General features: G+C 40.7%; 2 protein-coding genes and 4 long non-coding RNA genes across 13 annotated transcripts; 3 read left to right on the forward strand and 3 right to left on the reverse strand.

The window, feature by feature from the left end:
• Positions 1 to 4,963: 4,963 nt before the first annotated feature.
• On the reverse strand, positions 4,964 to 83,626 carry LOC134343991 (melatonin receptor type 1A-like). Its single transcript, XM_063043019.1, has 2 exons — positions 83,166 to 83,626; positions 4,964 to 8,078 (listed from the first exon to the last, which is right to left on the reverse strand). Exons 1-2 carry the CDS (start codon positions 83,347 to 83,349, stop codon positions 7,210 to 7,212), a joined length of 1,053 nt encoding a protein of 350 aa, XP_062899089.1. The 5' UTR covers positions 83,350 to 83,626; the 3' UTR covers positions 4,964 to 7,209.
• Positions 83,627 to 159,457: 75,831 nt separating this feature from the next.
• On the reverse strand, positions 159,458 to 342,933 carry fat1a (FAT atypical cadherin 1a). 6 transcript variants are annotated; one of them, XM_063043026.1, is made up of 29 exons: positions 340,191 to 340,208; positions 328,371 to 331,657; positions 295,849 to 296,163; positions 264,095 to 264,156; positions 233,767 to 234,096; positions 232,140 to 232,350; positions 226,956 to 227,095; positions 221,335 to 221,610; positions 219,394 to 219,604; positions 213,216 to 217,286; positions 209,412 to 209,608; positions 203,338 to 203,491; positions 202,747 to 202,980; positions 196,109 to 196,498; positions 195,736 to 195,950; positions 192,222 to 192,359; positions 191,776 to 191,919; positions 188,550 to 188,747; positions 184,853 to 185,654; positions 184,486 to 184,617; positions 184,162 to 184,319; positions 182,105 to 182,567; positions 177,948 to 178,101; positions 176,985 to 177,095; positions 176,260 to 176,888; positions 174,655 to 174,792; positions 164,380 to 164,439; positions 161,937 to 161,972; positions 159,458 to 161,418 (listed from the first exon to the last, which is right to left on the reverse strand). In XM_063043026.1, coding segments are annotated over exons 1-29 (13,887 nt in total). In that variant the 5' UTR covers positions 340,193 to 340,208; the 3' UTR covers positions 159,458 to 160,789. The 6 variants fall into 6 exon arrangements, with proteins under 6 accessions (XP_062899096.1, XP_062899092.1, XP_062899090.1 ...); XM_063043022.1 differs by lacking the exons at positions 164,380 to 164,439; positions 340,191 to 340,208 and adding an exon at positions 342,071 to 342,933 and having other exon boundaries at positions 159,459 to 161,418; XM_063043020.1 differs by lacking the exon at positions 164,380 to 164,439 and having other exon boundaries at positions 159,459 to 161,418.
• LOC134343995 (uncharacterized) lies at positions 342,060 to 398,163 on the forward strand. Its single transcript, XR_010017351.1, has 3 exons — positions 342,060 to 342,182; positions 356,354 to 356,501; positions 397,775 to 398,163. It is a non-coding gene; the product is annotated as an uncharacterized LOC134343995 (long non-coding RNA).
• LOC134343994 (uncharacterized) lies at positions 358,818 to 469,463 on the reverse strand. 2 transcript variants are annotated; one of them, XR_010017350.1, is made up of 4 exons: positions 469,286 to 469,463; positions 410,998 to 411,078; positions 391,489 to 391,519; positions 358,818 to 358,860 (listed from the first exon to the last, which is right to left on the reverse strand). It is a non-coding gene; the product is annotated as an uncharacterized LOC134343994 (long non-coding RNA). The 2 variants fall into 2 exon arrangements; XR_010017349.1 differs by lacking the exons at positions 358,818 to 358,860; positions 391,489 to 391,519 and adding an exon at positions 376,309 to 376,396.
• On the forward strand, positions 402,286 to 445,858 carry LOC134343993 (uncharacterized). The gene is made up of 4 exons (XR_010017348.1): positions 402,286 to 402,311; positions 402,765 to 402,784; positions 412,055 to 412,191; positions 445,725 to 445,858. It is a non-coding gene; the product is annotated as an uncharacterized LOC134343993 (long non-coding RNA).
• An 8,891-nt stretch (positions 469,464 to 478,354) lies between the features above and the next one.
• On the forward strand, positions 478,355 to 534,990 carry LOC134343409 (uncharacterized). 2 transcript variants are annotated; one of them, XR_010017220.1, is made up of 3 exons: positions 478,355 to 478,802; positions 530,314 to 530,411; positions 530,507 to 534,990. It is a non-coding gene; the product is annotated as an uncharacterized LOC134343409 (long non-coding RNA). The 2 variants fall into 2 exon arrangements; XR_010017219.1 differs by lacking the exon at positions 478,355 to 478,802 and adding an exon at positions 498,615 to 498,767.
• Positions 534,991 to 576,716: the final 41,726 nt, after the last annotated feature.

The raw sequence follows: 576,716 nt of genomic DNA on the forward strand, positions 1-576,716 counted from the left end.
GGGAAGGAGAAGGCTGGTAGGTTCCAGGTGAAAAACCAGTAAGGGTAAAGGGGTGGGGGAGGGGAGGCAGGGGGGTGATAGGCAGGAAAGGTGAAGAAGGAATAGGGGGAAGCACAATGAGTAGTAGAAGGAGGCGGAACCATGAGGGAGGTGATAGGCAGCTGGGGGAGGGGGCAGAGTGAAATAGGGATAGGGGAAGTGGGGGGGGGAGGGAATTACCAGAAGTTGGAGAATTCTATATTCCTACCAAGGGGCTGGAGACCCCTAGACAGTATATGAGGTGTTGCTCCTCCAACCTGAGTTTAGCCTCATCATGGCAGTAGAGGAGGCCATGTATGAACATATCTGAATGGAAATGGGAAGCAGAGTTGAAGTGGGTGGCTACTGGGAGATCCTGTCTGTTTTGGCGGATGGAGTGGAGGTGCTCGACGAAGCGGTCCCCCAATCTGTGTTGGGTTTCACCGATGTAGAGGAGGCCACACTGGATGCAATAGGTGACCCCAACAGATTCACAAGTGAAGTGTTGCCTCACTTGGAAGGACTGTTTGGGGCCCTGAATGGTGGCAAGGGAGGAGGTGTAGGGACAGGTGTAGCACTTACGCTTACAGGGATAAGTGCCGGGTGGGAGATCCGTGGGGAGGAATGTGTGGATCAGGGAGTCGCGGAGGGACCGATCCCTGCGGAAAACGGAGAGGGGTGGAGAGGGAAAGATGTGCTTAGTGATGGGGTCCTGTTGAAGGTGGCGGAAGTTGCAGAGGATAATGTGCTGGATCCGGAAGCTGGTGGGGTGGTAGGTGAGGACAAGGGCAACTCTGTCCCTGTTGTGGTGGTGGGAGGATGGGGTGAGAGCCGGTGCGGGAAATGGAGGAGATGCGGGTGAGATCTTTATCTGCTCCCACCTGTCACCCAGCAGCCTCTGTGCTTCCTTACCTCCTCCTCCTTCACCTGACTTCATCTGTCCAGCATCCCTACCCTTCACTGGGTTCCACCTAATACCTACCAGTCCCTCTCTCACCCCTCCCTCTCAATTCTAAATGCTAGCTATTTCCTCGCTGCACTGTCAATCCTGGTGCAGAGCCTGAATCTGAAATGCTTACCGTCTCTTTACCTGGAAAGGTGCAGCTTGACCTTCTGAATTCCCCCAGCAGTGTTTCTGTTTGCTCTGGATTCCAGAATCTGTTATGTCTCTGTCTTCTGGTTACTCTTTCAGATTTCCAGCATCTGTAGTTTCTGCTGATTTTTATTTATGTTGAGGGGTGTTACTGACAGTATAAATAGCTTAGTCTATTTTGATTTTAACAAGGCAAGGTTTTGCACAGTTTTTTTTGCATACTTGGGGATCACAGGATGAGAGCAGAGATAACAGGATGGTTTGGTCATTGGTTAAAGAACAGAACAGAAGAAAAAACAAATGCATCATTTCCTGATGGCAGATCAGAAGGTAACTAATAGAATCCTGCAATGATCAGTGTTTGGGTTTCAGCTATTTATGAGGGCGGGGCTTGTGCTATAAATTCAAGTTCGATCGAGAAACGAATATTGAAGTAATAATCAGCTGTCGATTAGACCTGTATGAAAAGTATGGGTTACACCTGAACTCTAGAGAGACTAATATCCTTGCGGGAAGGTTTGTTAGAGCTTTTGGGAGGGTTTAATCTAATTTGGCAGGAGGATGGGAACTGGAGTGATAGAGCAGAGGATGGAGTAGTTGGCATACAAGTAGGTGCAGTGTGTAATGAGACTGTGAGGAAGGACAGGCTGATGATTGGGCAAAATTACAGTCAGTGGGATGGATTGAAGTGTGTCTTTAAACTAAATAGTATGTTAAACAGTTTATCAATTTGGAAAAGTGAGGATAAAGTAAAAGGGAATGGGATTGGAGGAAAGATTATATAAGTCTCCGGGATGAATAAAAAGACAAAAAAATTTAGAAAGGGATAAGAATTTAACATCATGAAACACAGGCGCAAATTGAAAAGGGTGATGAATACAGGACTGAAGGAGTCCTAGTTTACAGAATAAGGTAAATGATCTTGTTGCGTAATTAGAGACTGGCAGGTATGACATTGAGGGTATCACTAAGTCATGGCTGAAAGAAGATCACTGTTGGGATCTGAACATCCAAGGCTACATATTGCATCTAAAAGACAGGTAGGCAGAGTGACAAACACAAGGAGATCTGTAGGTGCTGGAAATCCAAGTAACATGCACAAAATGCTGGAGCAACTCAGCAGGCCAGGCAGTATCCATGGAAAAGAGTAAACAGTTGACATTACGGGCCGAGAATTATCAGTCAGGGTGGATAGGGTAGATTTGTTGGTAAAAATTAAAATCAAATCCTTAGAAAAAAAGGTGACATAAAATCAGAGGATGCTGAATCCTTGTGGATCGAGTTAAAAAGCTACAAGGGTAAAAATATCCTGATGGGAGTTATATACAGGCCTTTAAAATAGTAGCCTGGATGTGGAATATAAAACACAATGGGAGACAGAAAAGGCATGTAAAAAGGGCATTATTATGATAGTCATGGGGGATTTCAATATGCAGATAGATTTGGAAAATTAAGTTGGTGCAGGATCCCAAGAGAGGAAATTTGTAGAATACCTATGAGATGGTGTTTAGAGCAACTTATGGCTGGCCCCACTAGGGAAAAAGCAATTCTGGAGCAGGTGTTGTGTAATGAACTAAATTTGATTAGGCAGCTTAAGGTAAAGTAACACTTAGGAGTTAGTCATCATAGTGGGAGGGAGAAGACACAGTCAGGTGTATCAGTGTTACAGTGGAGTAAGAGGAATTATAGAGGCCTGAGAGAGGAACTGGCCAAAGTTGATAGAAAGGGGCAGTAGCTGGGATGATGGCAGAAGAGCAGTGGCTGGAGTATCTGGGTACAATTTGGAAGGCACAAGATAGATACATCCAAAAGAAAAAGTGGTATTCTAAAGAGAGGATGAGGCAACTATGGCTGACAAGGGAAGTCAAAGACAGCATAAAAGCAAAAGAAGAGGGCATATAATCTTGTAAAAATTAGTATGAAGCTAAAGGATTAGGAAGCTTTTCAAAACCAACAGAAGGCAACTAAATCTTTCAGATAGATAGAGTAAAAGAATGGTGAGGGTGGATATCGGACTGATTCCGGAGGACTGGAAAATTGCAAATGTCACTCCACTCTCTAAGAAGGGAGAAAGGCAGGATAATTATAGGCCCGTTCACCTGGGTTCTGTGGTTGGTAAGATGTTGGAGTCCATTATTAAAGATGAGGATTCAGGTTATATAATAAAATAGGAAAAAGTCAGCATGGTTTTCTTAAGGGGAAATCTTGCCTGAGAAATCTGTTGGAATTCTTAGAGGAAATAACTGGCAGAGTAGACAAAGGGGAGTCAGTGAATGTTGTCTATTTTGAATTTTCAGAAGGCATTTGACAAGGTGCCACACACGAGGATGCTAAATTAGAGCCCCTGGTATTGCAGGAAATATACTACCATTGATAGATGATTGGTTGAGTGGCAGGAGGCAAGTAGTGTGAATAAAGGGGGCCTTTTCTCAAAAGGAGTGCAGGAAAAGCTCAGGATAATTCCTGGGATGAAGTAATTGTTCTAAGACTCACAGATCTGTATTGTCATGAGTTTAAAAGAGCAAGAGATGTTGTCATTGAAACAATTGAAATTTTTGCAGGGAATTATGGTTACTTGGTAAGAGGCTTTCCCTGGCTGACGTGCCTAAAGCTGGGAGTCATGATCTCAAGATGACACTGAAAACATACAAATGAATATGGACAGAACCTCTTCATTTAGAAAGGTGTGAATATTTGAAGTTCTTTAACCAAGTCGGTGCTTGGTCATCGAGTTTGTTCATTGTTGGGAGAGACACATTTTTAGGTGCTAAGGGTCTTAAAGGGTGTACAATGGGACAGCGTGTGGAGCTGAAGAGGAACATCATTAGTGGCCTGTTTGAATGGCAGAGAGGGCTCGAGGGACAGCTTGGCCTTCTGTTCCTGCTTCTCGTATCCTTATGCATTGGCTGATATGATTGGCAACGCCACTGGTGAATTAGATTGTTCTTCCTAACTACAAAAATAAGATAAAACCAAATGCCAACAATTTGCAGGAACTGCTTAGGAATCTAACAGATGGGGGAAAATCACTTTTAAGCATGAAGGTCATATTTATAATTATTGCAGCAGAAAGGACACTGAAATTGAAATAGATCTGGGGGCAGATATTCCTTGGGGCATTTCTACATTTCTGTACACAGTGTATAAAATGCGTTAGACATTCATGTTCATGAATTTGACTTTCAGAATAAATTGCACTGTGCAAACAATACCGAACTTTGCTTATGATTGCACAAAAGCCAAACATATCATGTCAAACACTGCTAAAATATGATCAGTTAAATTAAATACATCTTTGAATATAAGAAACTCATACAACCTATCCAAAATTTACACAAAATTCATGCAATTTAGTTTCCAATATTTCTTTAAACATACTCGTTATTGTTCTGACACAGTCTCATCAGCCACTTTTCAACCCAAAGGAAGTTGAAGCAGATAACAAAGGTTGGAGTAAATGGCTGAATCCTCTTTAGATTTATTTTCAATCCATCTCCCAAGGCATCTTATCTGTTTAATAAAATAGGAGACATGTTGCTTGCTTTGCTGGGATCTATTGAACTTTATATCTGACACTCTTAACAGATTGTTGTTCACTTTGTTCACGTGACTCCTGACCTGAATTAAAATTCTGGTAATCAGCCCCACGCCAGAGGCAAAATTGGTTTCACCTCATACCAATGCCTTTCTGTGAAAAGTGAAAAAGAATACGGGCATGTTCTGAATGGTTGGAGACAGAGTTCACTTGTGAATTCATCAACATATACTTAAAACAAGAAAAAAATGGCTGGCCACTTAGTTGAAACCTACAATTTGGCATACTTTTAAGTCAACCTTACTATTCATAAATTATCAAGTCATAATCTCTCCCATAATAATTGAATGGATAAGAAAGACACAATCCCATATGTACTGAGCTATTTATTCTAGAAATACAGGTATATACTGCACACTAAATATAGTCCTAATGATGTGTCATTGGATGCTTGTTTACCCAGTGTAAGGTAAATAATGAGTATATGAGTATACAATACCAATGAAAACAACTACAATTTTAGTCACAATGCACCTGGTTGAAAACAATACACACAAGACTATCTGTCCTCCAATGAGGGAAACATGTTTCTACAGAGAAGGAAATTAGACAATGCTACTTATCTCTAGTGGGTTTTATGATGCCACTTGATGATAAGGACTTTAACAAAAATGTTAGTGTGATATGAATAATTAAGGCAATGTGTACTGCATTTAATATTATACAAGTTCAGTGAGTAAATAACTTTAAAATACGAAAACCGTTTGTGTAATATTATTTCAAATGCAAATAAATCACTGGGGATGCTGGAATTCTGAAACAAAATCAAAAAAAAATTCTGGTTGTACTGAGGTGTTTTGGTAGCAACTGTACATATTTCTGGTCAAAATGCCTTGATCACAACAAATCATCCTGAATCAATTCAAACCCCTGAACTCTGTTTTTCTTTCCTCAGATGCTGCCTGTTGTACATAGTATATTCAGCTTTATATGATTTTATTATAATGCAATTTGATGTTTTCTGTAACAGCATTATTTCTACTGATAATTCTAGATAAATGACATTGGTTTGTAAAAGTAAGACATAACAAATGCCCGTAATTTATTCTGTGGATACACGATGCTAATTTTAAAGCATTGGACTCTAAGCATGACTAAATCACTTTTTAGATCTATAAATGGAAGAAAAAAATTGTTCTGGCCCAGCACAGACCTGTGTCTTACTGGGTGACTTTGGAGCACTTGTGTAGAACCAGTTTTCATCTTTATTCTACTCCTTAGTTATAAGTTTGGCTATCATGAAATACTTCAGAGGCATGTCTAGAAGTAATGCCAAACCACTGTAGAATTAGCTGCTTAGACAACAAAACCAGAGCTCTCATCGAGGAAAAGTTCCTGACTGTGCTCATGAGCTTCAAATCCAACATGAAGTGAATCACTTTACACTGCTAGAGTTTTGGTTTTTATTGGAGTTGAAGATCTATGAATGCATGTTTCTCTTCTGACTGGAAATCACCTGGGGAAACCTCAGAATTTTAACTTAATCTTTACAGTTATAGTAGTTATTTATCTAATAGAGAAGCTTCAGATCCACCTTCAAGGTCATAGTTATCAATCACAGCAATTCTTCAATATGGGCGGGTGCAGCTACCTTGCAATGTGATAGACTTCAAAGAGAACACTGCTGAATTTTTATCCTGCATGTTTCTAATTAAATAAAGAACAGTTAATCTCTTAAAAGCAAATTAGTTGAAAATCGTTTGACATAATTACCATAAGTACTGGTAAAATATCATTAAGTAAAGTGATATATTCAGGATGATTGACACATAAAAAGCAAAGTTCTAATCTTGCACAACATAGACACAATTCTGCCAATCATTCAGTTATCCATATAATTAACTTCTGAATTAAATGCTTTAGCTCAATTGTTACACATGGGATAAGTTGCTCTGTAAACATTCACATTCATAGACTCTTGATTTTCAAAATCAATAGCATTATGCAAGTTGTAGAGCTTCACATATCTTTACATTGAAACCAAAGATATCATACCAAGCACCATGAAAGCACTGTTAGAAAAATAAGTTTGTATTTGTATATAAGGAGAGCATGCACCCTATCCAAGATAATGTATAGTCCACCCTATGTGCTAGGGCTAAGCAATTTACCTTTTCAAGTTTCTTTAAAGATACTGTATATTTTGCCAATAAAATATTATCTCATTTTCATTTTTAAAATTAGTAAATTGCCAAATGTTATATTTCAAGTTCCATTACATGCAGGCTAAGCCTTTTTAAGGATTTGTTAGTTATTAAAAATAATCTTTCTCCTTATATACAGTATTTCTGTAGGAATATGACTATAATCAAATGAAGACTTTCTCTTGAATATTAGTTCTGTGTATAAATGAATTGTTTTCTTCATACTTTAACACGCTTGATAAATGCAATCCTATGTTTAGCAACTTTGAATATACATTTTATATGTTCCATCGATTCTATACAATGTGCTTTTCTTTGTAGCTTCTTTGACTGGCACATAGAGTGAATGCAAAAACCATTCAGACAGAATCTACTTTCACTTGATTATTGTTTGTCATTAAAGGAGAAGGTTTACTTTTCATTCTGTCAGGAGCATCATTGGAACTCTCAAGGAAGAAAATCCGTGCCGTGCACACTGAGATAATAATCCTCTTGTACTCTCTCCTGAAATTCTGATTCAAAAGTCCATAGATTATCGCATTAAGGCAGCTGTTGAAATATGCCATGAAATAACTGGCAACAAATAGCCATTCTGGAATTCGTGGGGCAATTGTATCCGGATTCACGGCAACTGCAAGACCAATAATATTAAGCGGTGCCCAACAGACAGCAAAGAGCACAAAAACCACAAACATTGTCACAAAATTTCGCAAATCATGAGGCTTCAATTTTGGTCTCATGTCCGGCTTCACTCGTCTTCTAACCTGGATGACGAGGACCCATATTCTCAGGTAGCAAAAGGTGACAATAGAGATGGGAAGAATGAAGTGAAAGAAGACCACTGAAACAGTGTAGGCAGAGCTCACAGATTGCACAAAAGTGCAAGAGTAGACTCTCGGGTCATATTGTAAAGATTCCACAAACAGGTTTGGGACGATAGCTATAAATGTCAGGGCCCAGATGAGGATTACAAAGCACAAAGAATTCTTATCACTGTAGAGCTTGTCGTACTTCAGGCTGTGACAAATGTAGCAATATCGATTGATGGCAATGCCAGTGATGTTAAAAATTGATCCAATCACACTTAAACCCATCAGGAAACCACTGATTTGGCAATGCAGATAGCCCAGGTTCCAGCCATTATGAAATATTGATGTCAAGACCATGGGATATGGATAAATTGCCACTACAAGATCTGCAATGGCCAGGCTGACAACAAATATATTTCCTGTTTAAACAAAGAAAGAGATTTATGTAAGGCTGTGAATAGTTATTCATTTGACAATTATAAGTACTGTTAGAATATTACAAATTAATTAACTAAATAACATACAAAAGTTGTGGGAGATATGCAGCATGTCAGATAGCAGCTGAAAAGAGAGAAACAGATAAACAATTTTGATGAAAGGTCATCACTCCAAAACTTCTGTCTTGTTCCCCAGAGGCTGAAAATTTCCACTGTTTTTACTTTACTGACATCCACTGTACTTTGCTTTTATAGTAAACCAAAGCAGATTTGATGAACATTTCTTAAAAAATATCTATGACTGATTTTATGCCATTAAACATAAATGAATGAGAAATATTTTTGTTTTGCATCCCAATAAACTTTACAGCCAACAAAATCCATTTTTAAACTCTAATCACTGTTATAATCTTGAAAACACAGCAGGCAATGGCAATTTGCAAACAGAAGGTTCCACACATAGCAAAGTGCAAATGCCCAGTTAATTTTCTTTTATTGATATTGATTCAAGCTTAAATACTCAACGGATACCAGAGAATACTCTCTTTGGAATAAAATCTTAGAACCAAGTTCTAATGGGGTTATTAAACCAGATGTCAATCAATTTTCCTCTTTCAGTTGTTGATCAATATTCTATGCATTTCAAACATTAAACTGTCAGAAGTTACAATTTACAATAATAGAAGGTGAAAATTAGACATTCCATTTAGTGCTTGTATTTTAAACCTCCATATTGGGTCATACATCACACAGACCAAGTGAAAACAGCATCCTTGCATGGCTTCCTAAAATCTTACTGACTCTTGCCTGTCTCCAGTGTCTCTGCTGCAAGTGACCATGCAGTGCTTCTTTGCCATCCTCCCCGTGAAATTCTATCATGTATTTCTCCCAAGGGAAAGGGCAGGGACTATTCACAGGCCCTGGATTTACAACGGATCCTGAGCTACCCATGTGATGGAGGTTCACATACATTTAGTGCAGTTCTCAAGCTGAAGCTGCTTGAAGCAAACTTGATTCTGTTTTGAAGACATTGACACTGTCTTCCCCAATATTGCTGGGGGCAGAGCAATTCATGCCTGCAGGAAGCTGAAAAGTATTCATTAATTTTTCAGATCTTCAGAAACATTTAATAAAGGACTATTAAAAAATTCAGATTTAAATTAAGCACATGGTTGAAGTGAATGGTAAGCTCTTGGACCTGGTGCAAGCTGTTTGAGTAGATTCCCCACTGTACGTGTTTATGAATTATTACAGCTCCTGTTCCATTGATGGATCCTATGAGGAACCCAATGTTGGAGTACAGCTGGAAACAAGTAACAATTGTCTGTAACTTCTAAACTGTTCATAAAGATTGCTGTTGTTGCCAAATGTTAGAGGTTGCTTACATCTCCCTGCCAATGTCAAGGCAATATTCTCATATTAACTGAATCATTGTACCTGCCTTGAGGAGTCAGGCACAAGTGATTTTTGATGCATGGCCATGGTGGTACAGCAGCAACTAGTTTCAGAACTGGTTAATGGAAACGGAGTAACCTTGATTTAATATCAGTGCAGTGATAGGTTTATGTTTACATGACCACGAACAAGAAAGGACCCCAAGGGAGGGTAGACTGGCCAAAGGATTCAAAAGGGAAGAGAATTGTTCCTTTCCTGAAAACCTAGTCTACCAATAGGATTCCAGGGTATCACACTCCAAGATTATCATGAAGAGTACTCTTTACTCACACGCACAAAAACATTGCTCTCTTACTAGCTCTTCCTTCAGTTAGTCCTGACGAAGGGTCTTGGCCCGAAACAACGACTGTACCTCTTCCTAGAGATGCTGCCTGGCCTGCTGCGTTCACCAGCAACTTTGATGTGTGTTGCTTGAATTTCCAGCATCTGCAGAATTCCTCGTGTTTGCCCTGTCATTTTGCTGTCATTGCGGTGAGTAGACAAACTTCAATGTCTTCCCTGATATATTCTCATAATTAAGCCACTGTTCTCACCCCACTTCCCCCCCCCCATATTGCTACATACATTCAGAGTCAGACGCCAAAGTTTAGTTTAATTTCATTCTTTATTTGTTCCCGAGTGTGCCATTGTATTGAGCGTTCTGCTGTTTCATGCTATTGAATCCTGGCAGTTCTGTGGCTATTGCTGGGTCCTAGACTGAGCTAATGTGCTCAGGTTGGCTTTAAGGTGCCTTTCTTGCCATACATGATGGAATATTCCTTTTCTTTAGTATTGGGGATCTGTAAATGTGCATATGTTGTTTGTATACTGTATTTAATGTAGATACTTCTGTTTATTTTGTTAAAAGAGTTATAACTACACTGTGGGGCACAACATATTCTATTTCATGTGTAGTCTTAAGTTAGCTTTGTTGGTGATTAAAAATGGTATGACCTAGTACCTATGAAAGGATCTTATTGCCCTCAGTATGAAGGAGAGATAGGGTCTGCGAGGAATTCTCGCTGCACAAGAATAAATACAGAGCTACAGTAAGTGTTTCCTGTAGATATCATTTTTGTAAATATTACCATTTTTTCACTATTTTCACAAAATTTTGTAAGTTTGATTTTTGACACATCTATTAAACACCTTAGTACTAAAGAGCTAAATGACTGCAGCCATTTTTTTTGGTAAAATTAAAGGTCATAACCGACCTTTGTAACATCTGGTGGCAGCGGTGGGATGGCCAATTGCAAAGGGGTGCATTCAACTTGAGGAAGAGTGGGATTGCAATCCCAAGTCAAGAAACCTCCCAGGCTAAAAGTGAAGCAGATGCCCGGAAACAATGGGGACCACAGAGGAGGAAGAACTTCAGCCCAGGGCCAAACTCAAGGCAGAAGCAGAATGGCCTTCAAGTGGCACCACCTCTGAACCCTTCCTGGAAAAACTATTCAGAGATTTTTTGTCTGCCCAGTAGAAGAGAGATAATGCTTTTAGAAAGGAATTCCAAAGCCTGTGGATATCTATTGAGGCTATCACCCAGCCTGAGCCCTGCATTGATGATCTACTAGAAAGGATTGGATGGGCAAAGTGCATTACTACACTGGACCTTTGCAAGGGCTATTGGTTGGTTCCCCTAGATGACCTTTCAAAGTCTTCAGTGCCTTCTGCACATCCCTGAGTCTGTTTCAGTTCACTGTGATGCCCTTTCATCTTCATATGCACCAACAACCTTCCTGCAGCTGATGGACTGGGTCCCCCAAGGCTGTGTGGACTGCAGTGCGGCCTACCTAGATGACATAGTCATCTACAGCCAGATGTGGTCAAAACATCTGGACCATATGCGCAGATTCCGGGGAATTTTCATCCTGCCGGTCTCACCCTTAATCTACAAAACTATGAGTAGGCAAAAAGGGAAACCAAATATCTTGGCTAAATATGGACATGGAGAGGCTTGAGCATAGCTGGACAAAGTGGAAGTGATCTGCAACAGTCCTCGACCTCAAACCAAGAAGGAAGTGAAATCCTTCCCGGGTCTGGTAGGGTGGTGTCACAGGCTCATTCCCCAATTCGCCACTCTGGCCACACCTCTGACTAATCTTACTGGGAAGCTTGTAAGCAACCCAATGACATGGACAAGTGAATATGACAATGTTTTTCAAGCCCTGAAAGCCTACATGTGTTCTTCACCTGTCCTTCCGAGCCCAGACTTTGACATATGGTTCCTTGTCCTGGTGGATGCTCAGGAGTAGGTACTGAAGCAGTGCTGGCCCAAGGAGAACCTGGAGATGAGGGACCTGTCCTTTACCTGAGCCGAAAACTCCTCCCAAGGGAAATCCGGTTTTCCACTATTGAAAGGGAGTGTCTGGACATTAAATCGGCTTTTGACAGCCTCCCATAGTACCTCACTGGCAAGGAGTTTTAACATTTACACCAACCGCCGACGCTGACATACATTCAGACAATGTAGGACTATAATGTTAGAGTGACACAGTGGTACCTGGAGCTCCAGCCTTCAAATTCTATGTCCCGCAAAAAAACAAGGAAAGGAAATGTTACCACAGACTGTTACTATGTCTTGGCTGTCGAAAGTTATCACCACATGAGAGGAGGGTGGTAATATGACAGAGTGCACTCGGTAAACACTCTCTTTACTCACACGCATTCATACACACACACACACGCACACATACACACACATACACACCATTGTGGGGAGTGGATGCATTTCAATGTCTTCCCTAGTATATTCATAATTAACCCACTGTTTTCACTCTACATTGCTACTTACATTCAGTCAAACACCGAAGATTAGTTTAATTTCATTTTTTATTTGTACTTAACTGTAAGATAAACAATTGTGTTGAGCATTCTGCTGTTTCATGCAGTTCCGTGACATTTGCTGGGTCTTAAACTGAGCTAATGCACTCAGGATACTGTATGGAACCTCTCCCACCGTATATGGCACAATATTCCATTTCTTTAGTAATGGGGGTATATAAACGTGTATATATTGTTTTGTATACTATATTTAATGTAGACATATGATTGTAATTACGTTGTGGAGTGCATCATATTCTAAATCATGTGCAGTTAATTCATGTGCAAAGTTAACTTTGATGGTAACTAAAGACAATTTGTCCTAGTGCCTATAAAAGGATCTCAGCACCCTCAGTGAGGGAGAGAGATAGGGACTACCAGGAGTACACACCGGACAAGAATAAGTACCAAGCTAGTATTGTGTTCCTTGTAGAAAACCTTTTGTAAATATTGGCATTTTTTTCACTATTTTTTGCTAATCTTTGATGCAGCTAGTAAACACTCGTGTACTAAAGTTCTAAGTGGCTCCAGCGATTTTTTTTCTTTGGTTAAATTAAAGGTCATAACCCACGTTTTTAACAAAGTTCCTGCTTTCCAAGAAGCAACATAGCCAGAGCTTAATACTTCCATTGTCCTCTGAAAGCATAATTCCCAAGACTCATGATCCTCTAAGTGAAAATAATTTCACCTTTGCTCCGACCATCCTACTGAAGTCTTTCTGTTCATCTTTTTGTGTGACGAGAGTCCTTAAGGTCCTCACAAGATTTATGCCATGAGTTAGTCTTCTTAATCCAATCTACATCAAAGTCAAATCTATTTCTCTACTAATTCAATCTGAATGTTAGCAGTAGAAATCCTGTGTATTTGCTTCAGTGAGTTCTCCGCTCTAATGCAATTCATTTCCTTTGGTCTGAAACATGCTGACATCCTGTTAATAATATCCACAGAGAACAACCAGCAAGCTACATATCCCTGTGGCAGCACCTCCCAAAAGTCCATGCCTGTGCACCGCAGCACAGAATTCAGGAGCTTACTGGAGGTTAGATGACACAGTTGGTCTCTGGCGCTCATCATTTGGTCTATGGATGTTCCTTAAGACGCTGATCTGAGAAAATGGATATGCCTCATATCAGAACCTTCAGCTTTACCAAAGTCATAGATGGTACAAGGGAAGAGGTCAAAGATTACAGAGAGGGCGAAAATAAATCAGCTATGATTGAATGGTGGACAGACCCAGTACACCAAATGTCTCTAATTCTCCTATGTCATATAGTTTTATGGTTTGAATTCAGCTTTTCTTAATTTCACTGTTTGTTTATGTTTTTCAATTAATGTGCAGAGGTTTTATGTGCTTTTATGTAAATTTATCATTTAAAAGTTATTTTTCAATACCTCTAACAACCGGAGACATATAGAAACAGTGAAAAGACCTGGAACAGCACAATCAGTTAGAAGGTCAGCATAAGGTAGACGTGGCCTTTATTTCTGCTGCATGAATCCAGGCTGTCGCTTGCTGCCTGCTGAGCCTCACGGAAGGGTCACAGCAGCTCAGCAGCTCCGCAGCTCTGCGCTTAAGGCCATGTGGTCACAAAACTTCAGCATGACAGTGGGGCTAATAGAGAGAGGACCATGAGGCAGAGCCAGGGTCAGTGCACTGACGTCAATGTAATGAGCATTAAAGGGAGTGTATAATGCAGAAATGCAACAATATAGAGCTTTCAGTGCTATCAATAGAGGATGAATTTGTAGGCAGATTTGACTTTACTCCCTGCTTGTGCATTATTGCACCCTATAGCTGCTATAGAAGCCCAGACACAATTTTTTGCTCCTGTGTTAAATAATTTTCTATTTCTTAATTCCATATTTATAAGTATATTTGTCTGCTGGTCTCTTTTATTCTCCCTCAACAATGATGCCATTTTATCATCAAAGCTATCATACATAGGAATACAAGAAAACAGGAGCAGCACTAAACCTCTCAGCTGGTCAAGTCTGCACCACTATGAATTATGGTTATGATCGATCTGCCCCAAACCTCATATCCTCTTTGGTTTTAATTACACATTGTCTCAATTCATTCATCTTTCAAAAATGTATCAACTTCCTTCTTAAATGCGCTCAATTATCTAGTCTTTACAATTCCCTAGGGTAAAGAATTCCAGAGATTTACCATCTTCTATGAGATGTTCCCGTAAACCTCAGCTTAAACGATCACCCTCTAATTTGTAATCATGTCTCATCATTCACGAGTCTCCCAACGGTGAAAACAGCTTGACGTCTACACTATCATGCCCTATTTGGATCTTATATGTTTTAATGAGATCACCCCTCATTCTTTTTAATTCCAAAGAATATAGATCTAATTTCCTTAGCCATTTATGATTGGACCGCTAGTACGTTGGTAACAGTAATGGTTATTTAGAAAGCTGTAAGTAGTACATCTCAGAATGCATTGCTTTCTTCAGGAATAATCTAAATTTAGTGCTTTTGTTACCCACATACTTCTTATTTTTCTCTCAAAATTTAATTATATGAGATTACATGGTAGGATTGAAGGAAACCAACCAGTGCATATTGCGTTTATGCTCCACCCAAGTCTCCTTCCACTTAAATCTATCAACGTAAACCTCTAATCTATTCTCCCTCATGCGCTTGACAAAGATCTTTTCTATTATGTCCTATCCAGTATTATTTTCACAGCAGACTTGCCTTTTGATATTTTCCTGAAGAGTATAATTCACATTTCTTAGAATTATCCCTGTACTCTGTACTTTGTAGTTAACTCTGTATCTGCCCTGCCTGGAGTATAAATTCTACTTCCCCTTTGTTCGTTTTAGATTGATTATTAACATAATCTTTGTTTTACATGCCTTTCCGTCCCACTAAATCACAGTGTGTCCTAATGCCGATGAGAATTTCATTTTTTAAAATAATTTATTTTCAGGACTGTTACGTTGCAAGCAAGGGCAAATTCATCGACGGATCTAATTGCCCTTGAGAAGGTGGTAATAAATTACAATCAGATCTGAACCTCTGTGCTTATTGTGGTGAAGAACCATTGGATTGGGAGCTCCAGGATTTAGATGCAGTGATGATGAAAGGGACAAATTTCTAAGTCAAAATAATATGAGACTTGAATAGGCTGTAAGTGGTAATGTTCCAATGCTTTTTTTGCCCTTGTCCTTCTTGGTGGCAAAGTGTGTGGGCTTGAGATGTGCTATGGGAATAGCAGCATATTTCATAAATGGTACATTCCACTGCATGCCATTCCACAAGAATGGCATTTGTACTTTAGCTATTGAAATAATGAGATCAGAAAGGGTTATGCTGATATTCTATGGTATGTTGATATCAAGAAAGAGATGCTGGATCTCTTGAAGAACATTAAAATTCCCAGCCACTGATAGAATCTATCCCAGCTTAATGAAAGAAGCAAGAGAAGAGAACAGACAGTGGTATTTGGCCACAAATGAAGTCCCAGAGGATTGGGGAATAGCTGGTGTTGCTCCTCTGTGTAAAAAGGGCAATGGAGGCAAACCAAGAAATTGTAAGCCAGTGAGTCTTACATCTATGGTAGGGAAATTATTGGAGATAATTCTACACATATTTCAATAGATTTGTTATATAGTCAAACTGGAATTGTGCAGGGAAGATCATGTCCTAAAAATTTGATTGAGTTTTTGAGAAGGTGACCAGGATGATGAGGTAATGCACTGGATGTTATAAATACAGACATTAATAAACCTTTTGACAAGTCCTCCATGGTAGGTTAATCCAGAAGATTCAATATATGGAACCCATGGTGACAATAGATTGGATACAATAACTAGATTGGTCATAGAAGACAGGGGCTAGTAGTGGAGGGGTGTTATTCTCTTGGAAGATCTGGGACCAGTGGTTCTGGGATTTCTGTTGCATCTGATATAACTTAGATAAAAATGTAGGTAAGGTACTTGTAAGTTTTCAGAAAGCAGAACTATTTGTGGAGTTGTGTAGAGAAAAGGTAAAGGCAGTTTACACAGAATAAGTGAAAGGTCTTGCACTTCAAGAGATCAAATGTATGACAAAAATATACAGAAAATGGCAGCATTCTTAGAAGCACTAACATATAGAGGGATCTTGGGGTGCAAATCCAGGGTTTCCTTCAATAGACCAAACATTGAGTCTCGTACTCTCGTGAGTGTCTTGTACCCCATCTGTTACTCATTTTTATGCACACATTCTTTCTCTCACTCTCCTTTTTCTCCCTCTGTCCCTCTGAATATACCTCTTGCCCATCCTCTGGGTCACCCCCCCCCCGTCTTTCTTCCCGGACCTCCTGTCCCATGATCCTCTCGTATCCCCTTCTGCCTATCACCTGTCCAGCTCTCGGCTCTATCCCTCCCCCTCCTGTCTTCTCCTATCATTTTGCATCTCCCCCTCCCCCTCCAGCTTTCAAATCCCTTACTCACTCTTCCTTCAGTTAGTCCTGACGAAGGGTCTCGGCCTGAAACGTCGACTGCGCCTCTTCCTATAGATGCTGCTTGGCCTGCTGCGTTCACCAGCAACTTTGATGTGTGTTGATTGAGTCTAAAATTTTGGTTAGGTGACATTTGCAGTACTATGTGGAGTTCTGGTTGCCACATTACATGAAGGATGTTATGATTTGGGAGAGGTTACAGAAGTGGTTCACCAGGATGTTGCCTGGATGAGAGAATATTCACAATAAGGAGAGTTTGAACAAAATTGGATTACCTTTTCTGAGGCTCCAGGTGCTAGAGAAAATCCTAAAAGATTTATGAGGCAAGTATTTTTTTCTTCCTCAGAGATTGGCACAGCCAGAGAATGTGTTAGGTGCAGATATCATAGCAACATTTAAAAGGCATTTAGAAAGACGCCTGCACAGCCAAGGAATAGAGAATGCAGACCGTTCCCTTAACAACTTTTCTTGAAAGGTTTTCCTGAGAATCCATCTCTTTGACCAAGCTTTTGAAGAGTCCTCCTAATTTTGCAGTTTTTTTGTCTGCCCAATACAGTATACGACAATGAAGTATTTGGACTTGTTTTTAAAATTTAATGCATGATCCACTGAGTACAATTTCTAAAGATCCTATGCAAAATGGATTACCTCAGTCTTTGCGTCCTTATGGCACACAGTTTCCCCAGGGACTAAAGATTAAAGGGAAATTAAATAATGCTCCACCAATGCACTAAGATCGGGGTAAAAGGGAAATCAATTTCTTCTAGATTTCATTGAACATCACCAGGGATGTGCAGTTCGAGTTATGTGTTGAGTGATGTATGCAACAAAATATTCCTTTCACAGCTATCTGTCCAGAGAAAAGTATTTGACTCTGATTGAACATCGTCTTAACATTTTGTACCTTATGGCTTTTTATATTTAAAGCTCTGGATTATTTATGTGACAACAGGAGAACTGATGAATTAGCTCTTTTTTGGATCCTTTCTGTAGAAACCTTTGGGCTTAGTTGTACTCTGGCCAGCACAGCACAGCTATCACACCAGCACATACCTCTTCCCACCAGATGCATACTCAACAAGGCCCACACCAGACGTGGAATGTAAGTGCTTCTTATTGAGGTATTACTTTCTCACATTGATTTCCCCTAACTTGAAATAAGAGGTAAAAAAAATAGTGGAATTAATACTTCATAATGAGTTGAGTGGGTTGCGTTCCTGGGAAGGACAGTGGGGGTGCTGGTAACATGGAGAGAAGGGAGTTAATGAGCTGACTTAACTTTATAAGACTGTCTTTGCTGTTGAACAGGGAACATTAGAGGGAAAAGAGGTGAGATTGTGAGTTGAGGCGGTTCAATTCTGAAGAGGCAGTCTGATCCTCAATCCCTGAGAGAGAAGACTGATACGGTAACAGTGTAGTAATACAGGTTTCCCCCGCCATCCAAAGGTAGAGCGTTCCTATGAAATGGTTCGTAAACCGAAATGTCGTAAAGCGAAGAAGCAACTACCATTTATTTATATAGGAAAATTTCGTGAGCGTTCGCGGACCAAAAAATAACCTACCAAATCATGCCAAATGACACATAAAACCTAAAATAACAGTAACATATAGTAAAAGCAGGAACGATATGATAAATACGCAGCCTATATAAAGTAGAAATACTTTTCCACAATCATTGCTGAACTGTTCTCCGTAGCGAAAACCTCGCGCAAACGCCGTCGGCAGAAAATCTCGCGCAAGCACTGTTGGCAAAAAATCTCACACAAGCCGCTGTTGGCAAGAACACTCTGCAGTAACCTTTAAGCTATGAAGCTGCCAAATCATACCAAATAACACGTAAAAATACACAGCCTATATAAAGTAGAAATAATGTATGTACAGTGTAGTATCACTTACTGGAATCGGGAAGACAGCAAGCACACTGATGATGGTGTGTTAGACTGAGTCGTCGGAGTTTGGGTGATGCAGTGACCCCCACCCTCCAGGCTGCTGAGCGATACATTGACGCAAAGAACGCAGGGATACAGCGGTAACTGGGAGGTACACAGCACATCTTTAAGAAAAAAGCCAAAACAAACATGCTAATTAATTAGGTGCCGCCCGTAATTGTCGGGGCAGATTAGTACTGATTTCCGATTGCGTCGTCTCTGATCTGGGCCGACAATTACGTGTCGGCGGCACCTTATTAATTAGCATGTTTATTTCGGCTTTTTTCTTAAAGATATGCTATGTGCCTCCCGGCTACCTTTGCATTCTCCACGAATCGGTATCTGTCCGTGGCCTGGGGGTTGGGGTGGTGGGACACTGGGGTGTCATCTCATCATCTGTTTCCATTAGAGCAGGCAGCTCATCCTCTATCTCTGCCTGCCTCGCTGTCAAAGGTCGAGGTTCGTCGTCTGCTGTGGCTGATGTGTAAGGCTTGCTTGACTGCTGAGCCTCGCGCATTTTTCTATCACACAGTTCTTTAATAAGGACTCAAACCATCCTGCAAATATCCCCTAAACCTATGTACCCTTTCAAAATTAATGTCGTACACTCATTCGGTTTCGATTGTTATCTTTTTTTCTTCCAAATGCATCAGCTCTTCATCTGTCAGTTCTTGGTCATGGGATGCCAAAACCTCTTCAACATCATGTTCGTCAGCTTCCACGAGCCAAACTCACGTTGTCCTTACTTCGTTCACCATGATCAAAACACTTAACTATGTCTAGTTTTACCGTAAGTGTAACACCCTTACGAGCTCTTTCAGGCTTTTCCGATACCATAGAACTCATCTTGCAAACGGCTGCTCACAGGCACGTGTTAAAGCAAAGCAGTTCCCAATCCAGGGGAGAGCGGCTGCTTGGGGCGCGCTGCCTTTTATCGCACGCTGATTTTTTTTCGTAACAGCGAAAACAGGGTACTAATGTAGGTCTTTCGTAACAGTGAGGTTTCGTAAAACGAATGTTCGAAAAGCAGGGGACATCTGAAAAGGTGGAATTGAGTGGTGTTGTGAAGTGATTTTTGAATGCAAAGGTATGTTTGGGAGTTAGGCTAAATCACTCTTGCTCCTCTAGTCCATGTATTGCCTTAAAGGTATTTATCCTTCCACAAGAGTAGGCCCAGGAAACCTAGACAATCAGGGTTATACCTGTACATGGCAGGCAGGCTTAGGATGAGGTATGCAGTTTCATCATACTATCTGCCACGGAAATTCACCTCGGTCATACTGACAGCGGTCTACATTCCCCCCCAGGCGGACGTTGAGTGTGCTCTGAACATACTGTATGCCAACATCAGTGAACTTGAGACCAGGTCTCCGGAGGCTTTGCTCATTACAGCCGGGGACTTTAACCAGGCCAACCTCAGAAAGGCGCTGCCAAAGTTATACCAACATGACTCCTGCCCCACTAGAGGCCCGAATATACTTGACCACTGCTACACAGCAGTCAAGGGTGCCTACCATTCTGTCCCATGACCTCACTTGGGAAAATTGGACCATCAGACCGTACTCCTCCTCCCGGCTTACAAGCAGAAACTGAAGCGGGAGTGTCGTGTTGGACGGAGGAAACGGATGAGGTCCTCCGTGACTGCTTTGAATTGGTGGAGTGGTTAGTATTCAAGGACTCGGCAGCTAACCTCGATGAGTATGCCTCAACTGTCACGGACTTTATTTGGAAATGCACGGAGGACTGTGTGTCTCGCAGGACAATCCGGGTATTCCCTAACCGGAAACCTTGGATGAATTATGAGATCAAGTCCCTTTTAAAGGCTAGAGCTGCGGCTTTTAGGTCCGGGGATACCAGTCGCTACACAGAATCCAGGCGTGCACTCCGGAAAGCCATTAAGGGCGCCAAGAGGCAATATCGAGCCAAGTTGGAAGCCCAGGCTAACCAGAGGGATGCCAGTACACTATGGCAAGGTCTAAATGAGATCACTGGGTGCACAGAAAAGGCTGGGAAAATCAATAACTGTGGCGCTTCTCTTCCTGACGAACTTAATGTATTCTACGCAAGATTCGAACAGAAGAGGAGCGTCCCGCTCCCTCCGGATGAACCGGACCTGGTGGCATCGAGATACATCGTCACCGAGGAGGACGTTAGAAGGACGTTTCTGAAGATAAATCCAAGGAAGGCGATGGGCCCAGATGGTGTCCTGGGACGGGTTCTCCACGCCTGTGCAAGTGAGCTAGCTGGAGTGTTTGCTGATATCTTCAACTGCTCCTTGCTTCAGTCTAAGATCCCCTCGTGTTTTAAGAAGGCAACAATAATCCCAGTGCCGAAGAAGAGCAAAGTGGCATGCTGGAATGACTATCGACCTGTGGCTCTGACATCAATTGCTATGAAGTGCTTCGAGAGATTGTTTATGGCACACATCAACCACAGCCTACAGGTCAACCTCGACGCTTTGCAACTCGCCTACAGAGCAACAGGTCAACGGCAGATGCCATCTCTCTAGCCCTACATTCCTCCTTAGAACATCTGGAGAATATAGACGCATAGGTAAGGCTCCTTTTCATTGACTACAGCCCTGCCTTTAATACCATCATCCAAATAAACTGATTCCGAAGCTCCGGAACCTGGGCCTTAGCACTCAGATCTGCAGCTGGATATTCAACTTCCTCACAGACAGGACACAGGCTGTAAAAATAGGGGACAAGCTCTCCTCTACAATCACCCTGAGCACTGGTGCCCCACAAGGCTGTGTACTCAGCCCCCTGCTGTACTCACTGTACGCCCATGATTGTGTAGCCAAGTTTCTATCAAACTCAATATACAAGTTTCCTGATGACACAACAATTGTAGGCCATATCTCGGGTAATGATGAGTTTGAGTACAGAGAGGAAATTAAGAACCTGGTGGCATGGTGCAAAGACAATAACCTATCCCTCAACGTCAGCAAGATGAAAGAATTGGTTGTTGACTTCAGATGGAGTAGCGGACCGCACGACCCAAATTACATCGGTGGTGTGCAAGTAGAACAGGTCAAAAGCTTTAAGTTCCTCGGGGTCAATATCACAAATGACCTGACTTGGTCCAACCAAACAGAGTTCACTGCCAAGGAGGCCCACCAGTGCCCTTACTTCCTGAGAAAACTAAAGAAATTTGGCCTGTCCCCTAAAACCCTCACTAATTTTTATAGATGCACCGTAGAAAGCATTCTTCTAGGGTGCACCACAACCTGGTATGGAAGTTGTCCTGTCCAAGACCGAAAGAAGCTGAAGAAGATCGTGAACACGGCGCAGCACATCACACAAACCAATCTTCCGTCCGTGGACTTACTTTACACCGCACGCTGTCGGAGCAGTGCTGCCAGGATAATCAAGGACATGACCCACCCAGCCAACAGACTTTTTGTCCCTCTTCCCTCTGGGAGAAGGTTCTGGAACTTGAAGACTTGTATGGCCGGATTTGGGAGCAGCTTCTTTCCAACTGTGATAAGACTGCTGAACGGATCCTGAACCGGATCTGGGCCGTACCCTCCAAATATCCGGACCTGCCTCTCTGTTTTTTTGCACGACCTTACTTCCCATTTTTCTATTTTCTATTTATGATTTATAATTTAAATTTTTAATCTTTACTAATTTTAACTATTTTTAATATCTATGATATTTAATATTTGTAATCCAGCGAGTGTGAAGCACAGAATCAAATATCGCTGTGATGATTGTACATTCTAGTACCAATTGTTTGGCGACAATAAAGTATAAAGTAAATTAATTAAATAGCCAATCACTATAGGGGTGACTAGATCTTAAACTGACCCACCCCCATTATGACTCTTGTGATTTCAAACTTTGAAAAGACAAACTATTGAAGAAGCGGACATTTTCAAAACAGCTGACAATAGTCTACCTATAAGCCAACTTCCTTTATTCAACATAAATCTGGCTGTGATGGAGAAAGTACAGGGAAGAGGACCTCAAGAGAAATGCAAAGACGTTCTTTCTGAATTGATCATGTGGAGCACCATTTAATGTAAAGTGCTGTGTAAGCGGGATATCTCGGACTGAAAATAATGACGAAGCAAAAATAAGATGAAAACAATTTATCTGTAAATTATGTGGTCCATGACTTTCATAAGTTCTTTAAAAAAGAGATAAGTGAAGTGATTCTTAACAGTAACAGAAGAAGTTTACTGAAGGAAGAATCTATCAAGATAATGGAAGTGGGCTAAGATCAATCTCGAAGAAGACAACAATGAAGAAATTGGCCAATATAAAGCAAAGTCTAGGTAATTAGCAAGAGAAACTGAAAATTCTGGGATTACTCAACATGTCAGGCAGCACCTGTAGAGTGTGAAGCAGTGTTAAAATTTTTGGTTGATGACTTTGCACCAGAATTAGGAAACAATAGAAAGTCTCAGTGTGATGCTGAGTTGCACCAGGGGCTGGGGTCATGTGGGGATAGGTTTTTGGAAAGAACAAAGAGAATATCTGTGACATAACTATTTAATAGACATATGTATACTTAATGTAACTCAGTTTTTTTCTCGATTTATTTATCATGTATTGCATTGTAATACCAAGAAGAAAATACATCATACATGTGCCATATCATCAGATGAGAAAGTGTGTGAAGATTTATTAATGGTAAATAATCTGCTTGGAGGAGATAAAAACAGATAAAAATGACTGACAACAAAAGACAGAATTTTTTTTTTAAATGCTGGGACAGAGGAATAGAAAACGGCACAATTGCTAGAAATCTGAAATATAAATAAATACTGGAGATATTCAACAGTTCGTGAAGAATCTGTGGAGGGAGTAAAATGGTTGACGATCTACTGTCTGTGATGGTTGGCAGTACTGGAAAAGCTGCTTATCTGAAATTGTTGAATTCAATGTGGAAACATGAGGACTGTAATGTACCCATTTAACAACTGAGATGATCAAAATTCTAAGTAAATTCATTATCAAAGTACGTACAGGTCACCATATTCAGCTCTGAGATTCATTTTCTTGGGGGCATACTCAATAAATCCATAGAATAATAACCATAAAAGAATCAGTCAAAAAGCTCAACAACTTGGGTGTTCAACCAGTGTGCAAAATACAACAAAATGTGCAAATATAAAAGAAAGAAATAATAATAATAATAATGATGAATTATTAAGCAATAAAGATCAAGCAATAGAGATGAAGAGACCTTGAAAGTAAATCTATAGGTTGTGGGAACATTTCAATGATAGGGCAGGTGAGTGAAGTTATCCCCTTTGGCTCAAGAGCCTGATGGCTGAGGGGTAATAACTACTCCTGAACCTGGTGTTGTCAGTCCTGAGGCTCCTGTACCTTCTTGCTCATGGCAGCAGTAAGAAGAGAGCACGCCCTGCGTGGTGGGGGTCTCTGATGGTGGATGCTGCTTTCCTGCGACAGTATTTTGCATAGATTGTTCTCAATGGTGGGGAGGGCTTTACCCGAGATAACTGGGGCTGTATCCATTACATTTTGGAGAAATTTCCATTCAAGGGCATTAGTGCTTCCATATCAGGCTGTGATGCAGCCTGTCCGTATACTCTCCATTGCTCATCTATGGAAGTTTGCCACAGTTTTAGATGTCATTTTGAATCTTTGCAAACTCCTAAGAAAGTAGGGGTACTGCTGTGTTTTCTTCATAATTGCACTTATGTGCTCGGCCCAGCACATGTTCTCCGAAATAATAACATCAAGGAATTTAAAGTTGCTGACTCTCTCCACCTCTGATGAGAACTGGCTAATGGAACCTCTGGTTTCCTTCTCCTGAAGTCAATAATCAGCTGCTTGGTCTTGCTGAGATTGAGTGAGAGGTTGTTGCTGTGGCACCATTCAGCCAGATTGTCAATCTCTCTCCTACATGCTGATTCATCACCGCCTTTGATTCAGTCTTTGATAGTGGTAGTATCAGCAAATCTGAATATGACATTGGAGGTGATGGCGATGAGGAGATTGGAGAAAATGATGAGGAAAAGGAGTAATGTAGAGAAGCGGAGGTTGGGCAGATCAAACAAGAGGGGGTAGAGAATAGGAAGGGTAGTTCAGGTAGGAGGATCCCAGATGGATATGTATATGGGTGCTAGTGATATGGAACCAGGTGAACGACAGTAATGAGTCTTGTAAACGAGGTTGGGGGATGGATGATAGATGTGAATTGTGAATTCCGGTGGACTGGTGGAAGTAGGAAAAACAGAGGGAATCTTGCTTACCTGAAACTGGAAAACACAATGTAGGCTACCCAAGTCCTGTCCTGGTTTGTGTTTGACCTCACCATGACAATGGAGAGACATGGTACTATAAGGAAAAGGAGGATTATTGCTTCACCTGGGAGGATTCTCCAGGTCTATGAATGGTGGGCACAGGTAAAAGGAGAGATGCTACATCTCTTTTGATTACGTGGGAAGGACCATTGAGAACTGGAGTCGGCATTATTAAGAGTAGAAAAGTGAACTAATGAAACACAGATGGATGGTCTGGGGCGGGGAGAAATGGATTACCTGATGCTGGCATCCTATTAGAGGTGGTGAAAATTACAGTTAATCCACTGAATGTGGAGACTTGTTGGGTAGATGATAAGGACAAGAGGAACCCTGTTCTTGTTCTTGCTGGGCAAAGTGGAACTGTGAGTAGAAGTACAGTGAAATGAACAGATGCCATTCAGAGTCCTGTCAGCCAGACAGGAGGGAAAGTTACAGCTGAAGAGAAGAGAAGAGAAGAGAAGACTTGTTGGAAGCACTGGAGTGGAAACAGTCTCCAGAACTAATATGATAGAACCAGTAACACTAGAAAAGCAGAAAGGAGTCTTTACAAGAAGCAAAACAGGAGGGGATGTGGTCAACGTAGTTCCAGAAGCCTGTGAGTTTGTCATTGGTCACAAATCCATGGTTTTCACTAACAAGTTAATAAGGAGTGAAAAAGTTCAAAGATACCAATGAGTGGAAGCTGAGAAAGAAATATGAATGTTAGATTGTGCCAGGGAAATATACCTGCAGTTTGAGACCAAAGATAAAGGCACAGTTAAAGATAAAGGACACAGCTGAAGGCCCAGTTCCACCACTGCTTTGAGCTGTAAGTGCGTGGAATGCACTACCTGGGCTGGTGGTTACAGAGATTTAAGAGACTCTTAAATAGGCACAGTTGTGTTGTTGTTGGCACAACGCTTTGCAGTACCAGAGACACTGGTTCAATTCCCACTGCTGCCTTTAGGAAGCTTGTACATTCTCCCCATGACCATAGGGGTTTCCTCCGGGTGCTCCAGTTCCCACTCATAGTGCGAAGACCTTTGGGTTGGTTGGTTAAGTGGGCATTGTAAATTGTCCCATGCTTAGGCTAGGATTAAATTGGGGGATTGCCAGGCAGTGTGGCTTGAGGGGCTGATTCCACGATGTATGTCAATAACAAAATAAATAAATAAATAAAATGAAGACCTATGTGGGAGGGAAACATTAGATTGATCTTGGAGCCGGTTAAAAAGTTAGCATAACATCATGAGCCTGTATTGTGCTAAACAGTTCTATATTCCAAGTCCTGTAAGAAAGCAATATCTCACAGAAAGTGCAGTAATAGGTCAGATGAGGATGAGGGAAAGGTGAATGCAAGTTTTACAAGTCGGAAACATACCAATTAGTGTTACCACTTCTCAGTCCTAATTCTACACAAAGTAAAATGCTGCAGCAGCTATCAGGAATAAATTGAAGTATTTGAACAAAGAAAATCCATTTTCTGGATCTGCAATTTAAATAAACTTGAATAATATTTTACTAATTTTTTTTTAAATAAAGATTGTCTAAAAGAGTCATGCTAGAAAAGTTTGAAACTGTGGGAATTAATGTCAAAACACACTCATAGCAAATAAGGTTAGCAGTGGCACCAGACACATGTCAACTCTGATAGAGTTTGCAGGCCATTACTTCCTACAAAGCAAAACCTAACATTATGAATGGAAGTGATGCTTCACTACCAGACAAGTTCAATGCCTTCTATGCTTACTTTCAAAGGGAGAATAAAACCACAGCTATACGGTTCCCTGTAGCATCCATTGACCCTGTGATCTCTGTCTTGGAAGCTGACATCAAATTGTCTTTTAAGAGGGTGGACCCTTGTAAGGCAGCAGGCCCCGATGGAGTACCTGGTAAGGCTCTGAAAACCTGTGCCAACCAACTGGCAGGACTATTCAAGGACATTTTCAATCTCTCACTGCTACAGTCAGAAGTTCCCACCAACTACAAAAAGGCAACAATTATCATGGAAAAGGATAGAATCAGAGAGGACAGGAAAATGTTTAATTGGGGAAAGTCAAATTATGAGGCTATAAGGCTAGAACTTGCGGGTGTGAATTGGGATGATGTTTTTTCAGGGAAATGTACTATGGACATGCGGTCAATGTTTAGAGATCTCTTGCAGGATGTTAGGGATAAAGTTGTCCCGGTGAGGAAGATAAAGAATGGTAGGGTGAAGGAACCATGGGTGACAAATGAGGTGGAAAATCTAGTCAGGTGGAAGAAGGCAGCATACATGAGGTTTAGGAAGCAAGGATCAGATAGATCTATTGAGGAATATAGGGAAGCAAGAAAGGAGCTTAAGAAGGGGCTGAGAAGAGCAAGAAGGGGGCATGAGAAGGCCTTGGCAAGTAGGGTTAAGGGAAACCCCAAGGCATTCTTCAATTATATGAAGAAAAAAAGGATGACAGGAGTGAAGGTAGGACCGATTAGAAATAAAGGTGGGAAGATGTGCCTGGAGGCTGTGGAAGTGAGCGAGTTCCTCAATGAATACTTCTCTTTGGTATTCACCAATGAGAGGGAACTTGATGATGGTGAGGACAATATGAGTGAGGTTGATGTTCTGGAGCATGTTGATATTAAGGGAGAGGAGGTGTTGGAGTTGTTAAAATACATTAGGACAGATAAGTCCCCAGGGCCTGACGGAATATTCCCCAGGCTGCTCCACGAGGCGAGGGAAGAGATTGCTAAGCCTCTGGCTAGGATCTTTATGTTCTCGTTGTTCACGGGAATGGTACCAGAGGATTGGAGGGAGATGAATGTTGTCCCCTTGTTCAAAAAAGGTAGTAGGGATAGTCCGGGTAATTATAGACCAGTGAGCCTTACGTCTGTGGTGGGAAACCTGTTGGAAAAGATTCTTAGAGATAGGATCTATAGGCATTTAGAGAATCATGGTCTGATCAGGGACAGTCAGCATGGCTTTGTGAAGGGCAGATCGTGTCTAACAAGCCTGATAGAGTTCTTTGAGGAGGTGACTAGGCATATAGATGAGGGTAGTGCAGTGGATGTGATCTATATGGATTTTAGTAAGGCATTTGACAAGGTTCCACATGGTAGGCTTATTCAGAAAGTCAGAAGGCATGGGATCCAGGGAAGTTTGGCCAGGTGGATTCAGAATTGGCTTGCCTGCAGAAGGCAGAGGGTGGTGGTGGAGGGAGTACATTCAGATTGGAGGATTGTGACTAGTGGTGTCCCACAAGGATCTGTTCTGGGACCTCTACTTTTCGTGATTTTTATTAACAACCTGGATGTGGGGGTAGAAGGGTGGGTTGGCAAGTTTGCAGATGACACAAAGGTTGGTGGTGTTGTAGATAGTGTAGAGGATTGTCAAAGATTGCAGAGAGACATTGATAGGATGCAGACGTGGGCTGAGAAGTGGCAGATGGAGTTCAGCCCGGAGAAGTGTGCGGTGGTACACTTTGGAAGGACAAACTCCAAGGCAGAGTACAAAGTAAATGGCAGGATACTTGGTAGTGCGGAGGAGCAGAGGGATCTCGGGGTACATGTCCACAGATCCCTGAAAGTTGCCTCACAGGTGGATAGGGTAGTTAAGAAAGCCTATGGGGTGTTAGCTTTCATAAGTCGAGGGATAGAGTTTAAGAGTCGCAATGTAATGATGCGGCTCTATAAAACTCTGGTTAGGCCACACTTGGAGTACTGTGTCCAGTTCTGGTCACCTCACTATAGGAAGGATGTGGAAGCATTGGAAAGGGTACAGAGGAGATTTACCAGGATGCTGCCTGGTTTAGAAAGTATGCATTATGATCAGAGATTAAGGGAGCTCGGGCTTTACTCTTTGGAGAGAAGGAGGATGAGAGGAGACATGATAGAGGTGTACAAGATAATGAGAGGAATAGATAGAGTGGCTAGGCAGCGCCTCTTCCCCAGGGCACCACTGCTCAATACAAGAGGGCATGGCTTTAAGGTAAGTGATGGGAAGTTCAAGGGGGATATTAGAGGAAGGATTTTTACTGAGAGAGTGGTTGGTGGGTGGAATGCACTGCCTGAGTCAGTGGTAGAGGCAGATACACTAGTGAAGTTTAAGAGACTACTGGACAGGTATATGGAGGAATTTAAGGTGGGGGCTTATATGGGATGCAGGGTTTGAGGGTCGGCACAACATTGTGGGCCGAAGGGCCTGTACTGTGCTGTACTGTTCTATGTTCTATGTTCTATACCAGTGCCCAAGAAGAGCAGCATGAGCTGCCTCATTGACTAATGTCCAGTACTACTCACATCGATAGTCATAAGATGTTTTGAGAGGTTTGTTATGGCTAGAATCAACTCCTGTCTCAGGAAGGACTTGGACCCACTGCAGTTTGCCTATCCCTGCAATAAGGTCTACAGCAGACATGATCTCAATGGCTTTCCACGCAGCCTTGGATCACCTAGACTTATTAACTATAGCTCGGCATTTAACACTGTCACTCCTACAGTTCTGATCAAAAAGCTACAGAACCCAGGGTCTGTACTTCCAAGCAATTGGATCCTCGACTTCCTAACTGGATGACCACAATCTGTGTGGATTGGAAATAACATCTCCACCTCTCTGGCAATCTCCAGCGTCCCTGGCGCTCACAGGATTGTGTGCTTAGCCCACTGCTCTACTCCCTCAACACCCATGACACTGTCAAACAGCTCAAACAGCATCTATTAATTTGGTAATGATACAACTACTCTTGGCAGAATTTCAGATGGTGTCAAAAGGGAATACAGGAGTGAGATATACCAGTTAATTAAGTCGTGCTGCGGCAACAACCTTGCACTCAACATCAGCAAGACTAATGAGCTGATTTTGAACTTCAGAAAGGGTAAGATGATGGAACACAAACCAATCCTCATAGAGGGATCAGAAGTGGAGAAAGTGAGGAATTTCAAGTTCCTGGGTGTCAGTATCTCTGAGGACCTGCAGCTATAAACAAGGCAAGGCAGCGGCTGTATTTCACTCAGAGTTTGAGGAGAATTAGTTTTTCAACTGAGACACTTGAAAACTTCTATAAATGTACTGTGGAGAGCATTCTGCTTGGCTGTATCACTACCTGGTATGGAGTGGGGGGGGAGTGGTGTTGCTACTACACAAGATAGAAATAAGTTGAATAAACTTAGGGAGTAGTGCCTCAGAAAGGCTGGCCTATGCAGCGCCAGGGGAACAAAGTGTGACCCCTACTGTTTTGGGGAGCTACGTCACTGCCTTTTACACCTGGGTTGGACTTTGTGTTTTGCAGGAAGGGTTGGTGAATTATCTCAATATTATGAGGACATGACTAAATTTGGTGGGGGGAGAGTGTAATGCACTGTAAGGTTTCACTGCTGATGTGATGGCCTCTCTGTAATGTTTCACTACTAAGGTAATGGTTTCTCTGTAGCAGCAATGTTTGGGTTATGACTAGAGATAATGGGGGTTTTGGAATGTGCACTATCCAACGAGAGGCATGTTGCTCTTTCTTGTGGGGTTGGGAGCAGGGATTTGGTGGCCTTTTGTTGGCGAGCGATGAAGAGAGAAAATGCGAATGGAAAGAGTTGGTAGACCAGCGGACGGAGTGGACTAGGAGCAAGGGTCTGATGATCAACGACACTCAGAGGAGGTCGATGGGGAACGAATGGACGAATCCGTGAGAGCCAGCATGCGCATTAGACTGGTTCATTAAAGTGGGCCCTTTTTCTATTTATTTTCTTTACTAACCCTATAGTCAGATTAAGATTTAGAAAGTTCATTCGTTTAATGGCATACAGTGATATTTTGCGGTTCAGATTTGTAAGCAGGCAACACATCACACAGCATCCACACAAACGAGATTTCTCAGTTTAGTTGGGCCAGAGGCTGTCTTATCTGAGACAAAAGCATGTTGGCCGAACCTAAGGGTTACACTTAGTTTAATTAATATTCATTCTTTAGATAACTTATCAGAATCAGAATCAGATTTAATATCACTGACGTATGTCATGAAATTTGTTAACTTTATGGCAGCAGTAAAATGAAATACATGATAAATAAATATAGCAAAAAAAAAAGAGTGACTTTAAATATATATTAGGTGGTCTCCTAATTCTCTGAGACCTCTGTACCCCCTCACCTAATTCTTCAGGTTCTGACACTACTGGGGATACTTCAGGTCTACCTGGTGATGACTCTCCCGACCTATCACTCATGCTCAGCTGCAACTCGGACCCCTCTGTCCCGTAGCCAAGTCCCACTTCATTCCTTGCAGGGTCCCGCTGCAACACAGGCTGTTCCCCCACTTCACCTGACTCAGTGGGAGAAGGGCTGGAAGTCTCTTCCTCAATCAATGGGGAGTTAGCAAAAGGCAGCATCTACCACTTATCCAGGTCCTCATGCTCTGAATCAGTATCGCTCTCAGGGGTGGGGGCCGGCCTAACCTCTCCTGCTGTGGGCCCTGTAGTCGCCCCACATTTCCACAGAGTCCTCTTACTAGGTGTAGGCTCCAAGTCGGGCTCTGGGTCTACCTGCACCTCTTGTCCCAGGGGCAGCAGGTGGTTCCGGTGGAGAATCTTGACAGGCCCATTCCCATCCTTTGGTTTCACCCAGAAAACTGGTAGGTTTGGCATTTGACTCTCCACCACAGAGGGCTTAGTCGCCCAGCGGTCCGCCAACTTATGTTTCCCAGGTAGCCCCAAATTCCTTATGAGGACCTGGTCTCTTGGCAGGAGTTGGGAGAACCTCACCTTTTGATCATACCTCCTCTCCGCGACCCCAGCTAATTCATAAGCCTTTTTCAGCTCTCTTCTCATGTCACACACATACGTCAGGTAAGTCTTCAGTGGTAGATTGTCCTCGTCAGTCCCAAAACAAAGGTCAATGGGCAACCTCGCCTCGCGCCCGAACATCAGATAATATGGCGAGTACCCAGTGGCATCATTTTGAGTACAGTAGTAACTGTGAAGCAGATGTCCAATTTATTGACTCCACCTGCTCTTCTTGCTGATCTCCAGGGTCCTGAGCATGTCTAGCAAGGTCCGATTAATCCTCTCAGGCTGGGGATCACCCTGCGGGTGATAGGGCATGGTCCTCGCCTTCTCAACTCCAAGCATACCCAGTAACTCGTGGATGAGTCTGCTCTCGAAACCCCATCCCTGATCACTATGTATCCACCTGGAGAGGCCATAATAAATGAAATACTTCTCCCATAACACTTTGGCCACTGTCGACACCCTCTGGTCCTTGGTAGGAAAAGCCTGAGCATATCTGGTGTCGAGGTCCATGATGACTGAGACATTTGCCGAGTTGCTGGCATCAGGTTCTATTGACAGGAAATCCATATACACCAGGTCCAGAGGCCCCACACTCTGAAGGTAGGACAAGGGAGCTGCCCGCATAGGCAGTGTCTTCCACCATATGCATCAAATGCACGACTTGCAGTATTCTTCAATCTCCGACTTCATCTGGGGCCAATAAAACTGGTCTCTGAGCAATCCATAGGTCTTTTCTACCCCTAAATGTCCAGAATCATCATGAAGTGACTTCAATACAATCCTCCAGTACTTCTCCAGCAGAACCAGCTGGCAACGCCGAGGTCGGTCTGGGGATGACGTGACCGGGTATAAGATCTGGTTCCGCAACTCCAACTGAGAACATTCTCTCACTAATGGAGGCACCGACGCGTGTTTCACCTTCTCTGCCTGAGCCATGTCTCCCTTTTGGACTGCTGACCAAATGGTACCAATGCCCAGATCATCTCGCTGAGCAGCTGCCATTTCCCCAGAGCTCGATTCTGGCAGCTGATTTGTCTTCAGAGCAGTCAGGTTAGAGTAAAATTGGGGGTTGGCGTCATCAGAAGCTCCTAATTGATCCACCGCTTGATCCTGTCCCTCCTTTCCCTCTGCCCTCACGGTGATGGTAAACTGACACATGGCCTTCACCCCCGGGGCAGGAACACTCTCCCACTCCTCATCCCTGACCAGTCCCTCATGGTAAGGATATAAGTTAGTGGGTTGTTGTCCTTCCTCACCTCAAACTTGGCCCCTTAGAGGTGGTCACTCAGTTTATCCACCACAGCCCATTTCAACGCCAGAAACTCCAACTTGTGCGTGGGATAGTTTTTCTTGGAGGGTGACAGACTCCAGTTGACAAATGCAATGGGTCTCAACCTGATCCTGAGACAGGGTGCCCCTCCAGGCCCTCTCGACTGGTGCCCATGTGCAATACATACGGCAATCGGGAGTCCGCAAAAGCCAGCACCGGCGCCTGAGTCAGCAGCTCCTTCAACGACTGAAAGGCATCTTCATATTTTGCATCCACCTTGGTCCAAAGGGCTCCGATGGGCTAAGATATTCTCCACCTCCTGCCCATTTCTCCCCCTTTCTTTCTTCCCCAAGGGAGGGTAACCGCACAGATGCCTGTGGGTCCAAGTCATTGAGTATACTTAAAGCAGAGGTTGATAGCTTCTTGATCAGTCAGATGGTCAAAGGTTGCGGGGAGAAGACTGAAGAATGGATTTGATTTGGATAATAAATCAGCTATTATGAAATGTCAGAGCAGACTTGATGGGCCAAATAGCCTAATTCAGCTCCTATGAATTATGGTATTATGGTCTTACTTAGTAAAGGTATCACAGGTTACAGGGAGAAGCCAAGAAAATGGAGTGGAGAGGAAAAATATCAGACAGTACACTTTATGCAATTAAACAATTGAACTTTATAAATTTTAATCTGACTATAGGGTTAGTAAAGAAAATAAAAAGAAAAAAGGCCCATTTTAATGGACCAATCTAATGTGCACATTGGAGCTCACAGATTCGTCCACTCATTCCCCATCAACCTCCTCCGAGCATCGCTGACCGTCGGACCCTCACCCTGAGTCCACTCTGTCCGCCGTGCCACCAACTCTTTCCATTTGTGTCTCCTCTCTTCATCTCTCCCCGACAAAAGGCCACCAAGTACCTGCTCCCAGCCCCACAAGAAAGAACATCATGCCACTCATTGGCTAGCATACATTCCAAAGCCGCTGTTATCTCTAGTTATAACCCAAACATTGCTGCTACAGAGAAACCATTACCTTAGCAATGAAACTTTATAGAGAGGCTATTATATTAGCAGTGAAACCTTACAGCGCGTTACATAAGTTATACTCAAAATTGAGATGGTGTCCAGAGGAGACGGTGCAAGGGGGACAATTATGTGAGTGTGACACTCAGGAGCCATTCTTGTTTCCACAAAAGCACTCAGGAAACTAGCCATCCTCCACAACAAAACAGCCAATTTGACTGGCACCCTATGCTAAACCCTGAACAATCATTTTCTCCACAGCTGTCACTGTATGTACCTGTTGGGGTGTATGGGGTGTCAGGGAGGGGTAGCACCTCTAGTGGGGGAATATGTCGCGTCCTTTTCAGGGCGGTTAGTCCACCTTTGGTCCCCACCTGGCACTCAGCTCTCACCTGTGGCTCCCCGTAGCTGTTTGCATGCGACAGCGGCCACACCCCGGGCAACGGCTTCGACAAGCCAGCTAAACCAGGTGAGGGTAGCCAACGGGTCTCAAACCCTCGGTGAGATAGGGAGTTGTCTATCCCAGCATGTGAAGACAGACTCCGGCGGATTGAGTGGACGAGACCAGCGGAAGGTCCAACGGTCAAGAAGGCGGTCTCTGCAAGCGTCGTGGAACGTGTAGAGCAGGACAAGACACAGAAGACGTCCTGGTCATCCACTGTGCCTAGTCCCATCTCCAGCCGTCTCGACTCTGTCTTTCCACTGGATCCAGATGGGAATTGGGAAGAGAGAGTGAGGCTGACGCTGCGCAACTCTCCCTCACTTAAATCCAAATCACGCGCTAGTCTCGACACCATCATTATGGTGTCGAGGTCCTCTTCGACGTCAACGATGGACAAACAACAAATGTACCTGTTACAACTTGTACTGATTTACTTACTCATGTCAGTTTGAGAGTCTCAACCCATACCATGAAGTTGTGCTTACACATAAATTACTGCCTTCTCCCATTTCCTCCCAGTCACAGTCATCCTTACTTAGAAATATATCACCAGTCCTTCACCGGACGAAATCCTGAACATCTACCCTGGCAGCACTATGGGAGTACATTCATCAGAAGAGTTACAGTAGTTCAAGAAAGTAGTACATCACTATCTCCTTCCAATAAATATAATGGAAAGTAAAAGCTGGCTGTGTATATTCCATAAGGCTGTTGACATGCTTAGAGATAAAAGGAGAAATCAAACAATTCTGATGGGTTCAATTATGTAATTTTTGCTCTAGTTGAATGATATTGAATTGATTGCCATAATTCATCTATTTTTTTCCCTTTTCTGGTGATTTCCATAAGGCAATAAGACATGGGAACAGAATTAGGCCATTCAGCCCATTGTGTCTGCTCTTCCATTTGATCACAGCTGATTTATTTTTCCTCTCCACTCCATTTTCTTGGCTTCTCCCTGTAACCTGTGATACCTTTACTAAATAAGACCATAATACCATAATTCATAGGAGCTGAATTAGGCTATTTGGCCCATCAAGTCTGCTCTGACATTTCATAATAGCTGATTTATTATCCAAATCAAATCCATTCTTCAGTCTTCTCCCCGCAACCTTTGACCATCTGACTGATCAAGAAGCTATCAACTTCTGCTTTAAGTATACTCAATGACTTGGACCCACAGCTACCTGAGATAATGAATTCCAGAGATGCACTACTCTCTGATTAAAGAAATTCCTCCTCATCTCAGTACTATAGAAATATCCTGTTCTGAGGCTGTGCCCTTCGATTCAAGCCTCTCTCACTCCTGGAAACATCCTCTGCAAATCCACTAATCTACGCCTTTCACCATTTGTTTGGTTTCAAATAGATATCCCCTCATTTTTCTAAACGCTTGTCAGTACAAGCCCAGAGCCATCAAGTGCTTCTCATATGTTAACCCTTTTTATGCCCAGCATTATTCTCATAATTTGCCTCTGGACCCTCTCCAATGCTAGCAAATTATTTCTTAGATATGGGCCCAAACTACACATAATATTCCAAATATGGTCTGACCAAAGCCTTGTAAGCCCTCAGTATTAGATAGATCCCCTTCATTCTTCTAAACTCCAGTGAGTACAGTCTCAGAGCCATCAAACACTCTTCATACATTAACCCTTATCTGCGTTATCTGCATAAACATTCTCTGGACCCTCTCCAATACCAGGATATTCTTTCTTAGATATGGAGCCCTAAGTTTCTAAGCGCTCACCATTATATCCTTGCTTTTATATTCTAGTCCTCTTGAAATGAATACTAACATTGTATTTGTCTTCCTTATTGCCAGCTCAACCTGCAAGTTAACCTTCAGTGAATGCTGCACCTTGATTCCCAAGTCCCTTTGCACATCCAATTTCTGAATTAATTCCCCAGTTAGAAAATATTCTACACTTTTATTCCTTCTACCAAAGTGCATGACAATACGCTTCCCTACACTGTAAGGAAGAACAATACACCATAGAACAACTCCAGGGATTTGGATCTAAGGACTTAGTTAGGTGCAGGATGCTGTTGTTTTTGCTTGCTTATATTGTTTGCATGATTTGTGTTTATTTTTCTCTTTCTCTGCATAGGGGTTGGTCTTTTTTTTAATTGGGTTCTTTCGGATTTCTTGCTTTGTGGCTGTCTGTAAGCAAACTAATCTCAAGGTTGCATAATTTATACATTCTTTGATAAGAAACTGAAGTGGGAGGTCACGGTGTCAAAAGTAGTGTCGCGTTGGATGGAGGAAATGGATGAGATCCTCTGTGACTGCTTTGAATCGGTGGACTGGTTAGTATTCAAGGACTCGGCAGCTAACCTCGATGAGTATGCCTCAGCTGTCACGGACTTTACCTGGAAACGCCAGAGGACTGTGTGTCTCGCAAGATGATCCAGGTATTCCCTAATCGGAAACCTTGGATGAATTATGAGGTCAAGTCCCTTTTGAAGGCTAGAACTGAGGCTTTTAGGTCTGGGGATATGGTCGCTACACAGAATCCAGGTGTGAACTCCGGAAATCCATTAAGGGCAACAAAAGGCAATATCAAGCTAAGTTGGAAGCCCAGGCTAACCAGAGGGATGCCAGTAGACTATGGCAGGGTCTAAATGAGACCACTGGGCACAAAGAAAAGGCTAGGAAAATCAATAACTGTGGCGCTTCTCTTCCTGACGAACTTAACGAATTCTATGCAAGATTCGAACAGAAGAGGAGCATCCTGCTCCCTCTGGATGAACCGGACCTGGTGGCATCGAGATTCATCGTCACCGAGGAGGACGTTAGAAGGGCCTTCCTGAAGATAAATCCAAGGAAGGCGACGGGTCCAGATGGTGTCTCGGGATGGGTTCTCCGGGCCTGTGCAAGCAAGCTAGCTGGAGTGTTTGCTGACATCTTCGGCTGCTCCTTGCTTCTATCTAAGATCTGCTCGTGTTTTAAGAAGGCAACGATAATCCCAGTGCCGAAGAAGAGCAAGGTGGCATGCCTGAATGACTATCGACCTGTGGCTCTGACATCAATTGCTATGAAGTGCTTCGAGAGATTGGATATGGCACACATCAACCACAGCCTACAGGTCAACCTCGACGCTTTGCAATTCGCCTACCGGAGCAACAGGTCAACGGCAGATGCCATCTCTCTGGCCCTACATTCCTCCTTAGAACACCTGGAGAATAAAGACGCATATGTGAGGCTCCTTTTCATTGACTACAGCTCTGCCTTTAATACCATCATTCCAAATAAACTGATTCCTAAGCTCCGGAACCTGGGCCTTAGCACTCAGATCTGCAGTTGGATCTTCAGCTTCCTCACAGACAGGACCCAGGCCGTAAAAATGGGGGACAAGCTCTCCTCTATAATCACTCTGAGCACCGGTGCCCCACAAGGCTGTGTACTCAGCCCCCTGCTGTACTCACTGTACACCTATGATTGTGTAGCCAAGTTTCCATCGAACTCAATATACAAGTTTGCTGATGACACCACAATTGTAGGCTATATCTTGGGTAATGATGAGTTTGAGTACGGAGGGGAAATTAAGAACCTGGTGGCATGACCTGGTGGCGAAAACAATAACCTATCCTTCAATGTCAGCAAGACGAAGGAATTGCTTGTTGACTGCAGAAGGAGTAGCGGACCGCACAACCCAATTTACATCAGTGGTGCGCAAGTGGAACAGGTCAAAAGCTTTAAGTTCCTCGGGGTCAATATCACAAATGACCTGACTTGGTCCAACCAAGCAGAGTCCACTACCAAGAAGGCCCATCAGTGCCTTTACTTCCCGAGAAAGCTAAGGAAATTTGGCCTGTCCACTAAAACCCTCACTAATTTTTATAGATGCACCGTAGAAAGCATTCTTCTAGGGTGCATCACAACCTGGTATGGAAGTTGTCCTGTCCAAGACTGGAAGAAGCTGCAGAAGATCATGAACACAGCCCAGCACATCACACAAACCAACCTTCCGTCCTTGGACTCACTTTACACCGCACGCTGTCAGAGCAGTGCTGCCAGGATAAGCAAGGACATGACCCACCCAGCCAACACACCTTTCGTCACTCACCCCTCCAGGAGAAGGCTCAGGAGCTTGAAGACTCGTACGGCCAGATTAGGGAACAGCTTCTTTCCAACTGTGATAAGACTGCTGAATGGATCCTGACCCAGATCTGTGCCGTACCCTCCAAATATCCAGACCTGCCTCTCGTTTTTTTTTTCACTACCTTACTTTCCCTTTTCTATTTTCTATTTATGATTTATAATTTAAATTTTTAATATTTACTATCGATTTGTACTCCAGGGAGTGCGAAGCGCAGAATCAAATATCACTGTGATGATTGTACACTCTAGTATCAATTGTTTGGCAACAATAAAGTATAAAGTATTAAGTATTAACAAAGTATTAATAAATGTAGTTTCAATCTTTGAATCTGGCAGCTATCTACACTGATGTTGCATATTACACTCCATTGTAAAAGGCTCCCCTTGAAAGTTCAATAGCAAGACACTGCCAGGCTAGAATCATTGACATTCACAGTACTGCTGGTTTCCATTCAGCTTTGTATGTCTTTGTCAGCTAATAAGGAATAGAGACCAGCCAAATGCACCCCAGCTTTCACTCCATTGCCTAGTAATTCACAGGACTTCAAATGCATGTCCAAGTACTTTTTAATTGTCGGGCACGTTTCTGTCTCTACCATTCTTTCAGGCAATGAATTCCACTCACTTTGACCTTTCTTTCAGTGAAATATTTCCCTTGGGTTCCTGATAATTTTTGTGCCCATGACCTTGCAGTAAATCTGTGCTCCCTAATTAATAACTTAACTATGAAAGGCTAGTCATTTAATCCATGCCCTCACAAATTTATTTTCCTTTGTTAAGACTTACCCTAACTTCTACAGCTCCAAATAAAACATCTCTTGCCTTTTCAAACCATTGTCATAATTAACAATTTCTAATCCTGATAATATCTTTGCAAATCCCCTTTGATTTCTCTCTTCTTCAATCACAACCTTCTTGTAATGAGTAGATTTAAACACTTATTATTCTCTCTGCAAATGGACTGGGGATTGAGAAGAGGTATAGATTAACAAGCAAACTTTAAAAAATGCAGATGGTGGAAATCTTAAGTAAAACTAAAAATGCCAGAACACTCAGCCGGACAGGCAGTGTCTATGAAACACTAGATATTTCAGGTTCAAAAGCCTTCATAAGTATATTACCACTGGGACTAAAATTTGGAACTCTCGCCCCAGCAGCTCTATAGGAGATGTCGATGTACAAGATGATAGTGAGATGGGACCTTGAGAACTGTGTGCAGTTCTGCTCATCATACTATAGGAAGAATATGACTTAGCTAGAGAGGATGCAGAAATGATCCAGAAGGTTGTTGCCGGGCCAGGAGACTGTGAGTTATAAGGAGTGACCGGTTCTCATTTCTCAGGAGTGAAGGAGGTTGAGGGGCGAACTCATATAGACTGATAAAATCATGAGAAGCGAAGATAAAATGGATGGTCATTGTCATTTTCGTAGGGTAGGGCAGCCTAAAACTAGAGAACAAAGGTTTCGGATGAGAGAGGAATGATTTTAAAATGGCCTGAGGGAGAAGGTTTCCTACACAGTAGGTTGTGGGTAATTGCCAAGGGTTTGGACAGGTACAATTATGACACTTAAGAGTCATTTAGACATAGGTACAGGGATAGGAAAGATTTAGAGGGTTGTGGGCCAAATGCCGGCAAATGGGACCAGTTTGCAGGGAGCTGAGGGAATTCTTTCCAAGGTTGAGTAGAGCCGATGTGCAATGCTGGTGGTCCCAGTAACCAAGAAGGATGGGTCTGTCAGGATCTGTGGTAATTTTAACGTCACCATCAACCCAGTACTGAAAGTAGATCAACACTCTCTGCCCAGGATAGAAGATATCTTTGCAAACCTTTCTGGAGGGAAAGACTTCAGCGATGTGTACTTAGCTGAGGCCTACCTACAGAAGAGTCCAAAGTGCTTTTTTTTTTACCACAAATACTCACAAAGAGCTTTATTGCTATAATAGGCTTATTTCTGGAGTTGCATCTGCACCTACACTCTGGCGGAAAGCTAAGGACCAAGTGCAACAGGCACTCAGTGTTACCTGGATGACGTCATTGTTACCAGTGACAATGACAAAGAATATCTTCAAAATCTTAAGACAGTGTTAAAAAGATTAGAAGATTATGGGCTCACAGCACAATGTGTGGAAGGGAGTTTACCCTCATTACTGATTATCAACCTCTGGTGTCCATTTTCAATCCACTAATAGCAGGAGAACGAATACAAAGATGGGCTCTATTTCTTGGAGGACACAATTACAAGATTGAATTCAAAAGGGCAACTAATCATGGAAATGCTGATGGATTATTGCAATAACCCTTGGAAAAGGAAATAACTGAAAAATTCAAAGGTGGACACTCCTCTTGATATATTCTCCGTAATGCAACTTGAAAGTCTCCCTATTATGGCAAAGATGATCCAAAGGGAAAGCAGAAAAGATATCACATTGACTCAGGTCTACATGGCAACACAAAATGACTGGAATGCACAGAAGAAATTCCAGGTCCCCCATTTATACCAGCACTGAGATGAAATTGCCCTTGACATGGTGGCCCTATGTGGGGATTGAGAGTTGTTGTATCATCCAAGCTGAGAGCTAAAGTGTTGAAGGAGCTACATGTTGGTCATCTAATGAAAACATTAGCTTGAAGCTTTGTATAGTGGCCTGGCTTAGTTTAGCAGATTGAGCACCTTGCCATGCCAAGAGCAGTGCCTCTCCATCTTTGGGAACGGCCTGCGTTGTCCTGGCAGAGGATTCATGTACATTTTGCTGGACTACTTATGGGCACAAATTTCTTGGTAGTAGTGGATGTAGCTACAAAGTGCCCAGAAGTTCTCCCTATAGCCTCCACTATAGCCTCGGATATTCTTGATGTGTTGAGAAGCCTCTTCTCAAGGGCTGGTGCTCCAGAACACTTAGTCAGTGACAATGCACCATTGTTTGTTGCAGAATATTTTCAGTTATGCCTGAAAATGAATAGAATAAAACATTTTACATCTGCACTGTACCACCCTGCTGCAAATGACTTGGCAAAAAGGCTTTGTCTAGAGGCTAAAGGACGTATTGTGAGCAATGTCAGCAGAACACACTACAGTGACTCAGAAGTTCGTCAATTTCCTTTCTGCATTTCACAATGAAACACACTGCACAACCAACAACTCACCAGCTATGTTGTTCCTGGATTATCCCTTGTGCTACTGCATGGATCTCAAGAAACCCAATCTCAGAAGGAGTTTGCAAGACAAACATCTGAGACAAATTGAGGGCTCCTCAAACAAAGAGGTTTACTGTTTCACTCCTGGGCAAGCAGTCCTGGTGAGGCACTACTGAGATGATCAAAAGTGGGTACTTGATAAGATTAAGGACAGAACTGGACCACTTTCCTACACAGTGGAGATTGCATCTGATGTCACCTGGAGACAACACATCGATCAGTTGAGGAGAGCAGAGTCAATAGTTGGAAAGAAAGGTGGCCAGAGCTGTCAGAACCACTTCCTGGAGTCCCAGAGTCAACTCTTACAACCACTACAGAGGAGCCCTCAGAAACTGTGATTGTTTCACAGCCAAAAGTCTCACCTGACAAGTACAGTGACCCCCCCACCCCCACAACCCAGTCAGGAAAGGCGTTATCCCACAAGAGTAAGGGGGAGGAACATTACCGGAAATTCAAGAAATTGATGTTCATGCCATCAGGTTGGAGGCTACCTAGACAGAATATAAGGTGTTGTGATGAGGCCACACTTAGGCTGAAGGAACACCATCTTATATCCTGTCTGGGTAACCTCCAACCTGATGGCATGAACATTGATTTCTTGAATTTCCAGTAATTCCCCCCACATTTCACCATTCCCATTCTCTTTTCCCTCTCTCAACTTATCTCCTTACATGCACATCACCTCCCACTGGTGCTTCTCCCCCTTTTCTTTCCTCCACGGCCTTCTGTCCTCTGCGATCAGATTCCCCCTTCTCCCCCGTGCCCCTTTCACCAATCAACTTCCCAGCTCTTTACTTCACCCCTCCTCTCTTCCCAGTTTCAGCTATCACTTTGCATCTCTTACTCCTCTCCCCCACCTTCTAACTCTGACTCCTCATCTTATTTTCTCCAGTCCTGATAAAGGGTCTCAGCCCAAAAAGTCTTCTATACTCTTTTCCATGGATGCTGCTTGTCCTGCTGGCTTCCTCACGCATTTTGTGTGTTGCTTAGACAAGTTCATCCCAGCTCCTCTGTTTTTCTTTCAATTAGTTTTTGGAGGTAAAAAAAAATGTCTTTGTGCTTAAAATATTTTGTTTGATCCTGAGACTCCTATTCCATCTTTGGACAGTGAAAATAGTTAAGGTTCTATCATGGGAGCACTACCTTTTTGCTGCACCAAAAAAAAGCTTTCTCAGTGTTAGGGAAAGTGCTTTGGTCTACTGACAGCTGTTTTACAATTTGCTACGATTTCTAAGTGCTTTCAAAATACAGATGACATAGCTTTCACTGGGAGACTAACTTATTATGCTCTATTTAACAACTTCTTGCATTTATCAAACATCTACCAATCACAGGAGCAGTGTGAGCCATTCAACCCTGCAAACCACTTTCAGTCAGATAGTGGTTGATCAATACTTAGATATTTAATCATGTTAGCACCATAGGGACCTTGCTCAATAGAAATTTATGATTCTAAACCTTGAATGCTTTCCCATCAATAACAATGTACTGGTGGAAATACTGCTAGATTTCTATTATGATTTTGATGACAAAACACTTTCTGATTTCCCATCTAAATCAAAGTTCAAAGTAAATTTATTATGACAGCACATACGCTACCTTACGATTCATTTTCTTGCAGGAATTTAGATGATATAATTCAATAGCTTTTAATGCAAAACTAGACAAAAACAGACAAAGACTAACAAACAAGCATTGTGCAAAAGAAGATAATCTGTGCAAATAAAAATAATACTGACAACACATTCTCCCAGTGGCCACACATTTTAGTTCTACGTCCCATTCCCATTCTGATATGTCTGTCCACGGCCTCCTCTACTGTAAAGAGGAAGCCACACTCAGGTTGGAGGAACAACACCTTATATTCCGTCTGGCTAGCCTCCAACCTGTTGGCATGAACATTGACTTCTCAAACTTCCGCTAATGTCCCACCTCCCCCTCGTACCCCATCCATTATTTATTTATATACACACATTCATTCTCTCTCTCTCCTTTTTCTCCCTCTGTCCCTCTCACTATACCCCTTGCCCATCCTCTGGGTTTTCCCCCCTCCCCCTTTTCTTTCTCCCTGGGCCTCCTGTCCCATGATCCTCTCATATCCCTTTTGCCAATCACCTGTCCAGCTCTTGACTCCATCCCTCCCCCTCCTGTCCTCCTATCATTTTGGATCTCCCCCTCCCCCTCCCACTTTCAAATCTCTTACTAGCTCTTCTTTCAATTAGTTCTGACGAAGGGTCTCGGCCCGAAAAGTCGACTGTACCTCTTCCTAGAGATGCTGCCTGGCCTGCTGCGTTCACCAGCAACTTTGATGTGTGTTGCTTGAATTTCCAGCATCTGCAGAATTCCTCATGTATACTGTCAACATAATTTGTAAAGATTCCTTGAAAGTGAGTAGTCATAGTCAGAGTCATACTTTATTGATCCCGGGGGAAACTGGTTTTCGTTACAGTTGCACCATAAATAATTAAATAGTAATAAAACCATAAATAGTTCAATAGTAATATGTAAATTATGCCAGGAAATAAGTCCAGGACCAGCCTATTGGCTCAGGGTGTCTGACTCTCCAAGGGAGGAGTTGTAAAGTTTGATGGCCACAGGCAGGAATGACTTCCTATGACGCTCTGTGCTGCATCTCGGTGGAATGAGTCTCTGGCTGAATGTACTCCTGTGCCCACCCAGTACATTATGTAGTGGATGGGAGACATTATCCAAGATGGCATGCAATTTGGACAGCATCCTCTTTTCAGACACCACCGTCAGAGAGTCCAGTTCCATCCCCACAACATCACTGGCCTTACGAATGAGTTTGTTGATTCTGTTGGTGTCTGCTACCCTCAGCCTGCTGCCCCAGCACACAACAGAAAACATGATCGCACTGGCCACCACAGACTCGTACAGGTTACAGTAGTGGTGAATGAAGTTATCCACACAGGTTCAGGAGCCTGATGGTTGTAGGGTAATAATTGTTCCTGAACCTGATGATGTGGAGCATATGGCTTCTGAATCTACTACTCAATGGTAGCAGTGAGAAGAGGGCATGACTTGGATTGTGGGGGATAGATGATAGATGCTGTTTACATAGTATTCCGTGTAAATGTAGTCATTGGTGGGAGGGCTTTGCCTGCGATGGACTGGGCTGCGTCCTCTACTTTCTGTAGCCTTTTCTGTTCCTAGGTATTGGTGTTTCCATACCAGGCTGTGATGTAACCAGTTAGGATATTCTCCACTCTGCACCTATAGAAGCTTGTCAAAGTTTCTGGTGATATGATGGATCTACGCAAACTTCTGAGAAAACAGAGGTTCTCTTGTGCCTTCTTTGTGATGACACTTATCTGCCAGTCCTAGGACAAATCCTTTGGAATACTAACGCCGTGGAAATTAAAGCTACTGGCCCTCTCCACCTTCATTCCATAATCTGCTAAACCTATATGTCCTAGTTCTCATTTTATTAAGTTCCCTCATTTTTGTTCCCCCCCCCGCCGAGAATATGCACTTCCCTTATATCTACCCCAATAGTTTGATAATTAATCAGCATTAACAAAAAACAAAAAGGTTTCTTTATTGATATTGCTTATGGTACAAGAAACTCTGCAACATTGTTTGTATAAGCATTCATAATGGACAGCTATTTAACTTCTTTGTATGACATTTCTCATAGCTATTTGAAGTGAATTAATACTAAACTGAAATAATAAACAAGTAATGTTAGTTAGCGGTTAAATTATTCATCCATTAGTGCAGACAAAGTAGTTTCTCGGTTATGATCTAGAAAGTAGAACTCAAGCAGAATGTAAAGTCATTATTTAATTTGGAAACAATTCAGAAGTTTCCAGTTGAGGAAATCAAAATATGGTTTATAACAAGATTTAAATGTGAGGGTTCACTTTCCATTGAGAACTGATGGCACAGGGAGTGCTCTTCAAATCATTGTGAAATATGAATTATTCAATCTAAGTACATCAAGCACATAATAAATATAACATGGTTAGCACATGCAGCTGTTGGATGGATGAATGTGTGCAGTGACTTAAGGTGACAGAATACTCAGTCAACATTTCAGCTGGAAGGGACTCAGCTGGGGAAAAGGGAGATGGGAGAATCAATAATTTGGACATAAACAAATACTCTAAATGGTTGAAAGCTGAGGCTTGGAGATGCAAGGGCATGGATCATTGAAGTGTCATGGACAAGTCAAGAAAAGAATAAAAAAAATAAACAGACTTGAAATCTTTGAAAAACTAAAATAGTGGAACTTTAATATCACCTTCCTAACCAACAGGCTGCAATCCATAAGGATAGGCAGCAACACCTTCACCAAAATTATTCTAAACACTGGTGCTTCTCAAGGCTGCATCTTCAGCCCCGTACTCTGATCCCTGTGAGCTCAGGACTGTGTGGCCAGATTCTGCTCTATCACCACTTACATGAATAGGCATAGTCATAGTCATAGTCATAGTCATACTTTATTAATCCCGGGGGAAATTGGATTTCGTTACAGTTGCTCTATAAATAATAAATAGTACTAGAACCATAAATAGTTAAATAGTAATATGTAAATTATGCCAGTAAATTATGAAATAAGTCCAGGACCGGCCTATTGGCTCAGGGTGTCTGACCCTCCAAGGGAGGAGTTGTAAAGTTTGATGGCCACAGGCAGGAATGACTTCCTATGACGCTCTGTGCTGCATCTCGGTGGAATGAGTCTCTGGCTGATTATACTCCTGTGCCCACCCAGTACATTATGTAGTGGATGGGAGACATTGACCAAGATGGCATGCAACTTAGACAGCATCCTCTTTTCAGACACCACCGTGAGAGAGTCCAGTTCCATCCCCACAACATCACTGGCCTTACGAATGAGTTTGTTGATTCTGTTGGTGTCTGCCACCCTCAGCCTGCTGCCCGAGCACACAACAGCAAACATGATAGCACTGGCCACCACAGACTCGTAAAACATCCTCAGCATCGTCCGGCAGATGTTAAAGGACCTCAGTCTCCTCAGGAAATAGAGACGGCTCTGACCCTTCTTGTAGACAGCCTCAGTGTTCTTTGACCAGTCCAGTTTATTGTCAATTCGTATCCCCAGGTATCTGTAATCCTCCACCATGTCCACACTGACCCCCTGGATGGAAACAGGGGTCACTGGTACCTTAGCTCTCCTCAGGTCTACCCCACCAGCTCCTTAGTCTTTTTCACATTAAGCTGCAGATAATTCTGCTCACACCATGTGACAAAGTTTCCTACCGTAGCCCCGTACTCAGCCTCATCTCCCTTGCTGATGCATCCAACTATGGCAGAGCCATTTGAAAACTTCTGAAGATGACAAGACACTGTGCAGTAGTTGAAGTCCGAGGTGTAAATGGTGAAGAGAAAGGGAGACAAGACAGTCCCCTGTGAAGCTCCAGTGCTGCTGATCACTCTGTCAGACACACAGTGTTGCAAGCACACGTCTGCCAGTCAGGTAATCAAGAATCCATGGACACCAGGAAAGCATCCACCTGCATCACTGTCAGCTTCTCCCCCAGCAGAGCAGGGTGGATGGTGTTGAATGCACTGGAGAAGTCAAAAAACATGACCCTCACGGTGCTCGCTGGCTTGTCCAGGTGGGCGTAGACACGGTTCAGCAGGAAGACGATGGCATCCTCAACTCCTAGTCGGGGCTGGTAGGAGAACTGGAGGGGATCTAAGTGTGGCCTGACCATAGGCCGGAGCAGCTCCAGAACAAGTCTCTCCAGGATCTTCATGATGTGGGAGGTCAATGCCACCAGTCTGTAGTCATTGAGGCCGCTGGGGCGCAGCGTCTTCAGCACAGGGATGAGGCAGGACGTCTTCTACAGTACAGGAACCCTCCAGAGCCTCAGGCTCAGGTTGAAGACATGGCGAAGTACTCCACATAGCTGAGGGGCACAGGCTTTGAGCACCCTGGTACTGACACCATCCGGTCCTGCAGCCTTGCTTGGGTTGAGACGTGTCAGCTGTCTTCTCACCTGTAGAGCTGTGATGCCCACTGTGGTGATTTCGTGTGGGGAAGGGGATTGCAGATGATATCACCGTAATGGGGCATATCTCATATAACAATGAGACTGACTGCAGAAAGGAAGAAACCTTAGTATCATGGTGTCATGATGAGAACCTTTCCCTCAAAGGCAGCAAAACAAAAGAGCTGGTCACTGACCTCAGAAAGTGGAGACAGTGCACACCCTCCTGTCTGCAACAACGTTGTTGAGGTCGAGAGATTCCAGTTCTTGAGTGTGAACCTCACCAATAGTCTGTCTTAGCCCAACCACACAGCTGTCACGGCCATGCAAGCCTCTATTTCTTCAGGAGGCAAAAGAAATTTGGCATGTCTCCCTCGACTCTACCAATTTTTATCAATATTACCGTAGAAAGCATTCTGTCTGGATGCAAAATGGCTTAGTACAGCAACTCTTCTGTAAATGAACGAAAGAAACTGCAGAGAGCTGTGAACACACAGAAAACATCCTCCCCTCAATGGACTCTTTCTATGCTTCTCACTGCCTCAGTAGGGTAGCCAGCATAATCAATGACCCCACCCTCGCTGGATAGTCTGTCTTTTCCCCTCTTGTATTAGGCAGAAGATACAAAATCTGAAAGTGTGTACCAGCAGGCTCAAGAACAGCTTCTATGCTACTGTTATAAGACAATAAACAGGTACCCAATGGGCTTTTGACATCATAATCTACCATGTTATGATCTTACCTTATATTTTATCTATATTGCACCTTCTCTCTAGCTGTTACACTTTCTTCTGTATTGTTATTGTTTTACCTTCTTCTGCCTCAACGCACTGCTTAATAATTGAATCTGTTTGAACCGTATGCAAGACAAGCTTTTAACTGTGATAATACGACATGTGACAACAGTAATAAAAATGAACCAATAAATCAAAGTAAGCATGATATAAATAGAGGTTATGATAATTATGCAACAAGCAAAAGGAAGAGAGCAAATTAATAGTTAGAATTTATTATTTAATTACTATAATTAATAGGGATCAGAAGTGGAGAGAGTGAGCAATTTCAAGCTCCTGGGTGTCTTCTGGTATGGGGGAAGTAGTAGGGGGAGTCTACTGCACTGGATTGAAGTAAACTGCAGAGAGTGGTAAAATTAGTCAGCTCTATCATGTGTACTAGCCTCCGTAGTATCCAAGACATTTTCAAGGAGCGGTGCCTCAGAAAGATGCTGTCCATCATTAAGGATATCCACCACCCAGGACATAATCTTTTCTTATTGGTGCTGTCAGGAAGGAGAGAGATAGATAGATACTCTATTGATCTCAAAGGAAATTACAGTGTCATGGTAGAATTACAAGTGCACAGATATACAAATATTAGAAGAGAAGTAAGAAAGAATACAAAATATACTACCTTCAAACAGTCTAACAGGAGGGGATCATCACTTCCTTGGCTATAGTTTGACTCATTATAGAGCCTAATGGCCGAGGGTAAGAATGGCCTCTATAGCATTCTTCGGAACAGTGCAGTTGTCTTAGTCTACCACTAGAAGTACTCTTCTTTTCAGGCATGAGGAGGGTGAGAAAATATACCAGCCTACCATTGAACTTTAAGGACAGAACTCACAGACAAGGATTACAGTCCCTGAATAATGGTGCTGTTTGAACTTTTCAAGATATTAAGGGAATTGTCAGGATAAATATAAATTTGATGATGGAGGATGGTCTAATATTTAGGTCAAGGCTTTAGAAAGTGAAGTTAGCATGTGTTCAGGTCAACTCAGTGCCTTGCAGCCAAAAGCGTGAGCCATCAGCACATGGCCCAGCAATTCCAGTGACTGCTCAGTCAACTCATATCAGTTAATCACTTTGAATGTAACTTTGTTAGCTATCAGGAAGTTACTGTAACCAAAACAGCTAGAATTAATCAAAGATAATCAATAAAACACCATGTACCAATTGATAATAATTCATTTTCCCATATAATTGCACAACATAAGCCCATGAGACCATAAGATATAAGAGCAGAATTAGGCCATTTCACCATAGCTAATACAATTTTCCTCTCAGTCCCAATCTCCTGCCTTCTCCCTGTATCTCATTATGCCCTGACCAATCAAGAATTTATCAACTTCTGCCTTCAGTATACACCCACTTGTGGCAAAGAATTACAGATTCACTGTTCTCTGGCTAAAGAAGTTCCTCCTCATCTCCACTCTAAAAGCCCCTCTATTCTGAGCTTATGTCCTCTGGTCTTAGACTCTCCCACCATTGGAAACGTCCTCTCCACGTCCACTCTATCAAGGTCTTTCACCAATCCACAGGTTTTAATGAGTCACTCCTCATTCTTCTGAATTCCAGTGAATACAGACCCAGAGCTATCAAACAGTCTTTATATGAGAAGCCATTCAATCCTGGAACCATTTTCAAGAACCTTCTTCAGTTTCAGCACATCTGATATATTTCGTTACAATATGGACTTTTAAGAGTCTCTTAGACAGATACATGGAGCTTAGAAAATTAGTGGTCTATGTGCTAGGGAAATTCTAGGCAGTCTCTAGAGTAGGTTACACGGTTGGCACAACATTGTAGGCTGAAGGGTCTATAATGTGCTGTAAATTTCTATGTTGTATGTTCTATCCTTTCTAAGACAAGGGCCCAAAAATGCTCACAATACTCCAAGTGAGGCCTCACCGGTGCTTTATAATGTCTCAACATTAGATCCTTGCTTTTATATTCTAGTCCTCTTGAAATTAATGCTAACGTAGCATTCACCTTCTTCACCACAGACTCAACACTCAAATTAACTTCAGGGAATCCTGCACAAGAACTCCCAAGTCCCTTTGCACCTCAGTTTTTATATATTTTTCTCCATTCAGAAAATAGTCAACCCTTTCATTTCTTCCACCAATGTGTATGACCATGCACTTCCTGACACTGTATTCCATCTGCCACTTCTTTGCCCATTCTCCTAATCTGTCTAAGTCCTTCTGTAGCCTCACTACTTCCTCATAACTACCTTCCCATCTACTTATCTTCATATTGTCTGCAAACTTTGCAAAAAAGCCATCAATTCTATCATCCAAACTATTGATATATAACATAAAAAAATTGGTCCCAACACAAACCCCGTGGATCACCCCTGGTCACTGGCAGCCAACCAGAAAAGGCTCTCTTTATTCCCACTCTTTACCTTCTGCCAATCACCCCCTACTTTATCCATGCCAGAATATTTACTGTAATACTATGGAATCACAGCTTGTTAAGCAGCCTTATATGTGGCGTCTTTTCAAAGACCTTCTGAAAATCCAAGTACACAACATCAATCGATTCCCTTTTGTCTATCCTGCTTGCCATTTTTTCAAAAATTCAGATTTGTCAGGCAAGATTTTCCCTTGAGGAAACCATGTTGACTACGGCCTATTTTATCATGTGCCTCCAAGTAACCTGAGACCTCATAGTTTATAATCGACTCCAGCATGCTCCCAACCACAGAGGTCAGACTAACTGGCTTATCATCATCATCAGGTGCCATGCCCAGTTTGAGCTTTGACTGCCATGGCCCACACACTCCTGTTTCGGGTCAAGTGGATCAATTCATTGGTATTCATTTCCAGTTCTCTGGCTGCTGTCTCCATCATCATACGATTTTGTCTTCCCCTTGCTTTCTTCCCTTCAATCTTTCCCATAATTACCGTGCATTCTAACTCCTCTTTCCTAATCACATGTCCAATGAAGTTACGTTGCCTTTTCATGATCTCATACATTATTTCTCTTTTTGTGTTTGCTCTGTTCATGACATCCTCGTTAGATATTTGTTTCGTCCATGATATTCTTTGCACCCTCCTCAAAAACCACATCTCTGCTGCTTCAATTTGTTTCCTCCTGTTACTAGATATTGTCCAACATTCTGAGCCACATAACATAACTGGATAAACGTAACATTTCAGTACTCTGAGGCGGGTTGTCATGCCTAGTTTAGTATTGGTCAGTGTACTCTTCATTCTCGTAAAGGTGTCTTTTGCCATCCCTATTCTTCTTTTGATGTCCAAGTCACATCTGCCATCTGATGTCACCCAGCTTCCTAAGTAGCAAAAGTTCTGTAGTTGTTTTATGTCTTCCCCGTTTATTCTCAGACTGCAGAAATGATTCTCCTTCTTTCTGGATATCACCATACATTCTGTCTTTTTGCAGTTGATAGATAGACCCATTTTTGCACTTTCTTCAACAATTATATCAATTAAGTTTTGTAGTTCTTCCTCTGTACTTGCAATTAACACAGTGTCATCTGCATATCTGAAATTATTGATGTTTTCACCGCCAACGTTGATTCCCAAGATATCTCTTATTTTTTGTAATATTGTTTCACTGTACACATTAAATAAATCAGGGGAGGAAATACACCCTTGTCTAACGCCTCTCTTGATTTTTGTAAACTGACTCACTTCTCCATCTATTCTTACAGCGGCAGTTTGTTCCCAGTACAGATTTCTGATTAGGCGGAGGTCTTTCGAATCTAGATCTAGAGTTTTCTGTTATATTTCAAATAACTTATTGTGCTTCACTTTATCAAATACTTTTGTGTAGTCGATAAAACAAACTAACAAATCCTTTTGCACTTGAATAGCTCATTCTGATAGTATCCTTAACATCAATATTGTGTTTCTTGTATCTTTGTCTTTCACAAAACCACATTGTTCTTTTCCTATTTCAGCTTGTATCTTACTTTTAGCTCTTGTCATCAAAATTCTTAGAAGTATCTTGGTGATATGACCCAACGTTGACTGTTCATTTCCACGGATGCTGCCCGACCTGCTGAGTTCCTCCAGCGTGTTGTGAGTGTTTCATTAAACTTATGGTCCTATGTAATTCACATTCTATTGCTCCAGCTTTCTTAGGAAGAGCGATAGATACTGATTTTTTCATCTCTTCTGGTATTATTCCAGTCTCATAAATGTCATTGATTAAATCAGTAAGTTTTTCAGTTCCATAATCTTCAAGGGTGATAATTTGTTCCATTCATCAGGACCTGCTGCCTTTCCTTTCTTCATCTTATTTATTGCACTACGAACTTCAGATTTTAAAATACTTGAACCTTCAATGCTTTTCTTAATTTCTGGTTTTTTGCCTCAATCATCTTCAAACAATTTCTGAATATACTCAGTCCATCTGTTCATAATCTCATCTTTTTCCATGATAATGGTACCGTCCTTTGTTTTCAAACATCCACCTGAAGAACAGAGGAGCTTTTTAGCAGTGATATTCTTGATTTGTTGATGTAACCTTTTTGGATCAGTAATAGGGATTCTTTCTATTTGCTCACATTCCTGGTTTAACCATTCTTCTTTGGCTTTTTGACATAAGCTTTTAACTTTTTTATCTAAGGACTTATAGTCTATAGGATTTGGTTTCTTCCATCTCCTTTCTTCCGTTAGATTTTTGATTTTATCTGTCATCCATTTATTCTTTATGCTCTTTTCTTTTTTAGGAATCATTGACTTTACTGATTCTATCAGGGCATCCTTTAGAGAGTTAAATTTCATTTTTACATGATTGCTATCATCTTCAACAGATTCTATTTCTAGAGTTTGAAATCTATTCCTTACTTCAATTATAAATTTTTGTCTTAAGTTTTCTTCTTTAATGAATTGCAAGTAGTCAAGGGATTGTTCAGGTTTTTGCTCCTTTAGTTTTTTAAGTTTTACTTTTACACGACATACTACTGGGTTATGGCCACTATTACAGTCTGCACCTGGTTATGTTTTGCATTGAGTCACTGAGTTTCTAAATCTTTGGTTTATAGTAATAAAGTCAATTTGAATACCAGTGTTATCACCTGGACTTTTCCATTTCCACAAGCGTCTTGGATGGTTTTTAAAGTAGGTATCCATAATGACCTGATTATTCATCTTGCACCATTCTACCCATTTCTCACCTCTTTCATTTCTTTCCCTGAGTCCAAATTTTCCTATGGTACTTCCATCAGCACCTTGTCCTACTTTAGCATTTAGATCTCCCATGACAATAACAATATCTTGAGATTTGCATCCATTCTTTGCTTGTTCAAGCTCTTCATAGAATTTATCTATATACTCATTTGTTCCATCTGTTGTTGGTGCATATACCTGTATAATTGCTAAATCAAATGATTGTCCTCTGAATCTAACAAGGAGCATTCTTTCTGATATTGCCCAATGTCCTAAAACATTTTTTGCCATGTTTTCATCCATAAGAATTCCTACTCCATTAGTATGGGATGTTCCACAAGAATAAACTAGTGTTTTATTTCTAATCTGACATGTTCCAGCACCCATCCAACGAACTTCGCTACTTCCCATGATGTTAATCTTTAGTCTTTCCATTTCATTTATCACATTGTCTAATATTCCTGCTTGATATAAGGTTCTTACATTCCAAGCGGAAAGGATTTTCTTTTGTGTTGCTTGAATTTTATGAGCAGTAGCTTGATGACGGTTGGGGATCCCCTGCTGCCCAGAATCAACTGTACTGAGCAAAACATTTTCAGAATTGTCTTGAATTTCCACTTGACGCTGTTTTTGTGTGATACATTTTGTGAGTTTGACTATGGTTTTCTCAGCAAATAGCAACGGTGGTTTGATATTGCCTATTATTGGGCGAACTAAAGAAATCGCCATTTCTCTTCCCAAATGTTCATCCGCCTATACTGTACTATAGCCGTTGACATTTGAGGTCGTAGCTCATCGACCTTCTCCATCATAAGTTCAGTTACTGACCCTGCCAGATCTGCCATTGGCCTTTACTCATATCCTGAGCAGGAACCCTTGCAGGTGCTACCGTTCCGGGTCACAGTTGCCCTGTGAGCAATGAATGATTAAGGGGTAACTCCACTTTCCCCAAAGCTCTTAAAGTCCCCAATCAGAGCCTTATCACCGGATGCGGTTTAGAGTCACACCTCAGGACTGAAATTTGTAACCTACTCTTGCCTCTGCCTGTTTACACCGAAGCCTGTTGAGCCAAAGCCGTCCCACTCTGACTCAGTCCACTCCAACGATGGCCACTATGATGATGGCCGCTTCGCTAGACGAAGACTCTTTTATAGTGTGCTAGCTGACGGATTGTCTTCAGCTCCTCCACTCCCAATTGGTTGGCCATTTTAAAAAAACAGAAAAATCCCCCGATTCCTCTCCTTCTCAGCTCTGACAATGGCTGCTTCGCTAGACGAAACTTCTTTCATAGTGTGCTAGCTGACAGACTGTCTTCAGCTCCTTCGCTCCCAGTTGGTTGGCCATTTTTTTTAAAAACTGGCATATAATTTTCTTTCTACTACCTCTCTCATTTCTTGAGGAATGGAGTGACATTTGCAATTTTCCAGTCTTCTGGAACCATTCCAGAATTTAGTATTTCTTGAAAGAGCATTACTAATGCTTTAAATCTCTTCAGCCACCTCTTTCAGAACCCTGGGGTGTACACCATTTGGTCCAGGTGACTTATCGATCTTCAGACCTTTCAGTTTCCAAAGAACCTTCTCTCTAGTGATGGGAACTTCACACACTTCGTGACCCTTGCCACCTGGACCTTCCACCATACTGATAGTGTCTTCTACAGTGAAGACTGATGCAATTCATCCACCATTTTCTTGTCCCTCATTACAATCTCTCCTGCACTGTTTTCCTGTGGTCCAATATCCACCTTTGCCTCTCTTTTACACTTTATGTATCTGAAGAAACTTTTGGTGTCCTCTTTAATATTATTAGCCAGCTCACTTTCATATTCCATCATTTCCTTCTTAATGACTTTTTTAATTGCCTTCTGTTGGTTTCTAAAAGCTTTCCAATCCTCTAACTTCCCACTAATTTTTGTTCTATTATATGCCCTCTCTTTGGCTTTTATGTTGGCTTTGACTTCTCTTGTTAGCCACGGTTGTGTCTTCTTGCCTTTAGTATATTTCTTCCTCTTTAGGATGTATATATCCTGCGCCTTCAGAATTGCTTCCAGAAATTCCATCCATCGCTGTTCTGCCATTATCCCTGACAGTGTTCTTTTCCAATCGATTCTGGCCAACTCCTCACTCATGCCTCTATAATTCCCACTGTAATACTGATACAGATTTCAGGGTGAATTTGATCATATTATTATCACTTGACTCTGAGAGTTCTTTTAGCTTAAGCTCTCTAATCAATTCTGATTCATTGCTCAACACCCAATGTGGAATAGCTGATCCCCTAGTGGGCTCAATCATGAGCGGCTCTAAAAAGCCATCTCATAGGCATTTTAGAAATTCTCTGTCCTGGAATCCAGCACCAATCTGATTTTCCCCAATCTAGCTGCATCTTGAAGTCCCCCATGACCATTGTAACATTGCCCTTTTGGCATGCATTTCCTATCTCCCGTTGTAACTTGTAGGCCACATCCTTACTACTGTTTGGGGGTCTGTATAAAACTCCCATCAGGGAGATTTTACTCTTACATTTCCTTTGCTCTATCCACAATGATTCAGCACCTTCTGACCCTATGTCACCTCTTTCTAATGATTTGATTTAAATTTTTACTGACAGAGCCACGCCACTCCCTCTGCCTTCCTGCCTATCCTTTCATTGCAATGTGTATCCTTGGACATTAAGCTCCAAGCTATAATCTTCCATCAGCCATGATTCAGCGTTGCATACAGCTTCATACCTGCCCATCTGTAACTGTGCTGCAAGTTCTTCTACCTTATTCTGTTTACTCAGTTTGCACAGTTTACTTGTTTACTCAGTTTATTCTGTTTGCACATTCAGATACAACACCTTCAGTCCTGTGTTCACCCTTTTCGATTTTGTCCACCTTTTACTTTGCAACTTATCAGTTTGACTGCAATTTTGCCCTATCAACAGCCTCTCCTCACTACACATTGCCTCTGTTTCTAAACAAGCAACCTCATCTTCAGCACAATCACTCCAGTTCCCATTCCCTTGTCAAATTAGCTTAAACCCACCCAAACAACTCTAGCCAACCCACCCGCAAGGACATTGGACATTGTATATTTATTTTTGAAGGGAACAGCCACAGGTGTACTCTGCACTGGGTGTGCATTTTCCCTCCTTCTCCTGACAGTCACCGAGTTACCTGTCTCCTACGATATAGGGTGCAATCAGTCCCTTTTGTTCAGGTGATACCTTCCCCAGAAGAGATCCCAGTGATCCATAAATCTGAACCCCTGTCTCCTGCACCAGTTCCTCAGCCACGCATTCACCTACCAAATCATCTTAACCCTACTCACTGGAGCGTGGCACCGGCAGCAATCCAGAGATTACTACCCTGGAGGTCCTGTTTCTCAGCTTTCTACCTAGCTTCCTAAAATCTCTCTTTAGCACCTCTTCACCTTTTCTGCCTATGTTATTGGTGCTAATATGCACCAAGACATCTGGCTGCTCACCCTCCCTCTTGAGAATGTCGTGGGCCGATCCAAGACATCCTGATCCTGGCGCTAGGGAGGAACATACCATACGAGTGTCTCTATTGTGCCCTCATAACTTTATCTCTGTTCCTCTGACTAGGGAATCTTGTATCAACCAACACTGCAGTCCTCTTCACCTCTCTGTTCTTCTGCACCATTGCTCCAGCCTCAATGCAGAGACCTAGTCTCTGTGGCTCTCCCCTGATAGGCCATTCCCCTCAATAGTATCCAAAGTTGTATCTCTATTATTGAGTGGATCAGCCACAGGTGTACTCTGCACTGGCTGTGTATTTCTCCTCCTTACCTTAACAGTCACCTAGTTACCTGTCTCCTACAATCTAGCGGTGACTACTTCCCTGTAGCTGTCTATTGCCTCTTCATTCTCTCGTATGAGTCAAAGGTCATCAAGCTGCAGCTCCATTTCCTGAATTTGTTCTCTCAGGAGCTGCAGCTTGGTGCACCTGGTGCAGGCGTGTTCATCTGGGAGACTGGACTTATGACATTCCACATACAGGACAAAACACTGCCTCTGGACCATTCTCACTAGACCACTGCCCTAACAGATAACAATGAACAAATAAGAACAGAAAGCCTGATCAGCCAAGGGCTGCTCTGCTTGCACTTACACTATTTTTACTGGCCCTTTCTAATGAATCCCACTTGCTGATTGGTCACTCAGTAAAACTGCCGAGGTGCTCTGCCTTTAAAATCTCGATCACCGCCCTGATTGAAAGCAAGCTCTTTTTATGCACTTCCTGATATCGATTTACCAACTCAGAGAAAATCGCCTCGACGCTCTGCTTATTAAACCTTGAGCGTGGACCTGACTGAAAGGTAGCTCTTTTTATGCACTACTTCCTGCCGATTGGTTGCTCCTCAACTCAGAGAAACTGCTGTGAAACTGCCTTTAAAATCTCAATCATCCTCCTGATCGAAAGCAAGCTCTTTTTACGCACTCCCTGGTGTCGACTGTCCAACCTGGAGAAATCTGCCACAAAGCTCTACTTATTCTGCTTGCAAACCAGAGGTCCATGAGCTAATAATCATTGGAGGATCAGGGAAGGACATGATCAGTAACCTTAAATTCCTGGGTGTCACTATCACAGAGGGCCTGTCCTGGACCCATCATATAAATATAATTGTGAAGAAAGGACAACAGCACCTCAGGAGTCTGTGGAGATTCGGCATGTCATCAAAAACCTTGGCAAACTTCTGCTCCTCCATGTTAATGTTTCAAATTGAAGGATATTTCTCAGAAAAGGGAAAGCGGTCGTAAAGAGTGATAGTTTTAAGTTGGTGAGAGGGCTGAATAGGAAAAAAGGAGCATCTATGATAGGGTAAGACCGGGGCTGCCATAGAGATGAATTGCATTGGCCATCCAATCAAATGGATTAATGGTGGCAGATAGAAAGTGATAAAACTGAAAAGCATAATGTGTTGCTAATGGTAGGATGGAGGGACATGCCCAACAGGTCAGATATTAATGGAGAGAGTAAAACTGAGTCAATGTTACAGATGTACGAGTCAGAGCAGAAAAGGAGCAGATCTGACACAGACAGAGAAAGCGATTTAATTGAATTTGGAAATGGCCGCAGTATACCCAGACAATTGATGAGTTATTGTTCCCTTGGCCTGCGTGGAAGCCAAGTCACGGGGTATACTTTAGGCAGAGGTTGATTGGTTCTTGATTGCTGAGAGGAATAGGAGTCATAGGCAGAAGACAAGAGACCAGAGTTAATTTGCAAAAGCCATAATTGAATGGTTGTGCTGATCTGACGGGTAGAATTGCCTCATTCTGCTCCTGTATCCTCTGGTCTTATGAGCCACGTTGTAAAGAACCTGTACTCAATCCACAGCAGCGACCCTGCCTTTCCAAGTGCCTGCCATGTTGATACACCAACCCAATCTTACTTCAATCTGCCTGCCTGTGGCCTCTTGCACTGTAGCAATAAGGTCAGACTGAAGTTCAGGAATGGCAACTCATTTAGTATCTGGTCACATTACAAGCCGTATCAGAACTGTCCATTTCTGCTATGTCTTCCATCTGTGATATTGACTCGGTTTTTCATGTCCATTATCGTAGATTGATTTGCTGAGTAAACCACCTCCTAACTACCCCCATGAACCCAATGACCAAACAGTCCTTATCACTTGTCCCTCTACAACCGTGATCCGATACTATCACTGCTTAATTACTTAATTCAATAATACATACTAACCCTCAACCCATCTCTCAATTCACTGTGTCCCACTTCCAACCCACAATGCTAATCGTGAAGTAAATTTTCCTGATATTGACGGTAAATCTCTCATTTACATGCAGGAGCTCATTGCGGAAATAGTCCACATTTACTATTCCTTTGACTAGTTATTGTGCCCCTTATTCTGGCTTTAAGGATAAGACAGGTACATTTTTTGGACTATAGCAAAAGCAAGATTTGGAGGGATTAAGAAGGAAGTCAAGGGAACCAACCTTATGATCAGTTATGATATTGTTTGTTTGGTGGGGTTGCTGTTGGGCAAAATCTTGCTCCTAATTCTCACATTATTTCAAGCTGACATTTAAATAGCTCAGTTTTCATTTATTGAGGATCAGCCTTGTAAACCGCCCTTGCTGTCTTAGTTTTGAACCTTTGCCTTTTAAATAGTGTACTTCATTTACGTTTCAGAAATAGTTATATTCTGCAGCACTTAGAAAGTATTTATCCAACCAAAGAGACACAACATCCAAGATATTTTAATATCTCATCTGCATTTATTTAGTGCAAGATAGCCCAAGATATTCTTGTAAAGCTCTGGCATTTCACCAGAGTTTGTCAGCCTGTCAGAGTGAAATTAATACTCATTCTGAGATTAACAGTCCAAACTCATCACCAGGATTAGTTCTGGCTGCTAAGGTTGCACTTGTTATCACTTGCTATAATGTGACTCGTAATGACCGATCGATTGAGGAAGATATCAGAGGGTATCTTATGCACAGTAATATGAAACATTACATTCAATGGAGGCAGTAATGGTTGGGGAGGAAGAATATGGCATTAATTTCCATAGGGAAATCTCCTGTACCCTTGACAAAAGAATAGCAGAAACCATGGCTGAATGGGTTAAATCTGAAAGAAGATTTTAGCTCATTCTTTTAAATTACAATAGATAAGCAGCAAAATCCACATGAAAGTTTACCTGCAGAGTTTAAATACAGATGCATGCACAATTATTCCCAGAAAGGCATGACTAGGAAACTGGAGAAACTGCAAATGAGATGAGCAATTATGAACATTGCTGACGAAGTACTAGATGGCACAATGTCATATTGTGCCAGCAATGGTTCTGTCTGCTTCTGGAACTAAAGGTTGTGAATTCAAATCGCAGACCAAAAAGCAGTGCAGAAAAAATCTAGACTGATACAGTGCAGCATTGAATAAACACGTTAATGGAAATGCTATCTTTCAGTTGTGATCATAATCTTTGTGCCTTCTCAGGTGGGTGTAAGTGATTCCAAGGTACTAACTCAAAGAAAAGCAGGAGAAGCATCCGCAGTATCCAGCAAATGTTTATTCCTCATTCAACATTACACAGGTATTTTATCTGTTCATTATCATTAAACTAGGAATTTACTTTGTGCAATTTAGCTACTGATGTTCCATCACAACAGTATTATGCTTCAAAAGATCTTCATTTGCTGTACATTGCATTGAAATAACCTAAGGTAATAAAAGACATTGTATATATGCAAATTCTTGCTCTTTATGATTAAAATAATCTCTCTAACATGGCAGCTCTGAGGAATCCAATATCTGCGGTAATATTACCAAAGTATTCTTCTGTTCTTACAGTGAAAAATTCCCTCCAAAATAGTTCAGAAGGCCCTTGGACTCCAAGAGTGCTATAGCTCCACTGTGGATGCCATGTACAAAATATAAATCAGCTACTGCTCTTGCCTAGTCTAACTGCATATTTCAATCCATCAAGAAGGGCAGCAGGCACATGGGATACCACCATGTGCTAATTAGACTTTAAGTTAATAATAATGATATCAAAATATATTATTGTTCCTCTCTTGGTGGTCTGTGTAAATCCTGGAACAGCCTGCCCACTGTGGAACAACGGTCACCAAAAGACGACAGCAGTTCAAGGAGAAAGTTCATCACTTTATAAAGAGTAACTGGGAATAGACAAGAAATGATGGTCTTACCAGCAATGCCTGTACATCATAAATAAATTAAGAAAAGTTTTTTGTATCAGAGCTTTCAGTGTGCTCATTTATCCCAATGTTAGGAATTTGCATCTTTACAGCAGACAAGACCTCATCCGAGTCATTACCATCACCTGTGCTTCCTTCTTCATGCATTCTTGCTGAGAATCATGATATGGTTTGTCCTCCCACTATTTACTGTACCATCAGCCACCAAATTTATTTCCCTTCCTTATTTAGGTGTCCCAAGCAACCTTAATTTTATGATAATTTAGCCTTCTATCAACGTTCCCAATGGCATTTTCAGATGCAAACACAAAAATGTTCATTTTGTAATATACAGAACAAATCCACAATCATTGGGATGTTGTCCTCCTTTATGGGGTGATCAACCCCATATCAACTGATTGTGTTGTGAAGTAGCTCTTTTCTGTCTCTAAATATGATACTGAACTTTGGATCATTTTGATTCCAGTGAGATGGAGGAACTGAGCGAAATACATGTTAGTAGGGAAGTGGTGTTAGGTAAATTGAAGGGATTAAAGGCAGATAAATCCCCAGGGCCAGATGGTCTGCATCCCAGAGTGCTTAAGGAAGTAGCCCAAGAAATAGTGGATGCATTAGTGATAATTTTTCAAAACTCTTTAGATTCTGGACTAGTTCCTGAGGATTGGAGGGTGGCTAATGTAACCCCACTTTTTAAAAAAGGAGGGAGAGAGAAACCGGGGAATTATAGACTGGTTAGCCTAACGTCGGTGGTGGGGAAACTGCTGGAGTCAATTATCAAAGATGTGATAACAGCACATTTGGAAAGCGGTGAAATCTTCGGACAAAGTCAGCATGGATTTGTGAAAGGAAAATCATGTCTGACGAATCTCATAGAATTTTTTGAGGATGTAACTAGTAGAGTGGATAGGGGAGAACCAGTGGATGTGGTATATTTGGATTTTCAAAAGGCTTTTGACAAGGTCCCACACAGGAGATTAGTGTGCAAACTTAAAGCACACGGTATTGCGGGTAAGGTATTGATGTGGATAGAGAATTGGTTAGCAGACAGGAAGCAAAGAGTGGGAATAAACGGGACCTTTTCAGAATGGCAGGCAGTGACTAGTGGGGTACCGCAAGGCTCAGTGCTGGGACCCCAGTTGTTTACAATATATATTAATGACTTGGATGAGGGAATTAAATGCAGCATCTCCAAGTTTGCGGATGACACGAAGCTGGGCGGCAGTGTTAGCTGTGAGGAGGATGCTAAGAGGATGCAGGGTGACTTGGATAGGTTGGGTGAGTGGGCAAGTTCATGGCAGATGCAATTTAATGTGGATAAATGTGAAGTTATCCACTTTGGTGGCAAAAATAGGAAAACAGATTATTATCTGAATGGTGGCCGATTAGGAAAAGGGGAGGTGCAACGAGACCTGGGTGTCATTATACACCAGTCATTGAAAGTGGGCATGCAGTTACAGCAGGCGGTGAAAAAGGCGAATGGTATGCTGGCATTTATAGCGAGAGGATTCGAGTACAGGAGCAGGGAGGTGCTACTGCAGTTGTACAAGGCCTTGGTGAGACCACACCTGGAGTATTGTGTGCGGTTTTGGTCCCCTAATCTGAGGAAAGACATCCTTGCCATAGAGGGAGTACAAAGAAGGTTCACCAGATTGATTCCTGGGATGGCAGGGCTTTCATATGAAGAAAGACTGGATGAACTAGGCTTGTACTCGTTGGAATTTAGAAGATTGAGGGGGGATCTGATTGAAACGTATAAAATCCTAAAGGGATTGGACAGGCTAGATGCAGAAAGATTGTTCCCGATGTTGGGGAAGTCCAGAACGAGGGGTCACAGTTTGAGGATAAAGGGGAAGCCTTTTAGGACCGAGATTAGGAAAAACTTCTTCACACAGAGAGTGGTGAATCTGTGGAATTCTCTGCCATAGGAAACAGTTGAGGCCAGTTCATTGGCTATATTTAAGAGGGAGTTAGATATGGCCCTTGTGGCTACGGGGATCTGAGGGTATGGAGGGAAGGCTGGTGCAGGGTTCTGAGTTGGATGATCAGCCATGATCATAATAAATGGCGGTGCAGGCTCGAAGGGCCGAATGGCCTACTCCTGCACCTATTTTCTATGTTTCTATGATTCTCTGTCCTATTCTAAATTTGATCTGCCTACATCTGGATTTCACCGCTAATCAAATTATGTGAAATTCAAGCTTCAGAAAAAATCCATTAACTTTTTCTAGTAACGTCCTAATGCCTTCTAGCATTATTAATAACAAACTGGCCTGAATTAAAAATCCCATTTTCTCTCTCTCGAAATAGTTTTTGAAATGCAGAACGGATGAGTTGACATTTCCAGGGATGGATTAGGTCAGTGCTTGGAAAGAGGAACTTGCATTGCATGCTTTTGAAATTTCTTCTTAGCTTTGTCAGGCTTTTACGCTCCTCTTCAACTTATCAGTTTTCAAATACTTAAGTTGTTTAAACATTCTGAATCATAATATCTTTTTTTCCCTCTTTAAGTCTTCTGTTAGCTCATATTTACGTTATGTCTGTTCTATACCACACTCAAGCGTATTGCAGATATTCTATTCTTAACTTGCCTTTTGTTTGTCCTTTTCCTTCCCTCATGTTCTACTTCTAAGTTGCTGTTTGTGTTAGGATTGTGCTTGTTCAGTTTTGAAGCTGAGTGCTCAGATACAGTAGATTGCCAGTTGCCTCCACAGATGCTGCCTAAACTGGCAATCATTTCCAGCATCGTTCACCTTTGTTTCCAGAACAAGTTATTTTATACTGTAGCAGTAGTGGGCTCAAGTCACGGTGCATCACTTCAGATGATTCCATGGTCACCAAATGTGTGCAAAAGCTCAGAACTCACTGCCTTACACAAAACAATGTTTGCGTATTTTCCCTGGGGTATTTCCTTAAACAGCTCTCACACCAACAACATTTTCAATCTGTTGTTTGTCCAATTATTGAAAATAAATGTCAAGTTATCCACTGGAGCTTAATAGTTCATGCTGTGGATCTCTTTTAGGACTGGATTAACTTTGTGCATTTCCACCATTGCAAGAAAAACAATTACTTTAAGTCCTGATGAAGGGTCTCAGCCCGAAATCTTGACTGTTCATTCCATCCATAGATGCTGCCTGATTTGCTGAGTTTGTGAAACATTTTGTGTGTTTTGCTCAAGCATCAGCAGAATCTCTTGTGTTTAATATTTTATCCAGTCCTTCCAGCCTATCCCTACTCTTGAGAGCCAGAAGTGAAAGGAAGATATTCTAACCAGTTTTTCCTTATATGCTTTCATTCCCCAAGACATGTTCAGAATGTTCATTTTATGTAATCAGTCATCAGGAGTTATTAGAGAATCAGGCAGCTTTTCTCTGGCATAACAATTTCATGTTAAACAGAATATTACATTTTAAATTATATATATTTCTCCTTCCAATTTTCACAGATTAAAATACTCTGGAATAACATCTCAGAAACACCTGCAGGAGATATAGTGTGTGAGGAACAATGCTTATGTTTGGTAGACAATAAGGAAAAAAACATGATTTTATTGCATTAGCTTTGAGCTCATTATGATCAGTGGTTGTTATCCTGGAGAATAGAAGGTTGCTTGTAAAAACACTAAAAACGTTGCAGCTAATTGAAGGTATACACTAGTAACCTGGAGTATCTATGTTCCATGTGATAAATAGGACTCAAAATAAGACCAAAGACAGCTGAGATGGAAGAGCAATGGCAAAACTCAATGTCAATAAATGCATAGTGGTCAGTCAGTCATTATGTGCTGTGCGTTTTGATGTGGGTGATCATGGTCTTCCATCTGTCTTTAATCAGAAAAGTTCTAATAAGCTCTTCAAACTTTTGCCTGTCCATTACTTAATGTAACTCATGAATGTCATGTGCTGTTGACTGCGACTTGTTCTTCCATCAGTTTTTCCCATCACTGCATGATGTTTGTGATTCCCTTTCCTCAGTATATGCCCCAGGAAGTCTAGCTGCCATTTCTGGATTGATGATATCAGCCCTCTTCCTATTCAGGCTTTTTGCAACACTTCCTCATTTTTTACTCTGCCCTTCCACGATATTTTCATCATTCTTTTCAAAAACCACATTTCTGCAGCTTTGTGTCTTCCCTCATTTTGCTTTGATATTGCCCAACATTCACTTCCATATGTTAGTGTGGAATGAGCATAGCACCACAAACCTCTGAGTTTTCGACCCTTAGAAATTACGTTATACTTTGATACCTTGTTCAAAAAGTTCAGGTGTGTGTGGTGCATGATGGTACATTATTTTATTAAAAATAAAGTTGTGTTTAACATGAAGAATAATATTGTAAAATAACTGAAGATTTGACTTCTGCTGCATATGAAGTACTGTTGGGATTCTCATGATTCTCTGGAATTTCAGAAAATCAGAACTTTGTTACGTGGCTGGTAAGCAATTAAAATGAGTTGCTTCTATAATGTACCTTACCATAATAATTTATGTTGAAGTAAGGAAATATTAAGTGGAACAGCATACAGAAATACTGGTTTCATGTAGTCAGGGCAGAGATTTGGCTTTGCTCCAAAGAGCTGTACATCTGCTGGAGCCCAAAGTGAAATGAGTATCAATGCACTTTTTTTTCTGACATGAAGTCTAGCAGAGTACAAGTAGCTCAGGAAGGCTAGTGGAGAAAATGAGAAAGTAAATATTCTATTGAGTTTCACTAAGGTTATGGGGAAAGCAGACTGAAGAGACTACATAGAAATTACAGCATGGAAGCAAAATATTTAGACCCACAATCGTGATTAGTGTTTGATGCTTATCCTTCATCAAGTAACCTGAATACTATGAGTTACTCTGTTTCCGAATCTTTTTATTTTCTTTGCTTTCGGCTACCTGCCTTAAACCATTGGTTTTTTTAAATGTTAACAAGCTTCAATAAACTGAGGTGGTCATGTATTTCAGAGTCTTGTGACATATTTGCTCTGGTGTCCTGAAGCTTAGAAAAATTTTAAGCAGCCTTAAACAGCCTTAAACTTAGAATTATAATTATCAATTTAGTCAACAAAAATTGATTGCATATCCATTTTTTTAATAGTGTAACATTCACTTTCATGCAGAATTTACCTTTCAGTCATGCCAACTCAAAATGTTATCAAGCTCTTCTGCTTTGATCCATATTTGTACACCTGACCTGTTCCTGGTGTCAGACATGCACTGAGTAATATTATGGCTTAATACACCCTTGCTATATACAGTACATCATAAATTGGAGGCTAAATTCCACACTATGATTGTCATCAATTCACTCACAACTATTAGGAACACATAGTTCTAGCTTTTTGCTTTTCAAATCTCAGTCTGCTGACATCTGGAGACTTATGGGGAAAGTATTTTCTCCAATATTTACTTCTGAGATACTCCTCAATAATGACTCTGCTGGTTCATTGCATTACTGGAAATGATGTTATGAATTAAAAGGGATGGACCCTGGCTTTGACCTCCTCGTCTTACACTACAGCCGCCAAGCACAAATACAATGAGATCAAGGAGCCCAATCATGTTGGAAAACAACTTTGGTCTCTTTAAAATAAGACTTCATTGCTTGCATCATTCTGGAGATGCCTTTCACTGCCTACCTAGCAGGTGACAAGACTTCAACTTTTACGTTGCATGTCCAGACAGTGGTTGGTGCCACGCAAGGGCAACATGCAGATCCTGAGCTTGAGGGTTATATAGCACTGCATGAGGGGCAGAAGGATGAGCGAAACCCAGCTGAATATCTGAAGATGAATTTCTGTACAAAGTGAAGGAGTAAGGGAAACATCCACAAGGGCTTAGAGAGTGACAATTTTCATCAGGAACCTACTGAATCATCCTATAAGCTGTATACACAGGTAGTGAGAGTATCCCAGAGGGAAAGCAAACAGAAATTCCTCTACATTTTGATGTGTAGTCCAACTGTTCAGAAAATAACACAGCAGTAAATGATTTACCAATCTTTTAATTTAAATGGCTTGCTACAAGATCCCGTTCTTCCCTCATGAGTTGCAGTACTCTGGCAGCCACATAGAATGCAGATTTCACATCAGTTCCACTCTGGTTGGGCAAAAGCCTTTGAATGGCTTGGACTGCTGCACAATGTCAGTCATAACCAGCCACTGTCTCAGCTACATGGCAGGCAGGAGTACACATAAAAATATTTATTGAATTGTTGTTAAATGAACAAAGATGCTTGAGGGACTAACATTAAGGAAATTAAGTTCATAATCATTCAACCTTGTAAAATACCTCCTGAGACATTTATTGAGATCCATTTTAAACCATTGCAGTAACTGACCATTTCAAGGTATTCAATGGGCCGTAACTAATGAAGGCTCAGAAGTAGCAGTGCCAATTTTCACTCAACTTATAACACATAGATACGGTTGATGTGGCATTCTCTATTCTTTCAGAAGCAATTAACCTTCCCCTATTTCTGTTGCTTTCAGCATCCTGTACAATAGGTGCTCTGAGAGAAAGGCAATATAGAGCAGAAACCTTACCTCATTCTTCAACCTCCATCATAAATGTTACCCATCTCACAAATACCATGGTAAGGGGCCACCATAACTATAAGCAAAACATCTAGTGGATGAGAGCCCAGACATACAAATGAACTTTACACTCAATCGGGGCAAGATGAATATAGCAGCAAGGGAATTAGTCAAATTAGTGCACAATTGTGATCTTGGGGAATAATATTTATGCAGGTAGCATCATTCTGTTTCGTGGCATTGAAGGATTATTTAATTACATTAGCCTGACATACATGACATGAACACCATTTCAGGCAAAACCAAGCAGGGAGAACAACAATGACAGCAGCTGCCACACACTGGTGCAACTTATCCTTCACAATAAACTATTTGCCCCAAAGGAGAATGCACTTGAAAGAGCTTGTGATTGGATTTCATTTTTATAACAAAGCAAAATGAAATAATACATTAATTGAAAATCATATCCCTAGAATTTCACACCCTGGACTAATTAATGACCTAGTCCTAGATTCTCTGTGTAGCTGTTATCTGACTGCTAGAAAGCTGTCCCTTTTATCTTCTGAGTCCAAGTACAGTAGATGTCTCTTGCTTCAGTTATGATAGCTTAAGGTGACTGCTAGGAGCAACTTGCAGTACAAAGGTCTCAATTCTGCAACGCCCCTGTTAGGTTTTAATTAAAAACAAAACCGGGGTGACGACTCTGCCTTCTGCTATAGTTGTCATGGAGTGTAGTATTTTGATACACAGAGACAAGGGAAAAAACTAATTAAATTTCTCGTGAGTTGCAATACGGTTCCCCTTTCTCCAGCCCTTTATCCATTTCACCAATCGACTTCCCAACTCTTTACTTAACCCCTTCCCCTCTCCTGGTTTCACCTATCGCCTTGTATTTCTTCCTCCCCCTCCCCCTCCCCCCCACATTCTTACTCTGACTTCCCATCTTTTTCCTCCAGTCCTGATGAAGGGTCTAGGCCTGAAATGTGAACTATTTACTCTTTTCCACAGATACTGCCTGGCCTGCTGTGTTCCTCCAGCATTTTGTGTGTGTTGCTTGTTTCATATCAGACTGCGTTTACTGCATCATTGACTAACAAATTTCCATTAGAGTTTGTAGACGCAAAGAAATATATATTAAAGAAAATACAGTAGTTGTCAAAGCAATGACAATATTATCATATGCAGTACAGTCATATTCAGAAAAATAACCAAATGAACACTGACAATAAGCTATTTTCCCACTATTACCAGAGTATATAGCCAACTGAATTTAAAAAATTGATATAACAAGCTATTATAATTCTTTAAGAATATCCTAGCAAATGACCAAAACAAGCAGGGTTTTACGATAGAAACAGTTTGTGATTATCATTTGCGGGGGAGGGATGGTCAATTATAAAAATCCATGCACGCGAGTCAAATGAATAAAATCTGAAGTCTCACTCTAATAATCTAAACAGGCCACAGTATAATTGAGCCTGTCTAATGGTCTTGTCATTGAAAGACATGTAACAGCATTGAGTTACAGTACTGACATACTGGTTACCCACTTATGAAATGAGAAAATGATAGAATCTAGTTTCTTCAATGTGAGTGATATTTTTAACCTTTACATTTTTATTACTGTTAAGTTACATTAAAAATGTGGTTTAACTATTGTTGCAGATTAATGTTCAAGTAAGTTAATAACATGGAATTTCATCCTAAATTTCTTTCTGTCTGTCTCTTGTAAACCCGTTTCTTATGTTTCTCTCTATATTATTTAAATATTCCAATGTCCATTTCTTTTTTGGTATAGATTCATCTTTGACTGGAATTACTAAAAATGTCATAGATAGTGAAATCAGTGGAAATAAATTTCAGAAGCAAAGTACAAAATACGTACAGTACTTTTTCTTTATTATTCAACCAGCACATCTGCCTGAGAATGAATGTCTCTATTCATTATACATTTTCAAATCACACTAATTGGGAAAAAATGTTTTGTCATGTATGTACACGAGTGCACACTTATACAGACACACACACACACACACACGCACGCAAACCATAAAACTGATCCTGAGCAACCATGAACTGTTGCTTGAAAGACTGGGCACTTTCATGAAAGATAAATAAATTCTCAGTGCCCATCACAGGGTGGTGAATCTGTGGAATTCATTGCCACAGACAGCTGTGGAGACTAAGTCATTGGGTATGTTTAAAATAAAAGTTGATAGGTTCTTGATTAGTAAGGGTGCTCAGGTTACGAGAAGAGGCAGGAGAATGGGGTTGAGAGGGATAATAAATCAGCCAAGTTGGAATGGCACAGCAGCCTCGGTGGTCCGAAATCCTAATTCTGCTTCTATGTCTTATGGTCTGAGTGATCACCTGGAACATGTATGGGTAGCAATATTTTTGCTATGTTTTCTTCCCCAGATCTAGTTCATTCTAAAATTATACTGTAATATATTGTAAGCAAAATGCTTTTATATGGTTGCAAAAGATTTGTTGAGTAAGACAAATCTGATGGAACTTAGCAGGTCAGGCAGCATCTAAGGAAGCGAATAAACAGCTTGTCCTACTGCCCCTCCCTCCCACTTTCTAATTCTGGTTTTCTCCCCCTTCCCTCTCAGTCCCTATGAAGAGTGTCAGCCCAAAATATCATCTGTTTATTCTTCTCCACAGATGCTGCCTGACCTGCTGAGTTCCTCCAACATTTTGCGTGTGTTTTGAGATGTATATCTGATACTTCTTGAATCAGTACTTAATAGATAAACATGCACAACAGGTTAGTCTGAAGGAAACTAGCCGAAAAAGTAACTTACAACTGCAAAAATCAAGGTGCCTTGCTTTAAGGAGTTTTTAAAAGAATTGTTAATCCATTAGAATGAATCATTTTAATTATAAACATGAGGAAATCTGCAGATGCTGGAAATCCAAAGCAAACCACACAAATTGTTTAAGGAACTCAGCAGGTCAGGCAACATCTATGGAAAAGAGTGCATTTGACGTTTCGAACCGAGACCATTCATCAGGCTAATGTAGGGTCCCACCCTGGAGCATTGATTGTTCACTCTTTTCCATAGAGGCTGCCTGACCTGCTGAGTTTCCCCGTATCATTTTAAAGTTCTGCAACACATCATATTTAATTTTGTGGATTATAATGGGCACAGTGAGAAAATATGTACTAAAAGGGAAAAATAAATTTCATATTAGTTTTCATATCCGCAAGGTATTCTAAAGTGTTTTATAACTGGAGAAGTGCATTTTGATGTTGTAATATAGAATGAAGAATCAAACTTCAATATAGCAAAGACTCACAAACAACAAGGAGATAATAACCTGTTGTACTATTTACTTTTAATAACGTTGTTGGAGGGATATATATTGGCTAGGGCACTGAGTGAACTCTCCTGTTATCCATTAAAATAGTGTTATGATTCTTTTACATCCTCCTGAAAAACTAGATGGAGCCTTTGTTTAACAACTTTGCTAACTCATGTCAACTCCCAATAGTCATAAGAATGATTGACGTTAACCATATTGTGTATGATATTAATACAGAATCTTAGAATAATAGTCTAGAGGCGTGAGTCTACATTCCATCACAGGATGTTGGGAATTCATTAAATGTGGAATGCAGAACAAACACCTACATATTCCTATGGAGATAAAAATTAAGGAGATCTAATACCCTTATCCAACAATGTGGGTGCTGCATAACTGTCCTGTGGCCCAGCAAATCACACAGTTCAAAGGAAATAGGAAAGACAATAAATGCCAGCAATCAGTTGATTACTAAAAAAACATGAAAATTAGGTACATTTACTATTCTTTGAAATTCTTCTTTTCAATACCATCTGTCAAAGGAAGCAGAAAAGAAAAATGTGAACTGTTATATTTACATTTCAGTTTAACAACTTACTTGATATTCTCTAGATATACTCTTTGGATGAATTTGGTTTTGTAAAATTAGTGAAATCAGAACTATTACATTGATTGTTGATACAACATGTGTAAGAAAGAAGTCAAATCGCCCTTATTTTCAAAAACAATATTCTATAATCACAGCAAGATAATCTGTTAAATATCAGATGCATTAATTAATAGGATTTACATTTAGCAAACTTCTTTTGAAATGCCATTGACTGCATTATTAAAGAAAGTCTGCAAAGCAATCAGGAATCTGATAAGGTATTTTTGTCAACCCTGGATGCATATATTAATCTCTTTTTTATGAATTATTCCAAGGACAACATTGTATTTTGTATATTAAATTTGCTGTTAAACTACAGTTACACCATTGTCTTGAAGATACAAGTAATTTTGAATAAAAGCCATAAAACTAAATTCAGCGATCTCACTTTGCTTGTTGGATTTCCTGGATAAGTATATTGACTTAATAGTAAGCCTCTTAAAATTATTCAGACGATATTAATACTGCCTTTTGCCATCTGCAGTTATTAAAACATAGTCTCTTGCTATGATGGAAATTCACTTTCCAGGGCCCGAGAGGCTTATTGCTAACCTCAGCTTTCTGCATGACCTTTCCAAAGGGTCAGAATTGTTTGTGACAAAGTTAAACTTCTAACAAATATTCTGTGATGAATTTCTTGTCGTAAGTAAGAATCAGCCTTGAGTCTTAATGTACTCTAAATTGTAAGCAGTAATCTGTTTGAAGTTAAAAGGACACCTGGGCTAGCTGCTGATAGATGTGACTTACTGTGTCATATTAACTTTTGTAAGACATCGGTTGAATGTCTGGAGGATAAAATGACAATTTAGCCCTTTCTGTTCTTCCTGCATGTGGGGTCTGTTAGTGGGTAATATTTGTGAAGTGTCTGTACAAGGTAAACACAGTAGGTCCATTATTGTCCCTCAGTAAATAACTGTCTGTTGGTCACTTTGAGAGCTAGGTTTATGGATTCTTTCTTAGTGTCTGCATTCGAGCTTATCTTTTATGTGTGTAGATGTTAATGTCCTTTTGTAAGTACAGAGCAATGCTGCGTGCTAGAGGACAATGGGGAGTGACCATCACAATGTGTAATTGATCTATGACGGTATGCTGAACACTGTGTTAATGGACATGGGATGTATTTGAAAAAGTACAGGCTGTATTGGGACGAAAGATCAAAGTGTTTGCCTGTTCCATGGGTGCTTGTCAAACTTGTACTTATTGGGGTGCCTTTCCTGGTTTCACCTGCCTTCAACCAACAAAAGATACACTTGTGGTTTCACCGTGAGTCAGAATTCAGAGTCCCCTAACAATAGCGACAATCAAATGGTGACTAAGAATGGTGAGTTTTGAAATTTTTGTGACTTGCTATGTGAATGGTTTATCTGTACTTTCTATTTATTAGTTTACAGATGTGAGCTTCCTATAGTAGATTAGTATTAATATGAATATTTGCATTAATTTATGAATGAGCTCTTCAGTGAGATTTGTCTTACTGTCGTTTATATGGTCCTGTGTTGAAAAATGTTATGATACAAATATGTTTTTGTTCTTGCAAAGGATCACATTCATTTATAAAGTTTTATTATTTAATTACATGAAAAGTACAAAATTATAGGAAGCTGCTCTGCAGGTAGACTTACAGATACTTTTTATCCTTGCTCATTTGAAATCTCATCTGCCCAGCCTGTTACCAGAAATAACAAAAACAATTATACTGATGGCTGAAATTTGAGCTCATTCACCAAAAGATGAAAATACAAAATTAAAATTCTCTCCTTTACTTTGAAACAGTCATTCAATACGGTAAATGTTATCCAATTTGGAAAACAAATGTAAACATCCCTTTTCACTAATCCATCTTAAAGAGGGGACATTTAGTTCAAATAATCAAGAAATACTATCACAAAGAAAGATAATTTCAGAACAGGATATGCAGTGCAACAAGGTGTTTTTCATTGTGATATAATACAAAGAAAGCATCTTAGAAGCTGAATAAAAGTTCAAAGTTCAAGGTAAATTTATCATCCAAGTACATATACGTCACTATAAACAACCCTGAGATTCATTTTCTTGCAGACAAAACCAATAAGGTCAGAATAGAATAATAACCACAATAGAATCAATGAAAGATCACATCAATGTGGGAGTTCTACCAGTGTGCAAAAGACAACGAACTGTGCAAGTACAAAAAGAAAGAAACAATAATAGTAAATAAATAAGCAATAAATATCGAGAACATGAAATGAAGAGTTCAATGGGTTGTGGGAACATTGCAATGACGGATCGAGTGAAGTAGAGTGACGTTATCCCCTTTGGTTCAAGATCCTGTTTGCTGAGAGGTAGGTGATAACTGTTCCTGAACCTGGTGGTGTAAGTCCTGAGGCTCCTGTACCTTCTTCCTATTGGCAGCAGTGAGAAGAGAGCATGTCTTGGATAATGGGGGTCCCTGATGATGGATGCTACTTTCCTGCGACAATATTTTGTGTAGATGTTATGGCACCACTCAGCCAGATTTTCAATCTCCTTCCTATATGCTGATTCATCACCACCTTTGATTTGGCCTATGACAGTGGTGACATCGGCAAACTGGAATATGGCATTGGAGCTGTGCTTAGCCTCACAGTCATAAGTGTAAAGTGAGTAGAGCGGGGGGCTAAGCACACAGTCTTGTGGTGCATCTGTGCTGATGGAGACCATGGAGGAGATGTTGTTGCAAATCCAAATGGACTGGGTTCTGCAAGTGAGGGAATTGAGGATCCAATTGCAAAAGGATATATAGACACAAAAGGTCTTGAAGTTATTGATTAGTTTTGATGGGATGATCATACTGAATGGCAAGCTGTATTCAGTAAGGAGGATCCTGGTGTATGCATCTTTGCGGTCCAGGTGTTCCAGGATTGAATGAGGAGCCAATGAGATGGCATCTGTTGTGGACCTGTTGCTCCAGTAGGCAAATTGGAGCAGGTGCAAGTCGCTTCTCAGGTAGGAGTTGATATGCTTAATCAACAACCTTTCAAAATGCTTTATCAGTGTGGATGTAAGTGCTACTGGACATAGTCATTGAAGCAAGTTACTATGTCCTTCTTCGGCATCGGTATAATTGAAGCCTGCTTGAAGTGGCAGGGGACCTCAGCGTAAAGTTGATGAAGCGTAAAGTTAAAGATCTTAGTGAACACTATTTCTTTCTTTTCTTTCTTTTTTTTTAAACTAATCTAATAGATCCATCTTTCTACCCCGGAAACCCAGAAACCATCCAATAGGCGGACAGCATGCTATTCTAATAACCTTTAACCCTTGCCTCCAGATAGCAGCCCCTGTTTACAAAGTAAAACATTACCACCACGAAGAAGACATAACAAATAATACATAAACAAGTAAACAGATTCCAAATATTTTCATATTATCTCTAACAATAGTTAAGACCGAATTAACGATGGCCATCTTAAACCTACTTAAAAAATGCAGCCATGTATTCAAAAAAAGGATAAATCCAATCAACTAATATACTACAACTAATATTAAAGACTTGCAAATCAAAGAAAAAAATAAGTAAATATATATATATGTTAAATTTAAAACTACATTAACTGTTAAAGCAAACAACAACAGATCTAAGTGAGTCAGCCAAGTCTGTGTCTGGGCATTCATAAAACGTGGAGTGGACTTTCATCGACGGTGTTACAAACAACTGCCAGCTAAGGATCAACTTTTCAAATTGCTTACGAAGTGGACTTAAACTCTCTTATAAATTTCCAACCATCTCTGCAGAGTCAATCCGTTTTAGATGAACATGGGGTGGAATAATCATCAGACGAGCCGGATAACGCAGAGATGGGCGACAGTTAATTTTAAAAAGTTCCATCATCACTTCCCAATATTTAATTCTTCCAGCATAAATCTCTGGGGTGAAATCTTCAACTATACAAATCTTAACTTCGTTATAAATTAGCTTATCCCTTTTCCTTGCATTCCAAAGAATAGCTTCTTTGGTTGTAATATAATGCAAACATAGAATTACAGGACGCGGTTTAGTTTTGGCTGAAGGCTTAGGACGTGGGTTCTGTCCAATATCAGACAAAAGAATGTCACTAAAGAGTGAATATAACATGTCTGAAAAAAACTTGAAAGGCTCACCGGTTTCTGTATTTTCAGGCAAACCCAGTATGCCTAAATTCATCCTGCGATTTCTGCTTTCCAAATCAATCGTTTTCTTCTTAATTCCTGATAATTCCGAAGTAGTCTCATTAATTTTCTTTTCCATAAAAGACATCTTCAAATCCTGCTCTTTAATGGTTTGATTCATTAACTCCAGTTCCCTTTCAATTCTATGAGTGCTCTCCTTAAGCATCTGATATCTGATACATGGGTGGGAGGTGTATGGAGGGATATGGTCTGTGTGCAGGTCAGTGGGACTAGGCAGAAAATGGTTTGGCACAGCCAAGAAGGGCCAAAAGGCCTGTTTCTGTGCTGTAGTTTCTATGGTTCTATATCGATCTTCCAGATTTTTCAAAGATTCCTGAACAGCGAGAATGGTTTTTTCAAGTATTTCATTAGCGTTCATCAATTTATCAATTTTGGTATCAACCGCACTGATCTTCACATTAATAGTTTCTATTAAAGAGAGCATTCTTTCTGAAGTAAAAACTTCCTCTGATTTCTTTGTTTGTTGAGGTTCGGGAAGAGTTTTGCCACTTCTTAATTGGGTTCCAGATCGAGTATCAGCCATCGTAATTAAATCGTAAGACCTTCAGCAAATATAATAAATCTTCAAACTTGAAACGAAACTAGCAGTGGAAAGGAAGTTGTGAAAGATGGAGCTATGACAAAAATGTCTTACTCCATACACTGCCAAGTGGAGACTCGTGAACACTCTAGCACAGGTCTGTAATACTGGGTCAGATACCCTGTGGGTCCATCTTCCTGTCAGCCGCTCGCACCTTGGCCTAAGAGACTGAAATCACAGGATCGTCGGAGGCTGCTGTTTGGAGTTTTTGAGATGGTTCCTCTATATTTTGATGGTCAAAGCGAGCATAGAAGGCATTCAGCTCATCTGGAAGTGAAGCCCTTTTGTTGCCTATGTCACTTGATTTTACCGTATAAGAGGTGACAATATTCAAGCCCTGCCACAAACTATTCACTGATTCAAGATTAGTTTGGAATTGCCACTTCACCCATGAGATGGCTTTCCAAAGATTGTACCTGGACCTCTTGTAACTTTCTTGGTCACCAGACTTTAATGCCTCTGATTGTGGATCTCATGGTTCATCCAGGGCTTCTGTTTGGGGAAGACTGAATGAATTTGAGGGACACACTCAACGACAACTGTTTTAATATTACATGACAACCATGGTGTATTCATATAGATTCACAGAGGAGTCCTTGAACACAGCGCAGTCCACTAACTTGAAGCAATCCCATAGCTGCACATCTGCCTCCTATTACCACCTCTTCGTTGTCCATATCTCTAGAGCTTTGCTCTTTAGCCTCTGCCTGTATGCAGATAGAAGAAGGGCAGCCAAACGATTGGGTTCATGCATCAAAAATTTCTTGAACTTCTGTTATTTCATCACGGGATGTATTGTTTTTTTCAGCTTCACTGTATATTCTACATAGACTTCAGAATTCCTGCTTTGCCATGCTTCTTGTGTATGGTCATGACTTTGGTGGAAGAAATAAACGGGCAGACTATTGTTTAGGTGGGGAGAGAATTCAAAATGCAGAGATGCAAAGGGACTTGGGAGTCCTTCTGCTGGATACCCTAAAGGTTAACCTCAAGGTTGAGTCATTGGTGAAGAAGGCGAATGCAATGTTGGCATTCATTTCTAGAGAAATAGAATATAAGAGCAGGGATGTGATGTTGAGGCTCCATAAGGTACTCATGAGACCACACTTGTAGTATTTTGTGCAGTTTTGGGCTCCTTATTTTAGAAAGGATATACTGACATTGGAGAGGGTTCAGAAAAGATTCACGAGAATGATTCCAGGAATGAAAGGGTTACCGTATGAGGAATGATTGGCAGCTCTTGAGCGGTATTCTCTGGAGTTCAGGAGAATGAGGGGGGATCTCATAGAAACATTCCGAATGTTAAAAGGCCTGAACAGATTACATATGGCAAAGTTGTCTCTATAGCAGGACAGTATATATTTCCATAGTATTCCCTATATTTCCATAGTAGGGGATTCTAGGACAAGAGGGCAAGACTTCAGGATTGAAGGACGTCCTTTTGGAACTGAGATGTGGAGAAATTACATTAGTCAGAGGGTGATAAATCTGGGGAATTTGTTGCCATGAGCAGCTGTGGAGGCCAAATTGTTGCATGTTTTTAAGACAGGGATAGATAGGTTTGTGATTAGCCAGGGCATCAAAGGGTATGGGGTGAAGGCAGCTGAGTGGGGATGACTGGAAGAATTGGATCAGCCCATGATTGAATGGCGGAGCAGACTCGATGGGCCGAATGGCCCACTTCTGCTTCTATATTTTATGGTCTATTCTTTCAGTCATTGTTCTTGTGCCACATTACTTTGAAAGTGTTTGTACCCTGAGAGGTGATTTATGTGAAGCTTTCAAACTGCTGGACTGAATACAACAGTTATGGATGATTGTACAATTACGAAGGAAATGACACTTGTTGTATTCTAATTCAGAATCTGAGTCAGGTTTAATATCACGGTGGTATTCTGATGTTGTGAAATTTGATATCTTAGCAGCAGCAATACAATGCACTACAGGATAAACAGAAAAAAATAAATGATTTATAGTAAGTATGTATATGTATAATAAATAGTTAAAAATAAAAAGGCGAAAACAGAAATAAAAAGGTGGTGAGATAGTGCTCATGGGTTCAATGTCCATTCAGAAATCGGATGGCAGAGGGGAAGAAGCTGTTCCTGAATCACTGAGTGTGTGCCTTCAGGCTTCTGTACCTCCTCCCTGATGATAGCAATGAGAAGAGGGCATGTCCTGGGTGAGGGGAATGTAATAGTGGACACCAACTTTCTGAGGCATCACTCTTTGAAGATGTCTTGGATATGATGGAGACTAGTACCCATGATGGAGCTGACTCATTTTACACTTTCTGTTGCTTCTTTTGATCCTGTGCAGTTGCCTCCCAACAACCCCCCCCACCCCCACCGCCACTTAATAAAGTGGCCACTGAGTGTAGTAGTGGAATAGTATAATTGCATCTCTTTCAGTTATTGATTCCAATCACATAGATTATGTCCTTGATTGTTCCAGAACATCTTCTTTCCCCAGTACTGTAACATTCTCCTTAATCTACAATGCCTCTCCCACTGCATTTTCCCTTTCTCTACCCTCCCTGAATAAATTGCATCCATTAATATTTAGAAGAACTTGTCATCCCCATTTTTAGCTGTGTTCCTATTATTACAACTTTTTAATACCATTTGGTCAACTCCATTTGCAGCTCACCAACCTCGTTTCGCATGCTTCTCACATTTACCTGCATGCACAGTAAGCACACCCTATACTGCCTTGTACTCTTTGCTCAGTTTGACCCTATCTAAAAACTTCCTGCTTCATCTTCTGGTGCTAGTTATCTCCCTTGATCATTGTTTGCAGCATTTTTCTCCTTCACTTCTACTTTCTTTTGTCCATTTCCCTGAAAAACTAGCCTAAATCTCCCTCCTTTGCACTGCAAGTCTCACCCTCAACAACCTTATTTCTAAAATCACTGGTGCTTGGCACAATGAGTAATCTGGATATTGCTATGTTTGAGATGCTGATTTTTAATCATTTTCATAATTCTATAAAATCTACTTGCAGGGTAGATTTCTTTATCTACTTTTGTCATTTGTGATTATGTAGACCATGATTTTTGGTTGCTCATCCTTCCTCCACTGCCCACTAAAGATTTTCCCTAGTCACTTTGTGATATTCGTAACCATGTTACCAGGCAAGGAACATAACAAAGTTTAAAGTTCACATTTCAAAGTAAATTTATTACCTTAGTACATATATGTCACCATATACTAACCTGAGATTCATTTTTTTAAGTACCATCACAGTAAATACAAAGAAACAGAATAGAATCAATGAAAAACTAGATGGACAGATGACCAATGTCCAATAGACAACAAACTGTACAAACAAAAAGACAACAAAAAACAAACAAAATAATAATAACAAATGAACAGCAATAAATATCAAGGACATGAAATGGAGAGTTCTTGAAAGTAAGTTCTTAGGTTGCGGAATTGGCACAATGTTCGGATGAGTGAAGTTGATCGAATACCTCTGGTTCAAGAGCCAGGATTATTTCTACAACCACAGAAACACCTATGTATTCCACTAACTAAAGCACGCTCTATATCCATCAACCTCTTGACACTTTTCCCTTCCTGTGCATTTGTGTCACATCCAGTACAATGGTGTACTCCCCATTCATGCCAAGGATTTAATCTATGATGCCCTCAGAAGTCTCCAGGAGTACCTGCCTGTCCTTTTTTTTTAATCTTTCTGGGAATTAAGCATTATTTTTCTGCCTGCATTCACTTGAGATGTGGCAGGAATACCTCTTAAAAAGCTCTATCTATGAAACATTCTGCATCAAAGGTAGACTGTGCTAATGTCACCTAGGATTTAAACTCCTCGAGATGCTTACACTTGTGGCTGTCCAGAGCACAGAAAGCATCCGGAGTCAAGACAGGCATTCCCCCGTATGATATGCTCTGCTACACCTCTAATTACTAGATAAGCTCAAGCAAGATATAGAATATACTTCAAATAATACAAACATAATATTATTAGATTACTTAGTTCTTTACCATGCCTAAACGAACTTTTCAATCTCCTGGATCTTCGATTAAATTCTACACTTGTTTCTCATCATTCTTTCAAACTTATGAAGAGTTTTCAAAGCTCCTTTTAAAAGCACATTACATTAAACATTAACGTCCAACCTATGGATTGTTATTCCTTGCATTAACAAAAAAGTATCTCATTTTCATTGTCTACCTTGAAGTACCCATAGGAATATTAAAATGAAATATGTATTCATAGCTTGTTCAAATATAGTTGCGAATTTAATTTTTCATCAATTGCCTTAACTGAACTTTAAAGGAAATCTGAAATTGAAAAGAACATTGCATTTTTCTTTACATTATTAATGTATAACATTTTAACTGCACTTCAAAAGCCTGTGTATATTTCTCTTTCATAAGCTGCTTAGAGAACTCTGTGTAGGCTACATTCTTGAGCCAATTGGTATGGATTAGCAGTGAATTTGGAAAATTCATAAGTTTTTTTTATTACAAATATATTAAATTAGAAGACTAATTCTTAGAATTAGATCATTCTGGGATGTTTAGTAACTTCCTGACATCACACTTTGCCCATAAAGATATTCATACCACTCAGAGGGAAGAATTGTGAAATTTAGGTTTGAATGATGCTAATATACTGTATGCGGTGATGCCTTCAAGAAGCTTACTGATTCATCTTGGTCAAACTCTGAAGAGTTTGCTTAGTGTCTTCTGAGATCCTTCATTTGATTACCTTTTTACTGGATAATTTGCAGAAATAAATCCTCCCCCCCCCTCTCCAAAAGCATAATTGGATAAAAATTGAAGTATCAGAGCTAATCCAGATATATTTCATGTCCTTATATTGTACAGCTTAATCTCTTAAAGGTACTTGTTTACTAATTGTGCCAATAATTGAATTAAAGACAGCATTGGGTGCAGACTACAGCATTTACAAGAAACGGTCAGCTGAAATTTGCCAGAGGCAATGCTCCTTAACAGCAGTATTGTTTTTACCGATGAATTCTTTACAAACTTCACTAAGGATTAGCATCACCACAGGGAAGAATTTTATTCAAGAAATATTTATAGCTGCACTGAAAAAGTAAAAATAGTACCATCAACATTCATTATCTGTGAATAAAAACGGAACAGTTATAGATATGGATAAATCCGCAAAAACATTGCAAGGCTGCGGGAAGGCATGCTGCTTGCGGTGCTCCTTCAGCAAACACGGTACAGTCTGTGGATCAGGGGAGAACGGGTCATTAAACTTTTCTGCCTTTGTATTCTGAAATATGTGCGCTAATTTTCTTTGTTTCCCACAAATTGTTCCAATGAAGATAATAACACGGTGAGGGAAATATATTAGTATCGTTTCCAACCGGATCCAAAGCTGACGGTATAACAGTTTTTCTCTTCAGGAAGTGCAAGAGATTTAAGGACACCAGAACATCAGTCATACCACCCCCGACATCTCGCTCGAAAACGCACCCGCGGTCCTTGACGCTAGAAGTATGGGCGTTAACACAGCCCTCTACTATTGATACCTGCTGCTTGTTCCATCAATGCAAGCACTTCTGTCATGGGATTACCTGAAATCAACTGTTCTATTCAGCATCAACAGGTGTTTAACCTGGAGCCGAACCGCGGCACTACGCACCACATCCGGTGTACTGTTGAGTGCTTAACACGGTGAAACGACAGGTCTCATTTATCATTTATCAGGCAGTGCTCAAACTCTGAACTACTGCGCCTGGACTGACTGGGGTGTAAAGATGCAAAGTCAAACTCAGCTGCAACCCCAACTTTAAAATCAATCTAATCACCACTGAAAAAAGGGAAATATTACGGAGGAGGAGGCAACTTCGGGAGTGTCATCTAATGCCGAAGCAATCACTACCCTAACGTTCTTTCGATCTCACTCGCACAGACGGATAATTAGATGGAGAGATAGATAAATAGATAGATAGAGAGACGGAGGGGAGGGGAGGGGAGGGGAGAGAAAAGAGTTTGGAAAGAAAAGTTCACTTTAAAAACGGAAGACATCTGAAATATCCCGCTCGGAAATGTGGTGGAAATCGACTCTCGTAACTTTCAAGAGGATAGGGAAGGGAGGGGAGAATTCCAGAGAGTATGGTTAATTGGTGGCACCAATACGGAGAGGCCAATTGCTTCTTCCTATGCATATTTCCCTGATGTCCGAGTGGGTCAGCGGGGTAATCCTTCCTATGCTATATTACTTCATGTTTCCCTGATGTCGGAATGGGTCAGCGGGATGATCCGCTCATCACGGTGATGTTTCATCAGTTGGCTGCTACCATTTCTGTAATGATTTGTGGTACAGTATTTCAATGTATAAAACACTGCTGCCGTTCCAGGTACCTGGGAAACGCGCGCTGTTTAATCAAACACCAACCCCAACTATCTACACCCACTTCCCCGTCCAAAAAAACACCTAAACATGGGCAGCACAGTTTTGATCAAACAACATACGGGGCTCTTTTAAAATATAAATTAAAACTTAAAATAGAAAACGCATTAATAACTTCCGACTCACCGGCGTTCCTCAGTTTTTTGTTCCTGTAAACTGACAAAATGACGAGTAGGTTCCCCAGGATATCAATCACGATGGTAAATATGAGCAGTCCGGCTAGAGTGTTCGCCACCCAGGCTGGGCGATCGAAATTGAACGCATCGGGTCCCGAGCTAGAACTGTTAAAACGGCTTATGTTCCGATTCATTTTGGTTGGATTTTGACTTGACACGACGATTTCAGGTTCTAGGAGGAAAATGGGTAACCATGCAATCTGAACCCTGTCCGGCTCAGATTCACAGTTGGTCACCGGTAATGAAATTGATCGAGGTAACCTCCATCTGTTTCTATTATGATTCAACTTCACATTTTTTCAACTAAAAACTAGAGCGATCTAACTTTTTTTTTGTGGAAGTGCCTAATCTTTAAGACGCTGGACTTTTATATCACTCGGTCTCCTCATTACAATGTTAGTTAGTGGCATTTTCGCGTTTGCTGCCCCTCTTTCATCCCGTGACGCGCTTCTTACGGCGAGGCCGTGTGAAAGACCGCCTCTTGGTGGTGGAGGGAAGGAGCAGCTTCGATTTATGGTCACATTGCAGGATTCACAGATCCACAGCTCAGCGCTGCCCCAGCCTGCAGCCTTCGCTATTCATTCATTCATTGCATTTGCTGTTCATTCATACATGTACATACATATAAAAGTGCCTTTGTTCCATTGCCAACAACAGGAATTCTGCAGATGCTGGAAATTCAAGCAACATAGGGTCTCGGCCTGAAACGTCGACTGCGCCTCTTCCTATAGATGCTGCTTGGCCTGCTGCGTTCACCAGCAACTTTGATGTATGTTGCTTGTTCCATTGCCATTCGTTTAATCTTTCCATTCACCTCTGCCGATTTATCGGGGCAATAAACATAACACAAACACAAGAAATTCTGAAGAAACCTTGAGCAACACACAAAAAGAATACTGGATTATTCGACTATTTAGTTTATTCGACTATTCACTCGATCTGCGCTAATTTTGAACAAGTTGCCATTTCATGTTATGCAGATTTATTTTGGTAAGGATCCCATTTTAACTGGAGGCACCAAATCATAAAATAAAGATACCAAATAAACAGTTTGTTTCCGCCCAGGAAATCCAAGTAAAAACTTTCTTCAAAACTGCTGTGCAGGAGATTTGTGTATAAGTTGCTTGGTTAAGTCTTATGTTCAATTCCTAAGTTCTTCTTTACCTGTCCATGTACACATTTCCAACACACACACACACGCACACTTAATAAATGGATTAGGTCCTTGCAGCAACTTTTTTTGCAAAAATTCATGCAGCTGCACATAGAGTGAATCATTATCTTTCGTAGAGCATACCAACTGCGGTAGTCAGAGGCGTCAATTGCATCCGGTATTCCCGATGCAGGTTCATCGACATCGGTGCAGATTGGGGAACTGCTTTGCTGAGCACCTTTGCATTGACCGCCGCAAAACGGAGGATCTCCTGATATCCACCAATTTCAATTAGACTTCCCATTCCCATTCTGACATGTCAGTCCTTGGCTTCCACTATTGTCACGAAGAGGCTACTCTCAGGTTGGAGGAGCAACACCTCATTTTTTGTTTGTCTTCAAACTAATAAAATGCACATTGATTTCTCTAACTTCTGGTAATTCCTACCCCCCCCCCTTCCACACACACACACACGCACACATACTTTTCCCTTTTACCATTCTTCATTTTGGCTACCATCTTACTGCTTCTTTTTGCCTCACCTGCCGATCATTCCTAAACAAGAGAAAATCTGCAGATGCTGGAAATCCAAGCAACACACACAAAGGAGCTCAGCAGGCCAGGCAGCATCTATGGAAAAAAGTAGAGTTGACATTTTGGGCCGAGACCCATCATTCCTCTCTGACTGCCTTCTGCCCTTTCTTCCATTGTCCTCTCCAAGTAAGTTACTTCTTCGGCCCTTTACCTGGTCCACCTATGCTCTCCCAGCTTCTCACTTCATAGCCCCTTTCTGACTGACTTTTGCCCTCACCTGGTCTCATTCATCATCTGGCAGCCTGTGCTCCGTCCCCTCTCCCCTGCCTTATTTTTCTGCTTTTCCCCTCCCCCCCCCAATTTCCAATCCTGATGAGATATCCCAGCCTGAAACATCAACAGTGTTCATTTCCTTCACAGATGTCCGGCACAGAATCATGGAGACATAGCACCGTGGAGCATAGAAACAAACCCTTTGGCTCATATCTCCTGCCAAATTTTTATTCTGCCTTGTCCCATTGACCCACCCTTGGACTATTGCCATCCATTGTGCTCCCTTCCAGGTACCTATCCAAACTTCTCTTAAATGCTAAAATTGAACCTGAATCTGTCACTTTCACTGGCAGCTCATTCCACACTCTGACTACCCTCTAAGTGAAGAAGTTCCCCTTCGTGTTTCCCTTAAACATTTCACCTTTCATCCTTAACCCACAACCTTAACTTATTTAAACTTTTCCTATAGCTCAGGTCCTCAAACCCAGCAACATCCTTGTAAATTTTCTGTGCACTCTTTCAGTTTTATTGATATCTTTTCTGTAGGTAGGTGACCAGAACTATACACAATACTCCAAATTAGACCCAACCAGCATCTTAAACAACTTCAACATAACAGCCCAACTTTTGTATTAATATTTTGATTTCTGAAGGTCAATGTGCCAAAAGCTCTCTTTATGACCCTATCTACCTGTGACACAATTTTCAGGGACTTATGGATCTGTATTCTCAGATCCCTCCATTCTACCACACTCCTCAGTTCACTGTGTAAGTCCTAGGTTTGTCCCCCAAAGTGCAACACCTCACACTTGTCTGCGTTAAATCCCACATGCCAATTTCAGCCTAATTTTCCAGCTAGTCCAGATCCTGATACTAGCTTTGATAGCCTTCTTCGCTGTCCAGTACGCCCCCAATCTTGGTGTCATCTGTAAATTTTCTGATGAGCAGTTTACCACATTATTATCCAGATCTTTGCTATTGGTAACAACAGCACCGATCTCTGTGGCACACCATCAGTCATGGGCCTCCATCCAGGCCTGCACAGATGACCAGACTGATCTTTAAGAGGACTGATTTTGTCCTTTGCTATCCTTTCGCTTTTAATACATGTGAAGAAGCTGCTGGGATTCTCCTTTACCTTGTCATGTCTTCTTTTAGCTCTCCAGATCTCCCTTAAGTGCTCTGTTGCTGAGTTCCATCAGGTTTTGTGTTTGTTGTTCAGAAGCTGGTTAGTTTCCTCACAGTCAGGAAACAGAAATCTAAATGCAAACTGCTATTTTGACAAGCGGTAACATATCTTTATCTGCTACCCATTGCTGTCAGATGAAACAGCACAGGTGCTCAAGAGAATTTTGTTTCTATTTTAAATAGTATTCTTATTTAACAACCCATTCCTATTGACGCTACCTTAAAAAAGGTCCATGTACACTATCTCTCTATTCTTCTTTTGAACGATCTATTTATTTATGTTCTATAACTTATGGTAATTTTTTATGAGTGGTGCTATGTGTTAAAAAATAAGTTAGCACTACTAAAAATGTTGTCCATAAATGTAAAGGTTTTGCTCTGTTTATTCTTTGTAGGCATTTATTATTATGAATAAAGTTTAGTTTGAAGTATAAAGGTTTCTAAATACAAAATAACCCATGATCCCACATTGGATTGAAGCTTCCAGCCTCCCTATCTCCCGCAGAAATACAGCTCACCTGCATATGCAATTAGATTTTACCTATTTCTGTTGCACTGTTTTGTGCAGCACCAACATTAAATAGGGCTCCCGTAAAACAATGAACAAAATTGTCAATCAACTAGTAGGGAACAGTGTTGGGTTGTTCGCATCCAGAAAGAAGCAGTATCATTGGTACCTACAGAGTTCCAGAGGTAACCAGCTTCAAATGAGCACAGCTGCCCGCACTTTACTGTGCAATCATGAGGGAAACGTGTGCGTCATCTCTTAAAGGCACACTGCCTGTGGCAGTCAGACAGCTGCAAGGCTCCTTTTCGGTGGAGAGAACTCCAAGAAAGGCTCTGCAAAGTCTGGATGCATGAAACACACACCAGGAGGGAGAAAGTGCCCTTGGTCAGGCAGAAGACCCTGTCACACCACTAATATAAGAGCATAGCAGAGGCTGCTCCTGCAGGTGTGGAAACTCCAGCGCTATGGAGCAATGACAAACGTTTTACTACAAGTTACTGCACCTTACACATTTGTCCAGACACACACATGGACACAATTCCTCACTCAGGTGAGTAGTTAACCATAAAACCCATTACTCTATTCACAATCCCCAATTCTTGCACCGTCAGTTACATAGAGTCACAGAACCATAACAGTACAGAAATAGGGCATTTGGCCCAACTCATCCATGCCAACCAAGATACCCATCTATGCTAGTACCACTTGCCCATGTTTGACCCATATCTCCCTAAACCTTTCCTGTCCATGCACCACCATTCCTATCCATGCACCCACTTCAATCCACTAATGTCAGTCTACCCCTCCACTCTCACACAGAGGCTAAGCCTCTGACGCCTACTTCTGCTCCTGTTTCTTGTGTCTGATCAATATGTTGTGACGTGCTGCTGTCTTGCCACTGTTGGTGCTGAGCAGCAGTCCAAGTTGCAACAAGCTTACACCTTTTGAAGGGAGACCGTCTGAGGAAAGTGTGTTTTGTGCTGAGGTCATACTTGTTTGAGCCAAGCATCACTAACCAGGAAGTAGAATTTGTAGCAAATCATCTACATTCTAGAGTTGGGTACATTTAATGGTTGGCCTACATAATAGGGTTTGAGGGGATTTTATACATAGAACATAGTATATAGTCCAGTACAGGCCCTTCAGCACATGATATCATGCTGACCTTTAATTTCCTCCAAAATCAGTCTTACCCTGCCCTCACACATAGCCCTCCATATTTCCCCAGATATTCCACACCGGACAAGCAGCATTGCGTTCGATGAAGGAGGATCTGCATGGGAATCTCGCAGAGGCTTCACTGGCTGTCCGCTACCAGGAATGCACTCTTCCTCTCGTGTACTCCAGCATGTCACCTATTGCCAGGAGCTCAGGCCTCAGCACAGCAATGACATACAGGCCATTACAGGGCCGTGTGATATACTTAAATGCAGAGAGAAGATGGGTACCGAGACTCGTGATGTGTTGGCCTGCACCAATCCCATCACATCCCCCAATTCTCTAACCTATTCCAACCACACCCATCACCTCCCCCCCCCCCGCCACCAAGCTCACCTGTGATCAAACCTGCTGTTTAACTAAAAAAAAAATTGTGAGTGTCTTGGACTGCCACAATTACTCAGGACCTGCCAACGATTCAAGATAATGTCAACATTAAATAAGGTTTAAACATATAAACATATTTCAAAACATTCAAACAGAAGAATTCCCTAAATCAGATGAAATGAAATCCTTTACTTACGTTTTACCTGGCAGCTAACATCCACCACTGAGGCAGCAAAACCCACCTGGAACTCCCAGCCAGAGAAGTGAGGAATCTGTGACTGTTCCTTCGGACTCCAGGAGCACAAATGCTATAACCTGTGTGACAATGTCTATCTTGGACCATAACAGACTGATGAACATACAATAGGCTGTGCTCACATGAGGGCTGCGTATTTGTTCAAGGACTCTTCCTGGACTGTTTTCTGGTACGTTATACAAAAACCAGCTGCAATCGAGGGAGTAATCTCATGATAAAATTATTTAAGGGAATTCCAACAGAAGTGTACCAATTCTTTTGTTCACACCAGTATTAAACATGCTGCCATGTGTGGTTCGACCAGGTAGCACAGATGTCCAGAGCACAGATAGGCCAACCTATCTCATCCCCATGGGGATTGCCTACGTAAGAACACATACGTCACAGATCACAGAAAATGTGTCCCATGTTTTAGATGCTCAATAAGTAATGAGGTTGCAGAACCACTAAATTAAGCCTGTGAAAAAGAAGCTTTTGTCAATAAGGCTAGCAGTTCTAGCTTTCTGCACTGAGCCCTTATTCTGTGAAGTGTGATCGTGTGCATCCCATGTATCTTTTAAGAGGACTCTTTCTCCTATGGGTCTGAAAATGTAGCCAGCACTGGAATTCACATGACAAATGCAATTCAGCCGTTTGTAGATAAGAAGAAACAACAGAGTGAATCGTCAGTCCCTCTGAGTTGAGGATATTTTGCTTCCCCTCTAATTCACAGGCAAATGGGACAGTTTAGATGGGAACCTTGGTCAGCATGAACCAGTTGGGTGAATGGCCTGTTTCTGTGTTGTAGGACTCTATATCTCGATGTCAATGACTCTCCAGCCTTTTCCATTTTTGTTTTATTTTTCCAGCTTCTGAATATAATTTTTTTCCCTTTATTATGGGTTTTGAGGTGTGGAACCAGCAAGCTCAGACACAGGTGGGTAGCGGGGCTCCATGTTGCCGGTTTCTCCTTCCAGTGCTGCCAGTGGTTTCTGTGTGAGATCACCAAATGCACTTGTTGTGCTCAATGCCATCCTGAATGACCCTTCACTATTTTCAGCAGTCATGGGCCTGTGATTTCTATGAGTTGATGGAGATATACACTTTTTAAGTCATCTTGGAAAATATCCATTAATCTTTTTCTTTGTGGATAATCATTAAGTACTGCAGGATGTGTACTTAACGTGAGAGTGAGAAAGTTTAAAGGAAATATGCAGGACAAGTTTTTTTATGTAGAGTGATAGCTGTCTGGAACAGGCTGTCAGGGGTAGTGGTGGAAGCAGATTTGTTAGCGGCATTTAAGAGGCTGTTTGATACGTGGATTTGCAGAGCATGAAGAGATAAGGATCATGTGCTAGCAGAAGACATAGAACATAGAACATAGAATAGTACAGCACAGTACAGGCCCTTCGGCCCACATTGTTGTGCCGACCCTCAAACCCTGCCTCCCGTATAACCCCCCACCTTAAATTCCTAAGACTTTTAGTTTAATTTGGTATCATGTTCAACGCAGGCATCATAGGCTGAAGGGGCTGTTTTTGCACTGTACTGTTCTATGTTCTATGTATCCTCTTTACAAGGGGACTAAAATGTGCGCCACTAGTCATTTGTACAATTGCAACATTACTTCCCTGTTTCTAAACTCTATACACTTTGCAATGAAGGCCTATAACCCAGTTGCCTTCCTAGCTACTTGCTGCATCTGCCTGCTAACTTTCCATAGCCTGTGTACAAGAATGCCTTTGCACTTTGCTCATTTACAAACTTTCTCCATTTAGATGATTGCTTGTGTATACTATATTTGTCTGAATAAAATACCTGATCCTACATTAAACTCCATTTGCCTTAGTTTTCACCTGCTCACTTACTCTTTCTGTTACCTTTTGTGGTGTTGATGCTTCCACATCACAGCATTGGTGTTGTTCCTTTCCATGCCTTGTGGCGCATTGGGTGGCAACCTTGCCATTTCTTTACATGTTTTGTTTGTTTTTTACAAGGCCGAGTTGCTAGCTTGATGCTCAACCTAGCACGGATAGAAAGTGTGCAAGGTGTTGGCCAGGTTCAAACCCGGGACCACTCACCTCAGAGTCTGGTGTGGATGCCACTACACCACTGGCTAGCATCGCAGCATGTGCTCTCACCTGCTTCCATCATATAGGCAAACTTGAATACCTTACACTTTGCATCATCCTCCAGATCATCGATACAAATCATGAAGTGAAGACTGGTTATTATATGCAGGTCAGAGAGTCAGAATAATTGGATATTTTTTGCAGGCTGGACAGATGTAATGAACAGAGTACTTCAAGGATCAGTTATTTTTTATCTGTATTCAGTTGGAGGAACATGTGGAGTGTAATATATCCAAAATTTACTGATGTGGGTGCAAGGGCATGCTGCAATGAGGATGTGTGGACCTTCCCAACAGGGACCAGCTCAAGCAACACACGCAAAAAAACTGGAGGAACTCACAGGCCAGGCATCTGTGGAAAAGAGTATAGTTGACGTTTCGGGCTGAGACCCTTCATCAGGACTGGAGAAAAAAAGATGAGGAGTCAGAGTTAGAAGGTGGGGGGAGGGGAAGAAGAAACACAAGGTGACAGGTGAAACTGGGAGGGGGAGGGGTGAAGTAAAGAGCTGGGAAGTTGATTGGTAAAAGAGATACAGGGCTGGAGAATCCCATTCCAACATGTCCGTCCACGGCCTCCTCTACCATTGCAATGAGGCCACATTCAGGAGGAGGAGCAACACCTTATATTCCGTCTGGGCAGTCTCCAACCTGATGGCATGAACATTGATTTCTCGAACTTCCAGTAATGCCCTCCGCCTCACGATTCCCCATTCTTTTTTCCCTCTCTAAATTTAACTCCTTACCTGTCCATCACCTCCCTTTTCTTTCTTCCATGGCCTTCTGTCCTCTCCTACCAGATTTCCCCTTCTCCAGTCCTGTATCTCTTTCACCAGTCAACGTCCCTGCTCTTCGTTTCACTCCTCTCTGCTCTCCCCACTCCTGGTTTCACCTATCACCTTGTGTTTCTTCCTCTCCTTGTGTTGCTTGGCTTTCCAGCAGATTTTTATTTGCTTGTGAGGGAACAGCTCAGTTGAGTGAGTGAGCGAAAGCTTGACAGATTGAGTTTAATGTAGGAATGAATGATGCACTTCCGTGGGTGGAATCAAAAGGAAGACTGAAAATGAGTGGAGACCAGAGTGATCTTGGTGTCTTTGTGAATGGAACATAAATGTCTGGAATACATACTCAACAGGTAATTAAGTAGGAAAATTGTATGTTGGCCTTTATTGTTAGGATGTTGTAATTGTGCAATTGTACAGTAAGTAAGTATTGTAATAACTTACAATTTGGCTGTACTTGAAGGACTCAATATTATTCTGGTCCTCTTGTTTATGAAATGATATACTGATGTTGGAGACTGTCCAGAAGAGATTCATTGGGTTAATGCCAAGAATGAAAGGATTGGCCTATCTCGAATGGCTAAAAGGTTAGGATATTGGAGTTTAGAAGGTTAAATCTGGTTAAAATATATGATGCTAAGGAAGCGTGACAAAGTAGAGATGGAGATGTTTCCACTAGTGAGAGAATCTTGAACAAGGGGATGTGGATTCAAGCTAAGGGAACAGTCATTTAAAACTGAGACATATAGGAACAAATTCTTGCAGAGGGTGGGGAATCTTTGGAATTCTCTATTCCACAGCATTGTGGAGGCAAGAGCACTGGAAGGATTTTAAAAGGCATATGTACTTTTTTGAGGGTTATGTGGAACTGACACTGAAGGGAATTTGAGGCCTTTGGCAGGGCAGCTAAGATCACTGTGATTGGAGGGTTAGATTTAGAGGGCTAAGATATCTGCTCCTTCTCCTAATATATCTACACCTGCTCCTAGTATATCTACACTTGCCCCTAGGATATCTACTCCTGAACCTATTCCCTTGTGGATGCTCTTGCTAATTTTAAGGAAATGCACGTTAGTAACAATGTTAATTACAACAAGTTCAGATAATTAACATACCAATTACATCCTTTCACATTTGCAGCTCACACTTTCTTCTGGCAACTTCAAAATTCTTTTTCTTTCCCATTTATAATTTGCCAGATCAATGTCCCACTTTTATGACTTTTCTATTGCTGTCTCTTTTACCTTGATTTATTATCCATTCTGACATTACCCCCTCCTGCTTCTCACCATGTCACAGATTAAGAATGACTTTTGAAAGGTCTAGATATTTGGAAGGGAGCACAGGAACCAAGGCCCCACAGACTCAGAATACAGCAGGGGAAACAGGGCCACAATCAGTTAGTTAGTCACAATCAGCCAGCATCATCTGGTGAGCCAAATGTCAAACCATTGGGATTTCCAAGTAGTTGGATATAGGTTCTATATCCTGTGTTTTTTTTGTATTTACAGCTGGCACTCAAAGTATTAGAGAAATACCTCGAAAATGTTTTTCTACAAACCATCCAAATCAATTTCAATTTCAATTTCAAAACCATTGTCAGCATTCTCTCCAAGGCTAACATCTCCAAAATAGTGTCAATCAGTTCCTTTGACCAGGCCATGTTGTTTATCAAGTTGTCTTGGACAACAGTGCGATACAGATCAAATTGAAAGTTGAATGGTCAAATGGTAAGTGGAATTTAATGTTAAAAAAAAATGAGGCATGCATTTTGGGAAGCCGTACAATGATAGAACATACCATTAAAGTGGTAAGGCCCTAATGAGGATTGATGAGCGGGGGACCATGAGGTAAACCCCACAGATCTCCGACAGCACAGGTAGATAAAGGGTGAGGAAGGTATATGGGATGTGGCCCTTCAGTGGCCTTGGCATAGAATGTAAGAGCTGCGATATCATGCCACAACTTCATAAACAAACATTTTGTGAGGCCGCACTTGGACTACTGGTTTCCATATTTTGAGATGTGTTATGCTGTGATTGTGCTGCAGAGGGTGAAAGTAAGCTTCACAAGAATGTTACCTGGGTTGGATATTTCAGTTATAAGGACATACTGGATATGCTGGGTTCATTTTCCCTGAAGCAGAGGAGGCAGAGGGGTAATCTGATAGAGGGATATAAAATTATAAGGCGGATAGATAATAAAGTAGATAGGAAAAATCTTTTTTACTCTCAAGAGTCCGTCTGCCGTTCCAGATGCAACGATTCAGATTGACAGGTTCACAACACACCATCAAGAGTCTCTCAAAAACAGAGGTGCGGGTGTATGCCTCATGATCAACTCCTCGTGGTGTGCTAATGAGTTGGTGGCATCCCAATATTGCTCAGCAGAATACCTTGCAATTAAGTGCCGGTCATTTTACCTGACGCAGGAGATTTCAGCGATCATTTTAGTAGCAGTGTACATTCCACCTCAGGCCTACATCAATCAGGCTCTAGACAGACTGAGTGATGTAATCAACAGGCATGGAACAGCACATCCTGATGCCTTCACCATCACTCTGGAGGATTTTAACTTTGAATCGGTAGTCTGGACTGTATTCAGGGAGTCATCTTCGAGTCTGAATGAATACGCCACTGTTGTCACTGACTTCAATAAAACCTGTATGGATGAGTGTGTGCCTACAAAAGCTTACTGTAAATTCCCAAACCAAAGGCCATGGATGAACCAGGAGGTTCGTAGTCTGATGAGGGCTATATCTGTGGCATTTAAATCTGGCGACCCAGGTCTGCACAAGAAAGCCAAGTATGACTTGTGGAGGGCTATTTCAAAAGCCAAGAAACAAGTCCAAGAGAGTTTGGAGGCAATCTTGGATGCACAACATCTCTAGTATGGTTTGCAGGCTATGACTTCCTACAAAGCAGAACCCAGCATCATGAATGGCAGCGATGCTTCACTACCAGATGAGCTCAATACCTTTTCTGCTCACTTTAAAAAGGAGAATAAACTCACAGCTATGAGGATCCCTGCAGCATTTCGTGACCCTGCGATCTCTGTCTCGGAGGTCAATGTCAGTCTGTCTTTCAAGAGGTTGAACCCTTGTAAGGTGGCAGGGCTCTTTGCAATACCTGGTAAGGCTTTGAAAACCTGTCCCAACCAAATGACAGAGATATTTAAGGATATCTTCATTCTCTCATTGCTAAGGTTAGGAGTTCCCACTTTGCTTCAAAAGGGCAACAATTATACCAGTGCCCAAGAAGAGCAGCATGAGCTGCCTCAATAACTATCGCCCGGTAGCACTAACATAGATGGTGGTGAAATGCTTTGAGAGGTTGGTCATAGCTAGAATCAACACTTGTCTCAGGAAGGAGCAGGACCACTGTAATTTGTCTGTCGCCACAATGGGTCTACAGCAGATGCAATCCCAATGGCTCTCCACACAGCCTTGGATAGTCCTAGTCATAGTCATACTTCATTGATCCCGGGGGAAATTGGTTTTCATTACAGTTGCATCATAAATAATAAATAATAATAAAACCATAAATAGTTAAATAGTAATGTGTAAATTATGCCAGTAAATTATGAAATAAGTCCAAGACCGGCCTATTGGCTCAGGGTGTCTGACCCTCCAAGGGAGGAGCTGTAAAGTTTGATGGCCACAGGCAGGAATGACTTCCTATGACGCTCTGTGTTGTATCTCGGTGGAATGAGTTCTGTGCAATACAAATACCTATGTCAGGATGCTGTTTATTGACTGTAGCTCAGCATTTAACACCATCTTTCATACAGTCCTGATGGAAGAATTACAGAATCTAGACCTCTGTACCTCTCTCTGCAACTGGATCCTCAACTTCCTAACCGGACCATAATCTGTGCAGATTGGAAATAACATCTCTACCTCGCTGACAATCGACACCGGCTCACAACAGGGATGTGTGCTTCGCCCACTGCTCTACTCTCTCTACACCTATGTTGTTGGCAGAATTTTAGATGGTGATGAAAGAATGTACAGGAGTGAGATATATCAGTTAGCTGAGTGATGTTGCAGCAACAATCTTGTACTCAGCGTCAGTAAGGCCAAAGAGCTGATTGTGGACTTCAGAAAGGGTAAGATGAGGAAACACATACCAATCCTCATAGAGGGATCAGAAGTGGAGAGAGTGAGCAATTTCAAGTTCCTGGATGTTAATATCTCTGAGAACCTAAGCTGGACACAACATATTGATGCAGCTATAAAGAAGGCAAGACAGTGGCTATATATCATCAGGAGTTTAAGGAGATTTGGTTTGTAAACTAAAACACTCAAAAACTTCTGAGCGAGAGCATTCTGACCAGCTGCATTACCGTCTGGTATGGGGGGGAGGGGCTACTGCACAAGATCAAAGTAAGTTGCAGAAACTTGTAAAATCAGTCAGCTCCATGATGAATACTAGCCTCCGAGGTATCCAAGACATGTTCAAGGAGCGGCGCGTTTGGAAGGTGGCATCCATCCTTCAGAATCTCCACCACCCAGGACATGCCCTCTTCTCATTATTACCATTGAGAAGGAGGTACAGAAGCCTGAAGGCACACACTCAGTGATTTAGGAACCGCTTCTTTCCCTCTGCCATCAGCTTTCTAAATGGACATCGAATATTACCTCACTACTTTTTTTATTTCTGTTTTTTTTTGCACAACGGATTTTATTTATTTATTGACATACAGTGTGGAGTAGGACCTTCTGGGCCTTCGAACTGTGCCATCCAACAAGCCCCCTATTTTATCCTAGTCTAATCACAGAACAGTTTACAATGACCAATTAGCCTACCAACTGGTACATCTTTGGACTATGGGACGAAACTGGAACACCCGAGGAAACCGACACAGACACAGGGAGAACGTACAATCTCCTTACAGGCAGTGGTGGGAATTGTACCCAGGCCATTGGTACTGTAAAGCGTTGTGTTAATCACTACACTACCATGCCACCATACAGTTGTATGAACATATGAATTAGAAACAGGATTAGGCCATCCTGCTCCACAATTTCACTTTGTTCCGTGGAACATAGGAGATGGAGGGGTGACCTGATAGAGGTACTGTATATAAGGTCATGACTGGGTGAAAGTATATAGTTTCCCCCCACTCCACCCCCACCCCAGGAGGGTCACTAGAACAAAGGGTATAGGTTTAAGATCAGAAATGAAGGATTTAAATCAGACTTAAGAGGCAGCTTCTTCATGCAAAGTGTGATGTGTATTTGGAATGAACTTCTACAAATTCTGATGGAAGCGATCACATTAGTAGCATTTAAAAGCCATCTAGATAAGTAGATGATATGAGAGGTTTAGTGGACTACGGGGCAAGTATAGGCAGATGCGACTAGCTGGTGGGCGTACACTATTGGCATGGGCAGTGGTGCTGAAGAGCCTGTTCTACGCTGTATGACTCTATGATTGAGTGAGGAATAAAATGTTTCATCCTTAATCTTAAAATGTTCTACATTTCTATGAGGAAAGAGCATCTTTAGTTCTAGATTCTCCCCAAAGGGAAAGCATCTTCTCCACATCCACCCTGCCAATACCCCTGAGGATGTTATGTGCTTCAATTGTTCCCTTTCACTGTGTTAAAGTTCAAATGGTAAAGCCCATTCTATCCAATCTCACCTCACAGAGCCATGGAATAGATTTATAAGCACAGAAACAGGCCCTCTGGCCTAACTGATCTTCATCAACCAAGTTTCCTAACAGAGCTATTCCTATTTGTCAGCATTTGGCACATATCACTCCAAGCCATTCCCATTTAAATATCTTTTAAGTATTGTAATTGTACTCACCTCAGTGAGCTCATTCCATACACTCACCAGTTTAATGACATTTTTCCTATGACACGGCAATCAGAACTGTATGCAATACTGTAAATGTAGCCTAGCCATACAATTGTCCTTAGCCAACCCAATTCCTGTACTGAACATTCTGTCTGATGAAGGCAAGCATGTCAAAATGTCTTCTTCACTCTCTGTTTATCCATGTTGCCACTTTTGTGGAAATATTAAACTGCCCCCAGGTGTCTCGGTTCTACAACATGGCCTAAGGCCCTACTATTTACTGCTTAAGTTCTGCCCTGGTTTGTTCTATGACATTGCAACACTGTGCATTGATCGGAATTGAATGCCATCTGTCATCCTGCAGACCATTGGCTCAGTTGATAAAGATCCTGTTGTAATTTCAGATAACTTTCTTCACTGTCCACTATACCAGCTAGTTCAGTGTCATCGGCAAACTTACTGACCACACGACCTCCCTTCTCAGAATCATTAATATAAATGATGAACAAAAGTGGAGCCAACATCAATTGCAATGGTCACAGGCCTCCAGTTAGGAACAACCCTCCACCTCAGCCCTCTGTCTCCTACCATCAAGACAATTTTGTGAACTCACCCTGGATCCCATGTGACTTAATTTATTGTACTGGCCTTGTCACCTTACCAAATACCTTGCTAAAGTCCATATAGGCAATGTCTACTCCACTTCCCTTACCTACCTTCTTGGTCACCTCATCAATAAAAAACTGAACCAGATTCACGAGACATGATTTCACATGCAAAAAGCTACTGTATGTTGACTATCCCTGCAAATACATGTAGATCCTATCTTTCAGAACTCTCTCCAGTAACTCACCCTCTCTGATGTTAGGCACACTGATCTGTAATTTCCAGGTTTTTTCTTGCAGCCTTTCCTGATGGAAAACACATTTCTACAGATGTACCATGAAGGGCATTCTCACTGGTTGCACCATCACCTGGTATGGAGGTGGGGGCCACAGCACAGGAGCAGAATAAGCTGCAGAAAGATGCAAATTCCATCACCACCATCATTGGCACAATCCTCCCCAGCATCCAGGACACCTTCAAAAGGCAATGCCTCGAAACGATGGCGTCCATCACTTAGGAATACCATCACTTCGGGCATGTCCTCTTTTCACTGCTACCATAAATGAAGAGGTACAGGAGCCTGAAGACATACATTCTACATTTCAGGAACAGCTTCTTCTCAGCCATCATATCTCTGAAAGGACAATGAACCCATGAACATCATTCCTGATGAAAATGGCAGAGATTGTCATCGAAACATTGGATATAATTGATACCTGTACTGGCTGGAAGCCCGAGAAGAGTTTATTCGTCATATAAACCAGGAAAACAATAGATCCTTTTTCACTTCCTCAGTACTTTTCCCTCTTTTTTCCACCACTTATTTAATTTATTTTTTTATATTTACTTAATATAATATACTTACTTTTTATATTTAATAAATACTTTTATATTATATACTTTTTATATTTACTTGATGGTTTTTATTATTATGTATTACAATGTACTGCTGCCACATGACAATAAATTCACCACATACAGTATGCCAGTGATATTAAACCTGATTCTGAACATTAGCCACTCCTCTGTCTCCTGGCACCTCACCCATGGCTATCAGTGCAGGGGTCCCACAATTCCTTTCCCAGCTTCCCACAACCTTTGAGAATACATTTGCTCAGGCCTCATGAGAGAATCTACCCATTCCAAGTAATTACTGGACTGGCCTTTTCATATTATCAGAGACTTTGCCAAAGTCCATGTAAGCATGGAATTCTTTGAATTGTTTCCATCAGATTAACATTCTTCCTTAAATAAACAGACAGATATTGTACATACTATTCCAGATACGGTCTTGCAATATCCTATACAACTAAAGCATAACATCCATACTTTTGTATTCATTTCCTCTCACAATAAACCATTACATCCTGTTACTTGCTTTACCTGCACACTAGTCTTGTGTGGACCATGCATTCAAGCACAAGTCTCCCACTGCATGTCTGAACTGTTTAATCTCTCACCATTTTGATAAAATACTTTATTATATTTCCTTTCAAAATGCACAATCCTATTTACCCACATTATATTCGCCCACTCTCTTAACTTATGTATAGTGGTATTGGTTTATTATTGTCACATGTACCAAGGTACAGTGAAAAGCTTATCTTGCATACTTTTTATAAAGATCAAATCATTATACAGTGCATGGAGGTAAAATAAAGTAAATAATAACTACAAAGAACAAAGTATAAAAGCTACCAAAAAAAGTACAGTGCAGGTAAATGATAAAATGCAAGATGATAATAAGCCAGATATTATACAAGAGAACAATTCGAGAGTCTGATAACAGTACGACAGAAGCTGTCTGTGTCCCTGGTGTTATGCGCTTTCAGACATTTGAATCTTCTGTCCAATGGGAGAGGAGAGAAAAAAGAATGTCCAGGGTGGATGAGGTCTTTGATTATCCTGGCTGCTTTACTGAGGCAGCGTGAAGTATAGGCAGGGTCCACAAAGGTTCCCGTGATGTGCTGAGCTGTGTCCACAACTCTTTGCAGTCTCTTGTGATCACGTGCAGAGCAGCTGCCATACCAAGCTGTTATGTGTCCAGGTAGGATGCTTTCTGTGGTGCGTCAATCAAAATTGGTAAGGGTCGATGGGCACATGCCAATTTCTTCAGACTCCTATGGAAATAGAAGCATTGGTAAACTCTCTTGACCATGACATCAACATGGTTGGACCAGGAGTTCACACCTAGGAATTAGCAGCTTTCAACCCTATCAATCTCAACACCGTTGATGTAGACAGGAGCCTGTGCACCACACCCAGTCCCGTTTCTGAAGTCAATGAATGCATCCATTCTGGAATCTCATTATGTCCTCTTCATTATTAGGAATTACAAATGCTCAGCTGTAAGAACTCTGTAGGTCAAGCAGCATCTGTGGGGAGAAATGAATTGTTCATATTTCATTTTGGGACCTGACACCAGTCCTGATGCAGGGCTTCAACCCAAAATCTTGATCATTCCTTCCCCCTACAGATGCTGCTCAATCTGCTGAGTTCCTCCAGCACATTATTTGTTGCTCCAGATTCCAGCATGTGCAGTCTCTTGCCATACGTCTCCAGGGAACATATTTGCACTGATAGAAGATTGGCTAACTAGGGAAAGGAAAGGAGCGGGCGTGAATACTTTTCTAGTTAGGAAGATGTAACATGTAGGAACTATTAGGAATCTCATTATTTCCTATATATCAGTGTTAATGACAAAGTTGGCAACCATAACCACAGTGACTTCATCCAAGCATTGAAAACTGTAAAAAGCTGAGATCTCTTCAAATACCAGCCCCTGTTATACACTACATGTTACATCTTCCTAACTAGAAAAGTATTCACGCCCGCTCCTTTCCTTTCCCTAGTTAGCCAATCTTCTATCAGTGCAAATATGTTCCCTGGAGACGTATGGCAAGAGACTGCACATGCTGGAATCTGGAGCAACAAATAATGTGCTGGAGGAACTCAGCAGATTGAGCAGCATCTGTAGGGGGAAGGAATGATCAAGATTTTGGGTTGAAGCCCTGCATCAGGACTGGTGTCAGGTCCCAAAATGAAATATGAACAATTCATTTCTCCCCACAGATGCTGCTTGACCTACAGAGTTCTTACAGCTGAGCATTTGTTGCTCTAAATATGTTAATACCTACACCAGTGGCACATCCATTTTGTGTACATCCTGGAATCCATTGCCTGCAATCTGAGAGCTAGTTTTAATAGAACCAAGGACAGATGGAGCTTTAACATACTTATGTAGACTATTTTCTGTTTTATTTATTTTCCCTATCTGTTTTAAATACCTTGTCAGCGATAAGAAATACTTTTGCTTTCACTTCATCATTCACTAATGAAAACAAAATAGTTTCAGGTACTGAAGATGCATTACCATTATTTTAGCAAATATATTTTAATGTTTGTTTCTCAAAAAAAATCCCATAAACTGTCTTTGATTTTCATCAATTTGGTTTGTTTTGTTAAATTATATGCCCTAAGAATAAAGTTCAGTTGCAATTCTAGCATCAGTCAGGCTTTGTCTATTGTGTTCCTCATCAGATCATAAATATATGATCCACGCAAAAAATATCCATATGAACAGTCTGATTCAAAAGGTAGCAAAAATTCAATAATGTTAATTAAATGAAGTAACAGACAGATGGAAAACTCATTTTTTGAATTTTATTTCATTTTTGGGAGGTGAACAACACTGTCCAAGCTTATAAGCATTCTTCACTCTGAGTTGCCCTTCAGTGAGTGTTGAAACAATTAAGTGTTTTGTTGAGAAACATTAAATTGAAAAAGCAAAAAGAACAAAATTTAATAATATTCTGTCAAATGAGAAATGACTAATACCTGATAAAAATGTACAGGTTGTGTGCCAGCATTTAGATTGGAAGCAGAGTTGGACAGAAAACAATTCACCAAAGGATTAATATAGAAGGAAAAGGAATACTTGATAAGGCTGCCCGCTGAGTATATACTTCTAACAGAGTTACAACAAGAGAAAAGTTAGCAAAGTACAGTAGTGTTGATCCTACCAAAAGTAAGTCTGGGGAATTAATGATGGAAAACAAGGAGAAGGCAGCTGAATTCACAGATATTTTACATCAGTCATCACCTTAGAGTATATGAATGACATCCTAGAAATCGTGCTAAATTAGGAGAAACTCAGGAATAATATGAACTCCAGAGAAGTAACACTGAGTAAATTGTGCAATGACAATTTTTTGGGTCCCAGTGGAATTCATCCCAATGCTTTGAAAACAAAATGGCTACAGTGAGAGTTCTAATTTTCTAAAATTCTCTAGATTTGCAGATGTTCCATTAGGATGGAAATAACTGAATGAAACTCAGTCAAGAAAAGGAGGTTTCATAAAAAAGGAAACAGTGGGACAATTGATGTAGCTTCTTTCACAGGGAAACTACTGTAAACTTTAGAGGACCATAGAAAATTTCAAGGTAATTAGGTAAAATTATCATGGATTTGTGAAAGGGAAGAAGAAATAGATAAGAATTCTGAGCATTTTGCTTATATTATGGACTGATGCTGGGTCTTGACACAAAATTTCAGCAATTCTTCTCCCCCAACGAATGCTGCTCGACCTGCCGAGTCTCTCCAGCAGTTTGATCATTTTTAAGGCAGAACGCTGGCAGGTGAGTTTCAGTTCATGTCTGTTCCCCTAAGTAATGAATCCCCTGTCATCGCAGATATAGGAATAGAATTAGGCTATTTGGCCTTTTGAGTCTACTCCGCCATTTCACCATGGCTGATCCAATTTTCCTCTTAGCTCCAATCTCCTGCCTTCTCCCCATATCCTTCATGCCCTGTCCAATCAGGATTCCATCAATATCTGCCTTAAATATTTGTGAAAATTTGGCTTCCACAGCTGCCCATGGCAAAGAATTCCACAGATTCAGCACTTTCTGCTAAAGAAATTCTTCCTAAAACTCTATTCTAAAAGGACACCCCTCTATTCAGAGGCTGTGTCTTCTGACCTTAGACTCTCCCACCACAGGAAACGTCCTCTCCACATCCACTCTACCAAGGCCTTTTACCATTCGATCGGTTTCAATGAGGTAACCCCTCATTCTTCTGAATTCTAGTGAATACAGGCCCAGAGCCATCAAATGCTCTTCATATGAGAAGCCTTTCAATCCTGGAATCATTTTTGTGAACCTTCTTTGAACCTTCTCTAGTTTCAGCTCATCCTTTCTAAGATAAGGGGCCCAAAACTGCTCACAATACTTCAAACAACAGGAATTCTGCAGGTGCTGGAAATTCAAGCAACACACATCAACTTTCAGCAGCAACTTTGATGTGTGTTGCACAATACCTCAAGTGAGGCCTCACCAGAGTTTTATAAAGTCTCAACATTACATTCTTGCTTCTCTATTCTAGTCCTCTTGAAATGAATGCTAACATTGCATTTGCCTTCCTCACCACAGATTCAACCTGCAAATTAACCTTTAAGTAATCCTGCACAATGATTCCCAAGTCTGTTTGCATCTCAGTTCTTTTGTATTTTCTTTCCATTTAGAAAATAGTTAACCCTTTAATTTCTTCTCCCTATGTGCATGACCATACACTTCCTAACAATGTATTCCATCGGCCCTTTCTTTGCCCATTCTCATAATCTGTCTCAGTCCTCTGTTTTTGTGGATGCTTGTGTAGAAAATGCATTTCAGAATGTATATTGTATACATTTCTCTGACATCAAATGTACCTTTGAAACCTTTGAAATCCTTCAGAAGCCTCTCTACTTCCTCAAAACTACCTGCCCCTCCACCTACCTTCATATCGTCTGCAAACTTTGTAAGAAAGCCATCAATTCCATCATCTAAATCATTGAATATAACGCAAGAAGAATCGGTCCAAACATTGGCCCCTGTGGAACACCACTAGTACTGGCACTCGTGTCACCACTTTCTAACGATTTGATGTCATTTTTTACCAACGGAACAACACTGCCCACTCTCCCTTCCTGGCTGTCTTTTTGATACAATGTGTAGCCTTGGAGATTAAACTCCCAGCTATAATTTTCTTTCAGCCATGATTCAGTGATGCCTACAACATCATACCTGCCAATCTGCAACTGTGCTGCAAGTTCATTTACATTATTCCGTATACTGCACACCTTTGAATACAACACATTCAGTCCTGTATTCACCCCTCTTGATTTTGTCCATCTTCTATGTTGCAACTCATCCTGTTGACTGCAATATTACCCTGTCAACAGCCTCTCCTCACTACAGATTGCCTCTGTTTGTGAACCAGCTACCTCATCTTCAGCACTATTATCCGTCGTTCCAACGACACTTCTTGCATTGAAATATGGGCAGCTCAGAACACTAGTTGTACCATGCTCAGCCTTTTGATTCCTAACTTTCTCTGAGGTCTTAGCAACATCTGCCCCCACAACCTCTTCACTAACTTCTTGGGCACTCTGGTTCCCATGCCCCTGAAACTCTAGTTTAAACCCTACTGTGCAGCATTAACAAACATTCCCGCTAGGATATTAGTTGCCCTCCAGTTCAGGTGCAAACTGTCTCTTCTGTACTGGTCCCAATTTCCCTGGAAGAGAGCCCAAAAATCCACAAATCTGTATGTCCTCCCTCCTACACCAACTCCTTCGCCACGTACTAAACCGTATGATCTTCCTAGTTCTGGTCTCACTAGCACATGGCACGGGTAGCATTCCTGAGATCACAACCCTGGAGATCCTGCCCTTTAACTTAGCACCTAACTCCCTGAACTCACTACGCAGAACTTCATCACTTGCCCTAACCATATCATTGGTACCTACATGGACCATAACTTCTGGCTATTCATCTTCCACTTAAGAATGCTGAGGGCTTGATCTGAGATAACCCTGACCCTAGCACCCGAGAGGCAACATACCAACTGGAAATCTCGTTTCTCGCCCACAGAACCTCCTAACTAATGAATCCCCTATCACCACAGCGCGCCCTATCCCCTATTCCCTCATCCCTTCCGAGACATAGAGGCAGACTCAGTACCAGAGACCCAACCACTGTGACTTCCTTCTGTTCGGTCGTCCTCCAGGACAGTATCCAAAGTGATATACCTGTTATTGAGGTGGGGTGGCCACTGAAGTAATCTGCACTGGCTCCTTAACACCTTTCCCCTTCCTGACTGTTACCCAGTTTCCTGTGTCCTGCACCCTGGGTGCAACAATTCTCTAAGTAGCCCATCTATCACCCCTCAGCCTCCTGAATGATCGGAAATTCATCCAGTTCCAGCTCCAACTCCTTAATGCAGATTGTTAGAAGCTGCAGCTGGATGCACTTCTCACAGTTGCAGTCATCAGGGACACTGGAGGTCTCCTCACCTTCCCACATTGTGCAAGAGGAGCATTTAACCATCCTGCATATCATCTCCACTGTTCTAGCTGAGCAAATGTGAAGAGAATGAAACAACTTGAGCTTTTCTTTCCTTTGCTTTCTCTCACAAAAGCATCTCTCTGCTGATACCTCAAAGACCTAAAGCCTCATGATCACCATTCTGACCAATTCCACTCAGACGATGGCCACTGTGCTTGTCCCTGCCTTCCTTTAATTTGCTCTTGCTAATCAATCCCAAACACCGACTGGTTGCTGGTCAAAGCTCTTTTTCGCTGTACTGACTCGCTGCTGCCTTTTATCCTGGGGCAGTGGACCTGATTGAAGTCCCCTCCTCTCAAGACTTCTGATATCCAGATTGGCCACTGGTCAAAGCTTAGTTACTTACTTAAGCCCATCGGCCCTACTGGGGCATAAATTGCTAACAGTAGCTCCCAAAGTGCACTGGCCCAGGGTTGAGGTCTTTGGCATTTCTGTAGTACTGGGTTTTTATGAGATAGGGGTACTAGTCCCATGCCCAACCCACCTCCTTTCACAATTGGGCCTGGGACCATCCATGATGGAGTTACGTTTCATGTGCAACTCCTGAAATTGTGTAGTTAACGTGAAAAGGTGCACGTTGGACCCATAAACCATGCCTTGTAGGTGCACAGTGGCATACAGTGGGTGCATGAAAATCACACCCCAGTGCTACTGGATGAAAACTCTGTGTTCCTAGTCAGGTATCCATTTTGACCAAATGGAGTTACAAGAGCCTGTCCTATTAGTTTGCCTCAGTGCTTTTGAAGAGGAAGCCAATTTTTCTGTAGAATTGCAAAATATTTCCTTGGAATTGACAGAAGACTTTGAAGAGCATAACAATAACTTACAAAAATGAAAGAAAACAAAAGAATAAAGCATTGGTTAACCGATAATGTACAAATTGAACAATTTAAAGAAAATGATCAGGAAACTTATTTGTGTTAAAATATTGTCAGATCACACAGAGAACTAAGCACATAATGTCAGTATCAATTCTGTGTAATACCAAAGGGAATTGCAGAAGTCCTGGCAGAAACATTTCAGAATCAGAATCAGAACCAGGTTTAATATCACCAGCATATGTCACGAAGTCTGTTAGCTTTGCGGCAGCAGTACAATGCAATATATGATAAATGTAAGAAAACTAATTACAGTAATTATATATGTATATTAAATAGTTAAGGTAAGAGAAGTAGAGCAAAAATAGAAATAAATAAAGTATTGAGGTAGTGTTCAAGGATTCAATGTTCACTGAGAAATCAGATGGCATCGGAGAAGAGGCTGTTTCTGAATTGCTGAGCATGTGCCTTCAATTTCCTGTACCTCCTTCCCAATGGCAACAATAATAAGAGGGCATGTCCTGGAATGTGGGGATCCTTAATGATGGATGCCACCTCCCTGAGGCATCGCTTCTTAAAGAAGTCTTGGATACTACAGAGGCTAGCACCAGTGAGAGAGCAGACTGATTTTACAGCTTTCTGCAACTTACTTTGATCCTATGTAATAGCTGCAACCACACCTGCCCCCGACCCATACCAAACGGTAATGCAGCCAGTCATAATGCTCTCCACAGTACATCTGTAGAAGGTTTTCCTCATATCTCCTCAAACTCCTAATGATATATATCCCAATTTCTCCTTTTGTCCTCCCATTTCCTCCAAACTAAAGGTGTAGCTATGGGCACCCGTATGGGTCCTAGCTATGCCTGCCTTTCTGTTAGGTTTGTGGAACAATCTATGTTCCGTGCCTATTCTGGTATCTGTCCCCCACTTTTCCTTCGCTATATCGACGACTGCATTGGCGCTGCTTCCTGCACGCATGCAGAACTCGTTGACTTTATTAACTTTGCCTCCAACTTTCACCCTGCCCTCAAGTTTACCTGGTCTATTTCCGACACCTCCCTCCCCTTTCTAGATCTTTCTGTCTCTGTCTCTGGAGACAGCTTATCCATTGATATCTACTATAAGCCTACTGACTCTCACAGCTATCTGGACTATTCCTCTTCTCACCCTGTCTCTTGCAAAAACGCCATCCCCTTCTCACAATTCCTCCGTCTCCGCCGCATCTGCTCTCAGGATGAGGCTTTTCATTCTAGGACGAGGGAGATGTCTTCATTTTTTAAAGAAAGGGGCTTCCCTTCCTCCACTATCAACTCTGCTCTTAAACGCATCTCCTCCATTTCACGTACATCTGCTCTCACTCCATCCTCCCACCACCCCACTAGGAATAGGGTTCCCCTGGTCCTCACCTACCACCCCACCAGCCTCCGGGTCCAACATATTATTCTCCGTAACTTCCGCCACCTCCAACGGGATCCCACCACTAAGCACATCTTTCCCTCCCCCCTCTCTCTGCATTCCGCAGGGATCGCTCCCTACACAACTCCCTTGTCCATTCGTCCCCCCCATCCCTCCCCACTGATCTCCCTCCTGGCACTTATCCGTGTAAGCGGAACAAGTGCTACACATGCCCTTACACTTCCTCCCTTACCACCATTCAGGGCCCCAAACAGTCCTTCCAGGTGAGGCATCACTTCACCTGTGAGTCGACTGGGGTGATATACTGCGTCCGGTGCTCCCGATGTGGCCTTTTATATATTGGTGAGACCCGACGCAGACTGGGAGACCGCTTTGCTGAACATCTACGCTCTGTCCGCCAGAGAAAGCAGGATCTCCCAGTGGCCACACATTTTAATTCCACATCCCATTCCCATTCTGACATGTCTATCCACGGCCTCCTCTACTGTAAAGATGAAGCCACACTCAGGTTGGAGGAACAACACCTTATATTCCGTCTGGGTAGCCTCCAACCTGATGGCATGAACATTGACTTCTCTAACTTCCGCTAGGCCCCACCTCCCCCTCGTACCCCAGCTGTTACTCATTTTTATGCACACATTCTTTCTCTCACTCTCCTTTTTCTCCCTCTGTCCCTCTGAATATACCTCTTGCCCATCCTCTGGGTCACCCCCCCCCGTCTTTCTCCCTAGGCCTCCTGTCCCATGATCCTCTCGTATCCCCTTTTGCCTATCACCTGTCCAGCTCTCGGCTCTATCCCTCCCCCTCCTGTCTTCTCCTATCAGTTTGCATCTCCCCCTCCCCCTCCAGCTTTCAAATCCCTTACTCACTCTTCCTTCAGTTAGTCCTGACGAAGGGTCTCGGCCTGAAACGTCGACTGCGCCTCTTCCTATAGATGCTGCTTGGCCTGCTGCGTTCACCAGCAACTTTGATGTATGTTGCTTGAATTTCCAGCATCTGCAGAATTCCTGTTGTTTAATGATATATATCCGCTGTCTTGCCTTCTTTATAGCTGTGTCAATACGTTGTGACCAAGTGAGGTCCTCAGAGGTATTGACACCTAGAAACTTGAAATTGCTTGTTGTCTCCACTTACAATCCCTCTTTGAGGATTGGTTTGTGATCGCTTGTCTTACTCTTTCAGAAATCTATAATCAGCTCTTGGTCTAACTAGTGTTGAGTGCCAGGTTGTTGCTACAACACCAGTCAACTAGCTACTATATCTCAGTCCTGTACACTCTCTCATCACCATCTGAGATGCTGCCAACAATGGTTGTATCATCAGCATGCTTATAGATGGCATTTGAGCCATGTGTAGCCACACATTCATAAGTATAGATTGAGTAGGGCAGCGGTCCCCAACCACCGGGCCACAAAGCATGTGCTACCGGGCCACGAGGAAACGATATGATTTGGCGATATGAAAAATCTTTCCTCATTTTGGCACCTTTCCTCATTCCCTGTCATGCCCACTGTTGAACTTGAACGCACGCGAGGTCATTACCCGCGCGTCATCCATGTCAGCACGGGAAGGAGATTAACTCCTCGAGCTTGCAAATGACGGCGGGCTGAAAAGTATGTTTGACATAACATCTCTGCCGGCATTCTGGATCAAAGTCAAGGCTGAATATCCTGAGATAGCCACGAAAGCACTGAAAACGTTGCTTCCATTTCCAACATCATATCGCTGCAAAGCGGAGTTTTCTGCAATGAATGCAACGAAAACTAAATCGCGGAATAGACTGGACATAAGGAACCCCCTTCGAGTATCACTGTCTCCCATCACCCCTCGATAGGATCATGTTGTTGCAGGAAAACAAGCCCAGGGCTCCCACTGATTCAGCGATATTGGTGTGTTGCAATGATTTTATACGTTCATACGGGGAAAATATGTGCTGTGTGTTTAATATCCAAACGTTACTTAAAATGTTATGATGCTACTGACTTATAAGTGACTTATATAACCATATAACAATTACAGCACAGAAACAGGCCATCTCGGCCCTTCTAGTCCGTGCCAAACGCTACTCTCACCTAATCCCACCGACCTGCACTCAGCCCATAACCCTCCATTCCTTTCCTGTCCATATACCTGTCCAATTTTTCTTTAAATGATAATATAGAACTCGATTCTGCCACTTCTACTGGAAGTTCGTTCAACACTTACTTTAAGCTCCCCTGTCCTCCCCTGATAATTGACTTATCGCTATATTCATGTGAGGAAAATATGCGCTGTGTGTTTAATATTAAATTTGTTAGATAAACCCTTTTAGAAATGAAATTGTGTATTAGCCACTTATCAGCTATGTTCCGGTCGTGACTAACACCTCCCCCCCCCCCAACAGAATTGCCAAAAACGATTTGTAGAAAAAAATTGGCAGGTACACATGTGCAGGTCACGCATGCGCACTGGTGCCTGCGCAAGGCTTCATGGTCATTGTAGTCTTTCCCTGGGTAAACACATACTCTTGTCCGTTGGCAACCTCACCTCCCACCCCCCCACCCCAGGTCGGCCGGTCCACAAGAATATTGTAAATATTAAACTGGTCCGCAGTGCAAAAACGGTTGAGGACCCCTGGAGTAGAGCATTGGGCTAAGCACACATCCCTGTGGTGCACTGGTGTTGATTGTCAGCAAGGTGGAGATATTATTTTCAATCCTCACAGGATGTGGTCTTCTGATTAGGAAGTCGAGAATTCAGTTGCGAAGGGAGGTACAGAGGCCCAGGGTCTGTAGCTTTTTGATCAGAACTGCGGGAATGATGGTGTTAAAGGCTGAGCTATAGTCAATAAACAGCATCCTGACATGGGTATTTGCATTGTCCAGGTGATCCAAAGCTATGTCGAGAGCCATTGAGATTGCATCTGCTGTAGACCAATTGTGGCAATAGGCAAATCGCAGTGGGTCCAGGTCCTTATTGACATAGGTGTTTATTCTCGCAAAGACCAACCCCTCATCGCAGATGTGAGTGCTACTGGACAATAGTCGTTACGGCAGCTCACCCTGCTCTTCTTGGGTACTGTTATAATTGTTGCCCTTTTGAAACAGGTTGGAACTTCTGACCATAGCATTGAGAGATTGATATTTACATCATCCTTAGCAACAGGTGAGATACTGGAGGCTTGGAGGGTAACCAGTGTTGTTCTGCTGTTTAACAAAAGGTTCTAAAATAAACCAGGAAATTGTAGGCCGACGAGCCTGACTTCAGTTGTGGGAAAGTTATTGGAAAGCAGTCAAAGAGACTAGATATAGGAGTATTTGGATTGACATGGACTGAATAGGGATAGTGCATGGTAGGTCATGTCTAACCAATCTTGTAGACTTTTCTAGGAAGTTACCAGGAAAGTTGATGAAGGCAAGGCCATGGCTGTAGTGTACATGGACTTTAGCAAGGTGTTTGTCAAGGTCCTGCATGGGAGGTTGGTCAAGAAGGTTCAGTCACTTGGCATTCAACATGAGGTAGTAAATTGGATTAGACATTGGTTTTTTTGAGGTGCCAAGAGTTAGGTAGTAGATAGTTGCCTCTCTGACTGGATGTCTGTGACTGATGGAGTGCTGCAGGGATCAGTGCTGGGTCCATTGCTGTTTGTCAACTATATCAATGATCTGGGTGATAATGGGGTTAGTTGGATCAGAAAGTTTGCAGATGACACCAAAGTGAAGAGTGTAGAGGACAGCGATGAAGACTATCAGAGCTTGTAGCAGGATCTGTACCAACTGGAAAAATGGGCTGAAAAATGGCAGATGAAGTTCAGTGCAGGCAACTCAGAGGTGTTGCACATTGGGGGAAGGACCAAGCCGGGTAGGCCTTACACAGTGAATGGTAGGGCACCGAGGAATGCAGGAAAACAAAGGGGTCTGAGAATACAGGCCCATAATTCTTTGAAAGTGATGTCACAGGTAGATAGGGCCTTCTTAAGTTGAAAAAATGAGTACAGGAGATGAGATGTTATGTTGAAGTTGTATAAGATTTTGGTGAAAGCTAATACGGAGAACTGTGTGCAGTTTTGGTCAGCTACCTACAGGAAAGATGTAAATAAGGTTGAACAAGTATAGAGAAAATTTAGGAGGATGTTGCCAGGTCTGGAGGATCTAGGTTATAAGGAACGATGGAGTGGTTTAGGACTTTATTACACAGAATATTGAAGATTGATGGGAGATTTGATAGAGGCATAAAAAAGTATGAGGGGTATAGATAACATAAAAGCAAATAGGCTTTTTCCACTGAGGTTGGGTGGGACTACAACTAGAGGTCATAGGCTAAGGGTGAAAGGATGAAAAGAGAAAAGTTTAGGGGGAAAATAAGGGGAAACTTCTTCACAGAGGTCGTAAGAGTATGGAGCAGGCTGCCAGTGCAAGTGGTACATGCAGGCTCCATTTCAACGTTTAAGAAAAGTTTGGATGTGAAGATGGATGGTAGGGATACGGAAGGCTATCCAGGTGCTGATGTTATCACTTTATTGGTAATAAATTAAGATTGTGAACAAGAACATAACAGTTTCTGAATTTTAGAATGTTGTAGGCCTATTATCTACAATTGTACAGTGGAAGTCCTTTTCCTGACCCAGAAACAGTTCAAGAAAGTTAAAGTTTGTCCTCTGGAAATCAACTCCAGTGACCATCAGGAGGCAAAAAGTGCAGGAAAAATATGATTACAAAAATGCTGATTAAGTACATCTCACATGTCAAGGCAGGAAATGTCAAGTCAAGTCCGACTGACTGCTGGTCACATACTTGTCAAAATACCCGAAAATTTTTGGACTTGCATGGTACAACTGAAGACCGTCCCTCCCCTATATGCTTATTGTTCCACTTCATTATAGAAATCCATGTATCAGAGTGTATGTGCATGCAGTCCACTGCTGTATTGGTTCCCTAAAGTTGTCATAGTTGTGAGAGGTACTGGGGATAAGCTCCCACTATCCATTAAAAGCTTCCACTCCTACAAAATCCTACCTTGGCGCCTCACCGTGGCGTAGGAGTGACACTGGCCGAACATCAGCTAAGTACGGCGGAGATTCGTTCTCTGGCAGGTCTAACCTAGTCCTGAAGGTGATGTTCCATCGGTACACTACTAGACTAGATCTAGTAGTAGGATCGTGGCTAGCTAAGTCAAGGAGGTAAGCATGCCTTTGCTTCTTTGTAGGTTATGCCTCTTCAGGCAAAGGCTGCACCCAACGAGGACGCCGACAGCAGAGTGTCTGATGGTGTCTGTGGCAGATGAATCCAAAAGGGTGAATGGTACAGCCACCCTGATGGCATGCGGAGGAAGCAGAGTGCTGGTCAACGGATGGCATCACTGGACTAGTTAGTTGTCACTGCGGGGCAGCTTCCTTATCCGCGAAGTCTGTTACACTCCTGTGTACCACTTAGCATCAGATTTGGAAGCCCAGAGAGACTGTATAGTGGGGGCACAACACCATCTGTCTTATTACTGTGCAAGGCGTGGATACAGTCAACATCGAAACCGATGGACAATCGAAGAAGAAGAGAAGAAATGCTTCCAATGGCATTGTCTTTGACAGCTAAGTTCGGCTCCTGGCCTTCACACATGGCTTCTAAGCCCGGAGGAATCATTTCTACTGACAGGAGAAGGGGCAAACGTGGGTTACTGTCTGCAGACTACTGAGAGCTACTTGTTCTTGCCAATAACACCTTGTTAGTTACATGTTTTGTAAATTGATGGTGCATAGATGTTATTGGCAAAAACAAGCAGCTCTCAGTAGTCTGCAGACAAATGTACACACATACATATGCAGTCCAGCTCGCCGTTCACCGAACAAACGTTGAAAGGCAGCACTAGTGGGAGGGACCAGCCTCCAACCCCGCATGGACGCTGCGCTACACCGCCTCTGGAGTCTCCTCTCTTGGACAGCCGCAAAAGGCAAGCCCACGGCTTGAGGCCTAGTCCTTGCTGCAACTGAGGTGATGCAGCTCCCTGCCATTTGTTTCACCAATAAACAAGGGAAACTAACTTGCAATATTTTACATTATCAATGTAAACAGGATCTTGGGATCACAAGAATAATATCCAAGACAATCGTTCGCTGTTAGACTTCACACCACCTTCGCGCACTGATTCCAATGCGTGGGCAGTAACACAGTCCTCATCATTTCCAGTTCCTCCAGCTCCTCCACCAGCTGATGGGGTAGAGCTGCAAACCCCAAAGTTCTTTATATCCGGCATTGTTCGGAGATCGTAAAAGGACATTTAAAAATGACAAAAACAACTTTGCTTGGTCCCAGAGAGCTGTGACTGATGGGCTGCCATCTTACCAGAAATGATGTCAGGTACCTCGTCCAGCTGTAAGGAACAGGACTAGTGATGGAGTATCTGAGCATGAAATGGGTTCAAACTCTGTCGTGCATATGATTCCAGCTTCAAATGAGGCATGAAAAAATACTTCTCCTGACCGCCACCTTAGAGATAAGCTGCTGGCATATATGTCATAGTCACTGTAGTCACTGTTCTTAGTGAGGTCATGGAAATTAACGCACTCACACTGGTATATCAAGAGGTGAAAGTTTCCTTCAGTGATACGAGCAGAGACTGTATAGGTTTTCACTGAATGGTATCTGTAAAAGGAGTCTGTCTTCAGGATTCTAATTCTCCACCCCTTTGGACTTGAGCATTCTTCTAAACCATTGGTACGCAGTTACGAAGAAGGATACAGGTCAGTTGACAAAATGTCAGGTCAGCTATCTGACTAACCTTCATTTGCCTTACCTTTTCCCTGGAGGTATGCACCATGGTTTTTTTCAGTGAGCAGTATCCTTACTGGCAGATGGAGCAATGTATCTCTTACCAGCAGACTATCATAGCTCATGTACCTTAATTGCTAAAGGTCTCCAGTAGATTTGACCATTTTTTTAGTCTATAAATAATAGTGCAGCAAGTAGCAAGGTTTAATTTGTTTCCCTCAACAATAATTAATTTAATCAATCTTGAATGTGAGGCCTGACATTATCAGAAGTTGCCAACAAAATTGTGTCTTCTGCAGGAGGCGATACAGGTAATGGAATTGAGCTGGATTGTGCTAGAGATGCTTGGAAAGTTAGTGGAGTGGAAATATCATTGGATCCACTGCAGAGGGGAGCACGTGTTCACAGAAAGGTGGATGCAATGACTGACCAGTGAGGACATGGCAATTGCTATAAAAGAGGTCCCGCAGTCTTTTATATCGAAACAGATCAGAAACTTGTGACCTGCCTCACTGCTTAAAGTGGAATACAAAATTCTGTCCAAGGACACTGCTACTCAGGTAAAGTCTTTGGGGCTGGTGATTCAATCCGAATCTGGACAGGAAGATCTCCTGGATACAACTCCATGTGCAAGACACAAGAATGCAGAATTCTTGTGCTGCAGAAGGCTATTACAAAATATCTCACCTATACATAATACATGCGCTCTCCCAATCAGATGTTGAGGAAGGAATATACTACTGGATATTCCTGCTTTATGCCGACATAAGTAGTAATAGATGGGAAACTGAAAACTTCCCAATTAAAGCAACACACACAAAGTACTGGAGGAACTCAGCTGATCAGGCAACATCTATGGAAAGGAGAAAACAGTTGATGTTTTGGGCCGAGGCCCTTCATCAGGACTGGAAGAAAGATTAGGTCAGTGCAGGAAAGTGGGGGGAGGAGAGGAAGAAGTACAAGGTAGTACGTGACAGATGAAACAGCGAGAGGGGAAGGGGTGGTTAAGAGCTGGGATATTGATTGGCAAAAGAGCTAAAGGGCTGGAGAAGGGGGAATCTGATGGAGAAGGTAGAAGGACACGGAAGAAAGGGAAGGGGTGGGAGGTGATGGGCAGGTAAGGAGATAAGGCAAGAGAAGGAGATGGGAATGGGGGAATGGTGAAGGGGGGCATTTGAGAAATTGATGTTCATGCCATCAGATAGGAGGCTACTTAGATGGAATATAATGTGTTGCTCCTCCAACCTGAGTGTGGCCTCATTGCGGTGTAAAGGAGGCATAGACTGACATGTCCAAATGGGAATGGGAAGTGGAATTAAAATGGGTGGCTATAGGGAGATCCCGCTTTTTGTGGCAGATGGAGTGTGGGTGCTCGGTGAAGCAGTCTCTCAATCTATGTTGGGTCTCACCGATATACAGAAGGTCACACTTGGAGCACTAGATACAGTATATGACCCCAACAGACTCACAGGTGAAGTGTCACCTCACGTGAAAGGACTCTCGGCCCTGAATGGTAGTGAGGGAGGAGGTGTAGGGGCAGGTGTGGAACTTGTTCCACTTGCAAGGATAAGAACCAGGAGGGAGATCAATGGGGAGGGACAAGTGGACAAGGGAGTCATGTAAGATGCGATCCCTGTGGAAAGCAGAAAGGGGGGAAGGGAAAGATGTGCTTTGTGGTAGGATCCAGTTGGAGGTGGTGGATGTTATAGAGAATTATGTGCTGGACACTGACGTTAGGTGTGGACAAGACGAACTCATTCCTGGCGGAGTGGAAGGTGGACGGGGTAAGGGCAGGCATTCGCAAAATGGAAAGATGCAGGTAAGGACAGTGCTCATGGTGGAGGAAGGAAAGCCCCTTTCTTTGAAGAAGGAGGACATCTCAGTGGTTCTGGAATGAAAAGCTTCATCCTGAAAGCAGATGTGGTGGAGACAGTGGAACTGAGAGAAGGGATGGCATTTTTACAAGTGACAGGGTGGGAAGAGGTATCGTCCAGGTAGCTACGAGAGTCAGTGGATTGAGGGGCAGTGGATAAACTGTCTCCAGGAGATAGAGACAGAGAGATTGAGAAAGGGGAAGGAGGCATCAGAAATGGACCAGGTAAATTTGAGGGCAGGGTAAAAGTTGGAGTCAAAGTTGATGAAATCGATGAAGCAGCACCGATACAGTCATTGATGTAGCATAGGAAATGTTGGGGAGTGATACTTGTGTAGGCTTGGAATATAGACTGTTCCACATAGCCGACAGGCAGGCAGGCACAGCTGGGACCCATGTGGGTGCCCATGGCAACTCCTTTTGTTTGAAGCAAGTTGGAGAGGCCAAAGGAGAAATTATTGAGAATGAGGACAAGTTCCACCAGACGGAGGAAAGTGATGGCGGCAATGAGCAGGTTGGGTCTGTTATCCAGAAAGAAATGGAGAGCTTTAAAGCCCTCCTGATGAGGAATGGAGGTGTAGAGGGACTGGACATCCATGGTGAAAATGAGATGATTGAGGTCAGGGAACCTGAACTCATTGAAAAGACCAGGAGCATGTGAGGTGCCACAGATGTAAGTAGGAAGGGACTGAACCAGGTGGATAAAACAGAGTCAAGGTATGCAGATAAACATTCATTGGGGCAGGAACAAGCAGAAGCAATGGGTCTACTTGGACAGGCAGGTTCATGGATCTTGGGTAGGAGATAGAAATGAGATGTGTGAGGTAAGGGAATAATGAGGTTGGTGGTAGTGGATAGGAGATCTCCAGAGTTAATAAGGTCAGTGATGGCGTGGGTGACAATGGCCTGGTGCTCATAGTGGGGTCCTGTTCAAGGGGTAAGTAAGGAGAGGTACCTGATAGTTGTCACCTGGCCTCAGCAAGGTAGGGGTCAGTCCACCAGACTACCCCCTTATCTGTGTGTTTGATAGTGAGGTTAGGATTAGTGTGGAGAGAGTGGAGAGCAGTGTGTTCAGAAGGAGTGAGGGTAGAATTGGAGAGAGGAGTGGTAAAGTCCTGAGACCACAATGTCTCATCAGCAGTTAGCAATGAAAAGATCCAGGGCAGGCAGAAGACCAGAGCAGGGTGTCCAGGAAGAGGAGGAGCGCTGGAGATGAGAGAAGGGGACATTAGTGCAGGGTGAAGAGTCCTTGCCAAAGAAGTAGAGACAGAGACAGAGGTGATAGAGGAAAAGCTCTGTGTCATGGTGGGTACAAAAACTGTGTCATGGCGGGTGCAGGTAGACAAAGATGAGGTCTGTGCTGAAGACAGAACATTCTGCCTCAGAGAGAAAAGATCAGAGGGAATTGTGAAGACACGGCACGGATGCCAGCTGGGATCAGAGAACGGGAAGAGGGTTGTTAGTGTCGGGGGGGGGGCGTTGGATTTTTCAGGAAAGGTTGGGTGGGAGGAAGATGGCGTCTCCAAGGACCCAAGAGCTGCTGGTGGGACCAGAGAGAGACGGGATTGCAGAGTGGTGGTGGGGGAAGGGGAGACTGGAGTTCCACCGGCAGCATGTAAATTCCTGGTCAGGAGGTGCTGTCAGTCAAGGTGCAGGCTGGAGTCAGATTTGGAGGTTGCACAAAAGACACTTTGAAGGTGATTGGGGTCATTAGAACCTGCATTGATGATGGTGGAGTCCAGGTTCTGAATCTGTTCAGAATAGTTGGGACCATTGAGTTCGGCAGCAGGGATTGTGGTCTGGGGACGTCCATCGCTGCTGGCGTTGGAGACGGAAGGTTCTGTAGTCTGTAGACAACAGAGATTAACTTTTCCCAATTAAATCTCATTTAGTAATCTCTCTTATTTGTGTATTATCTTGAGCCCTATGTTGAATCCATCAGGACAGTTTTCTTTTGGTAACGTGTCGAATTGATTCCTTGTGCTCTTCACCTAACAATATAGTTGAGAGGAGCCAGAATTTCCACCAAGAACTGGGTAAAGCATACAGCCGGGTTGAAGCAGAAAATGGAGACACCTCTTAGGGAGAGAGAGAACCTGCGGTACATCGAATACGGGGTGAAACGCAAAGTCTTTGGGGTAACTGCAAGCCTGTGTCTTTGCTATTGCTTTGCTCACTCTCGAGTACTCGGTGGCAGTGCCGACGTTTACTTTCTTTTGCTGGTGGGGAGAAGGGGGATTATTGCTTGCTGTCGCTTACACGCGGGAGGGGGAAGCTTGGTAGGGGGACTTTCGGGTGCTAACATTTAACTGTCATTCATTCTTTGTGGCACCCCTCTGTTTTTGTGGATGGTTGCGAAGAAAAAGCATTTCAGGATGTATATACATTATACATATCTCTGACATTAAATTGCACCTTTGAACCTTTGAAAATGGGATTCTGACAACTATACTCCCTCAATATTACAGAAGGAACTGATATTCAGCTCTGAGATGCCATTGGATTTGCTGGAAATGGCACAGGTATGACCTACATCCAACTCTTGTGTAGTGACAGTCATTTTTCTTTTCCCTTTTAGCTGGAGGTTGATAGTGAATAGTACTCTCAAAGATATAATGAACAGGTGACTAGAGAAAAAGAGTAAGATATAGCTAATGTAGCTCTCAAACTGAGGTTGCCTCTGTGTGTTGTTCCACCAAGCCTGTGCATAGACCCTGGGTACACAAACACCAACTAACACCATGTATCTGTCCCCATTGCTGTGAAGGATGGATGATTCTGATCATGACATTGCAGATCTAGTGTAGTCAGACTGAGATGATGAGCACAGCAGATGCTGCAATGCTGAAACAAAGAAAATGCTGGAAACACCGAACAGGGAGAACACCCTGTAGAGGGAGAACCCCCCCCCAAATCAGCACTAAATATTCTTTTGTTCCTTTTCTCTCTAAATGCTTTCATTCATATACTCGCTAGGTGACACCAAAACCGGTCATGTAACATGGTCTCCATCCATCTCAGACATTCCCTATGTTCTCTCCACCTCTCCCCATCATTGCATTTTTTGAAGATTTTCGTGTGTTGTCTCTTCCTGTTGTGCATAGCAGTGATTAAGCTTATTTGTCTTTGCATGGATATTGTCTAATCTGCTCAGTGTCTCTGCCACTTACTGGTTTTTGCTTCAAATTTGCAGCTTCTGTTGGTTACTTCGAGGCATGAAGAGAAGCAAAGAGAAAGTCCACTGAAAATTCACTATTTGGGATTTCATCTGTATCTAAGATACTGCGTCAGGAAAGCTTGCATTACAGGTTTCTCTTGTTGGCCGTTCTCTTCTGAAGAGTTCTAATGCGGGTAATATTAGTTTTCAGCTATTTGTCAAGTTACAGAACATCATTAACACTCCTATTAAGTACCAAGTATAAACAGAGGTTATGTTTTCTGCAATAACACTCTCTACTTTAAATGTTTCATGATGTCTCGGTTGTGAATTTCAATTATATTTATATTATTCTGAATTATTTCAACACAATTACATTTTTGCTTCAAGCCCTACATGCTAAATTATTTATAAAATTCGCTCTGCAATATGCATAGTTCCTCTTCAAAGTGGACAGCTAGAGTCGTTAATAAATTACAAACGTACATTGAATCAGAAAAAGCCTAAAGTAACATTTTTAATCGGATTTTCCCCCCTTGTGTTCAAAAGTGTGTGCCCTCGTCTCGGTGCCTTCTCACCACACAGAACCTTCCAATTCAGTGTTAATCTTACCCATATATCATAGCAGTCTTAAAATTGCAAATCACAGGCTTAATTGTGGACATTTCTCTACTATGAGATTAAAGAGCATCAACATAATTAAGATGGTCTGGGAGATTTTTTTCTTATTGGCACTAAAACACAAATAGGATTTTAAGTTTAATACACATCCTCATTAGTTTTGAAGTGTTCATTCCAAACAGAACATTGCCATTGCATTTCATTCCGTTGCAACTGTGAGTAGTGTGAAACCCAAACAGAAGTTGTCAATATGTTACACAATTATAATATGTGCCTGAAGTTCTTTAACTGGTTGTTTAACTGGTTCTTTAACTGATTTAACCGGAAATCTTTTACTATCTCTTCTTTCAGTTAGTCCTGACGAAGGGTTTCGGCCCGAAACGTCGACTGTACCTCTTCCTATAGATGTTGCCTGGCCTGCTGCGTTCACCAGCAATTTTTATGTGTGTTGCAGTCCCATTTGCCCATGTTTACCCAATCTCCCTAAACCCTTCCTAACCACAGAACTGCTTAAGTGTCTTTTAAATGTTGTTATGTACGTTCCTCAAGAAATTTCTCTGGCAGCCTGAGTCATTCATTCGTCTGTGAAGAGGTAGTTCCTCAGGCACCTTTTTTAAAAACACAAATTGTAAAGATTTCCGCTTCGCTGTTAACTCTGAGGGTACATAATTTTATTTGTCTCCTGTTTTGAATACGTTTTAGAGTCACGCAGTCATTCAGCATAGGAACAGACCCTGCAGCTCCTCTTGTGCATGCAGACTGTGTTGCCCAGCATGCTAATCCCACAGCCCTCGAGTTCTCTCCTATCCATGTATTTATCTAGATGGCTTTTAAATGTTGCTCATGTGTCCCCTTCAACCACTGTTTCTGGCAGCTTATTCCAAATGCTCTCCACCCTTTGTGTGAAGAACTGCCCTGATTTTAAACACACACCCTGTTGCTTTTAACAAACTCTCTCTGGGAAAAAAATAGAGTATGTGCTTCCACCCTATCTATCTCCTCATGATCTTCTATACCTCTGTCAGATCACCACTCAATCCCCAGCATTCCAGGGAATAAAGTCCTTGTCTACTGAAGCGGTCCTTGTAACTCAGGCCTTGTAATTCAGGCCTGTAGGCATAGGCAACACCCAGGTAAATCTTTCCTGCATTTATTCTAGTTTATTATCATCTTTTCTATAATGGGGCGACCAAAGCTATACACAATACTCCATGTGCGACCTAATTAACCTCATATAACTATAACATAACTTCCCAACACCTATCACAAACAAGAGAAAATCTGCAGATGCTGGAAATCCAAGCCACACACGCAAAATTCTGGAGGAACTCAGTAAGCCAGGCAGCATCTATAGAAAATAGGATAGTCGACGTTTTGGGCCGAGACCCTTCATTAGCACTGGAAAAAAAGTTGGGGTCAGAGCAAGAAGGTAGGTGGAGGAGAGGAAGAAGTAGGTGATAGGTGAAACAGGAAGAGGGGAAGGGGTGAAGTAAAGAGCTGGGACATTGACTGGTGAAAGAGATAAAGGGCTGAAGAAGGGGTATCTGATGGAGAAGGTGGAAGACCATGGCAGAAAGGGAAGGGGGAGGAGCACCAGAGGGGGGTGATGGGCTGGTAAGGAGATAAGTTGAGAGGGAGAGACAGAAATGGGAGAATGGTGAAGGGGAGCAAATATTGGACATTTGAGAAATCAATGTTCATGCCATCAGATTGGAGGCTACCTAGATGGAATTGAAATGGGTGGCTACAGGGGGATCCTGCCTTTTCTGGCAGATGGAGCTTAGGTGCACGGCGAAGCAGTCTCCCAATCTACGTCGGGTCTCACCAATATACAGGAGGCCCCACCAGGAGCACCAGGTACAGTAGATGACCCCAACAGACTCACAGGTGAAGTGTCGCCTCAGCTGGAAGGACTGTCTGGGGCCCTGAATGGTAGCGAGGGAGGAGGTGTAGGGGCAGGTGTAGCACTTGTTCCGCTAGCCAGGATAAGGGCAAGAAGGGAGATCAGTGGGGAGGAACAAATGGACAAGAGAGTCACGTAGGGAGTGATCCCTAGGGAAAGCTGAAAGGGAAAGGTGATAGAAAAATGTGCTTGGAGTGGGATCCCATCAGAGATAGCGGAAGTTACAGAGAATTATGTGCTGGACACATATGCTGGTAGGGTGGTAGGTGAGGAAAAGAGGAACCCTATCCCTGGTAGGGTGGCTGAGGACCACTAGCTCTTATGCTCAGTGTTCTGATGAAGTTCAGCATGTCAAACACCTTCTCCCTTGTCTGGGATGCCTCTTTCACTGAACTATGCACCTACACTCCTCCATCCCTCTGATTCATAACACTCACCAGGCTCCTACCATTCACTGTATAAATCCTACCCTGGTTTGACCTTCTAGGATGTAATTCCTGTCTGGATTGAAAGTCCATTGCCAATCCTCAGCACAATTTTCATAACAATTTTCATAATTTTCACGATCTACAACACCAACTATATTATCATTCACAAATGCCTTGTCCATTCACAGCCAAATAGCTGATAAACAACAAAGGTCCCAGCACCAACCCCTGTGGCACCCTGCTAGGCAAAGGCCTTAGTCTGAGAAATAACCATTGATCCTCAATCACTCCTTCCTCATAATGGGCTAATTATGAATCCAATCCGCAACCTCCCCCTGGATCCCATGTAACCTAACCTTCGAGACTACCCTGGCTTGAGATACCTTGTCATGTACCTTGATGAAGTCCATGCAAAGCACAAGTTTTAGTTAATATTCTAAACATTATGCAGAGGGCTCAATAAAGATAATGGAACCCAGTTAAAATATTGCTTACTTTTTTTAGAAAATAGATCGATTTTGTTAAAATGTTTCACATGTTTAAATATACATAAGAGGTACTTACTCTTCACGATGATAAAATTAATTTCTGAAGGGAAAGTGATGAGGATTTCTCTTCCACCCTTCTTTTCTCTGAATGCCAGATAAGAGAGAAAGCAGTTCTTCAGGGATTTCATTGGCACTGTGATTTTTGTTCTGAATAAACTTATTTAAATTTACTGATAAGAGATTAGTACATTTTAGACACTGTGTGAGTAAATTAAGTAATGAATGATTGAAAACATTTTGGGGATTTTTTGCATTTTAGCACCATTTTTCCCTGCCCACAATTTCAAAGAAGGATTAGCACACACATGACAACTTCTTAACACAGAGAACAAAGATATTTTCTAAACATAGAAAACATAGAAAATAGGTGCAGGAGTAGGCCATTCGGCCCTTCGAGCCTGCACCGCCATTTATTATGATCATGGTTGATCATCCAACTCAGAACCCTGCATCAGCCTTCCCTCCATACCCTCTGATCCCCGTAGCCACAAGGGCCATATCTAACTCCCTCTTAAATATAGCCAATGAACTGGCCTCAACTGTTTCCTGTGGCAGAGAATTCCACAGATTCACCACTCTCTGTGTGAAGAAGTTTTTCCTAATCTCAGTCCTAAAAGGCTTTGCCTTTATCCTCAAACTGTGACCCATCGTTCTGGACTTCCCCAACATCGGGAACAATCTTCCTGCATCCAGCCTGTCCAATCCCTTTAGGATTTTATACGTTTCAATCAGATCCCCCCTCAATCTTCTAAATTCCAATGAGTACAAGCCTAGTTCATCCAGTCTTTCTTCATATGAAAGCCCTGCCATCCCAGGAATCAATCTGGTGAACCTTCTTTGTACTCCCTCTATCATCCCTCTGATGTCTTTCCTCAGATTAGGGGACCAAAACTGCACACAATACGCCAGGTGTGGTCTCACCAAGGCCTTGTACAACTGCAGTAGTACCTCCCTGCTCCTGTACTCGAATCCTCTCGCTATAAATGCCAGCATACCATTCGCCTTTTTCACCACCTGCTGTACCTGCATGCCCACTTTCAATGACTGGTGTATAATGACACCCAGGTCTCGTTGCACCTCCCCTTTTCCTAATCGGCCACCATTCAGATAATAATCTGTTTTCCTGCTTTTGCCACCAAAGTGGATAACTTCACATTTATCCACATTAAATTGCATCTGCCATGAATTTGCCCACTCACCTAACCTATCCAAGTCACCCTGCATCCTCTTAGCATCCTCCTCACAGCTAACACTGCCGCCCAGCTTCGTGTCATCCGCAAACTTGGAGATTCTGCATTTAATTCCCTCATCCAAGTCATTAATATATATTGTAAACAACTGGGGTCCCAGCACTGAGCCTTGCGGTACCCCACTAGTCACCGCCTGCCATTCTGAAAAGGTCCCGTTTATTCCCACTCTTTGCTTCCTGTCTGCTAACCAATTTTCTATCCACATCAATACCTTACCCCCAATACCGTGTGCTTTAAGTTTGCACACTAATCTCCTGTGTAGGACCTTGTCAAAAGCCTTTTGAAAATCCAAATATACCACATCCACTGGTTCTCCCCTATCCACTCTACTAGTTACATCCTCAAAAAATTCTATGAGATTCGTCAGACATGATTTTCCTTTCACAAATCCATGCTGACTTTGTCCGATCATTTCACCGCTTTCCGAATGTGCTGTTATCACATCCTTGATAACTGACTCCAGCAGTTTCCCCACCACCGACGTTAGGCTAACCGGTCTATAATTCCCCGGTTTCTCTCTCCCTCCTTTTTTAAAAAGTGGGGTTACATTAGCCACCCTCCAATCCTCAGGAACTAGTCCAGAATCTAACGAGTTTTGAAAAATTATCACTAATGCATCCACTATTTCTTGGGCTACTTCCTTAAGCACTCTGGGATGCAGACCATCTGGCCCTGGGGATTTATCTGCTTTTAATCCCTTCAAGTTACCTAACACCACTTCCCTACTAACATGTATTTCGCTCAGTTCCTCCATCTCACATGACCCTCTGTCCCCTACTATTTCTGGAAAATTATTTATGTCCTCCTTAGTGAAGACAGAACCAAAGTAATTATTCAATTGGTCTGCCATGTCCTTGCTCCCCATAATCAATTCACCTGTTTCTGTCTGTAGGGGACCTACATTTGTCTTTACCAGTCTTTTCCTTTTTACATATCCATAAAAGCTTTTACAGTCAGTTTTTATGTTCCCTGCCAGTTTTCTGTCATAATCTTTTTTCCCCTTCCTAATTAAGCCCTTTGTCCTCCTCTGCTGAACTCTGAATTTCTCCCAGTCCTCAGGTGAGCCACTTTTTCTGGCTAATTTGTATGCTTCTTCTTTGGAATTGATACTATCTCTAATTTCTCTTGTCATCCACGGGTGCACTACCTTCCTTGATTTATTCTTTTGCCAAACTGGGATGAACAATTGTTGTAGTTCATCCATGCAATCTTTAAATGCTTGCCATTGCATATCCACCGTCAATCCTTTAAGTGTCATTTGCCAGTCTATCTTAGCTAATTCACGTCTCATACCTCCAAAGTTACCCTTCTTTAAGTTCAGAACCTTTGTTTCTGAATTAACTATGTCACTCTCCATCTTAATGAAGAATTCCACCATATTATGGTCACTCTTACCCAAGGGGCCTCTCAGGACAAGATTGCTAATTAACCCTTCTTCATTGCTCAAAACTCAGTCTAGAATAGCCTGCTCTCTAGTTGGTTCCTCGACATGTTGGTTCAAAAAACCACCCCGCATACATTCCAAGAAATCCTCTTCCTCAGCACCTTTACCAATTTGGTTCACCCGATCTACATGTAGATTGAAGTCACCCATTATAACTGCTGTTCCTTTATTGCACACATTTCCAATTTCCTGTTTAATACCATCCCCGACCTCACTACTACTGTTAGGTGGCCTGTACACAACTCCCACCAGCGTTTTCTGCCCCTTAGTGTAAAGATGGATCCTGGTGTAGTCTGATGGAATTATAGAAGCCACAATATTTTTACTTATTTTATTAACAAATAATGAAATCTGTTCTCCCTTCAGCCAGTTTATCAGCACTGGTATATCATCACTGTAAGTTTCTAACTGACAGAGTGAGATGTGCTTGAATTATTTTTGGCATCCACTACTGATATTGTGCCTTTTCAAGGTATGAAGTCTCCACAAAGATTTTAATCACCACTTCTCTCCAATGTGCCATCAAAATACAATACTGCTCAGACTTGGGAAGGAAGTGACTGTGGTCTGTGGAAAATTCAGTGGCCACCTACCAACCTGCTGTAGAAATGAAGTAGGAAGCTACTGTCTGAGTTACAGGAAACATGTTATTTGTTATGGGGGATTACTGAGGAATGCCTTATTGTTAAAAGACAACGCACTCAAATAAAATGAGGCCCTGTTTATTATTCTAACCTTCTAAACGTTAAAGCACCTTTTGCACCATCTCCAGAAAACAACAACACATTTGAAAGTTCAGGTTTTAGAAAGATTTGGCATGCTCCTTGGGACCAGCCTGCATTCACAATGCAAACTGTGACAACCAATGTTTAGGTCAATGCCATTTCAAAAACAATGTGAATGAAACTGTCCATTTTAAATAAAAAATAAGAGAGGAATGAATAGTTCCAGCGAGCCAGCTTGTGGGAAATTAATCTACATAACAGAGGTTGAATGTGGTTTCATTCAAATCAGAAACTGATCATTTCAGGACATTAAGGGATATGGTGACATTACTGGAAAATGGAAGATATGGAGGATCTTAATGATTGATAGATGGCTTACACCTGTCTACTCTCCTACCTTCTCTCTATAGTCATATAGCTGGACCACCGAGATAGATCTCACTCACCTTCTTTTCATGGTGTTTATGAGGACACCTCTTCTTAAGATAGGATTTTAGAGCCTAATTTACTGAAATCGAATTTTGCTTAAGTACATAAAAAGCGATGGAGAGGGATGGGCATTTTCATTCAGTCTAGAAATTAGTGTCATTTTGAAAAATTTCTGTTTGTCTGGAATTACTTCTATTTAGGCAGTATGGAGAAACAAGAACAAGGTCTGTACTGTGTTCATTTCAACTCATTCACTGAAGTATATGAGTAATGGGCCATAAACCTACATCTGCAAGGCCCTCGATCAACCTGTCCCTGCTCTGCAATAAATTCAGAAATCAGAGTTGCAAAGGGACTTGGAAGTCCTAGTGGCGGATTCCCTAAAGGTTAACTTGCAGGTTGGTTCCCTGGGAAGGAGAACAAATACAATGTTACCATTAATTTTTAAATTGCTAAAATATAAAATAAGGCATGTAATGGTGAGGTTTTATAGGGCACGGGTCAGACTGCATTTGGAGTACTGTGAGCAGTTTTTGGCGCCCACTTCTAAGAAAGGGTGTGCTGGCATTGGAGAGGGTCCAGAGAAGGTTCATGAGAACGATGCTGAGAATGAAAGGGTAAACGTAGGAGGATCGTTTGATGGCTCTGGACCTGCACTCACTGAAGATTAGAGGAATAAGAAGGGATATCATTGAAACCTACCAAATATTGAAAAGTTTAGATAGAGCAAACTTGAAGAGGATGTTTTAAATAGTGTGAAAATATGGGACCACAGGGCACAGCCTCAGAATAGAAGGGTATCTCCTTAGAGCAGAGCTGAGAACAAATTTCTTTAGCCTGAGAGTGATGAATCTGGGGAATTTATTGCCACTGATGGCTGAGGAGACCCGGTTATTGGGTATATTTAAAGCAGAGGTTGATAGGTTCTTGATTAGTAAGGGAATCAAAGGTTACAGGGAGAAGGTTCTAATGCAGATCCTGGTTCAAAACAGAGAGAGTGCGATGGGACAGGGCTGACTTTGAGTCCATGCATGAGGAACACAGTGAAGCTCAGCATATGTACGTGTAGGAAGGAACGTGTCACATCCCAAGCTATTAATTCACCTTCTCTGTTGCAAATTTCCTTTAACATGGGTAATGTAAATAGTTACGTAAATATTGAATTCTTCACATAACACTTAGCAGAAAATCAGATTGTCTTATGGGTAAGCACATCAATAAAGCAGGTGCTAACATTGACCTCCCTAGCAAATTCATAACCAGAGTAGAGACAAATCAATGACACCAAGGGACTGACATTGTACTTTGATATCTGGTAAATGTTGGTTTAAAATATTGCCAGGATGGTAGTGTCAGTGTTGGTGAACTGGGATGAAGAAGAAACTTTCCTTGGAGTGTGAATCAAAAACCTAGAGGCAAATTATCTTGTTTCACTCTCACGATGTGTTGGAAACAAGGTAAGAGAAAATGCCTTCATTGACTTTGATCCCAGAAATAGTGCAGGAGCAAAGTAACACCCATCATCAGAACTGTCAAGCGGCATTTCTCAATATCCCATTCACTGACGTGCTGATAAGGGAGGGTTATTTGCTCCAGACGTGATCAGAGACTTTGTCTAAATTTGGAATAAAAAGCTGAATTTGAGAGCTGAGGTGTAAGTGACTGTCCCTGACATCAGGCTGTACTTGTCTGAGTGTGGCCTCAAGGAGCTCTGCTAGATTGAAGTCAATAGGCATTAAATAGAAGAGGGCTAAATGGATGGAGTTGTACCTTGTACAAAAGAAGATAGTCGTGGATCAATCAATCAATTCCAAGGCAACACTGCAGGAGTTTTTAGGGCAAAGTTCCAGACTCAGCCATCTTCAGCTGCTTCATCTGTGTCTGGCAATAAAGATACTTGCTGACGATTGCACTGTGCTATTCTTTTCAAAACTCATTAGTAAATGAAGCAACCAATTGCTACCTGCTGTAAGACTTAGAAAACATTTAGACATGGGCTGATACATGTGTAACATGCTGTAAGGTTTCACCGCTAAGGCTAATGGAATGGTTTCTATGTAATGTTTCACTGCTAATGTAATGGTTTCTCTGTAGCAGCAATGTTTGTGTTATGGCTAGAGGACTTTGGAATGTATGTTATCCAATGGGAGAAATGTTGTTCTTTCTTCTGTGTCTGGGAGCTGGGTTTTTCGCGATCTTTTGTCGGGGAGTGATGGAGAGAGAGGACGTGAATGGAGAGAGTCGGAAAACCACCAGATGGAGTGGACTGAGGAGCGAGGGTCTGAGGGCCGGCTGCACTTGGAGATCAACGGGAACAAATGAACGAACAGTGAGCTCCAATGATGCGCAATTGACTTTTTTCCTTAAAATTGGGCCTTTTTCTTTTTATTTTCTTTACTAACCCTAGAGTCAAATTAAGAATTATAAGGATCAATTGTTTAATCAGATATTGTGTCCTGTTTGATATTTTGCGGTTCGGATTTGTAACAGGGCAACACATCATGCAGCATCCACACAAACGAGATTTCTCAGTTTGGTGGGGCCAGGAGTTGTTTTCCCCTGGATGAACACGTGCTGGCCGAGCCTGAGGCTTACACATGGAAAAAAAACATTCATGTTTAGTTTCAAGCAATAACTACATCCAACAAGAGAGAATTAAATCACTTACCCTTAACATTCCTAAGCTCTATCATCGCTGTTCCCTCATCATCAATATCCTAAGGGTTACTGTTGGCCAGACACTCATCTGGACCAACTAATAAATTTTAATTGTTATAAGAGCAATTCAGAAGCTGAGCAGCAGGTGTTTTCCCCTTTCAATATCCCCAAGACTTTCCACTATCTGTGAGGTACAGATAGTGAATATTACGGAATATGTTCCATTGCCAGGATCGGTGCATTTCCCATGAGGTCCAGGATACCTCATACCAACCAAAGTAAAGGAGCTCCTTTGACTAGCATATAATCAACTATTCTAAACATTATTCTCTTCAGCAACAATTCACAATGGTCACAATAGTTACCACCTACAAAATGCACAGCAGGTTCTCAGAATCAGAATCGGGTTTATTATCACCGGCATGTGACGTGAAATTTGTTAACTTAGCAGCAGCAGTTCAATGTAATACATAATATAGAAGAAAAAAATAAAATAACAATAATAATAATAAATAAATAAATCATATTCCGTATACTTTATACAGTGCACATATATTGGATAGATTAAAAATCGTGCAAAAGACAGTATTGAAAAAACAGAGGTAGTGTCCAAGGGTTCGATGTCCATTTAGGAATCGGATGGCAGAGGGGAAAAAGCTGTTCCTGAATCGCTGAGTATGTGTCACTCAAGCTTCTTGAAAAGTACCATCCAAACTTATGACTTCTACTTTGGGTTGCTCTCCCAAGTTGCAAACCACCCTGAATTAGAAATATATATTCAGTGGCCACTTTATTAGATACACCTGTATGTTACTAGCTATCTGCTGTTGTAGCCCATCTGCTTCAACCTTCGACATGTTGTACATTCAGAGATGTTTTTCTGCATACCACTGTTGTACCACATGGTTACTTGAGTTACTGCTGCCTTCCTTTCAAGTGAGCCAGTCTGGCTATCCTCTCCTGACCCCTGTCATTTACAAAGCGTTTGGGCCCACAGAACTGCCACTCACTGGATGTTTTTAGTTTTTGCACCATTCATTTAAGCTCCAGAGACTGCTGTGTGTGGAATTCCCAGGGGATCAGCAGTTCCTGAGATACTCAACCACCCCATCTGGTACCAACAATCATTCCATGGTCAAAGTCACATTTCTTCCTGATTCTGATGTTTGGTCTGGACAACAACTGAACTGCTTGACAATGTTTCCATGTTTTTGTGCATTGAATTGCAGCCACATGATTGACTGATTGAATATTTGCATTAAAAGCAGAAGTACAGGTATAGCTAATAAAGTGACTGAATAAAATGACAGGTTGTTTGTTATCACTGGCTCTAAATCCTGAAACTCCCTCTCCAAAAGCACCACAGGAACACTTTTACCTAGAAGACTAGAACATTTCAAGAATGCAGCCAATCATCACTTTTTAATGTGAAGTATGGATGGACAAGAAATGTTGGCCTTCAAAATGGTATATAGATATCCCCCAAAAGAATTTAAAAAGCATTGAAATAACCTCAAAAAGCTTTAAGGAGTCATTATTTTGACTCAAGGCTTCCGTGCCTTCCTTTCCAGCCCTGCTGAAAGGTCTTGGTTGTTTATTTTTTCTCCATAACCACTGCCTGACTTGCTGAGTTCCTCCAGCATTTTGTGTCTATTAAACAAAATTTGATTCAATATATTTATTCTTATAATGATGCAATGCTGACATCTTGTGGCAAGTTTTTGCAGGTGAACACAGTTTTGTGTAATTCAAGGGATAACTATAGCTGCACAGTATTACAAACTCTCCCAGATGCAATCATTTGTCCTTTTGAATGCTGAACCAACCTGATAATATTTTGCCATAGACGAGGAAGCTGACGAGAGAGCCACTGAAGTAACTGAAGCAGAATTGACTATTTAGCCTATTGAATCCATGCCAGCTCTCAGAGAAGTCTACTCAGTCCTAGACCCCGTTTTCTCTCTCTAGACTGTAGGTTATTTATCCGTCTTATTCCTTTGTAGAAGCTCTGATCATCTTTGTCTTTGCCAGATTCCCAGCCAGTGGATTCTCAATCATAGCAATATTCCGTAAATAAGCTTTTCCTCACAGCCCATCATCTTAAATCTGTATTGCCAGCCATTGAACCATCAGGAGGAATAGCTTCTCTCTGTTTACCCTATCTTACCTCATAATAAGCTTGTGCTTCTCCATTGAATCTCCTCTCAAAACCTCATCAGGAAAATCTCCTACAACTCCTGTCCAGCAATGGGTTGAAGAGGGAATTAGGGTAATATCTTTGATATCTTGTGGGGTGTATAGAGCCAAACTATCTTCACTAAAGTACAGCTTTCAAGACAAATGGAATAAATAAATTTCATTGCAATACCAAACAATTGAGGATGATATTAACTTTAATTTACAGAGAAACTAATGAGCTTCCAGCAAGGTGTTAAGCTTGTAATGTCCATTCACAGTAGAAGCTGGCTTTTTGTAGGCAGCCCCTTGGGATGGAGAATGAGTTAATCAGTGTATTCAGAGGTGGCTACTAAGGGCACTGTGAGGCTAAACAGACTCTTTTACAAATGGGGCAGGAGATGTGTCTGAGATAACAAACAATCGCACTGAGGAGCTCAGTGAGTCAAGCAGCATCTGTGGGAAGTGGGGTAGTCGGGAGGGGAAAAGACTGTCGACATTTTGAGTTGAAACCCTGCATCAAGATTAAAAATGAAGAGGAGTAATGGCCAGTATAAGGAGCGGAGGGGGAGAGTTGAGACAGGAGTCTGAGGTGAGTGATAGACTGAGGAGGCGGTGACAGATGTCAGACCAGTTGAGTCAGGTCAGAGGAGGAACAGGGCTGAGGCATGGTAAGCAAAAGCGAAGCCATTACTTCCTGAAAAATTACTTTTCAGAAGACCTGGAATGGAAGAACTCATCCTGAAAGCACAAAGATGGAAAAAATGGGAGAAAGGGACAGCATCATTACAAGAGACAGGGTACAAATTTGAATTGGATGCTCTCCTGCATTTGTGCTGAGCTTTCACATGCTTGACAGAATCATACTGTTGTATGGCACAGAAAAAGACCCACCATGGCACCTGTTTACCTAATCCTCTTTACTGCTGTTCGGTCTGCGGCTTTCTCTGGCTTGATGGAAGGACCCATGATTCTTAATTCTGGTTTAATTGCTTTCCCACATTTTGAGTTGACAAAAGCCTGGGTTTTCCTGAGTCAGAAGGGACATTAGATTTGAAAAAGTAGGCTTTAGGAGCATTCTTGAATTATTTCCTCTCTCTCTCTTTCTGTGAGGGAGCTTGTAGTGGAATGCTTGGGAAGTCTGACGGCACACACAATGAGCAGTGGTCAGCTTAATTGTGCCAACCAGATGTGATTCAGGCCTCAGTGCTGGGAATGGGGGCCTGGGAGTGAGAGGATGCTTTTGTTGGTTCACTTATCCAGCTAATGAATTCAGAGGATTCAGTGGCTGTCGTGGCAACTTGAACAAACCAATGACGCTGCTGGCGACCTCGCACTGGGAGTTATCCTTGATCAACCCAATAATAATGTTTGAAAAAGATGAAGAAATGTTTCCAATCCTTTATTAGCAACTAGCAAAACATACAATCTTGAAGCCATGAAACTTATTAAACGAAAACTGGCAATATTAAACATACTTAAGCAAACTTAAGGGATGTTAAGTGTATTTAAGCAAAGTTAAGCAGCCTATTTAAGCAAAGTTAAGCAGCCAACAAAAGATGGTCCCCAGTTCTAAAAATGTCCAGAACAAAGCATGAATATGTAACTAAACCCTTTGCCTTCACTACACTCCATCCACATGCCTAGCTACTAAAATAACCATGCAACACAGAATACAATGCTGATAGAAAACATGCATAGCTCTGAATTGGCTATTCTCCAGAGCATTGGGGTGTCTGCTGTATGCTCACTAAAGGACAAAGATCACTTCCACCCAGTAGACTATGAACATTGTGCCATGTTTGAGGTCTTGACTGTCTGATGGTCAAACACTGGGTTAATGCACTGAAAGTGATGATGAGTTTGTAAGGGTTTCTTCTTTCATGTTACTTGCTAAGGCTAATAATGAAATGGCTTCTCTGTAATGTTAACTGATGAGGTAATGTTCTCTGTAGCAGCATGTTTGGGTTATAATTAGTGATAACGGGACTTGTATTCATTTGCTAACCAATTGGGATAGATGTTATTCTTTCTGTCTGTGTGAAAGCTGTTATTTCGCGCGGGCTTGGGGGAGAAGGCACGAAGAGGATGAAGAGAGGAGACATGGCTTGAGGAGATGGTTGCCGGACCCGCTGGGCCTGGGCTCGGGGTGGGAGCCTAGGGGTCGGCAACAAGCGAAGGAGGATCAGCAAAAGGGAATCCGTGAGCTCCAACATTGTGCACTGGACATGTTGATGAGATTATTGGCGCCTTTCATTTGTTTTCCTTTTCGTTTGTTTCTCTATTAACTTCATACTTAAATATAAAATCTTAATCGTTTAACCACACATTGTGAACTGAATGTTATTTCAGGGTACTGATGTTACACAGGGGACACAACACGCAGCGTCCACCCAAACAAGAGTGCTAAAGTTTGGTCGGGGAGGGGATGCCACCCCCGAGATCATGCCACTAGGCAAAGCGAGTCTTACTAGTTTTATTATTGATGACTAACTTACTTGAAAGGTGCCTCTTGGGATATGGAAGACCAATCATACTTTGCAGCGCCCCATTATAGGGCAGTATTGTTCCAGTGGTGGAAGTGGGATAGAGGATTTAGCAGATATTAACTCATTCTCTTTGTTTCAGTGAATGTATGGATAAAGATTTATAATTGCCTCTGAATGTGAAAATACACCAGCATATCTGCATTCAGCAGGTCGAATAGTTTCCCATTTGTCCGGTGTTTAGCTACACTTAAGCAGCAAGCTTGTTAGATGTGAGGCACAGCATCGAGAAGAGTGTCATGGTGGGGCTGTGATCTGGATTGACGCTGGTCCGCATTGAGATTGGCTTAGTTGTGGCCCCACTGGCTTCCACCCCGTCATGTAGCAGATGTAGTGGTGTGGCAAGGTAATCTAGCAGTTAGCATAATGCTATTACTACACCAGCGACCCCGGTTCAATTCCAGCTGTTAGGAGTTTGTCTGTTCTCCCCATGACTGTGTGGGTTTCCGCTGGGTGCTCCAGTTTCCTCCCACATTCAAAAGACATATGGGTTAGTAGGTTAACTGGTCAATATCTGTAGGCAGCCAATCTTGAGAAGGATGTTGAAACTCATCTTAGCAGGAGTCAAACTTATTTGTGAGGACCATAAACATCATATATAGCAGTCGCTGCTGCCCCTGCATTTCTCCTGGAGTAATCACATGGTGAAAATTATACCCACTGTGCCTGTCCCAATGTACATTACAAGTCAATGAGCAGCTCCATGCTGAGAAGAATGAGGTAATTGGCAATGAGTTCCTCTGAAGTATGGAGACCATTCTCTCCAAGCTTGAAACTGGTGACAATTATCTCTAAGTCTCCACAGCATGTCTTCCTCTTCCTGATGTACAGGACAAGATTGTGGATTGTGACTGAACAACTGCTCTTCCAGTTTTTAGAATTTCTGCAGGAGTGTTCCAGAGTCTTGTTGTTTACCAGATGCCATTCGGCTTTTAGGACTTCTTGTAAGTCAGTTGGGAACAAGAGTCAGACAGGACATTAGATTAGAAGAAATAGGTTTTGAGAGCATTCTTGAATTGTTTCTTCTCTCTCTCGTGCAATGTCTCTCTGTGAGGGAACATGTAGTAGAATGCTTTGGGAGTCTGATGTCAAGCACAATGAGCAGTGGTCAGCTTAGTTGTACCTACCAGATGTGATTCAGGCCTCAGTGCTGGGAATGTGGGTCTGGGAGAGAGAGGATGCTGTTGTTGGTTCACTTATCCAGCTAATGAATCCAGAGGATTCAGTGGCTATTCTCTAGATCTTTAAGGTGCCTGCTGTATGTAGTCTGTGTTTCTAAAGCACACTGAGGACCAGGGAGGTTGGAGTTCAATTCTGGCACCATCTGTAAGGAGTTTGTTCATCTTCCCCATGAATATGTGGGTTTCTTCTGGGTGCTCCAGTCTCTGCCCGTATTCCAAAGATACATCAGTTAGCAGATTAATTAATCATTGTAAATAGGCTCGAGTTAAGTAGGTGGGTTGCTAGGTGGTGTGGTTTGTTGGGCCAGAAGAGACCGTTCCATGCTGTATCACTAAATGAAAAAAGTAAGGTGATAAGACACAGGAACAGAGTTAGGCTACTCGGCCCATCGAACATGTTCTGCCATTCAATCACGGCCGAAGAAATTTCCCTCTGAACCCCGTTGTCCTGCATTCTTCCTGTAACCTTTGGTGTCCTTACTAATCAAGTACCTATCAAACTCCACTTTAATATACCCAGTGACTTGACTTCCACTGCAGTGGCAATGAATTCCACAGGTTCACCGCCTTCTGGCTAAAGGAATTCCTAATCTCTGTTCTAAAGGAATGTCCTTGTACTCTGAGGCTGCATTGGCTGGTCCTAGACGCTCATCCTCTCCATGTCCACTGTATCTACGCCTTTCATCATTCAGTAGATTTCAATGAGATCCTCCTTCATTCTTCTTATCTCCAGCAAGTACAGACCCAGAGTCATCAAACATTAACCCTTTCATTGCAGTATATTTCTCATAAACCTACTCTGGACCCTCTCCAGGTGGCACAATTGGACTAGACAATTTCCTGTGGGATGGAGTCAAGGGCGTTGATGGCAAAGATGGAGCTGGGAATGAGGAGGTCATCAATATTTTCCTTCCAATCTGTGCCACCTGTCTTTCTGACATTTCTAAGTTCACCTCTGTACTTAACTTTTGTTTAAGGCATGTTGGATCTTCCAGTTCAAGAGCACCTTGGGCTTCTGGTTAATTAGCTCTTCGACATCCTGCAGGATGGGTCCTCTAATGTTCACACTACGGATGGCCTTAACAGAGGTGAGGAATCTGAACATGTCCTCCAGATTATTTTCATCCATACCTTATCTTTAAGCTATAGGTTATTTGATGGACCTCAGCCATAAGGTACCAGAGTGCTCCCCCCCCCCCCCGATGCATGGCAGAGTTCCTAATCAAAAAACACATTAGATTGAGGTTAATTAGTTCCTAGACCTCCTGGGCAATTATTATCAAAGCAGTTTTTGTGTTTTCTGCTAGAGATGCCAGGGTTTTTATGAGGCACTATTTTCTCTGTGTGGTTTCTGTCGACTGAACATTGTCAGATAAAGCTTCCACAGTTGTGAAGCCAGGCTGATGGAGGTAAAACACTGAATACTCTAAGTATTGGTCAGTCCAGCTGTCCCCAGTATTGGTCCTAGGGTAGGCGATGCAGACATGCTTGGATGGATTCCAGTATGTGCAATGGGGGGAGGGGAGACACTAACATGGGGCTATGTGTTTGGCTCTCTCATGGTTGCACCCGTGCATTTGACAAAGAGGAGAATTCTGCTGCAGTTAGCTTTCCCTACTCCCACCTTTCTAATTATTCCTTACTGGAAGATAGGGATTTTTATGACCTAGTGTAGATGTCACTGAGGAAGATGAATTTTCCAACTTGGGTAATGCAGGCAGTGGCATTTTGTAAGTGCAAGAAACCTTCCTCGGCCTCAGCTGTAGGTTCCAGCATTAAAATGTATGTGCCAATGTCTATAGCCTGTTGCTGGTTCCTTGTTGGAATGGCTGGAAGATCTTAAGGCATTCATTCCATAGGGAGGTAGACTGAGGTACCAGACTCAAACATTCCTGATAGCCCATTAAGTCAGTATTGTAATTTGCCACTCCACAGGAGGATGTACCTGCTCTGAGCCAGCCATCTCCGACCCACCATGCGTTACTCAGGGCTCCCATACAACGTCAGCAGATCTGCTGCTATTGTGATGTTCATGAGAGCCCAGATGTTTCAGATCCTGAACCTCATACAGAGGTGAACAGAGGAGTGGAAGCTATTTGGGTGTGACTTATTTTCCTTTGGAATAACTGTTGCATATTGGGCACTGCAGGGCGTTAACAGAGCAAAGCCTTGGTCCAGTGACAAAGAGGTACAACATGGTCTCTGCTGCATACACTGTAATACATGCACACGTGTGGATGCATGAGTAGATGCCTTTCCACAGGTATGCACTCACACCCTCTCTGACTCACTTATGTACACCCACACACAACACGCACGAGCAGGCTCGGGTGGAGATGCACCTCGCTATTGCTCCACTCCCATCCTTAAATATTCTCTTCCCCTTGATCCTCTGTCACTGAATCTCTTCTCCTTCGGCATCCTTCTCAACTCCCAATTCTCCTGTCCCTTATCACTTTCTCTCTCAGTTGCAACCAACTGCTTGGCCTCGGTCCAGCCTGGCCCACAGTCTTCACCTCCACTTTCTCGTTTCTCTCCTACTCTCTGTGCCCTGCATCTTCTCTCCTTCTACCTCACCATCCCACTCCCACGTCCTCTGCCCAGTGCCCCCATCGCCACTAAAAACCAATGCACTAGCAGTGAACAGCATTTCCTCAGCAGCAGGTTTAGTGGTCACAAGAGCTCAATGGCTCTTTGGCCAGAGGGGTCTGCTACTGTGCTGCAGCTCTAAATAAATAAATACATACTCTCTCTCTTTGCATTTAATGAAGTGCTGTGGTTCTATTGGGTCCTGGAGCTGACACTTGCTGAAGTGTCAATCAATTGCTAATGGAAACTCCAGCTCCCCTTAGGTTATTATGAATATCATGTTTCAGAAAATGTTGAATTTTATTTCAAATTCCAGATACTTGAAATGTTTTACTGTCTGTTCAGATTGGAATGTGATCTATTATTCACTGTCATATCTTCTTTTTCTTAATGTCATTTAACTTGCTGATGCCAAGTCTCATTTCAGTCAGAGATAATGTTTTTTGATTAGAATACGTTTGTTTGTCAGTGCTGTGTTGTCCTTTTCTTCTCAAATTAAAATGTCCTTATATCCTTGCCAAGCTGAAGCTGAACCTGCAACCTTTCTTCTTCCTATCTCATCACAGTTTTGCCTAGAATCAGGTAATTACCTGCCTGACAAAATCTCATTCTGAATCCATCAGTCTTCAGAGGTATGTACCATACCAAATCAGAACTCCATCATCCAATCGATTCCCTCTGTCATTATTGTTATCAAAAAACAGTGATCTCAATTATGGGATAATATCACAAACTGAAAGGGTTGGAAAGAAATAAGTAAATCAAAACGCAAATTTCTTCTTTGCAAACATTGTAATCTTGTATTGCTCATTACTACGAAACCTTGCGCAGTGAGGAATATAATAGAATCTCCAGGAAAATATTCATTATTGCAAAATAAGATGATGAATGTCAATAAATTGAAAAGGATGAATACAGAACGGAAGGTGTTATATTTGAACGTGTGCGATATACAGACAAGATGAACTTGTAACACAGTTACAGATTCGCAGGTATGATGTTGTAGGCATCACTGAATCATAGCTGAAAGAAGATTATAACTGGGAGCTTAATCTCCAAGGATACACATTGTATCTAAAGAACAGCCAGGAAGGCAGAGTGGGTGGTGTTGCTCTGCTGGTAAAAATGAAATCAAATCATTAGAGAGAGGTGACATAGGGTCGGAAGGTGTTGAATCATTGTGGGTAGAGCTAAGGAACTGCAATGGTAAAAAGACCCTGATGGGAGTTGTATCCGACCCCAAACAGTAGGAAGGATGTGGTCTTCAAATTACAATGGGAGATAGAAAATGCATGCCAAAAGGACAATGTTATACAGTCGTGGGGGATTTCAGTATGCAATGCGATTGGGAAAATCACATTGGTGCTGAATTCCAAGGGCGGGGAGTTTCTAGATGTGATTTATAAGATGATTTAAGAGATGACTTTTTGGAGCAGCTCACTAGGGGAACAGCTATTCTGGATTGGGTGTTGTTCAATGAACCGGAATTGATAAGAGAGGTTAAGGTGAAAGAACTCTTATGGGAGAGAAACCATAATACTGTATAATCAGATTCACCCCAAGTTTTGAGAAGGGGAAGCTAAAGTCAGATGTATCAGTATGACAGTGGAGTAAAGGGAATTACTTAGGCATGAGCGAGGAGTTGGCCAGAATAGATTGGAAAAGAACACCGGCAGCAATGGCTGGAATTTCTGGAAGCCTCTCAGAGAGCACAGGATATATACATCCCAAAGAGGAAGAAGTACTCTGAAGGAAAGATGACATAACCACGGCTAACAAGAGACAAAGCCAACAGAAAAGCCAAAGAGAGGACATTTTAAAGCAAAAATTAGGAAGCTTTTCAAGATCAACAGAAGTTAACTAAAAAAGTCATTAAGAAGGTAAGGATGGAGTATGAAAGTAAGTTAGCCAATAATATTAAGGAGGATGCCAAAAGTTTCTTCAGGTACATAAAGTGTAAAAGAGAGATGATAGTGGATATTGGACCACTGGAAAATAATGCTGGAGAGGTAGTAATGGGGGACAAGGAAATGGCAGATAAACTGAATAAGTATTTTGCATCAGTCTTCAATGTGGAAGAGACGAACAGTATGGTGGAAGTTCCAGGTGTCAGGGGTTGTGAAGTATGTGAAGTTACCATAACTAGAGAGAAGGTACTTGGGAAACTGAAAGTCCTGAAGGTAGATAAGTCACCTGGACCAGATGGCTCTGAAAGAGGTGGCTGATGTGATTGTGGAGGCATTAGTAATGAACTTTCAAGAATCACTAGATTCTGAAATGGTTCCGGAAGACTGGAAAATTGCAAATGTCACTCCACTCTTCAAGAAGGGAGAGAGGCAGAAGAAAGTTAATCTGACTTCAGTGGTTAGAGAAATATTGGAGTCGATTTTCAAGGATGCAGTCTCAGGGTACTTGGAGGCACGTGATAAAATAGGCCATTGTCAGTTGTTACCCATTCTAACAGTCTTTTTCTTATACCAAGGTACCTTCTGCCTGATGGTAGGGGACTGTGGGACAGATGAAAGGGGCCTTTGGCAATGCTGAAGGCTCTGTGAATGCAGCATTTCTGGTGTACGTCCTGGGTGGGTGGGAGGCAGGGGGAGAGGAGAGACCCCGATGATTCTTTCAACAGTTCTCGCAATCCCTTGCAGGGTCTTGCAGACAGATTCCATCAGTGAAATTCCATCCATCATTGTTCTGTCTAATATCAGACTTCTAAGATTTAATTATATTCCATAATAGCAGGAATAAACATTTCAACAATTTAACAAGCAGTAGTAGGTGATGAAATAGTTTCAAACCAGTTAAAGTTTATATTAGAGATACTATTTGCAAATACCTTCTCTGATGAAGAATGCTCTTGTTAGGGAATAAACTTGTAAATATAGGAAAAGGAATATTCTAAAGTCATTTGAGAAACAATTAAATTCTGAACTAGGATGGTGGACATAAGGTAATCTCTTTACATTGATAAACCATGAGTGATATGACCTGTTGCCTTTATGTTGCGGATTAAGTTTTGCCATCAAAAACTTTGCAAATTCTACCACATAAAACACCAGATGGAGCTCTTGCACAGAAGATGATCTTGTTTCTTTCATTGTAATTATCCCTCCTCCTCCTCTTACAGCTCACAGACTATTTGCTATTTCTTGCATCCCTGTTTAACAATATTGTTCTGATTTCTTCCTATTGACTAGAAGCAATCAATTTTATCACAAAATTCAAGTGCTAAAATGCAAATTTAAGCTTAGAAGTAAATAAAATTATGCCTTAATAGAGATCTTTGGTGATGATAAGTGATATTGCATAGTTTAGGATATTTGGAGATAGGATTGATTTGTTATTCAAAGACTAATATGAGGCAGATGGTTAAGAGTTGAAAATACTTCAAAGATGCTGCCCTGCAGTCTCAATGTCCTAGAACAGTGATACATTCTTCAATAATCCCTTACCCAATCTAAAGAAAACAAGGAACATATTAGAAATGTGGGGGGGGGGGGGGAACTCTAAAAACTCTAGGCAGGATATGGAATTGGAGACTGCTAACCTATTGTACAGTTCCTGTGAACTTCTCTTCCATTGATATCTTAAATAGATTGGCATTCCTCCATCGCCCATTTTGCACCAACAAATATCACCCCATAAACTCCCGTTTTCCTTTCCAGTCTATTCCGCCACTGACCTAATTGTTTTACATAACAAATCACTACCTGAAAGTTAATACCATAAGTTGATTTGCATTAGGATAAGTTTTTGATGCTGCTCCTCAAAGTTTTTTTAAATGATTTTGAACTGTTTCCCAGTCCTCTATTAATGCTATTTCTGCGAATATGAAATTCTGATGGTTGTAGGCATGTGCCCAATAAAATCTCTGGTCTCCATTTGAGCTCCCATTCACACTTCCACAGGATCACATTATAGCATTGTAACCCAGGAAACCTGAACCATTTATCTTTTCAGCAGGTTAGGGATGCCAGCACTGCATTAGTCGCCCAGCGAAACTGGTTTAACACATATTCTGGGGGATAATCTTGTGAACAGCAGCAATCAATAGATGAGAAAGTATCTCCGCAAGTAACCTTGCACCTGTCACAAATGTAGCCAGTAAAAAAAAATCAGTATAAGATGTTCCTTACTTGTTTGCCAGATCAATAAATATATCCCTTTTTAAGATGTTAATGGAAGAAAAAGTCACAGAACTGTACAATAGGTTAGGGACTCATCTTAGCCTGTAATCCTCTTCCAGCCATTGACAACCTGTTGCATTGGAATTAGAGGCTATAAAATTGCCTCTTTGGTCATGCCTCAATTAACATTAAATTTGTAAATTGCCATCATAGTCATAGTCATAGTTATACTTTATTGATCCTGGGGGAAATTGGTTTTCGTTACAGTTGCACCATAAATAATTAAATAGTAATAAAACCATAAATAGTTAAATAGTAATATGTAAATTATGCCAGGAAATAAGTCCAGGACCAGCCTGTTGGCTCAGGGTGCCTGACCCTCCAAGGGAGGAGTTGTAAAGTTTGATGGCCACAGGCAGGAATGACTTCCTATAACGCTTTGTGCTGCATCTCGGAGGAATGAGTCTCTGGCTGAATGTACTCCTGTGCCCAACCAGTACATTATGTAGTGGATGGGGACATTGTCCAAGATGGCATGCAACTTGGACAGCATCCTCTTTTCAGACACCACCGACAGAGAGTTCAGTTCCATCCCCGCAACATCACTGGCCTTATGAATGAGTTTGTTGATTCTGTTGGTGTCTGCTACCCTCAGCCTGCTGCCCCAGCACACAACAGCAAACATGATAGCACTGGCCACCACAGACTCGTAGAACATCCTCAGCATTGTCCAGCAGATGTTAAAGGACCTCAGTCTCCTCAGGAAATAGAGACGGCTCTGACCCTTCTTGTAGACAGCCTCAGTGTTCCTTGACCAGTCCAGTTTATTGTCAATTCGTATCCCCAGGTATTTGTAATCCTCCACCATGTCCACCCTGACTCCCTGGACGGAAACAGGGGTCACCAGTACCTTAGCTCTCCTCAGGTCTACCACCAGCTCCTTAGTCTTTTTCACATTAAGCTGCAGATAATTCTGCTCACAGCATGTGACAAAGTTTCCTACCGTAGCCCTGTACTCAGCCTCATCTCCCTTGCTGATGCATCCAACTATGGCAGAGTCATCTGAAAACTTCTGAAGATGACAAGACTCTGTGCAGTAGTTGAAGTCCAAGGTGTAAATGGTGAAGAGAAAGGGAGACAAGACAGTCCCCTGTGGAGCCCCAGTGCTGCTGATCACTCTGTCGGACACACAGTGTTACAAGCACACGTACTGTGGTCTGCCAGTCAGGTAATCAAGAATCCATGACACCAGGGAAGGCTCCATCTGCATCGCTGTCAGCTTCTCCCCCAGCAGAGCAGGGCAGATGGTGTTGAACGCACTGGAGAAGTCAAAAAAACATGACCCTCACAGTGCTCGCTGGCTTGTCCAGGTGGGCGTAGACACGGTTCAGCTGGTAGGCGAACTGGAGGGGACCTAAGCGTGGCCTGACCATTGGCCGGAGCAGCTCCAGAACAAGTCTCTCCAGGGTCTTCATGATGTGGGAGGTCAATGCCACCGGTCTGTAGTCATTGAGGCCGCTGGGGCGCGGTGTCTTCGGCACAGGGACGAGGCAGGACGTCTTCCACAGCACAGGAACCCTCCGGAGCCTCAGGCTCAGGTTGAAGACATGGTGAAGTACTCCACATAGCTGAGGGGCACAGGCTTTGAGCACCCTGGTACTGACACCGTCCGGTCCTGCAGCCTTGCTTGGGTTGAGACGTTTCAGAATGAGAATCATCTGTGGATCAAAACACCCTGGTCTGAAAAGGATGGTAATCTCTGCAGAAATAATGGTGGAATTTGCTAACACATGCAGATTAAAAATAAATTCATCGTTACTTTTCAAACTTTGCCATGATACACAGACGGGGGAGGAATAAAAAGCAATGGCTTGGGAGCAGACAAGGGCTTGCTTACTGTTACATCATCACCTGATATGTCAATCTAGGTTGATAGGTCAAGATCCAATGGGATTTCTGAACCAACAAGACCCTCTGGAGCTCAGGCTCCAACTGAGCAACACCTAGTTCACAAGCATGGTTCTGGGTGGGGGGGTTGGAAGATGTCAATGCTGAAATACGCTGGTCCATAAGGATTTGTATTTTTTTATTCCTGCACATCTATCACACCACAAGACAGCCACAGGAACCCATTGTTTCAGCCGTTAAAATCAAAAACCGATTCATACTGGGGAAAATGGTTTAACTACATAACATATCATAGGCCTGATTTTATTCTCACAAGTCAATGAATATGTTGTAAAAAAAAGATCACTCCCTACTTTGTACATAGTTTTCTTCTTTTGATTGTTCTTTCTTTCCTCTCTTTCTATAGGTGTATACCTCAGATAAATATTATGTGGAGATTTGTGACAAATATGACTATATGATACATATGCACAGTACAGTATCTGAAATACATCTTATGGAAAGTTTTGTTTGATGATGAACTTCAATAAAAAATAAATTACAAAAAAATAATTAAAATAAAATCAAAAACCTGCTTTGAGAGAAAAAAACTAAAAGTTCCAGGTGGTAAGACAACTGCTCCAATTACGGTCAAGGAGCCCCAGTAATTTTTATAAATTCTGTGACTTTTACTGGGTGATTACCTGCAGCAGTCAGTGAGTACTTTGTATCAGCTTGTCAGGGGCTGTATTAGATTGAAGATAGAAAACCAGCAAAAGATCATTCAATTGTCCAACCTTTTATGATGGTAATTAATTACTTGAGTCTGCATTGCTATTTGACAGCGGGTTACCGAGTTTTCATTCAGCTGGGGGGGCTAGCCTTGTCTGGCTGAACATGAAATTGATGGCTCCAGAGACAAAAGGAAATCGTAGGAGAAAATTACAGATTTGAGAACTGTGAAACCACTCTTTTGAATCCCTGATAACTGGTGGGAAGCAATTAAAGCAAACAGCTCTATCAGTAAAGGTGTTCAAAAAATGGTAGCATAGCAGTTATGTGATGTTATTATAGTTTGCGGGGGGGTGGTGGTCGGAATTCAGAGTTCAATCCCAGCATCCTCTGGAATGTGTGGGTTTTCTCTGGGTTCTCTGGTTTCCTCTTACAGTCCAAAGACACACTGGGTAGGTTAATTGGTCAATAGAAGTTGTCCCATAATTAGGTTAGGGTAAAACCGATTTGTCAGGGGTTACTGGGTGCTGTAACTTGAAGGGCCAGAAGGGCTTTTTCCGCTTTGTATCTCTAAATAAAATAAAACTAGTGTGTCAGATGGAAGTGCACGCGTTCCAGAAAAGCATGCAGAATTCTCCTTCTTCTTCATGGATGACAGAGTGGATGATTAGGGGGATCTTTAGACCATAAGAGATAGGAGCAGAATTAGGCCATTCAGCCCATCGAGTTTGCTCTGCCATTTCTTCATAGCTGGCTTGTTATCTCTCTCAAAACCATACTCCTTTGATGCCCTTACGAACTAAGAACCAATCAACTTTCACTTTAAATATATAACCATATAACAATTACAGCACAGAAACAGGCCATCTCGGCCCTTCTAATCCATGCCGAACTCTTACTCTCACCTAGTCCCACCGACCAGCACTCGGTCCATAACCCTCCATTCCTTTCCTGTCCATACAGCTATCCAATTTAACTTTAAATGACAACATCGAACCTGCCTCAACCACTTCTGCTGGAAGCTCGTTCCACACAGCCACCATTCTCTGAGTAAAGAAGTTCCCCCTCATGTTACCCCTAAACTTTTGCCCTTCAACTCTCAACTCATGTCCTCTTGTTTGAATCTCCCCCACTCTCAATGGAAAAAGCCTATCCACGTCAACTCTATCTATCCCCCTCATAATTTTAAACACCTCTATCAAGTCCCCTCTCAACCTTCTACGCTCCAAAGAATAAAGACCTAACTTGCTCAATCTTTCTCTGTAACTTAGGAGATGAAACCCAGGCAATGTTTTAGTAAACCTCCTCTGTACTCTCTCAATTTTATTGACATCTTCCCTATAATTTGGTGACCAAAACTGTACACAATTATATTCAATGGCTTATCTGTGGCAATAAATTCCCCAGATTCACCACCCTCTGGATGAAAAAATCCCTCCTTTTTTCTTCTCCAAAGAGATGTCCTTATATTCTGAGGCTGTTCCTTCTAGTCCTAGGCTCCCCACAATCCACTATCTAGACGTTCAATATTCAACAGGTTTCAATGAGAGCCCTACCTCCCTTCCCTGCCTCCAGTTCTTCCAGACTCCACTCAGTGGAGCAGGATGAGGTGTGCTCACCCTTCTAAATAAATCACAGGGGGAGCTTTCTAACCTAATGCCTGGAAGAAGATAGCTCAGTGATGTCTTCACAGCCTTAATGACAAAGATTTACATCCCACCTCGGAAAGATTATACAGACTGAAGAATATGGAGTGTACAGCTTCCCTTCTATTGGGTAATAGTAAGTGAATGTCTGAGCTCTCCATTTACCATGGATGGGACACCCAGAGAGAGAAAAAAAACAACATATGATTCATTGAATTGTACTTGGCTGTGTGCTACTGGAATTGAATTGTCTTGTTTTGGAGCTGGGAGCATGCCACTTTTATTTGCTAACAGGAATGGGAAGCAACAGAAATTGGAAACTGACAGTCCGCACCACTTGCTTAATGTGGATTATGAGATAATTCGGTCAAGTCCGCTCCAGAGCTGATGATTCACTCAGATCAGATCTGCACTTCTGGACACGAAGTGCAGATCTGACCTTGCACAGCTTGGACACGATCCCCTATGTGTGACACAAGAAGTGGACACTTACCTAGTCAAATTAGATTTATAGTACAAGCAGTGAAGGATGTGTTCTCCACTATGGGCTTTAGGGAGGGAATCTGCAGTTGGGTATGACTACACCACTCAATCATCGGAAGCATAGAACCTCCTCAATGGTGGGAATCTGGCAGCTTTCCAATCATATTCCGGAGTTTGGAAAAGCCACTATCTCCCATATCATTTATATTGTATCAAGCCTTTTGTCAAATTCATTCCAAAAGATGCAGCCACAAGAATGGTGATTATCCTAGTCAGTGGAGACACTATGATGAAAGCCTTCATTTTCAGGTACGTTATGTAGGACTAGATGTTAATATCCCTTATTTGTACTCCTGAGACATGCTGCCTAGACTCTGTGGGGTGGCCAAGTGAGTGGTGGCATCTTCTGGGTTATCAAGTGGGCACCCTCTTTCCTCAGTGTTTCGCTGATAGGCCCACGACACCTCCGGAGGGTTCAGCAGTGAATCCCGGCGTCCCGGGCTCACCCCCTAGATGCCTTTCACTCACTTGGGGGCCCAGATAGAATCCTCTCTCTTCATCCAGAGCCACTGACTACCCTTTTCAGCAGCTCTGGAGAGGTCTTTGACTGCTTGTCGGTGTGTCTTCCCTCGCACCCCCAACTCCCGGCGTGGCCTTGATGCTGATGTGGCTACAAATCCTCTGCAGCCTGCTTCGACCGGTCGGACCCTTGCTTTCCAGCCACGTTTTTGAGCATCGGCTGCAAACTCAGCATACCGCAGCTTCTTGTGCTCGTAGGCCTCCTCCACTGCATCCTCCCAGGGCACTGTAAGCTCAGTATACCGCAGCTTCTTGTGCTCGTAGGCCTCCTCCACTGCATCCTCCCAGGGCACTGTAAGCTCAGTATACCGCAGCTTCTTGTGCTCGTAGGCCTCCTCCACTGCATCCTCCCAGGCACTGTCAGCTCAGTATACCGCAGCTTCTTGTGCTCGTAGGCCTCCTCCACTGCATCCTCCCAGGGCACTATAAGCTCGATGACGTAAACAAGATAGAGTGAGGCCGACCATAGCACAAGGTCTGGTCTGAGGTTGGTTTCTGCAATTTCAGTTGGGAAGCAGATCCTCTGGCCTAAGTCTGCCACCATCTTCTAATCATGTACCCTGTCAGACTGCCTGGTGTCTGGTCTCGATGTATCGAGTCTGGCTTGACTCTCACCTTCCCGGACAAATGCTGTTAACGGCCAGCGGGATGAAGGGCGAGGGAGAGCATTGACGCTCATCCACCGACTTTCCAGCACTGCTGCAAGACACCGTAGCACCTGGTTTTGCCACCAGGTGTATCGGCCTTGAGTAAGGCTGGTCTTGCAGCCCACCAGAATGTGTTTTAGTGTTGCTGAAGTCAGGCAGAGGGGGCATGTGGGGTCCTCTCCAAACCACTGGCTGAGATTCATGGGAGACGGCAAGACATTGTAGGCAGCCCTGATGGTGAAGCTCGCTCTGAATGTCCCCATCTCCCACAGCTCTTTCCAGGAGATCTTTCTTTTCTCCACTCCCTCCCATCTCATCCATTGCCCTCGCCTTGCCTGAGCGATGGCCTTTGCGCACCTTGCCGCCTCCTCCTGCCAACGTATCTCCTGCGTCTCTGAGACGGAGCAGCCTTGTTCCAGGCTGGTGTACTATCTCCAAGGCCAAGACCGCTCCTCCCGTGCTGCGCTCGGCCCACGATGTCCCAGTGCTCGAGTGTCACCTTTGCTTGCTCGGTTGCTTCTGATGCAGTTCATTTCCTCCCAGTATCCAGGACGTGGGCAGCTTGTGCTACAGATGGATCACTCGCCTCTGTTAACATCATCTCCATCTTACTCTGGCGCACTTGTACTCTTCTGAAAGACTGGAAATGGGTAACTCTAGGGCTCCATTGCCATAGAGCCCTATGCTGCTGAGGCACCTGGGAAGACCAAGCCACTCCCTTACGTATGAGCTGATCAGTCTCTCCAGCTTTTCCACCTTCGAGATTGGAACTTCACACAGGGTTAGTGGCCACATGAGGCGTGGAAGGAGCCCAAACTGCATACACCAGAGCTTCAACTTGCCAGGGAGTGTGGTTCTGTCGATGCTCTTGAGGCCACTGACGGCATCCTTCCTGAATTGATCTACCTGCTCTGTGTCTTTGAGGGATGCGTTATACCACCGACCTAGGCTCTTCACAGGCTTCCTGTGATAAAGTCAGCATGGATTTGTGAAAGGAAAATCATGTCTGACAAATCTCATAGAATTTTTTGAGGATGTAACTAGTAGTGTGGATAGGGGAGAACCAGTGGATGTGGTATTTTTGGATTTTCAAAAGGCTTTTGACAAGGTCCCACACGGGAGATTAGTGTGCAAACTTAAAGCACACGGTATTGGGGGTAAGGTATTGGTGTGGGTGGAGAATTGGTTGGCAGACAGGAAGCAAAGAGTGGGAATAAACGGGACCTTTTCAGAATGGCAGGAGGTGACTAGTGGGGTACCGCAAGGCTCGGTGCTGGGACCCCAGTTGTTTACAATATATATTAATGACTTGGATGAGGGAATTAAATGCAGCATCTCCAAGTTTGCAGATGACACGAAGCTGGGCGGCAGTGTTAGCTGTGAGGAGGATGCTAAGAGGATGCAGGGTGACTTGGATAGGTTAGGTGAGTGGGCAAATTCATGGCAGATGCAATTTAATGTGGATAAATGTGAAGTTATCCACTTTGGTGGCAAAAGCAGGAAAACAGATTATTATCTGAATGGTGGCCGATTAGGAAAAGGGGAGGTGAAACGAGACCTGGGTGTCATTATACACCAGTCATTGAAAGTGGGCATGCAGGTACAGCAGATGGTGAAAAAGGCCAATGGTATGCTGGCATTTATAGCAAGAGGATTCGAGTACAGGAACAGGGAGGTACTACTGCAGTTGTACAAGGCCTTGGTGAGACCACACCTGGAGTATTGTGTGCAGTTTTGGTCCCCTAAACTGAGAAAAGACATCCTTGCCATAGAGGGAGTACAAAGAAGGTTCACCAGATTGATTCCTGGGATGGCAGGACTTTCATATGATCAAAGACTGGATGAACTAGGCTTATACTCATTGGAATTTAGAAGATTGAGAGGCGATCTGTTTGAAACGTATAAAATCCTAAAGGGATTGGACAGGCTAGATGCAGGAAGATTGTTCCCGATGTTGGGAAAGTCCAGAACGGGGGTCACAGTTTGAGGATAAAGAGGAAGCCTTTTAGGACTGAGATTAGGAAAAACTTCTTCACACAGAGAGTGGTGAATCTGTGGAATTCTCTGCCACAGGAAACAGTTGAGGCCAGTTCATTGGGTATATTTAAGAGGGAGTTAGATATGGCCCTTGTGGCTACGGGGATCAGGGGGTATGGAGGGAAGGCTGGGGCGGGGTTCTGAGTTGGATGATCAGCCATGATCATACTGAATGGCGGTGCAGGCTCGAAGGGCCGAATGGCCTACTCCTGCATCTATTTTCTATGTTTCTATGTTTCCCAAAGACTGTTGGAATCATCTCATCGCCCATGTAGAATCGTTGGTCTACCAGCTTCCCCTTGACGATAGAGATGCTTCTTGGCTTGCTCAGTTTGATCTTCAGCCGAACCTGCTCCATGTTCTCCTGAGGCTTACTCAACAGGCATACAGTTCAAGCCTTGGTCGTGGTGAATGTTGTGAGATCATCCACGTATGCTCTGATAGGTGGCAGCCTCAGGCCCGGTCTTATGCGCTGTCCTCCAACCACCCATCGAGATGCTCTAATGATCACCTCCATGGCCATGGTGAAGGCCAATGGGGAGATGGTACAACCAGCCATGATTCCCACTTCCAGATGTTGCCACACTGTGGTGTAATCCGCTGCTCTCAAACATAGCTGCATGTCCTGGAAGTAGGCCTTAACGAGGCTTGTGAGGGCCACTGGGACCCTGAAGAAGTCAAAAGCAGTCCAGAGGAGGTTATGAGGGACTGAGCTGGAGGTGTTGGTGAGGTCCAGGAACACCACATGAAGATCTGTTCCCTTCTTGGCGACCTAGCTCTGATGCCAGATGGTGCAAGTGTGTTCCAGACAGCCAGAGAGGCCCAAGATCCCTGCTTTCTGGCTTGGTGTATCAGATGGTTTCTTTGCAGGTATCTTGACAGCCTATGAGTCACCACAGTAAAGAAGATTTTGCCCTCGATGTTTAGGAGACTAATCTGGCGGAATTGGCCGATTCCTGGTGAACCCTTTTCCTTTGGGATCAGGATTCCTCCAGCTCTCTGCCAGGATGTTGGTATCTCCTGCTTACGCCATACCACCTTCATGAGCTTCCAGAGGAACTGCAGGACACCTGGTGCATTTTTGTAGAGCCTGTATGGCGCTCCATTGGGACCTGGGGCTGATGCGACCCTTGCTCTATGCACAATTTTCTCCACTTCACTCCATCTAGGTGGGCTGATATCTAGTTGGTGCTCTGGTGGATGGATTGGTGGCATGTCAGGTGTGAGGGTGATCTCGTCGTGTCGTCGGTTGACTGTGTATAGTTTTTCCAGGTGTTTTCCAGTTCTGCCTTTGACACTGAGAGACTTCCACTCTTCTCCCCTGTGAAGAGACCCTTCACAAACTTAAAGGGATCTTTATAGAAGCTTGTTCTTGTCTTCTCCTTCTTCCTGTGCTTCCTTACCAGGTTCTCAGCTCTTCTCAGTGTCGCGAGCCTGCTCCGGATGTCTGCTTGCAACAGGTTTACGCCTTCCTTCTCCTCCTCTGTGGCCTTCCTCCATTGTTGCTTCGGCTGCCTCCTCTCTCTGACTAGACGATCTATTTCCTTCTGCCTCCTGGACTTAGTAGGGGTCGTCGATGTAGTTCTCTTCCTCTCTAGCATTCCCAAACATTCCGCTCCATAGCTATAGATCAATACCCCCACTCTTTCCAACTTCTTCATGGTGGTGCCTCTGAGCATCTCTAAGATGTTGGAGAGGTCAGCATTGACCTCCTCCCACATTGTCTTCTCGCAGGATTTTGGCCATTTGATCAATGACTTTCGCCCCTGGATCTTCTTTTCCGTTGCAGGTCGTAATGGGCTTCGTTCGGGTTGCGCTCCTGTGCCTCGCTCTTCCTCTGCTGGGACAGGGGTATTGATGTCCTGCAGACTTTGGGTTTTGTCCTACTGCTGAACTTCAGTCGACTGACTCAACCTACTTCTCAAACCTATTCCTGCCCTGATGCATTTTCAGGCCTGTAGTGGAAGTAACCTTTGCCCAGCCGCACATGCAACTCTGGACAGTGTCTCCTACTGCAGCAGTTGCAGCCTCAGGTATGCCGATCATCCAGCGCATTGTCTGTTCCGTTCCTGTATCAATTGCGGGTTGTCTACCGATGAGTGACCTTCCACCCCCGCTTTCGCTGACTCAGGGAGTGTCTTCTCCTTATAAGTTTTCGTAGCCAAGGAACCCATGCACCTTTGCATGCTGGATTCCACTGCCGCGGGTAATTAGTCCACGGAAGCCCCAGTGGGGTCCGTTCCCTCCTGCCAGCTGTCTTTCCATGCTGTCACAAGGTCTTTCCCTACATGTCAGCTGCTCTGTCACAGCAGTCACTGGTTCACCAGTTGATCAGGTACGTTTCTAGATGTTAATATCCCTTATTTTCATTCCCGAGACATGCTGCCTAGATTCTGTGGGGTGGCCAAGTGAGTGGTGACATTGCTGGCGTCTGTGACCAGTTCTGGACTCAGAGACCAGAATGAATTGCTGTGTAAGAGAAGCGAGGTCAGGGATCCAGCCAGTTCCTTGTTTCCTTCACCATCAATTCCACTTACCCGAAAGTGCTGGAAATGCATTGAGATGAGCCAGGTCCTGCATCTTTTATTTCATTTGGAGAATGTATCTGTAGGAACATGATGTACAAGTCTCAAGAGGGTAAAGTATAACTAATGTTAATTAGTTTTGTTTGTACTGTAGCTGCATCAAATTAAAACTAGATTCTAGGCATGCAACTTCAAGAATATTACATGCACGGGTTGTACTGTCACTGCTGTTGTAAAGGATGTTTCTGGCCACGTTGCCAAGGAACTTTGTACTCAGTTGGACTGTAGTCCAGTTCTTGAAGGAAAGTTTGTGAAGAGCACCTTTGACCATAAGACAGTCATTCAGAGAGTGGCCGGCATGGAATGCCTATGAGGGTTTGCATGAAGAAAGGCTGGATCCTGTCAAATGGTTTCATGGGCAAACTGCCAAAGTTAATTGGCAGTAGGGAACATAATAACTTTAAAACAAGCACCAAGACTATACCTGGCTGCTGATGAGATGGGTGCTCCTAGTCAGTTCTATCATGTACAGCTGGAGTCCCAGTGTCAATGCATATACATTGAGGAGGCTGGTGAGAATGTAACCATCATTAATTTCCTATTGGAACACATATTTGCTGAAGAATGGTCTAGCTACTGCAAAGACTTTGCCTGGATTAAGACCTTTCCATTACTGCTCATGGAAGGGCAGGAAACTCTGTAATTACTTCTTTGATGCTGCTCACAGAATTAATGTAAAAGGAGAAGGCATGGAATAATGTCAATCTGGAAGCAAGTGGAAGGATGTACCTTGTGAATGGTGAGATTTGAAAAAATCTTTGTATTAATTGCATGGGTCATGCAAGTCCACAATACACAACAAGGTAGGGTCACAGACAGTGGCCAGTGTATAGTTTGAAGTCTTCACACAGAAGGTTAGAAGACTGGCTGAGTAGCTGGACGATAAGTGGACCTTTTATGGTTGGTTACCAGTGACCAGTGATGTTCCAGATAGGTTGGTGTTGGGGCCGCTTCTTGTCACGACATATGTCAATGATTTGGATAATGGAATTATAAAAGCTTTGTGGCTAAATCTGTGAATGATACAAAGATAGGTGGAAGGGCAGGTTGTGTGGAGAAAGGAGGGAGTCTGCAAGACTTAGACAGATTGGGAGAATGGGCAAAGTGGCAGATGGAATACAATGTAGAGGGGTGTATGGTTATACACTTTGGTTGAAGGAATAAAGGCATAGACTATAATTGGAGAACAAATTCAGAAATCAGAAATGCAAAAGGACTTGGGAGTCCTCGTGCATTATTACCTAAAGGTTAACTAGCAGGTTGAATCAATGTAAAGAAAGCAAAATTGATATTAGCTTTCATTTTGAGAGGACTGGTATATAAAATCAAGGATGTCATGCTGAATCTTTAAAAGGCATTGGTCAAATTGCATTTGAGAATTGTGAGCAGTTGTGGGTCCTTTACCTAAGAAAGGATGTGCTGGCTTTGGAGAGTGCTTAGAGGAGGTTCATGAAGAAGATCCAGGGTTAACGTACGAGGAGTATTTGAAGGCTCTGGATCTGTACTTGCTGCTGTTTAGGAGGAGGAGTTGAGATCTCGTTGAAACCTACTGAATGAGGCTTGGTGAATGAGGCAGATTTGACATGAGATCACAGAACAATACTTAAAACACCTCATGTAAAAGGAAAAATTAGCCTTGGGTAGCTGCTAATATTGGTAAAAATTCCCAAACAACTGTTGCTCCATAATCAATCAGGCTCATTCTCCCCCAATGTCGCAAAAACAAAGGAGCTGGTTGTGGATTACAGGAGGAATGGAGACAGGCTAGCCCCTGTTGCCATCAATGGATCTGGGGTTGCGAGGGTGAACAGCTTTAAGTTCCTCAGCATTCACATCATTGAGGACCTCACGTGGTCTGTACACACCAGCTGTGTGGTGAAAAAGGCATAACAGCGCCTCTCTCACCTCAGTTGGTTGCGGAAGTTTGGTATGGGCCCCCAAATCCTAAGAACTTTCTACAAGGGCACAACTGAGAGCATCCTGACTGGTTGTATCATTGCCTGGTATGGGAACTGTACCTCCCCTAATCACAGGACTCTGCAGAGAGTGGTGTGGACAGCCCAGCGCATCTGTAGTTGTGAACTTCCTGTGAACATGACATTTACAAGGACAGCCATGTAAAAATGGCCTGTAGGATCATAAGGGACCCAAGTCACCTCAACCACAATCTATTCCAGCTGCTACCATCTGGGAAGTGATACCACAGCATAAAAGCCAGGATCAACAGGCTCCAGGACAGCTTCTTCCACCAGGCTATCAGACTGATGAACTCACGCTGATTTGAGTGTACTCTATATTACACTGACTGTTATATTTATTATTAATTATTATCAATTACATGATTGCACATTTAGATGCAGATGTAACACAAAGATTTTTACTCCTCGGATATGTGAAGGATGTATGAAATAAAGTCAATTTATCAATTCTCCAATTAACCTGCAAGTCAATTTTCATATTGCAGCTGCTTGATATGATGGAGGACCTGGTAAGGCTCTGTAAACCTGTGCCAAAAAACTGGCAGATGTGTTCAAAGACATTTTCAGTCTCTCATTGCTACTGTTGGAAATTCCCACCTGCTTCAAAAGAACAACAATCATACCAGTGCCCAAGAGCAGGGTGAGCTGCCGTAACAACCGTTGTCCAGTAGCACTCACATCTACGGTGACAAAGTGGTTTAGGAGGTTGCTTTTGGCTAGTATTAACTCCTGTCTCAGCAAGGACCTGGACCACTACAATTTGCCTATCGCCACAATAGGTGTATGGCAGGTGTGACCTCATTGGCTCTTCAGTAGCCTTAGATCACCTGGACAATACAAACACCTATGTCAGGATGTTATTTATTGACAACAGCTCGGCACTTAACACAATCATTCCTATACTTTTAAAAAAGCTCCAAAACCTGGCTTCTGTATCTCCCTCTGCAACTAATCCTTGACTTCCTAACCAGAAGACAACAATCTGTGTGGATTCAAAATAACATCTCCACCTCACTCCTCAGAGATTTGCTCTACTGTCTCTACACCCATGAATGTGTTGTTAGGGACAATTCCAATGCCATCCATAAACTTGCTGATGACACACCTTTCATAGGCTGATTTTCAGGTGGTGATGAGAGGGTGTACAGGAGCGAGATATATCAACTAGTTGAGTGGCTTTGCAGTAACAACCTTGCACTCAACATCAGTAAGACCAAAGAATTTATTGTGGACTTCAGAAATGGTAAGATGAAGAAACACACATCAATCCTCAGATAGAGATCAGAAGTGAAAAGTGTGAGCAATTTCATGTTTCTGTGTGTCAACATCTCTGTGGATTTATCATGGGCCCAAAATATTAATGTAGGTACAATGAAAGCACGACTGTGGCTATATTTCATTAGGAGATTGAAGAGATTTGGTATGTCATCAAAGATGCTTGCAAATTGTACAGAGGTACAGTGGTGAGTATTCTTACTTGCTGCATCATTGTCTGGTATGGTGAGGTTGGGGGACTAGTGCACAGAATTGAAATAAGCTGCAGAGAGCTGTAGACTTAGTCAGCTCCATCATGTAGAGTCCAGGACATCTTCAAGAAAGAATACTTCAAAAAGGTGGCATCCATCATTAAAGGACGCCACCACCCAGCACACAGGTCATGCCCTGTTTGCACTACTACATCAGGAAGGAGGTACAAGAGCATGAAGGCACACTCAGCAATTCAGCAACAGCTTCTCCTCCTCTGCCAACCGATCTCTGAACGGACATTGAACACATAAACACTACCTCACTACATTTTTATTTTTGCACTACTTAATTATTAAATATATATATATATATATATATATATATATATATATATACATACACACACACACATATACTGTAATTCAGATTTTTTCATCTATTATTGTGCATTACATTGTACTGCTGTCATGACATATGCCGGTGATTTTAAACCCACATCTGACTCTAATTCTATCAACATCTCTTGTTTTCATTATCCTGACTTAAGATCCTTCATAATAAATATTTGCATTTTAAAATTAATGAATGGAAAACCATTGATTGTTGTGTAATGGAGATCAGCAGCACAACCTCCTCTTTCTTACCCCTCGGACAGCACCTACCGAGGAGCACCAGGCCATTGTCTCCTACAGCATCACCAACCTTATTAACTCTGCCACCAACCTCAGTTCTCTTACCCCACACCTCCCATTTCTACCTCCTACCCAAGATCCATAAATTGACCTGTCCAGGTAGACCCATTGTTTCTGCTTGTTCCTGACTCACCATACTTATATAGAACATAGAAAACCTAGAGCACAATACAGGCCTGTTTCCCACAATGCTGTGCTGAACATGTAGTCACTTCAGAAATTACCTTGGGTTACCCATAGCCCTCTATTTTTCTAAGCTCAATGTATCTATCCAGGAGCCTCTTAAAAGACCTTATTGTATCTGCCTCCACTACCATCGCCGGCAGCCCATTCCATGTACTCACCACTCTCTGTGTAAAAAACTTACCCGACATCACCTCTGCACCTATTTCCAAGCACACCTTGACTCTGTTTTGTTCCCCGGGTTCAATTCCTTCCTAGCTACATCTGTGACACTTAACACGCTTTTAATATTTTCAATGAGATCAAGTTCCTTGGCCCTGATTATCTCACTTTCATCATGGATGTCCAGTCTCTACACATGTCCATCACCATTAGGAAGGCCTAAAAGCTCCCCGCTTCTTTCTCAACACTGGACCCAACCAGTTCCCCTCCACCAACACACTCCTCTGCCTGGTGGAACTTTCACTTTCAGCTGTTTCTCCTTCAACTCCTCCCACTTCCTTCAAACCAAAGACGTAGCCATGGGCACATACATGGGTCCCAGCTATGCCTGCCTTTTTGTCAGCTACGTAGAACAGTCCATGTTCCAAGCCTACACTGGTGTCACACCCCAACTTTTTCTACAATACATCGATGACTGTATTGGTTCTGCTTCCTGCACCCAGGCGGAGCTCGTCAACCTCATCAACTTTGCTTCCAACTTGAACCCTGCCCTCAAATTTACCTGGTCCATTTCCCACACCTCCCTTCCCTTTCTCGATCTCTCTCCGTCTATCTCTGGAGAGAGCTTATCTACTGATGTCTATTATACACCCACTGTTTCTCACAGCTACCTGGACCATACCTCTTCCCAACCTGTCACTTGTAAAAATGCCATCCTGTTCCCTCACCCACCACCCGAACAGCCTCCATGTCCAGCACATAATTCTCCGTAACTCCCACCATCTCCAACGGGATTCCCCCCCCCCAACTTTCTGCAGGGATTGTTCCCTATGCGACTCCCTTGAACACTTCTCCCTCCCCACTGAGCTCCCCCATGGTACTAATCCTTGCAAGTGGAACAAGTGTTACACCTGCCCCTGCACCTTCTCCCTCACTACCGTACAGGGCTCCAAACATTCCTTCCAGGTGAGGCAACACTTCCAATGCAAGTCTGTTGGAGTCATATATTATGTTTGGTGCTCCAGGTGTGGCCTCCTATATATTGGTGAGACCTGACGTAGATTGAGAGACTGCTTCGCCGAGCACCTACGCTCTGTCCGTCAGAAAAAGCAGGATCTCCCAGTGGCCACCCATTTTAATTCCACTTCCCATTCCCATATGTCTATCCATGGCCTCCTCTACTGCCACGAATAGGCCACACTCAGGTTGGAGGAGCAACACTTAATATTCTTTCTGTTATTCTCCAAACTGATGGCATGAACATCAATTTCTTGAATGTCTGGTAATTGTCCCTGCCCTTCACTATTCCCATTTTCCTCAACTTATCTCCTTAACCACCCATCACCTCCTTCTTTCTTCCATGGCCTTCTGTCCTCTCAGATCAAATACCTTTATCTCTAGGCCTTTATTTCTTTCACCAATTGACTTCCCAGCTCTTTACCTCACCACTACCCCCTCTCCCGGTTTCACCAATCACCTACTAACTTGTACTTTTTCCTCCCCTCCCCCCACCTTCTTACTCTGACCAATTTTCTTTCTCCAGTTCTAATGAAGAGTCTTGGCCCAAAAATGTCAACCATTCACTCTTTTCCATAGATGCTGCCTGGATTGTTGAGTTCCTTGAGCAGCTTGAAAATGTCATGTTAGGATTTCATTACTATAACTCTTCACTTAGTCAACAAACTGATCTACAGATCTACATTACAAATTTAAAACTATTTCAGGCAACAAGAGTTCGTTTATACATTTTCAAATTTTGAACTGCATGTCAATCAAATCCTTTGACCCCCAAAAGTTCATGTTTCCTTTTTTAAAATGAAAATACAAGCAAAATGAAGAGGCACCGAACTAGAGCATTCATATTTCTATAAATAAAGGAACCACAATTACCATGCTGAACAGTTCATCATGATAAACCACATAATCTAGTTGAAATAAAATGTTTGAGCCATTCACTTGCTACTTTCTTTCATCTTTCCTTTTCAGCACAAGGGTGAGAAGAGGAAACAAGAAAATCTTCTCAGAAGACAACACAGAAGCAGGCTCTTTGCCCCGTCTAGTCCACGTTGAACTATTACTCTATCTATACCCTTACACATTTTACAACAACATTATCCAGATCGTTGATAATCAACAACTGACCCAGCAACGATCCCTGAGGCACACCACTGGATACAAGGCTCCAGCCAGAGAGGCAACCACAATGAATAAGGGAAACAATTTGGAAAATTGCCCAAATGCACGTGGTTGGACCCTTCATCTGTTGCGGTACAAAAAATAACCAGCTAAGTCTGAGTTTTTTTCCCTCGAGTCAAGCTGAGACATTAAAGAATAAAAAACATTACAAGCCACAAAATAAATTTAAATCTGTAATTGTGAAATGTAATCTGAATATTTACATTTATTTGACTTTAAATATATGCATTAGAGAAAAATAATACTTTATTTGATAGCAGTTAAGTGAATCAAGCAATCCCTTAAGAAATTATACTCCAAAAAATTTTATATTAGGTTTTCTCCTTTTGACAAATGGGTTTTCCATTTCACAGTACAAATGCAGACATGAAAAAGCTTATGGAAAATAACATTGTGGGAGGTATGTTTCAGACGCATTTTAAAAAATATATCTAAAGAAGTCTTTGATTTCCATTGGGGTTTACTCTGATCTACCACCAAAACTATGGTGAGCCTGGGAAAAACCCTGTGGATGCTTAAGGCTGCATTACCTGAGAATTATTACTTTGGTGATACATTCCTGATTTACTTTCTGGCAAAGTTCAATTCAATTTGAATTCATAAAGACACAGCACAAGGCAATTAATTTTCCACAATTTATTACCAATGAGAAAGTAAGTGTATGCCAATGGAAGTTTCATTAAAAAAAAACCAGGACCATTGCACCACAGAGAGCTTTAGAAAGTCATTGTCATGTTATGCAAAGTTTTGGTTCTAAAAATTCAGTAGGTCCCCTTTTACTGAAAAAAAATTCACACAATTTACAATTAAAAAATGCATTCATTCACTGTTAAGACATTTTCATGTTTCAGACCCAAACATAGCAAAATAAACCCACTCATTCTTATCAACTTGGCATTTTGGTACATTTGGTAAAAATGTTTATGATGAATGTTTAAATTGACTGGAAATAATAAAGTTAAGAGTAGAACCCCAATCACTAGTTTGTACGCAACTATCAGGGTATGCCACTGTTAAAGCAAATGATGAACACACTTGAACAGCACTAAAATTCTGGAAACAATTCCACATATCTACAAAATCCTAGTTTAGACTATTTAATCAGAACTGTACATTAAATTTACAAAGAAAAACTGCAGGACAAGAAAAATTATTTTAAAAAATTAATCTCTGTATTATTAGAACTACATAAATACAGACCAATACCACAATGAAAGGATGTTGTGAAATATATTGCCAAATATCAAAATCCTTCAATACTTTGCATGTTTGTACTGATACAAAACCACATTCTGAAATGGCACAGCCAATGAAAATGTAATTTGTTAAATTCAGTTCCAGTAGTTCAGGAGAAAGAAACCAGTGATGTGTAGAAACATGCTGCATGGTCCTCTGCAGCCATGCTGGAATTAGCTGACCGACAATGCTTGCAAACCAATATGCAAAATAACATAGAATACTTGTCAATATAGAAGCTGTTGCATGGTGCAGTCCCGTTAAAGCCCAGGCACTTTAGAATTGTCAGACTTCTGTGTGTTGCTGAAAGTCCAGTGGTGGAATAGTTACATCATCAAAGTGGCCTTCATCTCCACTTTCATAGTCACTCATCATGACTTCAGATTCTTCCATCTCACAGCACGCTGAGACATCAGAGCAAGAGGCGGTGGTAGATGTGTACACAGACATAGACATGTTATCCATACTGGGTGCGTCAAAGTCATCATTATATGTTAGGGAGTAGGAAGGGTAGGTACCCCGATAGCTGCTTCCCGCGGGGACTGCATTCTGCCGTTCTGAGAGGTCCGCTGAATAGTGGTGGTGGGGTAGACACTGGTTCATGTTAAAATGCTGTCTATTTTGTGACATTGAATTCAGACTTCCAGCAACGGGCATGTCCCGCGGCGGCTGTATGGAATCAAATTCATTGTATTCTGGGGGCAATGGCGGCAGTTCATCGTGAACTGGGAAATCATCTGGAGGTGGCGGGAAATCACTTTCAATGTCATACCCTCCAGGATAGTAGTCTGTGTCAATGGCATTAGGGTCAGAATAAAGCGGGGCTGGGTGTTCAGTTACCTCATACTGTGGATATTCCTGGATGCCAGGTAGCTGAACATTCGGCATCCAATCAGATGTGTCCCAGTGATATGCTTTTTCAAAGGAGAAGAAAGGGAAAAAATTAGAATGTTTTATTTTGAATTGCACTATTAGCATTATTAAAAGCCAAGAACACAACAAACAACAATTTGTATGCAAGAAGAAATTATTGTTAGTGTTGCTCAAGTTCACCAAGGTGTAATAGGACATGGGTGGGGTGGGCACCAGATCTCTCATATCCTTTTACCTGCATATTTTAAAAATATGCCAATTGACAGCTGCATGTAGTCATTTAACTGTACAGAGTCTTAAACCAGCGGGTAATGTTATTCTGGTTATATTACAATGCCGTGGCTAATTTGCAAGAATAGAAACAGGTGGGGTAGGATTGAAAATACAAACCTTCTATATTGTCTACCAACCACACTTATAACCGATATTGAGCACATGAACAATGGATTAACATATCATCTTGCAACTACACAGATTACCGTGCAGTGGATGTTAAAGTGAAAGATGCACAGCTTTAGTGAGTATGCGGGGGGAGAAAAGGCATGCAGACAAAAGTCACCTCTTGGATTCTTGAGGTCATGACCCGCAAGAGTTTCTTTAGATGGCAAAGAGGAGAAAGGGAGGAAGAAAACATGAAATATTAAAGCATCAGGATATTAAAGAAATCTCTATACTAACATTCCATGTGCTTGCTTGCAACAAACAATTTAAGTACCCACTTACGTACACTTTAAAGAGCAGTTAAGTGCTGTTTACCAGAATAAGTGGTTTTTAAAAGGCTCTTTATAATACGGAAGAACCGCTGTCAAACAATTTACCATTGCACTAATTAGAAAATAAATTGAGGCATTAATGATTCTGGGAGGAATTGAAAGAAGAAATATGAATAAGTTGTTTACTCCATCTTGCTTGATTAAGGTGTAGAATTGTTATTTTTGTAGCATTTTCCACGCAGTGCAACTTTCTCCCACGCTTGCTTTTAATTTTTATATAATCACCTATATATGTGTAATCGTTCAGTAAATTGTCCAATAACTGTAGTGTAGTTCATTCTGAATTTTTTTAGAAACTTCTCAGTTTTCTGCAGCAGGTCTCATGCTTATTGAATCTGGCCATTTAGTAAGCGAATTGTTATCACTGGAATGGTGTTTATCCTTAGTCTAAGTATGAGATGACCACAACTTCTTTTCCTGTGTCATCATTTCTTTGTTCATCCTTTGTTCTTGTAACACCTGAAGAAATTACCATAACTACCAAGTTATAGGCCTCATTCTCGACTTCTGAAGAAACTCCGGATCAATAACTGGATTATTTTGAACCAGATTTCCCTGAGAGTTCTCCTAACATGCCATCCAGTTTTCACCGAGCCAAGTATTTATGAAGATGAAAATTTATGAACATTTTGAATTCTTTACCTCTGACATGCAGAGATCCAGTTGCCAAGTGTACTCAGGGCTGAAATTAACGGATATTTGGACTAAGGAAACCAGAGGATCTGGACATCAGGTGCCTACATCTGCTCTCTTTTGTTATTATATACATGACATTTTCCCTATTTCAATATTCTAACCTTAAAAAGGTGACCTTTATTAGAAATAAACTTTGAAATATTTCAGTAAACAAGAATTGTAACTTCCGTAAGATAATTTCAAATATGAAGATACATAAATTGGGGTCTACTTATTCATGGCACAACACATGGTTCAAAAAGAGGCCATACAATAACCTAACACTTAAGTACTCATTCAACAATACCTCTTTAATACTAAAGTAGTGTTTTTTTACCTGTTGGCATATCATTTTAAAGCCAGGTACTAAAATGAGATATTTTAATTTCAGTTTGAGCCCCCAGTATTGCCACCTCCATAATGTCAAGGCTGAAATGATCCAATCAGGGTATACATTACTAAAGTTGAATAGATAACAGTTACTGTTGATGTTTGGCTTTCCACATATTTTAAGGCCCAACTTTCTGTCATTGTCACATTCAGTAACATTATACCTGCACTTTACACTGTGAGTCTCAAGATTGATGTGGCCAGAATTAGATGTACTTTGCTAATAGATTTTGGGAAGAAGAGATGGAAACTTAGAAGAACCACAACCAGACTGAAATTCTGGTTTGAGACTTTAATTTGCATTCCCTTCCTGGTTCAGGAACGTGTCCATGACATCTTCTTTTATGAGCAAGGTAAGGTTACTTAATTCTAAAAAAGTAACATTTTATTCATAAAGTGGAACATTGATCATTTTGAACTATGTAATTTCCAATAAAATTTAGCTTCAAGGATTTATCTTGGATTATCTTTGAGTTTACCTTTTGTAGGTGAAGAGCAGACTGGGCCAAAGTATTTGATTCGTATTTTCAGAGCTCTCAGATAGATAACATTCGAAGGCTTGTCATAGAATCTTAACTGTCACAGAATACAGTCATTTCTAATCTATTATTTATTATCCTACTGGTACTGCTTCTATTCACTGCTCAAACACTTTGTCTTAAGTGATTATTATATTTAATACTTTCTCAAAGAATTTTGGTACTTATTTTTACAGCCACGTCTATAAATCAGATAAGAGGAAAGAGCACAAAAGAGGAACACAAAACCAATGGTACATCATAAATGTACAAATGCATTTTCAATATGTTCCTGAATATGCATAGCAAAGAAATCAAAAAAGGATGAAAATAGTTTTACTGCCTTCAAACAACTTGGAACCATATTATTTTGCCCGTTGAAAGAAAGAAGTTCCAGTCATAATCTGGAACCAGTACAGTTTGGAGCATGAATTGAAAAAACGTATTTTTTAAAATATCAATGTTCAGGACATATTTTGGAAATGTGAACAAAATTGTTTTTCAGATTAGTAATATTGATGACTACTGCTAAATGGATAAACAGCACTCTCACTGCAGGTACATGACAGTGTTATAGACTTACAACATAGAACAGTTCAAGTAACCACAATACACTTATAACTGAGCTTTGTAAAAAAAGATATACCTTCTTTTTCTACCGAGTCAACAACTGCATTGACAAGGTGTATTACAGTCACTATGGAAGCTTGGAGGAGAATAGGGAAGGAGTAGATTAAAATAAATTTACAATTAGTACATAAACTTAAGACATTCATCAATATTTATCCTAGCTCTGCTGTTAATTAAAATACATCTTTAAAACACACAGTATGAAGTGTCTGCAACAGCAGGAATATTTCGTTAGCCAACAGAATGACTTCACTGTCATCAATGTGAATTACCTGAGGAATCCATTTTAGGTGATCAGTGTTTGACAACTAGTTTTCCATTTGTAGTCACCAATGCATAACCAGTCATGTCTTGGTTAACTTATTTTAAATGTGCATATATACTGGGGATGCTTTGTGGGCTTTTCAGAAACTTCAGAGAAAACGGAGGGAAAATATTATCTCAAACTCAATGTTCCTCTATCATCTCAGTAAAAGAAGAGCTAATTCGAGGAAGTTAAATTGTCTGCTTAAGTTGGAGCTCACACTTCTTAGGGTAGGGTTTTGCATGTTTTCTCTTCAGTTGGTTTCTTTTGGGTACAGAACCTCATGCAAGCTGAAGCTAAAACAAAACTGCAAACATAAATCCCATCAAAATGATTGTGGAGTGTAAGTTTTTATGCATGAATGACAAACTGCCTCAGCTCCATCTTACACACTGGTGAATTTAAATGAGAGATATTGCACCTGTAAACAATTAATATCACATGGATTCCTGCACCTTTCACTTACAAAGCCCCATGCCAGCAGATTCAGAAACACAACTGGAAATCTTGATGATTGTAAATAACTACCTTCACAATCATTTTTATTTCTTCAGTCTATACAGTATTTATCAAGATAAACCAATGAATTCAAGTAGGACAAGGAAAACAACCAAATGTACTATTCAAACAACAGGAATTCTGCAGATGCTGGAAATTCAAGCAACATACATCAAAGTTGCTGGTGAACGCAGCAGGCCAAGCAGCATCTATAGGAAGAGGCGCAGTCGACGTTTCAGGCCGAGACCCTTCGTCAGGACTAACTGAAGGAAGAGTGAGTAAGGGATTTGAAAGCTGGAGGGGGAGGGGGAGATCCAAAATGATAGGAGAAGACAGGAGAGGGAGGGATAGAGCCGAGAGCTGGACAGGTGATAGGCAAAAAGGGATACGAGAGGATCATGGGACAGGAGGTCCGGGAAGAAAGACGGGGGGGGGGGTGACCCAGAGGATGGGCAAGAGGTACATTCAGAGGGACAGAGGGAGAAAAAGGAGAGTGAGAGAAAGAATGTGTGCATAAAAATGAGTAACAGATGGGGTATGAGGGGGAGGTGGGGCCTTAGCGGAAGTTAGAGAAGTCGATGTTCATGCCATCAGGTTGGAGGCTACCCAGACGGAATATAAGGTGTTGTTCCTCCAACCTGAGTGTGGCTTTATCTCCACAGTAGAGGAGGCCGTGGACAGACATGTCAGAATGGGAATGGGATGAGGAATTAAAATGTGTGGTCACTGGGAGATCCTGCTTTCTCTGGCGGACAGAGCGTAGATGTTCAGCAAAGCGGTCTCCCAGTCTGCGTCGGGTCTCACCAATATATAAAAGGCCACATCGGGAGCACCGGACACAGTATATCACCCCAGTCGACTCACAGGTGAGGTGATGCCTCACCTGGAAGGACTGTTTGGGGCCCTGAATGGTGGTAAGGGAGGAAGTGGAAGGGCATGTGTAGCACTTGTTCTGCTTACACAGATAAGTGCCAGGAGGGAGATCAGTGGGGAGGGATGGGGCGGATGAATGGACAAGGGAGTTGTGTAGGGAGCGATCCCTGCGGAATGCAGAGAGAGGGGGGGAAGGGAAAGATGTGCTTAGTGGTGGGATCCCATTGGAGGTGGCGGAAGTTACGGAGAATAATATGTTGGACCCGGAGGCTGGTGGGGTGGTAGGTGAGGACCAGGGGAACCCTATTCCTAGTGGGGTGGTGGGAGGATGGAGTGAGAGCAGATGTACGTGAAATGGGGGAGATACGTTTAAGAGCAGAGTTGATAGTGGAGGAAGGGAAGCCCCTTTCTTTAAAAAAGGAAGACATCTCCCTCGTCCTAGAATGAAAAGCCTCATCCTGAGAGCAGATGCGGCGGAGACGGAGAAATGTACTATTCATTTTCTTTAAAACATACTTCCTACAAGATTAGCATCTAAATTTGTTGGTAAAGTTACAGAACACACCCAGAAATTCTAACAGGATCCTTCATTAAACAAAGCTATTCACACAAAGCTATTCCTATGCAAATAGGAAAGTTTGTTGTCAGTAAAGAAATATATAACATGTCTTTATACTCTGATGCCAGAAAAAAGTCCCATAATCTGTATGAGACGTTTTAATTTATTCCTGAAAGCTCCCAAAAATTTATATACATAAACATCACGAGTAACAAGAAAATATTTCCTTTAATATCCTGTGGCACAGACAACTTGGAGATCCATCATGAAACATGTGCAGAGGTTATTTTGCTGCCCAATAGCTTAATTGCATTTTTTTTTGGTTAACTTTAAAGTGGGTGCCTTCTGTCCAAATTTCCAAGCTCTGGTCAGAATAGCTTGTCACATTCATTCAGATTAGCAACTCCAGAATTAGATTTTAACTTCCGCTGTGATGATTATGGAACAAAAATGGATGTGGTAGATATGAACCATCCCTACAGTATTATAATTAGTTTGAAAAAGCCTTGCACTTATGAAAAACCTTTCATGGTCTCAGAATGTGCCTTAATGCTTTGTAGTTAACTAAAATGCAGTTGCAGTTGTAATAATGTCTATGGTTTTTGCTGGATAGGCAAGAATCAGTTGGATGCCTCATTGACCTACACACAATGAAAATATTGATATGTACAGGACTCCAAGTCCCCCTTTAAATGTGTATCAGAAAGACAACATAGAAAATGGTAAAGTCTGTGGTAAAGGAGGCAAATGCAATGTTGGCATTTATTTCAAGGGGAATAGAACACAAAAGGAAGGAGATAATGCTGAGCCTTTATAAGATATTAATCAGGCTGCACTTGAAGTATGCTCAACAGCTTTGGGCCCCATCTCTCAGAAAGGATGTGTTGTCATTGGAAAGGATCCAGAGGAGGTTCACAGGGATGATTCTGGGAATGAAAAGGTTAACGTATGAGCAGTATTTGGCAGCTTTGGGCCTGTACTCACTGTAATTTGGAAGACTGCGTGGGGATCTCATTGAAATCTTCTGAATGTTGAAAGGACGAGATAGGGTGGATGTGGAGAGGATGTTTCCTTTGGTGAGGGTATCCAGAATTAGAGGGCACTGCCTCAAAATTGAGGGGTGACATTTTAGAACGGAGGTAAGGAGGACTTTTTTTTTAGCCAGAGAACAGTGAATCTATGGAATGCTCTGCCACAGACTGCAGTGGAGGCCAAGTCTGTGGGTACGTTTAAGGTGGAAGTTGATCATTTCCTGATCAGACAGGGCATCAAAGGATATGGCGAAAAGGCAGGTGCTTGGGGTTGAGTGGGATCTGGGATGACAGGGCAGGCTCGATGGGCTGAATGGCCTGATTCTACACCTATGTCTTATGATCTTATAAAATATATATGCATTACTTGGCTGCAATTCCTTCTACCTCCACCCCTTCAAATCTGTCTTTCTATCTCTGACCTTCGATTTATCCCATTCATTGGTCGTCACTCATTATTATCAAAGTTGCATATTGTGGATATCTCCCTTGTCTTATTTTCTCCTCCTCTGCAATTTTGTTACCTTCCCACTCACTCTGAGGCAATGTCTATTACTCGACCTTGCACACTTGAACATCCTTAGAAAATTTTCTCAACAGCCTCAAAATTCTACACTTTTGCTGTAAGAGTCCTGTGTTAAAGTAAAACTTTCTGAATCCTAAACAGAGTCTATGGCATCAAATTGTCTATTAATTTTAAATACAAGGAAATCTTATTTTAGATGGCAAAATGCAGTAAATGTACAAAATGGCTGCCTGTTAGAGCGCAGGGACCACTTCTGAAGTGAGAGCAGACATGGCTTTGATTCCATCTTCTCAACAGGGAAATATTAACTGCTGAAACAGATGTGTGAAATGCAAAAAAAAAATTATACATTATAGAGAATGCTAAAGTGCTGATATTAGGCAGCTGGCACAACTAATCAAGAATATTTTAAACATTCCATTACATTACAATTTTCACCATGGGGGCAAAGGAAAGTCGAAGTAAAACAAGAATGTAGGGTCTGGGAAAGGGAGTTCATTGGAGAGGGTAGTGGAAAGGACTGAAGATTTCTTGATATACATCAAGCCTTGGAATGCAGAACTCAATTGGATCTGGCATTTGGCACTGCACTGTCATGCTGGTTGCTTACCGTTAGAACTCTAGAGGAATGGAAGGGTATTGGGGATCCATAAGAGTTGAGCACTTTTGGAGTAAGTGTGAAATTGTTGTAAATTTTTTCAATTAATTGGTTATCTGTTGAGACTGGCAAAGCCAGTGTTTATGGCTCATCTTTAACTGCCCTTAACAAGGTGGCAATGTGTCTTAAAGGAACTTCCCCGATGTCATTGAGGAGAGAGTTCTTGCGAGTCAGGATGGTGTACAACCTAGGAGAGGAAATTGCAGGTGCTGCCCTTGTTCACTTTGGTGTTATAGAGATTGCGTGCTTGTGAGGTGATGTCAGGGTAGCTTGTATAGCTACTTTATACTTTATTGTCGCCAAACAATTGGTACTAGAACTTACAATCATCACAGCGATATTTGATTCTGCGCTTCACACTCCCTGGATTACAAATATTAAATATTAAAAATAGTTAAAATTAGTAAATATTAAAAATTTAAATTATAAATCATAAATAGATAATAGAAACATGATAAGTAAGGTAGTTCAAAAACACGAGAGGCAGGTCCGGATATTTGGAGGGTATGGCCCAGATCCGGGTCAGGATCCATTCAGCAGCCTTATCACAGTCGGAAAGAAGCTGTTCCCAAATCTGGCTGTATGAGTCCTCAAGCTCCTGGGCCTTCTCCCGGAGGGAAGAGGGATGAAAAGTGTGTTGGCTGGGTGGGTTGTGTCCTTGATTATCCTGGCAGCACTGCTCTGACAGCGTGCGGTGTAAAGTGAGTCCACGGACGGAAGATTGGTTTGTGTGATGTGCTGCACCGTGTTCACGATCTTCTGCAGCTTCTTTCGGTCTTGGACAGGACAACTTCTGTACCAGGTTGTGATGCACCCTAGAAGAATGCTTTCTACGGTGCATCTATAAAAATTAGTGAGCGTTTTAGGGGACAGGCCAAATTTCTTTAGTTTTCTCAGGCAGTAAAGGCACTGGTGGGCCTTCTTGGCAGAGAACTCTGCTTGGTTGGACCAAGTCAGGTCATTTGTGATATTGACCCCGAGGAACTTAAAGCTTTTCACCTGTTTCACTGGCGCACCACTGATGTAAATTGGGTAGTGCGGTCCGCTACTCCTTCTGAAGTCAACAACCAATTCCTTCTGAAGTCAACAACCAATTCCTTCGTCTTGCTGATGTTGAGGGATAGGTTATTGTCTTCGCACCATGCCACCAGTTCTTAATTTCCTCTCTGTACTCAAACTCATCATTACCCGAGATACGGCCTACAATTGTTGTGTCATCAGCAAACTTATATACTGAGTTTGATGGAAACTTGGCTACACGATCTTGGGTATACAGTGAGTACAGCAGGGGGCTGAGTACACAGCCTTGTGGGGCACCGGTGCTCAGAGTGATTGTAGAGGAGAGCTTGTCCCCTATTTTTACAGCCAGGGTCCTGTTTGTGAGGAAGTTGAAGATCCAGCTGCAGGTGCAGATCTGAGTGATCTTGTTTGAGAATCGGCAAAGCATTTTACAGAAGAGAGAGGGTACACACTCCAGCCACTGTATAATGGTAGAATAAACTGGAATAAACACTATGAATGGGTCCCGCTATAGATGGTTTAGACCTGGATAGCATCGAGCTACCACTGTACTCATCCAGGAATACCATTATCCTCCTGACTTATACCTTGCTGATAATAGAAAGGGTTATCTGACTTGCACGTGTAGCCATGGTGTTTAGTTGGCCAGTCTGGCGGATCGAAAGTGAACTCCAGAATGTTGATGGTATGGGACTCAGTTTTAGCTATGTTACTGAATGACAGGTGTCAATGGGTTAAACTGTCTAATAACAGGCATCCGTTAGTCTCATGAGACCATGGATTTGCGCCTCGGAAGGTTTCCAGGGTGCAGGCCTGGGCAAGGTTGTATGGAAGACCAGCAGTTGCCCATGCTGCAAGACTCCCCTCTTCACGCCACCGATGTTGTCCAAGGGTAAGAATTAGGATCCAAGCATTAGGACCCATACAGCTTGACACCGGTGCCATCGCAGAGCAATGTGTGGTTAAGTGCCTTGCTCAAGGACACACACGCTGCCTCAGCCAAGGTTCAAACTAGCAACCTTCGAATTACTAGACAAATGCCTTAACCACTTGGTCACGTGCCAACACCTTCACTTGCATAGTAATTCTGCAGTGCAAATATTACTTGCCATTTACTAGCCTAAACCAGATTGTAGTCTTGTCTTGCTGCAAGAGGCATGGGCTGCTTCATTTCTAGAGAATTTGCAAATGTATATGAACACCGTACAAGCATCATCAGTGTGTTCCCCTCAATGACCTTATATACAGCAATGTACAGAACATTGCAATCTGATTACCATTTTGCATTTAGTACATTTATTTTAATGTATATTCTGCATGTAATTGTAACAAAATGAGTAATTTCCACCAGTTTATACAATGTAAAAAAAAGGAGCTTAAATCCATCTTTAAAACATGCCAAGTATAAAGAGACAGTGTACTGTTAATGGCAAGACCCTTAACAATATGATAGGGAGAGACCATAACTCCCTGAAAGGGGATGCACATGTTAATAGGGAGATAAAAGAAGGCATTAGTATGCTTGCCTTTATTTGTCGAGAAATCATGTTATAAAGCTCTACTTAGGCCAACTCTGGGGCAATGCATTCATTTCTGATCTCCCCATCATAGGAAGAGTGCTGAGGCCTTGACGAGAGTGAGGAAGTGGTTTCCCAGAATGCTGACTGGATTAGAGGGCACGTGCTGTAAGGAAAGGATGGACAAGCTCGGGTTGTTTTCTTTGGGATGACAGAGACCGCGAGATCTGATAAAGGTTTAAAAGAATACAGGAGGCGGAGATATATTAGAGAGCCAGCATCTTTTTCGTAGGGTTGAACTGTCGAAAACCAGAGCGCATGTATTCAGGTTAGAGGGAAAAGATCGGGGGAGATGCCTGGGCAAGTTTCTTGTTAATAAACAGGAAATGGAGAGTGCCTGGGGTGGTGGTGGTGGAGGCAACTCTGGCAGGGGTGCTCAGGGCCTCTTAGACTGGCACAAGAACATGCAGGAAATGGAATGATTTGGACACTGTGTAGGCAGAAGGAATTAGTTTAATTGTAATTTAATTACTAAATTAATTAGTTCTGCACAACATAGTTTGGTCTTGCTGTCCTATTCTATGTCCCTGGACCTTGATTCCTCTCACCCATGACTTTCATTCTCTGCTACTCAAGTAGGAGGCAATGAATTGATTAAATGAGCCCGACCAGTTGCTGGTGACAGGCAATCCAACCTTAGTAGATGACACGGCTGAGCCCAGCCTGAACCAGTCCTTGTTTGCTAACCACACACATATCAACAACTTGCGTGTTTAAGGCAGCGTAGGAAAGAACGACAGTTTGAGAGAGATTGCTGCTCACTCTGAAACCTAGTCCCCAAATCAAAATTCGATGACCTCATTTTCATTTTAAATAAAATTACAAGTGTTAATTAGCAGCTTAACCTCAGCTCCAAGATCCCTCGGTAAAATTAGAAATCAATCACTCTGTTAAGCACTGGGAACGATTGCTCAGAATTTTTCAGTGAACGACTGCTAAATAAAAGACAAGCATCTTGAAGCAAAGAACAATACGCTGGATGAACTCAGCAGGTCACAAATCTGTGGGGCAGAAAAGAACTGTCGATCCGAAACGTCAACAATTCCTTTCCTCTCCACAGATGCTGATTTACCCATTGAAGTCCCCTAGTAGATTCCTTGCTGCTCCAGATTACAGCATCCACAGTCTCTTCGGTCTCAAGCATTTTAATATGTTTAACTAAGAAAAATCTTGCAGAGGAGCCAGCCAGAGGAGATATACACCCTGACTTCAGACACTATGGTTGTTTCCAGGCTTTCTTCCTTTGTACTCTGCCCCAATTATCTTTCATGGTCTGTGAGACAAACAACTGGAAAATCAATATCGGTACCATGCCTGTGAAAGTTTGAGTAGCATCAATGAGCACCGCACAAAATGGTGGGCCAATCTCAGTCCTCTTGGTCGAAAAAAAGATTGGAGAAATTTCTTCAATTATTCAACTGCACCACAATAATTACTAAACACGGGGTTTGAGCAACCTCTGGACAAATGGCAAATTACTGTAGAAGGTGGCTAAACCCAACAGAAAGTTAGACTACCTTCATGATTACATACAATCCTCTTAAAATAAAATACCACCAGTTATATTCCAAGTATGTACAGTACTATGCAAAAGTCAAAATATGTGTATTGCTAGGGTGCTTAAGATTTTGCATAGTACTGTAGTAATTTTATGTATTGCAAGGAATTGCTTCCAGAAAAAAAAACAAATTTCATGACGTGTGTGTGATGATAAACCTGATTATGAAATGGGTCTCTTTTGGGGACTGAGAGTGGGAAGGGGAAAGAGAGGAAAATCATGGTTGGGAGGGGGGGAAGGGAGAGGGAAAGGAGCCGGAAGCACCAGAGAGATAATCAATAATCAGTGCTGATAATCAATAAACCAAATGGAATCAAATAATCTTGCCTGGTGTCTCAGGACTCGGTGAGTCTGCACCCACGTTACCCATTGCCCCAGCGGTCTTTCTCTGTCACCTGTCCCATCCTACAGTGCTCCACCTTCACCATTCCCAACATTCTTTGCTCCCACCAAACTCGCTCTCTGCTCCACATTGACAAATGCAGTACTGTACAAAAGTCTTAGGCTCTCTAGCTACATACATGTGCCCGAGACCTTTCCACAGTACTGTACTCTTGACAGCTAATTTACTAAAATCTGTTACACATGACTGTCAAAGACTAAATTTAATGCCTTAAACCTTGGGACTTACATGGTGGTCAAATAAAAATATTACTGCTCAACTCTGTCATTTGTATATACTGTACATGATCAAGAGAATGATCTTGAAATAAATGCTCTCCTACAGATGCATCATCTGCCTGATAGTCTGCTGTGCACCACTCTACTAATTAATGAGGCCATCACTTTGATATTCCAGCACTCTCTTAATGCAAGGGAGTATTCTATCAAATGATGCAATAGTTTCTGAAATGGCATTTAAAATATCACATGGGGTATTGTAGGTTAGTCTAAATTTAATTAACGGAGCTTGCAGTAGTAACTGCTGGCTTTGTTCTAAGGATCCTTTTGGGAACTCCACTTCCCTTCATCACATAAACATCCTTGTACTATTAACTTCTATCACAGTGACACAATTAAGTCTTAATTACTGCATGGTTGACCTGGGGTAGATTGTTAGATCTCAGTGCAGACCTCTTGATTCTAAGTTAATGTTTGGACAATGTTCAATACACAGCTCATAAGCACTTTATTACATTGATTTATCTGTAAGTTTTTTTTTAACTAAAACTAGCAGTCAGGAACATCCTCTCCTAACAGTTCAGCAATAGCTCATCAGCTGCATCTTTTTTTCTAATAAAGAACCAGTGTTCATTAACAATCAATACCAACTGAGAAACTACCAATCAATATGAAAGAATCCCATTTTGCTCAAGAACTTCCTCTACTTACAGCGGAAATTGAACCTGTAACTGAATACTTGTTAAATCCTGTTCTCACTTATCAGCAAACTGAAACAGATGGACACTAAAACCAAAGAAAAATGAAATTTAAAAAGTAACTCGTAGAAGATTTGAAGAATAAGTAGGAGTCACTTACTTAATATAATGATTTCTTCAGTGTGCAGTATTTGGAGTTTTAGTGGATTTAGTGTTAGGAATAATGAAATTATTATTAGCCAATGAAATGTCAGCTATTAATCAGGGAAATATGCAATCTTCTCTTCCAATAAGCATCTAGTGTCCTCTAAGAGAGACAAATTAGTATTGGACATGACAATATAGGTTTTGATGGGTGAAGTTCTTACCATTGTCATCACATGATTCAGATTGGAAAGAACTCAGAGACTGGACTTCTGAAATGCTTCCCTGGGTGTTAAAAGGATGGCAAGCACTATCCTCAAGAGGCTTTTTTGATGGACAGGTTTCGAGATCCACCACCTTTGCTGTAAGTTAACAAAATTAACATGAGTTCTTTTAATCTCTGAAAGCCCGACGGCACTTGCTAAAGGAACCATTGGTCAGCATGGATACTGTGGGCTTTATTCTGTGTTGTTCTAATTTACATTAAGTGCATTTAAAACACATGAAATCAGAAGCCCAGATTTAAAACAGTATTAACAGCATTTAAAACAGTATTAAAACAGCAAACATAAATTTGCATCAAACGGTTTCAAGGCAGCATTTTTCATGCAAGAACCACTAATGCAGAAAGGCAGAAACAACACTGCAGTCAGGTTTTGATTTCATTAATTGAAAACCAAATGCTAAATGTCTAAAATGGGTAAGTTTGGTAGCATGGGACTTTCCCATGTACGTGCAAAATCTGCTCTTTCATTTCATTCCATTCCTTTCCACTATTTAAGGGTCAAATAGTTCTCTCAGTCAAGCAGTGTTTCATTTGCACTTCTTCCAATCTGGTGCACTGCATGTATAATGTGGCCTCCTCTATACTGGAGAAACACAGATGGAGCGACTGTTTTGTGGAAAATCTTCAATCAGTCCACAGGGGCAACCCTCACTTCCAATGCCTACCACTAATTCTTGATCTTCTACACTGACCTGTCTGCCTCCATTGCTGATGAATATGACAACAAACTAATTAAATTTAATCTAATCTTTCTCTTTTCTGTTTAAGATCAGTGATTTGTAATAGTAATTCAGTTTTTATCCTTTCCTCATAACCTTGACTGATCTTGTGGGCATTCCCAACAATTCTCTGTTTGATTTCAGATCTCAGCAATAGTTCTGACTGACACTTTTCTAGTTTTAACTGCTAAATACTTACTGGCTTCATTAATGACAGACTAAAAAGCTGCCTGTATCTCTCATTCCAATATTACTGATTGTGAAAGAAAAGCAAGGTGCAAATCTAAGTAATGTGGATTGTTCTCAGACTCTGACTCCCAGTTTATTGTCATTTTTTTTTTATATTATGGATTTGTTTCTGTAAGTAGCTCTTAGTGTACTAATTGGATCAAAAGACTCCTTAATACTTTAGGGCATTTTCTATAACAGTTCATAAATTACACACAGCCCTTAATTATGCATTTGCTGGACACCTGGAAATGCCCATTGATGGCAATGAAAAATCTAAACACAGCAAATTCTGTAAATTGACTTTGAAGAGAGACTAAGTTCACTGCCCACTAAAATGTCTCATCTGTTACTTGCAAAATCTCCGTTGTCAGTAAAGGCAGTTCATGTTCCTACTTTGCTGCCTGAAGCAGAACTACCTTAATCAGTATACAGGTAGTGGAAATGCAAAATTAGATGCTGTGAAGGCTAAAAGGCATGGTAGCAAGCTACCGGCTTGCCAGGAAATGGAGTGTGGCTGAGTTTAGGGCGTGACTGAGAAAAAGGGAAGCAAACAGTAGACTTACAATCTGTAGTAGCGACAATAAGATATTTACCATCATAGTCATAGTCCCAGCTGGGTTTTTGTATGGAATCACAGTCGGATGGAGAGTTGGATGGAGGAGGAGGAGGTAGGTTTGGAGCCACGCTGCAAACAGCCACAGTTTTCCGGTGTCCATGCATCGAGTCCGGATTGAAAGTACTGAACTCTGGATGCTCTGGTATAGCAGACCCTTCAAAAGAATTTCGGTCCAGGTTGTTTCTGGAGTCACTTGGAATGCTTGGAGTGTAAGAGATTGGACGAACAGGCACCTGAGGTGGAATGTCTGAATAGATTGTTTTATTCATTTTAGAATCAAAATAGTTCTTCTGCAAGAAAGAAGTGGTAGCTCCAATTCGTTTTTCACTGCTCTCGTTATGCTGCTTCTTTTTACAAATCTTCTTACGGAAGAAGACAAACAACAAAACCAGAATGAATATGGTTGCAACAAAGGCTATAATTCCAATAACCTCTTCTAAAGCAATATTCCAGGGCGTGGATACATATTTGTTAACCACAGTATCGTCACAAAGTTTTCCAACAAAGCCTTGACTGCAATTACAGTTGAAGGAGCCATATGTGTTTTCACACCTGCCTTTGTTAAGACAAGGGCTATCACGGCATTCATCAATATCAGTCAAGCATCTAGGGAAGTAAACAAAAATAAAGTGATTTTCTGGGGGGGAAAGGACTAAAAAGGTATTATGCGTATTTGAAGTTTAAGTTATGGCAAATACAAACCTTTCTCCATGATAACCTGGTTCACACTCACAAACAGGGCCATCAAGGCTATCGATACATTTGCCATTATTTTTGCAAGGATTATCTTTGCAGTATGGACCCACTTGACACCTAAAATGAATACAGATTAAATTATTATAATGGAAATTTCAAGCATCACAGAAAAAACAGAACTGTGCCACTGTGTGCAATGTTTAGAAAGCACAAATTATTTTTTTAATAATGTACAGAAAAAAAAATGCCTCTTTGAATCCTAGGCATATTGTTAAAATAGGAAATGCACAACACTTCTACCACATTCATCCAAAATTACTGGAAATCATAGACAATGAGGTATAATTTCAAAGCCTATGATTAAACAAATTGACACAATTCTTGGCAGAGCTTGCCAATTTGCAGTGCAAAGCATTAGAGACAACATGAAGCAGGCTTGCTCGCCACTGCCTTGCATCACCCTGGCTTTTGTCCAAAGCCATCAATCACGACGTTTAAATAATTACGTCCACCAACATGTGGCTATCGCTGGATCAAAAGTTATTTGCAGCAATAATTAAAACATCCGTACTTCTCAACAACAAAAAGATTTAATATCAGCTTGCTGGGAAGAGAAGAAATGTTTAAAAAAAAAACACTCACAAATGTTCCATCATATTACCTGGATTCAACAAGAGAATGCAGACCCATTTCAACACAGCAATGCCAAACTGTTCCTGAACCTTACCAAAAGTTCTGTTATTACTATTTTTCCAACAAATGTAAACACATTACAAATTTAGGTACAGTCTCCAAAGATATAAATAACTTGTATTTTCAAACAAAGTACTATACTTTAAACATGCGTATTCAGTAAACGTTAAGAAACAATGGCAACAGCTTCTCCATTTTTGTTTGACTGGATGTCTTTTTCAAAAAAAAAATTCAATTAAGATTCAATCCAAGATTTAATAAGATAAGGAAACTAACCTTACTCCTGTATATTGTCCTCTACACTGGCAGATATAACCATCGTTCACTGGAAGGCACGTTCCACCATATAGACATGGGTTAGAAGCACAAGGGCTGACACCAATCTCACAATGAGTACCCATAAACAGAGAAGTACATTTACAAAAGTAACCTGTAAAGAATGGAAGTTTCCATAAAGTGAGAATTATTAGCAAATAGGAAAAAACTAAAACTACAGTTGAAAAAAACACCAAAAGATCAGAAATCAGAATACATTCTGTATCTATCATCATCTCAAATAAAAAATAATTACCATTATTACCAGCCCTGAAGTGGCCATATATCTTTGCCAGCAAAGATAGCTACTCCAGTTAGTCCCATTTACTAGCTCTTAGATTTGCAGCCTTACAGACGAGAGCACATCAAGTGCGGACGGCAATACTTTATTTTAAATATGTAATGAGGGTCACCGCCTCAAACATGGCAAGTGTATGATCTCAATCTCCTCATCATGCCACCTCTACTTAATTACTTCTTCACTATTCCTCACTTCTGAACTTCTCAATTATATATGACTAATTGTCCATTTGCTTCTAAGGCAACAACTATGCTCAACTGTGTCTTCATAATGATAATTCTCTGGTCAGGAAAAATCCTTGTAAATCAATTCTGGATAGCCTTCTTGTAGTGAAGTGAATAGACTTGTATACAGTTTTCTATCTGTTTATACAGTTAGAGCTTCATTCCACTTGTATTCTATAACTTCATTAATAATGGGAAATATCCTATCTGCCTTCATAACAACCTCATTGACCTGTCTTGTTAAATCTGAGATCTGAGAACATACATTCCAAGATCCCAATGTTCTGCATTTCTCAGTATCCTACCATTTATTGTCAGCTCCCTACTGTGGCTCATCCTACCCAAAAATGTAAACTTACATTTTCCCACACCAATCTGCATTTGCTCTGCCAGTTGGGTCAATGTCTTTCCTATAGTATGCAACTTTCAAACTTGCTATCAAACTAACAGCCTATGTACTATCTGTGACCTTATAATGCTCAATATGTAAATTTAATTTAGTGATACATAATACATTGAATCAGCGGCAAAGTGCCTTGCAGAACTCAAGGGCCAGCAATTTTTACCAATGCTAACCAACACTTTTTGCTTCCAGAGGCTGAGAGCTTTTTGGATGTCTCACCACTTTCACTTGGATCCCACTGCCTTTCACAGTTTGATCACATGTAGAATTTGGCCCTCAAAAATTACAAGTTCTTGGCTACATTTTTCCCTGAGCAAGTTCATTGCTGACAGTCCTCAATTTAACTGTGCTCTTTAAATGATGATTTACATTGGTATACATATTTTCCCCAGTAACTTATGCTCTAGTGCAAGGTGACTGGGCAGTAACACCTTAGTCTATCCCTTTCCATAGCCATTAAATGACCTCGATGGCAGCCCCTTGGTTTTTTTGATATTCTGCTTGTAACCAGAGAAGCCAGTATTACGATGGTAGAATCTTTGCTATCCTTTATTTTATTTCAGAATCGGGTTTAATAACATTGGCAGATGCCTTGAAATTTGCTAATTTAGCGACAGCAGTACAATGCAATACAGGATAATATTGAAAAAAAATCAATTAAAGTATATATATATATGTATATTAAATAGTTAAATTTAAAATAGTGCAAAAAACAGAAATAATAAAAAAGTGAGGTAGTGTTCATGGGTTCAATTTCCATTTAGGAATTGGATAGCAGAGGGGAAAAAACTGTTGCTGAATCGTTGAGTGTGTTCCTAATCAGTGGATTGTGTCATGCTCAATGAAAACCATATTAATACTAACATCACATGCCATGAATGGAACCATCATTGATGAATGAATCACTATGATTTTGGATATTACCAAGTCAAAGTTACCCCTGCTTTACAAGCAGTGGTCAAAAGATAAGTTACTTTATTGATTTGCCAGATGGAAAGTAAATTCAGAAGTCTCAGGTATTACTATATTAAATGCTTTCACAGTTGCAATTGAATATTAACAGTAGAAGCCTCCTTATTTTATATCTTTGGATAGAATGGTATGTCTGAGAACGTTTTCCTTCACGATGTTAAAATGTAAATTACCTCCGAGAAGCCTTTAATATGCCATAATAAAATCTGAAAGGAATATGATGGCTGCTTGTATTGTGATTGTTCTGAATATATTAACATAGATTGTGTGTGTAGAATGTAAATTTGGATTATTCGTAATGAAGTGGATTTGTGTCACAATTCAAGTGTTATCAGTGGTTTAAGAATCACATATAAAGAGACTCACAACTTACTGAATAAAATACATCAGTTAAAATCTTTGTACATTCTACAATGCATGGCTTCATATTTGAACAAAATTTCAGAGTTTATGGCTGCTTGTTAGAGAGGAACTGCAATAATCAATTGCAAACACAAACATTAAACAGCATACATCTGAGGGGAAGGCAGTCCTGCAAAATGCCAAGGATTTCTCATTCTGTATGAATTAAAAATGAATATTCCAATGGCCCACTCCCCACAATGAATACAAAAACATAATCTTCAGCAAGACCTTCTGTAGGGTAGATGCTGCAAAGTAGCATGGTTGGATCACACCAGATCCAGGGGAATCTATCCAGATGAAAGTGGGAGACAGAGAATGGTGATGGTGTGTTATTTTTCAGACCAGGGCTGTGAGCGGTGGTATGCTGCAGGGATTGATGCTGGGTCCACTGATATTTGTCATTTATTTTAATGATTTGAATGGGAATGTGGGTGGAATGGTTACTAAGTTTGTGGATGACATTAAAATTGCTGGTGGAGTGGTAGTGAAGGTGACATCACAATAGGATCTTGATCAACTGGGCCACTGAGGAATGGCAGATGGGATTTAATTCAGATAAGTGCATTGGGTTGCATTTTGGTGAGACAAACCAAGGCAGGATTTGCACAGGATAGGAGTCTGGGGACTTTTATAGAACAAAGATCATGGGTACATTGATTCGTGAAAGTGGCAACATAGAAGGCAGGGTGAAGGTGTTTAGTATACTTGTCTTCATTGGTCGGGATAGAAATTGAGGCATATCGTTAAAAGTGTACAAGATTTGGGTGCTCTGCTATAGGAAAGATGTCATTAAGCTAGAAAGAGTACAAAAGGGCTTAAAAGCGGATGCTACCAGGATTGGACGGACTGAGTTATATGGAAAGACTGTGTACACTAGAACTTCTTTCCCTGAAGCACAGGTTTAAAGTGAGAGGGGAATATTTAAAAGGGACCTTACAGGTAACTTTTTCATCCAGAGGGTAACGTGCATATTGAACAAGCTGCCAGAGGAAATGGTAGAGGTGGGTACAAGAATGACATCTGTAAGTCACTTGGACAGGAAAAAGATTTAGGACAATGTGAGCCAAATGCAGGCATATGGGACTAGTTCAGTTGGACAACATGCTTGGTTTGGACAAGTTGGACCAAAGGCCCCATTTTCCATTATGCATAGCTCTATGCATCTAATCCAGGACTGCTAGGTCTCTTAAATATTGTACACCTGGATTGAAAGTAGGGGATTAGAGGCCCCATTTAAAACCAGAAACAAACTCACTCAGAGGACTATGAATGAAATAAACTACAAGGAGATTCAAGGGTAAGACTATCATATCCTTGACAATGGGTGCAGATTAGATTAGTCATAGCAACATAAGGCTTGGGGATATATTTGCACAAGTATTTGAAAAACTTTAATTCTATAGTTTAATGGATGAAGTACAAGAGATGATAAAGATACACTCAGGAGAAAAAGTAAGCATGGAAATAGATAATATAGATATTTGCTCAAAATCAAAACATTTCTGCTCCGCACAACTTTTCCTCATATGAATAAATGCTTGCAGCAGATTTTATATTAGATTGGATATTCAATAGGCTGCATGACAGCTTCATATTCTTAATATCCTTAAATTATTGAATACTTTTATGAAGCTCTGGATGAACAATTCTTGCTCGGATTTTATTTGGTTCATGGTTAATTCATTAATCAAAATGCAGCAAACAGCCATTAAATGAAAATTATTTTTGAAGATCCTATATTTAATATTGCTAAATATTAAATTTAACTCATTGGTCACTGAAACCATTTTCAATTATTAATTGAGCCACTCACCTCCATTGGGCAGTGAAGAACATGTGCCACTGTTGAGGCATGGACTGCTTGTACATCCTTCTGCAAGCATTAATGAACAACCAGAAGATATTTCAACAGATTCCTCCATGACTGCATAGCCTCTCTGCTTACTGTTCAAAGGGAGCTCCTGCCCATTTAGCATAATTGTTTCCAGGCACCCTCTAAAGCCACTGCTGATTTGCGGGTTTCTGCCATGTTTTGTGCGCTGCTGTCGGACATGGGCACCAAAGTACAAAAAATTGTCCAAGTTTAGTGTCCTCAGGGTGCCTGGAGCAGTACCAGCTGCTGTATGGACTTTGTCAAGAACTAGTCTTGCGTAATTTCCATCAACTTCCAGTGAAACAGAATGCCATTCACCATCATTGACTTGAATGCTCTGTACAGACACAGTTCCTGGACCACTGCCACAGTCAAATTTATACTGCAATCTTCCATTGTGAATCTGCAAAACAGCATTGAGTATCAATCAATCTACTTTTACATCTGAATACTGATGCTGCTAATACCAGAATTATATTTAATTAACGATCAAGTCTGTGATCTCACCCTACAGCATGGCAGTCATCATTAGATCAGTCCAAACAACATAATGAAAACTAACCATCAGAAGTGTTTTAGACTGACTTTTATGGGTAGGAAGTATTTTATGTGGCATACTATAAATTAATTGTATAATAAAAGGATAATGTATAAGGTAAGAGCTTAGTGCATTGGGTGAAGTGTTATTATGGATTGAAGCACACAGAAGACATTGTGACAATTAATAAATGTCTTTAAAACTAGACAGGTATAGCTAACGGAGACCCCACTAGTCCTTGGGACTGAATTATTGTTGTCTATATTGATGGGGGACTGAGTACAAAGTAATTAAGTTTGCTGATAACATGAAAATTACTGAGAGGGCATGTTGTGTTGCAGATACTTGGACTCGTAACAGGTTAGGTAGATTGAGGGTGGGCAAAAGCTTGGCAAATAGGGTTTAATGTTGGAAAGCAAGAGGAATCAAAAGGCAGACTGTTATCAAAATAGAAAAAGATTGAAATTGATTGGAGTACAAAATGATCTAGATGTTCTCATGTGTAAAATAAAATGTTATGTTTCTACGTTAATGTCATTTTACTTCCCTACACTCTCATCAACTTTCCCTCGATACTACCTCACACACATACACTATGGAGAGATTAGGAAAGCTGAACAACTGGAGTATACCCATGGGTGAAGGTTGTGGGTACTAGATCCACTGTACATATTTTAAAAGGGAAGGTAGAATATGCTTGAAAATTTGGAGATTGATTGCTTCATGGAACTGGCACAGAAGTGGAGGTAAGACATGGTAATATTGAGTGTCGGGGCAGCTTTAAGTGGACAAGTAGTCCCTTCAAACCCCTATTTTCCCATGTACCAGAATGTGGATTTTCATCACAAAATTCAATTTGTTTGTATACCAAATGCACCAAGTATTCTGATAACACAATCTTGCAATGTCCATAACAAAAATGAAGGTTCACTTTATGAACACAAACACGAGGAAATCTGCAGATGCTGGAAATTCAAGCAACACCCACAAAAAAAGCTGGTGAATGCAGCAGGCCAAGCAGCATCTATAGGAAGAGATACAGTCGACGTTTCGGGCCAAGACTCAAAACGTCGACCGTACCCCTTCCTATAGATGCTGCCTGGCCTGCTGCGTTCACCAGCATTTTTTGTGTATGTTCACTTTATGAACATGAGTCATTCAGTTTTCTTTCATGGAACAGAAACTACTTAGCATCTCTAAGTTAAGAAGGCCATGTCAAGTTCTTTAGTTTTAACTGGTTTGTCAATGACTTTAGCAGGCTTTCTTATTTTTATGAGGCTGAGTTGCTAGCTCGACACTCAACCCAGCATGGATGGAAAGCGTGCAAGGGAGCCGGCTGGATTCGAACTCTGGAGCCTTTGCTCCAAAGTCCAGCGCTGATGCCACTACGCCACCAGCCAGCAAAATGCAAGGAATAGCACTGAGCAAATTTTTGCCCATTTCTGCGAGCTGCACTTACTTCTAGAATGCTGTAGTCTGTTCCTCTAGCATACATGACAATCGCATATGGATGGTAAGTCCGTAAGCGCAGAGAAAGTTTCATTTCCTCTTTATTTTCATTTTCTAGGAGTCGATATTTCACATAGCTATTACCATTGAATGTCAGAGAGGAGTCACCTACAAATGCAAATCAAGGATGTGAAACACAGACCCAGATCTAACAGAAATAGAGACATTAATTAAATATGCAATATGAAATGAAAGCTATCAATAGCATAATAAAACTCATGAAAAATTAAATTTTAAATAAGCCTTCAACTTAGATTATAGAGAAAATGCTTACCAGAACACTGGCCCTGATTCCCATTTTTACATAAACATGTATATCGTTTCTCTTTTGCATCAGGTACACATTCAGTATCAGCAGGACAGAGATTAGCTTCACAAAGTTTATGCACAGTGGGGCATTTGCTGTCTAGAAGCAAAATAAATTAGATAAAATATAATAAACGTTTCTGGAGAGTTTAATTGATGACACTTCAACAATTAAAAATCTACAGCTTTATGTACAATTTCATGAAGTAAATTTGTATTGTATGATGTTATTTTCTTTGATATTTAAAATTTGCAAACACAAATTATAAGATCTGTATTATATTGTTGGTGGTATTACATAGCAATGACTCAGACTGAATACAAGGTATCCTCACCTTTACAAAGACAGACAGCTTTTCTATGGTGTCTTGGTGTGACAAAGCTCAGCCTCGCTGTGCTGTGTGTTGACATGGTATTACTGTCTAAAGTGATCTTCTCATCACAAAATCTAATTGGGCAATCTAGGCCAGCGCAAAGTTTGTGAAAGACTTTTAATATTCGCACACCCATCATTTCCTCCATGTCCACCACGGAGGTATTCAACTTATAGAACAGAATTTCAGGCAGATGGAAAGAATTGCCTGCTTTATTGACTGTCAGGAGCACATCCAAATTTGAAGGTGGTTCGGAAGGTTGCAGGCTAACAACATGCACATCATGCCTTCTGACGCCCAGAATATTTCTTAGTGCCCTTTGGAAGTTACGCCAATAGTCTCCTATAAACTCTTCAGGTGTAATATTTGCAAATTGTATGGCGATAGAATGGTTGACCTGGTTTTCTGTCACTTGCTTAACGTGCACAGTTACGTCAGCAGCTGTTGTGAACTGACCATCAGTGACGGTGACATTAAGAATGTATTGTCCAATGTCCAAAGACTTATGTGCAATCATTTTGCCATCAGTGCTGGAAACTTCAAATGAGTTTCCCATGTCAGAAGCAAGGCTATATCTGAGAGTATCATAAATATCCTGATCTGTTGCATGAATCTTTCCAATAACACCTCCTGCATACTCATCTCCAACAGTAGCTATGTGGATTTCGAGAGGAAGGATTGCTGGAGGATAAATACTTTCTTCAATAACTTTAAGCTTTATGAACGTTGATGAGGATAACGGAGGTCGTCCATTATCAGTTACCTGGAAAAAAAACAGCAAATGTAACTGACATTACAGACTAACCTACTTCATATACCCTTCAATTCATATTAAAGTATTTGCCTTATTGCAGATTTTCAACTGCACTCTTTACACAACTTACATTAGAAAATTCAGAATACAGTTTCAAATGACTTAGGCAAAGCTGTTAGTAATAATGTCCTTCACTCTTGAACTCTTGAAAGGATTCACATTTTTATCCTAATTAACCCCCTCCTATATACAAGGGTAATTCTGCATTAAATCTTAGAGAATTATCTGTAGCTTTGCACACGTCAATTTCAGCAAAGCAGATCTGCTTCCATGACAACACAAAAATTCCCATTGGCTTTGTTGTTTCAAATTATTGATGGCTACACTATATTTACAGCACATTCTCGCATACAATGCTAGTAGAACATGTTCTCAGAACAGTGTACAATTTCAATACAGGTACATCATCAATCCCATTAGTTCAATGCAGAGTGAGGTGGCTGCAAAACAGTCTGACAGATCGCATTCTTTAAAATGTAAATATACTCTACAGCTCATCATATTGAAACATCTGGAGAAACTTCTATTAAAAATTTTTAAATAAAAAGTCAATCAAAATCAAATAAATCAAAGGCTCTAGCTGGCATATCCACTCGAATTTTAGTTGCACTGAAGTATGAGTCACAATTTTCACCTTCAAGGTATAATCACTAACTGGTTCACCGGAAACCCCGAACCATTTCCAGGTGGTCCTGCCCAGTCTTCATTAACTCACGGGCAATGTATGAAATCCGGAGAATGAGAAGACACTATCTCTACCAGTAAGTTGAACCATCAGTCAGCAATAAAGAGAAAGAAACAGATAGCATGCTTTACCATGAAAACTCGTTGTGCTCTTGGCCTCATATTTCTAGTTATGACAGTCACTGTTTGATATGAAGTGTGTGCAAAATGTGCAGCGCTCATTCCATTTAAATGTACATAAAATTCCCACATAGGATTTAACAATGTTCATGTAGCCTAGGAAGACCCATAGAAGTGTCCCAATTGTTTCCATCTGAAGGCCTTCATGAAACGCAGATTTGATGTAAGTCAGGTATTTAGGAATGACTACTACCTTTTCACCTGCCACACATTAGACTGGCAGTTGGCATTTGAAAGTCATTCCAGTCATTTCTTCTGTTTACCCTATTTTTAAATATTAAAAAAGGCTCTAAATTTAACTGATCTGTTTGAACTTTTACACGAACAGCCCTGCAGTTAAGACGGTTGAACTACTGATGCTGAATAATTATTCCAAATTTCAAAAGACCGTAAGACAGAGGAGCAGAATTAGGCCATTCAACCCATTGAGACTGCTCTGCCAATCAATTATGGCTGATCCATTTCTCTCTGAACCCCATTCTCCTGCCTTCTCTCTGTAACCCATCATGCCCCAACTTATCAAGAATCTATCAATCTCTGCCTTAACTACCCACAGTGACCTGACCTCCACCTGTGACAACAAATTCCACAGATTCTGGCCAAGGAAATTCCACCCCATCTCCGTTCTAAATGAATGCCCCTCTATTCTGAGATTGTTCCCTCCGGTCCTAGACTCGTCCACCATAGGAAATATCCTCTCCACATCCTTTCTATTTAGGACTTTCAACATTCTATAGGTTTCAATGAGATTCCACCCCTCCCCCGCCCGCCCCACACTTCTAAATTCCAACAAGTAAAAGCTGGGTGCCATCAAAAGCTTCTCAGATGATAAGCCTTTAATTTCTGGAATCATTTTTGTGAACCTCCTTTGAAACTTCTCCAATGTCAGCGCATCATTTCTTAGATAAGAAGCCCAAAACTGCTCACAATACTCCAAGTGAGGCCTCACCAGTTCCTTATAAAGCCACCATATTAAAATCATCCTTGTTTTTATATTCTGGTCCTCTCGAAATGAATGTTAATATTGCATTTGCCTTCCTGACTGACTCAACCTGCAAGTTAACCATTCGGGGCTAGTGTAAAATAGTGCAGAGTACTGAAGTTGTGCAGTTTGGCATTTGGGGATTTAATAACATTGGATTATTGTGCAACAACATACAGCATTACATTATATAATTGCCTGAAATTGATAAAAGCCAAAGTTTTAAAAAAACATTTCAAATTCTTTCTTCTGAAGAGGAAACATCTGTGGTTAAGCTTCTTTTCAAACCTCAGTTACATATGGGCCAATTCTTTGATTTGGCAAAACATCATCTTTCTCAATAGTTGTGAATCTTGGGGCAATGAAGTGCTGAACATCCACAAGTGGTGGACATCGTTGAATATCTTGTTCAAATGTGTGGCTGCTTCATGAGACCTGACAGGCTTTTAATCATTGGGAAGTGGGTCAGGGTTGCAGGGCGGAACTGAAATAACGAGGCAGGAATCATTCTAGCTAGGCTCTCTAGTCACAGGCTGTGGAGAAGCTTGGTCGATTGTCCTCTCGATAGCCAACAGGGAATCTAAAAAAGCAGTCTATGTGTCTTGGCATTCGAATTGCATGATCATTTCCCAAAAAGAAATCAAAGTTAAATGTTAAATTTATTATCAAAATATGTATACCATATACAACCTTGAGAATCATCTCCTTGCAGGCGGTCACAAAACAAAGAAACAAAATATAATCCACAAAAATCTTGTCTCACAACCAAGACCATCATCCAATGTGCGAAAAAACAGATCATGTAAATAGAAAAGTTAAGAAAATACAATAAACGGAATGCTGACTAACTCCCCCCCCCACCAACAAGTTTACTAGCAACTTGTATACACCCTGAAGTAAAACAATTCAAAATAAAAGTTATTCCGAGATTCAAATCAACTCCATTCTGTTCCACCCAAGATAAAATCTTATGCAATGCACAAGACTGGATATTTTACCTGCACCTGAAGTTGATATGCATCTTTGATCTTGTGGTCAAGTTGAGATGATGATAAGAGCAGACCTTGTGGAATTATCTGAAATTCATTCCCGTCATTTCCCCTAATAATCGTAAAGATGAATGGAGGGCCATTGTGTGAGGAATCCCTGTCGATCACTTGAAGCTGCAGCACACTGGATCCGATCGGCTTGTTTTCCTATAAAAAAAAGGTACAATTCATACATTAGAAGGAAGTGGATTTTCTGTATCTTGTTATATCAGTCTAGGCCATCCACACAGTGAGAATATACAGTGGATTCTGGTTAATTCTAACACATCCGGACCAGCACATTTTGGCCCAATTAGGCGGCTGCCCCAATTAGCAGAAATAGTTAAAAGGTATAAAAAAGCAAACTATCATTTAACTGAGTAGCACTTCTTGTATTTAAATAAAATGCAGAATTAATTAGAACACTACCTAATATTTATTGATGAAGGAATTCATCTGCTCTGTTCTTATGATTTCTTCAAGAGGACTACAACCTCGTTGTGGTTTGAAGGCTATGTGGCATGATAACCTGGAGAGTTATGTTGGCTTGAATCAAGGCTTTATACCTTGACTCTTGGGAGTGTCACCCACGCCAAGCAGGTCAAAGGGTAGAGGCCAAACTATGAGTGGTCCACTGGTCCTCTAGGTTCAGGGGTTCAACTCAGTGTAACAACCTTGACTGGGAAAACTAAATTCTTATGGAAACAACAATGAAGAATCCTTCTACATCTGAATGCAAGTGGGCTCCCTCATCTTAGAAAAGATGCGCTGGCGTTGGAGTGGATCCAAAGAATGAAAGGGTTATCATATGAGGAATGTTTGATGGCTCTGGGTCTGTACTCGCTGGAATTCAGAAGGGGGGGAGGGGGGAATCTCATTGAAACCTTTCGAATGTTGAAAGGCCTAGACAGAGTAGATGTGGAAAGGATGTTTCCCATGGTGGGAGAGTCTAGGACAAGATGGCACAGCCTCAGGGAGGGTGTCCATTCAAAACAGAGATGCGGAGAAATTTCTTCAGCCAAAGGGTGGTGAATTTGTGGAATTTGTTGCCACATGCAGCTGTGGAGGTCAGGTCGTTGGGTGTATTTAAGACAGAGATTGATAGGTTCTTGATTGGACATGGCATCGAAGGTCACGGGGAGAAGGCCGGGAACTGGGGTTGAAGAGGAGATAGGAAAAATGATCAGCCATGATTGAATGGCAGAGCAGAGTCGATGGGCCGGGTGGCCTAATTCTGCTCCTATGTCTTATGGTCTTATGATTGCCAATACCTTCAAATTCTTTGCAATTCCTAACTTGAAGTAGTGAAATCATTTCATTTTCACTCCCAGCCATTTCTAAGCATTTCTAAGCGTCAATGCTTGAAGCCATGTTGAGCAAAACAGCTCCGAATTGTCCTACTGCATATTTCTTGCCGACTATCAGTGGCAAAAGTCACTGTTTTTTGAGGGTAAACAGACGCAGCTGATGCTGTTTAAAAACTGATCACTCAAAGCACCGTGTAGTGACTACCAGCCCTGCAAGCACATGTGACTGATGCTAGTTAGAAACTGTTCGGCAACAGACTTCTACCTCAATTAAGTAGCATAGTGTCCCAAATGAATTTCTCAATTTAGTTTTTGTTCTTTAGAGTTGTCCCAATTGAATGGCTCCCCCGATTAACCGGAATCCATTGTATTGAATTCACGATGAAAGGCTAGATTGGATGGGTGGCCTAAACTTGACCTCCAAAAGCTGGGAAGAGAAGCTATGGGACAATTTTGGTGGAGTGACAGCAGGATGTTACAAATAGTAACTGGAAGCCTCACCCTATTATTGACTAAAGCAAAGAGGGATATGTGGAACATGTTCAATCCAACATATTGGAGGGAATAGAGAAGGTTACAAGACTGCAGTAAGACAGTTATGATGTTTATGATTCAGGATAAGGACTTTCAGGCATAATGTAATTTAAAAACCAGGCTGATGGCTAGCTGGTTTTGGTGCGGGACAGATTACATACTGATCATTCTTTGAATGAAAATGCATAAAAAGGACAGTAAACTAAAGTGCTAAACAGACCCATCTGGGATATAAAATTCACCTGTTAAATATAAGTTTGATTAATGATCCAAATGCTGTTACTTAATACTTCTCAAAAAAAATCAAAAGCAAAATGGATTTTAGTATGGCATTCATTAACGTTTCCCTTTGGAGGTTTATTCAGAAAGTCAGGATGCATGGTATCTAGGACAACGTGGGTGTATGGATATAGAATTGGCTTGCCTATAGAAGGCATAGTGTGGCAGTAGATGGAGCGTATTCTGCCTGGAAGTCGGTAACCAGTGCTGTTTTGCAGGGATCTGTTCTAGGACCCCTATTCCTTGTAATTTTTATATATGACTTAGATGAGGAAATGTAAGTTTACCGATGACAAGAAGGTTGATGGAATTATGGATAATGTGGAGGGTTGTTGTATTTTGCGATGGGGCGTTGATAAGATGCAGTGCTAGGCAGAGAAGTGGCAGACAGAATTCAACCCAGAAAAATTCACTTTGGAAGGTTGAATTTGAAGCTAGCACACAAAGTTAATTGCAGGATCTTAACAGGGTGGAGGAACAGAGGGATCTGGGGCCCACATCCACAGAACCCTCAAAGTTGCCACACAAGTTGATGAGATTGATAAGAAGGTGTATGTTGTGTTGGCCTTCATTAGTCATGGAATTGAGCTCAAAAGCCGCAAAGTAATACTGCAGCTCAATAAAACCCTGGTTAGATCACACTTGGAATATGGTCTTCAGTCTGGTCATTTCATTACAAGAAGCATGTGGAAGCTTTAGAGAGGTTCCAGAGGAGACTTACTAGGATGCTGCCTGGACTAGTGAACATGTCTTATGAATATAGGTTGAGCAAGCTAGGAATTTTTCTCTTTGGAGTAAAGGAGGATGAGAAGTGACTTTATTGATGTGTCCAAGATGTGTAGAACACCCTGTCAAGGGTGGTGGGAGAGACAGATACATTAAGAGGAATTCAAGAAATCCTTAGATAAGCACGTCGATGATGGCGAAACGGAGCAGTATGCAGGAGGGAAGGGTGAGATTGATCTTAGAGTAGGTTAAATTTTGGCACAACATTGTGGGCCAAGGGCCTGTCTGGTGCTGTAATGTTCTATGCTTGAAATGCTACTGAGACTACCATAAAATGTTGTTGTTCTTACCTGAATGATGACACTATAGTTTGCCTGTAAGAACATGGGAGGGTTATCATTGACATCAGCTACATCAATATTGACTGTGGTTGTGCTGAACCGAGAAGGAGTGCCATTGTCTGAAGCTTGGACAGTCAGGGTATAGCCAGAAATCTATGCCAGGAGAACAAGATGATTAAAAATGCACTGGATCTATGTATGATGAACATAGTCACACAGAGTAAACATTTATCTTCCCTAATCCTTTATGTACAGAAACACACACACACAGTTTAAAAGATAACATTCACATTTAAACTCAAAAGAACTTTTGCTACTAATATATTTCTATTTAAATTCTAATAATAATTCTTATCAAGAAAAATGTTTACAATTTAAAGAACTTTTTATGTATCTTAAATAATTGTGTAGGAAAAATATTGACCATGCAAGACTGAATCTTGCAATGTACTCACTTTTTCTCTATCCAAATGTTGTGCCACTTTTATTTGCCCCTTGGTATTATCGATGGTGAATGGGCTTCCTTGATTGCCATTAATTATAGAGTAGCGGACTTGGTTGTTTGATGGCCCATCTGAATCGTCTGCAATAACCTACAAGAAACGATATGCCTATTAGGATCACATTAATAAAACACTACCAATATCTTTTTCTCTTGTAATCTAATTTGTTATCTCTTTTACCCAAGGCTGACAAAGGGTCACAGAGCAGAAATGTTCTCCACAAATATTGCTTATACTGCCTTTTCCAGTTTTTTTCTATTTTTATTTCTAACTTTCAGAACCAATAGTTTTTTTTTGATTTTCATATTAGCTATAATCTTTCATTATAAACTAACAAGACTTGCCTCTTTTTGAAGGCTTCCTGTTTCTAAAGAATAATGTGATGGGAACGTTCATATATTTAACATAATTTCTAAAAAGGATAATTGTATACAGAGAAAATTATCTTATACTTTGGTTCAAATGAAACAAAATTAGAAGTTGCACCATAAGAGTCACAGAAACACTCAACTTTATATTTTCAATCTGATTAATTGGTGCAATAAAGAATGAAATAAGTCTAAATTAATTGGCATTCTATAACTGAGTACTTGTTCATCGTTTGTTTTGAAAGAAAGTCAACAAAAGGAAAACAAGATGTTTGCAATATTGATTAAAATACAAATAGTCTACAGCATCATATAAATAAGCTAATATATTGATTTAAAATGGCAGAGGGAAATTCTACTCACAGATTTGTAATAATGTTCAACAATTTTTTACCCCTTAATTAGGAAATAACCTGATTACTCTTGAAAATTTAAAAATGAGAAAATCTCATACCATGTCTATAGGCCTGATTTCAGATCAGAAGATAGGGAAACCACAACAGTGCCTCCTTCACCTCAGACAGTTGAGGAAGTTTGGTATGGGCCCCCAAATCCTAAACTTTCTATAGGGGCACAGTTGAGAGCATCTTGACTGGCTGCATCACTGCCTGGCATGGGAACTCAATCGCAGGAGTCTGCAGAGAGTGGTGCGGACAGCCCAGCGCATCTGCAGATGTGAACTTCCCACTATTCAGGACATTTACAAAGACAGGTGTGTGAAGAGGGCCCAAAGGATCATTGGGGACCCGAATCACCCCAACCACAATCTATTCCAGCTGCTACCATCCAAGAAACGGTACCGCAGCGTAAAAGCTAGAACCAACAGGCTCCAGGACAGCTTCATCCACCAGGCCATCAGACTGAATAATTCATGCTGATACAATTGTATTTCTGTCATATTGACTGTGCTGTTGTACTTACTATTTATTATAAATTACTATAAATTGCACATTGCACATTTAGATGGACATGTAACATAAAGATTTTTACTCAAGTATATGAAGGATGTAAGAAATAGAGTCAATTCAATTCAACCAGCTTGTAGAAAGCACCCAGCAGGACAGGCTTCCTCTATGGAGGGAAGTGGACAGCCAACATTTCTGGTTGAAATTGTTGATCAGGTCTGGAGAGAAAGAGGGGAGATAGCCAGCAAAAAGGTTAGCTTGAAGAGGAGGGATAGTGTTGATCATTACGTATTGGGATGGGAGGAGCTTACTGTACCAACGCACGAGGAGGACACCTGATTAGATTAGAGGCTGCTCTGGGAATGATGACTTTGCTGAAGTCAAAGGGGCCGGGGGGGGAGGTAATTAAGTTGACAAATGGGGTTTCCAACGCTGACCCAAAATCTGCTCAAAGAGCTCCCCTGTAATGCATGCAGGTGCAGACTTCACAGGCAAGCCGGCAGTGGGGTCTGTGGCTCAGACCACTCAAATGCCGCTGAGAAGTCGCAGGAGGGAGCCAGGTTTGCATCAATGGAAACCAATGCACGTTGTAGGAAGTTCGAGCATTTCGAGTTGGAGCAAAAATTGGAAACTGTTATTCCACAATGTCCCAATATTTACAAAGAAAATGGACTACATAGCAAAACAAATAAACACATTTGTTTGAAATAGGGTGCAACTCTACTCAAAGTCTACACTTACAGCACTTACACAAAAAAAGCATTTGTCCAGTGCTGTCTCTCATAATCAAGTGAACTATTAAAATATTTCTCTTAGTATCGCTGGCTATCACATGAAATAGATCATAAATAGCTGTTCAAATACAGGTAATATATTAAAATTATTTAACTATGTCATTAATACAGTTAATGATAAACATGATTAGCACTTGAAATATAATTTTCCAGCAAGATAATTGTTTCATTGTTCAAAACAAATAACCAACTTTGTTAATTAAAAATGAAAGAAATAACCAATATCCAAAAGCTCTCTATTCATCCTCAATTTCATCTTTTTCTACTCAGATCAGTTTGGCCTTTTTCCTCAATTTTCTCTGAGTAATGGACTGAGGAATAGTTAAAAAAAAAATCAACTCACCTTACAGAAATATCTGACCCTCTTAAAATCATGGGTTATACTTAGTGACATAATTGTGGTAATCATTGCACTAGGACCATGGAAATCACTGGGAAATTGGACTTAAATTTATGCAGGACCCCGTGCTGGAAATACTATGTTTCACAAAAACAGCAACCAATAATTACAGTCCCTTTATTCATTAGTATCAAAAATAGTAAAGTTAAATAATTCAAAGTGCACTGAACTTAGACAGAAATTATTTGCATTAATTAATTGAAGCTTATGTATTTTGGAATATAAATTTATCTATCAGGAACAGTTAGTTAATTAAGCCTGCTCTACCCACAATTCATGATTAATTAAGTTATAATGAATTATCCTCCTCTGCCACCTGCTCCGCTAGTTGATACAAACCAATGTTAGATAGGTGATTGGAAATACTGCTACGTGTTTCTCTAACCTCAATTTATTTCCTAATCACTATCAATGCAATTTGAAAGTGCCCAGTGACAGCAAAAGCCTAATTTCCCATTGCCTGCTTCACATAGCGACTTTTAGATCCAAAGTGCTTCATTGTTTAAAACAATGTCTTGCTTAATATTTCTGAATTACTGATTGCCTCTCTGATCATGTCTTCCAATTATTACATTTTGCAACGTATCTTCATCAGTCTTCTCAGAAAATAAAAATTATTTCCTTTGAGTTGCTCGGTGTAAATAACTCTGGTTACTCTCATCTGTATCCTTCCTGTTACATTAATCTTCGTATTTTCCTCAGTACTTTATTACTACTGTTTATGCTGAAGAGGTAGCAGATAACAAAGAATAGTGATAAATGCAATACATATCTACAAAATTCCAGCTAACCAGAATTTCAAATACTTAAAATAAATAATGCAGCAGAGGTAGTTTGCAAAGTTAATTAGCAGAGGTTATATGGAATCAATGGTAATATGTAGTTTAGTTTGTGCTAAAATAAAAACCATCAAAGTTTGAGTTCTTGTTCTTTTTAAGCTATTAAAGTATTCTCTATGTTTAAATGAAGAAGAATTATCTGGTAAGTGTTTGAACTTACTGTAACAACCAGCTGTCCCAGAGGAGCATCTTCACTTATCACTGCCATGTATACGTCGTGACTAAATTTAGGAGTGTTGTCATTGATGTCCGTCACATTAATATTCACTGTTGCCACATCATTAAGTGAAGGTGTTCCACCATCCGTGACTTCAACTGTCAAATAATATTCATGAGACGTCTCAAAGTCCAGACTTGAGAGCACAAAAATAGCACCTAATGGAAATCAAATGGCAAATTAATAGAAAGGGGGGGAAAAAAACCATAACAACCTTACAGAAATTAACTTTGAAAATGCTGTGTAACTTACAATGTATTATTGCTAAGCAAATTATTCTCAATGTTCCACAATAATCATAGAGGCCAAAATATACCTGTGCTTGGATCAATGCTGAATTTCCCATGTTCGTTGCCACTAATGATGGAATAGGTAACGTCTGCATTGGCCTCAGCATCTCTACTGGCTGCAAATACCTGAAGCACCTCAGTTCCCAAAGGAGTATTCTCAGGAAGTGTTGCTAGGTACTCCCTATGCTCAAATACAGGTGGGTTGTCATTGATGTCCAGCACAGAAACCAGCACAGTACATATGGATGACAGCTTTTTCAGAGCTCCCTGATCAGTGGCCTTCACAGTAAGAATGTATGAAGCTTGGAGTTCTCGATCTAATGGTTTCTCCAGACTAATAAGTCCAGACAATTCATCAATGGAGAAATGATCGTTTGCAGAATCCATAAGTGAATAAAGCACCTTACGATTCAAACCTATGTATTAAAAATTAGAAAGAAAAAGGGTTTTATCAATTTCATTACCTCAACATAAAGATCATTTAAAAAACTAAAACAGAATATTGCATACTCGTAATTGTATTGTCTCAGTGAAAATAAAGTCAATACATTTAACGAACTGAAGTGACCAACTTGCATTGGCTTAATACTTTAAAATTTATAATGTACTACTTGATTTTTATATTGTACATTATATACACAAGGCAGTACACTATGCTTAGCTTCCTTTTACTCCTAAATGTAGAAATCCACAAAAACACATGCTGTTTTAACAAACAATCAAATTAGTGGAAGTGCAATGAAATTGGCAAAGGTTTTTTTTAATTTACCTGTGCATTTTGAGAAAATGCCCCAACGATTTTAAGACTCGTTTTGAGTAACTAAAATTTTATTTCATTTTTAAAGAAGAGTATCTTGTTTTTCAGAACGAAAACCAAAATTGGCTCTGAACAGGCTATGCATGCAGATAGCTTAAACCTAATTTGGGCAAATCAGAATTTGGTAAATTAGGTCTAGTGACACAAATTTTGACAAAGGTTTTTACAGAATTCATTTTTCACCTTTATTTCTGTTCTATAATCTATAACACTATATATATATATATATATATATATATAGGCATCCGTTAGTCTCGTGAGACTATGGATTTGCGCCTTGGAAGGCTTCCAGGGCACAGGCCTGGGCAAGGTTGTATGGAACACCGGCAGTTGCCCATGCTGCAAGGCTCCCCTCTCCACACCACCGATGTTGTCCAAGGGAAGGGCACTAGGGCCAATACAGCTTGGCACCGGTGTCATCGCAGAGCAACGTGTGGTTATGTGTCCGGCTGAAGGACACAACACACTGCCTCAGCTGAGGCTCAAACTAGCGACCTTCAGATCACTAGACCAATACCTTAACCACTTAGCCATGTGCCAACACCTATAACACTTTACAGTATAGATAATGCCTCTAGCTGGTATGCAAATTTCTACAGCTATGGATGGTTGTGGGAAGAGTTTAACAACATTTTGTGGATACGCCAGTGAACTAGACACAATTATAAATTGCTGGGATGATAGCCAGTATATTGTATGTAAGTACGTATGTATATATGAGAAAGCTAGCTATAGAATTCCAAGCAACATACATCAAAGTTGCTGGTGAACGCAGCAGGCCAAGCAGCATCTATAGGAAGAGGCGCAGTCAACGTTTCAGGCCGAGACCCTTCGTCAGGACTAACTGAAGGAAGAGTGAGTAAGGGATTTGAAAGCTGGAGGGGGAGGGGGAGATGCAAAATGATAGGAGAAGACAGGAGGGGGAGGGATAGAGCCGAGAGCTGGACAGGTGATAGGCAAAAGGAGATACGAGAGGATCATGGGACAGGAGGTCCGGGAAGAAAGACAAGGGGGGGGGTGACCCAGAGGATGGGCAAGAGGTATATTCAGAGGGACAGAGGGAGAAAAAGGAGAGTGAGAGAAAGAATGTGTGCATAAAAATGAGTAACAGATGGGGTACGAGGGGGAGGTGGGGCCTTAGCGGAAGTTAGAGAAGTCGATGTTCATGCCATCAGGTTGGAGGCTACCCAGACGGAATATAAGGTGTTGTTCCTCCAACCTGAGTGTGGCTTCATCTTTACAGTAGAGGAGGCCGTGGATAGACATGTCAGAATGGGAATGGGATGTGGAATTAAAATGTGTGGCCACTGGGAGATCCTGCTTTCTCTGGCAGACAGAGCGTAGATGTTCAGCAAAGCGGTCTCCCAGTCTGCGTCGGGTCTCACCAATATATAAAAGGCCACATCGGGAGCACCGGACGCAGTATATCACCCCAGTCGACTCACAGGTGAAGTGATGCCTCACCTGGAAGGACTGTTTGGGGCCCTGAATGGTGGTAAGGGAGGAAGTGTAAGGGCATGTGTAGCACTTGTTCCGCTTACACGGATAAGTGCCAGGAGGGAGATCAGTGGGGAGGGATGGGGGGGACGAATGGACAAGGGAGTTGTGTAAGGAGTGATCCCTGCGGAATGCAGAGAAAGGGGGGGAGGGAAAGATGTGCTTAGTAGTGGGATCCCATTGGAGGTGGCGGAAGTTACGGAGAATAATATGTTGGACCCGGAGGCTGGTGGGGTGGTAGGTGAGGACCAGGGGAACCCTATTCCTAGTGGGGTGGTGGGAGGATGGAGTGAGAGCAGATGTACGTGAAATGGGGGAGATGCGTTTAAGAGCAGAGTTGATAGTGGAGGAAGGGAAGCCCCTTTCTTTAAAAAATGAAGACATCTCCCTCGTCCTAGAATGAAAAGCCTCATCCTGAGAGCAGATGCGGCGGAGACGGAGGAATTGCGAGAAGGGGATGGCGTTTTTGCAAGAGACAGGGTGAGAAGAGGAATAGTCCAGATAGCTGTGAGAGTCAGTAGGCTTATAGTAGACATCAGTGGATAAGCTGTCTCCAGAGACAGAGACAGAAAGATCTAGAAAGGGGAGGGAGGTGTCGGAAATGGACCAGGTAAACTTGAGGGCAGGGTGAAAGTTGGAGGCAAAGTTAATAAAGTCAACAAGTTCTGCATGCGTGCAGGAAGCAGCGCCAATGCAGTCGTCGATGTAGCGAAGGAAAAGTGGGGGACAGATACCAGAATAGGCACGGAACATAGATTGTTCCACAAACCCAACAAAAAGGCAGGCATAGCTAGGACCCATACGGGTGCCCATAGCTACACCTTTAGTTTGGAGGAAATGGGAGGAGCAAAAGGAGAAATTATTAAGAGTAAGGACTAATTCCGCTAGACGGAGCAGAGTGGTGGTAGAGGGGAACTGATTAGGTCTGGAATCCAAAAAGAAGCGTAGAGCTTTGAGACCTTCCTGATGGGGGATGGAAGTATATAAGGACTGGACATCCATGGTGAAAATAAAGCGGTGGGGGCCAGGGAACTTAAAATCATCGAAAAGTTTAAGAGCATGAGAAGTGTCACGAACATAGGTCGGAAGGGATTGAACAAGGGGTGATAAAACAGTGTCGAGGTATGCAGAAATGAGTTCGGTGGGGCAGGAGCAAGCTGAGACAATAGGTCGGCCAGGACAGGCAGGTTTGTGGATCTTGGGTAGCAGGTAGAAACGGGAAGTGCGGGGTCTGGGAACTATAAAGTTGGTAGTAGTGGATGGGAGATCCCCTGAGCGGATAAAGTCGGTGATGGTGTGGGAGACAATGGCCTGGTGCTCCTTAGTGGGGTCACGATCGAGGGGTAAATAAGAGAAGGTATCCGCGAGTTGTCGCTGCGCCTCGGCAAGGTAGAGGTCAGTACGCCAGACTACAACAGCACCCCCCTTATCAGCGGGTTTAATAATAAGGTTAGGATTATTGCGGAGGGAGTGGAGAGCAGAGCGTTCCGAAGGAGTGAGGTTGGAATGGGGACAAGGTGCGGTGAAGTCGAGATGGTTGATGTCCCGTCGGCAGTTAGCAATAAAGAGATCCAGAGCAGGCAGAAGACCAGAGCGGGGTGTCCATGAAGAAGAGGAGGGTTGAAGACGGGAGAAGGGGTCATCGGTGGGGGTGGAAGAGTCCTTGCCGAAGAAGTAGGCTCGGAGACGGAGACGGCGGAAGAAAAGTTCCGCATCGTGGCGAACACGGAACTCGCTGAGGTGTGGGTGAAGGGGGACAAACGTGAGGCCCTTACTGAGAACAGAGCGTTCTGCCTCCGACAGTTGAAGGTCGGAGGGGATGGTAAAGACCCGGCACGGATGAGAGCTGGCATCAGAGGGGGGAGGGGGGAGGCTGGTGGTGTCAATGGAGAGGGGAGGGTTGGGGTGAGAGGAAGATGGAGCCTCTGAGGGCCCAGGAGTTGACGGTGGGATCTGAGGAAGACGGGGCTGCGGAGTGGTGGTGGGGGAAGGGGAGACGGGAGTCACAATAGAATCCCAATGTTCTTTTAACTTTAGATGTGCAATATCTTAATTTTAATTTTTAAGTAGAGATACAGCATGGGATAGGCCCTTCTGGCCCAACAAACTGCACCACCCAGCAGTCCATCTATTTAACCCTAGCCTAATCACAGCACAATTTACAATGACAAATGAACTTAATAAGTGGCAGGAAACCGGAGCACCAAGAGGAAACCCATGCATTCCGCAAGAAGGGTGTAAAAACTTTTGCAGAAGGCGTCAGATTTGAACTCAACACTCTTGACACCACGAGCTGTAATAGTGTCATGCTACTATAGTAGTTATTTTCATTTTTCTATTTTAATAAACTAATGATACTTTTTAAAAAACTTCACTGTTAAAGCTACTCCAAAATTAAGACATTTTTATTGGTGACCCTAAAACTATATTTCATTATTAATAAATTGTAAACATACCACACTTATCTTGCTTATGCTACCAAGATGCATTATTTGACTGAAATATATTGAGGGACTCTTTGACGTATAATTCATCAACTAGTATCAAAATTTTGAACAGCTTAATTTGCACATTTAAAGAATAGCTATTGCTGGAATAATTTTACATTTACTGAAAGAACTAGGATATTAACAATATGCATGAAATCAGTGCTGAATCTGCATGATCAGCAATTTATTGGATTTATGCAAATATTGTTGAGGCTCATGGTTCCTCCAGAATGCAGTTTGTTTCATGCACAGGATTGTATCAACATCATGTAAGATAAAAATACATCAATAATTACAATCAGCAGAACTGGCTAACAATTGTCAGCAGTTAACCCAGGCAAACTTTGCAAGTGAAACTCTTAAGGTTCTGATTCCACTATATTTGGACAGTCTTTCAGTGACAAGCTCCTGTGCTGACAAGAGCTCAGAATTAATCTGAGATATCACCAGAATTATTACCATGGGTGATCGCGTTGGATGTTCCTCTTGTGATCACAAGACTGTGTTGGACATTGATAATGTAAGATGCCACAGGCCTGTTTCCTTTGTTTGGTGGAATGACAGGTGACATGGGAGCTGCCTAGCCTCAGCTGCAGTGAGGACCAGGTCTCAAGCTGCGGCCTTGCCAGCAACTGCAGTCTGGGAGAGGAGATAGTAGAGGTGGTGCAGCGTGGCATCCGTGCCTCTCCCATCGGTGCTGCTCTCCAGTGTTTGATCGGTACAATGATAAGCTGGATCGCACTTCTGGGTACTATACACATCAATTTTTGGGACATATCACTCAGGTTCTTGGGCTATATAATTGGCTTTTTTTTTGCTCATTATTTTTAATGTGCTGTGTATGTTTTGCAACTTGGGCCCAGAGGAATGTTGCTTTGTTTGGTTGTATCCATGTATGGTTAAATGATAATTAAACTTGATTTGATTATTCATGTTTGTATTGTACCATCATATCAATTCCAGTCACAATAATTCTTTTTAAGATACAGCTAAAATGAAGTAGAAGAATAACGTATTCCCAGGCCCTATTATTTGCTTGGAGTATTATGCACTTGACTAGGATTATGACAGTATTATTCCCTTTTCCAAGCAGAGATATAACAAAAGATCAAGTATGAATGTGCCACCTATAGTCACTTCAAGGTAACTCAAATAAATTTTAACAGTGCTCTGTTCAGATCTTCAATTCATTCTACCATTCAATGACATCGTGACCCATCAGTACTACCATGCCTTTGATCCATCTTACTAGTCCTAATACAAAGGGCAAGTTAGCAAATCTACAACCAAATTATGAATATATTTACTGATGTCTCTCTTATTTGGTTTAATTCTAAGATTGTGATTTTCTGTTCTGAAATTCTCTGCAAGTTATTTCCTGGTATCAAAGTCTTTCAATTTCTCTCACATTACTTTGAACACATAAATGATAGCTCCTTGGCCCTCAAATAGAAGTCAAATATCATCCTCATTATGATGTTTCTGACCTGATACTATCTCTGTTGTTACCACCTAAGAACAGGATTTGCTTTTCTGAGGTGTGGTGTCTAAAATTGAACGAAAAATTCAAGATCATATCTAACCAAGTGAGCCACGACAAGATCAAAGGCTTACTTCCTCTCAGTTACAAAATTTTTAAATATAAATAGTATATACCATTGGCACTCCTGCAATGTGAAAACTTGCTTAATATATGTGTTACTCACAACCAACAAAAAACACTATGGTAATATAATTGATATGTACACACACACACATTTCTAGATCATAAATTAACCTGGTAACAATGTAAAAAATGTCTTAGTCTCTGGTAACTGTGCTGTACAATACTGGTAATTCAGTAGCACTGACTTGATCTTACCTGCATCTGGATCAGTGGCTTGAACTCTTGTCAGCAATGTTTTATTGGCCGTGTTTTCAAATACAGATACAGTGTACTGATCAGATGAAAACACTGGTGCATTATCATTCACATCCTCCAGTGTAATAACGATATCAGTCTGGCAGAAACGGCCACCTCCATCAGTAGCTTTGACCAGAAGATTATAAACTGCTTGCTGCTCACGATCAAGTGGAGCTAATGTTTTTAATTCACCTAATATTTAAGTAGAATATAAGTTAATTACAGAAATAGCTATTGGAGGAAAAATGTTCATATTTGACATCTGGCTTCTCAACTAATTTTAGCACTCAAATAATTGTTTGGTTGAATAATCTCCCATTATTTGATGATGCCATGTGATTTATTAAAAGTATTATATATCTTTACCTAAACAGATAATATTCACTCCATAAATTAACAAGTAAATAGATTAATGAGATTTCCAGCAAAAATGACAATACTACTGAAGAAAAAAGGATCGTTCATAGCCTATCCTCCAGGAACGTTAAGGATGCAAACCAAACAAAAGCATCCTTTTCCTCTATATCTGAACTGCACATATTTTCTCACCAGTGACAGAATCTAATCTGAATTTCTCTGCTCCAGGTCCATGGAGTGTGTAAGTGATTTCTCCATTTGAACGGATATCTGCATCTTCAGCCAAAACCACCAGGATTAATTTGGCAGAAGGAACATCCTCTGCTATGGTCTCAGCATATAATGTCTAAAAAGAAAATAAATTCCATTTATATCTAAGTGCTTGCCTCACTTGCCAAAATACCTCATGATAACAGATATAAACAAGTACTAAATATCTTGATCTTTACAGAGCCATCATTGACAGTGAATATTTTAAGAGTCTACTAAATTAAATTTATTTTATTTTTCTTTCCTTATTTTCCCCAGTCAGCCTTAAGTTTTTGTTTCACAAAATCTTTACATTTTGAGCTAACTGCCATTGATATGATGGTATAAAGCCATATGTTACTTAAGAACTTATAGTGATTGTCAATATATTTAAACCAAGTTACCCAATATTTTAAAACCATGTTATTGTACATGACATTGTACATTGTACGTGAAATCAGAAAGCCTGCCTTAGAATTGTGTTAACTAAGAATGAAGAGTGGGGAACAACCTGATACACTTTTAATTTAATCTTTAAGAAGATTAGCGTTATTTGCCAAATATACATCGAAACACAAAGTGAAATGTGCTGATATCAAATCAGCAAGGATGCGCTGAGATGGCCACAAGTGTCTCCATGCATCTGGTGCCACTGGCTTGCCCACAATTTAATAATCCTAACCCATACATGTTCGGAATGTTGCAGGAAACCAAAGCACCTGGATGAAACTCAGGCGGTCAAGGGGAGAACAACAAACTGCTTAGTGGCAGAAATCAAATCCCCATCTTACTGCTGGCAATGTCAAGTGTTGCGCTAACTGTAAAGCTCCCATGATGCTTTAAGTTAAAAGTTTATTTTAAAGTTATCGACTTTAATTAACTTGTATGAATTAATAGCAGAGGCTGATTGAGAAAACTTGACGAGTCATATTTGATCCCCCGGCAGTAAATGATACTATGTTGTGCAGCTGCTGAGAAAGTAAATTATTTCTTAGAAATTTATTTAGTGCTTAAGGCATTCCAATTCAAATCTGAGTACAATAATTTATTGTGGAATATCTAGAAGTGGATGCAGCTGTAAGATTAGCACATATGCATCCATTAATTAATATAATTTGACACATGCAAATTTTCATGAAAATTTTACACAGCAAGTAGCATAAATTTCTGGTCACATATTTTAAGCATATATACTAGTGAACAGACAGATCTTTAATATGAATCAATGAAAAGGTAAAATATCGATGGAACAGAAAAATTTAAATGTGTGAATTATGTTACTTGTTGACCTTGATGAAATATGAGTCTGACTTCAACAAGGTTAAGCACTGTACCTCACAGAATTATTTGTTCGTAAATTGAAGCATACTAATTCTATCCTGGTATGTATGTATCATTTTTGGAACATCTGGGAACCTACCCTCCAAAACACACAATGAATTAAAATGAAATCAGACTAGAGGATGATTATTAGACAATCCTTCAGATTATAACTGATTTATTTACTTTGAAGATCTTCAAAGATTTTCTTGATCTTCAAAGTGAGAATTGCTAATAGTGAAGAATGCAACTGCACTACATGTAAGTGACATGGCATATTTTTGTATGCAGATATATAATTGAGCAGCCTTGTGAGACTAATGAGAACGTTCTGCAAGAAACTGAAAACTATATAAATTAGGGATTTAACACAGTAAGTCTTCTTAAGAAAAAATGATAATTGACACCCATTAACATAAAATAATAAGGGCAAATGACTGAAAGCTTCCCATTGTGTTTTAGAAGTACAGTAGATTCTGACTAACTGGGCCGTTGGGGCAGCCGCTATTTGGGGCTCTTAAAGAGCAAAATCTAATTGAGAAAATAGCCAGGATTCCCCCTTACTTGCTGGGAACTATGGTGCTTAATTAGGACAGGAGACTTGCTGAACAGCTTCAGTCGTCTGCACTTGCATGGGTTTTAGAATCGACACTAAGCTTAGAGTGAACAGTATTTAAATAGCATCAGTTGAGTGTGTTTGTGTTCAAAAAGCAGTGTTTTTTTTGTCACTGATACTTGGCACGAAATAAGCAGTATCACGATTCACAACTGTTCGCTCACTGTAGTTTCAAACATTTAGGCACAAGGATGCAAGAAATGGCTGGGAGTAAAAATGAAACAATTTCACTACTTCAACAAATGAGGAAATATGAAGAATTTGATGGTATTAACAGTCATCTTGAATGGTATAAGGCAGTCCATTATCTGCACTCGGTGTTAATGCTGATTTTGCTTATCTACAACCAATCTAAAGAACATGGTAGAGTACACTGGCTGAACTGCTCCATTGATAACGATTAGGAACTAATATAGTTATAGTTCTATATTATATGATATAGTTATAGAACTGTCTTAATATTGGTAGTACCCTAATTTGTTCGGTATTTCATTGGAGAACATAGTTTGTCACTCAGTGAAATGGTAGTTTGTCTTTTTAACAATTTCCAGAAACTCCGGCTAATTAGGGCAGCCAAGGTAACTGAAAGGAAAAAGATTCTGGGAAGGAATTCAGAGATTAAAGCCTCAGTGGAAGAATTAAAATTAATGGTATATACTTTAGATTTAAAGGGTTGCAAGGTTGCAATCGGGAAGGTTGCAGGGACGGTAAAGTTTCCAGGGGTTGGGAGGTGCAAGACCACAGAACTGAAATAAGTTGGAAGCCTGGAGTAAATGCAAACCAGCTAAGAAACAGAAAAAATGGGGGATGCCAAGATCATGGATGTTTTAATTTGGTCAGAGGGAGTATCCAGGGGAAGAAGTGCAAGCTGTGGAACAAGAGCTCATTTGTGCTTCTGCAAAATTATAGGCTCAGAATAGTTGGAGAAAATTTCTACCAAACCAGTAATTGGATGAATAATCAGACAATACAAAAATAGGATGGACATGAAGAAAAGTGAGGCTGAGTGGATGACGACACACATCTGGAAACCGATAAATGATTTAATTAAATTTTGTCAAGGACCAGCAAACAGGTTAGATAGCAGCAGGGCCTAAGTTAGATCCTTTGGGCAGCTCAGAAGTCATTTTAATAATTAATTTACACCCTTAAGGACAAGTTGATGATACAGATTAAACAGTAACAGGGCTTATTTTCTAGCATGAAGCTTTTTTTAATTCTGAGACATGCAATAATATCTCCTCGAAGCATAAGACTGATTAATAATCAGAAAATCAGAACAATGGGATAATAATAGAACACAGCATGACTTTTTTTTTTCTCTTTCAGTCAAAGAAAATCTCAATGCATGGCAGTGTGAAGTGAATTTAAAAGAGCATGAGCTTTGCTGTAATTTTGCCCAAAGCGACTGTGAACAGCTACCTGTCTCTACCTATCAGAGACTTACACGCAAATATACAACTTGGCATTTGGGGCTCCATCATTTTCAATATGCCAAATACTGGGGCAATCCTCAATGCTGAGGCCCTGTGCAACATAATGTCATTGCACTAAAGGTTCGGAACAATTTGATCCTCATGGCTGTTCTTTGAGCTTGACTTGAAGGATCAACAAGCAGATTTCCAGCTCACTACTTGACTGAAGTTCACATGATACCTTTGGACACCCTGAGGAATCCAATGCTGCAGTATCATTGGGAAACAGTGCCAACCAGCTTAGGTCTATCCTACTTGTGTAGAATTCTGAGAAGAGACAATTAGAAATGTGCCCTGGCTATTAATCTACTGCATAAACATTAAAAACTTAACACAGAAAATATCACTCTAGTACCCCAACGTTTTGAAAATGATCAGCAGAGGACACTACGTAAATTTATTGTTGAGCTTGATTTAATTATCACCGATGATCTCGGGGAGCATGGTCGTGCATCACAGCAAACAGGTGGGCAAAGTAGGTCTGAGTGTGGGGGCAGGGACTTCTCAGCTCCACGCCTCATGTTAAGAGCACACTAGAATTGCTTTGTGGGCTCGAAAAGTGCCATTATTCCTTCTCCTCTAAACTCAAAACTGGAAAACTATGCACATTTTTAGGTATCTCTTAATTGGGAAAACAACAGCAGTTAGTCAGGAGTTGGGACTCAAACTGCAGAGAAGCCAAAGAGAAGAAATCATGCAACTGTCGATATGCAACAATAAGCCAGGTTGTTGAAAATGTGCTGCGGTTTAACAAGACGATTACTAAGAAAACAAAATGGTTCTTCTTGTCACAAAAGCTATTAACCCTCTATGAATCCTATTCAGCATAATGCTCACAGTATTATTGTTCTCAGTTGAGTAATATCATCTGCTTGATACATCTTATGTTTGTTCCTGAATCAGATTTGAAGTTTCATCTAAGGTTTAAAATGCTGAACTTTCCTTCAGTACAATTTCCAGAAAGACTAAAATCTACGAAATAACAAAACTAACTGTTTTTGCTAACTCAAAGCTAAAGATTGTAAGATTTCAAAGCATACATGTTTAAAATAAAAGTTAACTGGTACTGCAAATTCAAAATTAGGAATTTTTTCTTACTGTAAGATGCATTTCATGCGTGCATAGAACTCCCTGCCAGAGGTGGTGATAGAGGCTGATTGATAAGGGACAGATGGATGATAGAAAAATAAAGAGCTATGTTGTAGGGAAGGGTTAGATTGATCTTAGAGTAGGTTAAAATGTCAGCAGAATATCGAGGCCATAGAGCCTGTACTTTATTGTACTGTACTGTGCTGCAATTTTCTACATCACTATCAATGATATAGGCAAGGAAAATATAGACAAGTGTGCATGACGAGAAAGGAACACATGCTCTTAAATACTCAATAAACCTTCAAGAACTAAGAATTGTTATTCTGTAAAGACTTAAATATGCTTACATCAGACACAGAAATACCATGAATATTTTGAGGAACTATTCCAAAAAGCACAGTTAATTTATTAGGTTGTAAATTAATTTTAAGTGCTTTAGAAATTGTTGAGAAAACCGACTTCCAGAACTGTTCCAATATAGAACAAGACCAAAACATATGTGTCAGTGTAGCTATCTCAGTTTTACATCTATCACAATGACTATCAACATTAGGAAAGATTTTAGAAAGTCTCTCCTTTGTCAAATGATAACGATGTACAATTTTAAATTGAATCAATGAATGGCTAGCACAAATTGAAGAAGAGTTAACCAACTTCAATATCCGCATCCAATCCTCCGTCATAAAAGTCAAATTAAGTTCCTTTTCCCAATCCTGTTTAATCTTAGACAAAGGACAATTATCTCATTGTAATAGTAAATTATAAATTCTTCCAATAGAACCCTTAATCAAAGGATTCATACTCATCATAGTATCTAACAGGTCAGCCTCCAATATGTAAGGGAAATTACTTAAATATTTTTGTAAAAAATGTCTAACTTGGAGGTATTGCAAATGTTATTGCATTTGTTACATTGATAGCTAGGAGGGCCATTTTGTTGAAGTGGAAGGATACATCAGTTCCCACTTTGTCACAATGGCTCTCTCAAGTGATGCTATGTCTTAGTTTGGAGAAAATTAGAAGTCGGACCTTTGAACCTTTGTTTGATTTTGAGAAAAGATGGGGCTCATTTGCTCGTTATTATCATTTGAGTTAATTGATATAACTTTTCCATGATCTAATTGTAAATTTTTTTAGTATATTTTCTTTTCTTGCTGGCGGTTTGATGTTTATTTTTTAGAAGCTTTTTGTATGATGCATGGCTCCGGGTTGTACACCTAATGGGTTCTCTTTTTTTTTCCTCACTTTTCTGCTCAGTAGGTTTTTTTTGTTATCACAAAATTTTGTTTTCAATCTTTAAGATGATGGATTTTTTTGAGGCATTGTAAGTGTTGTTACTTCGATGTACTCATGTTATTTTTCCTATATATACAATAAAGATTTAAAAAGAAAGAAAGTATGCTTACATCAATATTTGACTCTGTTCTTTTTGCTGTATAATTAGAATGAGAAGGGAATTCTATGCACATTACACATTTAATAAATTGCTGACACCAATAAAGGTAAATACTTACCTTTTCACAAGTTGGACTGTTATCATTTGCATCAAGGACTTTAACTTCAACAACTGCTTTGGCTACTAAAGAACCATCAGTAGCTGTAATGTTTAACATGTAATGATCCTTCTTCTCCCTATCCAAAGGCTTCCTGACATAAACTTTCCATTCATTCTGAATGTGCTCAATGCCAAACTGCCCCAGAGGATCACCAGCTGAAAATTAATTTGAAATTGCCATTAGAGTTTACCGATGTAGTACCTTGTTTATAAACAAAGTGCACAACACCGCCACTGATTAATCATCAGCAGCTGTTAGTAATTTGATCCGATCTGATAAAATTCAAAGGAGAAATTTTGAAGCATATTGGAAACATTTGTGCAGCAGCTGCTGTTGCATAAACTTAAGTTTCAGAAATTTCAGAGCAACTGAGCCTAATAAATGAATGCTATTCTGAGAAAGTTTCAGACGGTGAAACCACGATGAAATGGTGGAGCAGACACAATGGGCCAGGTGGTCCAATTCTGCTCCTATATCTTATGGTCTTGCAGTCATCCAGCAAGCCCAGATGAGAAATTTCAGCAAGTTATCTGACTGTGAAGAGATTCACTGGCTGCTCTAACTTCATAGCCAAACATACCATACCACAATAAACACACCCCACAATAAGGTTGTGGTGTATGAGGAAACACTGGTAGTTAGAGTCGTACTTCACCTTCTTCTATCTAATTCAAATGCAGTAAGGCAACTGTCATCTCATTTCAGGTGCCAAAGCACAGACTGGGTCACCTGGTACACACAGCCAAATGGTAAATATGGTTTTAATTTTACATATTTGCACTCAGGAAAGTCCCAGGAAGAAAAAACTTGATAAAATTCCATTGCTTCACTGCACAAAATGTACTTTAGTGCACGAGTGGTGATATTAAAGTAGAGGTCCCCAACCTTATTTGCACTGCGGACCGGTTTAATATTGACAACATTCTTGTGGACCAGCCGATGGGCGGGGGGGCGGGGGGTGCGGTTGTGTTCAAGTAGGGCTAAACTCACCTCAACATGTCTTTTACAGTTAGGGTTGCCAACTTTCTCTCTCCCAATTAAGGGACAAAAGTAGCAGTCAAATACAGGACTCTTGTGCTTACTCCGAGAAAGACTACCATGACCATGAAGCCTTGCGTGGGCATCTGTTTGCGCATGCGTGACGTGTGCATGCGTGTACATGCTGATTTTTTTTTCTAATAATCGGTTTTGGCTTTATCTTTCCGATTCTGTTAAGTGAAACTACAATGTACATAAAATATTTCTACTTTATTTACGCTCTGTATTTATCATATCATTCCTGCTTTTACTATATGTTAATATTATTTTAGGTTTTATGTGTTATTTAGTATGATTTGGTAGGTTATTTTATGGGTCTGGGAATGCTCAAAAATTTTTCCCATATAATTGCTTCTTCGCTTTATGCCTGCCATTTCGGTTTACGAACGGTTTCGTAGGAACGCTCTACCTTAGCGGAGGAAATACGGGACAAGGGTGGTCCCGTATGGGACAAACCAATTTAGCCCAATATACGGGATGTCCTGGCTAATACGGGACAGTTGGCAACCCTATGTTCAGGTTCAACAGTGCATGATAGGGAATGAGGAAAGATGCAGCTGACTCATATCGTTTCATATTGCCAAATCATAGCGTTTCCTCGCGACCCGGTAACACATGCTTTGCGGCCCGGTGGTTGGGGCCCACTGTATTAAAGCAATAAATTCTTCATAGTATCTCCACACGCTTCTAATTTAACGTAGTGTAATGGTTTTTAAAGCTGCTGGAGAGCACTTTCCCAATTTTAAGTTCCAACTACAATCACTACAGAGAACACAAGCAGCTAAATTTGTCCTGTAAGTTTCACCTGAGGTCAGAACAAGGTGAAGAGTTATGTAAGATTGCTTAAACCTGGGGATGCACCATGGATAAAGATACTAAATTAGATAATTTTAATTGGCCATGTGCCTTGCAGATAAGTATGACAGTTAATAATGTAACTGCAACCATATTACTGCCTGCACAAATGAACTTTACTTCCTATTAAAAATCCTCTGTACAAATCAATTACAATTCATCAGTAACACTATATATACACTTTATATCCGTCTCAATAATGTATTCTGTTGGAAATGTTCCAATAAGCAACATTCAATAAGTAATCAGAAAAGCTTAACAGGCTGACCATCACATGATCAATCCAATTTAGCTTAACCTTCATTGGATAAATATTAAGTGCAGTAAAATGCAAATCTAGAATGTAATTACATCAAAATGAGACCAGATCAAAAATCATTTTGTAGAACAGAATCAATAGGTAAGTTACATGATACCTTTCCAAACGAGTGATGGGGTCAATGGGCCCAAAGTTAAGTACTCCCATGACTATCTATCTATGTATCATTCTGGCAGCAATTTATGGGAATGTTTAACATATAGTGCAGGAACAAATTACTCCATATTTTCAACACAAATGTTTATTGTTAATCTAAAAACAGAGTAAAAAATTAAGCACTAAAGAAAGGTCACTGGAAAAACAAGTGCTGAAGGGGATTGGTAAGATTAAACAGGCAACAGACATCAAAGTTGCTGGTGAACACAGCAGGCCAGGTAGCATCTCTAGGAAGAGGTACAGGCACTCATTCGCTCTGAAAAATTTCAATTTTGTTTTAAACTGGTCTAAAGTTTCAAAAAAAATTATTGTAACATTTACATTTTGTTAAAAGATTTTTTAACTAACAGATATGACAGACAAGGGCTTGGAATTTTCTGTAATGACACTGCTAGGATGAACATTGAAAGTATACAGATTTGTTTGCACTGATACTACCTTAGTGAAGTAATACCATAACTAACTGGCCAAGTAATTTCAACATACCAGAATAAGCTCAGTGTCAGGCACAGAACAGAAATGCTAAAAATAACAACTCTAAGGAATTTGATGCTATTTGGACCAGGAAGTGTTTCAAATTGAAATGCATAAATTGATCTGAGAGTGACCACACCCAACCTACCACCACTGAAGATGCGCAGCACAGAAAACACAGCATTTTAGTTTCAATGCCTCTGGCGATCATAATCCCAGAGCAGTTTAGGATTTATTATTTGGATATTAATAAAATGTACATGTATACTTTGTGATTACAAAACCACAATTACAAAACACTAATTTCATACAAAATAGACTGCATTTTAAGATGAGGAGCCAACAATATGCTTCAGTCTGAGATAATTAACTTCAGCTGCCTCACACTGAGCAAGCGGACTAATTTTTCAAACAGACTGTTCTGGCAACACAATTATTTCTCAATTTAAGTTATTAACTACAATTCCTGTGATTGAATGATATGCCTGAACCGACTTCTATAACATAGACAGTGAACTAAGGAAACAATTTCTTGACTGATTTTAAGTAGGGAAAAGAAACATGGGCAGTACTTCAGCTGTTACTGAGGATCACTACACACTGCTGAATTCCAGAAAATTATAGAATGCCCTAAATCTCACATCCTGGAATTTCCGCACCATATAATTCGTCAAATTCTTACACATTAAACTAAATGAAAATGTTTCTGAGTTTTGTGTAACGGAACCTGTCAACTTTCATGCAATTATCCTGTTCGTTTGGGAAAAGAAATTTAAATCTATGAATTTAGATTACCCTGTCTGATTATGGCAATTTTCTTCTACAAGAAAACTACAGTTAGTTTACACATATATTCTTAAAACAAGAGTTAAGACCCCATATTGGGATAATACAATCAAATACTCTAGCATAGTTCTCACCTGTGATGTAACAGGTAACTTGTCTATTCACTTCTTCAGTATCAGCATCTGTAGTACTCAGTATAGCAATCACTCCACCAGGAGGGTCATCTTCACTCAGAGTTCCTTTGTACAGCTCCGCAGTAAAGCGTGGGGGATTGTCATTTACATCAGTGACGGTGAGGTCCACTACCGTAGTGGATGACAACTGGACCTGCTCTCCCTGATCAGATGCCACCACGATGATTCTATACTTTGTCTGCTCCTCATGGTCCAACTCTTTGAGGGTTGTTATCCAACCGGTTTCACCATTAATGGTGAAAAGATCGAGCACGTGATCCAGATCCTGAGATTGAGCTAAGCTGTAAGTCACCTGGCCATTCACTCCAGAATCCAGGTCTGAAGCTTTTACTTGAATTACTGTGGTTCCATCAGGCATATTTTCCACAACAAAAGCTTCGTAAGGATTTGAATCAAAAATGGGTTTATTATCATTCTCATCTTTCACTTGAATGCTTACATCCACAGAAGAAATAACCTCATATCCCTCAAAAGGATATTGTGCCAGGACTGTAATCTGGTACCATTTGGTTATTTCATGATCAAGAGATTTTTCAGTCTTTAGTTTCCCGGTATCACGTTCTATAGCAAATATTTCATCCATGTTACTTTCAGGAGTATTTCCCTTCACAAGACTGTAGAACAATGGCTGATCACTTTCTGCTCTGATCAAATTAATCACGGTTCCAACATTTGTTTTCTCAGAGATGGCAAATGTGTAGAAAGGTTCTGTAAATACTGGAAGGGGAACTTCTGGGAGAAGTATTCTTACATAGACAGGAACAACAGAATCTAGCTGTGGAATTCCACCATCTTTAGCTCTGACAACAAAAGTATAAAAATTATTTTCTAATCCAACTAAGCTTTCTTTGGTGCTGATGACCCCAGTAAATGAATTAATTTGAAAGTTTTCCTCAACATTGTCAGAAGCAGCTTCAATGGCGTAGATGATATCTGCATTGCTACCTTCATCAGCATCAGAAGCTATAATTCTAATGACTGAAGATCCCTTTGGAGCATATGAACCAATGTTTACCTTATATTTTTCAGCTCGGAACTGAGGTACATTATCATTTTCATCGGTGAGTATCACATTAACATTGCAGAAAGCCACTTTGCCTCCACCATCTTTTGCCATGACACTGATAGTGATCACCTTCTCCACTGGGTTTTCACGATCCAATTTCTCTGAGGTGAAAATCTTTCCTTTTTGGTCAACAGAAAATCTATCTCTTGCAAAGTCATTAACAATTGAATAAGTTAAGTTCCCATAGATACCAGAATCTTTATCTGTTGCCTTTACTTCAATCAAAAGTGTCCCAATTTCTGAATTTTCAGCCAATTCTACTTCGTAATCACTCTGAACGAAAACTGGATTATGGAAATTAGCAGTCATAATGTTTACTAGAACTTTTGCTGAGCTTCTAAAAACGCCATCAGATACACTTACAGTAAGATTATAAACTGCCTCCAAATTCTGCTTGGGAAGGTTTGCAATAGTAATAATTCCCAACTTGCTATCTATGGCAAAATTCACCTGATCGTTGCCTGACACAATTGAGTATCGAAGTTTGTCCACATCAGAAGCATCTGCATCAGTGGCTTGCACATGCGTTACAAAGTGTCCCCGTGTTATGGGCTCACTTACTGATGCTTGGTACAGCAGCTCATTGAACAATGGAGGGTTATCATTCAAATCAGTGACATGCAGAGTCACAATGACATCACTACTAAGTTGGGGCTTTCCATTATCCAAAGCTCGAACAAGGAGATCATACTTCTGAATACGTTCGTAATCCAGCATCCGTGCGGTTAAAATGAGGCCACTGGAGCTATCAATGTGGAAATATTCAAAGTTTTTGGCCTCATCTTCTACTAATTGGTAGTAGAGGACTTTATTTACTCCGGAATCTGAATCCGTAGCAGTGACCTGAACCACTGGTGTGCCCACCACCGATGCCTCAGACAGAGTAGCCGTGTACTTCCTCTCTGCAAACACTGGAGGATTATCGTTAACATCTTCCACCACGATATCAACAAACACCTCAGAGTATGATCCTGTCAGTGAGTCTGTTGCTCTTATGGTTAATTTGTAAGCAGGATGTGTTTCAAAGTCTAATGCGCTGATGACATTTATAACTCCAGTGTTGAAGTTGATTGTGAACTGATTGAAAGGGTCTCCGTCTGCAATACTGTAAATGACACGGGGACCTTCTGGACTATTAGCCTGTACATAGGCAACGGGAGCATGCAGCTGAATATTCTCAGGTATCTCGATACTGTAGAATGGTTTCTCAAATACAGGCATGGCTTTGTTTATAACCGTGATGGGCACTTCAACTTCTGCAGAAAGTGATACCTCCCCTCCATCTTTCACAACAACAACAATAGCATACTCCATATTTGACAGGTTGGGCTCAAAACTCTTCTTGAGGGATATTTCCCCTGATGGCCCTATCTGAAAATGCTCATGGTGTTCTTTAAGATAATAAGAAACTTCTCCATTTTTACCGCTATCCTTGTCTACAGCAGTGACCTGGCGAATAACATGGCCCACTTCAGCATCCACTTGGACAACGGCATAATAAGGCAGGTTGACAAAGATGGGAGCATTGTCATTAATGTCTTCAACAGTAACCTTCACAACCACATGAGCCACTCTTGATGGATTTTTTTCTTCACTAACTTCAACCACTACATCAAACACTTCTTGCTCTTCACGATCAAATGGGATTCCTGTAGTTGCAAGAACACCCGACGTGCGGCTTATTTTAAACTTTCTATCAGGATTAAGGATATGGTAAAATAATGGCTCATTCATTTCATTACCCACTGTAGTAATAATGGCTATAGTTTTAACCTCTGTGGAATTTTCCTTTACAACAGCAGAATATGAACTTTGGGTGAATTTTAGATTGCTTTCTTTGCTTTCTTTTATATTTATTCGCACAGAAGTTGTACTGGAAAATCTGCCATCACTTGCTCTAACTGTAAGTTCATAACGGCTCCTCAAATGAGTTGTGTTCTGCACTGAAATGAGCGCTGTCTTTGCATCTATGGAGAACTTCTCACCTATGTTACCATCGATTATGGAATAAATCAGATCGGCATTTGAATTCGAATCAGCATCCGCGGCATCTACAACAGTCACTTTCACGCCTTTGTACGTTGGCACAAGAAGAGAGACATCATACATATCTCGAGCAAAGATGGGAGGGCAATCGTTTACATCAATCACGTGAATGGTGACATTTGCAGCATGCTCTGCAAACAGTTGTGGATTTCCACTGTCATGCACTTGCACGGTGAAATTAAAAATATTCATCTGCTCATAGTCTAGTTTCTGCACTGCACGAATGGCGCCCGTGCTGGAATCAATAGCAAAGTACTTCCGGGCAGATGGCTCGGCAATTTGATAAAACAGGAGAGCATTGGATCCTTCATCAGCATCTGTGGCTCGAATTACCAGTGGAGTACTTTGCTTATTCAGAACAACACTGTTGACATGGGCAGATTCACTAATGATTCCCACATACTCCAACTCAATGAAAACTGGCACGTTGTCGTTTTCATCTCGCAGCTGTATTAAAGCGGTGGTGTTGGTAGATAACCCAGCCATATTTGTAGCTTGAATTGTCAGTCGGTACAAAGCCAGTGCCTCGTTGTCAAGTGCCTTCTGGGTAACAATGACTCCTGAGTTAGGGTTGATGTTAAATGCGCCACCTGTATTTCCATCTTTTATTTCATAAACTATAGATGACTGGCTGGATGCAGTTATCAGGATAACAAAACTACCAATGCTGGCTCCTTCACTTATCTCTGCATAGTACTCCTGCACTGCAAACTTGGGTGCTGCATTATCAGAAATGGTCACAATGATGCGAACAGCAGTAATAGCACTCATTGGAGCAATTCCCCCATCAGTTGCTTTGACTATCAGTTCATATTGCCTCCAGGTATTGCGATCCAAGCCTTTTGCAACTGTAATAGTACCCAGCACTGGATCAATGGCAAAGCTGTTGCCAACATTTCCTGTAAAAAGAAGTAACAGCTTCGTTAAACATATGGGTATAAATTCAATAGCATAATAATTAGAGTTGGAGTATTAACGGCATATTATTCTCCAATCCTAGTACATTTGTTGTTAGAAATTTGTCCAAATCAGTAGAGTCACGATCATCGTGCAGTAGTGTCAGGACACTAACACACACCAGCTCTGCTTCCAAAATTTATTCCACAGGTTTAACTGGAACAAACTTCACAGTAGAATGCAATGCACCATTTCTACTCTGTAGCATGGTTAGTGTTACCAGCTGCAGGGTGTTTTGTTTTTTTTACTATTACAATTCCGTTTGCAGTTTGTTGTCTTTTGCAGATTGACTGTTTGCCCATCCTACTGGGTACGGACTTTCATGGAATCGATTGGCTTTCTTGGATTTACTGTGTATGCCCACAAGAAAATGAATTGCAGGGCTGGCTATGGTGACATATATGTACTTGATTATAAATTGACTTTGAAATGTAGATGACTCGGATATTAAGCATTCAGCAGACTGGGTCCCATGCCAGTTAATGAGAGACTTGACAATCTTTCCACTCCTTCTTCGTACCCATCTGAATTATTCTAAATCCTATGGCTGCCTGAGAGGCCTGCCAGGCAGAGTAGGGGAGAATGGTTAGTGGTGTAGATATTTCTCAAAAAGCCCCACAATTACGGTAATTGATAACTATTAAAAACTATCTCCCAAGGGACATCTTGCAAATGCTTTAAGAATTACTTATATGGTGGTAAAACCCCAGGAAGAAACTCTTAGCAACAGATATACTATCCTAACTAAAAATGGAATTTTGGAGAGGGTCAAACATTTACATCAAGTTTACTGGCCAGTTACAGACGAGCAGTTGGATGTACATAACTAATACACAGAGAGTATAATTTCTCTAGGAATAAATCGTCACACACTGCTTGCCACAATGCACTGTTAGGCAACCTTTTAATGATTGTAAATAGACAGCTCACAATCCAATTTCAAAGGCCTATGCATCTTTAGTCACTATCTAGATACCTTTTTTTTAGTAAACTACAGTCTCTAGCTTTACAAATAAACTTCTAACACAGCATTTGAAGGTCATCAAATGTAATTTGCAGCAGACAGGCCAAACTCTTCTCAGCTTCAAAGCTCACAACTCTATAAAGCTGACAGGCTGTCATATTCTTAAGATTATTTTTCTTCTTACTCCACTGGACAGATATCAAAGTCATTCAAAATTTTTCATTCTTTGTTTTAGAGTATACAGTTTGAATTATGATTTAATACTTCAATATTTGGTAGAAGTTTTCATTTACTGCAAGTATTTTTGCCTTTCCCATAAAATAAAGATCATGCAGAATTCAAACCACTCTAGACATCTCAGGAATGTGTTTACAATATGTTGAATTCAGCATTCACCATAGTTTCCCACCCCCAGTATATTGTCTCTTGTATAAAGTACAATGCTGGGAAAATAGAAAAAAATGCCTCTATAGGTTAATAATGTGTCAATGAGAAACACTATGAAACAATCTCATTGTTTCTGTGGGTCTTGACGTCCTTTTCCTAATGGAAACAAGTGTAAATTCCCTACACAAAGTCTAGAAGTTAAAGGGAAGTAGCCATCAAGAATCATAACCCACTAGTAAAATCTAAACGTGAAAATTCTTGTATTCTGACATTACCATGGGAAGGAGGAAACATGTCAGGGGGCTGGTAGCTGAAATGGAGTGGAATGCCTTGCCTACTCTGGACTGAAACTGAAATCTCAGCATACTTTGTTTCCATTCCAATCTCACATACATGTTTTTGGTCATTGGTATGCTTAAGGTTTAACCTTCTTCCAATTTAAGCATTTCTTCCCTATTGACTTTATCTTTCCTAGCAGTTCTCCATTGAATTGTAAAGATTATTCACACCCACCAATTTCTTTCATTGATCGTTTACTTTCCACTCATTTCTATAGATTTGCAAGAGTTCCTGTTTATTCTGTTAGTTTTGCACCTGAAATATTAGCCCATCTTTGTCTTCCGCTGATGCCAAATGAAACAAACATGTCTTGTTTTATGCAAATATCAATGAAGTGACAAATTAAGGCAAATCATTACCTGACTCAATAGTGTATGTAATTTCTGCGTTTTTCCCCTTATCTTTATCCAATGCTGTAACCTGAAGTACTGCTGAGTCAACTGCAGCAGACTCAAACACACGACCAGTGTAGGAAGAGCTGGTAAACCACGGTGCGTGGTCATTAGTATCTTCAATATTAACAATAACTCGCACATAATTACGTTTGACAGGAACATCTTGATCTCGAACCTTGAAGAAACAAAAACAGAAGAACTCAATATCAAAACAATCATTTAACCACCTCTTAGCACTTACACTTAAAATCATAATATGGTAAAAAAAAATTGTGATATTAACAGTCCTTGTTTCCGTTGATCTTATTTTCACGTCAATTGTAAAGAAAATCAGGTGAAAAAATGAGATAACAATTCTCCATTTTGTGTGTTTATCAATTTCACCACAAAGCTGAACCACTGCAGCATAGACTTTTAAGTGTCAATATATATACACAACTCGGAAAAAAGCAAACAGTAATATTATTATACAAAAGCTGGATAAAGGGAAACGTATGGGACATAAACCCTGCAGTGTTTTTCTGCCTGAGAAATATGCACAAAGATGCGAGGAAGGAATTTGAATTAAAAATAGTGAGGTTATACAAACCCTGGAAGTTGCATCCTGATTAGAGGGGAAATTTTGCTGCAAATAATTCAGGGGTCTAAATAATATTCTTAATCTATTCTCCTATTTTCAAAGGGAAAAAAGGATCAAAGAAAACTGGAATGTGAAGCCCCAGATATTAATTTTGGGGATGGGATGTGGAAGTTGGAAGAAACATGTAGAAATTGGTGCTATGACAATAGCAACTAAACATATAATACGTTAAATACATTAGGAACCATTTATGAACAGGTTTAATGAACACCAACAGGTCAATGCTTATGGATTCTGTATTAGTATTCAAAATAACACATTTCTTCTTCAGCTCAGGCGGTCCCTCAAGATTGAGGAAAACTCAGTTGTAGTGTATGTTCTGCAGTGACTGATGAGATCAGGCTCTTCTGCAGATTGGACAAGAGATGCCTGACAGATTAGATTCGATTAGATTAGATTAGAGCAGGCAGTTTCTGAGTTGTGAGCTCTATCTGCCAAGTACTCAGGGTTTCTGGATACTGGGATTCCCATGAGTCAGTGGAGATGTTGCAATTCCCCCAAGGAAGCTTAGATTAGATTCTTGAATCTACATGGATTTCCTTAAATATACATGTACTAACAGTACAGTAACTGAATTGACTATGCATTGGCCACTATATTACATCCTCTCCTCACAAGCCACAGTGAATCACCAGCTGTGTGCAAAATACACCATGTGAGTGCATCAGTCAGTGTTACCATTATCAATGGAGAATACTGGGGGCAACTTAATAGTCCTCGGCAACACATTAAAACACTCACAGGCCAAATGTGTTAACTGCTACCATTACAGAAACTTTTTTTAAAATACCTGAACATTGCTAGGAAAGTAATTAATAATGCATGGATAAATCTATTATTAAATGTATTGATGACTACTGATGTAGCTGGTTGCTATCAGCACGATGGTCTGCTGCTCAGTGTCTGTGCATACTTCACTCACATTAGAAACGCAGGCCAATCACTGTATCTGTATGTCGTAAAGTGCTGTTTTAACACATTTGGCAAGCTGTTACCGGTAACCATGGAGGTGGAACTGCAGAACCATAAATCATTGGTGAAATAAAATGAGTTCCAGACATGGAAAAATATTCCAGTCTCTGGTACTTTGCTCCTTCACCCGAATGAGAACCAAGTCCGTCCTTCATTCTGATGACTGCAGTCAAACATAATTGATGAAAAGATGAAAAAGGTGCAATAGATATACTGGAAAAATGTTTACAGAGCATTGGCAGGTATAAAAACTAAAATGCAGCCAAACCACATTTAAAACACATCAAACTCACCATTATAGTAAGTACATGCTGATGCTTGGTTTCATGGTCCAGTTTTTCTGCTGTGAAGAGAACACCAGTAGCAGGGTCCAGCCTGAACTTTTTCAGACTGCTTGGATCAGTGCTGCTTTGAAGAGTATAAATCAGCTTGTTCTTCTCATCCTTATCACTGGCACTAACTTGCAGAATAACCGTTTCAGGAATTGTGTCTTCTGGAATACTAACTTCATATTCAGATTTGGAAAACTCAGGTCGATGATCATTTGTATCAATAACTCTAATGTATACCTGAAAGGATGTAGAATTTGATCACTTTAAAATTACCACATTCTTTAATATTTCAAGAAAACCTCACAATCTAATACCAGTTTCATCATTCAAAGCTTTAGCACTAATCACTGTTTGTAATGCAGACTTGGCCGGCCCCCCCACTGGACTTAGTCTGGTGAGGAGGGTGTGAGGACACCCAGCAGGACTAATACAAACAAGACCTGACAAAGGGCGGATGAGCTCCTTGTGAGCCAACGGCCATCTTCCGTGGAAGAGATTAAAGCCTCACCACGTATCTATGAATCGTATGCTATGCACCTACTTAGAAGAGACATGATGAAAAACTTGGGCGCTGCACCGTGTGCCTGGACCTGTCCAAGGCCTCCGCCTAAGGAAGGGCCGAGCTCAAAGAAGTGGCCACGGCTGGAGGCTGACATGGCCCCAGGCTCAAGTTCTGCAGGGGTGGCGGCAGGCAGTGCCAAGGTGGCCAGCAAGAACAAACTGGAGAGAGACTGTACTCTGTGCTGTCGCAAGATCGAAAAAGATGGAGGTGCATAGCCGCCAACCCCGGTTTCAGGATGGCACCCACTGACTGACTGAATGCAGAAAGAGTGCAGAATAATTTTATGTTAAAAATGGATAATTGGCACTTGGGTTAGGTATTAAAGGCTGAAATGAGTGCTGAAATTACTAAGTTAGAACAGTGTGTTAAAGCAACACATCTGCCTCTGAAACAAAACATTAATAATTCTCAAAGCTATCAGTAAGCTGTGCTGATAATGCAGACAGTCCTTATTTTCAATGATGTTCCTCAAAAGTTGCAGTCTTGCTCATCTTTGCAATCATTCAACTGACTTCTGCTTTCAAGAGCAGTTATGGTGTTGACTGCAATTTGCTTCTTGTCCACCCACTGAAAAGTACAATGGAAATTACATCGCTCTCAAAATTGCAAAAATCTTATTTTTGTAGACCAATTCTGAATTAATTTATTAAGTGCACATGAAGTGCTTAATTTTGCTGATTAAACTGCATATTTTCTCAATCCCTTATTGATAAGATGGCAAGATAATAAAACGGGCAGAGCTTTAATAACACTTCAGCATTAGAGATTAGTGAGATCTTTAGTACCGCAGGCTGAAGAATATAAGAACATCATATTGTAGTATGATGAAGGGTATAGAATAAGCAGTGGGGGTAAAGGGTCAAAAGATTTGGATTCACTGGAGTGGATCCCTATGAACTAAAGAGCAGAGAAGTTTACCAATAGCAATGTATGGCCATTTGTTTTAGTGAACACTGTAGCTAAGGAGTTGGTGTAGGAGGGAGGGCATAAGGTTTTTGGATCATTGGGCTCTCTTCTAGGGAAGGTGGGACCTGTACAAAAGGAATCATTTGCACCTGAACTGGAGGGGGACTAATATCCTAGTGGGAAGGTTGGTCAATGTTGATGCTGCACGGTGGAGTTTAAACTAGAGTTAGAGGACTGGGAAGCAGAGCATCAGAACAGTTCACAGAGAGGATGTGGAGACTGATGTTGGTAAGACCTCTGACAACTGATGTCCTGAGCTGCATATATTTCAATGCAAGAGGTATCGTAGGAAAGGTGGATGATATTGCTGAAGATGAGGTAGTTGGTTTACCTAAAGAGGCAACGTGTACTGAGGAGAGGCAGCTGAAAGGGTAAAGTTGCAGTCAACAGGATGAGGTGCAATGTAAAAGGTGGACAAGAATCGGAAAGAGGTGAATATAGGACTGAAGACATTATATTTGAATGCATGCAGTATATGGAATAAGGTAGAAGAACTTGCAGCACTGTTGCAGATTGGCATGTAAGATGTTGTAGGCATCACTGAATCATGACTGAAAGAAGATTATAGCTGGGAGCTTAATGACCAAGGACACACACTATATCAAAAGGACAGGCAGGAAGGCAGAAGATGCAGCATTGCACTGTTGGTAAAAAAAAAATTAAATCAAATCATTATAAAGAGGTGACATGGGGTTGGAAGGTATTGAATCATTGTGGATAGAGCTAAGGAACTGCAAGGGTTAAAAAACCCTGATTGGAGTTGTATACAGAACCCCAAACAGTAGTAGGATGCCGTCCACATATTATAACCGGTGATAGAAAATGCTCAACAAATTGGCAATGTTACTATAGTATTTCATTACACAGGTAGATTGGGAAAATCAGGTTGGTGCTGGAATCTGAGAGGGGGAATGTCTCCAGTGCCTATGAGATGGCTTTTTAGAGCAGTTCATGGTTGAACCCACTAGGGGATCAGCTATTCTGGATTAGGTGTTGTGCAATGAACCAGAATTGATTAGAGAGCTTAAAGTGAAAGAACCCTTAGTGGCAAGTGATCACAATATGTCCAAATTCACCCTGAAGCTTGAGAAAGAGAAGCCAGATGCATCAGTATTACAGTGGAGTCAAGGGAGTTACAGAGGCATGAGAGATGAGTTGGTCAGAATTGATTGGAAAAGAACACCAACAGGGATAATGGCACAGCAGCGATGGCTGGAATTTCCGGAAGCAATTCGGAAGGCACAGGATACATACATCCCAAAGAAGAAGTAGTATTCTAAAGGAAAGAAGTCAGCCAGTAATATTAAAGAGTTACCAAAAGTTTCTTCAGATACATAATGTGTAAAAGAGAGGTGAGAGTGGATTTCAGACCAATGGAAACTATGCTAGAGAGGTAGTCATGGGGGACAACGAAGTGGCAGATGAACTGAATAAGTATTTTGCATCAGTCTTCACTATGGAAGAGAATAGCAATATAGTGGATGTTCCAGGTGTCAGAGGTCGTGAAGTGTGTGAAGTTACCATTACGAAAGAGAAGGTTCTTGGGAAACTGAAAGATCTGAAGTAGATAAGTCACTTGGACCAGATGGTGTATTGCCTAGGGTTCTGAAAGTGGTGGCTGAAGTGATTGTGGAGGCATTAGTAAAGATTTTTCAAAAGATCTTTCTGGAAAATTGCAAATATCATTTCACTCTTCAAGAAGGGAGAGGGACAGAAGAAAGGAAACTATAGGCTAATTAATCTGACCTCAGTGGTCGAGAAGATATGGAGTCGATTATTAAGGATGAGGTCTCAGGGTACTTTAAGGCATTTGATAAAATAGGCCGAAATCAGCATTGTTTCCTCAAGGGAAAATTGTGCCTGGCAAACCCTTTGGAATTCCTTGCAGAAATAACAAGCAAGATAGAGAAAGGAAAATCAGTTGATGTTGTGTACTTTGATTTTCAGAAGGAATTTGACAAGGTGCCACACGTGAGGCTGCTTAACAAGCTACCAGACCATGGTATTACACGAAAGACTCTAGCATGGATAAAGCCCAGAAGGAAAATTGAATCAGCCATGATAAAATGAGGGAATAGACCCAATGGGCCAAATGGCCTAATTCTGCTCCTATTTCTTCATGGTATTATGTTCATTTTTTTTTGTGAAAGGCTTACCAAAGGAGTGAGCTTTGGAGGAAATGGCTTCAGAAAACTTGATCCTTCCCCTGAGGTGGCTTTAATCAGGGGCAAGTACTCTAGAGATTCTGTTCATTTGCCTGAGCTTTCATTTCTCTTTTATCAATCTCAACACAAAAAAGATTCTGTTATTCGCTTCTGATGCAGCATTCTGAGCAATTTTACTGAGAAATTTGATGCATATTTGCTCAAGATGCATTTTACTCTAGTATTGATTTTTCTGATCTGTTTACACTACCACCATATTACCACATCACTGGTATCCATACAGAGCGGTAACACACAATCTCCCCATAGTCTCCTTTCAGATGCGCCCAACACCTATCAATGTCCTTTCTAATCTATCTTTGATTCCCTCACCATTAAAGATCTTTAATGAAAGCAAACTATTGTTGTCATGCGAATGCTATGCACAAGTCATTTAATTTTAAGTCATTTTCATTGACATCTTCCTAACTCTCTATCATAGCCTCACCTATAGATCAATCATCACTTCTCTAATTTCCCTTAATATTCTGCTGACATTGTGCAAGGAGTTTAGGGAATATCCAGAAACATTCTAACTAGCTTCATACATAGAACAACAGATCCATTTATCGCTTTTAAAAGGCCCACTTGATTTACCGATCCAACGATTCATTTACATTTTGCATCTCTTTCCCATTCTCCCAAGGACCCCGCCATGTTACCAGGATGCTGCCTGGCCTTGAGAGCATGTCATTGAGGATAGGTTGAGCAACCTAGGCCTTTTCAATGGCGGATAAGTGATGAATTGAAAAAGGTGTACAAGATGTTAAACAGGCGTAGATTGAGTGGATTGCCAGAGACTTTTTTCCAGGCAGAAATGGCTAATACAAGAGTGGATGATTTTAAGGTGATTTTAAAGGGGACAGGGGGTCAGAGGTATATGAGACTGCCAATGTATTAAATGACATCATCATTTGAAGTGTACAGAGTGTTCACTGTTTTCCCATTGCTTCTTTGCTGCAGGAACCCATAGGTAGCCTTTCAATATGTTATGTTCAGTGCAAGTTTTATTGACAACTTTTCATCTGACTCATACTCATTTCACAGCTATAAAATATATATTAAACTCAAATTATTCCTATTTTCCCCATTCAAAATAATTAGTCCTAATTCAGTCAAGTAGTAAAAATCCTCCAGTGACCTTTCTGGCTTTAAAGACATAAATAAATTCTCAAAAGTATGAATTATTCTACTTAGGGAAAAATAAATAATCTTCCAATCTACAGTCTGGGAATTTCAACTTGCTTACAATTTCAATGATAGATCTTAAGAGTTTCAATTTATGGTAGAACTGAAATTGGATTCTAGTGCTGTAGACTTCTCACATCATAACTAACAATTTCTTTCCCATGTTTGAACCTGAATACCTTATTTGCCAAGTTTTTTTATTTTTATTACATTTTTATTAAAATGTAATGCTGCAACAGAAATTAATGAATTGAGGCTTTAAAAAAAATGTACTGCCAATATGCAGCTTGCAAAACTTCCCCAGCAAAAGACAACAAAAACCTTGTGCAACTCAGCACAAAGGGACTAAACCTACACATCTAATTTTATTATAAAAAACAATTACAGCTTTGATACAATTTCAGAACATGTTAAAGAGAAAAAAAATCATACTTGGGTCATTCAAAATTACAAAATCAGCAGTCTGATGACAATAGAGAAGCTACTGATAAAATTCAAAATGCATGTTGCAAATAAATAGAAAAGTACTATTAATATTACACCAAAAAGTAATCTAATGATTAAAATATTATGTAACTATAAATTTAACAACCACATGTCTCAAGAGAACCAAAGCAAATATTCTTTTAAGAATCAGAATCCTTTATCAGAAATTCAATTACCTGAGTGCTGATGGACATTGTCCCATCTGTTGCCTCCACTGTCAAATTGTAATTTGACTTCTGTTCTGCATCAAGTGGTCTAGCAACAATGATGGTTCCACTACCTTTGTCCACATCAAATCGGCTATCATAGTTGCCACCTGGATTTAAACATTTGAAAAGGTAGAAATATAAACCACTGATTTTGCTCAACTTTCAAATTATACATAAATAAAAAAAACTGAACTCATTTCACTCAGCAGGCAAAAGTTGAATGTCATCAAATATAACTACTGCAAAACAAAATGAAACTCATGCAAAAGAAATTCCATTTGCCATTCCTTCCCAATCATTTTGCTAATATTAATTTTGATTCCATAAGACCATGACATAGGAGCAGAATTAGGCCATCTGGCCCATTGTGTCTGCTCCGCCATTCAATCATGGTTGATCCTTTTTTACCTCCTCCTCAACCCCAGTTCCCAGCCTTCTCCACATAAACTGTGATGCCATGTCCAATCGAGAACCTATCAATCTCTGCCTTTTGTTCAATTAAATGAAAGGGTGTATATTTTGACAAGTACCCTTTAAGTGTCAGAACTACACATACTACAAAAACAAAACAGGCTATGCAGGAAAGTTGACATCACACTGAAAGAGGAAAACAGAATTTTTTTTTGCAGCTGGTATGGGAGAAGGGGATCACAACTAGATTTAGGGAATGACACAGGTTCCTGGAGCTGGGCAACATCCACTGTACCCCATAAATATCTTTGAATATTGGAATTGGCATTCTGATTATAACCATTAATAAATTACAGACTATTTTATTCATTCATAGACTACGAAAAGGTTGGGACATCATTATAGACTTCACCATACAAAGCATTTACATATAGATTTCAATATAAATATTGATGTTAATGGCTTCAATGTTAAATTAGGAGATCAAAACCATGATTCATGAATTCAAATTTGTACACATGAAAGCCTCTTAGCATACATAAATATAACATTTCCTTCTCATTTTCAGGTATTCGGAACCATGAAATATGCCCAAAATTGCTACTTCTCCTTTAACCATCCTGATTACAAATGAGTAATAGATTTAACAATTAGTTGAGATTTCAGTCTGTCTTTGTACGTGACCACAGACCACTCAATGAACCCTCAACGTAATTGACAGACTGCCACTGTTTGGCAGACTAAATCAATTCTGAAATGCCAGAAACTAAACACACAAAAATTAAGTTCATTCTTAGCTAATTGTTTCCTGCTCATTAAAACTTTAGATAAAATATTTGCAGAACACCAGAGAAATCCATGAGAAAACATATCGTCAGGATTTTTGAAGATCACTGTTCTCAAGAGTATTTTGTTAAGTTGTGCATTACAAAATCATGCAACATTCCTGAGAATCGCTATGCAACATTGAATTACATGGAATAAATTGGGACTCCTGCCATTCAGTTAGATCATAGCTTACTGGTGCTTCAGCTCTCGTGACACATCTTTGCTGCATATCCCTTAATGCCCTTAGGTAATTAAGAGCCAGGAATCCCAATATCAAAAATTTAATTGACTAAAGATCCACTATATTTTAAGTCAGTGAGCCTTTCCATGTGAAAATGTGCTTCCCGATTTCCCTACTTAAATTCCTCAGTATTCAGACATCTTCCAGAGAAAGTAAGTATTATTGCATATACCTCAGTAAATACTAGGAATTTCAACATTTCAATTGGATTAGTCTAGCCAACTAAACTCAAGAGAGTTCAGCATTTTCAAATATCCATATAAAAACACACAAATTAATTTTATTAATCACAAGCAGAGATATATCAACATACATTTCTTTAAGTTACAATGCTAAATAACGTCATAGCAAGGTATTTGCACATCATCTAAATATTGCACTGGTGATTTGCATAACTAGTACTTTAACTTTTTTAAGATGACCAAGAATAAAGATTGTAGATGTGAAGAACCAACTTGGAATATTTTCAGAATAATGCGCACAAAATTCTGGAGGAACTCAGTAGGTCAAGCAATATCAATAGAAGGTCAACACCTCAAGCTGAAATTTAATCATATCCATGACCTGATGAGGTCTTCCAGCATTTTGTGCATTACTCTTTGGATTTCCAGTACCTGCAGAGTTCCTTGTTGTTTTGAATTATTTTCATGTCACATCTGGTGATATGTTTGATGCCTTATAGGTGGGACCTCATAAATAACGTGGTATTTTAATTACTTGCTGCCAAGTACACTAGACAATTTCTCATTGCTTCAGAACAAAAGTTAATAAAACCTTTAAACCCACAAAAAGAAATTAGTAAAACTGAACAGGGGATTTCTCTGATTTGTTGATTTATGCTGAATACTTTGTTTCTAAAATCTCCAACGTTAATAGCCCACTTTTTACAATTCCAATGACTGAATCCAGTTTTTAAACATTCTAACCACTATTTTTATAAAAGGGAATTTTGTTTGAAGCATTAGCTAATTACCTTTATACAATACATAAGTATATACTTAGAGGTCTATAAATCACTAAAGATCATTAATATTAGCAATTAGTATGGAATTACATCACAGAAAAGGCAAAATCTTGGGAAAAAAAGGAAAGGAAATTGCCTTTTAAACTCACGGGGAGCATAGGTCATCAACTTTTTGCTGTTGATGTTTCTGTAGCAGGCAATTTCTTTCCTTACGAGGTCGAGTTGCTAGCTACGACACTCAACCCAGCACAGATGGAAAGCGTGCCAGGGGAGCCGGCTGGGTTCGAACTTGTGAGCCTTCGCTCCAAGGTCTGGCGCTGATGTCACTACGCCACCAGCTGGCTTCAAACTCTTGAACACTCACTTAATTTATTATCTTCCAATCAGAAATCAAATAGCTTAAATATCTGATTGGTCTAATGTAATTTTAGATCCTAATAGAACTTGGATTTACTTGTGGTTATTAATTATTCCCTCTTGTTATTAATGCAAAACAGCAAATGTTTATAGAACTGAATGAAATAAATATTGTCTGTCATAAAGCTGTTACTTCATCCAACATTTTCAATTTTCAAATATATGCCACAAATGGAAAGTCATGACCAATAGTAATTTTTCAGATAAAGTTTGGTTTTAATATAGGAATAACAGAACCATAAACCATTCACAGTTTTTAAGTTACTCACGTTGCGAATATAAAATCTTCTTTAAATTTCTGCATCCATGTTTATAATAGTTTGCCTGTGTATTTATTTCAATCATGCCCTACTACCTATTCAGGTGCTCTAGCACTATAAGAAGTAGGTTTATGGAAACTCTTTATTTAAAACATTAGAAATGGTGCATGCAAGTGTAAGACTTAATATACAGTGACAGATATACACAAAGAATGAACAAATCTATTGAATTAGACAGTGAATCAACTGTTTATGCAATCAATTACATCATGAATTGTGCTAAAATTGCTAACTTTCAGACAAAAGTATAAATTATCTGGACATTTTTCTTAGCTTATGAACAGTGAACAGCAAATGTAAAAGTTCCAATACTAATCTAATTAATAGATTGCATAATGTAGTACCAAAGTATAATTATGAGATGGCAGAAGATACCTTCTGCTGTACAGTTCAGCTCACAAGCCATCTGAAAGATATAAAACATTTCTCTAGTTTGATTGTCACCTTGCAGAGCCAGAAATATAGGCGAAGACAGAAAAGGCAGCAAGGACAGAAAAGAAAAGAAATGAGATTAGTTAATGAGAATCTGGATAAAGAGGTACATAGCAAGAGGAAAAATCATAAAAAGTACAATAAAAGATATTTCTATAATCCTGCGCTCCTGATGGAAAACAGCATTCATGGAGGATATGCTTCATGACTTTTTTTTTGTCTGTGAGGATTAGTAAGGTGAAACTTCAAGGCCAAGCATCTGTGACCTAGATGCACTCTCTTTTTGAGTGCTGTTCCCCATCAGGAGTGTGGGTGAAACAATCACAACTCATTTCCCAGTCTTTAAGCAAACTGCAGTTTATACATAATAGCATGCACATGCTTGCATTCAACACTATCAGCCAAAGGAGTATAAAGAACCATCATGGAATAGACTTAGATCATATTTTAAATGCAAAAATTACTGATCTAATGTAATACTAGTTATAGTTGGTCTAAGATACTGTGGTTTTCATTAATTTTAACTTAAGAAAATATACAAAGATGAATAAATTTGTTGTACTATTATAATCTCAGTTTTCAAAAAGGATTTATAATGCATATGTAAACAGTAGGTATTATGTCCATTCTGAAAATTACCTCCAATTTACAGTTTGGCATATATGATTCACTTATTATCTTTCACTCATTTATTCATGCATTTCTATACATAGAATAATACATTAATAATCAAGTCTTTTAAGTAAAAAAAACAATAAATGCACCTTCATTTTAAAAAATGTGATAATGGTCTTTATATAATGGCACGGAGGCCAAGAAGATATTAAGATTTCCGCAGAAAACACTAGGTCACTGTCATAATCCTCTCTGCCTTTTACTGGTAGTAAAACCAGTCAGGGGTTAGGATCCTGATTGATTTCTATCAAATACTGCGGCAATTTCCAAGTAGACATAGGACTAGGATCAATTTTCATCATGTAACTGTAAAGAAGGGATGGATATTTGACTGTCAAATTTTAGTCATTGGGAAATGAACCACTAAAGGAAATGTCATTTTTTTCACACTTCCATGGCTTGTGGGCTCAGCTGAAATCGCACAATCTAATAACACCTTAAGACACAGGAGCATAATTAAGCCTTTCAGCCCATTGAGTCTGCTCCGTCATTACATCATGGCTGATTTTTTTTGATCCCTCTCAACCCCATTCTCTTGCCTTCTCCTTGTAACCTTTGACACTCTTACTAATCAAGAATCTATCAACCCCCAATTTAAGTATACCCAATGACTTGGCCTGATATGATGCAAGTTGTGACCATCTCCTAGATTCATTATCTAGGAAGCAGGTAAGCTCTTTTGCCCTATTGGAGAGTGTACCAAATTCAAAAGTAGATGGGTCAAAAAAATAGAGAAACAATATCCAAAAACAAAATCTGCATTCAAATTAACGATTAATGTAAAGTAGGCAATTTGGGAAAAACATGTTTTTTATATGGAAAAAACTGAAATCCAATTGGGTAAAGTCCATCATATTTCTTACCAGTGATATCAAACCAGAGGGTAGTGCCAACTGGTTCAACAGCAATGACTCCGACCATATGAGTAACTGGATCACTCTCCATGACACTAAAGGAAAATGAAGGTTCTTCAAAGTTCCATGGTTGAGAAGGCGGCTCAGGTTTCACGATCCACTCGACGTGCAGCCGAGCTGTAGATGATTTCTGAGGACGTCCATTATCCACAACTTTTATCTGTCAAAAGATACAAATATTAATCAAATGTGTAATATGTACCACTTAAGAGAAGATGAGGCCTATACAGAATCCTTTGTGAATTCCCCCTCAAAGGTCCGTCATCGCTGACTGTGCAACGCATTATGAAAGTTCGAGCTGCGCTGGAGGTTTGATGCCAGTGGATCTGACCCACTTCACCACTTAACTCAGCATGAGGCATGAAGCACAAATATACAAACTGACAGCTACCCAATTCCCATCCTGTCCCTTGACTTATCATCTGGAAGTGTTGATTGAATTGGTAAGCCTGAACACCACGTTATAATATATATTCTTGTTATTTTAACTTAAAAGTATTTTACTTATTCATTTCACTGCTGCCACAAAACAATAAATTTACAGGCGTATGCCAGTGATAATAAACCCGAATCTGAGGCCTAGTCACTTCTTGCAGTACGGCTGCTGAATTTAGACGAGCTGGTAGCTACAGTTCAACTGGTCCCTAAGGGCTTTTAAATGTGAGCTATAGCTAAGTCGAAAATGGAGGCATGCTGGATTAAACCCAACCCAACCTTGAGATACTCAAGCAGTACAAAGTTGAAGACAATTGAACAATTGCCTCCCTCTTCTTCCTTTTATTTGTAGCTATGTATTTCAGATAAGGATATCAAAATGAAACAAATGCAAAGAAGATACGTAAATAAAGAACATGAAGTTTGTCTCCAAAGAGAGTCACTAGCACTGGATTGATTCAGCTTCTTACTAAACATATTAAATATTAAGGATTCCATAAGGGACTGAACATTGTAAACAATGAAAATAACTAGTATTTAATCCAAATCTGCATTGCATTTAGGAAATGACTTGAAGCAAGTCTTCCAGGTGATAACTACAAAGGCACACCCTAACACAATATTGTACACAAATAAGAATATCTTTGACCAACTGTGAAACAAGTATTGACAGCAGATGTAGTACATACAAATAAGCAACTCACTGACACTCTCTAAGATACTCCGAGAGAGTCAGAGTCAGACCCAAGGGGAAAAAGAGTCTATTTTATTGCTGGTAACAAAAACATTTTAAGTGAGGAAATAAAGAAATGGATAGGCATTACTTCTTCTTAGCATCGCCACAGTAACTGCTACCCTACCCACCAATTCTATGCTCATGACTGCACCTGGGTAGTTCCCAATCCTCGTCATGAATTCTAATATCCATTATGACATGAAGAGGATCTCAAACTCACAGCCTACTTTCCTTTTTCCCCAATATGTGAATGGTTAATGCAATATTCAGGAATCAACAACTGAACTGTTCAGTCAAGGGAAGACATTGAACCCCTCTGCTTGCTTATAAATAGAAACACTCGAATTTCTGAGCTTGTACATATGAAGATACATACAGCAAAAAGAAAACTGAAGATAAACTCACTGTGAGAATATCATATTCGCCCGCTGCAGAAAACTTCTTGGATGAGACAACGCCAGTTTTAGGCTCAATGAAAAACTTGCCCTGTTCATCTCCCTCTTCGATGCTGTATGATAATTCGGCATTCGGGCCTTCATCTTTGTCAGCAGCAACAACTCTAAAGATGGGTTCCCGCTTAATGGATTTCTCCCGATCTGGTTTGATTCGGTCTGGAAGCTTAACTTTATAAAACTTCTGCAAGAACTGAGGCTTATTGTCATTTTCATCCAAGACTTTCACTATGACTCTGGCAACAGTAGATTTGGGGTTGCTGTCATTGTCAGTAATTGTCACCTGTTGGAAGAGCAGAAGAAACACTATTGTTTATAACAATTATTTTATATATTCTGTGATATGCCCAAATATATGCCATTTAAAATAGTAAAAAATATGCTCACTAAAGGAAATAAAATTGGTTACTCCCAGATGAAAGACAACCGTCTTACTTTGCTTTACTAAAAACAATTTGAAACCACTGCACTGTGACAGTAATAAGCATTAGTACTTTGGAAACATCTTTGACAAGAGGAAAGGAAATCCACCCATTATAGTTTACAAGGCACGCAAACCTGGATTTTGTTTTCTTAATGATGCTCAAAGCAACTGCAATTACTTAAATAAGCCAACAATGGCACTAAATGAGGCCCTTCAATCACTTTTCCTTTGGGTTTTCAGCAGGATCCTAAATAAGCTGATGGAATCAATAATTGACTAGGTTCTAAAATAAAATGTTACAGCAGTTTCTTTGAACTATGCTACAGGCAACCACCCTCGCCACAAAATCTAATTGATGAAACTCTCAGGGAAAAAAAGACAAGGTGGCTTGTGCAAGGAACAATGATCCCTTCTGGTGAAGTAAGGGTGCATGTGTCCAAATGTGTTTAACGTGACCTTTGTTGGGGTGGAAATCTTGCTGCTGATGTGAGATAATATATTAATAAGTGGCTCATGATAGCATAATAATATAAATGAAGTAAATTTAATTCACAAATATACTCTCAAACAGCAATACTTTTTAGTAACAAGCAGCTAGAGGAACTCAAATAAAGCAGGTGCTGGTGAAGGATTTGCAGATATTTTGGCTTGAAACATTGCACCATCTTTCCCAAAAACAGAATTTTGGATGTGCTTAGTACCTGCTTTCCTTCCTCTTTTAATTGAGTATGTCAACTGTATTTTCCTCTGACTAAAAGTGATGGTCCATTATTAGCATTTCAAGCATGTGCAGAAAGTAACATAATGGGCCCAACTACAAATGGTTTGTCTCTCTCCCTGGCGTCAAGTGTAGAGTGTTTTGTCTAGTGCCTGTCTATTGTTCACCATGTGAAAACCCTCAATTTATCAACTCCAGCTGAGAGAGGAAAATTTTGCTCTCAGTATTTTTAGTGGAAGAAAAATGATTAAATGTCACTCCATGTTACATGATTTTTCCTTTAGTGAGATTAGCAAAAGACTGAATTTCTTGTATCAAAAGGCAGCTGCATTGGGTGTCTGCCAGAAATTTTGTCCAGAGAATAAGCGTACTGAATATTATTGTAAATGGATTGACATCAGTAAACTCTGTCATATAAATGACTAATAATTTTAAGACAAACCCTTGCACTAAAAGTTATCTCTACAAATGAAACTACAGAAATAAACAGTGATTTTCTCCATCACAAAATTTTGGTCAAATCAGCCACCATTTTGAATAGGCACAAGCTGAAAACAGAAAGAATAAAGAAAGACTACCAGCATCAACACTTGATACAAAATGATCTAACAGCAGCTGAAAACATTTTGAACAGAACCTCCCTGCTAGATCAAACATCTTCACCCAAAATGTCTACTCTTTTAAGATACAGACAGTTGAGTACTCTTTATTTTCATTGAAAGCTTCAGATGTTGTTTTAAATTGTGCATTTCCTTGATCAGTTTAGTTGAATATTTTAAATATGCATAGCCTGGTATTGAATCTAACTACCAACAGCTTCTGTGGTGTCCACACTGTAAAATACTCCAAAGCTCCAATTGCTCTTTCATTCCCAGACACAAAGGCATCTAAATTGCACTGAAAGGGCTTTAATTGTTCCCGTACTTTAATCCTTCAGATATCCCCACAATCTACATATTCCATTTGTTTTACCAAACAAGTGAACAACAAAAAAAAAGATGCATGAGCACATTAGAAAGCAATCACAATCAAGAAAAGTACTACCCATTACTCTTTTATCTTTTCACTATTGTACAGCTGCATGCATACAAAGTTGCTTGGCTTTCATCCCTATCAATTGTGCTCTAGCCAATGAATCACTAGAAATTGCTTCTTTTCCTCCTCGGCCCCAAACTACTAGGTCTGGATATCCTCAGTGGAATCTCCCCTTGACCTATTGCTCTTCCTCAGCTATCCGGAGCAACCCTCAACAACATCATCTAGAAAAATAGCATCAATGTCTTTCGGTGTGATGATACATGAATCTACCATACCATTGCTTCTGTGATCACCTCCACTGCTTCTAAAGTGCCCAATCGTTTGTTAAAACACCTATTAAAAGATAAAAAGCTTTCACCAAGGGAAGAGCGAAACCTCTGCCGTTGACTGCCTTTGTCACCAACTCAACCCCTTCCAGCAACTAAGCCAGATTGAACCTGCCCCACCGTTTTAATATCATCCATGACACCACACAACTTTCCCATCAATTAGATAGCCCGCTTCCACCAGAGTCTGGCTGTTCCTCGTGTACTCTGCTCATCCACTGCTAAAACTCACTCACACTTTCGTTACCCTGAGACTGTCCTTGAAGGTCATTACTTTAACAAGGAACTAGTTCATCTGAAACACACACAAAATGCTGGAGGAACCCAGCAGGTTAGGCAGCATCTATCAAAGGAATAAACAGCTGATGCTTTGGGCCGAGACCCTTCATCAGGGCTCATGCCTGACCTGCTGAGTTCCTCCAGCACTTTGTGAGTGTTGCTCTGAACTTCCAGCATCAGCAGTATCTTGTGATTTTGGTTCATCTGCCCCACATTCTAGTTTTAAAGGTTGGCATCATGTTTTATATGATAAGCCTCCAATGAAGCAGCTTGGAATTCTTCACTACATTAAAGGTGCTCCAGAAATGGAATTTATTCTAAGCCACTACAGTCCATAACTGTTTACTTATTAAATAAAGGCAAATGATTATATATAGTAACACACACACACAAAATCCTGGAGGAACTCAGCAGTTTAGCCAGCATCTATAGAAATGAATAAACAATTAACCGTTTGGGCCAAGAACCTTCCTCAGGTCGGGAGAGGAAGGGGGAAGATGCAAGAATAAAAAAGGTAGAGGGAGGAGGAGGATTAGCTAGAAGGTGATAGACGAGGCCAAGTAAAGTAAAGAAAGGCAAAGGGCTGAAGAAAAAGGAATTTGATAGGTGAGGAGAGTGGACCATGGGAGAAAGGGAAGGAGGGACACCAGAAGGAGGTGATAGGCAGGTGAGGAAAAGAGGTAAGAGTCCAGAGTGGGGAATAGAAAGGAAGGGGGAGGGAAAAAAATTACTGGAAGGAGAAATCAATTTCATGCCATGAGGTTGGAAGCTAACTAAAAGGAATACGAGATGTTGCTCATCCATCCCGAGAGTGCCTTCACTGTGCCAAAAGAGGAGACCACGGACAAACATGTTGGAGCAGGAATGGGGAAAGAAATTAAAATGGTTGGCCACTGAGAAAATACGCTTCAGCAGATATAACAGAGGTGCTTGACAAATTGGTCCCCCAATTTATGTCAGGCCTCATCATCGTAGAGGAGGCTACACCGGTTACAATAGATGAGATTCGCAGGTGAGATGTGTCCTCACCTGGAAGGACTGTCCGGGGCTCTGAATGGAGGTAAGAGTGTAGGTGAGTGAGCAGGTGTAGCATTACTGTCACTTGCAGAAATATGTGCCAGGAGGGAGATTGGTGGAGAAGGATAAACAGACAGAAACAGGTGAATTGATTATGGGGAGCAAGGACATGGCAGACCAATTGAATAATTACCTTGGTTCTGTCTTCACTAAGGAGGACATAAATAATCTTCCAGAAATAGTAGGGGACAGAGGGTCCAGTGAGATGGAGGAACTGAGCGAAATACATGTTAGTAGGGAAGTGGTGTTAGGTAAATTGAAGGGATTGAAGGCAGATAAATCCCCAGGGCCAGATGGTCTGCATCCTAGAGTGCTTAAGGAAGTAGCCCAAGAAATAGTGGATGCATTAGTGATAATTTTTCAAAACTCGTTAGATTCTGGACTAGTTCCTGAGGATTGGAGGGTGGCTAATGTAACCCCACTTTTTAAAAAAGGAGGGAGAGAGAAACCGGGGAATTATAGACCGGTTAGCCTAACGTCGGTGGTGGGGAAACTGCTGGAGTCAGTTATCAAGGATGTGATAACAGCACATTTGGAAACCGGTGAAATGATCGGACAAAGTCAGCATGGATTTGTGAAAGGAAAATCATGTCTGACGAATCTCATAGAATTTTTTGAGGATGTAACTAGTAGAGTGGATAGGGGAGAACCAGTGGATGTGGTATATTTGGATTTTCAAAAGGCTTTTGACAAGGTCCCACACAGGAGATTAGTGTGCAAACTTAAAGCACACGGTATTTGGGGGAAGGTATTGGTGTGGGTGGAGAATTGGTTAGCAGACAGGAAGCAAAGAGTGGGAATAAACGGGACCTTTTCAGAAAGGCAGGCGGTGACTAGTGGGGTACCGCAAGGCTCAGTGCTGGGACCCCAGTTGTTTACAATATATATTAATGACTTGGATGAGGGAATTAAATGCAGCATCTCCAAGTTTGCGGATGACACGAAGCTGGGCGGCAGTGTTAGCTGTGAGGAGGATGCTAAGAGGATGCAGGGTGACTTGGATAGGTTGGGTGAGTGGGCAAATTCATGGCAGATGCAATTTAATGTGGATAAATGTGAAGTTATCCACTTTGGTGGCAAAAATAGGAAAACAGATTATTATCTGAATGGTGGCCGATTAGGAAAAGGGGAGGTGCAACGAGACCTGGGTGTCATTATACACCAGTCATTGAAAGTGGGCATGCAGGTACAGCAGGCGGTGAAAAAGGCGAATGGTATGCTGGCATTTATAGCGAAAGGATTCGAGTACAGGAGCAGGGAGGTACTACTGCAGTTGTACAAGGCCTTGGTGAGACCACACCTGGAGTACTGTGTGCAGTTTTGGTCCCCAAATCTGAGGAAAGACATCCTTGCCATAGAGGGAGTACAAAGAAGGTTCACCAGATTGATTCCTGGGATGGCAGGACTTTCATATGAAGAAAGACTGGATGAACTGGGCTTGTACTGGTTGGAATTTAGAAGATTGAGGGGGTATCTGATTGAAACGTATAAGATCCTAAAGGGATTGGACAGGCTAGATGCAGGAAGATTGTTCCCGATGTTGGGGAAGTCCAGAATGAGGGGCCACAGTTTGAGGATAGAGGGGAAGCCTTTTAGGACCGAGATTAGGAAAAACTTCTTCACACCGAGAGTGGTGAATCTGTGGAATTCTCTGCCACAGGAAACAGTTGAGGTCAGTTCATTGGCTATATTTAAGAGGGAGTTAGATATGGCCCTTGTGGCTACGGGGGTCAGGGGGTACGGAGGGAAGGCTGGGGCGGGGTTCTGAGTTGGATGATCAGCCATGATCATAATAAATGGCGGTGCAGGCTCGAAGGGCCGAATGGTCTACTCCTGCACCTATTTTCTATGTTTCTATGTTTCTATGAAATCATGGAGACAGCAATCCCTGAAAAAAGCGGAGAGTTGGAGGGAGGTATAGATGTGTTTGGTGGTAGGATCCCTTTGAAGATAGTGTGTGTGTTACTCTGGATTTCCAGCATCTTCAGTATCTCTTGCGTAAATTGTCAATCCACATTTCAATATGCTTCTTACTTTATCACTCCACCTACTAATTATAAACCACCTTTCTGCTAAATGCCACCAACAAAATCCAAAATGTAACATTTCAAATACAATTCCAGTACTCTGTAACACCATTCTGTTAGTCGTCCAGTAACGGCTCCTGGTGAAAGAGCTCTATCGGGTTAAAAAGTAGCAATGCACAGTGTTGCCTATATACACTGGATTTTGCTTAATTGGGACACATCGGGACCAATACATTCTGGCCCATTTAGGCAGCTGCCCAATTAGCCAAAATTTCATGAAAATAGTTTTAAAAAGGTATTTAAAAAAGACAAAACTACTGTTTAACTGAGTACCAAATGAAATACAGTATAAATTAGAACACTACCAAAATCACTAGTGTAAAACTGTGTATTAGTTCCTAATAGTTATCAACATAAGAATTGTTCCAGTAAATGCTGATGCGTTCTTTTGATTGACTGAATGAACAACTCAGTGCAGACACCTCGTGCAGATAGTACACTCCTTCAAACAGTGCTTTCAACGACAGTATCCTCCAAATATTCACTTTAATTGTAACATTCAAGATGATTGCCAATGCCTTCAAATTCCTTGTCATTCCTAACTTGTAGATGTAGTGACATCATTTTATTTTTTGCTCCTGGCTGCGACTGGCATCTCAAACCTGAATGCTTGAAATTGCAGTGAGCAGAACAGTTCTGAATTGTCTTACTGTTTATTATTCGCCAATTATTCATGACAAAAATCACTGCCTTTTGAACACAAACGTTCAAGTGAAGCTTGCTCTAAACATGGTGTAGTGTTGAAGTCACACGACGTGCGTGTAACTGACACTAGTGAGAAAATGCAAGGCAACAATCTCACTAAGATATAGCAGCAGAATTAGACCATTCACTCCATCGAATCTGCTCCATCATTCCATCACAGCTGAACCCAGATGTTACTCAACCCATGCACCTGCCTTCTCGCTATACCCTTTGATATCCTGACCGATCGGAAAATTATAAACTTCTGCCTTAAATATACTCATGGACGGCCTCCATCGCAGTCTGTGGCAGAGCATTCCACAGATTCACTACTCTCTGGCTAAAAAAATTCCTCATTTCTTCCAATCTGAAAGGTTGTCCCTCAATTTTGAGGCTGTGCCCTCTGGTTCTGGATACCTCCACCACAGGAAACATCCTCCCCACATCGACCCTAACTAGTCCTTCCAACGTTTGGTAGGTATCAATAAGATCCTCCCACCAACCTAAATTCTTCTAATTTCCAGTGAGTACAGGCCCAAAGCTGACAAATGCTCCTCATGTTAACCCCTTCATTCCTAGAATCATCCTCGTCAACCTCCACTGAACTCTCTCCAATCCTTTCTGAGAAACGGGGCCCAAAACTGTTGACAATACTCCAGGTGCGGCCTTACTACTGTCTTATAAAGCCTCAGCATTATCTCATTACTTTTTTTTTAATATAATTTTTATTAAATTCTCAAAAAGAATACATGAAAAGATAAAATCTACCCACCCCCCTCCCCTTAACCCTCCCCCCCCCATGTATATAGTCCTACCTAAAAAGAAAGAAAGAGAAAAAAAAAAGAGCCACCTGGGTATTGGAAGGTTTCCACATGCTCCATGGGATTCAAAATAAATTTGGTATAATTATTCGTTACTTTCCCCAAGTAACCAAAATCTTTATCGGAGCACTTAAATATGCCATCCTATCTTTTGTAAATAAGGGCGTCAAATATTCAAAAATGTTACATATTTATCTCTTAAATTATAAGTAATTTTTTCAAGTGGAATAGAACTAGCCATTTCATTATTCCAACGATCCATACTTAAATACGAATCAGATTTCCAAGTAACTGCTATAGTCTTCTTAGCTACTGCCAATGCAATTTTTATAAATTCTTTCTGATATTTATTCAATTTAAGTTTCGGTTTTATCCCTTCAATATCACCTAATAGAAATAATACAGGGTTATGTGGAAGTTGAATTCCAGTAATTTGTTCCAATAAGACTCTTAAATTTATCCAAAAGGGTTGAATTTTAAAACAAGACCAAGTAGAATGTAAAAAAGTACCAATTTCTTGATTACACCGAAAACATTTATCAGATAGATTTGAATTTAATCTATTTATTTTTTGTGGTGTAATATATAATTGGTGTAAAAAATTATATTGTACTAATCTAAGTTGAACATTTATTGTATTTGTCATACTGTCAAGACAAAGTCTTGACCAATTTGTTTCATCAATATTAATATTCAGATCTGTTTCCCATTTTTGCTTTGACTTATGGGTTCCTTGTTTAATTGTCTGTTCTTGAATCAAATTATACATACAAGAAATAAATTTTTTAATTTTCCCTTTTTGAATTAAAATTTCAATTTCATTAGGCTTTGGCAAAAACATTGTTTGACCCAGCTTACCTATTAAGTAAGCCCTTAATTGAAAGTAACAAAAGAAAGTATTATTAGATATTTTATATTTATCCTTTAATTGTTCAAATGACATCAATATACCTCGCTCAAAACAATCTCCTATAAATTTAATCCCTTTTTGGTACCAATTATATAAAAGTTGATTGTCCATTGTAAAAGGAATAAGTCTGTTTTGGAACAAAGGTCTCCTTGCTAATAGAGATTTCTGTGTTTCCTTATCAACATTTATCTTATTCCATAGATCAATCAAATGTGTTAATATAGGAGATTCTTTCTTTTCCCGTATCCATTTAGATTCCCATTTATATATAAAATCTTCAGGTTTATTTTCTCCTATCTTGTCTAGTTCTATTTTAATCCATGCTGGTTTTTGATCATCGAAAAAAGATGCAATAAATCTAAGTTGATTTGCTTTATAGTAGTTTTTAAAGTTTGGAAGTTGTAACCCTCCTAACCCAAATTTACATGTCAGTTTTTCCAATGATATTCTTGACATTTTACCTTTCCAAAGAAATTTTCTCACACATTTATTTAGCTCTTGAAAAAATTTCTGTGGCAATTGTATTGGTAATGTTTAAAACAAATACTGTAATCTAGGAAATATATTCATTTTTACAACATTGACTCTACCTACTAATGTTATTGGTAGTATCATCCATTTGTCAAGATCTTCTTGAATTTTTTTCAATAGTGGTAAATAATTAAATTTATATAAATTCTTTACATCATTATCAAGTCTTATACCTAAATACTTTATACCATTTACCGGCCATCTAAATTGGGTTACTAATCGACATTGACTATAGTCTCCTTTAGTAAGAGGTAAAATTTCACTTTTATCCCAGTTTATTTTGTAACCTGATACCTTCCCATATTCATCCAATCTAGAAGATAATTTATGTAACGAATGTTGTGGGTTTGTTAAATAGATCAAAACATCATCGGCAAAAAGATTAATTTTATATTCCTCTTGGTTAACTCTAAAACCCATAATATCTGGATCAATTCTAATTAGTTCTGCTAATGGCTCTATCGTCAATACAAATAAAGCAGGTGATAGTGGACAACCTTGTCTAGTTGACCTTTTTAACTGGAATGGTGTTGAAATTTGAGAGTTTGTCACTACTTTAGCTTTAGGGTTAGAATTTAAAGTTTTAATCCAATTTATAAAAGATGTTCCTAACCCATATTTTTCTAATACTTTAAATAAAAAATCCCATTCTAATCTATCAAATGCTTTTTCTGCATCCAAAGCTACTACTATACTCTTCTCATCCCTTTTTTGTGCCAAATGAATTATACTGAGTAGCCGAGTTACATTATCTGCCAATTGTCTATTTTTAATAAATCCTGTTTGATCCATATGTATTAATTTTGGTAAATATTTAGATAATCTATTCGATAAAATTTTTGCTATTATTTTATAATCCGTATTCAATAAAGAAATAGGCCTGTATGATGTTGGTTTCATAGGATCTCTGTCCTTTTTTGGCAATACTATTACAATCGCTGTTGAAAAAGATTCTGGAAGTTTCTCATTACTTTTATATTCTATTGCCCTTGAAATAAGTGCCAACGTTGCAATAAGCAGTATATTATCTATCCCAAATAAACAAAGGGAATCCCAGCTAATTTCTCAATTTGTTTTTGCTTTTTTGAGCTGCCCTGATTACTAATGGCCCAATTAACCAGAATCCACTGTATTAGCCTATTTCCTTGTGAAATTATGTGATCAGGTAAAAGGGATTGCAGTGGGAAAGGTAGCAAAATGCAACAAAAACATTGCTCCCAATGTGGTATCCATATGTGAATAGGAAAGCCTCAAAATACAAAGGAAACATTTCAACTTCATGCTGAATAATAGCAGATAATTAAAATACCATCCACAATCTGCAGCCAGGTAAGAAGAAACTGAACAAAGCAACCAGTCAGGGTAGACCAAAAAGACAAATGGGTGCATTTAAAGCAACCGTAATTTGAGCCTGGTTAGTTATCTATGAAAGCAAAGAAGATTAAGAGGATGGTGGGAACAATAACAAAACCTTGTCTGACCCCTGTCTGTACTGGGATTGGGTTTGTGGCTAAAATCACAGGTTGAATGCTACCACACAATTACTTTACTTTATTGTTGCCAAACAATTGATACTAGAGCGTATAATCATCACAGTGATATTTGATTCTGTGCTTCGCGCTCCCTGCGAAGATTACAAATCGATAGTAAATATTAAAAATTTAAATTATAAATCATAAATACAAAATAGAAAAGGGAAAGTAAGGTAGTGCAAAAAAAACTGAGAGGCAGGTCTGGATATTTGGAGGGTACGGCCCAGATCCGGATCAGGATCTGTTCAGCAGTCTTATCACAGTTGGAAAGAAGCTGTTCCCAAATCTGGCCGTACGAGTCTTCAAGCTCCTGAGCCTTCTCCCCAAGGGAAGAGGGACAAAAGTGTGTTGGCTGGGTGGATCGTGTCCTTGATTATCTTGGCAGCACTGCTCCAACAGCGTGCAGTGTAAAGTGAGTCCAAGGACGAAGATTGGTTTGTGTGATGTGCTGCGCCGTGTTCACGATCTTCTGCAGCTTCTTTCGGTCTTGGACAGGACAACTTCCATACCAGGTTGTGTTGCACCCTAGAAGAATGCTTTCTACAGTGCATCTATAAAAATTAGTGAGGGTGTTAGGGAACAGGCCAAATTTCTTTAGCTTTCTCAGGAAGTAAAGGTGCTGATGGGCCTTCTTGGCATTTTACAACAAAATGGTAACCAATTTTTTAACATTTGCCAGATTGCAAAAGATTTTCTACAGTGATTCTGATGTGACTCAATGGAAGGCTTAATAAGATTGAGAAAGGTAATAGACAGACACTGCTGTTACTTCCTACATTTTTCTTGAAAGTGTCACTTGATGAAGATCATCATTATACTTCCTGAGAGGTGGGTTCCACTTTGTCAGTGAGTACAGCACTTCAGCCAGTGGGAAACAATAGTTCCAAAAGATTTTGACAGTAGCTTTTCCCAGGAAAATATTTCTTCTTAAAGGTGTCCCCTGCTTTTCGAACATTTGCTTTACGAAACCTCATTGTTACGAAAGACCTACATTAGTACCCTGTTTTCGCTTTCAGAAGGTGTTTTCACTGTTACGAAAAAAAATTCAGCGCGCGATAAAAGGCAGAGCGCGCCCCGAGCAGCCGCTCTCCCCTGGATTGGGAACTGCTTTGCTTTAACACGTGCCTGTGAGCAGCCGTTTGCAAGATGAGTTCTATGGTATCGGAAAATCCTGAAAGAGCTCGTAAAGGTGTTAGACTTAGCGTAAAACTAGACATAATTAAGCGTTTTGATCGTGGTGAACGAAGTAAGGACAACGTGAGTTTGGTTTGTGGAAGCTGACGAACATGATGTTGAAGAGGTTTTGGCATCCCATCACCAAGAACTGACAGATGAAGAGCTGATGCAATTGGAAGAAAAAAGGATAACAATCGAAACCGAATGAGTAATGATAAAGTACAACTTTAATTTTGAAAAGGTACGTCGGTTTAGGAGATACTTGCAGGATGGTTTGAGTCCTCATTAAAGAACTGTGTGACAGAAAAATGTGCAAGGCTCAGCAGTCAAGCAGGCCTTCCACATCAGCCACAGCAGACGACGAACCTCGACCTTCGACATCGAGGCGGGCAGAGATAGAAGAAGATGAGCTGTCTGCTCTAATGGAAGCAGATGATGAGATGACACCTCAGTGTCCCACCACCCCAACCCCCAGGCCACGGACAGATACCGATTCGCGGAAAATGCAGAGGTAGCCGGGAGTCATACAGCACATCTTTAAGAAAAAAGACGAAATAAACATGCTAATTAATCAGGTGCCGCCCACACGTAATTGTCAGCCCAGACCAGTGCCGATGCAATCAGCAATCGCCTCTGATCTGCGCCGACATTCACGTGCCAGGCAGCACCTAATTAATTAGCATGTTTATTTCGGCTTTTTTCTTAAAGATGTGCTGTGTGCCTCCTGGCTACCGCTGGACCTCTGCATGCTTCGCGGCAATGTATTGGGTCGGCGGCCTGGAGGGTGGGGGCCACTGTACCACCCAGCCTGCGACGACTCAGTCTAACACACCATCATCAGTGTGTTCGATGTCTTCCCAATTCCGGTAAGTGATACTACACTGTACATACATTATTTCTACTTTATATAGGCTGTGTATTTTTACGTGTTATTTGGTAGATTTGGCAGCTTCATAGTTTAAAAGTTACTGGAGAGTGCGTTTACGCCAACAACGCTTGCGTGAGATTTTCTGCCGAGAGCGCTTGCATGAGATTTTTGCTACGGAGATCTGTGCAGGCAATCGTTGTGGAGAAGTATTTCTACTTTATATAGGCTGTGTATTTATCGTATCATTCCTGCTTTTACTATATGTTACTGTTATTTTAGGTTTTATGTGTTACTTGGCATGATTTGGTAGGTTATTTTTGGGTCTGCGAACGCTCACAAAATTTTCCCATATAAATAAATGGTAATTGCTTCTTCACTTTACGACATTTCGGCTTACGAACCGTTTCATAGGAATGCTCTACCTTTGGATGGCGGGGGAAACCTGTATCAAATTCAGGTTTGATTCTTCTCTTGAAAATGGCCAGGTTTGCAGTGCCTCAGATGTCCAGACATACTTTCACCGTCACAGACAAGGGAAAAAGGTTATGGATTCATGTCAGAAATACCTCCCTGCCATTCTTTAAAACTTCAGCACGGACTATATGTCAGGTGCCCAAGTTGGTTTTTTTTAGCTGTGAAATGGCCTTTTCAATCCCTTGTCAGGCTGGCCCAGCACTGAAATTGCAGTGGATAACATGCCGTGAGAAGACTTCAAGGATACACATATTGAAGAAAAACTTTTCGTTGAGACCTCTGAAGTGCTCCTTCCAGTGGGAGCTCACCGCCTCTCAGTCTTTTACAAGCTTTTCTCTACCATCTAGCTGCTTGGAACACATTTGGTCTTGAAGAATTACAATTTATTGCTAGTTGTATCGCCTGCACAATTTCCAGCCACAATATGTTCAAGGTTCTTTAGTGAACTGTAGGATTGAACTTAAGATATCTTTCTACCTCAGTTTTTCTTTCTCCCTTGAGATTTGATGGTGCTTTCAGTTCTGCCATCTATGATTAGTTAGCTGTTGAAGTTGTCCCTTTCATTCACCCAGAAACCAAACAAACATTGAACTTTGCTAATTGTAGTAGACTTTAAGACACTGTGGACTTCACAGCATGTGTGGTTTTGTTACAAGGAAAGCCCATTTTTAACTTTTAAGCTTGTTTTATTTAAAAAAAGTTTACATATTCACAATATGTATTCATTCAACAAAATATCAAATAATATTGACAATGCAAATTTAAATTATAACATGACCATCCTTGTCCAGGATGCACTCCAGCACCTGTGGCACCCACCAGTCCCAAAGTGCCAGTGGACAGTGGACATGAACTCAGCTGTACCTTCAGAAGAGGAAAAAACTGTTGGCTCGAAAGGGGTTGTCCTTGAAACTTGCACTAAATTTTTGGAATTAGGCTTCTCTGATTGGTGTCATCGATCACGACTTTTAATTCTGACACTGACGCCACCAAGGAGAACTAGTATGTCCTCTTTCTGGGATTCGGAACAGGGATTACTCCATGCTAAAACAGAACTCCTCCACGGACTCCAGGAAATGGGCATTCATCAAAGCAATGCTATTCTACCTGAACTGGAATGTCATGAGGCCATCCCATTTATAATGGCAAAACACACCCCTTGAAAATGGTACATACCTCCCAACTTGCCCTTTCAGAAGTAGCACCTTCATACTGTCCCTAATCTGATCTCCTCCAGCCCACTAATTTTCTACAATGAATGGTAATATGTTGAAGTGGCCAAATTTTCAGGCAATGATAATAGACTTGGTGCCCTGTTCCCAAAGGTCAGGAGAACAGAAAACATTTCTGTACAATATCCTTTCAATATGAGGCAGTTGTGTGCTCATGACTCATCAGGCAGGGCTCAGTACAGGTTTTTTACCCTGCAGCAATGAGATCCAAGATAATGGAGCAAAATCTGTTCTCTGTAGCCAGTATATACATTTCATGATTATGTAGTTTATGCCCATACAAATTCTATGCACATGAGCACAATGTTCCCTCTCCCTCTCTCATACACAAATGTTTTGAATGACTGCGTGAGCTATACATTGCAAAGTGAGGAGACTTAAAAGCAATATTCTAATCTATCACTCCCAACTCAGGAATCTGTATATTGTGCTAATGTAATAAATAACTTTAATTAATTCTCATGGATGGAAGCCTGGCCATTCAAAGCCAAAGAAAAGGTGTTCTATGTAAGTAAATTAATTCGCCTCATCATATACAAGTTTATGTTGCCCCAAATTCACTCCCAGAGCAATGAAATAGATAAATACAAGAATACAAAGACTGAAGGTTTTCCTTTCAGTGTTATAAATATTTGTCTGAAGCACCGAGGCACAAATCAAACGTGAAACCTGTAAGAATCAGATTAATTGTACAAGTACCCAAACCACTGTAATGCACTCTACTGCTCAGAAATAATAGAATTGCTTGCTGCATGAAGTGGGTGCTTAAAAAAAATGCAGCTCCCTCGACATACAGCAGAGAAGAAACAAAATATTTTAATATTTACAAACAAGACCAGCTTTCCCTATTACAGCACAGTGGCAACCTCTTAAAGAAAAACAAGTCGTAAAATTTCAGCTAAAGTCTTGTCACAATATGACCCCATTACCAAAATACAATGATACGGATTTTTATTCAGTGGACAAATTTCAGGCAGGCACCTGCAAGGCTGCAACAATTGATTGTTCCACTGTGTCAGTGTGACAATTCATCCAGTTTGTGGGCTAGAACTCATTTTGTAAGGCTGGTGAGCTGTTGGCAGAAAACAAATTCCTACCGCCACCCTCCCCCACACACCCCCAACTTGGCCTGAGGCAGTCCACATCTAAAGAAAATTTAAAATGTCAGATTGAGGGAGTAGTGAGCGGCAAGAGAGACGGCTTACGAATACGGGTGCAGAATCCATGTGGACATTGCCAGATTACGTGTGTGCAGCCCTGACGCTGCTCCAGATCTCTAAAAGGGATATTCCCTGGTGTTCTTCTGGTGGGAAGGCTGCTTAAAGCCAACAGTCATTCGCTAAGATATAATGGCAATACGAACTCTAAATGAGCTACTGGACTCTTATCAGCAAATTTAAAAGAACATAATGCTTTACTCTAGTGGGCTGTCTAAATGGGCTCCTGATAAGATAGCTTCAGCCACAGTGTCACTAGAGATATATTAAGCCGCACATCAACAAACCTGCCAACAGAGTAAGGATAGTTAGCCATGTCCCAAAAAAATGGCACAAGGCCATTTTGACAAAAATACGTTCATTGCCCTGACTACAAATTGTACTCTATCCAGTCTAGTTCTGCAAATTCTTCACCTATTCACTAAAGCAATGAGACAAAATTCCAGACCATTAACCTTTCCTCTTCAATGGCCACAATGACAACTGAGAATCGATCCCAGAAACAAAAGAGGATCCTTTGCATCCTGCAGCATGTTCGATTGATCTTTGGCTCTACTTCACCCTATCGCTGTCAATACCATTGTTGACTAAATGTTTATCCACCTTTTACCGGAGTTAACTGACAAACTATCAACTTGTTCTTTCTTCATAATCAGTTTTTTACATCCATTGCTCTACTGGGCTACCTTTTTAAGCCTCAAACTTGTTTCACATTTGTTCATTTTATCCTTTTGTGTTCAGTTCTCAGCCTGATAAATAGCCTACATATAGGAAGATGTCACTTCTCTATTCCAATATCTACCTATAATTTCACCACTGCTCCCCCACACAATGAAATAAGTTCCCTATTGTGATAATAAATAGTCTTTTGCTAATGAAGAGAGAGATTATAAAACAGATTCAGATATGTGTGTTTTTCCATCGAAGATTCACTTTCCACTTTAGAGAGGATGGTAACACGATGAAATAAGATGGGGCACCACAGTAGAGTAGCAATAAGAATGGTGCTATGAGCGCTCAGCATCAGGGTTCAGAGTTCAATTCTAACATCCTCTGTAGGGAGTCTGTGTGTCCTCCACATGGAATATGTGGGGTTTTCTCCAGATGCTCTGGTTTCCTCCCACAGTTCAAAGACGTAGCAGTTGGTAGGTTAATTAGCCATTGTAAATTGTCCCATGATTCGGCTAGTGTTAAAATCAGGGACTTGACAGATGGCGTGGCTTGAAGGGCCTATTCCGGACTGTATCTCAATAAATAAAACAAACAAATAAATCTCTTTGCTTACCTTCTGTTTCCCTATCCATCCCCCAACTACAAAGATCACTGCTAATGTATTCATCCCCACCTCCATCTTCTGTTTCCTTATTTTTTATGTGCTCATCTTTGTAAGCCCAAGTTTACAGAGAATCATAGGATGTATGTGTCAAACAGGAGATTTGGTACTCATGTTCTACCTGAGCCATCTCTCCATAAGATCAGAACACACAGGAGCAGAATTAGGCCATTCAGCTCATTGAGTCTGCTCCACCACTCCATTATGGCTGACCCTGGATCCCACTCCAGCCCTTCTTGCCATTCCTTTCGATGCCCTGACTGATCAGGAATCCATCAACTTCTGCCTTAAGTATACCTATGCACTTGGTCTCCACCACAGTCTGTGGCAGAGCATTTAGAGATTCACTACTCTCTGGCTAAAAAAAAATCCTCTTTACCGCTGTTGTAAAAAGTCGCCACTCAGTTTTGGGGTTGTGACAGGGGATTTGTTGAATGCCTACAAGATGGCTTTTTTGAACAGCTCGTGCTTGAGCCCACTTGGGGAAAAGCTATCTTAGGTCGGGTGTTGTGTAATTCTGGATGAGTTGTAGTTCTGGATATCCCCACCATCTCTCAACTTTCCTCATCACACTCTATCAGCTTAGTGGCACAACTGTAATAACTAGGATGTGCATTTGTAATCCGGATTTCTACTGTTCCTATACAGTATCTAGATTTGCAGCTGCTCTTCCCATCAAAATGTGTGACAGGTGAATCCCATTTATCCCAAATAACACAACAGATTGTATCCAGGGAGAACACACACACACACATATATATATATATATATATATCTTAATGGCATGAAATGCATTGCACAGTGCTTGCTTACATTGTCTAAGTAAAATGATCAAGGGAATTTCTCAACTGATAGAGATTCAGCAACTAAGCACTACCTGTAATAACAGATGGTCCACTAAGGAAAATATCCTGCAGAAAAAGTGAAAGGGTGATGTCCAGGTTAATAGTGCTTGTGCAGGTTTGAGATGGCAGAAGCTATCCAATACTCTCTGAACCGAATAAACACTACCCTATGAATGACATAGACATCATTTCTTTTACCTTCAGACCATATGAAGACAAATGGGAATAGATTAAATTGGCATCAAGGTTGGCAAAGACATCGGGGACCAAAGATCCTGCCTAAACTGTTCTATGATTTTCTAATGCATTCTCTCCAGCACAGTCACATCCTTCCTATGCAGAATGCATACTGTGCAGAACTGCATATAATACACCAGTGTTTTGTAAAGATGCAAATTAACATCACAACTCTTACATTCTAGTAGGTCCTCCATTTGTTTCTGTATCACCAATATTAAACTATTAGTCAACAATTCCCAGACTATCCTACAATGAAAAGGGAAGGTGAGCAGCCAGAAATCGTGGTACATATTAGCACCAACGACATAGGCCCTGAAAACAGAATACAGGCAGTTAGGAAGCAAGCTGGGAAGCAGAACTGCAAGGTTGGTAATCGCGGGAATGCTGCCTGTGCCACGCGACAGAAATAGAATAAGGTGGCAGCTAAATGCGTGGCTGAAGGATTGAAGCAGGGGGCAGGGATTCAGATTTCTGGATCATTGAGACCTCCTCTGGGGCAAGTGGGACCTGTACTAAAGAGACGGGTTACACTTGAATCCAATGGGGACCAATATTCTTGTGGGCAGATTTACTACAGCTGTTGGGAGTGGTTTAAACTAAACGGCAGGGGGACGGGAACCAGGATGATAGCAGCTTTACAAGTAGATGATGGGTGTGATGTGAATGTAAGGAAGAGTTAAATTGTATCATAGAGGCAAAATTCAAATGGGCGAAGAATGCAGGACTAAAGGTGCTGTATTTAAATGCACAGAGCATTCAGAACAAGGTGGACAAACTTGTGGTGCAGTTAGAGGTATGGGTGGTATGACATTGTGAGTGTCACTGAGTTGTGGCTGAAAGAAGGCCATGGTTGGGAGGATGAGCAGTGGTGTGGCTCTGTCTGTTACATCTTTAGAAAAAGGTGACACGGGGTCAGAGAAAGTAGAATCTTTATGGGTGGAGTTAAGACACTGCAAAGGTTAAAAAAAACATGATGGGATTCATATATTGGCCTCCAAATAGTAGCTCAGATGTGGGGTTGAAATTGCAAAGGGAGCTGGAAAAGGCATGCAAGAAGGGTAATGTCACAATTGTAATGGGGGACTTCATTATGCAAGGGAATTGGGAAAATCAGACTGGTGTTGGATCACAAGACAGGGAATTTGTTGAATGCCTACAAGATGGCGTTTTAGAACAGCTCGTGCTTGAGCCCACTCGGGGAAAGACTATCTTAGATCGGGTGTTGTGTAATAACCCAGATCTGATTAGGGAGCTTAATGTAAAGGAACCCTTAGGAGCTAGTGATCATAATATGATTGAATTCATACTACAATTTAAGAGGGAGAAGCATAACTCACATGTATCAGTATCACAATGGAATATGGGAATTTCAGAAGCATGAGAGAGTGGATTGGAGGAGGATACTGGCGGGGTTGATGGCAGAGCAGAGATGGCTGAAGTTTCTGCGAATAGTTCACAAGGCGCAGGATAGATATGCCCCACTGAAGTTGTTCTCAAATGGCAGGGGTAGGCAACTATGGCTGACAAGGGAAGTTAAGGAAAGGCGTATAAGGTAGCAGAAGTGAGTGGGAAGTTCGATGATTGGGAAAGCTTTTAAAATTCAAGAAAAAGCAACTAAAAATGCTATAAGGGGAAAGATTAAATATGAGGGCAAACTAGCCAATAATATAAAGTAGGATACTAAAAGATTTTTCAGTTATATAAAGAGTAAAAAGGAGATAAGAAATGATACTGGACCACTGGAAAATGATGCGGGTGAGGTAGTAATGGGGGACAAAGAAATGGCAGATGAACTTAATGAATACTTTGCATCCATCATTACTGTGGAAGACACCAGCAGTGTGCCAGAGGTCCATGAGTGTTGTAGGGCAGGAGTGAGTGCTATTGCTGTTACGAGGGAAAAAGTGCGAGGCAAACTCAGTGATCTTCAGGTGGATAAGTCACATGGACCAGATGGACTACATCCCAGAGTCCTGAGAGAGGTTACTGAAGGGTTAACGGATGCATTGAGCAGATCATTCAAGAATTGCTTGATTCTGGCATGGTCCCAGAGGACTGGAAGTTTACAGATGTCACTACTCTCTTTCAGAAAGGAGGAAAGCACAGAAAGGAAAGGGAGTTAGCCTAAACTCAGTGGTTGGGAAAGTGTTGGAGTCTATTATTAAGGACGAGGTTTCAGGGTACTTGGAGATTAATGATAAAATAAGTCAGAGTCAGCAAGGTTTCTGTGAAGGGAAATCTTGCCTGACAAATCTGTTTGAGTTCTTTGAGGAAATAACAAGCAGGGTAGACAAAGGAGAGGCAGTGGGTATCACTTACTTGGATTTTCAGAAGAGGATTGATAAGGTGCCACATGAGGCTGCTTAACAAGATGAAATCCTATGGCGTTACAAGAAAGATACTGGCATGGACAGAGGAGTGGCTGACAGGCAGGAGGCTGTGAATAAGAATAAACGGGGCCTTTACTGGTTGGCTGCCAGTGACCAGTGGTCTTCATCAGGGACTGCTACTTTTCACATAGTTTATCAATGATTTACATAACAGAATTGATGGCTTTGTGGCAAAGGTTGCGGATGAGAGGAAGATAGATGGAGGGGTAGGTAGCACTGAGGAAACAATGCAGTTGTAGCAGGGTGTAGACAAATTGGAAGAAAGGCTAAAAAAGTGGCAGATGGAATACAGTGTTGGGAAATGTATGATACTGCATTTTGGTAAAAGAAACATTATCTAAATGGGAAGCAAATCAAAACATCAGAGGTCCAGAGTGTCTTAGGAGCCCTCGTACAAGACTCCCAAAAGGATAATTTACAGGTTGTGTCTGGGGTAAAGAAGGCAAATTCAATGTTGGCATTTATTCCAAGGGGAATAGAATATAAAAGCAAGGAGATAATGCTGCGCCTTTAAAAGACACCAGTCAGGCTGCACTTGGAGTATTGTTACCAGTTTTGGGCCCCATATCTAATCTCAGAACGGATGTGTTGTCATTGGAGAGAGTCCAAAGAAGGTTCATGAGGATGATTCTGTGACTGAAAGGGTTAACATATGAGAAGCATTTGGCAGCTTTTCGCCTGTACTCACTGGAATTTAGAAAAATGCAGGGAGGATCTCACTGAAGCCTACCAAATGTTGAAAGGACTCGATAATGTAGGACTAGATAATGGAGAGGGAGTATCCAAAACTAGAGGGCACAGCCTCAAAATTGAAGGGTAACCTTTTAAAACAGAGGCAAAGAGAATTTTTTTTAGTCAGAATGCAGTGCATTTGGGGAATGCTCTGCCACAGACTGCGGTAGAGGCCAAGTCCGTGGGTATATTTAAGGCAGAAGTTGATCACTTCCTGATTGGCCAAGGCATCAAAAGATATGGCGAGACGGTAGGTATATGGGGTTGACTGGGATCCAGGATCAGCCATGATGGAATGGCAGAGCAGGCTTGCTGCACTGAATGGCCTAATTCTGCTCCCATGTCCTATGGCAGTTTTCCTTTTTTAATGATGCATGAAAAATATTATTTTATTCTCCTTGAAAATTTAGTTTCAGTTGCTTCGTGCCAACCTAGTTTTTTTTAAAACTTTTCCACTCATCCTTTCATGCATTTTTTAAAAACAGAGCAGACAACCAACTTTAATCTTATCCCTGACTAATGACCACATAAAAGTAATGTGAAAAATGAGCTAATAATTAAGCAACAAGAAAGAAAATATGATGCCTTGTTCCTAATAATCAAAGGATTAATGAACTCAAACTGTGCCCTAGCTCGGATAACTCAAGGGAAACCAGAAATATGAACTAGTGCATTCAGCAAGGTTTAGTGCAAAATTATGCAAAACTTTCAAACAATAACCTGCTGGGGCATATTGAAAAAGGGTACAATACTTATGCAAAACTGCTGAGCATGAAGTCTGAGATAGCTCTCTTTCTCGGACATCAGATTCTGAGGCCGTGAAACAGAAGCCAGGGTGGTGTGTTGCCTCTCAGCTGCTAGGTTCCAGGATATCTCAAGAGTGGTTGCAGAAGATTCACAGGAGGAAGGGTGAGCAGCCAGAGGTCATGGTGCACATTTGCACCAACGACGTAGGTATGAAGGGGGCTGAGGTCCGGCACAGCGAGTAAGGGAAGTTAGAGGAAAGGCTGAAAGCCAGGACCTCCAAGGTAGTAATCTCTGGAATACTCCCAGTGCCATGTGCTATTCAGCATAGGAATAGGATGATAGTACAGATGAATGAGTGGCTGAGGAACTGGTGCAGGGGCAGAGTTTCAGATTTCAGGATCACTGGGATCCCTTCTGGGGACGGTTTGACCTGTACAAGGAGGACAGGTTATACCGGAATCTGAGAATGAGCAGGTTTGCTAGAGTTGGGAAAGTTTTTAACTAAGTTGGCAGGGGGTTGGGAATGGGAGTGATAAGGCTGCGGTTGGAGTAGTTGTATACAAGTCGATGGAGTGTGTAGTGTGACTGTGAGGAAGGACAGGCAGATGATAGGCAAGACTGCAGTCGCTGGGATGAGGTGAAATGTAACATCGGGGGAAATCAAAAAGGATGATATATACCGGACTGAATAGGTTATATTTGAATGCATGAAAGTAGATATTCTTGCAGCACAGTTAAGAGATTGGCAGGTACGATGTTGTGGGCATCACGGAGATGTGGCTGAAAGAAGATCAGAATTGACAGCTTAACATCAAAGGTTACACCATGTATCAAAAAGACAGGCAGGTAAGGCAGATGTGGTGGGATGGCTCTGTCAGTAAAAAATAAAATCAAATCCTTCGAAAGAAGTGACAGAGGATCGGAAAAGTATAAATTCCCTATGGATAGAATCAAGAAAGTGCAAGAGTAAAAAGACACTGATGAGGGTTATATACAGGCCCCCCAAACAGTAGCCAAGATGTGCTATATAAGTTTCAACAGGAAATAGAAAAGTCATAGATAATAAGGGCAATATTAAGATAACCATGGGGGGATTCGATATGCAAGCAGGTTGGGAAAACCAAATTGGTGTTGGATCCCAAGAGAGGGAATATGTACAATGCCTTTAAGATGGCCTTTCAGAGCAACCTATAGCTGAGCCAACTAGTGTAAAAGAAATTGTGGAGCGGGTGTTGTGTAATGAACCAAATTTTATTAGGGAATGATACAGGAGTCCCCCGCTTTTCGAATGTTCACTTTACGAAAACTCACTGTTATGAAAGACCTACATTAGTACCCTGTTTTCACTTTCAGAAGGTGTTTTCACTGTTACAAAAAAAAAGCAACGCGCGATAAAAGGCAGCGCGCACCCCAAGCAGCCGCTCTCCCCGGATTCGGTACTGCATTCTCGCCGGCATTGTTTAAACACATGCCTGTGAGCCGTCATTTGCAAGATGAGTTCTAAGGTGTCGGAAAAACCTAAAAGAGCTCGTAAGGGTGTTACACTTAGCATAACACTAGACATAATTAACCATTTTGATCATGGTGAACGAAGTAAGGACAAAGTGAGTTTGACTTGTGGAAGCTGACGAAGATGATGTTGAAGAGGATTTGGCATCCCATGACCAAGAACTGATAGATGAAGAGCTGATGCAATTGGAATAGGAAAGGATAACGATCGAAACCGAATGAGTAATGATAAAGTACGACTTCAATTTTGAAAAGGTACGTTGGTTTAGGGGATATTTGCAGGATGGTTTGAGTCCTTACAAAGAACTGTGTGATACAAAAATGCGCAAGGCTCAGCAGTCAAGCAAGCCTTCCACATCAGCCACAGCAGACGACGAACCTCAACCTTCAACATCGAGGCAGACAGTCATAGGAGAAGATGAGCTGCCTGCTGTAATGGAAACAGGCGACGAGATGACACCCCAGTGTCCCACCACCCCAACCCCCAGGCCGCGGACAGATATCGATTCGCGGAGAATGCAACGGTAGCCGGGAGGCACACTGCGCATCCTTAAGAAAAAAGCTGAAATAAACATGCTAATTAATTAGGTGCCGATACGTAATTGTCGGCCCAGATCAGAGTCGACGCAATCGGAAATCGGCACTGATCTGGGCCGACAATTACGTGTCGGGCACCACCTAATTAATTAGCGTGCATGTTTCGGCTTTTTTCTTAAAGATGTGCTGTGTGCCTCCCGGCTACCGCTGCACCTTTACGTGCTTCACGGCAATGTATCGGTCAGCGGCCTGGAGGGTGAGGGCCACTACACCACCCCAGCTTGTGACAACTCAGTCTAACACACCATCATCAGTGTGCTCGGCGCTGTCTTCCCGATTCTGGTAAGTGATACTACACTGTACACACATTATTTCTACTTTAAATAGGTTGTGTATTTTTACACGTTATTTGGTATAATTTGGCAGCTTCATAGCTTAAAGGTTACTGGAGAGCGCTTGCGCCATGTTTCTGCTGACAGCGCTTGCGCGAGATTTTCGCTACGGAGAACAGTGCAATAATGATTGTGGAAAAGTATTTCTACTTTATATAGGCTGTGTATTTATCACATCATTCCTGCTTTTACTATATGTTACTGTTATTTTAGGTTTTATGTGTTATTTGGCATGATTTGGTAGGTTATTTTTAGGTCTGCGAACGCTCACAAAATTTTCCCATATAAATAAATGGTAATTGCTTCTTCGCTTTACGACATTTTGGCTTACGAACCGTTTCATAGGAATGCTCTACCTTCGGATGGCGGGGGAAACCTGTATTATGATCACAGCATTTTATCACTCACCTTGCAGTTTGAAAGGAAGATGATAAAAGTCAGATGTATCAGTGCTATAGTGGAGTAAAGGAAATTACAGAGTTATGAGAGGGGAGCTGTCAAAGTTCATTCAAAGGGGAAACTAGCAGGGATGATGGCAGAGAAGCAATGACTGGAATTTCTGGGGACAACTGGGAACATACAGGATAGATAAATCCCAAAGATGAAAAAGCATACTAAAGGGAGGATGAGGCAACCATGGCTGACAAGGGAAATCAAGTACAGCATAAAAACAAAAGAGAGGTCATACAATATAGCAAAAACATAGTGTGAAGATGGAGGATTTGGATGCTTTTAAAAAAAACACAACTGAAGGCAATTAGGAGAACCATAAGGACAGAAAAGATGAATATGATGGTAAGCTGGCCAAAAATATCAAAGATGATATCTAGTGTTTAGATATATTAAGTGTAAAAGAGAGGCAAGAGTGGACATTGGACCACTAGAAAATGACAGTGAAGAGATTGTAATGGGGACAAAGAAATGGTGAAATAATTTAAACATTTTGTGTCAGTCTTCACTTTAGAAGACACCAGCAGTATGCCAGTAATTTGAGTGTCAGAGAGCAGAAGGGAGTGTAATTGCTATTACTAAGGAGGTAATTGGGAAGCTGAAAGGTCTGAAGGTAGATAAGTCATCTGGACCAGATAGAATTTCCCCAGAAGACTGTGGAGGGCAAGTCTCTAGATGCTTTCAAGAAAGAAATGGGTAGAGCTCTTAAAGATAACGGAATCAAAGGTTACAGGGATCAGGCAGGAACTGGATACTGATTGTGGATGATCAGCCATGATCACAGTGAATGGCCGTGCTGGCTCGAAGGGCCGAATGCCCTACTCCTGCACCTATTGTCTATTGAATACAACCCAGTGTTTTGAAAGAGGCAGGTGAAGAGACTGCGGAGGCATTAGTAATGATCTTTCAAGAATCATTAGATTCTGGAATGGTTCTGGAGGGGTGGAGAATTGCAAATGTCACTCCACTCAGGGAAGGAGGCAGTAGAAAGGAAATTACCCTAACTTTAGTGGTTGGGAAGATGATGGACCCCATTATTATGGGTGAGGTTTTGGGGTACATGGGTGCACATGATAAAATACACCAAAGTCAGCATGGTTTCCTTAAAGGGAAATCTTTCCTGACAAATCTGTTGGAATTCTTTGAGGAAATAACAGGCAGGAGAGTCAGTGGATGTCGTTTACTTGGATTTTCAGAAGGCTTTTGACAAGGTGCCACACGAGGCCGCTTAATAAGACGCGATGGTATTTCATGAAAGATACTGGCATGGATGGAAGATTGACTGACTGGTAGGAGGCAAAGGGTCAGAATAAAGGGGCCTTTTCTGGTTGGCTGCCATTGACAAATGGTGCTCTGCAGGGGCTGGTCTTGCAACCACTTTGTTTCATATTATATGTCAACAATTTTGATAATGGAATTGATGGCTTTGTGGCCAAGTTTGAGGATGAAACAGAGATAGGTGGAGGGGCAGGTAATGTTGAGGAAGCAGGGAGTCTATAGAACTTCCACCAATTGCGAGAAAGGGCATTGAAGTGGCAGTTTGAATACAGTGTAGGGAAGTGTATGATTATGTACTTTGGTAGAAGGAATAAATGTGTTGCTGAGGTTATGTAAGACATTGGTCAGTTTTGAGACCCTTATCTAGGCTAAGAAAAAACGAGCTGACATTGGAAAGGGTCCAGGAGGTTCATGAGAATGATCCTGGGAATTAAAGGTTAAACATGAGGAGTGGTTGATGGCTCTCAGCTTGTACTCGCTGGAGTTTACAAGAATAAGAGGGGATCTCATTGAAACCTACTGAATATTGAAAGGTCCAGGCAGAATGGATGATGACAGGATGTTTCATATAGTGGGTGAATCTAGGCCCAGAGGTCATGGCCTCAAAGTAGAGGGACGTCCATTTAGAACAGGGATGAGGAGGTATTTCTTTAGCCAGAGCATGGTGAATCTATGGAATTCATTGCCACGGATGGCTCTTGAGGCCAAGACATTGAGTATACTTAAAGCAGAGGTTGACAGGTTCCTGGTTAGTCAGTGCATCAAAGCCTACCGAGAGAAGGAAAGAGAATGGGGCTGAGAGGGATAATAAATTATCTATGATGGAATGGCAGAGCAGACTCGATGGGACGAGAGGCCTAATTCTGCCCCCATATCTTATGGTCTTATACTGGGCTTAGGTTTATTGAATGAATGGAAGGCAGCAAGCAATACCCTTCAGTGCCCCAATTAACTTAGAATAATCCAGTCTATAGCTCCCAACTTTGCAATCAGCTACCTCCATTCTCGTTTGTTAGGAACCTCCTTCTGAGCTGCATCTAAACAAAGTTTCTGCAAATTCAGCTGGCCCACACTGGCTGTATTTTTGCAGTCTGGTTTTTTGAAAGGCTCATCAAATAGGTGGACATGGCCTAATACTTAAAAAAAAATCTGTCATGGTGCGGTAGCAGGATGCCTTGTTTCCGTCTTCATCGACCTTTGTGCTTAGGTGCCAACTTTCATCTGAAAAATGCCATTGAATTTAAAATCAAGAGCCATCCAGCAAAGAAATAAGCTTCACGGCCTGCCACATCCATGCTGACCTCTTTGCCATCTACAACAGCAGTCCCCAACCACTGGGCCGCAAAGCATGTGCTACCGGGCCACGAGGAAACAATATGATTTGGCGATATGAGTCAGCTGCACCTTTCCTCATTTCCTGTCACGCCCACTGTTGAGCTCGAATGCACGCGAGGTCATGACCCGTGCGTCATCCATGTCAGCGCAGGAAGGAGATCAACTCCTCGAGCTTGCAAATGATGGCGGGCTGAAAAGTATGTTTGACATAACATCTCTGCCGGCCTTCTGAATCAAAGTCAAGGCTAAATATCCTGAGAAAGCCATGAAAGCACTGAAAACGTTGCTTCCATTTCCAACATATCTTTGCAATGAATGCAACGAAAACTGAAATGCGAAATAGATTGAACACAAGGAACCCCCTTCGAGTATCGCTGTCTCCCATCACCCCTCGATAGGACCATTTTGCTGCAGGAAAACAAGCCCAGGGCTCCCACTGATTCAGCGATATTGGAGTGTTGCAATGATTTTATATGTTCATACAGGGAAAAGATGTGCTGTGTGTTTAATATCCAAACGTTACTTAAAATGTTATGATGCTATTGACTTATATAACCATATAACAATTACAGCACAGAAACAGGCCATCTCTGCCCTTCTAGTCCGTGCCGAACGCTACTCTCACCTAGTCCCACCGACCTGCACTCAGTCCATAACCCTCCATTCCTTTCCTGTCCATATACCTATCCAATTTTTCTTTAAATGATAATATCGAACCTGCCTCTACCACTTCTACTGGAAGTTCATTCAACACTTTGCTGTTTGCTGTTGTGTGCTGGGGCAGCAGGCTGAGGGTAGCAGACACCAACAGAATCAACAAACTCATTTGTAAGGCCAGTGATGTTGTGGGGTTGGAACTGGACTCTCTGACAGTGGTGTCTGAAAAGAGGATGCTGTCCAAGTTGCATGCCATGTTGGACAATGTCTCCCATCCACTACATAATGTACTGGTTGGGCACAGGAGTACGTTCAGCCAGAGACTCATTCCACCGAGATGCAACACTGTTCCAACAAACATGAAGCTTCTTTCCTCAGACGCAGGCAAGGCTTTGGAAATCTCCCACCTGGAATGCCACCAATTCCCATTCAAAGCTGATATTTATAAAGACGACATTGCTTTAACCATATGAGTTCATTATTAGAAGATGACAAAAAAACTCATTCAATTATTCTTGTTAAGTAAGTACCTCAGCATGCACAAAGCCAGTAAATTACTTGCTGCTGAAGTATATGCTTCATTGAAAGAACAAACAGATCATCTAACGCCACACATGACATTATAGGATTATAGATAATTACGAAACATTCACAGAGTGTAGTACCTGAAGGACATTAAGCATCACTTCCCACCACATCCTTTGTCATCAGAGCCACTTATGACCTCCTACCCACACCCCAGAACCTGAACCAGTGGTGGGGAGAAGACCCCACTTGCTCTCTTTGTCAAGCACCTGGATCAGTAAGGCACATTTTAACAGGATGCACCACGAGTCTCAGCCAGGGGCAGTACACTTGGCGGCATAACCAAGTTCTCAGACAGCTGGCATCAATCTTCGAACACAGGCAAATCACTACAATGGCTTTCCCACAAACATCGGCAGGAAATGTCCACATCACACTATTTGCACCAATAGGTCAACCTCCAGAGCACCATATGACATCAAAAGATGTAAGCATTCTGCAAGTTGTTCGGGATTGGAAAATGGACGTGGACTTGGAAAAAAAAGCTTGTGTTTCCCCCAGACATTGCAGCTACAACACTCCGTCCAGACATGTTCCTGTGGTCCACAACAGGCTGTTGTGGAATGACAGTACCATGGGAAGATGGTGTCGAAGAAGCTTATGAGAGGAAAAAGACCAAGTACTCTGAACTGGGAACTGAAGCTGCCCAGAATGGCTGGAAGACCAAGATTTTCCCTGTAGAAGTGGGGTGTAGGGGATTCGTTGCTACATCTACGACCAGCCTACTGAAGAAGATGGGGGTGGGGGGTCACTCCCTCCAACAAGCAATCAAGTCCTTGTCGAATGCAGCAGAAGAAAGGAGCAATTGGATTTGGATTAAAAGGAAAGACAACAACTGGGCTGCAAGATGAAGACAGGAGGGTATAGAACTGAGGGGGGTGTATCTGGGATGCCAGGTAGCACTGTTGAGTCCTCTAGAGACGTCGTGGGCTTATCAACAAAACGTCAAAGAAGGTGGGTGCCCAGCTGATGGCGTACCTACCCTCCTTGTCACCACTCCAAGCCCACTGCCAACATCGAGAGTGCCGATTTACCATAGGGATTGAAACATCAAGCCCTAGTAGCTCTACTACTAAGAAATGAAGTAAATTATCAAGGTTGATTGAGAATATTAGTGTTTTCTCAACATTAACAAGTGAACCCTTGTAACTGTCGAATAGAAAATGAAATTCAGTTAAATAGCAATTTTAAGACGTGCACGAAAATTATGTAAAATTTCAATTACACCTTGAATACTATTAATGACATAACCATTAATGAGGTTTTTCAGCCAATCTCACATCACATGTCATTCATAACGCATAATAATTACAATTGTCAGAAAGACTCTTTACACTAAGGCAATCATCAAAGGAGTTGGAGACCAGAGAAAAGGCAAGATGAATAAAAATATTACACAGGTTAACTTCTGCTAAAATATTTTCCTCAGATCTCCATTTAAACTATATTTCTGACATTTGCCCCACATTGAAATTTGAGATGAAATTTCCTATGAGGGCTATTTATAAAACTTACTTTCAATACCTCTATCTGAAACAAATATCCTGCAAAAAAAATCAAGAGGATTTCACACCTTTATGCCAAGAAAGGGACCTACATGCATGCTCCTTTCAGAAACATGTAACTGATCCACCATCAGCACTGTCTAATTGATGCTAAACAGAGGCAAATACTGCTGACACAGAATTCTGGATCCCATATACCATATCCAATAAAAGTGTTCAACAACATAGAACATATCTACGTTAACCTTAGATTTAGCCACATCAACATCCAAAACTAATTTGTTTTACTTTTAATAAGACCGATAATAAACATTATAATTTGAAAATCATTAATGAAATAAATTCAGCTCACCTCAAGGATGTGTTCTGCTTGTTGTTCCCGGTCTAGTTTTCGTGATGTTGTTGTAATCAGTCCTGCAAATCCAAACAGACCCATTACAGAATTTCCGCAAAGTTGTTCAGGAAATGTTATTGTAAGAATAATAAATTATTTCAGATGAATTTAATTTTAATGTTAGAACTTCCTATTAAAAATGAATTCAACAATAGAGCTATATTGGGCAATAGAGCTATTATTAAGACATAAACATCAATATTCAGCAGGAAAAAACTCTCAATGGCAAAATGCTTCAGTAGCCTTTTATACAGCATGATGGTGTCTGTCACCCTCAGTTGTGTGCTGGGGCAGCAGGCTGAGGGTAGCAGTCACCAACAGAATCAACAAACTCATTCGTAAGGCCAGTGATGTTGTGGGGATGGAAATGGACTCTCTCACGGTGGTGTCTGAAAAGAGGATGCTGTCTACGTTGCATACCATCTTGGTCAATGTCTCCCATCCACTACATAATGTACTGGGTGGGCACAGGAGTACATTCAGCCAGAGACTCATTCCACCGAGATGCAGCACAGAGCATCATAGGAAGTCATTCCTGCCTGTGGCCATCAAACTTTACAACTCCTCCCTTGGAGGGTCAGACACCCTGAGCCAATAGGCTGGTCCTGGACTTATTTCATAATTTACTGGCATAATTTACATATTACTATTTAACTATTTATGGTTCTATTACTATTTATTATTTACGGAGCAACTGTAACGAAAACCAATTTCCCCCGGGATCGATGAAGTATGACTATGACTACTACTACGATGATGTACTCCATTTGTACAACCGTTCAGTTCACACAGCAGTTTGTTATAAACGCCTCTAGAACATTGTCTAGCTTCATGCCAGCGTGAAATAATAAGCAATGCACTCATTGCATTTTTGGAGGTCAAGGGCACCTCCCAGGAACATTATGCTGAGAGCGTTGTTGAAATTAATATTTTTAGCATTAATGAACCTACCTAATATTGAGATAGAACACAACACTGGTGAAGTTACTGCAACAGCACCAAGTGGCCCAGACTACTGATTTGGAGCCACAAGGATTTAAATTTAAGTAACGAAATGAAACCTTAAATTCCATAATGGCGCCCACAAAATTGCTGCATTGTACTTGAAACCCAATATCCTAAAACCAATCGTTCTCCAAGCAAGTTTGTCATCTGTACATTATCTGGCCAATATGTGCTTTAGAGCTATAGCAATGTGGTTAACTCAAGTGCCCTCTGACCTAGTGTAATGATCTCTTCAGTTCGAACCATTTAAAATGGACACTAAATACTGCCTTTGCTTCATCCATCATATTCTGTGAATATATACTGATTAACAAAATGCAATTAAAAAATAATACTTCCAAACTGAGATGGGCTACATTTATCCAGAAGTGTTTTGAAGAGCACGTTATCATTCTTATGACCAGTTTCTTTTGTGATATATTAAATGCTAATTTTAAGCAATCTACCTGCATGTTAGTCTTCACAATTCCAACAGTTTGTATAGAACAGCAAACTGGTCATATGAACTAGCAAGTACTCTTTGTTCTTCAAGTATATATGGTCTGTACTGTACAGTAAGCTGTACAAACAACTCTGAAATGGGAAGTGTGTAGAATGGTATAACTTTTGTGTTTTTGTTTGACCAGATCTAACTAACAAATTTGGAGCCCAGGTTCTCTTCACCAGCATCATACTTGGTGTGTCGTTATTTTACTATGAGATTATACATTCAGAAATCCATCAAGTCTATGGAGCAGCTGATTGCTGTATCGCTGCATAACATGGCTTACTAAGACTTTAATATCAATAGCAAACAAATATTAACTTCTAAAAGTTGTTTAAAGCTATAAATACAAGACCATTAAACTACATGTCTAGCTCCATTACTGTGAATTCATGAACATTGTAATAATACTGCATGAAAGACACTGGCTCTTGTTAGCAACTATAAATCTATGGTTTCACATTCCACTGATGCAAATCAAATACTTGTAAATCGAAGTAGATTAGGAGCCTACTTTGGGGACCTTAAGCAATAAAAATTTGTTTACAGAAGAAAATTCTTGGTACAACTCCAAAACAAAGTTTTAAAGTATACAGAAACATGCACCTTTTAACGATGTTTCCAAAGTTATGACTGCTCTGAAGACTACTGAAAATAATAGCAATTTCTGAAAATTAATTGAATGTTGGTTGAAATAAGCACATATGAAAAATAATTCTTCCCCACTTGTTAGGCTTCAAGGATAAAATTAATATTTGTTTCTCCTCGATTTCATCATAATGATATGCAGCAAATTTGTATTTATTTAGGCTAAAAGATTAGAACGGTTTTATATATTTATTGCTCCAAAATCAGCTGGGGTATTTCACATATTTCAGAAAATAAATGATTTTTAAGTTTCCCCAATAAGCAATATTTAATTAAATAAACCAGCTAATAAAGCATAAGTGGTGAAACACAAGTATTATGCAAAGGTCTATCATTATTATGCAAAGATCTGCAGCTGAACAGGTGAGAAAACAGTTGAAACGTCTCCACCCAAGCAAGGCTACAGGCCCAGATGGTGTCAGCACCAGGGTGCTCAAAGCCTGTGCCCCCCAGCTATGTGGAGTACTTCACCATGTCTTCAACCTGAGCCTGGTCTCTAGAGGGTTCCTGTGCTGTGGAAGATGTCCTGCCTCGTCCCTGTGCCGAAGACGCCGCGCCAGAGTGGCTTCAACGACTACAGACTGGTGGCATTGACCTCGAACAGCATGAAGACCCTGGAGAGACTTGTTCTGGAGCTGCTCCAGCCTATGGTTAGGCCACACTTAGACCCCCTCCAGTTCGCCTACCAGCCCCGACTAGGAGTTGAGGATGCCGTCATCTACCTGCTGAACCTGGACAAGCCAGCGAGCACTGTGAGGGTCATGTTTTTTGACTTCTCCAGTGCGTTCAACACCATCCGCCCTGCTCTGCTGGGGGAGAAGCTGACAGCGATGCAGGTGGATGCTTTCCTGGTGTCATGGATTCTTGATTACCTGACTGGAAGTGTGGTCAGCAGCACTGGGGCTCCACAGGGGACTGTCTTGTCTCCCTTTCTCTTCACCATCTACACCTTGGACTTCAACTACTGCACAGAGTCTTGTCATCTTCAGAAGTTTTCTGATGACTCTGCCATAGTTGGATGCATCAGCAAGGGAGATGAGGCTGAGTACAGGGCTACAGTAGGAAACTTTGTCACATGGTGTGAGCAGAATTATCTGCAGCTTAATGTGAAAAAGACTAAGGAGCTGGTGGTGGACCTGAGGAGGGCTAAGGCACCGGTGACCCCTGTTTCCATCCAGGGGGCCAGTGTGGACATGGTGAAGGATTACAAATACCTGGGGATACGAATTGACAATAAACTGGACTGGTCAAGGAACACTGAGGCTGTCTACAAGAAGGGTCAGAGCCGTCTCTATTTCCTGAGGACACTGAGGTCCTTTATCATCTGTCAGACGATGCTGAGGATGTTCTACGAGTCTGTGGTGGCCAGTGCTACCATGTTTGCTGTTGTGTGCTGGGGCAGCAGGCTGAGGGTACCAGACTCCAACAGAATCAACAAACTCATTCGTAAGGCCAGTGATGTTGTGGGGATGGAACTGGACTCTCTCACGGTGGTGTCTGAAAAGAGGATGCTGTCCAAGTTGCATGCCATCTTGGACAATGTCTCCCATCCACGACATAATGTACTGGTTGGGCACAGGAGTACATTCAGCCAGAGACTCATTCCACCGAGATGCAGCACAGAGCATCATAGGAAGTCATTCCTGCCTGTGGCCATCAAACTTTACAACTCCTCCTCTGGAGGGTCAGACACCCTGAGCCAATAGGCTGGTCCTGGACTTATTTCCATCTGGCATAATTTACATATTATTATTTAATTATTTATGGTTTTATATTGCTATATTTATACTCTATTCTTGGTTGGTGCAACTGTAACGAAACCCAATTTCCCTCGGGATCATTAAGGTATGTCTGTCTATCTATCTATCTATTTATGGTGTCAAGTATACAATAGACTGCAGAAAAGGTCTCCACCTCCTGAAATGCACGAGTATCAGAGGATTGGCAAGATCAGGGTACACAATGGTAGACTGCCATTCTCAAGTGTACCTATTCACAATTGGCCCTGTGAGTGACAATTCCAGAAATCAGTGAAAACTGTGGTAATCACAAAGGATGTATGCATACAGTGGAAAATTAAGTTTTACGCAGCAGATGCCGTTAACAGACTTTGGAAGGATTTAATCAAGATATGAAATTGGAAAGACAAAAAGGAAATTAATACAATATACTTTACATCTGTCAATATTAAGTTCAAACAAAACAAGAATAGCATGGTGACAAAGCTCTAAGTGAAATTAGACGAACTACTTTCATTGCCAAGTTGATACTGGGAAATAGTTGTAAAAAAAAAGTTGAGTTGACTGCCAGAAAACTGAAGCATTAACTTCACAAATGTAATACTGAGGAATTATAAAACACTGGCAGACTAGTCTTAAAGGATTGCAGGTCAATTTCAGTCACTGCACTTCAAAAGGTATCAAAAATTATGTATAGGAAAGCAAAAAGAGTGAAGCAAAGGAATGAGCTCTAAGCAATATTGAGAGAAGATACTAATGATTGTGTGGGTGTCCAGAACTAGCCAAAAAGCCAGCCAATGTCTCTTAAACAGGCGGGGCAAGCTTGACAGAGGAAGCCAAGATTAGTATGGTGTTTCCCATTCGAATGTTCCTTGTCCCTTAATAAAATATTAATTATGTGGTGTAGATCTAATTTCTCCAATACCAGCTGGGACAACTGGGAGCACTTTCATTTCCATTATCCCTCCAAATTACAAATGGTGTCAATACAAATCTTAAGATGCTAAATTAAGAAAAACTGAAAATTGTTAATGTAATTATACTGCTAACAGTCTGTCACTTTCTCCTTAATATTTTCCCATCTGATAATCAAAGGCATCTTGAAAGATAGCAGTGACTTCAGAACCCAAACCTCCCTTGTCTGGCTGTTATTGCTTCGGTTAGTCCATGTTAAATCAGCACTGCTAGGGAGAATATTACAAGTAACTGTCAGAAGTATTATTAGGTGATGTAAATAAGCCAAATTCAAAATATGACTTCCTGGTAAGCTATGCTACTTGTATCAGGAGGGGAAAGTTACACTGTTTGTATTTGCTTCATACTTAATGTCCTAAATTATATTCATCTGGGTCAAAGGAATAATCCAATATGTAAAATATCAAAAATATCAGATAATACTTAAAATAGAAGTTGGATTTACATCTGGCAAGATAGGATTCCTATGCGAGAACTCTCCAAGCAACACACACAAGTTGCTGGAGGAACTCAGCAGGGCAGGCAGCATGTACGGAAAAAAGTAAACTGTCGACATTTCGGGCCAAAACCCTTCAGCAGGACTCTCGGCCCGAGAAGTCGACTGTACTCTTTTCCACAGATGTTGCCTGGCCTGCTGAGTTCATCCAGCATTTTGTGTGTGATGTTTGGATTTCCAACATCTGCAGATTTTCTTTTGCTTGTGATTGGAAAACTCTCCATAATTTGTTCATCTTATGGACCGTGGAACAGAGCCAAGACTGAGACCTTACGCTGGTTGGGATCAACCACGAATGCTTATCTATGTTTCAAGCCAGGGCAGTACAATAGGGGACAGAAGCTATTGCCCATGTAGCAGGCTCCCTTCTCCATGCAGCTCATGAATGCAGAGGAATGGCAGAGACCAATACAGCTTGGCACAAGTGATGTTGCAGTCAGTGTTGAACTCACTGCAGGACTGCCTTAAGGATTCCAGCTCCATATTTTCCTTGAGACTTACTCCCAAAGCATCATCGTGACTGGGTTTAGTCACAAGGCAGCGAAGGTTTGAGATCGGGAGTATTCCTTCTCCTAGATGAGCTGTCAACCACAGCTGACGAGCGCCATTTGCCCAGAGTGACTGGCTTTAAGGTGACAGTAACCCACCTTTGCCCCTTCTCCTGTCAGTAGAAACAGTTCCGCTGGGCTTAGTAGCTAAGCCACACATGAAGACCCAGAACTGGACTTGGTTGTCAAAGGTTATTTGAGATGCAAGCCACTGGGATAATTTATTAGGTAGTGGGAACTTATGATATATTTATCAGCTAATTGGAAGAATATCCATAACATCAGGTGAAATAATGGTCAGCTAAGAGGTATAAGTCTCTGCTGTGGACAGTCCCAAGCCTATCTCCAGAAGGAGCAGGATTTAGCATGGAACTAGCAAACCCATCCCTTAAAAAGCCCAGAGCTACAAAAACTCAAAACCTCATCCCTGGGACAGGCAGGATCCACTGTTGGCGGCCTTTGCTCAGTAGGAGCGATGGGTTTAAGTAAGAGGTAGAACCAGCAGTAGTTAATGGTTTTGTTAGTATACTGAACAAAGAGAAAAAAAGAACAAATACAAAAACAACTCTTTTAAATTCAGATTAAAGGATTTGATCAAAAAAGATCAATAGTTAAAAGAGCATGTTTGTTCATAGGATGTCTGGAGCAGTTACGGCTTAAAAAGAATATAGACCTTTTCAGGAAAGGTGATCTATAGTTTACACGTATCCAAAACAAAGTGACATACACTCAATCCCAATTTCTCGCTGAAACAAATAGAAAGAAAAAATAAAAAAGAGAGATGCTGAAAGTCTGAAATAATACAGATCACACTCAGCAAGTCAAGCAACATTAGTGGGAGAGATAAAGAGGCAATATTTCAGGTTCCTTAAGAGTTTTCCTGTCCAATAGTACTGCCTGACCTGCCGAATGCTGAACGCTTCCATTATTTCCAGATTGGTCACCAGCTTATGGTTATGCAAAACTGGAAATTTTTTGCATCTATGTCAATGTAAGCAGCAACATTGTAAAAGTAGGCACTGAATCCAACAAACTGCTACGTCTACAGCTGTCTGCAATTAGTATTGTAGCTAATCAATCAGCCATTTATTTACATAAAGCTTCAATGCTATCACTGAGAGGTAGAAATAATGATGTTTTATTATGGCCATCTGTTAGACGAGGTTTACCCATCAACATAACAACATACATAACCCAGAAGCTCTGTCTAAGTAAATTACTCAATAAAGCAGTAGCAGAAAAAAAGGTTAGATTAGCAAAGCAATACTGAAGCAAAAACCAAAATCAACCATCTGGAATTGCTCCATCTTAACAATATCGGCATTTTGTACTAGCAATGAAGAGACAATTCCTTAACAATGCAATCAAATTTACACAAATGCAAATGTACTACTTACTGGCAAATATATCATCCTAACACACCTTCGCTGAAACTCAAAGTATTCTCTCCAACTAAAACCGCTGTAGTCTCCCTGGTTAAATTTGATCTTGGCTAATTAAAAATTTTCATTGCTGTCTGCCTTTAAAATGTTACTTATAGTTGCATCTTTTAAAAACATTATATCTCTTCACAAATTCCAAAATATTGTGGCTGAAGAACCTATGCAAAGGTAGCTGTACTCTAATCTACCACATTCAACCAGGAATTTCAAGTAACACATATCAAAGTTGCTGGTGAACGCAGCAGGCTAGGGAGCATCTCTAGGAAGAGGTACAGTCGACGTTTCAGGCCGAGACCCTTCGTCAGGACTAACTGAAAGAAGAGATAGTAAGAGATTAGCTCTTCTTTCAGTTAGTCCTGATGAAGGGTCTCGGCCCTAAATGTCGACTGTACCTCTTCCTTGAGATGCTGCCTGGCCTGCTGCGTTCACCAGCAACATTGATGTGTGTTGCTTGAATTTTCAGCATCTGCAGATTTCCTCGTGTTTGAGGAATTTCAAGTGGCTGTTTCATCCAGGCTTTCTACTGAGACCCCCATAATTACAAAGGCCAGCCTACAGCTAATTTGAATCACTCCACATATTATGAAGAATGGCAAATAACACTGGCTGTGCACTCTTGACTATAGTTCTGAAGACCTACGTGCTAGAACCAGCTGAATTTCGAGCCAAGCTGTTGCAGTACATTTTCAATACTGGTATCCACCCAACAAAATGGAAAATTATCCTGTTCACAAAAATGAAGACAAATCTAATTCAGCTAACAACCAACCTATTAGTCTGCTCTCAATCATCCATAGTAATGCAAACTGTCACTGTGACATTTACACGATGTTCATTTTGAATTTCACAAGAGTACTCAGCCCTAAACTTCATCATACTTTTGGTCCAAATGTGAATCAAAGAATTGAACACATGTTGAGAGGAACTGTCTGTGATATGAATGTAACTTTTCACAAGTGTAGCAGCATGCATTCCTTGCAAATCTGCAGACATGGACATTCAGAGGGAAACACAAATATGGTGGCCATTTATCCTTGTAGAAGCTGGTTGCAGCTGTTGAAGGTCAATGATCCCTACAGTAACACAACTCTGTATCCTCCTCAGGCCAAATCATTTCCCACTGTTTCATCAATGGCCTTCCTTCCATAAAATAGGGTGTTATTTGCACCACACACACAACTTCCTGAAGGATTTCAAGATACTCAAACCCTCCAGCATCAGCAGAATCGTTTATGGTTCTGCTAATTGCACAATGTGAAATTAAAAAATCCTGAAGAAATGAAGCAGTACATGAAGCAATACATAAGGCAGGTTGCATTCATGACCAATAACCGTATAATGACCGTAATATCTCACCCTACATAGGCTGACATAGCAGAGGAAATGCCTTCACCTACATTTAACTGTGTTCACTCCAGACTTCTGGTGCATCAGAATAATGTAACTAGGCATTCATACAAAAAGAAAATGTGCTTGGCTCTACTACACATTGCTGGTTTAATGTACCTTCTGGCTACGTGAAAATTGAAAAGCTAAACACTCATTTGCAACAATGCTGTTTGTAGAACTGAATTAAACGTTTTACAGCAAATCAATAAGCAATTATAATCATTTTAAACTCTGTGCACCCCATAGGGAAGTAAATTACTAGTTAAGGCACTATTTTATCCATCAGGAAAGAAAGAAGTCGTACCCCAATCATTTTTGACTTAATTATTTTAGTCAGCCTTGATCTATTCCTTCTCCAGGATTTTATGAATGAAGTCAATCATCTTTATAACGCTTTATCCCAGACATAACATAGGTTTCATCCTCACTTTCAGTTCAAGCTAGGAAAACATTGCCAAAACAAAAAGAATTTTGTGGATTCTGCAAACCGGAGTAGTATTCTGATTTGCATAGATGGAAGTTTTTTTGTTGGAAAGGATTTAAAGTTTAATGTCTCTAGCTTAATGCTTTAGCAGATCATTAAAAATATAACTGCCCTGTGGAAGGAATCTTGTTTATTTTATGACCTCTGGAAAAAGAAAACATGCGTTTCTTTATACTATAGCATTCCATAAGCCTGTAATGTTATTATGGTGCAGCCAGTAGCCACAGCAACTAAATGCTGGCACAACTTTCAAAAGGTACCAGGCACTGGCTTTCAAGAGAGAACGTGTTTTCATGTTAAAATATTTTTCTCCTAACATCTGTTCGACATTTACAGAAGTAACTTAGCTGCATCTGATTTGCCACAATATTGACAGCAACAGCAGATACTAGGACAGCCAAATATGCAGATTTTTTATCATCTGTTTCCCTGAAGCACAATATTTTTCAGGGGCATTCAAACAATTCAGTTTAAGACAGTAACAATATACTAGGGTTTAATATTTCATTTTGTAAACAGCTAAAACAGATACACAAAATAGTCATTAAAAGGCAGAAATGAGTAACAAACAAAAATATAATTGAAACTACTATTTATTTATTATCTTGTGTGCTTAGATTGCTTTGATTAAATAATTTTGTAGGCATATGGCGAAGCCAAGGAAATGTTAGATGAAGATAACCAAAAGTAGCATATTAATAGATTGTACACCTTGATGTAATGAAAGGAGCAGCATGTTTCAAAAATGAACCAACCACTTACTTGACAGTCTTTAAGTACCAAAGCAGCCCCACACAGATATTTATTTCAAAATTTATCAATAAACACTACAAGCTCAGCCTAGCTTTAAATGTTAAGATGGAACCTCTCATGTCACGTTAATTCCTGAAAGAAAATGTACAGTAAATGCTGCAGGAATGACTAACCCAGAAATAAATTAGTACGAAACCAGTAAAAGTGATTGTGAACTGAACAGCTTTTTGATTTGAATAGTATTTACATATTCTAACATAAGACAAAACTAAAACAAGTGTACAGAAAGTGCTGTCATCGCTGCCTTACATCTTCTGTCTGTCATCTGCCCATCTGTACTCACTTCCTGTTCTCAGCTATACAAGTCAATCTGTTGGAGATGCAGGGAGAACTGGGCGCTCTACATCTCTCCGTGTCTTCAAAGTCTAGTTTATTGTCATAAGCACAGGTGCAATGAAAGGCTTGCAGCAGCATCATAGGCTCACAGCATCCTATACAAAGCACTCATAAGCAAAACATAAATTAACATAAATTATGCACAATTTTTACAAGAAAAAACAATGACACACAAGGCTAACACTGTAAGGACATTTATGATACTCTTCAATAGGCACATGGATGAAAGAAAAATGGAGGGTTATGGGCGATGTAGGAGGGAAAGGCAAGATTGATTAGGTTAAAAGGTCGGCACAACATTGTGCGCTGAAGGGTCCGTTCTGTGCTGTTCTGTCCCCAAGACTCCAGTTCTCCTTCCATTTTGTGTTTCTGACTCTGCCTTTAATCATCCCTTTTAACTTTACCCATTTTCCACACCCTTTCTTCTTTGTGAAGTATCTCACAACGTTATTGTCAGTAATATTACGTATTCCTGCTGCATGTTTTGTATAAGGAATGTTACTACACTTGGATATTGTAGGTCATATAAGAAGTTCAGAAAGATCCCCTACGTTGAACGTTGGACATATGAAGCATCTTCTCAGAATGGGCTCCTGTTGCCTACAGATATACTTTACAACACTGTGATGAATTAATCACTGCAATCTCCATGGGCTCCTTATGACAAGGATTGCGTCCATTAGTGGTACTGGAGGGGACCATAATATAAATACCAATTAGCATATATTATAATAATGATACATTTCCATATTCTGGAATGTTCTGAAGAAGCTGAACTCTAACATGCAAGCTTGTACTGTCATCATCTTCACCATTATTCTCTTTTCTTCAGATCTCTTCCATGAGTGAAAGAAATTACATAAAAAATTGCTTGCGAAACAGGACTTGCAATATTTTCTAATCAATGCATTGTCCTGTATTAGTACAAGGGGGAATATAACATATACAATAAATGCCTCTTCTGCTTCTTTTACTAAAGGAATATAAATTTTCCTAAAACTCGAGGAATATATTGTTTATGTGACATTTAATTCTAGAAACTCCAAAATGTACTCACTCTGCCTGAAAAACTTAAAGGTGGTTTTTAAGTTCGGCCTAAATTATTATTGTTATCACTTGCTGGACTTTATATTCATACTGTGCTGTTATTTTATGAGTTTGTATTGTAGGCCATAGTGCTTTATTTACCAAGAGCATGTACTGGGAAATCAGGCATGGATGTCAGTGAGCCTAATAGGATTTTCCATGCATTTACTTTAGTTCATGAAAACGCCTGCAGAGCTAGCTACTGAGACAGAAAATCATGCAGTGCTGACTGACCTCAATGCTCACAATATCTATTCATGGCAACTAAGCTCCATGCCAGGAGTCCAATTTCATAAAATATACTGAACTGGGTAGTAACATGCTCCAGAACTGCTAGTCATCATCAAACCATATAGTCAGATGTGAATGGGTTAACCAAAAAAGAACAAATTCAGCCAAACCAAGATAAATATTACTGCAGCTGTGCAGCTACATTTTTCTATGTAATAATAATATACTGCAGTTTATCACCTAACCAATCAACCTGATACTATTATGTTGGTCTCAACCTCAGTTTCCTTATTGCCTGCATTTCCTTCTACTACAGGAAGCCAGGGAAGTTGTTGGGGAGTTGAAACCATTTCCTGAACAATTTACTGAACAATCTGCAGATTTGAAATCATTGTTGTAAACAAAAAGAGCACAGAAGAAAGCTGAACAGGGAATGTGAAGTGTCTGACCAACCGTTGTAGCCTATAGCTACATTAATCATGGCTCTCCGAGGAATCATCGAAAGCAATACAAGTGTTAGCAAAGTGACAATAAAACCATGGACCATATGTACAGAACTGAAAGTAAAAACTGAAGTAATTCTGATTTTTTAACATATTAACATGGGAAGGTCACTGCCTTACTGCTGCTTGTGCACAGGAGGGGCGAGCTGGGGGTGGGGGAGGCTTGGGGTACTAATCTTTAACTGTCATTCATTCTCTGGGGTGCCCCTCTGTTTTCATGGATGTTTGCAAAGAAACAGAATTTCAGTATACATTTCTCTGACATTAGGTGTACCAATTGAACCTACTGAATGATTCCACTGAGCATCATTTTTGTAAATTTTCTCATAAAATGCTCCTTCAAAATAAATTTTACATATTTTATTACCAATGCAAGATTTCCTTCTTGCATCTCCTATAATTGATTTAGATACGAGATCTGATTTGGACACATTAATCCCGATGAAGATAAGGTAGCCAAGGACGAGCCCAAGAAACAGGGATCGATGTCTTGTGAAACTCAATGGCAAGACAATGCTTTTTCCAACAAAGCTTTCTTCATTTTTTTTAGTCTGGTAGCTGAACATCCTATTGGACAGGGCTAGACAAAGTCTCAGGCACAGCTGGTTTTTTCCTTTTGCTACCCTATTCCTTGTCACAATCATTATCCAGTACCACTTACACTCACAGTGATGAAGTGCTTTGAGAGGTTGGTGATAAAACAACAAATGCTGCCTGATCCACTTCAATTTGCCTCAGGTCAAAACAGGTCAAAGCAGATGACATTTCCTTGGCTCTTCACTAAAACCTGGAACATCTGGACAATGAAAATGCTTACATCAGCATGTTCCTCATTGACTACAGCTCAGCACTCAATACTATCATCTCTCAAAACTAAGCAATCAGCTTCAAGACCTTGGCCACAATACCTCCTTGTGCAAGAGGATCCTCGATTTTCTCACTTACATTTGCAATAAAATGAGTTACTGGGCAAAAGTGACAATTGCATCTATTGAATGTTTGCACAAGTAATACATTAATACAGCACCTTGTTAAATGTATAAAACATGTCTGCATCAGTGTTATCTAGTATTTCCATACAATATTACATTAGGCTGTTACACATCTATTGTCAGATATTGTTGTGGTGTTGGAAGTTGTGTTCACGAAAACAATGAAATGCCGCGCTGCTGCCACCATTTGTTCCGGCACGTCATGACAGCGGTTTTAAAATTAGCCTGTTACCCCGTACACACTACAATGCCCAACCGGCGTTTTCAGATTTAAACACGCTGGAGAGCGTTTTGGAAATCTCTGTTTTTGGGGGAGGAAAACGCCGTTTCAGTGTGGACAGAGGGTCAAAACGAAGAGAAAAGTCTTGGTTACGGATTTATCCAGTCTAGTGTGGACATAGCCTTAGTTACAGTTGCGTCATACTTCCAGAAATTCCAGTCATTGCTGCTCTGCCATCATCCCTGGCCAACCTCTCTCTCAAGCCTCTCTAATTCCCTTTACTCCACTATAATATCGATACTTCTGACTTTAGACTCTTCTTCTCAAATTTCAGGGTGAATTTGATCTTACTATGATTACTTACCCCTAAGGGTTATTTTACCTTAAGCTTTCTAATCAATTTTGGTTCATGTAAAACACCCACTGCAGAATAGCTGATCCCCTAGTGGGCCCAACCATGAGCTGTTTTTAAAAGCACTCTAGAAAATCCCCCTGCTGGAATCCAGCATCAATCTGTTTTTCCCAAACTACCCGCACGTTGAATTTCCCCGTGACTACTGTAATTTTTGGCATTCATTTCGATCTCCCATTGTAATTTGTAGACCACATCCTTACCACTGTTTGGGGGTGTGTATATAACTCCCATCAGGGTCTTTTTACCCTCGCAGTTCCTTAGCTCTATCCACAATGATTCACCATCTTCCAGCCCCACGGTTCCTCTTTGTTCCATTTTTACAAACAGAGCAATGCCACCCCTTCTGCCTTCCTGCCTGCCCTTTCGATTAACATGTACTTTGATAATAAATTTACTTTGAACTTTGAACCAGAAAGACAGACATTGATAAAGAAATTCACCATTATCTAGCACAGCTCTCACAGGCTAACAAAAATGCATTTGAAGATGAAGGCCTCAGATCTGAAACAAAGTTCATATTGTGCCAGGCAGTTGTGATCTTCTCGTACCAGCTTCTCAGACTCGCGAAAAACATTCCACTGCACTGGAAGTATATCATCGATGTAGTTTATACAAAAATCCTCCAGTTATGCTCCGCCAGTTACACAGAGAAGGTCATATCATTTGCACACCTGATACCAGACTACCAAAACCAAGGCTTTATTCTAAGGTCTATGGTGGGACTAAGTTACCTGTGAAGAGAGGGGAAAAAATTCAAGGATGTGCTCAAAACTTGCTAGAGCACGTGCAACATTCCCAATTACAAAACCTCTGACCCTGGGTTAATCAAAGTGGAGGAGCAACGTTAAGGGCAGTTTTGAGAACCTTAAGTCCACGCAGGAAAACATATTAAAGGAGTCTTAAATTGATGACAGAAGGAGTGAAACACTTCTCAAACTACCCAGCGCCAGCACAATCAGTTATTCCCTCATCCGAGGAAGGGCCAGTTCGGAACTCCTAAACAGAGTGAGAGCACATCATCTGCAATCCAGAGGGACTTTCTATTGTAAGAGGACTGTCCTTACTTCTCACAATTACACCACGGAGCACTATGATCTACGGCACAGGTCACAGCTCAATATCATTTAATGACAGAAAGGTTGGCAGGGAAGAAAGACGTTCTTTGTATAGAAGTCCTTAACCACTCAAACCTAAACTGGGACTGTCGTTAGTGTGACACTGTGGGGGATTGTTAATATCAAGATCACTGCCTCTTTTACATGATGTGTGACAGTTCTCTTTTTAGAAGATAAATTCCATTTTCCCACAAGGTACATCAAAGAAACTGAATACCCATGGACAAGAAATTATCTTGGCCCTTAGACTTCCAATTAGGCCCAACACCAAAGCTTGCAGCTCATTAATCCTTAATACTGACACGTGGGCAAGCGAAGTAAACATAAGATCAAAAGAAGCCCCCACAGGTTCAAAAGTTCCAACATCAACTTTTATCAAACTGGATTCAAATACTGTCAGAGCAACTTGAGGATCAAGTATTTAAATTCTTTGGTAGTTTTTCATGAATCGGGACATGAGAGGGTGTTTGACCCTAATGATCTTTCCAAAGGCATACTACATGAATAACAAAATGAACATTAAAGAAGTTGAAAATGTTTGAAGCCTGAATAAAAAAAAACCCACTGGAAATACCCAATAAGTCAGGTGGCAGCTCAGGAAAGAGAACAAGAAGTGAGTACTGTATATTGGGTCATGGTCTCTGATAGAACTGAGAGAGAAAGAAAACAAGTAAGTTTTCAGCAGCAGAGAAAGTGGAGGAGGAATGGATTGAATGAAGAAATGCTTCTTGTAGGTTGAGACCAGATTATTTAACATTTTTGATGAAAACTTATCATGCTTCTTTATCAGGATAATGTACAATTATTCACGAGACTGTGGGACATGCCGAGCAGGGCCGACTATTCTAATGGAAACAGCAGAAGTGAGCCAGAATGATGACTGACACACAATACAGAGTAAAGAGCAAAATGGGCTTCAAACAGTTGCAATGACATGTTTTGTCTCAGAAATTCCCTTCTCTGCTACTGAAACTAACTTGCTTTGCTCATTTTCTCCAGTACTGGTAAAAAGGTCCAGGTCCTGAAACATTTATTCTTTCCCTTTCCATAGATGCTTCCTGATTTGCTGCGTGATTCTAGTGATTTTATTTTTACAACCTGAAAAGTACCTTCCTATCCAGCTGATAACCAGGGCCACTGCACTAGTGCTGTACAGAACTGTAAAGTATCTTTGGAAACAGTTACCAGGCCATGTAATATTGAGGTCCCCCTTACACAGATGTACAATGTAAAGGGGAGGGGGTCCTACTGTATCAGATGTTATTATGTTTTTCCCAATCAAAAGGGACAAGTATAGAATCTAGAAATTACATGGATGCCCTGAATTCAAAAGGGAAAGGGGACCATGGATCGGCGAAAGGATTAGAAAGGAAAATGGAGGGCTACGTAGCAGGGAAGCATTAGACTGATCTTAAGAGTAGGTTAAAGGATCAGCAGAACATGATGGGCTGAAGGGCCTGCACTGTACTGTAATGTTTTATGGCCTATGGTATTTCTCCATACCATGAAAAATGAACTAAGATTTCTGTGGTCTCTTTCCAATGGGAAAAAATATACTACATCAAGCTTGTCTTAAATATGTAGCCAGCTTTCGAAGTGGAACAAACCTGGATCAATGTTATGAGACCAGTGACTCCACAGCACTACCCACAAACAATAAAACTAGATGCTGTCATCAATATTTACTGAACCAAAACCAGTCCAAATCAGAATTATCAAAGAAGTCTTTACCAACAAGGAAAAATTACATTAAACTTGAAGGGAGTTAATAAAACTTCAGAAGGAATTTCACTCCACAATAATCCTTTCCTTCTGGCAGGGCGATCCCCAGTGGTTTTAATATATTGGGTCCCAAATCTACCGTTTCCTCCACGCTCAGGCAGAGAATGAGGAGTGGTTATCCAACAGGCCCGATTACCACCAACAATATATGTTGTGCATTTTTATTTCCTTGCTAGCTAGAATCTTCCTCCAATACTATAAAAGAATATATGGGACTGCCCAAGCCTTTTTTTTCCCTCTCCTCCATGTTTTATAGGGATTAACCTCATAGAGGTCCATTTCCTCGTCCATGAAAATATTTCTAACATAAGGATTTTAGTGAAATATCCCACAAATAGAATCACAGCAATCCAGTACAATGATTTCCAGGTACTCCAGAAAATAATTTCCATTTCATTCAATGTCAAGAAATGTCAAGAAAATCTGTCAAGATTAATTCAGGCCTGCAGTTTTTCTAACATCTCCAGTTCACAATGTAATTTCACCCATGGTTATTTAAAAATATACTAAGTTATCCATCAAGTAGTAATCACACTTAAAAGCTTGATTTCTACAAACAAATGAGAAAAAGTGAAGAAGCCTCTTTGCTACTTAGACATTCAAGAGAACATACCGTACACTTCATTTGTAATGAACGTAAAAGTGAAATATGGTTGGTTATATTCTGGATGGCTTTGCCTTCTTCCAGTTTGCTCCTGTACTAACACTTCCTGTCCAAGAAAAGCAGAGAATTAGAACTGTCTTCTTGTTGTCACTAGACGTACTGTCAACGGGTACCTGACAATCTCTGCAGCACAATTTGTGGAGCATTTGTAACAAGTAGATCTGCAGGGAGCAGCTTCCAACAAGTTGCCCATCTCTGGCACCATTTTGGTCTGAGCTTCTGCACTAACTTCAGCTACAAGTCTGCAGATGATAATGGGCTACGTCTCAAATAATGACAAGTCACAGTAAGGAAGGCAAACGAGTGCTTCATGATGTCACATCATGTCATGACAACATCCTTTCTCTCAATCTCACAAAAGGAACTGGTCATTAACTTCAAAAGGGGTGAGGGGGGGTATACCTGCTTCTGTCTACATCAATGATGTGAGGTTCAGAGCTTCAAGTTCCTAGGTGTGAACATCACCAATAGCCTACACTGATCCAACCACATTGGTATCATGGCCAAAAAACCTCTCCAATGCCATACCTCCTCAGGAGAAGAAAGAAATCTGACATGTCCCTGTTGATTCTTACAAATTTTTATCAATGCACCATTGAAAGCATTCTGTCTCAATGGTTGGTATGGCAACTGCATTGCATCTGACTACACAAAACTGTCGAGAGCTGTGGACACATCCTAGCACATCACAGGAACCAGCTTCCTCTCTATAAACTGTCTATACTTCTCGCTGCTTTGGTAAATCAGGCAACATAATTAAAGACCCCACCTATCCTAGACGTTAGCTTTTATCTCTTTTCCTATTGGGCAAAAGATTTTAAAAAGAGTGGAAGTATGTACCAGCAGGGTCAAGAACAGCTCCCATCCCAGTTATTGTTCTTGAATAGACTTCTTATCTGACAAATTGGATTCTTGACCTCACAATCTACTTTGTTATGATTTGCACTTTACCTAACTGCACTGCAGATCGTTGGTAACTTTGACACTTCATTCTGCATTGTTATTGATTTACAGTACTTTATTCTAGATCAATGCACTGTGTAATGATTTGATCTGAATAAATGGTATGCAAGACAAGCTTTACACTGTATCTTGCTACGTGTGACAATAATAAACCAATGCCAATTTATGGATTTGTAAGTCACATGACTGATTCTAATAAACTAAGGTGATCAAGATGTTCTAATTCACAAATAATCAAGACCCATCCAAGTTTGCATAGTAGAATGAATTCTCTCAGCTTTTCAGCAGCCTCTCCCGGTAATGTCACACGACTCTGCTGGAGAAGGATTGTAGAAGATCCTAGGTTTTATATAGCCACCTGTCAACACTCATGCCAAAATGTTTGGAACATAATACATGTGAAATTAAGCACGGTGCAAGGAAGTGGGATACCAATACCTACTACACTCACACTAAAGAGGATAAATACCACACCTACTGTCCCTGCTTTTGACAGTGAATTTGGAAAATCTAGGAATTTACTGCTTCTTTACATGTTGCTTTTACATACTGCTTCTTTACTTCTTCTGACTAGCAAAAAAAATTACTAGTCTGCAAGGTCATGAGAAAATCCCAGAGAATGCAGCAACCCAGTTTAAACAAGTCCAGATATCATTTGCAGCCTTCTTTTCATTTACTAAAAGGTCATGAAATTCATGCCAGGATGAATACTGATCCCTATTGTTTGAAGCAGCCGCTCTGTAAACATAAAACAGCAAGCAAACATAAAAATATAGCAAATACTGATCAATCTGAGCCATAAATAATTACTGGTGAGGAGAAACGATATTGAGAGGCTGATGATACTACTGAGCGATCTCACGTACTGTAGTTAGCAGCATAGAATTATTTTACAAAACTTAGTTCCCTATTTATAATCAAAGAATAATGAAACCAGGCAGACCAAATTCTAAGTCAGCCTATCTGTTAGTATTGACTGAGTTCATCACAATCCAAAAGGTTCAGTAGTGTCCAGAGTAAGGACTGAAACACTGAAAAAGGACCATTCCCTGTTCAGCATCAAGAAACCTCTGCAAAAACATGCAAAGATAGCAAGAAATTATAACTTTCTCATGCTCAGCTTATCCCAAAGAGCTCTGTCAAGCACTTCACTATAAGGAGGTCCAGTCACAATTGTTACAAAGCAGTTATTTTCTATTCAGAGTTGTCCCATGAACAGTAATGTCATGAATGAAAACTTAGTTGAGAGTTAAACTCTCATGGAAAATTGTCCAGCTTTATCTGCACTGAGCTATTTGTCATCATCTGAAGGGCAGGTACAGCAGCAGTTTAACATTTCCTCTTTCTAGCACCCTCAACCTTCTATCTGCCTTTGCAAGCCCTGCGATGGAAATCAGAGCATCCTGATTCAATGAGGGCTAGTGTAATGACATTATTGTATTAGATTAAAACAGTACATAACTTCATTCCAATAGTCTCTACTTATGGAAAATCTGCTATGAATTGTCAGTGAGGTGAGCTATTTGACATCAATGTAAATGGAAAACTCATTTCCAAAGGAAAAGGGAAGTGTTGTTGCAAGATCTGCAGGATCAGATAAAAGACAAATATTCAGCCTGGAGATTAAGAATGGTTGATAAAATATTGTGCAAACTTACATGACGGTAAACAGAATTAAACCAATGATCTTTTATTGGAGTGAGAAGGTTTCATTCAATTTAGCAGAAAATGGCAGATAAATGTGGCCAGGCCGCATCTTTGGAGGCAACAGGGTCTCAAAACTATGATACATAGTTCTATTTTGCTCCAGATTACAATACCTGCAATCTCATGAATCCAATATGTGCCCAAATCATTTATAAAAAACAAAACTACTAAGTTAAAAAAATTGATCCAAGCAAAATTAATATATTACATACAAGCAAACACTTATCATTCAACATCGATGAAAAACAAAAGGTGCAACTTAGAAAAAAAAGGAACATTATGAAAGCATATTTTCTCAAAAACTTCAACAAAACAAAGCAGCAAATCCATCTTTTTTGATCACATCCCTATCAGCCAAGCTGCATAATTATTCTGATGTCCATGCTTGCACTAAAGAGTTTTTAAAACGTATCACTACACAGCTGGTGAAATGATGGGCAGAGAGATCATTTCATACAACTGAAATATGAAAGGTCTTCCTGGGTGCCTCTGGGCGACCCCAGATTGCCCAGCCAAATCTATATCTGTGGAACAACAGCTGGACAAATCGAGACTTCTCCCCACTGAACCTATCATTCAATTTTAGCTCTACCCTCATTCCAACTATTTCAGTCCATCTGTCACTGAAATGTTCAGCTATGCCTTTGTTACGCTTAGCGTAACTGTTCTAATCCTCTCCCAGCAAGCTCCTGTCCTCCCAACAATTAATCTATTATTAATCTGCCCTTTCCTGTGCTAAACAGTTCCAGTGGCCAATCTTCATCATCTCACTGACCTGCAATTGCTCCTGGTCCCTCAATTACAGATCTAGAGTACTATCATTTCTTCCATCTCTACTACCCTTCGTCAAATTTAGCTGCTCTTGCAAATATCCCACTCGTCAACTCTCTTCAATGGATCATCTAGCCATTGACACAACACTATTAGTCATTCCCAAACATACCTGGACTCCGTGCTCTATTAAACCCTTCTGGCTCTCAACCTACTATCACTTCTTAAAACGCACCTCTGACCAACCATTCGATCAAACTCCTGATTTTGCACTTGCTCAGTGATCAATAATTCCTTAGTATCTGAGAGGCACCTTGGGATAGTTTTCGTCATTCTTCAATAAACTGAATCTACAATGCTGTTATTCTATCTTTTCACACTAAGTCTCCACTCCAATGAAGCCAGACTGCTTTCCTCAGCTGAACATAAGGCCTCAGAAGTGAACGAGTTTGGCAGCAGCATTCAGTTCCCAGAGAGCATAGGCTGCCAGCTTAATCTGTGTCAGCACTGCTACTCAAATGGTGCTCAACTATCACTCACTTAACAATTCCACAGAAATGGTTGATGTGTTAAGGAAAAGGTTTCATAATGATGTAGTAGTAGTAGTAGTAGCAGTTTTCAAAGGTTCAGTCAAATCAAACTGTACAGACAGCATCATTGTGCATCTAATGTGCATCATACAACTGGAGTCTTCTTTACTTTCAGAATGATTAACATTCTGCTACATTTCAAGATAACATACTGATTTCATTAAGTATAAAGAATAAATCACCATTCCAACCCACAAATACACAAAAACAGAATTGCATTTTTTTCATTTGTAGTTTCACCCACTTTTGCAGAAAAAGAAGAAATTGCACAACTTTCAGAAACACAGTCGAATACTTCACTGACAAACTGATAATGAATGATTGGGGACTACACCAAATCGGGGGTTGTGCACAGTGAAGTTAACTATATGAGCAGCAAATTAAGCAGAATTCATGTGAGCCAAAAGCTAAATGAGTCATGGAACAATCCAGATAAAGGGCTCCAAGTATTCTACATTAGAAAGGCCAAATCCTGTAACTTGATAAACTCTGAAAGGCAATTACTTCACTTGATCCCACGATACCCTAACACCATAGCTGAGAACTTCACCATGAACACTACAAATGGCTTGACCTCAAGCACAGTTTAAAATTATCTGGCACTGGAGAGGGGCAGAAATTTCATACACACTTTTCATTTCGTTTAAAATAAGGCTGCAGCAATTCTATGAAGTGGATACTTCCAAAAGATGAAAAAGAATGCCCAGCAACTTAATTACAGCTCTGCAGCTCTTCTTTAATCCTCAAGGATTCAAACCCTGTACATAATGCTTTCTTATACGAAACAACAGCTGCTACTCACATTACTGAAATACGAGGCTGTACTTCAGGCTAATTAAGGCCTAAAATTTTCTTTGGTTTATTCAGTCTTCTAATTGCACTACTTTTCTATCATCCTACAACCACAAAGTACAGTTTTTGGAAAAAGATGATAAATCAGAGCCATCTATAGAACAGTGAAACATTGGACCTGACTATGCTTGATCCAGCCTTGTGCTCACTAACCCCCTTGATGATCTCCATGGCAACATTAACCTTTTCACAACCCCTGGTTCAATTGATCCAAAACCCTCACTGCTAAAGCTGCCCTGTGAAGTATAATGGTCTATATGTGCCAACTAGGCCTCAGGGGGTGAACCACAAGCTCCCCACCCATGATTGCCCTGAATGCCTTTTAACTTTACCGCCAAAGGTCTTTTTCAACTGCTTTTACATGATGTTGAAAGTACATTGAAGCTGAAAGACAGATAATTAAATATAAAAACATAATCAGTATTAATTAAAACAATAATATTAATTAAAGTAAAAGAAAGCATTGAACCACTTAGCTTCTTCATTCAGATGAACAATTCAATTTAAACATATGGGGGTGGGGGGGGGTGGAAAGAGAAGTCACTTTACCAAAACATTACTGATCCTTACCAATGGATTTAATGTCAAGACCAACAATGAGTAAAATCTAAGAGAGTGTGTGTGTGTTTCTGCTTGTTTTGGGGAGGGGGTGGGGTGGGGAGGCAGAGAGGGGGAGCTGGTGGTGACCAGAAGGTTGGATCAAACACAACAGAGTACTGTAGATCTGTGGAATCTGCTGACCCATGCAATACTTTTAATTGCCAGTTAAGAAGCACAATCGGGCTATTAAATTATTAAACATTAAATATATGATCATTCACTGATGCCAGGATATGCCCAGGACATGCCCTCTTCTCATTGCTACCATCAAGGAGGAGCTACACAAACTTGAAGACACGCACTTAACATTTTAGGAACAGCTTACTGTCTTCCCACTAACAGATTTCTGAATGGACAATGATTCCAAAGTTTTGCTTCATGGATGACTGGATGATTAAATTAAAATGCTGGTCATTATTATAAATGAATAACCTTGCAATTCTTTCCAAACTTTCTTGTGAATGCTATAGCACAAAAAGTAGAAATAATTTCTCAAAGAATTTTTATTGCATTACTACAGTTTGTTCACAACAGTAGCCTTATTTCATCTTAACCTGCTTCAGCTAACAGCACTATTAAGTAACTGACAGTGAAAAACCATTAAGTGCACTAAATATTCTTATATTCACATTTTATTTAGTTCAAAGCTTCTTTTGTACAACTTGTCAAAGATCTGAAGTTTAAATCTGAAGAATATTTACAGAGATTAGCAGTGAGTTCAATTCTCAAGAACGCAAACTACCCAATCAAGAAAGAATTGCTAAAAACATCTGCTTTGATGTTCCCAATATATGGTAACAGTACCTAATGGGAAATCAGACACCACATCTGATGACGGTCCTTAACATCTACATATGAAAATTCATGAACTAGAAGTTAATTTTCCAATTTAAATTCCCAGCATCTGGAACACCAAGAAGCAATCTACTGTCTCAGCAAAGGCATTGTTGTGTGCTGTTTGGCCATTTGAGTACAAACTTTCTTGGTTAAATCCTCAGTTAGTTTTGAGTTAACTGAGCTTGGCAGAAGGATGCTGAGAAGTATAAACCTGACACCAATCCTCTGTTCAGTTTAGTGATTCCAATTGGATTGAATGGGTGAATGATGGGTGACATCATTGACATCAAGTCAGAGTGACAGGCCCTAGGAAGTTCAATATTGCATTAATTCATGGGGCTTTTCTTGCACCTAGGGATATTTATATATCAGCAAATATCAGATCTGTTCAAGAAGAAAGAAAAAAAGACCAAAAATGAACAGAAGATTTTGTCTGGAGTATTTTGAAATAGCCATCTGCAATTGATGCTATTGTTCCTCTAATTTCCAGGATCTTGGCTTCCCAAAAAAAAAACAGACATAAATTTACTGGAGGCATCAAAGAAACCACAAAGAAAAGACTGAATTTGCAAATTCTTTTTTTTTAATTGAAAGGAAAGGAAAGCCAGTAATGTTTTGGAGACCACCCACATTCTGTTTTCTCCATAGATTTATAAACAGTTAAGTTCTGGTTTCAATAAGTTCTCAATAAAGTCAGACCAGTCAAGTCCACATGGCTGAGAAATTAAGGTATCTATATACAAAATAAAAACAGTGCTTAAAAAGCTGGAATGCATATGATGAGTCCTGAAGTGGTTTTATGATCTTAATTAACAATATAACCAGTGGAATTGAAAAATACCAAGTAACTTCATGCTTTTAGGCAACCAATATTTCCATAAATATTTTCAATAATCCATTTATCTAATCAAATATTTGAATATATATTTAATGAAGACAAAATGAAAGCTTGCTCTTTACATCTATAAAACATACTTATTATAGACATGTTTATTTTTATTTCACAGATACAGTGCAGAATAGGTCTTTCCAACCGAATGAGCCACACCACCCAGCAACCCAAGTATTTTAACATTAGCCTAATCAAGGGACAATTTCATTGGCCAATTAGCCTACCAACTGGTACATCTTTGGACTGTGGGAGGAAACCCTAGCAGCTGGGGGAAACACACGCAGTCACGGAGAGAACGTACAAACTCCTTACAGACAGTGCCAAAATTGAACTCCACACTCCAGAGCACACTGTGATGTAATGGTATCATGCTAACCCCTACACTACCATGGCATCCTTATAATGTGTGGCTCTGTTGAGGAGAGGGGATGGAGTTATGGGTGTCTGTGTAATTAGTAGATAGTAACAGCATGCAAACGAAAAGCAGGTGACGTTAACAAACATTTGTGGCTCCTGAGTGCCTATAGGAAAATTATAAAATTATAAAATGTCACTGTTTGTACTAGAATCATATTGATGAAATCAAGCTTGGGGATTTCCTCCAAGTGCTCTGAATCCTCCCTAAGAAGTGGGGTTTAGAAGACGAAGTGGCCGCTGTTAAAATTGCCTTGTGTGTTAGTGAGTGGTAGAGGCTGGGAATGTGGGGTGAGCAAAATTGGATTAGTGTAGGATTACTGTAAATTCATAAATATGATGTGCCATAGTTCTAGGCTGTGTGGCTCTATGATCTAAAAAAAAAGTCATCCCTTTTCCTATCCGGGGGGGGGTTACGAGCCTATACATCAATGAGAAAGAAACTTTACGAAAAATAATCAGAAGAATTTTCACAACAGTTCAGAAGAGGTTATGGCATTGAGATAATTGGTTAACTCAAAAAGATGAAAAAGCATTTCTTGACTAGTTAGTGCAGGTTTCTAATATTTATCCAACTTCGTTAATTTCATAAACATTAAAATGTTACTTAAAGTTCCACTGCCTACAATATCAGGCCAGCCAAAACAATAATTATAATTAATATGCTTCATTCCAAACACATGTATCCACAAACAGCAAATTTAAAATAGTTTTGATCTATTGCAGAATCTAGTTAAAATTTCAAAGTGTTAATTTCATTTTGAAATGCCAAAATCAATTTCAAACATAACACACGTCTTAGACATGCATATTGAGTAAGGTTACCAGACAAAGCAAAGCATATCAATTGTAGAGGAAAACAGAATTGGTAGAATACCTTACGGAAGCAAGCAATCTCATACTTCGAAATTAATTCAGACTTGCAGGCATCACTGGCTAGCATTTACTGCCAAAAACTTAACTGCACTTTAAAAGTCATTCTTAAACTGCGCTTCTTATAGTAAATGTCTATTTGCAGGACATGCTTGGCTAGGACCTCTATGATTTGTGATATATGTGTGGAGTGTGCGACATGGGTGGGGGGAACAGAGGTGTTTTCAAGTGCTTGCTTGCTTTGCCGTGGTAAAAGTTGCGGTTTGAGCAGATACTTTAGAAGAGTCCTTGGAAAGTTGCTTGAGTCACGGTAAACAATGCCTCTAAAAAGTATTCTTCACTATCTTGAACGGTTTCATGTTTTATTGATTTATAACATTGAATCACAGTGGATTTTACTTGACAGAGTTGATGACAACTTTCATTACCTTACTGCAAATTGTCGAGATACTGATCAGCTTGATAGGATTTGAATTCCTTTTTGTGAACAGGATGGTTCTACACAAGACTGGACAGATGCCAGTGATATAAATGTATCGGAACCGTTAATCAAGCTTGCTGTGGACCACAGCTTAGTCTGCTCCAACTCACTGTGGAGTGATTTAAGTAGGCTGCAGAGATGTCCTCTGTGATGCCAGGGATCTAAGAAATCTACTCTGCACTCCTATCTGAAGACAATTCCAAATGTTTGACCATTGTGTTTGTTCTCAATTGCCGAATGTCATCTCCATTAAAAAATGTCTTCCTCTGTTCAATGGTCCACCAACACTTGTTTGGACACAGTAGGATTGTGGACCTTTGATCAGATTCATGAGTTAATAGCTCCTTTAAAGCGTAACCACAGCTTACCATTCCCACAGGATGCTACCCAGATATAGTCATATTTACAAATCTACACCAGTTTTAAGCACATCCTGCACTACTCCAGACAGGTATTGTTGCATTCATTGTTAAATCAGGGTCGGACTCTTGCTGATGTTGTGGCTTGCTTGGACATGGTGTAGAAACTGCACCGCTACCGATTTTCCAAACTGATGATGATCCAATTCTTCCTGCTGGATACATGCTCCCGTTCTATCCATCAGAGCACAACGGTAGTTCTACCTTGCAAAGTTATCTTCCCTGACCACTGGGGACTGTATGTACTATTGTTATTATATGTGCTGAGTGTGACTGTATGTACTATGTTTTGTACCTTGGCTCCGGAGAAATGTTGTTTCATTTAGCTGTATGCACATAGTTGGTTGAATGACAATTAAACTTAAACTTGGACTTCAACTTGAAACTACCTGTGCAAATGACCACTTCAAGACATTTTGTAACAATCTACAATCTAAGTGCTTATTCCACATGACATTAAAAATGAAGTAGCCGCAATACATCAGCTAAGAGAGGCTCTTAGGAAGTTAATCAGCTTTTTACTTGCTCATGTACCTCTTGATGGCATCACACTTCTACACTTCAAGAATGTCTGGCACCAAAGTTGCGGCCACACCTTCTCAACTGTGTTCTAAAATCTTATCACTCAAATGCATGTATATGTATCCCGCAGGTGAGAGATAGACCCAGGAACAGTAATGCAGGAATCTAGGATACCTGCTTAAAGGAAAACTGTGGGCATAATCAATGTCAGTCAGTTCCTTACAAGACTTCCACAACAATTCTCACATTATCAGAACATACACAGATGTTAACAAACACGACTCTGCTAAATTGACATAACTGAGTGCATCTTAGCAAATCTGGTGATTAAGTTGAAAGTAGCTTTATACTCATTTAAATTGTAGAACTACTTCAACTAAGTGGCAATTAAGATGCAGTCACATTACTATGGACAGTTCAAGTTTAGACTCGAGTTGGCAAGAACAGTCCCTTTCTAATGGACTTCAGTGAAGCAGCTCTACATTCATAACCTATATTTTTAAATATCATCACAACTCATGTCATCCATTTTTAAATTTTCTTATTAAATTAACTCCTGGTGTCTTAAATTACTAGTCTAACAATGTGACCACTATACCCTAATACCCCAAGAGCAGTATTGAAGAGTTGCTGGTAAGCTAGTTAGGGAGATAGTTACTCCATAATAGGACATGGTAGCAAGAATCCAGATCCCAAAATAGAAGTAATCAGTTTCATATTAATAAGCAATCCAAAAAAAATCTCCCGTGGAAAGGATCGTATAAACTATAAGCTGTATCTCTCCCTCTCTCATACACAAAACAAATTTACCACACAAGTATTGATAGTTTTTGCTGAAGCTGGAAAACTGAAGAAATAGTTTTGTCTTTTATTTATATCAGCAAGGAGGTACAGGAGCATTAAGAGTCACAATCAGTATTTCAGGAACAGCTGCTTCCCCTCTGCCATCTGATTCCTGAAAAGTCCAAGAACCCATGACCACCACCACACTACTTTGCTCCCTTTGTGACCTATTTCTTTTTATATATTCTTATTGTAATTTATAGTAAATATTATGCATTACACTGCACTGTTGCTGCACGTCAACTAATTTCACAACATATGTCAGCGATAACAAATCTGATTCAGATTCTATACTGAATTTATTTACATATTGCAAAATGGATTTTCTTAAGACTCTTCTTTGACTTATTCATTCATAGGATGCTCACTTGCTGTCAAAGCTGGTGCTCGCTGTCCTTGTCTAATTGCTTCTGAACTGATGAAGTTTCAAGAGTCAGTCATGGTATTGGGTCTGGAATCAGATATGTGCCACATCAGTTGACTTCTCACTCTGAAGGATACAAGTAATCCAGGTGGCTACAGACAATCCAGTAGGCTCTTGGTCACTTTTACCTAGATACAGTGGTGCTAGAAAATTTGTGAACGCTGTAGAAATTTCTCTATTTCTGCATAAATATGTCCTAAAATGTGATCAAATCTTCACACAAGTCCTAAAACTAAATAAAGAGAACCCCCAATTAACTAAATAACACAAAAAAAACATTAAACTTGTTCATTTATTTATTGAGAAAAATCATCCAATATCACAAGTATTTGTTGGGAAAAGTATGCGAAACTCTGGGGTAATGCCTTCTACAAAAGCTATTTGGAGTTAGGTATTCCAAACAATAAGATGAGATTGGAGGTGTGGGTTGTAGAGGTGCCCTGCCCTATAAAAATGACACACAAAGACAGGTAAGTCACAGAGCCTGCTCTTCTCAAGAAAGATCTGTTTATGTGCACTATGCCGTTATCATAAGCATCACCTAGGATCTCGCATGGTCCTGTACGTATGTGGCTGTGTGGTGAAAAAAGTACAACAGTGCCCCTTTCACCTCAGACGGTTGAGGAAGTTTGGTATGGCCTTTCAAATGCTAAGAACTTTCTATAGGGGCACGATTGAGAGCATCCTGACTGGCTGCATCAATATCTGGTATGGGAACTGTACTACCCTCAATCGCAGGACTCTGCAGAGAGTGGTATGGACAGCTAACACATCTGTTGATGTGAACTTCCCATTATTCAGGACATTTACAGAGACAGGTGTGTAAAAAAGGCCCAAAGGATCATTGGGGAGCCGAGTCACCCCAACCACAAACTGTTCCAGCTGCTACCATCCAGGAAATGGAACCGCAGCATAAAAGCCAGGACCAACAGGCTCCGGGGCAACTTCTTCCACCAGGCCAATAGACTGCTTAACTCATGCTGGCACAACTGTATTTCTATGTTTTTTGACTAACCTGTTGTACATACTATTTGTTATAAATTACTATCAATTGCACATTTAGACAGAGACATAACGTAAAGATTTTCACTCCTTATGTATGTGAAGGATGTAAGTAATAAAGTCAACTTAATTCAAAACAACTTTCAGAGTAACTCGGAAGAAGAACTGTAGATACATGAAGCTGGAAGAGGCTACAAAAGTAGTTCTAAAGACATGAGTGTTCGTCAGTCCACAGAAAGAAAAATTGTGTACAAATGGAGGAAACTCAGTACTGTTGCTACTCTCCCTAGGAGTGGGCATATTGCAAAGATCACACCAACAGCACAACGTGCAATGCTGAAGGAGGTAAAAAAGAACCCAACCAAAGACCTGCAGAAATCTCTAGAACTTGCTAAGGTCTTTGTTTATATGTCAACCATAAGAAAAACACTGAACAAGAAAGGTGTTCACGGAAGGACAGCATGGAGGAAACCACTGCTCCCAAAAAAAACATTGCTGCACACCTCAAGTTTGCAGAAGACCACCTAAATGTTCTACGATGCTTCTGGACATGAAAGATGAAACAAAAGTTGGAACATCTTGGCAGAAATGCACATTGCTATGTTTTGGAGAAAGGACACCAAAACCTCATCCCAACTGCAAAGCATGGTGAAAGAAGTATCATGGTTTGCAGCTGCTTTACTGCCTCAGGGCGTGGACGGCTTGCAACCGTTGAGGGAACAACAAATTCAAAATTGTACCAAGACATTTTACAGGAGAATGTCAGTGTAGCAGTCTGTCACCTGAAGCTTAATTAAAAGATGGATAACGCAACAAGACAATGATCCAAAAGACAAGAGTAAATCAATAACAGAATGGCTTAAAAAGAAGAAAATTCATGATTTAGAATGGCAGAGTCAAAGTCCTGACCTTAATTCTATAGAAATGGTGAGGAAGGACCTGAAACAAGCAGTTCATGCAAGGAATCCCACCAACATGCCAGAGTTGAAGCAGGTTTGGCAAGGAGGAATGGCCTAAAATTCCTCCAAGCTGATGTGTAGGTCTGATCAACAGTTACTGGAAATGTTTGGTTGAAGTTATTGGTGTACAATGAGATCACACCAGTTATTGGAAGCAAAGGTTCACATATGATTTCCAACAAATACATGTAATTTAATATCATTTTTTTCAATAAATAATGAACAACTATACATTTTTTACGGTATTTCTTTAATTGGGTTCTCTTTATCTAGTTTTAGGACTTGTGTGAAGATCTGATCACATTTGAGGTCATATTTATGCAGAAATAGAGAAAATTCTACAGGGTTCACAAACTTTCTAGCACCACTATAAACTTGAATTGCAGACTTACTTTGATACCTGTATTTAAATTCCCCAGATGCTATGGTAAAATCTGAACATGCTCCTGAACCAGGGCCTGCGTTAATCTTCTAATTTACTAATTTAACCCGTGGTGCTACTATTCCTACTCTCCTCCTTAATTTCAGATACCACACTGAAGGACCACTAACATCCTCAGGTTTAAAAAGCAAAAGGCAGAGGGGAAGGAAAACTAAAGTTTCGACCCAAATGACTTACATTAATGCCTACGGCAAATTGGAATGAGTCTGGTTGGTCACAGTATGTTCCATTTAACTGATCCAGTGGAAACTGGTAAGTACTGAATTAAGTATGTTGCCATGGAAGAGAATGATCATTTAAACTGGTGGCCTTTATGCAGTGGGAAGTATATATATGCAGTGGGAAAAATATATATATATTTTTTTTGTATCATGGAAATAATCTGCAAAGCCCTCTTTTTGATCATCTGGATGGGCGAGGAGCTCTGCAATTATGGGGAATATGAAAGGATAGCTTAATTTTGCATTATGCCATGGAATTGAAACCACAATCGAATGGAAAACGTTTTATATGTGCTGAATAAAGAGCACTAATTAACTGTATGAACCAGGAAGCTTAAACACTTCAGAAGAAGAAAAATAATTCATGAAACAGACTCGGTAATTTGTTATTCACAAAAAAACTTACCAGTTCTCCTTAAGTACACTGCTTCTATTGTTTCTTCACTTTCCCATCTATTTCTAACATGTTCACCAGATCTCACTTGCTATCTCAGTTATCTAGCATGACAGCTCTATCCAATATTAACACTTACCTGTCTCCTGATTTATGTTGAAAAAGCCTTGCGGATTGCCACTGGTAATCTTATAGCTCAGCCTGTCACTTGATCTGGAATCTGGGTCAGCCGCTTCAATCTGTACAACGGACATGTCTTTGGGAGAATTCTCCATGACTTCAGGGTAATAAACTGGCTGAGATGTCTGTGGAGCATTATCATTAACATCCTCAATTTCAATATACACTTCGATGAAGGAGAAGAGAGGCACAACTCCAAGATCGGTGGCATACACTGTGAGCCAGTAATGCGAAGCAGTTTCGTGGTCCAGAAGATCTGCTGTCCTAATTGTACCTGCACAAGGAACAGAAAAAGTAATGACGCATTTAATGTACTGAGGAACACTAGGCTAATAACAATGCTTCTAAAGAATATAGTGAAGCTTTTATCAGTTTAATTACACAACTTTTATACACAGATTTTGCTAAAGTTTGACAATTCCTTCTATGTTAAACATTCAATAGGTAATTTTACCATGAAATAAAAATTTGTACATTCCCTGGTTTAGAATCCACATTATCAAGAAATCAGTAAAAATCTGTATTTAATAGTTGTTCAGCCTTTTTGGCCTCACATACAAGAATAATTTAAATATTTTTCACATATCTTTCCCCTGAAATAGATCCAAGTTAATTAAAGTGAGATTTTCTGAGATCAAAGGAAAATTGAAGGTCATTGCTGCTCAAATAACAAACAAGGCAAAGTGCAGCCGAGAAAGATAAGCATATTGCACCTGAAAACAAGATTGATGGATGGCAGGGAAGTATCAGGTGATAGAGGGGTGAAGATGAGAAAGTGTTGGGAAGAGGGTCACAAGGAAAGATCTGAACCCAGACAATATTCCACATTCAAAGTGTTAGGAAAGGCAAATGATAAATTGAATATGAAAGGAGATATTCTCCAAATAAATCACCCAATACACAGTTGGTTTCTCCAAATCAGAACAGATCACAATAAGAGCACCAAATAAAACATATTAAATTAGCTTTCCAAAACAAACTGTTGTTCACGCTATAAGATACAGGACTCTATGCTGAGGAGTGGACAGAAGCTCTATACAATCACAGTAGGTTGCATGAAGGAGGATTGGACTTAAGGCCGAAACATAAGAAATTCTACAGACACGGGAAATCCAAAGCAACACACACAAAATGCTGAAGGAACTCAGCATCTCAGGCAGCATCTATGGTAATGACCTTTTGAGTTTCCAATTGCCATCAAGTTAATTGCCTATTCCAGTCCCATTCCAACAATCTCCAAAGCAAGCTCAAGGAAGAGCCAGTGATATTAGATTAGATTATGAGGACACTCAGTCCTCATTTATTGTCATTTAGAAATGCATGCATTAAGAAATGATACAATGTTCCTCCAGAGTGGTATCACAAAAATAACAGGACAAACCAAAACCTAGATATAACTGGATTCGAACAAGCTTGTTGTGGACCACAGCTCAGTCACCTCCAATCCACTGTGGATTGATCTAAACTGGCTACAGGGATGTCTTCGGTGAGGCCAGGGATCTATGAAATCTACTGTACATTCCCATCTGAAGACAGTTCCAAATGTTTCACTCTTGTGTTTTGCTCTCAATTGCCAGATTTCATCCCCATTGAAAAATCTCTTCCTCTGTTCAATGGTCCACCAAAATCCTTGTTTGGATAAAGCAGCTTTGTGGACCTTCGGTCAGATTCATGAGTTAACAGCTCACATAGTTTACCACTCCCACAGAATGCTACCCAGATTAAGTCATAGTTACAAATCTACACCAATTTTAAGCACATCCTGCACTACACCATTCAGGTATTGTTACATTCACCAAAGTGGAGTCCTCTGAACTCTATTATTTTCTGGTTGTATATTTCCGCTTTAATTTTCTTTCTTACTATGCAGTTCACTGCCATGTTTTAAGTCAATCTTTACCTTGTTCGCTTTGATCCAACTCGGCCAAGGATGATCCAAGGAAGAGGGCTGGGCACAGTTCTAGCAAGCCCATCCCATAAAAACCCAGTGGTACAGAAAGGCCAACAGAAGCTCTGGAGACCTCATCCCTGGGAGAGGAGGGATCTCCAAGCAGGGGCTATGCCTAGGGACATTTGAGGGACTGGCCCAGCAGCAAGGACTCTGGCAAACGGCTGTCAGTGGCCTATGCCTCAACAGTGGAAATGGACTTGCGTAAATAAGTTGCTTTGATCTGCAACCTATCAGAGACACTCACTATGTTATCTTCACCCTTCCCTTTGCTGCAAATTGAAGCACACTGGCTTTCTCACTTTCCTAGTTGTGAAGGGTTCTTGATCTGGTTCTTCCCCCCCGCCCCCACACACACACAGAACTGTTATTTTTTTTTCTGATCTGCAGTATCTACAGCTTTACTGCTCTAACTATGAGGATGGTATGAAAACGCATGTCACAGTTTCATTACTCACACTATTAAAATGTTAATCTGCATCATTTTTAACAAAAAAAAATCCTGTAATGCAAAAACAAGATTTTGCATTAGGATCTCAGCAGGCAGCAAAATTAGACATTTCATTTAGCAGTTATCATGCAGCTATTTTGATTATTTTTCAGGGAAAGGCAAGAAAAATTACCTTAATACCTTAGTTATAATTCAGTGTATTGTCAGCTTATATAATTATTTAGGTGTCTTGCAATTATTGTGTTTTATCTGCAGAAGTTGATGTGTATTCTCATGCAGATTGAAACTGGCCCAAACTAATTATTTTGGGAAACATTTTTATTCAGCACCAATAGCCACAGCTACTGTTCTAATGTAAATAATCAAGAATTACATTACTTGAGCATTTGAATGTAGGAGGGTTTTTATTTCATTCCTGTGGTATACAGAACACTTTCAAGAAAGTATTTTGCTCTCCAGAGAGAATGAGGGTTCAGCTGTTGAGCTGCACTGGAATTAAACATCGTCCACACTAGGCAGACATCAGACCAGTCCTCTTGAGAACATTAAGAAACTAGTTGGATTTTATCATTATCTTCATGTTCATTTCAGACAGATGATCAATCATGATCTTCTTGAATGGTAGAGCAGTTTTGAAGGGCTGAATTACGTAATTACTTACAAGAATTTGCAAAAACCAGCTGTTGTTTTGCGGGGGGGGGGCAAGTTAAACCATAAAGAACATTTTTCATATTAAAAATAATCATGGCATTAAATTGAGCCTGTGAAGTGCTCTACTTCAGTCACTATAGCTAATTTCCCTGAATATACAGTATATCCTATGGTAAGGTGGAGTTAATTGCTACAATCCAGGAATGTGATTAGTTTGGTTTGCAGTCTAAAACAGAAACAGGCAAGTCTGCAGTCTGAGCAACAAGTCCCAGAAATAGCTTGAGGCCCTGAGAGTGGATACGGCAACTTAGCTGCTGTAGCAGATATCCAATAATGCAGAATCCACAACGTGCCCATATAAACGTGGCCTTAGCTTTGAAGGAATTTAAAGAAATATTGTCCAGATTACTTATCATTTGGTTTCATAATATTTCTATGATTTAAAATGTTATGACATAACTGTCTCTTTTCCTTTACTGTACAGACAATTTAAACATAGTTCATTGGATGTTTAAAGTAATTAATTAGAATGAAAACAGAGAAATAAATATTAATTTACACATATTTAAATGTAATGAAAAAGTAGATGCTAACCTATTACTATGACAGATGCTATAGCTAGGACTGATTCACTCCTTTTTATTACCCAACACGCAATGGTGTAAATGAATCCCTCATCATCCATACTTTGATATATAACACTCACTACTGGCTCCACTTAATAGTAGTTCCCCAGCTCCACCTAGTTATGCATATTTCTCCCTGGCTCGACTAATCACTTCTGGTGTTATTGGTCCCTTCAAATTAATCTAATTGCCTTTGTGACCACTGGAGCCAAATAATGTTTGGAATCCACTTTCAGCAGCAACAGTAGTCTAAAATATATAAATATCATGGCCAAGATATAAGAGTATATGCTTGTGCCAAAACTACTGAACCACCACTCTACTCTGGTTAACAGTAAAATGTAAAGGTTGACATAGAACGCCAAAACATCTTCACTTGGTTAAAAATCCTAGTTCCTAAATAATTATAAGCCAAAGGCAAACTGTCAAATAAATATCACCTGAAGCTTCACAAAGTCATTATACCAAATTGTCAGTCTCAATATGCAGACCTTGTTCCAATTTTAGGCACAACCAGGCTCAAGGATAGCTTCTACCCCACTGTTAAAAAACTAATGAATGGTTCCCTAGTATGATAAAATGGACACTTGGTCTCACAATCTACCTTGTTATGATCTTACATCACATTGTTTACCTGCATTGCATGTTTTCCATAGCTATTACATTTTACTTTGCATTCAATAATTGTTTTACCCTGCACTACCTGAATGCACTGTGTTATAATTTGATCTACATGAATAGTATGCAAGACCAACTTTTCACTATACCACAGCCTACAGTGACATTAATAAACTAATTCCATTCCCAGGTGCTTAAATTCTATCTGTGATCCAATTTTAGGGTAATAAATGGAATCTTGAAAATGCAATATTAAGCAATTTATTAGATAGTCTCTGATGTAAAATATAAATGAATGGCCATTTTTTTTATATATTATGTGAAAAGAACCAGAGATCAAAATTAACAGTTACATAATAACACTCACAACACGCTGGAGGAACTCAGCCACTGATCTTTTCCATGTATGCTGCCCAACCTGCTGAGTTCCTCCAGCGTGTTGTGAGTGTTACTTTGACCCCAGCATCTGCAGATTATTTTGTGTTTACAGTTACATAATACTAGCTTATGTTGAAGGTAATTAAGATATTAATTCACTCTTTCCACAGCTCTGTGACACCCCCCCCCCCATCCCACCCACTGAACTGCTAATGTTGAGGTGTACTCAGGCAGACTAAATCACCATTTCCATGATATGGTGGTCCTTTTGGGACAACTGGATAAGTATATTAATTTTAAAAAAGTAAACAATCTGAATTTGTACAAGTGCACTGTTCATGAAACTATATTTTTTTAGTCATTTTAATTAATTCACAGGACAAGAAAAACAATTTTGAGCTGATCAGGATACAGCAGCCTGAGTCTGTTGTATTTATTTTATTTTTAATTATCAAAGACTTCAGATATATGTCAGCGAAAAATTGTGACTTTTATGATTTAAAATAGAATGAGAAGTCAAACTTCCATTGGATCAATTATGTTTGATTCAGTTATTAACAAGAATTGTCTTGACTTTTTCCAAAGCTCACTTTATCTTGTGAAAAGCCAAGCATTTTAACCTTCATGGTTACAGGTTCAATGTTCAATGAAAAAATGCACTATAAATCAGGCATGAGCTGTATAGGTTTTGGATGAGAGCAGCCATTTTCTGACAATGTGTTACAAGCATGTTGCTCAGTCTTCTGCTTATGATATGTTTTGCTGGATAGTAATCTTTCAGATATTTCTGCTTTAATTTTAGCTGGCAAATTATAGTGTTCTTTGAACTTCATGAGTCTCTGTATTTTTGGAACAAAGTGGAAAATGTATGAAGTGAAAGATTCTTCTGTCGTCACGTGACACGCGCTGCACAACAAATCCAAGTAAAACTTCAATCCACTTCTCAAACATTAACAAAAGAAATTAAGTTACAACTGATACACGAAAGCTTAATTGCAGATTATGTATGGAAAATACAACTTTTCAGTTATTCTAAAACCAAATAAATTTCCATCACTATATATACGGCTTTTACAGCGAAAAAATTATGCTGTTGAAAGATACAGCTATCTTCCTCTCTGACAAGCTTTCTTTTCTGTGTAACAAAGACTAAAAATATTGTTTTGCCCTGCTGTATTCATTAAGGAGTAATCACAATCAGACTTCACAGTACCGTATTGGTTTTATGTCAAGTCCTTCACTATCAACTCTCTATGTTCTGCATTTCAAACACTAATCAAATTTAAAGGTTCAAAATTCAAAGTAGAATTATTATCAAAGAACATATGTCACCATAAACAACCCCAAGATTCAATTTCTTGCGGGCTTACTAATCCAATAACCATAATAGAATCAATGAAAGACCACACCAATAGGGCAGACAACCAGTGTGCAAAAGATAAACTGCACATACAAAAGAAAATGAAACCATAATTAATGATAAGCAATAAAATTTGAGAACATGAGATGAAGAGTCCTTGAAAGCCAGTCCATAGATTGTGGGAACAGTTCAATGATAGGGCAAATGAAGTTATCCACGCTGGTTCAGGAGACTAATGGATGAGGGGTAATAACTACAGGTGTCCCCTGCTTTTCGAACGTTCGCTTTATGAAACCTCGCTGTTACGAAAGACCTACATTAGTTACCTGTTTTCACTAACGGAAGGTGTTTTTACTGTTACGAAAAAAGGCAGCGCGTGAAAAAAGCAGCCAAGCTCTTCCCCCGGAATTGCATTCTAGCTGGCATTGCTTAAACACGTGCCAGTGAGCATCTGTGCTTTATCTCGATTTACTTTGAGCACCCGTTAGCAAGACGAGTTCTAAGGTATCGGAAAGGCCTAAAAGAGCTTGTAAGGGTATTACACTTAGCGTAAAACTAGACATAATTAAGCGTTTCGATCGCGATGAACGAAGTAAGGACAAAGTGAGTTTGGCTTTTGCAAGTTGACGAAGATGATGTTGAAGAGGTTTTGGCATCCCATGACCAAGAACTGATAGATGAAGAGCTGATGCAATCGGAAGAGGAAAGGATAACAATTGAAACCGAATGCAGTAGCGAACGGACCAAAAGTGAAGTCGTCCGGGAAATGAACTTAAAGCAACTGTGTGAGATTTTCGCTACAATGATTGCAGAAAAATTTAATTTTGAAAGGGTATACAGGTTTAGGGCATATTTGCAGGATGGTTTGAGTACTTACAAAGAACTGTATGATAGAAAAATGTGCAAGGCTAAGCAGTCAAGCATACTGTCGTTTTTCCAAGACTTCCACATCAACCACAGCAGACGACGAACCTTGATCTTCGACATTGAGGCAGGCAGACATAAAAGAAGATGACCTGCCTACCCTGATGGAAACAGACGACGATGAGATGACACTCCAGTGTCCCACCACCCCAACCTCCGGGCTGCAGACCAATGCCAATCTGTGAAGAACACAGCGGTAGCCGGGACGCACCCAGCACATCTTTAAGAAAAAAGCCGAAATAAACAAGCTAATTAATTAGGTGCCGCCCAGCACGTAAATGTCAGCCCAGATCAGAGGCAACGCAGATCGCCTGACAAGGCATTAATGGCCATCATATATGGTTTCATTCGTTGACTATCAATGCAATGGTGTATCAAGGAAGGCAAGTAGTCCATGTTTTTACACTGGGGCTGTAAAGAATGGGTGCATCCCTCACAGCATGCTTTCATGGTGCTCTTGTAACTGATACTCAGACAGACAACAGAAGTGCATGTTACCCCAAATTTGCCCTTTCTTCACATCCATAGAGCATGCTTTCATGCTCATTCCGTCGGGCCTACCTGACGAAAGAGTTAGTTTTGTGAAAAAAAAGTTACTCGTGCGACTCATTTGAATCACTGCACACAAAGTTTAGAACACACACATATGCACGTTCACTGTGGCTAACCACCAGGCACTCAATATGGATCCAAGCCAAAACTGGGAAACCTGCTCATCCGTCAGCAATGTCTCACAGCTAATAGTCAATGGCAGTCCATTGTTCCTCCTTGGTTTTCAGTACAGTGTTGACAGTTATTGCCTGAAGCTAGAATACAGAGCTACAGAATACAGAACAAAAGAAGATTTTACTTCTCCTTTGGGAATTAAATAAATGTTAACTCCCTCCTCCAAAGAGATATGTCTGCTACCCAACAGTGGGTAAATGAAGCCAACTAAAAAGGTTTGCATTTAAATTAGCCAAATTAAAACATTAGGTGAGATGGAGAGGAATGTGTTTATCTACTATAAAGAATAAATTTTAACTAACGTATTCAAATACATAGAAAATTAAAATGGGTTCGGTCTTGCACAACTGTCAGGTTTCAATAAACTACCTTAGATAAATTGAAGCAAATTATTTGATAATAATTGTGTCTGCCTGCAAGAGTTATAGAAAGCCAACTACAAAGTTGCAGTTCTTAGCAGAATACAAACTTTAACTACCTACAAGTTGCAAGCTATCAATATCAATAAGGTTTTGTATTAAAATTTCAAATTACATAATGACCTCCCCCTCCCCAAAAAATGTAGATTTTTGGCTCTAATTAACTTTAATTTCTAGCTAGAAGCACTGGTCAAATGTTTAGGAATACAAACTGGTTTTCCATCAAACACCCCTAAATATATGTTCTTTGGTCAATTCAATCTAAAACAAATATTAGTGCCAATTTGCTTTTTTATCTTTTCATGAGAACTACCTGTCGATATTGATCACTGTTTTAAACCAATAGCATCTTAAAAAATGATGTAGAAAATAGTTGAGTAGTTTACAAGAAACTCTTTGAAAAAAACTACAAAGAACACTTGTGCCGAGTGTTAGACTGGCATTGACAGTTGAGAAAGTAAGTTCAAGAACTATGTCTGTCAGTAATAAAAACTAATGACCATATTTCTGTCTTCTACAACTATCATAAAGACTATCCCCTACAGGAGGCTGAAGAGACTGCTTGTATTATTGTGTCCATCAGTAACACAATTCCATTCAGAATGAAAGCTACACAATGATCTGATCTGATGAAGTTTACTCCTCTGAGGTTTCAAATCCAAAGTCCATGTTATTTCCCCTTTCAAGAAAAATAAACTTCACCTTTGTTGTAAGCACTTGCATTATCTGGCTTCTGTTGCCTGAACCAGATGTTGCACATCATGCCTCTAATTAGTCAGATTCTGTAGCAACATTTTAGGTAATAGGTTAAAGCTGTGGGAACCATGAAACACAGCAGTATCCATTTGATTTCACATCACATTGCTAGGTAATGTTTCTTAGTTTTATGACTTTGTAACAGGTTGTTTGGTTTTGAGCAGGGGAAGTAAAGGTTTTCAATGCAAGATAAATTCAGCATACAAGTATTCTGTTGTGACGGCCTGGTCACAAGTGCCTTAAACTGTATGATACTACTTTAATTGAAGGCTGAGAAACATAGCTCCTTTAATACTTTTGATCAGCTATTCCAAACATGCTTCAGTGGTTCAGACAAACCAAAGCCACGACAGAACTGGAAAAGGACACATGGTATGATGCTTTTCTTAGACCAAATTTCCTCACTTGTATATAGCCAATTAAGTCCACTGAAAATACCAATTCCATTAATTCCAGCAAGTTTGTATCAATTACAACAAGCTATCTTTCCAATTCTATAACATTACAATATACTATTTACATTTTTGCAATTTATCTGTAATCCATGCTCTTAATTTAATTCTTTAATATTGGGATTAAAACCCCATTTCCTCTGAAGCAATGAATAAACTGGAAGTTCCATACAGGTTTAAAACAATGTTGCAGAGTGCAAAGAAGTGAGTGAATGAGGTAAGGCAGAAGTTTGGATAAGTACATGGATGGGATGGCCAAGGGGGGGGCTATGGTCCAGGTGGGAGTAGGCAGAATAATAGTTCAGCATGGACTAGATGGGTTGAATGAGCCGTCTCTGTGCTGTAGTACTCTGTGACTATAAATCCAATAATGAAAATGAACTAGATATATATGTGAGAAAAGTAAGTGAAGACATTAGTGAAATCTACTGAAGAAAATTCAAGAGGCCAATAAAGAAACCTTCACCTGTTTCCAATTGTGTGATTCCAGAACCTAAGATCTACTCAGAGATGTCCCACTTGAACAATGACAGGACTAAAATAGAACATTAGATACAACCAAGCTCAGAAGTGGAGGGGGGAAATCTCAAATTTACTTAGATCTCATCATTCAAAAGCTCAATGCCCTTCAGTGTACTCACAGTAATCTGAAAACAAACCATTTGAGATAAAGAAAATGTGACAATGGATAAGACAAAGAAAAGTTTAAAAACAAGAGAAAATCAAAGGGCAGAAATCACCTGTATCTCTTGCATCTCAGATGATTAATTTTCCTTTGCTAGCACTAATGTTATACAGCAGTGAAATACTATACTTTTACTGTTTCCACATAGTTAAAATAGAAAAACTCAGACAGAGCAAAACCCAACATCTTAGCCCTTGTTGCTCAACTGCACCCAATTTGGGCAGTAGTTCATTCAATAGCACAAAGTAACCCACTGTCTACGTTAGCGAACTCTACATTGTGGCAAAAAAAATTCGAACTCCAAGGCTGCAAGGCATAACTTAATACTCAAAACTGGTTTTGTAATATGTATGATCTGAAGTTCAATTTCTATGCAAGCAGAAATGAGGAAACACAAGGCAAAATATTGTTAATACTGGAAATGAGAAATTTGTTTCTTTCTCCACAAATGCCAAGTAGTTTTAATCCTTTTTCTTCATGGAAGAACGTAAAATACAGCTGAACAAATAAGGGTCTGTAATTGCAACCAAAATAGAGCCATGAAAATGAAATAAAACAAGTTAGAAAATGAGGGGCACAAAATAACATTATTAGTCAAATACTAACCTTGTTTGTTTCAATAAGGTTATCAAATGATGACATTAAAAGATAACTAAATGCAAAAGGAGGCAGTTTTTTAAGCAGGTAGTGTTGTACACTCAGATTTGAATATTGTTCAAATTGGCAGGCGATTACTCTAGTAAAACTACTAGAGTAATCAGTGCTATCCTTAGCACTGCATTTCTAGATCTTGTTGTTCCATCAACCCACATCTCAAAATATTTCAGTGCTGAGCAGGCTATTCTCTGTGCTGATACTTGCCGTTGCTTATAAATGATTCTGATTAAGTTACAACTTTTAAAAAGAAGAAAAAATAGAATGCATAGAACTGTTCTTTATACTCTTGTGTTAATGCCACAAAAATACAAGAATTAGTTTAACTAATGCAGAAAATAAAAATGAGTAAGTGAGCACATAATCTATTGAAAATGCTCGAATTCTGCTAAATGGACAGCGGCTCCTATGAAGAGTTTGTAAGCAAGCCACAGGCCCCATGGCAGGTACAGAAAACAATTGTTGGATTTAACATCATAGAAGTCCGACACACTGAATAAAAAAATGATGTAATCAAAAATAAACAACAGGATTGTTACTGAATTCCACCAATTACTTCCAGACCAGCAGTTCTTTTGAAACGCGGCCAGACTGAGCCTATTGTTGCCCGTTTTGAAGTTATTATTGCAGCTCCAGCCTGCCCCTGGCCACAGCACATCTCTAGCAAAAAAATAACAAGCTGCACATTGTTTGTTCAGTCTAGCTAAATAAGTTATACTTTTTCATTCTGAATGGAATTTGTGAATTAAAATCAGTATTTACCATTTTGAATTAAATGAATGTCATAAACAAAAAACACATTTTCCACATGTCCAATTGGACTAAGAACAAGGACTCTGGTCTCCATTCAAATTCACAACAACACTGAACTTCTCTGGAAGTTTCACAATGATCAAATACCCACGGACTTGACTAAATTGAGAATGGCACTTATCACTTCCAAGCATCACAATGCTTAGATACAGTCTGCCCTTCTTAAACTAAAGGAAAAGAGGCAATGCAATAACTCCAGTTTAAAGGTAAGCTTCATATGCAAACTGAACAAAGAGCAAACATGTCTAAAGTATTAAGAGACAAGACAAAGACGTGGGACCTCATGGAACCACATTTATCAACGTGGTCAGATTTTACAGGTCACCGTGGCAGATGCTCCACCCTGCTGTTACACTATGAACATGTGATATTCCTGAGTCTGTAAAGACTTAAGACTTCTATGCAAATCTGGAAAGCACCTCCCTCACCTAACATACTAAAACGACCAGGCAAAGAAGGTGAGTAGTAGATAAATCACTGATGTGGAACTTCCATTTTGCTTGGTTTCTATTGTCCAATGTTATAGGTGTCTATAAAGTTCAAAGTAAAGATATTATATCAAAGTGCTAAGTTACCCTGAGATTTATTTTCTTATGGGCATACTCAAAAAATCTATAAAATAATAACCATAACAAAATTAATGAAAGACCACCCAACTTGGGTGCTCAAGTAGAGTGCAGAAGGCAACAAACTGTGCAAATACAAAAAGAAAGAAATAATAATAATAATAAATAAGTCAGCAATAATTATTGAGAATGTGAGGTAAAGAGTCCTTGAAGGTGATTCAATTGGTTTTACGACAATTAATGGTTTCAATGATGGGTCAAGTGAAAATGAGTTAAGTGAGCCCGTCTGGTTCAACAGCCTGATGGCTGAAGGGTAATAACTGTTCCTGAATTTGGCAGTATGAGTTGTGATGCTCCTATACCTTCTTCCTGATGGCAGGAGAGAGAAGACAGTATGTCCTGGATAATGGGGGTCCCTGATGATGGTTGCTGCTTTCCTGCAACAATGCTTTGTGTGGATGTTATGGCACCACTCAGCCAGGATTTACAATCTCCCTCCTAATTGCTGGTTCATCACCACCATAGATTCAGCCTACAGTAGTGATGTCATGAACAAACTGGAATATGGCATTGGAACTGTGCTTAGCCACAGATTCACTGGTGTAAAGCACGTAGAGCAAGGGGCTAAGCACACAGGCTTGTGGTACACCTATGCTAATGGAGATTGTGGAGGAGATGCTGTTGCCAATCTGGACTGACTTGGGTCTGCAAGTGAGGAAATCGAGAATCCAATTGTATAAGGAGTCTGATTATTTTTGATGGGATGGATGATTGTATTGGATGCTAAATATCAATACTATGGAGATATTTCCTCCCACTGTTATTTCTCTTTACTGTAAAGCTCAGCTCTTCAACCTCCCCCCACCCATACTTGGGATGGACGACACTTTTCTGCACCTATCCTTCTCCTTCCTGATGCTGCTCTCTATTAATGTCCAGAAAATGCAGAGAAACAAGGAGCCAAGCTCCTTCCTGCAGCAGTGATACTTACAGCTCTCTTCACTGTATATGGATGAGGCAAATATTGCTTGCAAAAAATGCAATGCTTTCAGTGGTTTTAAAATTTAATATGATGTGACTATTTCATCATACTTTCTGCAACAATCTGTAATGATAGCAAATTGAAGAGCATAGAGCTTCATACCCATTTTCCAGTTCTGCAACTGTGGCAAGATGCCAAACTTACCAACAAATAAATGTTTGAAAATCACGGACACACTACTTAGTTACCAATGAGTTGGCAGCAGACAAGGTATTATAATTTGTCTCAGTTATTGATCTGGTAAATTTATTTGGTTTCAATAACCAACGTACTAATACAGATCAAGCATAGTTGTGGTCTAAATACACTCCAATGAGAACACAATTAGCATCTTGGCCAATCTAACACTTCAAAACTAACTGTATGAACTGGCACTGTTGTGGAGAAGCATTATCTGCCGATGGTGTTTTTCAGAGTTTCTGGTACATTAGATGATTTTGTAATCAGTGAAATAGTCCGCAGAAGTTTAGACACGGCCTATGACCAAATTTCTGCTGAATAACATTTCAAACCGTGAATGCATGGTTGAAAATTATCACTTCTCCAGATGATTCCCTATTTTGTCCCCCAAAAACGATCTGATTTTGAAATTAGACTCTAGTTCTTGTAACTTTAAGAACAATTGGATTTGTTAATAATATTCTCATCTATAAAGCTGAAATCCCCATTATAGAACTTCTGTCAATGAGTATTCAGTACCTGCCTATTCTGATGGATTTAAAAAATGCGAAGTAAAAAGATAGTTCCTCCTTCAATATCTGGGCCACCATCCTTCGCTGTCATAATTAGTGTGAGCTTCACACTAAGTACAGCAAAGAAGTAGCTTTTACACAGCTTGCACAGCAACTGCATAAACATTCAAAGTTCAAAAGGGGAAAAATGCTATTGATCAATCTGAATATCAAGGTCAACTTTATTCACCACATACATTCATATGTATTGGGAATGTGCTGTGGAGTGTTGGCACAACATGCAACAAAAATCAGGACTCAACAATTATAAGCAATAAAGATTTACACAAAAATAAAGTTAAGAGGCTAAAGCATGCTTATGGAATAAATAGTACATAAATACCAGCATGTATTCACAATGTAAACAGTGTTATAAAAAGTAGTTTAAAAGTATTAGAGTTCAGTGTTGTTACAGGAATATTAGATAAACGAAGGTGGGGAGGTAACTACAATAGTTGATCAGATTGACGGCCTATGGGAAGGAACTTTTAAGTTTGTGTTTTAATAGCACTTTTGGAAAAGGCAGTTTGCTAGTCACCTACTCCAACAATGGGTACAAACTGTACAGCCACAACTCTCTCAAACTTTGAAAGTACTTTCATCCTCAGACCAGCTCACTGATGCACAAACATTGTTGCCTCTTATACTTCCTATTCAAGTCAAGTTTATTGTCATTTAACTATTTACATGTACATAACGTATATAACCATATAACGTATATAGAAATGAGCCATTTCTTTGAACCAGGGAGTAAAGCACAGTAGTACACACAACACATGATAACTTTTGAAGGTAAAGATGAAATCAACAGATGAATCACTCAAAAGTAACAAACTAAAGTGCATTAATATTAAATATTGTAAGGTACAGAACAGATTAACCAGTGACACTTTGAATACGATGTGACCGGGAGTTCAGAAGCCTAATGACCTAGGGGAAGAAACTGTTTCTCATCCTGACCATTCTTGGTTTTATGCATCATAGGCTCCTGTCTGATTGCAGAAAGCCAAGAAGGATGCTGGATGGATGGGTGGGATCCATAATAATAACAAGGCCCTACGTATACAATGCTCCTGAAAAATGTCCCCGATGGATAGTAGGGAGACCCCTATGATCCTCTCAGCTGTTCGTTCTCACTGTCCTTTGTAGGGATTTGTGGTCCGATGCTCGACTGCTCCCATACCAGATGGAGGTGCAACTTGTCAGGAAGCTCTCAATGGTGCTTCTGAAAAATGCACTTAAGATTGGAAGGGGGAGGGAAAATCTCTCACCAACCTCAAAAGCATTTTATCTTTCAAACATTCTCTAAACCAAACCAAGGAACTACTTAACTGACCACACAGTGAGACTACCGCTCAGACACAGACTGCCATAGTTAAAGGCAGCTGCATGCTGCATTCTCATTGGAAATTCCAAATGGATGTCAAATGTTGCTCTTGGCAGAATACTTAATTGTACAGGAGAATTTTTTAAAAAAACACTTCACAACTAGAGTCCTGTTGAAGCTCCAAGCAAATGCTTCCACCAAAATAAAAAGCTTTTCACAAGGAGTCCACCTCCACAAGTATTATTGATTTCAGCCCTTATTCCATTAAAGAAGTCAATTGTCTCAACTTCAGCAGAGACACACAAGAAAGGAAAGAGTAAAACTGAACATTATGTTTAATATACTGCTTATACGCTAATATATTTTACATATTCTTGTCAAAATTGGAATTTGCATCCAAATACTCCAGTGCTTCCTTGAACAACCTCCAATCCATCATCTGCACATTCTGAACCCTGCTTACCTTCTCATCCTCCCTACCCTCTCATCATCCCTACCCTCCTGGCAGTTCGGCCCCACTCGGCCTTCCCTTATAATTCAGAAATCTCAATGTCTCAGCGTCTGGCTCCCAGGAAATGATTCCCACTCTCCCCTGAAATGCACTGGGGCACCCCTTCCTGTGTGTCCTTTAAGCTTACAGCCTTTAATGGAAAATTTTTTGTAGTATTATAAATTTATCATAAAATTATTTATGATAATACATATTCTATGTATATATCATCCAGAAGTCCAGAAAATTTGCCATGTGTGCCATATTTTACCATACATTCAACTTAAAACGCAAATTGCTGCCTTGAAATCTCAATAATACCAGTGAGCCACCAGTTTCCCCTTCCTTAGACCACATGGACATGTGTATCATCTGCGTACACCCCAAAACTTTTCATCTTACATACAATTCCCACTCTTATCCCTATCTCCTTCTCTATTTCAGTACCTCTGCCTCCCCAGGGCCACTTCTGATTCAGATATTACTTTTCCTCACACTATTATGACCAAGGTTATTAGACCCTATTATTGGAACTGTACAAATATCACTGTACCCATCAAAAATTATTTTGCAGAGCAGTAAAATGAAACTTTAATTAAGACTCACCGGAGATTTTTAAAATTCAAAACTACCAAAAATAAACAGCAAAAGTAATATTATCATGAACCCCTCAGAGTCTTTCTTTCACCAAAGTTTTACTTCAAAAATGCAAAATAATGATGAAGAACAAGATCAGAAGGATCAGAAAGAGGACATTTCCTCTCAGACTCAGATAAAACATTTGACATAAATATTGAAATTGCAACATTAACAAATTCACGAGTCACATGTGAGACCACTCAAGACAAGGATAAATTGGCCTGAAATTTAAAAAAAAATTCCTAAGTGGAAACACAGGAAAGACTGCAGGTGTTGGAACTAAACAACACACAAAATAGAAAGGAAGATCTCAAGCGGGTCAGGCAGCTTGTATAGAGGGAAATGAAAAGTCAACGTTTTGGGCTAAAATCTTTCATCCAGACTGAAAAGAAAGAGGGCAGAAGCCAGAATAAAGAGGAGGGGGGGGTGAAGCACAAGCTGTCAGGTAAGTTATATTGATGGGGGCGGGTGGGGGGGTTGAAATGGGCAGTGTTGTGCCTGTGCACAACTACCTATCAATTAAATAAAAGCATGCACAACGGAGGTGGCTTTAACTGGTGTATACACACGTGGGAGTGGGAGAACAATGCGCATGCGTAGACAACAGCCATGTGCAGGCAACATATCAATACATACTGCGGGGGGGGGTGGAGGTCATTGTTCTAAAAGAAATAGATCCATACATTACAGGTAGGTGGGGGCATATGAAATGGGGATAATATAAGAAGCTAAGAGGTGATAGGTAAAAGGGGCAAGGAACTGAAAAAGATGAAATTTGATAAAACCAGGATGATGAATAAAACCAGGATCTCATTTACTGGATTCCATTATGTTGACTACCTCACAGCAGTTGGTTATCAGTGTTTGATATACACTTAGACACTGCATGCTGCCGATTCATTACAACATGGTTATTCAATTCTTTATTGAAATTTTTAAAAGTGACAAAATTTCATTCTAAGCAACACTTGAAACTTCTCAAGAGGGGCGGCCACCATTACAGTAAGCATTCAATCAGCCAATAAGAGTGCTTTACATTGGCTCTGAGCCATGCACAGCCAATCATGTATCAGTTTATGCTCTGCCTCCCCCGTGTGTGTAAACATTCTTACTCCCTTGCCAACTTATTCCATTTTTTTTCACCCATATCTGGAAAATGGCCTGCAACTTCCAATGAGGGTAGTACATCTAAGGTGTCTGGGAAAAGCATTAGCATGGATGTGAAACTGCAAGTGATACGGCGTGAGGATGCTAATGATGGTAATGTTGAAGAGTTACTGCATTCTAATAGTGAGAGCCTCAATAACGAAGAGCTTCAAGAATTGGCAGAGCAATGCATCCTGGGTGAATCTGAGGACACGGATGGAGAAGAGGAAACACCAGCAAGTGACCACAAAATTCCTCAGCACTAGCATCACTACGATCACACAAATCATGGACTAGTTCATCGATAAGGACCCTGAATGGGAGGGAAGCAGTAAGGCAGAGGCAGGTGTTCCTGACATGAATTCCTGCTACCGAGAGCTGCTTCACGAGAGGAAATTTAAGAAAAGGCAGTCAAATCTTGACGCCTACTTTAGAGGAGAGCTAAAGTTAGAGGCAGACCCACAGCCTGGTCCCTCCTCTAAGACGCGACCACCTCCCGCCCCCCTCCGCTGCTGCTCCACTGATGTACAGGTTAGACCTATTTGTGTGTTTGTTACTCCACGAATTACTGTGCATACACAAAATAAAATTTCATATATCTGGGATTTGATTTTTTTTAAATCAGACACACATGTGTATTTACATAATGTAATACTGACCCCGCATAGCACTGACTTATATAGCACTCCACCTCCAAAAGAACGCATCCTCAGCATTAAGCGGAGTCTGAATGTACTTCTATCTTCTAGCAACAGTCCTTAATGCAAAGCTTGTTCCACAAGGGTAAATGTTCATTGGGTTTACATTTCTTCAAAGCATTTCTGTTTAGAGGAGAGTAATCTTGCAGCCACATGTGGTAGTTCACACCCAGGTCTTCCAAATCCCCTTCAATGACTTGGCCCCAGGCACTTCTGTAGTCATCAAATGAGACTATGACCCCATGAACCTAGTTGAGCAAAACACTATTTTTGCATTTAAAAGATGAAGTGATTGGTGGGGGGGGAGGGAAATGGGAAAGGAGGAATCGCTGCTACATTATTGGCTATGGGGTTACTTAAGTGTACTAAAACATCCAGCATATCTTACATACTGTAACATTCAAAAAAAGTTAATTGCATATTTTTCCATGTATGAAGAAAACCCAGCTCGTTTTCTTCGTTCCCAATAATTAAAACAACCCCGAAGTTCACTTTAAGTTTTCTATCCCTTACTAACAATCTGCATGCTTACAGTTAGGCACAAGTTCAACCTTAAAGAAAAAAATGCCTTTCAATTCATTCCGTAATAGTTTTCTATATCCAGCCTCAACAACAGAGGCAGAAGGCTCTCTCAGCTTGATTTAGTGGGGTACGCAAATCTTTACCTAATTGCTGCCAGAAGCCCAAATAAAAATGTAGAAGGGAAGGGATGAGCTAACTCAATTACCTCTCACCTCCTTACAGTAATAACACAGTGTCGTCCAATGCAAGATTCACACAAATAGCAGACAGTATCCCAAGGGCAACTAAACCTAGTGAAAACATTTGAAATAAAAATGCAAATCACTTTAAAAGAAAAACACTGATCTTTGACTGGGATCATCCAACACCAAAATTCAGGTCTACAAGTCTAAGAATTATTCCTCTTACTAGTTTCAACAGATATTGGCAGCAATTAAAACGACGCTGTCATTATGGAATACAGGTTTCCCCTGCTATCCGAAGGTAGAGCGTTCCTATGAACGGTTCGTAAACCGGAATGTCGTAAAGTGAATAAGCAATTACCATTTATTAATATGGGAAAATCTTTGAGCGTTTCCAGACCCAAAAAATAACCTACAAAATCATGCCAAATAACACATAAAACCTAAAATAACAGTAACATACAGTAAAAGCAGGAATGATATGATAAATACACAGCCTATATAAAGTAGAAATGATGTACGTACAGTGTAGTTTCACTTACCGGAATCGGGAAGACGCCAATAAATTGCAGTTTCATCACAGTTAAACACTTGCTTATACGAATAACCACCTGACGCAACTGGCAATTGCCCCTGATCTGAGCCGACATTTACGTGCTGGGCGGCACCTAATTAATCAGCTGGTTTATTTCGGCTTTTTTCTTAAAGATGTGCTGGGTGCGTTCTGACTACCACTGCACCACTATATTCTTCGCAGTCACATATCAGTCCGCGGCCCGGAGGGTGGGGACCACTGCTTAAACTATGAAGCTGCCCTCGCCTCAGAAAATGATCAAAACACCCATGGCTACCTTTACATTCCACTTTCGTAACACTTTCATCACCATCGTCCAGTGTTTTCTGTTTTCAGCTTATTAAAAAGACTGACTGATTTCTCCGTAAGTATAAGAAAACTTAGCGGAACACCACGCTTTGTACACCCATCAATCCACTCAAGCAACAGACTTTCCATTTTATCAATTATTGGATGCTGACTAAGAGAGACCACTTTGCTACGAGCAGAACCAACAGTAACATCGGCAGCTTTCAAAATTCTTTCTCTCTGTGTATAAATAGTGCGAATGGTGGACGCAGGCAATTTCAACGTGCAGACAATGTCCTTACTTCATTGACCGCGATTGAAACGCTTAATTATGTCTAGTTTTACGCTAAGTGTAACACCCTTACGAGCTCTTTTAGGCTTTTCCGATACTCTAGAACTCATCTTGCTAATGGATGCACAAAATAAATCGAGATAAAGCACGTGTTTAAGCAATGGCAGCTAGAATGCAGTTCCAGGGGAGGAGCTTGGCTGTTCGGGCGCGCACTGCCTTTTTTTGTAATAGTGAAAACACCTTCTGTTAGCGAAAACAGGTAACTCATGTAGGCCTTTCGTAAAAGCGAGGTGTCGTAAAGCGAATGTTCGGAAAACAGGGGCCACCTGTAACTTCAAAATTCATGCAAGTTCTATTCCCAAAAAGAAAAAGGGATTTGAAATATTCACTTCTCAATCGCAAGATCTGTATTAAAATACAAAACACTCCGGTAATATCCAAATGTGTCAAATACTTTTGGCTCAACGAAGAAACGGTCTTCCAACCATGAGGTTGAAAATTCAAAATCTATTTGCTTTAGCAGATCTAAGTTGAGGTGTGAGGCCAAACTGTACATTGGTAATAATAATTAGTATTTTCTGCCTGCATTTACGTGATGCCACAATTCCCAAATAAAGCAATTAACTTAGAATAAATAATAAAAGACACCTTAACATTTTACATCAAGTCAAAGTGTTTTACTGACCTAAACTATGACCTTCAACATTCTATTCCGAATGATGAAAGAGTCACTACAATTGATTTGTTACTCATAAAACAGCTGGTACATTCAAAGTAGACTGAGAGATGAAAAATAAACAGATGGCTTAGACTGTGAGAAGATCTGAGCATGCTCGTCTTACCATAAGGGACTAATTAGAAAGCAGAATGTCACCTCAAGAACAACTTTTCAGACATATGTTTATTTTTATCTGTGATTATGTCTTAATTACATAGTTAAGACATCTTCTTTTATTTATACAATGCTGATTACAGTCACAATGATGTGACTGAATTCTAACTGGTTCTTTGATATAAAAAAGTAAAGAGTAACTCCTGCTGGCTGGGTTAGCTCCAAAGCATGTCCATTAACAATTCACTGAGAGAGAACCTACTTGGTGTGAAATTTATTGACTGAGGCACAGGCTTGCTTAAAAACAATGGGAAGATCCTCGCCTTCAGGAAATTTCTGACGACAGAAGGAATGCTGCCCATCCATCTGGATTCATGCCAAGGAGGGAGGATCTCCACTCTACATGCACAGCAGGTTCCAGGCAGCACTGGACAAGGCCCAAAAATCTGAATGATGCTTCTACAGGTGCGGAATTGCACCAGTGTGACAAGGACCTTCGTGGCAATTAAATAAAATTACCTAGCTGTCAGCAATGATCCTTCTGAAAACCTCAGCTACAGTACATACTTACAGGGCCGAAACCTTTGCCCATAAAGGGGCCGGGTCCTCCACAAAGCTGTAACTCGGTCTATCATATGGGAGCACCCAGAAGTGGTACTGCGTTGTGTGCACATCGTCCCACAGGTTTGTCAGCACATTTACTTGAGGCAGAATTGCGAAGAACTCACTCAGTAATACTCGAGAATAATTGATTTCTTACTGTCAGGACATTCTAGTGCCTCACAGTCAAAAAATGTCTTCTGAAATACAAGGTTTAGAAAGCTCCAACAAACTCATGGTTAAAGTGGCAATGGGTCAGAATGTATTTAGAACACAGAATGTAGTGGGGCAAACCAACGCTATCTTAACTAACTTCACACACCACCTCCTGTTGGTTATAAACAGCAGGCAAGTTCCAAAGCCACTTTTACACTGTTTCTCCAGAATGTTGAACAAACTGTACAGGCCTGCTCCACAGTCTGTGGTATCACAGTTTCAAGTCGCTGATTATGTGACTTCCTTCAGGCTAGACAACAAACTAGTCACAATAAACCTGCTACCAGAAAGTAGCTAAAATTTTCAAATTTGACTCAGGAAATTTTAATAACACCACATCAAGTTATGTTTGTGGTAACATACAATACCGGTATTTATTATTCTAAAGAATTCAAAGTACTCAATTCCCCAGTGTCACTAAAGCCAGCAACTGTAATCCCTTTCTCAAGCAATAAACCTATGGACCTGCAGTCTATGCTCTGGCCACTAGGTGGCTCTGAATCAATTTGGATGCTGAAAAACTCCATGGACTGAAGGCAAGAAGCAGGTATATTTATTTATTAACAAAATAAAATCTGCAGATGCTGGAAATCCAAGCAACACACCACAAAATGCTGGAGGAACTCAGTAGACCAGGCAGCATCTATGGAAAAGAGTTTTATGCTGCCTGGTCTGCTGAGATCCTCCAGCATTTTGTGTATATTTATTTATTTAGAGATAAGCACAGAGAAGCTCCTTCTGTCCCTCCCAGCCACACCACCCCAGCAACCCCTGATTCAACCCTAGCCTAATCACACAACAATTTACCACGGCCAATTAATCTACTAACCGGTCCGCCTTTGGAGTATGGAAGAAAAGCAGAGCACCCAGTGAAAATCCATGCATTCCACAGACTCCTTTCAGAATTGAACTCTGAACTCTGGCATCCCAAGCCACAATGGTGTTGGGTTAGCTACTACAACACCTCGCTGCTCCATATTCACACACACATCTTTGCCCTCTTCATCCTTCCTCCTTCTCTGAAACCCAAAATATCCTTCACTGTGGGGGTGAAAGGTCAAAGACTGAAAACAACATCTCTCCACAAATGCTGGCTGACCTGTGGACTAAAGAGAGAGAGAAACAGCACAGTAACAGGCACTTCCACTCACTGAGTCTGCACCAAACATCAATCATCCATTACACCAATCCAACATTTGAATCTCTGCAACCCATCCCATCATTCTCAAACGCCATTCATCTATAGACACTTGGGATAATTTGGAGCGGCCAGCTAACCTACCAACCTGCTCGTCGTTACAATGCAGGAGGAAACTGCACCAGCCAGAGAAAATTCCTGCCATCACAGTCAGTACAAAATCTACATGAATGAGGCCCTGAGGCCCCAGATCTCTAGCACTGTGAAGCAGGGGTTCTAATAGATATGCCGCTGCGTTGCCTTAATTCTAACATTTTGTGTTAGCTTTGTTTTCAACACATGAAACATAGTTTAAAATATTTATACTATGGACACATGACAATATTGCAGACATTCATTCACTGATTAGAAACTCAGATTACCTCGTCCAGAATCCGCCAGCCTTATTCAATCTGAAACCTGCATTTGGTCTGGACTCCCAATGTGCGACAACTCTGGATGAGAGTTGGATCTTTTTAAAAATGTATTTAAATTGGGCATTCACCACTATTATAAGCCCACAGAACTATTCCCAAGTGGAAATTTTACTCTCAGTCCAGAGTACAGGTCTGTGCATATGTATACCCCTGCAGATCCAGGTGTGTAAAAGCAATGGGGAACCAGCACAGTACAGTGATTTTGAAGCAGATGATGGTGTCATACTGCATTCTAAGGGATTACAGCATATCCATTCTTCCTACAATTTTAAACACATCCACTACAAGCAAATTGCTGCTCAGAATTTCACAATCATTCACCAATATTTTATCGTCTAACAATGAGTTTAAACAATGTGACCTGCTAACTTCCCACATTAGTAAAAGAAACATCAATTGTATTCCTGGTATCAAGATGTTTCCAGGTGAAACTATGCAGAAAGATAATTAAAGTATTCAATATAAGAATTTCCCTAATCTTTAACATTTTAAGTAAGCAATTTTACTTTGAAAAAATATTTGCTAACAAATTCCTAAATGCATTTAAAGACTATGTTTGGGTTATAAAGACCTAATCTCTGGAAGCCTTACAAATAATCTCATAAATTATTAAACTCAAAAGTCTGAAGTATGCACATATGTTCATTGCTATTAATAGCAGAACTCTCTCCCTCTCTCCACTTCTAGTAAATGTTCTTTCTTATCAGTCTTATGGTTTTGATCCCATTCATTACAATACTGTGGACAGGTGGTTATCAAACTGAGCAATGTCTGTGCATTGTACAACTTAAGGACAAAACTGATTAATAGACATCTGTAAAAAACCTAACCTGTTTATTACCTGGGGATGGCTGTGCATTCAATGGTTCAATGTTACTGTTTAGATTGCTGTACTCACTTCTATCTGAATATTGATATCCTACAGAAACGATTTATTCTTGATTCAGACATACCCCAAGGATGAAGGATGGGTTGTGAGATGACTGACAAAGCCATTGTGAATCCACTGATTCTTTTGCAAATGGAGCAGTCAGTGTCAAATGAGATGGGCAGGTGGCTAGTTTGTCCAATCCTTCTGCCATTTACACTGGCTTTATCTTTGTTCCCAGTACATGGATTAGAGATCCTCAATGCCATCTGATTACAATTTCTCCACCGTTTGCAGTCACAGATCAGGGATTCCCATTAATTTGCAAAATGTTACATTTAAAAAAGGCAAGTTTTAAGAGCACTCTTAAATGTTTGTTGTTCGTCCACTTGTAATCTCTTCCTATGCTAGAACTCAAATAAAGTGCTTATAATTTTTCACCATTTCATTCAAACGCATGCACATTACAGTTCCTTGTCAATTTACAGAGATGGTCTGATTAACAGCTTCCACACCACATGATTTCTTCGAGAGGTCACGCTTTTACTGCAAACCCTTGGATCTGCCTCACAGTTCATATTTCACTGCAGTTATCATCTTAGATTACTTATTAAGCTTCCAGAAGACAACACTTGTTGAAAAGTATCACAGAGACAAAGGCTGCATTTTTCTACAAACAGTAACAGAAATGAGGCGTGCATTTTTAAATACCAGCTGGATATTTACAGACACTACAGCAGAAATAATGAAGAGACCGCAAATCTTCAGCGGTAGTTCAATTAGTTTTTAACAAGCATTTACTGTCATTTGTATGCAAGAAGAAATCACTCAGTATTTCTTATTAACCTACAAGGTGCATTTTAACATTCACTATCATGTAAACATGATTCATGTCACTTCAATGAACCATATTACCATAAACCTTGACAGTCCATTCAGTCCACTGTGTCTGAGCTGATTATTTGTAAGTTGATGAAGTGTGTGTGTGTGTGTGTGTGTGGCCTCCGTCGGTCGTGGTCGACCATGGGTACTGCGCATCTGGTAGTCACTGGTTTGTCGAGCAGCGTCGTCTGTGGCTATTGAAGCCGATCCTGGAACGGCAGGCTCTGCCACAGTTGCTGCATGTGTAGGGCGTCGTGGAATTGTTGTCCGCCGTCTGCTGTGCTCTCCGCTCCTCAAACTGACTCAGGATCACTCTTTCGCCTCGCTCTAGGTGTTGCTGAAGAGTACTTCGCCGTTTGTTGCTGGTCATCTGCTGTATCCTCCCAGCACTCTGTGTTGATTTTTAAGGCAGAGGTCGCGCTTGCAGAGGTCTTTGAAGCGAAGCTGGGGTCTACCACCGTTCCTCTTGCCTGTTGCTAGTTCTCCATAATGGATGTCCTTTGGCAGTCTACTATCCTTCTTATGACGGTCGTGGCCCAGCCAGCGCAGTCTGTGTTGTCTTAAAAGCGTGAATATTGTGGGAAGTCCAGCGTGGGAGAGGACCTCAGAGTTTGGGACTTTGTTTGTCCAGGTGATGCCGAGGATGCAGCGAAAGCTGCGCAGGTGAAAACTATTGAGTTTCCTCTCCTGTTTGGAGCAGATGGTCCAAGTCTCTTAGAACATAGAATAGTACAGCACATTACAGGCCCTTCGGCCCACAATGTTATGCTGACCCTCAAACCCTGCCTCCCATATAACCCCCCCACCTTAAATTCCTCCATATACCTGTCTAGTAGTCTCTTAAACTTCACTAGTGTATCTGCCTCCACCACTGACTCAGGCAGTGCATTCCACACACCAACCACTCTCTGAGTAAAGAACCTTCCTCTAATATCCCCCTTGAACTACCCACCCCTTACCTTAAAGCCATGTCCTCTTGTATTGAGCAGTGGTGCCCTGGGGAAGAGGCGCTGGCTATCCACTCTATCTATTCCTCTTAATATCTTGTACACCTCTATCATGTCTCCTCTCATCCTCCTTCTCTCCAAAGAGTAAAGCCCTAGCTCCCTTAATCTCTGATCATAATCCATACTCTCTAACCCAGGCAGTATCCTGGTAAATCTCCCCTGTACCCTTTCCAATGCTTCCACATCCTTCCTATAGTGAGGTGACCAGAAATGGACACAGAACTCCAAGTGTGGCCTAACCAGAGTTTTATAGAGCTGCATCATTACATCGCGACTCTTAAACTCTATCCCTCGACTTATGAAAGCTAACACCCCATAAGTTTTCTTAACTACCTTATCTACCTGTGAGGCAACTTTCAGTGATCTGTGGACATGTACCCCCAGATCCCTCTGCTCCTCCACACCACCAAGTATCCTGCCATTTACTTTGTACTCTGCCTTGGAGTCTGTCCTTCCAAAGTGTACCACCTCACACTTCTCCGGGTTGAACTCCATCTGCCACTTCTCAGCCCACTTCTGCATCCTATCAACGTCTCTCTGCAGTCTTCGACTACACTATCTACAACACCACCAACCTTTATGTTGTCTGCAAACTTTCCAACCTACCCTTCTACCCCCTCGCTACCATACGGGGGGTGCTGATAAGGCATGCATTGTACACGGCAGTCCTGGTCTTTGTAGTGAGTTTCAGATTCTCCCAGACCCGCGAGGAGAGTTGAGCAAGGATCGATGTTGCTTTGCCGATACGCCTATTGATTCCAGCATTGAGGGACAGAGTGTTGCTAATGGTTGACCCCAAGTATGTGAGCTCGTGGACCACTTCTAGATCATAATTGTCGATGGTAATGACTGGTGTCTCCACTATGTTCTGGGCAAGGACATTTGTTTTCTTTAGGCTGTTGGTAAGCCCGAAGTCCTTGCATGCCTTAGAGAAGTGGTCCATGAGAGTTTGTAGTTGCTGTTTCGTGTGCGAGGTTATAGCAGTGTCATCAGCAAAGAGCATGTCACGTATTTAAATCTTTCACACCTTTTTTCTTGCTATCAGGCATGCAGGGTTGAACAGCCACCCATCAGACCTGATGTGCATGTAGATGCCTTCTGTCAACGTCCCAAACGCGTGCTTCAATAGCAGAGAGAAGAAGGTGCTGAATAATGTTGAAGCCAACACGCATAACAGTAGCCCTCATGTCCACATGGAATGACTTGATGATGCTTTGGAGCTTCGGGGGACAGCTGATCTTGAGGAGGATCGGAAAGAGCCCATCCCTACTGACAAGGTCGAATCCCTAGGTCAAGTCAATGAAAGGGACATAGAGGGGTTTCTGTTGTTCCCTGCACTTCTCCTGGTGTTGACGGAGTGAGAAAATCATGTCGATAGTTGACCTCCTTGCGCGAAAACCACATTGGGACTCAGGGTAGACCCGTTCTGCCAGTTTGTAGACATGCCAGAGTTACACGAGCAAGGACTTTGCCGACAATACTCAGGAGGGAGATACCCCCGTAGATGTTGCAGTTGCTCCTATCACCCTTGTTCTTGTATAAAGTGACGATTTTGGGATCTCGCATATCCTGTGGTACGGCTCCTTCGTTCCAGCACTGACAGAGGGCCTCGTGTAAAGGTTGGAGGAGTGAGCTCTTGCAGTGTTTGATCAGATCAGGAGGAATCCCATCACTGCCAGGAGCTTTCCCCGGGGCCAAACTGTCAATTGCCTTGCTGAGGTCCTCAGTGGTTGGTTCGGAGTCGAGTTCATCCATGTCTGGTAGACAATCGATGGCATCAATGGCTGAGCTAACAACAACATTTTCCCTCGAGTAGAGCTCAGAGTAGTGTTCGACCCAGCTTTCATTTATCGGTGATGATTTCACCACTGGATGACTTCAGGGGTGCTGTCTTGCTCTGCGATGGGCCAAGGGCCTTCTTGATACCATCATACATCGATCTGATGTTGCCTGTTTCAGCTGCTGTCTGAATGTCCTCACTGAGCTGGAGCCAGTACTCATTTGCGCACTGCCTTGCAGTCTGTTCCATTTTGCTTCTAGCAGCTCGAAGGGCCTGGAGTGATTGGTCGGATAGTGAGCACTTGTACTCTATGAGAGCTGCACGCTTGGCTTTGATGACACGAGTCATGATGCTGGACTTTGCCTCAAACTAGTCACTGTTCTTTGTGGTCTTTCTTCCAAAGATAGAGAGTGCTGATTCACGGATGGCGTCGTGAAGGTATGACCATTGTTCTGTTGCATATCTCCTTGTGATGAAAAGCTGATGAAAAGGTAATGCTATTTTTCTGTCCCATCTTCATTTACCTGTATTTGCTTCTGGTTTGCTTTGATTCAATGGACTACATTTTCCAGTCAGCGACAAAATGCTTTGAAGTGACAGACACATATAAATGTGAAGGATTTCCATTTTCCTGGTGGTCAACAGCAAGAACCTAGTATGCTGCAAGTGATGTCATCAGAATGGCTGAACAGCTAATCAAATGCAGGAACAGAAAGCAAACCAGAAAGAAAAAGGCAGAACTTTAAGGTAATATTAAATAAAAATGTGCATGGCTTTCAGCATACAGCTACATATAATAGAAAGTAGCATAGCCAATATCAAGAAATAAATAACATTTCAGAACTACCGAATTTTTAAAAACATTTATTGGACTAAACTAGAAATTTACACTATATTTGCCAGATTTTGCAAAAATCAGTACACCATTCAAAATTCACTTTCTCCAAATTGAATAAAATGTATCATTTTTAGAGTGCTTCACGATGATAATCATTCTAAACTATCTGAGCATTTACAATACATCAAGTTATCCAGGTTATAATGAAGACTGAAAAACAGGGGAATCCAACGAGGGGAGAAATTGCACAAACGTCTAGGCCTAACATCAAACTCCGCAGATTGTGGAATCACAAAGGTGCTGTATATTTCAAGGCATATATTACTAAATGCTCATGCTTTGACCAATCATTACAACTGCAAAACATGGGCTAATGGTCTGTATCTGAGTTCCCTGCAAAATATTTGATATTCTAGCTTCTGCAAAGGTAAACGTCTCCGAACCCCCCATGCAAGTCTCAGCTTGATCATGTTCTTTCCCCTACAAAGCAGAACTCCATTTCCTACTGAAGCTATTCATCCAGCATATTTCACAATATCAACAATTAAACTGCCTCCTAACCTCCTAATCTTCAGTGAAAAATCACCCCGTGATCTCAATAAACTAGTTTTTCGACCTTTGTACATCGTGATAAATATACACCTTCCAAAGTTACAGTAGCTTTCCTCCAATGGAATGTTCAAACTTACACTAATTATGACTAATTACATCATACATTTAAAATGATCACGTTCTTATACTCTATGCACCTTTTATAACATCTAAATTATCATTCAATTATGTGTTCATAAAAAAATCTTTTAGCTGGGTCAGAAACCTGGCAGTAGTCATCAGACCCAATGGTGCAGAAGGCCCAATTTCCCTATCCACCAAATTTCTTTTGTGGTTCTTCTTATGCTACCCCCAATTTTATTTTGTATGAACACTCTATTAAGTGCCTTCTGAAAACCAACGCGCACTTCCTTAATTATGTTATTTTATCTCCAAAATGTGTCATCAAATGTTGATACAAGGTTTTTGTGACCATTTCATGACTATTCAGAAATCAGTTGCTCAGCAGCTTAAGCCATACACAACCCCAATAGCGACCTCGAAGACCACTTGTTGCTGGTGTTTTCTCTGGCCCCTACACAGCCTACCCACTGGTTAGCTGTTCACACGATACACAAGGTTTCTCCTTTCATCAGTAAGGCCTCCACACGTTCACAAGCAACATATTATCTGGTTAGTGCCATACCTAACCCATCCTTGTAGGCAAATGACAGATTTTCTATTGGTAAGTTCCTACAAAGATACAAACATCCACACAGCCGAAAAAGGCTCAGGTTATAGTTACTAACCTATACAAGCATATTAAAAGATTGAAATCAACTCTTTTCTCAGTAAGGCAATCAAAATTTTGAGTAATAAATGCTGTCTATGTTGGGTCTTACTTTGCCTGTATACTATCATTCACCCACCTATTCCACCCCACCCCCAAACCAGAAGTTACTGATAGACATCACAAACGTGAAGCCAGCCACCTTTCCCTAGTCCAGATAAACTGAGATTAATTACATTGCGCTATATTTACCAAACATCAGCTAGGTCACTTTGCCTGTTTGATGTATGAAGAAAAATTCCAACATACGCAACATTCGCAGGAATATCATTGCCAACCCTCACCGACTGGAGTAGCCTGTATGGTTAAAATTGCATTCCTACACTCAGAAGGAGTGTACGAACTGGTCCATATCAGTACAGGATAGAAATCTGGCAACAACATCCACATTTACTGCAGCCCCAAGCAGCACTACCACCACCAACCTGATTTCCAGAAGAACAGTTTTCCCCTTGGGGGTAGAAAACTGTGCATTTATTGCTATAGTCATCCATTAAATATAATAAAGAGACCATTTCCTGAAGAAGCTAATTATGACAATCCACAGTATTAGTTAATAAAAAATTCAGCATGATAAATTAAGCAAACTCCCTAAAGCTTTCAAAATCAATAGAGTACCAACTGGTCGGTAACTTTTAGTTCCATAAAACAGAAACTATACCTTGTACCAAACAAAATATTTAAATATTGGCCATTTAGCATTGTTGCAAATAAAGTTGTTACTTACATTGTTACTTCAAAAATGCTTAAAAGTCCTAATATTCTAACAATCTTTGGGATATAATCAATTTGAAATTTTATTCTTCTATCCAGCTATCAATCATAAAGACTGAAATCCTTGAAAATGCAAAATTAAACCTATTTATGCTGTAGGTCAGGCATAAAGGCATAAAATGCAGATACACTTTGGATTGTCCGCACCTGGAAACTCTGAGCAGCTTTGATAAATCCTCTCTACCAAAAACATTGCCTTCTATTTTTTCCTAATCTAAATAACTGTACAGCACAGGAGAAGCTTCTTCACGAAGGCTTGTGAGATTATAGAATGTATGACCAAATTTAGTGACACTAGCTCAACATTTTAATATGAGGTTAGTTAGACTGTATGAAGGAATATACAAATAGTTAAAACTACTCATTTGGATTGAAATTGCAAGACTTGTTGCTTTGGCTAGTTTGTGATAATACTTTAATGCCGATTTAATTCCTTACAAATGGGGGCCAAGCCATCAACATTCAACCATGCCAATTCCTATTGGACTTAAGCTTCTCACAATCTTCCAATTCCACTTTAAGTACTTTTCATACTTTAAAGAGTGGCTATGCACTGTCCACTACAATTTTATCAAATCTATTTTCAGATATTATTCATAACACTAATTGCAATTTTGTTTTTGTTCCCTAATCTAAAGAGAATTGTCAGTACTTTTCTACCTTTAATTCGCAAATCCAACAGCAAGTTTGATGGGAACTGAGAGATGGACAGATATACTGGAATCCAAACCAGGGTTCCAGTTCCGCACATCCTTTATTCCACTGCCATATTCAAACCACCATGTAACTTCTTAACCATCTTGCACAGGTCTGGACTTTACTTCAATGCAGTGATGTGTGCAGTTAAATAGATTAAAGAAATATTTGCGAAGAAAAAATACAGACACCAATGCCTTTTTAATTTAACAATCCTAAAATTTAAAGGAGGAATGAGATTTCTATCATGTCTATCACAACCTAGTGACATCCCAAGGCATTGTGTAACCACTGAACTAATTTTTATTGCTGTTACTGATGACCTGTCGAAAGCATTCAGGTGATTAGCATATTCTCAGAAAAAGGAATATGCTAATAACAAGGTAATTAGTTTGACGAATGTTGGTTGATAAATATTGGCCAGAACACCAGAGGTACCTCTGTTGCATAGTTTGGAAATAGTACCAGAGGATCTTGTAAATAAAAGATTTCACAGTTGGTATAATCACTAGAGCAGACAAAAGATGACACCCCTGGCAGTCCAAACTAAAAGCAATGAAATCACAGCGAGATTTTTGAACCCCAGTCTCTCGAAGTGACTTGAACTCTCAACCTTTTGTATCAGAAGTGCTAACAATTGAGCTATGGTTGACTGCCACCAACTGAACTGAGACTAATGCAAGCAAGCCATCTTTTTACATTTATCAACATAGTCTTGTCTAAACTATCACATCACACAAAAAAATTAAAATACTTAATAGAGAATCAATTTCATCATATACATAATATCTATGCTTCGTGTTAGAAAGTCAAAACCAAAACCTTGCTTCATATTACTCTCTCTCTCTCTCTCAAACCTACTTATTCTTTTCACTAAAATCTAACCATTCATGTCAAATTGAGTTCTTTCCATTTAAAACATCAGTATATTTTTCAAATTCGAGACAGTGGAAAGAAGTGAAATGGGTAAAATACTGGGATTAGACAAAAAAAAGCACAAAAATCTAATTTTTCCAAGATTTAGTATGGTCTTACCTTTTTCTTCATCAATTGTGAAGACTCCAAGTCCAGAACCATCCCTTATGGAGTATCTAACTTCTCCATCTCTGCCATTATCATTATCATTAGCTGTTACAGTCATTACCGATGTACCGATCGGAGCATCTTCACTGACAGACCCATTAGCCACAAAGAAAGGAAACACAGGAGCATATAAATTCTCATTTACATCCACCACTTCTACTTCAATGTAGCAGGTTGAAGATAAAGAAACTGGTCGTCCTTTATCCTTCGCACGAGCAGTCAAATTATAGAACTGCTTCTTCTCAAAATCTACTTTGCGCATAATGCGAAGAGCTCCACTTAATTTATCCACATCAAAATACCCTTCTCCATTGTCTATCAGACTGTAACGTACTTGACTGCTTTGTCCAACATCAGGATCATAGGCTTCCAACCACATAGCAACAGTTCCTTCCGGTAAGTCCTCTCGAATTTTAATATGATAGTTCCGCGGAATAAACTCAGGCGCATTATCATTGACATCTTCCAAAGTCACTTTTAGCAGAACCGTTGAAAATAGCTGGGGATCCTCCTTAGCTTGATCCCTAGCTTCGACCTTCAGTAAATAAACAGGTTCTTTTTCTCTGTCTAGTAATCCTATAACCTTCACAATTCCAGTTACACTGTCAATTGCAAACACATCTGTGTCTGTCAGAATGGAATATCTGACTTCTCCATTGGCACCCAGATCTCGATCTGTTGCTTCAAGCTGAATAATCATGCTTCCCACTTCTTTGTTTTCACTCACTACTTCAGAATACACATCATACAGAAATGCTGGCCTGTTATCATTTGCATCTAGTATGTTTACATCTAGCAGGCGCCAAGCAGACTTCTGAGGTATCCCAAGATCATACACAGTTAGATTAAGAGTGTAATGATCATTTTTTTCCCTGTCGAGAGGAGCAACTACTTTTAACCAGCCTGTTTCCATATCAATAATGAACTTGCTGTCGCTATCACCTCCAGAAATTACATAAACCAATTTACCATTGAAGCCATTATCAAAATCTGTAGCATTTATCAACAATAGTTTTGTTCCAACTGGGTTGTCCTCTTTAACCTGAATTACACTTGGAAAAGAGCTGTCAAACTGGGGTGCATGGCGATTAATTGAATGATTATCAGAAAACAAGTCCTCAGAATCTCCGTGATTGTGGATCTTATTTGCCTGGAGAAGCTTTTCCGCTAAGAATTTAGCCACTCCAGTTTCCGTGCAGTGCAAATTAACTTGTTTCCAACTGGTTGCAACAGTGATGTTGATGTACATTGAAGTAGCAAAGTTCTCTCCATCTGTAGCAGTAATCTGCAGACAATGAAAAGAGCCTGTGACTCCAGGTCCATCAGTGAGAGGCCGCTTCAACACAAGGACACCAGAGTTAGGGTTCAAGTCAAATAAATCTAGTTCATTCCCTGTTACTATCTGATACTTTACCAGCTGCATCTCATCTGCATCAATAGCAGACACAGTAGTGATCTGTTCACCAATATTTAGATCCCTTGGGATTGTACCTACACAATTCACTTTCTCAAACAATGGCTTATTGTCATTTACGTTGCTTAAGAAAATAGTCACAAGTGCTTCAACTTCACGACGATAAGGTGAGCCCCAGTCAGATGCTCGGACTCGCAAGTTATAGATTCTTGGCATCAATTCATAATCCAACTCTTCTGAAGTCCTGATGACACCACTGAAGTAGTCTATTTCAAAAGGTGGGGGGTTCAAGTTGGCAATACTGTATGTCACGTATCCATTCTCACCAGCATCAACATCTGTGGCACTTACAGTCAAGACGCTAGTGCCAACCGGCACATTTTCACTGACAGTGGACCTATACGATGACTGCTTAAATTCAGGAGCATTGTCATTCATATCTATCACATGCACAATTACTTTTGTTGATGCCTGTCTGTCAACAATTATAACTTCAAGTTGATAGGAGGAAGCTTCTTGTGCTTTAATAAAACCATTAGTAGTGATGAGACCAGTGTCCGGGTTAATACGAAACTTATCCACATGATATCTGAAAGCAAACTTAATCTGTGGATACACTGGATTCACTTTCACCATCACAACCGGAGAATTCAGGGGAGCAAACTCACTCAATCTGACTTCATATAGATTTTTCTCAAATCTACAGGGCACTGATTTTGACTGAGGAGATGTTACATGGATAACTTTCACAGAGGAAAACTGAGGGGGTGTACCTTTGTCCTTCGCTTGAAGTGTGAGATTATATCCAGAAGACTGGCTTTCCCAATCAATTTGGTCAATAGCCTTAATATGGTATTCTTTACTACCAGGACTTGACCTCGTGACTCTGAACTGATGCAGAGGATCTCCTGCCACAATATTTAAGGAGGCTATTTCTCCACTGACTCCTGGGTCTTCATCTTCCACTGTTATAATTGCATATATTGGATCGTTATCCATGTCTGATGGGATAAGGGTGACAGCTGTGATGAGTGGTGCATTTTCATTTCCCTGTTCCACATGAATAGTGAGCTTTGCCAAACTGCTTGTTCCACTACTGCCATATAATTTCTTGCCACGATCAGCAGCAAGGATTTCCAAATCATACCGTCTCTTCTCAGAGTAGTCCAGCCTCCCAGTTAGGGTGACCACACCATTGGTGGGATGAATGGCAAATGCATCTGTCCAATCCTTGAAACTGTAATAAAACTCTCCATTAGTACCGATGTCGGCATCAGTGGCTCTGACTCTGGCCACACTGGTTCTCAGAGGGGTGCTTTCTGCCAAAGACACACTGTACGATGTTGGTGAAAACAGGGGCCGCAAGTCATTTGTGTCTAAAACATGAACTTTAACCTTCGTCTGTGCTTCAGCATTCGTTTTTTTCTCAACTGCCTTAACAGTCAGTAAATAATGGTCTTTCACCTCCCGATTTAAGACTGCTGAATTCCCTCCCTTAGTCCTAATACGCAAGAAACAGAAATCCCCAAGGCTGTAGTCTTCAGCTTTAAACAAGTTTTCGTGATCACCAGAAATAATTTTATATCGAAACTCTGATGATGGATGTGTGATGTATATGCCCATTTTTGGATGAGTTTCCAAATAGGTCTTGGCAGCAGAATTCTCATAAATATAAGCATTATAAAGGTGTTGTGTGAACTGAATTGATGACGTGGCTTCATTCTTCCTATTTCCTTCACAGCTATTGAAAAGCTGAAAAAGCAGCAAAGAAGCCAGTAGTGCAGTTGATCTCATCGTGATGGTACTTGAGCAATCACCAAGCAACCTGAAAGAAAATAAAGACAGTGTTAATATTTCCAAAGCAGCGTGCTTAAACAGCACAAATAAGTTCCTACCTTGTAATAACCAAGCAATCACATCCACAAACCAAAAAATACTACAGAAAATCCATAAACATGTCCTATAAAACACGATGCAATAACTGAAGTACGTATTGGCTTAATTTTCTATTTTTTTTATCCCCTCTGCACATAAAAAAGTGATTTTACAGTACATGACTGCTGTTAACAAAGCATGTCAACCAACATCCAATCAGATAACTGAACGCATACGATATGAACTACAACATTAGAAGTCAGGCAAACCTGGGCAATGCACACCTAACTGATGAAATAAACACTCCTTCCACAATCCCACTTGTCACTTGCACTTTTAAACACGCGGAGTTTTCCTACTGAGGCTGCTTGATCCCGAGGAAAACCCCTCAATCCTGATTCAAAATTATTTAATGTCATTTCCTGTATACAAGTGTAAAGAGCATGAAATAATTATTATTTCATATCTGATGCAGCACAAAAAAGATAAAGAACATACTAATAATAAAGACACAATAAATATAAATATTTAAGATAGTTTATATACATAGATTGATCGTATGTCCATAAATTTACACTAGGCTGTACAAAAGGTGACTGACTTGAAACAATAAAGTAGACAAGATGAAGTTAGTGACTGGAGGTGTTGACCAGGCTTACTGCTTGGGGAAACTAACTGCTTTTAAGTCTGGTGGTCCTGGCATAGTTGCCACATAGCCTCCTCCCTGAAGGGAGTGGGGCAAATGGTCCATCAGCTGGGTGGGTGGAATCCTTCATATTACTGGCCCTTTTCTGTTTATATGATCAAGCAAATATAAAACCATATTAATGAATCTAAGTAGTTTTATAATTGGTTTGCACCACACTTATTTTGAGAGAGAACAGGTGGTATTGGCACAACACAAAGCCATTTTTCTTCATAATTGGAAGCCTGTTTTCCATTTCCTCCGCCATATGGTCCATAACCCAAAGAAATTTCAGGCATGATGGGAATTCACTCAAAAACCAGAAATCTAGTTAGAACATAGAATATAGAAATCTACAGCACATTACAGGCCCTTCTGCCCACAATTTTGTGCCGAAGATGTAACCTACTCAAGAATCTGCCTAAAATTTCCCAACCACATAGCCCTCTATTTTTCTAAGCTCCACGCACCTATCTAAGAGGCTCTTAAAAGACCATATTGTATCTGCTTCCACCACTGCCACTGGCAGTGCATTCCACACACCCACTTACTCGCTGTGTGAAAAACTTACCCATGACATCCCCTCGGTACCCATTTCCAAGCACCTTAAAACTATGACCCCTCTTGTTAGCTATTTCAACTCTGGGGAAAAACCTCTTGCTATCCACACAACCAATGCCCCTCATCATCTTATACACTTCTTTCCAATTTTCTCTCCAACTTACATGAAAGCAATATATTCTTGCTGGAATGTGTTCTGCAGACATTAGCAGGGCTCTTGAACATCATTCACAAGGAGTCATTATAGAGAAGCTTTGCAGTAACTGCTGATAGACTGCTTAATCATGGGAAATCTTCCAGAATCAACAGAATTTCTGAAGAACTAAATACCCATAGAAAAGCCCTCTCACAAAGGCATGTGAAAACACTTCTATTCTCCCTTACTGAATGCTCTAGAATACTTTGGTATGGGCTAAATGGGTCACTGATATAAGTTTATCAATCGTTTGTTTTAATACAAAATTCAACAAAATATTGGTACAATTATGTCGACAAGCTCAAAAACTTTGTAATATTATTTAATTTTTAATCTTGTCTAGCTGCAACCCATACAAGAACTAAATCATATAATAAGCAGAGATCATTTAAAATGTTTTTTTCATGAAGCATAAGATATGTGGTGGTCTATCCTTTCCTTCTTCAGGGCTTACAACACTAGATATAATGTAAAAACAAAATCTGCCACAAAGCTGAAAACTTTCTAAACTTATAAAACATGAATTAAAAGATCACTGGTAGACATCACAACATTAAATCGCCATGACAATGGATTATCCTGCTGTACAATCTAATTGAGTTTCATTCTTAAAATATTACAGTCTGGTTTACTTAATCTTATGGCTGTGTTGCTGCCTTGAAAAAGCCACACAGTACAGTTGAAACCACAATGCATCTATTATAAGCACTAGTTTTGCCTGTGTTTGCTGTAAATTCCATTGGATAGTAATACCAACTCACTATTTTCTTGCATGTTAGCTGACTGCCCAGAAGCTAATTTACTCCAGGAAGACTTTTTACTATATTTTAGGACTCAATAGATGGTTCCAAAATGGGTGGTTTTCATGTAAAGACAAGGAATCAATTTCTATTTTAGCACATTCTTAAAATAACTTACCCTGAATTTATTAACTGGAAAGGTTTACAATAAAATATGCATGTTCCTTCTTCAAAAATAACATCAGATGCTTATTATATCACTACCAACCCTACACTTTGTCCAGTTAGGTCAACAGTCCCTTTTTCCTTATTTAGAAAGCAAAATCAAAAGGTCTCTAGTGCATGATAAAGCCTGTCAAATAATGCAAAGAGTTTCACTTTTAAGATCATAGGAAACAGTTAGTCATATGGAGTAAATTATGCAATGAGTCTCACTCCAACTGGGTTGAAATATAAAAAGAAGAAAGGGTGTGTAGGACAGTCTTTTATTAAAGCATTCAACATGAAAAATTGGAACTACTACTCAGAAGCTGTAAGAAGAAAAACTGCGACTGAAAGGAGCAAAATGCAATAAGGATAGAAGACTCATAGCAAATTGTAAGATTTTACATATATTCTGTCCAAATTTGAATAAAGTTCTTCAAAAGCTACATAGCAATGAAACGGTATAAAACTTGAACATAATTATTCATTATCAGTATGGGAAAGAAATAAGAAAATTGAACTATTTGAAGGTGATAACACAGAAGTTCCATCAATTCCAAGACAGCTTTAAAGGGACTAGGATGATGGACGGAGGACTAGAGGTAACCTATTACTGCATAAAGGTGGTGAAGAACACTATGTAAGATAATTTTATTAATTTGGTAAATCAGGGCAACACATTAGCCATTTGAGGAGAAAGTAGATTTTTAGGTCATATACCATCTCAAACCTGTTAAGAATTTGGTGTTGGCATCACAGGATAACAAAGTTTTTTTTTATTTTGTCTAATTCATTACAAAATCAGGAGAATTGCAATCACAGCAAATGAGAATGAATATGGAAATGTAAATGAGAGTGTGGGGGGGGGGAGATGGGGAGAAAAAATAAACCAGTAAATATTTTACGTAAGACAAAGAATGAAAAATGCCATTAATAGAAAGAAATGAGAGGCAGAAAAACTGGAATCTGGAGACCCAATGAACAAATGGTAAAAATAAGAAGGTGAACCACAGTAGGAAGACTAAGCTGAGGAAATTAATAAAAAGTTGTTTTTAAAATAAAAACTTTACCTCATACTTTCCTAGATATAGGTAACTATATTTTTAAAAAGCTACTTATAACCACAGTTAAACATTAATTGCTTTTTAAGATATTCTATATAAGACTGAACATGGTCAATTTCTACTTTTAGATCAGCTGATAATACTCCCACCATCCAATTATAGTAACACTATTGATTAGCAGAATGGAATCAGGTACTTTGGTTATTAAAAATTATTAGATGAATTTATAATTATTGGTTACTTTTCAACTAAATTGCTAAATACAATAGTAATATCTGCAAAGCTATACTCTACTGTACATGTTTTCACTAATTTTTTTGACACTACAACCAAACCCTCTTCAAGTTAACCTGCAGAATCTAATGTACAATTAAGTCATCACTTTATTAGGTACAGTGGCTCATTAATGCAAATATCTTCATCAGACAATTGTGGCTGCAAGTCAATGTAAACATGGTCAAGAGGTTCAGTTGTTGTTCAGACCAAACATCAGAAAGGGAAAGAAATGTGACCTATGTGACTTTGACTGTGGAATGATTGTTGGTGCCATGCGGGGTGATTTGAGTATTTTAGAAATTGCTGATGTCCTGGAATTTTCACATTTAACAGTCTATAGAGTTTATAGAAAATGGTGCAAATAACAAAAGATATCTAAACATCCACAGTTCTAAAACACCTTTTAATGAGAGAGGTGAGAGAAGACAGACTGACTCGAACTGACAGAAAAGTGACAGCAACTAAAATAACACACAACAGTGGTGTTCCCAACAGCATCTATGAACACAAAACATGTCGAACCTCGAAGTGGATAGGCTACAGCAGCAGAAATCCAAGAGGTACCTAATAATGTGGCCACTGCGTGTACAGTACTGTGTAAAAGTCTTAGGCACTTATATATAGCTAGTTTGCCCAAGACTTTTGCACTGCACTGTAGTAATTTTATATATTGCACTGTACAGTTGCTGCAAAAAACAAATTTCATGACAAATGTGAGTGATGATAAACCTGATTCTGATATGGGTCTCTATTGTGGACTGAGGGTGGGAAGGGGGCAGGGAGAGGGAAATCATGGTTGAGAAAAGGGGAAGAGAGTGGAGGGAGCAGGAAGCTGTAATGATCAATAAACCGATTGCTTGTAATCAAATGACCCTTCCTGGTGTCTCAGGGCTGAGCATGTCTGCACTCTGCACTCACCATCCATCCCCCTCCCCTGGCACTCCTTCTGTGACGCCCTTCCTGAAGCACTTGCCATTCCCAAAATCCTTTACTCCCACCAGATTTACAAATTCACTCTCCGCTCCACATTGACAAATACAGCACTGTGCAAAAGTCATAGGCACCCCTGATAGATACATATATATATATCTCTAAGACTTCTGCATGGCCCTGTATTTATTCCATTATAGAACTAGAAACAACTATTATTGAGAATTAGTCTATGCACAATACACAATACCAATGTCTGGTAAATAGAATTCTTAAAGTGACATATATGCTTGGAATAATAAAATATATTGCCAACAGAATGTCAACAACTTAAAATTAAAGCAAGTTCTCTTAATAGATCCACATGGGTATTTTTATAGTTATAATTTTAACCAAATAATTGATAGGATACATATTAAGAAGTACCGTCTAGCAGAGTTCCTCTTAGTGTGAATCAGAGAACCAAGAATATCTAATTTTCAAATGATCTAATGGAATCCTGAAAAAAAATCACCATGAACCTTAACCACCAGCTCTTCATCTAATTTTGACTTCTAAATGAAGCTTCATACCAAATTTGGCTTCATAAAATGTAAAGTTCTCAGCAAGTCTGAAGCACTAACAATTAGAAAAGGGAGCAGCAATGTTATCCATACATGTCCAAACATGCCCAGAAGTCTTCAAACTCTTATCCACCATCAATAACTTGATAACGCCAACATTTTTTATGTCTAATTTTGACATAAAGTGACACTAACACATGTAGTCTGGCTAAAAGCAATGGACACCAAGTTACTTGTTTCAATCATTTGTGATGGATAAAGGCAGATTCTATTACTGAGTAGCCAAAGTTTGCTGGGATTCTAGAGACACACAAGATTGCAAATGCTACAATCCAAAGCAAAGAGGAACAAGCTTATGATGCCAAGTAACTCTAGAAGTGGTGGTAGTTTTAGAGTTGACAATTGATTTATCAGTACCAACAGTAAACCAACCTACTCTCCACATTCAATTTCAACATTGATAAACTGACATGGGTTATTTTCTTTCTGGGAGACCTACTTGTACTATTACACAGTTACTATTATACCCAGGTTCACCATCAACTATACTGGCTGAAAACTTCAAAGACACTTTTTATTTGTAGAAACAAAAACTCATGATGGTTTTACTCAAACACCTTCAGTGTGTGAATTAACCGATATGATCACTCGTCATTTTTACTTCACAAAAGAATGATCATCTTGCCCTTAAAGATGACCATTTCTTAAATTAATATTTCGATGTTGTTTTAAATATTCCTTACAATCAATGTTTTTAAATCGCAGATTTAACTATTTGGTGGTATACATTTACGGTACCTCACCAAGAACACCCCCCCCCCCCACACACACACACATACACCACCAGCAAATAAAACTCCTATGTAGCTCATTGCATCACCGTCTTCCACGCTATCTCTCCCCCAAACTATCACACATATACACACCTCATGAGTCAGTCTACTTGACCTGAATAGTCAAAAAACAAAACTGCTGATTCCCAAACGCCCTCGACAATAAAAGCACCTTGTCCAGAAACAAAACTGTGGCAATCCAGAGAGTTAAAATTAATTGTTAAGATATCAAATCCATAGTCCAAAAGATTATTGTGAAATACAACAAACTCTTGAAAACAAATAAAAACACGGTAAGAGTTTGCAATCGGGAATCCAATGGTCACATGCCCCGTCACCCCAAAATAAATTTGGAAGGGATTTTAGAGAGAACACCAAAAGAAAATCACAGCTTTATTAGCAACTGGGTAAGTCATAATGGAAACTGTCCATTAGAGAGAAAAAATCATCGACTGGAGAGTTCTTAAGACTCGTGTATTCTTGCTCCCAACTATATTTCCAGAGCAAATACAAAGTTAGAAACAAAGGTTCAACAAAGAGCACTATATCTCTTCTACACATAAACTATCCACTTCAGTGCTGCCTTTAGTTCTTCATTCCCTCCACGCACACTGTTCCAACAAAAGATGTTTTTTTTTCATGTCATCCAAAGTAACACCAACGAAAAAAATACAAACGGCGCAAATGCAGGCTACCATGACGAGATGCAGGGTAATGGGTTACCCGCCGTACCTGAGCAGCACCAAACTCTACGCGATGGAGCTTCTAAGGTGGCAAAGCGACCCATTACCAATCACTGAAACTAGTCCCCGCAGCAACCGTCATTTGTAATGACACGAGTTGAAATCAGCTCACCAAATCCCACTATCGAGAGAACGCTTGGGCCGGCCCTGGACAAGCCTTCACTATCCCGTTGAAAACGCTCCAGTTTTCTTTTGATTCGGTCATTAAACAGGAACAGGAGTCATTCCTACCACGTGTGCCTGCATGCCCTAGAGCAAAGTAAAACCGCTTCCCAGAGGGGCTAACTGGTATGCTGGTATGAATAAACTGCCAAGTTGGTTACAATATGCGTCGTTTAAATTTAAAGATACAGGTTCCGATCGGTCAGAAAGCACCAAGCTTCACCGGAATCGCTCTCATTTCAACATCGAACCTCGTTATTGACTACAATATAACATATCTGCTTTCCCACATGCATAAATACATATAACATCGCTCTGCTCGGATCAGTGCTGACTGCTGCTTGGAGATCGATCAGAAGCCACATTGTAAAAGGCTCCAATTCCTTCCACCCGGTGAGATGGAACAGCATCAAACAGCCTGAACAGCTTTATGCTGTCTTGGAAACTGCACCATCCCGTCGCGACTTTCGTAAAGTTTTGCTTTCCAGTGAGATCTCGGCGAGGAGTAGCAGCGAAAAACAAAATAGTAAATCAAATCTGCATCAAAGAATCAAAGTTTTATCGGTAAAACCCGGCGGCAAATTAGCGGCCACATTGCTGGACCTACCTGCGCATAGCCCGGCTCGAACCCCCCCCCCAACCCACTCCCTCACCAACTCGCCTCCCACCACACCACCCCCGCCCCTCTTCCCGGAGTCCCGACACTGTGTGGGCAGCAACGTCCGATCTAAACTCTGCAGCAAACTTTCTAAAGGAGCTTTGCACTCGGGCAAGATATCTATACTCAGAAATACCCCAATGTTTAAAACCAACGTAGGAAAGTCGGAGCGAAAGAGAACTCACTGTGTCTGGCGCTCCACGGTCCGGTGCCGAGCTGCCGCCCAATGTGTGCCCCTGCCACAAAGCCCCCCACCCGGGCTCCGGGCCCCCGCACTCACTCCAACAACAGCCCGCAAACTTTCCCGGCGCGGTGCTCTCCTCTCTCCCTCCAGCCCAAGCTGCCGGAGGCATTAACTCGGGCAGGGAGCAGCTAGTGGCTTTGTCCAGGCTAAACGCTGCATGATCGAAGTAGCTCACTGACTCAGTCTCCCTCTCCCATCGCCGGTCCGGCCGCAGCAGGCGGCGAGCATGCGCTGTGCCCGGCACTACCTTCCCTTGGCATGCAGCAGCTCCGGCTACCTTCTGCTTCTCCAGACACACTCCGACCTTCCCCCACCCCCTCACTTTCTCTCCACTAACTCCTGAATTCGTTCCGCCAATACCCCTCCTTGCAGTTATTCCCCCTTTCACTAAACAGTGTGCGCCTTTTGATCAACATTAAACCAACCGCAGAACTGTTACATTTTAACTTCATGCAAACTACTTTTAATTGGATCAAGCTAAAATTCAGTATAAAGGCGTCCGACGCTCTCAAGTTTCTCAACTTTAATTTACACATTCTACTCCTAACCCGTTCCCATACATCCCTGTTCCGTCACGATACAGTACTGTAGGGCAGAGAAAGGTATATATTCCAAAAACTGTACATTTTGTTTTGTCTAGAAGTATCTTCCGATGAACCTCAGTTTCTATGAAACATCTTACATTATTTCAAAGAGCCTAACATGATACAAAAGGCTGTGCAAACGAACAAAGGTCTAACCAGTCGTAACATATCCCTCCCCATCCAAAAGCCGCTGTAACCGCGAGAGTCCTGAGAGCTAACTACAGTATACTCAAACACGCAAGGGATGTGCTACGCAGACGAGTTTCGCTCACTGCTAGCGTGGATTATCCAGCAATCGCAAAGTTAGCAGCAACATTCAAATAGAATAGAACTGAATTGAAATGCTATATATAATGTGGAGTGCGGATGGCTCCGTGCACGAACTTGAAATGAAAGTATAGCAACCATTTCATTTCCATAGCAAGCAGGACTATTCTAAACCTATAACTATTATTAACTGGAAAGTCAGAAAAACAAGATAGCCTCTATTTTGAGATTTTTTTTATTGAATTTACAAAATGCTTCATCTAAGGGACGGCAAATTAAAAGAGCATCGCCCCTCCCCCCCACCACCAAAAGAAGCAATGAGTCGCATTCAAAAGTTGCATAGCACAGCATTACTTGCTAATCGCCAAATCTTCCAAGATCCAAAAGTTAAAATTAATGTGCCCTGGGGAAAGTTCTCGCATTATCTAATCTTCCGAGCGAGACAATAGATTGATTTACACTGACTGCTGCCAGATGCACCTCGAGGATGAAGTACAGTTGTTACCAACTTCCTGTTCAAGTAATCTGGTCATGAATTTCATACTTTGAAATGAAGGACTCCACGACTGAGCAATGAAGGGTAAAATGAAATTTGCTCAAAAGAATTATTCAAGTACAGGCATTGTAGGCAAAATATATGTAAAACATAATATTTTAGTTGCAGTGCTTTCTAATCTCGCGCACTAGTCAAACTTTATTGAAACCACTTACTATCTGAAAAGGCTTTCATACAAAGGTCGGGATGTTGAAAGCCCAGGGCCGAAATCAAATAGAACCGGGCGAAAGTCTCACCCGAACTTTGAAAAGAACTGCAGTTAGAACAATTATCATACGCAGAACAATAAAATGTATTAATCATGGCAATAGCGATTTCCATCCCGGTTCCGGGTAAAAAGGTCATATTGATCAATCTTGTTATGGAGTTTAAAGAGAATTATTGCCTGTACCAGGCAAACTGACTTGACGTGAAAAATCTAAACATTGCACGTTTTATTGGATCACTTCTGCAAAATCACTTTTTCGGTATTTGCATCTTTCAGGTATTCAGACAACAATTCCATTGTTTCCGAAGAAAGGCAACCCCAGACTTGCAAAAGGAATACTGTGAAAATATTAAGTTAAACAACTGAGCCTTTTCTGAACCGTGCCCTAATTGTGTATTCATCGGAATGGAAACGGACGGGGTCGGCTGTTTGAACTTTGTTCGGTGCCTTCTGTGCCGTAAACGCACAGAGGCGCTCTTTTACAATATTGCCGCATAAGATTATTTAGATCGTGTGATGACGATCGTCGTTGCAGCAGAAGTCAAGGCTGCAAACTTAGTAATCCAATTTCAGTGAAAAAAATCACTAAATGTATCCTTTAAATAGACTTTTGTGGTGCGCGTTCTTCATTGTTGCAGCCACAAATTTGTTTTCGAAACAACTTGATGTGTTTTGAAAATAGTGCCGTTTATTCTAACAAATCGAGTTTCCATAGCTTTCTTTTATGCTTACTTAGAGAAACTGCACATCACAGAATTAAAATTATTATATCGAGGTCAGGTACATTGTCTCCGATATCATTTTTTTCAATGTCAGTGCCAAATTAAACGAAATTACAAGGCCTCACTTGAAATAGCATCATTCCGAAATCACCATTGCAAAGACTTACCACACCAGATGGATTCGACAGTTCCGAGCAGATAAAATTCCGGGGATTACCAGACAAAAAGAGAACGCTATTCCTACTTTTTAATTCACTCCACCAGAGAGCGGGATCGAAGGTAATATTCTTCGGAATCATCACATTTCCAGCGATTCGAAACAAGTTTGTAATGATGTGAGTAAAGTGAAAGAGTCATGTAAAAGCGTTTCCAAACTCAGCTACCAACACAATTCCTGGTGGGATGTCTATAGATTACAGGCAATGACGTCAATGATTCTCTCCTCCCCTCCCCTCTCCTCCTTCTCTATCTCCCGTGCCTGGGAATGCACTAAAAGTTTCCCAAGTTTAAAACAAAGTCCGAAGTATTTCACAAGATAAAAATAACTGTTGAATTCACTTGCTTATTCTGTATATTTTCTTGTGAGTAGAAAATACAGCATTCCATATTGCGTTGTTTATTTCTAATTCCCATAGAATTATTTTTTGGTTAACCAGCCTAAAATATAATTTGGTAGTTATTTAATTCTAATCACCTCAAAATTCAAACATGGGCATTATTATCAATATATCGGTGTAATTAATTTCCATTTTTATAAATATAATTAATAATTTCAATAATTCGACAATCCTAATTCTGGAGTGGAAATGACTGAATTGCCTTAAACATTGTCGATAATAAAAAAAACAGATCTTTCAGAATATTTGGCACCTGATTTATGGCTGCTTTAGTGGTGTTTCCATTGACAACAATGACATCGCGACTTCTTTCATGCATTGCCAAAATCATGTAGCTTGGTTTGGAAGGTTAAAGAAAATCCTATGTTATAATTATATTTGTAAGTTCAATGTATCAATTACCCTATAAGGAATCAATTAAACAACTGCAGAATCTATTGGTTTAACGCTCGGATAATTTCACGAAGCTTTGTTACTGAATCTTTGCCGCCGAACTGAATTCGACCATAGAAAGGAATGGGCAGATGTGCCCGGCAAATTCTGATATCAGAAAGAAACATCAGCACAGGCAGTGGCCACTGGATGAATCTTTAGACCGTGGATTGTGGGGTACCATATTATGTCTTATGGTCTTATGGTTTTATACTATTTGTCGGTATATGATTCCAACATGATTATGAGCTTAACGCCATGAAATCGTACTACTTATTTAATTCTGCCCAATCTCCCGCATAACATTGACTAAACGTGGCATTCCACGCATAGACATGAATGGAAGGGAGTGCAAAAGGAGACAAACTGTGCAAATATGAATAATAATAAATAAACAAATAATGCAAAATACAAAGTACAAAATGAATTTATTATCAAAGTACATATATGTCACCGTATACTATACTGTACAAAATTCTTAGGCACGTATATATATCTAGATGCCTAAGACTTTTGCACAGTATTGTATTTATCAATGTAGAGTGGAGAAAGTATTTGTAAATCTGGCGGTAGCAAAGAATGTTGGGAATGGCAAGGGTGGAGCGCTATAGGAAGGATATGGGACAGATGGTAGACAAGAGTGCTAGGGGTGGGGGTGTGTCGCAGGTGCAGACACACCCAGCCCTGAGAGAACAGGCAAGGATATTTGATTCCAAACAATTAGTTTATTGTTCATTACAGAATGTCTCTCCGGTGCTTTCTGCTCCCTCCCCTCTCCCTTCCCCTTTTCCCAATCATGATTCACCTCTCCCTGTCACCTTCCCACTCCTAAGTCCACTACAGAGACCCATATCAGAATCAGGTTTATCATTCCTCACATATGTCAAGAAATTTGTTTGTTTTTGTGGCAGCAGCATAGTGCAAAATGCATTAAATTACTGCAATACTGTAGTACTGTATGTACAACCCTGAAATTCGAATATACTCTTCTCAGGCTTTCATCTGGTACAGGTATCGATTATAACCGATGATTTGATGACAAACTCTGCCAACTTTATCAGGGATGATGCCTGGGCATGTTTAGCTTAGTGGTATTTATACTGCCGTAGTTAGTCCCTCCTGATTGGTTACTCCTCATCCAACCAGGTATCCACTCTCCCGTCTCAGTTACAATCAAATTCCAATTTTTACTTAGAGCAAAACTTTCATCTTTGTTAAAATTCTTTTCCTCTAGTTTCATTTCAATGGTTTCCTTCACCAGGTGGACCAAAAGCCATTGGTGCACCATAGTAGTTTTGTGCTGTCAAAATCAATCCTGTGGCCATTATGAATGCACTGTTCTGCTACCGTCAACTTCTCCGGGTAAGCTAAAGGAATACACCTCCTTTTTCCTCCTTTGGCCAACGGGACTTGGGGTGGAAACCCACATCAGGGAACACAGGAGATGTATCCACTTGGGTTACTGGGAGAAATCAGTAGAGGCAGAACATGTCATTCGCAATGGCCATAGGATTGACTTCGATGGGACAAAACTACTATTCCAGGCCAATGGCTTTAGGGACAGACTGGTGAAGGTAGCCATTGAAATAAAACTGGAGGAAAAGAATTTTAACAAAGACAAAGGTTTTGCTCTAAATAAGAACTGGAATTCGATTGTAAACAAGGTGGGAGAGCAGAAACCTGATTGGATGAGGACTAACCAATCAGGAGGAAGGGAAAATAGGGATATAAATACCACTGGACTAGACATGCCCAGGCATCATCCCTGATGAAGATGGCAGAATTTGTCACTGAAATATCAGTTATAATTGATACCTGTACCCAGCTGGAAGCCCAAGAATAGTTTATTCAGCATTTATGCCGGGAAAGCACTAGATACTTTTTCAACCCTGAAATCTGTTCCCTTACAGGAATACACAGTAAATCCAAGAAACACCATAGAATTGATGAAATACCACACTCTGTAGAATGGACTAATGTGCAAAAGACAACAAAAATGTGCAAACACAAAGAAAAAAAATTACTGAACAAATAAGAAATAAATATCAAGAAACATGAGATGAAGAATCCTTGAAATTGAGTCCGTAGTTTGTGGGAACAGTTCAGTAATGAGGCAAGTGAAATTAAGCAAAGTTATCCCTTCTGGTTCAAGAGCTTGATGGTTGAGGGGTAAAACGATTCCTGAACTGGGTGGTGCAGGTTCTGCTGTTCCTGTACCTTCTTCCTGATGGCAGCATGGAGAAGAGATCATGCTGGGGGTCGTTAATGATGGATTCTACTTTCCTGCAACAGTACTCCATGTAGATATGCACAATGGTGAGGAGGATGTTATCGGTGATTGACAGGCCATATGCACTACTTTTTGTAGGACCTTACACTCTAGGGCATTGGTGTTTCTGTACCAGGCCGTCATACAACCAGTCAATATACTCTGCACCACACATCTATAGCAGTTTGTAAAAGTATTCGATGCCATGCTGAAACTTCACAATGTTCTAAGGAAGTAGAGGCGCTGCTGTGCTTTCTTTGTAATGACACTTAAATGCTGGGCCCAGGTCAGGTCCTCTGAAATGATAACATCATGGAATCTAAAGCTGCTGACCCTCTCCACCTCTGATCCCTGGTGAGGAGTGAGTCACAGACCTCCAGTTTCCTCCTCCTGAAGTTAATACTCAGCTCCTTGGTTTTGTTGACATTGAATGAGAGGTTGCTGTGGCACCACTCAGCCAGATTTTCAATCTCCCTCCTACATGTTGCTTCATCACCATCTTTAATTCAGCTAACAACAGTGCTGTTGTCAGCAAACCTGAATATGGCATTGGAGCTGTGCTTTGCCTCACAGTGAGTAGAGCAGGTGGCTAAGCATATAACCTTGAGGTGTACTTGTGCTGATGGAGATTGTGGAGTAGATGTTTTTGCCAATCTGAACTGACCGTGAGGAGATTGAGGATCCAGTTGCATGAGGAGGTATTGAGGCTAAGGTTATGAAGCTGATTGATTTGATTAGAAGGGATAATAGTATTGAATGCCGAGTTGTAGCCAATCCTGATGTATGCATCATTGCTGTCCAGATGTTCCAGGGTTGAGTGAACACCCAGTGAAATGGCATCTGCTGTGAACCAGTAGGCAAATTGGAATGGATAACTAAGTCACTTCTCAGGCAGAATTTCATATGTTTCATCACCAACCTCTCAAAACACTTCATCACGGCTGATGTCAAAGTAAATGTATTATCAAAGTACACCGAGTGTACTGTATGTCACTATAAACAATCCTGAGACTCATTTTCTTGCAGTCATACTCAATGAATCTAAAACCATTATCGAATCAATGAGAGACCACAACAACAATATGGACAAAAGACAACAAACTGTGCACATACAGAATAAAGAATGAATAAATAAAAATAAAAACAAACAAACAAATAATAGCGCAAACATGAGGAATTCTGCAGATGCTGGAAATTCAAGCAACACACATCAAAGTTGCTGGTGAACGCAGCAGGCCAGGCAGCATCTCTAGGAAGAGGTACAGTCGACGTTTCAGGCTAAGACCCTTTGTCAGGCCTAACTGAAGAAAGAGCTAGTAAGAGATTTGAAAGTTGGAGGGGGAGGGGGAGATCCAGAATGATAGGAGAAGACAGGAGGGGGAGGGATGGAGCCAAGAGCTGGACAGGTGATTGGCAAAAGGGATATGAGAGGATCATGGGACAGGAGGCCCAGGGAGAAGGAAAAGGTGGGGGGGAAACCCAGAGGATGGGCAAGGGGTATAGTCAGAGGGACAGAGGGAGAAAAAGGAGAGTGAGAGAAAGAATGTGTGTATATAAATAACGGATGGGGTACGAGGGGGAGGTGGGGCGTTAGCGGAAGTTAGAGAAGTCAATGTTCATGCCATCAGGTTGGAGGCTACCCAGATGGAATATAAGGTGTTGTTCCTCCAACCTGAGTGTGGCTTCATCTTTACAGTAGAGGAGGCCGTGGATAGACATATCAGAATGGGAATGGAATGTGGAATTAAAATGTGTGGCCACTGGAAGGTCCTGCTTTCTCTGGCGGACAGAGCGTAGGTGTTCAGCAGAATGATTTCCCAGTCTGCGTCGGATCTCACCAATATATAGAAGGCCACATCAGGAGCACCGGATGCAGTATATCACCCCAGCCGACTCACAGGTGAAGTGTCGCCTCACCTGGAAGGACTGTCTGGGGCCCTGAATGGTGGTAAGGGAGGAAGTGTAAGGACATGCGTAGCACTTGTTCCGCTTACAAGGATAAGTGCCAGGAGGGAGATCAGTGGGGAGGAATGGGGGGATAAATGGACAAGGGAGTCGCGTAGGGAGTGATCCTTGCAGAAAGCAGAGAGATGGGAGGGGAAGATGAGGCTTTTCATTCCAGGACGAGGGAGATGTCCTCCTTTTTTAAAGAAAGGAGCTTCCCTTCCTCCACCATCAACTCCGCTCTCAAACGCATCTCCCCCATTTCACGCACATCTGCTCTCACTCCATCCTCCCACCACCCCACGAGGAATAGGGTTCCCCTGGTCCTCACCTACCACCCCACCAGCCTCCGGGTCCAACATATTATTCTCTGTAACTTCCGCCAGCTCCAATGGGATCCCACCACTAAGCACATCTTCCCCTCCCCCCCCGCTTTCCGCAAGGATTGCTCCCTACGCGACTCCCTTGTCCATTCGTCCCTCCCCACTGATCTCCCTCCTAGCACTTATCCTTGTAAGCGGAACAAGTGCTACACATGCCCTTACACTTCCTCTCTTACCATCCTTCAGGGCCCCAGACAGTCCTTCCAGGTGAGGCGATACTTCACCTGTGAGTCGGCTGGGATGATATACTGCGTCCGGTGCTCCCGATGTGGCCTTCTATATATTGGCGAGACCCGACGCAGACTGGCAGATCGTTTTGCTGAACACCTACGCTCTGTCTGCCAGAGAAAGCAGGATCTTCCAGTGGCCACACATTTTAATTCCACATTCCATTCCCATTCTGACATGTCTATCCACGGCCTCCTGTACTGTAAAGATGAAGCCACACTCAGGTTGGAGGAACAACACCTTATATTCCGTCTGGGTAGCCTCCAACCTGATGGCATGAACATTGACTTCTCTAACTTCCGCTAATGCCCCACCTCCTCCTCGTATCCCATCAGTTATTTATAGACACACATTCTTTCTCTCACTCTCCTTTTTCTCCCTCTGTCCCTCTGACTATACTGCTTGCCCATCCTCTGGGTTTCCCCCCCCCTCCCTTTTCCTTCTCCCTGGTCCTCCTGTCCCATGATCCTCTCATATCCCTTTTGCCAATCACCTGTCCAGCTCTTGGCTCCATCCCTCCCCCTCCTGTCTTCTCCTATCATTTTGGATCTCCCTCTCCCCTTCCCACTTTCATATCTCTTACTAGCTCTTTCTTCAGTTAGTCCTGATGAAGGGTCTTAGCCTGAAACGTTGACTGTACCTCTTCCTAGAGATGCTGCCTGGCCTGCTGCGTTCACCAGCAACTTTGATGTGTGTTGCTTAAACAAATAACAGACTATTTGAAATTATACACTCCTTCATCAGTAAAGCAAAAGCAATTAAATCAAATGGAACTATTTTCAAAAGCTATAAACATGCTTTGGACTAGAAAAATGCAGAACATTAAACATAAAGAAAGGTGCAATAGAACTAGCAGAATGCAAAACAGAGGCAGTAGGATACAATACAACCGATGGATGCATATGAAACAGACAAGTATCTGGGATTTCAACAAGCAAAGGAAATAGATTATAGTGCAATAAAGGAAAAACTTTTGACAGACTTTCCTTCAAGACTTAAGAAAATGTGCCAAACAGAGCTCAACAGTAAAAATATAACAAAGGCAATAAGCCCTTTCACTACACCTATATTAACGTATTTTTGGCATAATGTCTTGGTCTGAAACTGATCTTAAAAATTTAGAAAGAAAAATAAGAACCAAAATGACAAATTTCAGAAAACACTCTAACACACTTAGATTAACACTATGTAGGACAGAAGGAAGAAGTAGAATAACATACATTAAAAACTTACATAGCAGTCAGATTTAACTTCTAAGAACATATTTTGGTCAGCGAAAACAGATTCAGCACTACTCTTCAGCATATGCAAATCCTATAAGAAGTATACACCACTAAATTTAAATGAAAGTATAACCCAGAAAAATGAAGAGATTATCACTATTGAAGAAAAAGTTAACCAATGGAAGAGTATGACCCTCCATGGAAGACATCCCCATGATCTGAGCAGACTAGATATCGACAAGCAAGCATCAAATGCCTGGCTCAGATTTGGAGACCTCTTCCCAGAAACAGGGGTTCCTTATGGAAACAGAAGACCAGGTGGTTAACTCTAAAAACGATCAAAGATACTTAATAAAAGACCAACAAATTCAAGATGATAAATGCAGAAAATACTGAGAAGAAAAACAGGAACAATCCAACACATTACAGGATCCTGCAGGAGTTTAACTCAATCTGATTACTTACACAGGAAGAATCAAGTGGCAAACATCATTCATCAAAATCTTGCTTTAAAATACAAACTCATAAAAGAAACCATACCTTACTATAAATACAATCCTGATCCAGTTTTAGAGTCAGAGTCCCACAAGTTATATTATGACCGATCTGTTATTACAGATAGGACAATCGATAATAACCATGCGGATGTAACAATACAGGATAATCAACTTACTTACTAGGTACAGCCATTCCAAACACACATAACCTACAGAAATCATTAAGTGAAAAACACCAGAAAAATGCTGAGTTAAAAGAGGGAATTGAAAGACTATAGAACATGAACGGGGTATACATTGTCCCAATAATGGTATCTACAGCTGGTATCATCTCAAAGCCACTACACAATAGCATTAACAATTAAGGCTATGCAGTAATATCCATGTAAATCAGAAAGCCACATCACTGGAATAATCCGAGAGTTCCTAGCAATTGACAAATGAGTGTGCCTGGCTATCCCTGTACCTCTGGTTTTACCAGTTTGAGTTGAGAAAAAAATAATAAATAAATAAGCAATAAATATTGAGAACATGAGAGTCCTTGAAAGTGAATCTGTAGGTTGTAGTCAGTGATCAGTTCAGTTGAGGGGAGAGAAGCTATCCACTCTGGTTCGGGAGCCTAATGTTTGAAGGGTAATAACCATTTCTGAACCTGGTTCTGTACCTCCTTCACGATGGCAGCAACAATAAGGAGAGCATGGCCTGGATGGTGGGGGTCCTTGATAATGGATGCTGCTTTCTTGTGGCGGTACTACTGGTAGATATGCTTAGCGTTGGGAGGGCTTTATCCTCTGATGGACTGAGCAGTTACCTGTCATTTAAACTCTCTATCCCACTTCCCAGTCTGACCAATCTGTCCACCTTCCTGCACTGTTCTAATGAAGCTCAATGTGAACTTGAGCCTGGCCACACTGCAGCCTTAGGGACTAAATATTAAATTCAACAATTTCAGATAACTTGCTTTCTCTATAGCAAAGCTGGGCAATTCTGTTGAAGGTTATCCATCTGCGATATTAACTCAGTTTTTTTTTCTCCTTCAGTTGAGACTGCCCAACAGGCTGGATAGTTCCTGCAGTTCTGCCCTGCGGTTCATTGTTTTTACTTAGTTCTTTAGTTTATCTCTGGCCTGCTGCCCATATCAATCGGTCAGATAGCTTCATTAACAATTTATCACAATGCCAGTCCTTATCAGTGTTATTCCCTTTCTCCAATTCATCCTTCCATGGATATAACTGCATAGCCCTAATTGTTAATGCTATTGTGCAGTGCCTTTGAGATGATACCAGCTGTAGGTACCATTATCGGGACAATATATACCCCATTCATGTTCTATAGTCTTTCAATTCCCTCTGTAGATCTTTAAAAAAATATTTGCTCTCTTTACAGTTTTGATGAAGGTTTTTTGTACTGAAGCATTAACTTTGATTCTTCTTCCACAGATGCTGCCTTATCTGCAGAGTTTATTCAGATTTCTCTATTTTTAATAGTATAGTATTATCATAGGTTGAATGAATAGTTTTAAAATTAATTATATTTTAGTTAAAAAAGGAGAAATGGCTGGGAAAACTCAGCAGGGTGAGCAGCATCTGTGGGAAGCAAAGAATGCTCAAGATTTCAGATTAAAACCCTGCATCAGAGCGTTCTTTGGTAGAATTAAGATTTGCATTGTTTTGAAGCAGAAACTACAAATCATAGTTCAAAGTAAATTTATTATCAAAGTACATATATATCATCATATACTCCTTTTTGTAGACTTTTCTATTCAAGGGCATTGATATTTCCATACAGGCCGTGATGCAACTAGTCAGTATGCTCTCCATCATGCATCTGTAGAAGTTTGTCAAAGTTTAGATGACGTGCCGAATGTTCGCAAGTGTCTAAGAAAGTAGAGGTGCTACTGTGCCTTCTTTGTAATGGCTCTTTTGTGAGGGACCCAGGACAGATTCTTTGAAATGATACTGCCAAGGAATTTAACGTTGCTGACCCTCTCCACCTCCGACCCCCTGATGAGGACTGGCTCATGGACTTCCAGTTTCCTCCTCAGTAATCAGTTCTTCAGTTTTGCTGACATTGAATGAAAGGCTATTGTGAATTTTCAATCTCCCACCCATATGCTGATAATACTGATCTTATTCCTTTCCTCTGATTATATACAAATGGGAAAGATCATCATTACCGTCACTCATGTATTGGGAATATAATTACCAGCTTTTATCTGATTTCTGACCTGTTGTTACCATGACAGATTGTATAATGTTGTGAAGATATATCACAGGCTACCTAGAAGTAAAAGCGGTAACACATTTTGCTATTGACAAATTTACAATGGATTTTGCTATAAATGCAGCCGAAGACATGAGTTTTCAATGGATTTCAAAGTAGAATATAGGAGCCCATGAAGCATCTTCATATATATATAGCAGAGAGCAATCACACAGAATCAAAACCGAAATGTAAAATTGAAGAGCGTGGTGAAAGTACATCAAGCAGTTATACACTACACATATCTGAAATAAACTAACTGATGACTAAAAGGAGCCAAATACTCATCACTAATACACTTCTGTATTTGCTTTGCCCAGTGAAGGAAAGAATGAATTGAAATTATATAGCAACCTTCAATCGCAAAACTTCACACAAAGCATTTTAAAATAAACGAGATATGTTTGAAATTAAGTTACTATTGAAATGTAGGACTGTTTTAATACACATTTATGTAGTTTATAATTAGCTTTTCCTTTCATGATGCAAACAGCATATTTACAGGACATATTGTCTTTATTGTGGCAAAACATTCTTATCTGCTTGGTGGAATGTCATTTTTTAAAAAATCACCCAGATACATTTGTAGATGTTAAGGAACTGATCAAAAACTTGGTCATCTAGATAGAATTTAGGCATTTTAAAACAGTTAAGCAAACTAGTAAGACAGAGAGATTTATAAATGGATCACAAGAAATTTTGCAGATACTGGAAATCTTGAGAAATACATACAAAGTGCTAGAGGAACTTAACATGTCAAGCAGCATCTATGAAGGGAAATGAACAGTTAATTTTTCAGGCTGGGAACTTTCTTGAGGACTGGTAAGGAAGGGGACAGACACCAGAACAAAAAGGTAGGAGGAAGGGTTGGTCACAAGATGGCAGAAAATGCTGGGTGAGTGAAAAAGTAGGTAAGTGGGGGAAAGAGGATGAAAGAAAACAATGTGAAAAGCTAGTAGGTGATAGGTGGAAGAGATAAATGGCTGAAGAAGGAGGAATCTGATAGGAGAAGGCAGTGGATCATGCAATAAAGGGAAAGAGGTGGGGAACCAGAGGGAGGTGTGGGCAGGTCATGGGGACAGGGGAGAAGATGAGGAATGTGAGGACTGCTGGAATAAGTGAAAGCAAAAGGGAGGTGGGAGGATAAGCATGGAAAATGGAGGGGAGTGGTTGTCACAAATTTAAAAAAATTAATGTTGATACTGTCAGGCTGGAAACTACCAAAATGAAATATGAGGAGAATAAATACAGTATATTTAATTTAAGCACAAAAAATTCTGCAGATGCTGGAAATCCAAAGCAACATACACAAAATGCTGGAGGAATGCAGCAGGTCAGGCAGCGTCTATGGAATTGAATAAACAGTCGATGTTTTGGACCAAGCCCTTCTTCAGTACAGATTTCATCTGAACCTAGTTTCTGGCTAAAAAATTCTAGTGAAAGTGGGACACAAGTACTAAATGGTAAAAAGCAAACGCATTACGGTTGAAACCAAAACTCTTGAATATAAGACTATAAGTGAGAGGAGTAGAATAGGCCATTTGACCCATCGAGTCTACTCTGCCATTTGATCATGGCTGATTTATTTTCCTTTTCAACCCATTCTCCTGCCTTCTCCCCATAAACTTTGATACACTTTGATACCCTTACTAATGAAAACCTATCACACTGCACTTTAAGTCTAACCAATAACTTTTCCTCCATAGCCGTCTGTGGCACTGAATTCCAAATATCCACCACACACTGGCTGAAGAAATTCCTCCTCATCTCTGTCCTAAATGAATATCCCTCTATTATGAGGCTGTACCACCTGGTCCTAGATTCTTCCACAATAGGAAACATCCTCCGCACTTCCACTCTTATCTAGAGCTTTCAATATTCAATAGATTTCAATGAGATCCCTCCCTCATTTTTCTAAACTACTGTGAGTACAGATTCAGAGCCATGAAAGTCCCCTCATATGTTAACCCCTTTATTCCTGAGATCCTTTTCATAAACCTCCTCTGGATTCTCTCAAATGCCAGCACCCATCTCTCATAGATATGGGGCCTCAAACCATTCAGAATATGGGCTTCAGCATTACGTCATTTTCATATTCCAGTCCTCTCAAAATGAATGTTAACATTGCATTTGCTTTCCTCACTTCCGTCTCAACCTGCATGTTAACCTTTGGGGAATCCTGCACCAGGACTCATGAATCCCTTCGAACCTCTGAATTCTGATCTCATTCCCTGTTTAGAAAATAGGCTACACCTTTATTCCTTCCACCAAAGTGCATGACCGTCATTTCCTTACACCGTATTCCATCTGCCACTTTGTTGCCCAGTCTCCTCATCTGTATAAGTCTTCCTGCAGACACCCTGCTTCCTCAACACTATCTGCCCCTCCACCTATCCTTGTGTCATTCACAAACTTGGCCACAGATAGTTAGTAATGGACCTAACACCCAACCTGTGGAACACCACTAATCACTGCCTCCAAACAGAAAAGGCTCCCTTTATTCCCACTGATAGCCTTATGCCAGACAGTCAATCACAGCCAACCTTTTGTCCATCCTTGTATCTCTCCTATAGTATCATGTGCTCCTATTTCGTTTAGCGGCCTCCTGTATGGTACCTTGTCAAAAGCTTTCTGAAAGTCGAAGTAAACAACATCCACGGACTCTTCTTTGTTTATCCTGTTATTTCCTCCAAGAATTCCAACAAATTTGTTAAGCAAGATTTCCCCTTAAGAAAACCAGGCTGACTTTGACAACTTTATCATGTGCCTCCAAGTACCCTGAAACCTCATCCTTATATTGTGAACAGTCAATATTTAGGATCACTCTCTGCTTAGCACAGGTCAAAATTACCCTAGAATCCAAGAAGTGGGCAGATTGGTACAGGCCATAGATTCTATCAACTTTATTTCTATTGGTGATTTGATCCTGATTCATAGCAAATATAAATTTTTCATGCATTCCTCACCCTTTTCAGGAGCTTCCATCTTCCATCAAGTGTCAACTTCAACTTGTCTTATTTCATATTGTCCAATTTGATCCTTCCTCTATTACCAGTGCCAGTGCTGTGGCTCATGTGGTCTGGGATTTGACAGGATATTTGTGAAATACTGTCCGAGAAGAGCTGCCATTGCGAGGTTCTTGAGAAATTCAAAAATTATTTTCTAACGATAGTGTATCTACCAGTTTGGATCCACAATGATGGTGATATTGAGCATATTAGCCAGTAGTCAAACCAGATGTTAACAGTGTCTGTCGTGACACAGGTAATATGAACATTTTTGTCATATTACCTAAAATGATGATATAATTGGACAGGTGCCAGTGCTTAGAGAGACTGAGTTCCCATGTTATCTTGTACTTGTCCCTCTGATGAAATTATGACGGGCATCCTCTTCAAAGATTTATATCTGTGATTCATAGATTTTGTTAAGATAAGGAAGCTGTTGAAGCTAAACGTCCTTGCTGATTATGCCTTGCCAGAAGGTTATGTCCTGCCCACCCTGGCGTTAAAGTCATCCAGCTGTATCAGTTTGTCAAACAAGGTCTATTTCAAAGTTGGAGCAGAAGTACATCTTGGTGTTATCTAAAGCTTCTGGGATTGGGTGGTAAGAGTTGATGACCATTGCATGTTGATTCCAGGTTAGAATAAGCATAAGGGTCATAGGCATTTGCTAATTCCACAGGAGGCCTTCTTGGTGGCAAAGCTCACTCTATAAAGAGAGTGTCCCTTTCCAGAAGAAGCTGTACCCATGGCTTTGCCCTTTTAACCAGCCATCACCTCCTTACTTTGATTTGAATCTTGTCACACTGAATGAGGCATATCCCACAGAAGACGGTTGTTTGTAAGAACTATCTAATTAGTCAGGCTTCCTTCTTCTGTTTGAGTCACCTGTTTTAAGAAGGGAAAATTGGATGCAAAATGAACGGTAATTTTTATTCTTCGTCATGTTTCTATCAACAATAATTTTCCACAAGCCAAATCTTTGCTTCTTTTAAAGACGCAAGAAACAAAGTACAATGAAGCAAGTTTATTCTTTAACTAATGTCAGAATTACTAATTTCTCATAACCTCTGCAAGTTCATCAGTGACGAACATATTGGAGCAGTAGCCTTTCTACATTGATCACAATTAAGGAATTATATTCAAAATGCGCTTGGAATGACACTAGATAAGGTACAGTCGAAGCTTCTGCAAAAGTGGTATTGGACATAATTCACCTGTGTTTACAGTTCCCAAATCTTTTTCACCAGCTTGATAGATTCTGCTAAATCCGGTCACAGAACTAATACAAACTTTAACTCATATTCTCAAAATGCACTTAAGCATATGATGTTAAACATATGCTCTTTCTTGTGTAATATTAGTATCAATAAACTACTTTCTGGTAAATTCTTCAACAAAATTAAAATGTAATATTTATTATAAACATTCTAATTATTAGATGTAAAGAATTTTAAGGAGTGTAAAGGAGACATACACTATTCATAATACCTTTCACTATCAACATCTGCTTTACTCATGCACAATATATTTCACAATCTTTCACCAGGAAATGAACAGACTATAATATGGTTTCCTATTATCTATCTTCAGTGAAGATAATCTGTGCAGATGCTGGGAATCCAGTGTAAACTTGAGGACCTTAGCAGCTCTGGCAGCATCTATGGAGAGGAGTAAAAGAGTCGATGTTTCAGGCCGAGGTTCTTCATCGGGACTGAGTTCTTCCAGCATTTCCGTGAAGGTGTGTAGATTAGAAATAAATAAGATTCCAAACAATTATTATTGAAATGTGACAAAGTCAAATGTCTATTAAAATTTATTTAGAGAAAATAGGTAAACATTTAATTGTTATACATTAGTTTCCAGAACATATCTCTAGTATAATTGATGATTTATTTTTTTATGAAAATTGACATGCCATGCAGTTACCCTATTATTCATTCCCCTAATGTCAAAGTGGGGAGGTGATGACTTGGTGAACAATTGCAATTCTTTCCAGTGATGTTCCATTTCTGCAGTTGGCAACAATTTCAGAATCATCGTCTGTGGACCAATTATTGAATTTAACCTCTGAGTCCTTGCCAATCATTAATTCAGATTTAAAGGTTGAAAGCAGATATAGAGGTATTCTTATTAAATCTGTTTTTTAATTAATTTTTCTTGAAACCAGGAAAAATAATTTTGGATACATAGACATTTATTGATTGTATGACATCTAAAGATATCTTAAGATTCAACCTAATATGTTTCTTTATGAATTCAGTAATTATTATTTTATTTAAATCAATAGAAATAAAAATATGCCCCGGTCCATTAAAACAGTTAGCTGACTCCTTTCCTTTATTTTCCTGGAGTAAACTTGAGTTCCCAGCAGCAATGCAGAGAGGTGAAAGGGGACAACGTGAACCAGTGCAATGCAATCACAGTCATTAGCGAGTGGTGTAGGTCAGGGTCATTTCAGAGCTGTTCAGGGGAATCTCATTTGCACTAGTTTTTAGGATTTTCCTAAAGGGGAAGATGACTGAAATTAGAGTAAATGTCCTAAAATTAGTGTCTCATGTGGCTCCTCACTTCCTGTGTCAAAGCCTGCACCTGTTTTTTTTTTATGTTTTTGGCTCCTCTATAAACATTATTCCATAAAATATTTAAAATATCAAATACTACAGCATAGGAACAGATCCGTTGGCCCACAATGTCTGTGCCAAACACATGCCAAGTTAAACTAATTTGATTCCGTCTGTACAATACATATCTTGCATATTCATGGTTCTGTTTAAAAGCTATTGCCATATCTGCTTCCACCACTAACCCTGGCATTCTTTTCCAGGCATCTATCAACCTTTGTATGAAAATCTTGCCCTACACATGCCCCATAATATTTTCCTCTATCATCTTGAATGCATGCCTTCGAGCATTTGATATTTCTACCTTGGGAAAAGGCTTTCTCAGGTTCTACAGGAGTCTACACTGCAACTCCCCAGCTCTATGTTCACATTTCCCTGCTCTGTGAGCTGGCCTACAAAAGCTGCTCGCAGGCTCAGAATCAGAATCAGGTTTAATATCTCTGGCCTGCGTTGTCAAGTTTATTGTTTTTATGGCAGCAATACATTGCAATACGTAAATAAAGATTACAATTACAATAAGGAATATTGTCACAGTATATACTATTCCTACCAAAATGAACGTTAACATATTTTCCTTATCATCTGCCCAATCTGCAAGTTAACTTTAGGAAATCCTGCACAAGGACTACCAAGTCCCCTTCAGCCTATGATATCTGAATTTTCTCCCTATTTAGAAAATTGCCTACACCCCTGAAACACCTTCAATTACTCCAAAAGACTGAGGTTTGGTAAAATACTGAAAGGCTTTTATTCGCTGTACAATACGACCTCCACAGTGAGTGTCTGCCCCCGGACTGAGGGGGAGGGGCAAAGCGAACACCTTTATACAGGACTCTGTGGGAGGAGCCACAGGGGCAGTCAGAGGAGCCACAGGGGCAGTCAGCAGAGGTGTGTGTCCAGACAGGTAACCGAGTTACAACATATATACATGGTTTACCACATTCACCCCTCCTTTTTTTAAAAAGAGTCCCGTGGGGTGAAGTGACTGACAATATTTACAAGAAGTATATTTACAGGTTAAGTCTATCAGGCGGTCGAGTCCGTCGCAGTGATCTACGTAGCACCGGCGATGGCAGTTGTGCTGGCTCCGGCCTGACTTCAGGTGCCAGCACGTTAGGTGTCGGTAATCCCTCGTGCGTGTGCGTCGCGCCCGGTATGGGAGTGTCGTTTGGTGTCTGTATAGGGTTTGGGGTGCACGATGTCTCGTAGGTACATACATTGGTGGGTAGGGGGTCAATAGTCACCACAGAGTGTTCAGGGTAGGGGCCCGGAGCTCCTGCGGGCGCCAGGTCGCGGATGGAGACTGTGTCCTCCCGCCCATCAGGTAAAACCACGTAGGCATACTGGTGGTTCGCATGAAGTAAGTGAACCCTCTCGACCATCGGGGAGTATTTATTGCTCCTCGCATGTTTCCGGAGCAGCACTGGTCCCCGGGACGTCAGCCAAGTTGGTAGGGTGGTTCCAGTGGTCGATTTTCTGGGAAAAGAAAAGAGCCGCTCATGAGGGGTGGCATTGGTGGCTGTGCATAACAGGGAGCGGATGGAGTGGAGTGCCTCGGGAAGGACCTCCTGCCAGCGGGAGACCGGCAGTCCCTTTGACCTGAGGGCTAAGAGTGTGGCTTTCCACACTGTGCCATTCTCCTTCTCTACCTGTCCATTCCCCCGGGGATTACAGCTCGTGGTCCTACTGGTTGCAATTCCCCTAGCCAGTAGATATTGGCGCAGCTCGTCACTCATAAACGAGGACCCTCTGTCACTCTGGATATAGCATAGGTATCCGAACAGAGTGAAGAGCTTGCGCAGGGCTTTTATAACTGACATGGTAGTGGTGTCGGGGCAGGGGATGGCGAAGGGGAACCGCGAGTACTCGTCAATTACGTTAAGAAAGTACACATTGCGGTCGGTAGAGGGAAGGGGGCCCTTAAAGTCAACACTCAGTCGCTCAAAGGGGCAGGTGGCCTTGATGAGTGGTGCCTTTTCGGGTCGGTAGAAGTGCGGTTTGCACTCTGCGCAGACTTGGCAGTCCCTGGTCGTCATCCTGATCTCCTCAAGGGAGTAAGGCAGGTTCCGGGCTTTCACAAAGTGGAAAAGCCGGGTGACTCCCAAGTGGCAAAGGTCTACATGTAGGGCGTATAGCCGGTCGATCTGCGCGCTGGCACATGTTCCCCGGGATAGGGCATCGGAGGGCTCGTTAAGCTTCCCAGGCCTGTACATGATGTCATAGTTGTAGGTGGAGAGTTCGATTCTCCACCTCAGAATTTTATCATTTTTGATTTGGCTCCGCTGCTGATTATTAAACATGAACGTGACTGAGCGCTGGTCAGTTAGCAGGGTGAACCTTTTGCCGGCAAGATAGTGCCTCCAGTGCCTTATAGCTTCCACTATGGCCTGGACCTCTTTCTCTACCGCAGAGTGCCGAATTTCAGGGCCTTGAAGGGTATGGGAGAAGAACGCCACTGGTCTTCCTGCCTGATTGAGGGTAGCAGCCAGCGCAAAGTCGGAGGCGTCACTCTCTACTTGGAAGGGAATAGCCTCATCCACCGCATGCATTGCTGCTTTGGCAATGTCCCCTTTTATGCGGTTGAAGGCCATGTGGGCCTCGGCAGAGAGGGGGAATGTGGTGGACTTGACCAGGGGGCAGGCCTTGTCTGCATAGTTAGAGACCCATTGGGCGTAATATGAAAAGAAGCCCAGGCACCTTTTGAGGGCTCTGAGGGTATTGGGAAGAGGGAGTTCCAACAGGGGGCGCATACGGTCGGGGTCAGGGCCAATGACTCCATTCTCCATGCCACACCCAAGGATAGCAAGTCGGGTGGTCCCAAATACACACTTGTCCTTGTTATAGGTGAGGTTGAAAGATTTGGCCACTTGGAGAAATTTTTGGAGGTTGTTGTCATGATCCTGCTGGTCTTGACCGCAGATGGTGATGTCATCCAGATATGGGAACGTGGCCTTCAGTTGGCACTGGTCCATCATCCGGTCCATTGCCCTCTGGAAGACAGATACACCATTCGTGACACCAAAGGGGACGTGCAGGAATTGATAAAGCCTGCCGTCTGCCTCGAAGGCAGTGTAAGGGCGGTCCTCCTGGCGGATGGGGAGATGATGATAAGCGGATTTTAGGTCTATGGTCGAGTACACCTTGTACTGTGCTATCTGATTGACCATATCCGCGATGCGGGGTTGAGGGTATGCGTCGAGCTGCGTGAACCTATTGATGGTCTGGCTATAGTCCACGACTATCCTATTCTTCTCCCCGTTCCGAACAACCACCACCTGCACCCTCCAAGGACCTGTGCTTGCCTCAATGACCCCCATCCTGAGCAGCCGCTGCACCTCCGACTTAATGAAAGCTCTGTCCCCCGCGCTGTACCTCCTGCTTTTAGTTGCCACGGGTTTACAGCCGGGGGTCAGGTTGGCGAACAGCGGTGGGGGAGGGATCCTGAGGGTGGAGAGGCCGCAAGTGGTGTCGGTAGTGTGGCAGTTGGCATGGTGTTGGGTGGGATGCGCAGGTCGGTGTGTGTGTGTGGTCAGTAGCGGGGTACGTGACATATCTCTACAAAACAGGGGATTTATGACAGTAATTGGCAGGAGGGGCCCATCATACTTCATTGTCACGCTTTTCAGGTGGCTCTGGAAGTCCAACCCCAACAGCACAGGGGCACACAGTTGAGGCAAGACCAGTAACTTAAAGTCCCGATATTCTGTGCCCTGCACCACTAGCGTCGCTATACAACCCCCCCGGATGTCTGTTGTATGCGACCCGGAGGCCATGGTGACCCTCTGACTTACCGGCCGCATCATGAATCCACAATGCTGCACCGTGGCCGGGTGGATAAAACTCTCCGTGCTGCCTGTGTCAAACAGGCAGATTGTCCTGTGCCCCTCCACCAGGATGTCCATCATTGACCTTGCGAGCTGGTGGGGAGCGCTTTGGTCGAGGGTGGGGTCGCTGTCTTGGTCCGGCGCGGTGGGGTGGCCCGTGAGCACCCGTTGGTCGTAGGCGGTGGGAGGTGGCGCCGACCAAGATGGCCGCCTCCATGTCTCGCACGTGGTGGCGGCGTGCAGGGAAGATGGCGGCCCCCATGTCTCGCACGTGGTGGCAGTGTGCAGGGAAGATGGCGACCCCCACGTCTCGCACACGGCGCTGCTCGATCCCGCTCGCGGTTTTGACTTACAGACCTTGGCGAAGTGGCCCTTCTTTCCGCAGCTGGAACAGGTAGCTTGTCGGTCCGCGCAGCATTTCCGGGGGTGCTTCTCCAGTCCGCAGAAGTAGCACTTCGCGGACTCACGACTGGCTGCAGCCGAGGTCGATTCGCCGGCGGGTTGCGGGGTCTGCGGCGCCCACGAGGCCATCGGGGGATCGCGTGCCTGGAGAGCCTCGGAGTTATGCAGAGCGGCCTCCAACGTATCAGCCAGCTTGATCGCCGAACTTAGGGTAAGATCGGCTTTTTCCAGCAGCCACTGGCGCACGTACACTGACCTGGTCCCTGTGACGAAGGCGTCTCTCACTCGGAGTTCTGCATGCTGCGCCGCCGTCAGCTCCTGGCAATTGCAGGCTCACATGAGCCTCCGTAGGGCCCGGCCAAACTCAGCACTCGATTCCCCGGACCGTTGTTGCCGTGTCGCTAAAAGGTGCCAAGCATAGACGCTGTTTATCGGCCGCAGGTATTGTCTTTTGAGTGTGTCCATTGCGCTGTCGTAGTTCGGCTGGTCTCTGATCAGCGAATAAACCCGTGGACTGACCCTGGAGACTAGAACTCTGCGCTTCGCTACGGGGTCGGTCGCTTTAATGTCCTCTAGATACGCTTCGAAGCAGGCCAGCCAGAGTTCGAAAGCGTTTCCAGCGTCAGGCATTTGAGGATCGAGGTCTAATTTGTCTGGTCTCAGAGCCTGTTCCATGTTTTAAAATGTACAGCGAATAAAATTGAAGCACCTTCAATTACTCCAAAAGACTGAGGTTTGGTAAAATACTGAAAGGCTTTTATTCGCTGTACAATACGACCTCCACAGTGAGTGTCTGCCCCCGGACTGAGGGGGAGGGGCAAGGCGAACACCTTTATACAGGACTCTGTGGGAGGAGCCACAGGGGCAGTCAGAGGAGCCACAGGGGCAGTCAGCAGAGGTGTGTGTCCAGATAGGTAACCGAGTTACAACATATATACATGGTTTACCACAACCCCATATTCCTTCTACCAAAGTGCATGACCATACATTTCCCCTAGACTATATTCCAGCTGTCAATTCTTTGCCCATTCTCCCCGTTTCTTGAAGTTTTTCTTCAGATTCCCTGCTTTCTCAACACTCCTTGCCCCTCCACCTACCTTTGTTTGCAACCTTGGCCACAAAACCATCAATTCCATCATCCAAGTCATCGATATGTTAAGCAAAAGGAAGCAGTCCCACTACTTACTGGCAGACTATCGGAATAGGTCCTCTTTATTCCCATTATTAGCTTCCTGTCAGTCACCCAATCTTATAACCATGCTGGTATCTTTCCTATAATACCTATGGGATCTTATTTTGCTAAGTAGCCTCATGTGTGGCACCTTATTAAAGGCCTTCTGAAAATCCAAGTAAACAGCATCCACTGATTCTCCTTTGTCTATCCTGTTTGTTATTTCTTCAAAGAATTCCAACAGATTTGTCAACCAGGATTTACCATGAAGGAAACCATGCTGACTTTAGTTTATTTAATCACGTGACTCCAAGTACGCAAAACCTCTTCCTTAATAATGGATTCCAACATTGTTCCAGGCACTGAAGTCAGGTTCATTGGCCTATAATGTTTGGAGTGACATTTGCAATTTTCAAGTACTCTGGAATCATTCCAGAACCTAGTGATTCTTGAAAGATCATTACTAATACCTTCACAATTTCTTCAGCTATCTCTTTCCAAACCTTGGTCCAGCTGGTCCAGCTGACTTATCTACCTTCGGACCTCTCATCTTCCCAAGCACCATCTCCTTAGTAATGGCAACTACGCTCACTTCTGCCCCCGACACTCAAATTTCTGGCATACTGCTGGTGTCTTCCACAGTGATGACTGATGCAAAATAACTATTAAGTTTGTTCACAATTTCTTTGTCCCCCCCATTACCACCTCGCCAGCATCATTTCCCAGCAGTCCAATATCCACTCTTGCCTCTCTTTTACTCTTCATGTATCTGAAAAAATTTTTTTGGTATCCTCTTTTATATTATTGATTAGCTTATCTTCATATTTCATCTTTTCTCTCCTTATGGTTCATTTAGGCTGAATGTTGAAAATAACCCAGTCGACTGACTCAAAGCAGTTGCATGGGAGCTCATCTGTTTCCTCAGACCAGCACTGTACAACCTTCTGTACTGAATCCTCAATTGTTAGCTTCTGTTTGTATCCAGAGAGAAGGACCACTGACTTGCCAAAGTGTGGGAGAGAAGGGTGGTTGGTGGGGTGGTGATGATGGTTGGTTGAAAGGTTTGGTTAAAGTAATGGTCAAGTGTGTTTGGGTCCCTGGTGGGACAAAGAATTGTGTATGGTGTTGTGATTCTTATCTGAAACAAATATGCTTTCCATAGAGGCCATGCAGAGAAGATTAATTGGGCTGGTTTGCTGATGACAAATGACTGAGCAGACTTGACGTGCTTTCTACAGAGTTTAGATGAGTAAGAGGAGATATCATAAGTGTGTGAGTCCAAAGATAGAGGGAAAGATCAGATAGGCCAGTAACTGACCTTCCAACATAATTGGTACTTCTTTCTGCAATATTATTAACTCGCTGGTCTGAAGCAAGGCATAGCCAGTGGCAGGTATGATTCAGCTGATTATTCTTCATTTTATTATGCCTTTCGGTTGTGCACATTATACTCTCAGCACATTGGTGGCAAACTCTTTAACTGCCTCAATCCTGCTGTCTAGAATTCTGTTTCCAAAGAAAACCTACACAAATATCCCTGATTATTGCTTTAGATGCTGCCTGATTTGCTGAGTTCCTCCAGCACTTTGTGCGTGTTGCTCCCTGTTTATTTCACCTCTTTGACCAAACCTTTATTTCCCTTTCCTCACAAAAGCACAACACCTCTTCCTTTCTTTTACTGTGAATTACAAAGCATTTATACACTTAAAGCTGCATTTAGATGCAAATGATTTTCCTTGGTATTGAATGGGTTTCCAAATTGGCTCTTTTGAACATAAGAATGCTCAACCTTGCATAGTTTTCAGGAAGAAAGGTGTGATTTTTTTTGCATATGCAACGACATCACCACAGGTGGACAGTTTCAATGAATCCAACAGCTCATGAATATCAAACATGTGTAATTTTCAATAAGACTGTTGGCCTTGGACATGTGGCAAGTAAATGAATGTTTTGATCCTACTGAAGTTATGATTTATTCTCAATAATGATACGCTTAATATTTAAGTGATCAAGAATTAATGAAGTGCAGAAGAATGACTTAACAGAGGAAGGTTTTCCAGTCCTCAGGAAGGGTCTCGGCCTGAAAAATTGGCTATTATTCCTCTCAAGATATGCTGCCTTCTTTTTAAACCGTTCTTTTGTTGATTTGCTCTTGTCTTTTGGATTATTGTCTTGTTGCATTATTTAACTTCTATTAAGCTTCAGGTGACAGACTGCTACCCTGACATTCTCCTGTAAAATGTCTTGATACAATTTTGAATTCATTGTTCCATCAATAATTGAAAGTTGTCCAGGCCCTGAGGCAGCAAAGCAGCCCCAAACCATGGTGCTCCTTCCATCAAGCTTCACAGCTGGGATGAGGTTTTGGTGTTGATGTGCAGTGTCCTTTTCTCTCCAAACATAACAATGTAAATTTCTGCGAAAAAGTTCAACTTTTGTCTCATCTGTCATCGGAACATTGTCTCAGAAGTGTTGTGGAACATCCAGGTGGTCTTTTGCAAACTTGAGATGTGCAGCAATGTTTTTTTTTGGAGAGCAGTTCTTTCCTCTGTGGTGTCCTTCCATGAACACCATTCTTGTTCAGTGTTTTTCTTATAGTGAACACATGACAGAGACTTTAGCAAGTGCTAGAGATTTATGCAGGTCTTTTGCTGTTACCCTTGGGTTCTCTTTCAACCCCTTCAGTATTGCACATTGTGCTCTTGGTGTGATCTTTGCTGGATGCCCACTCCTAGGGAGAGTATTAACAGTACTGAGTTTCCTCCATTTGTAAACAATTCCTCTTACTGTGGACTGATAAACACTCTGGTCTTTTGAAATGCTTTTGTAGCCTTTTCCAGGTTCATGTGCCTCTACAATTCTTCTTGTAAGGTACTCTGAAAGTTGTTTTGATCGAGGCATGGTGCACATAAACAGATCTTTCTTGAGAAGAGCAAGGTCTGTCGGTGTCTTTTTTAAAGGGCAGGGCACCTCTACAACCGACACGTCCAATCTCATCTCATTGATTGGAACACCTGACTCCAAATAGCTTCTGTAGCAGGTATTACCCCAGAGGGTTATACTTTTTCCAACAAATACATGTGGTATTGGATCACTTTTCTCAATAAATGAATAAGTATAATGATTTTTGTGTGATTTATTTTATTGGGTCCTCTTTATTTAATTTTAGGACTTACGTGAAGATCTGATCACATCTTAGGTTATATTTACGCAGTGTTAGAGAAAATTCTACAGGATTCACAAACCTTCTAGCACCACAGTATGTGTACAAATTTTTACACTGCTCTGCCATAGCTGCTCTGAGCCTTAATTCCATCCACCCAATTAGATTACCTTCCCTTGTCTAATAAAGATAGAGTTAGATTTAGGTATATATCTTGCCGAAGAAAGCTTTATAAATTGGAATGTCATTACTACCAACAGACCCAGTTAGCTGCTGCAGTGCAGATTTCATCTGAAAGCTTAATTATGTAGCTTTGGAGAGGGCCCAGAGGAGATTTATGAGAATGATCCTGGGAATGAAGGGGTTAATGTATGAGGAGTGTTTGCCAACTCTGGACCTGTATTCACTGGAGTTTAGATGAAAGAGCGGGTATCTCATTGAAACCTGTCGTATTGAAAGGCCTAGATGGAGTGGATTTGAAAAGGATCTTTCCTATAGTGTGTCAGTCTCAGACCAGAGGACAAAGGCTCAGAATAGAGAAGGACTTTAGAACAGAGATGAGGAGGAATTTCTTTAGGCAGAGGGGTGGAGAATCTGTGGAATTCATTGCCACAGATAGCTATGGGAACTAGGTCATTTAGGTATATTTAAAGTGGAGCTTTATTAGTCAGGATAGCAAAGGTTACGGGGAGAAGGCAGGAGAATAGGGTTGAGAGGGATAATAAATCAGATGGAATGATAGAGAAAACTCAGTGGACTGAATGACCAAATTCTGCTTCTATGTCTTATGGTCTTATGGAGGTTATAGGGATCATCAGTGCAGACAGTGGGGAGTTGGGCTGCAATGTTCAGGCAGGTGACTAGTGAGGTGACACAGGTTTGTCAGTGGAGATGAGCTAAGAATCGAGCCATCAATTGGTGGAAATACTGTAACCATCAAAGGTGGAAAGATAAAGAAAGCATTTAACTGGCCACCTTTGATTCTCTGCAATGGGCCCAGGTAGGTTAGAGCGCTAAACTGACATAATAACAGACCCTAACTCGCGGCTCTCGATCTGTTTAAATGTGCTTTTTGGGCTCATATACATGGCAGAAATGTTCTCCACATTTGATGCCAATGGCCAGAATTCTGCTACATACATTTGGCATGGCAAATGTGCAGTGACAAGCCCAATGATGCTGTATAAAAATGTTTCTTGTGAACAGAAGTACTAACACCAGTTTCAGCCTCTGGGTTTCTGCTTTGACATGAAAATAGCCCTCTATGTACAAGAATTTGATAACCTAAACATAGATAGTTCTCTATGTTCCTGTTATTATTAGCCCCACAGTGCAGGCACAGCTCGTTTTAAGCAAAAAAAGATAAAACAACAATAGTTCCAGTTAATTATCTCATACTGATTACAAGCACACAACAATTTGGCTAATTACAACTGGCAGTGTTGAGAACTTCATAATAACAGCATAAATGGGAAATAATGTGAAATTATCCAGCAGTAGCATCTCTATACAATCTAATTCAGTCAAAAAGTGCATTACCCCTCCCTCTCACTTCTATTTACAGACTATCTTCCCTGTACCCAGGACAACACTGTGCTGTAGCATTTAGCTCAGTGCTTTACAGTGTTAGCTCGAAATTTGGCATTTGATTCCAGCCACTGTCTGTAAGAAGATTCTACCTTCCCCCCATGATGCTGTGGGTTTCATCTAGGTGCTCTGGTTTCCTCCCACATTCCAAAGATACATAGTTAGGGTTACTCAGTTGTGGGTGTACTATTTTGGCACCAGAAATGTCACGAAACTTGTGGGCTGCCCAGCACAATACTCACTGATTTGATTTGATGTAAATGGTGCATTTCCCTGGATGTTTCAATGTGTGTTGGTTGTCCATTATTGACGATGATGATGTAAACTTGTGCGGGAGGAGTTTTATAATGAGAAAACCGTTATCCACTGGGGCAGTTTCACCCTCTCAGCCTCAAAAATCTTGGTTCAATGGTTTAAAAAAATCATCAGGACTGGAGGCTTTTTTAAATTGATCACACGTTTCAATGTACATGTGATTAACAAAGCTAATCCTCAGTCTTGATGCAGAGTCTCTACTGTAAGATCAACCATCCATTTGCCTCCACAATTACTGCTTGGCCTGTTGAATTTCTCCCAGTAATGTCAATTTTGCTCACACTCCTAGAATGCTTCCTTGTCATCACAACACTCTCAATTTATCAAAGAATGCTTCTCTTTCAACCATGTTTTGTCTAAAGCTGTAGTGAGACCAAGAGGTGAGTAGTGCTGGCCAAATGCATTAAAGACCCAAGTTATTAATGAGAGAGATGAACCTAATAGCATTGTCAATGATATTCTAGCACTCTTCTAGTAATCAAGAGTAGGTCAATACTTTAATGATTTGCTGGATTGTTTCCTGCTTTTTCTGGAAAGGACTAATTTGGGCACTTTGTACTTTGATGGATAGATGCCAGTGCTATAGTTGGATTAGAGCAGTCTATTAAAAGCTGCAGATAGTTCTGGATCAAACCTGAATGATTTCGAATCTCACAGTAAGAATTCAGTATTATGCAATAAATTAAATAAGCCATGTCAGACATCAAGCAATGAAAACTTCATCAGTATTCTAGCTAACTGCTCTCCACCTCCTAAAACTCAAAAAAACTCCAACTGAAACCAGTTTTCTTCCTGGAATGACTGCTATGGGTTCTATAATTAAAAAGACAAGCCACGTTTCTGACGTAGGTGCCATCTTTTTGGCATATCAACAATTTGATAAAATATTAAATTTCATAAAATATTAATTGTCACTTGAAGCTTACATTTAAGTAAAATGTAAAACTGTTGTCAGAAGAAGACACTGAAGACAAAATAAGACATCTTTAATATTCCGTTAACGTTAAAATATATTCAACAGGTGCATGGATGGGAATGATTTAGAAAGTCATGAGCCAGCAGGAGCTGCTTGGATGGGCATGTTGGCTGGCAGACCAATTGGGCCAAAAGGTTCACTTTCATGCCCTATGGGTCTTTATAAGTAAAGGACTGCCCCTCCCTCGACCCATTTTGTCATAGAATACCTCATGAATGAGAAGGCTGACATCTCTTCTAATATCAATCATCAACAACAATATGTTGATTCTCAAGAATGCATTAGATTTGATTGGATGCTCCACCTTTGAACTGCACAGCTCAATTCCCTTGGCATCATTCCTGGGGGCACATTTGACAGTTCTTATGCTGCGGGTAATCATAATCAAATCAATTTCCATTCCCCCCCACCCCCACCACTTTCCAGGCTGCCATCTCAGATGTGTTTTTATATATAGTTCTTTTTTCTAATTAGAATAGGATGAATACGTCTCATTTAATAAGTCATGAGCCATTTGCTGTATCCTGGCAAAATGAATCAAATAGTCCCTGTAATTAATTTGTTGTCATGTTAAAAGAATAAACTTGCTTTAGACAAGCATTTTTCTTGACCAAGGAAGCTCTAATTGACTTAGAAACCACTGAAATATTTAGACATGAGACTGCTGAAAATGAGACAAACATAGGTTTATAACGTAGATTATTATCAGTTTGTGTGTAGCACATTCTTAAACATGGTAATGAGATAAGTGATCAGCTGATTTGTTTTTAAGGTGTTAATTTAGGAATAATTTCTGTCTAGAATTCCAAGAGAAATCCCCTCATATTACTGAATCAGTACCAGGACAGCTTGAGCATGGGATCGGAGTGCTGTGTGAAATGCTTCCCTGGGGAAATGCAACATGTCTGATGGTGCAGCACTGAGTACTATGCTGAAACCCTGCTTTTATTACAAAGTAGTCAAATAGTTCACCGTTTGCAATGTTATACAGCATAAATGGGATTGTCATAGTCAATGAGAATGTGAATGACTAAGGAAGTTATGAATTTTCTTTCGTATTTTGGAAGGAGGAAGAAGATTCAGACCTGGTTTCAGAAATCCGGAAATGATTTGTATGAATAAAATAGATCAATGGTAATGAAGGAGCCCATTGCTTTAATAACTTAGTAACCCATTGGAAACAGGCCTAGCACATTATTATCACTTTTTCACTTTAATACAGTTAGGTAGATTATTCACTTCAAGGTCAATTTATATTTTGACCTCTATTTAAGAGAAGTTAAGTGAGGAAAATAATTTTGATAGCCCCTTGGAAAAAATAGGTGCTCTTTGGATAATAAAAATTATTGCAATTAATCTTAATCTAATTAACATTCTTTTTATAATCTGAAAACAAACTGTTTTGGAAATTAGTCAATAAAATATTATTAAATTTTAGCTTTCTGATTTAGGTAGTAAATACATCAAGGGTGGAAATGAATGGCACAATGCTAGTCTTTTCTTGTAATGTTTAATTAATCATGGAGAGTTTAATTATAAATATCTTAAAGTAAAAAAAATGAGGAGAGGTAGAAAAGCTGTAATGCTTTATCTTTAAACCAATGGAGGTTAGGGTAAGATTTATTAGAGTTGTTCAAATACATGAGAAATTCTAAGAAATATGGAACAATCGTTTTCTGTTGGGTAGCAGTAAGGAAGCAGAAGGTATCAATCAAGATAATCGACAGGAGAATCCAGAAGGGAGATGGGAACTTTATTTTCATGTAGTAGGCACCTGAAATCGGATTATGGAAACTGATTCAAAAGTAAACTTCGAAAGGAATTGAGGCTGTTCTTTTAAGGGTCCTAGAGAAAGTTAATCTATCGTCTTCTCATTAGGATTCATGCTACTTCGGTCTAAACTGATTTGCTTTCAGGAATTGCCACCTACAGTTCCTGTCTGCCTGGGGTGGATATGAAGGGCTAAACAAGCTGACCCTCAACAGCTAAGAGGCACCCCAGGAGGCATGGGCAGAACAGATGGAAACACAAAAAGTGTTTGCTAATATGGCAAAGAAAATGAAGTTTGTGTCAAAGAATCAGAATCAGGTTTAATATCACTGGCAAATGTGAAATTTTTTGACAGCAGTACATTATAATACATAGTCATAAAAATATACAATGATACATATATATATATATATATATAACAAGTAGTGCAAAAAAGGAGGGACAAATACTAAGGAAAAGTTCATGGGGTCATTATCCATTCAGAAATTTGATAGAACATAGAACATAGAAACATAGAAAATCTACAGCACATTACGTTGCGCCGACCATGTAACCTACTCTAGAGCTGCCTAGAATTTTCCTAGCGCATACCCTCTAATTTTCTGAGCTCATCTACCTATCTAAGAGGCTCTTAAAAGCCCCTATTGAATCTGCTTCCACCACCGCCGCCGGCATTGCACCCACACCTCTCTGTGTGAAAAACTTACCCCTAACATCCCCTCGGTACTTATTGTATCTATCTCCAAGCACCTTAAACCTATGCCCCCTCGTGTTAGCCATTTCAGCCCTGGGAAAAAGTCTCTGGCTATCCACATGATCAAGGCCCCTCATCGTCTTATACACTGGTGGAGGGGAAGAAGCTGTTCCTGAAATGTTGAGTGTGGGTCTTCAGGCTCCTGTTCCTCCTCCTTGATGGCAGCAATGAAGAGTGAGGTAAGAAATAACCAAGGTCATGCCAAAGTGCAATTATTTTTATTACAGATTTTGATTACATTGTGCTTTCTTGAGACAAAAAAGTTGATGAACCTTTAGACCAATCTCTTTTTTCAGACATTCAAGCTAGCTAATTTAGTCAAGCATTTAATAAAAACTGAAAGAATACCCAAAAAATGATAAAGCATTCATGTCCTGATTCAAAAAACTGTAGCGAAGAAATTGTAACAGAAATTCATGAACATTTCTTTTCAGCTGTGTCAGTTTATCTGGTGCTCCTGGTGAGCCTTTCCTAGTTTTCCATGCAGCAAATACATTTCACTGCCTTCAGCTTCTCAGCCATACAGGCTGATTCTTGGAACATTGTACAATGCACAGTTATGCTGTACATCCAGGACAATGTCAGAGGTTCGCTTCAGTATTTTGTTCTCCCACCTATCTGGATTCTGTCTACTCCCATAGCTTCCAAATGCAGATGTACAGTATGTGAGGTCCTCCTTTGTTTGGGTCAGCTTTGGATATTGTGTCCTAGCTGTCTGCATGATATGCAGGCTGGGTCAGTACAATATTGAGAGCAAGATGTTGCCCAAGCAGCTGACTCCCCCTCTTTATGCAGCTGATGAATCCAAGGGAATAACACTTTAGTTCCAGAGGTGTTGCAGGTCCTACCACTCAACGTAGCACTGCTTTAGGGACTTCAGCTCCATACTCTTCCTTGGGGTTCACTCCCAAATCTCTCCCCATGAGTGGGTATAGCTGCAAGGTAGCAGAGGTTTGAGATCAGAGTTTTCCTTCTCATTGCTGAGCTGCCAACCACTGCTGATGAGGCCCATCTGCCCAAAGGGACTGGTTTTAAGGCGTCAGTAACCTGCCTTTGCCCCTTCATCTGTCAATAGAAATGGTTCCGCCGGGCTTAGTACCCACGTGTGAAGGCCAGGAGCTGGACTTGGTTGTCAGAGTATTTTTGAGACACATGCCTTTGGGAACATTTAATAGGTAGTGAGAGCTTGTCCCCACTACCTCCTGCACCTATGATGTCCTTAAGGAACCAATATATACAAATATATTGGCAGTCATTCAAATTCTGTAAATATAATAAAAACTATTTTGTTTAATTTTTGTACAATCCCCTGAAAAGGTGAGTGTGTTACAGAGCAATGACATTATTGCCATTGTCTCATATCACTGTGTTCCTGGGTTAAGCTCTGAGGTATGCCCAGCATGTGTTATAAAGCAGAACAGTTTTCCAAAGGCACTGAGGTAGCAGTTTAATTGTATCCTTCAGGTATCGAATTATGAAAATGACAGTAATTACATACATTCAAACCCATTCAAGTATTTACAAAATGCATAACTGTTGCACATTTTGTGAAACAAGCTCAACAGTGCTGGGAAAGAGAATTTATGTACTATCTGTAATATGACAAATCATTTTGCTACAAAAAGTAAAAGTCTACAGAATTTAATGAAGTCTACATAGGGAGAAACAATATAAATTGAAATTACTTTTTCATAGGGACTTGTTAAATTAATTAGCAATGAACCAGTGACCAAATACTTTCACAAAATGAATCAAAAAATTATTTGAGTGAAGCAGGAGGGATTATAGTGTCACCACCAAAACTGCCCTGTTAATATGCACATTGCCTGTTCAATTGCCTTGTATATTACACTAAATATGTCTCTTCTGGATAATATGCTGCATCATATTGCACTCTTATTTTAATAGCCATATATAATAAAGTGAAATAAAATATTATTCTGTATGCAGCATTCAAAATGGAACATAACAGAATGATTTTAAAGCATTTATCTAGTAATGATTCCTACAATACCACATTCGGGAAGCACAAAATATATAAGCTCAGAAGACAGTGATGGATGGAGTTTATCTCCATCTTATTCACTCTTTTGAATCACTGACTAATGTGTGCTTTTGTCTGCATTGCTCTGTTTCGGGTATTTGGTGATCAGATTGAAAAGTTGCAAGGGGCACATTCTCACAGACACATGGTTACCTACTGTATAACTATTCCTATTGCATAGAAAGTCTTGTGAATATTGATAAATAAGTCAAGAAAGAGCAGATAAATGCTGAATTCTGTTTGATCAGCTTCACACAGGCTGTCACTAAGCTGAAAGTTCCTGCTCTACAGTTTCTGAAGCTGTGTCAGGAGGCTGATGGTAAGTCAGTATTTACAGATGAGTAGTTTAGTAAACATGAGGTAACAAAAGTAACAAGTCTGAGTTCACTTCAAAGAAACTTGTGCTATTTTGGAAGTAACACACATAAAAGTTGCTGGTGAACGCAGCAGGCCAGGCAGCATCTCTAGGAAGAGGTACAGTCGTGTTTCGGGCCCGAGACTCTGACAATGGGTCTTGGCCTGAAACGTCGACTGTACCTCTTCCTAGAGATGCTGCTTGGCCTGCTGTGTTCACCAGCAACTTTTATGTATGTTGCTTGAAATTCCAGCATCTGCAGATTCCCTCATGTTTGCTATTTTGGAAGTTATGGCTTTGTTATCAACAATTGTGGTAAGACTTGAAAGTCTGATCCAATAATAGAGGAGGGTACAACTAGACTGTACTTTTAAATAAACAATGGTTTTGTGGCAAATGACCTCAATCTTGACAACGAAGGTAATGCTCTCTGATCATAGTAACAAAAAGAGAAAAAAGTTAACAAAGAAGATGGCTGGATCATCTAATGCCCCCAGTCAACAATTTACACTTCCTGGATGTGAGTAGTTGGACAAGATAATCTCATGCACCCAAAAGTGGTCTGGCAAGAGGAGAGAACCCCAACAGTTAGCTTGGTGGACAGCTAATATCCTGAGGACCTGCCCCAAGAATACTGCATTAGTCTATTAACATTGCTGACAGAAATATTTAGAATCTGTTAAAATTAAATTAAATTATTAAAAGTAAACAAATAAAATTTAAATAAAATTAAGATGCATTAAGAAAAGCACAGGAATCCCAAACAAATATTGAAAACCATTACAGTAAATAAAAGGAAGTCCATTTCCTCCCTACTTCTCTATCCACAGAATCTCTCAGACCTATTGCGTGCTTCCCATATTTTTTGATGTCATTTCAGGTTTTCAATGTCTGCAGTTTCTTTTTGATTTCCATTAAGCAAAGCACTTAGCCCTTCTCATTCACTGGGAAGTAGTACCTTGTTAACTAATCACACTGGAATAAGCATAAGTAGAATGTGAGAAGAGAAATTACACATGAAGTCATCTCCTGCCACTTCAACTCCATTGGTAGTATGACTGCTCCAGTAATGGCCAGCATTGTCTCTCCATGGGGATTTCTTCTCAGCATACACTGGCATAGGATCAAAGTACAGAAACAGGCCCTTTCAACCCACCCAGTGCATGATGGTTACTATTCCTATATACACTAATCTATTTGGCCTCATTAGCCCCACATAACTTTAGACTATTCCTATCCAAGTACTTGTTCAAATGACTTTGAAAATTTGTAATTGTACCTGCCTCCATCATCTGCTTTGGCGGTTTGTTCCAGATATTCACCACCTTCTGCATGAAAACTAATCCCTTAGATCCCCTTTAAGGTTCTCCCCTCTCTTCTTTAACGTGGTCCCACTAGTTATTGACTCCCCTCCTCTGGGAAAATGTTGATACTTATGGCGCTTCTAATTTTATAAACCTCTGTAAGGTTGTACTTCAGTTTCTTATGATCCAGAGAGAAAAAACCTCACCTATCCAATTTCTCTTTATAACTAAAGCTCCTAATTTCAGACAATATCCTGGTGATTCTCTTTTGCCCTCTCGCTATTGCTTTACAATCTTTCTGAAGCAAATTCAAATCCAAATTTGCAAGCTTTGCAGAGAAGAAATTCCTTTTCACTTCAACTTTAAGTCGGTGTGCCAGCCCAAAGAAAGATGACTGGCCAAAGGATTGTTATGGCAGGGCAATGTGGATATGATAGAAGGTACAGACAAAATTACTGAATATTTCTTATTATTACATATGAATTAAAGAATCAGATTAAAAATAGATTGAATCAGATGTTGTTGGCATGGGTCAGTACCGGGAGTCACTATCACCGCACACCAGAAAACACTTGGTCCAGATTTGGTAAGCCTCACTTGCAATTCTGAAATATCCCAAACTGCTGAAGAATGGTCTAGTGATGACAGTTAATGGTCTGTTAATGCATGGAAAATGCCTGTGCTTAAATGTTTTTGACCTTCAAAAGCATTTAAAAATCATTAAAAGTTTATATAATAGAAGCATTGAACTGTGGAAGGGATACAATTTGTTAAAGGGTTATTTGTTGAGGGGTCATGGATGATCGGCAATAGGCAGGAAAAATGAAGCAAAACCTAAGATCAGATCACTCTTGATCCTGTCGAATGGTGGAACAGGCCCGAGAGGCTGAATTGTCTACTGCTCCTCCTATTCTTTAGCTTCTGAGCTTGACAAACCAAGGGTGGAACAGCTTTCATTTAAATGGATGAATACTGTTAGTTTTACTATGAATCACACAAATTTATCAGAAAATGCCTGGCCATTATTTTTCATGACAAAGTATTGCTTCTTTCTGACATTGCAATTATTAACCCACAGAGTAGATCAGTTATTTTGTAATCTGCTGTATTCTCCTCAGAAACTTCCAAATAGACATGAAAAGAACATACAAACCATATGACAACACATTGGTCTACTGTAATTTAACTATCTTAAAATCCCTGAATACTACATTGCAGCATAAAGTAATGGCACATAATAATTCATATGATTTACTTGCCTGGATGACGATTAAAATCTGGATCATGCTGCCAGAGTGTGATAGAGGAAGGGACCCTTAGAACTTTTAAAAGCATCTGAGTGAGTACCTGGATCACAAAGACATAGTAGGGTGAGGACTAATTAATGGGAAACAGGATTAAAATGGAGAAGTTTTTATGACCAACATGGATCTGGCATTTCACCTCCCCCTATTTGGTTTGGGTCAGGCATTTGCTGGATCTCCAATGTGGCAGATGTTTATCTTTCAATCCAGAGCAGCAACTCTTTATCCAGACTCTGCTGCAAAATAAAAACTTTATTTTCGGTGAGTATTTTGGGATTCTGTGATTGGATATGTAGGGATAGGGAATTCTTAGCCAGCAAGGTAACCAACCTTCAGTGGTGATTTGATTTCATGGGTCATGTTATCAATATACTTTCGGAAGTTCTTTTTAATCTATATTAATGTGTACAGAATCCCTGTGAAACAAAATCTAAAGTACTTCTGTTATAAGAACAGAATATATGGATATTAGCTTCATCTTCATGCTGTGCATTTGGTTGCACTCTTACTCAGCTCACAGAATGACAGTTTAACGTGGTATGATGCTGTCATTAATCTGGTAAACTCTGCTGTCAATGCTAGATTTTATCCTGTATTTCTCTCCTCTTTTATTGGGACTTGGAATGAAAGTTAAAAAAAATAATAATATATGCCATCACAATCTCAACCAAATCAATCACTAACCATTAGCATCCAACCTGATGTTAGTGGTGAATAACAGGGGATTCTATGTGAAAATTCACTGGGCAGACTCACATAGCATGGATGACTGGGGCAAGTATTAACAGCTAGGCCAATTCCTTCTCTAGCTTTGCAGATGAGGATGAGTGTAGAAATATATATTTTTTCAAAAAAATACCTTTGTGCAGCAATAATGTAATGTATTTGACTACTTAACCTCATAACCATAAATGTTGCTGGACCTGTTGAGTTCCTCCAGCATTTTGCGTGTTTTGCTTTGGATTTCCATCATCTGCAGATTTTCTCGTGTTTATAGCTTCGTAATCTACATGTTATATTCTTGTACCCGCACAACACTTGGTCCGTACCTGTTGTACTCTATTCTATTATAATTTTACCTTTTACTACCTCAAAGTAATGTGTTATGATCTGATCTGTACCTTCAGTGCAATTCCAATATTGAACCAATTTCAATTCCATCTCTATATTTTGGGAGTTCCCAAAATGTGCCGGAGAGAACGATTGTTGTAATACATGACACTGTCGTTCTTTAGCCAGTAATGAAGGATGTGGTTACGATGAGTTCTTAAGCATCAAATCCCTCCATGTTTTCAGAAGTCTGTGTCCTTTGTGGTGCAGAATTGAATTGAATTGAATTGACTTTATTTCTTACGCATACATGAGGAGTAAAAATCTTTATGTTACGTCTCTGTCTAAATGTGCCATGTGCAATTTCGAGCAATTTGTAATAGTAGTATGTACAACAGGAGAGTCAGTATACCATACAAGTACAATTGTAGCAGCGTGAATTAATCAGTCTGATGGCCTGGTGGAAGAAGCTGTCCTGGAGTCTGTTGGTCCTGACTTTAATGCTGCGGTACCATTTCACAGATGGTAGCAGCTGGAAAAATTTGTGGCTGGGGTGACCTGAGTCCCCAATGATCCTTTGGACCCTTTTTACGCACTTATCTGTATAAATGTCCTAAATAGTGGGAAGTTCACATCTACAGATGCCCTGGGCTGTCCGCACCACTCTCTGCAGAGTCCTGTGATTGAGGAAATTACAGTTCCCATACTAGGTAGTGATGCAGCCAGTCAATTGTACCCTTGTAGAAAGTCTTTAGGATTTGGGGACTCATGCCAAACTTCTTCAACCGTCTGAGGTGAAAAAGGCATTGTTGTGCCTTTTTCAACAAACAGCCAGTGTGTACAGACCACATGAGTTCCTCAGTGATGTGTATGCCAAGGAACTTAAAACTGTTCACCCTCTCAACCTCAGATCCATTGATGTCAATAGACAGGTTAGCCTGTCTCCATTCCTCCTGTAGTCGACAACCAGCTCCTTTGTTTTTGCAACATTGAGGGAGAGGTTGTTTTCTTGACACCACTGTCTCAGGGTGATGACTTCCTCTCTGTAGGCTGCCTCATTATTATTCGAGATAAGGCCAATCAATGTAGTATCGTCAGCAAGTTTAATTAGCAGATTGGAGCTGTGGGTGGTGACACAGTCATGGGTATACAGAGAGAAAAGGAGGGGGCTTAGTACACAGCCTTGAGGGGCACTTGTGTTGAGGGTCAGAGGGTGGAGATGAGGGAGCCCACTTTTACAACCTGCCAGTGATCTGACAGGAAGTCCAGGATCCAGCTGCACAAGGCAGGGTGAAGGCCGAGGTCTTTGAGCTTCTTGTCAAGCCTGGAGGGAATTATGGTGTTGAATGCTGAACTGTAGTCCAAGAACAGCATTCTAACATAAGCATCCTTCTCTTCTGGATGTCTAAGGATGGTGTGTAGACCTGTGGCTATTGTATCATCTGTGGATTGGTTGTGTCAGTAGGCGAATTTTAGGATGTCCAGTGTGGGTGGTAGCAAGCTGCAGATGTAGTCCTCGACCAGCCTCTCAAAGCATTTGCTTATTACTGAGGTGAGTGTGACATGACACCAATTGCTCTGACATGTTACCTTGGTCTTTTTAGTTACAGGGACAATGGTGGATATTGTGAAACAGGAGGGCACTCTACATTGGGAGAGGGAGAGAATAAAAATGTCTGTAAACACACCTGCCATCTGTGCTGTGCACATCCCGAGTACTCACCCTGGGATGCTGTCTGGTCCCGCAGCTGTGCAACTGTCCACTCATGGGAAACACCTGCGTATTTCGACGCTCTCTTTGGGGGCTCGGTGTTGGTGATATTGAACAAGTGTAAAAAAGATTTAGCTCAACTGGGAGACAGGCAGCACCACTATGCTTAGATTTGAAGTCTGCAGTAGTGTGCAGACCTTGCCATAAGCTGCATGTGTTGTTGGTGGAGACGATACACACAAAGGACATTCAAACCATTGAGAAATGAGAAAGATTTTGTACACCAGGGTTACATAAAGGTTATGGGTTCAGACAGTAAAAAGTAGTTGAGGCCAGAGTCTCAATCAACTGCAATCTTACTGAATGACGAAGCAGTTGCATATGGCCTGTTCCTGCCATTACCTTTCACATTCCTATTGCCTTAGATTGCTAGTACACTTATCTCAGAGCTCATCAATCAGTTGGTGAGCTGAGCTGCTGCAGGTAATAAGATCAACTGTATGATTGGAAATGAGAAAATACAGTGGTCCTCATGATGACATTGTCTCTGCACGCTTATGACCCATTGAGGCCTAATGGAGCCAATAGCAAGTAGAAGCGATGCCACATTGAGCACCATTATCACAGCTACAGTGTGGGACTGGAGTCACATGCAAACCACCGAGGTACTGGTGGAAAACTGGCTTAAAGGACAATGGTTTATTTCAAGGCATTCCTGGAGACCTCTGTCATTTTTGTAATCCTCACAGAGTGCAACATGCAATAATAATAACATATAGAAAACAAAAACAAAATACAGTGGATATTGAGAAGAAAAGGAAACTTAAATGATGGAAACACACAGCAGGTAAGGTGATAGAGAGAGATACAGTTATTGTTTCAGGTCACTGACTTTTCATCAGAAGTAGCTATCAGATTCTTTCCAGTTCTAACATAAAACTATTAAATGGAAACATGAAGTCAAATAGAATTTCCTTTGCAGAAATTCTTACCTGTACCTCTATGCTACACTATGCTATTTTTCCAGGAAGTAAATGAATAGGTGATTGAAAGACTGAAATGGGAAGAGAAAAGGTTACAGAAGTTATCCACAAGTTCTGCTGTTTCATGAGGGTCTGTATTCCCGTAATAGTGGAAGCCAACAAATCTGACCAAACATTTGACACATAGATTTTTGACCTGTACCCAAGCAAGTGTACGTTTCAGAAGCAAATTGCAGATAGAAGTGTTTTTGGGTGTGCTCTACCCATCCATCGTCCAACTGGAAATTGAAGTGGAAGAGGAGGTAAACAAACTTTTATAATGCATATGAAAATTATTTCAAGGTATTTTGCCATATATAACTTTGCTGAATAATGAAAAATTATTCCCAAAATGCCTTCAGATCTTCTGTTACTCCCTGTCATTATTTCACCAGGAATATGTAGAAGCTTTGAGTCATGATGACTGTGTCGAAACAATGAGTGCTATTGTCAATGAGAAGATCAATGTGCAAGTACGGATATTTATAGATTTGGTTGTGTTCAGTAACTCCAGAGAGAGCTAACAAATGTTGTATACAACACCTCAATTTCACACCAAGAAGGTTTCACTCATACTCTTCTGTTATCGCTAACAAATTATTTAATTTTCACCAAAAATTGTAATAAGTTAAGACAGGAATGTCACAGCATATGTATCTATTTAACAGCACGAATATTGTTAATAGAATGACAATCAACCTCTGGCACAGAAAGAGAAAAAATAAGTCTTTCCTGCAAAAGTGAATTGTTTAGAATGACGAATTTTAATTTTTTCTAACTTACAGCACATTATTTTTTCTCTCGCAAATTTTCCTTTCACTCTTTTGATTTCTCTTTCTAAAGCAGATTAGTGAAAGGTTGACTTGAAGCAAGACAGTCATTTTCCTTTATCTGTAGTTATGCAGCTCATTGATCCAAGTGTGGTCATAGGCTGTGATGTGCTCTGAAACCCAGAGGTGTTGATGAAGCCTAAAATGGGTTTTAATGGCGATGAGGTGTTGCTAACTTTGTGATATCATATGGAATGTCTCAAATTGGCGGTTGACTGACTTCTGTGTTGCTGTGAACCTCAGAAAGAGTTGAGATGGAACATATGTCTAATACTTCTGGATGAGTAGAGTTGCAAATGCTTCAGCATTGTCTTTGGCACTTGCGTGCCTGACCTGCCGTTGTTGAGCTCCTCTCCTTATTCATTAATTATCCACAATTGTTCATGATTAGATAGGGGACGACTACAGAGCTTTGATCTGAGCTATTGATTGTAAAATTGCTTAGACCTATCTGTTACATGCTGTTGTTTACTGCTTAGAAACATAGAAACATAGAAAATAGGTGCAGGAATAGGCCATTCGGCCCTTCAAGCCTGCACCGCCATTCAGTATGATCATGGCTGATCATCCAACTCAGAACCCTGCACCTGCCTTCTCTCCATACCCCCTGATCCCCATAGCCACAAGGGCCATATCTAACTCCCTCTTAAATATAGCCAATGAACTGGCCTCAACCGTTTCCTGTGGCAGAGAATTCCACAGATTCACCACTCTCTGTGTGAAGAAATTTTTCCTGATCTCGGTCCTAAAAGGCTTCCCCTTTATCCTCAAACTGTGACCCCTCGTTCTGGTCTTCCCCAACATCGGGAACAATCTTCCAACATCTAGCCTGTCCAATCCCTTTAGAATTTTATACGTTTCAATAAGATCCCCCTCAATCTTCTAAATTCCAGAGAGTATAAGCCTAGTCGATCCAGTCTTTCATCATATGAAAGTCCTGCTATCCCAGGAATCAATCTGGTGAACCTTCTCTGTACTCCCTCTATGGCAAGGATGTCTTTCCTCAGATTAGGGGACCAAAACTGCACACAATACTCCAGGTGTGGTCTCACCAAGGCCTTGTACAACTGCAGTAGTACCTCCCTGCCCCTGTACTTGAATCCTCTTGCTATGAATGCCAGCATACCATTAGCATGCACGTCGTCCGGTATTGCATCTTTACCAGGTTGGCACCTTGATTTTTGTTGTACCTATGCTGTCCTAATATGGCCTTCTATACTCCTTTATTAAACCAAGGTTGATCGTATGGCTTTAAAGTAAACTGAGCGACAGGCTAGCCCATGATTGTGGGCTATGTATCTTTGCTGCTTCTGATACTCAGCAGCATCACATGGATGCCTAATGTGGAGCTTCCAATATGTTCCAGTACTCTATCCTATTTAGCAGCTTATGGTGCCACACAATGCGATATAGATGGCCCACAGTGTAAAACCTGTTGTTGCTTGTCAATCTCCTTATCACAGTAAGATGAATACTTTGTAACAACTGAAAAATATCAATATATTAATGCATTATCAGTGCTGCCTCCTCTGAGAGGCTTTCAAACATCTGCATTACATCAGGGTAATGGTCCATTCACCAATGCACCATGAAATTCACTCCGTCTGAACCTTTCCGACAAAAATTTGATGACAAGAGGAAGAGTCCGGTGTGGGAAACAATGAGCCAAAGAAACGCATTGCAAATCCCTGACTTGAAAGTTGCAATTTGAGGGACTGAAGCAAATACCTAGCTGGGAGTTATCAAAAGGTTATCAAATCCTAGCATTGCATTATAAGATGCACTTTTTCTACTGTTGCTTGCCATAATCATGCTACAATGAAGAATAAATATAGTAACCCACCATATGGCAGATGGGAAATTATACAGGGTTTTATATAGCCAACATATATTAGGTTTATCTGTTTTGTTTAACGCATTGTTGCCCGGAAGTTAAACAACTCTTTGATACTTGAGTTAACAAAGTTTCCAATATCAATGATCTAGTTGTAATATGGTAATAAATAGAATCTAGTTAGTGCTTGACTGGGCCTGGCATCCAGAATCACAACCTGCTATCTCCACGTACCACACTCACTGGCTGGATATGGAGGACCAACCTTGCTCCGCACCCTTGCCAATGTGCAGGAAGTCCCAGATGGCAAATAGCCCTAAGGAGACAGAAGGCAGAGCTGGGAACAGAGCTTTGTCTTTTATCAAAACTATTGTTGAAATTAAGGCCTTTTTTTTAGCGACTGACAGTCAGAGGCAGTTAAGAACAATTAAAATTAAAGAATGTAATGAAAAGTATAAAAATTGCAAACTTTTTCAAACATAGTCAGAATTGAGAATATAAAAGAACTCAGAAATAATTAGAAAACTAAATGAAATAATATCATTAAGAAAATATTAATGAACTTTGCCTTTGTCCTCCAATCCACACTTACAGAATATCAGAATTCATTTCCAGGTTCATAGAGACAGCTCTACTGTACAAAGGTACAATCCTTGGTTCCTGCACTGATTCCCACCAATGGAGTCCATGGAGAGACAAATGCACGACAGACAATCTCCTGAATCTGTAAACAAGGCTTCACTCACAGTGCAGAACTTATTAAGTTTGAATGGCTGAATGTTGGCAGCTCCCCTCAGGGCCACAGCTTAATAGATGAAAACATAAGAGAACCGGGTAAATGTTCTGCTGTAGCCATTGTCTGAGTCAGACTGCCCTTATTCCTTACAGACCCATTTATGCTTTTAGCACTTACTTCAATCCATGTGATAAATGTATTAGGGCATATCACAATGACTCCCTTAATTATGTAACATCTAGAAATGAAATGGACAATTCATGTAGACTCCCTGTGCAAAATTGCTGGCACCATTCCCTGTAACTGCACGTACAACTATTGCCATGAACAACACCTGGCGTGTGTGATTGTAGACAGATACAAAGCTTGTTTGCTACTATTCATACAAGATGATATTTCTTAGTTTCTTTGAAGGATAGCTAATCATTTCAGCTCTATTTAATTATTCCACTAAATCAATATTTTCCTTCCTGTGCAAAGATTTCATAGAAAATATATTCACCCCGCCCCTGGCTATACCTGATCTATTTGTTCGAAGCCATTTCCATTGCACATTTAACCAGTTTGATAAATTAATTGATGTTTGAAAATAAATTATACATTTTGGAGCAAGTTTCCCATAAAGAACATGGGAAGGCAATTCGTAGGAATAGGGATCCTTGAAATCTTCAAGTTCAATCAGATTGCATTTCGCATAAAAGGAACATCAACTCTATATTTACTTCTACCACTCATGATGATACTTTGAGATAAGTACTTTTATATATCATTGCAAACTTTTTCTCAATTGGAAAGGGCAAAGCCAAATACAATTGGGTACTGAAGAAATAAAATTCATTTTTTCCTGAAATCAGATGAGAAATGGTGATAGAGTCACAGAAAAATGCATCTTATGTAAGTGAGAACTACCTGTATATACTCAATGGCCACTTTATTAGGTGCCTCCTTTACCTAATAAAGTGGCCAATGAGTGTATGTTAATAGTCTTCTGCTGCTGTAGCCCATCCACTTCAAGGTTCAATGCGCTGTGCATTCAGAGACGCTCTTTTGCAAAGCACTGTTATAATACATGGTGATATGAGTTACTGTCACCTTCCTGTCAGCTTGAACCAGCCTGGTCATTCTCCTCCGATCTCTCTCATTAGCAAGGCATTTTCACTCACAGAACTGCTGCCCACTGGATGTTTTTTTTGGTTTTTTTTCGCTCCATTCTCTATAAAGTCTAGAGACTGTTATACGTGATAATCTCAGGAGATCAGCAGTTTCTGAGATACTCAGACCACCCAATCTGGCGCCAACAATCATTCCATGGTCAAAGTCACTTAGATCACTTTTTCTCTTCTATTCAGATATTTGATCTGAACAACGACTGAATCTCATGACCAAGTCTGCATACTTTTATGCATTGGGTTGCTGCCACATGATTGGCTGATAAGAAATTTGCACTGATGAGCAGGTGTACAGGTGTGTCTAACTGAATGTAGTCTCAGTGGATGCTCCTTCCATTATGTCTCCTTTGAGAACTGCTGTGATTTTGTCCCTGGCTGATAGTGCAACTCGCTATCCCCCCATTTTACCACTTTCTCAATCTTTTTTAAAACACCTGCCACGTGCTAGTCAAGATGTGAATAGAAAGACAGAACAGAGAAATTGGTGCAGGGGGCAGTGTTGCAGGCTTTTAGATCATTGAAACCTCTTCTGGGTCAGGGGTAACCTGCAGAAGAGGAAGGGGTTACATCTTAACTGGAGAAGAATAATATCCTGCCTGGGAACTCTGCTAGTGCTACTCGGGAGGGTTTAAACTAGTTTGGCAGAGGGATTGGAATCAGAGCTAATATCCTGAGTTCTTTAAATGAACAATCTGTGGATAAATATCAGATTTAGTTAAGGCCAATTTCACACTTGAAAACAACTGTAATCCAGCATAGCAATCCACTTGCGATCATCCGATCTAGAAATTGTATTCAATGTTCTCAATGTGCTATCGTCCATACTGGAGAATCCAAATGCACATTAAGTGACTACTTTGTAGTGAACCTGCATGCAGAATTTCTTGTGGCCTGTCACTTTAATATTCCAGCTCATGTCCCCCCTAACCAATCGCTCTGTGGCCTCCTACACTGTTACAAATGAAGCCCAACATAAGGAACAGCACCTCATCTTTAATCTTGGCATATTGCAAGCTCCTGAACTCGATATCTAATTCCACAGCTTCAGGCAATTCTCTTTCTCAGTCTGCATCAGAATTAGCCATGTCTGCTGTAAGTAATCCAGTGGTGATGTTGGCTCAGGTGTTCTCTCACTACTAGCACAGTCTGAACTGCTGGCCAAATTCTACATTTGTGAACATGTGTCCTTCGTTCATAGCTTTTGTTCAGAGCTTTTCTTTGTAATTGCCTTTATTAATCCATCAGTCAAACAACCTCAACAATCAATCTTCACACAACCTCACCTTATGACAAATACTCAGTTTATCTGTATTCTCCGTTTTATCTGTCCCTCCCCACCCTCTCTATAAATTAAACCAACCCGTGCTCTATCTTTCCCAGTTTTGTAAAGAAAACCTTGATCTGAAACATTAACTTATTTTCTCTTTCCACTGATGTTGCCTCACCTCCTGAGTATTTCTAACTTCTTTTTTAGTAATCCTGGACAGTTGCATGGTTATACCACTGTATGTGGTAGATGAGGTTTTACACCGGAATCTCTGGAGGTGAATCTTCTGCTCATTCTAGAAGAATATTGTTCATGGAAACAATCATTACTCATATTAAGTATGGAATCAAAGAGCAATACAGCATGGATACAGGCCTTTGGCCCAATGAGTCCATGCTGGCCATGGTTCTCATCTATCCAGTCCCAATCTCCTGCATTTAGCCCCTATCCCTCCAGGTCCCCCCCCCCCCCATGTACCTATCCAATTGTTTCCTAAATGGTTCTATAGACCCTGTCACAACCACTTCCTCTGACAGCTCTTTACATACTGTATACTCACCACCCTCTGCATGAAAAAGTTGCTTCTCAGGTCCACTTTAAATCTTCTGCTCTCACTCTAAATCAATGTCCCCTCATTTTGGACTCCCCCTACCCTAGAGAAAAGATTGTTACCATCCACAATATCTATTCCCCTCATGATTTGGTAAACCTCCAGAATGTCACGCCTCATTCTTCTATGTTCCTATGAACAAAGACCTAGACTGGCGACCAAACTGAAGTCCTTGCTAAATCAAGACAGACAGCATCCACTGCCCTCCCCTCAACTACCTTTCTAGTTAACCCTTCAAACTCAAACACAGTTGAGTTGATTGCCAATGGCTGCAATCTTCTTTTTGCTCTATTATCAACTGAATATAAGTTTAACTTGCTTAATCCTGCTTGTCAAATGTAAACACATGATAACAACTTTCATTTCTTATTTCTATTATAATAGAGTGGACAACAGAAGTATGCAAAGTAAAACTTTTCCATTACATTCTTTGAAAACTACTGAGATATAACCTTGAGTACTACCCTGCCACAGAACAATGGACACATGAACTCCAAATACATGTCGTAAACATAAGTAGCCCAAGTTCAAACAAAATGTTTCAAGGCCACAGAACATAGCATTGGGTTTCATCAGAAAAGCTGATCCCATGTGACAGATATTTTGAGCTGCTTACCATATTGTTCAAATATACACTTGCAACTGTGTGTACACAGAATGATTCATAAAGCTTTTGATCTCTGGCCTGGACATAGTGACATGAATGTTTATTCCAATAATTTATGAAAATGTATCACAGAGTATTTAAAAAAAGACAAGAATTATCTATGTAATTCATTTGGAAAGAACTAACGTCAAATATTATTTTTGGTACCAGTGTTCTACATTATGACTATGACCATTTTGACCATGGTGTGGTCTCCTTAAGTAATGTCAGTTCATTGGAAGGAGCTCAAAGGTTTCTTGGTCTAATACCTGGAAAGAGTGGGTTGTCTTATGAAGAAACATTGTTCAGGCTGGGCATTCATCTACTAGAGCTTATAAGATTGTGAGAGGATTTGTTTACAAGTATAGAATCCCGCGGATTCTTAACAACACTCTCTTGGTGAAAGAATCTAGAACTAAGGGGCCACTGTTTAAGAATGAATAGTCAACCATTAAGACTGGAATAAGGAGAACTTTCCTTCCTCTCTTCTCCTCAAAGCATGGTGAAAACAGAGACCTTTAATATTTTTAAGGCAGAAGAAGCTAGGTTCTCTGCTGCAGCCAGAGGGAAGTGCAAGGATAAGGAAACAGTCAGGTCAGTTGTCATCTAGTTAAATGGAGCATCAGCTTTCAGGGTAATGTAACTCGCTCTTTCCTAATTTGCATGTTTGTATATTTGATTGAGTTTCTTTCTCTGTCTCATTAGGTGGACATAACGGGTACTATGGTACTAAAAAAACCAAATCCCTCATGGTTGATGTTGTCTAACCCAGAGTGGGTTCAGTTGTCAGATACTTGAGGAGATGCAGCATTCATGTGAAGGGAAGTTCAATGTTTACAATGGAATTAGTGGACAAGTAACGAAGAAGAGCAGGCCAATATAGGACTTTCCTATTGTTGCTGGAACCTTGAGCGCCTACATTTTCCTGCAAATTCTGATCATACGTGAACAAGTTGGCAGCTGTGCCTGAACAATCACAAAAGTCACCGCACTTGTAAAACTAGTTAATTTATTGTAAAATATGTATTAAGGTTGTCAGCATTGTGAGAGGAACATAAGGGCAAGTCTTTAACCCAAGTGGATGATTTTAGTTTGGGCCAATGACTCCTCACTACTGGTCATTGCAGAAGTGTGGAAGGAGGGGACCAGGGTTGAGTCTTAAAGCAGGACTTGGTCTGCTTCCAATCTTCATGCTCTACTTCCTTCTTCACCCACCAATACTTTGCTGCCAGAGATCTCCATTGAATGAAAATTATCCACTTATCCATACAAAAGTAATTACCATTGTTTTCCTGAAAGATCTGTGTTCAGTAAATGGACTCAAATATCAAATGAGGAGGGATAACCACAATTTATAAGAGCAGCACTTCATATTCCAACAGGGAGGTCTACAGCCTAATGCATGAACATTGAAAATTCCAGTTTCAGGTAACCTGTTTTCCCTTCTATTCTTTTCTCGCTTTTTCTGATCTACCCGTCTCTTTCCAAATACCCATCTCTCCAAAACCTTCAGCCCCAGACCTGTATCACCTAGTTTCTTTCCCATCTCGCGCCTACTTAATCTGCCTTGCATGCACACACTCCTCCCACTGGGTTCACTATTCCCACCCCCATCCCAACTCTTCCCATTACCCATAATCTGTCTCTTATTTGGTTCAACTTTTCATTTCCTTTCTTATCAGATTCCATAATCTGCAGCACCTTATTATTTCCACTTACCTCCTCCCAGTCTCTATCACTATCTCTATCCTTCCCTCCAGATTTGGTATGAAATCTGGATTTGTTCCTCTCTCCATTATGATGACACAATCAATGCAGGACTGCAGGACTTTTGGAAGGAAACTCATCAGCCACTCTTTCAAAGTATCTGATCAAAGGGAATAAAGGCCACCTCACCAGCACCGGCCAATCATGTAGTGTTTCACATGCAGACCATAGCAACAATGTTATTGGAAGAGTTATGCTGCCAGACCTGCACTTGTCATCCAATTCCAACAAGTTCAGAAACATTCCTCTGTGAAAAATACACATTTACAGTCAATAAGTGAGGAGCAGATCACATGATGTCTGCCCACTTGGAACGATGTTTGAGGTTTTATGATTAAATTGTGCTGTTGTCAAAAAAGGCTTTTGAAAGTATCCTGGCACTAACCTATCAGAGACTCGAATATATGTTAATAGAAGAGGGGATAACTTTCACCTTGTCATTGAGAAGGCAGATGACTGGACGAGCAAAAGTTATGTCCTGATTTTAATGGGATTTTTCCTGGAAGGACTGTATTTGAGAGTGATTCTTGGATCACTTCAGCTGTATTTAGAAACCATGCCTTCCTGCAGTACTTTTTCTTATGTCTCCTTGTAGCACCATGTGGTGTTAATGTCCAGGACTGGAACTGCTAGTGAGGACATTGCCGTCATTACTTCTGCACATTCATTACTCTTCAGTTGCAGCCATGTTTCAAAAGACTCCATTTTAAGATTGCTTAGAGATACAGCACAGTAACAGGTCCTTGTGGCCCCAATGAGCTCATGTCGCCCAATTATACCTATGTGACTAATTAACCTTAGACCGTATGTCTTCGCTGGCTGGTGGTGTAGTGGCATCAGCACTGGACCTCAGTGCGAATGGTTCTGTGTTCGAATCTGGCTAGCCCCTTGCATGCTTTTCACTTGTGCTTGGTTGAGCATCGAGCTAGCAACTTGGCCTCATAAAAAAAATAGACAAATGCTCAGGAAACTAATGTGCCACAAGGCACAAAAAGAAACAACAACAAAAAATGTTTGTCTTTGGAATATGGGAGGAAACTGGAGGAAAGACACGTACTCCTAGGGAAGAATGTGTAAACTCCTTACAGTGATGGAATTGAACCTGGATCACAGGTGCTGTAACAATGTTATGGCTAACTGTTTTGCTACATTGCTGCCCCCTTTATGAAAGCTGGTTGAACTTATTTTTTTTGCCATGAGATGTAGTGAATAAACAATCTCAGGAATATATAACAGGTCAATTAGTATTTGCAAAGCAAGGTGAAAGTTTACAGAAAAATAATTCTCAGAAATATAGTGATGGTAAAATCTGAGATTTCTTTCCATTTCCTATCTCCACAGAAAAACATGTTAGTAGCTTAACTTGAAAGGTAGTTTATCTGATTTTGGTAATGAAATCAAGGATTCAGATGAAGCAACAATGAGAGTTTAACTTAAGGAAAGCGAGGAGAACTTGCAGTGATTACCTTTCCATAATTTGGATGGGGATGGTATAAATATGGTAGTGGCAAATTCACCCTGTAAATAATTCTCTAGCTGCAAAAGTGCAAGAGGCAGCTATTGTATTCAGTAAGAAGTGCAGCAATAACATCAACTATACTGTTCTAGATGGAGTGTTTTCTTGATTTGAACCTTGTAGGTGGCAGCGAAATTTTGAAGGATCAGGAATAAGACGTGCATTTTAGATCACGTCTAAAACCCTGCCTTGTTGTTGTGCTCTTGTACTATTAATTAGCTGTTAAACATGGACCTCCACCTTCACTTGATTAGGACTTAACGTGTGAAGAACTGGCCAAGTGAGATGGCGTTGTTGATGATAATGAAATAAGAGGCTTTCGGCTTTTTGTGTTGCCACCATCATCAGTCAGCATTGATGTACTACTAATATTATCTATTACTTGTCATTCTAAAGCTGGATGCTACACCATATCTTAAATTACCTACTCCAGGCTTAGATTTGTGTGGAGCTGGGCACTGAAATTGGATAGGAAACAGTTCCATTTCTGAGGAAGGGAAGATTATTGATGAGGTAGCAGAGGGCAGTTGACTGAGGTGGCTGCCCTAAGAAATTTAGATCATGCTGTTTGTAGAGTCATGATTTTAACCTTAAAAACATTCCATGAATTTATTGTTTCTCAGCAATACTTCTTTTAAATGTAAACTATGATGGCACTAAATCTGGAGGACTCCTCCTAAGCAATATCATAAATTGCCCTATAGTAGGAGCTTTCCTGCTCCTTCATGTGTGGCTTTAACGTCCCTTAGATCTCTCCGTTCAAAGTCTAAATTATCCTCAGTTCTGATGTAAGATCTTTAAACTGAAATGTTAACTGCATCTTTCTCCTTAGATCCTGTCTTGCCAGCTTAGCGATTACCAACATTTCCTGTTTTAATTCCAAATTTTGCATGTCATGTAAGTACATCTGCAAATGTCCACTATAGATTGAATCACCGAAGCAACTCTTGTGCAAGAAGACAAAGAGTTTTACTTACTTTGAGCGATTCCCCTTCTATACCAGGTCACCTATGCAATAAGAATTAAATGATAATTCAGCAGAATGGCCCTGAGGTTTGAAGTTCTCAGAATATATATTTTTTCAGAACAACCATTATGATTTCTTTCATGGCGTCTTGTACTTCTTATTGCTATGATGTTATAAATTTAGCACACTTTCTTGAAGAACTTGAGATTAAACATAATAGATCTATGAGAAAGAACCAGAGAAGATTCCAGAATAATTTACATCAAAGATAAATGATACACTGTTCTTCACAAAAATAAAGAGATTAATTAGCCCATCAAAAGAAAATATACATAATAATGAGTAAATTCTAAAATAAAAGTAAAAGGCATATGAACCAACTTGTTTTGTAACTATGTGTTCTAAATGTAAATTTTACAAAGCTATTACAATGATAAAGCTGTATCCAATACCACATTTGTTATATTACTGTAATGGGAGATAATTATTTAGTCACACAGTTTTGGTATTGAGTTGTGTGAAAGTGGTTGTTTGGGATAATTAGGATTGGATAATGCCACAGAAACACGAAAGAAAGGCTTTATGCAGTATAACTATATGCACTGATTAGTTATTACCACATTTTTTCTGTATGGTAATTAAATCCATTGTTCTTGCTTTATTTACACTCATTAAAAGCTCAGCATGTACTACATCACTGTTTGTTACTGCAAGAGAATAAACAGGTTTTTGTTTTCAGCAGATCTTGTCATAGTTAAATCACCCAGAGTTACATCTCTTTATTCAAAAATACCATGTCTTGCACCTATAAGCATAACTTCCCATTTCTTATCCAAAGACAATTTAACTTAATAAAGAGTTTAATAAAGATTTGTTAGCTTTTTATTAGAGATTGTAAATTCCTGAATTCATTATAAATCACTGAACTGAGCATCACTATTTAAATATCTCTGATAATTGATAACTGAATTTTATTTTCACAGGTCCATGCTGTTATCAATGGTACTCTTTAGATTTTTATTATCATCATCCTGTTAACTTGCACATTTGAATGAAGGAAAATATAATGTTAGTTAGTTTTTTCAATACTGTTATTTTGTTTCATTTATGTCCGTTAATAATCTGAACTGCTTCACAATTTGGCAGTATGGTGCAAATAAAAAGGTGCGTTTGGGCACATGAAAGCAGATTCATTAGTGAAATACTAAATTGTCATTTGCTTCAATGTTTCGATAATTTCAAAGGCATTTAAAAGGTCATTCTTGCTTTTAGAGCGTCAAGTGGAGTAATATTAGTCTTCGGGCTTTTTCGCAGACTAAGAGATAGCAATGCAGCAGCTGGCATCTGAACACTAGCTGTGCCACAGAATGTCAGTCATGCAGCATCTGAATTCAGAATAACTTAGATATCTTTGAACTTCTTACAAATTAACATGTTATTTTGATTGGAAGGAATAATACATATTTCTTCACTTCAAGGCTCATTATTGCAAGATAAGCTTCAAATCCATGTAGCTTACAGGCTGAGTGGAGAAAAAGTCAAAACAAAGCAGAATCAGAAAGTAGGTATGGCACTTACTAGCTTCTATTCACCCTCTTACTTTATCCATCCAGAGCTCCGAGGGTTTGGTTAAATCATGAAAAGTAACAAGGAGTGCAGTGAATTACTTACAGAAGACTTAGATGTTTCAGGTCATTAATCATTATTTGGGATGCATTTCAAGAAGCTCATTCAAGGCACAAGATATTCAGTTATATCATAGACACTAAGCAAAAATGACACATGAGTAAGTTCTGATTACTGTGATAACAAAAATGTCAATGCCATGCATGCAGACACTAAGAATGTACATTATCCTGCTTGCATTAATGGTGCCACCCAAAATCTACTAATGGTGAAATACTTCCTGACAAGAAATAGCGGATGGCTTTATTGTTTAGCACACTAAGCAGCACTTAACTGAGATGGTTATCACCTAGCCTGTGATCCCCCGATTGCATGTTACAGATCCGCTTAAAATATTTGAGTTATTAGAGAATAAAAGACTACTTATTCCCTCACAGGTTAGAAAGTACCTGGTAAGGGAGAGTTCCAGTTGAGTTCATTATGTATGGAAAATTCACCTGTTGCCATTCCCACATGAATTCCTCTTTCTCCCATAGATGAATCTGTCTCAGAGGGATAGTTGTCATGAAATTTGAAAACAAGTATGATCAGGGACAGTGCAACAATTGATTGGGCATCTCATGTCAAAGAAATACTGGGTAGATCTTTGCTAGACTAATCCTGAAGAATTTTCACAAGCAGCTAACACAATGTGACTTAATGTGGGAACAACCACAGTAAACAGGATCTTCTCCATACACCAGGCCCAAGGAAAGTGAAATGAATTGCTCAACCTTTGACACTGTTCACTCTCATTTGTACCATTTGTGACAACATACAAGGCATCAGTCACTTTGACAGCTTCACAGCTGATATTTTTGAGCTGAAAGATTGAGATGAAACTAGTCTATGTTTTGACCATTACACTGCTTGGCATCTTGTCTGTGCACCTGAATTACACTTTCCCTGTGGTCATGAATGATTCAGATGGAAAGTGAAGACAAAACTACAGCAATCCCGAATGGAGAACTCTCAAACTGTCAGCGCTGCACTCGTTGCCTGGATAGAAGATCAAATTCAATAGGTCATGGGTCAACTTTCCCACACCTGCCTCACAATAAGTGTCAAGAGAAACATACCTGTGGGCAAGACATTTTGACTCCACCTAAGTCACACTCAATAACACTCTGCTGATCTGTTCTATCACTCTAGTCAATGCAGCAGTTTTTGAAAGCAATAAAATAGAAATGCTGAAAATATTCAGGTGGTCAGGCAGCACCTGAGCGAAGAGAAACAAGAGATAATGTTTCAGTTCTAAGGCACTTCTTCAGTTCTGAAAGGCTGAATACATTGGATACCACAAGTGTGGAATTCAAATTCAGTTAATAATCAGGAATTCAGAATGTATCTATCACTAGTGACAATCACCATACAAAAATTTCCAGATTTTTTTTAAAAGCTGATTTCAGTCACTAATGTTCTTCAGGAAAGAAAATCTGTCAACGTTTTCTGATCTAAATAAAAATGATGAATTCTTTGATTGTGGAATTATGTTTCGACTGTCTGGAAAATCAGGAGCTAGAGATTACAGTCTCAAAATACAGGAGAAATCATGAGAAGTCTCTTCACTCTGAACTCTCCACTCCAAGGCATTGGAGACCAATGGGACATAGGAGAGAACAGCTGAGCACTGGGACAGGCCCTTCAGTCCCCTGTGTCCATGTTGACCATAATTCCATTTGAATTAGATCAAACAAGAATATGACCTTGAGGTAGAAGATCAGTCATGGTCAGAAACATACTAACACATCGGAAACATGGCTAATGGTTTCTCTGGCAAGAGAAATGGATCCAGCTGAACCCCATCACCATCAAAAAACCTTTGTTCCCTGTAAAATGTGAAGCCCACCGAGGATCATTTTCCGCAGAATATTTTCATGATCTTGTTGTGGGGATGTATTCTTGGCTGCTTCACACAAAGAGGCAAGCACCTGAAACATGACGAATGGTTTCCCAGGTCACGGCAAGTGGTGAAGTTGTCTCTCTGCTCCAATGGTTCAGGTTCGATAGGAATTATTTTGGAAGCACAGTGGGTTGATACTGGATGATATGATTTGTATTTTGGTGCTAATCAAAGTGGAGATAAATTTGATTAATTTGCATGTCAATTTTTAAACCATTTGGATGGAAGCTGAATTTAAACGCAAATAACAGGAATTCTGCAGATGCTGGAAATTCAAGCAACACACATCAAAGTTGCTGGTGAACGCAGCAGGCCAGGCAGCATCTGTAGGAAGAGGTGCAGTCGACGTTTCAGGCCGAGACCCTTCGTCAGGACTAACTGATGGATGGAAGCTGGTGCATTTGTCAGCCAATGTCACCAACCAAGTTTGAAGTGGCTAGCTATTACCTCTGAGAAGTCATCATAGATGTCCTTGCCACAATGCAGCAGCCTGGCCAAATCAAACCAGATGCCAGGCAGTGGGCCAATGTTGTATGAGTTATCAGTGTGATTTTATATAAGCTGAACACAGATGAAGCTAAACCCCGAGCGGTTGATGAAAGCTCTTAAATGGTCATAAGGTGGCTTGGTACTGTTGCTCCTGTGATTCTGAGTGTCTTGCTTCAGCAGTTGTATTACTGCTTTGGCTTCTGATACCAGTTCAATCAACTGAAGGTACTTCATCATTCCAGTGCACTTACAATACTGTTCGATTCACTCAACAACAACTCTAATTTCAACTGTGTCGCAGGCTGAAGGATCCCACATCTTTCCTTTCTGTCGGTGGCTTCTAATCTTATCTGGGTTGCTTGCTTGTTTATTTAAGCAGCAACATATGTCAGCATTTAGATCGGAGCCCAGGAGTTTGTCACTGCATTAGGGGATTTTAATCTGCACACTCAGGGTCAGGTTAAGATTCAGGGACATCATATAAGTGAAGTTGTAGTCATTTTAAAGATATATTACAATGGATCTGGCATTTCCTGATGCTGGCACTTGACGGTTCAAATTTGAATAAGTTCCACTTCTGATTACAGGTTTTCCCCACCATCCGAAGGTAGAGCGTTCCTATGAAACAGTTTGTAAGCTGAAATGTCATAAAACAAAGAAGCAGTTACCATTTATTTATGTGGGAAAATTTTGTGGGCGTTTCCAGACCCAAAAATAACCTACCAAATCATGCCAAATAACACATAAAACCTAAAATAACAGTAACATATAGTAAAAACAGGAATGATATGATAAATACACAGCCTATATAAAGTAGAAATACTTTTCCACAATCATTACTGCACTGTTCTCCGTAGCGAAAATCTCACCCAAGCGCTGTTGGCAGAAAATCTCACGCAAGCACTGTTGGCAAAAACACGGAGCAAGCGCTCTCCAGTAACCTTTAAGCTATGAAGCTGCCAAATCATACCAAATAACACGTAAAAATACACAGCCTACATAAAGTAGAATTAATGTATGTACAGAGTAGTATCACTTACCGGAATTGGTTCAGCGCCGAGCACACTGATGATGGTGTGTTAGGCTGAGTTGTCGGAGTTTGAGTGGTGCAGTGGCCCCCACCCTCCAGGCCGCTGACCGAAACCGAACCGCGAAGAATGCAGGGGTGCACTGGTAGCTGGGAGGCACACAGCACATCTTTAAGAAAAAAGTCGAAATAAACATGCTAATTAATTAGGTGCCGCCTGGCACCTAATTGTCGGCCCAGATCAGTGCCGATTTCCCATTGCGTTGTCTCTGATCTGGGCCGACAATTACGTGTTGGGCGGCACCTAATTAATTAGCATGTTTATTTCGGCTTTTTTCTTAAAGATGTGCTGCGTGCCTCCCGGCTACCGTTGCATTCTCGGCGAATCGGTATCTGTCCGCGGCCTGGGGGTTGGGGTGGTGGGACACTGGGGTGTCATCTTGTCGTCTGTTTCCATTAGAGCAGGCAGCTCATCTTCTCCTATGACAGCCCGCCTCGATATCGAAGGTCGAGGTTTGTCGTCTACTGTGGCTGATGTGGAAGGCTTGCTTGACTGCTGAGCCTCGCGCATTTTTCTATCATACAGTTCTTTGTAAGGACTCAAACCATCCTGCAAATATCCCCTAAACCTACGTACCCTTTCAAAATTAAAGTCGTACTTTATCATTACCCCGTCGGTTTCGATTGTTATCCTTTCCTCTTCCAATTGCATTAGCTCTTCATCTATCAGTTCTCGGTCATGGGATGCCAAAACCTCTTCAACATCATATTCGTCAGCTTCCACAAGCCAAACTCACTTTGTCCTTACTTCGTTCACCACGATCGAAACGCTTCATTATGTCTAGTTTTTTGCTAAGTATAACACCCTTATGAGCTCTTCTAGGCTTTTCCGACACCTTAGAACTCATCTTGCAAATGGCTGCTCACAGGCATGTGTTAAAGCAATGCCGGCGAGAATGCAGTTCCGAATCCGGGGGAGAGCGGCTGCTCAGGGTGCGTGCTGCCTTTTATCGCGCACTGATTTTTTTTCGCGCGCTGCCTTTCTTCGTAACAGTGAAAACACCTTCTGTTAGCGAAAACAGGGTACTAATGTAGGTCTTTCGTAACAGTGAGGTTTCGTAAAGCGAATGTTCGAAAAGCGGGGGAAACCCGTATTAGCATCTCTGAACTAAGAAAGCATATAACCAAACTAAAGGTGCTCTTGTTCTTCAGATTATCCTGTGGCAGTGACTTGGCCATGGTCCTTCGACTTGGATGGGCCAAAGAACCTATTTCTGCGTTCTGTGACTCTATGACTCATTGGAGCTCTGCCAGAACTGATAGGTGAGCAACCAGGATGTCCTGCAGGCACCTCAGCCCTACCTAAATAGGCATTTTCTCACTGGGCCAATCAAATCATGAGTTTTGTTTTCACAACAGAAAATGGCTGCGGTGTATTTAATATTTTAATAGTATTTCAGTAACTGTGCCTATATTTTGATTCATTAAACATTCTTGTTTGTTTAAATAGTTCATTATGCTTTATATGTATAAATATGTGAATTGTATATGTCATCATGCTACCACTTATTACATGCCTGCCTCGATTAAAGTAAACTCGAAGTTAGACCCACATTCCCGGACTCCCATGTCTTCCTTTGAATTCGTTTAATGTTTCAAAGTTACAAAACATAACATTGGCAACGAGATATTTTGAAAATAAATCCGAGATTGTTATTGAATTGCAGCAAAGCGTCTGCACTAAGAAACCCAGTGCAGAGATGGTTGAGTTAAATTAAAGCAGTTCAGCACATGCTCTTCAGAAGGGAAGACATGATTGAATTTAGAAAGATGTCAGGAAACTGAAGAAGTCAGAAATTCATAGAGTACCGGGTGATAATAATCATTAAAAAAAAAACAAAAATGGTTGGCTACAAGATTGACATGTTTGATGACACAGCTGATAACTGGAGTTTATATACTGAGCAAATTGAGTGGTATTTTGAAGCAAATGAAACTACAAATGAGAAACAAGTACCAATTTTGCTGAGTGCATTGAGTTTAAAGGTATACAGTTTGCTTCAAAGTTTAACTGCTCCAACCAAACCAGCAAAAATGAGCTTTGCTGATATTGTCAAAATAATGCAAGATCCTTTAGAACCAAAGGCATTGTTGGTTGCAGAACATTTTAGGTTTCATAGGTGGAATCAAAATGAAGGGAAGTCCATATCAGTGTACAAGGCTGAATTGAAGAAGTTGTCTGAGCATTGTCAGTTTGATAATGGTCTTAATAATGCACTGAGAGATTGTTTAGATTGTGGAACCTTATTAGAAAGCTTTCAAAAATAGCTCCTAAATGAAGCAAAACTTACACTTAAAAGAGCAGATGTTTCAATGGAAACTGTAGAAAGAGACAAAATTCCGTTGCAGTCAGGAATGAAAGTGAATGTGAACAAAATTGCAGCATCTAAACAGAAACCGGGCTGGCCAAACAAAATGTTACCATTGATGCAAGGGCTCACACACACCAGACCAATGCAGGTTTAAAGACAAAACATTCAGGAAGTGCAACAAAGTAGAACACATACAAAGAGCAGACAGAAATAAGTGGACTGCACCGAGAAGAGAAAAAGATAAAAAGTCAAGTTGTTATTTCAAAAAGAGCACTAAACTGAATGCTTTTGATTAAAAATCTGATAATAATGAGTGACTGAAGACTGTGTAGCCTTAAGATTTACAGTGTGCAAATTAATAATGGACAAGCAATATGGCTTACACCAAAAGTGAATGGCAAATTAATTAAAAAGAATTATACATTGTCTCAGTTATTTCACAAAATGAGTTCGAACGGTATTTCAATTATACTAAACTGAAGCCTGAAGATATCCAGCTAAGAGTCAATGCTGGAGAAAAGATAACTCCTGTGGAAATGACATCTGTAACAGTGAAATACAACAACCAACAAGCTACTTATAGCTTCTATGTGGTAAAAAAAAATGGGAGGAGCAGCATTGTGGGTGCATGAGTGGCTGGGATAATAAACTTGATTGGAGATCCACCATTTGCATGCCACTGCAATGAAGCCAGCAGGAGGCCTATCAAGAAATGTACTGGATGATGCCACAACTGTCTCCATGCTGAACATCACGCACCATTGCTCAGTAGAAGAGAATCAGGGGTTGGTGCAAACCTTGGTGCCTCTGTTTGGAAAGCATATTGGACCAAGGAAGGGCCATACTGCTCCGAGGAAGCATGAAAGAAATATAAACAGTGGTGCAAAACAGTTTTTGTAGGCAACATATCTGAGAAAGCTTCTGATATGTTAATCTGGCAGTTACTTGCGAAATGCAGCTTGGTTTCAAGTTGGAAAAGAATTCAAGTAGCTTCAGGAAAGTTGCAAGCTTTCAGCTTTTGTGAATATAAAGAACTAGAATCTACTATGCATGCATTAAAGCTATTGCATGAACTTGAAGTGGGAGAGAAAAAGCTGCTTGTAAAAGTAGATGCAAAGACCAAAGCCCAGCTGGATGAATAGAAGGCCAAAAAGAAAAGAGTCAATGAAGATATGAAAACAGAGGATTTGCCAGATGATGTTGTGAATGAGGAAACCAAGAGGAGAGATCAGATTGTAAAAGGAACAGTAGAGGGCTTAATAAGAGAATACTCAAGTGAACTAAATGGACAGTCCCAAGATCAAGATGCATAAACTAGAAGAAGAAAAAGGAAGAAGAAATGTATCCAGAGCTATCAGAGCCACTTCCTGCAGTCCCAGAATCAACCCCTACAACCACCACGAAGGAGGCCACAGAACCTAAGATTGTTTCACAGCCACAGATCTCACCTCACAAGCAATGTGATCCCTCTTGCCAGGAAAGATGTTATCCCACAAGAGTAAGCAATCCTCCACAGTGATTAAACCTTTAGGCCTGAATGGGACAATTTAAGAATTTATTATGCTGTGGATGTCTGTATATGATGGTTGCATTGCATAGTATACTGTGTATTGAGATCCATTCTATATTGAGTTGGAAGTTATAGCTAAGCAGGGAGCAGTGCTGTACATTTAACATTTCAATAATATTTGAGTAATCTTGTATATATATGTTGATTTATTAAGCATTCTTGTTCATTTAAATAATTCTTTATAAATACATGAAATGCAATGTCATCACGCTACCACATGATACGTGTATGCCTCGCTTGCATTAGACATGAAGATAGACCCGCATTCCCGAGTCCCCGTCTTTCTTTGAATTAGTTTGATGCTTTGATGTTACAAAACATAACACCGATCACATAATGCGCAGGCAACAGCCATTCATCCACCACCGGTGGGGGCGTTAGGGGTTCACAACTTCATTGGTGTCTAAAAATATTGCAGCCCATCAGAGTAATGAGCGTTTTAGGTGTGAGCCCACCACTTGGAAGGTGAATGATACCAGAGGTCCAAGCACTGTTCCGTCTAAGCTGCGCAGGTGCGTGGCTGCACACAAACTGAAATGCTCCTGCAACATAGCCTTTGTTGCTACGCAGCTGGTATATTCTTTCTATACAGTAATGTTAATATAATTTCAAAATCATATGAATATAAATTTGAAATCTGTTAATTGTGAAATAACTTGTAATTAATTATGTGTTAAATGAATATAATCCATAAATTTTCTAAATAATAAATGTCCCACAACTTTTACTTTGAAACATTTTAGAGCTTCAACATCAGTGTCAGTGTTTCAGTGTAACAATTTGTACCAATAAACACAGGATGGAAGTCAGCAGCTCATTGTTAATAAACTGCTGGCCTGCTAAACACTGATGCCAACTAGTCGAAACATTTTACTTTTGCCATTATATTCTTCAATTAATCAATGAAATCAAAAGTATGCGATTTTTCAATTGTCAATCTAAATATTCATAGTATGTATGTTACAAAAAGTGCTGCATAATTTTCAGGCCATGTACAAATTTCCTGCTCAGAGCAATGGTTTGTTTGTGCAACTCTGAAAGAACATTAGAGAGAAACAAAGACCCAAGGCATCGAGTATTAGTGAGACAGCTTTAGACAAGCTAAGGTCATTCTGTTATGTACCACACTGATGTGTAAAGGATATTGGGTAAGCCTTGGACTCAAGCTGGGCCCTGAGCAACATAGGCTGGCGAGGACTTTGGCTGAGGAAGAATATCATGAAATTGAAGTCAAGCGGCTGGATGGCTGCTGGCAATCTGTGCCACTGATAATCTTCCGCAGGAGTGTTTCGTGCAACCTAACTTACAGGCAAGTGTCCTTTGCATACATACATATGAGTCTGATAATTTGTAATTCCTGACTTTGTTTATTCAGGTTTATTTTATTACATCAAAACAATTCCATAAATAGTCTTCATTTCCTGAAAAGGTTCAGGTAACTTCAGGTCAATTTCTAATAAACTCGTGCCAGGTTTCCGATAACTTCCACACTGTCCTGAAGCAGTAAATAGTAAATAATAAAGAGAACAAGCTTTGATTCAATAAATCAGCTCAATCTCAAACCTCCTTCCTAGTTTTGATACAAAACAAAGTATGGCATATTGGCAGAGAAGAAAATAATAATTATTGAGCACTTGGCAAGATAAATATAGGTTATCACAATTGATTTTCAATTTAATTGGACCTATCAATCATTGACTTATATTGGGCAAACTTATATGATTCATGCATTTAAAAAATGACATAAGTAAACAAATTAGAATCTAAGACATTATTCATTATAGTGAGCTAGTCAAAGTCTCGGAAGGTAATTGCATGAAATTTTTAATGTAATAATTTAGTGGTAAAAAGATTCTTTTTTAGCTATATATCTGTGTAAACTATCAGAATGTCACAACTCTATTTAGCTTTATTGAAATGCCCGTTTCATTACTCAGACTAATATAGTAGGAGCTCATTTGTCAGAAGTCTAAAAGACAGCTAACTTTAATAACGAACCACGAGTAACAATGATGAATGTGTGGAACTTTTAGTACTGTGGATATGTTTTATGTTCTCCTTATGTACCCATGAAGTTCAATTAATGGTTGATATTAGGTTAAAAAAAGATTTGATTGCAAGACTGTTGATGTTTACAATAAATTCCTTAACAACCATAACTCAGGGTGGAGTACTGCCATAAAGTTCAATGCTGGTTTATACAAACATGTGTAAACAAAATGGTTTCTAACACGATTATTTTTGCCTATATCAATTACAGATGCTCTTGGAAAGATAAAGGTCAGTATTTTGTCATTCCTGAAAATATTGTGATATGTTTTCTTTCGCAATGGGGTTACTATTCTTGGACTTTTTTATGTTTCTCTGGAAACAGCTTGAAAAAAAAACGAAAGCAAAATACAAAAAGATCAAAGTAAATTTCATACTGAAAATAATTTATTTCTCATTATTTCAAATTCTCTGCCTGGAATTTGTGGAAATCATTCATAACAGAATCACTGAGAAGTTGAATAATGCACATATCAATGATGTGAGATGGAGAGATCAAGAAACCCCATAGAAATTCAGTGTCCATTCCTAAAACCAAGCCAGTGTATTAACAAATTGCATTCATGTGATGTCCTTAATGCAGGAGAAACACTGTAAGAGCTTAAAGTGTAAGGAAGAACTGAGAACTTAGTAAAAGCAGGACATATTAAGAAAATACAAAGGGAAGAAATTCCAAAGCATGGTACCCAAGTAGAGCGGAAGGGAGAGTTCACAATCACTGGTGAAAGAAAGAAAGCAGAAAATGAAGTTGTTCAAACCCTCCCTTAGGATTATGATGAGAGAAGGGAAAGGCTGGCCATTATGTAAATAATGTAGAGACCATAGGTTGACTTGGAAAGTATAAAGCTATTGATCATGAAGAATTTCCTCTGTGTACATTAATATTGCTTTGAGGTAGGTTTCAACTTTGACTTTTTTGAAAGGGGAAATATACAATTACATGGACTATTGAACCATTAATGTCAAATTTATTTCATTACCACAACAGGAAGTCAAAGTTTGAACAAATGCATTTTACTTGGAACCTTGCTTCAAGAACAATAAAATGGATAAAGAATTTTATTTTGTTTTTGACATTCCGGTGGAGAAACCAACTAGCTATGATTCCAAGGTTCATTCCAACAAATTAATCATTGACTAAAGATGGTGAACTATGATCTGCAGTCAAAAGTGACGTTAAAACCAAATGACTTTATTGATAGGCTTGGAGTACTGCCAGTGTTGAATGGAGGCCTAGTGTAAGATAAAAGGAGGAAGTATTGATGGGAACATACATTTTCATTGATATACAGTCAGTGGCCACTTTATTAATTATTGCACGTTGAAAGATGCTCTTCTGAGCATCACTGTTGTACTGTGTGGTTATCTGAGTTACTGTCACCTTTCTATCAGCTAGAATCAGTCTGGCCATTCTCCTCTGACCTCTCTCATTAACAAGGCATTTTTGCCCACAGAACTGTCACTCATTGCATGTTTTTTTTTTGTTTTATGTACCATTTTCTGTAAACTCTAGAGACTGGTGTGTGAAAATCTCAGGAGATCAGCAGTTTCTGACATACTGGAAACACCACATCTGCTACCAACAATCATTCCGCAGTCAAAGTCTCTAAGATTATATTTCTTCCCCAGTCTGATGTTTCGTTTGAGCAACAGCTGAACCTCTTGACCATATCTGCATGCTTTTATACATGGAGTTGCTGCCACATGATTGGGTGATTAGGTATTTGTATTAATGAGCAGGTGTACAGGTGTACCTGATAAAGTGGCCACAAAGTGTACGTTCATTATTTCAATCTCTTGCTATGATGATTTTTGCTTCCTTTTGCCAGCGTTTACCTTGTCCATAGGAGTGTTGCAATGCTTACAGAATCTGCTGTAAGATCAGGGTTCAATTCTGCCCACTGTCTGTAAGGAGTTTGTATGTTCTGCCCATGACCATGTAGGCTTCCTCTGGGTGCTCTAGTTTCCTCCCACATTCAAAGAAATTATGGTTAGTTTTAGTGAAATGTGGGCATGTTATGTTGGCACTAGGAGAGAGGTGATACCTACCCAGCACAATACCCACTGATTTGATTTGACACAAAATGACACAATTCACTCCATGTTTCAAGGTGATGTGAAAAATAAAGCTAATCTTTAATCTTTAATGTTTAACCTATTGACCTAGCTTGGTAAAACCCAATTCTTAAAGCTAGGATGACTGAAATCCCATTGCCTTCAAAACTATTTTCAGTTAGTATTGTAGCTGCTGTGATGCATACCATCTGGTCTGTACAACCACTGGTAAAGAAGAAAGCATGTCTGGGGTTGGGCTCAGCGCTAGACACTCTAGTGTCAGGAACACTTACAACCATGCTCCTGAGAGTTTCGTGGAAGGTGGGTCTTGGATACAGAGCCGAGAATAGTTGCTAAATCAGCACTGATATGTATCTAGGCTCAGAAGCACATGACAGATGAGCAGATCTTATTTTCTAAAAGTTCACTTATTATCAAAGCATGTACACACTATACAACCTCGAGAATTGCCTCCTGAGGTAGCCAGAAAACAAAGAAACTTCAAAAGAACCCACAGAAATAAAAGACCGTCAAACACCCAATGCGCAGAAAGCGAGAGAGAGAGAAAAATAAATTACACAAACAACAAAAATCAAACAAATAGCATTCAGAACTGGATTTTGACAAAAGACATGAAGCCAGGCATCACTGCAGCTGGAGCAGGTAGATGAACTCAATTGCTTTTACGCTCGGTTTGATGTCGCTAACTCTGAGCCTCCGAGGAAAGCCACCGCTACCACCTGCAACCTGGTCACCTCTGAGACCGAGGTACGCAGATGTTTCCGAAGAGTGGACCGTTGCAAGGCTGCGGGACTGGACGGCATCCCAGGGTGAGTACTCAGGATGTGCACAGCACAGCTGGCAGGTGTGTTTACAGATATTTTTAGTCTCTTCCTCTCCCAGTGTAGAGTGCCCTCCTGCTTCAAATTATCCACCATTGTCCTTGTACCAGAAAAGACGAAGGTAACACGCCTGAACGACTGGCGTCCTGTCGCACTCACCTCAATAATAAGCAAATGCTTTGAGAGGCTGGTCAAGGATTACATCTGCAGCTTGTTACCACCCAAACTATTCACTTACCGGTACAGCCGATCGACAGATGACGCAATAGCCACAGCTCTACATACCGTCCTTACACATCTGGAGAAGAAGGATGCTTATGTGAGAATGCTGTTCTTGGACTACAGTTTCAGCATTCAACACCATAGTACCATCAAGGCTCGGCAAGAAGCTTAGAGACCTCGACCTTGACCCTGCTTTGTGCAGCTCGATCCTGGTCTTCCTGTCAGATCGCCAACAGATGTAAGAGTGGGCTCCCTCACCTTCAACTCTCTGACTCTCAATACAGGAACCTCTCAGGGCTGCGTACTGAGTCCCCTTCCTTACTCCCTGTATACCCATGACTGTATCGCCTCCAATCTGCTAATTAAATTTGCTGACAACACTACATTGATTGGCCTTATCTCAAACAATAACGAGGTGGCCTACAGGGAAGAAGTCATCTCTTTGACACAGTGGTGTCAAGAAAACAACCTCTCCCTCAATGTCTCAAACAAAGGAGCTGGTTGTGGATTACAGGAGGAATGGAGGTGGGCTAACCCCTATTGACATCAATGGATCTGGGTTGAGAGGGTAAACAGCTTCAGGTTCCTCAGCAACCACATCACTGAGGACCTCACGTGGTCTGTACACACCAGCTGTGTGGTGAAAAAGGCACAACAGCAACTCTTTCACTTCAGACGGTTAAGGAAGTTTGGTATGGGTCCCCAGATCCTAACAACTTTCTACAGGGGCACAATTGAGAGCATCCTGACTGGCTGCATCACTGCCTGGTATGGGAACAGTACCTCCCTTAATCGCAGTACTCTGGAGAGAGTGGTGCAGGCAGCCCTGCGCATCGGTAGTTGTGACTTCCCATGATTCAGGACATTTACAAGGACAGGTGTGTAAAAAGGGCCTGAAGGATCATTGGGGACCCAAGCCACCCCAACCACAATCTATTCCAGATGCTACCATCTGGGAAGTGGTACCGCAGTATAAAAGCCAGGACCAATGGGCTATGGGACAGCTTCTTCCACCAGGCCATCAGACTGATGAACTCACGCTGACTTGAGTGTACTCTATATTACATTGACTGTTCTATTTATTATAAATTATTATAAATTGCCAGGATTGCACATTGCACATTTAGATAGAGACGTAACATAAAAAGTTTTACTCCTCATGTATGTGAAGGATGTAAGAAATAAAGTCCATAAGACCATAAGACCATAAGACAAAGGAGCAGAAGTCGGCCATTCGGCCCATCGAGTCAGCTCCGCCATTTTATCAAGAGCTGATCCATTCTCCCATTTAGTCCCACTCTCCCACCTTCTCACCATAATTCAATTCAATTCAACCACAGTTCAGTCCAAAGCAGAGTCAACATTGCACGACCACAGATGCAAAGCCAGGCATTGCTGAAACTGGCACTGCAGTCCAGCGTAGAACTGAGAAATGTCACAGAGCATTGAGCATTATCAGCATGTCCCTTGCCTCTGGTACTAACACCCTGACCTTGTCAATCTGGCCCAGCACATAACTTGTCCAAATATCCGGTATTCTTAGCCCATGGACTGCACTGGGGCCTGGATCCCGTCTCCATGATTCAGGCTGTACACGACCTTTCCAATTTGATCAATTTAAATCGATCAGACATTGGGAACTGTCATGCTGTCAGAGATGCCAGCACTCTACCTCGACTCTGCTTCAATCTCAACTTCGCTTGCCATGACCAAGGACTGCCTGCGCCTGTGTCTCTGTCACCACTCACCTCCACTACCTCAATCCGCTCTTGGCTTACCTCTACATATTTAATGTGACTGTTATGAATATGGTATATAGTAGTTTCCTTTGTTTTGTTTTTTCCTGCCTGTATGAAGTCTCTGGGCTTCACCAGTGCCATTTTAAGCCAGAAGTCAAATCTTAATGTGATAAAATGGGAGTAGAACAGTACTGAAAGATCTTAGTTCCGAGGAAGTTACTCCCCTTATAGTATTGCCATGGATGTCTAAGGAAAGTGCTGGGTGCAGCCTGCCCTTGGAGTGGGTGTGGGCTCTTCAAAGGTGGGTTCATAATCCCGAGGTGTGCTCATCCTCCAGAAAGATCAACCTTTAAGCACGTAGAGGAGGACTGTGTAAAGGCATAGCTTGAGCACCCACCAGCCACTCCATGGAATTCCAGAGATAGACAGGAATGACTGCACTTGGAATTCTTTCGGTAAACAACTGCTCTCCATCAGGAGTCGAACCTATGTTAATAGTTTTATCAGCCATGTTAATGATAAAGTGTCCTAGTATGTCTAAGCTTGTAATGGACAAATACACATTGGGTTTATTGTTCTTGTCCTATGAATGGACCATAAAAAGCTATCTCTTATGATACTCTAAGGTCATATACCTTTTTGCTGTTATCCTTTTAGACAGCAGAGTTATGTGATGTGCCTGCTTCACAAACAATGCAATAGTTTTACAGAAAATCAATTTTACACCAAGAACGCAGTGATTCAGCATATAAACAATACATGTATAGTCCTGTAAATCACCTCTACTCTTCACAATATCCTTGCCGTGTCTTATCATACTCAGAGGTCACTGCATTTGAATAGTAATGAACAAGCAAATCAAACTCAAAAACTATTATGGAAATCAAAATAAATGGATTTAAGAATAATATTATAAGGTAAGATTAAATAAGTGACTCATTATTTAGCTTCTCCATAGTTTTTGTACAATACACCCTTAGAAGGTATTATGTTATACTGTGTGTCAAATGCATTCAGTAGAAACAGCCATTGAGATCTGCAGTATTGAGTAGTTATTGCTTTGTACCATAGTTCTATTATATTCTATTATTGGTGGCAAAAATAGGAAAACAGATTATTATCTGAATGGTGGCCGATTAGGAAAAGGGGAGGTGCAACGAGACCTGGGTGTCATTATACACCAGTCATTGAAAGTGGGCATGCAGGTACAGCAGGCGGTGAAAAAGGCGAATGGTATGCTGGCATTTATAGCGAGAGGATTCGAGTACAGGAGCAGGGAGGTACTACTGCAGTTGTACAAGGCCTTGGTGAGACCACACCTGGAGTATTGTGTGCAGTTTTGGTCCCCTAATCTGAGGAAAGACATCTTTGCCATAGAGGGAGTACGAAGAAGGTTCACCAGGTTGATTCCTGGGATGGCAGGACTTTCATATGAAGAAAGACTGGATGAATTGGGCTTGTACTCGTTGGAATTTAGAAGATTGAGGGGGGATCTGATTGAAACGTGTAAGATCCTAAAGGGATTGGACAGGCTAGATGCAGGAAGATTGTTCCCGATGTTGGGGAAGTCCAGAACGAGGGGTCACAGTTTGAGGATAGAGGGGAAGCCTTTTAGGACCGAGATTAGGAAAAACTTCTTCACACAGAGAGTGGTGAATCTGTGGAATTCTCTGCCACAGGAAACAGTTGAGGCCAGCTCATTGGCTATATTTAAGAGGGAGTTAGATATGGCCCTTGTGGCTACGGGGGTCAGGGGGTATGGAGGGAAGGCTGGGGCAGGGTTCTGAGTTGGATGATCAGCCATGATCATAATAAATGGCGGTGCAGGCTCGAAGGGCCGAATGGCCTACTCCTGCACCTATTTTCTATGTTTCTATATCACTTTCTTATTTGCATGGCCCAACATGTGAATAATGTTTGCTTTGTAATATCATCAGGTGAACCTTAAAGAAACTTGTCAGCATAACTAATTCCTTTACCCTTGGTCTAGTGATTCATAATTTTTATTTGTACTTATCAGGGTATCTTTATAAGACGCCTTTGGAATAAGCATGTGCATTATATCACATTGCTGTAATTGCAGCTCACACTTCAGTTGGAAATGTTGCACCATGCCATTAGGAATCTGATGACCATCGCAAAGGGTTCCAGTGAAGGTAGAACATGTTCAGACAAGCATAAAAGTACAACTGAAGGCTTATTGCACAGGGGAACCTGACCTTTCAAAACTGCACCTGTAACAAAGGTTATTGAATGGATGAACAGGCATGGCGTCTGTCACACCCACTCTTCATTCTTTTTCTGATTTAATTATGAAAACTCTAGTGATCACTAAATTGAGTGTTAATGTAAGCTTCAGCACAATTCAGCTGAGACAGAAGGCAACTGATATCAGTGAGTGGAAGCTGCATGGGGCTTCATCATAACAAGCTTCAGTATAAAGCATTTAAGGACAAAAACGTACAAAAAGGATTTGCACAAATCCATGCAGAATGTTACAAAGAGCTCAATTTAGAATTCCAACCCACACACTTACTTTGCAAATGTCATGCCAGTTCCTGAAATTCACTCATTGACAATATTTCATTTAATAGTTATTCAAGGTTTTATGAAAAAAAGTATTTTGAAGGCCTAATAAGGCCTTGGTCCTCTTAATGTATTCTGCCATATCATGAAATTTAAGGATTTCACAGACATTATTTTTCTAAAATTAAAAACAAAATCATTCATAATCCGTACCAGCAAAAGACTTGGATTTCTAACAAAACAGCCATAATCATCACTAACTTTGAATACATTCAGAAAGACTAAGCAAACCTTATTATGAGGTTTTCCTCTTTTCCGATACAACATGCAGACTGCACGGAATCTGCACTAACAGCAAATCAAGAAGTAAAAAGTACGTTTGAACTTAAATCTTTAAACATTTAAAGGAGCACAAAATAAAGGTGTGACATATGCAAGAGGACAAAGGAGAAGCTGAAGGTCACAAACCTACGAAGGAATTAATTGTCATTAATTTTAAAATTTTGTTTCCTTAAAGGTTGACAATTCTCACATATAAAATAAGTTTTTCAGTATTAGACAAGTTTGTTAGGAATAATTATGCCTTTGAATGCTGTTACATGCCTACATTTCACTCAAGAAGGTGAAAAATTTTATTTTTTTGCAACTTGAATTACCAGTAAAAAAGTTGAAGTTACTGTTAAATAATTGATTCTATATTGATTGCATTTTTGAACATTCCAACCACACATCCTGTTGAGGAGCAATGAATTGGTGATAACAATTTATGGATTTTGTACTTAATTGTCCTTGCAGGATTTGAACAGTTGCTGTTAGATTTGTGACATAACGATGGCCGATGCTGGAGGGTTTGTTGAGAAGCGTCACCTTTCTTCAATAACTGCTGTTAAACAAGATACCACCACTCACCTTGCGATCGCACCAGCATTAGATTTTTGCAAACTAAAAAAAAATCAAATGCATTCACTAGTCAGTATTCTACAAATTAAATATATATCTACCAATGAATTTCCCTCTATGTTTCACTGTAATTGCTGCAAAAGTAAAAGAATTCCGTTACCTGAGACCCCGATCTGATTTTGCACAATCATCATATGCTAGCCTTGGAGGAGTTGCATTCCCTAACTCCAGTGTCTCACACCTTGATAAGTACAAAGAAGAATTATGAATTGCAAGGCCAGGGATGAAGAAATTAATTGTGTTGACAAGTTTCTTTAAGGTTTATCTGTTGTTATTCAAAAAACAAACAAACATTATTTGCGTGATATGTTCATGTAATGCTACATGCCCGGTGAAAATAGGTTGAGTGAGCTTGAGCTTCTCTCTTTGCAGTGAAGGAGAACAAGAGGTGACTTGATAGAGGTGTACAAAATGAAAAGAGGCATAGATTGAGTGTATAGCCAGAGATTTTTTTCCCAGGGCAGAAATGGCTAATGCACAGGACATAATTTTATGGTGATTGCAGGAAAGTATAGGGGGAATGTTAGGAGGTAAGTTGTTTACACTGAGAGTGGTAAGAGTGTGGAAGTCCCTGCCGGGGTGGTGGCAGAGGCAGATACATGAAAGGCATTTAAGAAACTCTTAGATAGACATATGGAAAAAAGAAAAATGGAGGGCTATGTAAGAGGGAAGGGTTGGAATGATTTTAGAGTAAGTTAAAAGGTTGGCAGAACATTATTGGCCGAAGGGCTTGTACTATTTGATGTTCTAAATAATGAAATGATATCACAGATCTATGGTGCAATATAATGATTGCTCAACAGCGCTGATCTGGATGGCTGCTGCTGCTGAATACAATTGACCTATAACTTAATGCCAGGTAGGCTTAATTAAGCCTATTAATACTTCAGATCCTGAGACAAAGTTGCTAAATCTCTCAAAAGACTATTACCTATATAAGCATCTCCTGAAGAGTTGCTTTTGCTCAGAACATAAGACCAGGACTACAAAATTTTGGCTGTATTCCAGCTTGTAGCAACAGTTCAGAAAGTCATTGGAGCAAATCAGAGGCAAAGTTTTAAAACTTATTTAGTTTGCGGATTCTTGTTCTTTGTCTACTGTGGTTCAATGCACCTTAAAGATTAACTTCCTAAATTGGCCTTGTTGTTTGGCAACAGGAAAATTTCTGCTTGAAACTCCAGATCCAGTTGTATAACTTAGCAACTATGTACCTCAGGAAATGGAAATACATGAAGGGTGCCTTGTTCCAATCAAAGGATGCCAAAATCCTCAATTTGCAAAATCACTTCAGCACGTGAGTCTTCTAATGCTGAACTATATATTCACAATACAGAATATATGTGATTAGAACATTTAAGAATAATACATTAGTTTTCATTCAATGGCTAATTTTATACCAACCTATAATCTACACTTTCACTGATGTCACTGAGAAAATTATCTTGCATATTTACATAATGTAGAGATGTGTTTTTATCACCTTTAATGGAATGGAATGATGAGCTGCTAAATAGCTACATTGGTACTTAATAAAAATAACAACTGAGAAGCAGAAACATGATAATTTATTCAGTTATGATCACTTGATTACTCTTGGCACAGATATAAATTTTAAGTTTTTTACTATATCTGTGCATTAGTGGGGTTTCTGATTTTAGGATTCCTTTTGTCCTATTCCACAAGTATTAGTGAAGTAGAAAGAACCATTGAATTGCACAGGCCAGAGACAGAACATTCATCAGACTGCTCTCACATTCCCTCGCCTTTACTTCGTGTCTTTAGTACTTTTTTATGAAATATGATATACTTTTTAACAAGCCATTTATTGATTCTGCTCTCACCATTGTTTCTAATAAGACATTCTATGGCCTAACAACATTAGAAGAAAAATATATGTTCCTACCTTTATTATCAGTGGTGTTTTTCAACTTATGGCTAATTCTCAGAGCTGTAAATTGCTTATTTTTAGGAAAACTAAGCTTAATGATTGGGTCGTATGTTTTTCATCGGCCATTATTACAAAGTGTGAATCTCATTTTAAAAATTCCCATGAATTACCAATATTTGCATTTAAAAAAAAATTTCAGATTTCGAAAGTTTGTGTTTTTTGCCTTCATGAAAAAAATCAATATTGGCTGCACTCAAAAACTTCTATAGATGTACCGTGGAGAGCATTCTGACAGGCTGCATCACTGTCTGGTGTGTGGGGGGGGGGTCGCGGCTACTGCACAGGACCAAAAGAAAGGTTGTAAATCTGGTCAGCTCCATCTTGGGTACTAGTCTACAAAGTACCCAAGACATCTTCAAGGAACAGTATCTCAGAAAGGCATTGTCCATCATTAAGAACCTCCAGCACCCAGGGCATGCCCTTTTCTCACTGTTAACATCAGGTAGGAGGTACAGAAGCCTGAAGGCCCACACTCAGCGATTCAGGAACAGCTTCTTCCCCTCTGCCATCCGATTCCTAAATGGACATTGAACCCGTGAACACAACCTCACTTTTTAAGATATATAGTATTTCTGTTTATTTGCAAGATTATAATCTATTCAACCTACGTAAACTGAATAAGATTTACTTATTTATTTATTACTATTATTATTATTTTTTCTTCTATTTTATGTATTGCATTGAACTGCTGCTACTCAGTTGACAAGTTTCATGTCACATGCTGGTGATAACAAATCTGATTCTGACACTGGAAATGCTGGAGGAACTCAGCAGGTCAGGCACCTGGCTTCACCTATCACCAGCTTATTCTCCTTCTTTCCACCCCCCCGCCCCCCCACCCATCTTATTCTGGCTTTCCCCACTTTTCTTTACGGTTCCAATGAAGGGCCCCACACAGTCGCTGCCTGACCTGATGAGGGCCTCCAACATTTAGTGGGTGTGGCTCTGGATGTCCAGCATCTGCCGAACCTCTTGTGTTGTAATGTTCATGGCACTCAGCTTCTGAAATTTATTTGTCAAGTCCCAGTGGAAAAATATAATCAATCGGCAGCAACTATGGGGATAGAAACGGAGTTAACTTAAATTCAGTGACATACCTTCAGATCTGCAAAATGATCAACGTGGCAATGCAGAGGGGCAAAGTAATCACAAGGAAAGGTCTCCGATAGGATGAAAGGCAGATTCAATAATAAAGTAGGTGATATTTGAAGGTGAAGCAGAGTAATCATGAGGTAAGTTAAAAAACAAAAGTTCAGCCTGCAGGAGAAGTTGTTGGGAGATGAGGAAGTATTATTTGAAGTTGTGAATAGAAAACACTGAGAACTGTCAGAAAATATAGAGGAGGCTTGACCAAAAGCAGCGCAACAGAGACGATTCAATAAATGAACCATAACTTTAAATATAGATTGCAACATTAACTAGCCACAAAGGACCACAAAACAAGAAAGAAGAGATACTAAACACCATGGGCAACAAGGAAACTGAAGGCTAAGAGTTACTGGCTCAATGGGCGAACAAGGAACTGTGGATGAGAGCTGGGTTTAAATTGGCTGCAGGTGATGAGTTGGAAACAAAATGGCAGGTGACTCCTGTTAGCTGGGTGGAGACTGGGAGATGCCTAACTGGTTGATAGCTGGGATGGCCCTCATGCCCTCTTCCAAGTATGCTAGCAGCAGAGAACCAGAGCTGGTGGACAGGACCTCCACGGATGGTCCTTCTGCGGGGAACAATGGGGGTCAGTAGCCATGAAGCTCTTCCAAGGGTGACATATCCATGCCAGGTGATATGTGTAGCTTGTGGGACAGTTCTGTCCAGAGCAGACATGTCAACCATGTGCAAGGGTTATAGGTTGAGAAGCTTGAGAGAAACATCTCCAATTGCTGACTGGCTCTTTCTGACTGACCACTAGTACATGGATGATAGCTAGAGGACAAATTCATTGAAACGTGAAGAAGGGAGCAGAAGGCTCACAGAAGTAGGAGACAAATTGTGGATTTCAGTCTAACACAGGGTCCTGAGGGAAACCGTGGAGGTGAACTACATGTTGAAGAAATAGGTCTGCCATCTCAGCAGCTGACAGGTTTGGGGAGGACAATGAAATTGGCTGCCTTAGAGAACTGGTCCACTACAGTCGTGATCACTTTGGCCCCATTGGAAGGTGGCACACATGTAATGAAATTCATGAAAATGTGGGACCACGGGCATTGAGGCACCAATAGGGGCCACAGGAGACCAGAGGACCGCTGGTTACAGGAATTAGACCGGGCACATTCAGGCCAGGCAATGACAAACGGATGTGCAGCTGTCACCAGAATCACTGTCACAGAAAATCGAGAGTCTCTTGTGCGCTTGGATGGCCAGAGAGGGGTGAGCAGTGGGCAGTGCCTCAAAGTGCACGGCCACTGGCGCATGCGTGCAGTGGTCAGGTGTGTTTTCCAGGGCAGACTCATGTAATAAGGCCTGGCGGTCAGTATCCCAGAAGGTCATGGTGAGGATCAGCAAGGATGGAATGATGGTCTGAGGGTTGATCTCCATTTCAGCTGGGTTGGACCGTCATGACAGGGTATCCGCCTTACTGGCCTTAGAGCTGGTGAAGTTGAATTGCTTGAAGAAGAGGGCCACCATGCCTGATGTGGGTTGAGTTGACAGGTCTGTTGTATGGATATGAGGTTCTGGTTGTCGGTCCAGATCAAGAATGGTTCAATGTTTCCCATCAGTTAATGTCTCCGATCCTCCAAGATGAGTATGTTGTTGAGGTAGACAAACTCCTACCTGTGTAACATGTCTCAGAGGGTCTTGCTAATGAAGGCTTGGGAGATGGCTGGACCGTTGAGAAGTCAGCAAGGCTTCACTAATTACTCAGAGTGGCCAGTGGGTGTTATGAACGCCATCTCAAATCATCCTCCGGTGGATGTGGATCAGGTTGCACATGTTCCATCGATCCAGTCTGGTAAAGATCTGGACCCCACAGAGTGTTTTGAATGCTTTATCCATCAAGGGAAGGGGGTTCTTAATGATGGTTTTGTTGAGTCCATGGCAGCCGAAGCAGGGACAGAAACCCTCATCTTTCTTTTTGATGAAGAAGAATCGTGCACCGGCTGGTGACTGATATGTTCAAGTGAAGCCGTGCTGTAGTGCTTCACTGATGTAGTCATTCCTGGCTTGGCTCTCAGGAGGGGAGAGGGAGAACAGATGAACTCGGGAGGGGAGGTGCCTGGGAGAAGGTCGATCACACAGTTGTGCTGTCTGTGAGGTGACAAGGTGCTAGCTTCCCTTTTGTGCAAGGCCTTGGCTAAGTTGGTATCCTTGTGGGAGTTTGGTGAGGTCGGGGGTTTTCTCTATCTCCATGGATTTATGGGGTGAAATCAACTGAGGATGCAAGCAAGTGGGATCCCAACTCAGCAGTGAGCAGATGACCGGTTGAAGCGAGGGTCATGAGTGGACAGCCAGGGCACTTCAGGAAGGTGCACATGGACCATCCCCCTCTGCAAATACTTGGCTCCTCCGTAGAGAAAGTTAAGTGCACCAAGTTCCTGGGAGCTCACATCATGAATGACTTCACTTAGTCCCTTAATATCATCTCCTTGATCAAGAAGGTACAGCAGTGCCTCCACTTCCGAAGGAGATTGAGCAAAACCTCCCTCCCCCCACCCCAACCCCATCTTAACTGTTTTTTACAGTAGTACCATTGAGAGGGTCCTGACAAGCTGCTTCTCCACCTCCATCTCCATCTCCATCTGGTATGGGAACAACTGAGCATTGGACTGACAGTCCCTACAAAGGACTGTGAGAACAGCTGAGAGGATTATAGTGGTCTCCCTACAATCCAGCGAAGACATTTAACTGGAGTGTGGTGTATGCAGGGTCCTTAGTATTATTAAGGGTCCCACCCATCCAGCCAGCATCCTGTTTGATTATGATGCATAAAAACAAGAACAGTCAGGATGACAAACAGTTTCTTCCCTCGGGCCATTAGGCTTCTGAAGCATCACTGCCGCATCACATTTGAAGTGTCACTGGTTAATCAGTGATCCATACCTTACAATATTTAATTTATGCACCTTAGTTTGTTATTTATGTGTGATGTATCTATAGATTTTATCCTTAACCTTCATAAGTTATTGTGTGTTGTGTGTACTATTGTGCTTTACAACCTGGTTCAGAGAAATGTTGCCTCATTTCTATTAACATTATATGGTTATATATGTTATATACATGAATATAGTTAAATAACAATTAACCTGATTTGACTTGACGAGGGGAGATGAGACGTCTGTTGGGTGAGTCGATCAGGAGGAATTAGATGGACTCATGGTGCTCTCTGATGCTCAAACGCACAAGCCGTGAGCATCCCAGACCCCAAGGAATGTCATCAATGTCCATAATCAAGTCCAGCAGAGGAGGACAAAGGGCTTAATAAGGAAAGGGAAAAAAGATTATGAGAGAAAACTGGCAGGGAACATAAAAACTGACTGTAAAAGCTTTTATAGATATGTGAAAGAAAAAGATTGGTTAAGACAAATGTAGGTCCCCTACAGACAGAAACAGGTGAATTGATTATGGGGAACAAGGACATGGCAGAACAACTGAATAACTACTTTGGTTCTGTCTTCACTAAGGAGGGCATAGGCAATCTTCCAGAAATAGTAGGGGACAGAGGGTCCAGTGAGATGGAGGAACTGAGGGAAATACATGTTAGTAGGGAAGTGGTGTTAGGTAAATTGAAGGAATTAAAGGCAGATAAATCCCCAGGGCCAGATGGTCTGCATCCCAGAGTGCTTAAGGAAGTAGCCCAAGAAATAGTGGATGCATTAGTGATAATTTTTCAAAATTCTTCAGATTCTGGATTAGTTCCTGAGGATTGGAGGGTGGCTAATGTAACCCCGCTTTTTAAAAAAGGAGTGAGAGAGAAACCAAGGAATTATAGACAGGTTAGCCTGACATCGGTGGTGGGGAAAATGCTAGAGTCAGTTATCAAAGATGTGATAACAGCACATTTGGAAAGCGGTGAAATCATCGGACAAAGTCAGCATGGATTTGTGAAAGGAAAATCATGCCTGATGAATCTTATAGAATTTTTTGAGGATGTAACTAGTAGAGTGGATAGCGGAGAACCAGTGGATGTGGTATATTTGGATTTTCAAAAGGCTTTTGACAAGGTCCCACACAGGAGATTAGTGTGCAAACTTAAAGCACACGGTATTGGGAGTAAGGTATTGATGTGGATAGAGAATTGGTTGGCAGGCAAGAAGCAAAGAGTGTGAATAAACGGGACCTTTTCAGAATGGCAGGCAGTGACTAGTGGGGTACCGCAAGGCTCAGTGCTGGGACCCCAGTTGTTTACAATATATATTAATGACTTAGACGAGGGAATTAAATGCAGCATCTCCAAGTCTGCGGATGACACGAAGCTGGGCGGCAGTGTTAGCTGTGAGGAAGAAGCTAAGAGGATGCAGGGTAACTTGGATAGGTTGGGTGAGTGGGCAAATTCATGGCAGATGCAACTTAATGTGGATAAATGTGAGGTCATCCACTTTGGTGGCAAGAACAGGAAAACAGATTATTATCTGAATGGTGGCCGATTAGGAAAAGGGGAGGTGCAATGAGACCTGGGAGTCATTGTACACCAGTCATTGAAAGTGGGCATGCAGGTACAGCAGGCGGTGAAAAAGGCGAATGGTATGCTGGCATTCAAAGCAAGAGGATTCGAGTACAGGAGCAGGGAGGTACTACTGCAGTGGTACAAGGCCTTGGTGAGACCACACCTGGAGTATTGTGTGCAGTTTTGGTCCCCTAATCTGAGGAAAGACATTCTTGCCATAGAGGGAGTACAAAGAAGGTTCACCAGATTGATTCCTGGGATGGCAGGACTTTCATATGATGAAAGACTGGATCGACTAGGCTTATACTCTCTGGAATTTAGAAGATTGAGGGAGGATCTTATTGAAACATATAAAATTCTAAAGGGATTGGACAGGGCAGATGCAGGAAGATTGTTCCTGACGTTGGGGAAGTCCAGAACGAGGGGTCACAGTTTGAGGATAAAGGGGAAGCCTTTTAGGACTGAGATTAGGAAAAACTTCTTCACACAGAGAGTGGTAAATCTGTGGAGTTCTCTGCCACAGGAAACAGTTGAGGCCAGTTCATTGGATATATTTAAGAGGGAGTTAGATATGGTCCTTGTGACTCAAGGGATCAGAGGGTATGGAGGGAAGGCTGGTGCAGGGTTCTGAGTTGGATGATCAGCCATGATCATACTGAATGGCGGTTCAGGCTTGAAGGGCCAAATGGCCTATTCCTTCACCTATTTTCTATGTTTCTATGTTTCTATAATGCAGAAGGTGCTTGAGGGTTAGGCACAGTAGGGAATCCAAGCTGCACACATGGAGACCGGACCAGAAAGTTACCTCCTGTGGGCAGCTAACTGTCCTTGGGGTATGGAGGAGGACAGTGAGAGCGAGTCAGCCTATGGTGCTGGAATGAGGGGTTAGGAGTAGCTGACCAGGTAGAAGGCCTTTTGTCTCTACCGTTTGCTGGATGCAGTGGACATTTGATGAATTGGCTATTGGCTGCTCCACAAATTGTTTCTCCACTAATGCTCACACTCTTGAAGGTTTAATGAAGCTCTCTCTAATCACATGGATTTTGTAGCTTTTGCTGCATCTTGAAATGGTTCTGCGAATGGAACTGGGGTTCTGGCTGTTGATTTGGAAGGTCGTTCCATAAGACACCTTTCATTATGGATGCCCACAGTGATGAGGATTTTGAGGTTGGTGGGCATTTCCTGGGTAGGCAGCTCATCTTTCAAGCACTCCGAGAATCCATGATGATAATAGGCCAGCAGTGCTTCTGCATTCCAGCTGCACTCTGCCACGAGGGTCCTGAATTCCACTGTGTAACTCAGAACCAAGCATGATCCTTGATGCAGGTGAAGTATCTGCTCTGCTGCATCCCTTCCACTTCCCAGATGATGCAGTTCATCTGTGAATTTCTCATATTTATTGAAAATGTTGGCTTTATTGTCCCAGTTAGTCATAGCCTTGGTCAGAGCTTGCCCAATTAAGAGAAAGTTGACAAAAGCAATCTTGGCTCAGAATGCAAAATACAGAGATGTTTGGAGCTTGAAGTGTAAGATGCACACCAGGCAACAAGGTAACTGAATGCTAGGAGCAACTGGTCGAGGCAGGCTGGCTCGATGGGTGAACAAGGTTTGTGGAAGAGAGCTGGGTTTAAATAGGCTGCAGGTGACGAATTGGAAACTAGTGACAGGTGACTCCTGCTGGCTAGGTGGAGACTGCCTGTGCAAGCTGACAGAGAACCACAAATAGAAAATGCCGATTTCTTAAAATGCTGTGTTTATTTAGGATCCAGAAAGGTGTGACATACTGATTTAATTTCATTGAAACATTCCAGAAGCTAACAACTGTGAACAGAGTGGAACTGCTTTATAACCAGGCTGTTCTCACTAGACCATGGCTGCCTGTCAAATTTACTGATTAACCAGGAGCTGAATAATTCACTTCCAGCTAATCAACCAGAGTATAATTTTATTTACCATGTATTTACTGGAAGACATCAATCAATCCTCATTTATTTCATACAGCACTTTTTCCACTGGCTTTTACCCAAAATCTATGTGACGTGACTTTATAATAAATATATCTGCTCTAAATACATTCTTCAGATTAAATTTTATATTAACTAAATAGCATTAATTTAACTGCTGATACACTGCTTTACGGCAGTGAGACCTGGAGCCTCAACTCCAGACAAGAGCGGCGTCTCAACACCTTCCACCTTCGCAGCCTGAGACACATCCTGGACATCACGTGGATTGACCGAGTCACCAACAATGATTTCCTGGCTTGCGCCCAAATACCCAGCCTCTTCACCCTGCTCCAACAACGCCGTCTCCGCTGGCTGGGCCACGTACACTGCATGTCAGATGGGAAGATCCCGAAAGACCTGCTGTACGGGGAACTAGCCTCTGGCAAGAGAGCACAAGGGCGGCCCCATATTCGTTTCAAAGACTTTTGCAAGAGAGACATGAAGTCACTGAACATGAACATCGAGAGGTGGGAAGACATTGCAAGCGATCGCTCTCGCTGGAGGCTGGAACTATGCAGAGGGGTAAAAAGAGGAGAAGAGAAGCTGAGGCTTACTGCTGAAGAAAAGTGCACTCGCCGGAAAAACAGCACCAAGACAACACTGGAGGACAGTGCCTTCAAGTGCAGTCGCTGCAGCCAAGACTGTCACTCCCGTGTGGGCCTCTACAGCCATAACAGACGCTGCTTTACCAACACAGACTGAAGCAAGACTTTCCAGGCGCTGATCCATGGTCTCGCGAGACTAACGGATGCCACAACCACCACACTGGAATCTCACTCCCCCTGTTGCACCAAGTGCTGACTTGTGATAACACTTCCAGTCTTCAGTCAAAACGGTCAAAGGTGAAAACCCCACTGTACTTTAAGAAAAGACATCTTCTCAGGCTGTGAACTGTTATGCTGGGTACTTGACTCAGAAGCCTGCCCTACCTGCTTGTGCTCCCTCCATGGCAAATCAGTCAGAGATCCTTGTGGAGGTGCTTCCTGTGAACATTGTTGATGGGTGGTCCAGGGCAAGTGGGCGGCCTCTCAGTGTGGAGACATGGAGATCATGATGCTCTCTGGTCTGCACAGTGAGTGTAGCCATCATTAGGGATTGGTAGTGGCTGCTTCATGTGCACAGATTCTATGGCCCCTCTGATCACCTCCCCTTGGACGTGATGGAAGCTGCTGTTTCCTCCTCTTCTTGTTTGTCTGCAAACTCCCTCCCCAGTCCCGCGATTTCGTTATGGCTATAAGCTGAACGGTGGTCATTGGCTGTTGAGAAATCCCCAGTTGTGGAGAGTTGTGCAGTCCAATGGAGAGAGGACAGCCAAAACATGGAGGAGATGAAGCTAGTCTCCAATTAAAGCCTGTGCTAACCACACCTTCTGGGGTAAAGCCCCGAATCCCATATTGCCACACGGAGTGGTGGCACTGTTCACTCCAGCCCCACCTTCACCAACCTCGCAACTGGCTTCTCCATGTTGTGCCATACCGCAAGTTTTTCATTGCTGGGTTCACACTAAGATCCCAGCACATCAATGCTGTAAGTATCCATCTCTGTGTACGTGGTCCCTTACAGTAGACACTCTATGAGTGCTTTCCTTCCTGAAGGTGCATCCTATACACTGAGATGCCCGTTGACATATTCATAACAAATGGAGACACAAGCGGATACTAGAATCTAGAGCAACAAGCAATCCACAGGAAGAACACAGTGGGTCAAGTAGCATCTGTGGGCAAAAGGAATTGTTGACTTTTTCAGGTTAAAATTCTGCATCAGGACACTGTATTAGGAAGCATTAACAATTCCTTTCCTCCCACAGATGCTATTCAGCCCACTGTATTTCCTCAGCAGATTGCTTGTTGCTTCATTACATGCTCATGAACACAGTTTCCTTTTTAATTTCCATTGTTATCCAGTTTGACGTTCAAAGATCTTGAACGTAATTCATTAGGCTAATTTCATCATCAGTTTTTGTTAGGGAAATGTAACCAACTGTTCCTTCATCCACCATGCCAATGGCATACGATGAATGATTAAGTATGAACGGTTTAAGTCTCAAAGTTAGCTCTAATTACTGCAAAATAAGACTCCTGAATTTATGGAGCATTTATGGGTGGTATGGAGTCACGGGGCACAGAAACAGGTCTTTGGCACAACTGGTCCATGCCAATCAAGCTGCCCTTTCCAAACTAGTCCCATTTGGCCCATAACCTTCTAAGCCTTTTCTATCCATGCAGGTTTCTAACTCACTTTTAAAAGTTGATATCTGCCTCAATTATTTCCTCTGGCAGCTAATTCACGATAGGTACTACACTTTGTGTAAAAAAAAAGCTGTCGTCAAGCTCCTCTTAAACCTTCACCTCTCATCTTACATCAATGCCCTTTAGTTCTTGCTAACCCAGCTCTGGGAAGCAGGTTGAGTACATTAGACTTACAGAGGTGGAGCGATGCGTAAGGCCAGAGCTGATCCCTCACATCACCCAGGTGCAGTGCGTGAAGTTTTGTGTTCTCCCCTGAACTGCGTGGGTACTCCCCAGGTGGTCTTGTTTTCTCTTGCATCTCAGTGAGGTGTGAATTGGTATGTTAATTGTCACTACAAATTGATCTAGCATTTAGGTGAATAATTGAATGTGGAGAGAAAAAAGATGGGACCGGTGTAAGACTGGTGCAAATAAGTGCTTAATGGTTGGCATGGTCATGGAAGTCTGAAGGTCCTGTTTCTGTGTAGTACATAGAGGATTGAACATAGAAATCTATAGCACATTACAGGCCCTTCGGCCTACGATATTGTGCCAACCATGTAACCTACTCTAGAAACTGCCTGGAATTACCCTACTGCATTGCTATCTGTTTTTCTAAGCTCCATGTACCTATCTAAGAGTCTCTTAAAACGCCCTATTGTTTCCACCTCCACCACCGTTGCCGGCAGTGCATTCCACACTCCCACCATTCTCTGTGTGGAAAAACATAACCCTGATATCCCCTCTGTACCTACTTCCAAGCACCTTAAAACTATGCCCCCTTGTGTTAACCATTTCAGTCCTGGGAAAAAGCCTCTGACTATCCATACGATCAATGCCTCTCATCATCTTACACATCTTTATCAGGTCACCTCTCATCCTCTGCTGCTCCAAGGAGAAAAGACCGAGTTCACTCAACCTATTCTCATAAGGTACGGCTCTCCAATTCAGGCAACATCCTTGTAGATCTCCTCTGCATACTTTCTATAGTATCCACATCTTTCCTGTAGTGGGGTGGCCAGAAATGAACACAATACTCTAAGTGGGGTCTGACCAAGATCTTATATAGCTGCAACATTACCCCATGGTTCTTGAACTCAATCCCACAGTTGATAAATGCAAACACACCATACACCTTCTTAACAACACTCTTAACTGGCACAGCAGCTTTGAGTGTCCTATGGATACAGACCTCGAGATCTCTCTGATCCTCCCCACTGCCAAGAGTCTTACCATTAATACTATATTCTGCCATCATATTTAACCTACCAAAATGAACCAATTCACACTTATCTGGGTTGCAGTCCGTCTGCCACTTCTTAGCCCAGTTCTGTATCCTATCGATGTCCCACTGTAACCTCTGACAACCCTCCAGACTATCCACAACACCCCCAACTTTGTGTCATCAACAAACTTAGTAACCCACCCTTCTACTTCATCACCCAGGTCATTTATAAAAATCACAAAGAGGAGGGGTCCCAGAATCTGCAATAAATGGATCAAGTCATCCGTATGTGAACAATTGCAGCAATTAGAGCACCACAATAAGCAGCAAAGGCCTATGTTTTATGTCACATGGCATCTGTCAGCAGAAGGATATCAAGAAAACTTCCTACCAAATAGTACCATGATATTTTATGTGCATTAGTGACTGGATAGGCATTAGAATTCATGTTTCACAGGGAAAAAAGCATCTCTGACATTGCAGAATTCTTCAGTCCTGCATTTAAATGTCACATGCTTAATTCCACAGAAGAACATCAGCCTTTTGACTCGGGATAAAATGTCTTCAATATGATACATAAGGAAGTCATGAGCATTTTGGGAAGAGTTTGCTGCTGGACTTAATAACTAGCACTTAGTACAATAGTTGCCAAACAATTAACAGAAAGTCAAGATGGATTAACTGAAAAACAATTAAGATAATTTCTCAAATCAGTACTTTGTTAATTATGTGGTTTTGGAGACATGTAGCACAAAAACAAGTGCTTGTTTCCGCTAGGCTTAGTAGCTAAGCCATATGTGAAGGTCAGGATCTGGACTTGGTTATCAGAGACTGTTTGAGATACACGCCATTGGGAGCATTTAGTAGATAGTGCAAGCTTATCCCCACTATTCAAACCGGCTATGACAGCCTAAAGGAACCAGGTCTTCATATATACTTTGAGATTCATTTTCTTGCAAGCATCACAGTAAAACAAGAAATACAACAGAATCAATGAAAAACCACATGTAAAGACTGAGAAATAATCAAATCCAAAAGAAGATAAATTATGCAAATACAAAAAAAACCAAAATAATAAGTAAATAAGTAAATAAATAATACCGAGATCATGAGTTGTAGAGTCCTTGAAGTGCGTCTATAGGTTGTGGAATTATTCAGTTTTAAGATACACGAAGTTATGTAGGTTCAGGAGCTGGATGGTTGAAGGATAATAACTGTTCCTGAGCTTGATGGTGGGAGACTAGAGGCTCATATAACTCCTTCCCGATGGCAGTAGTGAGAAGAGATAATGGCCTGGATAATAGGGGTCCTTGATGATGGATGCTGCTTTCTCGTGGCAATGCTCCTGGTAAATATATTCAATGGTGAGGAGGGTTCTTGTGATGGACTGAGCTGCATCTACCACTTTCTGTATGCTTTTCTGTTTTTGGATGTACAATGCTGATTATGTTACTGCTCATCTTTGATAGGGAAAATAGTTGTCCATCTCAGATAGATCCTAGATCCGAGAGTGGATAGGACTCCTGTCAGCAGTAATGTAAATCATGAGGTCCAGTCCAACCTTCCTGGCTTTCCATGTAAGCAAGGAGAAAAGAAGAAGCACATCACAGACTTTTGGTCAGGAACTGCAGACGCTTTTGAGTTAAATGGACTGAAGACTAGATGCAGTACATCAACACGCATAGAATGTTGGAGGAACTCAGCAGGTTAGGCAGCATCTATGGAGGAAAATTAGCAGTTGACGATTCGGGCTGAGAACCTTTATCAGAGCTCAACATCTCAGCCCAAAATATTAACTGTTCGTTTTCCTTCATAGATGCTGCCTCTCAAGTTCCTCTAGCACTTGAATGTTGATCCAGATTTCCAGCATCTGCAATCTCTCTTGTGTTTACCAGATGCAGTGTATGTCTGACTTTTTGATATACTCAATAGTATATAAGGGTCAATATTACAAACCAAATTTTGTCGAGGCAAAAGCCCTCTGCTGTGTGAGTGCCTTTGTAAAGCTGGCTATATTGGACTATTATCAATATCCTGGCATGCCCACCAGCTCTGTTATCTCAATTCCATTAAGGTACTTTTAACTTAGTTTTCCTTGACTGAAATCATTTATGACAGACTGTTACTGAGTTTGAACTTATATACTGTGTTTCAAGATTTTTGACAACTTTTTTGTCATGTATTTGAAATGTTCTATTTATATAGTCTATTTTAAATGAAAGTGGGTTTGCATCAATTTAAAATTTCTTTGTATAGCCACATGCTGTAGCAGCTGAGGAATTATATACTAATGCATAAGACATTGAAAATGTCTTGTACAATGACCAGGAACAATAATTAGTTTGTTATCTCATTTCAAACTTCCTACCAATGTCCACATCTATTATCTATGAAATGGCACTTTCATTTAAACTCAAATACCAGGCTGTTTAGTCATAAGTGTTCTCAAAAATAAACTAGATGTTACACTGATGCCATTTCATCACAGTGTTTCTCATTTCTGCACATAAGAAGATTGGAGAAGTCAGGCAAAAGACACAGTGGGAGAGGATTGGTGGTGATGGTAGGGCCAGGAGAAGAGAATTCTTTCTGTAATGGAAAAAAGAAATGCACGTTTATATAGCAAACTTCATATACTCAGGATGTTCCCAAGCTCTTTAGGATTAATTGAGTCATTGAGTAATTTTGAAATGTAGCTGGACAGGAAATACTCAGTCTATTTTAAAAAACAGAGAACTTCCAAATACAGTAAAGAGAAATGTTCTGAGTGTGTCCATTCCCATATAATATAGTCATGCCTGCATGTTCTTCTTTTTCAAAATCTCTGTTCAAAATCTAACAACCAAGAGTGAACTTCCAGACAAAGCTGCTTTTGTGCTGTTCCTGAGTGTTAAATTATAGCCAAGGAAATGGTAAGAGTTCCCGTGCCCTTCTTTTAACATTGTCATAGAAACCCTTCAGGTCCAACTGAAGGGGTAAATGTACAGTTGATTTAACATTTTATAAATATTGATAATAGTCCAATATAGCCAGCTTTATATGAGTGGTAAGCCATTCTGTGGTTAAAGTACTCACAACCAAGCCCTTGTGATCAAGTCTCTGAATGAGCAGGCTTTGAGAGGTCAGGAGTAAAGCTCCCTTATACTCTGCACCTCTGTGATGATAATCCCACTGATAACTGGGAGGGAGTTGTCTACCTTTTTCTGTTTGACAGGTCATACCTGACATTCTGAGGTGTGAAGTTATGTATTGTTCTCATTAGTTCTTGTTCAGAACAATGTGAAATAAAAGAAGAACATACTGGAAATACTTATGCAATCAAGCAGCATATGTGAAGAGAGAAACAAACAAAGTTAACATTTCTAATCAATGACTTCCATCAGAAATGATCATTTAAATTAATTTTAATTTGCAGCATCCAGAATAGTTTATCTTCATATTAGGTTGACTATGTACTGAAATAGTATTACAGTTGACCTAATTACACATCCATTCTTCAGAATGAAGACTTCATCCCCTTTGATTAGATCCACTGGAAACTCCCTATAATTGCCGACGTATTAGCAGCTAAAGGGAGGTGCAAATTGTCTTCAAACCCAGATAGATGAAGCAACATTTGGCTATTTGTAGCATTTTTCTGAGCATGTATAAATAACTCAATACACTGAGGGACTTAAAAGGGTGGAATTGTCACTGGAACAGAAATGGTTGAGGACAGATTTTATTAATACATCAACACTGGAAAGGCTTTGAAAGAGTGACTTTGGAGAAACTATTTCCAGAAATCAGGAGAGAACAAATTGAAAGTAAATGCTGAATGAGCCGGAGAGGATAAGATGGAGATTTTAAATTCACAGTGAGTGCTTGGGATCCAGAACACATCAGCTCAAAGTTTGATGGAAGAAGATTTAAGACAAGTTTCATAAGGTATGTATATTTGAAAAACAGGAAAGAATCAGGGCCATAAATAAGGAGCAGGGAATTGGAGATAATTTGAAAGCCCCTTCAGGAAGATGGAACAGGCAAAATGGGCAGAGCGTTCTCTTTCTGTGGTTTGACAGAGAGGGTGGTTCTTGCTACCCCTTTCAGAAACAGAAGATGGAGACTAGATGGGCTTTGATAGCAGTCAACCAGCAAACCAAGTCAAACCACTTATATGGCATCACACCTGCCCTGAGGACCCTACCTATGCAAATGCTTAGGAAATGGAATTGTCAGACTGCTGTGGCCACTAATAGTTGTGTGGTGAGCATGTGCATTTTATAGTGTTCAACATCCTCCAGGGATGGAAAGCTTTTATTTCCAAAAATACATAAGGTAAATTAAACCATAATATTTTCCAGGCAACACGTACTGAAATACTGTGGGTAAAAACAATGGGAAACATGTAAACAATATTAAACTTGTTGCTAACATCAGAAACACCAACGATGGATGTCATAATACTACAATACAAAATCTAGAGCATTTAAAACTTAATTTCACTCTCTCACAATAGACCAGACATTGCTGACAATGTTCAGCTACTTGCATTCATTAACACAAGTATTCCTTTTAAGAGTTTGCCAGTGCAAACTAGCACTGTCTTGGCATGAGAGGGGAAAGGTACAGTTGTTATTATCCACATAGATTGGACTCTAAAGTGGACTGGTAAATTATTTGACTACAATATATTGCCTCTATTGTGTAGGTGTGTGGTGGAAAATTCAGAGAAAGTGATGGGAATGTGAAGAAAATTTTAAAAAGTATTAGATTAATGCAGGATAAGTGTAAATAATGGTTGCCATGGACACTGAAGGGCTGAAGGGCCTGTTTCCAAGATATATCTTTCTATGACTCTAGGTTCCAGCTGACAGAGCATGAATATGAAAAAGTACAACAAAAGTAATAATTCCTGGATTATTGCCTGAGTCATGCCCATATTGGCAAAGGAACAATATAATCAAAGAGTTGAATAGGTCTTTCAAAGTTGGATGTGGGAGAAGCAGGATTCAATTAATTGGGCAGTAGCATCAGTAATGAGAAAAGAACAACCTATTTCCTTCACCTGAACCGAGCTGAACAGGTATCACGATGAATTGAATAACTAGGACTGAAGTTAAGGATTTAAATTAAGTAATGGTGGGGGAGGGATTTCAGAACCTGAGAAATTTAATATGTTAAGAAGAACGGAGAAGGCTGTTTAGTCAAGCGAGTAATGATAACCAGGGTGTGACAGGAAGAGACAGAGTATACAAACATAACAAAGCTGCATTAGCAACATGATAGATGAAGTGATATGCAAATAGGCATAAAAGAGAATGATCTGATACTGAGACAGCATTGCAAGGTGACTAGACAACATTCAGAGTACTTGATATTTCAGTAGGACAGGCAGAGAGGGAAACTATGCATTGTTTATACTCTTTCAAAATTCTCTAGCTACTGGAAAAGTCCCACATAACTGGACAACCGCAGATGTACCATCACTTGCCAAGGAAGGAGGGGCAGAGAAATTAGGAAACACTTAGTCAGTTAGTCTGACGATTTTTATTGGGAAAATGCTGGAATCTATTATATATTTAGAGGGTAACAAAACAATTAAGCAGAATCAACATAGTTTTATTTGAAGGAAGCCATGGTTGACAAATTTAACAGAACCCTTTGTAGGCAAATAAAAGGAAAACTAGTTGATCGAGTGCAGTTGGTTGACAGAAGAATCAGCAATATCAGTACCAAATGCAGGAAAACTCTGATATCGCATCACACTCAGGATTTTGGTGATTCTAGGTGAATAGATTTTCTGGCCTTTTAATTCACTTTTATTAGATGTTGCATGGAATTAAAATAACTTTTCCAGTGGCCCAATAAATTCATTTGTACGCGGGAATTTGGTTCAACGAGTTTAAAGGAATCTGGGTGAGCTGAAAATGAGTGCAGAATATGGGTGCTAGTAGGCTCAATGAACCAGGACACCAATGAACCAATGAAGAGCATGGGACCAGGGTTTGTTGAGATGTATGGGGCAGTTGTAACTGGAGTGCCACTCAGCTGAAGGGGAGAATGGAAACTGGGGCATTATTGAGCAGAAGGGGAACAAGTTAGTGGTGAGCTGAAGAGGAGCTTGGGGACAAGGCCCCCAGTCAGCCAAAGGGGAGTGTGGGATCTGAATGCCAGTGATCTGAAAGTGAGGGCAGCAAACAGTACCTGGCATGCCAGATGTTCAACAGGTGGGATTTCTGTTTAGTCAAATAGTAGATTATTAGAGTGGTAATTATTGGTAGAGTATTGTCATTGGGTTAAATATTAACACAAATTCAGAATTGGTTAACTTAAAGAAAACAGAGTTAAGATAAATGGATTACTAGTAGATTGCCACAGGGTAAGTTTTGGGACTGTAGCTATTCATAAACCCTATCAATGGCGTAAATAATTTAGTATGTTGTAGTCAGATCTGCTGATGACACAGAGAAAATATTAATGCATATCGATATGGATCAGCTAGATGAATGTGTAAATAATGGTGGGAAATATGACCCAATCTTCTTGGTTGGGAAGAACCAAAAAGCAAAGTCAAAATCAAGTTTATTGTCATACGTGCATATACAGTTAAAGTTAGAAGTTTACATACACCTTAGCCAAATACATTTAAACTCAGTTTTTCACAATTCCTGACATTTAATCCTAGAGAACATTCCCTGTCTTAGGTCAGTTAGGATCACTACTCTATTTTAAGAATGTGAAATGTCAGAGTTAAAAGTAGAGAGAATGATTTATTTCAGCTTTTATTTCTTTCATCACTTTCCCAGTGGGTCAGAAGTTTACATACAATTTGTTAGTGTTTGGTAGCATTGCCTTTAAATTGCTTAACTTGGGTCAAACATTTTGGGTAGCCTTCCACAGACTTCTCACAGTAAGTTGCTGGAATTTTGTTTCATTCCTCCAGACAGAACTGGTATAACTGAGTCAGGTTTGTAGGCCTCCTTGCTCGCACACGTTTTTTTCAGTTCTGTTGGCGATCTGACAGGAAGTCCGGGATCCAGCTACACAAGGCAGGGTGAAAGCTGAGGTCTCTGAGCTTCTTGTCGAGCCTGGAGAGAATTACGGTGTTGAATGCTGAACTGTAGTCCAAACAGTTTTTAGATAGCATCAGGTGCATGTGTTTGTGTTCAAAAAGCAGCCATTTTTGCCACTGACAGTTGGCAAGAAATAAGCGGTAAGTTAATTCAGAACCCCTTTGCTCACTGTGGTTTCAGGATTGGAAATGCCAGAAATAGCCAAGAGTGAGAATGAAACAATTTCACTACTTCATCAAGTTAGAAACTATGAACAATTTGAAGGTATTAACAATCATGTTGAATGTTACAATTAAAATGAAGATTTGGAGAATAATATCATCAACAGCCTTGTATGAAGGCTGTACATTACCTGCACTAGATGTTTGCCATAATTTTGTTCATTAACAGTCAAAAGAATGCAATACAAATGAATTCCTCCATCAATAAGTATTAGGAACTAAAACACAGTTTTATAGTACTGTAGTAGTATTTGTAGAGTTCTAATTTGTTCTGTACTTTATTTAAATACATAATTTGTTACTCAGTTTGTCTTTTTTATATATTTTTAACTTTTTCCAAGAAATTTCAGCTAATTGGGGCAGCTGCTTAATTGGGCTAAAATGTACTGGGCCCAATGTGTCCCAATTAACCAGAATCCGCTGTAGTTAAAGGGAAATAGATGTTCTTGAACCTGATGGTGTGTGACTTCAAGCTTCTGTACCTCCTGCCTGATAGTGGCTGTGAGAAGATGGCATGGTCCAGATGATGAGGGTCTTTGATGATAGATTTTGCCTTCTTGAGGCAGCACCTCCGGTGGTCCTATCAATGTGTGCGCCCATGATGTATTGGCGCATTGTTGCACAGATGAATCTGGATGTCCTCAAACAAGAAGCACAGAAAGTTATGCTGGAACATAAAGTCATTAGGAAAGCACAAGAAATGTTGATTTATTTAAAAAATATATAATTCAATCCACCAATTTAATTGAACCAATACAAGTAGGCAGTTTAATGGAATGCAACTAATTATTATTTTTCTTTTGGATAATACCAAATAAGTCATTAATTTCTCTCTTTCAATCTTTTTTATTAGTTTCTGCATAGAAGAATACAGAGTACAAGAAGATATATATTTTAAGTCAAAAGAAAAAAATTACCAAATACATTGTATTAAAATACAGTTACAATCACAAAACCCTGTATTCATAAAAATTAAATTACATTAAATCATAATATTGAATCACTCACTAATTTCTGAGCATTACATGGTTGCAGTTTGATGAAAATAACCAAAAAGGAGATTTGAGCAAAGATGATTAATGTTTAGTCTATCACATATGAGTAATTTAATTTTAAAAGCTGCTCAGAATCTTTTATTATTTGTTTGTAAACACTAGACAACTTTAACTTCAGTATCTTTTAAGTGTGTTTTTCAAGTGCATTAATTAAAGGAACCACAATAAAACTTTAGTAATCTGACATGACCCCAAGGTCTTGCATATTATCGTAGTCATAGGAACCACCCCAGTTTCATCCCTTTGACAGAGCCTGCAGTCAGTTTAGTGGGTGGGATGAATTACGGCATGTTTCTTTTTTAAACTGTCTTTGATGATTACAGGAACTTTATTTATTCTGGGCATCACTTACTGTACACTTTAAACTCTTCAATCTGATTTGTTTGATTTTAGGCAATTTACACTGGAACCAGCACAAAGCAAAGGAAACCCTTGTCTGTAGTCTCTACATTACGTAATCGCTAAAGAATTCTGAAAACACAATCACTGCATCTCCTTAAGAAACAAACAGTATCTCCACTTGTACTTCTGAACTCATTCAAATTATTATAAAGTACACTGCGAGGTAAAGTTAAAATAATTTCTTCTGGCAGTGAAAATTCAGAAATAGTATGAGAGGACTTAGAATCAAAGCTTGTTAAAGACAAGTTGCATGAAAGTGTTTTTAATTCGGCTTGTGGGATGTGATGATTCCGAAGTTGGTATTTATTGCCCATCAAGAAATGCCCAGAGAGGCTCTTGGCAAATTATCTTTCTGAACTGCTGCACTCCATCTGGTGAAAGTGCTCTCTTTGTGCTGAGAGGTAGGGATGTAGTCCATTCATCTCTGCTGTGCTTACATAGGCAAACAAAAGAATGGATGAGCTATAAGCAAAACAAGCTTTAATGAAGGCAGTAAAATAAATTTAATTGCCTTCAGTTAAATTGCAATGTCTAGTTACAACATTGTATAAAGAATAATAATGTGTTCAAACATATTATACCTTCTTTGACAAAAATCAGAGATTAAAGATTTGCTTCAAATCCAGTTTGATGGGTTCCAAATATAAGAACCTAAATAGGAGCTGAGTTTACACATCCAACTCTTTGAGGTGATGGAGTGGATGTTCAACCTGATCTTCTACCTTTACACCACGTCCCTGCATTATTATCAAATTCCTATTCTCTTAATCTCCAGAAATCCAACTGTCTGTTTTGAAGGAACATTATGAGTGAGACTCCGGATAGAGAATTTCACATCTTCACCATCTTATGAATGAAGATGTTTCTTCTCATCTCAATCCTCAATGGCCTATCCCTTATTCCAAAACTGTGTGCCTGGTCCTGGAATCCTCAACATAGGGAAATATCCTCACTGTAACCAGCCTGTCAAACTCTTAAGGGTTTTTATGATTCAGTGAATACCACAGGCAACAAGGTAACTGAAGGCTAGGAGCATCCGGCTAAGGCTGGCTGGTTCTGTGGGTGAACAAAGAACTGTGGATGACAGTTTGGTTTAAATTGGCTGCAGGTAATGAGTTGGAAGCAAGTGACAGGTGACTCCTGTTAGCTGGATGGAGACTGGGACATGCTTGCCTGTGCAGGCATGACAATATCTTTGACAAGTAGTTCCTCACTTAAGTAAAGGCACCAAAACTGTGCGTAGTGATCCAGGTATTGTCCCACCCAGGTTGGTGAGATGGCTGTTCAGGCCAATGTGAGAACCAATAATTTACCATGGAGAGAGCAAGAGGAGTTCTCAACACTAAACAGCATTCCGAACCAAATTGAGTCCTTAGATCCAAATCCCCAGAGCAGGGATAGGCCCAAAACCTTGATGCTCAGTTCATCTTATTAGCGGGGCAAATCATTGCATGGTTCACAGACACAAAGCACAGCAGCCGGGGCAGCCTCAGAGGCTCCGTGTCGTGGAGAGAGGAGCCCCCAGTCTATCTGGGCCAATGTTTATGTCCGAATGGTGGATCAACATACCACGCATTAGTACCCATGCTCCACTGCAACAAAATGCTCTAGGCCTAGGACACGTCACCTGATGATTCAGTTTGGGCCTAGATTTCACTACCGAAGAAGCCATTTTCAACTTCTCCAAATCGACTCAGCACTTAGAGTGAACCAACCTCGCCTAACTTTCAACACCCTGCCTTTTCACTCTATCAGGACTAGTGTTTAAATTGACCAAACAGTGTATCACGCCTCGAATTCGGACCTGGGCTCTGCTGCAGTGAATCACTCTGGGCCTAGAACATGCCTATATCAATGATCTGGATTATTATCCAGATCATTACTATCATGGACCCAGCACCAATCCCTGCAGCACATCGCTCATCGCACGCCTTTTATCAGAGAGGCAACCATCTACTACCTCTTCCTTTGTGCCACCACAACCATCTAAGACACCTTTTTATTTGCTCATATGGCAGGGATTCATTTTATCCAGGAAGCTTTGAGTACATCCTTAAATATTCCTTTCTCTGCCTACCTTCACACATCACAACTCAGAATGGGTTGTCACATTTGGGAGTCTGCTATTGGCCAGGTAAACAATGTGATATGCCACATGTTACTGACTCAGTGTCACCTGGGCTCCCAAACCAGTGATGTTGGTCTTTGAAAGGACATAAATATTGGTTTGCTCTCCACTCGAGAGGAGTTTGGAGGATTGGATTTTGTGGAGATGGTATCGCAGGTGTTTTACAAGGGTCCTGTGCTGTCTGCTGTAGGTAGTCCAAGATTCAGAAACACAGGACAGCACTACTGACCCAATAAACCATGACTTTTATGCCAGGTCTGCGGTCTTTATCTTCAATTGATGTTTTTGGCTTCTGTGAATTGTCTGTACTCTGCAGCAAAGGTGACCTGGCTTCTGTGATGTAGCCCCATGGTTTGATAATTTTCCCATTAGTTCTGATAATGACCTCGTTCTGATGGTAAGTTTGATGATGAAGTGCAGCGCTGCAGAGGGAAAGTTTTATAAGATCTTTCCAGGCAATGATGCAGCCTTGTTTGAGTGTTGTTTACTGCGATTGGATCAATTGTAAACCTATTGTTTGTTTGCCTTCTGAACTGCGGTGTGGATTCGGTCTGCAAGCAGCATAGTGACAATGGTCCTCACCATAAGGATAGTCACTCTCAACTTACCTCTGGAAATCACGTCTCTATTCTGTGATAAGGTGTGGAGAGTTGGCCCAGACAATATGCAAATTATGCACGGGTGAGCAAATTATTGCTGAGTGATGGCTGTTTTAAACTGTCAATAACACTTTCCATCTCTGTCATACAAATATATTTGTGAAGAAAGAACAACGCACAACATCACCTCTACTTCCTCAGAAGCCTGCGGAGATTTAACATGTCATTAAAAACCTTGGCAAACTTCCATAAATGCATGGTGGATAGTGCACTGACTGGCTACATTACAGCCTGGTATGGGAATACCAATGCCTTTGAGTGGAAAATCCCACAAAAGCTAATGGATTTAGCCTAGTACATTGCGGGTGAAACACTCCCAACCATTGAGAACATCTGCATGAAGCGTTGCCTTAGAAAAGCAGCATCCTTCATCAAAGATCGTCACCACTCAGGCCATCCTCTTTTCTCACTGCTGCCATCAGGTAGAAGGTACAGGAGCCTCAGGACTCGCACCTCCAGGTTCAAGAACAGGTACTACCCCTCAGCCATCAGGCCCCTGAGCAAAAGGGGATAACTACACTCGGTTAAGGACTCTTTTATCTTGTTATTTCATGCACATTATTTATAGCAATTTATTTGTATCTGCACTTGCACAGTTATGTCCATTGTTTACAGTTACTGTTCTATAGATTTGCTAAGTATGCCCACAGAGAAGGAATCTCAGGGTTGTATGTGGTGACATGTATGTACTCTGATAATAAATTTTACTTTGAATTTTGAACTTTGATAACCGAGAATCAGCAGGTTTTCAATTCTTGTTCTTGAAACCATCAATACAGTAGATATCAACACACGTCAAACTTGCTGGTGAACGCAGCAGGCCAGGCAGCATCTCTAGGAAGAGGTACAGTTGACGTTTCAGGCCAAGACCCTACGTCAGGACTAACTGAAGGAAGAGTTAGTAAGAGATTTAAAAGTTGGAGGGGGAGGGGGAGTTCCAAAATGATAGGAGAAGACAGGAGGGGGAGGGATGGAGCCAAGAGCTGGACAGGTGATTGGCAAAAGGGGTATGAGAGGATCATGGGACAGGAGGCCCAGGGAGAAGGAAAAGGGGGAGGGGGGAAAACCCAGAGGATGGGCAAGGGGTATTGTCAGAGGGACAGAGGGAGAAAAAGGAAAATGAGAGAAAGAATGTGTGTATATAAATAACGGATGGGGTACGAGGGGGAAGTGGGGCATTAGCGGAAGTTAGAGAAGTCAATGTTCATGCCATCAGGTTGGAGGCTACCCAGACGGAATATAAGGTGTTGTTCCTCCAACCTGAGTGTGGCTTCATCTTTACAGTAGAGGAGGCCGTGGATAGACATGTCAGAATGGGAATGGGATGTGGAATTAAAATGTGTGGCCACTGGGAGATCCTGCTTTCTCTGGCAGACAGAGCGTAGGTGTTCAGTAAAGCGGTCTCCCAGTCTGCGTTGAGTCTCGGCAATATATATCGGGAGCACCGGACGCAGTATATCACCCCAGCCGACTCACAGGTGAAGTGTCGCCTCACCTGGAAGGACTGTCTGGGGCCCTGAATGGTGGTAAGGGAGGAAGTGTAAGGGCATGTGTAGCACTTGTTCCGCTTACAAGGGTAAGTGCCAGGAGGGAGATCAGTGGGGAGGGATGGGGGGAACGAATGGACAAGGGAGTCGCGTAGGGAGTGATCCACCAGCAACTTTGATGTGTGTTGCTTGAGTTTCCAGCATCTGCAGAATTCCTCGTGAATACAGTAGATATGGTAACTTCTGCAATCAGTCAAAAAGAAGTTAAATTATGCCCACTGTCAAGATACCAGGGAGCATGATGGTTTATAATAAACAGGAAAAATTTTTGAAATAAAGATTTATAAGTTTTGTTTGGTGGCTTTTGGTCATCCAGGGAGGGTGTAACATTGCTAACAATGGTTGAGTCACTGAAAGGTAGAACTCCGGAAACGTAGAGAATGTAAAAAGGAAAGAGAAAATGGGAAAACATGGAATGAGTAATATCCACAATGTGTAGAAATCAATGTGGTTTTGGGATCAGTAAAAGAAAACAGTTTTCAAATAACTAGGCCAATGTGCACTCCAAATAAAATGTTCAGCGTTTTACATGGTTTATGCTTGCAATAGGAATATATTTCCTTTTAAAAAATAATTTCAGGAACAGATTTTTCACATTGAATATGATTTTTTTCTCATTGCATAAAATCAATAGGCTTCTACTATATTTCATTTTATGGGGGATGAATAGAAATAGGTGTTGGGACACAACACATCTGCTATAAACTCACTTAAAAATATTTACAAGGCAATTCTATTCTGTGCATTATTCTGTAAGGAGCTATCTTTCAAAACTAATAATTTTGAAGTACAAAGACATGTAGAAAGTCCATTCAATTATGAGCTTTAAGGTTCAGAGTGAAACAATGAACATGCAGATGCATCACTTAACTTTCAAATGTCTGACATGACAATGATATTATTTGCATTATTCATTCATTTTAGCAAAAATAAATGCATTTTCCATTCTGGTTCACTATTGAAAACAGTGGTAATATGAACGTCTGATTTTGTAATAATACCCTTATGGATTTTACATCTGAGGTGTTATGCTCTTAGTTACACTTGATGGATTAAGTGAAATCCACCAATTATTCAAGTTTATAAATGCATACATATCTGAAGGAGCTTTAGAAAATAATTCTATGTTAATATCCAATATTGTTGTGCTCTTTGTTGACTGTGTGAACAATTCGTTGAAATATATGGATATCTTCGTTGGAATAGTAACATACTTTTCAACAATTTTATTTTCCATCAAAATAGCAAAATGAGCCCCAAGTTGCTGCTTGAAATAGAAATCAGAAGGAATCCTTCATCAGATTTTGGTTCATTTTTGTTAAACTTCCAATGTTTACTTTGGAATGAAACTGCTTTGATTTGCTGCTGAACAGCAGTGAAAGAACACTCCATCTTGCACTGTACATTAATGCTAATTGTAATAAGACCAATGCAAAAGAAATGGACTCCATGACATACTAATGAGTTTGAAGTATTTATAGTCTCAAAGTTCCTGAACTCAGGTTTATTCCGTATTCCACGTTGGTTATCATAACTCAAATGGACCAGTGAATTACTCAGAACTTGGACAACAGGGATCGATATACTTTAATGCACACAATATGCTGGAGGAACTCAGCAGGCCAGGGAGTACAGTCGATATTTCGGGCTGAAACCCTTTGGCAGGACTGGAGAAAAAAAGTTGAGGAGTAGATTTGAAAGGTGGGGGAAGGGGAGAGAGAAATGCCAGGCGATAGTTGAAACTTAGAGAGGGAGGGATGAAGCAAAGAGCAAGGAAGTTGATTGTGAAAGAGACAGAAGACCATAGAAGAAAGGAAAAAAAGGGTGGAGGGGGGTCAGAGCACCAGATGGAGGCAATGGGCTGGCAAGGAGATAACATGAGAGAGGGACAAGGGGATGGAAAATGGTGAAGGGGGGGGGAGGCATTACTGGAAGTTTCAGAAATCAGTGTTCATGCCATCAGGTTGGAGGCTACCCAAATGGAATATGAGGTGTTGTTCCTCCAACGAAAGTGTGGCCTCATCCCGACAGTGGATGAGGCCATGGATGGACATATCGGAATGGGAATGGGTAGTGGAGTTAAAATGGGTGGCCACAGTTAGGTTGGAGGATTTTCTCTTGTTTGTGATCGATATACTGCAACTTCATTAAGAGCAGATTAAGTTAAGGAGAAGGATCTCTGATGATTAGCAAGTTGCACTGTATTGTAATTAAATATTGAAGCCAAATTCAAGGGCCACAGCACTAAGTTTCACAAACGTTGGAACAAATCCCTCTTGTCTCTTAGAATATTGGTTCTATGCAGCCAATGTAAAATGCAATTACAACTGGTTGCATGTTGTAACATGTAATTACATAGGTTGTGTGATAGTCAAGTTCTGTCTGTATCGGAAATAAAGGCTGTGGGTTAATCACACATTGTAAGCCCCGCACACTTTACTGGGCTATCTAAGTTAGCCATCTTTAATTGGAAAGCCATCAGCACTGAATGCAGCATTTCTCTTTAGCCTTCTGTTTAACCATCGAGCTATGAATTGTTATTTTAGGCAATTTTTCCTTCAAAATAACTATGTTCAAGCACTGATGATTGTTACCCTTCAGATTCAGATTAGTCAGTTGAGATCAAAAACCACATTATGCCTACATTTGCAACACAATGCTGCAGTTTATGCAGATGGGGTAGAGTTCAGCCTTGGTCCCTTGTGCTAAACGTATATGTATAGTGGCAGTTGTGCACTGAACTCCTTGTTCGAAATTCACTTTTATTGAGGGCAATGGAATTTCAAAGCAGAGTACAAGGTGCAGCCATTACTATTCATGCACTTCAGCAGAAGGGTTTGAGCTGAATTTCTATTTGTAAAAGTTGCAAACTTCTACAATAACACAAGGTTTCGCAGGATTAATTTCTTGCAAAACAGGAAAAATACCATAAAGTTACTTCAACAACTTGCCTTTGGTCTGGACAATTTTATTTAATAGTTATCAAGATATTGGAAGTGGGAAAAGGGTTTGCTTGACTGAGCAGCATGGTGGAAGATAGAAAGTAATGTAACAATATCTCTAGAAATAAAGCTTCCTAGCTCTAGCAATTTCTCTTTAGTCTTAGAGTGCAGCAGGTGAAACCCCATGCAAGTTACTGCTTGATTTATAAGCATCGGGTTTTCTTTTGAACGAGAGACATGAACTAAAGGTTCAATGAGACAGTTAGCCTAACACTCCCTTTAAGAAGAAATGGAATTTAAAGCCTTACATATAGCTAATCTGTAGGCAACTTAATTTGCCTTTACATTGTCTTCTTTCTATATTTCATTGGGCATGCTCTCTTCTCACTGCTACCATCAGGAAGAAGATACAGGAGCCCCTGGACTCACAGCACCAGGTTCAGGAACAGTAATTCCCCCTCAACCAACCGGCTCTTGAACCAGAGGGGATAACTTCACTCAACTTCACTACACCATCACTGAACTGTCCCTACAACCTATGGACTCACTTTCACTGACTCTATAAATCATTTTACTGATATTTATTGCTTAGTTATTTATTATCATTATTTTGTTTTTTTCTCATTTTGTACTTGCATGGCTTATTGTCTTCTGCCCATTGGTGTTGCCCATCCCATTGGGGGTGGTCTTTCATTGATTCTATTGTGTATCTTGAATTTTTTTGTTTGTTTGTTTTATCGACTACACAAAAGCATTTGATAAAGTGAAGCACAATAAGTTATTTGAAATATTACAGAAAATTCTAGATCTAGATCTCCCCTGATTTATTTAATGTGTACAGTGAAACAATATTACAATAAATAAGAGATATCTTGGGAATTAAAGCTGGTGGTGAAAACATCAATAATTTCAGATATGCAGATGATACTGTATTAATTGCAAGTACAGAGGAAGAACTACAAAACTTAATTGATAGTTGTTGAATAAAGTGCAAAAATGTGTCTATCTGCAGGCTGACAATAAATGGGGAAGACATAAAACAAGTACAGTACTTAGGAAGCTGGGTGACATCAGATGGCAGGTGTGACATGGACATCAAAAGAAGAATAGGGATGGCAAAAGACACCTTTACGAGAATGAAGAGTATACTGACCAATACTAAACCAGGCATGACAACCTTCCTCAAAGTACTGAAATGTTACATTTATCCAGTTATGTTACATGGTTCAGAATGTTGGACAAAATCTAGTAACATGAGGAAATGAACTGAAGCAGCAGAGATATGGTTTTTGAGGAGGATGCAAAGAATATCAGGACGAAATGAATCTCTGACAAGGATGTCATGAACAGAGCAAACACAAAAAGAGAAATAATGTATGAGATCATGAGAAGGCAACGTAACTTCTTTGGACATGTGATTAGGAAAAAGGAGTTAGAATGCACAGTAATTATGGGAAAGATTGAAGGGAAGAAAGCAAGAGGAAGACAAAGACAAATGATGATGGAAACAGCAGCCAGAGAACTGGAAATGAATACCAATGAATTGATCCACTTGAACTGGAACAGGAGTGTGTGGGCCATGGCAGTCAAAGCTCAAACTGGTTACGGCACCTGATGATGATGATGATGATCTTGAATTTATTGTGAATGTCCGCAAGCATAAGAATCTCAGGGATGAATATGGTGACATATATGTATTTTGATAATAAGTTTACTTTGAAATTTGAACTTCGAGGATTTGTTCACTGTTCCTGCTCTGCTTTTTTATTATCTATTTTTAAATCTGTTTCACCTCGACTTTTTTTCAAGTATTACGATAACTTATTGGATAAATTGCAGTTAAGCGTACAAAACTACTCAACATCCTCACAGTTCTTTGTTCATATTTTTCTAGTGACAGAAGCTACCTTGAAACACAGCAGAGTACACTGGTTATTCTCACTCTTTTACCATCCTTCCTATTTCTCTTGCTAGATAACCTCACACTGACCCTGTGTAATTGCCTCAACTGCCTGCTTCATCTTGTGGGCATTAGTGGCAAGTCACTGTAAAGGATACTTCATCATGCTCCGATAGCATTGTTTATGATATACAGAAGATGGATTTTATTTTTGCCTTATACCTTCTTCAGTTTCCCTTCATTTCTCACAGAAATTGCTATCTTCACAGCTGGGCCACAAGTCACAATCTACACTGGGTGAATTGTACTTAAAAAACTAAGCAGAGTTCTGCAAGGTGTTTGATTACATACTTACTTATGCATTAGATTTAAAGCGTCCTGGTTCACTTCAGTCTAGCGCTGTGCTTTCCAGCATCTATGAAAATGGTAATTCCTATAAAGCGCTGAAGTGCTGCTGAAAGGTTGTAAACAGAGACTGAATCTATGTTATACTCTTTCAAAAGGCAGGTCTGTTTGGCTTTCCCTTTCAATCCAAATTTTGATCAAGTTGCTGATTATTATCATTTGAAAGTGTCGGGATATGCTAAACAAAATGTCTGGAGGGTAATATAGTTAATGGGGTAGAAAGTGAGTGTAGAGATCACATGATTGCTTGACCAAAACCTATTGGACCCAATGCAGACTTAATCTCCCCTTATGTTACCTGGTTTATATATTTACTGAGTTTTGTTTTTGCATTCCTTATGCTTGTTGTGATTGTTTTTATGGTGAATCAGATCCAGTATCATGCCATAGGCTAGCCCTTCATGGGGTTGTGGAGAGTGCAGCAAATCTGAGCCTCCATGATGCGCATCATGTGGTTGCACACCAGCAGGATTTAAATGGAGTCAGAACCAGCCATGGATTCAGAAGAGCTGGCCTCAAATCAAAGCTATGTAGTATTAATTCCATGAACTGCCTACTCCACATATGTTAGTTGGCTGTTCACCCCGGGCCTTTCAATGCCTGCACCAAGGTACATGAATTATACGCGCCTACTGGGGGAATCTACTCTCAATATTTAAATGCATTCACATAGTCAAAATGCAGGCACTAACAGTCCCAATTTCTTGCCCAGAAGGATTAGTACTTGTGCCAATTGAATGAATAGGATTTGTACTCCAACTACCAGGATAAGATCCCATTACCCTTTAGTTTTACACATTCTGCTGTTCCATTTAAAGAGCTATCAAATATCAATGTAACTTTCTCTTGAGTCCAGCGGTTTCAAGCCATCGAGTTTCCCTGTTCTCATTACCTTGCCCATATTGAAAGTGATCGTTCAATTGTTTCTTTAAGTCTGAAAATATGTTGGTTAAGTACCATTCATTTTTCAAAAATTAATGGTTGTTTATGGAGGTTAAAGTAAACTGTGGAAAGAAGCACACGTCAGCTAGTTTTACACCCAGGTGTTGTATGGTGTTGCTGTCCTGCTGGGGCATGGGAGATTGCTCACTCATGTGCTAACGTTTGCAGTGAGTTAAGGGAAGATCTTCTTGGCAGCTGGTTAAAAAGGAGTTTAGCATTTACAAGTCTTCAAAGTTTAATAACAGATGTAATTCTACTTGTCTCCAGCACAAAACAGCTGTGTGTGGTGGAGACAGAATAAAACTCAAAAAGGTCTTTGTGCCCAGCGCACTCTTTTGGACATTTAATTGGCAAGAATTAACAGGCTCTAATGGTATTCTAAACATTTTATAATGTGTGAAATAGAATCTTGGTGTAGGATGATAGCTTTTTAAAAGGATGATTTGAATGTCAAGAACCTTTAAAATTTTTGGAAAGCTGCTATTGAACTCATGTTGTGTTGCTCATGTGAAACTGGATACCGACCCTGAATTTCTCTCAATTTCCCACTATAATTTTGTAAGATCTCGGTATTATCCCCAGAGTCCTGACTACTCCTGTGTCTTCTGTTGTTTTATTTGAGAATTCTGTCAATCTCCAGCTACAGGTTGAGATAATCACTGCAAATGTTCAGTAGCTTTGTTATTTTGAGCAGGGATATTAAGCGTGCACCAGGCAAGACTTATTCTGTTGTTCAGATACAATTACTTTAGTTTATATCACTTATCTAAAGCCACAATGCCAGATTGCTGAAAATTTTGATGTTTCTTAATGGTTAATTATTATGGCTGAAGTTAAGACTTCAGAGTGAAGATTTAAAAAAATGAAAATATGACCTTTTACAATTTTTAAAATTACTTTTGTCATTCCAATATCTGAGCAATGGCAACTTTTTTTTAATATACATACAGTAAATTTTCAGTGGTGTTGACCTTCACAGGTCAGTTACGACATTTTCTAATGAAAGCATATGTACCATATATTAGAAGATGAATTGTTCCATTGTATGTAAGGTTTCTGTAAAAGCCCCTCAAAGCAAAATTAGTTAAGCAAACCCAGGCACTGGGGAAGATACTGTAATTTCCAATGGATGCTGACCTTCTACAGATACTTCATTGGGAGAGCAATAGAAACTAATTTGATATCACAGGGAGATATTTTCTTCTTAGAAGGTTCCAGTGTCTTTTAGCCATAGTTACAGCAATAGCTCAGCACAATGGTAATTGCAGATGTGGTTTCTTTAGGCTTCAAATTGCAACCATAAATTTCCTTTTCTTTCTTCGGTTTTGATTTGTAAAGTCACATAGACATAAAGAAATTTTGGCTCCTGTGTGAAATGATGATTAACTTTAAATGCTCAATTCATTCTGAGATTGCAGACGTTTTACTTCCTGCTTTAAATGACTGCCTTTGTTGCAATAGGGCTCATGGGGTCAGGTGGAGTAACATATTAATGTGGCAGAGGTTGAATGAAGGGCAGAAACAGAGAATGGGTGTTACTGGGCCATTTTCAGATTGCTATACTGTAACTAACTGGATGCTAGAGGAGTCAGTATTGTCCCCTCAGCACTTTACAATTTATATGATGGATGTGATGAAAAGACAGATTATTACACATCCAAACACGCTGAAGATACAAAGCTCTGTTGGAAAGTAAGCTGTGAGGGAGATGAAAATTGTCAGCAAAGGGATTCAAACAGCCATGTCATTGGGCAAAGTTGTGACAATTCTGGGAAAAACAGAAAAAAACCCAGAATTTTTGTGGTAAATGGAAGGATTTTGTACAAGTTCATGAGACAGAAAGTAAACACTCAAATTAATCAAATTGTAAGACAGTTGGGAGGATGTTTATTCACCAGGGTTAGAATATAACTCTGTGATGTCTCATTGAGAACATTCTGGGCTTTGCTGTTTTTATTTTTGTATCTAAAGGAATCAGTGCAGAACAGATCCACGTAATTGATTCTTGGGGTTTGGAGGTTTTCCATAAAGACAAATTAAATAAAATCAGCCTACACTCATTGAACTTTAGAAAGATGAGAGGAGTCTCATTGAAAGATAAAAGGTTCTGATTGACAGGATAGAGACTGAGCGACTTGATAAAACTCCATGATCTAGTCTCAGCACGACATGTCTCCCTTTCAGAATTCTAAAGAAGAATTGTTTCCTCATATAGATAATTGTAAAGTTTTGGAAATTGTATCTTACGGAGCTGTGCATGTTCAGTCATTAAGCTGACATCAGTGGACTTTTAGGTAATGAGCAGATATGGAGAATGGGCAATAAAATGTTGAAGCATAAGATCAACCATTATCTTACTAAGTAATGGAAATCACTTGAGGTTGCAAGATCTATTCCCAATTCTGCTACAACATTTTTATTTTATAAGTGTAACACAGAAATGTTAGTATAATGGCAGCAAAAGAAAATAATGATTGATGTGAAATGTTCCTTGACTATACTAATTTTACTTTATAGATAAATTTGGATAAGATTCTAATGGAAGTTCTTCTGCTTTTTCAGATATTACCATGCAGTGAGGATTCCAGCCCTAAATTGTGAGGGAATACCACTGTTCCAAAGGTGAAGTTAAAGCACCAATTTCAGGAGATCTATTAAGAACGCTAAAAATAATCTAATAAACATTGATGACTCTGCTTATCCAGTTACTGTGATCAAGCACACTTTATTTAAAATAGAAAATGCAAAATGCATACCCAAATTAGATTGTCAATATTATAGGCAGTTCATGCTATTCACACAACATAGCGACTGAATTTTAGAACTGAGAATTAGTGCAATGGCATTCAATTAGTGAGTAAGTATCTTGACCTCTGCTATTTTTGATGTGTCATGTAATGCACTTTTAAGAGGAGTGATGACTTATATAAAATTTACAAGAAGCACAACCAGCAGGAATTATGTACTGCAGTGGCTGAAGCACACCAGGAGAGAGATGACTAACCTTTCCTTAAGTTCATTCATGGGCAATACCAGCACTTATGCCTATCACTGACTGCTTTTGAAATCAGAAAGAGATTTCTGAAACAGTGCTTGTGCAGAGAGCTTTGTAGATTTTGGTGAATATTATATGTACTTTAAAAGGTATAGAGTGCGTATAATTCTTCAGTTGTTTTCATGAGTTGTTTTCTTTTGCACATTAGTTGTTAGTCAGCCTTTGTTTATATATAGTTTTTCATAAATTCTATTGTATTTATTTTCCTGTAAATGCCAGCAAGAAAATGAATTGCAAGGAAGTATGTGGTGACATGATAAATTTCACTTTGAGTAAATTAGCTTCAGACAATATGAGGCATTGAAAGAAGGAATTCAAGCCACCTTGCATGAATATGATCCCACAAATGATGGGACTGCCACGCCTGGAGTTTCAAAAGGGATGCTGTGGAAAGAGGAACTATGAAAACAAAACTGACAAGGAAAATCAAAGAAAATCCAAAATATTTTGGATACACATGAAGGCTAGAAGCATTATCAAAGATAAAGCAGGGCTTATTTGGAGCTATAAGAAGGCAACCTGTGTAGAGGCAGAAGATGTGGAGAAGGTTCATGGTGTGTGTTTTGTGATTTTCTTTGTTTATTTGGATGAGAGCTTTGTCCTACTACAAGAAGCAATAGTAATTGGATATGTTATTCCTTCAAGTTTAGAAGAATGAGGGATGATCTTATTGAAACATATAAGATCTTGATGGTGTGCAGCAGGATGGATGTTGAGATGTTTCCACTAGTGGGAGTGATGGCAGGTACTGGGATTTGGAGATTGGTGGGTCAGGCAACATCTATGGATTGTGTGTGTTTCAAGTAAAGACTCTTCATCTGCCCTGTGGAAATATCAAACTTCTATTTATTATATTAAGTTATGTAAAATTTCCTAGACATTAGAAAGGAGAAAAATGTGTGGTCGTGGACACCATTTTTCAATCACTCTGATTACATGAGTGGTTCCGGTGGATTCAATGATTACTCAAGAGGCACTTTTGCTTGGGAAGAGTGGAAATGGTAAACTTAGAATCTGTTGGTTTAACTTCTTTGGCAGACACATTATTTGATTCAGGTCTGAGGGATAGTGCAACTCTTAGTAAGGTACATCAATCAAGAACAGTTAAGATGGATTTGTTAAAGGGAGACTTTGGCTGATGAGCCACTAAATTCCTTCAGAAGAAAACAAAGAGGGTTGATGAAGTGAGGTCATTTCTGCCTGGATTGTCTTTAGAAAGGCTTAAGAAAAAGTTCCACTTTGCAGGCAAATCAACAAAAATAAAATGCAAGGAAAAGTGACAAATTATTTCACTGTCAGAAAACAAGGTGTAACCGTTGGAGGGTGTTTTGAGGATTGGAAGTCTATTATCAATAGAGTTCAACATTGCTCAGTCTTCAGTCCCTTCCATTTTTAAATTGTATAATGACAAACTTGAATGATGGAGACTGTTATTTTCAATCTGGAGGGTTTGTTGCAGGAAATTTTAGACCCCTGGGCAAAAAATGGCAAGTGGAGTCCAAACCAGTGAAGTGTAAGCCAATGTACTTGGGAAAGTGCAACAAGGCAAGGTAAGGCAAGGGAATGCAGAATGAGGAACCAGACTAGTGTAGAGGAATATCGGGATGTTGGAGCACATATGCAGAGATTTTCAAAAGTAGCACAAAGTGATTACAAAAGTATATGAGCTATCGTTCTTTAGCTGAGAGACAGAATGTCAGAGCAGAGGTTTATCCTAGAACAGCATGTAATACTAATTAGGCTGCAGCCTGCATGTTGCATGCAATTTGGTAATCATATTACTGGAAATATGCAATTGCACTGGAAAGAGGGCAAAAGTGTTGTCAGAACTGGAAAACTGCAACACTGAAGAAAGATTAAACAGGCTGGATGTGATTTCTTTGGAACAAAGGCTGACAGAAGACTTAAATGAGGTTTTTAACATAATAGGGGACATAGACGAACTGAAGAGGGAGGATCTACTTTGCTTAGCAGAAGGGTCAAAAAGCAGGGGCATGGATTTAAAGCAATTGGTAGAAGTATTATATGGGAAATGAGGATAAATCATTTCACCGGAAGGTATTTCAGAATCAGATTTAATTTTACTGGCATATGTTGTGAAATTTATTATTTTGCAGCAGCAGCAATGAAATAACAATGAAAAAAAAACTATAAAATACAGTAAGTATATATGAAAGGTAAAATAAAAGGGAGCTAAATAAAAATGGTGAAGTAATGTTCACGGGTTCACTGTCCATTTAGAAACCTGATGGCAAAGGGGAAGAAAATGTTACTGAACCATTGAGTGTGTACCTTCAGGCTCCTATACCTCCTCCATGATAGTAGAAATAAGAAGAGGGCATATCCTAGGTGATGGGAGTCCTTAATGATGGATTCTGTCTTGTTGAGGCACAGCCATTTGAAAGTGTCCTCATTGCTGGGGAGGCTAGTGTCCATGGTGGAGCTGTTAGAGTTTACAAGTTTCTGAAGATATTTAGTGGCCCCTCCATACCAGATGGCAATGCAGTTAGGATGCTCTCCATGGTTCATCTGCAGAAATTTGTGAGTTTTTGGTGACATACCGTTTCCTCAAATGCATAATAAAATATATGCTGCTGTGGTGCTTCCTTGTAATTGCATCTAAATGTTGGGCCCAGGGTAAATCTTCAGAGATTTTGACACCCAGGAACTTGAAACTGCTCACCCTTTCCAAAGCTGATCCCTCAATGAGAACTGCTGTGTGTTCCCTCAATTTCCACTTCCTGGCATCCACAGTCAATTCCTCAGTCTTACTGATGTTGAGTGCAAGGTTGCTGTTGCGACACCACTCAACAAACGCATCTATCTTGCTGCTGTCTGCCTCCTCATCACCATCAGAAATTCTGCCAACTATAGGTGTGTCATCAGCAAATTTGTAGATGGCTTTTACGCTCTGTCTAGACATGCAGTTGTGGGTGAGAGAGAGTAGAGCAGTGGGCAAAGCACACAACGATGAGGTGTGCCAGTGTTGTTTGCCAGCAAGGAGGATATGTTATTTCCGATCAGCATAGATTGTGGTCTGCCAGTGAGAAAACTGAGGATCCGTTTTCAAAGAGGGATATGGAGGCCTAAGTTTTGGAGCTTGTTGATTAGAACTGAGGGTATAATTGTGTTGAACGCTGAGCTGTAATCAAACAACAACAGTATGACGTATGTTTTGCTGTTGTCCAGTTGTTCCATGTCTGACCGAAGGGCCAGTGAGATTGTATCCACTATAGACCTATTGTGGTTATAGGCAAATTACAACAGCTTCAGGCCTATGCTTAGGCAGGAGTTGATTCTGGCCATGACCAACCTATCAAAGCACTTCTTCACAGTAGATATAACATTCTCTAACATTCTAACAACTCTAACAGTCTAACAACTGCTATTTTTAATCTTCAACATGCTAGCAGTAAGAGTGATGGAGGCAGAAACTGTCATTGTCTGTAAAAAGTAATTTGGCGCATTACTGGAAAGTTGTGACTTGCAGAGCTATGATCCAAGTAATGGGAATAGAAATAAAATTGTGTAGTTCTTTTGATGACATAGACAAGATGGGCCAAATGGCCTATTTCTGTGCAGTGACTTTCCTCTGTTTTTATGAGATGGTGTTGGTGAATTTTTAACTTCAGTTTTTCCAGGCCACGTGATCAGTGTACTTCACAGCCCTCAGCTGCTCTTTTCTGAGTTGTGCACATCTGGGAGTTACAAGTAACGTTAGATAATGAGAGCGTTCTGAGGAGCAGAATTCCAACACTCAAATATCAATTGAGCTTAATTAATATTTGGACACATGGATGGCTTGGGGATCCAACGGAAATGTGGGCTCCATTGTGTATGATCCTTGAGTTCCCATTATCTTATAGTCAACTTCTGGATGTTGGTAATGGGGATTTGATAATGACAATGTTATTGAGTGATTGCAGCAGGTGTTCGAAGTTTCTTTAGCTGCAAAAGGTTACGGTCCGTCACTTCTGTGGCATGGTTGTTACTTGCCATTGTCAGCTCAGTCTTGTTTTGATCTACTGTGGTAAATATGTCTCTCAGCAGTCGATATTCATGATGATTCAGCTTTTCCATAAGGATCCTCTGAAAGTTCTACAGGTATGGTATAGAAAGTATCCGGCTGGGTTACATTTCATCCTGGCACAGAAACTGCTTTGCCCCGGACCGATAGCAACTACAGAGAGTGGTAAACACAGCCCAGTTCACCGCAGGCTTGGCACTTCGTTCCACCCAGTCATTTTCATGGAGCATTGCTTCAGGATGGATAACAGTATCATCACGAATGGCCGCCACCAGGCCATTCCACATTGTCCTTCTGCCGTCTGGGAGAAGATACAGGAGCCTGAAAACCAAAGTGCTACCAGAGATGCTGGCAGATGCAGATATGATAGAAATGAGACAGTTTGACATTCATAGGCAATTATGGGGTGGGGGGGAGGGGATATAAACCTTGTGAAGGCGGATGGAATTGATTTGATTGGACATGATGGTTGACATGCATTTGGGCTGAAGGGCCTGTTTCTGTGCTGTACTGTGACACCCGAATCACTACGGTAATCACTTCTGGAACTAGCTTTTAAATTCCAGATGTATTTCACTAACTGAGTTTACGTTTTGCAACCAGGGTTGTGAGATTTAATCCAGGCCCCTTGGAATGCTAATATAACTGTAATTCTGCCATTTAGAGTCTCCGCTGCCATATCAATAGTTTGCTATTCAACTCCTGGCATGAAGTATTCTGAAACAGCATGTCACCTGTGTTTCTAGCAATGCATGCTCTTCTCTGAGCAACTCCCAGCAGTTGATATGAAATGTCAGCTAGCTCAATGTCCACTGACCTTGGATGTGGTAAACATCTAAACTAACTCTCAAAACTTGCCCAAGAGCTCTCATTGAACACTGGTCCATAATTAATGAGTAGCTGTTGAGAGACCTTGGGAAATTTTGCACTTGGAAGCACAGTCCTTCTGTGCTAGTATTTTATATTTGATGCTTTGAGGTTATTTTAACCCATCCTGGCCTGTCAGGAATAGTTCAGATAAAGTAGACTCTGAAAACTTGACTAAGTCAATCCTACTCACTACCAACTGAACCAAGCCCTTGCATTAGAGAATTAAGATGGCCAACTTTTTCCTGCAAAAAACTCACATATAGAGTACAAATAATGTACCACAATAACAGTAGGATCTTAAAGTTATTTTAACTGCCGATTTTGTTTTTATTTATTCATTTACGGGATGTGGGCTTCACCAGCTAAGCCAGCATTTATTGCCCATCCTGAGTTGCCCTTACACAGCATAGAAACATAGAAACATAGAAAATAGGTGCAGGAGTAGGCCATTCGGCCCTTCGAGCCTGCACCGCCATTTATTATGATCATGGCTGATCATCCAACTCAGAACCCCGCCCCAGCCTTCTCTCCATAACCCCTGATCCCCGTAGCCACAAGGGCCATATCTAACTCCCTCTTAAATATAGCCGATGAACTGGCCTCAACTGTTTCCTGTGGCAGAGAATTCCACAGATTCACCACTCTCTGTGTGAAGAAGTTTTTCCTAATCTCGGTCCTAAAAGGCTTCCCCTTTATCCTCAAACTGTGACCCCTCGTTCTGGACTTCCCCAACATCGGGAACAATCTTCCTGCATCTAGCCTGTCCAATCCCTTTAGGATTTTATACGTTTCAATCAGATCCCCCCTCAATCTTGTAAATTCCAATGAGTACAAGCCCAGTGCATCCAGTCTTTCTTCATATGAAAGTCCTGCCATTCCAGGAATCAATCTGGTGAACCTTCTTTGTACTCCCTCTATGGCAAGGATGTCTCTCCTCAGATTAAGGGACCAAAACTGCACACAATACTCCAGGTGTGGTCTCACCAAGGCCTTGTACAACTGCAGTAGTACCTCCCTGCTCCTGTACTCGAATCCTCTTGCTATAAATGCCAGCATACCATTCGCCTTTATCACCGCCTGCTGTACCTGCATGCCCACTTTCAATGACTGGTGTATAATGACACCCAGGTCTCGTTGCACCTCCCCTTTTCCTAATCGGCCACCATTCAGATAATAATCTGTTTTCCTATTTTTGCCACCAAAGTGGATAACTTCACATTTATCCACATTAAATTGCATCTGCCATGAATTTGCCCACTCACCCAACCTATCCAAGTCACTCTGCATCCTTTTAGCATCCTCCTCACAGCTAACACTGCCACCCAGCTTCATGTCATCCGCAAACTTGGAGATGCTGCATTTAATTCCCTCATCCAAGTCATTAATATATATTGTAAACAACTGGGGTCCCAGCACTGAGCCTTGCGGTACCCCACTAGTCACTGCCTGCCATTCTGAAAAGGTCCTGTTTATTCCCACTCTTTGCTTCCTGTCTGCTAACCAATTCTCCATCCACATCAATATCTTACCCCCAATACCGTGTGCTTTAAGCTTGTACACTAATCTCCTGTGTGGGACCTTGTCAAAGGCCTTTTGAAAATCCAAATATACCACATCCACTGGTTCTCCCCTATCCACTCTACTAGTTACATCCTCAAAAAATTCTATGAGATTCGTCAGACATGATTTTCCTTTCACAAATCCATGCTGACTTTGTCCGATGATTTCACCGCTTTCCAAATGTGCTGTTATCACATCTTTGATAACTGACTCCAGCAGTTTCCCCACCACCGACGTTAGGCTAACCGGTCTATAATTCCCCGGTTTCTCTCTCCCTCCTTTTTTAAAAAGTGGGGTTACATTAGCCACCCTCCAATCCTCAGGAACTAGTCCAGAATCTAGCGAGTTTTGAAAAATTATCACTAATGCATCCACTATTTCTTGGGCTACTTCCTTAAGCACTCTAGGATGCAGACCATCTGGCCCTGGGGATTTATCTGCCTTTAATTCCTTCAATTTACCTAACACCACTTCCCTACTAACATGTATTTCGCTCAGTTCCTCCATCTCACTGGACCCTCTGTCCCCTACTATTTCTGGAAGATTATTTATGTCCTCCTTAGTGAAGACAGAACCAAAGTAATTATTCAATTGGTCTGCCATGTCCTTGCTCCCCATAATCAATTCACCTGTTTCTGTCTGTAGGGGACCTACATTTGTCTTTACCAGTCTTTTCCTTTTTACATATCTATAAAAGCTTTTACAGTCAGTTTTTATGTTCCCTGCCAGTTTTCTCTCATATCTTTTTTCCCCTTCCTAATTAAGCCCTTTGTCCTCCTCTGCTGAGCTCTGAATTTCTCCCAGTCCTCAGGTGAGCCACTTTTTCTGGCTAATTTGTGTGCTTCTTCTTTGGAATTGATACTATCCCTAATTTCTCTTGTCAGCCACGGGTGCACTACCTTCCTTGATTTATTCTTTTGCCAAACTGGGATGAACAATTGTTGTAGTTCATCCATGCAACCTTTAAATGCTTGCTATTGCATATCCACCGTCAATCCTTTAAGTGTCATTTGCCAGTCTATCTTAGCTAATTCACGTCTCATACCTTCAAAGTTAACCCTCTTTAAGTTCAGAACCTTTGTTTCTGAATTAACTGTTGCACTCTCCATCTTAATGAAGAATTCCACCATATTATGGTCACTCTTACCCAAGGGGCCTCTCGCGACAAGATTGCTAATTAACTCTTCCTCATTGCTCAAAACCCAGTCCAGAATAGCCTGCTCTCTAGTTGGTTCCTTGACATGTTGGTTCAAAAAACCATCCCGCATACATTCCAAGAAATCCTCTTCCTCAGCACCTTTACCAATTTGGTTCACCCAATCTACATGTAGATTGAAGTCACCCATTAGAACTGCTGTTCCTTTATTGCACACGTTTCTAATTTCCTGTTTAATACCATCTCCAACCTCACTACTACTGTTAGGTGGCCTGTACACAACTCCCACCAGCGTCTTCTGCCCCTTAGTGTTACGCAGCTCTACCCATATCGATTCCACATCTTCCCGGCTTATGTCCTTCCCTTCTATTGCGTTAATCTCTTCTTTAACCAGCAACGCCACCCCACCTCCCCTTCCTTCATGTCTATCCCTCCTGAATATTGAATATCCCTGAATGTTGAGCTCCCATCTTTAGTCACCCTGGAGCCATGTCTCTGTGATCCCAACTATATCATAATCATTAATAACAATCTGCACTTTCAATTCATCCACCTTATTACGAATGCTCCTTGCATTGACACACAAAGCCTTCAGGCGCTCTTTTACAACTCTCTTAGCCCTTATACAATTACGTTGAAAAGTGGCCCTTTTTAATGCTTGCCCTGGATTTGTCGGCCTGCCACTTTTACTTTTCTCCTTAGTACTTTTTGCTTCTACCCTCACTTTACACCCCTCTGTCTCTCTGCACTGGTTCCCATCTCTCTGTTGTGAACTAACCTCCTCACGCCTAGCCTCTTTAATTTGATTCCCACCCCCCAACCATTCTAGTTTAAAGTCACCTCAGTAGCCCTCGCTAATCTCCCTGCCAGGATATTGGTCCCCCTAGGATTCAAGTGTAACCTGTCCTTTTTGTACAGGTCACGCCTGCGCCAAAAGAGGTCCCAATGATCCAAAAACTTGAATCCCTGCCCCCTGCTCCAATCCCTCAGCCACGCATTTATCCTCACCTCATCGCATTCCTACTCTCACTGTCACGTAGCACAGGCAGTAATCCCGAGATTACTACCTTTGCGGTCCTTTTTCTCAACTCCCTTCCCAGCTCCCTATATTCTCCTTTCAGGACCTCATCCCTTTTCCTACCTATGGCATGTTGGCTGTCATCATCTCAATTGGTGACATACACTTTGTGGCCACTTTATTAATACCTCTTGGATCTAATGAAATGCCATTAAGTGCATAATTATGGTCCTCTGCTGTAGGCCATCCACTTCCAGATTCGACATGTTTTTTACATTCAGAAGTGCTTTTCTGCACACCACTATGGTAATGCATGGTTATTTCAGTTACTGTCAGCTTGAACCAGTCTGGCCATTCTCCTCTGACCTCTTTCATTAACAAGTTGTTTTTGCCCACAGAACTGCTGCGCACTGGAAGTATTTTTTGTTTCTTGCTCCGTTCTCAGTACACTCTAGAAACCAGATCCCAGGAGATCAGCAGTTTCTGAGATACTCAAACCATTCTGCCTGGCACCAACAATCATTTCATTTTCAAAGTCTCTTAGATTGCATTCCTTCTTGATCCTGATGCTTGGTCTGAACAACAACTGAATGTCTTGACCATGTTTGCATGATTTCATGCACTGAGCTGCTGCCACATGATTGGCTGATTAGATATTTGCATTAACAAGCAGGTATACTTAATAAAGTGGCCACGGACTGTATGGTTTGCAGGAAGAAAAGCTTATGAATAAGGCTTTGGTATTTTTTGTAAGGTCAGGAGAAATGAGAGCTCCTATGAGTACCATTAGGAAAGTCTGGGCCCTGGAATTTCCTGTTTCACACCACCGAGATCTTGTTGAAAACCTGTTTCCTTCAATGCCTTATCCAGGTTTCCTGGCTAGCCACCCACTTTTTTCACCTGTTTCATGTGGTCAGCAAGCCAATGGAATATGAATGACTCTGATGAAATGCTAAAATAGTTCAGGCTTCAAATTTATGATTTGGGTGTGCAAAAACTTGAGGCCGCTTTAACATTCCCTCCCATCTCATTCTGTTAAATTCATCATCCACATTGATAAAATGGTTTCCTATTATTGGCCATTCTGTTGATTCAATAGCTAAAATCTCCTTTGTATTAAGCGGATGTTTAATTATCAAATATGAAACTTCTAACCAGTCCGATTATGTTACCTAATATAAGCACACAAGGGCTAGAACTTCTTTTGCATATATCAATACAACATTCCCTATATACATCAGATGTTAAGGTTGGTCTCAGTAAACTTTGGAATGATTAATAATATGTAAATTTGAGCAAGATTTTGTAAATGGTGAAGTGTGTAACTTAGTCCTGGTTACTAAAAAATGAAACCAGCTTTCCATCAGGTAGGCTTTGATTCCAGTGAATATTCTTCAGGAGTAGAAACTGATTTAAGGTGTAGAATATTGATCAACTTCCAGAATTTGCAATGAATCTTCTATGCATGTTATGAAAATAATTTCTGCACATCTGTTGAAAATAACCTGGACATGTATAGTAACCTAGATATAAAATATGTACCAAAATCCAAAATGGAACATTTATCTTTCTGGTTTATTCATTGCTGTTAGAGAATCTTTTCAGAAAAGAATATCTCTCTCTGTTATTTTGTCAACTCATGGCAATGACTTAAAAGCAATATGATCTGACGAGGCCCCTTCCTTTATCAATACAAGTGATCAGTGCTCTGGCATGTCTATTAAATTAGTAAGCTTGTTTTAACAAATTCAGGCTGGCTGCCATAGAATCTCTAGAATATCTCCAAATCCTTATTAATTTGACTAACTGGTCTGTCTTTAGTCTCTTCATTATTCGTACTTCAAATCTGTAATTAAAAGGATAATTTGTTGAATGCAGCACCCTAGGCTTGAAGGAAATCCATCCATTAGACATTCTGCACTTTAAAAGCTATGGATCAAATTTTTCATACCTGTTCTCACAGAAAATTCAATACTCTGACTTTGCTATCTGGATTGGAACCTTTGCAGAAATCCTTAAAATAGCTTTGCATTCAATCTTCATTAAATTGGGTTGAAATATTTATATAAGGAAAAACTTATCCGTAATCATGTGCACTACTTGTTCAATGCAACTGAATTTGAGAAGTGTCAAACAACAATGATGTATTTTACATTAATCAATTATGACAGAGGACTCAAATGTACCCCAAAAAGTGGTAATAACTATTTATGATCAAGGAACTGATCAGAGATGTGAATGCACAGTACGCAAATGTCTGTAAAAATGATACAACTAACCAATATCAATAAAACCTATAATGTCATTTCATTAATTTATAGTGGTATGGCACAAATAGACAAGAAGATCTTATGAATCTTTTTAAGTCACTCAACTGGAGGGGTGTATGCAAATCGGGGACTCCACTTCAAAATGATATCAAGGTTTTAGAAAGGGTTCAGAGGGGATTGATCAGAACAATAGCAGGGATGGAAAATTCAGTTATTAAATCGACAAGTGAGTTTTGGTTTGCCTTCTACAAACTGCTGGAAATTGCAAGGTGCTTTAAAGAGTTTTTTTCATATATTTCTAGATTTTTGCATTGGATAGATAGAAAAAAATGTATACATTTGCCAATAGACACAGAGCAGTAAGTTTGCAGACGATGGTGGCATTTTTGACAGTACAGAGGGTAACCTGAGGCTACAGGGCGACATCAAAGTGTTGGCAAAATGGACTGAAAAATGGCAGATGGAGCTTAACCCTGATAAGTAGTAGTAGTAGTAGTCATACTTTATTGATCCCGGGGGAAATTGGGTTTTCGTTACAGTTGCACCATAATAAATGTGAGGTGATGCATTTTGGGAGTTCCAATGATGCCAGTGAGGACTTGCACCATGAATGGTAAGGACCTGGGTGGGACAGAGGAATAAACCGAACTTTGTGTGCAAGTCCAGAGACCCATGAAAGGTGATAGCACAGCTAGATAATGCAGTTAAGAAAACATATATCGAGTATCAAGACATCGAGTACAAAACAAGGACATTATGTTACAACTTTATAACATATTGATCAGTCTTCAGATGAAGTACTGTTTGTGACTCTAGTAACCAAGGATGTGATATTGCTGGAGAGCTGCAGAGAAGGTTCATGGGACATTGCTGGGATGGAACACTTTGTTTATGAGGAGAGACTGGAGAGGATAGGTATGTTTTCCCCAGAGTGGAGAAGGTTAACTGAGAACATCACTGTGGTATATAAAATTATGTGGGGTATAGACAGAATAGACTGCAAGCAACACATCCTCTTATTGGAAGTGAATAAAACTAGAGGACGTAGATCCACGGTGAAGGCTGAAATTTTAAGGGGAACTGAGGGAGATCTTCTTCACTCCAAGAGTTCTGGGTATCTAGAATTCTTTGCCAGAGGGAGTGATGAAAACAGAGTCATTGACAGCATTCAGGAATGCCTAGATGAGCATTGAAAGCTGTGGGACAAGTGCTAGCAATTGGGATTCATACAGATGGGTGCCCACTGATGTATAGATGGTGTGTGAAGAGGGAGGGCCGATTGGCCTACTTGTTGCATGATCTTATAACTCTATAAAATATTTACGATAACATCATGAAGAAGATGAACAAACACCATTTTTTAATTTCATCAAATTGCCATAACCTGGGATACATTCCCTATAATGAGGTGGAGACAAAATCAATACAGCAGTTCATTTCGAAAGGAAACTGGACAACTATTTGAAACAGGAAATATCATGGTCAAGACAAAAGAGGAACTTGGACTATGTGGTAATTCCTGGTTCTAGCACAAGCATGATAGACTGAATTTTGCATGCTCCTTTACACTCTCCAATTCCATAAATATGAGTTTGTTTCTATGAGTCTGTGTGCTATACTGAAGGCATACTGAATTGTTTTCAATCAGTTGTCACCACAACAAAGAATTTACAAAAATAATTTATCAACAGCAGTGGACTAATTGCATTAATACTTCTTAACAGTGTGGTATAGTGGGCTGGGAAATATTAACATACATATCAGGATCAATCTGATCTTTCAGCAGTCCGTAGTTCAAAAAATGAGGGTTTGTTGCTTTCCAAAGTTTATTGAAGATTCTTTGGTGTTACTTGTTGCAAAAGAATGACTGGGTGATCTTTTTCATTTTTTCAGTTCTGCTTGAGTTACTGGAGAAATCCCATTTAGAGGGAAATGTTATTTTGTGGCTTGGACTACTGCAAAGTGATCAGAGTGGTGTGTTCTGAAGAGTCAGTGTCTTGCTTCAGGGGAGGAATTCCACAGAGGTTGGAGGAATTAACCTTTATCATTGTTCTTGTTCATCATCCAGTCATAGAGGGTAGTGAGCTGTATTATGATTGGAACTATGGAAACAGGAACATATATCATGCTTATCTTACAAAGAAAAATATGAACAGAATACAACATAATATTTCATTACACTGTCCTGGTCACTGATGCTTTTTAAAAGGTTAAAGATGATTTACTTACATATCTAAAATAGGGCAAACGGACGTGTAGCTTTGGGAATTTGAAGTTGAAACATGGCCTAAAGTTAATCGCTAAAATCAGATTTATTTGTCTAGGATAATAATGGAGGTGAAGCAGGTCTTTCAGAACTCAGCCCCAGCTCTGCATTTCATGAATATGGAACTCTTGAAGTGAGAAGAGGTATGATTATTTTTCTCTTACGGGGAAGGTTCAGAGAAATATCCAAGTTATCTTGCTGTACCCATCGAAATCTAGGTAACCGAGCAACAAATATATAAACCACTGGGACAGGCAACAGCAAGAATGAATAGGAAGAACCTAAGTATATGTGAGCACCTGACACACCTGTTTTTTGCATTTAAAACATGAATTAAAAAATATTGTGCAACTTGGAAAGTTTAGGTTCTTGACAGACCTATTCTTTCACAAATTATGTCATATCCAAATGGGGAACAGTAATAAATCTCTCACTGTCTTGGCTCTATAATGAGTATTTCAAATTGAACAAGTTTCCATTCAGTGGAAAACTTTCGGACTGACGGCATCATGGTCTGGTATGGAAACTCCAATGCATAAAAATGCAAGAGACTACAAAGGATAGTGGACTCAGCGAGTTCCATCACAGGTACCTCTCTCCCCACCATCGACATTGAGAAACAATGTCTCAGGAAGGTGACAGCACATCATTAGGGATTCCGGCTATTCGAGCCATGCCCCCTACTCAATGCTGCCATCAGGCAGGAGGTACAAGAGATCAAAGACATCTTCTTCTTCACTGCCATCAAGTTCTGTAACTAACCTGAATGTTGTTATGTCAACACCCTGTCATCACCCTGACACGGTAGTGTCAAAACAACCTCTCCCTCAACATCGCACGAACAAAGGAGCTGGTTGTGGACTACAAGAGGAATGGAGACAGGCTAACCCCTATAGACATCAATTGATCTGGGGGTGAGAGGGTGAACAGCTTTAAGTTCCTTGGCATACACATCACCGAGGAATTCACGTGGTCTGTACATACCGACTGTGTGGTGAAAAAGGCACAACAGCACCTCTTTTACCTCGGACAGTTGAAGAAGTTTGGTATAGCCCCCCAACTTCTAAGAACTTTCGACAGGGGCACGATTGAGAGCATCCTGACTGGCTGCATCACTGTCTGGTATAGGAACTGTACTTCCCTCAATTGCAAGACTCTGCAGAGAGTGGTGTGGGCAGCCCAGCGCATCTGTAGATGTGAACTTCCCATTATCTAGGGTAATTACAAAAACAGGTGTGTAAAAAGGGCCCAAAGGATTGGAGTCACCCAACCACAAACTGTTCCAGCTGCTGCCATCATGGAAACAGTACTGCAGCATGAAAGCCAGGACCAACAGGCTCCGGGACAGCTTCAGAGACTGATTAAATCATGTTGATTCAACTGTATTTCTATGTTATATTGATTACCCTGTTGTACATAATATTTATTATAAATTACTATAATTGCACATTGCACATTTGAACAGAGACGTAACATAAAGATTTTTACTCCTTATGTATTTGAAGGATGTAAGTAATAAAGTCAATTCAATTCAATTTGATGTTTGCTCTATCATGTATGTTATGTATAATTTATATTACCTGATATTTGTCATATCTGTAGTGTACTGTGCTGTTCTAAAAAGACTAATTCTTATGACATTTATACATTGGGTATATGACCATAAGCTTGGACTTGAAATTTGCTCTACTGATGATAGAGTTTGCAAGCATGCCTGATGTTGGAAAAAAGCCTTGGTGCGACGTTGTGGCTTGTAAATATCCAAAATCAGTCGATTGATAGTGGAAAGTATGAATTCTTGGGATGGAGGATGGTGCCAATCAAACCCTTTTCTTTGGCCTTTGTAGCATTGAGCTTCTTGAATGTGCCGTATCTCTCAACAATATCAGCCTCTCCGTTCAGTAAGATTCTGGCTCACAGTATTTGTACAGTACCATACCTGAAGCCAAGGCAGGGGTGTGACCAGGGTGCAGCGATCCCACATGGGCTGGGGTTGGAGGGGAAGCTGCCATTCCCAGAGTGGATATCGAGGGCGGGTGGGATGAGAGTGGGGGGGGAGGGGGGAGAATTAGATAGGGAAGGAGGAGGTGGTGGAGTGCAGAGGCCTAGAGAAGAGAGGTGCGATGCCTAGTGCAGGTACAGAGGGAGGGGGCTAAGAGCAGGGTGCGAAGGAGAGGATAGGGTCTGAGTGAGGGTGGGAGGAGGTTATGATGGCATGAGGCAATGAAGGAGAGAAGAATCGAGTGTGGGAGGGCTCTAATGAGTGTTGAGTGGAATGGGGAGGACAGTAGGTGGGAAGTGGGGAAGATTCATTGGGCAAGAACAGCAGTGCCTGTGCCTACCCATGTATATACCGGTGACAAGCACCTGCATTTCTGTCCTCTAATATACGTGAATTAATGTCCATTGGGCAGGATCTGCTCGGCAGTTGCCTTGCACCCTCTTGCAGAGCAGTAAAACTTTGCTCCAACAAATCCACATGACCACCACTCCCAGAAATGAGAGGGGCAGAAAAAGGAGAAAAAATTATTTCAGGACAAAGATGTGGACAGTTCATCAATGGTAGTGCTGTTGAATATCACAGTCAGGCTGTCTGTTGTCAATGATAATCTTTTGGCACAGGTATTACTGATCACTTACGAGTCCTCATCCAAATGTTGATAGCAGTCAATTAAGCATTGCATTGGGAAAACAGGCAGGAGGATTTAACCTACAGTTTGGGAAAGATGGTTTTAGAGGCAATTGCAAGAAAGGAGTTTTAAAGTACTTTGTGGGGCTAATGGCATCCAGGTGTTTCCTTTGAGAAGAAGGTGTGGCACTGGCAGTTTTTGAAAGGAATCGAGTACCAATTGAAGAGCTAGACCATTAAGAATGCCATAAGACCTAGGAACACAATGAGGTCATTCCGCACATTGTGTCTGCCCCCCCCCCCCCATTTCACCATGGCTGATTTATTGTCCTATTTTTATGTATTCACATATATTTTGACCTTTACGGGTTGCTGTCAAGTTTCCGTATGTTTCGTATTGAACATAGTGTGATAGGGTATTCTGGGTAGATGACGTACAAGCAAAATAAACAGTTGCACATTTGTTCCTCACCTCTCTGCCTCTCGTGTGTGTTATTCATGGCATCCAGCTTCCCAGCACCACCAATTCAACAATTAGTGTTGAGGTGACAAGCCTACACATGATACTTATTGCTTCATTCCCTTCGGTCTGTGTGCAGCGTTGGCAGTGTACCACTGTGTAATATGGGTGAGCAAAAATAAAATGCCATGCGCCACAGGAAAATGGCCGCAGGAAGAATCCAAGGGGAGAGAACGAGAATGGGACAGTTCCATAAAACAAGTAAAAGAGGGAGAGAGAGACAGATTGCACTAGTTAACTTTTCTGGAACATGACTGTTTGCAAATGGCAACAATGTTTGGAAGTATGAGGCTGTATGACAAAATGACAGAGGAATGGAGTTCATACACTGAAAGGCTTGAATACTTTGCACTGGCAAATCAAATATCAGATTATATATCACGTTCCAACTTTTCTGACAGTGTTGGGTGCAAAACCATTACATTTATTATGCAATCCAGTGCAATCTGCTAGGCCTGGTGGTAAGCCTTATGAGGACACAGTTAAAGACTTAAAGGATCACTTGATTATTGTTGAGATTTTAGATTTCATAAAAGGAATCAAGAGGAAGGTGAGTCTATTTCACAGTTTGTGGTGTTGCTGAAGCAGTTATCTGAACAATGCGATTTTGAGCCGTTGCTGAAGGACACGTTATGCCATAGTCTCATTTGTGGTCTGTATAATGAGGCAACTCAGAAGCATTTGCTTGCTGAAGACAGACTAGCATTACAGAAGGTCATTGAAATCAGTATATCTACGGAGATGGCAGCTAAAGAAGCAAGGCTATTAAGCACACCTTCCCGATGTTTCTACTGTCTTTAAGAATAAAACACCTAATTGCATTCAGTGTTACTGTTTGCCAAAACTGGGCATTCAGCAAAAGAATGCTGGTAAGAATTTAGATTGCTGAAGCTGTGGCAAAAAAGGGCACATTGACGCACCTGTAAAAGTAGAAAGACACTGTCAACCAAAAACACTGTAATAAAGAAAAAAGACTCTTGGAAAAACAAAAAGGAACACGTGAACAAGATGGAGCATACTGAGGATGGACTGAATGACTCTCACTCTGTGGTTGAAGAAACTTTGCATGTTTCCATGTTTGTATACACCCAGTTGGTGCAGTCACCAGTAGTTCCTGTCCTAAAAAGGGATGGGTCTTTAATGCTTTGTGGAGACTTCAAGGTAACTATTAACCCAATTTATTTTTTTTCCCTTTCTTTTCAAATCTTTTTATTGTATATATAGGAAAAATAACATGAGTACATCGAAGTAACAACACTTACAATGCCTCAAAAAAACCCATTATCTTAAAGATTGAAAACAAAAATTTGTGATAACAAAACAAAACCTACTGAGCAGAAAAGTGAGAAAATAAAAGAGAACCCATTAGGTGTACAACCCCGGAGCCATGCGTCATACAAAAAGCTTCTAAAAATAAACATCAAACCGCCAGCAAGAAAAGAAAATATACTAAAAAAATTTACAATTAGATCGTGGAAAAATTATATCAATTAACTCAAATGATAATAACGAGCAAATGAGCCCCATCTTTTCTCAAAATCAAATAAAGGTTCAAAGGTTCGACTTCGAATTTTCTCCAAACTAAGACATAGCATCACTTGAGAGAACTATTGTGACAAAGTGAGAGCTGATGTATCCTTCCACTTCAACAAAATGGCCCTCCTAGCTATCAATGTAACAAATGCAATAACATGTTGGTCAGATACAGAAATACCATGAATATTTTGAGGAACTATTCCAAAAAGCACAGTTAATTTATTAGGTTGTAAATTAATTTTAAGTGCTTTAGAAATTGTTGAGAAAACCGACTTCCAGAACTGTTCCAATATAGAACAAAACCAAAACATATGTGTCAATGTAGCTATCTCAGTTTACATCTATCACAATGACTATCAACAATGGGAAAGATTTTAGAAAGTCTCTCCTTTGTCAAATGATAACGATGTACAATTTTAAATTGAATCAATGAATGGCTAGCACAAATTGAAGAAGAGTTACCCAACTTCAATATCCGCATCCAATCCTCCGTCATAAAAGTCAAATTAAGTTCCTTTTCCCAATCCTGTTTAATCTTAGATAAAGGACGCTTATCCCATTGTAATAATAAATTATAAATTCTTCCAATAGAACCCTTAATCAAAGGATTCATACTCATAACAGTATCTAACAGGTCAGCCTCCAATGTGTAAGGGAAATTACTTAAATATTTTTGTAAAAAATATCTAACTTGAAGGTATTGCAGAAAGTGTGAGTATGAAAGAGAATATTTATCAATTAATTGTTCAAAGGACATCAATCTATCTTCTTTAAATAAATCCAAAAAAGAATTAATACCTTTATTTTTCCAAAGTAAAAAAATTGGATCACTCAAAGAAGGCTTAAAAAAGTAATTTCAGTAGATTAAACTGCAAAGTTTAACTTTTTCATTAACCCAATTTATATGTTTGAACAATACCCTCTTCCCCTTGTTGATGACCTTTTTGCAGGACTGGCCAGAGGACAGACACTTAGGAAGATTAACTTATGTCAAGGAGACAGGGTCACAGGAACCGTTGCCCATAGTGACTCACAAAGAATGTTCCTCGACCGAAGGCATCTGTTTGGCATCACCCCTTTGCTCCTGCACATCTTCAGCGAGCAATGGCCCAGATCCTGAGCGGGCTGACAGGAGCTCAATGCTATTTAGACGACTTACTCGTGACTGCAAAAATGAGTGTCAGCACCTACAAAATTTGTTTGCCTCACTACAAGGATTCAAGGAATAATGGCTAAGGGTCCAGAGGGACAAATGTGGGTTCTTTCAACAATTGATTGAACACTTGGGCTATGTGATCAACAACTCAGGGCTTCATAAGGCACCAGCAAAGGTGAAGGCAATTGTGGCGGTGCCATCATCATAGAACGTTAGTCAATAAACATCTTTCTCAGGACTACTAACAAATGTGCAATGTTTGTTCCTAACCTAGGAAACATGCTGAAACTACTTCATGAGATTTTAAATAAATCAACATATTGGCAGTTGGCATATTGCTGCAAAAACAGGTCAAAACAGCTTTGTCACGATCTGAAGCACTCACACAATTCAGCCCATCATTACCCACACAGTTGTCCTCAGACACACCACCTATGGTGTGGGGGCAGTTATCTCACATATCATGCTGACAGGTGAAGAGCATTCAATCATTTTCAAATCAAATACATTAAGCAAAGCAGAAAGCCACAATGCTTAGATTGAGTAGAAAGCAATTGCCATTATCTTTGGAGTTAAGAAATTCCATCAATTCCCTTTTGGTCGATGATTTACACTACTGACAGATCATCACCCATTGACGTCAATTTTTGGTCCACATGTGGGAATTTCTTCCCTGGCTGTTAGTTGATTGCGACATTGGGCTCTGCTACAGTCTGCACATCAGTACAATATAAAGCACAGAAGGTCCGAGCACCATCCAAATGCTAGTAGACTATCCAGACTTCCCTTACCTATTACAGCTCCAGAGCCATTCCCGAAAGAGATCTTTTACGTCAAGGAAGTACCTATAGCTCTGTTAACTGCCAATAAAGATGAAATATGAGGGCAGACAAGCCAATAATATGAAGCAGGATACCAAAAGTTTTTTCAGCTATATAAGAGTAAAGGGAGATGAGAGTTGATATTGGATCACTGGAAAATGATGCTGGTGAGGTAGTAATGGGGGACAAAGAAATGGCAGATGAACTTAATGGGTACCTTGCATCTGTCTTCACTGTGGAAGACACTAGCAGTGTGCCAGAGATCTGTGAGTGTCAGGGAGCAGGAGTAAGTGACATTGCTATTACAAAGGAAAAAGTGTTAGGCAAACCCATAGGTCTGAAGGTGGATAAGTCACCTGGGCCAGATGGACTGCATCCCACAAACCTGAGAGAGGTTGCTGAAGAGAGAACAGATGCATTGGTCATGATCCTTCAAGAATCACTTGAGTCTGGCATGGTCCCAGAGGACTGGAAGATTGAAAATGTCACTCCACTCTTTAAGAAGAGAGGAAGGCAAAAGAAAGGAAATTATAGGCCAACATGAGGAAATCTGCAGATGCTGGAAATTCAAGCAACACACATCAAAGTTGCTGGTGAACGCAGCAGACCAGGCAGCATCTCTAGGAAGCAGTAAAGTTGACGTTTTGGGCCGAGACCCTTTGTCAGGACAAAATTATAGGCCAGTTAGCCTACCCTTAGAGTTTGGGAAATTGTTGGACTCTATTATTAAGGATGAGGTTTCAGAATACTTGGAGAATGATGATAAAATAAGTCAAAGCTAGCATGGCTTCTGTAAAGGGAAATCTTGCCTGACAAATCTGTTAAAGTTCTTCAAGGAAGTAACAAGCAGGGTGGACAAAGGAGAGGCAGTGGATGTCATTTACTTGGAGTTTCAGAACGCGCTTGATAAGGTGCCACAGATGAGGCTGCTTAACAGGATAAAATCCTCTGGTGTTATGGGAAAAATATTGGCATGGATAGCAGAATGGCTGACAGGCAGGAGGCTGTGAGTAGGAATAAAAGAGGCCTTTACTGGTTGGCTGCCAATGACTAGTGGTGTTCCTCAGGGGTCAGCATTGAGATTGCTACTTTTCACCTTGTTTGTCTATGATTTGGATAACAGAATTGATGGCTTTGGGACAAATACTGTGGATGATACGAAGATAGGTGGAGGGGTAGGTAGTGCTGAGGAAGCAATGCAATTGCAGCAGGACTTAAACAAATTGGAAGAATGGGTGAAAAAATGGCAAAAGCCAGCCTTGAAAAATGTATGATAATGCATTTTGGTAAAAGAACAATAATGCGGACTATTATCTAAATGGGGAGAAGGTTCAAATATCAGAGGTGCAGAGGGAATTAGGAATCCTCATGCAAGACTCCCAGCAGGTTAATTTAAAGGTTGAGTCTGTGATAAAGAAGGCAAATGCAATGTTGGCATTTATTTCAAGAGGAATACAAAAGCAAGGAGGTAATGCTGAGGCTTTATAAGGTACTAGTCAGGCCATACTTGTTTTGTCAACAGTTCTGGGCCCCATATCTCAGAGGGGATGTGTTGTCATTGGAAAGAGTCCAGAGGAGGTTCACAAGAATGATTCTGTGACTGAAGGGGTTAACATATGAGGAGCGTTTGGCAGATGTGGGCCTGTACTCACTAGAATTTAGAAGAATGCGTGGAGATCTCATTGACACCTACCAAACGTTGAAAAGTCTAGATAGGGTGGATGTGGAGCAGATGTTTCCAGTGGTGGGAATATCCAGAACTAGGGGCACAGCCTAAAACTTGAGGGATGACCACTTAGAACAGAGGTCAGGAGGAATGCTTTTAGCCAGAGAGTAGTATATTTGTGGAAAGTTCTATAACAGACTGCTGTGGAGGCCAAGTCTGTTGGTATATTTAAGGCTGAAGTTGATTGCGTCCTGATCGGTCAGGGCATCAAAGGATATGGCAAGAAGACAGGTGTGTGGGGTTGAGTGCAATCCGGGATCAGCCATGATGGAATGACAGAGCAGACTCGATGGACTGAATGGCCTATATCTGCAGCTATGTCTTATGGTCTAACTGCAGCACACATGTACTGACCCTGTTCTATCCAAAGTGGTGAACATGGTAACTCACAAAGGGAAAGGAGAGCCAGCCATAGAATTCAAACCTTACCAGGCTTGACGGAAGGAGTTCACAGTCCAAGCAGGATGCTTGCTATGGGGCTACCGTGTTCTCATTCCTCCGCCATTAAGGAAGCAAGTGCTTGACGAGCTACATGCAGGATACTGTGGTGTAGTTTGGATGAAAGAAATCGCATGCAGCTACTTCTGGTGGCCGGGACTACATGTAACCATTGATGAAAAGGCCATAGCATGCCCACATCATCAGCAAGTGAGTAAGTTCCTCAATTTTCTTTGATTCCATGGGAATGGACTGCATTGATTTTGGAGGATCTATAGAAGGCCACGTCTTGATCACAGTGGATGCACACAGCAAATGGGCCGAGGTTACCATCTAGAGAAGGCATGTTGATTAGCTGTCGCCCACTTCAGAGGCTACTGAAGACCAACACAAACTGACCAATCAAGATCCAACTGAAACGGGACTGGATTTTGAGACAACTGCAGAACCACCACTAAGATCAAATGACACAGCCAGTGCTCCCCCATCACCTGTGCTTTCTGAGGTGCCCCCTATGGACAATGCAGTACCCAAGCCAAAATCTATACATACAGCACCAAGAAATAAAATGACATTGGCATTGTGCTCAGGTCATTGGTACCCTCACAGGACCGGTTGCCTCTGGATAGCTTGGATCTCTAATTTAGTGACTAACCCTTAGCACATGGGGCACAATAATCCCCAGGGCTATGGCTGGAAATAGAGGCAGTCTGCACTCTTTCCATAGTTTAGAAAAAAGTGTGTTTTGTTGTTAGTTCAATTTGATGATTATTCCATTGAATGTTAATAGTTTAACAGCTGGTCTGTTTATGAGAATGGAGAGAAACCTTTAAAATAAGGGGGGAGAGATATGTTAGGTATTCATGTATATCATGACCCGTACAGATTGCTATCAAGCTTCCCTGTGTATCACTTACTGAACAAATGTGAGAGGGCATTCTGGGTAGATGAACTACAAGTAAAATAAAACAGCTGCACATTTGTTCCTCTCCTCTCTGTCTCTCGAGTGTGTTATTCATGGCTACCCGGCTTCCCAGTACCACAAATATAACACTTCTCAACCCCATTTGCTTACCATTCTGTGCTCACTTGTCTTTCTCCGTAACACTGTACTTTGGCATTTGGGATTTGCCGCTTTGTCTTTCACCAAACAGCCTTCAGTACGAGAATTTGACAAAGTCCACAATTTGCAGCTTCACTGAGAACTGTAGTTGTTTGATCACTATTTTTCTGCCTTGTATTCTGCTGTTTGAGCTATGTAGCTTAATATTCTGATTGCTCTATTGTTTGCTATTCTATGATGTCTTCACATGTTTACCAATAAGTCTCCTTCAGATTTGTCCTTGACTATCAACGTTATCTGTAGAACAGATAGTGGGGAGATAGTCAAGGACAAAGTTAAAGGAAACCTATTGGTAAATATTTGCAACCAATGCAGCAGTTCATTCTTACAGACAACAGTTTATATTCTCTCACTTCTTGCATTATTTTCAGCATGCTCTGGAACCTCTGCTACTCACAGACTGGTACCCTTTGCATATTTAGCAGTTGCCAAGTTCCTGAATCCCTGTGAGTAGATTTGAATGCTAACACATTGGAATGCTAACACATCCATTAGGGATCTCTTCTCCTACCTAGGCCTGTATTTGTCCAACAAATTTGAATATGGATGCCTATTAGTCAATTTCCTTTACATTCCCATTATTTTCACTGGATCTCTACAGGTTTGAGCTTAGGTTTCCATGTGAGATTTTGCCAAATGGCTTTTGCAAGGTTGGGCAAAACACACTTTCCATTTTTTATCCTTACTTTCTCAAAATCACAAGAATTATAACTCACCACTTTATATAGGTTTGTCAATAGTGATTCAGCTATACCTGCTATGAGCCTACTGTGATAGAGCAGGTGCATATCTGAGCAAAGTTCACTAGTCAGATGGCACCATTCCCTACTGAATCCTTAAAGAGTTGTTGCATAGATTATTCTGATATTAATAATCCTACCTTCAAATCTCAGCACAAAACTGCAACTCTGCAGGTGCAATGGCTATTGTCATGTTTTAAACAGTCATTACTTACAAATTTATTGTATAATGAAAAGAATTCTGGCTTCACGTTGCTGAAAAAAGTCCATAGGAGTCATTAGTTTGAAATTACATTCTTGCTTGAGCACCTTGATTCATGCAAATATTGTCAACAGTGAAAATAATTAATGGCTACGTGGGGTGGTTTTCCAAAGAACAAAGTGGGTTCATCAAAGTCAAGACTCCTTTCTAAACCTGTGCTGGTGGGTAAAAGAGATACAAACATCAATGACAGAATGTGTTGTATCATTAAATTGGATCTTCAGCTCTCCACACAGGGAGAAATGAGTTAATTGAGGAGTATAAGAAATGCAAGAGTACACTTAAGAAGGAAATCAGGAGGGCTAAGAGAAAGCATGAAGTTGCTCTAGCAGACAAGGTGAAGGAGAATCCTAAAGGATTCTACTGATATGTTAAGAGCAAAAGGAATGCAAGGGACAAAATTGTTCCTCTGAAAAATCAGAATGGTAATCTATGCATGGAGCCAAAAGAGATGGGGGAGATCTTAAATGGAATTTTTTGCATTCATATTGACTTGGGAGATGGACAAAGTGTCTATAGAAATGAGGAAAAGCAGCAGCAAGTTCATGGACCTTGTGCAGATTACAGAGGAGGAGGTGTTGGTTATCTTGAGGCAAATTAGGGTGGAAAAATCAGCAGGGCCTGTCAAGGTATTCTCTCGGACCCTCTGGGAGGCAAGTGTCGAAATTGCAGGGGCCCCAGCAGAAATATTTAAATCATCCTTAGAGACAGGTGAGGTATCAGAGGATTGGAGGATAGCTAATGTTGTTCTGTTGCTTAAGAAAGCTCTAAGAATAAGCCAGGAAATTATCGGCTCGCAAGTCTGACATCAGTAGTGGAAATGTTATTGGAAGGTATTCTAAGGGACAGGACATACCAGTGTTTGGATATACTGGGACTGATTAGGGATAGGCAACATGACTTTGTGCATGGTAAGTCATGTCTAACCAATCTTATAGAGTTTTTCAAAGGAAGTTACTAGGAAAGTTGATGAAGGCAAGGCAGTGGATATTGTCTACATAGACCTCAGCAAAGTATTTGACAAGGTCCCGCATGGGAGGCTGGGCAAGCAGTTTCAGTTGCATGGCATTCAAGAAGAGGTCATAAATTGGAAATGACATTAGCTTTGTGGGAGAAACCACAGAGTGGTAGTGGATAGTTGCTCTCTGACTGAAAGCTTGGTCGTGTGCTGCAGGCATCAGTGTTGAGTCCTCTGTTGTTTGTTATCTATATCAATGCTTTGGATGATAATGTAACTAACTGGATCAGCAAATTTGTGGCTGACACCAAGATTGTGGGGGTACCGGACAGTGAGGGAGACTATCAAAGCTTGCGGTGGAATCTGGATCAGCTGGGAAAATGGCTTAAAAATGGCAGATGGAATGTAATGCAAACAAGTGTGAGGTATTGCACTTTTGGAGGACCAAGCAGGGTAAGTCTTATATAGTGTATAGTAAGGCACTGAGGAGTCCAGTAGAACACAAGGTTCTGGGAATACAGGTCCATAATTTATTGATTGTGGAGTCACTGGTAGATAGGGTTATAAAGAAAACTTCTAGCACATGAGCCTTCAGAAATCAAAGTATTGAATACAGGAGTTGGCATGTTATGTTGAAGTTGTATGAGACATTGGTGAGGCCTAATTTGGAAAATTACGTTCAGTTTTGGTTACCTACCTCCAGGAAAGATGTAAGTAAGATTGAAAGAGTACAGAAAAAATTTACAAGGATGTAATTTACAAGGGACTGGAGGAGCTGAGTAATAAGGATAGATTGTTTAAGTTAGAATGTTATTGCCTGGAACATGGAAGATTGAGGTGAGATTTGATAAAGCTATCCAAAATTATGAGAAGTAATAGATAGGGTAAATGCAAGCAGGCTTTTCCCACAGAGGTTGGGTAAGACTATAACTAAAGGTTATGGGTTAAGGGTGAAAGGTGGAATGTTTAAGGGGAACATGTGCGTAACATCTTCACTTAGAGGGTGGTGAGCGTGTGGAATGAACTGCCAACCCAAGTGGTGTATGTGATTTTGATTTCAGCTTTTAAGGTAAGTTTGGATAGGTATGTGGAATGGAGGGGTATGGAGGGCTATGGAGCAGGTGCAGATCAACTGGACTAGGCATGAACTAGATGGGCCAAAGGGCCTGTTTATGAGCTGTAGTTTTCTATGACTCTATGAGGTGTTCTGGAACTCCTCCGTAATTTCAGTTCTATTCAATGCTCAATTAAAAAAAGCATACAGTTCAGCTTTACTAGTTCAACAAAACACATATAAATTGCAGGGGGGACTCAAGTCAGCCAGCATCTATGGAAAAGAATAAAGAGTTGACCCATCATCAGGACTGAAAAGGAAGCGGGTAGAAGCCCGAATAAGAAGGTCGGTGGAGGGGAAGGAGTACCTGTTGGAAGGTGATAGGTGAAGCCAGGTGAATGAGAAGGCAGGTGGGTGAGTTGGCTATTTACAGTTTATTCCACTAAGGTCTTCTCATAGTCTATTTAAGTATTTCAGCTTTTCAATATCTTTTGCAGTAGAAATATTTGCAAGTTTCCTCATGATAAACAACACCTGAAGGCATCTGCTCTTCTCCATTCTTCCCTTATCTGTTCCCAGTCCATCATTGGCAGCCACCCCTTCAGATACAAAAAAGTGTAATTTCTGGAATTCCCAAATCATCTTTGTCTCCTTGCCTTCTTAATCTCTTATGTGACATCGTTTCAAACTTTGTTTGTATTCACTTCTGCTGCTTCTACTGAGGCTTCACAATGTTGCTTTTCAAAAATGATATTCTTGCAAGGATCTTATAAGGTTCCAGTGAAATAGCCTAACTGAAAAATCATTTCACGGGAGCACTTACTCCCATAGAAATATTAATTAAATGAATCATACCTTTTCTGAAAATTATTATATTATGCTTTTGTTAAATTTTGAATACTATTCACTTTGAACAGAAAACAAATACAGGGTTGCATGGAAACACCAATGTCCTGGGAGATGCAAGAAGTATTTTTTTTTGGATCAAAGATTCTTCTTATTTGTTTTTTTCAGTAGTTGAGTGGGCGAAGCGGTCCCGACCCTCCAAGCAGACCATTGCCTTTGTCAGAGCTGGGGAGCAGCCAATACCTGCCAAAAGAACATCTGCAGGCATTCTGACCTCTGCAAGGGACTGGCAGCTGTTGGTGGACCTCGAACAGCAGCTGAAGTTCCCCAACCATATCGCAGCCACCACCCTGCGACCGGACATTGTCCTAGTGTCTGAGTCTACTAAGCAAGTGGTGCTACTGGAGCTGACAGTCCCATGGGAAGATCGCTTGGAAGAGGCCTTTGAAAGGAAGCTCTTCAAGTAAGCAGGACTGGTCAGCAACTGTCAGCAGGCTGGATGGAGAGCGAGGTGTCTCCCAGTGGAAGTTGGTCATAGGGGATTCATAGCCTGTTCCTTAGTGAGAGCCTTCAGCATTTTGGGCATCGAGGGAGAGAGGAAGAGGAGAGCCATCCGCAGTACCAACAATGTGGCAGAGAGGACCTCAAGATGGCTGTGGCTCAAAAGAGGGGAGCCATGGAGTCATAAGTAGCTAGCCATCTGCACACAAGCTAGGGTCTGATCAGCCCCGGCTGGGTCACCTGGAGGAGGTTGTATGATATTGGAAGACCCAAAACACCCGATGATTCCAGGAACATCACTGAAGATGTGTCCAGAAGCATCAATAGATGTATGTACACAGTTTCAGCCTCCACCCTTTCTAATAGTCAAGTAGCAGGATGGTGGAGAGCACTTTACAGGTTATGCTGCATTTTGCAATGCATTTTCTATTCAGACTTCAAACGGTTATCAAAGATGTAAAATAAATGAGAAGCAAATGAATGGTGAAAAAGTTTAATGTAAGAATTGTCACCTCCGTTCCTTTTCACCAATGACATATTGGCTTCGCTAAAATGATGCTTTCTATTTGCACCAATTAGGACTGAAAAATCTCTTGTCAAATGGATTAGGAAACCACAGCATGAAATCTATCTGGAAAAGCATTCATGTAGATTAATCTCACATTATAATTTTTGAATAATGTATTCACCTTATTTGAATATGACCTTACGAAGTCTAGACCATATTATACAAAATAATTCTTTTAGACATGATTTTTGGTACTGTGCCTCTGTTGAGATTAGTCACGATTGGGAGTGTTATAAATTCATTAGTGATTTATCATACTAATTATTGTTAAATCCATGGATTTCACAGTCGTATACACAAGGAAAAACATCAATAAAATCTTTAATTGTTAAAAAAAATCGCTCAACACAAAATAAGATTAGATGAAATGCACAGGAATCAGATCAATGCTAAAATGGCTCTGTTAAAATGATCTCTTTGGCTGAATAGAGATGCTTCTTAACCGTTAACTTCATTCCTATTCAATTCAGTTAGCCCGGTTAATTGTGTTCACCTTATAAAGTAACAGCAAATATTTACAGAACCTCTTGAACAATAGGTTCAAGCCAATGTTTATACTTCACACAGTTCTTCATCTTATTCCATCTGTGTATTCTGTACAGTTTCCCCTTCTGTATTTATCCAACTTCTCCTAGAATGCACCAGCAATATAGAGAACACAGATCAGCATAACATAGGAACAGCCCCGTCTACCCACAATAATGTGCTGAACTAATTAAATTGGTAATCTAATTCCTAACTAAAGTAATTCCTCCTGCCGACACAATGTCAATATGCTTTCATTTCCTGTATATTCCTGTGCCTATTTAAGAGCCTCTAGAATCCTGTAATACTATTTAAATGCCGTACAAAATTCCTGGCAGTGCATTGAAGGCACCCATTACTTTCTGCATAAAAAGATGTAACATGCACATCTCTTTTGAACTTAACCCCATCTCATCCTAACTGCATGCCCTCTCGTATTAGGCATATCAACCCTGGAAAAAGGACACAGACTGTCTACACTGGCTATGCCACTCATAATCTTACAAACAACTGTCAGTTCTCCCCTCAGGCTTCACCCTTCTGGAGTAAACCACCTGAGTTTGTCCAACCCCTCCTTATAGCACATGGCCTCTAATCCAGGCAGCAGCATGGTAAACTTCTTCTGCCTTAACACCTTCCTATAATGAGGTGACCAAAACTGTAGGCAATACTCCAGATATGGCCTAACTAGAGTTTTATAAACTGTAACATAACTTCCTGACTCTTGACCTCAATTCCTCAACCGGTAAAAGCAAGTATACCATATCCCTTATTAACCACCCTATCCATCTGTGTATCCATTTTCATGGAGCTAGGGAATTGGACTACAAGATCCCTCCATTCATCAACACTGTTAGGATCTGTGTTGTTCCTTTGCTTTTGATCTCCCAAAGTGCAACATTTTCTATTTGGCTGGGTTAAACACTATATATCTGCACATATCTGCAACTGATCTATATATCCTGCGGTATCCTTTGGCAGCCTTCTTTGCTATCCACAACACCACCATCTTTGTTTTTATCAGCAAACTGACTACCACATGCATACACATTTTAATCCAGGTCATTTATATCTCAGAATGGATTTCAACAGAACATCTCTAGTCACTGACCTCCAGCCAGAATAAATCCTAATGCCCACTGCCCTTTGTCTTCTATGGGTAAGCCAATTCTGAAACCTAAAAGGCAATACATCTTGGATCCCATGCATTCTTCAGCTTCTGGATGAACCTCCCCAGGAGTAACCTTGTCAAATGCCTTACAAAATTTCACGTAGGCAACATTCATTATTATCTTTGTCACCTTCTTGAAAAACTCAATCAAGTTGGCATAACTTGCCCCTAAAGAAGCCATTCTATTTTCCCTAATAAAGCCATGGTTTTCAAAAATGCCTATAATAAGTCTTATCCTGAAGAACTTGCTCCAGTATATTCCCTACCACTGATAGACTCACCGGTCTAAAGTTTCCAGGATTATTCCTATTTCCCTTCTCGAATAATAAATGAATATACAAAGGCAAGACCTTCGCTTTCACTCTGCTGACATCCCTTAATACCTTCTCTGCCTTCTATAATTGTTTTAAGTGGCTTGGTATTTTATTTTGACTGAGAAGCATTTCAGAGAAATACTTCAGCCATTTAACAATATAAAAGCAACCAAAGAGATGAGAGTGTTGCACTCTTTTCCTATTCTGTCGGTCCTTTGAAACCTACATTTGGATATTCATGGAAGAATTTTTTTTGTACAATCAATATTAGTTTCTTATAGAAGGTGGAAAGAGGCTATTCAGCATTATGTACTGCATATGTATTTCTCCTTCCTGAACATTCCAAATTGTATACTCCTGTTTTCTTAAACAACCCAGTTAGACTGCACTTGGAGCATTGTGAGCCCCTTACCTAAGGAAGGATGTGATGGCATTGGAGAGGAGGTTCATGAGAATGATCCGGAAATGAAAGGGTTAATGTATGTATGAGGAGTGTTTGATAGCACTGGGCCTGCACTCACTGGATTTTAGAAGAATGGGGGCGGGGGGGGGGTGTGGATGGAACCTCATTGAAACACATTGAATATTCAAAGGCCCAGATAGAGTGGATGTGGAGTGGTTGTTCCCTGTAGTGGGGGAGTCTAGGATCAGAATGCACAGCCTAAGAATAGAAAGATGCCCTTTTAGAACAGAAGTAAGAAGGAATTTATTTAGCTAGAGCGTGGTGAATCTGTGGAATTCATTGCCACAGATGGCTATGGAAGCCAAGGCATTGGCTATATTTAAAGTAGAGGTTGATCAGTTCTTGATTAATAAGTTTGTCAAAGGTTACAGCGAGAAGGCAGGAATGTGGTGTTGAGAGGGATAATAAATCAGTCATGCTGGAATGGTGGAGCAGACTCGATGGGCTGAATGGCCTATTTCTGCTGGTCCAATGGTCTTCCTGTCAGTTAATGTGATGGTTTTTTATATATATATGGAAAATTGGAAAACCCTACAATCCCAATTCCCCTTCCAAAAGATATAGATTTTAAGTCTCCAGTGAAGTTCAAAAAGACCATGAAGAGTAACACATCTATCCCCTGCATATTTCTTGGAGTTGTCACATGATCAATTGCACCTCAAGATGATGGGATCCGCAATTCAATTTGGGAGTAGCTCCTTGGCAGCAGGGGCATTGACTAAGTAGAGCCCTTTAGTTGATTTATCCTGTGACAGGCCGCAAGAAGATCCATCTGCTTTGTCACAGTTGGACTTGACCCCTTTCTTGAATATGGTCATGATTACAGCATATCTGACATCCCCTGATATATTATACCCTTTCCAGATGTGGACAGTGACAGCTTGGTCTTGTGATTGAAGCCCCTTGCCACTTAGTTTTAGAACTTCATCGGACTTATTTTAAAGATGAGATACACTTTTCTGACTTTAATACAGTTATTATAAATTTGGATGACTTAACTTTGCATTGAAAAGAGCCTGGATTAAATATGCTGTAACACATGTGAAGATACTCTGAATTTTCTGCCGTAAATATCAATTTTCAAATATTTTGGAAACTTATATTTAAACAGCACCTTGTACTTCCTTTCCAGAGCATTCCAGAAATCCGACTCTTGCACTTATGGATTGTAATTACACTGGTCATGAAGGAAATACAGCAGCTATTTTATGGACAGTAAGTTCCCCAAATATCAGAGTGATAATTACTAGATTATCATTTTTGGAATGTTAGTTGAGAGAGAAATATGCTACAAATCACTCACAGTAACTCTCCAGCTCTTTGAAGTAGTATCATGGGATCTTTTGCATCTACCCAAGAAACCAGACAGGTTTTCAATTTTTTGTCACATCCTACATACAGCACACTTCAAAGAGCAGAGTTCTCAGTCAGTAGCAGACTGGAGTGTCAGCTTAATTTTTGTGTTTGAATCTCTGGAATAGGACTTGAATGTAAAACATTCTGAGTCAGAGACAACATTCGACCAATTGAACTATTGCTGACACTGAGTTCAGTAATTGTTCACATGCATTCTGGCTGTTGATCAGAAGCTCAAAGAGCTATACTGTCAACTCTTAGCAACTATAAAAATAACTTGGATCTTCTGCCCCTCCCCTTTTAGCATGACAGCTAGCAATTAATCTAAGTTTTTTTTCCCAGAAAAACAAAAAATTGCTTATGTATAAACCAGGGTTGCTTCAAGTAGAATTGAAGGGGTAACCAGCAACAAGAGTCAGCTTTGGCTAGGTGCCATTAAGTCACAAAGTTGTTCAAGTCCTTTTCCATGGAATTGAGTTCATAATGCAGTCTGACATTTCAGACCAGTACTAACAAAGTGTCATGTGGTTAAAAGTACCTATTGGGATGAGTTGCTTAAACAATGTTCCGGTTGCTTGCTCAGATGGATGTGAAGGATTTTATTCAGCATTAGTTTCATGAACTTTTGATGAACTTTGCTATTCTCATATTGAATTCTGTACTTCCAACAGTAATTGAAGGTTCTCTAATGAAATATTCTGGGATATTGAGGTCAGTAAAACTTTTACTTTTACAAGCTTTTACATTACTTTTGTTTATTCATAAACAAATTCCTTTGGTTCAAGAAATGAGGGGCATTTGTGATGGAAGAGCGTCTATAGAAACCAGTGTTGTTTCAGTTAAAGTTAAAGAAGTGACCAGCAACAATAAGAATGTGGTTAAATTGCTGGATCACTACTCTAAAGAGCTGTACTAATGATATGGAGACATGAATATTAAGTTTAAAGCAGCCAGAGTTTTAACTTGTTAATAATTGAATGTCTCCATTATATTGTAAATATAATCAATTCTACCTTCAAAGGATTTAATGCTATATTTTAAAATAAATTCTGCCCCTTACTTGTCCAGCCTATCTTGTGACTCCCAGCCCAATAAAACGTGCTTGACTCAGAAATAACCCAGCAAGCATGCCAGCTGGAAAAGAGATGCTGGAGTAAAATGATTATGTTATGGGACGAGGCCTGATTAATGATCTGGGGACATACATTTAAGTCCTTCCATGCAGCTGGGAAATATAATTTTTCAAATTAGATAAATACTGGGATTGAAAAATCACTACAGTAAGTACAATTTTTGAATTGAATTCTGTTGCCCTTCTCTCCAGAGGGTAGGAAATCTACTGTAGTTCCTTTAGCAGACCTGACACTGACATCCGACTAACATAGAATTGGTTGACTGTGAATAACCTCTGATGCCTGATGCCTATATTCTGTAAAGAAATTGAACAACAGGAATTATCACATGTTGGTCCCCTACAGACAGAAACAGGTGAATTGATTATGGGGAGCAAGGACATGGCAGACCAATTGAATAATTACTTTGGTTCTGTCTTCACTAAGGAGGACATAAATAATCTTCCAGAAATAGTAGGGGACAGAGGGTCCAGTGAGATGGAGGAACTGAGCGAAGTACATGTTAGTAGGGAAATGGTGTTAGGTAAATTGAAGGGATTAAAGGCAGATAAATCCCCAGGGCCAGATGGTCTGCATCCCAGAGTGCTTAAGGAAGTAGCCCAAGAAATAATGGATGCATTAGTGATAATTTTTCAAAACTTGTTAGATTCTGGACTAGTTCCTGAGGATTGGAGGGTGGCTAATGTAACCCCACTTTTTAAAAAAGGAGGGAGAGAGAAACCGGGGAATTATAGACCGGTTAGCCTAACGTCGGTGGTGGGGAAACTGCTGGAGTCAGTTATCAAAGATGTGATAACAGCACATTTGGAAAGCGGTGAAATCATCGGAAAAAGTCAGCATGGATTTGTGAAAGGAAAATCATGTCTGACGAATCTCATAGAATTTTTTGAGGATGTAACTAGTAGAGTGGATAGGGGAGAACCAGTGGATGTGGTATATTTGGATTTTCAAAAGGTTTTGACAAGGTCCCACACAGGAGATTAGTGTGCAAACTTAAAGCACACGGTATTGGGGGTAAGGCATTGATGTGGATAGAGAATTGGTTAGCAGACAGGAAGCAAAGAGTGGGAATAAACGGGACCTTTTCAAAATGGCAGGCAGTGACTAGTGGGGTACCGCAAGGCTCAGTGCTGGGACCCCAGTTGTTTACAATATATATTAATGACTTGGATGAGGGAATTAAATGCAGCATCTCCAAGTTTGCGGATGACACGAAGCTGGGCGGCAGTGTTAGCTGTGAGGAGGATGCTATGAGGATGCAGGGTGACTTGGATAGGTTGGGTGAGTGGGCAAATTCATGGCAGATGCAATTTAATGTGGATAAATGTGAAGTTATCCACTTTGGTGGCAAAAATAGGAAAACAGATTATTATCTGAATGGTGGCCGATTAGGAAAAGGGGAGGTGCAACGAGACCTGGGTGTCATTATACACCAGTCATTGAAAGTGGGCATGCAGGTACAGCAGGTGGTGAAAAAGGCAAATGGTATGCTGGCATTTATAGCGAGAGGATTCGAGTACAGGAGCAGGGAGGTACTACTGCAGTTGTACAAGGCCTTGGTGAGACCACACCTGGAGTATTGTGCAACACACATCAAAGTTGCTGGTGAACGCAGCAGGCCAGGCAGCATCTGTAGGAAGAGGTGCAGTCGACGTTTCAGGCCGAGACCCTTCGTCAGGACTGGAGTGTTGTGTGCAGTTTTGGTCCCCTAATCTGAGGAAAGACATTCTTGCCATAGAGGGAGTACAAAGAAGGTTCACCAGATTGATTCCTGGGATGGCAGGACTTTCATATGAAGAAAGACTGGATGAACTAGGCTTGTACTCGTTGGAATTTAGAAGATTGAGGGGGGATCTGATTGAAACGTATAAAATCCTAAAAGGATTGGACAGGCTAGATGCAGGAAGATTGTTCCCGATGTTGGGGAAGACCAGAACGAGGGGTCACAGTTTGAGGATAAAGGTGAAGCCTTTTAGGACCGAGATTAGGAAAAACTTCTTCACACAGAGAGTGGTGAATCTGTGGAATTCTCTGCCACAGGAAACAGTTGAGGCCAGTTCATTGGCTATATTTAAGAAGGAGTTAGATATGGCCCTTGTGGCTACGGGGATCAGGGGGTATGGAGGGAAGGCTGGTGCAGGGTTCTGAGTTGGATGATCAGCCATTCATAATAAATGGTGGTGCAGGCTCGAAGGGCCGAATGGCCTACTCCTGCACCTATTTTCTATGTTTCTATGTTTCTATCATCTGCAGTGCTCCTTAAAATCTTTTTTCCATAATGTTAACTGTAATGATACCATTACTCTGGCCAGAATAGGAAAATTTCCAGAAGTTTATTAAAGGAATTCAGCTCTCCTCATTTTTTCATGCCCCATTTCCAATTTGTTCCAGGACTCGTTTGTATCCTACCTTGATTTATTTGTCACTATCTCTTACAATTATCATGGTTGCATTATCTTCTATTCTGCTTCTAATAAGAACACTTCTATTTTCTTCATTTCTCTGTCTCTGCTGCATCTATACACATCCTATGATTTTTCCAGTGATTTTTAAAGGTCTTCATTTCATTTCATCTGCTGATCTTTTTCCACCAGTGTTGATTTTGCCTTGTTTGTAAAAAACATTTCTCAAAATTTCTGTCCCAATCCTTACCCTCCCACTTTTAATCCCAAAAAGGTCCAACCTGTCCTCATCTTCACCCCTAACTTCATTTATTTTTAATATTTTCAACTCTATTATTTCTGCCACTTTTAGCCTGATTCCATTGTCCATCATATCCTCTCCTTTCAGCATTGCAAATGGATTATACCCTTCCACATTCCCATTGCTACCCTTCCATACTCCCAATGTATTCACACTTCCTAAAGATATTTCTGTGCAAGTGTAGGAGATGTGACACCAATGGAATTTTTCTTTTCTTTCTATATCATCCAAGATCCCAAATATCCCAAGTGAAAACAAACAATTCACTCATGCTTCTTTTAATTTTACAAGAAGCCTGGTCAGCTAACATTGGTGGCAGATTTCATTAAGGATGACCTTCTCTGTGCGAAGCGACTAACATGTTGTTCCTTATTCTGCATAGGCTATAGAATCAAGAACAAGATCTTCAATATGGAAAGCATTCAATGTTTAGAAAATTATACAACAACTGAGAGAAATCTGGCAGCAACTTATTCACCTGTAGTAACAATGATGGGGATATGACAGTAACTGATATCTATCTAGTCTCGAGTAAGGTATTCATCAAAGGCTGTGATGATAGGCTGATCCAGAATATTAAGACACATGGGATCCATGGAGACCTAGTAAATTGGCTTGGCTATGGATAACAGGGGGTAGTGGTGGAAGTGTGTTATTCTGATTGGAGGTCAGTGACCAGTGGTGACTTGCAGATTTCAGTGCTGGGATCCCTGTTGTTTCCTGTTGAATCCTGTTGATCCCTGTTGAAAATATAGATGAGATGATCAGTAATTTCCAGATGACACAGAATTGGCAGAGTTGCGATGATGAGTAAGGTTAGCAGCGGCAACACTTGCTGGCTGCCTCCACCACACCATCCGGTGTTTTGGTTGTTAATGCAAATGACATATTTTACTGTATGTTTCAATGTACACATGCCAAATAAACTTGAATCTTGAATCTTCATTTTTAAAGGATATAGATAATTTAGAAATATGAGTGGAGAAATGGCAGATGGAACTTAATATGAAAAAGTGTGAGTATATGTGCTCAGGGTAAATATTACAATAAATGGCAGGACCCTTATGTAACTCTCGCTTCAGCTAGTGGCTTCATATAGGGGGTGATAAACCCCGGCCTGGCCAAACTTAAGAAATCTTGTTTGGGTGGATGCTGCGGGATGTGTCCTCTGTTACAAATCCGTTCCATGAAATAACAAACAGTACACTGTATCCAATTAAACGATTAAGCTTTATAATTCTTATGTTGACTATATGGTTAGTAAAGAAGCGAAAGAAAGAAAAATAAAGACCCAATCTTATTAAACAGTCTGTTACGCAAAGTTGGAGCTCACCGATAAGTCGATCGTTCACCATCAACCTCCTCCGATCGTCACTGCCCTTCAGACCCTTGCTCCGAGTCCAGCCTGTCTGGCAGTCTACCAAACCTCTCTATTCGCATCTTCTCTCCTCATTTCTCCCCGGCAAAAGCCCACAAAAAAAATCTCCTTCCAGATTCACAAGACAGAGCAACAAAGCCCTGATTGGCCAACATGCATAACCAAAGTCCTGTTATCTCCAGCCATAACCCAAACATTGCTGCTACAGAGAAACCGTTACCTCAGCAGAACATTACAGAGAAGCCATTTCATTAGCCTTAGCAGTGAAACATTACAGAGAAGCCATTACAGCGCATTACACTTATAGGATAATGTACTTATGTATACAGGGACATTGATGTACCTAAAAGTGGCAACAAAAGTGGACAAGGTGGTAAAGAAAGTATATGGCATGCTTGCATTTATCAGTTGTAGCACTGAGTATAAAACTTGATAAGTCGTTTGCAGCTGTATAGTAATTATGTTCGACCACATTTGGAGCATTGTGTGCAGTTCTAGTTGTCCCACTACAGGGAGAATTAGGAGGCTTTGGAGAGAGTGTAAAAGAGGTTCACAAACATTAGAGAGCATTAATTATAGTGAGAGGCTGGACAAACTTATTTTCTCTGGAGCATGAAAGACTAAATGGCATCTTACAAAAGCATATAAAATGATGAGAAGCATAGATAGAGGAGATAGTCAGGGTCAATAAGACCATAAGATATAGGAGCAGAAGTAGGCCATTCAGCCCAGCTAGTCTGCTCTGCTATTCAATCATGGGCTGATCCAATTCTTCCAGTCATCCCCACTCCCCTGCTTTCACCCCATATACTTTGATGCCCTGGCTGATCAAGAACCTATTTGTCTCTGCCTTAAATACACCCAATGACTAGGCCTCCACAGCTGCTCGTGGCAACAAAATCCACAGATTTACCACCCTCTGACCAAAGTAATTTCTCCACATCTCAGTTCTAAAAGGACGTCCTTCAATCCTGAAGTCGTGCCCTCTTGTCCTAGCATCCATTACCATGGGAAATAACTTTGCCATATCTAATCTGTTCAGGTCTTTTAACATTCTGAGTGTTTCTATGAGATCCCCTCTCATTCTCCTGAACTCCAGGGAATACAGCCCAACAGCTGCCAGATGTTCCTCATACGGTAACCTCTTCATTCCCGGAATCATTCTTGTGATTCTTCTCTGAACCTTCTCCAATGTCAGTATATCCTTTCTAAAATAAGGAGCCCAAAACTACACTCAATACTCAAAGTGTGGTCTCAGGAGTGCCTTATAGAGCATCAACATCACATCCCCACTCTTATATTCTATATCTCTAGAAATGAATGCCAATATTGCATTTGCCTTCTTCGCAACTGACTCAACTGGAGGTTAACCTTTAGGGAACTTGCACAAAGGCTCCCAAATCAGTTTGCATCTCCACATTTTGAATTCTCTCTCCACCTAAATAATAGTCCGCCTGTTTATTTCTTCCACCAAAGTGCATGACCATACACTTTCCAACATAGTATTTCATTTGCCACTTCTTTGTCCATTTCCTTAAACTATCTAAGTCTCTCTGCTCTCTGTTTCCTCAACCTATCTTTGTATCATCAGCAAATTTAGCCACAAATCCATTAATACTGTAGTCCAAATCATTGACATACATCGTAAAAAGCAGCGGTCCCAACACCGACCCTTGAGGAACTCCACTGGTAACCAGCAGCCAGCCAGAATAGGATCCCTTTATTCCCACCCTCCATTTTCTGCTGACAAGCCAATGCTCCACCCATGCTAGTAACTTCCCTGTAACTCCATGGGCTCTTATCTTGCTAAGCAGCCTCATGTGTGGCTCCTTGTCAAAGGCCTTCTGAAAATCCAACTAAACCCCATGTCTACTGCATCTCCCTTGTCTAGCCTGCTTGTAATTTCTTCAAAGAATTGCAGTAGGTTTGTCAGGCAGGATTTTCCTTTCAGGAAACCATGCTGGCCTTGGCCTATCTTGTCATGTGCCTTCAGATACTCCGTAATCTCATTCTTAACAATCGATTCCAACAACTTCCCAACCACTGATGTCAGGTTAACAGGTCTATAGTTTCCTTTCTGCTGCCTCCCACCCTTCTTAAATAGCAGATTAACATTTGCAATTTTCCAGTCATCCAGTACAATGCCAGAATCTATTGTTTCTTGAAAGATCATCGTTAACGCCTCCACAATCTCTCCAGCTACTTCCTTCAGAACTCAAGGGTGCATTCCATCAGGTCCAGGAGATTTATTCACTCTCAGACCCAGGAGATTTATCCACCCTCAGACCATTAAGCTTCCTAAGCACCTTCACAGTCATAATCTTCACTGCATAAACTTCACTTCCCTGACACTCTTGAATGTCCAGTATACTACAGACATCTTCCACTGTGAAGATTGATGCAAAATACACATTCAGTTGCTCTGCCATCTCTATATCTCTCATTACAATATCTCCAGCATAATTTTGTATTGGTCCTATATCTACCCTCAACTCTCTTTTACCCTTTATATACTTAAAAAAGCTTTTTGTATCTTCTTTGATATTAGTCGCCAGCTTCCTCTCATAATTCATCTTTTCCTTCCGAATGACCTTCTTAGTTTCCTTCTGCAAGTTTTTAAAAGCTCCCCAATCCTCTATCTTCCCACTAGCTCTGGCTTCCTTGTATGCCCTCTCTTTTGCTTTACAGTAGTGTCCTTCTTCCCATTGAAAATTTCTCCTTATTTGGAATATATTTGTCTTGCACTTCTCTCATTTTACACAGAAACTCCAGCCATTGCTAATCTGCTGTCTTTCCTGCAAATGTCCCTTTCCAGTAAACTTCGGCCAGTTCCCCTCTCATGCCATTGTAATTTCTTTTATTCCACTGAAATACCAACACATTGGATTTTATATTTTCCCTCTCAAATTTCAATGTGAACTCGATCATATTGTGATTACTGTTCCCTAAGGGTTCCTTAACCTAAAGCTCTCTTATCACCTCCGGATCATTGCACAACACCCAATCCAGCACAGCTGATCTCCTAGTGAGCTCAACAACAAGCTGTTCTAAAAAGCCATCCCTTAGACATTCTACAAATTCTCGCTCTTGAGGTCCACTCATTTTCCCAGAGTGGAAATGTCAAATACTTGTGAGGGGGAAAATATAAAGGAGATTTACAATGCTATTTTCTTTTGCACAGAGAGTAGGAAGCTCCTGACATGAAAGTGGCTCCAAGAATGAATTTAAGAGGCTTTCGGTAGGCACATGAACAGGATGGGTATGGCAGGATATGGACCACATGCAGGCTGATACAATTATTTTACATTGGCATCAGACATAACAGGTTGAAGCAGTTGTTCCTGTATTGGACTGTTCTAGGTTACAACAATCTAAACGTGTAAAGTTTCAATATTTTTTTTCTGGAATTTTTGCAGCAGGTAACCCCAAAAAGTGTGAACCTTCTTCTACAAGTTCTAGCTTCTACCCTCCCCACTGCCAGGAGGGATGCTGAAAGGGGTCATGATTACATTCAAGTGCAAACATATATAATTACATTTTTTTCTGTCAAAATGTTTACACAGAAGTTAATTATGCTATCCCCTTTATAATTATCTTTATCAGTGGGATTTCTATTAATGCAAGGAAATAGGAAACCACATGAGGTATGAATAAGTAATATGATGCGGAGATCACGGGACAGCTTCCTCTAATTCTCTCAATTGTTAACTTCATATCAGTTCTTATCAGGTACAGCTAATCATTATAATTATCCAATTATTTTCTTATAATCCTTTGTTGTTTTATAACATGAAATGGAATTGCAATTTGCACTAGTTTTATCTGTGTTGCCTGATACTTTCATCTCATGCCTCCTATTTAATTTTTTCTTAATTTTCCCGCACAAACAACAAACAGAAACCCCCAAGGTGGCTCATAAAGAGGCCAGAAGGCTGCACTCCATTCAGAGCAAACGCTAAGCAGAAGAAATGTTTTGCTGCAATAAGTTCATGCTGAGGAGGTTTCCCCATTTTCATTATTAAAGATACCAAGAGTGAAAAGGGAAAACTGGGGGAAATCAAACAGAATTTAAAAAAGAAATCTGCTAATAGCAATCTTCCTGTGAATTTATGCTCATAAAGAACTGAAGTTCTCTGGCAGATTGTTTTCCATGGATCCACTAGTAGTCACAACCACCCAACTGTGAATTCCCATGGCTTTACTATTTAATGTCAAATGACCTTTCGATCCTCAAAGAAACACTTGATTTCAAACATTGTATTAAAATGTCTTACATAAACATTTCTTAAAAACAAATCTTAAAGCCAAGCATTGCTGTATCTGCAAGTTATATTGGACTATAGATGCTAAGGCCACTGATTCAGAATTTTGCTTTACTGCTGGGCTTGTTGAAGGTTGGTTTTTAAGGTCTTAAGCTTTTCACAAAGTAATGGAGGTTATCAAAACGCATTCAACATGGAAGGATGGCAAAGAATTGGGGGACATTATGAGCAGAGTTGAAAAGGAATGTTGCAGGAATCTAGGAATACTGAAGTCTGATTTTTCATGCAAGAAGTTAAAAAGTACTAAAAAGTTTAGCCCTTTCAAAATACTTGGATTAAGGTCAGGCAGGGTTTAAAGAAAGCAATTTTCTCACAGGCCAATGCTGCTTGAAAATATTTTGTGAGCTTTATTGTAATATTTTGTAACCATGATGTCAGGGTTCCTCAAAGCTATGGAAATGTGACAGAAAAAAGAGATAAAAAGTTCTAGATCCATAAGTAAGAACCTTCACAGCACTGATCATGAGTCAAGAACAACTGAAGGATTTCCTCTCAGCACAGCAAGTTGGCCAGTAGATCAACAGGACTTAGATCAGCTGTAAAGGTGGGAAGAGCAATGCCCAACGGAATTTAACTTGAGTGAATATAGGATGAGTCAAATAGGGATGGGACTTGCAGTAAATGGAAGGGCATTGGGGATTGCTGATGAACAGTGGAATCTTGGGTACAATAACATAGAATCCCTGGAAGTGGTAACACAGGTGGATAAAGTGGTGATGGAGGTAAATGGTCCAATCACAAACAAGAGGCAATCTGCAGATGCAGGAAATCCAAGAAACACACACAAATGCTGAAGGAACTCAGCAGGCCAGGCAGCATCTAGGAAAAGAGTACAGTTAATATTTTGGGCTGCTGAAGGGTTTCAGCCCAAAACATTGACTGTCTTCTTTGCTAGATGCTGCCTGGCCTGCTGAGTTCCTCCAGCATTTTGTGTGTGTTGCACAAAGGTATATGAGACATTTTCTTTCCTTGGGCCTGGTGTGAAAGTGAATGTCAGGGATATTGTTTTGCAACATTTTAAGCACTGCTTAGAGTGCAGTTCTGGTCTCTATGTGGTTTTAAGGATGTGATTGGACCGGTGAGGGAGCAGAAAGAATTCACCAGGAAATTGCCTGGGCTGGAGCATTTCCGTTATAAGAGATTGGACAGGCTTGTTGTTTTTTCTCCCCTGGAATGAAGGAGTCTGAGGGGTATATAAAATTATCAGGGGGACAATTGGGGTGGATGGTAAAAATATTTATCCCACAGTAGGGATGTCTATGACAAGAAGATACAGGTTTAAAGTAAGATGGAGAGGCTTCAGTGGGGATCAGATATGAAATATTTTTTCATGGAGGGTAGCTCGAGTCTAGAAAGGGCTGCATGAAGAGATGTGAGAGCCAGATGCTCTCATCAGACTTAAGCACAGGACAAAAACTTGAATCACCAAGGCACAGAAGGTTACAGACCCAAGGTGGATAAATATAGACAGGCACATTGGGTAGCAAGGATGTGGTGGACTGTGTTTCAGTGCCGTGCAACTCGATTCTCTCTGAATGACTGTTTGTTTCTCTGTCTTACTTTTTTTCTGCTAACCTCCAATCATCTGCATGTGGTAGGTTTAATGACCTGATAGACAGCCATCAATTAACCTGCAAATCAGGTGGGTTGTTAAGTAGAGAATCAGAAGAAATACTCAAAAGCACGCCTGTGGTCAACAGAACTCTCTCCTTTCAGGTTTTCTATCCAAACTTCCTCTGGCCCAAAACAAGAGCATAGTGCTGGGAATATTGGGCCAAATTACATTTGCTAATGAATTTGTTCATTGATCTTGTCATTTAATTCCAATAAAGCACCACTTGCACTAGATGAAGCTGTATTAGGATAATTGTGAAGCACAGATGTGTCGCTATATTAAAGACAGCCTGTGCAATTAGTGTCAGTTGGAAAACATGATAAGTACCTGCTGTTTCAACTTTGTTGTTTTAAATTAAGAGATCACCCACCAAATACAAAATAATTTCTGCAAGTGCATTTTCCCTTTGGGAAAAAACGTATTTCATAACACAACATCTGTTGATGTAATATCTGCACTGCTACTCCCTGTGGCCAGTCTGTTTGCTTTTACCGTAATTAATAAGAAAGTTTGAACTCCTTTGATGTGTGAGTTTAGAATTGATGTGGAATGGAATGGAATGGTGAAGATATGATTCCTGAGCCTGGCTTTCAACTGTCAGACAACTTCCATTGATGAATTAAGCTTCTGTAACAAAATGGAATCTGGACAGTTTGAGTGGCCAGAATCTAAAAGGCGACATCTAACTGATGTTACGACGTGCAGCCGACTGCTCCAGAGTTAAATGCTATAACACTCCAGAATATGGATAGCTGGCCTGCCCCCTTTAAAGTTTCAGGCCCACCCAACTCATTGGCGGCCATGTTTTGGCACCAAGAAGTTTATATTTAAAGAGCACCTGAATTGATGTTCAGTGCTCAATCGTCAGCTCAGCCTTGGATTCTTGTCTTGCATCTACAAACGTAGTTTAGAACCCTGTCTTTGTTTCAGTCTCGTTTCACATCTCGATTCTAGTCTCGGATACTCCAGCATTTGTCCTGCCTAGGTTTCTCATCACAGTACAATTGAGCCTAAGGTGGACTCAACGGGGTATCAGAGTCTCTTGTCAGCTGTGGCTAGCCACAGCAAGAAGATTTCCAGACAGAGCCTGGACACACAACCTCCAGGTTGCCATTGGCCAACTATCACATGCAAGATGCCAGAGCCACTTGACCCAGGAGAGATTCAGTGGTGTCTCGGGTTCTTGACGCAGCTTCCACACTCAGTATTCATTGGTGTTTGAACTCCAGCCATCTGGTTCCCTATGGAGCATGGAAAGGTGGTCTTTGTGATTTCCCTCCTGACTGAGAGACCCCGGGCCTGGGCCACCATGCGTTGGGAGCAGAGGTCAGAGATTCAGAGGACTTCATGGACACCATCATCCCACTGGAACAAACAGCGCCTAAGGCCGTCCGATGAAGGTGCATCAGGGCAGTGGGTCAGCAGCCGATTACACTATTGAGGTTTGGATCTTGGGCGAGAAGAGTAGCTGGAACAGGGAGGTTTTTGCTATTCTGTATTGCCACTGACTCTGAGGCAAACTGAAGGATACCCTTGCCTTGGGTGAACCGACAGAGGATAGAGGCTCTGATCAACCAGTCCATCTGCCTGGCGGAGTGAGAGGGGGACTACCTCAAGAGTCGAAGAGGGCTAGCCTGAGCCTGGCTTTAATGCACCGCAGTTCCACTTCCTGATGTCAGACAATGACCAGCCTGTTTCCTGCTCAGGATCCTGTCAATCCCATGCAAACAGACTGATGAGAGGTCCTGGCATTGGAGTCGAGGTTGCCGCTATTACGGCAGGGGGGTAGGCATCCTACAGGTCAAATGTCTGAAGCTCCAGCCGTCAGGAGGATGAATCAGAATGTCCCATGTCAGGAGAGGGGAGGATTGTGACAGTGGCTGCCACCACTCCCACCCCTACTGACTCTGGTGTCACACTGATGCTGAAGATCTCCTGGGTAGGAACCGATGATAAGTGAGAGCCTTTGTGGACTCTGGGGCAGCCGGAAGTTTCTTGGACTTGAGGACCACCCTCAACGTACCTCTGCAGGAGCTGAGCCAGACCATGGCAACAACTAGCTTGGATAGTCACCCTCTTGGTTCTGGGCAGATCCTGCAGCAGACATCAGTTTTACAGATGAGGATACAGGAATATGTGGAGGACACTTGCTTCTATATCATCAAATCCCCTCACATACCCCTGATCCTTTGGCACTCTTGGCTGTCCCGACATAACCCGTCCATGAACTGGAAGGAAAGGAGAGGATCATTGCCTGGTCCAGTCATTGCAAGAGGATATGTTTTCGGCTTGGTATTCTGACCTCCAGATTCTCCCGAGACCAGCGGCCGATGAGGAGGCAGACTTCGGTTTGGGGTACCTGGACCCTTCGGGAGGTGTAGTCCTGCCTCCAAAGGCAGTGAAGCCAGTTCCAGCCGAGAGTACCGTGTGAGTCCTGACCTTGTCTAATTGGGGGTGCGCTGCAACTAGAGAGAGAAGGCCTCTATTTCAGGAGCAAGCTAAGGAAGTGCCCAGGCAGTCTGGAGGTCTAGCAGTCAACCCAAAGGGACCCAGATGCCAGCTCCTGACTATGGGAAAGGCTCCTAAACATAGACCCTTAGAGCTTAGTCCCAGAAGCACAAAAACCATTTGGAGTGGCTCTCTGAAGTTGTATGAGGATATAGATGAGGAATTGAACTCTGATTTTGTCTCTGTTTCAACTAAAGACTCTAGTGAACCTATGGAGGAGACTCTGAGGTCTGCCAAGTCACCCCCACTACCTTAGTAGCCTCAGGAGTCAAAGGAGTCATACTTGGTGGGAGGTTCAGGGGTAGTTGCAACACCCAAGTTGGTTGAAATCCATTCCATCTACAAGGATTTGGAAGAGGTCTTCAGAAAGGGAAAGGCTTTGACTCTTCCACTGCCTGATCCTACAACTGTGCTATAGATCTATTGCCTGGTACTTGTCTTCTGCAGGATTGATTATATGCGCTGTTAGGCCCAGAGAGAAGTGCTATGGAGGAGGACATAAAGGAAGTTCTTGCCATGGGATTCATTAGGTCCTCCGTCTCACCAGCTGGTGCATGCTTTTCTTTCATACTTAAAAATGAGCAGAGCCAGCGGCTACACATTGATTATAGAAGGCTGAATTGTATAATGGAGAAAAATTACTATCCCCTTCTGCTCATGAACACTGCCTTTAAGTTTCTCCAAGGGGCAAGAGTATTCTTGAAGCTAGACCTGTGGAGTACATCCAATCTGGACCACATAAAGGAGGGTAACAAGTGGAAAACTGCATTCAACACACCGACAGGGAACTATGAGTACCTGGTCAAGCCCTTTGGCCTTATAAATGTACCAGCAGTTTTCCCGGTTTTTATATACGATAGGATGATCTCCATATGTATGCTTTCATCTACTTGGATGATATCCTAATCTTCTCGATGAAGGAGCACAATGCTCACATCAGAGATAGCTAAAAGAGGCTTCTAAATCATGGGCTTTATGGTCAAGATGGAGAAATCTGAATTTCATGTAATCACCATTTCATTATTGAGCTTCATCATCTCGAATGGCAGTCTCAAGATGGGCTGGCAGTCAGAGATTGACCACAACCATCCAATAAGAAAAAAAGTCCAATGAATCTTGGGATTTGCCAACTTTTACAGAAAGTTCATCAGGAACTTCAGCTCAGTGGCAGCTTTGCTGATAGCACTATCTAAGAGATCCGCTGGCCCTTTTGTCTGGACTACCAAAGCTGAGGCTGCTTTTGAAGAGCTCAAACAGCGGTTCACAACAGCTCCCATTTTGGATTCACCTAACATGGACACTCCCTTCACTGTGGAGGTAGAAGCCTCGGACATCAGAGTGGGTGCAGAGTTGTCTCAACGGACATCTCCAGGTATAAACGGCTTCTGTGTGCGTTCTTCTCTAGGCAGCTAACTCCAGCAGAGGTGAACTATGACATCAGGAACAGAGAGCTGCTCACGGGCAGGATAGCTCTGGATAAATGGTGCCACTGTCTTGAGGGAGCCAAGAACCTTTTCATTATATGGACAGACTACAAGAACCTGGCTTATATACAAGAGGCCAGAAGTCTGAATTCCAGACAGGCCAGGAGGTCTCTTTTCTTTAACTGTTTCAATTTCATCCTGACTTTTCCACTGGGGTCAAAGAGAGAGGAGCAGCCTACTACCACATCGCCCAAGCCAAGATGATAGTACCAATTCATTACGGAATCGACAGACTTGTTCATAAGTACCAGACGTAAGGGGAGATTCCCAGGGTCATTTGTTCACCCCAAATTCTGTCAGATCTCAGGTACTTCATTGGGAACGCACATCAAGAATGACTGCTCGCTCAGGATTGCCTGGATCCTCAAGTTCATTAAGAGAAGATACTGGTGGCCTGGAATAGTGAGAGAGGTCTGACAATACATGGAGGTATGTGAGGCATGCACCCACAACAAGGAGCCCTGCACCCAACCTCAAGGGCCCCTTCACCCTCTACCTGTTCCAAACAGACCATGGGCGCATATCTCCATGGACTTTGTCGTGGGTATTCCACCTTCCAAGGCGAAGATCATCATCATGGTAATTGTAGATAGTTTTACGAAGGCCTGCAAATTCATTGCCTTGGACAAACTACCATCTATGGCAGAGATGACTGAAATTGTTCTGCACCAGGTCTTCAGGATCCATTAACATCTGGTGGATGTTTTGACAGATTGCAGTCCTCAGATCGTGTCATGTTTTTGGAGGGCGTTCTGTACACTGATTGGGGCAACAGCAGGTCTTCTGGGTTCCACCTGCAGTCTAGCAGTCAGACGGAGTAGGTGAACCAGGTTGCGGAATGATGCCTGGCCTCTGAGAAACCAGATGCGGGGTGCGACCATTTGATGTGGGCAAAAGTCGCCCACAGCACTTTATAGCATTCCGTGCATGGGATATCCTCACCTGAATGTCAACTTGGGTACTCTCCACTACTCTTCCCTGAGCAGGAAGCTGAAGATTTTGTCTGACACTTCAAGGATAAATGGACCAGGGCAAGGGAAATTTTTTTGGCCTCTACATGGAAGGCTAACTGCAAGAGAAGATAGGGATCAGCTTTACAGCCTGGGCAACAGGTCTGGCTGTCTGCTCAGGATTTGCCTCTCCTGGTGGAGTCTAGGAAGTTGGTGCCCATGTTCTTTGGACCCCTCAAGATTCTCAAAGTAAACTTTCCACCTTGCAGCTCCCCAAGATCCTCAAGGTCAATCCAAATTTACACATTTCCAAATTAAAATCTATAAACACCAGTCCTTTAGCCCCCCCCCCCACCAGTCCTGCTGCCACCCCGGTTTGTTGATGGGGAGCAGGTCTTCGCCGTAAAAAGAATTCCGAGTTCACAAACTGTTTGGTGTGTTTGGTGGTTCCTCATGGACTGTGAGGGATTCGGACCTGAGGAATGGTGCTGGATTCCAGAAAGGGATATCTTGGATCCGGCTCTCACCTATGACTACCACCATCATCTCTCTGAGCAGCCAGGCAGACAGGACCATCAGGAGTTGACCGTGGGGGTGGGGGGGCAGCGGGAATCCTGCTATGACACAAGCCCGGCTGCACCAGCCTCTGGGGTTTAGACGCTCTAACTCTTTGGAATATGGACAGCTGGCACAGACCCTTTAAAGATTCAAGTCCGCCCTGCCAATTGGCAACCATGATTTGGCACCAAGATTTTAATTTTTAAAAGGCACCCAAACTAAGGTTCAGTGCTCAATTGTCAATTGAGCTTTGAATTCTTATCTAGCATCTAGTATAGACCCTGTCTTCATTTCAGTTTTGTATCGCGTCTTGATTCTAGTGTCAGATACTCCAGCACTTGGGTCTTAACTACCCTCGCCTAGGTCTCGTCACAATTGATGCTGGAGTGTGATGTTGGCAGGAAGTGGTTTGAAATTTTACAGCTTAGAAGTCCCTTCCCAAGAGCAGGTTTTTGTGGGATTAATTATTGGGAGTTTTGTGTTTGAGGGAGCTTGCTTGTGCAAAGTAACTGCTGAATTTGCTATAATTTCCTGTAAAGGCTGATTTATACTTGTGGGTCAAATGTATGCCGTAAGTACGTATAGTGGCGCATTTCCTACGCTGCAATAGCTTCCCACTGGGCGATTGAAGGGCAGGGAAGGAACTCTGGCTGCAATGCTTTCCACAAAGCTTTACAGACCTCCGAAATTATGGAGGACCCTGTGCTTGATGCCAGTTTGTAGCTAGCTGCTACAGCCTGTTGACTTCCACCTGAAGCTAAAACTCGAATGGTGATTACCGGTCTCTGAGTATACTGTGTGTACACTAATGCAAAATAAATGGTTGGCGACGATGAACCAAATCGTCAAATCTACCTGCCGACATCCAAAAAGATTTGAAATGTATTTCCTCGTCCATGTCTCTCAGTGGCCAGACAAGCACAGAAAATTCACCCTCCTTCAGTTTCAGTCGCCATTGTTTTAAGTTTGAATTTCTTCGTGTTGAGTTTCAACATGAAGAAACTCAACACAGTGGCATAGAAATCCCACCGCCAACTAGCGTTTTGGCGGTGAATTGCAGAGCGACGCAGACACACCAACGCACAAGTATAAATGCTCACAACGGCGTAGCCCACTTGTGTAGGCTACGGTGCAGGCTAGTACGCACAAGTATAAATCAGCCTTAAGGCAACAGTAACTGCCTTGTAAAAACACTTAGTTGATGGTAAAGCACTTCGGGGTATTCTGAAAAGGAAGAACTGAGTGATATATAAATGTACATCTTTCTTTTCCAGACACAATAGAAGTTTAAAATAGCAATGGCTATACCATGTACTCAGATCTCTGGTCCTAAGTTACTGTGTTGGACCTCCTGCAAACTTGCTGTGGCTTCTTTTTCTTCCCTTCAAAATGTGGGCATTGTTGAGCAGTCCAACAATTATTGTCCACCGTTAATGAGCTTTGAGGAGCTGCAGCTTCTACAACCTTTCTAGTGAAGGTACTCCTACAGTGCTGATGGGAAGGGAATTCCAGATGGGAAAAAAAATCAACTATGATTTTATTAAAAGCCAGAGAAGACATGAAGGGCCAAATGGCCTTCTCCTTATTCTTTTCCTTAAGTCCTTATTTCTTAACAATGGATGTAAGTGAGAGGTGTCACAGTACTGGATTTCATGACTTTAGCAGGTAATTAGTTTTAAGGATAAAACAGAAAGAATTAAATGAGTACAGATATCTTTCAGGGTTATTGAGCTGCAGTACAAGATAGTAACAGAGAAGAGAAGATAACAGAGGGATTTCAACTCAAGGCTGCAAATATTGAAATCAAGTTGCTTCTTAAGCAGGAGATCTTCAGTGAACTCAAAGGTAATGGAAGTGATTTTTAAAAAAAAACCTTAAAGTGCAATATACCACGCCACCCCCCCACTCCTGGGAATCTCTGGCCTGTGACTTCTCAAAGTGGAAAAGGAGCACTTGAGATGGTGTTGTGAACATCGAGTACTTGCCTTGGGAGAACACAAAGGCTCTGTGTGAGTGCAGAAAGGTACATGCTACCTTACAAATCATCCACCAGCCTGAACAATCAGTGGAAAAGTCTGCAGTTCTCGAACTGGCTTCCTCGCCACCACAGAAGGCATGAAAATAAAGTGCAAAAAGAAATCTGAGAAGAAGGAAGAGAATGAGAATGTCTGAGAAAAAGGAAGTGAATGGGTAAATGGATTTGCAGAGGCAGTTTGAGCAATGCAAATTGGGATAGTGATGCTGCAGTCAAATTTGACACATCAAAGGCATTGATGAGGGTTTGAGCAGGTTTTGATCTTGACTAGGATAGAGTCAGGCCATTACTGAACTGAACAATAAGTTTACACAATGGCAGCCTAACAGGGTGTGAGTGTGTGTGTGTGTGTGTGTCTGGGGGGGCGGGTGGTTCAATAAGTTACTGTGAACAGTTTGATTTAATTTCAAACAATTGCTAAAGAGAGGAATGATTTGGTAACTATTAAACAGTTTCCTATGAGGAGTGCCTCTTGAGGGGAATGGTACTCAACCAGGACTGCTCTTAGGCAAAAGAAGACAAATCGATCTTTCCCTTTACCTCATTTCAGTAGCTATTTCAGAGTTGACAGTATTTCATTAAAATTTGACTCTACCAATACCTGTGTTTTACAGCAATCACAGTTCAGATCTGAACATCAAAGATCACTCCAGTTTATCTGTCTTTATATTCTTAAGCAGATTAAAAACGTCAAAAATAACTATTAGAATTATATAAATGCAAAAATCTAATCAAGGAGAAATTTGCAGCCTTGAGTTTAGGCAGAAATGTTTGATAAACATGATGAAATGAACTATCCCCTCTGACACTGTCATTTACAATGAACATTCCTCATACAAGGTGATGGAGTAATAAGCCACATGCTAAGTGTTTGAGTCTTGGTGTAGTAACATAAATTTTATTCATAATGTTTATCTTAGTAAAAATATACTCACATAAAGAATTGCTCCATCGTCTAGCATGGCACCTGCCACTGCTATCAATATGTAAATATCAAAACTGGTACTTTGTTAGAAGTCAAATATTAGATGAATTCAAGCTTCACCTTATCCAGAACAAATGAATCTATAGCAATGCTTTTAATCTGCTATATCAACATTGTGAAGCCAAAATGTGTGCAGAATAAAAATTGCTAACCAGAAAGATTGCAAGCAGTGATGATATTATTTAGAAAATAAAGAATACATCAGCAACTACCTCCTCCCCTCCCCGTTCCAATACAGTCAAAAGGAGATTGAAAGCAAAAAAGTGCCACGTAGAAGTACAAGAGCAGTGGAATCTGAGTGGTGGAGGTTTATAACCACGCTGATACGAAATGGAAGAAACAAATGACTGAGGGAACTGACCTCTAAATGTACACTCATGAAAATGTTTATCTTTTATCAGCAGGAAGCCAAACAAGAGTGGAGAGGGGAATTTTAGGTTTAAATGTTCAGAAATGAAGCTGTATTAGGAAAGGAAGGAATTTCAGTAACAGGGCAGTTTAGTGGCAGTGAGCATCATTCAGTGATGTACTGTGCAGAGTATTTCTATATATGGGAACACCATTATTGAACAACTGATATCATCACTCAGCCGTAGACAGTCTGGAGTGAGAGATTATTGTACATAGAGTGAGTATTGAACATTCAACTTTGTTAATAAAACACAATGATTTTTAAAAAATATCAGATTGTGCTAATTTGTGTATGTTAGCATGACCTTACAGAAGACATAACAAACTGATAGACCAATTTGCAAGAGAAGTAAATGTTTTATTTTTTTGAAAACACTTGCATGTTACGCAAAACACCAAGAGAGATCTCAGGTGGGCCAGAAGCTCAGCCTTATAAAAGCAGTCACAGCAAACTTCACTCTGTGTAGAGTGTTGCAAGGGCATTGTCACTTGCTGGCCAAGGAGATGTGAGAAGTGCAGAACTGGCAACAGCAGAATTTTTGCACGAGAGGCTGCAGTGGTTCACGACAGTCTGCAGGGCTCCCATGGGTTGAGGTAAGGCAAGAGTCCCATTCAGTAAATGCTATATTAAAGGCATAGCAGGTCAAATATTGCAGCTACTGAATTTGCATCTATCTCTTATGAGTTTACATATTAAAGACAAAGTTTATTTTGCATGTTAAGGGAATTAAAGCATATGGGGTTAGTATACATGAGTGACTCGTAAAATGTCTGCCATAATCTTATTGAATGGTGGAAAAGGAGAGAAGGGCCAAATGGCCTCCAGCTGCTTCTAATTCTAAACTGATGTGGGAGAAAGATTCATATATTTCCAGGTGACAGTTTCACTGTTAGTACCAGGAGATTAAATGATAAGATGGCCATTTTGTTTCTTTATACTGAAAAGCTAGGATCTATGATCAAAGTTAAATACTGATAGATGATTAGAGCCAATGGTATCCTAGATAAATGTGCTGAAAATAATAAAATACTAAACAAAGCCAATTCAAAAGAAAGAAATTATCCTTCTCACAGACCAGCGATTTAAAACACAATGGCCTATTTGCTAACGACTCAAAGAGTAAAGGTTATTTCTTATGCCGACGTGGTGTGCAGATGTGCAAAAGAAACTATAGGAGAACTTCAACTCTTTAATTTTATAAATGACAGAAAGCTACAAATTCTGGACCTAAAATCAAAAGTATTGTGAGTGTGTGAGTGATCACATATATTATGGCATTGAGGAAACTCTTGTTACATTGCAGCTTTGCTGACTATCTTAACAAGGCCTGAAGAGATAGGTTGATTCGTGGATTGAAGGATAAAAGGATCCAATTAGAGCTACTTAGTAGGCCTGAACCTACTTTTGAGGAAACCTGTCAGATAATAACTTCAACGGAGATGTCAGCTGTAAATGTATGAATCTCAAAATGGTTAATGTCGTACATTGTCATAGAGCAATTGGCCGGATTACAGCATCTAGAGTTATGGACAAGAATCTGAAGATAATTTTGTGTGGGAATGCAATTGCAGACACTCAGATCAGTAATGCAATTTCAAAACAGTAACCTTTTATAGATGCCAAGTAGCTTGTAGGACACAGACCAAACTGAGATCTGGTATGATGATTCTAACCAACCCCAATGCATGGAAATTTATGAGAATTTCTTTGATGGCTTTTCTATTCAGACATTTGATTGTAGTTTTTCAGAAGAACACTTCCAAGGAAATGTGCAGGGTAATTGATAGTGTGTTCTGGGGAGATTAGGGCAAATAGAATGTTTAATGAGATTCAATGACCAATGTGTCTCACTTCTTACTGTACTATTTCCCATGTTTTTATTGTGGAATGAGGCATTTAAGAAAATGTTCAGCAATTATCTCATTAAATGTTAGAGAAGATGTAAGGAGTTAAATGACCTACTCCTGCTCCTGGTTTGTATGCAGTGGCAAAATATTGTAATAGACAGGAGCAGATGGGGAAGGATTAGCTGTAATTTTCAGCCAAGTCACAGTCTGAACCTGGCAAAGTTGCATCAAGATAACCTACGAGGAAATGATTCCGACAAGAGGATTAAAGACCGTAAGATGCATATCAGCAATGAATCTGCAGTTTCCTAATTGCATTCCATTAGGAGCCAGGCCATCCTTAGACCCATCTGTCTTAACGTTAGAAGAGGGTTTATGTTGTTCTCTCTAAAGCATCTTCCTGTCTGTTTTTGACAGAAGAACCTCATGACTTTACCACGAAGTAACTAAAGACAGCAAGCATATGCCAATTTACTATCACTTATACATGGTTTTCAGCCTACAAAAGGAAATGTACCAACTATTATCGTGAGTCTAAAACCTGAGGATGTATCTGAACTGTGACCATTTTCTGAATTGCATATAATTTTCACTGGCTTTGACAACAATGTCAATGTCCAATTGATGCAAACCTAACTTGTTCAAACGTTTCTTTTAGATGGCCTATCCATTCCGGTTTCTGGTCCAGTATGTCTTCTCAGAACTGTCTCCAAGACATTTAAATTGTTCACTAGAGTACCCAATTCCCTCTACATCTCCCAGATGTGCAATTTCTCAATATTCTATCACGTGCTTCTTCTATACTTTCTCAGCAAAAATAGAAAATTTTACATTTTCTCCATTTGTTCTTCAATTACAATTATACCTCTGGTGCGTTTATCCAAGTAATTTATCCAATAGGATTGATGCTGAAGCTTCAAACTCGAGAGTTTATTTACCCTAAATTCTAGACAATTGAAGCTCCAGCATCATCCTGATGGCACACAGCTCATTGCATCTTACCAATTAGAAAACCAGGCAAGTTTATTGAAAACAGAAATAACTATATATTTTTTCTTCAAATCAGTACTCTTATTTAACGAGAGAGTTCTGTGCTATGCCTAATTTGCAGCATGGTAATCCTTGCTCTTCCTTGAAATTCATGGTGCCATTGAATGTTAGCACCACTTAAGGTAAGATCACTTTCACTGGCTGTGATATGATTTAAAAAACATCATATTCAGATTCATATACATTTATTTATCATATGTGAAAACATACAGTGAAATGTGTCATTTGCATTAGCAACCAACACAACCTAAGGATGCAAGTGTTGCCATATATTCTGCCACTGACACGGCACGCCTGTTATTTTCGCAGAGCAGCACAAAAACAGCGAGACAAGCTCTGTTTCTCCCTTGCCCCACCCATGAATACACGCTGTCCTCCAATCCCTCTCAGGCCATTTGCAGCCTCTGGCCTCCAGCGGACTTGCAGATATTGTGTCTTGAATGCAACCAGTTGAAGGTAAAGTCGTGTTGAGGTGGTACAATCGATTTCAGAACAGGATTTATGTTGAAACTAAATACGGTATACTCTCATCAAGAAAAAGTGGATTTTCCCCAAATTCCTGAAGAATGTCAGAAGATACTCACAGTAAAGTTATTTAAAATAAGGAAGCTTAAGGCAGGTATCAAGTGTGTTTAGGATATCCCCCAACGATCACCCAAAAAAAAACAAATAGTGAATCAGATAGAGGTTTTTCCAAGATTAACATAACCACAATAATTGAGATGATGAACAATTGGAATTAAGGGAAAATAAATCTTGTGAGCACCATTTAAGCCCATTACTAACTGTCCTTGGGAACATGATAATGTCACTGAGAATTTTGCATTTTCCCCAAAATACTGGACAATTTTCCAATGTTCTTTTAATCAAGGAAACATTAAATTGGAAAGCTGCAGAACAATGCCCTCAAAGTAAATGCTTAAAAATGAATGCACGAGCAGACCACACAGGCAGTTGCTGCAAAATAATATTACAGTTGTATATGTATGAATCCAGCAGGACACATTCAGGAGAGTCTAATTTTGACAGTTACAGTTCCACTTACTGATCCAGAATGGTGTCTGTGATCCATGTGTCCATGACGGTGGTCTGGGACGTGTTGGTTATATTGCCGAGGATATTAAGTTACACAAATAATATTTGCTGGAAGTAGGCAGGACAGACAGAGCATATTATCAGTAATGTACCATACTGCCATTTTGGAGGATAACACTCCAACCAATACCCTCTCTTATGCCTTACCTTATATAACAATGAGACAGAACCTCTGCTAAGCGATTATTAATTATTTAGAAGATTTATTTATCTTTATAGCTCTTTGTGCAATTGGACAAGTGACAGTTGTTTTCTGCATCGCTCGAGGTTGCAGAAACTTGCAATGGATGCTTTGTCAGGTGCCAAATGGCAGTGGCATACCCTCCAGACAGGGCTTTGATTAGGACATGACTGGGCAGAAGGTGTGCAGAAAAAGACAAGTTGCTAGGGAAAAAAGGAAGAAGGGCCCTTAGCAGAACAGCACTTGGACAAGTTGTTCAGGAGCAGTTTTACCTTAGCAAGGGACAAGAAATTAACAAACATCTCCATTGTATTCTGCTGCTCATTCCAGTCATGAGAGACACTACAAAACAGGATAAGGACCAGCTTGAAAGTGTCTGTTAAAGAAATCATGGCAAGGACATTTTATGCATCTAATCCCTGCCTGAGTGAAGATGGAAATACCCAGTAGTTTGTCACCCACTGTGGTCTAAGAGATATCACTAAGACTCTCCATTCAAGAGAGTAAACTACATTTCATTCTCTTTTGCCAAGGACATACAAGAGAAGTGTTTGTGCAGGTTGTTAGGACTGAAGATTCTTCCAAGGGCCTTGATGCATGAACACTGTTTATCAGGAGCAGCATTTCAATACTGCCCTTGACTGCAACTTCCAGATGCCGATGGCTTAAGTCATGCGGGCCAGACCCCAAAAGTTACCCGACAGTCCCAGTGCTCTCAAAGTGCAACCATCATCAATGCTAGCAATATTTCAGCTAGCATGACAATGGAAGTGTGGCTTATATGAGATGCTGTTTAAAAGAAAGAGAGTGTTTTAACTGAAACATGCTTGTACAGGATCTCGCGGTGTCTTCACTGGCTGTATGAGGAGAGGATGATTCTTCTTGAAGAGGAATTTAAACTAAGTGTCACTGTTTAAAAATAACGGGCATGAAGCAATTAAAAACAGATATGAGGCATTTTTTCCCTCTCGGGTTATTAGTCTTTGGAACACTCTTCCTGAGAGAAAGTTGGAAGTAAATTCTTTGTTATGCAAATACTAGATCCTTGACAAGTGATGAAAGGTTACTGCTGACAAATGGAAGTGTGGAGTTAGGGCTACAATCAGATCAGCCATGGGGATGAAATTCCAAGGTGAGTGGCCTACTCTTGCTTCTCATTTGTACATTGGTACAGCTTCTGGGCAACAAAGATGGTTTGTCAATAGCATGGCTGATGTTCTTAATGGTCAGCCGAAGACATTGCATAGAATGAAAGCCATGGTGTCACAATAAGTATGAGTCCATTTGCCTTTGGAATATGAGCTAGAGGAACACTGCAGCACTGAACAAAAATGTGTTGCAATGATCTACTGCTCAATGCACACCTTCACCCACATGAGGGGACACTCCCTGGCCTCAGATACAATAGGTTGCTGGGGGGGGAGAGAATGAGGAGGAGTAGAACAGGAAGGTGGAGGCAATCTGCCCAACTCTTTGTTTAGTTAAATTCTGTGTTAAAATATTAGTATTATTATAATAAGGCAGCAAGGCCTACCAGGATGAACACTTTCCACAAGCGCTTTCGCTTCAGCATGGTAGCATGGGGAAGAATTGAAAAAAGAATTTTAATGGCTGGCCCAGATTTCAGCACACTCTATACATTATTTATTTCAGGGTTTATAAAGAACTTGTCTCATTCAAATTGATTCAGCAGCAATCCTTATGCTAACATACAAATGAAGAGCCCTGTATTAAATGCAAATGTTACTACTGGAAATTAAAATGATGGTTACTTTATTCAAAAATTAATGAATCAAGGGGAAAATGAATAAAGCTTTTTGAAAGCATGCATAATGTTCACCCATTTGTAATGTTAAAATTCACTTAGCAGTTACAGAAAGCATACTTAGCACCAGACATTGAATGGGAATGAAAACGAGGTCTGGTGACACAATCAATCTGTGATTTATAATATTCAATGGAAATTTACGTAACCATTCTGGCAATATGGACAGCTAATTGGTAATAGACAGGCTGAATCCTTTACAAAGATGATAACATCACAGGTTTAGGGATAGTCCTGCCAGTTCTAGCTTATGAAATTAACAACCTTTGCAGTGGTGCACCCATTAACATTAGTGACATGATCACTACTACAAAGAAACAAATATATTTTGACTATGTGAAGCCTATTACAAACATTAGCAATAAGAATCAAAATATATAATTTTACACACAAACTGGCTTTTGCAGAAATCAGCAGATTAACCAAAAGCAGCAAGTTAGTAAAGTAACTACAGCACAAGAATCCATTAACACAAGACTTGAATTAAATTTTTAAAAGTATCTGATCACCTAATTAAAAGAATTAGGACAGTAAGATGGTGACATAATACCAAGTGTAAACCAAAAGGATGTTTTAAAACACATACACGATCAGGAGTTTTCAGCTTTAATCTGTATCCTGTACTATCATTTCATTATTGTGACTGGATCTATATTATTAAAGAAAGTCAGCACTGAAGAAATGGGTTTAAACACAATTACTAATTAAACAATACTGGAAAACTGAAAATGTACAGAGGGTTCCGAGATATCTTTCACTCTTTTAGAGAGGAATATTTCCTCGTACATTTTTTTTTGATATTTCACCTCTGCCAATCAAAATGATGGCTGGTAACCATTTCCTTACCTAATGATGAAATTTGAATCTGACAAGGGCAATAACAGAAAGTTACTAAATTATGATCAGCTCATAAAAGGATAATTTGATTTTAAGCAAGTCGGTTACTTATTCATTTCAATCTGGCAGGAAATGGAGGAGGAAAACAATTGTCTGGCTAGCTGTTGAAATTTTGGATTTGCTTCTGAAAATGTTGATTTTTTTTTAGTGAATCAGACTGTAACAAAAAGAAGCAATTTATTTTTTTTTGGTCTTGGCAGACAGCCAAATACTATACACTGGTACTCTCCACTGTGTCATAAATTAGGTGAACCTGCGTTAGGGCCAATAGGCCTGGGAGGAAATGAGTAAAAAAGTGTCAAGTAAGAAAATGACTCTCTCCAATTTTTACATGCAGAACCACAAAAATAAACCTTATTGTATAACTGTAGGAATTCCAATATTTTGTACAACTACCAGCGCAGATAAAATAGTTATTTGGAATTGATTCATAGCTGCTGTCTGTGGAAAATTATGATTTTTTTTAAAATGCCAGATCACTCCTGCTATATGTTGAAATGCTAAATAAATGGAAATAAAAATACCTTGTTGTTAGTTTCTTGATACATTAGCAACTATCAGTTTATTGAAAGGCACATGTAATATTCTATATATGTATTTACTGTATATATAAACTAGACTACTAGCATTCTACATAAGAGGTGATCAAGGACTATATAAAGGCTACTCAAGCCAATGGTAAATCCCAAAGTCCATGCACCATATGAACTTCCTCCTATCTGTGTCAGAATGATGCTCAGTTCTGCTCTCCCTCTTACGTTTACCTGGCTTCTCCCTAAGTTAATCCATGCTATTTGCCCAAACTGCTCATTTTGATGGGAAGTTCCATATTCTGATCACTAACTGGTTAGAATATTTTGCCTTGAGTTTCCTGACTCCTAACTTCAGTCCCACCTATCAGCAGAATGCCTTTCCCTTGAAGCCTTTACATAATCTGAAAGCCCTTCCACCAGGCCATCCTGCAACCGCCTCTTTTCTATGGAATGCATGAATATCCTACTCTAATTTCTCCATTAGGTGTTCTCTCTTAGGTCTGGTATCATATTGATAAATACAGCTATTGCTTGTTCTTCAGATCCTCATTGTTCAGCTTATAACAGGGCTCCAAGGCAATGCATTGTTCTTCTAAATAGTTTGGAAAATATCCTGTTTTGTATACTTCAGTGCACCACATAGGATGAATGTACAAAAATACCTAAGAAATCACAAAACAATATTGCAAAATTTAAAAGATTGTGATCACACTATAATGTCCCCAACATGTTTTCTTCCCAAAGGAGAGAACACAATAACCTGCACAATCCAGTGGCTCAGAGGTCAACACTTGAGTGCATCATACATGCATTGGCCCTAGGTCTGGATCAGTAGCAGATGGATTTTCTGTATCAGTTCCAAACAGTTTCATTCTTCTAGGGATGGGACCCAGCTGAAAAAGCACTTGACAATGCAGAATGACACAATATGTAGTCTTATGTAGTCTTAAGCATTTATGTAAATCAAAAGGACTGCACCAGGAGTGTGCTCCACTTGATTTTTGACCAAAATGGGTGCTGGAGGAGGAAATGTTGTCCATCTTCATCAAGTTTTCATTCACTGAACTAAAATGAGATTGTAAGTGGCAATGGAAAGTCCATTTATTTTATCAGAAAAATTAAAAGATATGTCAATAGTATTATAGAATAATTTATTTGAAATTAGTCACTGATACATTAGAATTTTTTCATTCGGGGAAAATGATGTAGATTTTTCTATGATGTAGATTTGGAGGCAGAGGTTTGAACAAAGTAATTCACAGGATGTTTAGATCAAGCTTCTATCTGTGGAACTCTTCCATTCCAAACTGTTACTCTACTAGTGTTCAAATTAATAACTTCCTCAAATTCTTCCTGTGCCAGGGGGGTGAACAAAGTGACTTATTTTAAATCTGCAATAACAGATGAAACAGGAAAGGTGTACCCACCCACCTGGCTTCACCTATCACCTTCTAGCCGCTCCTCCTTCCCCTCCCCCCCCACACTTTTTTATCCTGGCTTCTTCTCTCTTCCTTCCCAGTCCTTTAGTAGGTATTGGCCAGCAACCTGACTGTTTGTTCATTTCCACGGATGCTGTCTGACCTGCTGAGTTCCTCCAGCATTTTGTGTCTTGAGCTGTACTTATGTGTTCATTGACAACCTACGTCAAAAGGGGCAAGAGATCAAATGGCTCTAATTCAATCACGGACAACAATGAACGCAAGTAGTTTCAAGTAGAGTGTTTGAGCTACCGGGTGCCTACCATTGATAGATTGAGTTTCAATTGACATCTACACTTCTTGATTTTGGCTGAGTCTGTCTTGTCTGTTTTATGATTATGGCAATGTGTTTTTATAGTTTACTGAAATATTCTTGTTGGCATTGCATTCTGGCTTTGAAAAATTTAGATTAGGTGCAATTCTAAATACCATAAAACCTAAAAAAAAGAAGCAAAAAGATGTCCAACGTCATTGTGAAGAGATATAAAATCTATAATTTTATCCTGGGTTGGTAGCGCTGAATCCTCCATACCCTGTGGCCGTAATTTGACTGTCCCTCATTGAGATTGCTGCCATATAGCTACTGACTAAGAATGAATTTAAATCATCTGATGAAGGGTCCTGGCCTGAAACATTGAATCTTTATCTCTTTCCATAGATGCTGCCTGACCTGCTTAGTTCCTACAGCATTGCCTCTGGATTTCTCGCATCTGCAGAATCTCTTGTGTTGATGCATTTTAAGCAATGATCCTAACCGCGTTAGTAACTAGAAGAGCTCACTCTTGGTAATAATGATGAAATAACCTTCACGATTCTTATTTAACACGGCACAGAAACAGGCTCTGCAGCCTATAATAATGTGGCAAACTAATTACACTAATCCGTTCAGCCTGCACAGTGCCCATAGCGCTCCATTCTCTGCACATTCATGGCCCCGTCTAAGAGCCTTTTGAATGCTTCTATCCTAGCTGCTTCCAATACCATGTCTGGCAGCACATTCCAGGCACCCACCACTGCCTGGGTAAAATACCAGCTCTGAACTGGAAAGAATGCAGCAAAGGTTTACTGTAGTGTATTCAATATTTCTGTAATATTTCTTACAGGAAGCGAAGAGTGGGAATAAACGGGACCTTTTCAGAATGGCAAGCAGTGTCGAGTGGGGTACCGCAAGGCTCAGTGCTGGGACCCCAGTTGTTTACAATATATATTAACGACTTAGATGAGGGAATTAAATGCAGCATCTCCAAGTCTGCGGATGACACGAAGCTGGGCGGCAGTGTTAGCTGTGAGGAGGATGCTAAGAGGATGCAGGGTGACTTGGATAGGTTAGGTGAGTGGGCAAATTCATGGCAGATGTAATTTAATGTGGATAAATGTGAAGTTATCCACTTTGGTGGCAAGAACAGGAAAACAGATTATTATCTGAATGGTGGCCGATTAGGAAAAGGGGAGGTGCAACGAGACCTGGGTGTCATTATACACCAGTCATTGAAAGTGGGCATGCAGGTACAGCAGGCAGTGAAAAAGGCGAATGGTATGCTGGCATTTATAGCAAGAGGATTCGAGTACAGGAGCAGGGAGGTACTACTGCAGTTGTACAAGGCCTTGGTGAGACCACACCTAGAGTATTGTGTACAGTTTTGGTCCCCTAATCTGAGGAAAGACATTCTTGCCATAGAGGGAGTACAAAGAAGGTTCACCAGATTGATTCCTGGGATGGCAGGACTTTCATATGATGAAAGACTGGATCGACTAGGCTTATACTCTCTGGAATTTAGAAGTTTGAGGGGGGATCTTATTGAAATGTATAAAATTCTAAAGGGATTGGACAGGCTAGATGTAGGAAGATTGTTCCCGATGCTGGGGAAGTCCAGAACGAGGGATCACAGTTTGAGGATAAAGGGGAAGCCTTTTAGGACCGAGATGAGGAAAAACTTCTTCACACAGTGAGTAGTGAATCTGTGGAATTCTCTGCCACAGGAAACAGTTGAGGCCAGTTCATTGGCTATATTTAAGAGGGAGTTAGATATGGCCCTTGTGGCTACGGGGGTCAGGGGGTATGGAGAGAAGGCAGGTACAGGGTTCTGAGTTGGATGATCAGCCATGATCGTACTGAATGGCAGTGCAGGCTTGAAGGGCCGAATGGCCTACTCCTGCACCTATTTTCTATGTTTCTATGTAATTTTTGAGTATTCTGTAAATATATTGCTTGATTAAGCACTTTTTGTTTGTTTACATAATTCATTATGAGTTATATGTAAGAAGTACATGAATGTCACGTGTCATTACATCTCCTCGTTATATGTGAACGACTACTAAAAAAAAAGCAGAAGAAAAACTAAGTGGACATGTTTAAGATGGCGCTGGTGAAACACAGTGATGACTTACTGGCAGCAAACAAAACTACTAACTACAATATTAATCACACTTTTTATGGAAAATGATCACTGCAATCAATAGCCTACAACTTCTCATTTGGAGTTGAGCTTTTGAACCTCTTGAGGCCTTCCCTCAGATGGAAATGGATAAAGTGTCCAAGGTGTTTCTCACGATAAACATTCAAAGGGTTTTATTACATTAATAGGCTGATTTTTGAAGTAGCATCTGCACCTACACTATGGCAGAAAGCTATGGACCAGGTGCTGCAGATTTGTCTGGGCACTCTGTGTCACCTGATGACAACATTGTTACTGGTTACAATGACAAGGAACAGCTCCAAAATCTTAAGACAGTGCTAACAAGATTAGAAGATTATGGGCTCAGAGCATGACGCAGCAAGTGTTATTTATTTAAACCAAGCATCACTTACTGTGGTCACACCATTGATGCGCAAGCATTACACAAATGTGCTGAGAAAATTCAAGCAGTGGTGATGCTCAAGTTGTGGTCCTTTTTAGGATTTATCAATCAGTATACCAGGTTTCAGCAGAACCTGGTTACTGTGCTCCACCCATTGAACTGATTAGTCCAGATTTGGAAGAAACAGCAATGGACAAAGCAGTATGAGGTGGCTTTCCAAAAGACAGAGAAAATGGTGATGTCAGACACTGTGCATCGTCCAGCGAAGCTTGCTGGTGATGTCTCTCCCTGTGGTACAAGTGTAGTCATATCACACCTTATGAGTGATTGAAATGAACACCCATAGCCTTTGCATCATTTTTCCTTTCTGCTGCAGAGAAAAAATATGCACAGATTGATGGAAAGCCTCGAGTCTGGTTTGGGATGTAAAATGTTTCAACCATTATTTGTATGGGAGAAAGTTTACCCTCATTTCAGATCACCAACCACTGGTGGCCATTTGCAATCCACAGAAGGTGTTCCACTGACAGCAGCAGCATGAATGCAGAGATGTGCTCTGTTTCTTGCAGGACAACATTACAAGATCAAATTCAAAATGACAACTAATCATGGAAAAGCTGATGGATTTTCCCGGTTAGCCGTGGAAAAGAAAGTACCTGTAAAATTTGCAAAAAAGGATGTTCTGCTTGACATATTTCCCCAATGCAAATTGAAAGTCTTCATGTTATGGCAGAATTGATCCAAAGAGAAAACTGGAAGAGACCCCAAAATAGCTGGAATGTGCAACAGAAATTCAAGTTCCTTCATTTTTGCTCTTCTCAGGATAAACTTGCCCTTGACGGTGGTTACCTTATGTGGGCTAGAGAGCTGTTATACCATCCAACCCGTATTCTAAAGTGTTGGAAGAGCTACCAGCCTATCATCTAGATATGGACACAATGAAGGTATTGGCTCAAAGCTTTGTCTGGTGGCCTGAGATAGGTCAGCAGATCAATCAGTTTGACATACACTCTTCAGGATGCCAACACGTCTAGAAGATGCCAAGTGCAGCGCCTGTCCATCCCTGGAAATGGCCTCCATTGCCCCGGCAGAGGATTCATGTGGATATTGCTGGACCATTCTTGGGGACAAATTTCTTGGTAGTAACGGATGCAGCTACAAGGTGGCCAGAAGAGTTTCCAATAGCCTCCACGACAGACTCGCGCACTATTGATGAGTTTGAGAAATCTCTTCTGAAGGACTGGTGTTACAGAGCACTTAGACAGTGACAAAGGACCACAGTCTGTTCTGGAGCAGTTTCTATCATTCCTGAAAATGAATGGAATAAGACATATTACATCTGCACTATACCACCCAGCTAAAATGGCTTGGTGGAAAGGTATGTCCAGAGTCTAATGAAAGCACTGTGAGCAATTTCAAAAGAACACACTGCACTGAATAGGAAGCTCACCAATTTCCAATTTGCATATTGCAGTGCAGCACACTCTATAACCAACAGCTCACCATGTGTTCTGTGGCTGGTTCATTCCTTGCATTCAGAGTTGGATCTCCTCAAACCCAACCTCAGAAGGAGCATGGAGAACAAACAGTTAAGGTAGAATGTAAGCTCCTCAAACAAGAGGGTTCGATGTTTCACTCCTGATCAAGCAGCCCTGGTGATGGCCATATGTAGGGACTTGGAAAGATTAAGGACAGAACTAGACCACTCTTCTACACAATGGAGATTGCATCTGATGCTACCTGGAGAGGACGCAGTGATCAGTTGAGGAGAGCAGAATCAATAGTTAAAGAAGAAAGGTGTCTAGGCAAAACCTCTTCCTGCGGTCCCAGAGTCAACTCCTACAATCATCATGAAGGTGGCCCCAGAATTTGAGATTGTTTCACAGCCACAAGGGTCTCCTGCTAAACTGCCAAGCAGATTGACATCCCTTGCCAGGAAAGACGCTATCCCACAAGAGGAAGAAAGCCTACGCAATGATTAAATTTTTAGGCCTGTGTGGGTCCATTTTTACTGTGCTGTGAATATCAATATAGCAGTTATATATATTTTTATATATATATGTGTGTGTGTGTGTGTGTGTTTTATATATAATAATACACACACACACATATATAATGGATATACAAGATGACTAGAGAGCAATAGGTTACATATTTAAGTTAAGATGCATTATATACTGTATTGAGTTGGAGTTCATAGCTGAGTAGGGAGGAGTGTAGCATATTCAATATTTCATCATTTAAAATTAAATAAGTTTTTTCTGTTTTACTAATAATTTACTTTGGGTTATATGTAAGAAATGCGTGAGTGGCTTTTGTCATTACGCCAACATGTCATATATGAGCAACTACTGAAAAAAAGGAAAAGAGAAAGTAAGTGAAGTATCCTGGCTTTAAACGCAAACAACAGGAATTCTGCAGATGCTGCAAATTCAAGCAACACACATCAAAGTTGCTGGTGAACGCAGCAGGCCAGGCAGCATCTGTAGGAAGAGGTGCAGTCGACGTAAGGGATCCCTTACTCACTCTTCCTTCAGTTAGTCCTGACGAAGGGTCTCGGCCTGAAACGTCGACTGCACCTCTTCCTACAGATGCTGTCTGGCCTGCTGCGTTCACCAGCAACTTTGATGTGTGTTGCTTGAAGTATCCTGGCTCCTGTGTTTTTCTTTCAATTAGTTTCGAGAGTTGCAAAACAAAGACCGGAGGTCCTTTGAACTTACCCTGCTCATTTTGAACGCATCCCCTCAAGCATTAGTTAAGGTCTGATGCTGTTCCTGTTGACTATGCGGAGAATCAAATGTTTTGGACATCAGGCAGAAAAATAAGTTGGAGCCATAGATGAAATCAGCGAAGATCTGATTAAAAGCCAGATCAGATTCAATAGACTGACGCATTTCTGCTCTTATTTTTTATGTTTTTTGGAAAATAAAAATGCCTGGATTGTTCTAGGCAAAAGCTAATGCTAAGTGTTTAACAGATTACTTAACTGCTGATTGCTGAAGTAATTGATAATGAACTTGACAATGAATTTCATCTCAAAGCAAATTTGTGAAGCTCATAATATGGGTATCTGAAAGAGAAAGTTCATAAATCTGGGAGTGAAAAATTCAAAAAAACTACAGGTGCTAGAAACATAGCGCAAATCAACATGGATACAGGCCTTTCAGCCCAAACTGTCCCTGCTGACCACAGCACACACCCAGCTAGTCCCAATTTCCTGTGGTTCAAAGTTCAAAGTAAAACCCTGCCTGAGATTCATTGCAGGTATACACAGTAAATCCACACACAACTGGATGGACAAACAAGCAATGTAAAAGACAACCTGTGCAAATACTAAAGAAAAAAAAATAAATATCAAGAGCACGAAATGAGGAGTCCCTAAAAGTGAGTCGATAGTTTGTGGGTAGAGTTTAGTGTTGGGGTGGTTAAAGTTGAATGAAGTTACCCCTTCTGGTTCAAGAGTCTGATGGCTGAGGGGATAATAACTGTTCCTGAATCTGGTGGTACGGGTCCTGAGGTTCCTGTACCTTCTCCCTGATGGCAGCAGCGAGAAGAGAGCAAATCTGGATGGTGAGTGTCCTTGATGATGGATGCTGCTTTCCTGTGACAGCGCTCCGTGCAGATGTTGTTACATTTTGTAATTCTAAGACATAAAACTAAATGGAAGTAAAACAAGGAGTCCGGAATGTGAGTCTATCTTTGTTTTTACTTTAAACGAGACATGTGCTAATGACATGGTGGCGTGATGATGTATGCTCACTTTTACATGTAACCAGCAATGCATTATATAAACAAAAATGCTAATGAGAGAGAGAGTGTATACTATATATATATATATATATATAACTACTATATAGACATTAAGATCATTGTAAATTTAAAATTGTCCCATTCAGGCCTAAAGATTTAATCGCTGTGAAGGCTTACTTAAGTCTTGTGAGATGACTTTCCAGACAAGGGGGATCACTCTGCTTGCCAATGTCAGGTTCTGCGGCTTCTGTCGTGCTGCTTGTTGGAGTTGACTCTGGGACTGCAGGAAGTGCTTCTGACAGCTCTGGCCACCTGTCTTCTCCAACAATTGACCTCTGCTCTCTTCAATTGATTGATGTGTCGACTCCAGATGATATCAGAGGCAATCTCCACTGTGTAGGAGAGTTGAACAGATCTGTCCTTAATTTTTCCAAGTACCCACTTTTGACCACCTCTGTAGTCCTGTCTAAAATCTCCATGTCTGAGGAGCCTTCAGTTTGTCTCAACTGTTTGTCCTACATATTCCTTCTGAGATTGGGTTTGAGGAGATCCAACCATGAACGCGCGGGACAACCCAGGAACAGCATAGCTGCTGGGTTGTTAATTATGGAGCGCAATGCATTGCAGTATGCAAAGAGGAAATTGGAAAATTACTGATTCAGTGTCAGTGGTGTGTTCTACTCTAGTTGCTCACTGTGAGTCTTGAGACTCTGGACAAACCTTTCCTCCAAGCCACTTGTAGCTGGGTGGGACGGTGCAGATGGAATATGGCTTATTCCATTCATTTTCAGGAATGACTGAAATTGCTCTGTACCAAGCCGTGGTCTGTTGTCACTGACTAAGTGCTCTGACATACCAGTCTTTCAGAAGAGGCTTCTCAACAGGTCAGCATTGTGCGAAGCTTTAGCTGAGACTATTGGGAACTCTTCTGGACATCTTGTAGCTGCATCCACCACTACTAAGAAACTTGTACCCATGAATGGTCTGGCTAAATCTACATGAATCCTCTGTCAGGGCAATGCAGGCTATTCGCAGGGATGGAGAGACACTTCTGTTAACATCTTCTGGAGATGTTGGCATCCTGAACAGTCTATGGTAAGCTGCTCAGTCAGAATCCGGTTTATTCTCACCGGCATCTGTCGTGAAATCTGTTAATCTAGCAGCAGCAGTTCAATGCAAAATATAATATAGAAGAAAAAAACAAAATAAAATAAGAATAATAAATAAATAAGTGCATCAATTACAGTATGTGTATATTGACTAGATTAAAAAATTGTGCAACAAACAGAACTAATATAGATTAACAAAACTGAGGCAGTGTTCATGGGTTCAATGTTCATTTAGAAATTGGATGGCAGTTGGGAAGAAGCTGTTCCTGAATCGTTGAGTGTGTGCCTTCAGGCTTCTGTATCTCCTACCTGATGGTAACAGCGAGAAAAGGGCACGCCCTGGGTGCTGGAGGTCCTTAATAATGGACGCTGCCTTTCTGAGACACCGCTCCTTGAAGATGTCCTGGGTACTTTGTAGGCTAGTGCCCAAGATGGAGCCGACTAAATTTACAACCCTCTGCAGCTTCTTGTGGTCCTGTGCAATAGCCCCCCTGTACTAGACAGTGATGCAGCCTGTCAGAATGCTCTCTACGGTACATCTGTAGGTATTTTTGAGTGCTTTTGTTGACATATCAAATCTCTTCAAACTCTTAATGAAGTATAGTTGCTGCTGACCTACCTCAGGCCGGCAGACAAACCTTTAAGCCAACACTTTCATTTTGACCATGCCTAGATGACTGTCAGGTAGCTCCCCCAACACTTTAGCTCTCAGCTTGGATGTACAACAAGTCTCCGCATAAGGCAAACCCCATCAAGGACAAGTTCATCTTACCGTTGGTACAAATGGGCAACTGGAATTTCTGCTGCACATTCCGGCCATTTTGGGTGGTTATGTAGAGCTGAGACAGAATGGAGCCTCTTCTGGTTTCCCCTTGCATCATCTCCGCCGTAATAGGGAGACTTCCAATTTTCATTAGGGAGAACACGTCAAGAGGAGTGTCCTCTTTTGTAAATTTTTCAGGTATTTCTTTTCCAATGGTAAATGGAATAATCCATCAACGTTCCTTGATTAGTCATGCTCTTGAATTCAATCTTGTAATTGCGTCCTCCAAGAAACAGAGCCCATCTCCGCATTTATGTTGCTGCTGTTAGTGGAACACCCTTCTCTGGATTGAAAATGGGTACTAGTGGCTGATGATCGGTAAGAGGGTAGACTCTCTCCCATGCAAAGTCTATAGGGCATTCACTTCCATTACTCATAAGATTTGACATGACCACACTTACTGTATACCATAAGACGAGGGGTCAGAGGCAAGCTTCACTGGACAATGTGTGAGTATAGTGCCTTACATCACCATTTCCTTTACCTTTTGGAAGACCACCTCACATTGCTTTGTCCATTGCCATTTCTTCCCCATCTGTAGTAATCAGTTCAAGAGATGGTGCACAGTAGTCAGGTTTGGCTGGAACCTGTTATACTAATTGATAAATCCTGAAAAGGACCACAACTGTGACACATCCATTGACCTTAGGGCATCCTCCACTGCTTGATTTTTCTTAGTACACTTGTATAATGCATGTGCATTGATGCCGTGACCACAGTAAGTGATACTTGGTTTAAATAATTAATACTAGTTGGCTCAAGCTCTGAGGCCATAACTTTCTAATCTTGTTAGCACTGTCTGAAGATTTTGGAGATGTTCCTTGTCACCCTATCCAGTAACAATGCTGTCATCCAGGTTACACTGAGTGCTTGGACAACCTATGCAGCACCAGGACCATAGCTTTCTGCTAGAGTGCAGGGACAGATGCTGCTGCAAAATTAAGCCTATTGTAGCGATAAAGCCCTTGTTTATGGCAAGAAACACTTTGGATTTTTCTTTCATTTCCATCCGAAGGTAAGCCTCAGCTGAGTCCAGTTTGCTGAAGGGATTTTCCTCCAGAAAGGTTTGCAAAGATATCTTCTATCCTGGGCAGAGTATATTGATGTACTTTCAGCACTAGGTTGATGGTGACCTTAAAATCATGACAGATCCTGAAAGACCCATTCTTCTTGGCTACTGAGAATAGTGGCATTGCCCATTCAACTTTGGAAATAATTTCGTCAGCCTGCAAACAACCTAGTACCTTATCACAGATGGTATAAGGAGCTGGAATGACTTCGTAAAGCTTAGGTGTGGCATTTTCATTTAGCACTATTTTACCCTTGATATGTTTGAGTTTTCCAGTGCCATCCTTGAACACTGCTGTGGCATCATTTAGTATCTTTCTTAATTTGCTTTCAGTTGGCCCTATTGTGAGAGGTGTAGCACGCAAGTTGAGGATGGATCTTCGACTACTTTGTAGTCATCTCAGCCAATCATGACTCTACACTGTAGGCCTTCCTATTTTTCCCACATACAAGCCTAAAGCAGCTCGTTGGTTACTGTATTTCACCGTTAGAAAGGTCAATACCACAGTAGTTATCCTTTCTCCAGAATAAGTTCTTAGTTGGATATCTGCAGACTTCAGTTGACTTCAGTTCACTATCTCTGAAATGCTGTACAAACTCATTTTGTATTTTGTGAAATAGCTGAGCCAGGATCAAATTCCATTTTAATTAATTTGCTGTTCACTTCTGGTGTAAGTCATATTTCTTGTCTCCTGTTAGTTTTCAGATTTTAAATCTTAATAGTCCCCAATCCTGTGTCATTCTCATCATTATTAGATTTTTCATTAGCAGCTTGCAGATTAGTGCTCTTCTCAAAACTGTGACTTGTCTTTTTATCTTTATCTCTTCCCTGCACAGACCATTTAATTTTGTCCATCCGACGTGTTCTTTGTATATGTCCAGCTTTGTTGCATTTTATTCAAGTTTTGGCTTTAATCCTGCATTAGTCTGCTGTATGTGAGTCTCTGCCACAACAATTACACAATCTGTACAGCCAGGACTCTTTCTGCTTAGATGTTGCAATTTTGTTCACACTCACTTTCATCCTGACTGCAAATTCAATTGTTACAGTGATTTCAACTGATCTTTTAAGTGTGAGTTGTGCCTCAGTTTGTAGCCATTTTTGAATGCTTTCTTGTAAGATTCCACAAACTAAACAATCTCTTAGTGCACCATTACTCCTAGTGCTGAACAGACATGCTCAGACAATCTCATCAATTGCTGAAATCAATTCCCCTTCTTTTTGATTCTGCCTATGAAGGCATTCTACAATCAATGATGGTTTTGATTCTAAATCTTCCTGCATTACTTTCATGATCTCAGCAAAGCTCATTTCAGCTGGTTTGGTTGGAGGAGTCAAACTTCTATGCAAACTGTATGCTTTTCTATCTAATCCACTCAGCAAAACTTGTACTTGTTTCTCAATAGCTATTCCATTTGCTTTAAGGTACTGTTTAATCTACTTAGTGTAGATATTCCATTTATGTCTTCAGCAATTGCACATGCCCATCTTTCTGATGTAGCCAGCTATTTCTCTTTTTGTTTTATTTATGATTTTTATCAACCCCATACGCTTGCCTTCTTGCCATAACCTTCGATGCCCTGACTGATCAGGAGGCTATCAATTTTTGCATTAAGTATACCCATGTTCTTGGCTTTCATAGCTGTCTGTGACAGTGCAGATTCACTACTCTCTGGCTAAAAAAATCCTCCTTAGGGGAGGGAACGTTGGGCATGTGGCCAAGTGGTTAAAGCATTCGTCTAGTGATCTGAAGGTTGCTAGTTCGAGCCTCAGCTATGGCAGCGTGTTTGTGTCCTTGATCAAGGCTCTTAGCCATACATTGCTCTAGTGTCTGTGCGAGGAGTGACGCCCCACACAGACTTCCAATCTACGTTTTGTAAGGCATGAAAATGCCCGACACAGACCTCTCAAGGTCTGAGTCAATGTTCCCTCCCCTCCTCCTTAACCGTGTTCTAAAGCATCACCCCTCAATTTTGACACTGTGCCTTCTAGTTCTGGACACCCCCGCCTTAGGAAACATCCTCTCCAAATCCACCTTATCTAGTCCTTTCAACATTCGGTAGTTTCAATAAAGATCCTCAACTTTCTTTTAAATTCCAGTGAGTAAAGGCCCAAAGCTGCCAAACACTCCTCATATGTTAACTCCTTCATTCCCAAAATCAACATCATGAATCTCCTCTGGACTCTCTCCAATATCAACACATGCTTTCTGAGATATGGGGCCGAAACGGTTAACAATACTCCAAGTGTGGCTTGGCTATTGTCTTATAAAGCCTCAGGATTATTTCCTTGATTTTATATTCTATCCACCTTGAAATAAATGGCAACATTGTATTTGCCTTCTTTACCACAGATTCAACCCGTAAATTAACATTCTGGGAGTCTTGCACAAGGACTCTTAAGTCCCTCTGTACCTCTGATGATTGAATTTTCTCCCCATTTAGATAATAGTATGCACTTTTGTTCCTTTTACCAAAATGCATTTTTTGCCCATTCTTTCAATTTTTCTAAGTCCTTCTACAATCGCATTGCTTCCTCAGCACTACCTATCCATTCACTTATCTTTGTATCATCTACAAACTTTGCCACAAAGCCATCAACTCCATTATCCAAATCATTGAGAAACAATGTGAAAAGTAGCGGTCCCAATACTGACCCCTGAGGAACACTTCTAGTCACTGGTAGCCAACCAGAAAAGACCCCTTTCATTTCCACTCGCTGCCTCCTGATTATGAGCAATTCCTCTATCCATGCCAGCATCTTTCTTGTAATGCCATGAGATTTTATTTCGTTAAGCAGCTACATGTGTGGCACCTTATCAAATGTCTTCTGAAAATCCAAGTAAATGACATCCAATGCCTCTCCTTTCTCAATAATACCATAACCATAAGAAGTATGAGCAAAATTAGGCCATTCAGCTCATCGAGTTACTCCACCGTTTCATCATGGCTGATCCTGGATCCCATCCAACCCCATTCAGCCCTCTCACCATATCCCTTTATGCCCTGACTAATCAGGAATCTATCAACTTCGGCTTTGAATATATCTATGGACTTGGCCACCACCACAGTCAATGGCAAAGAGTTCCATAGATTCACCACTCTTCGGCTGAAAAAAAATCCTCCTTACCTTTGTTCTAAAAGGTACCTTTTAGTTTGGATACCCCAACCAGAGGAATAATCCATTCTGCATCCACCTTATCTATTCCTTTCAAAATTTGGTAGGTTCCAATGAGATCCTCATGCATTCTTCTAATTTCCATTAAGTACAGGTCTAAAGCTACCAAATGCTCCTCACATGTTAACACCTTCATTCCTGGAATCATCCTCGTGAACCTCATCTGGACTCTCTCCAATGACCATACATCCTTTCTGAGATAAGGTGCCCAAAACTGTTGACATTATTCCAAGTATGGCCTGAATAGTGTCTTATAAAGCTTCAGCATTATCTCCTTGTTTTTATATTCTATTCCTCTTGAAATAAATGCCAACATTGCACTTGTCTTCTTTACCACAGACTCAACCTGTGAATTAACCTTCAGGGAGTCTTGCATGAGAACTCCTAAGTCCCTTTGCACTTCTGACGTTTGAATTTTCTCCCTATTTAGATAATAGTCTGCATTATGTTTACCCTGCTTGTTACTCCCTCAAAGATCTCTAACAGATTTGTCAGGCAAGATTTCCCTTTATAAAAACCATAATGACTTTGGTTTATTTTATCATTAGTCTCATCCTTAATAATAGACTCCAGCACTTTCCCAAAAACTGAAGTTAGGCTAACTGGCCTATAATTTCATTTCTTTTGCCTTCCTCCCTTCTGATAAAGTGGAGTGACATTTGCTATTCTCCAGTGCGCTGGAACCAGGTCAGAATCAAATGATTCTTGAAAGATAATAACCATTGCATCTGCAATCTCTTCATTTGCTATCTCTATTAATGTGTAGTATTTCATTTCTTTTAAACAATGAACAAAAATGGGACTTGGTAGTTTTTTATCCTTGGAGTAACTTCAGATTTATTTCCACTTAAAAATTCAGTGCGCACATGTTGCAGTCATTGGGCAAAAAATTGCACAGCACAAGATTTTTGAGCACATTAGTCATTACAAATGAGAGGGAACATTGACCTCAGGCACTTCCTCTGCCAGCTCATTTCATATACTCTCCACCCTTTCTGTGAAAACATTTCCCCTCAAATCCTTTTTAAGTTTTCCCCTCTCACCCTAAATTCATAACCCCTAGTTCTGGACTCCCCTACCTTGGGAAAAAGACTGTTGCCATCCACATAAGCTATGTTACTCATAACTTAAAATTCTCATTCTCCTATATACTAAAGAATAAAGACCTAACCTGACCAATCTCTGTCAAAGATACAGGCCCTCTGGTCCTGGCAATGTTCTCATAAATCTACCCTTTCCAGTTTAACCACATCTCTCCTATAAAAGTTTGACTTGAACTCAAAGTACTTCGTGTAACCAAACCAATGACTTATACAATGTAATAGCCTAACTCCTGTACTCAGAGACTCGACTGATGAAAGCCACTATGCTAAATGCTTTTCTCGCCACTCTCGCTACCCATGATGTCACTTCCAGCAAACTATGGACTTGTACACCTAGGTTCCTCTGTTTCAATTCATGCTGTATTGCCCTAACATTAATAAACTCTTACACTGTTTTGACTTTCCAAAATGTACCATATCACCCTTATATGTATTGAAATCAATTTGACACTCCTTGGAGAACTTCCCTAACTGATTAAGATCAGCTGGAAATCTGAACTAAGAACTTACAGTGTTACACTGGAAAGTCTTTGTTTCATTCTTACATGGGCCCTTCCCTTAACTTTGTTTCCCTGTACATTGATGTAGGTGCTGCTTCATGAACTCAGAATTCAAAAGTTTTGTGACATTTGCTGCTAATTTCTACCAGGCTCTGAATTTCACTTGGCTCATCTTTTATTCTTCTCTTTCATCGCTGATCTCTCTCTGTCTCCATCTTTGGGCTTTAAGTTTCTCGGGGTCAATATCACAAATGACCTGACTTGGTCAAACCAAGCAGAGTTCACTGCCAGGTAGGCGCACCAGCACCTTTACTTCCTGAGAAAACTAAAGAAATTTGGCCTGTCCCCTAAAACCCTCACTAATTTTTATAGAAGGCATTCTTCTAGGGTACATCACAACCTGGTATGGAAGTTGTCCTGTGCAAGACCGGAAGAAGCTGCAGAAGATCGTGAACACGGCACAGCACTTCACACAAACCAATCTTCTGTCCTTGGACTCACTTTACACCGCACGCTGTCGGAGCAGTGCTGCCAGGATAATCAAGGACATGACCCACCCAGCCAACACACTTTTTGTCCCTCTTCCCTCCAGAAGAAGGCTCAGGAGCTTGAAGACTCGTACGGCCAGATTTGGAAACAGCTTCTTTCCAACTGTGATAAGACTGCTGAACGGATCCTGATCTGGATCTGGGCCGTACCCTCCAGATATCCAGACCTGCCTCTCAGTTTTTTTGCGCTACTTACATTCCACTTTTCTATTTTCTATTTATGATTTATAATTTAAATTTTTTAATGTTTACTATTGATTTGTAATCCAGGGAGTGGGAAGCGCAGAATCAAATATTGCTGTGATGATTGTACGTTATAGTATCAATTGTTTGGCGACAATAAAGCATATAGTATAAAGATAAGTGATAAACATCTGTTATAAACTCATAGTCTCCCATAGCTACATGGAATATGGTCCAAAAGAACAGGCCCTTCAGCCCACAATGTTGTGATGGATTCAGTAATCCAACGACAGCTAATTAAACTAATCCCTTCTCATTGCACATGTTCCATGTCCGTCTATTTTCCAGTTGAGAGCCTCTTAAACACCCCTGTCACTTCCCTCCACCATTACCTGTCACTCTCGGTGTTTAAAGAATTTGTCCTGTACAGCTCCTTTGAACCTTTTTTCTCTCACATTAAATGCTTGCCTCTGGGTTTTGGACATTTCAACCCTGGGAGAAAGATACTAGCAGTCTACTCTATTGTATCTTTCATAATTTTATTAACTTCTGTTAAATCTCCCCTTAGCCTCTGTGTCCAATGAAAACAACCCTAGTTTGTTCAATCTCTCCTTATAGCTTATGCCTTCTAATTCAGGCAGCTTTGTGGTAAATCTCTTCTGCATGCACTCCAAAGCTGCGACATCCTTCCTATAATGGGACAACCAGAAATGAATGCAGTTTTCCATAAGTGGCCTAACTAAAAAGCTGTAACAAAATGTGCTGCTCCCATCCTGCCCCTATCAGTTGCCATTTCTTTCTCCCACTTCCTTCATGTCTCCTCTATCCACACTGATGTTTAGACTCTCCACACAGGCGTGATTTGGTTGTTTTCCTTCTTTCTGAAACAAGAATTCCCCTTTACAAGTAGACAGAGCCTTTGACTGCATCTCATATGTTTTATGCAGACAATAGATGATCTCTCATCCCTCTTCCTCTTGGGCAAAGCAGGAACATGATTCCCTTTGTTCTTCCTCTCTATGCTACCAGCCTTCACATTTAATGGATTTTGTTTCGCAATATCAGCCATCTTCAATGAGATTCCATCACTGAACATATCTCTCCGCTTTCAGTATTCCAAAGTGTCTGTAGCCTTTTCATTTCCCTTATCTGCTCTTCCAGCTTCACTAATAAGTCTCTTTCTCACACAGACCCATGTGATCCAACTCCTGTTTCTTCACCTCTTCCCTCCCCAGCATCCAGGGAACCAAAGAGTCTTTCAGGGTGAAGCAGTGGTTCACTTGCACCTCTTCCAATCTAGCATAATACAATTGGTGTTCCCAAAGTGGCTTCCTCTACACTGGAGGAAACAAATGTAGATTGGGTGAGCATTTTGCAAAGCACCTGCATTCAAGCAGGTCCAATCCTGCTTTCTGTTGTCTGTCATTTTGATTCTTCATCCTACTTTCACTCAGTATATGCACTGTTAGAATAAGGCCCAATATAAACTTGAGGAACATCTCATTTTTTGGGGGGATGATGGCATTTTTAGGATCACAGTATATAATTGAATAGATGCTGCTAACTGGTTTTCTCTGTTTGAAGAACCGAACAGTTCCACTGCAGGTTTACCATGTGTGACATTGGCTCAGATTTCCTGTCCCCAACAGAATGCATTTCCAGCTCCACATCCCGCAACTTTTACATTCCTTTGTTTGTGTTTTCCCTTTTTTCTCCGATGAATCAGATTCATTTTGCAACAGCTTATCAGCATAGCAACCTCTAATATTTTCCCTATCCTATCCATCATTCTCCCACTTCTTGCGCAACTTAAAATTCACTTGTTTTTTCTCTTTCCCTGTTCTGTCAAAGTATCTTTGACCTGAAATGTTTCCTCTGTTTCTCCTTCCACAGTCGTTGCCTGACATGCTGAGTGTTTCCATATCACCTGTTTTTATTTTATATTTTTCAAAATTTAACTAAGCTTTAATGTGGGCATATTGCACTTTCTATAAAATGAAAGCTATTTATTATAAATACCATTGGACAACTTAGAAACAATTATTGACAAGCTACTTGTTGAGTATTCTTTATAAATTTTGCTCACATCTCTGAATTTTATAACAGGAAAACTCTGGAGTGTTGCTCAATTGGTATTCGCTATGCTAAACTTATGTATTGGCTGTGTGAGACATCACAATTCAGCTTAAATATGTTCTTGGTTGCTTTGAAATCAGCTTGGGGAAACGATGGCTGATCGTACTCACTCCTCATCACCACTTGAATCAGAGACCAGTTGCTGTGGCCCAAACGTTGCCACGGTTTTACATCCTAGAAGCTGTTCAGATTACCTGTGTCTTGTTAATAATATACTGACATTTCACTAACGACTGACAGTGCAGAGCAGAAGCCAGTTGTGCACAATTAGTGTGCTATCATTTTGTGGAGAAGGTGAGCGGTGGAGATGATAACGATGTAAACCATTATCAACTGCAGCAGCAGAATCCAAGTAAATTAGTGGCTATATGGAAGGTTTATAACAATCATTTAAATAATGTTGATAATCTTAAGCAAAAAATAGTGCCACTTAAGCTGCTCATTGGAGGAGTCTGGCAGAGCTGACGTTTAATGCAATGTCACATCATATGACTGACTGGTTTTTGACATTAAACACTTCTGCCTTGCACTGTAAATAATCCTAATGGTGTGTTTTTATTTAAACATAAATACCTTGGTCCCCTTTTAATATGACCAAATGTTTAAAATGCTCTTTTCTCTGGTAAATATTTTCTTGAATATCCTGTATTTTTATCTGCAAGCTGAATATGAGGACGGTGTGCAATATGCATTGTATGAACAATTGCACTGTTACATTTATTCTCATTCACTTTTGCCAGGCAAAAATATTCCCTTAGGTCTTAAATATTCAGCAAGTATATAGCAGTGAAGTGAAAAATAAATTGACAGATATTTATTACTTTCCCTGATCACACAGGAAAATAATCTCTTGATATTTGAAGTCAAATGAAGACATTTTTTTAACTAACTCATTACTATAACCACTTGGACCCATGAAGTAAGTTGGCCACAGATGTAACTGCCAGTTATTAAAGAAGTATTGAAATATCAGTTTAAGCACATGATGTACTGTATTTCTTATTCAGTTAGACTCAGAATCAGACACAGGTTTTTTGTCACTGTCTTATACAAAGTAAAATCTGTTATTTTGCAGCAGCAGTACAGTGCAGTCAATTACAAGTTACAAAATAAATAATTGTCCAAAAAATAATGAGGTAGTGTTTGAGGGTTCATGGTCAATTCAGAAATCTGATGATGGTGGGAAGAAGCTATTCGTGAACTGTTGGGGATAGTTCTCCTTCCTGATGGTAGTAATCAGAAGAGGTATGTCCTTGATGATGAGAAGCCATGTTCTTGAGGCACTGGTTCTTGAAGGTGTCCTTGATGGAGTTGGCTGAGTTTCCTTTATAATCCTAAGCATTAAAGACTGCATATCAAACTGTGATGCAACCAGTCAGAATGCTCTTCACTGCACATCAGAATAAATTTGCAAGAATCTTTGGTGACATATCAAATCCCCTCAGACTCCAAATGAAGTAGAGGCACTGGTGTGTGTTCTTCATAATAGGATCAATGCTTCTTACCTATGACAGATGTTCGGAGATGTTGATACTTCAAATCTTAAGGCTGCTGGTGTGACATTAAAGGTCATTCTGCAGAGTTAAGATTCATGATATAGAGGTTATCATATTGACATAGATAGAAAATTGATTGGCTATAGGAAATAAAGGGTAGGTATAAATGGATCCTTTTGCTGTTGGCAATATGTAGGAAGGGGTGAAATGGGTTTCTACTTCTAATAATTTATATAAATGACTTTAATGAGGACACCAAAGGTATAGATGCTAAATTTGTTACTGACACGTGATAGATGCGAAAGGAAGTTGTGAGAAGGACAGAAGGATACTGCAAAAGGATACGGATAGATAAAGTGAATGGAGAAAGATTTGACATGTGGAGTATAATTTGGGAAACATGAAACTGGTGGGAGGAGGTTTCTTAAGGTTGTCATAGCCAGGAGAAGTAGTGGGAGCTCCACTACCTATTAAACACTCCCAATGGTATGCATCTCGAATAGCCTCTGAAAGCCAAGTCAGAGTAGCTAATCAACTTAGCTACAATTTCCAGTGGAACCATTTCTATTGACAGGATAATGCACAAAGGCGGGTCGCTGCTGCCTTAAAACCAGTCGCTTCAGGCAGATGGGGCTCATCAGCCACGGTTGGCAGCTCATCTAGGAGAAACAAACTCTGATCTCAAATCTCCACTGCCTCGTGGCTGGATCTTCTAACGGGGAAGGCTTTGGGAGCAAAACCCAAGGGAAAAATGGCGCTGAGGTCCCCAAGGCAGTCCAACACTGAGTTCAATGCAGACTGGCAAATCCTGCAGTACTGCTAATGCCAAACCATATCGGTCTCTGCCGTTCCTTTGGGTTCATCAGCTACATGGAGAGGGGAAGACTGCTGCATTGGCAACAATTTGCTCTCCATATTGTGCTACCCTGTCTTGCCTACCAGTTTGCATACCATGTAGACATCCAGGACACAATATTTATGGTTGACCCTGACCAACAGAGGACCTCATGGTGGGAGATATGGAAAAACAGCAGGTTATTCTAAAAAAGGAAACATTTTAGCAAGTATCATTACATAATTTCACAAAAAGCTAATATGGAAGTATAGCAAGGACAGAACATTATCATTTATTGTGAGGGGGATTGAATGTGAATGTAGGGAGTCATGCTTCAGTTATAAAGGACAGTGGTGAGAGATCATTTGGAGTAATGAATACAGTCTGGGTTCATTTTTTAAGGAAGGATGTTAAGGTTGGAAGCAGTTCAGAGAAAGTTACTTGACTGTGGTGGCCATTTTTCTTAAACTCAAGACATCTAGAAGCATGATATCCAAGCTGCTGAGAACAGATGAACTGAAATCCTTTGGTCGTCTCAGCAATAAAGAGAGTGAGTGTGTGTGGGGGGGGGGAGAGGGGTGGTGTTTAGGAGGGTCAGCTCACACAAAATTGAGTTTCAGGTCTTAGACCTCAATTAATCTGGAAATGATTTCCCACGTCATTCTTTCAGCTGGTTTTATTCCTTCATATCAGTTGGCTGTCTGGGATTTCTATAAAATTGTCTAGATTAATTTTGAAGTTGCTTAAACATACTTAGACAATTGTAAAAATGCTATACCCTTCTCTCAGTTCCTCTGTCTCCACTGTGTTTGCTCTCGGGCTGGGGATTTTCATTCCAGAGCTAATGGGATGTCCTCCTTCTTCAAAGAAAGGGGCTTTCCTTCCTCCAGCATCAGTGCTACCCTCAGCTAGATCTCTTCCATTTCACCCATATCTGCCCTCACCCCATCCTCCCACCATCGCACCAAGGATAGGGTTCCTCTTGTCCTCAACTACCACCCCTCTAGCCTCCGCATCCTACACATATTTCTCTATAACTTCCGTCATTTTCAACGGGATCCCACCAACAAGCATATCTTTCTCTCCCCCTCCCACTTTCCGTTGTCTGCTGGGATTGCTCCAAAGGCAACCCCCCCCCCCTTCTCCGTTGGTCCCTCCCCACTGATCTCCCTCCTGGCACTTATCCTTGCAAGTAGAACAAGTGCCACACCTGCCCTGCACCTCCTCGCTCGCTACCATTCAGGGGCCCAAATAGTCAATCCAGGTGAGGAAACACTTCACCGGTGAGTCTATTGGGGTCATCTACTACATCCGTTGCTCCCTGTGTGGCCTCCTGTATATCGGTGAGACCTGATGTAAATTGGGAGACTGCTTCACTGAGTACTGACGCTCCATCTGCTAGAAAATGTCAGATGTCCCGGTAGCCACCAATTTCAATTCTACTTCCCATTTCGATATGTCAGTCCATGGCTTCTTCTGCTGCTGCAATGAAGCCACACTCAGGTTGGAGGAGCAACACCTTATATTCCTTCTGAGTAGCCTCCAACCTGATGGCATGGACATCGATTTCTCAAGCTTCTGGTAATTGCCCACCAGCTCTCCTTCACCATTCCCCATTCCCATCTCTCATCTCATCTTCTTGCCTGTCCATCACCTCCCTCTGGTTCTCCTCTCCCTTAACTTACCTCCATAGTACTCTACCCTTTCCTATCAGATTTCCCCTTCTCTAGCCCTTTATGTCTTTCACCCATCAAATTCTCAGCTGTTTACTTCACCTCTTCAGGTTTCACCTACCACCATGCACATCTCCTCCCCTCTCCCCTTCCTCATCTTTTTTCCCCAGTCCCGAAGAAGAGTCTTATCCCAAAATGTTGATTGATTACTCTTTTCCATGAATGCTGCCTGGCCTGCTGAGTTCCTTCAGCAGTTTGTGTGTATTGCTTGGATTTCCAGCATCTGCAGGTCTTCTTGTGCTTGTGATCCATAGGCTGTGTTGTGGTGTTGCAAACATGCTAATGCAGAAAATCAGTGAATCTCATAAACTAATTAAAAATCTGATTGCAAGAGCTATCCTGCAGGTCAGGATCCAGGTTTGTATATGCAAAAAGCCTTGGAACTGAATGGGGCGTGGGATTTGAGAGAGTCAGTTAGTATGATTTGGTTGGTTAGACTGCCAAAAGGAGAGATTAAAGATCTCAGTAAACATTCCAGCCTGTTGATTAGCACAGGCCCTTAGAAATTGGCCAGGTATTCTGTCTGTAGCATGAAAGAACAGTAGGGTGGGGATGGTACAAAGGACAGAGTTCAACTGCAAATTAATTTAAAACTCTTAATCCAAAGGTGATAAAAAACTAAGGGCAAAGGCCGAAGTACAAAATAGGAAGTATATTGCAGATTTAATGGAACTAGTCAAAAGGAAACATAAAGTTAGCTCAAAGGTCAGATGTCTGCAAGGTGTGCATAAATTCTCCAGGTACATTAATGTTGCTAGAGAGTGAAAAGCAGGGAGAATGGGACAAGCAACGACATTGCTGAAAACAATCGTGCAACATGCAGAGCTGCTAGGGTGAGTGGGACTTAAAGAAACAGCAAGAAACTCCATGCAAAATTGTAGGTTTTGGCAGCAACAGTAAGCAGAGCAGGTGTACAAAATTATAAGGGTAAATGAAGCAGGCTTTTCCCACTGAGGTTGGGTTAAGGGTGAAAGGTGAAAAGTTTAAGGGAAACACAAGGGGAAACTTCTTCACTCAGAGGGCTGTGAGGTGTTAAATGAGCTGCAGCACAAGTGGCGCGTGCGAGCTCAACTTCAACGTTTAAGCGAAGTTTGGAGAGGTACATGGATGGTAGGGGTATGGCAGGCTATGGTCCCAGTGCAGGTCGATGGAAGTAGGCAGTTTAAATGGTTTGGCACAGACTAGATGGGCTAAAGGCCTGTTTCTGTGCTGTAATTGTATATTACTCTATGGCGCTATAACTATGAGATCAGGAGCATAGAACTAGTGGCAATCACAGCATACCGGGTCGCCTGCTTTTAGACTGAGCAGGGGAGCAATTTCTCATCTGTATTGTTCTGCATCTCCACAGCTTTTTTTCATATCAATATCAATAGACTTGAAAGTCCATATATGGATATAAAGTTTCAATACTTAACCAGCAGTTCCCCATGAAACACTAAAAAACAAATAAGTGGAATTTTAAAGATGGAAATTAATTTACAATTGTGGAGTATCATTCTTTCAGAATTTAATGCTGGAGTTTAAAAAGTTATTTTATTTCTTTTTTAAAAATATAAGTAAAACATTTACAGTTACTTTTCATTTATCTCTCTTGCTTTTTTCTCAATTCCATCTTTCCTATTATTTATTTTGATTTTTGTAAACTATTTGCCATTGAATAAAGTAAATAGTTATAGTTCCTGGTTTAACTTCTGCACGTGTCAGTAAGGATTGCAAAACCAGGTTGTTTGAAGAGTCATACCATACTTTGTCTGATTACACACATGAAGGGTAACATACTGGAGAAATGTTTAGGAATTGTATCCAAGGAATTTGACAAAAAACGTTTGATCTTATCTGATAATATTAACTAGGATGATATCATTGGCAATACATTTGTTATCTCTTCTGATTTTTGATTGCATTAGTCTCTTTTTCTCAGGCAGGCCCTCGAAATTGAAGATGACTTGTTTCCTCTCTGGTTTTGTAGGTTCCAGGGTGGTTAAAGAGGCCAACATGGGAATAACAGTCTCTTCAACTGATGAGATGAGAAGCCCTTGGCAGGGTGGACAGGCAGGCAGCTTTAAGGTGGTGGACTCTTTCTATTGCATGCACAGGGTTGCGATGTTGCACCTCTAACAAACATTTCAGTGTATCTTGAATCTTTTTTTCTGTCTCCACAGGGCTTGGAAAGGAGTACCTTTGCGAGTCCAGTATCAAGATTATAAAGATAAAAATAAAGATTAGCTTTATTTGTCACATGTACACATCAAAGCATTGCAACCTACCATGAAGTGTGTTGACTGTGTCAAAACAAATCAGCAAGGATTGTGCTGTGGACAACCTACAAGTTCTGCCACGCTTCCAATGCAAGAATGACATGCCTGCAACTCACTAACCCTCACTGAAAGCCTTTGAAATGTGGGAAGAAACTGGAGCACCTTGAGGAAATGCTCACAGTCAGGAGGAGAACATACAAACTCCTTGTAGACAATCAGTGATTGCTAGCGCTGTAAAGCAATTACACTAACTGCTACACTACCCTGCATACACAGCTGCTTGGCAGTAACTAAGGATTCAGTGATGGGACTATTGACCGGTGAAGTGAACTCAGACTGGTTAGCATATCCTTTCAGAGCACTTGGAGGATTTTGTGGAAGTAGGATTGGTGGTATATTTACACAATGTTCAATGCCTGCTGCAGTTAGTCCAGCTCTCAGAATACTTCAGTTTCCTGTTTATCTATGTGACGCAATGAAGTTGAAATTACCCACAATTAACTCAATAAAAATAAAGATCAGCTGGTTTTGTTCCAGGCTGTGTATTGTGCAGAATATTTCCCTATCAAGTGACAGGTTGGAAATAAATGAAAAACTGAGCCGAGGTGGAAGCTTGTCCATTATTCCATGAATTTACCAAAGAGAGAGCAGACATACTGTAATTTCCTCTTTAATCCCTTATGAATATGATTACTGCTGTTCAGAAGCATAGCATCATTCCCGCAGAGACATCATTGAGACACATGAGAACTTTTCATCCTAAAATAGCCAACAATTTTGAATCAGCAAAAGGTACCAAAATATTTATATAAGTGGTCACTGCAATCTAAATCAACTTACAATACAGCTTCTGAATCTTAATAAACATGGGAATACACAGCTTTACATCAAAGAGAGTTCTTAGCACATTATTTTAGGGATCTCTACTGCTTCATTTTGGTAATTAAACAACATTAAAGCAGAAGTGATGTTTATGCAAGCCTGGATAATGTACAGTGTATTGGAGAGTAACTTGAAGATGCTTCCCACAGAATTGCTGCTCTTGCTTATCTCAGCTGTAGAAGTCACAGGTCAAGGAAGCGTAGATTAGCAGTACAGTTATTAGAACTGCTTCCTTACCACCCAAGTGACTTGGGTCCAATTCCATCCTCCAGCATTCTGTGTGTGGAGTTTGCAAGTGACCTCTTGGGTTTCCTCTGCATGTCCGAGGTTTCTTTCCATATCCTAAAGCCACTGGTGAGTTCACTGTAATATGCCCCTAGTGCAGGGGTGGCAAACCTCTTTGAGACTGTGTGGTCAAATTGTTCAGTCTTCTAAAAAATTCTCTCATGTGCCATGGTAATTTTGAGCAGAAATTATCATTGATTAATGAATTGGTATAACAGAAACAGATTGAAACAAATGAAGCAATTTAGAAAACCTGTTAAAATCATTAATATTAATCTTTTCACAGGACCATAACATTATTTCTGAACAGTATTGTTATTGTAACCATTTACTATGCAAGTAATGATGTGCACACCAGGTCTGTAAGGTGTTCAAACTGCTCATCCAACGTCACACGTGCTTGCAACCATCTAGGTGACACCAGACCGGTCTGAGAGGTTTCCTGTGAAAATATCTCACTCCTCGTGTTGTAGAAAAATAATTCTCTATTTCATTTGATAGCAAAGGTAATCATTATGTATCCTCTTATTGTGGGGTTTAAAGAAATTAGGAGTTGCATTGCATGCTGCATGCAAAAAGAATTCTTACGGGTGCCTTCTTAGGCATGTGTACAATAGGCTTCATTCATCACCCCTATGTGAGCTGGTTGGTGGATTATGGGGAATATTGATAGGGATGGTGAAAATGGAATTGGATACATAGAATATGGAACAGTACAGCACAGTGTAGGCCTTTCGACCATGATGTTGTGCCGACCTTTAACCCACTCCATAATCCATCTAATTCTTCCTTCCTACATAGCCCATAACTCTCCATTTTTCTTTCCTCTCTGTGCCTATCTATGAGTCTCTAAAATATCCCTAATATATCAGCCTCAACCACCATTACTGGCAATGTGTCCTAGGCACTTCCCACTCTCTGTGCAAAAGCCACCCTCCGACATCTCCCCTAAACCTTCCTTCACTCACCTTAAAAGGATGTCCACTGCCACTGTTGCCCTGGGAAAAGGGCACTGGGTAACAATTCCATCTATGCCTCTTATAATCATATACACCTCTACCAAGACTCCTCTCATCCTCCTTCACCCCAAAGAGAAAAGCTCTAGCTCAATCAATTTCCTCATAAGACATGTTCTCTAATTCTGGCAGCTTCCTGGTGGGTTTCCTCAGCTCCCTCTAATGCTCCAAATACTTCCCATAATGAGGTGACCAGATCTGAACAAAATACTCCAAATGTGGTCTAACCAGAGTTTTATAGAGGTGTAATATTATATTATGGCTCTTGAACTCAATCCCCGGCTAATGAATGCCAACACACCATACGCCTTCTTAACCACACTATCAATTTGCATGGCAACTTGAGGGATTGATGCATTTAGATTCCAAGATCCCTTTGTTCCTCCACAGTGCTAAGGATCCTGCCATTAACCTTATACTGGCCTTCAAGCTCAACCTTTGAAAGTGTTGCACTTCACACTTTTCCAGACTAAACTCAATAATCCAATTCTCAGCCCAGCTCTGCATACGGTTTATGTCCTATTGTAACCTAAGACAATCTTCTACATTATTCACATTTCAGCTTTGGTGTCACCTTCAAACTTACTAACCCACCCTTCAATTTCCTCATCCAAGTCATTTATAAAAATCAGAAGGAGTAAGGGTCCTGGAACAGCTACCTGCAGAACACCACCGGTCACTGACCTACAGGCGGAATGTGCTCCGTCTACTACCACCATTTGTCTTCTACGGGCTTGCCAATTCTGAAGCCCTGCTGCTAAGTTTCCATGGATCACATGCCTCAGGACTTTCTGGATGAGCTTTCCTTGGGGATCCTTGTCAAATGCCTTAATGAAATCCATATACATCACTTCCACTGCTCTACCTTCATCAATTTGTTTTATTACTTCCTTGAAAACTTCTATCAGGCTTGTGAGGCACAACCTGCCTCTCACATAGCCACGCTGACAATCCTCAATAAGACCATGCCTCTCCAAATATTGCCACAGCAGGTCAATGGCAGATACAATCTCAATGGCTCTCCACGTGGCTTTTGACCACCTGGACAACACAAACACCCATGTCAGGATGCTGTTCATCGACTATAGCTCAGCATTTAATACCATCATTCCCACAATCCTGATTGAGAAGTTGCAGAACCTGGGCCTCTATATCTCCATCTGCAATTGGGTCCTTGACTTCCTAACCGAAAGACCACAACCTGTGCAGATTAGTGATAACAAATATTCCTCGCTGACAGTCAATACTGGCGCACCTCAGGGGTGTGTGCTAGCCCACTGCTCTACTCTCTATATAGACTTCACTGTGTGGCTAGGCATACCTCAAATACCATCTATAAATTTGCCAATGATACAACCATTATTGGTAAAATCTCAGGTGGTGATGAGAGGGTGTACAGGAGTGAGATATGCCAACTAGTGGAGTGGTGTCGCAGCAACAACCTGGCACTCAACGTCAGTAAGACGAAAGAGCTGATTGTGGACTTCAGGAAGGGTAAGATGAAGAAACATATACCAATCCCCAGAAGTGGAGAGAGTGAGCAGTTTCATGTTCCTGGGTGTCAAGATCTCTGAGGATCGAATCTGGTCCCAGCATAACGATGTAGTTATAAAGAAGGCAAGACAGTGACTATACTTCATTTGGAGTTTGAAGAGATTTGGCATGTTAACAAATACACTCAAAAACTTCTATAGTTGTACTGTAGAGAGCGTTCTGACAGGTTGCATCACTGTCTGGTATGGTGGGGGGCGGGGGGGGCTACATCACAGGACCAAAAGAAATTGCAGAGGGTTGTAAATTTAGTTGGCTCCATCTTGGGTATTATCCTACAAAGTACCCAGGACATTTTCAAGGAGCGGTGTCTCAGAAAGCAGCGTCTTTATTAAGGACCTCCAGCACCTAGGGCATGCATGCCCTTTTCTCACTGTAGGACACACAGAATCCTGAAGGCACATACTCAGCGATTCAGGAACAGCTTCTTCCCTTCTGCCATCTGATTCCTAAGTGGACATTGAACCCTTGGACACAACCTCATTTTTTTTTAAATATACAGTATTTGTTTTTTTGCATGTTTTTAATCTATTCTTTATGTATACTATAATTGATTTACTCATTATTTTTTTCTCTGTGCTGGATTATGTATTGCATTGAACTGATGCTGCCAAGTTACAAGTTTCACGTCACATGCCAGTGATAATAAACCTGATTCTGATTCAAATGCTCATAAGTCCTTTTCCTATGAATCCTCTCCATTAGTTTGCCCACCACTGAAGTGAGACCTGCTGGTCTGTAATTCTCTGAATATTCCAGTGTTTGACTCAAAACATCAATTATTCCTTTCTTCCTACAGATGCTGCTCAACCCAGAGTTCTTCCAACAGATTGTTCGTCATTCCAGATTCCAGCATTTGAGATCTCTTATGTCTCCATTGTGAATGGGTACTTGATGGTCAGCATGAACCCAATGGGCTGAAGTATCTGTTTCTGTGTTGTGTGACTATTCCTCTACACTGACAGTTGTAGAAGCATTGATAATCACGGGTTAAATTCTGAGGTACAAATTCTGTCACTTAATACAATGTCTTTTGTGAGTGGACAGTGTGCTGGCAAATTCCGTTCTGATTTGTGATATGCATCCTTAGTTCAAGGAGAAGCAGAAGTATCGAGGAGTGAGGGGCATGCATTTGCTGGCTAGTGAGTTTACAATTGGCTCATCATTACCCAAAGGTGATGCTTCTATCTGCTTGCTGCCACAAAGATTGTGACATCAATCTTCCTCCAAAGTTTCATTATAATGCTTGCTCCCGTTTTTCCCATCCAGGTTGTCATTCTCAGACCAGCCTTCCCCGCACCCTCCCATCATCTCCCTTACACCTGATATGCTCTTCAACTCATACCTTCCACTGCCACCCCATCCACACCTATCTCTTGAACATTTCCACAAGCCTCTGGCTCCTCCCTCCTCTTTCCATCGCCTCCTGTCTTATTCCTTAATCTCTACACTATAATCTTCTCCACCTTCACCTGCTTCTTCTCCCCACACATCTCATTTTGCAGTCTTTCCACCATCTTCTCTCCTACCTTTGATTCATTGTCAAAAATACTTCCTCCAGGGTCTTTAATCTTCCCAATTCAGGATATGATGGAAAAATTACCACTGTGCACGTTTGTGTCTCTGATGCTTGTTTCACCATGAAAAACTGACCCCTTTTAAATGATGGAACTCATTCAAAAGTGGGAAAAGTGAAGCTCTTGGACCTTGAAGAGATATCCAATAATACATGTAAGAGATTTAGGATAGTAAGCAACAAGTGAGTTCACAACTGTGGAATTCACTTCAGGGATTAGTGTTTGTGTTAGAAATATCATTAACATTCAAGGTTGGATTGAAAGAGGAAAGAATAATGAACATAGAATAAGGTGGTTTGTTCAATTTATGTTATAGTTATGGATGGAGTTAACCAAGTGAATTGAATGGCCTGTCATTGTCCTGTCAAATCTAACTTTTCAATGAAATGTTTGATGCCATGATCTACTGTTTTCATTCACTTCCAATGACAAGGGTAATCATTTGATATCAACTGTCATTCAAAGAGTATTACACATCACATTATTCTTAAGGTCATAATGCCATGAGTAATCTCATGATCATACACTTCAAAAATAGTACAAGTTGGCATGGAACACATATTTCTGTGATGAATCAAATAATCCAGGTTATTTTTGAAGCAGCATTTCTGTAAGTTTTCCTATATAATTTTTCCCCCCAGTATTGTGACACCAGTACTAAGGTACAACAGATTCACAGAACAAATGTTACACAGCACCTTGCATTAATATTAACACAACATAATCATATTCCTCAAAGCCATTGGGTTTTGTGGATGGAATATCCCCAATATTCATACTGCAACACTTTACAAGTTGACTTTCCAAGACATGGATGGAGATGGACCCCTACCAAAAATTCACAACTTCTCCTCATTGATAGTCATAGAGCACAAGCTCTTCATCCCATCCTGTTTGTGCTGAACTGTTAGTCATTGACTCACATCTGGAATGTGCCCCCCCCCCCACCTACACCCCTCTCATTGAGGTGAATATCCAAACTTCTTTTAAATGTTGAAATTGAACCTGCATCCACCACTTCCTCTGGTATCTCATTCCCCACTTGCACCACCCTCTGAATGAAGAAATTCCCCCTCAGCTTCCCCTTAAACATTTCACCTTTCACCCTTAACCTATGACTTCTAGTACTAGTTTCACCCAACTTGCTTGCACTAGCCCAGGGTTTCCCAACCTTTTTTATGCCATGCACCCCTACCATTAACCAAGATATCTGTGGAAGCCAGTTTGAGAATCTCTGCACTATCCCCATCCGTACCTCTCATAATTTTGTATACCGCTAGCAAATCTCCATTATTTTCCCATGCTCCAGGACATGAAATCCTAACTTACTGAACCTTTCCATATAATTCAGATCCTCAAGTTCCTCCAACATCCTGGTTAATATTCTCCATACTCTTTCAATCTTATTGACGTCTTACCTGTGGGAAGGTGATCAAACTGCAGACAGTACTCCTAATTAGGTCACACCAACATTGTATACATCAACGTGGCATCCCAACTCCTGTACTGTATATTTGATTTAAGGTGGTCAATGTGCCAAAAGCACTCTTTACGACCCTAACTGTCCATGACACCACATTGAAGGAATTATAGATCTGTATTCCCAGATTCCTCTGTTCTACTGCACTCTTAGAGACACTGAAGTAATGTCCATCTTCTTGAAAGGAGACAAATCCATTGAGGTCCAGGACAGATTGATGATATACTCTCTATTTTGTAGTGAAGCACTAAGTCAATGGCTCGTTCATTGTAGAATATGAAACACCAGATATCTATAAGGCAACAATCTTCCAACAGTTTCGCTTAACTATACAATACAATCCCTGTCATAAAAATCCATGATAATATCTTGGAAAACATTGGCTGATCTCCAGTTTTGGACATTACCCCCAACACAGGCAGATGTCAGTGATGAAACTATCTATTGCCTTCAATGGTGTAGCAAAGTGTTTGCCTATCTGTCTAAGGAAAATAATCTTCAAGGATCAGTGCAAACTTTATGATAACTCAGACAGCCATAAATCCCCTTGCTCCTGGATATGTAAAGTGAATGGTTTACGGACAGTAAGCACCGGGAAGCACTGGAGAATTAGCAACAAAATCCTTTCCAGAAAATAAAAATTGTTGTGTGTACCACACTCAGTGCCTTTTCGCAGCCCAGCATCTTCTGATTTGATGCTCAGACCACAGAGCACACTCAACCTACTCCAGCGGGTGGAACAAATACCCCCTGATATAAACACTCTTTTCCAAGGCCATTCATGACAAATGATTAGCAAGCAGACAGGGAAAAGTACAGCATGCAAAATTTGATATTTCTTACTAGAAGCATCTATTTAGTGTGGGTTTTCAACTTTTGGACAAAAATCATCTCTCACACCTTTGGAAGGCTGGTTTATTGTGCTTTAGATATGTAGGTCTGTGTATTATAATAATACTGTGTAAGTAAAATTCTCTGACCATTCTCATTTTTTAAAAATCAGTACAGTTACAACCAAGGTTTCCTGATTTGTACTCATAATGACTTTCTTAGGAGGATGTTGGTCAAGGAGAATTTCAGATTTTCAGTTTTTAAGAGTTTGGTCTTGTGTTTTGCTCCGCCTTCACACTGTAATATTATGATTTGTTGATTTATTTCAAATTTATAGGCTGAATATTTCAACAAGAGGCATCTATGATTTTAGCAGGATAACAGCTGAAACTTCTTGAGAAACATGTCAAAGAACAGAGAGAAGATAAACTATAACAGTCATGAATTTTCCCTTGATTTATGACACCCCACGAACAATCTTTAACACAGGGAAGAAGTCACTTTGTATTTATTCTCCTACTTCAGAGTTAATAACTCAGTAAAGGCCCTCATTAAATAAATGCTACTATTGCTTACATAATATTAGTAATAATAATTCAAGTATACTTAGCTTAAGGACACAATATGGTGTTATTGAAATGCATTTCTTTTTTACTTCTAGTTTCCCTGCCTACACATTCCTAAATCTCTGCCATTGTTAACCTGTAACTGTTCCAGGTGAACCTGCTCTATATTTCTTACTCTCCCCCCTACTAAATCAATAAAGAAGAATGTACTTTGCTTTCTCATAGTCCATTGAATAACAGGAACTTATATTGTGTGCGCATTTACTTCTGAACATCATAACCTTATATTGTTAAAAATCCTCAAGAATGTTGTGTGTTGCTAACATTATAATGATTAACTTTAATTAAAGTCCAGTGTTAATCTTATTACCTGACTAGTTTTTAAGAAACAGTTCAAAATAAATATATTATCAAAGTAGGTCTATGTCACCATATACAAACCTGAGATTCATTTTTTGTGTGGGCATACTCAATAAAACCATAATAGAATAAGAACCATAATAGAATCAATGAAAGACTGAATGAACATAGGATTCCAACCAGTGTGCAAAGGCAACAAACTGCAAATACAAAAAATAAACAATAAATATCAAAAAATATGAGATGAAGAACCCTTGAAGGTGAAGTAATAGGATGTGGGAACATTTCAATGATGAGGCAAGTGAGGTTGAGTAAATTGATCCTCACAAGCCTGATGGTTGAGGGGTAATACTTGTCCCTGAACCTAGTAGTGTGAGTTGTGTGGCTCCTTTATCTTCTTCCTGATGGCAGTAACGAGAAGAAATCATGACGTGGGTGTTGGAGATCTCTGATGATGGATACTGCTTTCCTCTGACAACACTATGAGATGTGCTCAGTGGTGGGCAGGGCTGTATCCACTAGTTTTTATGGGATTTACCGTTCAAGGGCATTGGTGTTTCCATACTAGGCTGTGATGCAGCTGGTCAATATACTCTCCATTAAATATCTGTAGAAGGCTGTCAATGTTTTAAATGTCATGCTGAATCTTTGCGAACTCCTAAGGAAGTAAAGTGGCTGCCGTGCTTTCCTTGTAATTGCACTTACACACTGGACCCAGGACAAGAAATCTGAAATGATAACACTGAGGAATTTAAAGTTGCTGAGCCTTTCTGCCTCTGATTTTCCAATGACCTCCAGTTTCCTCCTCTTGAAGTCAATAATCAGCTCCTTGGTCTTGCTGACATTGAGTAAGAGATTGTTGTTATGGCACTACTCGGCTAGATTTTCAGTCTCCCTCCTACATGCTGATTCATCACCACCTTTGATTCAGTCTATGAGTGGTGTTATCAACAAACGCAAATATGGCATGGGAAATCTGCATAATCATAAATGTAAAATGAGTAGAACAGGGGTCTAAGCATACAGCCTTGTGGTGCACCTGTACTGATGGAGATGTGGAGTAGGAAACAGCAAGCAATAATATATTTTGCATCAACATTTACTTACGTTGAACATCTGCAAAAATAGTAAGTAACTGCTGTGCAATTGATGGGAAATACCAGTAAGTAAATGGTTATAAAAGCTTACTTACAAACGTTAGTACGAAAAAAATCAACCATATTTTTATTGGACAATTTAATTAACGCACCATGAGCAATAGATTTCAAGCTGAGAGTAACAAGTGTGAAGTAACAAGTAGTTGTTTACTTTCCTCTGGCTAGGGATCCTTCCTGCAGCTGAATGTGTATCAGCTGCAGGGGTGAAGAGGGAGTGAGTGTTGACTGATGCAGTTATTCAAAAAAAGGGCAGTACTGACATCAAATGAATGTTGTCTTTTGATCTGTTATGCACAAGTCTCATGTGCAAGAATATTCATGTTTTGTGTTCCATGAGCTACTAAGATGTGAAGGGAACTGGATGCCATTTTTGTGCAACCTGTTGTCCAGAGGAGGTTTGCGAGAATGATCCCAGGGATGAAAACATTAATGCACGAGGAGTGTTTGATGGTTCTGGGGCTATAGTCGCTGGAGTTCAGAAGAATGAGGGCAGATCCCATCGAACCCCACTGAATTTTGAAAGGCTTAGAGAAAGTAGAAATGGAGAAAATGTTTCCAATATTGGGAGGATCTAGGGCCAGAGGGAACAACCTCAAAAATAAAACTGCATTCTTTTAGAACAGAGATAAGGATGAATTTCTTTAGCCAGAGGGTGATGAATCTGAGGAATGCATTGCCACAGGAGTTTGGCTCCAACTGGAAGGGTGGTGGAGATGTTTGCAATGTTTCATAGCTTGCTGCCACGTTTCAGAAATGCCATTTCATCTCATTCTTGTTTGTCAGTGGCAGTCTTCCACACCAACTGTCTACCCATTCTGGGTGGTTAGTACACATGTCAGTTCTGTCATATGCTAGAAACAGTGGTAATCTTACTAGGGCTGGTGTACAGCCAAAGGCAGTAAATCATATTGATCGCAGCTCAGTACTGTGGCAGCCATCATGATTTCTCCATTCTGCTGCTGTCCCCTACTTCAGTTGTATATCAATCCTTACAGCAGTCAGAAAAGGGACCTACTGATTAAAACATACAAAATGCTGGTGGAATGCAGCAGGCCAGGCTGCATCTATAGGAAGTACAGTTGACATTTCGGGCTAAGACCATTTGTCAGGACTAACTGAAAGAAGAGATAGTAAGAGGTTTGAAAGTGGGAGGGGGAGGGGGAGATCCAAAAAGATAGGAGAAGACAGGAGGTCGAGGGATGGAGCTAAGAGCAGGAAAGTTGATTGGAAAAAAGGATACGAGGCTGGAGAAGGGAGAGGATCATGGGACAGGAGGCCTGGGGAGAAAGAAAGGGGGAGGGGAGCACCAGAGGAAGATAGAGAGCAGGCAAGGAGTTATTGTGAGAGAGACAGAGAGAGAAGAAAAAGAGAAAAAAAGGAAAAAATAATAAATAAGGGATGGGGTAAGAATGGGAAGAGGGGCATTAACGGATGTTAAAGTCAATGTTCATGCCATCAGGTTGGAGGCTACCTGGACGGAATATAAGATGTTGCTCCTCCAACCTGAGTGTAGCTTCATCTTGACAGTAGAGGAGGCCGTGGATAGACATATCAGAATGGGAATGGGACATGGAATTGTAATGTGTGGCCACTGGGAGATCCTGTTTTCTCTGGTGGACAGAGCGTAGGTATAACAGGCAGGACACCTACGCTCTGTCTGCCAGAGAAAGCAGGATCTCCCAGTGTCCACACATTTTCAATTCCACGTCCCATTCCCATTCTGATATGTCTATCCATGGCCTCCTCCACTGTCGAGATGAAGCCACACTCAGGTTGGAGGAACAACACTTTATATTCCGTCTGGGTAGCCTCCAACCTGATGGCATGAACATTGAATTCTCTAACTTCCGTTAATGCCCCTCCTCCCCTTCTTACCCCATCTCTTATTTATTATTTTTTTCCCCTCTCTGCCCCTCTCACAATAACTCCTAGCCTGCTGTCCATCTTCCTCTGATGCTCCCCTCCCCCTTTCTTTCTCCCCAGGCCTCCCGTCCCATGATCCTCTCCCTTCTTCAGCCTCCTATCCCTTTTGCCAATCAACTTTCCAGCTCTTAGCCTCATCCCTCCCCCTCCTGCCTTCTCCTATCATTTTGGATTTCCCCCTCCCACTGTCAAATCTCTTACCACCTCTTCTTTCAGTTAGTGCTGACAAAGGGTCCCGGCCCGAAATGTTGACTGTACCTCTTCCTAGAGATGCTGCCTGGCCTGCTGCGTTCCACCAGCATTTTGTGGGTGTTGCTTGAATTTCCAGCATCTGCAGATTTCCTCGTGTTTACCTGCTGATTAATGTTTTCCGCTGATAGTTTGGTTTATAATTATAACCTGTGAATGTGTGCAACCTAATGAAAACCTTCAGCGAAAAATATGTGATGCCTGCAACATTCTGCTGCTTCGCACAGTTTAGGCTCCTTAATCATGGAAAACATCTCACCGGAACTGATGTGCAGAACTTCTATGAGCACTGAACATGTTAAACCTTGAAGAGGATGGAATATAGCAGTAGAAGACCACAAACATGCACTGAGTAGCACTTTATCAGTTAGAGAAAGTGCATAATAATGTGGTCACTGAATATGTTTCAGTGAAGTCCAGGTAGCCTAGTGGTACAGCCAGTGAAACAGTGGTAGGAACACAGCTTCCCTCCCAACCTTCAGTGCTGTCTGCGTGGAGTCTGCATGTTCTCCTTGTGAGCATGTGAACTGACAAAGTGTGCTTCACTTTCCTCCCATATTCCTAGAGCATGCAGGTTAACTGGACACTGTACATCACCCTGGGTGTGTTGACAAGTGGTAAAATCTAGGGAGAAATAGATGGAATGTGGGGAGATAATAAATAGGAGTAATAGCACGGGGATAATGGAAATGGAATAACAACATTAATCCCACTGTGTGGTTAATATCAATGGGTGTTTGATGGTTGACGAGCGGTTGGGGGTCAAAGAATCTGTGTGCATGATGATTCGTTCTATGACTTTCTCTACCCACTGGACAAAGGAGGCCTCAAATATTTAATCACATTCTGAGCATGGTTGAGGAATGGTAACACAGCACAGATGCACTGGATGAAAATCTTTTAGATGTTGCGGATAGACAGAACAGAAGTAAGACTTTCAACCCAACTGCTCCATTCTGACCAAAATGCCTCGTCCAAGCTAATTCTATTTGTCGGAGCTTTACCCATAACCTTGGAAACCTTTCCAATGCAACCGGTCCAACTGTCTTTTAAAACTTGTAATTGTACCTGACTCAGCCATTTTCTCTAGTTGCTCGTTCTACATTGATATCATCCTTTGTGTGAAAAATTGGCCCTTAAGTTTCCTTTAAACCTTTCTCCTCTCACCATAAATCTTCCACCACTTGATTTCCCAACCCTGGGAAAAAGAGTGAGTACATTCACCCTATCTGTGCCCCGCATGATTTTATACACCTCTACAAGGTCACACCTTCCTCTGCTCAGAGGAATGAAGTCCCAGTTTATCCAAACTGTGCCTCTAACCCGGTCCCCCGAGTCCTGGTAACATTTTCTTCTATAGTCAATTTAAAAGCATCTTTCATTCAGCAGGGTGGCCAAAACTGGACAAGTACTTCAAGTGTAGCAGCATCAGCATCCTTCTGTTCTCCCACACTCCCCAGGGATTGAAATATACTTATAAATACTGCAACACTTGGAAGCTCAGGCAGCATCTATGGAAAGAGAAGCTATTAATATTACAGGTCAAAGATCCTTCATCAGAACTTGATAGAAGGGTACCAAACCTTATCACTGTGGTTTGCCATCTGCCCAATTTATGTTTGTCTTCCACTGCTAATCTCTCATCTAAATTTTCCTTTTTCTCATGTGTGCTTCTTTCAACTGAAAACTCAGTTTCTCTATTTTTAGAACAAACTTTTAAGCAAATAAATTACGTGAATAACCTTGAGATATTTTAATGTAAAACTTGGTAATTTACTCCAATTACATTGGTATTTGTTGTGTATGTTTCCCAATTAATTGTAAACTTTCTACATGTATAATATTTGCATGCTTTAGTGTTACTCATTCTGGCCTGTAACTGGTCCATGTTGTCTTTGCACAATGCATTCCAATACACAAGCTTCTCACATAATCATTCAGTACTATAACAACTCCTTTCGGCCTAGCTCATATGTGCCATTCATGATGCCTATCAATGCTAATTGCATTTGCCTGCATTACAGCCTAATCCGTCTATGACTTTCCTAAGAAGGTATCCAAATGCTTCTTAAATGCTGAAGACTGTATTTTCATCTACCACCTCCTCTGTCATCTTCTTAGGAGGTAATCAATCACCTTCTACCATTCAGATTTCCTTTAAATTTATTCCCTCACGTTAAATCTGCGCCATCTAGTTCTAGACTGCCCTGTGTAAAAGACTTTATCAGTCATCTCTATGGCCCATATTATTTTATGACATTATCGATAAGATCACACTCAGTCTCCTACATTCCAGTGAGAATAAACCCAGTCTTTTCAATCTCTCCTTCTAACTACAGCTCTCCACTCTAACCAATACCCTGGAAAATCTCTTCTGTATTCTCTCTAGAACAGAGATGAGGAGGAATTTCGTTAACCAGAGGGTAGTGAATTAGTGAAATTCATTGTCACAGATGGCTGTGGAGGTCAAGGCATTTTTATACATTCAAAGCAGAAGTTGATAGGTTCTTGATTGGTTATGGGTGTCAAAGGTTACAAGAAGATGGCAGGAGAATTGGGTTGAGAGGGAAAGTAAATCAGCAATGATCAAGTGACAGAGTGTACTGGATGAGCCAAATAACCGAATTCTGCTCCCATGTTTAATGGCCTTATTGCTATCACATTCTTCTTTAAGTGAGGCAATTAGAACTGGATACCTACTACTTCCTTTCTTTATGCTGGGTTTAACTCTGAGCTCAATAGAAAGTTGACTGACTGTTATCATCCACTAATATAAGATTATATTTCCATTAGATTTATCATAGGAATGATCCGATAATTCATTTAACATCTGTTGCTAAGATTTAATGTTATTTAGCAGCATCAGATAAAGAAAAAAGTTATTCATCTTTAATCACTTTCATGGTGGGAAAGGACAGTTAAAAATCAAAAGAACAAGCCGGCTGCAAACTAAGAGAGGGTTAAATTGAAAGAAAGTGCTTCATATATATTCAAGGAAGACTGGATTCTGGTTTCTCACAGTTTATTATGCATCGTTTTAAAAAAGCAATTGCAGGGTAATTTATGAGAGATATGAATACTTTTGCAACTCTGGTCTTAAAATTCCCATGACAAATGTTTTACACACACACACACACACACAATAAAAGGAAGAAGTTACAGTTGATTTTGGTGGTTATCTGCATCTTGGTGTGGAGGGGAGAAAGAAATTCTGCAGAACAAAGCAGAAAAATACATTGCAGGATAACTTTGATTAAATCATTCACATTAACAACAGACTGACACGATAATCTTTGTCTGGAAATACCAGTACATGCAAGTGGGAGCACTAGATAATCACAACGCACCTTTGGTTGTGGTCCCTCTATTAAGAATACCAGCAGCATCCATGTGCTGCAAGAAGGACTGGGGTCAGACAGGTGAGTGGGTGAAGTAACTGGACCTGTTTGGGGTTGATGGGAGTGAGTGGAGGTAGAGTACCACATAGATGGGGCCAGAAGATGGGTGTAGAGAAAGCAGACCAGGAGGGGTTGAGGGCATACAGTCAGAAGGATTTGGATGGGAGCCAGGCTTATAGACAGATAAATGCATACAGGGATTTGGATCAGGAGGATTTGAGAGAGGTGGGGTTTTGACAGAGTACAAAAATTGGGCACAGAGAGGCAGATATGTGCAGGAAGAAAGTTCGGAACGGGGAGAGTTCATCAGAAAGAGAGTCAGGAGATGAAGGGTGTGGTTCTTGTGGGATTCTAGGAGACAGCAGTAAAATCAGATGCAGGGTTGGGGGTCTGTGGATAGATGGTTAGGACATCAGAGCAATCAAAGGTAAGTATGAACATGATTCTGCAGGCCGTTCTAGTCCAGCACCATGTTACCGAAACCTACTGTAGTGGTCACAAGGTGATAGATTAGAAGTCTCTCCTGGGGAAGGTCTCAGCCTTCAGTTCTCCTTAAAGCTGCAAAAGGAATATGGCCTGGGGATTGTTATCTTCCCTTGCACAGCTCACACAGAAACTGCACCAGCTGTGCAATGATTATTCACTAAGGGAGGCGGCCTGTTGAGTTTCTAGAATGACATGAAATGACCTGAGATTTACATTTCCTTCTGGATGAGGATAATTTTCCATCACCTGTTGAAAAATAGTGTTTCAAAAGTGCATTTCCAGCCCCACTTATTTTCAACGGAATAATACCACTTTGTTTTGAATAAAATATTTTAAAAAGTGGAATTCTAATTCTGAAGAAAAATTATCCCCAATATTTCATTCATTTAGTTGTGCAGAGAGTTGTACTGAACTGCAGCTAAGCAGGATATTTATACTGGCTGAAGTGTGACTTATGGCCGAGTTAAAAAAAAACACTTCAAGGGCCCACCACCAATAGCAGAAGATTTTTGGTGATTTTTTAGATCCTTGCTTTTGAAGCTAAGTTGAGGACAAAAATCAGATTCCTAAACTGGAGAAAAACATTGCTTATTTTGTAATCAGTTCCAAACTTTTTCCATATCATCCTTCAGCGGAGTGGGCTTTTTCATCACATTAATTTTTTAAATTGTCTTATCCTTCAGCAAAGCAGTCCCTTATACAACTTGTATAAGTAACTTATACAAGACAAGTTTTTTTTTTGACTACTGAAGTTTCTAAATCCCCAAATGCTTTTTGGTGATTAGAATACTGCTCACATATCTGAATTGGTCTTTTGTTAATCCTTCCCTTGCATTCCTGAACTGATCACCTGGTACAGTCTTCACTCAGACCCATCAGTTAGATTCCTCTTCCTCAGTTATAACCTTCTCTGCATCTCTGTTGCATCAACTTTCTAAAGGTCACCGGTCCTTTGAATTTTCCCATCTTTTTCCTTTCATCTACTAACTGATCCTTCCCTTGCTCTGACTGAGTCCTTCATCTTGGTTATTCAAAACATAAATCAGATTAAGTTTTTCTCCCACCCACTCCAAAAGATGAAGGCAGAAAGGCAAAGGAAGTATCTTGTGAAATGACATGGAAAATCGTTCAATTTCTAAGCCTTTGAGACCTTCACAGTTCTAATAGCTCATAACATTTTCTAAAATTCAAGCACTACTCATCTGTTGCCCATTGAAACTAATAGTTTAGTTAACCAAGACATTCCCCCCCCCAAAAAAAAGGATGCTGTTAATCTTTTTTAGCTGTTGAATAATGCTAGAATTAAACCACATCATCTTAAATTTAGTGCCAAATTTATCATGATAGAAAAGTGGGAGACTATGTAGGAGGGAAGGGGTAGATTGATTTTAGAGCAGGCTAAACTGTCAGCAAAACAATGTGGGCTGAAGGGCCTGTAATGTGCTGTAATATTCTGTTCTATGTTCTATTTCAAAAGTTTCAACTTTGCTTATGGAAATAGTTTTCAAATCGCATTCTCCCTGCTTAGATCAACTTAGTATCAATGATTACAAGCATATACTGTATATTAGTTCATTTAATTGTTATTTGACTGTACTTGTTTTAATTTGAAGCCACATACCTGTAGATCCAACAGGAATCTGATGTGGAAGGAATTCTGACAGAAGAGTGTGAAAAATGGCTGCAAATCACTGCTTACACCAATCTTCTGTTGACATGAGAAATTAAAAGTATACCTCCCCTAAGGTGATACATTCCTTACCCCATATCTTTACCAAGAATTTTCTCATCTTAAATATCTTGACTTCTTCCTGGAGCTCTGGGCAATAGTTCAGAGTCAAGCACCTGTCTCTGAAACTGGTTTACCTTCTGCTGGAATTATGCACCCCAGCACTGCACCATGCTATGCAGTGAATATTATTGATATGGCATAAATTGGGAAGAAAATTTAAGGAGTCATCTATTTGTAGAGCAGCAGTAGACTGTTGTCATAAATGATCACATGGACTAGAGACCACATCAGCACGGTTGCTACTTGATAGATGGTGCTGGTGATAAAATAGTTCAATAAAATGGACATACACTTTCACCATACCCCAAACTGATGTTGATTTTAACACTATATTATTATTATACCACATTGATCTTCCCCACTAGGGAAACTTACTTTGGCAAGATATTTGCTTCTATCTTCTTTAACAGCAGGAGTTTAATAACCTCATTCAAAACTAATGTGCCCTCTTCCTGCTGATAGATGTGGTTACTCCTCAGAGAATTCAGTACATTTTATTTATCTATGATTTAACTTTAAATCAGAATCTTGGTCATGGAATTACTAGCTTGGCTTAGTAGTGTAGTCTGTGGTATAGGTTTCCTGTATGGAGAATTTTGTTTCTTCAGTAAGTGGAAATGTAAATCTCTGTGGTATTAAGTTAAGAACTTAAGCAACACCATTTAGCAGGTTCTAAAACATTGCCACGTTGCAGCTCTGTGGCAGTGATGTTGCGTTTATTTCATTAATTAAGATGAGTAGACAGAGGATGAATACGAATTCAAATCCAAGCTGAATCAACCTGACAAGGAGCCATCGTGGGCAGGAAACACGAATGTTATGAAACCAAAGGAGAACTTGTTTACACTAGAATTGGAGAGGCAATATCAATGGGCAGAAATTGGACTTCCTCGTTTGGTATCAAAGGCGCAAAATGGAAACCAGGTGGTTTAATTTCACAGATCAACACCCTGTAAAATTGGGTTCGGCCATCTCCCAGACATCCGGAGTGCATTGAAGGGGAAAATGAACGCAGGATGAATTACATGGGTTCTTCCCTCTTGTAGAATGCATGGATTTCCTCAGCATTTCTGCAGCAGGTCATGGATTCAGTTCAAACATAGGAATGAGGCAAGAAAGGTACATTTTCAAATTCTTGCTTACTTGCTCTAATGAAATTAAACAAACTGGTAATAATAAATAAAAAACAAGCATACAACGTATTAATCATTCATCTCACTTATTTGTTCCTGTCTTAAAAAATGTTGTTGCCTTTTCCTATGTGCGGATGTGACTAACATCAGAAACAGTTTCAGTTGTGAAGTCCTTTGGGTCCTGGAGATATTACTAAGACCATAAGATATAGGAACAGAATTAAACCAAATGGCCCATCAAGTCTGTTTCACCATTTTATCATGGCCGATCCACTTTTCCTCTCAGAGCAAATTTCTACCTTCCCCTCCCCTATTCCTTCATGCCCTGACCAATCAAGAATCTATCAACCTGTGCCTTAAATATACATGAAAACTTGGCCTCCACAGCTGCATGTGGCAAAGAATTCCACAGATTCACTCTCTGGCTAAAGAAATTCTTCCTCATCTCTGTTCTAAAAGGACACTCCTCTATTCTGAGGTTGTGTCCTTTGGTCTTAGACTCTCCCACCACAGGAAGTATCCTTCCACATCCAATGCCTTTCACCATTTGATAGGTTTCAATGAGGTCACCCCTCATTCTTCTAAATTCCAGTGAATAAAGGTACAGAGCCATCAAACGCTCTTCATATGACGATCTGTTCAAACTGGAATAATTTTTGTGAACCTCCTTTGAAACCTCTCTAGTTTCAGCACATCTTTCTAAGATAAGGGGCCCAAAACTGCTCGCAATGCTCCAGGTGAGGCCTCAACAATGCTTTATAAGGTCCCAACATTACATCCTTGCTTTTATAATTCTAGTCCTCTTGAAATGAATGCTAACATCGCATTTGCCTTCCTCAGCACAGACTCAACCTACAAATTAACCTTTAGGGAATCCTGCTCAAGGACTCCAAAATCCCTTTGAACCTCAGTTTTTTTCTAATTTCTCTCCATTTAGAAAATAGTCAACCCTTTCCTTTCTTCTACCAAAATATATGACAATGTTTTCCATCTGCTACTTCTCTGCCCATTCTCTTAATCTAAGTCCTTCTGTAGCTTCTCTATTTCCTCAAAACTACCTGCCCCTCCACCTATCTTTGTATCATCTGCAAACTTTGCAACAAAGCCATTAATTCAATCATCAGATCAATGACATATATTGTAAAAAGGATCAGTCCCAACATAAACCCCTGTGAAGCACCACTAGTCACAGGCAGCTAAACAGAAAAGGCTCCCTTTATTCCCATCCTTTGCAACCTGCCATTCAGCCACTGCTTTCTCTATGCTAGAACCTTTCCTGTAATACCGTAGGCTTCTAGTTTGTTAAGCAGCCTTATCTGTGGCAGGTTGTCAAATGCCACCTGAAAATCCAAGTGCACAACATCAACTGATTAACCCGAAACCACATCCTTAACAATTGACCAACATCTTCCCAACCATTGAGGTCAGACTAACTGACCAACAATTTCCTTTCTTCTGCCTCTCTCCCTTCTTGAAGAGTGGAGTGACATTTGCAATTTTCCAGTCTTCCAGAACCATTCTAGAATCTAGTGATGTGTGAAATATCATTTCTAGTGCCTCCACAATCTCTTTAGCCACCTTATTCAGAACCCTGGGGTGTACACCATCTGGTCCAGGTGACTTAGCTACCTTCAGACCATTCAGTTTCCCAAGAACCTTCTCTCTGGTTATGTTAACTTCAAATACTTTGAGGCCTGTCACCAGGAACTTTCACCATACAGGTAGAGTCTTACACAGTGTAGACTGATGCAAAATACTTATTCAGTTCATCTGGCAGTTCCTTGTCCCCGATTACTACTTCTGCAACATCATTTTCCAGTGATCTGATATCCACTCTCAACTTTATTTTATTCTTTATGTATCTGAAGAAATTTTTGGTACCCTCTTTAATATTATTGGCTAGTTGACTTCCATATTCCATCTTTACCTTCTTAAAGACTTAAAGTTGCCTTCTGTTGGTATTTTAGAAGTTTCCCAATCCTTTAACTTACCACTAATTTTTGCTCTACTACATGCCCTCTCTTTGGCTTTTATGTTGGCTTTCACTTCCATTGTTAGTCATGGTCGAGTCACCTTGCCTTGAGAATACTTCTTCCTCTTTGGGATGTATATATCCTGTGCCTTCCGTATTCTTTCAGAAATTTCAGCCATTGCTGCTCTGCCATCATCCTTGCCTGTATTCTTTACCAATCAATACTGGCCAACTACTTTCTCGTAATTAGACCACCTGGACAACACAAACATCCAAGTCAATGAACAGCATCCTGACAATAGCTCAGCATTTAATACCATCATTCCCACAATCCCAATTGAGAAGTTACAGAACCTGGGCCTCTGTACCTCCCCATGCAATTGGATCCTCAACTTCCTAACTGGAAGACCACAATCTGGGTGGATTGGTGATAACATATCGCCTTCGCTGACGATCAACACTGGCGCACCTCAAGTGTGTGTTTAGTCCACTACTCTACTCTCTATATACACATGACTGTGTGGCTAGGCATAGCTCAAATACCAACTATAAATTTGCTGACAATACAACCATTGCTGGTAGAATCTCAGGTGATGATGAGAGGCCGTACAGGAGTGAGATATGCCAACTAGTGGAGTGGTGTCGCAGCAACAACCTGGCACTCAATGTCAGTAAGATGAAAGAGCTGATTGTAGACTTCAGGAAGGGCAAGATAAAAGGACACATACCCACCCCCATAAAGGGATCAGAAATGGAGAGAGTGAGCAGTTTCAAGTTCCTGGGTGTCAAGATTTCTCAGGACCTAACCTGGCCCCAAAATATCGATGCAGTTATAAAGAAGGCAAGACAGTGACTATACTTCATTAGGAGTTTGAAGGGATTTGGTATATTAACAAAAACACTCAAAAACTTCTATAGATGTACTGTGCAGAGCATTCTGACAGTCTGCATCACTATCTGGTATGGGGGGTGGGGGGCTACTGCACAGGACTGGAAGAAGCTGCAGAACGTTGTAAATTTAGTCGGCTCCATCTCAGGTACTAGCCAACAAATTATCTGGGGCATCTTCAAGGAGTGATATCTCAGAAAAAGTGTCCAGTATTAAGGACCTCTAGCACCCAGGGCATGCCCTTTTCTCCCTGTTATTATGCGATACAGAAGCCTGAAGGTACACAGTCAGTGATTCAGGAACAGCTTCTTCCCCTCTGCCATCTCATTCCTAAGTGGACATTGAACCGTTGAACACTACCTCACTTTTTAAAATCTATATTATTTCTGGTTTTTTGCACGATTTTTAATCTATTCAATATACATATACCGTAACTGATTTATTATTTTTCTCTTCTATATTATGCATTGCATTGAACTGTTGCTTCTAAGTTAACAAATTTCATGACTCATGCTGGTGCCAATAAACCTGATTCTGAATCAGATTCTCTTTACTCCACTGTAATACTTTTACATCTGACTGTAGCTTCTCCTTCTCAAACTTCAGGTTGAATTCAATCATATTATGATTACTCCCCCTCCCCCAAAGGGTTCTTTTACCTTAAGCTGTCCAATCAATTCCTGCTCATTACACAACACCCTATCCAGAATAGCTGATCCCCTAATGGGTTCGATCACAAGTTACTCTAAAAAGTCATCTCATGGGCCTTTTCAAAAATTCCCCCTCTTGGAATCCCGCACCAACCCGATTTTCCCAGTCTATCTGCATATTGAAATCTCCCATGAATATTGTAGCATTGCTCTTTTGACATGCATTTTCTATCTCTCATAGTAACTTGTAGACCACATCCTTTCCACTATTCGGGGGCTGTATATAGCTCCCATCAGGGTCTTTTTACCCTTGCAATTCCCGAGCTCTATCATCAGTGATTCAAATCCTTTCAGCCCTATGTCATCTCTTTCTAATGATTTAATTGTATTTTTTAAACCAACAGAGCCACACCACCTCCGATGCCTTCCTCTCTATCCTTTTGATACAATATGTATCCTTGGAATTTAAACTCCCAGCTATAATCTTCTTTCAGCCACGATTCACTGATGCCTACAACATCATTCTTGCCAATCTGTAACGGCTTGCAGTTGTATTATTCTTACCGGCCCTTTCTAAAGAATCCCTCTTGCTGATTGGTTGCTCAGAGGAACTGCTGTGAAACTGTGCCTTTAAAATCTCAATTATTACTCTGATTAAAATATAGCTTTTTTTATGCACCCCTGGTGTGGATTGTCCAACGCATAGAGCACTGCACTAAGCACTATATGAAAGCAGATTATATCCTTCCAGTTATCAGTCAAAATTACTTTCAAAAAGAATATTGGATGATTGACATAAACTTAGATATTTTGAATAGTTTACACACAGATACTTCAGCATTGTCATTATTTGAAGCTTCTAATAAATTTTCTGGCTAAGGTAACAACAATGTTTGTTGTAGTGTGCACAAGCACATATGGCTGCTAGAATGCTAAGCAATTTATTACATATTCAGCCTTCAATTAATATTGATTTATATACCAACTCTGTCCTTGAGCACATCAACAAGCATGTAGATAGAGTGACATCACAAAAACAAATAAAAGTGTTCCCCAATTAGAAACCATGGATGAACAGAGAAGTTCGCCTCCTGCTCTAAGCCAGAGATTCAGCCTTCAGGTCTGGAGACTAGGAGGCTTAGAGCTCAGCCAGGACCAACCTGAGGAGGAGAATCTCTCAGGCTAACCACATATATAAACAGAGAATCGAGGAGCATTTCAACTCCTCGGACCCCCGGCACATGTGGCATGGCATACAGGTCATTACAGACTTCAAACCACCTAGTACTCTGCCCCCTTCCAGCTCTGCTTCCCTCCCTGATGAGATCAATTATTTATATGCTTGCTTTGACCAAGAACAAGGTCACCCTCAAAGCGGATCTCCCACCTGGTGAACTACCTGCCTCTCTCTCTTTCCACCTTTGATGTTTGTGCCACCCTGAGCAGGGTGAATGTACAGAAGGCAGCTAGTCCAGATGGAATACCTGGCCGTGTGCTCAGAGTCTGTGCAGGGCAGTTGGCCAGGGTCATCACAGACGTTTTTAATCTGTCCCTGGCCCAGGCAGTCATCCCCACAAGCTTCAAGATCGCCACCATCATGCCAGTGCCAAAGCATTCCACTGCCACAGTCCTGAATGACTTCCGCCCAGTTGCATTCACCCCTATCATTGTAAAGTGCTTTGAGAGATTGGTCCTATCACAAATTGAAATCCTGTCTGGCCACTACCCTGGACCCCCATAAATTTGCCTATCGCACCAACAGGTCAATAGAGGACGCCATCTCCACGGCACTTCACTCTGCCCCAACTCTTATGTCAGAATGCTGTTCATTGAGCTCATTGATGCTGATCGACAAGCTTCGCTAACTTGGTATCAGCTCATCCCTCTGCAATTGGACCTTGGACTTTCTGACTAACAGACCCCAATCAGTTACGTTAGACAACCTCTCTCCTCCACTCTCACCCTGAACACCGGCGTGCCTCAAGGCTGTGTGCCGAGCCCTCTTCTGTACTTTCTTTTCACCTATAACTACATTCCTGTATATAGTTCTAATTTCATAATCAAGTTTGCAGACGACACCACGGTGGATAGCTTAATCAGACGGGATGACGAGACAGCCTACAAGGACGAGGTCCAGCACCTGGCCACATGGTGTGCCGACAACAACCTGGCCCTTAACACCCAGAAGACCAAGGAGATCATTGTGGACTTCAGGCATGCTAGGAGCCACACTCACGTCCCCATCTACATCAACTGAGCTGTAGAGGAGCGTGTATCAAGCTTCAAATTCCTTGGTGTCCATATTTCCGAGGATCTCACCTGGTCCCTAAACTCCTCCATCCTGGTCAAAAAGGCACAACAGTGCCTTTAATTTCCTGCGAAGCATCAAGAAAGCTCACTTCTGTCCCAGGATACTAACAGACTTTTACCACTGTACCATTGAGAGCATACTCACCAACTGCATCTCAGTGTGGTATGGCAATTGGCCCATATCAGACCGCAAAGCATTCCAGCATGTGGTGAAAACTGCCCAGCAGATTATCGGCACCCAATTGCCCACCATTGAGAACACCTACCATAAACGCTGCCTGGGCAGGGCGAAAAGCATTATCAAGGATGCATCCCACCCTAACTATGGACTTTTTAAACTCTCCTCCCATCCAGTAGGTGCTACAGGAGCCTCTGCTCCTGCACCAGCAGGCACAGGAAGAACTTCTTCCCTGAGGCTGTGACCCTGCTGAACCTCACATCACAGCGCTATGCAGTATTCAACCCATATTGTACTGTCTCAGTACTTTTATATTTGTGTGCTGTAGCACTTACTTTTTATTCAGAGTTATTTTGTAAATAACACTATTCTTTGCATTTCTGGTCAGATGCTAACTGCATTTCATTGGCTTTGTATCTGTACTCAGCACAATGACAATAAAGTTGAATCTAATCTAATATCAGGCCATAATTGTTAGGAGGAACAAGCACCTCCATTGTTTTAAAATGACCTGGATTTTGGGAAGAAATTCCACTTACTATGCATATAATCATTGGTAAGTCTCTGCTTAAGTGGGAGCAGGTTTGGGATATGTGCAAGAAGTTGAAGCTGTAGTAGCTGGTCATAATTTTAGTCAAATATGTACTTTTATTAGGCTTACATTCATTTCAATAGAAGGTAAAGGGCTGTGAGGGACCAAGATAAGTGATAGTATTGAGATTTATTTTTAAGTTGCTTCAGATTTATTTATTTATTTTTTTTTTAAAAAGCTGTTTTGTTTAATAATAAGAATGTTCAGTGGTGGTTGTTTAAGGGACTGTAGACAGTGGCCCAACCAAGACGGAAAGCCTATATAAAGATATACAGGAATGAACATTTACAAGAAAATTTAAAATGCATAACCAATAGCTAATAATTTATTTTGTCATTATTGCTTAGAAATGCAAAAGTTTAGGAGATATAAACAGTAGTGGATGAAGGTAAACAAAATATGTAAAGCAATAACTACAGACAAATGATCCTGGAAGCTTAACAAATGAAGCAAGGTCAGAGCACAGTGGGATACTTATTTTTGCTGGCTCCACCCAGTACATCATCCACTGCAAATTATTGAATGAGACACAGATATTGGTGTGTACACTCTGATACATTTTTGACTAAGGCTATAGTTGACACCACAGTTCTTCTCCATTTAAAAATACATCGAAATATATCCGATGTACATATAGAAGTTACTAAATGCTTTATTTTAGTAATAAAAATATAATAGCAAGTGGCATTGCAGAGTTCTTGTGTCATGTGTCAGTTCATGACCAGATTTAATAGTATGTTGTAGAACTGTCTTCACAATATCTAAAAATGAACACTGTGGGAGTTTTTCCCAAGAGACAAATTTTCCTTCCTTGGCATTTCTACAAAAGGTAGAATTTCAACTTTACTGGATTCTTCAGCATTACCCAAAAAGATATTTTAAAAACCATATGGTTAGCTCAGAGTAAGATTTTTGTTTTCTATCTTTTTGGTCCTCAAGTCATGTTATTGTTGTGGGGACTCTGATGGGATTCTGTGTAATCAATAATGGAATTCAAAATCAAATCTCCCTGGGGAAAGAGTGGCAATACAGGACAGTTCTATAGACAAGTAGAACACAAGCAAATTGGAATTTGGGGCCTGTTAACGTTACTGATCAGAATTAAAGCAGATGCAAAAGTGCTGAAAAACACACAAGAAAATAGAAATATTGCATTAATAATAATGGATCAAATTGTGTGGAAAATATGAGATTGCTTTGAGATGCTGTGATGAAAAGCACGAGTCCATCAATCCTGCTACTTAATTTGTTTTGAAAAAATAGACAAGCATTTCAAATATGAAAATTGAACAGTTTTTAATGAGACAATTGAATCTATTCAGCACAAGTGACAAGATAGCACATTTCAAGTGCACAGGAAAGTAAATGTGAAGGAGCTCCCTCAGACCATCTGACAATTGTTACCAGCCACATATGGTGATTGTGGGACACCTGCTACCCAACAATCACTTGGAAAAAAACTGTTGAAGGATTTACAGAATGTCAAATCCTCAGTCAATCCTTCCTATGAATTAAGGTTCATGCTACAGCCACTAAAACTGCAAGGTCGATTCATGCGGCAGTAATGAGTGGAAATATTTGTGGACTGTCAGCCTTATAGAGATAAATCTAATACTGCATGCACTTCACACACTGCTGTCTTCGCCATCTGAACTCGATACCTCTGCAGCTTAGTGCATGGAGGGAAAAAAAATTAGATTTTCCCACTTCCTTTCTTATATCTTGCTGGTAACTGAAATTTTAAATTAAAACAGAAAATACTGTCAACACTTGAAACTCTGCAGATGCTGGAAAGCCATAACAGAAATATCCTGAAGATCTTGGCCCAAAACATTGACTGCTATTTCCCACCATTGATACTGCCTGACTTGCCAAGTTCCTCCAGCATTTTGTGTTGCTTTAAACACTTAGCAGGCAGGCAGCTATTGTACAAAAAAAGTTAATGTTTCAGATTGAAGATCACTTCATCAGAACCAGAATGAGTAAAAGAAAAAAAAAGATAGTATTAAGTTACAGGGAAGGTGAGGGAAAGATGGATCTGATAGAGTGATGTCAGGGTGGACTTAGGGGATAAGCTGTAAGCAAGATCATCAGGTCAACAGGACAATGAAGGAACCAACTCATGTTTGGTTTGTCCAATAAGGAGATGACCACATAGTTGCATACAGTGATAAGCAATATATCAGTTAAAAGTAAAGTGATCTGGTTTTTCACCTGGAAGGAAAGTTTGGATCACTGAATGGTTGGAAAGAAGGCAGCAAATGAACAATATGTTCCTGTGCAGTTGCTTGGAAAAGTGCTACAAGACAGGGAATGGTTGGCTGATGGGATGAAGAGTCAGAAAAAGGACTGGTCCCTGCAGAGTGATGAAAGAGAAAGCAGCAAGTTGTGTTGCATGATGGAATCTCAATGAACGGAATGGCAATTGCAATGGATGTTACATTAAATGTGGAGGCTGGTGATGTTGAAGGAGAAGATGCGACTAATCTGTCCTTTCCATGTGTGAGAGGAGAGGTGGTGAGAACAGATGGAGAAATAGATGAGATGTGATCAAGAGCTTGCTTAATATGGTAAAAGGGAAGAAAATTGCTTTTTCTGCTTGTATGGGAATGGGTGGGCAGTTTTTCCTCCCACCATTATTACAGCCGGTCATTTCTGCAGCCATGCATTTCACAACCATTACATGCTTTATCTGAACCTTTTACACTATCTGCTTCTGTCTTATTGCTGTTATGAAAAGAGGATCATGTTCCCTTTTCCTAATTGCCCCATTACCCCATTGACCAGATAACATTACTTAGAGCATTTCCCTAGTCCTCATTTTATCTGAGATAATCCCTTTGGCCAATCCATCCTCTCCGCAAATTCATATTAACTTAGTTTCTCTGCTTCCCAGTTGACAAAGTATCTTCTTTGAAATATTGACTGTTTTCCTTTTGAAAGAAATTGCCTAATATGCTGCATGTTCCCAGCTTTTGTGTTTTTATTTCAGATTGCCAACATCTGCAGTCTTTTTAAGTTTGTAAAACATTCCAAAACCTAGCTGGACTTGATTGATTTATTTATTTAAGGCAATGCTGTTCGAGGATTTAGATTCTCCAAGAAATTACTGGAAAACAGTTGGAAAGATTGGGTCCAACAGAAATACAGTCATTCAAGCCTATGGTTTCAACTATTTGTCTGAACCTAATTTTTTGCATTGCATGGTGTTTGTTGCCATAATAGTACTCGATGCTGACATGTTTTATAGATCCTGCAGAACCAAGACATTCGTACAATTGGGCTGCATAATCCAATAAATAACTTCAAACTAAATGAGCAGCAAATTAGGGAATGCGTTGATCTATATATAGCTGAAAATACAGAAAAATAACCAGCTTGAAAATGAGGGAAAGCAAGCACTAAAGTTATAACCTGCATGAAATTTGTTGAAATTCTCTCAATTTTTGTAACAACTTCAACCATTTTCATAACAATGTTCAGGGTCATCAGAGTCCAGAGTTTGAAAACTCGAGTTTGGGGTCCTCATCTAACATCCTCATTCATCACCGAGTCCTGGAGTTGATATTGAAGATCGAAGCCTAAAGATCGATCAGAAATCCAGAAGATGAGGTCTAATGGCCAAAGCCATCTGTGAGTCAGCTAGTCCACTAGGAGGATGAAGGCCCAGAGATGGCTAGTCCTAAGCTTGGAGGACTGTCTGAGTGAGCATGAGTGGGTTGGTAGGTAGGAGGGAGGGATAGGATTTGTTTTGTTGCTATTGTTCAGTTGTTCTTCATGTTTTTCTGTGAACGCACCATGTTGGCACCAAAATGTGTGGTGTCACTTGTGGGCTGCCTGCAGCACATCCTGAGGTCGCAGATTTCACGGTGTTTCAATGCATGTGATAAATAAATGAATTTGAATTTCAGTGACAACTCCCAAATCTGAGAAGACCCTTATGATTCTGAAGAGAAATAAAAAGATACAAGACAGATTAAAGACCTTGCCATGATCTCCATTAAAAACAATTTGATATAGAAAATGACATACTTTGAATCATAGAACATACAAATTTACAGCACATTACATGGCCCTTCGGCCCACAGTGTTGTGCCAACCATGTAACCTGCTCTAGAAACTGCCTGGAATTACCCTACCACATAGACCTCTTCTTCTAAGCTCCATGTACCTATCCAAGAGTCTCTTAAAAGACCCAATTGTATACACCTAAACCAGTCACCAGCAGTGCATTCCATGTACCCACCACTGTGGAAAAACTTGCCCCTGTCATCCTCTTGGTACCTACATCCAAGCACCTTAAAAATATGTCCTTGCGTTAGCCATTTCAGCCCTGGGAAAAAGCCTCTGGCCATCCACATGATCAATGCCTCTCATTATCTTTTACACCTCTATCAGGTCATCTCTCATCCTCCATCACTCCAAGGACAAAAGGCCAAGTTCACTCAACCTATTCTCACAAAGCATGCTCTCCAATCCAAGCAACATCCTTGTAAATCTCTTTTGCATTCTTTCTATAGTATCCACATCCTTCTTGTAGTGAGGTGACCAGAAATGTACACAGTACTCCAAGTGGGGTCTGACCAAGGTCTTATATAGCTGTAATATTACCTCATGGCTCTTGAACTCAATCCCATGGTTGATGAATGCCATCACACCACATGCCTTAACAGAACTGTCAACCTGCACAGCAGCTTTGTGCATCCTATGTACACAGACCCCAAGATCTCAGATCCTCCACACTGCCAAGAGTCTTGCCATTAATACTATATTCTATATTTTGTCTGGACCTACCAAAATGAACCACTTCACACTTATCTGGGTTGAACTCCATCTACCACTTCTCAGCCCAGTTCTGCATCCTATTGATGGCCTACTGTCATCTCTGACAACCCTCCAGACTATTGACAACACTCACAACCTTTGTGTCATCAACGAACTTACTAACCCACCTTCTATTTCTTCATTCAGGTCATTTATAAAAATCACAAAGAGGATGGGTCCCAGAACAGATCTCTGCGGAACACCACTGGTCACCGACCTCTTTGCAGAAAATGAATCATCTACAACCACCCTTTACCTTCTGTGGGCAAGCCAATTCTGGATCCACAAACCAAGGTCTCCTTGGATCCCATGCCTCCTTACTTTCTGAATAAGCTTTGCAAGGGGAAAACTTATCAAATGCCTTACTGAAGTCCATATACATCTACTGTTCTACCTTCAATGTATTTTGTTACATCCTCAAAGAATTCAATCAGGCTTGTAAGACATGACCTGCCCTTGACAAAGCCATGCTAACCTCCTAATCAGATGGTGTCTCTCCAAATGCTCATAAATCCTGCCTCCCAGGGTCTTTGCCACCAACTCACCTGCCACTGATGCAAGTCTCACTGGTCTATAATTATCTCTACTCCCCATCTTGAACATTTGCAACCCTCCAATCCTCCGGTACATCTTCCGTCCCTATTGATCATTGCATCATCATTGCCAGAGGCTCAGCAATCTGCTTCCCCACTTCCCACAGTAGCCTGGGGTACATCTCATCCAGTCCCGGTGACTTATCTAACAATTCTCAGCACATCAGCACATCTGCTTTCTTAATGTCTACATGCTCAAATGTTTCAGTCCACTGTAAGTCATTCCCTCAATTGCCAAAATCTTTTCCTGGTGAATACTGAAGCAAAGTATTAAGTACCTCTGCTACCTCCTCCGACTCCATGCATACATTTCCACTATTGCACCTGATTGGCCCTATTCTCACACAGCTCATCCTCTTGTTTTTCCTCATATTTGTAGAATGCCTTAGGGTTTTCCTTAATCCTGCTCACTAAGGCCTTCTCATGGCCCTTTCTAGCTCTTCTAATTTCATTCTTAAACTCCTTCCTGGCAACCTTGTAATTTTCTAGAAAATTTTCATTGAAAATTTAATTGAAGAACACCTGCATGTAAACTTCCTACTTAAATAACAGAACATCAAAATTGTTGAAAGCATTACTAGTGAGGATCTCCCCATTTTGAAAATTTCAGAAAACTAAACTAGCACAAAGTGCTGGGACTCAATCCCAACATCATAATTGTAACAAGGTAAAGGTGAAACTCTGCAGTCACCATTTTCTATTGAGTGCTATTAGGATTGAAAATTAGACCCAAAACATACAATATACAAATGAAAATAAACGTAGCCTTTAGCATTACCACAATATTAGAGGAAGTGTTGTAATTCATTCAGACTCGTGAATGGCCCATTCTTTAAGGCTGATTTATACTTGTGCTTCAAATGTACGCCGTAGGTACAGCGTAGTCGCGTACCCTACGCCGAACCCTACGCTGCAGCCTAACTTGCACCTCTCCCAAAATGTAACTACGTGCCGCGGCAACGCAGATCGAAACAACTGTGATTGGTCCACTTGATAGCATCGCATTTCCTCCTATGTTGCAATAGCTTCCCATTGGGTGACAGAAGGACAGGGAAGGAACTCTGGCTGCAATGCCTTCCATAAATCTTTACAGACCTCCGAAATTATGGAGGACCCTGTGCTTGACACCAGTTTGTAGCTAGCTGCTACAGCCTGTTGACTTCCACCTGAAGCTAAAACTCGAATGGTGATTGCCAGCCTCTGAGTATACTGTGTGTACACTGATGCAAAATAAATGGTTGGAGACGATGAACCAAATCGTAAAACCTACCTGCCGACATCTGAAAATATTTGAAATGCATTTCCTTGTCCATGTCTCTCAGTGGCCGGACAAGCACAGAAAATTCACCCTCCTTCAGTTTCAGTCGCCATTGTTTCAACACGAAGAAACTCAACACAGTGGTATAGAAACTCCGCCAACTAGCGTTTTGGTGGTGAATTGCAGACACACTAATACACAAGTATAAATGCTCACAACGGCGTAGCCCACTTGCGTAGGCTACAGCGCAAGTTAGTACACACAAGTATAAATCAGCCTTTATATTTCTTTCGATTGATGGAGTGATCAAAATCAAGTGCCTCTCAATTCAGGAAGAAAATAAGATGGTATTCAACAAAAGCAACATCTGCTAAGGTTTTCTCTAATTAAATGGTGCTACATTCTGCAACTAAGTTGGGCTTGCTTTCCTTTGTACATGAGTGCTTTGTGAAATGACCAGCTGAAGCTGGAATCCACCACAGATATTTGGAAGGAAAGCTAACGGGATGTTTTGCTTCCATATCCATCAAGACAGGATAATGTTTTAACACTGGAAAAAAAAGTGTTTGATGTGCATCAGCTACAGCTTATTGACTGACACAGTAATCTGTTTTCAATAATGATCAATAAAATGCATTCCAATTTGAATGTGCCAAAGTCAAGTAGTACATACAGCATGTTTAATTTCACTTCACTGACTGAAAATCTGGCCAATTGTCTATGAATATGTCTTCAAGTCAAGAAATTGGTTAGAAATATCAGTAATACTCATGTTCATGCTCTGTTAACAATTTTTATTATTGGACACCACCAATTTTAAAAGATAAATTATAAAAAAAACTAACTGATTGTTTAATTGTTATTAATAGTTTTTGAATGTTTCTAAATCTCAGAAGCAGGTAGATTAAACAACCAACTGATCTGAGCATTGTAGCTTATCCAGCTGTAAAAAGCTTTTAACTTGCTTTTAGGCAGTGCAAGTTATGGTCATCTTCCTTTCCACTCCTTTAATATAGTACGATATACTTCATGGAAGACAGCTCCGGCTAGTTCTTTTTTTCTTGTTGGAGAAAATAGGTGAGATAAATTTGCACTTGCTTCTTTGGTCAGCACAAATGTTTGCAATGCTGCAGATGGCAGAGGTTCTTGAAGCAAAGAAAATAGAGAATAAAGATGAGAATAAATTATGCACGAATGGGGGAGGGGGAATGCAATATTTGCTCCCATAATGACTAGAGACTGAAAGTAGCTTTGTGTTATTATATGCGTACATAACAAAGGACTTCAGTTTCCAGTGGCAATGCAGGTGGTTCACCTGGAACCAAAAGTGACATTGGTGAGCTGGTTGCATGTGCTCAGGTTGTACTGAAGCTATTCTGTAAATAAATATGTTAGTTTCTACTCAAACTGTTTGTCATTTATCATGAACAAACATAACATGGTGTCAGAAATGAGTGTGTGATTTAAACACAAAGCACAAGTGAATACGAGCTACTAAGGAAGTGACGCTAGTTCCAGTGGGGGGTGCGGGGGGGGGGGAAAGAGGAGAATAAGACTGTACTAGAAGTAAATGAAGTTGACTGCCAATGTGGTGACAGAGCACATTGTATCCAAAAGTTCACCAGAAGATTAAGGAGAGAGATGCCAAACATCCTTGTTACGGATAACCCAAGTTCTACTGCATCTATGCAGTTTACTGGCAATCTAAAAGATACCTGGAAGTGCTTCAAACACCGATTCAATATACATTTGGTGGCGAGCAGAACTGGAGGGGCGGAGGAAAATTTGAAAGCATTTACCTCTCCACATGTAATTGGCGATGATGCTTGGACATCTACAATAGGTTTCAAACTGATGAGACAGCCTGAAGACAAAATTTGAGTATTTTGTCCCAAGTATCATGCTTGAAAGATACAAGTTCTTTTCCTGTGACCAGAAACAAGGTGTTAGTTTTGACCAATACTTAGCTGAGCTTCACACACTAAGTAATTCCTGTGAGTTTGGAGATTTGAGAGACTCACTAGGTAGAGACAAAGTCTCAGAGAAAGATTGCAACACAAAAATGAATGCATGTGTCAACAGAGACATGAACTTACGCCAAGGAGCTGCAAAGACAAACAATAGTGGATGTGGGGAGACTGAGGGGCACAGCACAAGGCACTTACTGAAACAACAGCAGAGGTAGACTCAAAAGCAGAACTGCAGCAAATGTGCAGGTAAGCACATCCCAAAGACGTGTTCTGCTTATGGCAAGTCCTGCAATAAGTGTGGGAAGAGGAATCATAAGACCACAAGACATAGGAGCAGAAGTAGTCCACTCAGCCCATCGAGTCTGCTCCACCATTCAATCACGAACTGATCCAATTCTTCCAGTCATCCCCACTCTCCTGCCTTCACCCCATACCCTTTGCTGCCCTGGCTAATCAAGAACCTATCCACCTCTGCTTTAAATGCACCCATGACTTGGCCTCCACTGCTGCCCGTGGCAACAAATTCCATAGATTCACCACCCACTGACTAAAGAAATTTCTTCGCATTTCTGTTCTGAAAGGGTGCCCTACAATCCTTAAGTCATGCCGACTAGACTCCCACATCATGGGAAACAACTTTGCCACATCCACTCTGCCCATGCCTTTTAACATTCAAAATGTTTCTATGAGGTCTCCCCTCATTCTTCTAAACTCCAAGGAATACAGTCCAAGAGCAGACAAACATTCCTCATATGTTAACCCTCTCATTTCCAGAATCATTCTAGTGAATCTTCTCTGTACCCTCTCCAACATCAGCACATCCTTTCTTAAATAAGGAGACCAAAACTGCCCACAGTACTCCAAGTGAGGTCTCACCAGCACCTTATAGAGCCTCAATGTCACATCCCTGCTCCTATACTCTATTCCTCTTGAAATGAATGCCAACATTGCATTCGCCTTCTTCACTACTGACTCAACCTGGAGGTTAACTTTAAGGGTGTCCTGTACGAGGACTCCCAAGTCCCATTGCATCTCCGAACTTTGAATTCTTTCCCCATTTAAATAATAGTCTGCCCGTTTATTTTTTCTGCCGAAGTGCATAACCATACACTTTCCAACATTGTACTTCATTTGCCACCTCTGCCCATTCTTCCAATCTATCCAAGTCTCTCTGCAGACTCTCCATTTCCTCAGCACTACCGGCCCCTCCACCTATCTTCGTATCATCAGCAAACTTAGCCACAAAACCATCTATTCCATAATCCAAATCGTTGACGTACAATGTAAAAAGAAGCGGCCCCAACACTGACCCCTGTGGAACACCACTGGTTACCGGCAGCTAACCAGAATAGGATCCCTTTATTCCCACTCTCTGTTTCCTGCCAATCAGCCAATGCTCTATCCGCGTATGTAACTTTCCCGTAATTCCATGGGCTCTTATCTTGTTAAGTAGCCTCATGTGTGGCACCTTGTCAAAGGCCTTCTGAAAATACAGCCCAAGAGCTGCCAGACGTTCCTCATACAGTAACCTTTTCATTCCTGGAATCATTCTCGTGGATCTTCTGAGCCCTCTTCAATGTCAGTATATCCTTTCTAAAATAAGGAGCCCAAAACTGCTTACAATACTCCAAGTGTGGTCTCACGAGTGCCTTCCTTATAGAGCCTCAACATCACATCCTTCCTCTTATACTCTATACCTCTAGAAATGAATGCCAACATTGCATTCGCCTTCTTCACCACTGACTCAATGTGGAGGTTAACCTTTAGGGTATCCTGCACAAAGACTCCCAAGTCCCTTTGCATCACTGCATTTTGAATTCTCTCCCCATTTAAATAATAGTCTGCCTGTATTTCTTTCAAAGTGCATGACCATACACTTTCCAATATTGTATTTCATTTGCCACTTTGCAAAAAATAATTGCAAAGCAAGAGAAAGGTGCAAATTGGTTGCGGAAGAAATGGGGGGTGGGGGGGGGGAGAATGTCTTTGTAGATTCTTTACAGACTGCTGGTGCTGGGAAGACAGAATAGATTGTTCCAGTGACTCTGAATAAGACAATAATTCCATTCAAGCTTCACACCGGAGCACAGGTGAATCTGTTGTCTATTGATAATTTCAAGACTCTCAAAGTGAAGAGCAAGATTGACCCAGTGAAATTAAAAGTGATAATCTATACTGGAGAGAGCATTCCAGTATAAGGGGGCTGTATATTGACCTTCAAACAGAAGGGATAGCACCTAAAGACACAGCTACCGATTGTGGAAAAGTCAATACAATCAATATTAGGTGAACTGCTCAACCTGATGAAAAGAGTTTTTGTAATGGCTTCAGAGACCATTGATGACCACACTTCACACATGGAAGGATATGCAGATGTCTTTGAGGGGCTCGGATGCTTACCAGATTTTAAATTGAGAAACTCATAACAGCATCCATGAGAGCTCCGGAGAGGTTATACAAGAGAAGCACAAGAACTCCATCTTCCATAGACATCCGTACCAGTGACACCAGCGTGACAGTCATGATGCCAGTGCTAAACAGAATGATCACGATGAAGTCAGCAGCCTCGCTTCCACATCATGCAGCTTTCGTTCAAAATCTCTCTCATCGACTTCCACTTAAAGACTGGAAATTAAAAATATCTCCATGATCCTCTCCGAAATTCAAGAGCAAAAATAAAAAGGAAGTGGGGAGACCACACAAACTGAAAGGTCAGAACAGTGACAACAGTTTAACACTAACCAATAGGAGGAGTTGCTATGATATGTAGTCAGAGGGAGCTCTGAATGGAGACAGAATCAGTTGGAGCTCATGCAAAGACTCACTGATCACATGGATGTAGTCCAGTGCTCCATTATGAGGCATGTGGAGGGAACTATGGTCACACAGCAAGAACAAGAACAGATAGGCACCGAGTAGAAGGATATGAAAGAAAGGAACATGTTGATCAGAGTTCTCAAATAGATACTAATATTAACATAGGAAGTAAAAGAAATACATTTATGGAGACAAATAGCAGACCCAAACAGATTACCAAACCACCTCAGAGACTGATAGAGTTGTTGTCTGAACAAGGGACTGTATTTTCTCAATACAATTGAAGTTAATGTAAAAATTTTGGTTGGAAAGTGTTATTATTTCTTGAATGTTTATGGCAACATAGCATTGGGTTTGTTTTTCCCTTAAAGGAGGAAGATGTGTTATTATGTGTCTACATAAGCAAAGAATTTCAGTTGCCAGTGTGCATTGCTGGAATTAGAAGTGACATAGGTGAGCTTGTGCACATGATCAGGTTGAGCTGAAACCAGAACTGGTCACATGGGCTTGTGCTGATTTAGTGCCATTTTGTAAATAAATGTGTTAGGTGTTACCAAAGCTGTTTATCTTTTATCAGGAGCAAACATAACAGCTTTGATTGTTATAAGAATTACATGGATCCTCTGCAGGTAAGAAGTTATTTTGTTTTCCTGCTACTGACTACAATTTATTGACCCTTCTGAAAAGGACATGCACACAGATACAAGTTAAACAAATTTTGTTTCACTGTGGGACCTTTCAAGATGCCATTGCCGTTGTCACATACAATGTAATTTTAACCCTGCCTGAGGCAATTCAGTTGGAATTACTGGCAGGATTTTCCTGCAGGAATTCATCAACTATCCTGCAATCTATGATTTTAACCTGTTTTTCTGAAATGGCAAAAAGGATACTAATGGAAACTGGCAGTGTCTTTCTTTAAATATTTAGAAAGGCTCAAGGTTACTCAAAAGGGGCTTCCACTGACTAAACTGACTACATCTGCAATCAAACCTATTTCCAAATTCAGAATAGAGGCCAGAGGCTAAAAAGTGTGTGTGTGTGGGGGGGGGGGGGGGGAAGAGAGACTTTATATTCTTCTGAGATAGGAGGAACCAAACTGAAACCTGATGGACATTCCAGAGAAGATTCACTGCAACTTAGAAGAATGAGAAGAGATTTGATTAAAACATAACACTCTGAAGGATCCTGACTAGATGTGTGATGAGGGGATGTTAGTTTCTATGGGACAATCTAGAATTTAGGGTCACTGTTTAGAAGGGATAGCCTGAGGTGATGACATATGGTTCTCAAGACTTTGAGAGAAATTTTGAACTCTTCTCTTTCAGAATATCTTTTGAGGCAGAAATACATGGATTCTCAATAAAACTGGGGATAAGTTTACTGCAGGTTGTGGAGAACGTGACTAATCCTGGGGTGGAAGACCTGAGTGGCTTACTCCTATTCATAAATTTATATGTTCATTCCTCTGACCAGGGGAGCAGGGGATGACAGAATGGATTTAAAATCTTCCCATATTTATCCTGCAAAGGTCAGGAGGATTGTTACTTATTCAATGAGCCACCAGCTTGACTCCTGTCTGTGGTAAGAAGGAGATAAGTAAGAACGGCATTCTTGTACTTCTTATCGGCAAGTGATAGGGATACAGGCTTCCTGTGAATAATAAAAAATGTGCATACTATTATTGCTGCTGGCAATGACATAGTCCAAAATGACTTATAGCAGTAGAAACCTCTATGGATTCGCAACTTCCATATACGTTTCAGCTTGTATGCTTCACCTTGTCAGAACAATTATGGTTTGCTTTTGATGCACTGCAGCCTTACAGGAAGGAGATTGAGTAGCTTCTGATTTTTGTCAACACAGCTGAAGGCTAGTGGCTACTGTAGAGCTACCAGCACAACTGATCCTGTTGTTGACTCTGGCTTCAGCTGTAGACGTGGAACATAGAATAGTGCAGCACAGGAAAAATCTCTTTGACCCATTATATTGTGCCGAACTACTAAACTAGTAATTAAAAGTTTACTAAATTAGTTCCAACTCCCTACACAAATCTATATCCCTCCATATACATTTGCACAAGAGCTTCGTAAATGCCTCTATCAGATTTGCCTCAACTATCACAAGCAGTGCATGCCATGCCCCTATCATGTGACATTAAAATAAAACACTTTCCCATATACCAGTGCTCATTTCCACACTGTGTACAAGGAGTTTGTGTGTGCCCCTGTCATACATGGATTTCCTCTGGGAGCTCTGGTTTCCTCCCATAATCCAAAGACACAAGGGTTAGGAGGTTAACTTGTCACACTGGTGACATTGGGCAGCCTGCCCTCTCGTAATAGACAAACATTAGACTGAAGGCCTACTCATGTTTCAGGGTTTACAACCTCTTCTCCACCATTACCCATTCCTGTTTCCCTCTCTCACCTTCTCCTTACCTGCCAATCACCTCCCTCTGGTGCTCCTCCTCCTCCCCTTTCTTCCATGGTCTTCTATCCTCCTCTAGCAATTTCTCCTCCTCCAGGCCTTTATCTCTTTCACCACTTTCCAGCTCTTTACTTTAACCACTCCCCGTTTCACCAATCACCTGCCAGCATTTACTTCTTACTCTGACTTCTCCCCTTTCTTTCCAGTCCTGAAGAAGAGGGCCTAAAGTGTCGACTGTTTTATTTTCCCATTTCCATGGATGCTGTCTGGCCTAGAGTTCTTCCAGCATTTTATGTGTGTTGCTTTGAATGACCTATATCTGCCAATTTTTTTTTTCGTGTTTACAACTTCAGTCCCTGCCCATATCTGCTCCACACTCCAAACCCCTGCCTCTGGCTTCAATACCTGTCAAGTACTAATGGAGCTATTTATTTGTTACTTACTAAATCACAGTCTATTACAGAACTTGGGAAGTCACACACAATAGCAATAACATGCAAGGTAGGTACAATTTGACATATTCACAAAGACCAAACATGGTAACTAACACAAAGCAGCGTACCATTGCACATTGAGCACTAAGAATTCATGTCTTGCAGTACAAGACGTCAAGTGCCATCCGTCTCTTAGCAAATAGGATTTGAAAGACAACATAGGAGGGGACTCTGGAGGGGCTCCCAGCAACACAGGGTTGACCTCATGACCTCCCAGACAGCAAGTCAGCAGATAACGTAAACAAGGTGTACAAAGCTTTCTATGAACTCAGAAGGCCAATTAAATACTTGTGTCGAGTAACAAGATAGAAGGTGAACACACAACATTAATACGACGACCATTTAAACTTCTTGGGTGGCTTCTGTTGAGGGATGATTATTGACAAAAACTATAGCAAAAATTCTTTCTATCACTTTGAAAGCTGCATCATGAGGCCTTTGTTAGATTTTGTATTCAAGTGCTATTGTAAAACTGAATCGACACCCTACTGAATTAGAATGCAATGCATAGAGCTGCAGATGGCATTAGGACAGACCTCACTTCAGGTTAAAACATAATGGATGGTCATTTCTGAAAGGGGACTACAAGCAGAACTAACAACAAATCAAAAAAAAGAGACAAAATGAGACAAGTAGATGCATTGATCAAGGACTTGTTGTGGTAATACTATCCATCTATCATAATAATCATGGCTATTAGATTCGCTAGGGATCAACTGTAAAGTACTTCTGAACAAGTATATTTCTGAGGAGAGGAAGGAAAACAATTAATGTCACTCATGAAATAATGTTATTACAAATATCATAAATATATAATGTTATTGCACACAAATGGTTTAATACATTGGTCTACACTGATTCACATTAAATGCAAGTTGTTTAGTACTGTACATCTCAATTTCAAACACCTTTCGCTGTGCCTTGTGTTCCTTTCTACATATGCGCCTAGTTGTAGAAGTGTTGTAGAAACATCATACAAGGTGGAGGCAAGATTGCAATGCATTCGATCAGTGGTATCAATGGGGTCAACCAAAGGAGCTATTGTCTTTTTTTTTAAAAAGAGTAAATGTATTTGTTATGATCACAAGACCCTGCTGGTTATCAAGAACTTGAAAGTACTGCAGGTTTACCCCATCAGTGAATTGCTCGTTGACGGAGAAAGTGAAGGGGCCGGACTTGGTGCAGATCACGCCGCTGCTTGCGCCAGAGAGGCTTCTAAAGAGTCGGTGTGTGAAGGCGGAGTACAGTCTACAGTAAGTAGACATCTTAGTCACTTTTCTTGGGATTGCAAGACTACGTTGGATATTGGTGGATCACAGGGGTGGATGGTGGGGAGAGCTGTGTCCTTGGTTGTAGCAAGGGCTTGCACTCAAGCCGCACTGTCACCTGTTGCCTGTGCCCCTCGGCTATGTGGAGTACTTCGCCATGTATTCAACCCGAGCCTGAGGCTAAAGAGAGTTTCTGTACTGTGGAAGAGGTCCTGCCTCGTCCCTGTGCCCCAGCGGCCTCAATGACTACAGACCGGTGGCATTGACCTCCCACATCATGAAGACCCTGGAGAGACTTGTTCTGGAGCTGCTCAGGCCTATGGTCAGGCCACACTTAGAGCCCCTCCAGTTCGCCTACCAGCCCCGACTAGGAGTTGAGGATGCCATCGTCTTCCTGCTGAACCGTGTCTACGCCCACCTGGACAAGCCAGCGAGCACTGTGAGGGTCATGTTTTTAGAATTCTCAAGTGTGTTCAACCCCATCCACCCTGCTCTGCTGGGGGAGAAGCTGACAGTGATGCAGGTGGATGCTTTCCTGGTGTCATGGATTCTTGATTACCTGACTGGCAGACCACAGTACGTGTGCTTGCAACACTGTGTGTCCGACAGAGTGATCAGCAGCACTGGGGCTCCACAGGGGACTGTCTTGTCTCCCTTTCTCTTCACCATTTACACCTCGGACTTCAACTACTGCACAGAGTCTTGTCATCTTCAGAAGTTTTCTGATGACTCTGCCATAGTTGGATGCATCAGCAAGGGAGAGGAGGCCGAGTACAGGGCCACAGTAGGAAACTTTGTCATACGGTGTGAGCAGAATTATCTGCAGCTTAATGTGAAAAAGACTAAGGAGCTGGTGGTAGACCTGAGGAGAGCTAAGGTACCAGTAACCCCTGTTTCCATCCAGGGGGTCAGTGTGGACATGTGGAGGATTACAAATACCTGAGGATACGAATTGACAATAAACTGGACTGGTCAAAGAACACTGAGGCTGTCTACAAGAAGGGTCAGAGCCATCTCTATTTCCTGAGGAGACTGAGGTCCTTTAACATCTGCCGGACGATGCTGAGGATGTTCTACGAGTCTGTGCTGGCCAGTGCTATCATGTTTGCTGTTGTGTGCTGGGGCAGCAGGCCGAGGGTAGCAGACACCAACAGAGTCAACAAACTCATTCGTAAGGCCAGTGATGTTGTGGGGATGGAACTGGACTCTCTCACGGTGGTGTCTGAAAAGAGGATGCTGTCCAAGTTGCATGCCATCTTGGTCAATGTTTCCCATCCACTACATAATGTACTGGGTGGGCACAGGAGTACATTCAGCCAGAGACTCATTCCACTGAGATGCAACACAGAGCATCATAGGAAGTCATTCCTGCCTGTGGCCATCAAACTTTACAACTCCTCCCTTGAAGGGTCAGACACCCTGAGCCAATAGGCTGGTCCTTGACTTATTTCATAATTTACTGGCATAATTTACGTATCACTATTTAACTATTTATGGTTCTATTACTATTTATTTATGGTGCAACTGTAACAAAAACCAATCTCCCCCAGGATCAATAAAGTACAACTATGACTATGACAACTACCCAGGAGAGAGGCATCAGAGTTGGTTCACTCCACCGGGGGTGGTGTGATGCGGCATCCAGGCTGGAGTCAGTGCTGCCCCCCAGTGTTCATTCAGAAGACAACAAGCTGTTTTGTGTTTGACTGTAGAATTCAGCAATATTCATGGACCTAGGGCCTTGGACTGTATTTGTGTGCGACTGTATTTTACCTATCTTATGTGTTTGCTATCTTATATGTGCCTTGTGCTGTGTATAACTGTTGGTAATGTGTTTTGCACCTTGGTCCCAGAGTAATACTATTGCTTGGCTGTATTCATGGGTATTCATGTATGGTTGAATGACAATTGAACTTTAAGTCAAAGCCGGAGTCGGCTGTAAGGCTGAAATCTGCTCTCCCACTTAAGATCATGGATGATTTGATCTTTCTTTCCACTCCACCTCTCCACAGGACACTTGCCTCCAATTACAGCTTTGAAATCCCATGCACTTGCGGGATTTCCTGCTTCATCTTGGGCAGTCGTCAGGATTTTTGTCTCACTTATACTGAGAGTAAGCCTCATTATTCTGATGTGTTCTGAGAGAGGATCGATGGCTTGGAACTGAGCCTGAGCATACACGAAGAGTTCACATGCTACACCTCAGTGACTGAGGTTTGAGTGGACTTGCTTCTGGGGTGCAGTCAGTGTTTCCATTAGTTCTACAGATTAGCTTCAATCTAGCAGAAAATTTATATGAGAAAAGTACAACATTATAGCAAGAGAAGTTGAAGAAAGTTTTGGGGCAGTGGCATTGCTCTGCCTATGACTGCAAGAAATTGCAAAGTTGTAAACACAGCTTAGTTCATCACACAAATCAACCTCCCATCTAATGACTTTGACGACAGTTCTTACTGCCTCAGGAAAGCAGCTAATATAATCAAGGAGATCTCTCACCCCAGTTATTCTCTCTTTTCCTCCCTTGCATTGAGCAGAGGATACAAAAGCATGAGAGCACACATCACCAGACATAACAATTTCAATCCAATTGCTATCAGACTTGTGAATGGTTCACTCCTGCAATAAAAGATTAACTTGATCTCTCAGTCTACTTCATTTGTCTATCTGCACTGCACATTCCTTTTAACTGCATTATATTCTGCACTTTGTTTTACTTTTGCTAGCTTGATACAAGTATAGTACAACTTGCCTGGGTGGTACAGAAAATAAAATTTATACATCGCAATAACAAACCACACGTGAAATAGAGATAAATTTCTGCGGGCAGCTGAATAGGAGGAAGATGTTTCATAGCCTATCCTGAATGATAGAGTCAAATGCTATGGTGAGGTCATAAAAAGCTGCTTCTTGTATTTTAATCACACAGTGGAGATATCAACTGCGCCGCTGCACGGACAAAATCCCCACGGTGTTTCAGTTGGTTCAGATGTGAAGCAAAGACAAAGATAACTGTATGACTGAATGTTGGCCTCCTCATCTTGCTCCCACATATGGCATGTCTTCTGCTTTTGTTAGTCAGATGCAGCACACCAGCAAGGTCCTATATTGATAATAGGGAATTGGCCTGCAAAGGATGGGCTTGCGACTCTGCACAAAGATGTGAGTGACTGCAACTGCAAATTTGCTAGTAGATATTTTAGATGTCGTTGGGATAATCCAGGAGTGCTCTCAGCAGCTCTATTATGTGCTCAAACATGAGGAAATCTGCAGATGCTGGAATTTCAAGCAACACAAAAGTTGCTGGTGAATGCAGCAGGCCAGGCAGCATCTACAGGAAAAGGTACAGTCGACATTTCAGGCAAAGACCTTTCGTCAGGACTAACTGAAAGAAGAGATAGTAAGAGATTTGAAAGTAGGAGGGGGAGATCCGAAATGATAGAAGACAGGAGGGGGAGGGACGGAGCCAGGAGCTGGACAGTTGATTGGCAAAAGGGATATGAGAGGATCATGGGACAGGAGGCCAGAGGATGGGCAAGGGGTATAGTCGGAGGGACAGAGGGAGAAAAAGGAGAGAAAAAGAATGTGTGTATATAAATAATGGATGGGGTACGAGGGGGAGGTGGGGCATTAGCAGAAGTTTGAGAAGTCAATGTTCATGCCATCAGGTTGGAGGCTACCCAGACAGAATATAAGGTGTTGTTCCTCCAACCTGAGTGTGGCTTCATTACAGTAGAGGAGGCCGTGGGTAGACATATCAGAATAGGAGTGGGACATGAAATTAAAACATGTGGCCACTGGGAGATGCTGCTTTCTCTGGTGGACAGAGCGATTTCACCCCCCCCCCACCTTTTCTTTCTCCCTAGGCCTCCTGTCCCATGATCCTCTCATATCCCTTTTGCCAATCAACTGTCCAGCTCTTGGCTCCATCCCTCCCCCTCCTGTCTTCTCCTATCATTTTGGATCTCCCCCTCCCCCTCTCAAATCTCTTACCATCTCTTTTTTCCACTTTGTCCAGATGAAGGGTCTCAGCCCAAAACATCGACTGTACCTCTTCCTTGAGATGCTGCCTGGCCTGCTGTGTTCACCAGCAACTTTGATGTGTGTTGCTGTTATGTGCTCATCAGTTTTCATCTATGGAATCTCCTTTTATATTCCCTACCTGTGTGCTCTGAGGCCACACTGATAAGTAACCTTGCCCTGTGGAAAGCTGACCTATCCACTGGTATTACTGAAGTTCATTCATGTTTAATAACTCAACATCAATGGTCCTGGGTTTCATCTACCATGTATGTGAGTGCCAGGATCTGTACTAGTGAATGTAACCTTGCGTATTTTATTTCATGCAACCCTTGTGGTCTGGCCAGATGGCATTTCCTGAGCATCTGAAATGGGAAACGTGTATAGGAATGCTGAAGGTAAGGGAGAGGTTACGTGCATCAAAACAGTGAAAAGCCTCACTAGTGTCAATGACCAACAGAGTCTGAATCTGTTGGAGGCAGCACGTAAACATTGGGGAGCCAACCAGTTAATGTGAATATCTACTCAGCCGAACTCTGGTTCGGATGCAGCAGAATCCATGAACACCAGCCCCCTTTCCTTTGGATGACTAATCCAGTGGGCACAGTGACCTGACCATCTATTTGTTGCTCGGTCTTTAATCACATCCAATCTTCTTATGCAGGAGGGAGAAAGTATCACTGTGTGTGTGCTTGGTGTGGCTTCCATGGGTGAACAGCTGAGGGCATTGACAAAATGTTGGATGTACATGTGTGAGTGTTGTAATAGTGATAAAAGTTGAACGCATGACTTGATGGATGAGATTTATTGTTGCTTCTCCAACCTTGCCCAGTTGTTTTCTGTGATTACTTCCCTCGCAGCTCTTGTGACATCATTATCTGTCTGGCTACTTTTTCCTCTATGGTTTTCCCCATTTTCCCCCTTGCTTACTACTTTGCGTGTGGAACCTCTGTCTAGACCCAGGTATGCACAAGCAGGTGCCCATTACAATGGCCATTCTACTCCTCCTGAGCTCCTCAGCCCGAAAGCTGACTTCCAGCCATTACCAGCCGAGAAACTGCAGAAGTGGCATCAGCCAGCACCGGTTCTCCCCAGAAACAATATCATCCGAGGTCTATCTTTACTAATAATAAATTTCATGAGCATCTCCAAAAATGATGCATTCC

This window comes from Mobula hypostoma, chromosome 3, assembly GCF_963921235.1.
Source record: "Mobula hypostoma chromosome 3, sMobHyp1.1, whole genome shotgun sequence".
Classification (NCBI taxonomy): domain Eukaryota; kingdom Metazoa; phylum Chordata; class Chondrichthyes; order Myliobatiformes; family Myliobatidae; genus Mobula; species Mobula hypostoma.

Bases quoted from the DNA above. Each gene is read 5' to 3' on its own strand.
- LOC134343991 (XM_063043019.1), bottom strand. From the start codon at position 83,349: ATGAATCGGAACATAAGCCGTTTTAACAGTTCTAGCTCGGGACCCGAT. The intron at 8,079-83,165 runs GTGAGTCGGAAG...TTGTTTAAACAG, and splicing joins CAAAAAACTGAGGAACGCCG to GAAATATATTTGTTGTCAGC.
- fat1a (XM_063043026.1), bottom strand. The intron at 196,499-202,746 runs GTAAGATCAAGT...TTTAATACATAG, and splicing joins AGCCACTGATCCAGATGCAG to GTTTGAATCGTAAGGTGCTT. The intron at 177,096-177,947 runs GTTAGTTTCCTT...TATTCATTTTAG, and splicing joins GGACAATATACAGGAGTAAG to GTGTCAAGTGGGTCCATACT.